This window comes from Pseudopipra pipra, chromosome 15 (assembly GCF_036250125.1).
Source record: "Pseudopipra pipra isolate bDixPip1 chromosome 15, bDixPip1.hap1, whole genome shotgun sequence".
NCBI lineage: Eukaryota > Metazoa > Chordata > Aves > Passeriformes > Pipridae > Pseudopipra > Pseudopipra pipra.
This window is the reverse complement of record NC_087563.1, coordinates 17394970-17971685: the sequence shown is the minus strand read 5'-3', so window position 1 is coordinate 17971685 and position 576716 is coordinate 17394970. Positions and strand designations below refer to the sequence as shown.

Here is a 576716-nt window from a genome sequence, read left to right as displayed (position 1 = left end):
GAGGGGGCAGGAAGTGGGGAGTGATGGCCATGGCCTGTGCTCCCACCACCTCAACCACAGCCTTATCTCACCCCTCCATCTCAGGGAGGGAGGGAGATTTCTCTCAGTCTATCACACCTCTTTCTGTTTTGTTTTCTAACTTCTTTTATAGCTTTTCTAAAGGTAAAATACTTTTAAAACCTCTCCCATCACAGGAGATGATCACAGGTGACTCGGTTCTGTGTGGCATCTTGAAAGAACAAAGAAGCAATCAGGTAAGCTCGTTCCCATGGTCTACTTTGGAAACTATCAGATATACCCAGTAGCCTTCTGGCCACCAGGAAAATGATTTGTACCTCTGACTCTACCTGTTGTATTTTTTCCACGATTTATTTGAAATATGCAAGGGGGGGGGGGGGGGCAATATTTAAGTTCAGGAGGAGTAACCATTATTGTGATATGTTTGAATTTGCCAGTGGGGCTGTGGCTTTTCAAGGATGGGGGTTCAGGATTTATGGAGAGTGGATTCAAGTGCTCTGTGTCCAGAGGCATGGATCTGTGCTGACTCAGCAGGGAGGTGGATGGGATGTGCCTCATCTGCAGGGCTGCTCCACTCAGAGAGAACAGGGATGATGCTGTCACAGATAGTGTTGGGAGGCAGGGACTGGGCTTTCCCGTTCCTTCTGTTGGTTTCTTTGCTCATGGGAGGTGGTTGAAAGTGCACTCAGGTCACTACAGACTTCTGTCCTGCACCCAAACCTCAGACCCTGTCGTGAGGACTGAGCAGGAAGGCTTAATTGCAACTAATAAAAATTAAAAGCCCTTGCATGTGAAGTGTATCACAGATAAAATATGCTTTGAGACACACGAGCCCAGTACTTATGGAAGTTATTAGAACACAGATTATGCTGCTGCCAAGAACATTAGATCCAGATTTCTTTTTTTTTCCACTGCCTTTGAGAGTACTCAGAGCACTGCACTTAAAAAGCTTCAAAGTCTGGGTGAAGATTCAAATAACTTAGGAAATTGGATATAGAGAATTAGGGTTGGTTCAGGATTGTTTCTGACCAGACTTAGATGGGGTTTCTGTAGGGTCTTACATCTTTGGGAAATAAATTCTTTATACTTTTGCATAAGGTTACTGTCAATGATAACCAGACTTACAGTCCATGGATTACTGATGTGCCGTGAGCTCAAACGAATTATTTCATACTTGCCATTTCTTCCACTGACTTTTTTTTTCTTTTTTTTTTTTTTTAAATTATTTTCCATTCTGTCCTGTAGTCAGGGCCATTGTTATTAGAGAAGGTTATGGTTTCTTTTAATAAGAGTATATTCTTTGCCTGCTATAGCTCACAGCATTTGTGACTCAAGGATGTGGCTTTTGTGTCTTAACACACAACAAAACTGAGTTTAAGATATTTCAGCTATGACTGCAGCCTCAGTGCCTGTTGTATTTCTCCACTCTGATAAAGTCATGGGAAGAACTTACACACTGAAGTTATCTGACTGTGTTTCCTTTGGGTTAAATCCTGCGGGTGAGACTTGTGTGTCTTCTCTCTGATATAACTGAGAGCAGGAGGGCTCTGAGAGCAGCTTCAGATTGCTGAATGGTATCAGGAATCACCCTAAATCATGTCTCTTCTTGTTTCTATAGCAGCACTGGCATTAAGTATAACCTGAATCAGAGTATTTTAAAAGCTTTAGTTGTTTTATCACAGTACATACTCTGACATCTTAAAAGACACCAGGGCACTGGGATGACATTAATTTTTTACTTGTTTGCTTTGTAAGGTTTGCTTGGTTGTTTCACCCTGTAGAATCATGAGGAGCAACTGTGCATGGGTTTGACCTTGAGGGCCTTGTGTGAAAGGGAAATGTGTGTGTGCAGGAAATGTGTGGGAAATGCTGTAAATACAGAATAAATGCATTTATAAAGCTGGTGAGGAAAATGCTGCTACCTACCCGATCTGAAAGGTCAAAACTGAATTTTGAACTGCTTTTCTTTTCTGCATTTCCTTGATGCAAGGGCTGCAAGCAGATGCATGGAAAAGTAGGTATCTGTATGGGGGAATGACATGGATTTAAGAGTGGGTGTAGGAGTGCAGCAGGTTTTTTTCCTCTCGTTATCAACTTAAAAATCCAAATATGAGTCGTGCTGGGGGTGCTACAGGACTTTCTGGTCAGGTCAATGGGATAGCAAGCCCAAATGTCAGCTCAGAATTTTCAAAGCCAAACTGAATTATATTAAAATTAAGCCTCGGAGGAGCTGCTGGAATAGGTGGGTGCCCAGCAGAAAAACCCAACTGTATCTCAGCCAACCTGACCACAGGTGGTAATAGAAAGATGTTCTTGGATAAGAACTCCCTAAAACAATGGACTGCTGCAGCATAAATGTCTTTCTGATGATAACACAACTCTTATGTTGACCATCCCAGGTCAAACACTGACTGGTGCTGAACCTCTGTGAGATCCTGCAGAGCCCTTGCAGTGTGTGTTTGGACAGGGCCAGCTCCAGACAATGTTGTGGTTTGATCTCTTCTTTCTCGTAGGGTTGGACAGGAGCACTTTGTTAATCTCTGGGATTTGTGAAACCAAACAAAGCACTCTCCAATTTCTTTCTGGTTTTTAAACTGAGTTGTCCTTTGAAGGGGCTGGGCTGGGTGGGAGAGGGAGCTCTGCATCCCCTCAAAGAAAACCCTGGGACCAAGGTGAGAACACAGACACCTAACATTGAACAGTGACCTCAAGAATGACAAATATTGGAAGATACTCAGTTTAAAAGTGGTTTGTTTTAAGCCGAGTGTGTTTCAAATCCTCTGGAAGGGGAGGTGGGGCTGAACATTTGAGCAAATTCGGGTCTCACTCAGCGGCTGCTCTGAGTGGAAGGACAGTACTGGTTGCATTCACTGGATGTGCTGTGAGTTGCTCCAGGACAGCAGTTCAGCTGCTTTGCTTCTTTGTGTAGGTCCCATCCCTTCATACACAACCATGGAAACTCATCCTCCCCCTGGCTGTGGGAACACTGCCCTGCAGAACCCTGCTGCAATTCCAGTCACGTTGGGACTCAGATGTTTTCATGGGCTTTGAGCTTTGCCAGTTTATCCTTTCATTTCAAAGGCCACTGCAATGTGGGGGTTTCTGAAGTACTTGTCTTGCCTGGGATGCAGAAAAGTGCAGACAGCTACACCAAGAATTTTACCACCATGTCTCCACTGCTGTTTTAACCTGGAGATACCTGGTGGTTCAGGGCCTGCTGAGCATGACAGAAAACTCCTTATGTTTGGACTGAGGCATGAAAATATGACAGATATTTTTCCTCCACATGACTTATAAATGTTGCATCTCTTTCTTCCTCTTACCACTGTTTTGTCAGCTGCAAAAATCAGTTCTGATGTTTCACTCTTGACTGGATTTTGGTTAGTGTTCAAGACATGATGGGAAATGGTGCAAACCTTCTGGTTTGAATTTTATCTGGTTTACATGTGTGATAAATCATACTTCCATGACAAGTAATTTCTGTGGTTGTTAGTGGCTTCAACACCAATCCTTGTCCAAAACTCACTGGCCTTGGGTAGGCTGTGAGTATGTGTGGTGACGTGTTCTGTAGCAGCAAAGGTCTAAGCACAAAGATAAGATTTGTCTTGCAAGCAGATACCTGTGATATTTTGGAGTCAGAAAACCAAACTGGCTCCGTTGTGTTTTATTGCAGTAGTTTCAAATTAATGTCTCAGCCTTTTGCTGAGCTGGGAAAAGCTATAGATTTTTAGCTGGTATCAGCTAGAATCTGATACATGCCAATTTTCCTTTGGCTCAATCTATCTGTATTTAGAGAAGGCTGGGTTCCCCCATCTTCTCTAAGCAGTGAAGACAAAACCTTGAGTTCTCTGGTGCCTGTGAATCCTGTGATACCACTGTGTTGCTGCTGCATGGAAACAGGTATCACCAACCCCTGGGAGACCTGTCATCCATGACATGTGGTATTTGTTATCCTGGTGGTGGTGTTGCAGACTGGGAATACTGGTAAACCTGTGACAGGAATTGCCCTTAATCACTCCTTTGTGATAGTCTGCCTTTTTAAAAACTTTCTCCCCTTTCAAGTGTCTGCCTAAGACTTTTGTAAAAATAAAAAAAAAAATGTATATCAGAAAAACAGCATCTGGCACCCAGTTTGTACTGATTTACACAGAGACATGCAAGGTCTCTTGCAAGGAATATTATGCTCTGTGTTGTTTTTGAAATGTGATTCAGCACTGGTTTGGATCTAGTCAAAACCTGCATACTGAAAAAATGTGAAAAAGGCAGAGCAAAAGCTACTCAGTGCCATGGGAGAAGACAGTGAGCAGCACATGGAACCTGGAGACTTATTTGGTCAGGTTCATGTTCAAGCCTTATTTGGTCAGGTTCATGTTCAAGCCCAGTGTAAAGCAGTAGAAACTAAAAGCAAGGGTGTTGTGCTGGGGGTTAAAGCAGAGGGTGGGAATGGGGGGTGTTGGGTCTCTTCCATCCCGGGGGGCTGTGCTGGATCTCCCTGTCTGTGGGTCAGGGATGGGTTTTCTGTCCCTTTGTGCAAACCCCCCAGACATCAAGCCTTACTACGTATCTCAGGTGACATAACGACACAAAATAAATGACAATACATGGCCATGCTGGTTATACAGAGCTTTAATCACTGGGTGCAGTTTTAACGTGCCTGCTTGCATTAGCCAACAAAGATTAGCATTAATTAGCATCAGAATAGTCACGTTAATTAGCAAAGACTCTGCTTTGTAACAGCCATCTCTCCCCCTCCCCTTCCTCCCCAGCCCCACACTGCCTGGGCAGCTCTTCCCTAGCCCGAGCCTTGCTAGGATTTCCAGGGATCCCGGCAGGTGCATTTGCCGTCCACGTACAAACTCCAGTTACTTCTGCCGTCACTGCTGCAGTCCAGCTTCTCGTTCACCCATCTCAAGAATTCTTTCAGACTCTCTTTGAATCGTGAGAAACTTGTTTTTGCCTTCTCTGAGCATCTTTCGTCTTTGGATGGAGATTTCTAAGAGGAAAGAGCAGATGCTGATGTGTGAGTTAACAGAGGAATCCCTCCCAAATGCTGCACGTTCCTCCTCAGCTCGCTGGGATGGAGGACGAGGCTGCCCTTCACAGCCCCCAGGACATTCCACACAGTTCTTAGAAATCATTACTCATCAGCCATTCTCTTTGACTTCCAGGATACTGCAGATTTTTCTGGGTTGTTTTTTGGGGGCAGGGAAGTCATCTGCCAAACTGGGAGAAGGGAAGTCAGGTCAAAACGTTTCTCTCACAATCCCCAAATCCTGGGGACAGGGAGGGAGTGTGGGATGCTGGCTGGCTCCCAGCATCCCCAGCTGCAGCAGTGTGGAGCTCAGCACACTGGTCAGATGGCAGCCTTAGACATGGTTTGTTCTGCAGCTGCAGCAGCTACAAACTGGTGCTTATCTGGGCTGCTTCCTAAAGCCTGTTTTGCTATTGAGGGAACTGTCTGGGCCCAGTCACTGTTGCAAGTTCAGCCACTGGTCCATGCAAACCCAATTTTTTATCCCCTTAATTTCTCTGTCTTTCTCCCTTTCAGATTCAAAAGGCAGATTCTTTCTCTGCAGTATTCCTGGTCTGTGTCTTTTCTGTCATTAGTTGCCCTGTCCTTCCTGAAGGATGAGCTGTACAGATCATTATTAATTGCACCTAATAAATAATCTTCATTACTGCAGGTCTAAATGAGCTATTTTGATACCAGCTTTATAAGACTGATTTTGTGCATGAGACACAAAGTTTGAAAGCCTTCACTGGAACTGCAGCTGGTCCAAAATTAAAAATGAGTGACAATTTCATTGCCAAAAAATGAACGTGGTGAATCCCTTGGTGTTAAAACCTCTGGATAAATGGGTAATTACAAGAAAATGTTTGAAAGTCAAATCAAACAAATAGTAGAAGCTTACCTTCAAAATGTAGCAGGTTTCTTCTAGCCTTTGCAAACCTATCTCCACTCTCCTCATGCACTTCCATGTGGGAATCTTTTTCAGTTCTTGAATAAATATTTTGGTGTTACTCTGTGCACAACTTAGTCTCTGAGAGGAAAAGGGAAAATAAATAGTGTTTTAGTTTGTAACTAGAAAGCTTTTCTGTCAATGGTGAATGTGACCACACTGGGAATTTGATTCAATTCCATCTAAATCAGAGAGTGATTCTTTTTTCTTTGCCTTGGAAGTAGGACACTTAGAGAGAACTACTTTAACCATTTTTTGTATATTGCCAGTCATTTGGAGACCAGGCTTTGCAATCACCAACAGAAATTTCTCTGGAAAAGCATTAGAAAGAACTGATACAAACTGAGGTGTGGTACTGTTTGTCTCTGGTAGCAATTTGAATGGTTAGTAGCTACATTCTTATAATCTCTTAAAAATATGGCATTGCATCAGTATTTTGGGACAGCATTTACATCTACAGCAATTACAGCTTATCTTTAAATGTCCTCAGGCTTGCTATGACAGAGGTTATGCTCCAGGTTCCCTTTGGAGACTCTGAATGATAACAACAGAATGGGAAACAACAGGTTCTTACCTGTATGTGGAGTGGTTTGAAGAACTTCGCCTGGAAACAACAGAAATCCATTAGTCAGAAATTAGAAATCATCTCAAAAAGTAAATGTGGTGTGAGGGAAGTGGAAAATCATTTACATTTATAGTCTCATTTTCAGCCTCGAGCAAACAGAGCATTTCATCGATCAGCGTGTCTTTAATCTTGTTCTGCAATTCCTTCAGAGAGAGAAAGTTACTGGACACCCCAGAGCTCAAGAGTAGCAAGAATAAGCAAGGATGCATTTTAAAAGTGTTCATTTTAGGGAGCTTGACCCTTGTAATCTGAAATGGGCTTTGAATTCAAGCTCATCTCTCTTGGCAGATATTGAACTGGCTTATATAGAATAGCTGAGTAAGTGCAGGATGTGATTACCATCTTATCTCAGTCATAAATCATGAAAATAAGAAAGCAACAACAACTTGGTGAGTTGAATTAGCAGCATATCTGATTTAAGAAACTTTTCTGATTAATGTTCTGGTAAATTCCCTAATGCTGCAACACTTTGATGCCAGAGCCACGTGCAAGGGCACAAACAATATGTGAGAGATCATAAAAGAAAAACCTATGAACCATAAAATCATAGACTCACAGAATGGTTTGGAATGGACCTTAAAGCCCATCCAGTGCCACCCCCTGCCATGGGCAGGGACACCTTCCACCAGCCCAGGTTGCTCCAAGCCCCGTCCAACCTGGCCTTGGACACTTCCAGGGATGGGGCAGCCACAGCTTCTCTGGGCAACCTGTGCCAGGACCTCCTCACCCTTACAGGGAATAATTTCTTCCTAACATCTAATCTAACCCTTCCCTCTACGAGTTGGAAGCCATTCCTATGCCTGTCCTATCCAGGAAAATACTGGAGGAAACTTGTAGTAACGCAGCCATGAAGTTGATCGTTTGCCCTCAGATAGGACCACATCTTATGTTGCTGTAAATATTTTCTTTAAAGATTTCAGCACATCTGAAGCAAATATCAGCTGAGGATGGAGCCCATAGGACCTAATCAACCATCCATGTGCAGCTGCAACATGACTTGGGTGGGCTTTTGTGAGCAGGGGGGGCACAGATATGTACAGCAGCCTTGCAAAGCTGACTGCTTTTATTTGCAAATATCTTTTCTTTGACCTGAAAAGAAAACAAGAGGCTGTTTGTTCATCATAATTAGGAAGTGTGAGAGCTGGATCTTACCCTGGCACAGTTAATTTGTATGACAGTGCTGTGCAAATCTGCAATCCCAGCTGGCAACTGCAGCTTCTCCTTTTTGGGGTGGGGGCAATGTTTGCTTCTTCCTTAAAGCTACTTGGGCCCTTATGTAGCACTTCACAAAGGTGGTGAGGTAATTTTACATGAGGATATGTGGGTAAGTGAGAAGGAGGGCTGCAAGGACAGTGGCATGTTGTGTGGTGGAGAGCCAGGGGTGCTTTGGGGTAGGACCCCAGTGTCCCCCAGGAGAGGAGCCAGGGCTCTTCCAGCACAATCAGCTCAGAGCAAACACACGGGACAGTTCCCTTCCTAAGAACTCTCTGTTCAAAAGTGCAATTGCAGAGCCAGAACTTTGCTAATGTGAAGGTAATGCATCTGTAAGGGAAAAAAAAAAGGCTGATTTGTTCCATGCTATGTGGCAATTAATATTTCAGCTAATAAAAGAAGTGTCACCGTGGGAGCTCTCAGTGAGCAGTTATTTCTGGCCACCAAGAAAAGGGAAATTGCTCGTCATCAGCCTTAGTGCCAACCATGCCTGGCAGTGCAGTGGGAGGTTTTGTAACCTGTCCTGGGGCACCTGGGCTGCCTCACCTCACCCTGTGCTCAGGAACAGCCCTGGCTCCAGCAGAGAGCTGGGAGGAAGCCCTTGTACAGTGCCAGAAGAAACATGTTTGGCAAGCCCTGTTTGGAAAGGGTGAGGAAGGAGCCAAACTCTCAGCTGGAGCACGTCAGCACCGAGCTTGGCCAGTACCCCCATCAGCCAGGGCCAGCTGATTCAGGGTCTCCCCTAAGTATTTCCAGAATGGCCCGTTTTCTATTCTAAACCTCTCTTTGATTTTGAGATATGGTATTTCTTAAGAAATGTCTGACGTAGCACAGAAGTGGTGGGTGAGCTTTTCCAGGTTGAGCAGGGAAATTTTGTGTTGAGTCAGGGATACATTTCCCTTTGAGTAGTCTTATAGTATGAGTATTTGACACTGGATGATGTTCTAAGTTCTTTGGGTATGTTTCTGGTTGTCCCTACTTTAGCAATCAAATTGACATGTAAACCATGGCCATGTTATTCACTATTCATTTACCTGCTTTGCACACTGGAGAAGTTATTTATATTTTCCAGTACTATGTGAAAGGTTCTTATGGCATAAACCACGTGGGGAATCATTGTCATGACAGCACTTTCCAGCCCTGCTTTGGTTCTGCTCTCTGACGAGAGGCCTGAATCATCCTCTCAAAGGGCAAAATTTTAGTATCAAGTTGCTCTTGGTCCCCTGGTGTCCAGGCCCCCTCATTTCCCACCCAGGCTGTTAGGACACCAAATAGCTTTAGGCATCTGCAAGCTCTTTTCAGCTGACAACCAGCAGATTGAAATGAGTCACCAAGATGAAAGTTTAAATGTACTAAACTGGCACAATGAAAGATGAGAAACAGAAGTAAAAAACCAACAAATATATCTCTGTACCTTCTCCTATGTGAATTCCAATGTCTCTTGGTAACACAAGGAAGCCCATTCTGCTCCTCACCTCTGGAGGTGGGAGAGGTGAGGGAAGGACAGTGTCCTTTACCTTCCCCAGTTCTGTCTGGATCATTTGCCCCACGGGAAGCTGCTGACAAGAGGTTCAACCACCATCTTACTGTGTAAGGGGATTTAATAACCAGACCCAGCAGATGCAAAGCACTATGTAGGCTGTATGTTCACCTAAGCCATTAGGCAAACACACCTTCTAAATCCATTTATGGAATCACTTTCGTACCAAACACCGTTTGGAACAGCGCCACTCCTTTTAATCCTCACCCACCTGGAAAACATACCCTGACTCAATGTCAAATAGCTTTAAAGCTGCTGGAGAGAAGTAGCAAGATGTTATCAACAGGCTGATGCTGAGAGAGAGCAGCTCCCTGTGCACAGGATGCACCTCTGGGTGATGCTGCAGGGGCCGGATGTCGGCGCTGAGCCCTCACTGACTCCTGCTCACAGCCAGGGCTGGCTCAGGGGCTGTGGGACCTGACATTGGTTTGCTTTTAACTCCTTCTGTAATGAAAGGTGATAATCTGCTGTACTTGATTAAACCCTTTTGATCTATAGGTATTGGTAACAAAAAGGTGTTTTATACCAGAGGTGCTCTAAACGGGAGCGCTTACGTTTGTAACCAGCTGAAGAGTTTCCAAGTGTGTTGGCAGAGGGAGTTTTGAGAATGTGGGATGAGCAAGCAGCACACCAAATCCCCCAAAGTGGTGAAAAATAGTGGACAGTAAAGCCTGGCAGTTGTTCACAAGGGGGATGCCTTACCAGTGGGGTTAACGGAGCCGAGGGGGAACCTGAGGCACACGAGCCCTTTTTCAGGCTCGTTCAGAAAACAGCTCATCTGAAATCTTCCTTCACCTTTCTGTGACACTACTGAGCTCTTTGGAGTAATACTGAGAAAAGATGATTAAAAGCCCGAGTGAGTAACCCGCAGGCAGCCCTTTTCTCCCCGGTCTCCTCCGGTTGATGCCCGCGGCGAGTTCAGGGTGTGCCGCGGGCCGGGGCTGCCACCTAGAGAGCGGCCACCGCCAGTGACAGACACAGCTCTGCCTTGTCCTGGGAAACACTCGCTAAACCTCAGCACATCCCGAGTGCGGGCAGCAACCGGAGCGAGGTGGGGCTGCCTGCTCTGGGGCTGATCCGAGAGCTAGGGAGTTGTCCGAGGAAGGTGACCTGGATGACAGTGGTAGTAATTTAATTTGAATTTGAACAAGTGGTTGAGAAGGCAGTGTCTCTGTGTGTGTGTGTGTGTGTGTGTGTGTGTGTGTGTGTGTGTGTGTGTGTGTGTGTGTGTGCTGTCCCCAGTGATGGTGGTGGGCTCAGCCTGCTCCAAGAGGACCATTATCACAGGATCACAGACCCACAGACTAGTTAGGCTGGAAGGACCTTAAAGCTCATCTCCTTCCATGGGCAGGGACATCTTCCACTAGGCCAGGTTGCTCCAAGCCCTGTCCAGCCTGGCCTTGGACACTTCCAGGGATAGGGCAACCAGAACCTCTCAGAGCATCCTGCCCCAGTGTCTCTCCATTTTCCAGCCTTCCGTCCCCACCATGAGTGATGATCTCCTGCTAGTCCTGGCCCACTGCTCTGTCTCCCTCTCAGAACACTTGTGCTAACGAATATAAAACTTTACTTGGAAGGAAACTGAGCCTTTTGCTATGCTTTCCCCTCACATCCCACAGGGTTGTGGCCCCTTCCCTCCTCAGAGGTTTGTGACTGTTCCTCCCTTTTGCACCCAATTCCAGAGGAGAGACTGGCTTTGGATGCAGTGTGTTGGATTGTGCTCCTGCTCTCCAAAGGACTTTCAGCCTTTGAGCTGGAGGCCAATAACTACCCTTTCAGAGCAGCTTTTCAGCAGGCTGTGTGCCAGTCTTGGGGTGATGGGACTAGGACGTTCCCTTGGGTCCCTCACAAGGCTTGTCCTAGTGGGCATTGCAAGCTCCATCCCAGGGCATGGACATGCCCAGTGTCACCCTCCTCCTGCCCTGTCACCCGCTTGCAGGATGAGCTGCTTTGACCTAAACCCACTAAAAGTGTTGAACCTCTTTTTTTGGCACTCTGTATTTTTGTAGGTATTGGTTAATATTTTATTCCTGACTATTTGGGAGTGGCAGAGGGGTGATGACTGAACCTGGTGTTGGCTTGGGGTTTTCTCCCCTGTTCATACAATGACTGCTGTCTGTCTTCCCCCACGCTCAAGAAACTCCTCTTCAGGTGTTGTTAAAGATATTGGCTAATTTTTCAAGTGTGTGAGTTGCCTCAAGGAATCCCTGCAGATTCCAGCCTGGATTTCCCTGCCTCTTCAACCTGCCCTTTCCTGCAGACAATGTGGTGTTTGGGGGATCCCACAACCACTGCTCTCTGCTACAACCTCCATGAATCATGGGGTTTAGGGAAATTCTTTGCAGGTGCTCAGTGATGCCTGCAAAAGTAGGTAAATATGATGATCTAGGTTTGGATTGCTTCCTGGAGCTGAAATTCCAGTGGGAGAATCCCCTGGGAGGGGAAGGTGTGTGTCCAGGAGTCCTGATGGTCCCTGATAGTGCTGCTCCCCCATCCCAGCCCCAAACAGGATTTTTTTATTATGTTTGCTACATTTTTACTTTCTTCTGCATGAGTGAATCTTCCTGAAATCAGAATATCTATCTGGGTGGAAAAGGGGAGATGCTGGAGGGAGACATCCATGATGAAGTGAGAGCAAAGAAAGGAACAAAATCCTGATGCACTATTTAAGTGCTACTTTTACACAAATTTGAAATTTTGGTGATCCTCTGCACAGGATCTTCTATAGACTATAGACTATAGTCTATAGTCAATCTTCTATAGACTATATAATCACCTTAGGGATTTCTGAATATAATACCCTGCTGACACTGTCCCAAACTCACTGGTAGAAGACATTAGTTGAATCAAACTAGATTTTTTTTTTTTCAGATAGAACATTCCTTTGATTACCATATATATATATATTTATATTATAAAATGTAGCCTATGTATAATATATTAAAGAAAATATTATACAGTTTATATTTTTATATCTAAAACGTATCTATTATATCATATATTATATTTATTTATTATATATAATGCAATATACCTTCATATAAAAAAATCTATATCTTTGTGGTATATATGCCACAAAATAAAAACTGCTGAGAGTTACATCTTTGTGCAAGAAATTTATTTTGCATAGATTCTGTTAAAGTCTGGGCACATTTCATAGAGTTCTGCATACAAGTTTCCCACATACTTGACAGTAAAGGATGCACAAGTCCTGTGGCAGCAGCACAGAGCTGCAAGGAGAACAGTCCTGTTAACACAATCTGCACTTCACATTTTTAAGGTTTTGAGATGATTGTCACTGCATTTGTGGCACAGTAATGGTCTTCAGTTAGAATAAGTGCTTAGGCATAAATCAAAGAATTGCATCCTTTCACAAGATTGTCCCCTGGAACAGCCCCATTCTCCCAAAGGGGGAGGTGACAGGGGTGGGTGACACCAGTAGGTGACACTGGTGGCTCTGTCCCACGGGCTGGCCTTGCCCTGGCTCAGAGAGCCCCCGGGGGATGCAACCCTGGGGCTCTGGGCTGGGACAGCGTGTGAGAGAAATAGTGTGTCAGCAGAGCCCAAAGTGGGCAACTCTTCACACACCATTGCACAGCAGTCTCCTAAGGCAAATAATTATGGCATTTCTTCATTGTCAAAATAAATAATTTGTGGTTTCTATAAATAAATAGAATAAATAAATAATAATAGAGATGTGAATAAATAACAGCTCCCAACAGCCTTGCTTGAAGGAGGATATGCTAAGCTCAGGTCTCCTGGCAGGCTGGACAGGTGACTTGAACTTCTTTGAAGCTTACGTGGTTTCCTCTGGAAGGGCATTGTGACTCAGGAACCTTAAGAAATATTCCAAATTTTCAAAAAAATCATACTCTTTCACTGCATTCCACTGATGTTCCTTGAGGGCAGCCTGAAAGGAAAGGAGTTAAAAGGGTCAGGACGTGTAAGTTACATTCTGTTTCCTGACTAAGTTTTTTTCCTTAATAGTTAATTTTAAGGCCACGGAGGCTCTGAGGAAGATATTGGGGTAGGAATTCTTGAGCAATGTGTTGCAAGTTGCACCCTGTGCAGTTGTTTCTCAGCAAGAGCAGCCTCAGGCTGGGGCACAGCTGGAGACTCTGGTCCCCGCCTGCATCAGGGCACCTCTGCCAGGTGACGGAGTTTCTCTTGGCAAGGAGACTTTGGGAAGAGCTGGGAAGAGCTGGGCAGAGGAGGCATCAGGGCCATGGCCAAGTGCCAGCTGCTGGCTGGAAGCTGCTCCTGTTGCCACAGGACCAGGAGGGAGCCTGTGCTTTGGTCAGACACTTGTCCTCAGTGCAGCCAGGACAGGGTACAGGACCCTTCGTGGCCATCAAACACCAGAAAGAGCGAGCAGGGAATCAGCCCAAACGTACCGTCCACCCTGTGCACGACTGTCCATAACTCTGGATTTTCTGCAGGTTCACAATTAGGCGTTTCTGCTCCACACTCTCTTTGCTCTTTTCTAGAGCTTCAATAAATCCTTGCAGATGGGTGGTTGCATTCCCTCCTGCCTCCATCGCGTTGTTCTGGAACAACAAACTTCAGTCATTTTGTCTTTCCTGTACTGTATTGCTGGCAGAGAACCCATCACACTAATGCCTGCTACAAGAAATAATGTTGCACAATAATTTGAAGCCCAAATTACATCATAACTTTGGCACTTTAGAGTAGGTAGCTAAAATCTGCAAGCCAGTGCTTTTCTCCCACTGAAGCCTGACATTACCTTCAGAAGCTACAGAGTGAGCCTGTGGAGGTGGAACTGGGCAGGATTGGGCACCACTTGCTTTTTTATTGCCTCCTTAGTGCACTCAGGCATGAGAAAGCAGTGATTCTGAGGAACATCTCCATCCTCCAACCATTCTACCCGTGCTTTGCTTCTCCTGAGCTTCCCCAGGAGACGCGCTGCTGATGCCATTGCCGGCACTGGTCTCTTAACAACAAAAATTTTGTTCCCAAAGAGGCAGGGAAGCAACCTGTCCTCTGCTTTCCAATGGCAGTAAGGCACCTGCCTCCACCTGACTGTGGAAGATGTCAGTTCTGATTATCCACCTGTGAAAAGAGCAATAAGCAGTGCTGCTGGGAGCCAGCAGTTCTGCACCGCTGCTCTGAAGGCAGAGCCTCAGGCACTGGTGTTTCAGGGAGACCTTGGCTTGATAACCAGGGAGAAGAAGGAGGCCTCGTGCTGGGGAGCAGAGCCCTGCACATCACCTCTCAGCACACACAAACCCAGCATGCTGCTCCCAAAAAGCCCATGGGGGACTTGGCTGCCATCTCAAACCTGGCTTAAGAGCACAAGAGCTGGCAGCATCCTGAATGGGCTGTAACAGCAGCTGCTTTCCCCTTCCCTCTCAAAAAGCAACCAGCCACCCCACAAGCACGGGGACTGCAATGTGAGCCACAGAGGGGTCTTACCAGAGGCACGACTTCACTGCTGCCCTGAAAGAGATTGATAAAAATCACATTAGCAGGTTCCCCACTAACCCAAAAAGTCAGACACGGGACACAGAGAAAATGGACCAACCTTAGAGCTTAGATTGTGCAGGACCTGTATGGTCTCCATGAAGAAGGGTATGGCAGGGCAGGCTGTCTGGGTGGGCAGTGCCACAGAGGCTGCCAGGCACAGCCCTGCACAGGACAGCACTGTGAGCAGGCACAGCATCGTGGCCAAGGGGCTGCACTCCCCTGCTTGAGCTGCCTCTGTCTGGCTCCAGGCTGCCTCTTATAGTGCTCTGGTGCAAGGAAATGATTAATCCCTTACCACAAGTATGCCTAAACTGAAGGCGAGTAGTCACCTGTAGGATGGAAGCTGTTAGTTTCTTATCTGATGGAGGAAACTACTTATTTCTAAAATAAGGGCTCCCCCACAAGTTCAGTGAGAGCTACGTAATTTGGATCTTTGAGCCCATTAAATGCTGAAGCCTTTTAATGAACTGATATTGTCTAAAGATTAATGCAAGTTAACCAAATCTCTCAGATCTTTATATCCACATTTGCCCTAGTTAATATTGCAATTACACGAAATAATACTCTCACTTTAATTAACTATTTCTCTGGCCTTTTTCTGTGTGCTTGTCATTAGAACCCCATGACTTATTTAATGGTACCCTGCTCAGACATAAATGACAGACTTGAGAGCCCTCCCGAGACTGTGCAATGCCTGTGCTGGGAAGAGGGACCAGCCAAGGGCTGCTGGGGCAGCTCAGCATAAAAGGGGGCATAAAAGCTGTTCCTTTGCTGCTTTTTAAGGAGCATTTATCCAGTTTCTGTGCTCTCCTGAGGAAGTTTAAACCATTTGGCTGGTATCTCATAACACTTGGTCTGCAGGAAGGTTGGGTGATGGGGTGCACCCCGTCGGTGGCAGAACTGCTCCTGGAGCTGTGGGGGGGCTCTGGGGTGGCCATGGTGGGGCCAGGGTGTGCAGAGCCCTCTCCTGTCCCCCGGCCCCACAGAGCCTGCTGAGGAGGAGAGTGAGGCTGCCCTTGGCCCTGCTGCACAGCTCCTCTGCACTGGCCCGAGGGGAACGAACACCATGCCAGGATTACACTCACAGGACGTTGGGTCTTCGCTGTCCAAAACCTCGGAATGTTTTGGGTACATGTTTTTGCTGCAGTTTAATTTGTGCTATTTCAATAATGCAGGAGTTTTATTACGTAATTGACATTCTTTAATGTGCATTAGGTTTTCTTGCCCCTAACAACACCCCAGTGGTACACAGTGACTGCTTTGTGCTCCTCCCGAGGCGAGGGCAGGCAGCCCACACACAGGTGCCATCCAAGCCCAGATACTGCTTTTCCCACACTCGTGGCATTTTCCTACTGGTCCCTGAGCTGATGTTTTACAGAAACACGTTATAACTCCTCTGGTTGCCTTGCATAATAGTAATTAAATCAGAAGGCCCTGTCATGTTAGCTACAAACCAGGTCTTGGAGCTGCTGCTGGGCACCTCTCTCCCCTGAGGAGCAGCCTTGTTCAGTCCTTTGTTTTCAGTCATTTTGCTAATTGTTTGGTGGCTGAGGCATCTCCCCTGCCATTCCCCACAGCTCAGCCCTCAGGAACCTTTGCTGGATGATCTGCCCTGGAGCAGCAGCCGGGTGTGGAGCAGACCTTGCTCCCTCGCCCGCGTGCCCCAGATCTGCTGGCGTGGGAACTGGAGTAGTTTTCCTGCCTTGCTGGAGTCACACTGATATTCCCAATATTTCCCTGTAACCAGTAGACTGGTTTTACTCCAGAGTTGAGATTAACCCACTGTGTGTTACCTTGGTAGGGCAGCATCCACTGGAATGCTGTTCTGTGCCATCGAGGGATTTGCATCAATTCTGGCAGTGGGTAATACCAGTCTCTGTGGTACACACATGGTTTCTTTTAGGAAAACTTTGAGATTCTCTTCATTTTGATGAGTTCAGGAATAGTGTGGACCCTTCCAGGGACACTGTGCATTGAACACCCCAGGAAGCAGAATTTCCATCTTTGCTGGCTTTGCAGGGAATGGGTGGTTCAGGATTTTGTGTGTCCCTGACACCACCGTGGTTGTGGAGATAAAACAGATTACAGTATGGTTTGAAAGGAAAGAATGGATTGTATGTATTGAATCATAGAACCATAGAATGGGTTGGGTTGGAAGGACCTTTAAAGGTCATTTTGTTCCAACTCTCTGCACTAGACTGGGTTGCTCAGAGCTCCATCTAACCTTACCCTGCATGGCTGATTGTGCCTGCTGGTACCAAATTCAAATTGCAGGAAAGAATTTCTTCCCCTGGAAGAGGCAGTAGGAGTTAGGGCTGTAGCTAAACGTACCAATGAGCACTGGGGATTTTGCTTTTATCTCCAAAATATCTAAAGAGATGAGTCCCTGCAGAGAGGGCGGGAGGGAAAGGTGTGGGCAGGATGGACTTTTACTGCTGGGAAAAAACAGAATTGTGAAGCTGGGACTCCACCTTTTTATCTTTATTCTTTTTATAACCACTAATGACATGCAAATACATTCTTAGATTGCAGCCAGGGTGGAAAAAAAAAAAAAAAGAGGTGACAAAACCAGAAAGGAAGATGGAACTTGCGGTCTGCTTGTGTGCGCACATCCATCGGTCGGTCTCACACACTGACTCACTTGCAAATATTCACTGGGAGATGAAACCGCTGTGACCACCCTGCTCCCCTCGTGGGGGACCAGCAGTGACCTTTCTTTCCTGCTCTGTACTGAGGGGTCAGCAGCTGTGGGAATCTGACAGGGCAGCAGGGAGTTTCCAGCCAGCAGCACCTCCGTCCAACTCCACCTCCACCGAGAAATCCGAGGAGGATTAGCGCTGATGAGGTGGAAATCAGTGATATGATTTCACCTCTAGGCAGGGCCATCTGAAATACCCACATCCTGGTCAGACACGGAATTAGAAAAAATGAACAGAATTAAATTAACGAGCAGAAAATGGCTGGGCCCATTAGGAATTAACTAAAAGCTTAGAAAGAAATTAACTGAAAAACTGAAAAGATAACAGAAAAGTAACTGAAAACTAACAGAAAAGTTCACTTTTCTAAGCCTGGAGAGATGGTGAGCTCCAGTTTTATGAGCTGAGCTCTGCGTCACTAGAGTAGAAATCCTGGTGAGAAGTCTCAGGATAGTGATGGGACAGAGACTGTTTTTGTTGTGAGGAGGATTTAGAGAACTTCTGGTTCATCACCACCATAACTGATCATCACACCCATACAACTCACTGGAGTGGAAGTTCAGCCAGCTGAAGGGAGACATGAGCATCTCTTGTGAGGCTTCCTATCCTATCAATGGGAAAGCAAACAGTTTTGGCAGTAGTTTTACCAGTTTTGATACTCCATCTCAAAGCTATCTTCTTGCTGTCATTCCACTGTGAAAGGATTGATCAGTGCCTCTTGTCTCTCCTCTGAGTGCCCTCATCACACACATGCCAAGTTCATCTCTCTGTGATTTCTCACAGCCTTGAAGTGTTGTGATTTCTCCCCAGGCATTGCCTCTGCCACATTTCTAGCTGGCAGTTGCACTTGCACACCTCTGAGCAGACCAAACCATCAGGCTCCTCAGCCTCCATGGGCTCCCTATTCTCCTTTTTGAGTCTCTTCCACTTTGATTTAATCTTGAAATGATTTACAGTGTCCTTTGCAGCACAGCATCGACACCATGTCCTTCGGTTCTGGAAGGAGTTAAGCAGTGTTGTACCTCTGTGGTCTGCCTCTGCAGAGAGGAGGAAACCAGGCCTCTCCCTGCACTGCAGAGTGGCTTTGAATGCTGTTCAGAACCAGCAGAAGCTGAGATGGTTGTCACTGGTGACTGTACTTGGTCAGGCAGATGCAGCAGATGTGCAGCTCTGCTCCCCAGCCCAAGGACATTCCTTTTGCATTTCGTGCTCTGGCTGAGGTGGATGGTCTGACCAGCTGTCTGGCCAGTGGGCTGTCATCCTTGGAAAGTGGCCCTTGGAGCATGGGGCCAAGTCAGGCTAATTGAAGAGCAGAGGCTGCGCGTTTTGAAATAGGCTCTGGAGACAGAGAGATTTTTTATTTAATCAAAAGGTATTCCCCATGGTTTGTATGACTACCTCTGCAGCTCCTCAAGAAACAAAGAACCTGTGAATCACAGAGGCATGCCCTTCCCAGTGGAGGAGTTGAACAGACTCATGAAATCAGAAATTAATCCAAAGGCGACTCATTCTGCACATCTCAGCCTCCTGGCCCCCTGCCCTCTGCTGCAATCCCTTCATCTGTCGAGGCTCTGCCAAGGTCTCCCTGTCTGATGGGGGTCAGCAGGGCCTATCCTGTCTCCTTTACCCTGTGAAAGGATGCCTTAGGACTCATAGATAGAACTTTTTGTAGCTACCTAACTTTGGGAAAGCAAAAAAAAATCTCCCTGCTTGCTCAGAGAGATGTCCTGGAGATCCACAACAAATCCCCTACCTCTCAGGCAAAATTAGAGATGTGATAAGTTGTGGATTTCCATGTTAAATTCTAAGAACTGAGATGCCTCTTTGATTAGGAAAGAGTTCATGGGCAGCCTCAGTGCCTCTTCAGCCCCAGTGATGGCAGGTTGGTGCTCATGGGACAACACACATTGTCACATGCACACTTCACCCTCTGGAGAAAATCAAATATTCTTCCCTTGGTTTTTGAAAGAAATTATGTCTACAGTTTTTATATCTTCCCATCCATTGAGAGAAATTGCAAAACATCTCTAGACTTCAGTTTATGGTGTAAAACCCATTCAAGTTCCTTCAGGACTTCATGGGAGCAGCCACCACTTTGCACCTCTGACATCTTTAAGCTGGAGCCTGTCACCCATGTGCCTTGGCCTTGGAGGTTGTTGATAAGCATCCAAAGGTCAACTGTATTTAATGATGAGTCATTGCATTCTCAGTCACTTGTCTGAAACCAAGTGACTCTGAGAGAAACACAGATGATCAATCCAAACAGTCTGTAATGGGTGTTTTCAAGTCTCACTCATTGACCTGATGAAATGTGGCTCTGGAGATGTGGTGGCCAGAAAGGGACACTTACTTTTTCAGTTGCAAAGACACTATGTACTAATGAAGTAAAAAAAAAAAAAAAGAGTATTCCAAAGCCTATAAAATTGGGATCATGTTCTGCAGAAAATAGAAACAGTTTGTAAATCCTGACAAGTGACTAATGAGAACTGGAGATGAAGAAGGAAGTAAAGTATCAACAGAAGATGAGTAATAGAATGTTTCAAAAAAAGAAAACAGGGGAATTACCCTTGTAGAGTATTAGCCCCGATTTAGCTGCTGATTGCTCCTGGATGGAGCTGAGGCTGCGTTTTCATCTGGCCACGATGGCATCACCCTCCTCTGTACACAGCTGAGCAGGGCAGCAATGCCACGGCTGGTCTCCATTTCCCACCCTCAGTGCCAGGAAATGCTGGCAAGTAAAGCAGTGCTGGGGCAGGAGGGGAAGGATGGAGCAAGGGGACAGCATTTCCATGTCCAAGCTGTCTTCTGTCAGCTCTGTCCCTGTATACATGAAGGGGGTCTCACCTGCAGCTGCCTCCCTTGTGGCTGCTCTGCCACATCCCCGGTGCAGGAGGAGCTCTTCCACACCCATCCACAGCCTGGAAAGTGGGACTGCAGGACAGACACCCCTGGACCAAGCTGCAAAATGGTCTTTAAATGCTGGTGTCTATGCAAGGGTGGGGTGTGTTGTGTGTCCCACATATTCTAGAGCCCTACATGTCTTGGGAAACCTTCCTCCAGCCCTGCTCGTGGTGGTGGCACAGGACAACTGCCTCTATGAAGGATTTGAGAGCATCCAGAAGACTGTGGCTGGTCCTACACAGGATGGACAGGCTTTTCCCATGGAAGATGGAGAGCTCATCATGGAGCCCATGGGCACAGGCAGGTCTAGACATGGGGTGTGCAGCCCAAAGGAGTTGGGCAGACTTGAGGAGGTCTGCTGTCCTGCCACTGTGTTGGGGAGATGGGTTTTACCAAGAGTAACTTCTTGCTTATCAAATGGGGAATGCTAAATATAACTCACACCTACAGCTTCTAAAAGTAGAGCAAGCCTCTGTGAGCAGACCTTCCCCCGCTGTGCCAGCAGCTCGTCCTGTCCCCACCTGGGGCTCACGGAGCTGCTTTTCCTGCCGCGGTGCAAGAAATGCAGCAATCATTTTTTAAAAAAAAATTGACTTCCTCTTCCAATCAGTCTGTGGCAGCCCTCAAGAGTCACAGGCATGGCTTCACCGAGACATCAAGGGATGTGTGTGTTTTACCGTGTTATGATGATGCAAGATGCTTATCAGGGCTGTCAAGCTGTCAGGAAGCAGTCGGGGTTGTCGTGCAGTGCTCGGCACTGCTCGGAGCCAGGCATTCCCTGCACTCCTGTCTGATGGCAGTTCCTGGTCAGCTTAATGCTGCCAGGTTGTTTCAGAGCCTGTGTGGGATCAGAGATGGCAGCAGGGCTCTTGGAAGGCCCAGCCAAACGGACCTTGCTCCTTGCCAGGGGGAGGACAAAGTTCTCCTCTCAGTGACGAGAAAGGGCTGTGCTGGCAACAGGGCTGGGAGGCTCCATCTGGAGCTGGGACCCTGCTGCCTGCATCCCTCTGCCTGCATCCCTCTGCCTGCATCCCACTGCCTGCATCCCTCTGCCTGCATCCCTCTGCCTGCACCCTGCCAGGCAGCAGAGCCGTCCCAGCACTCCGGTGCTTTCCCCAGCAGTCTGCTGCCCCGGCAACAGCTCTGGCTGCCTCTGCCTACAGCCAGCCCCGTGTTGACTTTGAGTTATTTAATGCTTCACTTTTCCCTCCTGTCTGTTTGTCAGAGTTTCCTGGACTGCCACGCCAAGAATGCCGAGCCCGATTAATGTTTTCTACTTAGAAGCCTGACCTTCTTCTCCTTTCCGTATACCTGTGATTCTCAGACTTCCCATTTATCTGAAGGGTGAATTTAAAATTTAATGTAAAACATTTAGATGTAATTTCAAATAATGTATCTGAAATATTAAACACCTCGTTGCTAATGAAAACTTTGAAATTCAGTGGCAGGAAGAGTTTCTTCGGAGTGGTTCTTTTTATTCCTTAAACTATTACAACACTGAATGAGACAGAGCTCAGGAGCAGAGGTCTTCCTGACTGTTTAACTTGAGGGATCCCAGCTGGACACTCACTCATTTCTCTGATCTTAGTTAACAGATTCAGGGTTTGGTTTGATTTACAGGTTTCCTGGTTCCTACAAGAGTTCAGTACAAAGCAATGCCTGTGGAGCCTGGGCAGTCTGTGGTACCCAGGGATGGTTGGGGTACTTGCCCCTGTACAGGGCTGGTGGTCCTGTCCCCAGTGTGGGGTTTTTGGGGCTGCTGCCCCTGTGGCAGGGGATGAAGTCTGTCTGTCCAGCCTGGCTGGGCTCTGTTACACACCCTGTTTGCACGGGGGAGATGCTGTGCCAATGCAAAGCTGCTGCTTTCATTTTGACCACTGGAAGTGGATATCTGAAAAATTGGATGTGCTCTGCAGCATGGGAGGATGCAGGAGCTGCAGTGAGCTCTGTCTGGGACCATCATGCTGTCAGCAGGGAAAAACCACGTTTTTGGAGGTTTCTGCAGGGCATTCTGTGTTTGGCTCCATGGGTGCTGCACATCTCTGGCTCTTTAGGCACTCATTCCTGCCCCAGCTGGGCTGTCCCTCCATCCCCATCCTCTTGGTGAGCACGGCTGCTCCTCAGTTTTTCGGTGCTTGGAGCTTCTCGCAGCGGTGCAGGCGAGGGGACACTTCTCAACTGTGACAAGTGAAAGCTCTTCTGCTTTCGTTGCACTGCACATTTGGCAGGGACGTGAGTCATCCCAGCTGGTGAGAGGGCACCTCGTCTTAAAAGCTCAGGCACAGCGTGGCTCAGTAAAGCAGCCGAGCTCCGGGCCAGGCTGGAGCTCAGGGCTCTGCTCCTTGGGAAGGTCCTGGGACACGTGAGGGCAGACCTGGGTGCTCGCCCTCGTGCCCCCCTTCGCTGGCAGCATCCGTGTGTCCGTCCCACTTGGAAATCACACTTGGCTCCCCTGAATAGCACCGAAACCCCTCGCCCTTCACAAACAAAGCAGTCTGAATCCTGGAGGGAAATGTGTTTATTTTTGTGCAGGTCCGTTTACATTAGCGGAGAGTTGCAAACATTCGGTGACAGACGTAAGCACGGGCAGCACATGGAAGGTGTCCCTGCAATCAGCCCATGCAGGGACGTTCCCTTTTAATAGTCTTTTATTAAACATTAACTTTTGGAATCTCAACTGATAGCTTTACATAGGCATGCACTTTGTGAGTACCTGCCATAACTATGGCTACTTAAACAGTTGGAAAAACAATATTGTCTGATTAAGTTCAGTAGAATTCAGCTCACATGAGATATAGGAAACATCATATCAGCTGAGTAAACTTGGAAGAAAAACAAACAAGACCTCTTTGCTGTTGTATTACCCGGAGTTTGGCTGGATTTGGTTGTCATGGCTCTGCTTCCTCAAAAATAAAACACGTAGTGGTCGAAGTTATCCTGGATCTGAATGCTCAGGGAGGGAATGGAGGTCGGAGTCCACAACTGACATGAATCTTCTCCAGCCCAGAGATGGTCCAGGAGCCAAAGGGAAGTGAAGGTGCTGGGTGGCTCCAATGGCTCTGTCACTGTCCCATGGAGTGGCTTTGCCCCAGCTCTGAAAGCCCTGGGGCTGTGGCTTGGGACACTGAGAGGGAAATAGTGTGACAGCAAACCTTAAAGTGGAGCCCCAGAGCTCCTCCTCACACACCATCACACAGCAGTTTCCCAAAGCAAATACTTAAATACAGCAGCATCACAATAAATATCTCACAATCTCCATAAAATAAATAAATAAATAAATAATTACTCTTTCTTTATGAAAAAGAGACATATTAAAATATTAAAACAATATAAAATATTTAAATATTTAAATACTTGTCTTTTAAAAAAGCAGCATGTTTCAATCTTTATAGAGAACATTGTTATGATAACATCACTTTTTACAAATATATATTTAAATAACATATATATATATATATATACACATATGTATGTACACAAAGTATTTCTCTCTCTATAAATATGCTGTGGCCATATTCCTGAGGATAAGTTAATTAAATCACATTTTGGTTGCAGTAGAGTTCAGGTTCTCCTTTTCTTCTCAAGTTTGCTGTAGCTGTTTTATTTAAGTGTCTTGAATCTTTTCAGAGAGCAATCTCAAGAACCTCTCTAGCGTGTTCAGGAAGTCCTCCCATGTCACTTGTGCAGTCTTACATTCCTTATCGAGATCCTTTAAAAAAAAAAAAGAGAAGGTAACATAATTCAGCCATGTAACTTGAATGTCAGATTTAAGTTGATGGTATTTGATACATCCCTTTTGTAAAGAATACTGACAAGTAAGTGGGCTATTATATCCCACAGCATGTTTTGGAGAGCTGGGTGAGCTGATCCCTGGGAGCTCCGGGGCAGGGTGATGAAGTGCTGATGTGCTGATGTTTGGGTGATAGCTGATCACCTGGCAGCACACAGAGGATGCCCTGAGCCCCACTGCTGTCTCAGCTTACACTCACATTTGGGGTTTTTTTTTCATATTATTATCTTTCTTGCAATTGAGATTAGCACAGGAAAAAGTGTCAGAGAGTGCCCCAAGAGAGACAGCAGATGTATTTACACCCTTCTTAACCATATCAATCTTCAGAAGAGATTTGTAGTTGCAGGCAGCTCAGTGCCACCCCAGCTGCCATGTCCCGTTATTGAACAGCCTTTGGTGAATATTTTGCTATTAAACAGCACAAAGTCAGACTTACTTCGGGGAGGATGTTTTTGTAGATGCTAACTCTGTTCAGTTTTCTGGCAATGACTTTGCTGGGAATGTCGAGGGCTGCCAAGGTGCTAGCAAAGGTTTTCAGGTGGCTGTGCATGCATCTCTCCACCTGTAAAGAGAGCAAGGAGTTATTGCAGCAGTAATCACTGGTAGCACATAAATAAAACACCATATCCCAGGAATTTACAGACCCATGAAAAATAATAAACCTATAGGAATTAAGAGCTGTGTTTCCAAACACAAGCCCTGAATCTCTATTCAGTAATGTGCTGGACACCAAACTTAGGAAATCATGTATAATCTATAATTTTCTCTTAAAAACACGCTGGGGTCCAAAAACTCCCAACTGCCTTAGGTGGACGTTGTAGGTGCCACTAGAAACTGGGTATATAAAATTTGGAGGTGTCCAATATTGGAGATATTTGTTCCTCAAGGGAAAGGAAGTCCAACCCTGCATTAGGGCTTCATGCCTTGTTATCATGTCTCTCTTGAAACTAGATCAGAATTTTCTTAATTAAATACAAGTAATTATTGCTGCTGGTGTGAGTTTTCAACTTTTCTCCCTGAAATTAAGAGGGTCTGAAGCCATTTGTTTTCTGTTCACTTTTAATAGTAGATTGGCTCTTGTTTCCCACTGGTAGTGCTCATGTCCTCCATAAAAAGCTCATTTTTTTCACTGGATTGCAGGAAAATACAGCTCAGTGAAATGAATGGGTCTGTATGGGACACAGACCAAATAGCCTGTCCTAAAACTAAGGGATCAAAGTGAATTTGTGAGGCTTCCAAAAAGATGCTGGTGCACATATAAGACCTTTCCCTACTGAGAGAACCACTGAAGAATTTTCACATTGGCAGCAGCTTTCTGTAGGTTCTTGCAATAACTTTGCCTTTCCCTGGGTTTGTAGTGAACTCTTGGTGCTGTCAGAGTTCTGAAGTGGGAAAGAAATCTGGGGACTTGAGACAACAATTTGAAATAGAAGAATGTGGTTTCTTACCGTAGCATTCACAGTCACAACACTGGGAACCTGTTCAAGAGAAAACAGGGTTAGAAATTGCAGAACACAACCTGCAACAGAAGGACAGCCAGGGGAAAGCTGTTCAAAACAGAGCAACTTACTGCATTTAAATAGAGTTTCTTCATGTCTTGGAGAAGCTCTCGAATGATGAGCCCCACCAAGGTCCTGGAGCGCTCGTCCTGCGCGGCCCTCCCGGGGCTGCTGGGGGCTGAGCTGCCCAGCACCCCCAGACCCAGCAGAGCCACCACCTGCAGCAGCATTGCCAGCCCTGCTCCTCAGCTCTCAACTGTCTGTGGCTCTGCCTCGGGCTCCTTTATATACACAGTGCTGCAGGAAATGATTAATATCTCACCACAAACATGCTCTTGCTAAAGGGGAGGCGGGGAAGATTTACCTGAAGAATGGAATCTGCTGGTTATTCAAATGAGGAAGAGCCTGTGTGCTTTCTGCATCAAGAGCAATTCTGTAGGCTCTCTACCTGAACCCCTTTGCAGTTTGTATTTCCAGGATGGGCTGTAGAACCCTCTAGTGTGGGTAAAGTGCAGACAGACACCTGTATCCATCTGTGAAGTTGTGTTGTATCCACAGTGTGTATGTATCCATAGACTGTACATAGACATACAGACAAATGTGCACACAATTGTGGGAGCTGGGGAACTAAATCTTGGTTTGTGTGAATTCATCAGCACTTCCAAAAATTTGAAAGTCATTTAAAGAAAATATACAGGCTGCCCCAGAAAACTGGGGTTATAGTGCTCAGCACTAGAATATTTACATTTTTTTTTTCTCAGATTTATAATGAAACTACCAAAACTATCCTGTAGAGTTTCTACAGGGAATTCTGTGCCTAATTTAGGAAACATATTGCAACTTGACTGAGTCAGGCCAGAGATTCCAAGGTGTTGGTGTTCTTAGGAAAGGCACCGTAGCCCCAGGGTTAGATTTCTCAGCTCTCTGTGGAGAAAACAACTTGAATAACAACTGAGAAAGTTTGTATTCAAACTTCACCTAATATGTGTAAAGCTGCACAGGACACACTAATTATGAATATCAAGTGGAGAAATTTGGTAAAGAATGATTCAGAAGTCTGGTGACCCGTGAATATAAAAAAATCAGATTTCACAAGAGCAGCTGTCCTCTGGGTTGCATTAGAGGGAGATTACCATGGATGCTGGAGCCCTGGAAAAGAGAGGTTAGATCAGCTTTACCCTGCACAGAAGGGCTGTGTCATCTCTCACTGATTTGGTCTTGGGCTACAAGTGGAGGTGGGAATCAAGCAGTAGTTTTCCACATTTCATTTAATGTATAAAATACAATTTCCAAATCAGAGTATTATCAGGATATTTATTAACTTCTGGATTATTGAGGATGCACTTGTGGGTGCTGGCTGAGGTTAGAACCATTTCCTGGGTAGGCAAAGGAACCCTCTGCTCAATAATTTCCCTGTGCCTGGCACACTTTGAGAACCTGTAGCAGGAGTAAACTCTCTGTTATCCAGAAATTTTATTAGGGTGTACTTTGCTCTTTAATCCAATACTGTGAATGAAAATCCTGACTAATGCTGGACCCAGACCAGATCCTCACAGCCAGGGCTAGGTATGACCTTGCAAGCTGATGATGAGCTGTTCTGTACCTGCTTATTTGAGCAGTGATACACTTAATACAGCAATTGCTGTTCTTTTCCCCTAGTTTGTTTATGAAAACATGCTGTAGTCTTGGCAAAAATGTGAATAAATGTTTTTCTACTCACCGAAGCAGAATTCCAAAGAGCAAACTGTTTTTCCCAAACGTTATGTTTGACATGATCTGCTTTGCTCTCTGTGTGTTTGTTATTGCTCTCTGGAAATGAAAGAGGTTTCAAAATCGGGTTGTCCCTTGAGGAGGCCATGTCATTATTCTGGATGGAGCATGTCGAGTGATCTTCAGGGAGGGCAACACTCCCTTGCCTGTGTGCAGGCACTTTATCACCTACGGTTCAGGGAACTGGATGCTCCCTCTCATTTTAGCTCCTGTATGATCAGATATGTTCAAGTCACACGTAGTTTTACGTTTTTCCATCTCCCAGATGCATTTTGTTAAATTCACTGAATGCATTCCTCTCCTGAAAAGTCAACCCCATGATAACAATCTGCTTTTCTCCTGTTGAATTACTTGCATTGTGACAAGTGCTTTGTAGATGACACTGTGAATTTGTATAGTCTTTAAGCAATGTGAAATAAGAGGGCAAAGGAGAAAGCATATCTCATAAGTCAGTGTTTTATCAGATCACATCATCAGTAAGCTTTCTTCCAGCCACCTCTCCTCCTCCATATCTGTATGGTTCATCTTAGGGGTAGTTTCCAGCAATGAGCTATAATTTCCTCATCATTTTACTAATATTTCAGCTGTGATTAACAATTCCTTCCACATTCCTTCAATAATCTATGACACTTCTCTGGTAATTCCCAACATTTTTAGCGTAGCTGTCAGGGTCGTGCATATTTCAGGATGAATTTTTTAGCATCCTGGACATACTTTCATGACAAAGCAGGGGACAGGTGTACAGGGGAGAGCTGCAGACTGGCTGAAAGCCAGCTAACAAGTGTAAAATGTATTAGTAAGAATACTTCAGAAACAGCAAGTGATTTACAACAGGCCAGCATAAAGCAGTTACTCACACAGTCAGTGACATCCTGCAATCAGGGCACTTGCCAGAAACAACAGAAGCCAGTGTTAAACTCTGACATGATAATCTGAGATAAATGCCAGGACTATGACTTTTACAATTACTTTACTGGACTCAGTCTAGAGCAGTGGAGTGAGCAAATAGCTGTGCAGAGGAGGAGATGGAAAAACAGTGTGTCTGTCTGGTGTCAGCAGCACCGCTCGGAGGGAGCCTCGCCAACCCCGGGCAGCACAGCAGCAGGAGGCTTAGCTGTGTTTCCAGGGATGTGCAGGGCATAATAAGTGTCTGTCATGTCTTATATCTCCACAGCCTGCTGGTGTGTGCCACAGGGAGTGTGCACGTTTATGAAATGGGCAGCAGGAAGAAAAAGAAATGGGAAAAAAAAAAAAAAGAAATCTGCACCAGGCAAACCTAGCTGGTGTTTGTGATCCCCCAGTGATGCTTGGCCACTCTGTGTGTGTGTTTTGGCCATTTGCCTCCCTAAGTGTCACACTTTATGCCTTGCCTTACCAAGAAAACACCACACTCAATTCTGATAAGGATTGTCCCTGGTTTAGAATTCAAACAGTTCATTGTTACTTTTTTTTTTTTTCTAATCATATCTGGGTCAGGAAACTGCCTCTGAAAACCACAGTGTGTTCCTTCTGTTTGATAGGAAATTGTCCACAGTGATGAGACATTTCATCCTGTGCAGAAAATGCCTTCAGCCATTTCAACATTTCAGTCTCCAGCCCTGCCAGAGCCCAGCAATCTCTTCACCCTCACCCACATCAAAGAACAGTGTAAGTGTGAGGAACAGATTGTGTCACCCCAAATCCATAGTGACTATTTTTAAATGCCCCAGCCCTGGAAACACTCAAGGCCAGGTTGGATGGGGGTCTGAGATACCTGGTCTAGCTGGAGATGTCCCTGCTCATCGTAGGGGATTTGGACTGGATCACCTTTAAAGGTGCCCTCCAAGGCAAACTGTTCTGTGCTGCATGAAAACTCCTCTATCACCTTATTTTTAGTGGGAGACTTGACAGAGAGCTTGTTCCCAGATCCTCCCACAGCTCAAGCTGAAGTGGTTGCTCTATAAGCACCTCAGCTTTCTACTGGTCCCAGGCTGTGTTTACCTTTCTCCACTCCCAGAAATTCCCAGAGTCCTCTGGGTTTTCCAGGGTTGGTAGCAGTCATCCACTGGTCCTGCTGCAGAGAGCTCAAAACTCAATTGCATCATGTCCTGCAGACTCAGCTATGGTTATCTTATTCAAATAGTTTCTATGGGGGAATTTTTTTAGGAGGAGAACTCATGTTTTCTGTTGACCAGATCACCTACATACATCCTGGTTTACAGAATCTTTGCTCCAAATTTCTGCAGTCGATGAGTAATAACAGCTGTGTGTTGGTGGCAAAGGAAGAACCTCAAAAAGACAACCCAGTTACAGAGGGCTACATGGTCAGCACACGGGTTGTCCTCTACAAACACATCTCAGAGTTTGGCCCAGTCAGTGTTTAGTATCTGTGCTTAAAGAAAATTTCCCCAAAGCCCTAAACTTCAAACTGCAGCAGCACCATGAGCATCCAACCTCTGTGCCGGGTTTGACAATGTGTGAAAATACAGACTCCTCCCAAATAATGTACAAGTCTGTTCTGAGAAACCTGCAAAAGCCCTTTCTAGGAAACAGGGCACCTGTGGCAAGTGAGCTGTGCTGACCTACACTGGAGAGCAGAGGCAGATTTATGCACAGTCACTGGTGGCACCCACATCAGGCCAGGGGCTATTTCTGTGAGCCCAGATGGGCCCCAAGACGTGCAGAGTCCGAGAGGTTCCTTTGGTCACGGAGAGCAGGGCTGGAGGACGTGGGGGGAGGAAGGATGCCCTCTGTTCTGGCCCCAGAGAGAATCCCCTGTGAATGAGATGGATTTAATTTCCATATATTTCAGTCCATAACCCAAGTTGCAAGTGAGCCCACGTGCACAGCCATCAGTGCTGTCCACTACACCCAGTCATGTGGGGAAGTGTTTGATTTCTTCAGTAGTGATGAGGTTACTGGAAACCAGGTGGTGAAACATGGGTGAATCAATGATCAACTCTTGCACTGCATGACACTGAATTACTCTCACACTCAGCTTCCCACCCAGCTGAGCTGAAGATTTAATTATTTTTGGGATGCCCACTCTGGAGTGAGCTTCTGCAAAGTGGTACATTTCTTTCACGCTCAGTAATCTTGATTTATTTACTCTCCTTTCAATTACTTATTTTGAAATGCATATATATTTGCAAACATATAATGCTTTCTCCTGAGACTATCAAGACTTACTATTGGGTGATCTTGATTAAACAATCCTGTTAATTACATTTAATTCACCAAATTGCCAAGGGAATAAAAGAGTGGAATCACAGAAACATGGACTCAGAGAATGGTTTGGGTTGGAAGGGATCTTAAAGATCATGTCACTACAACTCCCCTGCCTCGGGCAGGGAACCATGGGCAGAGTTACAGAAATATTTGCGTCAGGGAGTAAATTTAGCTCACATAGGTTTTATTTCCAGCCTCCTGTGGAAGCTTTACAGATGCTTTGTCATAAAAACCACAAGTGCAGACACCAACTGCTATTCTGTGCTCTTAGCAAACCCTTTGCAAGGTCAAATCAAGACACCAAAGGTGCAGTGGTGTGATGGCAGCTTTGACTGCCAACCCTGATGTGCAAGCAAATTCTTGGTGCTGTGGAATGGACCTCTGAAAAAGTTGCTCTGAGTCACATGAAGGTTTCCAGATTTTAGGAGGGGATGTCCTGGGGCTTCTTAGCCTGATGTGAAAATGTTCCAGCTGACAATGGCTTTGGTGCATTGGGCAGGGGCTGTGCACAGAGTGGGAAATACTGTGGGGGCTGTACAAACACTTCCATGGCATCAGCTTGAGATGGCTGCATTGGCACTGTGTGAAGAGAGACACCAATAGCACCAGGGCAGGAAAATGAGCCCATAATCATGTCCAGAAACACAAGTCAGGAAGGTCCATCAAGTCGACCCGGCAGACAAGGATGATTTCAGTACAGCAAGTAGTTTGGGATATTTAATGTAATAAATGCAAAATAGAATTGAAATTGTTGGTGACAACCTGATGATCACCAGGTCCCTGTCAACAATGAGTGTAAAAATCAGTCCATTTTCCCCCAAAGCCCTTGTGTGTGGCAGGCAGCCTTGGGCACACTGGGACACAGGTGGTGGAGGGAAGGGACTGGAAACTCCTCGTTCCCAGTGGTGGGAGCTGATGATGCTCAGAAAACATGTGCTGGTTTCCATTTCAGAGGAGAAATGCCACCCATGCACAGTGACTGCAGAGAGAATGGAAAGGTCGTTTTTACAAGTACTTGTGGATTTATACATGAATATCTTCAATTAAATGAACCTTCAAACCCCAAGAGAAGAGTTATCAGCCCAAAGCCACAGCTGCTGACAGGGTCCTTGTAGCCAAGGGTTTTACCTGGGCATTTTTTACAGGTTTGTCTGGGATACAAGTAACATGATAACAGATTTCAAAAATTCATCTTTGTCTTCTTGTCTGTGTAATGAATCCTTTTACCACTTTTTATACCTTATCTCTAATAACACTGAAGTTGAACACTCAGGAGCTTATCTTAAGGGTCTTTTCCAAACTAAATGATTCTATAATTCCTGAGCAAGAAAATCCTAAAATTATGTTTGTTCATGTCACCATATATTAGTCTCCTTACATCGTGCTTTCAAACTTTCTTATTTATATTTTGTACATTTTTTCCCATGAAAAGTTTGTTCAGCCCCTACTTTGCTCAGGGTGGACCTTTCTTGGGTGGCAGTTGTCTTGTTGTAGCATTTTCTAACACTTAAGTGGTTGCTTTGCCACCTTAATAATCCTTTCAGGTAATTCTTTCCTATGTAATTTTGTTTGTTTGTTTGTTTGAATCAAGTAAACCAAAACCCCAGGCAACGTAACTTGTGGAGTCACAGTGACACCACCATGGTTAGGAACTCAGTGAACTGCACTATATAAGGCTGTAGAGATCTCAAATAAAAAGTCATTTCATGTTTTCAGTCTTACTAAGCAACTTTTTGAACTTGGTCCTATTTTTAGAACCTACTGAACTGACAACTTCAAGATGAACTCCCAGCCAGCACTGAAAATTTTGCCCTGGTGATTAAACATTGATAAGTCTGTTGGGAAAAGGAAACAACAGGCAACACATGAGTCTTCCCAGGAAAAAGGAAAAGATGCATCTTTTGGAAGTGCATTAGGAGAGAGCATCACCTTCAACTTGGTAAAACCAGTGGGATTCAGCACGATGGAAAAAATACCTGTGGCTGTGTGGGAGCTGGTGATGCACCCCCTTAACAACAAAAATGTCAGAGGTTAAAGAACCCCCCATGGAGTTTGTGGAGTGAAGTGTCTGCAAGAGGCAGCAGCTGCAGGAGACCCTGCTTGGAAGATTAATCACATCCTTTGGAAGTTTCTGACGTCTCCAAGTCAGCTGAGAGGAAGATCAATGTTTAGAATTGCTGTGCTATTTTTAAACAAACAAAAAGAGAGGCCATTTATTTCCGAGCCATTTCAAACAAGCAGGATATTTTTTCCTCTCTATCTCCCAGGCTGCTTTCCCCACAGAGCCACGGGGATGGCAGCACACAGCCCGTGCCATGGTGAGCACTGAATGGGCCGGGGGGCACGGCAGCATCCCTGTGGCTGCAGGAAAACTGAGGAGACAACACAGAGCTGGGGAATCAAACATGTCTCAGAGTCAGGTTATTCAGCAGAGGAAAAAAGGGGGAGATTTCAGGTTGCTCGAGGATTTCAGTCTGGTTTTCCACACCTGAGAACTGAGAAATACCTTTCTAGACCTCTTTTGATTGCCTGATAAACCCCTGCCTTTCAACACCTCTCACCCTTCGGAAAAGAGCAGTAGGCTGTGGGAGTCAGCCAGCACCCAGCAGGCAGTGCCTGCACCATCGTTAGCCAGAAGTGTCACAGGCAGCACAAGATGCTTTTTGCTTCAGTGCTGCTGGCTGGCAGCTCCAGCTGCTGCTGCTCTCCTCCTCTGCAAGGCAGAAGGAAACGTTGCTCTCCAGGGAACGGCCTGACGTGGCTTAGGAGAAGATCTTGAGGCCTCTTGTGTGCTTAAAGGCCAGCTGCTTTAACATTCAAGAGGTGCTTTTAAAATACTGCCATAAATGGAAAACAGAAGCCCTCTGGAAAGCAGAGCACCTCGCCATGGAAAGCAACCCACGCTTGCACTCGGCAGTGACCTGAGCTCAGTTACCATTTCACCTCTTGGGTACGAAGAGTTCAGCTCAACAGAAACACTCCTCGTGTCATTAATGGAGTTAATTCAGTCTCTGTTGTACCTAGGGATGGGGTGTTTCCTGGGTGCATGTCTGTGCTTACCAACACTGAGATTTCTGTGCCATCTTCTCGCCCAGTCGCTCATGTTTGTGAGATCCTGCTACAACACCTCGTGCTCGGCCTCAGAGAGCACTTGGCTTCACTCCACGCTTTCCTACATTACACCCACCTCCTTTTCCAGAGGATATTAAGCAATGCAGGTTTCTGCTACTGTTAATTCTGGCTTTAAATGCTGAAACACGCTCTTATGAGTAATAATTGTTTCATGCAAGGGCTTTTCCCTTTGACAGAAACAATCCAAACCTCTTATGACTTTATCTTATTTATGGCCTTTTTTTCCACATTCATTCCAGCTACGATTTCTTTCCATCACATTAAATTTATTAGACCATACAGTTTATTTCACTCCCTGGTGAGAAATATTCTTTGATTCAAAATATTAATGAAATATTTACTCTTTCCCAACAACTTTTGCTGTGACCTTGGTAAACAGTGAATTTTCCATGTGGAATAAATATGGTGCTGATGCTTCTACAGTACTTCTATGGTACCTGCCACATTCAGGTTCAGCTCTGGTATTCATACCTCTTGTACCTTTTTTTTGAGCAGTTTTCTGTATTCTTAACTCTGGTATTATAGAAATACCATGACTTATCAGTTCTATCTTTTACTTAAACCAATGGGCAGCTGGCAGCTGGTCGTGGCAAGAAGGCAAATGTCACCAAAAGTCCTGATAGACCAGCTTAAAGAGCTTCTTGTCTGCAATGCAATTGCTTGTTTAAAAGATGCTCCCTTTGAGTACAAACTAAGTATAGAAAATCATGAATGAATGTGTGAGATGAGAGATAGTAGTCAAGTAAGAAGTCATATAAAAGGCATTTCAGCCTGCACTCTCAATGGGGCAATTTCTGCAGATCTTTGATTTCTGATGCTTTTCGTGGAGTTGACTCTGTCCCAGTTGTCTGAATGAGCTTCTGACAGCAGATGGCATCTTCCTCAAAACCAGAGGTCCAAAAGGGGCTGCTGCAGGGGAGAGCAAGGCAGAAAGCTCTGCCCTGCTCTGCCAGCCTGCTGCCACGGACAAGGTCACATCGTGGATCAGTGGCAGGATTTGCCTGTGAGGACGTGTCTCCTCACACAGGCTGGGGAAGCAGAGTGTTTTATTGGAGCTTTCACAGCTCAGAAGAGCCTGAATGCATTTTAAATAATAGGATTGACACTTCACTGGCTCAGTGAAGAGTCTGCAGCTTCACAGCCCCTGCACAACCTCACTGCCCACACAACACTGCTGTGAACAGGTCAGCACCAGCTCCCCATTCCACTGCTCCTGGCATCCATCCACAGGCTGGGGACAAAGGGAAAGGGAAGCACAGGCAGTTTAACAGCTGGTATAAAACCTTTATACTCTGGCGAATCCTCCAGCCAAAATCTGTGTCAAAATTACTTAATATACATAAGCTATCATTTAAATCTCTGCTTAAAGCTGAGGAACTCTGAGCTTTCATGTGTATTCAGGTATTGGCTTTGTCCTTTACTTACCTTAGAGGTGTGGTTCATGAGCCCCAAGCTGAATCTCAACCTGTATTTGCCCATTATCCAAATCCAAAGAGAAGAGCTTCCGCCTAAGGAAAGCTCAAAGGTCATTACAGTATACATTTATGTTTATGTTTATTTTTATATAAAGGGGTTTAAGCTTTACTTCCAGTCTGATGGAGGTCTAACATAATTTCCTTCAATAGCATTAAGCTCTTCTGACCACAGCAGAAGTGCTCTTTGTTGACAGGATCCTTTTGGAATTGAGCTGTGAGTGTGTTCTCTAAGCCAGGAGAGGTTGAGCTGAATATCACTTATTTGCTTTATGTGATGTCAGCATAGCTGGCATGAAGGGTTATGGGATTAAACAGCTTCTGGCCAACTCTGATATCTTAATTTGTTCCATAACAACTATAATAGAACTACTTGTTTTCTCCTTTCTTGCTGCAACAAAGGAAGAGTGGGTCTGGGATTTGTTTTTTTCTCAAGAAATCTCTCTTTCTTTGTTTTTGCAGCTGGAAACTCACTGGGACAGCATCAGAGCAGCACTGGCACCAGCGCTCTCCTGGCATAACCCATCCAGAAGCAGTTCAGAGAGTTCATGGTGATGAATGGCTGTAAACAGAAACCAAAAGAACAAACTAGGTCATTATACCATTACTACTTTAATGCTTGTTGGTATTTTTGTATCCCCAAACTGAAATATTGTGGTTTTCCTAGTTTTTTCAAAGTCAATCAAATGGTTTTTCCTGTCAACAGTTAAGTGGAGGTTTTGTCTCCAGCCTTTTCCTTATAACCAGGAAGAGTTTTGGCACTAAAGCCATTGATCTCAACTGACAGTCATGCTTAGGTTAAATTTCATTAAATTAATGGGACATATTAAAATTTGCACTTGGTAAATTGCTTCAGAGTCAAAAAGTTATAATTTCAGTGTAATTTCTGTGTGTGTGTATATATGCATTTACCAAATGAAATGTATTTACTGTGAAAGTTTAACAGATAAAAGACAGTTCATTAGTGCTATTACACAGTCATGTGGGAGATAAACTTTGAGACAGCCCCTGCAGCAGGAAGGTTTCAGCTGTCAGAGTCCTGAGGGCTCTAACAGGCTTTGATGGTCCTGACCAGCCTCACCTGGGCTCCTGCCACACCCTTCCCATGGGCACAGGAGACTATTTAAGCCCTATAATGCAGGAATGTTGCTCTCCAGCTCAGTCACAGCCATGCCTGGGCAGAGCCCCAAGGCTGCCTGACCTCAGGGAACATTGGGATGATCCTCTAGGACACAGGATGTGACTCTTGGGATGGTCCTGTACAGTGCTGGGGGTTGGACTCTGTGATCCTTGGGGGTCCCTTCCAGCTCAGCAGGTTCTGTGGTTCTGTGACTTGGGCCCCGACCTGTGGATTGACTTCCTGACCTTGGAGCAGCCTCACCCCCACAGGTAACCACTGCTCTGGGGTCCTGCCTGACCCCACTGTCCACCCTGAGGCATGTCCTGCTTGGCTGTGCTTGGACCCCACGGGACTGTGCCCTGGCTGGGAGGTGTGTTATTGTGCTTCCCTCCTGGCTCCCCTGCCTTAGGGAGCTGTCAGCCCTCCCTGCACCCTGACTGTAGCTGTGCACTTGTAAGGTAAGATCAGACAGATGGAAACACAGTTGAAATGAGAGCTGCTGGCAAATCAAAGGGCTCTGCCAGCTGATGTGAGTACTACAAGAGCTGGGAAGTTGCTTTAGGCAACTTTGTAGTGGTCAGAAGAAGTAGTTGTTTCTATTGGCTTGAGGGAATGTTTTTCTTGAACTTCATTTAGCCAAAATATGTTTCTCTAAATCTTCAAAGTCAGGCAGGTATGAAGAGTTGGCACCATGCAGTGTGTTTGTGTAGCTTTCAGCAGCAATTTGAACTATTCCCTTGGCTATGAAATGCAAAATAGATTTGTTGTAATGGCAGTTCTACCTCTTCATCCTGGTTTGGGCTGCCAGGGAGCACTGACCTGTGTGCTGCCCCCTGGTAAGTAAATCCTCTGCTCATCCTGAACATGCATGCTGCCTCCAGGCCTCATCTCATCTCTGAGATGACCATTGGAATGTCTGAGGAGCAGCTGGGGGGGGGCTCAGCCTGGACAAAAGGTGGTTCAGAGGGGACCTTCCCACTCTACAACTCCCTGAAGGGAGATTAGAGCCAGGAGGAGTTGGTCTCTTCTCCCACAGAATAAGCATCAGGACAAGAGGAAATGTCTTCAAGTTGCACCACGGGAGGCTTAGACTGGATATTAGGGAAAATTTCCTCACCGAAATGTGGTCAGGCACTGACACAGGCTGCCAGGGCAGTGGTGGAGTCACCATCCCTGCAGGGATTTCAAAGATGTGTTGATGTGGCACTTGTGGACATGGTTTAGTGGTGGGCTTGATCTTAGAGGTGTTTACCAACTTAAAGGATTCTGTGGTTCCAAGTGCAAGATGGATTTAATTATCTTCTCTTCCACAGGCAGAAAAAAATAAAATGGCCAAAGAAGAGGTCGGTGCTGAAGCAGAAGGTGGGAAAGGAACAACTGCAACTTCTGGGGTAAGACATTAATCATGTTGCTATCTCTGATATTGGTGCTAATACAGAACACAGCAGGGAGCCCATCACAGCCGTCAGTGATTTAATGGGCCACGGAAGGGGTTCGTTAATTAAGGGCGGTAATTACCGTGGTGCCGCTGTCCGTGGTGCTGGAGGCGTCCCTGCCCCGCGGGGACCGGCCGCGATCTCCTCAGCTGCCCTCTGGAAACACCCGAGCGGGTCCTCACCCGGGGAAGGGCCTCGAGCTTCCCGTGGGATGTCAGGACTGGGAGGGCTCGGAATAGCTGAAAGAAAAGTGAAAGAAACCTGGAGAGCTCGGCAGAAAAATATTCTTCCTCAGGCGTGTTTTTGCATTCTGGGTATAAAAAAAACTACCTTAATGTTCATGAAGTGCACTGGAAAAGTACCTTGACCCTTCCCACAGATACTTGCTATATATTGTTCGTTGTAAATCTGTCAGCCAAAATTTTAGAAAGTTAAAGTTAAGAAATTAGCTCAGCTGAGATCCCCAGCCAGCCAATTTAGACTCACTTTCTTCCAGAATGTCACAATACACATTAAACAATTACCTCAACTGCAGGAAAAGCCATGATGAGAGAGTTCACACCCTTCTAGCTCTGGGGAAATCCAAGCATGAGATAGGAAACCACAGGCTTTGAAGGTTCCACTCTTGTCAGAAAGAATTATTTCTAAGCTGATAACTTGCCAAAACCTTTTCATGCTCTTATACTCGACAAACTGGATGACTGCAGTGTACAAGGAACTGGCTGGGTGGTCACACTCGAAGAGTTGTGGTCAACAGCTTGATGTCAGTGCTGAGTGGTGTCCCTCAGGCTTCAAACTGAAGGAGGGCAGAATTAGACTGAATATTAGGATGAAATTGTTCCCTGTGAGGGTGAGGAGGCCCTGGCACAGGTTGCCTAGAGAAGCTGTGGCTGCCCCATCCCTGGAAGTGTCCAAGGCCAGGTTGGAAGGGTTTTGGAGCAACCTGGGCTAGTGGGAGGTGTCCCTGCCCATGGCATGGGGTGGGACTGGATGATCTGTATGGTCCCTTCCAACCCAAACTATTCTATGATTCCTGTTCTCCATAACTTGCTTTAAGGCACAGATATAAAGGTCTGTGGCTTCTCTCTGCTGCCAGTAACAATGAGAAGTGGTTGACCAGTCACCTCTGGGTTCAACTGAAATGCAAAGAAAGGATAAAGAAGAAAGCTTGAAGTATAAATTAAAAATAAAAAAAAAAAGTGTGCCTGTCCTGGTACAGAAAGCAGGGAGCTTTGAGCAACAACAAAGGGAAGAGGGGGTTCTACTCACAGTCAGACTGGGGTATTTTGGAGCTGAGCATGCTGTGGTTTGATATGAGATAAGCTCACCTGGCAGTGGGTAATGTAAAGCTCCAAAGAAACACTGAGAGATGGTGGAAACAGTTCAAACATCTTTGTGATCAACATAAAAGGAAAGCTGAAATAGCATCCTGAATAGGTACGATCTTTATTTAGCAGATCCTTGCATTGATTCCATCCATAAATGCTGAATTTCACAAGGGAAGAATTATCTTTTAAACATCATAATTCTGCAATGAAACAATAAAGAGAAGACAAGGTTATCATAAGAAACCAGAAGGGCAGACAGAGCTGCTACTGAAACGTGGGGGAGTGCTGAGTCACTCTGCATTAGGTGCTGCCATAGTAACTATTTACTAGCTGGTTGGGAATGAGGAGAGACTGAAAAATCTGCAATAAAAATCAGGCAAGTCACAGCTTGAAATATATTGCATATGCTTTTAAAAATATTTAACAGAATGGAAAATTTCTGAAGGTTTTTTTTTTTATATTAATGTTACTTGGGACAAACAGACTATATTGGATTGCTGAATAGACACATAAGTGCATTCAAGCAAGAAGTAAACTGATTTCTTCCCTGCTAGGCCAATGTTATTGTATCTAATTGTGAGAGCAAGTAGGAGCCACTCTGTGTATTCCCAGGGAGGTGCTCCAGCACATGTTCTGTATAACCCAGCCCAGACTGTGATGCAACACAGAAGAGGAGGGTTCTGGCAGTAACAGGTCTTGGGGTGAATTGGAAAATTTAACAGAGTTTAGAGAGGCAAAAGCTCAGATTCCTTAGCCATTTTTTCCTGAGGTTGTCCTCTGCTCTATTAGGAAGATCACTGCTGGTCTGTGGCTTAAATTTCTTGGTGGCTGAATTCTTGGTGTCCTCTGCAGGAGGGAGAGCTCTGTGGTGTCATAGTGGCTGGGGGCACTTCTGGGAATCATAAAATTCTGAGTGGTTTCTTATCACGGAAAATGTCATGATGACAGGTGTGTGTCACTGTGACACTTCCAAAGGCAGGATCTCCATCACTATTATGGCAGGAGGTGAAAGCACCTAAACTGGCTGCTGTTGAGGAGTGGAGAACTTCAGAAAACAGTGGCTGGGCTTTTTGATGGTCAGTTGGGCCAAGCTTGCCTCGGGCTCCAGTGTACAAAGCAGAAAGCTAGCAGAGGTTTTAAAGTCAAGAGTTAGAGAAAGCTTTATGAGAACTTTGCAGAGAGGCAGGAAGTTTGTGGTGAAACACAGGAAGTCACTTGTCTTTTAATCTGCATAGAGCTTGGAGGAGCTGCTGCAGGAGCTGCTGAGGTCACCAAGCTCTGCTTTGCAGAGCATAGGCAGACACCTTGTGGCTCCCCAGAGCAAGGGCATGGAGGTCTGGGGGGGGTTCTTGTGTCAATGATATTCACTCCTATGTTAGATGGGGAAAAGGTGTTTTCAGGACTCACTGTACAACTGTATGTGAAAATCTGTTTGTTGTAAACCCGTTCAGTGGAGTTCTGGGAGCTGGTACTCTTCAGCCAGTTTCTACTGGTCCTTCACCTTCCCTAAGGAAGTGTTATTTGAAAAGGTCCATCTCCTGAAAGATCAAGAGATCCCAAATCACAGAACGGTTTAGTTGGAAGAGACCTTTAAATGTCATATAGTACAACCCCTCTGCTGTGAGCAGGGACACCTTCAACTGCCCAGAGCCCTGTCCAACCTGGTCTTGAATATCTCTAGGACAACTTGTTTTGTTCTATCTGTAAGCTGAAGTATTGTCATTTCTAGCTAATAGAGGCTTCCAGGAGTCCCAGGAGCAGGGCTCAGGAAAGAGAACTGGTGGTTCATGGAGAAGTCTGGGCTTGCTCTGACACAGGAACAGTAGGATCTGGGTAGCCTGAAGAAGATGAGACATGCTAACAACCCTGCAAAACAAAATTTGCTGCAGGGAGGCAAATAAAACCCGGTGTGGAGACCTTTTTTCCTTCCCAAGAAAAAGAAAGCCTTAGGAATAGGCTACAAATGCTCTTAAGTAAAATAGATTGTGCAGTATTTAATCTATAATCTATTTTACTCTTAAGATAGATTGCTGTAGCTATGATTTTGCCAAGTCCTATTTTATAGCTGTTATATTTTATTTGACCCTTGAAGGTGTGGCTGAAGTCCCAATTGCTTTAGAGGCATTTACTGTGAGGACTGCAGCCTGAGGAATCACATACAGTTCTCTTTGGTTCCCAGCTCGCTTGTTAGTGTGGTTGATGATGGTTTTCTGCCTCAAGACCATGGATCTTGGAAGCCAAATAGCCCTTGAGTAAAATGGATGTGGCAATTTTATAACAGCTTTCAGGAGTGTGCAGTGGTGACACTAACAGAAATTGCATCAGGTTTCATCAGCTGCTGGGCTTCTATACACAGGGAAGTTCAAGTGCTCGTGTTGAATCAGAAGGAAACTACATGGTGAAAAATGTTTGTCATGGAATGGAAATTCTTTATTTCCATCCGCTTCATTCTCGCCTTTAAGAAAACCAAAAGCTTTTTATCTCCAAAGGAAATTTGTGCCCTGCACCACTGTAATCATACCCCAGCTAGTGCTAATTCCTGGTACAAGCAGGGAATTTTATTGGTATATCTGGCCCACGTTTACCAAGAGTTAAACAGCTGCATATCAGAGCCTGGAGCAGGCAGAAGTGCCTGCTGTGCAGACCTGCCATGTTAGTCACTCAAAAGGCTGAATAAAAAGACAGCGTCTCTTCCCCCCCTTGGCACTCCTATACTGTTTACCCCACTGGCACTGAGATTCCCAGAGGGATGCAAGACGTGCTCTCACCACTGGTGCAGCTCTTTAAAAGTGTTTTTTTGCAAAGCCCCTCATGTACCATGGAGTTGGAGATTAGTTTTCCTACAACCAGCTTCAGGGATAGACAGAGTCGTCAGGAACACAAATTGACTCTTCTCCCCACCTATTTAGTATCACAGGCACAGTTTGCCGGCCCTTTTTTTTTTTTTTTTTTTAAGTAGCCACTGGGTGTACGATGGTGAGACATGTCGAACCAATGCCGAGCTGCCTCTGCTGATGAAGCTGTGATTGTTTCAGCATCTCTGATGGTCTTTAGTACCGCTGCTGTGCAGGTCAGCGCTCAGCGGCGATTTCGTCGGCCCAAGGCGAAAATAACAGCCAAAAGGGAGTAAGTTTACCCTGCTCGCCTCCCTCCCTCCCTGTCCGCTCCCGCCGCCGTTCGTGGGTCCGGGGGGACAGGGATGCTCTGACGAGCACCGCGCACCACCGCGATCCCTTTTAAGAGGGATCTGGAGGGCTCGGCAGGCATGGGGAGAGGAGGAGGGCTGCTAAAAACACCGCCCTCCGCCGGGGGAGCGGCGGGGAGCGTGCGGGGCCCGGCGGGCCGGGGTGCGCAGTGCGCGCCGCAGTGCGCGGAGCGGGGCGGAGGGGCCGCGCCGCAGGGATGCTCGCCCCGCTCCTGGGCTCCGCGGGCTCCGGCTGCTTGCTGCTGGGTGAGTGCTTCCCCGAACCGCCTCGCCACCGGGGCTGTGTCCCCTCCCCGCTCCGCGTTTCCCGGCTCCTTTCCCCGCAGCGGGCGGGGACCCGCTCCCCGCCCCGGCGCGGTGATACCGGCCCGAACCCTTCGGAACGGCCTCTGGGCCCGCCATCCGCCTCCCCATCGCCCTCCTGGCTCCGGGATAAAGGGTATTCCAAGCGCTTTGAAGGGAAGAGGCAGGCGGGAGCGGCGCTGTGCCGTGGGGAGGGGATGGGATGGGATGATGCTCTGCGGGATGCGAGCGGTGGAGAGCCGGCACCACGAGCCGCTATGGCAGCGCTGCGGGCTGCTCGGCGGCCGCATTACATAATTTCTCTCAAACCCTCTTGCCGGTTTATTCTGTCGGTGCACCTCCGGTAAATTTGTCGGAGCACTTTGTCTGTAGCGGGTGTGTGAAATAGGGCAGCGCGCTCGGAGGGGGGTGTGTGCGGTAGAGCTGCTGGGTAGAGTGTGATGCTGGATCCCATTGTTTTGTGGGCAGGCGGTGACGATTCCAAGTGTGTCCGCATTAGGAAATTCTTGCAAGTCCGAAATAATAGGAGGATCTCTGTAAGGTATTTAAAGGTTCAAGTTGAATTGATCTGCTGTGCCAATCTGAAATCGGGTCCTTTGAATCTGTGCTAAGTGTCTTTCCTAAGGAAAGGTAACGTTCAACGTCTGTGCTATTTCCCTCTTTATCTTTAAAAGAGCTTCCCTCTAGACAGGCAGACTTTCAAAAGGGGAAATGATTTTAAAAGACAGCATCTTAGCATAATTAGGTAAATAATCTGAGGGAGAGTGTTGATAATGGAAAATATCTTAATTATTTATGTTCATGTCTATTTGCTATTTTTTGGTTATGAAAAAGGATGTTTCACACTGGGGGAGAAAGGAGGGGGAAAAAAAAGGAACCTAATATTGCTGGCCTGAATTTTGCCTCTGAAAATATCCTTGTGGCTCCCATCAAAGGCAGTGGCCTTACAGCTGCTTATATCAGCAGCTTGAATCAGCTGCTTCAAAACTGTAACAAAACTCATGCAGTGAAATATGGCCCAGAGGGAATTACATGGGTGAAGCAGAAAGGACCATGTGGCTGGGAGGCTGTGGGCAAGTGTTTGTTACAATATTTTGGGCCCCAAGGCCGCAGGGACTGCTCTGAAGCACACTGCTTGCTACACCAGGTTTGTTTATGACAGCAGGAGGAGAACAGGACCCACTGGGAACAGGTCTCCTGTGTGAGCTCCTGCCCTCAGGCCTCCACATCCACCGTGGGGTATTGATTCCTGTGCTTCACATCTCAGTGGGTCTCTGCTGTGTCCAAGCTCCTCTCCATTGTGCATCTTGCTCTCCTGAAGTGTGTGCCTGTCCAGGTATGGCTCTGACTAAGGGCCAAGGTTTTTTATGCCATGTTTAGGGCTTTTTAATGCCATGCTCTCTTTATTTTAGTGTGGACATGACTTTAGCCTAATGTTTTTGTCTAGAAGATAGGTACCCTTAGAAGACAGATGTGCTGTTATTGCCTTTTGCAGTGGCACCCTCAGCAGCAGCCAAAATGTTTGTCAACACAGGTCATCTCTGGGAGATGGATCCCAGTGGGTCTGCCTGACCTGGCAGCATGGCACTTGCTCAGCCCTGGAGCAGTGGTTGTTGCTCCCATGCCTGGTTTTGGTTTTCTGGTGGCCCTGTCCCATCAGACAATGCTCTGTGCTGCAAAGGAGTCACTGTGGCTGTGCTGATTTCCTGAATAAGGAGCTCTTTGGCCACCACAGCCCAGTGCAGCATTCTTCTTTAATTTGATACAATTTCTGGCACCATTAGAAAGGTTTTAACAAGTTGAGAACAGGTCTATAATATTCCCCTCGATGAAGTAATGGTAGAAGTCACTGAAAGACAAAGCTAATTGTTTCCTAATGTGGAGTCTTGGATGGTCAGTTGGATGCAGAGGGTGATGTAGTAAACAAAATACAAATTTAACAGCAAATTACCCCAGGGATTTGCACATTGCTGGTTTAGTTGAAGCAGTACAAGGTTCCACTTTACTTTTTGTATCTCTGGGCTTTCCTACTTTTACTCCTCTGCTCTTCTCTTCCATGTGCCTGCAGCCCTGAGCTGCCCACCCTGTCGGTCCTGCCTTGCAGTGAGGAAGAGGAGGCTTTGCTCTCTTGCCTCCTGGCAGCAGCTGGAGCCCAGTGGGCACCTGCACCCATGTGTGGGGGCACAAGAAAGGAATTCTACCATCGGTGTCTCTTCCCACCAGCACCAGTGCACCTCCAGATATTTCTCAGTGCGCGTTTGCAAAGGAACCGGGAGGGTCATCTGGGGTCACAACAGGCTTGTGCAGTCCCACTCCCAATCCTGGCTCTCACACCGTGGCACAGGAGTCCTTGGTGATGCCAGTTCAGGTCTCTGGATAAGACATTTCCTGCTGTGCTCTGTGTATGAAGCAGAGCAGATGCCCAAGGCTGCTCAGCCCAGCCCGTGGAGCACCGGCTGCTGCACGAGAGGCAAAGCCCATGGTATTTGAGGAGGTATATTTAGTTGCTTTTATTCTCCATCCCTCTATTACTGCTCCACTTGAACAGTTGCTAGATACCATCAAAAGGAAAGAGTAGATGTATTTGGATTTCCCTGCTCCCTCCCAGGGACAGCACATAGCAATTTTTCTCTGCTGCTCTGGACTAATCTAGACATTTATGTGATTCTTGTTTCCATGCTACTATGGATATTACAAATATATTTAAGTAATAAAAAGAGGAGAGAAGCTTTGAAGACAGATGGTAAACTGAATTAACTGCATACCCACGGAAATAGGAAAGCAGACTTGGGAGTGAGCCAGGAACAAAGAAATGCAACATTACATCACTAATGGTATAAGTGGTGGTGTTTTGATGTCACTGAACACTGCAGAGCACCAGTGGGCTTAAACCTTTCATCATGAGAACATTTCTGAGAGCTCTTTGAGAGAAATACCAGCATCTTCCTTCATCACTGCACAGCAACCAGCACATGGATGTGTCGTAGGTAACTGGAGACAAGTCTGGGTGAGATGAAGGGATGGTGGGTAATGTGACACAGTCGGTTGCCTCCTGATAGGGGCACAGGCATCCAGGGCAGCTCCTTTCTCATGGCCTTTTCCTTGACTTTGCCAGATTATTTCTTCATACAGACCCAAACAAAACAACTCAATCCCCCTCTTTCTGATCAGAAATGAACAGGAAAGAAAAACATCTACTAATACATTTTTTATTATTATTTTATTTTTAAGTGCTCTGCACACGTTCTTTGGGGATGGGTCAATACAAGTAATGAGGTTTTTTTCCATCATTGCTATTTCTGTCTCTTGTGCTTCCATGTGAAGCCAAAGCCCTGCAGGTCCTTGGCACTGGGGACCCATCTGTCCCCGCTGCCGTTCCCGCAGGGCTGCAGGTGCCAGGAGCAGGGACAGCTCGGGGAAGGGCCACCACAGTGGCTCCTGCAGCTTGGCCTTGTCCCCTCTGGAGAAGGTACCTGTGTACAAACTGCTTCATTCTCTCTCCTCTTCTCCCTTCTGAACAGGAGGGCTTAAGGATCTCATGAACCCAGACACCCTCTGACCCTGTGACACCAGTCAAGTGCAGTGCAGAAAGGTGCAACAGGGAGCACCTTTATATAGATAAATACGCTCAAAGTGTATCTGTAAAATGCATGAATTCCCAGTGGGAGCCCTCATGCTCCATTCCACACTCTCTTGCAGTTTGCTGTGAGCCATGCCTGGCTCTCCAGGGGCTTTTCTTCCCAGATGTGCTGATGCAGATTCTTTGCAAACCCTTCTTGGCAATTCCAAGGAAGGGAGTGTTGATGCCATACAGTGAGACACAGGTGAATGTTTTGCTGGATTGATTGCTATTGTGTGCCACCAGCACTTATTGACTACAAGCCATTCACTGTGTCAAATCCTCCTTGCACTGTAAACATTGTCACAGAGCCTCCAAGGTGACCTGAGGCTGGTGGGGAGGGAGGGGACCGGAGGCTTTGCCTTGTTCTGCTTCTCCTTCATGCTCTGTACATAGGTAAAATTGTAAATATTTTACTATTCTGCTGGAGGCTGTGCTATGGAAAGCGTAGTGGCTGGTGGTGAGAAAGAGGAAGACACTGAGATGAGTAGGGATTTTCAGTCAGGAAGGAGTTTCAAAGCATCAGGGGCAGTTCAGCCCCTGGTGAGCTGGTCCCCAGGTCCCTGCTGCAGCTGTGCTTCACCACCCTGCACTCACTGCCTGGGTTTTTACAAGCAGTCATGTAGCTATAGTGTGTAGCATGTAAAAATGCAGCCCTGCTCAATGTGGGCTGAGTCCATGGCAAGGCTTTGGAAAGACCCCGTCGTGATTCCCCCACAAACCCCAGCTCAGCACTCACTGTCCCTCAAACTCCCCTGTCAGCCACACAAGGGGCTTTTTTGTCTTTTGTGCTGTGTGGGATATTCTGCTCTCAGAAACATGGGAAGATAAATCCAACCACCTTGTCCAAGTCATTTTTTCTGTACCACAGGAAGAAATTGTCACTTGTAGAAAAAAAAAAGTGTATCATCCAGTGGAAATCACCATTTCACTAGGAAAACCCCAGCTCAGGGAGGAAAAGCCTTTATATTTAGCCCTGTGTGCCATGGTGTTGCAGAGTGCAGCTCACATTTCCATTTGCTCACAGAGTGGCTGTGGTGGTGTAGATACAATCTCAGAAACACCACCTGTGAACTGCAGTGAGGAGTCCCCACGTCAGCACTGCACAGGAACTGCAAAATCAGTGCAGGAGGAGTTGGCCTCCTTGAGGCTCCAGAGGTACCTGGGGTTTTTCAGGTGGCTTTTCTTGCTGAGGTCAGGTGTGTCACTTGGCCCAGGAGCAGCAATTCCAGGTACAGGGTTATTTGGAAAAACACCAAGCCCAGCAAAGGGTCTTTTGTCCGCTGTTGTCTGTGGCAGAGGACCTGTGAAAGCCCATCTTCTAGTGGCCAAATTCCAAGAGAACCCTCACTGCTCTCGCTGCTGAGGGTTTTGGTGATGGCAGGAAGGTGGAGGGCACCAGCCCCACACCTGGGATGTTCCACCTGGACACCTGAGGTTGTGCTTGGGCCACAGATGAAGGGCAGAATCTTCAAAGCTATCAGCCTGATCACACCACTGCAATGTGACTTTGTTGTGCCAGAGGAGGTTTAGGGTGGATACTGGGAAAAATTTCTTCATGGAAGGGGCGATCAGGCATTGGAACAGGTTGTGCAGGGAAGTACTGGAGTTGCCATCCCTGGAAGTATTCAAAAAACAGGTGGATGTGGCACTTGGGGACATGGTTTAATGGTGGTCTTGGCAGTGCTGGATTAACAGTTGGAACTGATGATCTTCAAGGGCTTTTCCAACCATAATGATTCTATGATTCTGTGATTTCTGAGGTGCATCTTTGGGTCCAGGAGTACAAGTGCTGCAGTGACAGGGCCCTGGTGTGTGGTGTCACCTCAGCTGGCCCTTCCCCAGAAGTGTAACTCTCCCTGCTGTAAATATACTTCCACTTGGGAAAGTTGTTCTAGAAACTTTATCTTCAAAGTCTTCCAAGTTACCGCTCAGATTTGCTTATGACTAATCCAGATCCTGCTTATTTGTGTGCCAGCACCACATCTCAGCCAACCTATTTGTTTTTCCCCCGTGATTTCACCCCAGATCTTGGGCACAGCCTCCTCTCTGGGACAGTTTCCCACGTGGCAGAGCTCTGCCCCCATCCTGTCTGCTCCTGGGGTTGTGCCCTCTCTTCAGGTTGACAGCTTTGGCCTTTGGGAAGGGTGGGTTTTCCCGCTGTGGAGAGCACAGGCAGTGCCTGGGTGGGTGCAGAAGGCACCCTGGCTTGCTTTGGGCTGCTCCTTGACCTGCCATGGAATGAGAAGCTGCACAGCCTCCCCTTCCTGGGCAACCACTGTGCTTGTTCAAGGCCAAGAACCAAAGGGGCTGAGAAGACCTTTCCTTCACCCATCAGACACTAAGCAATCAAGGCTGAGTTGCTCCCATGCCCAAGGCAGAGCAGCCCCCGGGCTGTGCCCACCCGTGTGGGCTGTGATGGTGCCCAGGGGGGATGGGGACCCTGGAACAGCCTCCTCAGGGAAGGGCCCACACAGGGCTCCTCATGGCAAGGTCAGAGCCACCCTCCCCTCTGCCTGCAGAGCAACAGGCAGCTGCTTTCTCAGGGCTGCCAAATCCCCAAACCCAGCTTGGTGAGCCATACAGACACTGCTGTGACCACCGGGTGTCCCAGTCACTGTGAGATGGCCCCGGCCAAGGGCCACAGCAGGGAAAGCACAGAGGGGGTTGCTGAGCTGGGACAAGTATGAGCTGGTCGGTACAGGAACGAGCACTGAGGTTACTAAACTGATTTAATTTACTTTTTTTTTTTATCCTCTTTGTGAAAGTATCTAGAAAAAGAACCAATCGTTGTGCTGTTGACTGAAGTGAGTTGGAAGTGATCTAAGCCAAGCTTGCACTGAAATTACAGAAGATGTGAATTATGTAGATTTAAATGTCTTTTCTGCAGAGAACGGTATTCAGATATAAAAAGTGGAGAGAACTTTATTTAGAGTTTGCTTCAAGATCCTTTGCAATGATGGGGGAAAAAAAGACAAATATATTAGAATCCTTTTGAAATGTTAAATATACCTTATTTAGTATTTCTAATACAGCTCAGTTTTAGGTAAAACAATTCTCTGTAACTCCAGGCGATCTCATTCAGAATTATCTTTTCTTCTGCAAAATGTCCAAATAACTTCTTGGAGCCAAGAGCAGCTTGTGAGCAGCCTGTGAGCACCAGCTTGTGAAAGGTCACCCAAGGTGTGCCAGAGCCCTGATGTCCCTGGAACCCTCCTTCACTTTTTCTCCCTTGCACACTCTGCTTGTGCTTCCACAGGGAAGGGACACCTTCCACCAGCCCAGGTTGCTCCAAGTCCCATCCACCCTGGCCTTGGACACTTCCAGGGATCCAGGGGCAGCCACAGCTTCTCTGGGCAACCTGTGCCAGGGTCTCCCCACCCTCACGGGGAACCGGCCGGGCTTTTGAGGTGCCAGGGGAGCCCCCCAGTGACCTCCTCCCTCTGCCCCCTCAGAATACCCGAGTCCTGGTTTTATTCTGCCTGAAAAGGGTTTTTTGTGCCTCCTCCTCTGGCCCTGCATCCCCCGCAGCTGAGAGGCTGCTGAGGGTGGTGTGATGCTCTGACCTGCCAACAACAATTCAGGGCTGTGTTTCCTTTTGGAAAAGGCATTTGCATATCCTCTATTCACTTATTTGGTTAAATACATTTGAAAAGGCAAAAGCTCTGGGTCATTGAGACTGAAGAATGGGCTGTCTGGGGGCCTCCCCCACCTTAACCCTTTGGAACCTTGCTCCAGCTTCTTGGAGAGACAGGGCTTAAAACATCCAGAGAAGGGGATTTAAAGGGTTTTTTTGCAGCAGGGATGGGGAAAGAGGCTGGAGATGGGGGAAGCCCTGACAGAAGGCAGCAAAAAGGTGCCATATACCTCTGAACTGAAAATTTGCTTATGTGCAGCCATAGAATCGGAGAGAGTTTGCAGAATTTAGCAGGGACAGAAATGTCTTCATGGGGACTTGAAAACACATGTGGAAACAGGAGAGCAGAAGCAAGTTACAGCACTGTCAGGCACAGAAAGGTACAGGGTGCCCCAGGGTGTGGAATCAGAAAGGGCAACTGCCTAGAAACAAAAATACAAATAACCTAATTGCTGCTTTAGTTAGCAAAATAAATAAAAAACCCCGAAGCAACAACAAAGATCCTGAAACATAAACCGAGTGTTTAAAAACATTCAAACAATGTATCCGCCTTTCTTCTCTGTCAGGAGAAGAAAGGTTTCAGCGAAGTATTTAACTTGGAATATTTAAGGACATCTCAAATCACAGCCCAACCACAGATTTCTCAAAAGCCCTCCGTGGGATGATGTCAAACCCCCCTTTTCCCTCATTTCCCAGCACAGTGCCAGGCCCTGGCTGCCAGGGGAACTGGAGCTGGGTGTGGGATGAAGTTGGGGTCTCTGGCTGGTGGGTGCAACCCTGGCTGATGTGTCAGGGTGCAGAAGGGGCCCCTTTGGTCCCCATGTGCCAGGACATGTCCCCTGCACCTCTCTGCACCCACCACGCTCAGCTGCAACATGGAGACTGTGCTTCTGGGTGCCTGTAAAGTGTTTTGAGGATGACAGCTGGGAAGAGATGAATAAGCAGTAAATTCATCGTCGTGGGTTTATTTTTGTTCCTTTGCCATCCATTGGCATCCCTGCAGTGTAAGGAAATTGAGGGCTAGAGGGAGACAAGGCAGAAACACTCGCCTGGTAGCCTCTTATTAATGTTCCTAATTATTGAATTAATCCTCTATTTGTGCCCTATGCTTCCTTCCTGCTGCTCTTTGGAAGTGGTCAAAATATAGGCTGTGCAATCATAAAAGCATAGTATCTGACCAAAAGACTTAGAAAGGAAAAAGAGGCCACTGAAAAGAAACACAAGGCAGTAAAATTCCCCCATCTTACACAATTTACGTTATTTGAATTAGTGGCTGTTTTTATTTCTACTTGAAGCAGGATTTTCCAGATTTTCCATGATGGGTCTTAAGGAATGTAGAGGTACTGTTGGCTTTCTGTTCTGCAACTGAAGCTATTGCCCTGGTTTATGGGAATCTCCTGAAAGACAAAGAAAGCAGCAGTTTTTATTGAGTTATCCTCAGAATTCTGAAGGCCATGTGTAACTCTTCCACAGAGTCTTCTTTCATTTTGTATTTGGCTGGGAGCATTAAAAGCACTGTGATTCACTGACACACCTTTTTTTTTTTTTCCCCTGGACAAGTGAGATCTCAGCCAAATCCCATAAAAGTCCTTTGAAATCTTTCCATTGATTTTACCGGTAGTTGAGTCTCACTGGGCTTTAGACTGAGCACAAAAGGTGAAGTCTCATTTCTTGTACTTGTATAAGCATCCCTGCTACTTAATGTTCTAAGAGGAGCAGAAGCTTGGGGCAGATTTCTACAGAAGCAGAAGTCACCTACGTCCTGGTTTGAAGCTTAAAGGGCTTTGTGGCCCCTCTTGCCTTGGTCAGGTCCTGGGTGCTCTTGTTCCACAGGGCACAGCTCCTACACCTGCAGGAGGATCTGAAAACAGGCTTGAACTGCCCTCTGCACTCCCATGCCAAAGGATCTCAGAGCAAATCCCTGTCTGTGGAGAACTGCATCCTTCCCTCAGCTGTGAATCCAAAAAAGAGGTTGTCTTCCCACCAAGCACTGTCCTGACCCCTCTGCTCTGCAATCCCCTGGCAGAAAATGCTGGGGCAGAAAAAGCTGAAGCTTTTATTCCGTGTATTACTTAGAGTCTGCTTACATCTTTTTTCCCTCAAGGTAGGCTGCCTGCATCCAGCTTCCTTGCTTTGTTCTCTCTCATTACTCTCTCAGGGTTGTTCCAGAGGGTGAGTCCATATGCTGTGTGTATGTGCAAGGAAAGCAGAACAAGAGAAGGGGAATTACTGCTCAGGGTGTTTATGGAGGACGTAAAAGGGTCAGAGGCTGTCCTGAAACACATGTTTTACTGAATCCCTCCACCTATACTGAGGGTATTATTGCCCACTGTGAGATTAATGGAGGTAGGCAAGACCATCCCTTCACAGCAGGAACTTGAAAGAAGAGCTCAGTGACTTGCTTTTAATCCAGTATTTATTTAAAATCAGTATTCCCACATCCCCTTTGGGGCACTCCCTCAAGATGTGTTGTGTCTGTGGGTACAGGCACTGAAGGGCCCAGCCAGCCCAGGGCTGCTCACACACCTGAAACATTTCCTGACTACAAAGTTTCTCTCAAGCTGTGGCTCATAAGGAAGAAAGGGGCAGGAATCTGAGCTGGTGAATATTGCTGAGGCCCCGTTTAGCAGCACTATGCTGCTGATTTGCACCTGCAGACCATTCAGTACTCCCTGCCCTACCCTGGCAACTTGATGAATTAAGCCTGATTGCAGAACACTCCCCGTGTGAGCCAAAGAAGTGATATTTGACAAGCTTGCCTGAAATCTCATTAAATATTCTCTTCATTCACAAGTGTTAACTGTTCTTTGAGAATTCTCCATTATGCCCTCCAGTATCACAAGCACAAGTTAGGACAGGTCAGACAGAAACTTTATTAACTGTGGTAACAGTGAGTGTTCAGAGAGCCTCTCCCCCTCTGCTCCCCACTTTTCTGCTCAGCAATTGTGGAGATGCAGCCTATATACAGTCTCAGGAAAAAAAGAAATAGTTGAGGAATACAAGAATTTCAGCGTTAATAAAAGCAGATATCCAACTCCTGGAGGGAGGGATGGACTCCTCAAGTGCCTTCCTAAGGCCAGAGTGCTAAGAAGGGATCAACAGTAAATAATGAACAGTAAATAACACAGTGATATGGATTGAGGACTCCTGGGGGGCCCAGGGTGGCACACCCTGTGTTATCTCTGCTCAGAAAGGGGCAGTTGGAAGCTACCAGACACTGTTGGCTTTCAGTTGAAATGAATGTTCTTTTAGTTAGGAGAAACAGCTCAGCCACACCTCTCAAATGTAAATATTAATAATTTACCAACAAATGAATTGCTAAGTTTTGGTTTTGCTATTATCACTGTGAATTAACAAAACCTGGTTTGGGTTTAAATGTTTTGGGGTTTGTTTTTTTTTTTTTCTTTTAATATAGGTAACAACGTAACGATGATTTGGCAATAGTTATTAACTTGCTATTTTATTGATTCAGATGACTTATATTTATTCCACTCAATTATCAGAGAATGTTTTCTGTTGGAAGGGACTTTAAAGACCATCTTGTTCCACCCCCCTGCCATGGACAGGGACACCTTTCACTAGCCCAGGTTGCTCCAAGCCCCGTCCAACCTGGCCTTGGACACTTCCAGGGATGGGGCAGCCACAGCTTCTCTGGGCAACCTGTGCCAGGGCCTCCCCACCCTCACAGGGAAGGATTTCTTCCTGTCATCTAATCTAAAGCCTGCCCTCTGGCAAGGAGAAGCCATTCCCCCTTGTCCTGTCACTGTCTGCCCATACTCAACCTATAAAGCTTTTAATCCAGCAGACCAGGACTGGCAATGCAAACTTTCTCGGTGTCAGAAACTTTCTTCTATGACGACTTTTCCCCAGAGGGGAAAAAAAAAAAAAAAGGCTGTTTTTAATTTTAAATCGAGCATTTTGCAGGAAGGCTTTGCAGTTTTACACCCCAAAGCCTTGCTTGGAGCCTGTAAAGCATCCAGTGTGACAGAGACGTGTGAAAATACTGCAGTATTCAGGAGCTGAGGGGGTGGGTTTTCCCTCTCTGGAAGGCGGGATGTGGAGCCTCCAGTGCCTCAAGGGTTACAGCGGGCACCGCCGCCGCTGCTGCGCTAATTCAGCCTAAGCCGATATTAGCCAAGCTTAACTTCTTTCAGCCGTTTGCAGATGGGAGGGGGCGGGCCGGGCTGCAGTCAGCAGTTCTGCGCGGGGAGCGGCAGGGCAGAGCCCCGGCCATGAGCTGACCGGCCCCGGGACGGCGGAGGTGAGTCCCGCAGGGGGGGATCGCTCTGGGGAAAGACGGGAGAGGAGCCCGCCGGGATCCGGGCGGGACGCGGGGGCTGTGCCAGCCCGGGGGGCCGCGGCATCCCCCGCAGCCCGGCCCCGGGATGCCGAGCGAGGCGAGATCGCGAAAAGCGGGGCTGCGGGAGAGCCGCGGTGCAGAGGGACCCCCGGGGCTGCGGGAGAGCCGCGGTGCAGAGGGACCCCCGGGGCTGCGGGAGAGCCGCGGTGCAGAGGGACCCCCGCGGCCGCTGCTCGGGGGGGGGGGCTGGCCGCGCTCCGCGGGGGGATGCGGGAGAGCTGCGGGACGGGGGGCACTGGCTGGTGGCTTTGGCGGTTCGCTGCTGTTTGAGGTGTTACCGCGACAGCCCCGGAGGGGGAAAAGCTCCCGCCCGGCTCTGCCTGGAGCTCCCCGCGCTGGGGCAGCGGCCCCGCAGGTCCCGCGTGGGCTGCGGGGCTCCGGGTGTGGGGTCGCAGCCCACGCCTTTAAAAGCGCGGTGATGCTCTCGTGCGCAGAAGAGGTTGTTTTGCGAGGCTCTGGCTGTTTGCAGGCAGTGTGTTTCGGTGATGACCGGAGGCTGCTGGCGCAGGGCCCAGGCAGGCAGAGGGCACGGCGGGAGCCGGCAGGTCTGTGCAGCGGGCAGGGCTGCTGCATCACGCTCATCCTGCCCCACCTGCCATCCCACTGCTGTCCCCCCACCTGCAGGGAGAGGGGGGAGTTGCTTTCCTTCGGGTTTTTTGGCACACGACCTGCCTCTTAATTTCCTTGTCCCTTATTGCACTACCAGGTTGCCAAATAACCCTTGAACAACTTTCAAAGGCGCCTTCAGCTGCTGGTTTGTTTTGGGATAAAACCCAGACCAGATTCAGGCAGTCAGGCAGTCATGTTCCATGTGCACAGGGTCTGGATAAAACTCTGCTCTGTCCAGGTGTACTTAACCTTTGGGGTCTCCTCAATCCTTCCCCTCTGCACAGACAGGGTCCTTTAGAAAAGCACTATAACTACAGGGCCAGGTTGGATGGAGCCCTGAGCAATCTGATCTAATGGGGGGCATCCCTGCCTGTGGCATGGGGAAGGTGGAACTGAATGATCTTTAAGGTCCCTTCCAACCCAAACCACTCTTGTGATTCAATGAACTTGCAGGGCACTTGATTGGTAATTAACCTGGTCTAATTATGGCCAGTTTACTGTAAGTGAGGGGTACAATTGTATTTATTATAGTTAATGACACTACTGTTCTTTCTTTGTAAGCTCCCATTTCCAGTGTCATTTTCTAGTCTCAGTTTCCAGTGTGACAGTTGTAACACTGTTGTTCATATGGTTCTGCTTTTACTGCAGTGGCAGGTCAGTCAGTATTGGAGCTCTTCGAGCTGTAAGATTGGCTTAAAGAGAATTGCTCCTTATAATAATAAAGGCAGTGCTTAGCTATGATATGGCACAAGCTGGGAGGCCTCTGTCTACCTCTTCTGCAGCGGCAGATGAGAATCTGTGGTGTGATAGTGCATGGGCAGCATCCTGCAGACAGCAACAGGCCTGATTCCCAGGATCTTCCTGGCTGGAGGCAATGCCAGCTGCAGTCTGGCCCGCTCAGCCCTGCTGGGAACACTTGCCACATAACTGTTGATATTGCAGAAGGCAGCATGGAATTGAAGTTTGACCACGTAAGAGTTTTGATCCAGTCTGAGCTGTCAGAGAAACAATGAGGGCTAACACGTGGCTGGGAAGTGGTGTACAAAACATTCCTGTGCTTCCCTGTCCTCTGCAGCACCAGCTCTGAGCACGCCACTGTGTCTGAAGTGTTATGGAAGGTTTTCTGTTACGAGCTTGTCTAGGTCTCTGTGTCACGTTGGATGAAGCATTCCCAGGGCTGCCATGCTTTCCTGAGTGCACTGGCCGGGCAGGATGCTCAGACTATTATTCAGAAACCACTTTATTCTGGTGCTGCTGCCAAAAGAAATGTCAGCAACGAACCCAAAAAGGTTTGCAGCTGGACCAGTACCCCTGGGCTGGTGCACAGATGTTTGTGCTGGTGCCTGGGAAAGGCAGGGTGGGTGTGGGACTGATGGAGGAGGCAGGTGGTCAAGAGGGCTCCTTGCAGTGGCAGGACTTGCTGTGCCATCCAGACATGGCCTGGGATGCAGGGGGGCCATCACAGCCTGTGAGTGCTCCAGGCAGGGGGGGAGGTGGGTGAGTGGTGGGTCAGGGAGTCATGCAGGGAGGGTGTGGCACCAAGATGCCATCTGGTCATGCCAGGTGGGGATTTGCTTGGAAAGTAAATTTTTTCCTGGTACTTTGTTAGGACAGTTAGTTTTGTGCCAACACCACATGCCCCAGGGTGAGCATAAGGCAGGGGGGGATCTCCACGGACCTGCCCAGCAGTGGTGTGGGTTGGGGTCACCCCATCCCACTGTGCAAGCAGCCAGCAGGAATCAGACCTGTGCAGTATGTGCACCCAGTGGGAGAGCAGCCAGGGCCGAGGTTGTCCCTTCAACCCTCCCACTGTCACTGGGACCAATGTGGCCCACAGTGACCTGCAGATGCAGCCAAGGGCAGGGTGTGAATGGTCAGGGAGAGCTGGGAGCTGGCAGTGCAGGGACCTGCCTGTGTGTCTGCCCTTGTCTGGCCTACCTGCCATGGGGCCAGCAGAGCCAGCCCTCAGCAGTCAGGGCAATGTGTGCTCGTGTACCTGCTTCATTCCTGCAAGCGTGGAACATTTCACCCCAAATCTCCTTTCCTCCACCCAGCCCTGGGCTAGGGGCTTTGCTCACTGAAATGGTCTGGCTGTGGCATGTTCAGGTGAAGAGACTGAAAATGAGCCCTGCAATGAGCTGGAGAGGAGAGTGCATCCCACCTGGGCACATGGAAGGGATGTGCCCTGGTGGTCCCTGCACCTCTGCACTGCCCAGCACTGATGCTGCTGCTGCAGAACCTTCAGGTGACTGGGGTTCTTAGCTGGACCAGGGCCTCTACAGGCAGTGCTAAGGCTTCTTTAAATCCAACCAGTATTTAAAGGAAAGCATAAAAACTTTTCCTGACAACAAGCCATCAAGCTCTTTGTGGAGCACCTTTGCATCTCTGCTCTGCCAAGCTGGCTGTCAGGGGTGCAGCTCCCTTCTCCCTCTCCATTCACTGCTTCTCTTTGTACTCTGCCCCAGATAACTATTTTTATGCTATTTTTTAAGCTATTTGTTTGCTGCATGACATGGAGTATTCAAGAAGCATATGGTATATGGGGCAATCAACCATCAATGTCACTATAAAAATATAAAAATAAAAAAAACCCAAACCCAACCCAACAAACCTCCTTCTTTGCAAGAGCTGAGGTTTACAACTGATCACTGGGAAGGGGGGAGCTTTGCTGGTGCTCTGTGAGCAGTGTCCAGAAGTGAGTCCCAGGCCTGGCAAAGGCAGTGCAGGGTCAGGATCCAGCCCTTGTGACAATGCCAGCAGCACAGGGTGCTCCAGCCTGAGCCCCAGGAACATGTGCAGGGTTCATTGCCACCTATGAACTCGCCTTAAGGCTGAGGGGCAAATTCTCTCCTGCTGCAGTCACCTCCTTGGGATGTTCCTGTGGGCTGTGCTGCCTGAGGGCCAAGGAAGCAGGCAGGGAGGGATCAGGTTGTGGTTTCCCCAGATGGAACCTTGCAGCCCCTGTGCTGGTCTTGGCACAGTTGTGTGAGCTGGCTCCATAGAGCTGCAGGCAAGAGAACAAAGAGCCAGAAAACCCCACAGCTTTGGAGTTTTGCTTTTCCTTCTGGCTGGGTTATCTTTTAGCTTGGAGGAATGGCCTGAACCCACTTGGGGTGAGCACAAAGCATTTCCCTTTTGGTAGGACACTTAAAATATTTGCACGGGCTTCCTAATGCTTTGTTATCCAGAGTGGCAGATTTGGACCAGGATCCCAGTCTTGGCTTTCCCATACCCATAAGACATGGTGACTTCTGAGCACTGCACTGCTCTTCTCAGGGATGTGAAGGATGTTTTTGGGTCAGTCCACATCTGTCAGCTGTGCTGAGTGGGTGAGGAGGTGTGGGGTGGAGAGTGAAGTTTTCCAGGAGGATTTGGTATCAGTGGATGAATAGGGACCCGATGCAGAGGGATAAGGATGAGCTGGTGGTGTGGTGCCTGTGTGGCTCTGAGCATGGGGGGCTAGGTTTTGCTCTCTGAAACATCACAAGTGTCTAAAGTAAGATTTCTGCACAGCACTGAATTATTTATTGAATAATTTCTCTTTGCAAGGGACTGGTATGCTGTAGATATTTTAGATACTTTAAATACCTCTGTTTACGTGTGATTACTGGGCTCTCTCAGGACATTGAGCTCCTTGTTAGCGTTTTTCCCTTTTTAGCGGATGCTTGCAAAGATCTTGTGTTTTGCAAATGCATTTCTCGGCAGAGCAGGGGGGAGCAGAGGCCAGAGCTGCTCCTCCGGGTTGCTTGGAGATTTCCATCCTTTGTCTGAGCCCTGCCTTTGGCGTTGGGATGGTCGGGAGGCTGGAGGGCCAGCAAAGCCCTGAGCCCAGTGCTGTGATCTGCCACCAGTTTTGTCCCCGGGAGCCACAGTGGAATGTGGTGCCATGGCCACACTGAGCCCAGGCTGTTCTTGCAGCAGTTACTTGATGAGAAAGAGTTTTTTGAGGAGTGAGATGCCTCTGCAATAAATGCACATGCACACAGAAGCATTTACAGCCATGCATGCATATATGTAATTGTACATGTGTATATATCATACATATATCACATATAACAGAACCAAATACTTTAGCAGCCTTTAAGACAGTTTTTCTCTACTGAGTGAAACTGCCTGCCTCTCCTAAAAAAATAATCCAGTTTACATCGGTGGGCCAAGTTAATACCCCAGCCCCAGCCACATGCTGGTGCTGAACTGGTCCCTTTCATCCATCCTGTCCTCTCCTCACTCCTGCAGTCACCAGAGGTCACAGGAAAGCAGGGCTGGCCTCCCTGCCATGAAGTTTATTTGCCTTATTCCTCTGCAGCAGATCCGAGGCTTGACCCGGATGCAAAGCCTTTTTCCATTGCAGATAACTCTGCCCTGCTGAGCAGCGAGGGACAGCCCTGGGAAGGGGTGGGTGGGGAGGCAGGGGCACAGGGATGGTCCCTGTTGGCATCACTGCAGCCCCCCTTCTGCTCCCAGTGCCCCAGACACCCAGTTCGGGGGGCACTGACCCCCGGCACGAAAGCAATTTGAGCTAAAGAGGCTTATGTACCATTGAAACCCTGTTCTTTAATAGTCTTGTTGGCAGGAGGCCAGTTTCACAGATTGGAAGGGTCTGATTCTCAAAGGAAAGGGAGAGGAACGTTCTTCATTTGTAAAAATGAAATATAAAATTATAAGCTCCTTTTATTGCCTTTCTTGCTCACTGGCTGCTTTTCTAGTGTCCACTCCCTGGAGAAGTGCCACAGCCTCACAGGCTCTGTGTGCCTTTCCTCCTTTGTTTCACCTCTCACACCCTCTTATGTTGCCTGAGCACTGGCATAATTATCCAAAAAAAAGCAATTTTATCCCTAAACTGGTTCTTTCTTGGGTTTTTTCTCTTCTTTTCCCCTGTCCCTTCCCAATTATAACTCATTGAGTTATAGTGGAACCACAGTCAGTGAGGTCTGGGTACTGTGTTTGTGGCTGAAGCACAACCCCCTCTGTAGTTGGAGATCTCATTAGATCACTTGTTCCCATAAAATCTATGGAAGTGTGAGCCCAGCTTGCTGTGATGTGGCTGTTGTTCCCCCCCTCACCTGGACCCAACCCCAGCCCAGACTGGCCTCAGGATGGGAACTGAAGGCTCATCCAGCTTCTCATCCTCTGTGCCCACACAGGCCAGACTTGTGGAGCTGCAGAGCAGAGGCTGACTTGGCATCACCTCTCTGGGTTTAATTACAGCAGTGATTAGGAATTCACAGCCTGTGGTGTCCCAAGAGCTCCCTGGCCAGATTGGAGAAGGTCAGAGGTACCTGAGCTGCATTTAATGGCAGTGGTTGATGTCCCCCTGTGTGCCTGCATGGAGCTTGGGAAAAAGGAAAAATAATGATTGTACTCTGCAAGCAATACACAACATCCCCAAAATGCCTCTGCCTGCACAGTTGTGGCAGCCTCTGTGCATATGTTTTCATAAAGATGTTAATTATTGCAGCAGCTTTCATTTAAATTAACAAATGGTTTCCAGTGATGCAGTCTGACTAGCAGGTTCATGTGTCCCTGGGAATGCTGATGCTCCCTTTCCCCTCTGTAAATGCAGACTCTCTTATAGAGACATAGTCATGATTTGAATCTAACTCAAAATCCCCTAAACCCTCTCTACAGGGCACTGAGCACAGTTTTCTTCTTCAGGGGGTGGTGAGGGAGAATGATCCACGTTTTGCTGGGTGCTTCCTTCTGCAAATCTTCTGTCACCAACCCCATTTCGGGAAAACAACTATAAATCTCAGGGTCTGGGGGCTGCAGAGCTGAGTGTGAGAAAAGAGTTCGAAAAGCTCGTACTGTTTCACTGGAGTGAAATCCCTCTAAATCTGCCTCTCTGGATTGAGATGTTTCAGCTCCTGTAAATTCTGTTTCCTCAGTGGAATGAGTGAGCAGCCAGTGCTGTAGCCAAGGACACAGATCCAGGGCACTGCCGGGATATTCCAGCTTGCTCTGAGAGAAGGGTCTGCGGGCTCTGAGCCAGCGCGTGTCACTGGCTGCCCTTTGCAGTTCCCCACTGCAAACGGTTGATTCTCTCAGACATGCTGAAAAGCTGCTTATTTGGGTTCGGTTTTAGTGCTATAAAGTCTAATGTAAATAACCTTTTTGGGGGCTTGAATACAGGGATGGTAATGGGACACTTTGCCCACTTTCCAAGACAAAATTAATCACCCTCCTCTTCCCCACCCTGCTGTGAGTGAAGGGGGGGCAGGAGGATATGGGTATCCCAAAAGCAGTTGTTCTTCCCAAGCAGGCACTGATGGAATGGTAGGAAGGATGTGATTGCATGGCTGCACAGGACCAGTAAAATTTTAATTGCATTATGCATACACCAGCAGTCTGAGGCTGTTCCCACACTGGCTTATGTCACTAAAACTCCATTGACTGGAGTTACAGAATCACTTCCAGCAGGAAAAGATGAAAACCGAATTGCACAATAGAGCCATTTGTTACCAAAATAAATAAATAAGCCCTGCTCCGGGGGTGATTGCTGTGAACACAGGCTGGTGGGTGATTCAGAGCCCAGTGCCACTGCAGGAGCTCTGCTCACCACAGACCCAGGCTGGGAAGTTCCAGATCCCCAGCTCTCACCCATGGCTGTTCCCTCCTGGCAGCTCCCCAGCACTGCTTCCTTCCTCCAAACCACTTTCTTCTGTCCCTCCTTGCATATTTGTTTCTCTTTTCTTTGCCATGGGAATACTTTAGAAATCCGGTGGTAATGTGAAGTCCCATTTGGGATAAACAGAAATGTCCGTGTTTTCATGTGCCATGTGCATGGATGCTCTGCTCCACTCCCTTGCACCCAGGGCCACTTGCTTGTGGGGAACACGCACCACAGCAGGGTGGTGGATCCACTGCAGGGAACAGAAATGGGCCAAAGGTGGCAGAAATGAGGAGAAGGGGTGTGGAGACCATCCTGCTGCTGATCCTGAGCCCGAGGTGAGGGCAGCAGCGCTCTGGGGTACAACACTGCCTTGCTGATGGGTTTAAATTACAATTACTTCTTTTCCTGATCAGATGAGAGATGTGTTCCCAGAGCATGTGACCGTGAGGGGCTCACCTGCTTGTCTTGACTCGGAGGAGGAGGCTGTGGCAGGCAGCCCTGAGCCCTCCTCCTGCAGATCCAACACACCTGGGCCCCTTTGCTGGCCACCATCCCACGGCAGGTTGGCTGCTCTGAGCAGATCAAGTACGGGCTCATCGTGAATCTCTTTGGAATGCAAAAATCAGGATTAACTGTTGCAAAAGGCAAGGTGGGTGAGCTCTGTAGTGCAAAAATCCAGTGTGAGCAGGGGCTGCAGCCCTGACTCTCACGATCCTTTTGATGATGCTACAAGCTCCAAGATGTTTGTGGACACCCTGTACCTGGACAGATGTAAAGGCCTGGCCCTGCTTCCCCCCAGGCAGTCCCTGCAGCCCAGCAGGGCAGCAGCACGTGGCTGTGGCCAAGCATCCCCTCATGGCAGTGCTGTTCCCACAGGCACCTTACCAGCTCTCTGCTTTCAGCTTGGCTGCATGGATGGATACAAAACAGCACTCACAGGCTGATGTTGAGGGAGTAATTCCCAGGATTTCAGTGTAACTAGCAACCGTGGCAAACTGGGTGGCTGCCTTTGGTGGGACAGGCTGTTTCTGGGAGCAGGCAGTCTTAAGTGGGACTTGCTGAAATGCTTTTGCACAAATAGCCAATTCATCTGTGAATGAATAGTTCCCTTGCTGAGCTCTCCCACTCTTTGTAGTAAAAGTGTGTTTGGCAGGCTACTTTCATAGTCTAGTGTGGAGAACTACTGAGGGGAGCAATCAGTACTCCTTCTCAGTTCATAGTATCCCAGGATGGTTTGGGTTAGAAGGAACTTTGAAGTTCATCTAGTTCCAACTGCCCTGCCGTGGGCAGGGACACCTTCCACTAGCCCAGGTTGCTCCAAGCCCTTGGACACTCCCAGGGATCTAGAGGCAGCCACAGCTTCTCTGGGCAACTTGTGCCAGGGCCTCCCCACCCTTACAGTTCACCCTGACATCGTTACAGCCACACAGTCAGGGTTTTATTAGATGTGAAGATTTCTGAAAAGGTGGTCAAAGCTCAGGAGAAAATAACCTTGTGGGTGGGTATTGCCCAGTAACGTCATCTGGATGTGATCTCTGCAGGGGTTCTACCATTCTTGAAGGGCTGGTTGTGGTTCCAGAGGGTTGTAGGGTGGAGAGCTCTCAGGGGAGCAGAGGTGGCTGTGGGATGCTGGGCTGGCACTGGGGTGCAGCATCGGGCCTGAGGGATGGAGATGGCCTGGAGTATGGGCTCTGTGTCACTGTCCCCTCTCTGCTGCCCCCACCACTTCATAGCCCAACAATGAGTGAGGTTAATTGTTTGTGAGGTTGTTTGGTTTTTTTTTTTTTTCTTGTGCAAACTTATAAACTCCTCCAGAGCCTCGTGTGAGGGGTGCCCCCCATTTACTGCCTGGCCTTTCTGCCAGCCCCAGCACTCGCTTGGCACAAACACAGGAGAAGGCTGAGAGAGAGTAGCCCTGACCTTCAGGACAGCACAGCCCAGAAGCTGTTCCCAGGAGGAAAAAAGCTGGTTTGTGTTAATGTTAGTGGTGCCATTGTGTGGGAAGTCCTGGCCCCCCCATGGGAGTGAAGCCATGTAACTCCACAAGCTGGAGCAAGGCCAGAGGGCAAGAGGAAAGGGGCTGCCTGGGCTCCTGTGGCTGAAAAACTTTTTTTTTAAGACCTTGACTCTCGTAAAGTCATAAATAGAGCTGTGTGAAACCTTAACTGTTTGGATTCCCCCTGGACAGCACCTGCTTGGCTCATCCCTCACAGGGCTGGCTGATACTGGAGACTCTCCAGTGGGGAGTTGATACTGGACCAACACTGTAAACAGGAGTTATTTAAAATGCTCCTTGTGTAGTCAACACCCAAACAGGAGTCCCCTGAGGACAGCCCTGACCTCGCACTCTGGAGCAGTGACCCCCTGCCTGGCTCCCCCTCTCCCCTCTCTCTGTACGTGCAAGAGGCAAAAGCAAAGCAACCTGTTGTGGTGGTGTCTGGATCAGTGCCTGACCTGCAGCTTGCCCTTGGCTTTTCCAGGAGCAGGTCTTGCTCCACGAGCCCAGCACATGGGCTCCCTGCCTTCCCTGCACTCCTAGAAAAGCAATGCTGGCAGCTAAAGGGAATGAGCTGCAGACAGCAGAGCGTCATCATGCCCTATCGTAACCCTTGTCTCATCCCCTGTGTCCTCCTGCACAGCCCTCCTCACACAGAAGGAGAACAGGTTTCCTCTTTGGTTTTTTTCCCCCACTGTCCAGGCAGTGCAGGGGCCAGGGGTGCCCAGCACCCCCCCAGTCTGCGGGGAGCTGAACCTCCAGCCCTTCTCTTCTCCTTGGGAAATACCCTGGCGTTTGTCCTTCCTGGGAGCCACCCATCTTCCCCATGGCAGGGTACAGAGTGGGACCCTGTGCTGGTGTGCTCACAGCCTGGTACCCTGGCACCCCTTTATCCTCACTTAACAGTCACCACTTGTTTCTTCCAGAAAACATTCAAGCAATGAAATGAAACTTTCATGGCTTGAATCACCTATAATTTACCCTGATGTAAATCATAAGGAGCTCAAAGTTGGGAATGTGAAACTGGCAAAGAGAAAGGCAGTGGTGTTTTGGGGGTGTCTGTGCAGCGTTCTTCACACAGAGGTAACCTGGCTTTGCCCCACTCCGCGGGAGCTGAGGGCTCATGACTGGTGCTGGTGCTGTGTCGTGACCCTGCCAGGGCTGTGGCCACCACACAGCCCCTGTCCTGCTCAGGGAAGGCTGAGCGAGCTCCTGGCAGTCCTGAGGGGACAGTTGTAGCTGGATCCTGGAGGTTGGCAAAGCGTGTTCTCCCCTTCCCAAACTGCACAGAGCCCCGTGCTGCCCGTGTCCACCCCCGGCCTCCCCTGACCTGACCCCGCTGTGGCTCTTGCAGAGTTTGCCGTTTCTCTGGCGGAGAAGATGCAGGCTCAGGAGATCCTGCGGAGCCTGCGGCTCCCCGAGTTCGATGACCTCAGCCAGTTCTTCCGCAACCTGCCGGCCACGGCGCTGGTTGGCATCGGCGCCTTCGCCGCCGTCGTGGCCTACTGGTTCGCCAGCCGGCCCCGCGCCGTGAAACCGCCCTGCGACCTGCGCATGCAGTCCGAGGAGGTGGAGGTGAGCCCGGGGGCACCCTGGCTGCCTGTCCCCGAGGTTGGCACGCCTGGAAGTCATACAATGGTTTGGGACCTTAAAGAGAACCTCCTTCCAACCCCACTGCCATGGCAGGGACACCTTCCACCAGCCCAGGTTGCTCCAAGCCCCATCCAACCTGGCCTTGGGCACTTCCAGGGATGGGGCAGCCACAGCTTCTCTGGACAACCTGTGCCAGGGCCTCCCCACCCTCACAGGGAAGAACTTCTTCCAAATATCTAATCTAATACTTTCTCTCAGTTTGAAGCCATTGCCTCTTGTTCTGTCACTACGTGCCCTTGCAAAAAGTCCCTCTCCAGCTCTCTTTTATAGGCCCCCTTCAATAAGGTCTCCCCAGAGCCTTCTCTTCTCTAGGGTGAACAACCCCAGCTCTCTCAGCCTTTCCTCTTAAAGGAGGTGTCCCATCCCTCTAATCACCTTTGTGACCTGCTCTGGACTCACCCCAACAGGTCTGTGTCCACAGGGGATGCCAGGAAGGCATTTTTTTTGTTTCTGTAGTTCCCCAACCCCATCCTGAAATCAGCCATGTAATGCACTGTGCCAGGGATCCCCTCACCCCTTCGTTCACCAATTCACCTCTTTCTGAAAACTGGAAAACTAGAATGGAGCTCATTAATTTATTCTCTTACATTCTCAGTGACATTTTGGTCTTAGCTTTACTTAACTGTCCATGGCCAAAAATTAGAGGCACTGCTATTGAATGGGAGAAACCACTGAGAGGTAACAGCTGGTAAGACCAGATCAACTGGCACTCCTCATGTGTGCCCATTGCTGAGTTTGCTGCTGCAAACTTGGTAATAGTAAGAAAAAAGTAGACCTGAATCCATGCTCAGAGGCTGAAGAGTTATTAATTTTCATGCTTGCAAAGGTTTTAAAGTTTAATGAAGCTGCTCTGTTTTAAAGAGCAGAAATATTTCTGAAACTTATCTCCACTTAATTTAATATCTGAAAGTGGGATGAGAATTTTTAAAGCCTTTTGTGATGTTCCCTCTAAAAAGTTATTGTCTTTAATTCCAACAGCTTCTTAAAAGGGTGGGAGGAATTTACATTTTTCAAGGCAGTTTTTCCCTTGTGGTTAGGGCTTTAGTTAGACTTTCTTCTGGCTCCCAGTGCAGTCCCAGTTTGGTCACCCCCACGCTGGCTATCTCCCCTGCCCACTCCTAAAACACCCCTGCTGAGCCTCTGCCTTAGTCTGTCCTTCGTGTTGGTCTGGATGTCCTTGAGAAGGTGCCGTGGTGCCAGTCCTGGGGATCTGTGGAGCCCAGAGCAGTCACTCCCCCCAGCACAGCCCAATCCATTACCTGCAGATCCATAATTCCTGCTTAAATCCCCTTGGGAAGTATCAGCCCTCTCCCATGACAATGAGCTCCTCTCTGGGCAGGTGTCACCGGGGTGCTGAGGGGGATGTCCCACCTCCCCATCCCTTTTTGGGGCAGGGGTGTGGTGGTGGTGCAGAGGTCTCACCGCTCTTTGGGGAGCGTGGTGCTGTATGGGGGGTTCCCTGTCCCACCCGTGTCACCTTTGTCCCCTGGTGTCCCGCAGGGCCTGGCCGGGGCGCGCCGGTCGGTGATTGGGGACAGCCCTCAGCTGCTGACACACTACTACGATGACGCCAGGACCATGTACGAGGTCTTCAGGAGGGGATTCAGCATCTCTGGTGAGAGCACGGTGATGAGGAGGCCTGGGAGCAGAGGGGGCAGAGGGGGGGACCAGGTGATGCAGATGTCCTTACCCATCAGTTGATGGCACCATCAGAAAGCTCTCAAACACTCCTGAGACATCGAGTCCCACTCCAAAAAGCCACGATGATTCTTCCCTGCTCTATCATAACCATTTTTGTGTCTGCTGTTTATGATGTCATGCCTCATTGGACACAACAATATCACGGTCAGATTATTATTTTTGATACCACCAAAAACCTCAGTGGAATTGCACCTGTTCCACCCCACAGGACAGGGGTGAATAAATGACTCAGTAGGTGTATGGAGGAAAGGGTCTTGTGCGGTTAGGTACAGTCAGCAAATTGTTTAAACTTTTCAAATCTTCATCCTGTCACACAGTGCTGCGTGTTGTTTTTACTCCTCCAGAGTAGGCTGGGCTAAAAATAGCAGTTTTCACTTTGAACTGTTTTAATCAAAAGGCAGTGCAAGCAGTGGGAGCTGGGGTTTGGGATGAGAGCCCTCATCAGACACTAATGCTCACATGACCTTCCCAGAAGTGTCTTCTGATGAAGCTGTTTGGGGCAAACTGCTGCTGTCCCTCCTGTAGCTCAGGGGGGGGGATTAAAGCTCTTTGGGATCCCAGCAGCTCGATTTCCATCAGGTGCTCTTGTGTGTGTAATTTGCTGGAGTGAGAGGCAGCCCCCCAGTAGCTGGATTTACTGTGGGAGGGCTCTGCCACATCCCCACAGTGTGGCACTGGGCATTAACCCCCATGACTTGTCATCTCTGCTTGTGTCTTCCAGAGAACGGCCCCTGCCTGGGGTTCAGGAAACCCAAGCAGCCCTACCAGTGGCTGTCCTACAAGGAGGTGAGCTGGAGATGACACCCTTGTCCATCCTCTCCCCCTGCCCGACAGAGGAAGGGGTGTTGGGTGCCCGTTGGTGACACAGGGGCCACACCAGGGTGTAGCTCCTGAGCTGTGTGAGGGTTCCCGTGTCCCCACCCTGGCACATCCAGGTGTTATATCGGTGTGTCAGCTTCCAGGGGCTGGCTCCATGCCATGAGCCCACTCCTGACTGCAGCACTGACACACTCTGGAGCCGTGGGGCATCGCCAGCCAGACATCAGCTGCAAGTCAACTAATGATGGCTCCTGATAAGATAAAAATTGCACTTTTCCATAGCAAATATGATAATTTGAGAGTCTCCCTGTATAACTCTTCACTTAGTTTGGTATTGCTTATATTCCTCTTTTTTTATGTATTTTTCCTCTCCAAATTCCAGGTGGCTGAAAGAGCAGAAGCTCTGGGTTCAGGCCTTCTGCAGCAGGGCTGCAAGCCATCCACAAAGCAGTTCATTGGGGTCTTTGCTCAAAACCGTCCAGAGGTGAGATTTTAAGTTCACCTTGATGTTGTATTAATAATGTTCCTGACTTGTCAGCTTGTTGTCAGTGTGTTAAATCTGCTCCCTCGGCCCCTTCTCACCTCTGTGCTTCCCTGCCCTCCTGCAGTGGATCATCTCTGAGCTGGCTTGCTACACCTACTCCATGGTGGTGGTTCCCCTCTATGACACTTTGGGTCCTGGAGCCATTCGGTACATTGTCAACACAGGTAACACCAAAATTGATGTCATCTTCTCAGAAATCAGTTTTGCTGCTCAGAATGGGTCATTTTCTGCTTCTAAAAGACAGGGGAATGTGGAATCCTAGAACGGTTTGGGTTGGAAGGGACCTTAAAGCTCACCTAGTTCCAACCCCCCTGCCATGGGCAGGGACACCTTCCACTGTCCCAGGTTGCTCCAAGCCCTGTCCAACCTGGCCTTGAACACTTTGAACACTCCCAGGGATGGGGCATTGTGACTCCCTGAGTGCCCTGAAGTCACTCAGAGAGGTTCCTGGGGAGCCATGTGTCCCCGTGCTGGGTCAGGGCTGCCTCCGCCGTGTTTCCCACATTCCCAGTTGTGCACAGCCATGGATAGGGCTGCTCTGGGTGTGGGAATTACTCCACAGCCACCCACTCCTGTGCTGCTTCATATTTTGCCTCCTGGATTTTATAACCCGTGTGGGGAGCAATTTTATTATTTTGAGCTGAATCCCAGAATAATCGTGGATGTCAGCTGCAGCTCTGGCATTGATTTAGGTTAGCTAAGATTGCAGTAATTTTTCAAGAGAGTGCTGGGATATCTGATGTAGCCTGGAGTGACTATCAGAACTGATACAGCGTTAGCTGTGAGCCAGAGTCTTGCATTAAAAAGGATTTACTGCAAACAGCTTGTTTGGCTGCTCTTCTTCCAGCTGACATTTCCACGGTCATTTGTGACAAGCCTGAAAAAGCCAGGATCCTCCTGGACCACGTGGAGAGGAAGGAAACACCAGGCCTGAGCTCCATCATCCTGATGGACCCCTTTGAGAAGGAGCTGGTGGAGAGAGGGAGGCGCTGCGGGGTTCGCATCCAGACCATGCAGGAGGTGGAGGTGAGTTTGCTCTCCCTCTCCTTTAACAACTTTTTGTAATTTCTATAAAAAGACAGTAAAATATACGGGGACTTGTGAACCACGTGGCAGGTTCAGTGTCTGAAGAGCACAAAAGAGCAGCTTATGGCTGATAATACTGAGCTTGTGGCTGATAATACTGAGCTTGGTGCAGTTGCCTCTTGGTGTTGTTCCTTGTTGATGGCAGAGCCAACATTCCAGTCCTTTCTCCTCAAATACACTATCAGCTGCTATTTAGGCCTGGGAAGCAGGTTGTTATTTGAGATGCTGTCCTCCTACATATAAGCCTACAGCCTCACACTTGTATGAAACACCCTGGATCCAGCTCAACCAACCCAAGCACTGCTTGAAATCCAAGGATGGCACTGCAGTTAAGGCAAGAAAGTCTGGAGAGAAGAGATGACCTAAGTGCCAGCCACGAATTTTTCTGCTCTAGCTCACACTCTCCCTTAATGGTTTGCAGATGATTAGCAAGTGGGTTACACTGCAGGAATTAAAGTGAAAGTCACTTCTGTTACTTTAATCTCTTCCAGGACCGTGGCCGTGAGAGTCGACATGTGCCTGTGGTGAGTCTTGGCATGTTGCTTTTCCCACTTCCAGCTGCAGCTGACAGTGTGACATTTATTGCACTGACAAAAGGGGGGAAGGTTTTCTCTGGCAGAGGAAGCCTCTCCACAAGGGAAGCAGTGGAGGAGCCCAGGGACTGCTGATACCATCCAATGGAGATCACAGAATCACAGAATGGTTTGGTTGGAAGGCACCTTAAAGCTCATCTCATTCCACCCCCTGCCAAGGGCAGGGACACCTTCCACTATCCCAGGTTACTCCAAGCCCCATCCAACCTGGCCTTGGACACTTCCAGGGATGGGGCAGCCACAGCTTCTCTGGGCAACCTGTGCCAGGGCCTCCCCACCCTTCCAGGGAAGGATGGACAGTATTTGCTTCATCCCTGCTGAACATTTAATGGGACAGCAGTGAAATGCTGTGGTTAAGTCACTCGAATTCCAGTAGTTACCCAGGGTGGCACAGGGGGAATGTCTCTGCACCCTTCGCTTTCTGCTGGGGTTTCTGTAGCTCAGAAACACTCCTTGGCAGTATTTAGCTGGGATATTTTTGGAAAATTGCTGTGATATTTTTCACTGGCTGCTCATACTCGTGCAAAACTCTCAAAAGCAGCTTCTGATGTTCAAGCTTTTTATTTAGTCATTCATGACCCAAAATAGCACACACATGAGGTGGTGCTGAGAATACAGAGATGCTGCTGGAAATGGGAGCAATCAGCAGCTTTGGAATCTTGTTCCCTGTTGTGGAGTTGTTTCCAGAATTATCTGGAAATCAGTAAGTTATCCCAAGTTTTCCCACACACCTACAGGTATAGATGATGTCTTTGAAAATACTAATGGCAAGGCAAGTATTCCCTCAGTCTTCTTACCCTAAAGCATGTCCTTAGTGCAGCTGGAGCAAAGCACAAGGAATAGAGTTTGCATCAACTGAAGAAACCTGATAAAAAGAGTTTTATGATGGTCTGAGGGGAAGGAAAGGTTTTTATGGCAAATCTAAAACATAATTGGTTTAATCTTAAGGTTTACACAATGGCAACAGTCTCTCCCGTTAACCCTTCTGCATTTGATTAATGTGATTTTCTTATTCTCCTTGTGTATTTCCAGCCTCCTCGACCAGAAGATCTATCAATTGTCTGTTTTACTAGTGGCACTACAGGTAAAAGAGGCATTTAAATCTTGAAATGTTAGAATATATTATGAAATTATTCACTAATCCCATTTCAATATATGCAAACTTGCTGTTATACTGACATGGCAATGATATTTCTATGCACTTTAAATATTTTAGAATATATATATGTATATACATTTCTGTAGATTGCAAATTAAAAATAACATTTTTCTTTTTCACTTGAATTCTCTGACATACACTTTGCCAGTGCAATTTTCCAGTTATCTGGGAACCTACCCATGTTTCTGCTTCCCCTTCTACAGTGTAGTTGTGAAGCACTTGGTTGATTTGTATTTATCTTCTGCAGATGTTTAAAAAAAAAAAACAACCTAAAACACTGAAATGTGGTTCCACAGCTTCCCATTTTCTGTATCCTAAGCACACTGATGTCCTCAGCCTCACCAAGGTCCTTGTCACCTCTGTCTCCTCTGCTGGTGTGTTGCCCATGTCCCTGGGCTGGCCCTGGGGCACCACGTGCTGGGGAGGTCGGGGCTGAGCCTGGGCAGCCCTGGGTGCTGGTACCCATGTGCCACTGGCCTCCTTTGCTTGGGGGATGAGCAGCATCATTTTCCTGCCTGTTTGCAGCAGAGGCAGGGCTTTCTCCTCTCTCCAGACCCTGGTTTTCATCAGCTTGCAGGAATTTCCTACTCTTGAGAACTCAACTGCTGTAACGTCTCCCTAAAAGCTGCACAGGGTGATGCACGAGTCATCACTGCTTGGGAAGCTGCCTTTGCACTTCCCATGCTCCAGGGACTGCTGGAGCAGCTCTTCCACGTTCACCTGTGCTCTCAGGGTTGTCTAATGCTTGGTCCTACCCCAAAGCATCCTCGGTTTGGCCTCAGCCCCTTTAGGCCAGAGAAGATGCTGGAGCTGCTGGTGCTGCCCAGCCTGTGGGTCAGGCTGGGCACGAGGGGACTCCTTCATCTTCCACCCCCAGAGAAGACCTGTGCTGCAGACCAGGTAGGCAACTGCTTTATCAACCCCAAGTACAAACTCAAGGTGTATTAAAAGGGTTTGGGTATTTTACTTTTGTCCATCACTGTTAGTTTTGGGATCTGCACTTCAGAGTGCCCAGGGCAGAGCACAGAGGGAAAGGAGCCTGTGACTCTGCTGTGTCCCAGCACTGGGAATTCCTAAATGGGAAAGACTGGAGTCAGTGCAGGACACGGATATCACAGCCATGTACAGGGTCAGTGCAGAGGGGCTGGGCACAGCTGGGACCTGCAGGAAGCTGAAGGAGCCGTGCCATGGATACAGCAGGGCACAGAGTGTTTGTGGGCATTCTCAAGTGCAGAGTGACTAATTTGTCAAGCCACATTTTTGTTGATATTTTTATTTCTAAATAAGCAATTCTGCATAGAAAATTTTTTTTTTTTTTTTTAACTTTCTTTTCCTATTTGCAAATGCAGTCATGGGCCAGCTTCTGATTTTATGCTTTTCTTAGAAAAATGCCTGAGGTTACAGAATTAGGACAACCAGGGAGCTCATTTCCTTTCTCCCATCCAAACCAGAGATTTCAAATTCTGCAAACCTCCAAATTGAACTCTCCCAGAGCAATGCTTTGTGACCCACCCTGCTAGTGCAGGACTTTGCACACCACTCTCTGGCTTTTCCAGAGTTTGCATCAACACTCTGGTCTGTTTTCCACGTTGTATTTGTTTTGATGTAAAAGGCTTGGAGTTCTGTATAGCCCATCATTTTTAATGACCAGATTTAGAATTTTCTTTCAAAGAATATGTTCTCTGGGGCTTTTTCAATTCTGAAGGGCTCTAAGTATATTTAGTATAGTGTGAAAAAAAAAAATCTCTTCTGTAGAATTTGTAACCTGGAAATGGTAAAATTGGAAACAATTCCCCAAAGTAGACTTTAATGTTTGCTTTTCTTTGATAGGACCACATGTCCCAATGCCTCCCCAGGGAGAAGGGAGAGTCTGAGGTTGTTGAGCTCCGATGACAAGACCAGCTTTCATGGTTGTGCCAAGAAACCATCAGCACTTGGAAATGGGCCAAAGGCACACAGATGTCCCCAAACCATCAGGATAAAATTTTTCATGCTGACTACTCCAGAGGAGTCAACTGTCATTCCCTCAAAGATCCACCCGTAACCAGTTGGATAAAAATGACTTCCCAGCGGTTTCTCCCAGCCTGGCAGTGCCTGTTCCTGTCTGCCAGAGCTCCCGGGGGGAGGAAAGTGCTTGCATCCCAAAACACTCATGGATCACACCACTGAGTTAGTGCTGGAGTTGCTACTTGAAAGACCCATTTACAATGTGGGAAAGGTTCTTCTATTGCTGATGAGAACTGTCAAACCCTGGCACCAAGATAAGGAGGACCTGACGTTCCTGGGCTATCGACGGTTGGGATCACAGGGCATCTGTTCTGTAACAGGAGACTCACTGGGTCTGTCTTTCTGAGGAAATTCAAACAAGAGCAGCATCACAGACTTGGCATTGATTTTTTTAAAATAGAACAGCAGCATGACTGCCAACCTTCTTCTCTCAAAGTGGCAGTTCTGGGAAAGGGCTCATGGAAAGGGGCACCTGATTTGCTGGGTTAACTCTTAGAACAGAACTACTGAGGAAGGTCAGAATTTACAGGAGTCCCCCAGCCCAAAAAAGCTGCAGCTGCCCTGTGGCAGTGTGGTTTGTTCTGGATTTCTCCCGATGAAGACTCTCCTGGCTCCAACACTGCTGCTCTGCTCCAACACCGTTATCCCACAGCCTGAGCAGGAGGGACCCAGGGAAGGAGCCAGGATGTTCACTCTGCTTCCAGGTGTGGCAGGGTGACTTAAACAGAGGTACTGAACTGCATTCAAGTCAGAGGGGGAGTAAGTAAATGAGTCTGAGATCTGAGAAATCTTCCCATAGAATCACAGACTGGTTTGGTTTGGAAGAGACCTTAAAGCACATCTTGTTCCAACCATGGGCAGGGACAGCTTCCACTGGATCACAGTGCTCCAAGCCCTGTCCAACCTGGCCTTGAATACTTGAAATCTTCAAAAAAAACCAAACAACTGAAGAGCTTTGTCAAGGTGCAGGGACCAGATCTGCTGTTGGTATAGCTGGAGGGCACAGTTTTGAGTTTCCAAAGCAGTACTCAGCACATCCTCTCTGAGCTGTGGGAGCTGCAAGGGCTGTGCACGCTGTCTGGCTGGACTCAGCTGGAATAACACAAACAATTTCTGGGCTGTGATGTGTATTTACAACTGACACTGGTTTGTGGAGTTTTCTTGAAGTCTGGATCCACGTGTGCACCCAGCTGTGACAGTAACCTGCCAGGTTGAGCTGGCACCCACCAGCCCGTTGGTCCAGCACGTCAGGGCAGGAGCAGTTGTGGCTGGCAGAGCTGTCAGCCCCAGCTTCACTCCTGAGCCTCGGATGAGGATGAATGTCAGCGACACCAAACCAGCCTCCTGTGCACCGTGTTCATCTGCAAGTGTTTGGGACTGAATTACTCGAGGCACTCGGAACAGCAGATATGGATTTTCAGTGAAATATATTGTGTTAAAAATATATCCCTCTCTGGTGCAATAAATGTGTGCAACAATTGCTCCTGCTGTTTGGGCCTGCCTTTAATTAGTTGTGAGGTTGAGTAGGAGCGATGTTGGTGACACTGGCAGGGCGCAGGGCTCAGTGCTGTGTGTGCCCCTGCCCACCCCGGAGGGCTCCCAGCCTGCAAAATGCTCTGAAGTGAGAGGATTAAACATCTTTTCCTGTGCTGAAACATATTCACAAAGCACCTCTGCCCCTTCTAATCCGAGGAAGGCAGGCTGAAATTCTGGCTGATTTGCCATTTAGCTCCGTTACCTGTAGGAGCTTTGCCAGGCTGCCCGTGCCCCCCGTGCTGGGCCCCGCAGGGCACAGCTCCTCCCATGTGCTGCTACGTGGCACTGGTGTGATTGAATTAAAGCAATCTGCTTAAAAACCTGCTGGAGAGAGAGAGAGGCTGGCCCTGTAATCTTTATTCGAGCTGAGCTACACCTTCTTTTCAGAAATAAACCCTTGGAGGGTGATGAAAAGGGACAGTGCTGTGACAGGAGGACGTGCAGAGCTCTCCGTGCCACTGGTCTGTGTGCCTGGAGGTTCCAGCCTGTGTGTTTGCTGCTTAACAAACCCTGTATTTTGGCGTCTGAACAGATCTGAGATGCAAGGGGTGCCAGCTGAGAAAAGAGGGTGAGAAAGCAAATATTGGTGGTGCAGAGTTGCCCACCAGTGGTGGGTGAAACACTGCAGGGGCAATGCCCAGCTCTGGGGCTTTGCTGGCTCCCTAATGGATTTAGGGCTGTCTCCAAAACATTTCTCCTGCTGCTGACACTATTAATGACTTCCTTTAATTGCAGCCTCATAGAGTCTTTTTGTTTTCTGCATTGTTCAGGTTATCTAGAGTACTGGCTAAGTAAGAGTGTGAGAGCCTTTTAAATGCTGTTTCTTGGTGTTCAATATCATTCTTAGTCAAAATCTGGATGAAATAAATCCTCCCTGGAGAGGCTGGAGCAGCCAGCCTGGTCTGATGCCTGTGCTTATCAGGCGGCTCCATCTGAGCACTCTCAGAAATGGCAGTTGGGTTATTTCTGCTGGAAACTGTTGTCCAGAGTCTCCAACAGAAATATTTGTGTTTACAGTATCATTTCATTAAAGTTTGAGTATTGCAGTAAGTGCTTTAGGTGCACGTTACTGCAGAGAAATGATGGTGAAGATTACGTAAGTTTTAAAATTCAAGAAGAGAACTTAATATTTTAATTATTTCTTGTTTCTTTTTTTTTAATTTTTTTTTTTTTTTTTGGTGTTAAGTTTTCAGAAGTTCCCTTCTGGCTCATGGTTTAAACTCCCTCTCTGTTTCCTTGCAGGGAACCCCAAAGGTGCTATGCTGACCCATGGGAATGTGGTGGCGGATTTTTCGGGCTTTTTGAAAGTGACGGAGGTGAATACCCTGAGCTAGAGAACATTGCCATGTGCACGGTGTGGGGGTTAAGCTGGGGCCCTGCACGGGCTGCAAATCCACTCTTGCAGATTAGAGGTGAAATTTCTCCTGCTCAGAGGGCCAAATCCATGGGAATGGGAGCGAGGCTGAGCCTACAGCACCAGAGGGCATTAAATCCCCTTTCCAGCCCTGGCTCCCAGGCTCTGCAGGGCACAAATTGCTGAGAAGCAATACTGACTTCTGTAAATCAATTAATTAACTCATTTTGAAGAATTAGGAGAGCAGACAAGTCCTGTACAGTTGCAACTGGTGCTTGAGGAGGAGTTCAGGGTGCAGTTGTGCTCTTTGTGTCCCATTGTGCCCCACAACGTCCTCATTGATTTGAAAGCTCTCTGCATACCAAGTGGGTGTGTGTATATATTAATATATAGAAGAACATACATACTTTTTAACAAGAATGGTTAATTTCATTGATATTCCAGTGTATCTCAGTTTCTGTCATACATATTTCTAAAAAAGCATAGTACTGGCCAAGTGCCTTTATAATATGTTTCACACAGTGTGTAAACTTGTGTTTAGAAACACTGTAGGGAGCAGAATCACTTTATCACAACATAGTAAGGATGAACAGCTTAAATAGAACAAATATAAATAATCTAATTTTTGGTAGCAAACAAGCAATTCTATAAAGTTGTGATATGCACATTGGATGGACAGTTGGTTACCTCGTACCCCTCGCTGGTCTTATTGTTGAGGTTGAAATTACTGCAGTCTTATTACCTTAATCCTTGAACTTTCTGAGGTTTCCTGGTGTAAAGAAACTCGGACATGTGAGGTGAGAAATCCCACTGAGCTCCCGTGTCCCAGTCCTTGCAGGGCTGTGGCTCCAGCCATGGGCAGTGGGAAGGGCCAGGGCAGTGTTTTGCTGCAGGAGCCCTCGGGCTCTCGGTGGCCTCAGGGGCACAAATGAAAGCTGAGGTGTGGGGAGGTCTGAGCTCCAAAGGGCAGCAGCGTTTATTTTGGAAGAGACCTCATTTAGAGCTGAGGGAACTTGGCATCTTTCAGGACTGGCCCATAAAAATGGATTTAGTGTTTGCTGACTGCAGTGGGACTCCTTAATTCGTCTCAAAGGTATCAGATGGAGAGCAGAGTCTGGTGTAAGTGGTTGTGAATTTGAGAGCTCCAGTCACCAGAGTACTGCAGGCAGGGGGAAAGGTCTGTAGCTGATCCCCAAGATTTGGCCAATGTCTGACCACAGTAATGAAATTCAGCAAAGTGCAAAACACTTGAAAAGAGTATAAATTAGTGAAATAAAATGAGAAGTCCTGTAGATTTGCTGTTTACATACTCTCATGCCAGTTTTACTTAGATCAGTGATTTTTAGAAATTGAGCGTATTTTGAAGTGAGCCCAGAGCTTCATTATAAGGTTGGTCTCAAATGCCAAGAGGCTGTTTTAATTTTTACAGTTAACTGGACAACTGTGCCAACTTTGAAATACCATTCAGTGTCATCATTTTGGTCTGATTTAAAACCAAATTATTTTGTCTGGGCCTTTAAAGCAGTACATAAAAACCCTGGTGATGTTAAAGGTTTTGCATTACTGTGCTTGCAAAAAATGAGGCCAAACTGTAATAACATATAAATAGGTCTGCAGGCCCTAATGGCTTCATTCAGACTGACAGACAAAATAATATGTAATGGGATGCTGAAAACACCCACGTGGTCAGTGTTGTTTGACTTCAGGAGGTGATGGTTGGGAGGCCATACCCAAATCTGACCAGCCCAGATTTAACTTCAATAAAATATCCCCTGAGGGAGGAACTCCTGTGCCTGCATCCACCATATCCCAGCTCATGGGTTATCGGTTCCACCCGAGCAGTGGAGATGCAGAGTGGGTATAAACTGTTACTACTGTGACCTGATAGATTTTTATACCCATTTTCCACTAACCACTGGCCTTGGTGCAAATTACTGGGTAGTCAACCTTTCAGGTTTTGTAATCCATAATAGCAGGCCTTACCCTAGGAAATGCAGGTAGAAAAGCTATTTTCTTTTGGGGCATGGGTTAGGTAAGGCTCTTGGGGCCTTTGTTTATTCCAGCTTGCAGGAGAGAGTTAAAAACTTGGCAAACTGAAGACTGGTCAGTTATTTTCTTAATAATTTGCCCAACTTTCTCTTTCCCCACTGTGCTTGTCTGTGGGACAGTGACAATGCCCTTAAAATCACATTACAATCACTTAAAATGATGAGAAATGCTAACAGAAGTCAATAATTTTTGCAGCTAAAAATGAAATCATTAGTTTCCCCAACATACTCTGATTCAAATCAATGATTAACCAAAGGAAAAGCAAAAAAAAAAAACCAATCTATAACTTTGACTCCAGTACCACTGTGACTCTCAGGTGGGCTCTGTGCAATGTGGGAAAGCCCTGACGGTGTCCGGGAGGCTCCTGCAGGTTGGCACAGGGATCCTGGAGGCTCCTGCAGGTTGGCACAGGGATCCTGGGGGCTCCTGCAGGTTGGCACAGGGATCCTGGGGGCTCCTGCAAGTTGGCACAGGGATCCTGGAGGCTCCTGCAGGTTGGCACAGGGATCCTGGAGGCTCCTGCAGGTTTGCTCCAGGATCCTGCTGTTGTGCACCCAGCTGAGAGCACAGATGGGGGGCTCAGCACCTCCTGAGAGAGAGCAGTGAACACAGCCTGGGTTCTCTGCCAGGGTGAGCCTCCATTCCCAGATTCCCATCTGCCTTTGCTGTGGAGGCCTCTCCATGCCCTGTGTGTGCATCTCTCTGCTCCTCCTGCTAACCCAGCTCCATGACGCTGTGGCTTTAACGCTTCCCTGTGTCCGCCGCTCCCTCCTCTCTTGACAATCTTTACCCTTTTGCTCCTCTGGTGCCATTTTTCTCTTTATTGTTTTATGACTTTCTTGTTGTCTTCCTGTCAGTGTTTCTTTCCTTTCTGTCTCCCATGCCCTCCACCTGCAGAAAGTGATCTTTCCGAGACAGGACGATGTGCTCATCTCCTTCCTGCCTCTGGCTCACATGTTTGAAAGAGTTATACAGGTAAGAAACCTGCCTGAACTGACGAGGCCTCGTGGGGCTCCTTGTGTTTTCTTCCAGAGTCAGTGGTCTCCTACTTGTGAGGATGTACACATTTCCTATTTGCCTTTAGCACACATGTTTGAGAGAATGGTACAGGTAAGGTCCTGGTGTCAGTGGAAATCGTCTTTTTTCCACACCAAAAAAGAAAAAAATTAAATGAATAAAATACTAAATAACCAGTCATATCTTGTAGAACTAAAAAAGCTTGTACTCCAGAAGTGCCACATGCATAACACCAGGGCCCAGCTGCAGTCTCAGTGCCATGGCTGTGAGTCCAGAGCTATTCCAGGAGAGTTTCCCAAGTTTTCCAGCTTACACTTGGCTCAGAGATTGGAAAACAGCCCCTCAGCAACGAGCTACCTGCTTGTTCAGCTCATGGCTACTGCTGCCTGTGCAGTTTGGGGGGCAGCTTTTCTAAGCACTCCAGGATGACCTTTCATGGGGGTCAAGATAATTTTATGCCATTTTCTACATCAGCTAAAATCGTTTTATTGCATAAATAACCAGATCTGCAAAAAAACCCACCCCAGTTTGGCTACACTGCAGAAGAGGAAACTGAGGTCATGGTGTGAGACACGTGATGCTCCTGGCAGGGCAGGGTGCTGTGGGCACCACTGGAGCCAGTGTCCCCTGGGAAGGGTGGCAGATCCAAGCACAGGCTCTTGCCAGCCAGCAGAACTGACTCCAGTCTCTTTCTGAAAAAAAAAAAAAGGTGATAATTTGTGCTGCAATTGGTGTGTTGGGCAAGTCAGGTTAGGCAACCACATCAGGTCTGCTGGCCTGAGAAGCTGCAAGCTCAGAACTGATCCAGTATGTGAAGAGTGGATCTGGATCCAGTTGCAGCTCTGTACTTTCTCAGGGAGGACTGTTTCAGGCTGAAAGCATATTTTGTGAGTCAGACAAGTGTCTGAATATAAACCTCCCACTTCTTGGTAACATCTGTGCCAGAAATAATATATTTCTGCCCTGTTAAAAACCTCACAAATTGGAAGTGAAAGCCCATGAAAGATTTGGAGAATTACAGCACAGCCTTTCTCCACTTGCAAGGCAAGTTGGTCAGTGTGCCAGCACTGCTTGGGCAAATGGCTTTGCCAGCAAACAAGAATGTAATTATTCAGAAGTCATCTGATGGGGGGTGGGAAGAAATTAAAAACATTTGAAATGCCCTCGTTTCACAGGATGTTGCTGTACTGAAAGGGACAGCCTCCAAAGGATGTTGAGGTTTATCCTCCCTGCTGAAAATGCTCATTAATGCAAAGATTTTTTTCAAAAGGGCTGAAAAGTAATTTTCAAAAACATTCTGAACAGCAAGCACTGTGTCAGCATCCCTAGTTTTAGCCACCATTATTAGTTCCTGGAATTTGCAGTTAAAATTATACAGATACATTCTTTAAAGATAAAAACTTCTAGTTGTTATTTTTAATTCCCACTGAGCACACTGACATTTTTTTTTTAAATCCATGTGCAGTGTAAAGCACAGATTCAGCAGTGTGATGTTTATTAAACCCACATCACATGTATAAAATTCCTTTGGTTTCAGCTGATGGAGACAGTCTAACTGCCTGACAGAGCAGTGAGAGTGCTCAGGTTAATATCACAGGGTTTTAGGAGCAGCACAAAAATACTTGGGTGTCTCTTAAGGAATTTTCAACTGGTTTAGTTGTTTGGGGGAGAGAAGCCCACCAAAGGGAGCTGAAGTTCTCAGTCTGCTCAGGAAGGCTGAGCTCAGCTCTGGCATCGTGGGTGCTTGCTAAGGATGCCTTCTCCTCCTTGCACTCTAAAAGCAGGGTAGTGGTGCCAGTCTCCAAATGTTCTTTGGTGATAAAATGCCAGTTTTAACGAGTCCATGACTGATCCTCTGCAGGATTACTGGTTACCAGTTACCCCCCTGCCCCATCCCACACATCCAGCTCCATTCTGGTCCAATTAAAGCACCCTGCTTTCTTTCCAAGTACAAAACTTCTGGATTTGTAGCTGCTGTACAAGTCAAGCACCTTTTGTGAAGTGGGCTTCTCTTTCTGGGTACAGGATCAGGCACTGTATTGCTAACGTAGTCTGTACTGTTGTATTTAAACAAAACTAAAGTATTAACCTCTAAAAATCGGCTGCTGCTCAGTGTTTGACGATGTTTCTTAGTGTACATTTCTGTATTGACAATTGCTCCTAGTGCTGTGAGCTGCTGTGGGAGGGCTGGGGGACTTCTGATCTAGAATCTGACCACAACTGGGACTTCTCCATCCCTGTATGCACGGGATGAAGGGAAAGCTTTGATTCCTTGCTCTTCCAGAACAAGTGGCAAATTTGGTGGATGCTGAATTGCCAGCACTGAAAAGTGCCCAGAACCGTCCAAATATTTCTGTTCAGTGCAAAAGTCATTGTTACTTCTCCGTGCATTTCTAAAGCCCCGTTTTTGCTGTACTGGAGAGCAGAATTTCAAGAAGGGAGGGATGTGCTTGGGAGGGATGCTGTGCTGTGGGAAGTGAAAGCAGGGAGGCTCCATGTGTCCCTTTTCCTCCCCCTCAGTCTGTAGTGTACTGCCATGGAGGGCGGATCGGGTTCTTCCAGGGGGACATCCGTCTCCTGTCCGACGACATGAAGGCCCTGCGTCCCACCATCTTCCCCGTCGTGCCGCGCCTGCTCAACAGGATGTACGACAAGGTGAGTCTGTTGGGTGGGCTCTGTCCCTTCAGTACAGTACTTACGTGGAAGAATTCCCTTAGTCATGGAGTTTTCCCAAGCAGATTTCACTATTTCTGCCTTCCTGCAAACACATTCTCACGCTGTGTAAATGACACAGCTCCTCCACTCTCTGAGTCTGAATTGTGATGATTTACACAGGCTCCAGACACAGCTGTGTGAATATGAAATCCCTCTCTTTTAGCCTCTTACCCTGTTCTCACTGAGCTTACCAGTGACATTTCTAGACACAGGGGATTTGTTCATCACAGAAACATCAGTCAAACCTGACTGCACAAGGACTTCTTGTGCCCTTCAACCAGTTTTGCAACTTGAATTTCTCTTTCTGGTGGCAACTTCAAAAAACCTATGAGGATTTAGGCAGTGTAAATATGAGGGTGGCTTTTGGATTTAGAAATCCTTAAAACTGAGGTAAAGGTATTGCAAGGTATTTAAGACAGACACGTCTGGTCATCACGCTAAATCTGTTTGACGAGCTGGGAATATTTATTCCTCAGAAGACTTATCCTCTAAAGATGAGCTTAAGCACAAGCTACTGATTTAATTTTTCCCCAAGGTCAGGACTGTTGGGTCAGGGGGTCTGGTGCCTCATTAGAGGGATGGGCACTGAGGATTTCTTGTTTGTTGAGGTGTAGTTTGTGCTGGTGCCTGATTAAGTGCAGCCCCATCACAGCACCAGGCAGCACTGAGACCTGCTCCAGTGTTCACATTGCTCATTCCCTGTTGTTTAAATTGCATGACTTCACTGAATCCTATCATGGAAGTCATATAGAAATAGCAGCCCTATCAGTCTAGTCAAAACCTGCACCACCATCCTGCCTTTTTTCCCCAAAGGAAGAGCACAAAGAACAGGGAATGTAGTGGATCACACCGCTCCTTCTCCCCCCACTAACAAACCCCCGGGGTAGCCTTGTTCAGCTGTGCTGCAAATGCAGCTGTACCCCTGGCTGGGTGGCTGCAATGGGCAGAACAGGTGCTGATGTGCTCTCTCACCCCATGCTCCTGCAGATCTTCAGCCAGGCTGACACGTCCCTCAAGCGCTGGATCCTGGAATTTGCTGCCAGACGGAAAAAGGCGGAAGTTCGAAACGGCATCATCAGGAATGACAGTTTGTGGGATAAACTTTTCTTTAATAAAATACAGGTAAGTGATTTAAGAAGTGAGTCTGAAGTCAAAGAACTGTTGTTTCTTCTAGCAGTGACTGGTTTTCCACCAAGGGACGTTTAGATATTAGGAAAAATTTCCTCACAGGAAGGGTTTTCAAGCATTGAACACTGCCCAGGGCAGTGGTGGAGTCACCATCCCTGAAAGTGTTCAAAAATGTGTGGACGTGGCACTTGAGGACATGGTTTAGTAGTGGTGGTGCTGGGTTGACAGTTGGACTTAATGATCTCAGAGGTCTTTTCCAACCTTAGCAATTCTGTGACTCTGTGATTCCCTGAAGTCAGTGTGGTCCATGTGCCTGGTGATGAACTTTGGGCAATTGCTACTCACCAGCAAAGAGCAGACGGGAAAATTGAACAGAAGAAGGAAACAGAACACAGTTTGTTGTTCCATGAAGTTTCCCCACGTGTTTTTATTTATGTTTTCGTTTTTAAACACCATGCACCATGTCAATATTTCAGTTCTCTTAGGGATAGCTTTCCAGAGGGGAATGGAGAAACATAAGGCAGACCAAGATGGCTTTTGCCACATCCCTCTTCAGCAGCACCAGGAAATCACTTATTTATGGAATAGTGCCAAAATCTTTTGCAGCTCTCAGATCCAAGCTGTGCCCTTGCTCAGGCTCCATGGAGGGATGTGATGCTGTGTGGAGGCACTTCCCTCTGCCAGGTGAAGTTGCCCAGAAGAAGGATCACAGCTTCTGACACCAGGGCAGCTGTCACCCCCTTTGTTGCTCAGGTGCTCTGCCTTGGGGGCACAGGTCACCCACCCCAGGCTCTGCCCATGCCATACCCACCCATACCCAGTGACAGGCAGGGAGAGGATTATGTCAAATCTATTCCAGGAATGAAATTCAGGAAGGTCATGAAGATCAAAGAGATGTTGCTCCAAAGTTTCCTGTAAATTCTCTACAGATAGGATTAGATTTAGGGTTGGGTTTCAGTTGGGCATATTCACATCTGGTTTTTTTTCCTAGGAAAACAAGAATAAGGGTGTAAAGCAAAATACACACAAAAGTCATAGTTCAGCAAGAGAGAAAAGAAATCAGAATGCCCTGCTGTGTGCCACACGTCTCAGTTAAAAAAAATATTAAATTGCCTTTAAACCAGGTCTTTTGGGCTCTGTACTACTCCAGGAGGCTCTGATTACTTCATTTTTTAATTGGATAACTTATATGGAGACACTCCACTTTATTTTTAACTAAAGAAACTGCCTGTACTTGTGGTCTGTGGATTAGTTGTCCTCAGTGTGCAAAGATAGCAGAGTTCACCCAGCCAGGAGCAAGCCAGGCTGCATATTGATGCAGGGGCTGGCGAGACGGGCAGGCTCAGTCAGCACTTGTTTGCTTTTGTGCTGGGTTTTCTTTTTCACTTTTAGAATAAGGAAAAGGAAATGAAGGGGGAGGAGAAAGAAGTAAAATGGGACACAGGAATTGATGTAATACCCTCCAGAAATATTTGAAGGTCATCTGCCTTAAAAAAGGGACAGCATTATTTGAGAGGCAATTCATTAAAACCAGTGAGGTGTAAATAAGCAAAGAAAACTGGATGGGGGAAGAGTCTGCTTTTTCCCAGCAGTTCCCAGAGCCAGGTCTGCAGCCTGCCCAGGCACAGCAGCCACAGGAGCTGAGATTGTGCAGCTTGTCCTGCCAGGGATGTGGGGACTCCTTCCTGTGCACACTGAATGGGGTTTATCCCTGAGGAAAGCTTCAGAGCCAGTCTGTATTTCCACATCACAGAATCACAGAATCACAGAATGGTTTGGTTGGAAGAGACCTTGAAAATCATCTCATTCCAACCCCTGCCATGGGCAGGGAACCTTCCATGTCTGTCCTAAAGAGGGCACTTTGTGCAAGCTCTGTGTAAGCAGTGCTCACCTTGCTGCTGGTTTTGCCATCTGTAGGAGCTTCTGATGCTTTTCTTTTGCTCCCAAACAGGCCAGTCTGGGGGGCTGTGTCCGCATGATAGTGACAGGAGCTGCCCCTGCCTCTCCCACTGTCCTGGGCTTCCTCCGCGCCGCCCTCGGATGCCAGGTGGGCTCGTGGGGCTCCTCGGGGCTGTTCACCCACTGCTAGTGAGAAAACATGGGATTTGAGAGAGGAGAGGGGTTAGACCCCCAGAACTGCATTTAGGGCAGCGGTGCCAGGATGGATCCAACAGCTGCAGCAGGGCTGGGGCAGCCACAGAGCCCTCGGGGGGGCTGAGGTGGGAGCAGCAGGGAAGAGCTGCCTTCAGTGTGGGCATCTCCCAGAGAAACCCCAGAGGCTCATCCCACCTTTCTCTGAGTGCTGAACTGAGTGTGGGCAATTAAATGTGTCTGTGCTGGGAACATCATTACATGAGTTTTATTCTCTATATAAATGGAGATAGATAATCTTCAGACATCAGCCTAACCCACTTAAGGTGTCCACTGCATTATTTCTCTGTGATTAGGAAGCCCAGGGCAACTAAAAGGTCTCATTCAAGAGCCTAAAGTTAGGCAGGAAAAAAAATATTTTCAAAATGTCCCACAAAAATACCTTTTTTCCCCGCTAATAAATTCCTCTCATAGAGCAGCACATTTCTTGACTCAAAGGCTGAGTGTTTACCTTGTCTTGTCAGTATTTTCAGCTCTACAGAGCCATGGTCATTTCCAGTCCTGGAAATGAAATGTTGTACCCAGCAGGAGCCAGGGACAGTGTCCCTGTGGGAGATGTGCACCCATTGCAGCTGCAGGATCAGCTCCCAGGGCTGTGCCACAAGGCAGTGCTTGGGAGTTCAGCCCGTAATTGAGAAATTCTCTGTGCTCTTTTAAAGATACCCATCTCTTTGTCAGGTTTATGAAGGTTATGGCCAAACAGAGTGCACAGCTGGATGCACCTTTACAACTCCAGGTGACTGGACATCAGGTAATGATTTTCTTCCACCATTTACAGAAATAAAAGAAATGCACATTTCTTTAGAAAATTCTGGACACCAAGGCCAGGTTGGACAGGGCTTGGAGAGATCTGGGCTAGGGGAAGGTGTTCCTGCCCATTACAGGGGGGCTGGAACAAGATGAGTTTTAAGATCCTTTCCAACCCAAACCATTCTGTGCTTTTTGAAAATAGGTTCTACATCCGAAGAGGAGGTTTGGGTATTTAGTCTTAATAGTGCAAAACCTTAATTGAGGAAATTATTTCTGCACACAGACACAGCTCCTGCAAGAACACCCAGTATATCTACAACTATCCGACTGACTAATAATAAAATGCTAATTATTGTTTATAGGAGAGATGACAAATGACTTGATAACTTTGATTTCCAGGTCATGTAGGAGCCCCTTTGCCCTGTAACTTAATCAGATTGAAGGATGTGGAAGAACTGAATTATTTTGCTTCCAAAGGAGAAGGAGAGGTAGCAAATCACATTTTTATATCAAATTCTCATTAGTTAACACTGTATGAAGTAGTTATGTAGTTATAGAAGCATTTGACCTTTGTAAGGTGCATGGTTGCTGATGTGTTACATATTGCAATCAGGAAAGGAAAAAGGCAATTTAGCAACAGAGCAGCAAAGCATTATTTAAAAAGGAGCTGTGGCAGTACTTCGAGCCTGATTCCTTGAACAGTTAAGACTGAATTAATTAGTTCAGCTAAATAGAGCTGAATTGCTATGGTTTCTACATTGCTGTTATTTCTATACTGCACAAAAATTCAACTTATTGAAATAACCTTGTTATTTTTAACTGCAAATTGAATGCAAATCAACTTCAAGCAAATCAGTTTTGTAAACTCTAGTTCATATTTCCATTAGCTTGGAAAAAAATCCATAGGTATTTTTATAACCCAACCTATTTTAATTTCATGGAGCACAGCGATTAAAATATTTCAATTCTTGAGAGTTACTGCTTAATTTGTATTTATAGCAGAGTAAGAAATTAATTTATCATCACCCCTGGCTCTTTTTCAGATCTGTGTGAAAGGACCCAATGTGTTCAAAGGTTACTTGAAAGATGAAGAGAAGACAACGGAGGCGCTGGACCAGGAGGGCTGGCTGCACACGGGAGACATTGGGAAATGGTTACCTGTGCGTACTGCTCACACACTGAGTTCTCATGGCCACTGTATTATCTCATGTAAATTTTCAAGGACTGAACTTAAATTTCCAAGCAGATTTATCTTTGCAGAGGATTAAGTTTATATTTGGCCGGGTAAGCTTGGTGTGTCAGTGGAGCGTTTGAAAGCGCAACAGGCAGTGGAAAGCTCTGTTAAAGCCAGGCTGCTTGTGGGTCTCGATGGTTGAATAACTTCTCTGGGAATTCTCATTTCTTTCTCCTGACAGAACGGGACTCTTAAAATTATTGACCGGAAAAAGCATATATTTAAACTTGCTCAGGGAGAATATATTGCACCGGAGAAGATAGAGAATATCTACATCCGCAGCGACCCCGTTGCCCAGATCTATGTCCATGGAGACAGCCTGCAGGTAAGAAACAAGTTTTCAGAAGATCTTACTTTTCTCTTTGTAGGCAGAAGACAGGGAGCTGGGCATGAACGAGGGGAAAGTGTGAGTGGATCACACCACAGTGTCTCCATCCTGCTCTGGAGCTGGCTGCCAGCCAGGCAGGAGCTGTGCTGCTGGTGTGACCCTGAGCAGCTTGGAGCAGGCTGTGGCCAAAGATCAAGCCTTTAAATTGGCTTTGGTGCCATCCTTTGGGTCTCTAATGCTGTCCTTTGCCACTGTGCCTGCAGCAAGCCGGGCCAAGGCAAAGCCACTGCTGCCTTCCCACCACTGCCTGCTCATTCTGACCAACCCTGTCCCGTTTATTTGCACATTTATACACACATGGACAGCTTCTGGAACCAAGCAATTCATCCTCTGCATTCACTGCCCACAAACATGAGCTTTCCCTTGGCATCAGAGTTTGCCTGGGACTTGCAGGGCTGTGAACTGCAGGTATATAAATGACAGGGGCTATGTTCTGCTCTGGTATTAATGTCCAAGCATAACACAAACCCAACTGAGGGTGTTAAAATTGTTGCCAAATGCAGGAACAGTGAAAGAGAACACTTTTTTCTGAGAAAAAGACACAGATATCAAAATATGCTCCACTGTGGCACGTTAGCAAATTATTGACATAATTAAGCACGAAGTGATAAACACACAGAAATTCACTGGACTCGTGTATTCACTTGAATGTGGTTCAGCTTTTGCCTGCAACTCTCCTTCCCCTGCAGGCCTTCCTGGTGGGAATTGTGGTGCCTGATTCTGAAGTTATGCCAGGCTGGGCAAAGAAAAGAGGGTTTGATGGAACATATGCAGAACTCTGTAAAAATAAGGTTTGTATCTGCAGGGCAGACACAATTTTTTTGCTGCAGCATTATGTGTGCACAATACTGTGTCTGAATAAGACCTGTCATGAGTCTTCTCTGTGACCAGTGACAGGACCTGAGGGAGCAGCATGAAGCTGTGTCAGGGGAGGTTTAGGTTGGATGTTGGGTAAAGGGTCTTCAGCCAGGGGGTGGTTGGGCACTGAACAGGCTCCCCAGGACGTGGTCACAGCACCAAGGCTGACAGAGCTCAAGAAGTGCTGCTTGGACAGTGCTCTCAGGCACATGGTGGGGTTCTTGGGGCTGTCCTGTGCAGGGCTGGGAGTTGGACTCGATGGTCCCTGTGAGTCCCTTCCACCCCAGGACATTGTGTGATTCCATGATAAGGATCCCAGCCTTATTTACACGTGTTCTGTAATGCTGAGTAACTGCATTGGATCACATCAGTGAACCCTGATACCACTGAACCATCCCACTGGTGTCTGTGGGCAGTGATTCTGCAGCACAGTTTGGCAGATGGCTGAAGCATTGTAAATTAAACAGCTATGTCACATAGCTGGTTTGACAATAGAACTTTACCTTTCATACCAAGGAGACAGATAATATCACCACACAAGTTATTTAATGTTTGTACTCTTCATTAATAGAATATTTGTTAGTTATGTATTAACTCTCAATAAAGCACTTGAACTTTACTCAGAAACATGTTTTTTGATGAATCATAGAATCAACAATGAATAAACAGTGAACAATAGGATGAACAATGATCAGTAATTGCATGCAAGGTTGACTCTGATAATTCATGAGGAATTTCTGTGTTTTAACCCAGGAACTGAAGCAAGCAATAATGGAAGACATGGTACGGTTGGGGAAAGAGAGTGGGCTCCACTCCTTTGAGCAGGTAAAATGAAACAATTAACACATCATTCAGTGGGGTCAGACAGGCAATTTTGTTTGTATGGAAGAGGAATTTGTCAGCATTTATTATGTTCCTACAAATCCTTGTTGCAGCTGCACACGATGTTTTTGGAAAGAGCTTTATTGCTGGCAAGTTACATTTGTTCCTTTGAAAAAATGTATATGCTGTGATTCTGCCTCCCAGTCGTGCTTGAAGTTTGAATTAAAGTTTTGAATGAAAGTTTTGGGTGCAGAGGTCAAAATCTAAATCAGGCACATGGATAATCTCCAGACTGACAACCAGAGGTCAAGATAAACATCTGCAGGAGTCTGACTCTTCTGCCACTGAAAGCTCCGTTAGAAACTGGGTCACTAATTACCAGTCTTATACCCGACCTCAGAATGCTTCTGGTTTCTTTATTTTCAGTGTGGGCACTAATTCTTTCCGGGTGCTTCTGTAAATACTTCTGCAACAAAGCTACAAACACCTCAGGAGAGATCTGAAATCAACCGTGGATTACACAGCATTAAAACCACAGCAAAATTATCCACCCCGTTTTAAAACGTCAGAGGCTTATTTCTGTTAAAATAATGAACGTCTTAATTGTTACATATAATTAGCAAGGGCCCTTTTTCTTTTGTTTGCACTGTTTCTGGGTGATAATTCTAATGAGTAATTCACCACATTGGAGTGGAGCAGAAGCATCGTTAAACATAACCCTGTTATTCTTCATTTCTCAGTTACCTATGCAAATGAAATGATAGCCAAAGAAATTAATTTTTAAAAATTCGATATAAAGCACAGTTTATAATGCTCATAATTGTCTGTGCTAGTATGTCCTGTTTGCCTTTGCCATGGTTTTCACAGTATGAAATATTCTCAAGTAATCAATTCTACCAGCAGTTTGTGATTAATAAAGTATGAAGTAGTAGGAAAGCCTTGCCATCTTTCTAAAAACTAGAAAAAAAAATAATAGATTAGAATAAAAAAATACGTGTTTTAATTGTCAAAACTAAACAGCTTCAAAACTTCATTTCTCTTGCAATATGTAATCTTAAAATCAAACTTTAAGCCAGATATTGTAGCTGATGTTCCCGTGGGATGGGATCCCCTGCTTGTGTGGGATACTCTTTATCATCCCTGTCCTCATCTGCACTTGGATCTCTGTCTTGGAAATTTCAACTCTGGCTTTTAAAACCATCAGCTTCCAGGCTCTGAAAGCTGGTGCAGCAAGTGGGGGAAGCATTAATAGCATGAATTCTGATTTCATGAAGGATGTCACGGGGGGAGGAACGGGAACAGAAAATGGATTTGCAGCCTATATTCCTGCAACTCCCAGCCGAGCAAACTGCAAAGCAGTCTGACTTGGGGAATCACAAAAGCAGCAGATGGCTGGGGAATTTTGTCTTAAATCAGTGGACTCTGACCAGTCAGGCAGCAGTTGTCTGCTTTCTCCCACACCAGCAGGGGAAGGAGAAGCTCGCTCCCATCTGTGCTGCCAGGCTCCCGCTGTGCTGGGAGCCACCGCCTCCAACAAGGGCAGCCTTGTGAAACGCCGTTTGCACAGGCTGGGGGATTTTATATCGCTGTAATTAGCTAAAATCCTCTTCAAACATCATCATCATCATGCACACACTTTGTGCCTGCAAAGCTTCATGATAATTTTGTGAGACTGAATCAGTGCTGCTTACTTGTGCAGCAGGTTAAGGTGGTGTCCCCTGGCACAGCTCTCTGTCCTTGCCCGCTCCCCCATCGCCCCTGGGCTGTGTGAACCTGCAGGGACGACACCCCATATGGTGCCACTGTCCCTCCTGTGCTGCCTCGCTGTGCTCTGGCCTTGGTTTCACACAGAAAAGAGGTTTATGTGCTCATTTTCTTGGAGAGCTCCCTTCTGTGGGCAGGGGAGGGAAACCCTGGGGAAGAGTGCCCTGGACTCCAGGCACCGCCGGAGGGAAGCACAGCATAAAAAGTTACACTTATCCAGTGTGGTGCCTGTAACCTTCACTATAAATGTGTCCCTTTTTTATTTTAGGTCAAAGCCATTTACATTCACTCTGATATGTTCTCGGTACAGAACGGTTTGTTGACACCAACGTTAAAGGCCAAGAGACCAGAACTAAGAGATTACTTCAAAAAGCAAATAGAAGAGCTATATTCAAGCATCTCCATCTGAAATCACAGGAAGAAGAATCTCCTGAGTAATGGACTTCATAGCAATATTAGAATAATACTCAAAAAGTACAGAGCCAGAATGACACTGCTGAAATGGATAAGCACCTGAATCTTATATTTGAGCCTTTCATTGTTCTAGGATTTCGCCACTAACCACATTTTTCCTTCTTTTTTCCATCAGGTGTGATACGATTTCTTTTTTACTCTATGCACAGGGTACTACTAAGAATTATGCTAAATTGCCACAAAATATACAGACATTTCAATCTATGACTAAATTATGGAAACTTATTAATAACTACAAACATTTCTAATTAAAATAGGGAAAATTTCAGGTATGTCTGTTAATATTTGATTGTATATAACCTAATACATTAAAAACTAAAATTATGGATAATTCAATAATGTGGTCTACCTCAAACAATCAGTGATTGATGGTGAAAGTCTATTTTCTCTGATTTGGAACTTCAAGATGGATATTGGTTTATATATGAAGTGATAGTTTTTATATTTTCCGGGACATAAATGACATTGATTTGATTTAATCATTAATGACCTAGCTAATGACCAGAATAGAAATAGGAAGGAATCTCCTGCTATTTGTACTTAATAGACCTATTAGTATATTACATCTAACGGATAAATGTTACCTTGAACTTGCAAGAACAGGGTAGGCAGCGATAGGATAGAGTTCCCTCTATTTCCTTTTCATCCCAAGGCAGTTTATCCATGGCATGCTGATTCTGCACTCGGGCTCCTCCAGCCCAGTGCACTCATGGACATCTGAGCTGCTCAAACTGAGAAGGTTGCAAAAGCATTGCTGGCTCTGAGGCGGCTTTCGGTGGGAGTTCACGATAATCCACACGCTCCCAGTCCCCAATTTGTTACTTTACATGCTGCTAATCCTGCGTAGTCCAGCTGGACTAACTCCCTCTCGGAAACAGCGCTGAAGAAACGGAGCCCAGGGAATAAGCTGTGATTCTGGACGGGGCTTAGCACAATGAGTGGGTTTGGGAAGAGGCCAGCCTGAGGCGCAGCAGTGGAGGGCATCCTTTGTCTGGCCACGGAAGGGGAAGGAATACTGCTCCCAAAGGGCCATGGGGATGGTGAAAGGCTGTGTTAGCCATCCCTGTGCCAGGTGTCACGGGATGGCAGAACACTGGATGTGGTGGCAGAAAGGCCTGCTGAGAAAACATCTCCATGTCTGGACGTCTGGAAGCATCAAGTCCCCCTGGCATCACTTCCAGTGGCCTCTCTGGGATAAGCAGCAAGTTGTCTGGATGAAACCTTAGATTTCTGTGGTCATCAGAAAGCAGAAAAGTCTCACAAGGAACAGGAACAGACTCTAGAGCTCTTTCCTGATACAAAGCACGGTACAAAACAATGAGAAAACTGTCATGTCAAGTCGCTTGAATACGTGGACTGTCGATGGCTTCTTTCTGCTAAACAGGATCCTAAATATCTGTGTGTATTGTACTAGCTGCTGTTTGCTGCACCAGTGCATACTAGCATGGAGCTGTGCCTGCTAGATCTTTGCTAGGACAGTGAAAGCACACTTATTTTTTTCTCTTAAACTGGAATCCGCTGTAGACTTTTGAAGCTAAAGGTTAAAATTTTTAGTCTAAACGGTCTCTTATTTTCCCTCTGAAATTCCGTTGCATGCTTCCAAATGAAATAAATCGAATTAATGGGTTAGTGTTACACCAAGACTGATTTATTGAAGTGATTTCAGAATAAAATGATACAAAGGAAACCGCAGCAGTAACATAATGACTCATAAAGAACGTGGCGAGTTGATTTATCAGATGTGCAAGTGTTTGTCTGAATCCCTTTTTGCGCCCGATTCCTCATTTGATTCCAGCGCAATGACTCATATCAGTCCAAAGCAACTACGAAATATCTGGGATCTGCTGGGATCACACATTCATTTTTCACCAACATACGCAGCAACAGCATCCCTGGGGAATTGGTGTGCACCACGTCAGCAGAGCACAGGAATTACTGTGTCAAATTTGGCTCTTTAGGTCAAGTCAGAAAGGATTCTTATCTCGGCGGAGTCTAGTTCATCTCCTTTTTGTATCAGCCAAAAGACAGTCATTACAAAGCTCCAAAGCAATGGAGAATTAGATTCAGTACAATTTCCTGTCTGTTTTAATGTGACAGCGTTTTGAAATAAAAAACCCCAAAGCCTAGTCATCCCTAGAAGTAGAGAAAAGCTACTTTTTCACTGACCTTTTTCTACCGTTCAATTTACTTTTTTCCTAAGGTGACTGCAGGCTTTTCAGGACAACTAAACTCTGTGTAAGTATAAAAGATCCCACTGTAAGTTTATTTACAGCTTAGGTGGCTGTTATTTTTACATATATAATGCTGAATAATATATCTGTCTTCTTCTTTTGGTATTTGATGCAAAATGTCAGATGCACAAGAGCCAAAGAGATGAACACCGAAAGAATAAGAAATAAAAATACAGACTTGGCCACATTAGAATGATGCAAAATCTGGGAGAAATTGTGTTGTCACACCAAAAGTGTGAATACTTTCAGAACTTGTGAAAAGTTATATAAATAAACTAAAAGCTCTCTTTTATACTTTCTTGTGTAATCAGATTTTCCTCGGCAGGTCGCTCTCTCTCGCCATAATCATAACAGTGCTGTAAGAGATTAACACTTGAAAAGTGTAAGGCATGAGCTCAGCACAATCTTGCTTCTTCTCAAATTCCAGGAATATTTATTTTGCATCGAGCTTTCTTAAACTGAAACACTTCTTGTGACCACCAAGGAAAAATAATCCCCAGGGCTGTCCAATAACCAGTTGTTTGGTTTTTTGGTTTTTTTCCCCTCAAGATAACTAATTACAAAATTAGTTTCTATTGTTCATCTTATTTAAAGAGCAGAGACTCTTTTTTGCAGAGTACTGCATTCTCGGACATGTTAAACATGGGAGGTTCTTCCTGAGCCTGGTGCTATGCCTCTGGAATCACTGGAAGACCCTCATATTTAAAAACCAGAAAAAAATACATTTTCCAGGAAGAGAATCTTGCTTAGTTATGTATTTTGTATGTTCTTTGCTCAATGTATTGTACAGAGAAAATACCATTCTGCCAAGATGCACCAAGTGTGAGCAGAAACCAGACCAGAGTCTTAACCCCACGTGGGCAGGAAACACATGGAATAATCTGTCCTGAAAGGCACATTTGCAGTTTAAAATGCTTGACGCACATCAGGTGAGAGAGAGACGGTGAGTTTTTGTTGATAAAGTACTATTTTGCAATCTGTCCTCACTGTTAGTCAGCATCTGTCAGCATCAGTAAAGTCCAGTCTCGTTTTTGCCATGAATATGAAATTTCTCATGTATAACAAAATAATCTGACTCGATCTTCTGGAATTAAAAAATTAACTTAGATTTTTTTTTTAATTTTATGTGTGTTAAAAGCACAAACTGCTGATCTATATGTAAATAAATGCTACAAGATGAATGTAAACTGGGAAAGAATATACTATTTTTGCATGGTAGTAGGTTACTTAAAGACCTCTTGATGCCTTACAGAGAATTTGGAAAAGCATTTTATTTAGAGGCAATTCTGTTGGCATACTTTTTGTATTTTAGCTCACTTTGGTTTTCCTTGGGGGAAAAAAAAAATCAAAATTGGATCTTTGTTTCTTCTTGGAATTAACATTCTTCAGTTTTTTGCACATGTGGTGGTTTCTACATCACCTTTTCTCCTGTGAAATGGGGAAGCTTTTCAGAGAAGAGATCTAGATGCTTGTAGTCTGGGAGGGAAAAAGGTTTAGATCCCTGGAATTGCTCCAAAATGAAATGTTTTCTGAGGCATCTGGAGCCCCTTTAAGCCCTTCATTTCAGCTTTTTGTTATGTATTTTAGCAAAGTAAAAGCAGTGAACAAATGAGGTATTTTGGTGAGTGTTGCTTATTCTATTTTCAACTGAAAGTGAAGGGGGTTAAAATATAACGTATACATTTGTGTAAAAAAAAATCTTAACTGTAATTAAAGATTTTTCAGTTTTGGTATATTAGCATGTATATCAAAGAATCATCTATGGAAACTTTTGTAAAGAACTAACTTTTCACCTTTCTCAAAAGTGCTCATGAGATTTTCTTGTGGACTGACATACAATAAAAGCTCTTTTTTAAAAGCTGTTGCTCCTCCAGTGACACTCTGTCCTCACCATGGTTATGAAGTTGTTCAGAACGCGTGCCTGGACTAAACGTGTTGTAAAAATGAGAAATTATGTAAAATAAAATAACGACCAAAGGACTATTGGAACATGAGATTGATTGTAGCAATCTCCTATGAAAAAAAGAATTGTTGCAAAGCTCTCTGAAGATGCAGAAGTCTTTCTGTAATGGCTTCTTCTTTTTTTTTTTTTAATTTTAAATCAGTAATAACATAGCCAAATGTATATGCTTGTTTAATATGAATTGACAATTGGGAATGCATAGTATTTTTTCAGACTATGTGTCTAAACCAATAAAGTTTCAAAACATTTGGGCTCTATTCTGGTTTTTACGTGCACTTGCATCTCCTTTCTCTTGGAAATCCAGGGATGCCTGGAAGTGTCCAAGGCCGGGTTGGACGGGGCTTGGAGGCACCTGGGACAGTGGAAGGTTTGGAAGGGGGTGGAACTGGATGGGCTTTACGGTCCCTTCCAAGCCAAACCGTTCTGTGGTTCTGTGAGTTTGCTTCATTACATGAAACATTTGAGCCACGAGATCCCTCACAGCTGGAACACGGGGCTGGTCAGTGAAAGGGGTATCACACACATGATTTATTTACTCTGTTTTCATACAGGGTTTCCTTTACTCAGAGGGTGGCGAGGCCCTGGCACAGGTTGCCCAGAGCAGCTGTGGCTGCCCCATCCCTGGCAGTGTCCCGGGCCAGGCCGGACGGGCTCGGATCATCCTGGCAGGGTCAGAAGGGTCCCAGGCCAGGCTGGACGGGCTTTGACCAGCCCGGCACGGCCGGAGGGGTCCCTGCCAGGACCTGCCGGGTCCGGGCCCTCAGGGCGGGCCGGGGCGGCCGCCCCGCGCATGCGGGCGGGGGGCGCGGGGCGGTGTCGGCTGAGGGGCCGCGGGGCAGGGCGGGTTCGCTTGGGGCCAGCGCCGGTGTTCCCGGGGCCAGGCCGCTTCTCCCGGCCGGTCATGGAGCGGCAGCCCATCCCCCGCGCCCCCCGCGCCGGGAAGGCGCCGCAGAAGAGGCGCCGCGAGTCCCCGCTGCCGGGGGCGGCCGCGCTGCCGGGCCGGCGGGCCGGGCCGCCCCAGCCGTGCCGCCGGAGGCTGTTCGGCAGAGCGGGGCCGCGCGGGCCCGAGCCCGGCTGTGAGCGCTGCCCCGCGGGGCCGGGGCCGGGGCCGGGGCCGGGGCCGGGGCTGGGGCCGGGGCCGGGGGGCGGGCAGGGCCCTGCGCTGTGCCCGGTGCCGCGTTCCCGCGGGGCCGCTCGGGGCGGTGCGGGCCGGGGGTGTATCGGCGGCGGGTCCTCGCACGCGGGTGCTGCGTGAGGCTGGGAAGTGGTTTCTTCCCTCACGGCTTGGGGAAAGCAGGCAGCTGTTCTGGGAGCAGGAGGGGTGTTTCCTCTGGTTTGGCTGCTAGTTAGTCATAAAGCCACTTCTGTAAAGTGGCTTCCCGCCGTCTGATCGTAGAACGTCTCGAGCTGGAAGGGGCCCTGTAGAAAGGTCCAGACAAAAGCCTTGCTCCCCTTTGGGGTATACTTCAAAAACTGCTCAGAGTTGTTGCTCAGGAGCTGCCTCCTTGAATGCAGTGTAGCAGCTACCAAGTTAAGAACTGCAGACCTTTAAGAAACAAAATGCAGTCTGAGGGGAAGGGATGGGATTCAAGGCTAAAGTAAATGGAGAAGACCAGCATGGGATGTCTTGATCCCGTGCTGGGCTTGGTAATTTAAAGGTGAGGCTTTCCTGTTATAACATTTGTTTGTGATAATAGGGTCAAAAAGGTATTATGGGGATGGAAGGGGGAAATAGCTAAAGGTGCCCTATTAGAAATAATAATCTAAATTCTAATATTGAAATGATCATTACTGAACTAAATACTTATTTTTCTCTAGGCCCAAAGAAAAAGTTCAGTGGGAAAACCCTACCAAAAATTACAGAAAGTCTTGAACTCATTGAGGAGAGCCCTTCATGCAACCAAAGGTCTGTTAGAACTCATTCAAACACACCGTTATTAACATTAGCTAAGCATTTTTATTGTTTTGCCTTGTGAGGTGGCTCTTGGAGCTATGCAGTCTGAATTATCAGTGCACTGATGTTTGTCAGACTATTTATTGGTGTTCCATAAAGACATTTTGTAGTTGTTGCCTTTCTCTAAAATGGTATAGCTCTGTGGTTGAACTTAGTTCTGTTCTTCAACTGCAGCAATCAAGTGAATGTCAGAGAAACAAGAGACTTGGAAAAAGAAGAAGAGGAATCAGAAGAAAGCAGTGTATCACTGAAGGTGAGAATGGTGTCTTGCTTTTTATCTACTCGTAATTGTCTGGAGGATAAACCAAAGAAATGTGACATGCTAAATTGTTTTTATAAGCAGGTAAAATTTCCTGTGAGTTATGTGTGTGTGCACATGTGTTTTTCAGGCTGAACTTAGAATCTACTGCCTGCATGTCATAGTTTGTATTTAGAGAAATGGTTTAGGATTCTGAAAGTAAGAATTGGGCCTCTAAAAAAAAAATTCAAAAGACAGTGAAGTTGATGTCAGTATGCCTTCACTGGCATCTCATCCAGGAAAGATTGCAGCATCAAATGATGGGGTATTCCTCATGAATTTTAGAACTATAAGTCACATTGCAGATTTGTTAATGCTGTAAGAAAAAACGTGGCACAAATTACTGTGAATAGCAAGTTTAAGGGGTGAGGTACCAGACAATGAGTTTCTAAGCATCTGCTGGTATAGATGATATTTAATTGCATTTCTTTGTCTACATCCAGTTTTCTCAAGTTGTTTGTATTGGTATTTTAATTTTAGAAATCCTCGATGATCAGCTTTGAAAGTAAAGAAAGTTTGCAAAATGCAGAAATGACTTCTAGTGAGTATAATGGCAATACATTATATTATAATATACTTTTATATCTATATTTTATATCTATATAAAACTAAATGTAAAATTAATTATGTACTTCTAATTACCTTTCTATAAAAGCACTGGTCTTGTACTGTGCTGTTCTTGTGCTGGTTCTGACTGTGTGATAATTGGAAAGTGAAGGTTTTGAGACCACTGGACTCGTGGCCCTTATTGCAGCAGGAGGCTTTGGTTCACAGGAACTGCTTGGAGGCAGCACAAACAGACCTACAGCACCTAAGACAGTCTTGAGCCCAGCCTGCTGGAAGCCACATGATCTTGGTTTTATCCTTGACAGAACTAGTTGTGGACATGAGTTCTTCAGTTTACTCAAACCTGCATTTTTAAAAGCTTGCGACTAAATAGTTTGTCCTTCTGAAAACAAACCTGTTGAAGAATTACCCTGTCAGAGGCTAAATTCTTCAAGTGTGCCTTGTGAGCCTTGGGCAAGGAAGGTGTCTTCTCTTAGCTTATGGTAGTGTAGATTTGGCTTCAGGATACCCTTTCTTTGCTTCTTCAATTGCATTATGACTCAGTATAAAGCACTGACTTGACAGTATTTAGCTCATCACAGGAATGAAACTTAAATAAGGAAATCCTGATGGTTTCTGCAAGATGATACTTTTCTTTAGCCACCTATTTTGTCTCTTTCTTTAGGTACAGGAATGACTCTTCCCACAGGTGTTTCAACCTTTCTCATTCAGTGTTTAGATGCCGATTCAACTGTAGATTTTAACAATACTAGTGATAGCCTGCAGAGTTACTCATCCCCTGAAACATTCAGAGATGATGATTCAGGTGAGACTTTGGGGTTTTTTGAGCTTTATTTAATGTAGAAAATGTGGGGAGACTGTTGATAATAAAAAGACTGGTGGTCTCTCTGGGTGTGACTCACCAGATCACATCTTTGCTGCAATCCAACCTGTCCTCCAGTCTGGAGTGAATCAGGTCCTGATGTAATTTCCATCACACTTTAAATTTGAAGTATTCACAGTTGATACAAGCTGTTTATTGGGGATGACCCACTGAAGTGCTTTGAGTCAAACTCCTTCCAAACTTTTCTGCAGCTGTTTGAGCCAAGAGAATACTTTCATTTAGTTCCCATCCTCCAAATGTGATTGCTTTCAGTTTGTCACAAATTTAAGAAGCCTGCACTTATATCTTTTATGTGCAGAAAGAAGTCATTTTTACTCTGTGGACCTTGGCAAGTACAAGAACTCTACTCTACTGGACTCCAGCAAAGCAGTGACCATTGATAAGATAGCACAGATCTCAAATCTTTCAGCAATATTAGGTAATTCTTTTCTACAATTCTTCAGGATACATACATAAACAAATTTCATTTTGGTGCAAGAAACTGGTATAAAATATATAATGATCATTTTATGTAAGGCCTGTCTGCATAATGGGGAGCAGCACCCTGCTAGTGGTCTATGTTTGCTTCTAATATTGTGCTTTAGAAATTATTTTGCACCAGAACATTGTCTGGTCTAAGCTATCTTAGCTTTTTCATTTAAAGTTTAGCTTTTATGTTGTTTTTTTTTTTTTTCTAGAACCTGTACCAAAGGATTTTCAAGACCAGTGCATTAGAAGGTAATCTGCACAGCAGACTCTTTGATGCACCTAAGTGTTCAGGTTTTTCTCTTTTGAGTGATGCTTTAAAGAAAGGCCAACATGAATAAGCCTCTGCTCCTGCAAACCCTTCTGTGGAGTTTCAGCTACCTGTGTCCTCACTAACTTTGACATTGGTGCATTAAGTCAGGGAAGAGTTTGCCTTACAGACTTCTGGCTTGGCCTTGCAGCTCTAGGGAAGTTGATATAAGAGAACTCAGTGAAGGATTTTATGGAAGAGGAAGGTGACATTTATTTACAAAATCCCTAAATAAGTTGCTTTTATCCAATTGCACTAATTCTGCCAGATTTCCTTCAGTCACAGGCAGCAAAAGGGGTGTGCCCAGGTGTCTGGCCAGGCTTGCTGTGCAGTGCAGAGTATGAAGGGTACCTGTTGTTAAGTCCTTCTGAAGTCTCTGACATTCTGTGCTCACCCAGGAAAAAATCAGGTTTGGGGGCAGATCTTTTATGTTCTTAAGCAATTGCAAGTATCCTCAGGATAAGCTGTGACTTCATGATAAACTATCATAGAACTTTAAGGTGTGATGAAGCAACTCTGTAACAATATTTTTAAAAATATGCTTTATCCTTTTCACTCAGCCTATATTTTCCTAGGATTTCTGTATTCGTAGGTTTTTTAATGTTAACAGTCATTCAGAATAGTTGTTCACTTTTTTTTCCTCTCCTAGAAAGAGACCATCAAATTGCAATTACAGTTCTTCAGCATTAGGCATTTCAGCTACTCTGTCAGGTAAAATATGACCAGCAGCAGTTGTACTAGCTGTGAGAACAGGATATGCTACCCAAACTTAAGTGATGGCACAGTTTCTAAACCAGGTTTCTACTGGATCATTTGTCCTCCAGCACAGACTCTATCTAGAAGGAAAAGTGCATGTTGAAAAAGTCTTCCCTGTAAATAAGACTTGGTTCTAATTTATGTGTTAGGAGAAGAAAACAAAAACAAACAACCAACCAAAGTCTCAAACCCTGCATTTTTCCATTTAATCACCCATGCTGCTCAATGAAAGTTGGCATTTCTTATTTAACTTACCTGGGAACAGAACTGTTTGTGTCATGCTCTTTGAACTTATACCAGCTTCACAAATACTAGTGAGTCCCTGATGGAACTCAGTTCTGATCTGTGACTGATGCAGTTCTCTGGCCCAGGTACCACATAGTTTTCCCCTGCTTAATTTGGAGGGTAATAGCAGCAGAAGTTGCCACTGGCAAAGACTGCTGTGATTATGCAGGTCTCTGCTCCCACAGTGTGTAAGTCCAGCAGTAAATACCCAAGTGAACATAAGATTAATAGGCAACCTTGTTTCCTTAAGGAATGGGAGAAGAGTAAAGCAGTCCTGATGGTGGGGAGAGGGAGATGAGGGCTGTATTGAAGGGAGGAACTGTGTTTACATGGGTGGCTTTGGAATTATTCCTCTTTGAAAACCATCCTGTAAGACATGGGATGGAAGAGTAGCTGTGGTCTTTGTCTCAAAAGTTAATTAATTTGTTGGAAATTTGTCACAGGAAAAAAGCTCTGTAAAATTACAGCTGCAAGAGAGAGAACTCCAGACCTAAAAAGTGGTATGCGCTGTGCTTCATCCTTAGGACCGGACAGCAAGGTGAAAGATCCTTAATAAATCAGCAAGGTTGTGACACAAATGACTTGCTATGGGTGGAAAACTCCACCTAGAGGAGTAGTAGTTCCTGCTACACCTGTGGAAGGGGTGCCTGCAGCCAGGGCAGAGAGTGAGGATGCAGTTGCCTCTCCCTCTCCATAGAGGAACAGTCAGGGGTGCCCCCAAGCTCAGTGTTTTTCAGACTGGCTTTGCCAGTGGTACTGAGTCAGTGTGTAGAGCTTGACTGTGACAGAGGGACTCTTTTTTTAGTGCTTACCAGGCTGCAGAGAGTCACTTTGTAATAAGAAATGTAATTGTTTCCCTCTTCAGCCTGACAAGCAAACTGCTAAACCCAAAAGGGTGAAGCGTAAGGAAACAGGAAACAACTCTAATCCAGCAGAAGAAGGTTCATCATCATTCAGGCAGCTTGGTGCCCCAGGAAACACTTCAGCCAAACCAGGGGAGTTGACAGCAGAAGTTGTGCCAACCAAACCAACAGATGCTGTGGTGGTGAGTATTCCCACTGTGTCCTGCTGATTAGCAGTGGCATAAAATGAGAAGTGAGAGTTTTGAATTGTGGCAAAAGTTACAATTAAATAGGAGAAGTGGCAGGAAATGCCACATCTGAAATGTCTGTGCTGCTGTAAACTAGTTCTTTGTCTTAATTTTGGAAAGCACAAGACCAAAAAAAAAAAAAAGTGAATGACAGGAATTCAGTTCTTAAATCTGAAGAAGTATTAGTAATTCTAAACAGAGTTCTTATGGTATTGTGTACTAATGGGATATTGAAGGAGTAATAATAAACAGCAAAGAATTTGAATCTGAGTTCTTCTCTGTTTTTATTTAGCAAATGACTTCCACCATGCTGATGATTGAGGAAAATAAAGCTCTAAAAAATCCTGGTAATGCTCAGCTTGCACAGCTAAAGGTGAGTGTCTGTCCAGTGCTTTTTTGTTTTAATGATCCAGACCAAAGAAGTAATTCCTTGTGGCACAGTCCAGTTGTGGCTATATATGTTACTATGCAAATTGCACAACAAACTATGATAAATTCTATTAGCTGGACAGTTAGAAAACCCCCAAGCAACCCAACCTAGGAATCTGGTTTGTATCTTTACAACATCTTCTGATGTAAACCCAGCACTAGTAGCCTTACTTGCACAACCCCTTCAGTACAAATTTGATATTTAAATGGCAGTTTGAATTCTTTGGCAGTACAGGTAGTACAGTACTGCCACTTGTCTCTGCACAATTGAGTTAATGCATACTAGATTAACAAATAGAGAACATCAAGGTCTTGTTGCAGTCCTAAATAATTTTTTTGAAGCAATAGAACATCTTTTGTATGAGCCAACAAGCATTATCCAATCTGAATTGTTGTCTGTTATTTAACTGGGTGGTTATTCCTGTATATTTTGTATTTTGATGGAGCTGTAGCTCAGCTTGTCGCCAGTGTGCAAAGCCTCACCTGGGGAAAGCCTGTTCCTGAATACCACAGGTCCATGTGTAAATTCAGAAGAAATTGTTCCTGCATCTCTGAGCTCAGAAAAGGAAATTATTCCTCAAAGTCCAGAAGAAAAGAATATTTTTAAGGTTCTAATTTTATTGTACTTTTTAAATCCAGTTTTGGCATTCTAGTATGTAGTGTACTGTATATTTAAACCTTACAGTATTAAAACAGCTGAAGAGAATGTTCAAGCTCTGAAGCTTTCTCTCACCCTTTACAATAGCATATTAAATGTACACAAGTGGTCTTAAATATTTTCTAGTGGCATCCCTTGAAATCTGCATTTCACCTGTAATTTCCCTAGAAGAAAGCTAAAAAGACTATTTCTTCAAGGGGAATAGTTGTGTGAATGAAATGTCATTAATCTTTTCAGCCCCTGTGTGACAGACAAGAAATCTGCTCCATTGTTAGACTGTCACCACACCAGAGGCCTTCCAGGCTGCAGCAAGTTCCAGTTATCAGGAAAGGGTTCTCCCTTCCCAAAGGAGTGCCTGAAGGTGAGAGAATAAACACTTGGTTGCTGTGCAGGTGATAACTGGTTAGTTAAGTGTTTAAGGGTGGTTGTTTTTTTTTTTTTTAAAGTCCGAATATTTTTAAAAAATCACAAGGCTGACAAGAGTAAAAGATGCAGAAAACTTCAAATTTCTGACTTAACAGTGTTCTTGTGCAACAGTACTTCACTGAAACTGCACTAACACTTTCTCCTCCAAGGATCTTTAGCACAGGAATTGATACAGTCATAGGCTGTATCATAATTAAGGTCAGAAGGTGCTCTAGGTAACTCTGGGAATATCTGTGCCTCTTCAAGTTACTCCTGAAGTAACTTGTTGCCCAGAGAAGCTGTGGCTGCCCCATCCCTGGAAGTGTCCAAGGCCAGGGTGGACGAGGCTTGGAGCAACCTGGGCTGGTGGAAGGTGTCCCTGCCCATGGCAGGATGAGATGATCTTCAAGGTCCTTCCAACCCAAACCATTCTGTGGTTCTATGATTCTACAACTTTGAGGTTTCCCTGCTGGTGTGGAGATTCCCTAGAAAATTTACCTTCTTCTTTAATGAATTATTATCCTGTCTTTATTTCTAGAGTAAGTCTGACTTGAGCTTTCAGCCATTGGTGTGGTTTATGTCATGCTCAGTATTGCCCCCCATCCTCAAAGCAGTTCAAGTTATCAGTTATGTTTTTCTTTAAAAATCACCACTTTCCCTTAAGGTTTCTGTTCTTTTCTCCTGAAACCCTTAACACAGGGGAAGCTCCTTTCTTCACTTCCTAGATTTTTGTTAAACAGAAATGAGAACTGTGAACAAAACTGTCTCATCAGTGCCACAGAGGTAAAACCCCCTCCCTTTGCCGTCTCCGGTGAAGTTTCTCGGTGTGCCACTGGATGGCACATGTCTTCCGAAGTTTGAAGTAGTTCTTCACAATGTCTGCAGGTTTTCTGCAAGGTGTGTGTCATTTAATCCAATACAGAGATACTGCCTAGGTGTGACAGCTCTCAAAAATACTGAGCACACACAAATTTTCATTTGCAGTCTCTTAGCTCCAAATACTCTCCAGCTTTATTACCAGTTGAGTTTCATGCAGCATCTAGAATGCAGGGAAATGCTTTTAACTGTGTGTATGTATTAATTAATGACACTGATGCTTCTGTACAGATCAAAGAACTAGGGTGCTAGGTCAGGTGTCCTAGGAAAGTTGTAATACAGAACACAGGTTGTACTTGGTAATCACAAATAGGCAAGTGGTGGTGTCAGAACAAAAGTTTGGGGTTGTTCCTGCTTTTCTGGAGGATCCTGGGATCAGGAATCAGACTGCTTGTGGTGGGGGTTTTATGCTGAATGTTTTATTCTCTGCACAAGGAGTCTTTCAGATGATGCTGGTTTTCATTAGGAATGTACAGGTACTCAAACCTTTTGTTCTCTCCTCACTGGCAAATGACCTGCAAGACTCCTCCAAACAAATGACAGCCTGGATATCTAGTGAACATCTCAACAGCTGGTCAGATCAGTGAGCTTTCTCTTACACTTGAGAATGTGCCACTGTACTGATAGTTATTTATCACTTTTTTTTCCCCAGATACTATTACAAGTACCAAAAATTGGATCTGCTGTGAACAGAGATGAGATTTCTGGGTCTCAGCAGGAGTCAACAGAAGAAATGACCATCTTGTTGCTGTGTCAGGGTGATGGAACAGAACTAACAAATGGCTGGGTGTTTTTTTTCTTGTTTGCACATACATTGTTTGAAATTTGGTATTATGTGTTTAGTAAGCTTGTAAGTACTCAAGTACTTAACATTAAATTATTTTGTACAGCAACTAGATCCTATTCTGGGCATCATTCTGCAAGGACTCCATAAAGATGATTCTTCAATTTGCTTAGATTTTTAGAAAGCACGACTCAAGAACAGCAGACCAAATTAATTATGGAGTTATATTTGGCTTTTGCTCTGCCAGGATTTCTAGTTTTCTCTAGTAGCATTAGCATTTAAAGATGTGACCTCTGTTTAAGTGTTAATACAGGTTTTGGGGCTGGGTGTGAAAGCATTCATGTACTCTCAGGGACCCAGAAGTCAATAGTATGCTGCCATTAAACTCCCTGAATGCTTAGGTCTGCAGAACTTTGGAGGTGCAGGACTGTGTGCTCTGCTGTAAATTGATTTTTTAACCATGAATATAGGTCATCATCACCCTGCCATCAGTGTGAGCTGGCTCTTAGTGATCAGCATTGTCACCATTCTGGGCACATCCACTGCCCAGCCACTGGCACCTCTGAGTCCTTCCTGTTCCATCTCACCTGTTCTGTAGCATCACATCTCTCAGTCACTGTTTCTTCTACTGCCTTCAGACTTAGAAGCAGCAGATGCCTTCCATGAATACAAGGTGGGAAAAACCCTTTTATAGCTGAGTTGTGTGAAGAGCTGGATATTGGCATTCTGGATTTTCAGGTTACTGTTCACACTATGTCCACATAATTTCCACTTCAGCTTGTGGATTGTTAATTCTTGAATGTCATTCTTAGTGTGCCAAGTGCCTCAGAAAACACTCTCAAGAGCACAGTTTTTTCCAGCTGAATTCACTGCAGCTTAAAGTAATTTGGATCCCTACAGAGTTCTCACTACAACACCCTGACTCTTTTCTGGAAAAAAAGGGAAGTTTTTTGATGTTTCAAAATGCCAGTATGGCTTTCAAAAGTCTGTTTCTCAGTGTTATCACTCTGGAAAATAGTTTTGTATTTCCAAAAAGAGCATGCCAAGAAAACATACAAAATCCACAACTTTAGTTTGACTGTGTTTGAAAATAACCTGTGAAAGTTTGAACCCTGAGCCTTTCCCCATTGCTCTGGGGCAGAAGGAAGTGCAAATAAATGATGCTGGATTAGTCTATGAAGAAGTATTGTATAAACACACTATGTGGCTCAAGGTTAAAAATTATGCCATTAAGCTATTTTTCTTTTTTTAAGCATAAGTAGAATGAGTTCTACCATAACTCCTTGGAGTCCTCTCAGATATGCTTCTAATTATCAATATCCTTGTTCTTGCAAATATTCAGTCACTAGTATTTATGCAAGAATCTAGAGCCCCTAAGAGACAGAGGTGAACTTCTTGAGGTAGTTTTAAGTAAAACTGAAAGCTACTTATGTAGTAAGTTGTGATTATGATGATTGCTCAAGTAAAGGGTGGTCCTGAATAAAGATGTGTTCATTGTAGGGGTATTCTAGAAGTCCTAGTTAAAAACACTTATTTTGCCCCAGACCATTTGGTAGTTTTATACAAGAGACAGACTAATACTGGCAAATTAATTGGAAAGTACAAGAGAAAGAAATATGGTGTGTAACTGTAGCAACCTGAATATTGCTGCATTTTGCTTTTGTTTTTCTTGACGTGATGAGGCTGTATAGGAGGGCAGAAATAACAGGAACCACAATCTCTTGTCCTTCCCTTCAGTATGAAAGTGTTGCTTCTTATTTTCATCTTTTGTCTGACTCTCAGAGAAAGTGTAATTAATTACCAGGCTAGCTCTGTGCCCCAGGGAAGGAAATTCATTTGGAGGCTGAACAATCTCTACTCTTGTTCTGCTTTTCTCAAAGGAAAGGCATTTTCCCATAGTTTGGTTTTTAGCTGCAGAACTACTACATAAAATTTCATTCAGAGTGGAAACTGGCTCTTCCATGTTGGTGGATAAAGGTTATGGGTCATGGCCTGTTAATGGGTAGGACAGAGGAGGTTATTTGTGCAGTGACTCAGGAGAGGAATCTGTTCAGTGTCACCAGGGCTGCTCTGTCACGTCCCAGACATGATGAAGCCTTAATGGCTTGAATGGAATCGCTCCCAGCGAGTCAGTCCATGCAGGAACTCTGATAATCCTTTATCACCAGGAATTGTGCATGGCAGATGCATGTTGAGTAAATGTATTGTACATAAATCTGTAAGAGGTTTTTCATTAACACTGTTCAGTTATTTTTGTTATCTGAAGTGCACTTCTAGGAGACTTTGACTTAAAGTGTTCAGAGATGATGGAAGATGTTTTGCTTCTTGCACTGGAGTGCATGTACAGGCTGGTGGGGGGTAAAGACCTTGCATGCAAACGGTTCTGCTGTGGTTCATAATCTTCAGACACGGAAAGGAGAGGTTTGGGGCCCAAATCAGCATGTACTGAATGGGCACAGAAGTTCATGTTCTTTGTGTAGCTATGAAAATTTGCCTAGAGAGAGGTTTTTATGGGGAAGTGGATGATTAAATTTGTACCCATCCTTTTTCTCTCACTGTCCTTCCTCCCTTCCCTCAATTAAGGTCTGACAGTCAAGCCTATCAGAATCAACTGCTGTTAATTTAGGCATTATGGAACAGGTTAATATTTACTCTTAAAGGGACTCTATCAGCTGGAATTGTAATGCACTCAAGATGAGCTAAATCTTCATTGCTCTCAGTTGTGAAATTACTGAAAGCTGAGTTACATGTCCTGTCCAAAATTTTATCGGTTTGTAGTATTCTTCTGAGGACTTCTTGTATTTGAGACTGTATTTACATGCTCACCTTGAAGCCAGGAGGGTTTTACCTGGTGAAGGGATGTAAAGGTTGGTCATGTACAAATCTGTGGCAGGCAGGTGTGTCTTCCATACAGAACAAGGGGAAAGGGATGCATCTAAACATCAGTTCCTGTTTTCTATTAGAATTATCTTCAACTTCTGGTAGATGAAAAACAAAATTCCTACAGATGGGCGACTGTGAAGAATTGTTGTGTAGATATGTTACACATGCACTAAATTTTGCCTTAAAAAGAATCTGCTTAATTTAATCTTACATCATAGGTTGTTTTAGTTTAATTCCATTTTGTAGGGAAAGCAGATGAGTCAGTCAGTTTTGTCAGTCCTTAATTAAACTCCCCAGCAGCGTTGTATCTGAACAGTGATACACTGAAGGAGACTGTTAACTGTTACCAGGATTTCTATTTCACTTCAGCATTTACTAATAAAGAGTTTTGCAAAAATCCTCAGATCCTCTTGATTTTATAAAACCTATCACACTTCCCCCCTCCCCCCTTATAATTTGTTTTGGATTGATTTGCTGGGCTTTATGTGCTTAAACGCCGCTTTGTGGCTGGGTATTTTACCTGCGATGCGATGATGGCTTCCCCCGCCACCAAACACGCACGTTCCACCTTCCCTGCAGGTTGTGAATCGAGCGCATCTGAGCTGTGCCATGGTGGGAGAAGCGCCGTGTGCCTGGGAGGGGAGGGGGCGGGAGAGGGGTTTTCTGGGTCTGGGGGAAGGGACATCGCCCCTCTCGGCGCAGCCCTGCAGGGTGCGATGCCTCGCCCGTGACCTCCCCCGCCTTCCCGGGGCTCCCTCCCGAACTTCCGTCCGGAGAAGGAAAACACGGCAGGGCGCGTTATCGCCGCCGCGGGGATCCCCCGGCCCTGCCCGCGGGACCCGCCGAGGGCAGCGGGAAGAGGGACCCCCGAAGGGACCCCCGGGCCAACCCCGGTTCCCGCGGGGCTCCCTCCGCACGTGGGGCCGCCCCGCCGGGCCCGCCCGGCCCCGCCGCCTGCGCCCGCCCCTCGCTGCCCCCGCCCCTCCTGGCAGCGGCGGGTGACTAATTTCTGTCATATGACTGTGACACCGAATGGAGCGGGGCGGGCCGAACTAGAGCCGCGGCGAGGGGACGGCGCTGCGCGGAGCCCGGCGCTCGGCGGCGGGGGCAGCGGCGGCGCCCCAAGATGCCGCCCACCCTCTTCCAGAAGCTCTTCAACAAGAAGCACGGGCTCATCTCCCCGGCCAGGGACGCCCGCGACGACTGTGTGTTCAGGTGAGCGGGACGGGGCCGCGCTCCTGCCCTGCCCCGAACTTGTGCGCCGAGTTCCCCGCTCGCTGCTCCGCCGGGGGGGCGCGGGGCCGGACGCCGTGCCCGGCCCTGCCCTGCCCTGCCCTGCCCGGCCCTGCCCTGCCCTGCCCGGGGCCGGTCGGACGCGGTGCCCCCGCTCCCCCGGCCCCTCCGGACCCCCCGGGACCGCCACGTCGGGGCCGCCGCGGAGCCTCCCGGCCGCCTCCCCTCGCTCCCTGCCTCCCTCCCTGCCCTGCCGGGGCCGCTCCAGCGCCCGCCGGGCCCCCGGCCCGCGGTGCCCCCCTTCCCGGGGCCGTGTGCGGGGCCCCGACCCCGCCGTGCCCTCTGGGGAGGGGGGGACGGGCGGGCAGGTCCCGGGGGAGCAGCCGCAGGAACGGGGAGAAAACGCCAAGTTTTGGCCCAGAGAAGAGCGGGGGTTCTGCTGGGGTTTGTGTGGCTCTGGCAGCAGCGCCGGGCCGGGCGGTGCCGGCGGGGGAGCGGGGCCGGGACCCCCGCGGGCTCACCCGGCCCGGGCCGGGCTCGGGGCTCGGGGTCGGGGCGGAGGGAGGCCGAGCTCGGGCTCTGCGCGGGGCCTGAGCTCGCCCGGGGCCTCCCCGGGCTGGTTTGCTGGGAAACAGGTAGTTTTTGTGGCTCTGCCATAAGTGCCGTTCCACGGGTGGATAACGACCACGCTCGAAAACGATGCCGTGTCCGCGTCCCGGCCGGCGTGGAGAAGAGAGAGCAGGCACAGTCGTTTCAAAGCGCAGTTTGCCACCTGGATGCAAATGCCATCTGCTTCATTAGTAAGAGTTAGGCGCGTCTTGGAGCACTGCTGGCAGGGCGGTGCAGCTCCCCTCCCACCCGCCGCCTTGAAATTTGTACCTACAAATGATCGGCCCTTGGGTTGCCCTGTGAAGGGAGAGCTCTGACCGATGGCTTTCGTTTTCTGTGGTGAGACACCCCTTTTAGCTGCAGTGTTTAGGTAGTTTAGGTGGATAATAGTGTATCTGCAGTTATTGAAGCATCAGGATTTTCAAGGAATGTTGATGGACTTTGAGTCCCCCATGGAGTCAGGACATGCTCCTGGACACTACAACTTTTAAGGACACAGATCACAGGTGCTTGCACACCCCTCTGCTACTCACTGTGAAAGTGGATCCTTTTTTAAATGATCTTTTCTAAGAAACAAGGCATTTTAATGGTGTTGGTGTCATCTTATTTTCCAAATCAGCTTAATACTGGACCAGAACCCTTGGTAGGGAAGGGGCACTAGGATTGCTCTGTGTAATTGTCTTCCCTTTTCCCTCACCTTAGTGATGGGTTTGTCTAGAGACTGGTGGTTAAAGCAACAGCTGCAGTGCAGAGCTCGGGCAGAAATGTGGGCATCACACCTGTGTTGAAAGGAGTGTTTGGCAAAGTCTGTGCTCCCCTCGTTACCTGCATCTTTCTGTGGCAAAACTGAGCCTGAAATTTAAAAAGGATGTCCCTCCACCTGCTCTTCCTTCCTTTACACAGGGCTGTTTCACTTTGTGATGTCAACTGTCCCTGGTAACTGGTGAATTTGCAGTTGGGTTTTTCTGGTGGACCCACAGGTATAAACTGCAGGGAGAGGCTCTGGGGAGGGTGGGAGACCCAGCTCTGACTCAGGAGAGCCAAGTAGTAGTTTTTAAAGACTAATACAGATGCCCTCTAGGCAGGTTGCCTAACAGCTGCTTTTGTTTTCCAAATGGGGATAAGTCTGTAGTTAAGATCATACATAGTGAGGATTATCAGTTCCTGGTGAAACTTTTGGATAATGCACAAAATAAAGACTGTTATTTATGACAGCTTGGTCTTTAGACACTGGGAACAAGCACTCTGGAGTTCAGACTGTTCCTGGTTCCAGTGAACCTGAATGCAACAGCCTCACCAATTCCATTGGGACAAGGTGATATTTATGGATTGATACATTATTATCTGTTTATATTCTAAATAACCGAATGTTTTCCAAATATTCTGAGCACTCTTAGTTTTACTGTCTTCACTTGGAAAGCTTTGTCCTCCTCTTGAGGAAACTGTGTAGAGCAGCCATAAAAATGCATACATTCTGTTACTGTATTTTGTGAATAATATGTGCTTGGAGAGAGAAGCCCCACTACTGTGGCAGTGATACCAGTATAGCCGAACATTTCAGGAGGATTTAGATGCTCAGGTTTTTTTTACTATGAATATATTTTGCATTTCCATCAGGCTCACTGTGAAAATTTACTAATTCTACTTATCTCACCTTCCACTGTCACAAAAAGGAAACCATACTTTTCAGTGGAAACGTATTTTGTTTAGTTGTTGTTTTGTTTGTGGTGGAGGTTTTTTTCTTCTTCCTTTTTTTTTTTCTTGTTTCCTGCCCAGAATCTCTTTCTACTGTGGGTGTGTGAAATTTTGTGAGCCTGGGTCTACCCAGATGGTGTAAAACCCTTCAGAACTGGGTGCTGGAGAAGTTGACAGGTTTAGTAATGTGACCAGTAAGTTAGCAACTGTAAAATATTTGCTGAGGTGCCAGTTTGCCATTTATATATATACTTTTAATATCTCTCTATATATGCACTTTATTTTACAGAAGAAACCTTAGAAAATCACAATAGATCCACTACTTATTAGTCTTTTAGCTCTTCAGTTTAATCCAGGGCAATTGGCAGGCTTGGCCCTTAGGCTGGAATCTCTCAGCCCAGCTTGACATTCACATGGTGAGCAAGAATATTCAAAATTTTAGTGGTACAATCTGTTTACAAGAAACACAGAAACACCTGCAAGTATTCTAGGGAAGAGACAAGCCCTTAAATTCCAAGGTGTAGAGTACCTGCTGTCTACTGCAAATAATAATCACGTGAGTGGATTTTCCCCGAGGGTAACTTTTACTATAAATAGGAGCTCTTGGCCATATTGTAGCATCTGGCACTGGAGGCTGCTGGTGACAGGAGAGCTCAGCCCAGGCTTGGGCTCTTACAGTTATTAGGAATATAAAATTTCAGGTAAGCAGTTTTCTAGAATTTTAGACTGAGAGTATTGCTGTTGTAAGAATCCATAAAGCTGTTCAGAATGGGCTCGGTAGGTTGAGCCCAAAGCTCAGTAAATTCCTGGGAGGTCTCAGGCTTTGTTGTCGAGGTGTGTGGGCAGCATTTCCAAGGGTAAATACAGCTGCAGGGACTGCAGCAGAGGTTCTGCAGGACACTGTGTCTGTTGGGGTCCTGGCTGGGCTCAGAGCACTCTTAACCTGAGGGAGAGGGATGGTCTTGTAGTACTGAATTAAGGACTTGTACATTTTGTAGGAGGGAAACTCAGTGGGGTTTTTTTTCCATCTTCTGTATAAAGTTCAAATACTTGTTCCCTTCTCTCTCTAGACATCCTTCCTGCCTCGCTGGAGGATAGAGGGATTATTAATCAGGAGTTCTTTTTACACTGCAGCTCAATAAAAGCTTCAGTGTCTCTTTTTTATTTTAATCTAGGGAGCTCTAAAGAGCCCTCTCACCCCCAGGGGCATTCCACTGCTGTTTGCAAACGGCTTTGCTCTTGTTAAAGCACCTGTTGTAGAGGTACAGCTGTGTGGGGATTGTTCAAGCTTGACAGAACCCCTTCCAGTTTCGAGTCTTACCAACAGTGTGGGGTATCTTTGGGCACATTCTTCCTTTAGGGCTTTGCTTTGGTTATCTGGGTATTTTTGAGAACCAGTGCACTTTTTCAAGTGGGGAGATAGAGGAATAAATGACTCTAAATGTTCTTTACTTATGGAGAAAGCCATTTTTGGTCATCCTGGAAATGTGCTTTCTTGGGGTCTTAGTGTAATACGTGCTGCTCCTGTACAGGGAGAATAGTTTGGAGGTTCCTGAGATAGGAAAGGCCTCAGGCTGACTGCAAAGTAGTATTTTGCAAAATCTGTCTAGGCAAGCATCCCCCATCAGCCCAGACTCTTTCTATTCCCCGTGGCAGTGACTTTAAATGGTATCCTGAGATTTGTTTCCTTTCACATCATTTTTGGCAGCAGGATTCATCCAGGGAATTGCAATAAACCCAGAGTTGGAATGGGTAGCCTGATGCAAAGATGCTTCAGGAGCCAGTTCCTCTGCAGAGCTATTGTTCTTGCACAGTGAAAATAGTACATGCTCTCTTAGAAAGGCATAATTGCTTTGTGAACCAGAGGCTGATTTCTTGAAACAAAGTGCAAAGACGCTCAGAAACTTTTAATAACATGTGACCAGGGACTTTTTAATGTGGAGGCTGGAGTAAGGTGAAGGAGGAACATAAAAAGTTGTCTTGATGTTGATTTTTCCAGTCAGAGGTTTTCCCCACAAAATGTCTTTTCCCTCAGCAGCAGGTAGCTTTGTGTACAGCCCAGCTGAGCCCAGGGAAGCAGATCTCCTGCCAAGCTGTGTCAGTCCTTGGGAGCAATGCAGCCAGCAAATTCCTGATCCTAACAGCTCTGCACAAGGCTTTCCAAAGCTGTTCCTCAGCAGTGCTGTCAATGCATCCAGCCAGTCTGACCAAAACCTGCTGTTAAAGAAATAGTGTGTTTTGGTTTTTGTTCATTTCTGGCATTGTGCAAGTTTTTTGCCAATTTTTGTAAAACTCCTGGAATTTCACCACCTCAGAATCTATCTTCAAAAAGAGCTTTAGCTGGACTTCATTTTGTAATAGCTCCAGCTTTTCATCTTTTCCAGTTATCTGATGAATTTAAAAAGCTTTTGTCCCATAGTTTTTTAAGACTATTCAAAATATTAAACTTCTAAAATTCTATTGTGTTTTTATTAAGCTCATTTCTGCCCTTTAATGTCCTTTTAAGTTTTGGATTTTATAAAAAAAATCCAGCTCTTCTGTAATATCTCTGGAAGAGTTTGGTTTTGGCTTTTTGGTTGCATTCATTAGCTTGAGTGTAGCAAGTTTTAATAAATACTTCACTTTGATTTATGTGCAGTTTTCTCTATCGCTCTGATGACTTTGGCTTGTATTTTGAAATATATTGCTGTTTTCTAAAGCACTTCATTTTGCCAAATTCTGTTTTGCATTTCCTGTCATCTGAGCTTTTATGTACCTTCCAGTGCTTTAAGTCAACTTTCATCTTGGAAGCAGAGGCATACAAACCACAGTAAGCACCTCTGGAGCTTGGAGATAGTTGGCTGGAGGGGCCACTCTCCCAGCCCTCCTTGTCACCACTCTGTAGGTCTCCCAAGTGCTTCTCCAGGTAGGAATGTGCTGCTGCTAAAACATCCAGCATGTCCTTGAAAATTAGGTGCTAGCTCTAAGTAAGGCAGTGCTGCAAGCTGGGTCTGTACAGTGGCTAAGGGAGCTGTAAATCAGAGGGCTGGCAGTTCCCCCAGTGATTGTTTACTTGTATTATCATCAGATCCAAAGGAATTCACTTGGATTGGTATCCCCAGCATTGTAGGTGCACATGAATGCAGAGAATGACCAAATAATTTCTAAACTGTTGGGGTGCTTGTGCCTACCTGACTCTGTGCCCTGGAAAGTTTTCCCCTGCCCTGGTGGGAACTCACCCTGCCTACACCTCGCTTCTCCTCAGCTTCCTCCCATCACCCTTGGAACGGGCAACAGGGAGTGGAAAACCCTCTGCTAAATTTTATTTAGAGATGAATTTTATTTATCTCTAAATGACTTGCTAATGCACTGGCTGCTCCACCTTATACTGAGTAGTAGCAGAATTCATATATGGGAAATATTCATATGTGGGAAATATATTTGCACAAATTTTTCTGCTGCTTTTTTAGAAGGAGTTGAAGCTCCTTACAAAATGAGCTAACAAGTGAAGGGTGACCCTTACTGCCTTTCCTCCTGGCACGTCCTGGGCTGGCTGGGATCTGGAGAATTTGGCATCACAAGGTCACCCTGCCTGCCCTGGACATCACGAGGTTGGTGCTGCCAGCTCGGCTTCCTCCCTGCGGCACGGCCGGCGTGTCTGGGGAGAGCTGTGGTCTCCTGCCTCACCCAGCAGCCCCTGGAACAGGCACCTTCTTGGTTCCCCTTCCAGCGTTTCAGCTCCTTCCTCTAAATTAGAATACTTTCTGAGGAGAGGTTGGAGTAAGTGAATCATGTACGTGCAGATATGCTCGAGAGGAAATGCTTCCTCACACTTGGGCTACTCCGGCAACTGTTGTGAGAGGGTGTTTCTGTGAACCTGAGGGTTCTGGTTTTTCCCCTTCCTTCTCCAGGTGAGGTCATAGGGCACGAGGACATACCAAGGGCGTGGGGTGCAGTTTGTGCACTGTGGGGTCTCCTTTTCCCAAACAGTTCCACCGTTCAGGTGACTGAAGGTGTGTTTACATGTGTCATGTTACAAACCCTGCTGCCTTGGGATGATCAGCTCCTCTGCTGACTGATGGATTGTCCTTGTGTTTTCAAAGGGCTTTATCCCTTGCTGTGTGTATGCTTTGAGTTAGAGTGTGCTCATGGTGACAGCTTGGATGCATCCAGGCTTCTGTTCTGGAATGAACTGGTCCAGTGTGACTTGGAGCCTGAAACTTGTGCTGTAATTTTGGCTGAATGCTGGAGGTGACCACTTTAGAAGCGTGTTTTATGAGTGGAAAGTAACACAGGCGGTGGTTTCATGCTCAGAGGTTGTGTTCCCTCCCATTGCTACATCTGGAGCTGAATGTCTGCAGGATCACATGTCCGTGAGTAACGTTAGGAAAAATGCAGAGCTCAGTTGCAGCAGCGAATCCACAGCACGGATTCCAGAATTGGCCAAGAACAGAATTTGTCTCTGAGGACTTGAAAAATTTTCTGGTTTTGGTATTAGACAGAGAACCTTAATCTATAAAATATCTGCTGGAGGAAAAAAAAGTTATGCCCATTAAAAACAGGAAGTAATTTTATTTATCTCTAAATGACTTGCTAATGCACTGGCTGCTCCACCTTACACTGAGTAGTAGCAGAATTCATATATGGGAAATATTCATATGTGGGAAATATATTTGCACAAAATACACACGTGATTCTGTTGTGCCTGTGGAATGTGACCATAACCACTGCATTCAGAAGGGGCAATCCCTGCGGGACTGATCACTAATTTCTAACAATACCTGCCCAAATGTGTTCTGCTTCATAGAAGTGTGAATGGTTATTATGTAGTCTTTGTATGGAAAAGGATTTATTTATTTTTGCAACAATGTGTTGTGCTGTTGCTCAGTGCTCAACCGAAGCTTTTAATTGTGGTAATTCCACACATTTGCCTAAACGACCTTTTTCTTCCCTGAGACCGATAGCTTCTGGAGATACTATTATTCAGAACACAATGCACTGCAGAGAAACTTGTTCAAACACGTGAATTGCAGCACAAAATACTCAACAATCTACACACAGAGTATTAACAGTGCATGCATGTAACGTGCATCTGCAAGTAAAACATGCTTGTATAAAGTTTTCCGTCTTTTCTGAAAAGCTAATTTCATAGTCCTTATCAAGACAATTCAACCCTTGGACTTAAGCAGTTTGGCTGTATGTAAAAATTCTTTGTAACAGTCTTGTCTGATGATTTTGGGGTGATAATCTGGGTATCTGCCAGCTTTTATGTGTTGTCTGTCCTCGAAACTCTGGCCCTGAAAGAAACCCTGACTTGGTACAGGTGAAGGACTCTGCAATGATGCCAGTGTCACTGAGGGAATCATCTGTCACACAACACTGATGCTGCTCTGGTTCTCCAGGACCTTTCCACAACATCGTCAGTACTGATTTTGGCCTAAAATGAGCAAAATACGTCCTATTTCCTTTACTCTGAGTACTGATCGTGCCCTGTGCGTTCGTGGTGTTTGATGCTCCTCCAGATCTGCGTGTGCCTCACTCGCAGAGTCTTCAAATGTTTTTTCCCTTGCTCCAGCCAAAATGTCAACAAAACATAAAACTTGTAATAGTACCAAAAACCCTCTGCTCTTTCAGTTTGTGTGATATAGAGCTGGGAAGAAACAGGAGGCAAATTACAGTTCTCTGCCATCTGTTTTAGCTGATAAATGAAGAAACTTTGAGCGCAGTTCAGCCCTGACTTTAGGTCCTGGCATTGTGCCTGTTTGAGCCAGAGCAGTATCTTCACCCCAGCTCCTGTGTCTTTTTCCACTCAAAGAGAGAGAGGGTAGCTTGTGTGAGCATTGCCCAGAGGAGGAGTTGCTTTGCTGTATGCCTCCTTATTTTGTTTTATTTGAGCCTCAGTAGCCATGGAAATGGTGGCTCACACAGTGCAGGGCTTGGCCCCACGCTCCCCTCGGTGATTTCTGAACCTTTCGATCAACTCAGTCCTGTCTGGTGGAGACTGTGAGAAGTCTGAGCGAGCTGAGTTTCCTTAACTTCAGTGAAAATCCTGTGGGTGCTGTTGGGTGCCTCCTGCCCAGTAGTACCAGTGAAGCTCTGAGCTGGCTGCACCTCATCATATTCCTGTTTCCAGGGGCGTGTCAGAAGGGACCTGGGGACAGCCAGAGTCAGGGCATGTTGGAGGAAGGCAGTAGACATGTGGCTCCATAGTGTGCCCAGAGAACAGCTGCAGTGTGACCACAAGAAAGGCCAGTCCTGGCTTACTGTGAATACCAGAATATCAAAACCTTTTTCTGCTGAATTATTGTGCTTTCTAGCGAGTGTTGAGACACACACTGTCTGCCCCATACCCACGTGCCAAGGGAAGTCAGGCCTCCAAAGCCAGTGGGCTCAGCACTGAGGTTGCCATGTTTGGGGGTGGTTATGGAAGAGGACAGTCAGGCAGAAGGAAGCACATCATGTGTGAGCTGTTTGATGGGAATGAATGAGATTCTTGGCGGGTATTTTTGCACTCCGCCCCCCGTCCCCCCAGGCCCTGTGAAGCCCTACCTAGAAAATGTTCTTGCCATTTGGAGATTTGGCTGAATGGTTTGTTTACTCACTTTCATGGAACTTGACACCAGAAATTGGTAGAAAAAGCTCCGTTAGTTCAGGTGTTAATGAAAACTGAGTGCAGATGATAAGCTGTGGGGTTGGGTGTTCAGGGAACAGGCTGCACATCACGGGGGAGCGTGAGCCTCTTCTCAGAACCCTCTTCTGGTGAATGACATTATCTGAGCTTCTGAGAAGCTGTTAAAGAAGAAGTCTGCCAGAATTTTCTTGTTCCTCCAGGAAAAATAACAGTACTACCCCTTAAGACAGAGTTAAAGAAATGCCTCAAATGTCAGGACCGTGAATTGGCTTACAGTGCTAACTGTGTTTCTATTTAAAGGCAGCCCAAACTCTGACATAAAACTTAAATAGTCAGACAGAAAAAGGTGGTTGGTTTTTTCAATACTTAAACATATTTCAGCTGCTGTGAGTTACTGGAAATTACTTGCTTAGTAGAAAAGGAAATTGTTCTACTGACAGCATGGAGGGCTAAGAAGCTGTGAAAATGAGCATGGTGGTTTCTTAACTGAGTGTATTTTCTAGTCATCCAGGAGATGCTAATCATGAACTCCTGACCTTTTTTTTTTTTCTCCCCAAAACAGACATAATTATAAAGTATAGAATTAAAAAAAAATCAAAGCAACTTTAACATCTTTTGAGACTAAAACAGAATTATATCTTTACAAAGAAATGTTTATCAAACTTCTTTCAGAAAAACAAAAACATCACTTTGGTATAAGATTAATTTACTTGCTTTAAATTTTAGTAGGTTTTTTCATAGTATTTTATGTGCAGTTATCAATAAATGAATAATTTTGATTAGCCTGAAAATGCAGCTATTTTAAAACATGCTTTTAGATTTTCTTTTTGAATTGAAGAAGGCTCACAGCGCGGGTGGATAGTTTGTGTTCTGTGTCTTGTAAGACTTTTTCTCACATTGAGGTCAGAGGGTAAGACAGCGGGTGGTATGTTTCTTGTTTGTTTGTTTGGGGTTTTGTTATTTTTTCCCCACCTGGATTTAGTATATATTCATTTAAAGACTGATCTTTTTTGTCAGTAGCTAGCAGGACAAATCAGCTAAATTACACTCAGGGTGACACTGGTCTGTGCCCACACTGGAAGAAAAAAACCATGCAGGATAATGTAAAATTCACTTGTTCTTATTGTATGGATAGAGAAAACAGGAAAAGAAAACTTACAGGAAACACCTCTTGCATGGTGACAGTAAAGCAGAGGGGAGAGGGGTCCAGTGGGCTTTTATTTGGAAAGAATAACATGAATGTTGACAGCTACTAAGTACAAAAAATGAAAGTCAGGCTGGAAATGCTGGGTGTGAAGTGAGTGTAACGAGTATGAAGTGGTGGCATTTTGGAGTTGCCCTGTGTTCAGAAGGTTACAAAGGTCCATGTGCAAGTGTAGCTGGAAGCAGTTGGATGGTGCTGCTGTGATGAAATACATACATTTTACAGGCTGTAATGGTTTAGGGGGCATGGTGGTATTCGCTCGAAGCTTGGACTTGATGATCTTGGAGGACTTGTCCAACTTTAATGATTCTGTGATTCATTTTGCTTGGGATTCCTTGTTCCTCCTAATGTTCTCCCTCATTGTCACTGTCCCTGTTTGTGCTCTGCTTTGGGAACCAGTATTTACACACACGCACACAGAGACAGAGGAAGAAGAGAATTAAAGCCCAGCTTGCTTTCCCTTCCATTTTTCTGTTCTCTTCTTAGTTTTGTCCTGTCTGAGCCCTGCAGTGCTGCCTCTCCTTTCTGAAGGGTTCCCCTGGGTGCTGTACTGTCCCCTGCTCCTCCTGCCACAAGCAGTGGGGTGCATCCTGTTTGGGGTTACTGCTGTGTCACATCAAGTGACATGCACGAGCAGGAGAAGGGGAAAGGGAAATGAAGAGCCAAGGGAGTGATGACTTTGCCAACAGCTCCTTTCAGGGAAAAAAAAAAAAAAATCCAACAGAACAGCCCAGTCCAAAATGTCCTGGTGGCATTGACAGCTCTTGCTGTCCAGCACGTGAGCCTTTCTTTCCTGTTGATGCAGTGGAATAAACAGCTTCATGTGGTGCTGTGACTGGTTCACAGCAGGATACCTGCAGCACTAGGCTGCTTCGAGTTCCCACATCTTAGGGATGCTCCTGTGCACTGTCTAAAATCTGCTGGCAAGCTGTGGTGGCTGGGAGTGTCTGGAATTGCCTTCTCATCAAATCTGTTACCACTGGCAAAAAGGGGTTTATTGAACACATACTAAATATATATATATATATATATATATAATCTTGATTAAGTACAGCCTCTCCCAGTGGAACAATGTAGGTTTTATCAAGTGATTCTGTTGATTCTGTGAGGCAGAGCTAGTTTGGACTGTGTGTTCCAGCTCAATCCCGTGATAAGCAAGGTGTGTGTTTGGAGTGAGTTCCTGTGCTGATACCCAGGGAGGGCATGCCAAGCTGAACCTGCAGTTTCGTGATCACAGACAAAGATTTTAGCTGTAAGAAAAGCTCTGGGGACATGTAGGAGCTGTGCTCAGCTGGTGCTTAGAACTTCCATGTATCTGTGCTGTGGGATTCTCAGTAATACTTGACCAGTTCAGTTGTTCTGCAGTGGAAAATCCCTCTGGATGGATGGTTGTGTTGAAAAGCTTGGGCAATAGCCAGTCCTTCCCTGTATTTTCCATTCCTACCATTCTTGGAAACCCAAAACTGTGAGCATGTAGTGAGACTTAGAAAACTGAAGGGGATAGCAGAAAGCCTGGGGGTGCAGAGTGCCCTGTGGCAGTAAGCAAAGCACAGTAGAGCAAACCCAGTAGAGCACTTCAGTAAGCTTGGTTTAAAGGCTGAGCAAGTTTTAGCTGATAGCTAAAAACATGCTTATGTGCTCTTCTGCTTCTGGGAACCAAACTGTTCAGGTATCACAGTTTTAGTGCATTTTTTGTAGGTGCCAGGCTGCTCCATTATTCTGTCAGTCTGTGTTTTTTTGCCAATATTAAATGAAGCTGGATGGCCATGTGGCTTGTTCAAGCATCTGATTTTTATTTGTCCTCATGTCCTTATGAGTTACATAAAAGCGAAGTCAAGCAATGTCTTTAGTGTCTGCTCTATATAGATCTACCTGAAATAGTTTCAGGTCACCTTTGCATGCTTAATTTGGAAAACAGTTGAGCAGCATGACTCTTGCCTTGGAGAATTGAGCAGTCTGGGCTCCTCACAGTAGTCTTGGGGCTCTTCAATATCTGCATAAATCAAGATCTCATCCCTTCTGCAAATTAAGTAGAGGCCTGTTTGACTTGTAGAGCCAGTAAGGGAGGGATGTTCAGTCCATGGGCTGGAGCCAAGAAAACTCTTCCCTCCTGAAAAGCAGCTGTAGGATAGATCCAGTCCACCTAGATATTCATTAGTGTTATTTGGCAGAGCTATGAAATCATTCTTAATTGTTTCTGGTTCAGAGCCTGGCAGTAGTCTTGAAATGCAGGGAACTTGGTGGTTAGTAGTTGTGAGGGTTAGCTGAGGGGACGGGTTAAGGGCTCTGGGCTTATGGCTGTCACGGCTGCAGGTCCCACTCTGTGCTGAAAGGCTGCAGAACTGGGCCAAGCATTGCATTGAACATTTGGAGGTGTTGGAGATGCTTAGATGGCATGTGATGGTGCCAGACAGTTGTTGATTCACAGGGAGGATCTATCATTAGGACTCGTGGGATGTCGGTATAAATGAGCATCACGTACAGATAGCGCAGCCTGGGATTTCATTCCAGGGATATTAATTTGTTATACTTGTACAATCATCCTCTGTCTTTAGTTTGCAGTTGTTCCTGTGTAACTGAGAAGGGGTTTTGGTGCAGTCTGAGGGGGCAATAAGGCTGAGTCAGCACTCTGCTTAAGCATGTGCTTTAAGTCTGTAAGTGGTTTGATTGCTCCCAACGAAGCCGCTCATGAGCTTAGCATTAGGCATGTGTTTTAAATAAGTTGTAAAACCTACACAAATGAGGAGGGTGAGACTCTAAACACACAATGTTTAAAATCAAAGGTTTACTGTAGTATTCTTCAGGAAGAGAGCTTTTGGCATTTAATCCATTTTAGTGACACACTGAGTTTAAATGTCACCTTCATTGGAAAAATGATCGTCATCTGTTAATTTTATGTGACTGTCTCGATAAATGACCTGGTAACATAGCAAGCTAAAGTTCACTGTAGTCCTCTACAACCCCAGGCTTTGGACTGAGAGCAGCATTTTGGGATTATCCCTACGTCAGACCTCGGTTGAACTGAGTACATACGAATGATTGTCCGCCAGCTTTTCCTATTACAAACATACACAGTTTGTGAAATTGGTTTACCATGTGCTGAAAATTTCTTTGATATTTTTAAAGCCTGTTCCTATGGCAACCAGACCCCATAACAGAAAAGCTTTGTGGTACTAAGAAATTCAGTTAACAACAGGAATAAAGGCATAGCAAAATAGCTTGTATTCCTTTTCCAAAAGCAAACAAACAAACAAACCCCAGAAGAAAGCCCGGTGTCCCGAAGCAGCTTGGACCTGGATTGCCAGAGGGAAGGGCACACCCTGCTCAGCCTGGCCAGGCAGCTCACCCTTGGACATCACACTGGTCCCAGCTCTGACAGTGGAGAACAATCAGGGAGTTCACAAGCATCTTCCTCTGAAGTAATTCATGAGTCTTTTTTTTTCTTTTTTTTTTTTTTTTTGTATGGAAAGGCTGAAGTGATTTGATGATTTGGTTTATGAGCAAGGAAACACGAGTTTTGCTTCTCAGAACTGGATGTCCCTTTTGTGCTTTGCTAATACAGAAACTGGCAGAACAGGCATTACTTTTTCTTTGACGTTGGGGCTTGCAGCCCTGTTTCCTTGTGTCTCATGACTGAGTGAATCAACACCTAATTAAACAGTCACATGAGGGACAGAGTAAAATGCTGCTCAGGCACTGATCCCTGTGAATCTTTAGAGAATAACTACTTACATCTGTCTTCCTCCTCTTCCAAGGAACCCTGAACAGCTGCAGCTTTGCTTTTTCAATAATTTTTTTTTTCCAAGGAAAGAATATCACGTAAACCTCGACTAAAGCAATGCTGCCTGTGCAGATAAATGAGACCTGGAGTAGGGGGAAGGAAGACTTGGAAGTACTCAACAAAATTTTGAGAAATTGGACTGATTTGAGTTTGTGCTGGGGATGACTTAGCTGAAAGCCTGAAGATGTAATCCTTGTGCATTTGACACTTCTGGAAATTTAACTGAAAATGTGAATGTTGGGCAGGGAAGTTGGGAGTGATCGGGGGGGATTCCGGACATTTTTAATATCAGTTGTAGTATTTTTGCTTTCAGCTCGTTATGAAGGTCCATAACAGTTTCTTTCCATCTGTGAGTGGCAAATACTCGTGTGGAGATTTATTGGGCTCTCAATTATCACTCGGTCACAAGTGCAGCCACCTTAATCAATGACAGGGCCGTGGCCTGCAGCCAAGGAATGCTCCGAGCCCCACGCTGCCTGCACAGGATGACTTTCACCACCAAGGCAATATTTTTTCCCTTTATAAAAGTCACAAAACAAGTATTACAGGATGTTTTAATCAGCACAAGCAGATGGCTCCCTGCACCCCGACCCAGCAGAGGGCTGTGCAGCAGGTGCCAGGGTCTGCACCGGGCCGTGTCCTTGCCCCCGTGTGCTGGCACTGGGTGTACCAGCGGTTTGGGCACTCCGTGGAGTGGCACTTCCAGGCTGAAGGTCTCCACCAGGGGTTATCCCAGCTGCCTGCTGCCAGGCCAGGGGCTTTTGGAGTGGAGAAAGGGTTTGGTTAGGTGCCCTGGCAGAGATCTCCTGGGCACAGCATCGCCCACCCCAGCCCAGCTCACAGTTAAAAAGCATGACATAAAAAAATGCAGCTGTTTACATTCTTTTAGCCTTTGAAAAATTTTAGATATATCTGTCTGATTAAAAAAAAAAAAAAAAAGAGCCTTTTTAGATGTGTTTGCTTGGTGCAGAAATTGCCTGCCATGTCAGGCATAAATAAAGTACACCAGCAATTTGGTTATGCATCTTGCAGCTTTTTATTTTTTTTAGCATCTCCTGAAGTAATGTATTGAGAATCTCAGTTTTCAGTGGTGCAAAAAGAAGAAAACTGCCATAGTCATTACAGTTGCTGGGAATTGAATGAAAATAAAAGCCTTAAAGACACTCTAAGCTGAAGATAAATACAGACAACAGGGTTTTAATATAGGGTTTAAATATAGGGTTTTCATAGACAAACTCAATGTTTGTCTGTTAAAAACAGGAAAATGTTAGGAGTCCTCAACCAAAGTACTCTAGTTCCATCAAGAATCATTCAAGGATTTGTTATTATTATTAATATTGGTTGATAGCAGTAGTGGAGCTACAGTGATCCCTCTAAGATGTCTCCAATTTCATGGCAAGAGAGGTCTTGCAGTCAGCCTTGACTGTAATATATCTTCTTTTCTCTTCCTTGTCTCATCTATTAATATTCATGATTTCCAAAATCAAAAGCATCAATTCACCACTAAGTTCCTTAAGCAAACTTTGCAGTTGATAAATCCAAGCCTGTGAGCTTGGTTTTGTTCTGTTGAGTTGGTTTTGTGTGTGTATTTAAGGATTGTTGAACCTGTCACGACATCTCCAGAACTGCACAGCATAAAGGAGGGAACACAGACTTCCCCCCACAACCCTCCTCTGCTACACTACACAATTCTGGGTGGTTTTAGAAGGTTCTTTATTCCAACAACTATGTGTGCTCATCAAAAGCAGTTTGTATTGGAACTTCTTTCTCCCCAACTTTTCATTAGACACACACAATACTGAGCTATTTACACTTTATTTTTAATAGCTACAGCAGAAGATTCTGCTCTGCACACCCCAGTGCACACAATAAAATAACTGTTTGGCAGGGGGAAAATGCCCTCTTGTCTTGCAGTACCAGTTGGTATTATGGAGGTTTGTTCGGTGTCTTATTTATAGTAGATTGTGAATGGAAATGTGATACAAAACAAACACCAATGTTCCAGTGCCTTAACCGTGCATCAGATTTTTACTTTGATAGTTATTTTTATTTTCATCATCTTTTATCATGACTTGAGAAATTACAACAGCAAAGGGGACAGTCCATCTGCTGAGGTCTCACCATCCATGCTCTTAAAAGAGAGATAATGTTCCATGTCCTACCCCCCAGGAATGCTCCCGGGCAGATTTGTAGTTGTGCTGATGCTCCTTTACAGTGCTGGTAGAGATAGTTCATTCCAGTCATGAGACCTCAGGCTAGTAGTGAGAATCCTGTGAATGGAGAGTTTATAACCTTTGCTTTTCTGTTGATTTCTGTTTTTTTTTTTTCTTATTGCATATCAAAAGCACTTTTTTTAGTGTTTGTTTAAGAATCTGGTTTCCTTTAAAGAAAAGGGGGCCCAGGTTTTGAAACTCCTGAGGGCTGCTTGCAGTGATCTTTCTCATTGTTTTGGCTTTTGCTGACCTTTGGCTGGGCTTATGTTTGTGTGTGCAGGTATGTGTATGTGCTCCAGGTGTATACAGAACGTTCATGCTTTAATACCTCCACTCTTCCTCTCCAGCAGTGAGGAATTCAGTGGCATCTTTTTTTGCAGGGATACAAAAAGCACATTTTTTTAGAAGTCTAGCTCAGTGGCAATCCTACTAAGGCGAGCATTTTGTAGAGAAATGGTGTCCAAGTATTTCTAGTCAGATTTCAAATAAAATCCTAATTGGTTTTCTCTCTTTTGGTCTGCTGTGGCTTCCAGCTCCTACCTTCGTGCATTACTAAGCAATAAACATTTCTTGGCTCACTTACTGGCTCTTTGTTGTGTGTGCTTCCAACATGTGTGAGGGAAGCCTTCCTTCAGGAGAAAGACTGAAAAAAACTCGTTAAGGCAGAGAAGACCAAAAATGAATCATTTCATTACTTTTTAGCCTGCGGTTGGAGCAAACTCTGTTGTCTGCTTGGTTTAAAATCAGATGATTTATACCCAAAAGGTGTATATGAGCCTCTGCAGTGGTTTTAAACGTTTTCAGAAATGCCTTTGGATAAAATGAAGGGGGAAAATCTTTTTGGTGCTGTTTGGTTTTGAGGTTTTCTCTGGCTTACATATGTTTAAGAACGTGCCACAGCCCTGGTCAGGCATGGGGGTCTGCAGAGAGTCCAGGGCTTGGGGCTGTTGGATGTGGTTGAACATCATCACCCACATCTTTCCCATCTGCAGTCAGGTGGGTGTGCATGGATACTGAAATATCTCCCTGGAAGGTGATGGGCTGCAGCAGGAGATTTTGACAGTTCTATTTCTTTAATTTAAGTGTTTTTCTGAACTAGAATCGTATTACCAGCTTTGTTTTTCAAGCTCATATTTATACACACACACAAAAGAAAGCCTTCACCCTTTCAAAGAGATGCCTGGATATACACCTAGAGAAGAGGATGGTGCATATCTCATCTTACAAAGGCCTGAGTGTTTTCTTGGATATGGGTATGGTGTATGAACAAACACTGAGTATCTGAAGTCCTTCCTCAAGCAATAAGTATTCACTGATCTGGCTAAAGCACTGTTTACTCTCTGAACAATCTGAGTCTGTCTCTATTTGCAGAGAAATTCCTTCCAATATTTTTCCTGGTCAGTTGTTTGGATGGAGGCTGGGTCTGCTTTCAAAGCACTTGTCTTTTAAGCGCATCAGGTTACCCTGAGGTAAAATGGAAACCTTAGATGTTACTCCTGTAAATAAGTGTTTACATAATACATGGCACTGAACTTCTCAGCATTGCATGTCTAAGAAAAAAGGTCACTTTTGACATCAGTAACCTTTAGAGAGTGGTGCCTTTGCCACACAGGTAAAGAAAGTTACTGTGCACAGCACATTCCTCACTAGATCAAGAAGGTAGGAGAAGTCAGCTGTTACTGCTTACATCTCCCAAAGCTTGGCATTTTAAGCTTTGAAGGCAAGACTTGGGGTTTAAGGCATGGGTCTCCTGTAAACAGCACATGCCCAATTTTGCTCATGTGAGTAATTCCATTGAATTCCCTGGCACTAGTGGGGTATGAAAAGCCAAGTCTGTAATGTATGTGTTTGTGAGGTCAGGGCCCCAACTCTTCATTTCTAAATGAGAAACTTCCTGTAAAGCATTCATGGTAACGAAAGATAATGGTTTTATCTCTCTTTAGGTTTGCTGCTTTTGCGTCAGAACACTTGCCCAGCACCAAACATAAAAACATTACCTTTCTATAAAACAGCAGCAAAACTGCTGTGGTGTGAATAGGTGAAGGATTTCTGCCTGAACTTAATCCAGATGTGTAGCAGAAGAGGGAGCTTGGTGTTCCCCTGTGGAATCCATTCCACAGGGTAAACAACAACTGGACTCTTGGGATTGCTGGGTGTTGGGGGCAGAGCTCACCCACTCTGTGATACAGGGGTACCATCGGCAGTCCCGTGCTTTGGGTTGTGGGATGCAGCAGAAAGGAGATCTTGATGATAAATGCATTTTTGCTGCTTTTCTGTTTAAAATATTGGCAAAACCTGTAGGTTTTCAAACACTGCAAAAAAAAATCGAAGTAGGATTTATGATGTTGCAGCCTTCTGCCTTCATATATTAATTGAGTTTTATTCAAGGAATGCAGAATTAATAGCAAGAGTGATTAGCTTCACATATGCTCGTGACAAGACTTTTTATGGCTTTTGATGTGCATTGCGTTTTTGGATTGCCCAGTTCCTTTGTCACTTCCCTGTCCAGCTCTCTCATTCCTCCCCTACCATTTAAAGATAAAAGTTTGTTCAACATCAGTCGCTGTTGTGATGCCTGGGCAGCTTTCCTCGCACGGCAGGAGCAGTCAGGGAGCCTTGTTTACAGCTGTGGGGCCGGTCGGGTTTTCTTTGGGGGCATTATTTCACATATTTCATTCCCCCCCCCCCTCGTTGCCATCCAATTGTCTCGCATGGTCGCGGTGCCTCCCGTGTAATATTAATGAGCCCCCGCCGGGCGCACAGTGCTCCCTTTGTTCGGGCGCCGGGGAGGGGACGCGGGCGGGGATGGGGCGGGCGGAGCGGCCGGGGCAGGGGGCGAGCAGGGCGGCGGGGCCGAGGGCCCGTCCCTGAGGGCGCGGGGATGGCGGCGGGCATGGCGGGCGCAGGTGGCCCGCGCTGACGGGCGGTCACATGATGGCGGTGAGCGCCGGCCCGGCCGCCCGCGGCCCCGGCGCTGTGCGGGCTGTGAGGGCTGTGAGGGGAGCGGGGGTTCCGCCCCGCTGTGACCCCCGCGCGGGCCGAGCGCCCCGAGCGCCCCGGCCGCGGCTCTGAGGGGCTGCCAGGGGACCGTGTCATGAGACCGAGCGCGGGGACGCGGACGGAGGGGCGGACGGGGACGAGCCCGGGCAGCGCTCGGCGTCCCCGCGGGTCGCGCTGAGCTCCGCCGGGAAGGCACAGAGCGGCGGCGGGGCCGGGCCGGGCTCCGCTCCCGGGCGGGACCGCGGATGGAGGGGCAGCGCTGGGTTCTGACACCGCGGGGCAGCGCCAACGCTGCCTGGGGCAACCCCCGGAGCCGCTGCCCTGAAGGTGGTTTTTGTGATCCTGTTGCTAGGATTAAGCCTTTTGCATTGCAGCATGGAGAGTCTTTTGTTTGAGTTAAATTCAGACCTCTTGATATGTCACCTGACAGTCTTGTGGTTTTGGATGAATATGGCTCATTGCTATTATTAACCTGAGTTGGCAGCCAGGCACAACAGGAGTTTATAGGGATTTCGAAAAGTGGAACTGCTCGGGGGACAAAGATGCTTCCCAGGTACGGTCACTGCACACTTCTTGAGATTATTTTGATTTTTCGAAAGCTTATTATTTTCCCTGTGATGAAAATATTTCTTTTCCGGATACGTGAAGCTTTTACAGATTTAATTTTTTAAATGATTTTTATTATAATTTCATGCTAAACGGCACGAATAATTTTTTTTCCCTGGATTGATTCTATCTGTTGTAATTTTGCAAAGGGAAGTGCAGTCTGCTTGAATAATGTAAAACATTGTGTTCAGTGCTAGTGAATTTAACTGAAATGAGCTGTGTCTCGTTTGTGTGTGGTTTTAATTAAAACAGGTATTTCAAAAGAGCATGGAGCTTGTGTGTGTATGTGCAAATATTTGCATGCATATGTTTGCCTAAATCAGCTGAAAGCTGAGCAGGTGATCCTTAAAATGACGTGAGGTAGTCCGAAAAATATTTTATGAAATTACTAATACTGATTGTAAATTCTGAAGCTGTGCGAATTGCAAAGTTACTCAACATGCTACACATCTTAAACAAAACCTTCCCACCAATTTATTTTCAATATCACACTCCAGATTATGATTAATGTATTGACTAGACTGCACTTAACCTGTAAATATTATGTCTTTTTGCTTGTGGAAAGGCATCTGGCTCATCTATTAGACTTTGGAGTATAAATTAGGTATCTTAATGAGAGTCAAGTGACTTGGTGGAAGGGAGAAAAAAATGAAAACAAGCTAAAGTCAGCTTCGTATACAGTTAAAGAACTGGACATAGCCAAGGAACTTGGAAGCCAGTTGCAGTCCAGGTCCAGGTTTATTTACTGCCTGTGACATACCTGGCTGATGCACTCTGTGTCTGGTGTACAATATGTGCTTAGGATAAGCAGCACAAGTTTCCCGGAGCTCAAGAAGTGCAGCTATTCCAGGTGAGGATTGCTAAGCTGGTAAATGACTGAGCCAGACTTAGGGATGGAGCAGGAGCTGACCTCCACAGCGCTGCCGTGCCTGGGGACAGGTCACCCTCCTTCAGGAGAGGAAAAGGGGAGCGCTTGGATTTAATTTATGGCAAAGAAACCTTGTTCCAGTGTGATAAACCTAAACTGTGTCCCCGCTGGGAGCAGTCAAGGGTGGCTGTCCCTGGGGCCATCCAGAATGTGTCTGCTCTTCCAGGCTATCCAGAACACAGGTCCTGTGACTTCTGCGAAAGCCTGGCTGAGGTCACGGTGGCAGAGGGCAGTGTCACCCGAGTGCTGGGCCAGTTCCTTCGCAATCCACCCTCCAGGGCTCCTCCCTGGCCCTGGCCAGGCACAATCCCTGGTTTTCTGTGCAGAATCAGCAAGTGTTCACCACCAGTCACTCAGCCCTGACGTGACCTCAGCTCTCGTAAAGACAATTATCTTGCAAAATTTTTGCTAAGTGTGGGCCCCGTGGTTTCTCTGCTTTAGGGATCTTCTTCCTCCTCGCAGCCTTATGGTTGTGTTGTGTCACCAGCACTTCAATGGAATCTCTCTCTTAAAATGCCAACTTTGCAAATTGGCAGTGCTGCCTGGATCATCCTTGTCATGTGAATCCTGAGAAAGTTCTTTTGTGTTTCAGGTGTTATTACTAAAAAAAATAAATAACCTGCCCATACCTCTAAAAAGAGATGGTCTTCAAAGGTGGGAGCTGTATTAACATACAGTACAGTTCTGTTTTCGTTGCTTCCAAATTAGTTGTGCTCTTTCAGTACAGTTCTGTTTTTGTTGCTTCCAAATTAGTTGTGCTCTTTCAGAACGGTCTATGCAGCTGTTTTTGTACAATAATGGTCAAATAATAAGGGAATTATTTAAATGCAGTAAGGAGGTATTAAAATATGTACAATACCCTCTCCAGGTATCCTATATACTTGACTTTTTTTGTATCTTCTCAAAGCCAAAAGAGAGAAAATCCAGTAACAGAATAGAAATCTGCAGAGGAGTTTGGGCAGGAGAAGGGAATTCCTTGTTGGAAAAGGCATCTCAGTCAGGGGTGAGAGGAGTATGATATGGTGGCTGGACTAGGCAAGGACCATTTTCCTTCTGCATCTGATCACCCTTCCCTACAACAAAGCAACTGCAGGATCCTAAACACTGCTGGGCTGTGTAGGTCCAGGTGAGCATGCTTTGATGTGGAACATGGAGATAACCTGCATCTGAAATCCCAGTGCACCCAGTGGAACAGTCCTGTGTTTACATCAGCTCTTCAAGGCAGGCACGGGCTCTGTCAGGTGTTTATGTGGAAGCTGGCTGGGTCTGAGCACCTGCAGCAATGACAATCCATGGAGAGTTATCTGCAGGAGCTGCAGATAACTGGGATCCCTGTGCCTGTGTCCTGATGCTCCTCCAGCAGGAGCCTGCGAGGGGAGCGCGGGGCAAGGTGGACCCGCCGGCTGCTCTGCCTGCCTGTTCTGTCACCCTCTAAAAAGGTGCTAACATGAAAACCACGCAGAACAGATAAGCTGGCATAAACTATAAATATCATTTGCGTAGATGCACTTAAAAATAGTTCCAAGTGATTCATCACCAGGCAATTTTTATAACTATGGGTAACATGATGTAGGAAAACAATAGTTTGATAGTTTCAACTTACTTTTTCAATGTTTAGTCACGTTCTGGTTTTGAGCAACTTTACTTTTTAGAAAACTCTTTTACAATTCCTATCTTCTTAATACCTCGATCAGTTTGCCTCAATTGCTTTTCTTTATGACTTCTAAAATATCTGTGTTTATTAAAAATGATTGATACTATCTAAGCTGTGTTAATATGAAATAGTTTTAAAACTAAAGTCTCAGGCAGAAGAAAAAGTAATACTAAGCTAAACCTTTCATGTAATGAAGAAGTGCTGTTTGTATTGAAAGTGAGAATGAAGAGGAAGGGATGTACTTGCATTCAGTTATAGGGGAAAGTCCTGTATTTTAATTGGTGGAGGGGTAATGAAGGATTGCTGTGTCTGTCGTTTCATCTATTAAAACTTGCCGAGAGTGAAATAATACCAATTTACAGTCACTCAGTTCTTGCTGAGAAGTGTCGATGGCAGTAGTAAACTCCAGGAATTGGATACACAAGAAAATCCATCCTTGGAGAGCATTTGGAGCTCTGGATTGCCATGAATCTTACAGTACAGGTGTCAGGAAGCACGTCATGGATCTGTAAATGTAAACTACAGGTAATATTCCTAGTGATTGAAGATAAAAAAAGCAGGAAAACAAAAAGGGTGAAAGAGGTGAAGAGCTGAACAACAGTAGGGCCTAAGTGTGAACATGCATTAAAATATCATTTTTCAGGCCCTGATTTTGTTATTATTAGTTTCTAATAGTTTCATCATTAATCATGTGGAAGTTTTCCATTCTGTCCCAAATAATTCCTTCCTTTTGCACTTCGTACTTGCATTAGCATCAGTGCAGGGGGGTTGGCCTCCAGAAATCCCTTCCAACCTTGACCCGTCTGTCACAGTGTGAGATCTGGGTTTATGTGATTTGTTTCTGAGACATCTGATACAGCATTTATGCATCAAGAGATTCCTACCCCATACAGGTATTTTTGGACATGTCATTCTAGAAGAATCTCCACGTGTAGTGGAGATCTCTCAGGAGCAGTGTCCTGCTCAGAAGGAATTCGTTTTTAGTTTTTCCCCCCCTCCATGAACTCACAGCATTGTGTGGAAAATGTCTTTAATATTTGGGGTTTTCTTGGTGGTGGTTTTTGTTCTGGATTTGTTTTTGTGTTTTCCTTTAATTCTAATCGGATTCAAGGAAAGATCAAAGAATGGCAGACAGGTCAGGCAGGAAAAAGTCCTCATTAAGAAACTGTCGTTTCCAGAGCAGGGTGAGAGACGGAGACTCACCTTTCATTAACAGTGCCAGAACATCTGATTCTACGTCTCCTGGTTTTCCTGTAAGAATCTCAAGAAAACATCAGTTAAATGTCAAAGTTAATTTCCATTTATAAACAGAACTAATTATATTCAGAAGATCTAGGTCAGTTTTCATCTGCCTGAAGAGGAGGGCTGGAGTGCTGCCCTGGTATATTTGTTTTGAGAACGGGCCCTGCCTATTGCATGCAGGAATTTCTCTGTTTCTGGGGATAATCTATGCAGATATCAAGCTTAACGGTATTTTAAACCTGCTAACAACAAAAGCAAAGCTACTCTGTGTCCTGCTTCTCCCTGGCCGGCGGGGGTGAGTCGGAGGTGCCAGGCTGCCTCTGTTTACTGTCTGCCTAAATGAACTTTCCCCCAGCTCTCGGAAAGGCTCCTCTGCTTTGGGAAGTGGCCCGCTCTTGCCAGGGAATGTTTTTGCAAGGCTGAAATGTGCTTAAGGATGCTATTATGTAACAGAGATAACGCTTCTTTGGAATTATCACAAATTATGATGGATAATAGCTACTAAATGCTTGTCTAGAGAAAGTTAAAATGTCATGTGAAGAAGCTGAGAAGTAAACAAGCTCCTGTTACCTTGATCAGATATGTTTCTGAATACACCAGGAGTTTTATATTTAGCTTTCTCTCCTCTTAGTGTGTAATCTGCTCTTGGAGCTTTTTATAAGTAGACTTTCCTAAGATCTGGAACAGCTACTGCCCTTCTTTGCCAGTAATTTCAAAGTCAAAGATCAAAAGTACTAGGTAATGGAAGACATGCTTTTGTCTGAGTGTGAAGGAAATTCAAATGCGTTGCAAGGGTGGAGCAAGTGATAGCACCTTTTTGGCCAGCAAGTCCTTGTTATTGTCCCACACTGCTTCTTTATAGGAACCACAGTGGCCTATCTGGAAAAAAATATTAGTTTCTGGACTTCCCCTGATTTCATTTAAATATATGGAGGCTGTTCTTCCAGGAAGCCAGTTTATCCAGTGGTTCTCCTCACCTCTAGCCAAAGTCATGCTCTTACCAGCTACCATCCCCCAGCATTAGTGCCTTCAAGCCTCTTAGTTGGTAACACCCCAGACATGTATAAAACCAGAGATTTTGTTTTCTTTCATTTTATGAAATGCAAGATGGGGCTCATTTAGCAGAGACCCCAGTAAATGTAAGCTGAGCTCTTTTCACTGTGCTTGGGTTTTGGTACAGAATTTGCTCAGTTGGGTGTCTGCTCTTTGTTGTGGGCATGTCTCTCTGCTGAGGACACTTGGCTTTAGGTGCCCAAATGGGAAGGTGCATGGCTCTTTGACCCCAAATCTAGACATCAAGTTATTTCAGCTTCAAGTTGCTCAAGGTTTTTTCTTGTAACAAGTTGATTTTGACATTTGTTGCACACTGGCTTTTCAGCAGCTTCTGTTTTTCTCTTCTGTTGCTAAATGGTGGGGCTGGGCTGATTAGGAAATGGATTTCCTCTGTCAGGAGGCTGAATAACTGCATGTCTTGATGCTTAGTTTCACCTCACTGGACTATGGTGGTTGTAAAGCCTGTGTACCTACACTGGGCAGTCTTAAAAGCTTCTGATAGGCAATGATGACTTTGGTGATCAAATTGACTTCTACTGTCATAGGAGTTGTTGGGTCATACTTAATCATTGGTGTATTGGTCACATAAAACATGGGTGCAGAGGAGGAAACCCTTTGGGTGGTGAGTTAGAGGGGAAAATTCCCTGTTGTCTTGGAGTCTAGTATGCCGGGTTTGCCTTAATACATATTATGGGTGTCTTTTTGCTGAAATAAATGTACAGCTGCTTCTTGTAAATTGGGAGCCTGTGCGCTTCATTAATGGCTGGAAAGTTCCAGCACCTGGTTTCTGGCTTCTTGGGGTTTCATGCTAATGCTGCTTGCCTAAAAGCCAAGGATAAGGAAGCTAAAATTTCACTTGGTCTAGGAAGTGGCTCGTAAACTAGCTGAAAGATGATTCCTGGTGGCTTCATGGATAGAGCAGGTGTCTTGTTTCCTATCTTCCAAGAACAGAGAAGGTATCAGTGAAAATGGATTCCCAAGCCAATGGACAACAATGCTTGGTGGGCTTTAAAGTGATGGCTGGCTTTTTAAAATGGAAACTTGAGATGATGGCTACAAAGCACCCTTAAAGGCAAGGTGATGCAGTGATTCTCAAGGCTGAGCCCTCCAGGTTCTCCCTTTGCAGAGCTGCTCTGGAGTAGTGGCACTAGGGAAGGCAGAGGCTCAGGAAAGCTCCTTCCCTTGTCATTGAATGCAATACCAGTTTGGGAATAGGTGTGTCAGGACTGCTGTGTGTGGTTTGCTGACCATGGCCTGCAGTCACAGTGGCTTAAGTGGAGAGGACTAGGTGGTTAAGGTCCCTTCAAACCAAACCATCCTGTGATTATTATTCTTGGTGGGTTTTTTTTGTCTTCCAACACAAAAGCTGAGTTCTTCTATGACTTTGATTTTAAATAGCTGAAACTTGAGGAAAACATATCACAAGACAGAGCACAAGATCTATTAATGCTGCAGAGAACATTTTATGTGGTTGTAGTGGATTGGTGGAGTTTATGACAGTGTAATTTGGCACGTGTAGGGGAAAGAAAAAAAACCAAAAGGCATGGTTCTGGCTGCAGCATCAAAGGGTTTGATGAAATGGCATTGCATTTGCTTGACTTTGTGTTTTAATCAAGTTGTATATACAGATAATGTAGAAATAACAGTGTAATAAAGAGTTGTGGTAATTGATCCTTCTGCTCTTTTCTTCTTTAATTAAAGCTGGCCTTTGCCGGAGTTTGACCCGAGCCAGATCCGACTGATCGTGTATCAGGACTGCGAGAGGAGGGGACGGAATGTCTTGTTTGACTCCAGTGCTAAAAGGAAAATCGAGGATGTTTCAGTGTCGGTGAGTATTTTGCCCATTTTCGTGTTTATAGTTGGTGTTTTTTTCAGATGGCCAGATTGACAAAGCACACGTGTTTGTTTTATTCACACTGACATTTAAACGTCGGTTATATGCAGGGCTATATTTAAATGCCTGTTAAGTTGCAAATTATTCAGGCTTCAGTAATTTCACTCTTACCAGATTTAAATACTGTAGTGGTCCCTGTGTTCTGGGGCTCATCTACTTTCTGCTCTTTCAGTGAGAAGGATTCCCTCCTGGGGCTGCAGCAGGCAGTGCTGGGGGTTGAGGCAGGGCAGGAACTGGTATTTATGGACCTGCTTTTGTACTGTGCTGGGCTCTGCATTCATAATCAGAAGGTCCTCCCAGTCCTGTGTCCTCTTGTGTCCTGTTTGTTTAGCTTTTGCCAATTGTTGTTTGTATGCTTTGCTGACAGTTTTTTTCCCCACAAAGTTACTTGAAAACTTTTCCTCTGTTTTTCGTTTTGGCATGGTTTGCATGGTAATCTCTTAGTTGAAACTGTAATGGATGCGGTCAGATGAGGATACTTCCTTCTAAGGGCTCTGGCCAGAAGATTAATTTCTAGCCACAGTGCTATTGTAAGTGGTGGTGTGAGGTTGGACAACTTATTTCGCTGCTTTGAACTTCCTTTTTACCATCTCTAAAAGCACCCACAAACCATTTTAAGCTCTGCAAGCAGAAAGCATGGTGTGAACTGGAATTTATGATTCCAGTTGCTTTTACCTGTAGGATGTACTGAGGTCCTTCTGTAAGCAGGAGTACACAAAATAACACATTACCCCAAGCTCTGGTTTTCCTTTGGCTATTGGAGTACAGCCAGAAGATTGTTCATCCAGCTTTGCAGACTCTTCAGCCTCTTGCTGAGAGCTGCCAGCCTGATGCTCCTCACCCTGGTCCTGGGTGCTGCCTGTGCCCAATACCCAAACCTCTGAAGTCACTTGGTGTCTTATCAGGCATAAACTTGGAGGCTTCTCCATTGCTTACTCCAGTGCTTTTATAGCCATGAATCAAGATCCCAGTTTCCTAGTTCTTACAGAGAATTTTTGAAGCAAAGCAAGTTTCACAAATGTTGAAAAAAAAATGCATCTTTCTTTTTAATTTGAACTTGTTAGAATGGTTTTATGAGTTCTTGTTCTTTCGGGTGTTCTTGCCAGGAAAACAGGTTTTTAAAGACAAGAGATCTTTACAAATGGTTTATTGGTATGAATTGCTGTCTGTGCTTATCACTATTACCTCATTAGTTATAAAGTATTGCTTCATTAATAAAAAAGATGTACAGTGTAAATCCTCTTGCTGTATTTAAATTAATTTCTTGAAAGCCTCCTTCAGTTGTGTATTTGCACACTGAACTTGCAAACTTCACTGGTTTGGGTTATTTCAGAAAGTTCATTGGCAGCTCAACAAGAGGATAAATGGCTGATAATGGAGCTGATATGGTTCCATATTAATCTCTCCTTTCTTTTTCTTTGCTAAGGGGGAGGGAAACAGCTGTAGTCACCATCTCTGTGAAGTGAGTACATGATACTGGTGGAGAAAACTGTTCCCAGGGCACTTAAAATATCCAGAATTCATCTCTAGAAACTTGATATATTTCTTTTTTCTCATAGTATTAGAAGACTTTGAAAGAGGATATATTGAAACCTTTGCTGGCTACAATACTTGCCTTCTGCAGCACTCAGATAATGTCATGTCAGGCAAAACTTTTCTCGTAAAACAAAACTTTGCAGGTAAAAACATGCAGGAGAGTCCTCGGCTGGGCTCACTGTGAGCTCAGCACAGGCCTGTGCAGCCAGCAGGACGTACTGGCCATTTTCAAGGAATTGCATTGTTTATTTTTCTAGCTCTTTATCATGATTTTCCTACCAAAGACACACCCTGCCTATACAAAGCCAGATCTTGGCTCTAAGCACATTCCAAGGCACCCTTGCCCTTTTGCAGCAAGCTGTGTGTGGGCTGGGCACTCTCCCTTCTCAAAGGGTGTCTGTTCAGCACCCCACAAAAGCCAATGCTTTCTGCATCTCTTCCCCCTGACATTTCCCAACAGGATTTATACCTCTGGATTTACAAATAACACTGAGGGTGGGGGGGAGATCTGCTGAAGTGCCTGTCAGTGCCCAGACTCTTCTGGTTGAAGGCTAATCAGTCTTATGTGGAGAATCAAAGTTTGCTTTATGTTGCTGTGCTCTTCAGTTCCCGTTTTCTGTTGTCATGAGACATGAAAGCAATTATAATTTAAGAGTTGTATGCCTCTGCAGCAAGGTGAGATATGTTTTGGTCTGTTTTATGTATCTAATCTCTATATATGTCAAGAGATATGTACAGTGGACCAAGGTTGAACATGGCTCAGGCATTTGTGTTCTATAAGGGAAGGTATGGTTGTAAAATTTAAGGAGCGTCAGAGCAAACCTTCCCAGACTCAGATGTTTCAAGAAATAAACCAGTGAGCTCTGAATTTTTGATGAGTGAAAACTGCTGAGTTTGTGCTCACACCAAGCGGGGCTCTAATTAGTTAAGCATTACTAGGTTCATCTTATCCATGAGGGAAATGTGACTAAACACAAATAAAGACTTTGTGTTTTCATTGGGTATTAAATCAGCCTCTTCATGTCTTCAGTAAAGCTAAATATTAGGTAAGCAAGAATTTGGAGAGGGTGTTGCACAGCAGGACACTGAAGGCAGCTCAGAGTTTGCAGCATGGCCATTACAGTATTTGAATTGCTCGGGAGAAGTCGTGTTTTCCCCAGGTTTTGTTAGAGTTAAACTTGGCCAGGGAAGCTGAGCAGCAGTCTGGTGACTCGGAGGGCTGGCAGCTCTTCCCAACACCCGGAATGTTGGCCCAGGGCTGTGCCAGGCGTTTGCACCAGGCCAGGCAGAGATCCACCCCGGGCAGCTGTGGGCACTTGGCATGGGGGAGGCAGAGAGATCCCCTTTGTGAGTCCTATACCTTTTTTGGTGCTGAGCAGGAGAGGTCCTTCCCCGCCTTTCTAGGGGATGGGCTATTGATCAGCCGGGCTCTGGAAGCAGAGGGGAAAGGCTGCTGCCTCCCAAGCATCAGAAAATTGGGTACCTCCAATATCTGAGTTCTTCCAGGATGTCCTAGAAGAGAGTGGCTGCCCTTTCCAGCCCTGTGGCACCAGGTCATGAGCAAAGGGATCAGAACAGGCATTTGCACATGGAATGTACCAGGGCAGTGTGGGGTACAAGAAGCAGACATTACTGATGCCTTTGTACACAGCCTCAGTCCCCATCCAAGCATCCACATCCCTTGGATTTTGGGGTATCGAAGTACTTCTACAGGCAAGCTCATGGGTTTGAGACACTGTCTCCTCTAGAGAGTTATTTGTTTTGTTCCTGGTACCAATAAGTGTCTCATTTCTAGTGACACTATATTACTTGATTTGCAGGTGATAGTGTTACAACCTGTGACTGGTTTCTACTAGAAGAGTCATTTCTGTGCTTGTCTGCTCCTTTCCTCCCACACCTCCTCTCCTGCTCTCCTGTCCCCCATGCCAGCCCCTGGGCTGTACCGAGTTCCCAAGGCAGGAGCTGTGGGACTGGGCCTGCTTCATATTGAAGAGAGGTGCTGATGGACATGTGAGAGCTAAAAGATTTCCTAAGCTTAAAGATCAGCCTAGAGGAAGGTGTGAAGTCCAGGGGGGAAGAAGGGGTGTCCAGGGACCATGAGGAAGAGGAGGGAGGAAGGAAAGGAAGAGCCAAACTGCACAGTGCTGAGCAGGGCTCTTGACTTTGGGTGTGTGGCAGGAAAGAGGGAAAGACAAGGAATCAGAGAAGGGCAGTGACTTGTTGCCAGGACCCAGAGGCAGAAGGGGATTTTCAGGAGCAGCGTTAGTTTTGGTTTTTTGAAGAAATGAAAGAGAAAGAGCGACCTGGGATGTGGAATTTGAGATCTAGAGGTGCAGTAATGAACTTGGGTTTGGAGAGTGGAAAGTTCACTTTTTCCATGTAACCTAGTTGTCTTTATATTCAGGATAATTTCAGTGAAAGGTCACATGATATTTGATCTCCTACAGCGGCAATTTCTTTTACTCCAAATGTCATATTTATCCCAAAGTAGAGAAGTGGCATGCTGGTTGAAACAAGCCAGGATTAGCCACGTGTTCCAATATACTTCAGCACTGGATAAATGTTGAACAGCAAATTGCTTTGAAGGATTAGTAATTGGATAGTGAGCCTTTTGCTTTTAGGTGAGTTGTGTGAAATGGAGACTCTGGACTCTGTCTGGCTCTCGGGACAGGTTTCCACTGAGCCAGGCTGAGCAGATGGATAAAGCTGTAAGCACAGAGATCAAGTCCCACCTTCTTAGCTCTGCTTATTCTCTCTAAACAGAAATGGAAAAATACTAGTGGAGTGGGGGAGCACGGGGTTGTCTTGACTTTTTTCAGTGATCTCTGAGTAATAGAGGAACTTGACAACTCTGGAAATAAAGGGAGATTGCAGCACTGACAGCTGCATTTTAAGAAAGATACCTGGATTTTTACAGCAGCACTGAAGGGGACAGATGAATGCCTGTTCAGGTTACTCCCATGTCCTAGGAGGATGCATACATTTAATTGCACATTCAGACTAACAGATATTAATAAAGCAGAAGACTTAATTTATCTGTTTTGGAATAATTTTTCAGCTTTGCTGGAAAACCTGTTCTGGAAACGAGGTACAGAGCTCTTGAAGAGTAGCAACTTGGCTTGGAAACACAGATTTCTCTATCACTGCCACCACAGTGGTATTTGAGCACCTGCTGTTCAGAGAGGTAGAAAAGAATAAAGCATAGGATGACATTTCTCTTTCCTCCTGTCACTCACAGCCCTAACACACCTACACACAGTCTGATTTAGTTCAACACACCAGGCTCCTTTCAACTTTCTTATTATCCCCAAACCAGAACCTGCCCAGCAGAAATTCAGCACCGGGCATGTTTTTTCCACTTATTGAGGAGATTATTGACCTTGTAGCAAAGAGTCAAAGGTCTTTGCTGACAGATGTGGAGAAAAAAGACTCCAGAAGAACTGAGGAAGAAAACTCCTTTGTACCCCGTCATACTATAGAGACATTTTACTCTAAGTTATCTTCAGAACTACCTGATAGGTCTCCAAGACTTTCAGCAACCCATGACCTCTAATGTAAGAACTGGGACTGGCAGAGCTCTTTGGAGCTGGGTGGTATCTGCAGTGAGCTGGCAGAGAGAGAACAAAGAGTGTGGCCCCAGCAGGGAGAGCAGTGTGGCAGCCAGGATCCATGGCATCCTTCCAGCAGATGTTCTGCTCTCCAGCAAAACAGGGCGTTCCAGAGCACTCTGGCAGCACCTTGCCCGGGGAGCTGATTTGATGCAACCGTGTCTAATTGGAAAGAAAATTCACAACTTTGAAACTTTCCCTCGTACAGTTCTTAAATAATTAGGTTACCCTTTTATTCTTGGAAACCTGGCTTGAATATCTTTGGACTATTATATTGGAATGCAAGTAATCCCACTCCTTTGATGCATAATATTTTGAGATTTGTAGCATCTAAAATTTCATTGGCATTTGGAGTCAGAAATTGCAGAGGAGAGAGTCACTGCAGGTACTTGATCTCATTGTCCAACAAGTTCTTCTTGAGCATCTGCTAAGTTTGTAAGAGAGCAAACACCAAAATTCATCCATGATCTACATTTTAGGAGGGATTTACTGTTCTCAAGGTTCTGAAAAGTGGTGGCTGAAAGACCCTGACCTGCTTTAAAGACTCCTTGCAGTAGTTTTGGTTCATTAAACTCCACTGCAAAGACCAAACAGCCATTTTCCTGGTTTGCTATTTAAATTAGGCCACTGTTACTTCAAGTTACCAGACTCCCCAGTGGATCTGGGGAAAGCTGCTGTGCAGAAAAATGCAGTGACAATGAGAATAAATGACTTTAAAGTAATTAATTTGCAAAGTTAGCCTATTCTTTTTAATGCAGAGAAAAAAGCCAGTAAATGCATTTCTTCATTCTCAAGGAAGCTTAGTTCTAATTGTAACTTTTTAGAAGGAACTTTCAACATCTGATGGAAAATGCAAGCTGAAATGTGGTTTGCCTGCAAAGCTGCTGTAACCCTGTGGATTGTATGTGGTTTTATCACATGATGCTTGCCTAGCCTAGGACATTGTTGTTTGTGTCAGAGATAAAATGCAATTCTAGTTCACGAGTTCCTACTGAAGTCATATGATGATCATTCACATGTTCCAGCCATTGTGCACTGTGCTCAAGCCACAGATCCTCAGCAGCCATTAGCAAATCCACGTATTGCAGGAATTCAGCTGCTCCTGGGGATGTTGTAAGGAGAGGATATTACAATGTGTCAGGAGAGCACAGGGCTCGGTGGGCAGGGAACGCTCCCCTCCCTCTGCCACGGAGTTACTGATTTCTCTGCACATTTTTCCTTGAGGCTTTCTGTGGCAGCAGCTCTCTGAGGGAGCAGCAGTGCAGGCTGCCACGTGGGGCTCTGTAATCCTGGACACATTCTGCTGCTTTGCTAAATCTCACCCACAATTAGGGACAAATGACAGTCACCTCTCCCTAAAAAAGTAACCTGGACAACCTAGGACAGAGGCATGGGATTCCCATTATGTCCCTCCTCAAAATCCATCCACAGCAGTAAAACAAGTCATCTTTTTGTACAGTTCTTCCTGATTAGTGAGCAGAGTCATGGAATTACCACCCTGTGCCTTGGGTATTTCACACTTTTCTTTATGCATTTTCCTTTTTTACATAGCTATTAAGGATTAAGGCATATTAATGTTTTTGGCTGAAAGGAGAGGTGATGAAAGGTGAGTCCAGAGGTGAAGCTGTGACATACAACAGCAGCTCTGGGTTTCCATCTGTCCCTTGAACCTTGCTTCCAGCAGGATTTACTTGCAGCTTGCTCTTACTGGTTTGCTGATTGTGTAGGAAATGTTAATTGAGGAAGTCTCAGGGCAGAGTTGGTATGGAATTCTGAGCAGTGTAGGCTATTTCTGTCTCCTAGTGCTGCCCACCAGCAGATGTAAATAATGCCAACCTTACGTGGGTGTGCTGAAGTGTAACGAGTGTGTGAAAAATACATTGAGATCTTTAGGTGAAGAGGGTTGGCAATGCCAGTGCTGGTATAAACACCATTAACTTATGTGGATGCTGATTCTGCTTGGGCTGCTGAGATTCACAAGGGAAACACAAATGTTTTAAAACTGTGAATGAAACAGTAGTGGAGCACCTCCTGTGCCAGTGATTGATAATACTGTGTGTGGGGAGGGGATGCAGATCCTGCCCATCCTGTACATCAGCTCCATCTGGGCCCTCCAAACTCCCTTTTCTGCTGTGCTTTGTCTGAATCTCCATCAGAATTCACCCTGTGGATTGATTCCTCATAATTTTGTGAAACTTTTCTGACTTCTCTATTGATGCCTAAAATGGAAGAAAAAATTCTCCAAACAATATAAATACAGGGAAGGCAGAGAGCAGTTCTTTAATGAAGGCTGTCAGGTGCAGGGAGTACATGGGCACACACACACACAGAGAATTCTCACACTTCTATAACTTTAACTAATTTCCATATCTAGTGGGTACATCCAAGAACCGTTTTGCCCCTGGTACCACCCTCAGCCCCTCCAAGGGTTCTGGGCCCTCTATCTTGTTTTGACTACAATATATCTCATTATTCTGGTCCAGTTGCACATCCCAAACAGGATGTCCTTGCTAAAGTCTCTTGTAAAAATTGTTAAACAGAAATTCATTGGAAAGTAGCACAAACCAGGAGAAAACACTTTAGTAACTGTCTAAAGTGAAAGAAAACTATACAGCTATATCACAATCTACAAAAAACCCAAAAATCTTTAGGTATCACTGTAACACTAACTTTTTCAGCTTTGTTCATTTTCAACCTCACAATTCCCTCGTACTGAAAACATGAGGAATGAGTTCCTCATTGTGCCACTCTTTAAAAAGGCTAAGGGGCTTATACCCAGCTAGAGAGAGATCTGTAGAAACCAGGATCTTTTCTCTCCACTTATCCCTGTAATATGAATCTCCTGAATTCAGTGTTACTCTTACTTGATTATTTATGGTGAACTACTCCTTCTCTGTGTGCCCATCACTGCTGTGCCACCTCTGCCCTGACAGGCACAGGGAGCAGGGTGAAGACAGCTGGAAATGCTTTGCTGCCATCCTCTCTCCTAATCCTGGGTCTAAAAATGTAATTTGTAAAGCTTCAGAGATGGATGGCTACTCAGGAAAATGGAGTTGGAATGGCCTGTTTTCTCTGGGCTAATTGGAATTAAAGGAGCTCAGCTTTCCTTTGTACAGCCAGGCTGCAATAGGCACAGATATATATTCTCTTACCTGTTTTTCTGGGACATAAGCCTTTCAGCTGTCAAATATCTTACCTAAACAGGTAAGTACAATGCTGCTAGCAGTGATTTCAGGTTGTGGATCTTAGTGTGTCACATGTATTGTCTTTATTTCAGAAACTCTGCAGTGATGCTCAGGTGAGAGTGTTTGGGAAATGTTGCCAGCTGAAGCCTGGAGGAGACAGCTCTTCTTCCTTGGATAGCTCAATCAATTCATCCTCCTCGTTCTCTGATCCAAAAGAACAATGCCCAAAATACCAGGTGAGTCACTTTTGATTTCTTTTTTGTTTGCATAACCCATGTCAACTACCATGAGCACGTGAGGTTCCAACTTTTAAAATGCTCGAAGTGAGAGGCTGGAGCTCAGTTCTCAGTCAGAACCAGGCTTTGGTTCTGACTCAGGAATGGTCGATGCTGTAGCTTTGGGTTTGAACAAGTCTGAAACCAGCCAGCTGGTTCTCTCAGGATGTGTTTTGAGTGGCAGTGATTTCTCCAGAGCACTTGTTGTGTCTCATGACCCAAGTGATACCACTCGTTCAGTACGATCAGACTCAGCCCAAATATCTTGGTGTAGATGAAGTAGTTTATTTTACTTTATTGCTAAATGCCAGCGAAATAACAGAGACACACTTTCTATAGGGACTGTCTGTGTAACAGCTTTGTAACAAGGGATTCAGTGCAATTGAGTTCCATTTTACATAAGAGATTTTGGCCATGAGAGTAGCTAGAGTCATCTGACACAGATATATTTCTGTCATCTCTCCTTCCATGGATCACAAGTGTTTTATATTAAGCCACCCTAAAATAGAACTAAGCCCTTCCACTCTTTGTAATGAAGTAATTGTGTGTTTGAGGGAAGCTATCTCCACAACCTGCTCTGAAGTACAGTACTACTGATGTCTTAATCTCCCGTAGATAGAAATGAAGAACCTTCCAGTGCTGACTCTCCCACTGTCACGTTAACTCCTGCTATATTTGGAGAGCTGTGTATTCTGTTTTCTCTTTCTCATCACACTCTTTTCCACAGCTTTGGTAAGGTGGCTGAAGATCTGTTTTCTGTTCCTCCCTTCCTGGAAGGGCATTTAACTGCGGTTCTGAAGGGAAGAGACATTTCTGTCAGCAGCTCCCTTCCAGCACAGAGTAACCTCCTTTGTGCACTGTGTGCCCAAGGAAAATGATGGCCCCCCACTATCCAGAAACTGTCTCTCCACCTGGGCGGGCTCTGTCCAAACAGTGGTCAGTGTTATTAAGGGAAATTAATTTTAGTGGTTGGCATGACAGTGTAGTATAAAACTGAGGAAAGTTTCCCCTTTTAAGTGCCCACTTCCTCATGTGTATCACTCAGAGTCTTGCTGAGGTGAATTGATGTGTGGCTACGTGACTGTGCCACAGACTTCCAGCTGAAGTTGGTCTTCCACAACATATTTGTTGTAAACTATCTGCTGCATTCATCAGACTCCTTCCAGGCTTCCCCAGCCAGTGAGCACAGAGCTATAAACACAAGAATTCTTTAATGCCCAATAAAAGTTTGTATCAGGTCTGCAGAAGGGCCCGAGTAAGTTTGTCCAGACATCACTCAGCCTGGCATTTCCTATGTTCTCACTGCTGTGTCTGTAACCTCAGAGGTTACTTAATGTATTTGCAGTATTCATAAGTTGTTTTGTTCGGTTTTTTGTAAAGCTGTAAATGGGAGCTCAAATAATACAATGCTGTGGGACTTTTAAAATAGTTCTTTATGTTTTCTTATTTAAATACACTTTGACTATATATGAGCAACTTTAATTGCAATGTGAAATTCAGGGGTTTTGTTCCAGGCTTCCATATTTGTAATTCTGTCCCATCCAGATCCCTCAAAATATGATTAGAATCCATTAAGATGAAGCTGGACATGATTCCAAGCTTGCCCACAATTATTTGCACATCATGTCATTGATGTTGCCCCTTGTGCAGGCAGGACTGAAGGTCTTTCAGGTTTGTTGATCACAACATTTGACATTTATTTCTTCATTTTTAATTTTCAGATGCACTTGGTTATTGACAGGACAGTATGTACAGCAGAGGGAATATTAAATGCTGTAAATATATTCAGAAGTGTAATTTCCAAATCATGCACATGTTACTGCCTCTAATATGCTAATGTGCACTCACCAACACTTGTGGGTATTTTATGATCAGTTTTTATGGGAGCTGGTAACCATGGCCTGGGGAGTTGGTTTGTGGCCAGGCTGGCAGTGCTGCAGGTTGTGCCCTTTTTGCCAGATGCTCCTTAGCTGTTTTTTGTTTGAGTTTTTAATATTTAACCCCTTTCCTCAGTTGATTGCACTTTACTTTGGTCTTGACTGACCTTTATTTTGCAGCATTAGAGGCCTGAAGAGTTGGGCTGTAACAGTGTTTCCATATTAAACGCATTAAATATGTGTCTTCTGTTATGCAGGGTAAAATTATTGTTATTAAGTGTAGATGAAATGCCAGACTGAACAGGCCATGGGCACATCTTATCACGCTCTTTGCCTTCAGCAGTGCTTGTCTGTCTTTCAAAGGAAAGGGAAACCCCTACAATTAAATTTGAAAGCAGCTGATTTTCACTTTAATTTGGTTGCCTGACAAAGAAAATCAATACTTTAAGATAAAGTATTTTTCCTCAGCTTTAGAATTAGATTTTCACAACAGCAGAAAGTTGAAATCAAAACCGACCATCAAGGGCTTGACATTTAATCAGAATTGTGTCCTTCATTTGGAGATCTGCAACAGATTTAAAACCAACAATCATAGTGTGTGGCTGTAGTAATTTGCAGTGTTCTCAAGTCAAGATTTCATGATGCTGGCAAACCTGTTATTTCCTAGAGCCATTAACATCTATGCTGGGATTTCCTTGGAGCTGCTGGGTCATACTGACTGGTTTTAAATTCTGGTTTTTCCAGTAGTGCCTGCAGTGCACCTGGGCAGTGGGATATCCTGGGAGGGAAAGATGGAAATTTCACCGAGGCCCAGCTAATGATCAGGTTTTGCCCTGTCATTGAACACTAACAAACCTTGCAATTGTATCCTCATTTTTATAACTGTGGTTGCTGCTTTTAGTGATTCTTGCAGGGATAGCAGATTTCAGAGGTTAATAGTATGGCTGTTAAAGTATCATCATCTTAATTGAGAGTGCTTGAGAAGAGCTAAAAATTGAGATGTGTTGTGTGTTGCCTTTTGGCTGATGAGCACTTCCTTGTTCCTGCCCTTGTTCTGTGGGTGAGTGTGAGCAGAAACCTTGAGTGGGATATTCACAGCCCTCCTTGCTGCTGGTAGGAGCCCGTGGTGGGGACACTCTGTCCTTGGGTGTGCTCTGGGCTCGTTGTCTGACACTGGCACAGGCTTCCCAGGGAAGCTGTGGCTGCCCCATCCCTGGAAGTGTTCAAGGAAAGGTTGGATGGGGCTCTGAGTAACCTGATCTACTGGGAGATGTCCCTGCCCAAGGTAGGGGGTGGAACTGGGCAAGCTTTAAGGTCCCTTCCAACCTAAACCATTCTATCATTCTATATTCCAATCCTGTGTAGCAATCTGGGTGAGGATCCTGGTTGTTCAGAGCTTGGATGAGGAGTATGAAGACCTGGCACTTAGCATTTTCCAAGCACAGAGTTGTTTCTGTGACTGGTTTTAGGGATCTTTGGGAAGGATTACTCCAAGGAAGTGGAGGGCTATCACACATCTTGAAGGAAATGTGTTGCTCTCTTGCACAGTACCAAAGTACTCACCTGTGAACTGGCTGAGCTCTGTGAGTCAGTGATCACCATATTTTAAATTAGTCAGGGCAAGGCACAAGTGGGGACCCAGCACTAATACTCTGCCAGCCTAGAGATGAGACAGCCCTGGACTAAGGGACAGTAATCTCAGCCTTTGAAAGTACACAAATGAGATGACTGTCAGCAGAGCAGTCATCTCCAGTGGATTGCCCTGAGTGATTTTTTAATTTTAAGGTTTTGTTTGCAGAATTTGGCCTAGCCTGTGATGCAGCATAGTGACATCCCTCCTTGGTATTTAGCCTGGGTGCCTTACAGCAAGCTCTTGCCAACGGAGAAGCAGGAACTGCACAACTGTAGCCTGGCATCATGATGCTGCAGCTCTTTGCTGGTACCATCACGGGAGCACGAGGGAAAGAGTCATCCCATAAAAATACCATCCAAGGATAAGTTGTGAATCAGTGTTTGTCAAGAAAACACTGGTCCAACTTGGCTCCAGTGCACAGTCTGTTTAAGACCTCCAGTGAACTGGTGATTCTTCTTGTCAAGGAGAGGCAAGGTTTAAGCTTAATGGTTTTTATTCAGCAAGGTGTGTTATCTCATTCTTAAAACTTTAGTCCCCTGGCTCAATGCAGTTGGAATCTGCTTCCCCTCACCCAGATGGGTTAGGTTTCTTCAATGGTTTTAGTGGTTGAGCTCACAGCCAATATGAGATCACTTTCTGTGCTAGCATTATCTTCTTTAAACCGTTCAATTTAGCGTGTTCAACAGTGTTCTAGGAAGATATTTTGCATGTTTATCTTTTAGATAAAGAATATTTTCCTGTCTTTTACACCCCCTAATAGAAGTGTGCCTCTAAAATGCTTAAACCCAAATGTTTTTGGGTTTGTTTTTTGCAGGGTTCTCGGTGCTCTTCAGATGCCAACATGCTTGGAGAGATGATGTTTGGCTCTGTGGCCATGAGCTACAAGGGCTCCACGTTGAAAATTCACCAGATCCGGTAAGATTAATGTTTTGCTGCTGGTGTTTTCAGAAGACTCACTCCTTAGTGCTACTGCCTACTGAATTGAATGGCACAAGTGCAGAGTAAAAGGGATTTCTGTGTTTGCCTTAACGTTATTCTGATGTCACTTTGGAAACAAAAGGCCGTTGTGTCGTGTGAAGGTCTATAAAATCTGGGGGGTTGTGAAATGGAAAGCCAGGCCTGGCTTGGCACTGTGTTTCTGACTGCCTTCTCCCCTCCTGCCCTCCTCAGCTCACCTCCCCAGCTCATGCTCAGCAAGGTGTTCACAGCCCGCACCGGGAGCAGCATCTACGGCAGCCTCAACACGTGAGTCCCCCCAGCCTGTAGCCATTGCACACGAGCAGGTGAACAGGACAAACACACAAGACTTTTTTTGGACCCTCCAGATTCTTTCTCTAAAAAGTAACTTCTTGTTACATCCTGTCAGTGGCGTCCTCACCTTCCCCTCACAGTTGTTTTCACCTCAGTTTGCTCTCAGTGAATGAATGAACCATTCCTTCCATGCTGATATGGGGAAGCTTGATGTTGTAAGGTGCAGAAGTGCCTGCAACGGGGGAAATTCAGTCCAAGATGAAGAAAAAGGTGTTACAAAAATATCTGGCTTCAGAGTTTAGTTTTCTGTGTGTTAACTGACCCACCTGAGAACATGGCTTAGGCTCTGAAAGCTTTTCCTAGTGGAAGCCTGTGTTCTTACCTTGTCTGTTCCATTCAGGCTATAATGAACTAACATTTTGTTCTACTGAAATGCAAATCACTGGTTTTGTTGTATGTTTTATATTTATTATAGGTTGCAGGACAGTCTTGAGTTCATTAATCAAGACAGCAATACATTAAAGCCTGACCACAGTACAATTATGAATGGACTTCTTGGGAATATAGGTAATTACAAACAAATTTTATTTGCTGATATCTTTAATTGAGTAATCATAGATTCTAGAATATGCAAGTCTTTTAAAGAGAATCACATAAAAAAAAGCTAAAGATGCAATAGAAAATCAATATTGGTGAAGTTTGGAGGAGAATGAATCAGACTGTTCTGGGAATTAGCAGTAGTTCAGTATACACAGCTGTATATGTGTATATAAAATACATAATAGAAATATTTAGACATACTTCAGTGCAAATACAGAAAATGTTGGAAAATAACATTCTGTAGAACGTCCTGAGCAGCACGTCTCAGGTCAGGCAGGATTGATTGTGCCTGGCTCAGCTCCCCAGTTTTATTTTCGTTAATAATTCTCATTCTGCTCTGTACTCTGCCCACCTGAGCACGTGTGGCCACGTGTTTCCTCCGAGTCTCAGTTAACCTTGCACAGCTGTGCTGCAGCTTTGGATCAGATTAGACAGAGTATCTTTGTGTTCTCTCCTCTGTCTGGCCATGGGAGTTAAGCAGTGTTGAGAAGCCATCTGGCATCCTTGGTTCTCAGCCTCGTGGAAGGGCTGTGGGTGGAGGCCCCATGAACATTAGATAACAAAGAGGGGAAGGTCTTGGCTCTTCCCTTTGGGAACAGTTGAGATGATAGTAGAGATACTGGGCTTCAGTGCTTCGTTCCAGTCGTAGCCACCTGATTCATGGCTCTGTAGCACGTCCTCCCTGTCCCTTCATTTTGATTGTTGACTCTCCAAGCAAATGTCTGTTGTAGGTAGAATAAGGGGCTTCTTTTTAGAATTGCTTTCCAGAATACTGCTGTATGTAAAATATGCTTTTATAGGGTTGGAAGTAAGGAGTGGATTTGATGACTGTGTTACTCTTAACTGGGTTTCTGACTTTGATGTGGTCCTAATTCTTGGGAGTGTTTACTTCTCTCCTTCACACTGACTTTGATAAGACTGCTCCTAGGCATGGGCTTAAATGCTTTTCAGGCTCATGAGCTGTGTACCTCATTAAAGTCATTCCCAATAGTCCCTCTATAAGGGAAGCCAATTAAAGTTGCAAGAACCTTTTATCTATTAAATGCTTCCTGAATTCACTAGGTCAGGATAGTTTAAAAGGTGGCATTTTTCTTAATATTCACTATTCCTTTCAGACTTCAACTGTGATTTTTCCCAGTGCATGAGGTGCCCAATCTAAGAGAGAGGAGATCACCTACTTTTAGGGTTTGCTGTGGTTTGTGCTTGGCAAAAGTTTGCTGTATCACCAGAGAGATCTAAACTGCAAGTTCCAATTCAGATAAGGCAGCTCTTAGGAGAGGACTCAATGTGATTCAGGTGTAGGCAGTGCCACCCATGTCCAGCTCTGAGGTGAGGGTGACTCTTCCCCTCCAAGCAGCCCAGTGGCTGCCCTGAGAGCTGCCCAGGAGGTGTGGGCACCTCGGAGCAAGGGTGTGTGGCAAGAGGCACGAGGTTGCCTGCAAGGAGAGGATGCTGAAGTTTTCTTTGTGATTGAGCTGCACAAATTTTCAGCAGTGTTTGTTTACAGTTCCCATTTAAGCACAGAGGGAACCCTGGGCAAAGTGGAAAAAGGAGTTAATCTGTAACTGCAGCGTTTCTAACAACTGTGCTCAGCAGCTCCTGACTCACCTGTGGCAGGAGAAGGGGCTGTGTGTTTTGGTTGGGAACTATTTACAACGTGCTTTTTTTAGATACACTGGTTGAAAAAACAAACCAGCAGCTCTGGTCATGTGTTCCCTTTAATGAGTGAAGGCCTGAGAGAATGGAAGGGAGCTCTGAGGTGCAGCCTTCGTGTTTTGTATAATCCGAAAACTTTGAGTGGGCATTTGCTTCACATGTAGGAGAGGGACTGGCAATTAACTCATTAAAGTGCTTTTCCTGACTTTGTGTACAGTAAATACACTGTTTTCTTGGTATATCTACAACCCAGTATTACTTTTAAAATGAACTACTGAGACTGCTAACATTTATTTTCTGTGTGATCGTTTCACTCAACTGATGTACTGACTGTTCTCACAACAACTACTTCAGCCCATAATTTTCTGTTGGTTCTACTAAGATGAATTCCTGCCTGCTTTCTCCCCCTTCCTCTCTCCTCTTCAGCACCAGTGTTCCCAGCCACCCCACCACTGTGGATGTTAAAACAAACATTATACTCCATGATGAATCTCCTGTTTGTGATCAAGTTAGGCTTTGAGCCTGCATAAATTAATCATTTTTCAACCTTAAAAAAAAAGCCCTTTTGAGAAACCTCATCCTTGTATGGGAGACACTGGAAAGCTGGGTCTATTATGTTAATTCTATAAGTACTGTGCCGTCCAACTGCAGGACTTACCCTCACACCAGCATTCTTGTCAGGCCTCAGAGCTGTTCTCTGCCTATGTTACTCTGCATTTATGTTGGCTCATATCTTCTCCCTGCCCTGGCCCCCTCCCTAGGGACTGTTCTGCTTTACTAACCTCATTCTCTCATGTGTATTTTACGTTTTGCCGTGTAGGTCTTTCCCAGCTTTGCAGCCCCAGGCGGGCATTCTCAGAGCAAGGTCCGCTCCGCCTCATCCGGAGCGCCTCTTTCTTTGCAGGTTTGCAGTGTGCTGTGTGCTGTGGGCTAGTCTAGCTGGGTGACAAACTGGGGGGGCATTTGTAGTTCAGCCCTGGAAATAAGATTTCTTTTTCTTTTTTTTTTTTTTTTTTAAATACAAACGGACAGTGATGTTTGCTCTCTTACCTTTTTGGATACGTTCCTTAAATCCCCAGAGGACAACAGGCATTTAATAGTCCTCTTTGGGGTTGTTTGTGTTGCTTTGTTTTGGAAACTTATATGTTTTAATATGGATTTCGTATTTCTGGAAATAATATTTCACAATGGTGTCAAGCTATTTTAATCTGGACTGGTTTCAACTAAACTGTAAAAACTAAAGCTAACCTAGATTCACTCAAAATGGACATTTCTTGCTTTTAGTGGCTGGGTCTTATTTCCATGGCTGAGTAGTTTTATTTCACACACACATTTGTAAAATATATCACATTTAAAGACCATTGAGCCTGAGACACTTTTGATCTTGTGTGTACACAGACTCTGAATCTGGACAGCTTTTGGCTTAGTTGAACAACCAATGCTCTGCTCACAACTCAAAAGTATTATTTTCTTCAAGACAGCATTGAAAATCCTTATGAAATTACATTTATAATACCTGAGAAAGCTGGTATATGAATGAAGTTGTGTTCATTTTGGGTTTTGGTGGTTTTTTGTCCATACACTGAGTACTACCAGTGGGACCAACATCCTCTTGGTACATTAAAATTTCATTGAAAATTATCTGTGTAAAGAAATAAAGTGTACCAGTTTCAGTTTGCACTAAAATAGGTGTATGGACTGGAGAAAAACACATACAGGCTTCTCAGATAAGTGTTTTGGCTTGTTCAGCTAAGCAGCCTTTCTTGGTGATGGCCTTGTGCAGTGCTGTTGATCTGAATTAATGAGCATGTTTTTGTTTCATTAATTACATGGAGATCTGCAAACAAGAAAGGAACTGTATATTCCCCTGCTAATTGGTATTCCTTGTTTTACAGTTCATAGCAACCCTATGGATATGCCTGGGAGGGAGCAGAATGAGGACAGAGACAGCGGTATAGCAAGATCTGGTAATGGCAGCTCCGTGTGTTAACCCTCTACACTCCAGAAAGACTCAGTAATGTTGGTCACTGGGATCTCTGCACATGAGCAAATAGTGCTGAAATGGGATTGTTCTGGCTTGTTCTGTATAACATTAATGATGCCTCTCTGTACAGGAACAAATGGTGCTTCAGGCACCTCACAGGTAACCTGACAGCAGGGCCAATTATTAAAGCAAAGCAGATTAAATATTGAAATGAGCTTGCAGCATTTCTAAACAATACTTGCTGTCATCATCTTTCCAAATCAGGGAGGCCACGTTGGATGGGCCCTGAGCAGCCTGGTCTAGTGGAAGGGGTTGGAACAAGATGAGCTTTAAGGTCCCTTCCAACCCAAACCAGTTTGGGACTTTGTGATTCCCTGACAGTGACATTAAAACATGAATTCGCCTCCAAAACACCCCTCTCCTCCCTTAAAATTCGGGATGTTGGGCACTGGGGTTAGGATTGGAAGGATGTCATCAACATTACTCCTTTCCACAAAGAATTTATTTCCCAATACTCAGGTTGCTGAGCAAGGTACAGCCTGTGCGTTGCTTCTTATGTAAAGCTGCAGGACTGTGCCACCCTCGTAATGCTTGTATGGCTCGTTAATGTCATTATAAACTGGTTATTTTTAGATAAGAAACACAGATAAGCAAAAGAGAAAGCACCCGAGAAGCAACACCGGTATATCTTGAGGGGCTTCATTTAGCTGCTGGTGTTATTTTCCAAATGCTCTTTCTTCTGAGGAGAGATTTTTATTTATTCCTCTTGTTCCTGCAGCATCTCTTAGCAGTCTGCTGATCACTCCGTTCCCATCCCCGGGCTCCTCGTTTAACAAAAGCTGTGCTAGCAGCTACCAGCGGCGTTGGCGTCGCAGCCAGACTACCAGCTTGGAGAACGGGGTCTTCCCTCGATGGTGAGCTGGGAATTCAAATGCTGGTTGCTGCCCATACATTTTCCCCCGTTGTCAGCTTGATTCTGCTCTTGCATATGTACATCTGCGCTCGCTGCTGCTCTCCGTGGGGTATTGACAGAGGTGTAAGTCGGGCTGATCTTTTTTAGTCTCTGTTTTCCTCATGCAATTCATTGTTTTGCACTAACTGGAAAGCCTTCAGCAGCATGTAAATCTGTAGGCTGTATTTTTGAGGATAAGAGGCCCTAAAATCCTACTCACAACACAAATTCTTGGCAGAGATGGGGGAGAACTAGAATACCATATTCTGATCCCACAAACACTTTCAATCCGGTTCCAGCTTCTGTGATTGCAGGATCAGTTAATGGTTGCTTGTAAAAAATCACAAACTGGATGTTGTCAAAGGTGATGATTTGACAACACATGCAAACAAAAGGTGTTTGTTGAAGTTAAGTGTTCAAGAACTGAATTACACAGCAAACCAAGGTACAACTTTATCAGTGGATTACGTTAACTTTCTCTTTTTTTCATGCTCCAAGGTCCATGGATGAAAGTTTCAACTTGTCAGATGACAGCTCTGGTCCAAGCCCGGGAATTGTTAGGAAGAAAAAGATAGCAATTGGGGTTATTTTTTCACTCTCAAGAGATGAAGACGAAAACAACAAATTCAACGAGTTCTTCTTCTCACACTTCCCTCTTTTTGAGAGTCACATGAACAAACTGAAGAGTGCAATAGAACAGGTAAACACGCTCGCTTTGGATTCTTGCCCTTGTACTGCTCTGTGTTCCCCCAGCCCTGTCAGATTTAATTCCTAACTCCTGTTGCTTGTTACAAAAGGTGGGATCAACTTGCTCTTGGGTGTAGGAATTGCATCACTGCAGTCAAAACTTTGACTCCTGTGCCTTAAATGATGAAATGCACAGAAGAAGCAGAAGCTGCAAATGTGCCTCACCTGTCTTCCCTCAGATAGGAAAGCTGGCACTTGTACCATCATTTTATCACTTAACAAATGTATTTGCATGACCAGTTGCATGGAAGATAGAGGCAAACACATGACTTTGTTTTCCATTTTCTGTGCTTCTGAAGCTCTGTGTTACTCATCTGTTTAATGATTGCTTTCAAGGCTATGAAAATGAGCCGGAGATCAGCTGATGCCAGCCAGCGGAGTTTGGCCTATAACAGGATTGTGGATGCCCTTAATGAATTCAGGTGAGCAGTGTGACTTCTGCCTTTTGTGGCTGTTCCTTCAAAAGCAGAGTCTGTTTTATGAGGACCTTCTTAGTGCATGATAAGTAACTTACAATATGTAAAGTCTTCTGCAAGTATAACTACGGCAAAGGATTGGTGATACCAAGCCATTCTGACCTGTCTGTGTTTTCAGATTTTGCCAAGTGTGGGTATCCATCAGGGCCTGGTGTGAACAGGACACAGATGATCAATGTTTTCTGTGCTTTAGGTGGTAATGGAGCTCACAGTGACCTCTTAAATTATCTTTTATGGCCTGTTGAGAGGGGAAAAAGCATTGCAAAGCCATGTTTGGGAAATCTGCCTTAGTGTATTTTCCTGATGTGTGAACAAAGCCCACCCCACTCTAAATTGTGCTCTAAAAGTATTTCAGATAACCAGGTAGGAACAAGGAGAGCTGTCTTTTCCCACAGTAAAATGCAGTGCTGTAATCTCTGGCTATCAGTACCTGCAGAGCCTCTCTGTTCAACAGTTAATATACAAAGTAACACAGATAAGCACATCCCTGGCATTTAGCTGTATTTTCTTTCCATAGTTGAAGTCATGGGGGGGGAGGGAATTAAGATGAAATCCATCTGTTTTGAGTGATTCATCTCCTCTCAGATGGGAGTGGCAGGGTGCTTCCTTTTACAACCACTGTAGAGCTACTTTTTAGAGACATTATTGAAGACAGTGCTCTGATGTTATAAAAAGAAAATCCTGACATCAGGATGTGTTTTACTAACAGTGAAGGATCCTGAGGGTTCACTTGCTTTTCTACAATTCCACGTACTACCTGAATGCCATGGATTAGGTGGTGCTGCAGGATGAAGGCACAGTATATTTTTTTATTTTTTTTAGAAGCTCCAGGCAGTCACAAGGAAGGGCAGAGGATATGTTCTGTAGGGACAGGAGGCAGGGAAGAGGGAGCACGTGGGCCTGCGGTGAGAGGTGGATGGGATCAGCTGTGCCAAGAGAGGGAGCAGAGAGAGCTCGTGACTGGGAGCCGCTGATCCTGCCCAGGGGCCTGAGACGAGTTCAGCAACTGGGAGCAGCCACCGTGGTTCTCTGCTCCCCCAGCTCTGCTCTGCCTCTACCCCTGCTCTCCCCCCGAGCCATTTCTCTGCCTTCCCACCCTCTCTTACACCACCTCCCCAGCTGTTTGCCCAAATCCTCCCCCAAAACATTCCTCCTCAAGGTACCTTCAGCGGACTTTGCCCATTCTCCTTTGTCCTTCCAAGTTAAACAGTTCCAGAGTGCTGGGGAGGGGCACTTATCCCGAGTCAAAAGTAGGAATAATAACCCTGAAAACACAAGCCAAATCCCCCACGCTGGCTTTTCCTGCTGGAGGGGAGCTCAGCAGCGTGGAGCTGGGATGGGATGAGGAAGGGTGCTGTGGACAGGCTGAGGAGGAAGGTGCAGATCGGCACTCTCCTGCACACCAGGAGCTGGGATCATTCCCATGACACAGCCCTTGCATAACCAGCACTGGGAGCATGTGTCCAACCACCAGTTTTATGCAGAGGTTTCCATGGTGATATAAATATTACTCCTTAATAGTGTAACGAGGTAAATTAAATCCAGTTTAATTTCATGGAAATGAATTTCCTGGGGCAGCAGCCTTTGGCAATTCTGGGTTTTGTTGGCTTTTTTAAGGGATTGCATTCAGAGGTGGGCAGCAGCCAGTGCCCCCAGCCCAGGCAGGGTCCTTGTGCCCCTGTGACATCCCCATTTCTGTGGCAGGCAAGAGCCCCTTGCTTTTCAAAGCCATGCAGGATGTGTCTGGTAAGAAGCAAGAAGCATATTTAAATACTGCAGGCTGGATGCAAAGATGCTTTGGCACAGGTTCAGCAAACCCATTTAGGACACTATTATCTCTTTAGGCGTCTGCTTTCCCACTGAAGTCACGGGGAAGTCAGGAGCTGAGTCCTTTGGTGAACCTGAGACTTGTGTTGATTCCTGCCCTCTTAGCAAACTGTGCTGGAGGGAAGAAGGGTGCTGACTTCAGTGGGTTGGTGATTCTAAAATGTAATCCCATGCTGGTTTAACTCATTGCAGTCTGGTTGGTTTTGGGGTGGCTTTAAAGGAGAATCTTGTTTGTTTGTTTGTTTTTCTTTAAACCCCCCATATTTTCAGAGGTGCCCAAGAGTAGCTGATGTGCAGTCTGGTGATCAGAATAGCCTCAGATGAGTGGGGCACGGGGGATGTGCTGCTGTGCTGATCAGAGAAGGGAGGAGGGAGCGTGCAGGAAAGGGGCTGTGGTTGGAGGTCACCCCACTACCTGCAACAGAAATTGTAAGGAGCTGCCTGCAGGGTCAGCAGGCATTATCTGCTGCTACTGGAGGATAGAGGGGGAAAAGAAAAGACAGCAAAACAGACCCTTGCTTTGCTTTTGTTGTCTCACGTAGGGAAAAACAAAGCTGCCTTCTCTGGAAGGCCCAGGCTGCCTCTGCAAATGGATGCTGTTGATAAATTTGCCATCGATTTGGTGCCCAGCTCCAGGCCTACCCTCACATCATTAGTCACTTTACAGCAATTTTTAATTTTCTAAAGCACTGATGGGTTTAGCTATTAACACCTGACTTAGAGGCTTAGAACTCTCTGTGGATGTCAGCTGTGCAGACACATGACTTATGAAATAAGCTACTGTACTTGCATAAACATTTCGGCTCCCCCAGTCCCCGAGGCCGGCGCAGCACATTGATAACACAGATTATGCATCTGACTAATACCTGTGTGGCACAGACACAGGCTGGCAAGGAAACCCTGATCTCGGGGCCTGGGGAAACACCTCTCTCTGCTTTCTGGCAGACAGATTTGATCCTATTTTCTGCCAGTAATTTTTAAGCAGCTTATGCTGCTGTGAACTGACTGGTGCGTTCTGCTCGGTGGTGCCAGCACGGGCATGGAGTCGCGGGGGCTCCCCTGCTCCTGCACTCCCTGCAGTGGGGATTGCCTTTGTTTACTTGCTCCTTTTTAAGGAAAAGCCATCTTTGGAAGGCAGAAATGAGGATAAGGGAGCAAATGCACGTGAATTAAGCTTTATAAGCCGCTGGTGTTTTTTCTTTGCCGTTGTGTTGCGGCTCCTAAATAGCAGAGCAGCTCTGGGGGCACAGGGCTGGGGGTCCGTGTGTTTTCCTCGGGGAGGAAGGGGTTGCAGCAGGATGCTCTCATCCGTGAGGAGCTGTCTGCCTCGATTGGTTTGCACAGCACCAGGGAAAGATGTCTCAGACTGGTACTGAAACCCGGGCCCAAGGCCAGGGTGGTTTGGGGTGTGTGTGGGTGAGGGTGAGGCAGGAGCAGCCGTGCTGTGCCATCGTGTCTGCAGGAGCAGGGCTGCTCGCCTCGGTGCCATCTGTGCCCGCTGGGGCAGACCCCAGAGGGGCTGAGGAGGGGTTTGCTCAGGGCTCCCTTTCCGCTTGGCAGTTGGCTCTCCCGCCCCGTGGGGTGTGAAGGTGTTTCCTGAGGGGCTCCCCGGCCCCTGTGCCCGGTGCTGCAGTGCTGGGGCTGAGGTGCCTGTAAGCTCCGGGCTGGAGTTCAGCCTCCCGGAGGCGTTTCCAAATATAAACCAATTTAAATGCACTGGAACCCTCAAAAGAGCAGAGTCTCTCATTAACTGAACTTTCCCTCGCTGGTGTGTGGGGGCGGTGAGGGAGGGGAGGGGAGGGGGCTCCTGCTGCAGATGGCTGAGAGGAGAGGGGCCAACTGGGTTTGTAATGGTTGTTGTTTTTTAAATCCAGTTAACTTCCCTGTAGTGTTCGGGGAGGGTTTCTCGGGTTTTTATGTTTTGTTTTGTTTTCGATTTTGCCCTTTCCTTACTGGCAGGGGAGCGTTTCCCTGGGTGTCTGCAGAGCTGGGAAGCAGTTAATCCTTGCCCTTGGTCTCTGTGCCATTGCTGCCTGCGCTGGCATGGAGGGTTCCCTGCACTGCAGTCACATGCCTGCTGGCCAGGGGCCAGGGCAATCTGATCTGGCTCGGAGGAAACACTATCAGCTGCAGATGCAGCCAGGGTTACCAGAATAGTAAATAACGAATCACAAGACTCGGGCTATCTTTTCAACGAAAACAAATATTTTAATATGTTGGTTTTAGTATAGAAGTAGTTTCTTTTTTCAAAACAGCCGAGCTGCAAGAGGCTTGGCTCGGGTTAGTTTGCATAGGAAGGAGAAATAAGCTGTATTTTACGTTAAGTTGTGCTGTTTATCTCCAGCTTCTCAGGTCAGCTGTGTCTGGGGGGTGTAGGTCTTGAGACTTGTTTTGAGCTTTGAAGTCCCTGGACTTGGGGTTTCTCCTTTTCTTGGGGCCTCTTTAACATCCACTCCAGTTAATGAGCTGTGAACAGAAAGCTTTCCCTTAATAATCCCATCCCTAGTCCCAGTTTGCTCCTGCAGAGGAATGAAATCCCAGTGCCCCAAGCCCCTGTGCTGCCAGAGACCCCCTGTCCCCTGCATGTGGCAGTGCTGGTGCCCCACTCGTGTCCAGTCTGGCAGGACTTTGTGCCCAGTCTGTCACCAGGCTGGGCTTTCCTCCCAGGAGAGGACCAGGAGCAGAGGGTAACATGGAGCAGTGACCCAGCAGCCAGCAAAGCCTCTGAGGGCTGGGCAGTGCAAAGGTAACTCAGCTGTCCCTCTCTCCAGCCCACTGGCTGCTTTCTGGTGTTCTCATCATGCCTGTGGCAGTGGAGGGTCTGAAGTTGTAACCTTTGAGGAAGATAGGGTTGTTTTGGACTATTGTGAGCACACAGAATGGATTTTGTATTTGGTGAACACAGGTGGAAAAAATAAGGCAGAGAATGGCACTGCCCTCTCACCTCCCTCCCTCTGGAGCAGCCCCAGTGATTCCAGTCACCTTCAGTGCCCTCTGGGGAGCTGCTCTGAAGGTCTTGTCCCCACCCAGCTGCTTCTCTGCCAGATTGCTGGGGGGTAACTCCTTCCTCCCCTGGGAGCCCCCGTGCCAGGGCTGGGATGTGCTGTGCTGCTGCTGACGTGCTGCTCTCACTTCCTGGGAGTTGCACTTTAAACACTAAACCACAGAAGATTTGGCAGCTGCTGCTCGAGTGTGTTTGCCTGTCTGGCATGCACAGCCATGGCTTTACTTCTGGAAGTGTCCATAAATTTTGAGACCAAGATATGCAGAGAAGATCTTTATAAATCAGGAGGTGGTACTGGGGATAATGGGATAATGTAAATCTTTGTCTTGTAAAACAAAAATACCTCATCTAGAAAAAGTAGTGCATTAAGTGGGGAGAAACTTGAATTGATCAGTCATTTCCCTTGTCCTTTTGGTTTTTTTCGGGCTTACATTTTTACTATGATAAAAATACAGGTTCCCATAGTGTCATAATGGAGGCTTTGTACTTCAAAACTAAACTGTGATTTAGTTTAGATTTTCAAGAGTTTAACAGTAATCTGAGGGGTTTTAATCTGGTATTTTACTGCAGAGCCAAATTTTTAATCATAGATTTACTGTCCTCTGTAGAGTCAAAAAGGATGTGGGTGAGTGTGTAACCTGAACAGCCATGGGGTGACTTTGACTCTCATACTCTCTATTTAAAGCTAAAGAGGTGAGCTGTTCCCCTGCTCTACACATCACACTTGGGTGGGTTTGGCCTTGAGATACACCAAGTTTTTAAAGCAAGGAGGAAGTTCAGGTATAAGTCAGATATAGATAAACTTGTCCTAGTCATAAATAAAGCAGAAGTATGTTTTGAATGAAGTGGAGAAAGCAAGGAGATAACAGAAGAAATCATTCCTTCTGCACTCAGAGTAGGGCAGCTCTTGATTTGTGGCAGGGAGTGTTGCTGTGTTTGGGATCAGTTCAGGTGGATGCAGGAGGAACCTGTGAGGTTCAGCTCTCCCTGGTGAAGGGTGAATTCCTACAGTTGAACGAGCAACATGGTTTGGATGATGGTGGACGAGAGAAATTTTGTTTCTGATAGAAATGACAGCTGGAACTAAACATTGCAGCGAATTCTTTAAGCTGGGATCTCTGCCTTTCCTTTTTTTTTTTTTTGTTTGTTTAGCCTGCTGATGTTTTGGTTTTGTTTTCTAGAACGACAATTTGCAACCTGTACACGATGCCCCGCATCGGGGAGCCCGTCTGGCTCACCATGATGTCAGGGACACCCGAGAAGAACCAGCTCTGCCATCGCTTCATGAAGGAGTTCACTTTCCTGATGGAAAACGCTTCCAAGAACCAGTACGGTGGATTTTAGTTTTTCAATTCCATATGTGATTGTGCCTTTTTGTTTCAAACCAAATTTCAAATAATCGGTTGTTAAAATCCTGGCAATCAAAGAATCAAAAGGCCGTCCATAAATACCTTCTTTTTAAAACAAAAAAGAAATAAGAAATTATCTCAGTACATTTCTGCTTCCCCACAATCCTCTAAATCTCGGTAGAGGCTGAACATCTGAAACATATCCATAGGAAGCATGTGATGGGTGTGGATGTCTGGAAGTGGGTGAACATACCTTACGAAATGCACTAATCTACCTTTCAGAATCAGTTGTCATATGATGAGCAGGGTTAGACATTCAGGAAGAGCTGTTTCTGTAATACTGTCTGACCACAAATTGCTCTTAAACCTTAAATCATTATAAATGCCACTGGTGTGCTGATCAGTGCTCACCTCTCTGGCCTCAGGCCCCGGCCCTGAGCGGGTGTTGAAAACTGAGAAAGAAAGTTCCTGATAAACTGGGGTGAATCTGATAAATTTACTCTTATGTCAACACTTCATCCCCTTTCCCCAGGGCACAAGTAGGGGAAGTTTTTAAAGCACTTGGCTCCAGTGAGGTCCTAAAACGAGCACGGACGTGTGCTGGGTGGGAATGGCACTGGCAGAGCAGCTGCTTGCTCCCTTTGCAGGGGGGGAAGGGGTGGCTCAGGGAAGGGGCTGCTGCTCCCATCCTCCAGCTCTGCCACCACCTTTGTTATCTCTTCTCTCCCCAGTGGTCAGTGTGGTCCACCTGCTCCTGCCTCAGTGCAAGGGGAGAAACCACAGGGAACTGTGAGGGGTTCAAATGTGTTTTCTTAAAATCAGTTCCTGCTTCAGTGGAAGCTTTTTTCCTGGGCCATCCTGATCCTTGCCATTCTGAGACCTACATATCTTGGTTACATTTAAATGGTCCTTTATTTGGGTTTGTTTGCTTTATTTTAAATACAGTAAGATTTACAGTGATGGAAGCAAGAGGAAATTATGCTCTGTATCCTTTCCAATCCAGCTTTAAATCTCCTCTCCTCCTTTGGCTGTCTCCAGTGAGGAATTGGCTGCATGGAAGCTGTAGGGTTCCTGATGCTTGTAAACTATTCAAATAATGTTATTTTGAGGCATTGAACTGTTTTCCTCCCCACACCTGAGCTGCTGAGGCCACCAGCACCATCTATTGGTGTGTAGAGGCTCCTGGGCCCTGCTCCTGCCAGGAAAACTGACTGGGAAGGGAAGTTCCCTCCACGGAGCAGAAACCATGCTCTATCACTGCAATAAATCAGATAGTTAACATTTTTCAGAAAGGTTTTTAGCCTTAATTTCTTAGCTAGTGAAAACTGTTTTGCCAGCATAAGGGCACAGCTCCTCTGGCACAGAACTTTGAGGGGGTTTATTTTTGAAAGGAGCAGCCTTGTGTGCTGGAATTGCACAACAGTTATGTGAAAGAACACAGCACCCAGCTATTTTACAGGTTTGGTAGTGATAGCCTTCCTTCTCATCCACAGTCACAGATCTTGTGGGTTTGGGATCTCCTTGGAGTACAGAGGCCACACAGTGCCACTGCTTTCTTATAGTGAACAGAATAAGTTGGTTTTGAGATGTTTCACAGCATAAAACTTGCAAAATAGGAAGTCTCGTAGTTATTGCCAAACAGAGGAACTGAGATGCCACAGAGGTAAAAATTTCATTTTACTTTAAATGCGTGTTCTAAGAATGAGCTTTGCAGGGGTGGGAGGGAGGGTCCAGCCACCCCTTCTGTCCCTGAAAACCAGGACTGAAGGGATGATCTGTGCTGACTTTGTCAGGCTGTTTCTGCAATCCTTGATCCATCTAGACTGTGGAGCTGCTGTCAGTTTAACATCCTGAGTGTGTACCTGGAAAAAACCCCATTGCTGGACGTTTTGCTTTCAGGTTTTTACCAGCTTTGCTGACTGCAGTGCTGACTAACCACCTGGCCTGGGTCCCCACCGTCATGCCCAATGGCCAGCCGCCCATAAGGATCTTCCTGGAGAAGCATTCTTCCCAGAGCGTGGACATGCTGGCCAAAACCCATCCCTACAACCCTCTGTGGGCACAGCTTGGTACGTGGCAATCACCTCTAAACCACCCAGCAGCTTTACAGGAATTGGTTTATGATGCTTGTTACTTCCCTCCCAAGTTATTTATTTCTTAATTCAAAATGAGACAAAAGTGTGTATTTCCAGCTTAGAGGTGGTCACTGTATTTTTTTATGTGTGCTCTAGTTTCTTAAGGCATTATGTATTGTAAAATGTTAGCCCAAAAGTAAGGCCCTCTTTAGTCACCTCTGTGGGGTCCCTTAAGGTCACCTGTCCTGGTGCTGGTGGAGGATTCCAGCTCTCCTCTGGCCCTCTATCTAGAAGGAAAATAATTTTTTAATTTTTGGGATGCTGCTATCAATAAGCCTCATTCTAGAAAGAGAAAATCGAGGAAATCCATCTTTTGATCAGAAATGAACATACTCTTAACATAATGGATTGATGCAGAACAGGAAATCATGGCTCAGCAACCTCCTGGGAAGGTCTCAAAGCCCAGTCAGTGTAGCTGGTCATACTGTCTGCTAATTGCAAGTAGAGTAGGGGAGATAAGGTCAGAATGCCCTGCTCTGCACACACACTCTCCTGGAATTTGGTTAGGGAAGGGAAGGGAGAGTTCTGGGAGGTTGTCCCGTTCTGATACAGACAAGAATGGCCAGGGAGTTGGCAAGAAGACTTGATTTCAGAGCTCATGGGACTTGAGGGACTCACTGTGGTTAGAGTGGCATTTGAGGCCTCTTGGGCCCCTTCTCCCCTCATCCCTGCAGCTCCCTAATACCTCCAGAACACACAGGCACCTGCCCAGGTGACTCGAGTACAGTCAGAACACCCCATCCAACCCATAGCAGAGCTCAAGGAGGGGAACAGAAGGAGGTTGGCTCCAGCCATGCACCTGCCACCATCACTTTTTGCTCTCATTCCTGGCATAGGTTTGCTTCTTTTACAGCTTTCTCTTGTGGGTAAAAGTTCAGCCCAGTTTGCAGACTCTCCAGGGTAGGCGGATGCAGACGCCTCCTCTCTCCCATGGCTATATAAGGATCCCAGGAGACGAGCCTCCAAAGCTGGAGTGAGGTGGTCCCTGATGTGTGAGATCAGATGTCCCCCTGACCAGTGGCTCACCTTACAGACTGATACCAACAGCATCTTTGGGATTCTATCTGTTGAAAACAAACTAGAGGATAGCTGTCATCACTCTGCTGCTTTAGTATTTCTCTGTTGTAGACCTGGCCTTTGAAATCCAGCCCCAACAATTGCTGTTAGGAGAATAATTTATTGCAAAGATGCCAAATAATTGTGTATTTCCTGTCCTAGGTGACCTGTATGGGGCTATTGGATCACCTGTGAGATTGGCAAAAACAGTCGTGGTTGGCAAAAGGCATGACCTGGTCCAGAGATTGCTTTACTTCCTCACTTACTTCATCAGATGCTCTGAACTTCAAGAGACACATCTTCTAGAGAACGGGGAGGATGAGGCCATCGTCATGCCCGGCACTGTGATCACCACCACGCTGGAGAAAGGAGAAGTGGAAGAGTCTGAGTATGTGCTTGTCACAATGCACAAGAACAGGGGCAACCTGCTGCCCACGGAGTCTGAAGAGACGAGAACTGCCAACTGCAGCTGTAAATACTGCAAATGTCCCCCTTCCCTGGCACAGAACATAGAAGGAGTTCCACAGCACGAGCGAGAAGACACGCAGAGCACTCCCAAGGGAGAGCTGGAAACTTCTTCCGACGAGAGCAGAACCATCGTCCCCGACGACGGGCAGGAAGATGCTGTGGATGTGAAGCAGCCGAGGCCCTGCATGGACACCAAGCTGGAGACTGTGGTGTGCACGGGGGCGGCTGCAGGGCCAGACTCTGGAGTGGAGGCCCCAGGGAGTGCGTGGAGGGGCGAGGAGGGGCTGGAGCCGGGCAGCCCCGCGGGCGGGGGCACGCGGACACCCGGCATCGCCGTGGAGAAGAAGCCCCCTGACAAGCTCTTCTGCGACGCCTTCCCCTGCGCCGCCGAGGCCCAGACAAAGGTGACTTTCCTCATCGGAGATTCCATGTCACCTGACTCAGACATCGAGCTGAGGAGTCAGGCAGTAGTGGAACAAATTGCCAGGCATCACAGCCCGCCAGCAGCGGAGGCAGCAGTGTCTGCTGATCAGAACTGTGAAGCTAAACAAACTGTTGAGGACCAAAATAGAGACTGTGGGACAGCTGAACCCTTTCCTCAAGTTGCTAGTGAGCATCAGAGCTGGAACCCAAACCCGTGCAGTGCTGAGAGCATGAGCCTGTTTGACGAGTATTTCACTGATGACAGTTCAGTTGAAACCCGGACTATTGATGATATTCCAGGGCAAGCAGCTACAGACCTTCTTGCTCACAACAGTAGTTTAGAGTTTTCTAAAAAGCTGTGTACAAAGGCTTGCAAACCACCTAGTGAATTTTGTAAATTCATGGACTCTGTTCGACAAGAGACCTACAAAAACTGCTTTAATGAGCAGGACCAAAGAGAGAAAATCTCTATTCGTGTCCCCTGTGGGGACAGAGAAAACGTAGAGAAAAAAGTCGCCCCAGGGATTGATTGGGACATTCCAAGAAATGAGAGTTCAGACAGTGCCCTGGGTGACAGTGAAAGTGAGGATACAGGCCATGATCTAACTAGACTGGGCAGTAACTATTATGGAGGAGAGCAAGAAGATTGGGCAGAGGAATATGAGATTCCCTTCCCTGGGTAAGTACTGTTCAGCAGTAACACAGCCTAAAGAAGATGGAGCCTCTTCTCATGTCACATGTTTGGAGGACTGTAGCCTAACTTGGCATCAGGGTTGGAAAAGTGTCTCTTGAGCTTGCTGGTTGTTAAGGAATATGGCGAGATCAGTGGTCTGGAAAAAAGTATTAATTGTGCATTGTGATCTTGGCTTGTGTTCTCTGCTTCCATGACTGCAAAAGCTGACTTTAAACTCCTTAAAAAGTGCTTGAATGGAAGTTAGAAGAGCTATGATAAAAGTGGAAATGCAACCTCTCTGCAAGCTGAATTTGCTGTTTATTATTGATATGCCTTTCTTGCAGGTCAAAATTAGTTGAAGTGAACTCTGTCCAGCCCAGTATTGCCAATTTTGGAAGATCCTTACTAGGAGGCTACTGTTCATCTTATGTCCCTGACTTTGTTTTGCAAGGAATAGGAAGTGATGAAAAGCTGAGGCACTGTTTGGTGTCAGATTTGTCTCATGCTGTGCAGGTAATTAAGCTATATTTGGTAAATGTATTTCTCACAGTAGGGGAAGGTAAATGTTTTTGAACATACAAACCTGCTGGTAGTGGAAATATTTACTGTCGCAGCTCCTGTCACGTTTCCCCAGTCCCAGGTCACCAATTTTTTCTCTTCTCTCAGTTCATGTATCTGAAACACGTGGGTGTTTCACTGCAAATCTGGATCACAAAAGATTAGACTCCCACTGAAGCCAGTTGGGAGGCCCTTGCCTTGGGAAGAGGGATCTTGGTGCTAAGCCATAGAGGAATCATCATCTCCTGTAGGCATGGCAGGGGGTGGTTGTGTGCCCACAGGATGGGATGATGTTAAACCAGCCCAAAAGCTGAGGTTGTGCATCTCTTCCTGGGCAGGGTCTTGGTGCAGAGGGGCAGAAGCTCCCTTTGCTCCCTCCTCTGTCCCTGCACGTCTGACCAATGTGCTTGTGCAGTGGAATGTGTCCTCCACAGTGAAGCCACCAGGAATGTTTAATATTTTGGGGGCATTTCTCCTTCTTTAGGATTGTAGTCCATGTGTCCAGTGGTGATGGCTTCACTGGAAAAGAAGAAACCAATGTAAAGATAATTGTCCAAAAGGGACTTGTGCTGCTCACGTGTGCTGGTGATCGATCATCTCTTCTCCACAGAAGCTTTTCCCTGGATGAACTGGGGCATGACTGGGAAGCGTGGTATTCCCTACCTCTTTTAGTCCCCAGGAAAGGAGTGGAAAGTGGGCTGTCACTGAAAAGTGTGATTCTGCTTCCCTCTATTTATTCCCAAGGGAATGGGGAAAAACCCCAGATGTGCACAGGCTGGGGAGCAGCCGCTTTCCTGAGAGCCTCCAAAACATCCCCTTTTTCCATCTTCTCACATTAACAATGTGCATCAGACCTGTGGCTCTTCCCCACATTTCATCTCCTTCCCTTGTGCCCAGCTCCACAGGGAAGGAGTTTTGCTCCCTGGGTGGTTGTTCCAGGGGCTGGTTTAAGCCACATGTTTAAGCCATTTGGGAAGTGTAATTGAATTTCAGGCAAGAGAGGCAGCAGTGTGAGGTACCTGCTGCTGTGGGACAGATGTGGCTGAAACACAGCCTGACTGAGCCACATTTTTATGCTTCTCTTCAAGTACAACAGTAACTGCATCCCAGCACTGTGTGAGGTCCCTGTGGGACATTTTGGAAGGAGGTGCTTCCTAACAGTCCAGGCCAAAAAAGGTATTAGGGAAGGACGGTGGGTTTCTAAATACTCCCTTTTTCAACCCCTTTTTCAGGGCTTGGGAGAGGTGCAGCACCCGCTGGAAGGAATGGCAAGGCACAGGCTTGGTTCCTGACTCCCTCTGCTGGCCTCCCATGAAGGGAAACCAGTGACAACTGGGAGTAACCCGACCTTGTTAACACAGCCGTGCTGAACGGCGAATTGGAGTTTTGGTACTTTCAGTTTTAGGAGTTTAAAATATACTTTAGATATGTCAGAACTCTTTATGTCAAATATCAAAATATGTAGCTGTCAGCCAGTGACACACTTTCGAGCCTGGGAGAGAAGGTAGAATAGGCACCATCCTTCTGAGACTGTGCCTTGCTCACAAAACCCCTCTGTTTAATGGATGGAGTGCAGCGTGGGCACATGTAACTGGATTTTAGGGGAAGCAGTGTCTGGGATGCTATCCTGCTGTCCAGGGGTGCTATCCTGCTGCCCAGGATGGTGATGTTTTGTGAAAAGACCGTTGTCATTTGTCATTCTCAGGGTTCTGCTCTTCATTTTGTGTTCCCAGCACCCTGTTCTGGACGAGCCCATCGCAGAGGCCGTTTGCATTATTGCAGACACAGACAAGTGGACGGTGCAAGTGGCCAGTAGCCAGAGAAGAATGATTGACAATAAACTGGGAAAAGAAGTGTTAGTCTCCAGTCTCGTCTCCAACCTGCTTCATTCCACTCTTCAGCTTTACAAGCATAATTTATCTCCAAACTTTGTAAGTCTGAATGGCAATCGAGAGGGTGATGGTTTTAAAGGACCCTTTAAGGAAGTGTAAGATTCTGCCTAGTGTTTGCAGCCACAATTTCAGTAGCCAGTGCATCCTCTGGTGTAGCTGTTTGAGCTGCCTATTGAAATGCCAGTCTGTAATCAAAACAGCTGCCTCATTAATTCTGATTTAACATGTAATCAAAGGCTTCTGCTGCAAAGCAAGAGTCCTGCCAGTGAATATCTCTGCTAGACACAAGCACAGAACAGGCAACAGGCATGTGTGGTCTGTGCTGTTCTGCTCTGAGGCTGCTTTGGTTCAGAGAGAGCTCTGTCTTCCCTCACACATCTGTCTTTGCTTTCTAGTGTGTGATGCACCTGGAGGATCGGCTGCAGGAGCTCTACTTCAAAAGCAAGATGCTGTCTGAGTATCTCAAGGGCCAGATGAGAGTCCACGTGAAGGAGCTGGGCGTGGTGCTGGGGTATGGTCACAAACACCCTGGGTGTCCTGGTGCCACGTCCCCTGCCTGGGCTTGTTCTAAGCACAGCAAAATGGATTCCCAAATGGGACTGGAACTCAGAAGTTACCCATGGCCACAGGCTTCTGCTTAGCCATTGCTGGATCCCAAGGATCCCCCAGCCTGTGTCTTCCCCCCAGGCAGGAAGGTGGGCTCAGCACTCTGGAGCTTATCAGACTCCCTGCTTAGGTGGTCAGTCAGCCCTGAACAACACGGGTTCCTGATTCCTCCAGGCTGGCTTTCCCTAATGTGGCACAAAACACCCTCTGTGTCATGTAAGACACACAGTACCTCTCTGTGGGTGTGGGGCACAGGCAGAGGAGCTGTTGAAGGGGTGTTCACAGGAAGGCAGAGGAGTACAGGACGAGCAGGAAGGCACACAGAGCACGTGTGGTGCTGGAACTGGGGGAGCAGCTGCCACTGCTTCAGCCCAGTCCTCTGCTCCTGCACTGTGTCCCCCAGCTGTTACTCCCTTTGCTGTGAGGTTAGGAAGGAATTGGGTGTTCTTCCTCCCTCCATTTGCTTCCTCACCAGTTTGTTAGTGCTGTGAAACCCCCCCAGACAGGTAGGAGCTGAGGCAGCGCTGGCAGTGCGTGAGCAGGCACAGCTGGAGGGTGCTGGGAACAGTGTGGCAGCTGCAGAGAGTAACCCAGGGCCCAAGTGCAGGGGCTGAGCAGGCTCTGTGGGCACTGACACGTGTTCAGCCCCACCATGTTCCGGGCTGGATTAAATGTGACTCTTCTGCTTCCTTCCAGGATTGAATCCAGCGACCTCCCTTTGCTGGCAGCTGTAGCGAGCACTCACTCTCCCTACGTTGCCCAGATCCTACTTTAACACGCCAGAGCCCACAGACTTAAACTTTTTGCCTCTCTGGAAACAAAGTGGAAGACAACTTGTTCTGGCTCCTTTCTCTTTGCAGCAATTCAAACAAACTGCTCGCTGAGCTGCAGCACCTCCATATATGACTGCACAGTGTGCAAACAGTTGGAGACTTCTCCTCTCCCACTCGGCCATTTATCAAAAAGGATAAAGAAAGGAGTAAAGAAAACTGAGTAAGCCCGAGCTTTCAGCCATGGAAAAGTGAAGATTTTAGCAAAGCTGAAGATCTGCGTTTTTTAGCAGTTTCTGCCACAATGGCTGACTGTGACTTACACTGGGGAACGGAGGAAGAACTGCTCTGAGAAACACACGATGCCATCAGCCCTTAGGAACTGAACAGGAGAGAGCAGCTGCTGCCTCCAGCCCGGCCTCAGCTGAGCAGGATCTCCTTGGGATCTGTAATTCTCAAGCTGCGATGATTTGTAAACAACTTCTACTTTTTCATGTCATAGTCCAGTTCTGGATTCTTCCCAGAGGAAGAACGGGGCCTGCTTTGTTTTGTAAAAGGCTTACTAATGACAGTCAGCTCCAGAATTTATTTATGATCTTTCTCTTGGGAAGAGGGAAAAGCAGGGGACAGAGGGGGACAGGGAGGAGGAAGGAAGAGGCCAACAGACAAACTAGCGATGGAGATTCTTTCTTGGCTGGATGCTGTAACCAGTATTAAATGTTTATAATGTTTAAATGTTGCTTTATACTAAGTGATACTTTTCTTCCACAACGTAATCAAAATGTTAAAAACAAAAATAATCTAAAGAGAATGTTGGCTGAAATTTCCCCACGGGGTCCCCAGAATGACATGACAGTTACCTCTAACTTTTTTATGATCTTTAATGTTCTTGCAACACCATATTCTTTTTACAGCAGTCAGTCAGCCAGCTATTGAAATAATGAACTAGAAATAATTGTACCAAAGCATTGGGGACAAAATGAGTAGACTATTACCCTTAATTGCTCAGGTAACTAATTGATACATTTTTTAAAACCATTCTACAAAAGAAATGAACATTGATTACACCATAGTGTAGTAATATCCAAATTATTTTTTGACAAATATACCCTGCAGATGACTCTAATCCCTTTTCTACTCACTCGTGTAATTACCAGCAGGAAATGTTGTTTGTTTTATTCTCAGCATTTCTCTTTTACTCAGCCATCACTGGTTTGTCACTGTATATACAATAGTTGTACGAGTAGCTGATGGACCCAACCTGGTGTAAGTCATGTAAATAGACAGTGGGAGGTGGATTATGTTTTCAAAGGCTCTACTACCTCAGTTTAACTGGACACTTCATTCTAGGCTTTGCTTTACGTATTTGTCCTGGCAGCCAATTAATGTTGCTGATTTTTAGCTTCTGTTTTCATTGATTACGTTCAGTATATTGAGTTTCATGGATTATCCTCACAGGTGGGAGACACGTATTCACTTGGTGGCTAAACTCTGTAAGAAATTCTATAAATGCATCATTCTGTGATCATCCCTCCCACAGTACAACACGCCTGCTATTGGTGTTTGCAGGGTTACTTCAAATACAAATCTGTTTGAACCATTTGATAAACCTGAAAACAACAGGGGAGATCCCTGCCCCACCACTGTCAGCGACAGAACTCTCCTCCCTTCCTTCTCTGGGGCCAGGATTCACCCAGGGTGGTTTTTCAGCACTGTTTAAAATCTGTCCCTTAAAGCTGTTCCAGGGAAAATCCACAGGGCAAAGCTGCCCCCCACGCCAGGAGGTGACCCCAGGAGGTGACCCCAGCGTTCACCCAGCAGTGTCTCTGGAACCCTGTGCACAGACCCTCACGCTGACTGCTGCAGGGGAGGAACTCGACGTGTGATCCAAGGGTTTGTTTCTCCCCTGTTTTTCAAATGTCCTTTCCTCGCCACACAGTTGTGTTACATCTGGTTTTTGGAACGAGCATGACACAGGGCCTGATTGTGTAAACACATTTGTCATGAACTCCAGGGTTGAGCTCCACGTGTGGCTGTTGAACTCTTGGCTGGGGACGTGCTGTGGGCAGTAGTTGAGTCCTGAGTTGTGCCCAGGCTGGCAGGGGTGGCCTGGCCATGGCAGCACTGCCGGGGCTGGCGGTGAGGGGGGCTGAGGGTGCACTCCTTCCTTGGGTGGGTTTGTCTGTAGCAGTGCCCAGAGAGCTGGGCAGCTGCCCCCTAGCCCTGGCACCCCCCAGGACTGAGCCTGCAGTGACCCTGACGGGAGAACTGCGTCCTCCTCCGAGCCATTACTGGCAAATCGTTGGGGTTGCTTTGAGATGGGTTTGACTCTCCAGAGAGGCCCTTGCACGGCTTGAAATAATATTAATGTGAGAGGAGAAGGAGGTGGCTGTGGGGGGCACCTTCTGTGCTGTCCTGTGCCCACTGCTGCTCGTTAGTGGTGTTAATGATGTGTTCAGTCAGTCCCAGGCTGATGCAGCTTCCTCAGTGTCCTCCCCCGTGCCAGTCCCTCCCCTCGGCCCCTCTCAGCAGTGTTGTGGGCAAAACACAACCAAAACCCTCGTGGCATGGGAAGTTTTCCCGTGAGTTAATTTTTTTGGGGTACATGAACAATGTGGTACGTCTGTCTGTTTGTTAAATAACACAAAAAGGGATTTTTACAGGCTATAGCGTCGACTTTTTAAAATATATCGCGATTGTTTTATGTGAATAGAAAACTAATGTTTGATTTCTTTTTTCCACTATTCCCAATCTCCATTATTAACATGTCTTAATTTTCTGGCTGAAAACTAAGTGTACTAGAAACACAAATTAGCAAATTTGGTTTTGTTGCAATTGGCAAACACTGGGCTGCTAAGAACAAAAACTGTTTAAAAGAACAGATTTTACACCTTGCATATGTTTTCCCTATTAGTTCTTAGAGATGTTTTATGACAATTTTTTGCTTTCTCTAAATTATTTAGATGGTGGTACTTGTAAAATGCTGGGTAAAATGTACATACTTGTTATCTCTTCTGTTTTTGTATATATTTCCCAAGATGTGCACTTGTATTATAATAACCATTCCCAATTTTAGGGGAAATTTGTGCAATAAATACAGTATGTCAATTTACTTCTGGTACCTTTTGCGTCCCTTTTTTATGCATGTATGAGAGCGTGGGTGAGTGTGTGAATAGAACCATCTGCTGCCTGACACTGTCTCCTCTCCCCTGTCCATTTTGGGCCATGCTTCCTGTGCTTAGTGCTGCTGCAGCCATTTAATTTGGGGTTTCTTAAGGGATTAATAGTTTCAAATAGAATTTGTGTTTGAACTTGCTGTCCCTTCAGTTGGGAATGTCGTTGGCCCCCAAAAAGCAATAGTGAGACAGGAGGGAGGCCCTGACCCTCTGTACCAGTGCTTGAATTTGCTTGAGAAGAGACACAAGCAGAAGGGGCTGGTCTGTGCACTGGTTTGTGCATTCATTGCTGAAGTGACCTGCTAAGCAGTTTGTCACAGGAGTGTTTGCAATTCCTCTCCTACAAGGCATTGTATTGGTGCCCATCTGCCTGGGTACAATCCCTTTTCTGTCTCTCTGGGTCGCTGCACAGGAAGGGAGGTTGTTGAGGAGTCTCTCTAAGGTTTTATTAAATGTAAGTTCAAATTGTGATGACAGTGCTGCCAAGAAAAGTGAAGTGATAATCATACACAGGAAAAATAACTAATTTAGGAAGATGTAGCAGAGCACAGAAATGAGGCTTTAGAGCATCTCAGTTAAATCAGGTGCTCCTAAAAAGGGGAAAAAGAACAAGCAGGAGATGAAAACCTTTGCCTGAAGCAGCTGCATCTTGTATTTGTGATGAAACGTTCTCGTGGTTTCCTTCCCTGGTAGGTACCTCCCCCAGGTGCAGGTCGATGTCCCCGAGCCCTGTCCTGCAGTGCCCAGCCGTGGGCAGGGGACAGTGCAGGCTCCATGTGCGGCACAGCTGGATGGCACAGGAGCCTTCTGGGATTTCCACCTGCACCTGCCAAGCCCTGTCCTGCAGAAGGCTGTGACCCCAGTGTTTGGTTTCATCTCTCGCAGGAATGAAAGCCCCAGCAGCCCCCTCCCGAGTGCTGTCAGTGACACCCCGTGAGCTTCCCCCGGCGGCAGGAGTGGATTGCCCAGCCTGTTCTCAGCCCAAGCAGCACTACATCAAATGGCTCAGTGCTCAGTGTGGGTGAGTCAACAAAAAAGCAATTAACACAGAACCATTGCCTTTTAATCCTGATAACACAGGGGTTCATTGCTGGCCTGGTACTCCTGTGCCACGATGGACTCACAGGGCAGAGCCTGCGGTCCCACGGCAGTGCTGGAGGTGAGGTGAGGGCAGCTCCAGCAGAACCTGCAGCAGGAGATGCTCAGCATTAGCTGGGAGCAGGGGAGGCTCTGCCAGGGGATGCTGGGGATGTGCCCTGTGCACTGCCAGACCTGCTGCAGGGCTCCTCGGGCTGAGTGCACCTGACAGGGCAGAGAATTTGGTGTTACTGGAGTAGATGGTCATGAGGTGTCCTCCTGACTGGGATGGTGAGGGTAGCTGGAGTCATGTGTCTGTGTGGGTGTTTGGCAGAGATGATGGGAGCAGTACATTCAGCAGTATAATCACTGCAGCATCCAGAAAACGCTGATGTTAATGCCCAGAATTGATTTCCTTTTTAACTCTCCAGCTAGACTGGGACATGGCACTTGCTAGCCAGTATTTTTAATGTATTGTTACTTCTTTTCTGTAATTCCCTTAATTTTCCTGAAACAAAGGGGAAAGCTAATTTACTTTGTTGAGGCAAAGGCAGGAGGGAAGCCACAGGCACCTGAGTACCACTGTGTCCCTCATCCCTTGCGTGATTCCCAGGGGTCTGCAGGAAAGAGGATGATTCTTTTCTGTGTGGCTCAGTGCAGAGTAACCAGAGGATGATTTCTGGATCCAGGGGTGGGAAGCAGCTTGCTGTGTTGGCTGCACAAAAGCAAAGAGCTCCTAACAGCTCTCTGCTGAGCTGCTGTTGCTTTCTTCTCTCTTAAACATCTCTCGTTAAAAAAATATTGGCCTTGTAGCGGGAGGTAAAAATGAGCAGAGGGCCTGGAGATACACGTGTTTTCTGAGTGTCTGTGCTGCAAGGAACGTCTCTGTTTATGTGCTGCAGCGTTCACATTCTGTTCCAGCCATGCCCTCATTTATTTCATGGTACAGGAGCAGTTACAGGCTCCTCACACCGCCCCTGCAGCCTTCCTGCCTTCCCTCTGCACAAAAACATCATCCTTGCTGTTGCTACAGGCAAATCTAAATACACCAGTGCTTGGGGTTTTGGAAAGTGTTGCCGTGTTGGCTGGGGATGCTGCTTTACTGGAATCAGAGCTTTTCCGCTCTGACAGTCGAAGAACCACAAGTTCAAATCCTGAGGGATCTGTCCAGGCTTTTGGAGCAGGATCTGATTCCCCAGCAGTGGAGGCTTTGCTTTGGGAGCCTGCTGGCAGAGGAGCTGGAGGTAAATCAGTGTGCCCAGCATGCCCGGTGGCTCCCTCAGGGGGTGTTCATTCTCCCCTGGCTGGGGGTCAGTGGGAAGGAACAGACACTGCAGGACAGCTCCTCACTGAGGTACAGAGGTGAGAGATCCTTCCCCAGCCGGCACAGAAAGTGCCAACATGGAGCATCCCGTGGAGCTGTGGATCCCCCTGAGAACCTGGCTGAGGAGCTGGCATGAGGGGTTGTATGTTGGAGGGGTGCTGGGGCTCTCCTTCCCCCAAGGGACCACTGCTGGGCAGTTCCCTGCCTCAGCAATGCCTGCTGGCCATCCTGCAGGGCTGGACCTGTTGTGTGGCCTCTGGAAATGAACGGCCTCCTGTGAGCCATCACCCCCCTGTCACCCGCTTGCTCTTGCTCAGGCCCTCTGCTCTCTGGCAGCTCGTCTCCTCCTGGAAGCATAGTAGCAGGAGGCAGCATGTTACTCCCATGTCTCTGTTTATTTTCATTACCAAAAATATTTGTACAGCGGCAGAATTTGATTTCTAAACCTCTGTGTGTTCCAGCTGTTTGTTCCCAGCTGGAGCTGAAGACATCTGCTCCCAGGATGGGGATCAGTGCCTGAGCTCCTGCCCCCAGCTGTGCTCCCGAGAACCAGCTGCACCCGGGCATGGAGGGCTCCCAGTGCCAGTCGTGGTGCTTGTGGCACAGAAGAGAAAGATGCAGAAGGCAGACAGGTGACAGCAAGGAGCTGGTCCTGTGGTTTGGGATGTCACTGCTGAGGAAAGGCTACCTGGAGCACATGAGGAGTGGTTTTGTTGAGGCCCCTGGCAGCACCTCCTGCCGTGAGCTCGGAGGACAGGAGGGTGACACGGCCCCTTCCCGGCTGTGACGTTGGTGCCTGTCGGTGCCCGTTGGCTGAATGCCAGCGCTGGCACTTCCCCTGGCTGGTACCTGTTGCTCAAAGCTCTATGGGTTGAGCAATGCCCTGGGTGGCTCTGTGGGCAGGACCCAGATCCGGCCCATCGGCACACGGGATCACCACAGGCCGGGCTGGGGCTGAATAACCAGCCCGGTGGTTTGTGGGGCGAGCAGGGCCACAGGGCTGCTTCCCACCGGGGTCGGGTGCTCCTGTCCTGCTGCAAACAGCTGCTGTTGTCTCAAGGCCAGGTTTCCCCACAGCTCCTGGACCTTGCAGGCCAGCCCAGCAGCCGTGGTGCCCAGCCAGCACTGAGGGCGAGGGCTGTGACCGCGGGCAGGGCTGCGCTGCCGGGCGGCACCGACCGGGCTCCGGCCCAGCCAGCAGCTCCTTATTGCAACACCCCAGAGGAAGTATTTGGGCTGTAGGCTGGTCCTGGATTTCCAAAGCAGCACAGGAGATAAGCAGATGCCTTTTTCTTGTGACACAGCTGCCCTGCCTGTGCCCCAGCCCTGGCCAGGCCCCAGGTGGGGAGAGGAGTCCCCAGTGCGAGTGCTGCTGGTGGGTCCTGGGACAATCCCCCTCTCACTGCATGAACACCTTTGTGCTTCCTGTTTGCTGTTCTCTTCCTTAAAAACCTGCAACCCGGTTCCTTTGGTAACAGTTTTTCTGTAGACAGAGTGTCCCAGAGATGAAGTTATAGACCAAGAAAAATCTTTGACCTTTATTATCTGGGAGGGGAGGTGGCAGGAGGGAAACGTCCTGCTCTGGCTCATCCTCTTCCCATTACAAAATCCCAACCTTGTGTGAATGAGAGGAAGCCACTTCCTCCGACGTAGGTCACTGGGGAGCCCCGTGGGGCTGCAGTGCCAGCGCTCAGGGCCATCCCTGGGCCACTGGGTTTGAGCCCATAAAGACACTGTTTAATGCTGCTATTTTTTGGTTTGAAGATTTCATCTATCCCATGCTTTCTAAACCACTGAGAGAGAGGAACTCTCTGTGGCCACCATGCCTTTGGCTGCCCCTGTTGTTGAGTTTCTCCCCCTGTAACCGGAGTGTCTGTTTAATCTGGAACTTGCTTTGCCTTCCTCGTTAACTCCTCAGCATGAGTTCTGGTGGCATTGGTGGCACAGACACAGCTTTTTTCTTCAGGAAGAGCACTAAGGAGGAACAGGGAGCTGTGCAGGTCACGTGCAGCTCTGCTGTGCTGGAGCAATTGTGACCAGCCCTGCTCTCATCATCGTTTCCTCCACGAGCAGCTCTGGGACACACGAATGTGTCACATGGCTGGGGCTGGCTGGGAGAGCTGAAGGTGCAGTTTGTCCAGGCCTGTTAACAGAAAACAAACATTTTCCTCGAGTGGCATTGAAAATGAAGGTGGTGTTTCTTATGGAAGTGCTTGTAGCCGGGCTGAGGAAAGATGGGTGAGAGCATTTCCTTGAGAAACGAGCTCCTTACTTCCCAAGGGCTCATTATTTTAGTTTCCTCAGCTAACTGAAAAAATTTCTAGAACGTTTCCACTAAAGTCACCAGAAGAAAAGTGGTTTATGAACAGCCCAGAGCCAGCACAGAGCACAGTGGGGAGAGAACCTGGAGGCACAGCCCAAGTCTGGGCAGGGGGATCCCAGCAAGTGCCTTGGTTGACTCCTGGTGCTGACACCGGGCCGGGGGTGGGACCTCTCCTGAGCAAACACCCTCATCTGGGGGCTCTGGGGTGGAGATTGCAAAAGGTCCCTATGCTACAAAGGTGTCAATAAACAGTGACTTTAGGGCAGAGGGTACAAAGGGTTTGTGTGTTTGATTTTCCTGCCAGGGATGCTTTTCACTTCGGAGGACTTCGATGTGCTTGCAAAACTACATTCAGCAATTCTTCTCTAATTGCTTCAAAATTACAGCCATAAGCAATTATAGTTTTCAATAGCTTCGTGAGTGCACTGAATCCTAAGAAATTAACTACCACATTTTCAAGGAGTAAATTTATTAATAGCAGCTGTAACTAAAAATCTTGCCTAATTTTGATCACTACCAGAAGAGATGAAAAAACAAAGGCTCCTGTTTGCATGTATTAACAATATGACTGATAAAATTTGAGGGAGATGTTCTGGGCGAACAAGAAAATTACAGCTGTGTTGCTTGTGCTGCAATAATTAATGATCATGCACTTTATTCTCCAAAGCTGTTTTTCTTGTACAGTTTAACTAAAGGTCTTGATCTCTGTCATTTCACACGGCATTGTTCTGAGGCTGGTCAGGCTGTAAAAGCCATCAGCCTGGAGGAGAATTTAGTTTTCAAAATACAGCTTAAAATCTCCAAACTACTTCTTAAATTATAGGTTAGTGAAAAGCAGGCTCTTCCCATGGAAACAGATACAGTTTTTTAAGAACTGTAAGGCTTGAACTGATTTAGAATTAAAATCAAGGGCTCTGTCCTGGGCTGGTGAGACTCTCTGTGGCTCCTGGCAACCACAGCTCTTCACAGCTGTGAATTCAGACACCCATTTTTAGGGGGAAAATAATCCTTAACCTAAATACAGCTTTCCAGAGATGTTGTAGTTGACTGTCGCGTCCTCGTCTGCTTTTTCCCAGGCTGGCTGGCTGGGAAGCTGCTGACCCTGCTGGATCTCAGGCTCATCCTTCCAGTGAAGGAATCCCTGGCTCGGCTGGAGCCCACGCGGGGTTTGTCCAGTGCACGTCACCAGCCTCAGAAATACGGGGTGAATTCCTGCTTTTTCGAGATGGTTACAGCAGAGGTGGGTTTGGAGGAAATGTCTTCGTCAGCCGTGTCTGTCCTCTGCCCTCGTCACTTCCAGGCAAAGCGTGAGAGCTCATTAGGCGTTTCTAATTAATTTGGGATGTGGCTATTTCCTGCTCAGGCTGTCAGCCCAGGAGGCAGCTGAGCAGCACTGCTGGAGCACGTGGTGGTCTCAGTATCCCAGCAAAGGAAACACTTTCCCCAGCAGAACCCTCACGCCCTCCTTGCCCACAGTGTTTAAACTAAATGGTTTTAACTAAAAGAGGGTCAGTTCAGGTGAGATATAAGGAAGAAGTTTCCTACAATGAGGGTGGGGAGGCCCTGGCACAGGTTGCCCAGAGGAGCTGTGGCTGCCCAGCCCTGGAAGTGTCCAAGGCCAGGTTGGATGGGGCTTGGAGCAACCTGGGCTGGTGGAAGGTGTCCCTGCAGGGCTGGGGCTGGGTGATCTTTAAGATCCCTTCCAACCCAACCCATCCTGTGATTCTATTACAGCTTCATCTGCTGGACCACTGTTGCTGGTGGGCTGTGCAGCAGACACTGCACCTTCAGGTTTGGGGTGTCCCTGACACCTGTCTCCTCTCACAGTCTCACCAGACCCCAGGAGATGCCTTTATTGGTGATTCCCATCCTTTACTGGAGAATTCCATCCAGGCTTCTGCTGAGCTCTGCTCTCTTAGTTTCTCATGGCAATACTCTGCTTGCCGTTTCTGATTGCAGATTCTTTACCATGTGTGTGCACATCCTTCTTTAGACACAGCTGAAAAAACCCGGGTGGTTCCTGCTACCTCAAGGTCTCCTTAACTGCAAACCCACAACCTGTTTCCATTTCTCTTGGTACCTTCTTTAAAAGTGCATCACTTCTGTAACACCTCCTAGAGACAGGGTGTTTGTGGGAGTCACTGTGCTTCCTACAGGCCAGGCAGGTTGCTGCAGAAATTTCATGGTGTTCCCCCTTTTTAATGGAAATTGCAAATATGTTTCCAGACACAACTCTGCCAATACCCCTACAGCAGCCTCTGTCACCTCTTCAGTGTTTTGGACTGGGGAATGCTTGTGTCTCAGCTTTCACCTAGGTGGAATGAAATGCCTAAAAATCTAAAGAAACTGTGTCTGCCTCCATGTCATCACTGCTGTCCTACTTAATAAATATTTTCCTGATTGTTAAATTCACAGTATCACAGTAAGAAACCAAAAAAAACACCAGCCCCTTCTCTCTGAGCAAGAGAATTACATCCATGTGGGTAAGCAATCATAGGTAAGTGGTATTTGTGTACTTAGGTGGCATCTGGTTTATTGGGCGGAGCACTGAGCCACACACTCGATAACTTGCATCACCCTCTGATTCATACAATCATCTGACCTTCATCTAACTGCTGCTCTGCTTTTATTTCCTTTGCTCCCTACAAGTTACAGTAAAGGAAATTCTTCCTGTGCTCCATACACAATGCTTCCTTTCATGCAGGGAATGGTTGCGCTTTTAGCATTTAAAAAAACAACCAGCAGAAGCATCTACTGGAAAAGCACAGGATGGAGCATCTCTTCCCTCTCCCCCCACAGACCACAGGCACTCCAGGGGTTGCTGTTGGCTGGACACAGCCTCCCCTCCTGGGTGAAACCCCAGCCCCTCGGGGTGGGATGTCAGGGCTTGCAGGGAGGGTCTCTCCCTGTTTTGTGTGTGGAAAAGTAAGCAGGTCTTCCAGGGGGAGTCTAACTCTGCTGGCTCTGGCTGGGGCTGTACCTTCAGCTCCTGCTCTGCCCAGTGAGGCTGTTCCTCTGGACCCACCCTCGTGTGCCTCCCCTGCAGCTGAGGAGGGACAGCCATCTCCATCATGTCTCAGCTTTCTGACACATGACGGTAAAAGGGAGTCTGGTGATCTCTCAGCTGTCCACTGCAGGAGAGCTTTGGGTGGTGGGAAGAGGCCAGCACAGGCTTTGGAATGCCGCTGGGAATCAACATCCCCTGACACAGAATTACCGTGTGACGTTACCAAGGGCAGGGTCTCTCGAAGGAAGGGAGGAAAACCACATTGAGTGGAAGAAGAGTCATCTGCAGATCTTTTTAAAGTTAAAAATAGTCAGGATTTTGTCTGCAGAAGACAGTTTGTTCTGCTGTGCTGCTGGCATCATGTGAGCAGGCCGTGCGCTTCTGCATTTGAAGGCTCAAACTGACATGCTGAAAACAGGAACTTTCTGGATATTCCACATGCCTGAGATTTAATGGTTTCAGCGAGTTGCCTGATATCATCTCCTCCGTATGGTTGTGCTTGGGTGGGGGAACTAAACATCTCATTAGCTCTGTAGGGTCATTAAAAGCCAGAGGAGGGATCATAAGGAATAATAAGGATGTATGACATCCTGCGAAGACAGCTGATAAAAGCAGCCACCTCTGCCACCGAGCGCTTCAAGGAGAGGGGACCCAGTTCAGCAGCGTGGAGGAGCTGAGTGCTCACGAACTCATGTCAGCAGGAGCTCTTTATCCTCTCTTCATCAGGAAAATCAGACCGACAGCATTGAAATGTGACTAAAACCAGAGGATGATACAGGGAATTCTGGCCTACATAACTTTGCAATGAGTTCACCGAGCATTCCTGGCTCCCAGGCCTGGACTGAGGCTACTAAACTGTGCAACATTTCCCTGTAATCAAATTATAGTTTATACACACGCACACAAAACACAAACACACAGACCTGTACCTTCCTACAAATGAACAAAATGTCTGCAGACAGTGGAAAGCTGCTGTGATGCTGCTGAATTGTCGCTCTGGCCTCAGCTACGATAGCAAAGCTCGTGGTTGCAAAGAACCCTGACACCAGCAGCAAGAGAACGGCAAGAACTGTGAGTGTTCCCCAGCCTTGGTCTCCATTCAGATGCTGTAATAGTTCTCGTAGGGTTTCACAAATAAGTAGCATGTATTTGATTGCATAAAGCAGCGAAATCGTGTGTCAGGCTTTTAGTCCCAATTTCTTAATCTTAGATGATTGCCAGTTAAGAAAAAGTCTAGACCGTTGGCCTGTTCTTTGGCAGAGGAGAAGTTGTTTATTATTTTTCCACATGCTCGGAGAATTACTCCATTTACTTAAAAAGGGGAAGGACTAAAATCCTATTTACTCTAATCTTTATCATATTTAAACTGGCTGTTCTCTGTAGGCATGTCCCCTTCTTTTACTAGCTCAATGTTGTTGGCCAAAGTGTTGTCCCCTGACAAATGCCACAGATGCACAGAATGGTCACATTGAGTTATGCAAGTGTTTGGCTTTTTGCCTCTGAAAATAGCTGCTCAGTAGAAAAATACAAATCCCATTGCATGTTCTCTCTGGGTTATAACAGGTCACAGACACAAAATCCCCGCTGTTTGTGAAATCTTCTTGTGGCTTATAGTTGTACAACATTTAATGACCCCAAAAAATTAATGAGAGAGACATTAAATGTTTGGAATTAGATATGTTAAATTGGCAAGTGATGCCAGATTACTGGTGGGGAGTTTTCCATGGCAAGAGTGTTCTTTCTTTTTGTTATTTCTTTAAGTCTTCATCTTTATCTGTGCCCAGCCCATTCATTTCCCCACCCTCCCCTTTCTAATGGTTTTTGGCATGAGCTTTCCAGGGCAAATGAAGAAAATCTTTCAGCTGAAGCTGTAACCTGATTATAGGAAAAAAGAACACACAAATGAGGCAGTCACCAGACTCCAGATTGCCTCCTGTCAGGGCAGGTTTTCCCCCGCCACCCCCATCTTTAATTTTTTTCAGTCTCGAGCGTGGACATCTGTATACTGTTGCTGGATGACTCCAATATCTAGACAGGTCCATATGCTCTTTTGTTTTGCCAACAAAGTGCTGGGGCTGGAATCAAATATCTGTAGGTTGTGTGTAGCAAAAATAAAACAGCATCAGACAGACAAAAAAATTGATAAAAGAGCCTGTTTCAGGCAGAGCTGCTCCTTTGAAGAGTGTGTACCTGTTTGGGGCAAGAACTCATGGCTTGGAGCAAACCAGCTGTTTTTTAGATGTTATTTTATAACAATTTTGAATGTTTTTGTCAGTTCTTATTGTGTTTCACCAGGCACTGTTGATACTGTTGTACAGTACACCCTGCCTGGGGCAGGTTGGATGCTCCAGTGGCTTGGCAGCAGTGCTTTCTCTCCTCATCCCACTCACATCCGTCAGGGTTTGGTGACTGCAGCAGGGTGGTGGCAGGCCCTGGACAGACCCTTTCAAGTCACTCAGCAGTGGCAAGGGATAGGAATGTCTTCATACCTGTCTTCTCCCATCGGAACAAGGAAGAGAAATGAGGAAGATGGGAACACACGTCAGTGTCACGGGACAGGCAGTGCTCTTCCAACACAAGCAGCTTTCACTGTCCTCACTGGCAGCTCTCGGAGGGTCCGGATCAATGCCAGTCTTTGTGTCCATAGAAACCTTAGTAAATGAACAGCAAATAACCCAATTCACTGCTTCCTTCTGCAGATTGCTCCTCACTTGGGAACTGGGATTCCAGGAGCGACCCGGTGTGTGACTGGCCGAGGGTTACCCGACACGACGGGCAGGGTGGGATGTTCCCAACACACTGTGCATCCTCAAGCACAAAGTATTCATTACTGCACAATTTGCACCTGCCCTCCATGAAGCCTTTCCCGTGGACATCCCATAAACTGCCCTCAGTTGAGAGATGTGCCCTTCAGGTGGGAGCTAAGATGTAGGAAAGGGTTGCTCTTTCCAGCTGAGCTATGGCTCAGGCTGCTCCAGGGAGCAGCTGGGGCTTGTCATTCCCTCTCTTTGCATGTTAATATAATCTTAAAACCTTTCAATCTTAAGGCTGACTGTTTTCCTAGTCCATTCACACCAGCACTCAGCACACTAGAGACCATCAGCTGTGTGACAGGGAACAGGAAAAGCAGGGAAAGTCTCCCTTGGAGGTGAAACCTAAGTATCTCTACTTATGTAACAAAGTGCTGCATCCCCAATTTAAAAGGTGTCAGGCTCCCCGTTTGTTTCAGTCTTGTGGATAAAGGCTGGAAAGCAACTGTTTGACTGTCACAAGGAGCTTATGTGCACATGGCTTTTACCTTTCAGGAAAAACCTGTACGTGGAAGGAAAGCTGAGCTAGTCTTTAGTTGGAGAGAACAAAAATGTGGGTTTAGTTTTTAAAAATGTTATTATGATACAGCAGAGAGATAGAAATCTCACAGTTCTGATGCTTCTTTTCCACCTTTTACCTTTATCCTTTGCACTGAAGCTCTGGGAATATGCATAGTGGGGAATTTCGCCTCAGAAGGGGCAGAATTAGCAGTACAATACAAAATGACCATTTTTGGTTTTGATTTTGCAAAAATAATTTGGTATTTCACATTTAATTTCAGAAATGGAAATTTTAAGCTGCAAAATGCTGTTTTAGCCAGGAGATCAATGTTCTTATATGGCTGCCTGAGCAGTGTTGTGCCTTTTGTAAAAACGTAACTTTCCTGCAAAAGGTGAACTTCCACAAAATTCCCAGTGATGCCTTTGCCTCCCCCATTTCACAGACTTTTACTGAACCATCATAAATATGTTCTATTCAGGAAGTTCATCATCAGAATAAGCATATATGGTAAAACTGTCTGAAGAGGTTCTTCCCCTTGGGAATCCCAGAATATTTTGTTTTCCTCTAGTCAGGCAGAGAATTAATTTGTGTATCTTCCTTGCGGTGTGTTAACCACATACTTAGCTGGTAGTTGTTGCCAATGAAATGCATGAATCTCCAAAGGGAATTTTTTTTTCCAAAGCTAAGAGACCAATAGCCTAACAGCCAGATTGGAGAACAAGAGGAAGGAAATTGCCAGGCTGTAATAAAAACTCACAGGACAAGAAACACACAGAAACATAAAAATACAAGTTAAAAATATTTCAGTGCATGTTGATTATGAATCTTTCCCGGTGGGAGAGGTGAGGAAGTTGAGTTTTACCCTGAGGAATCTGGGATGGGCACACGGTGGTACAAGGCGTGAGATGAAAAGGCATCTTCGGGAGTGTCAGTGAACCAGAACAGTTGAGGGAACATGCTGGGAGGGGGAGAAGTACTCCATAACTCAGCTGCTCTTCCCAAATTCACGGATGTTTGAAGCAGAAACAATCTCCTGAGACTGAAACTCATCTGTATTAATAGCAAAGCACCTTTGATTCTTATATGTAAGCCTACAGACACTGCTGGTTTTCAATAAAAAACCTCTGTGATAAGTAACGGTGCTTTATTCGGGCACAGTGATACAATCCAGGCTAAAGGGAAGCAAATTTTCCCCTCTGCATGGACAATCACCATCCTGCCTGGCCACATCCTTCAATCCCAGCCCCAAAATTACTCACTTGTGAAAGCCTCTTAATTGTGTTTAACTACGTCGGCTTTACCACCGGGAGACCTTGGCTGTAACACCAGTCAGCACTTGGGATCATGACACTCGTTTCCATTGTTCTCCAGATATTTGGGAAAATAAACCCGACAGCTAAAATAACCCCTGGAATAATTGCAGCTATTAGAGCCATTACCCACCCAAATTCGGGTATTTTTGGAGAGAGGAAAGTCTTGTTTCACGGGTCAGTTTTGCCAAGCAATTAAATTGGACCAGCAGCTTTGGTTCCTATGGAATAGCTCTGGCTCCCCTACTGCTCCTTGCCTGTGGGCTGGTGTACAATAAATAGGAGAATTTGTGTGCAAAAGTAAAGGGACTTTTTAGGCTACCAACTTTATTCCCATATTGTGTGTCCACCTCAGTATTATGTTCATTGCAGGAATGCTAAGCAGCTGGAATAGGTGGTAGAATGAGTTCCCTTCTGAAAACCAAGAATAGGGCTTAAATTTTTACAGATCCATGAGAACTGTGACAGCACAGAGTTCAACAAAATCTGGGGTGTTTTCCTAGGCTTTAATATTTTTTTTTTTTCCAGCCACCTCCACCTGGGGAGTATTGACTAGTCTTTTATATTATCTTTAAATATAAACTGAGCTGATAAAGTAAAATTACTTGATTTGCTGTTACATCTCTGGTTAAAAATAAAAAAAGAAGGAAAAAAAAAGAAAAAAAAAGGATCGTAATAAAGAAGGATTCATGCTTCAGTTCTTTTATTCTTGCTTTTCCTCAGTTATCCAGGAGAACTTTTTATCTCCATCTTTTCCATTTGGTTTCCTGGCAGGGAATCTCTGAAGATTCCCACACTAGTGGAAATAATATTTTATGTACTAAAGTTGAAAAAGGATAACGTGTTCTGCCAAATAACTAGTACAAACTTCTGACCTTTGGAACGATAATAGACATGGTATTTGGAAATGCTACTTTTACTACGGAAGTTCAAAATGAAGGAAAAAAAAAAAAGAAAATGAGCTTTGCTAGACTTTATGGGACTGAAACCAACTCATTTTTGAGAGCATCTTATGTTCTCTCTGTCGTGGTTGCAGGGTAATGACAGTGTGATGTTAAGGGTAGTTGCTTTTAAGATCCAGGCTGTCCATCCCACTGTTGTATCTGCAATGGTACCAGGCACAGCCCCAGCACAGTCTACAGCAGAGGAAATGTCATATTTCCTCAGCTTTTTCTTTGAAGAAAACACTAGAAATATTATAAAACAACTTGGAATGGACAATAAAGTCCTTGAGCACAACAAAGACGATTGTGCCATAAAGGGCAAGTGGTAAAGAGAATGGGAAGGGGTGGCTGGAGAAAGGGGAGAAACAAAAACACCCTTGTTTGTTAGGAAGGAAAGAGGAAAAAAAAAAAAGGACAAACACAAGTTGTGTGCCTGCATAGCTTTGATCTCCTAAATTTACAGAATTGGACTTGGGGTAGGAAGGAAATCTTCCGAGGTGTGTTTGACACACGGCGGCTTCCTGGTGTCCCTGAGGGGCCGTCGGTCCTGGGAACGCGGGGCTTGGGAGAACTCTGTAAATCCCCACAGGGCTCCCGAGCTGTGCCAGCAGCTTTTTTATATTTAATATAAAAAGCTCCCAATTCGCAGGCTGGTCCTTCCACTCTCATGCCCGAGGCCTCGGTGGGCAGCGCGGGGATGGGGTCACTCCCCAAGCCAAAGGCTTGGAGCAGCTCAGGAATCACGGAGGCCAATGTCCTGCGAACAGCAGTGCGAGGAAAAGGTGGGAAGGCAGGCAAAGCACAGGGGCAGTGGTGCCATGACAGCCAAGCGAGCCCTGCCCATGGACACTGACTGGGGCAGCGCATCCCAACTGACGTGCACTACACGCAATTAATGCAGAAAATGCTTTATTGCGAGTGTAGGTGAATGCAGAAAATGCTTTATTTGGGGCGCAGAGGCGGCACAAAAGCAGTTTTCAGCAGAAACTCCAGGCCCCGCCAACCCTCACACAGCGCGGGGCGGGGCCGCCTCAGCGCGCACGCGCCGGGCCCCTCCCGAGCCTCGCGAGCCTTCGCTCCGCGCCGCCCGCCGGCCCCGCCCCCGCCCGCCCGGGGGGGCGGAGCTCGCGCCGGCCCCGCCCGCCCATCAGCCCCGCCCCTCGCCCCTCTCGCTGATTCTCGGGTTAAAGCGCCCGCGCTCGCGCTTTTCCGGGTCTGGGGGATGCGCGCCGGCTGAGCGGGGCGGGGGGTCCGGGCGGCACCGGCGGCTCCCCGGCGGCTCGAACGGAGGCGCGCGCTCGCCCCCCGCCCACGGGGGCTCCTCTCCGCGGGACCCTCCGCCGCCCCGCGCCGCGGAGCTCCCCGCCCGCCCGCGCGGCTTTGTGCGGGCGGGGGAGGGCGGAGCCGCGGGGGCCGCGCGCGGGGAGTCCCGCTCGGGCCGGTAAGTTGGCGCAGGGCGCGATGGGGAGCGGCGCCGGCCCCGGGACCGCGCCGGGAGCCGCCGCCGCCCGCCCCGAGCGCCGCCAGCGCCGCTGAGCCCCGGCCGAGCCCCGAGCGCCAGCCCGGCGGCGGGCACTGCGCCCGGCCCTGCCCGGCCTCGCCGAGCCGCCCGCTCCGCTCCCCGCGCGGGGCGAGTGTCGCGGCCGGAGCGCCCCGGCGGGAGCCCCGCGGCGCGGGAGGATGAGCGCCCCGGTGGAGCCCAGGATCAAACAGGCGCTAAGGAAGAAGCCCGCGGAGCGCACTCCCGAGGTGAGGCGGCCCCGCTCCCTCCCGGAGCGCAGCTCTCTGTTTATTTTGTCACTTTCCCCGTGTCGCAGCCGCTCTCCGCCGGCGCGGGGTCCGCGGTGCCCGGTGTGTTCGCACGCTCACCCCGGGCTGGCACCGGAGCGCGGTGTTTGTTCATCGCTCTGCCGAGCCCGAGCTCCGGGGACCGGCGCGGTTCGGAACGCCCCGGGAACGGGCGCGGGGCGCTCTCTGGGCTGTGCCAGGCCAGCTGCGGGGAGAAGAGGAAGAACGAGGAGCAGATCGCCGGAAAGTGAAATGATGCATATTTCAGTGATGCAAAACTTCTGGGAAAAAGTTTAGGGAGCTGAAAGGCTTTGCTTACCTGCACGGTGATGCAGATTTAAACAAAACCAAAGTAATTATGCTGCGCAGACTTCATAAAGATGTTTCTGCAGTGAGTGGGAGTGTAGAAATGTGCGAGGCTGGTAAGCTACAATAAAATGCACTTTCCAATTAACTGCCTTCCCTGTCCCTTCCCCACAAGCTAGTCTGTAATCAGCCATGTATTTTTGGGAATGGCAATGCCGTGGAGCATTAACTTAATAATGAAATACATTTGATAGCATTTGCATTTACTGAAGGGCTGATTGGAGTTTGTTTGCTTACTTACCCTTTGCCTTCCTTTAGTTGTTTCCCTTGCTGTGATTTTTTTTTTTAAGTGCTCAAGAATTAGTGGTATGAAGTGATACACTCTTGAGTTTGTCCCTTGGAGACTGGGAAACATCTGTTCTCCCTTGATATTTCATGGAGAGCAGAATGTCCTGCCTGGCCTTCCTTATAAGTTAAATATGAAAGGGCGACTCAGGGAGAGCTGCTCTGGAGTACGTCCTACAGGACAGAGTCCCCCATTCCCTCTCAAGTCAGCCTCGTGAGTGAAATACAGATGTTCAGTCCCAATGTTTACTCGCCTTGGGATATCCCACACATTCCTCCCTGTGTCTCTGAATTAATGATGAGGCAGACTCTCTGTTCGTTCGTTCCCCCTTATTTTTAGAACTCCCCTCTTGCTTCAGACCTTTCTTTCTCTCTCTTCAGCTGAAGTCTTCAGTTAGCAAAATTCCTTTGCCAGTGTGGTTTGCAGTGTTGGGCAACTGGGTTCATCACAGAAGTGTCATTCATGAGCTGGCATTCCCTGCTGGCTCGTCATGGCTTGGACTTTGGGGAACAGGTAATCTGGCCTGGCCCAAAACCTCTCCCCACTCACTGTACCAACATCTGTTGCTGTGTAGGGCTTGTTTGTTCTTTATTTTTAGGCATCCCCAATTTTCCACCCAGCAGCTGTCATGGAATTCTTTAGGGTTGTCCACTTATTTTGGTGAGAAATGGCTAAAACTGCTTTAAAATAATTATTTTGCTTAACCTTGTAATGTTAAACTGACAGGTATCACCATGTCCAGCTGCTTGGGGTTTCGTGTGGATCCGTGTAGGTTCCCATTGAGACTGACATCAGGGTTGTGTGCAGGTTTGAATTTGCCAAGGTATCTTAATTGTAGAAAAAAAAAAATCTAATCTTTGCTTGTCTAACTAATAGCGCTTCCAAAATGATTAAAAAAAAAAATCTTAATTCCCTTGTTAATCTGGCCCTTTTTTGGCAGGCTTTTAGAGACACCGCACAGCGAGACTACTCGTGATTAAAGTTAAACATGTACTTAAAACTTGGCAGGATTGGGTCCTCTGTTCTTGCTGCCTGTTGCTGAGTGGATAATTACAGTCAAATCACTTTTGTTTTCTCGGGGTACTTTTGTTTGTATATATTTAGAAGGAGAAGCTCTTCCCTGTTCCGATAGCAGGGTGTCCCTGGGGGTCCCCGGCCTGGGTCTGTGCTACCTGCTCAGGTACAAAGCACAACATCGAACCCCCTGTCGCAGTCACACTGGCACGTTCCTCAAACATCTGCAGTGTTATTCATTCATTTATTTATTTAAAATCATGCTCAGCATCCTGACTTGTCCTCTCTCTCCTGTGTAGGCTGCAGGACTCGGGGCAGGGGAGTTGAAACCTTAGCGCAGCCATCGGGTCAGACCCAAATTTCGGGCGTCCCTGCACAGGATGTACAATCTGGTGACTCCTGTCCTGAACTATCCACTTGTACACAGACACAAAGTGTGGCTTCATTTCTCCCCTCCTACTCTCGGGGGAAGGTATCATCAGCTCCTCCCACATGGAATCAGCTGCTCGTGCCCTTTGGCTGCGTTTTTGTGCAGGAACCCCCAAATTCCCCAAGCCGTGAGCGGCGTTTTGTGATAAGCCAAAGCTGCTTGTCCACATGACTTTCAATCACTTTCAGCCCCCTTCTGCCCCCGTCTCTGCTTCTGATCCTGTAGTTTATACGAGCAGTTTACCTGGGTATTTATCACAAATTACAGGGTTGGGGCTGTGCTGATTAGTAGCATGGTCTGGTGCTTCATTCCTGTCATCTGTACAGAGTCTGGAAAAATACAGATAAACACTCCACATGCCAAAATTTGCTTACAAGTAGTAGAATTATCCATATGATTTTGATTTAAGTCTCTTTCTTGGCAAAATGTTTTAATTTCTAAGAACTACGAAACTAAGCAGGGAAGCACTCAAATATTTTTGTAATTTACTTATTTTGAAAATTACCTCAATGGCTTGCTCAAGTAAAGGTTTTTTCTGTTGATGCCACGAATATTTTTGTTTGGAAAAAATCTCTGTTAGGGCAAGTTTTCAGTGTTGTGGTAACATTCCAATGTTTGCTAATTGTTAAAGTGTATAAGTTATGCATATTAGGCATGTACACACTTGATTTTTTTTTTTTTTTTGTTGTTGCTCAGATACGTGTTGTGTTATAATCTTTAATATATTGGGGGGGTTATTTTGATGAACTTGTAGAGATTGTAGCAAACCTTTAATGATGTGTACATTTTTATGTAATTGTTGTGTTACTCTGTTTAGAAACTTTCTTTAGAACTACCCGAGGTTTTGATGCCTTTCCTCTGCCTTTCCTCTCCTCTAGTGCATCATTGTAGGGGGCATATTGTAAATATGTGGTGCAAGTGACTTTTCTATTGGAAAGGCTTCCAGAATGTTTCCTGGGGGACTGATGTCCATGTATGTGGCAGATGCTGCTGTAGGATTTGAGTGACTTAGTCAAACGTCTGACTTGTTGGTTCCATGATGGACTGTGACCCTGGGCTGACTCTGGATATAAATCTGTCTTTCAGGTACAGCCTGAAAGTGCAGAATTTGTGAGGCTTCTCTCAGATGTTAGTTTGGATAACAGATTATCCTAACAAATCATCCTTTCTGTCTTGTCAGAGAGAGGAAATCTTGGCAGTAATTGGATACTTAATCACTTTAAAAAAAGTCATACCTATATTTAAACTGTAGGATTTCATACACTCATTGAATATTTTAATACCTGCATTTGTCTTCCAGGGTTATGCAGATGTGTGCGTGGTGGTAAATCTGTGAGTGTTCATACATGCAGATCCTCCAGTTCTTGCAGGCTGGGAATATGGGCTTTACTGTGCAGTGTTTTGGCTGTTTCTTGTGTCACAGGTGGGGATGTTAAATTAGTAACTTGGGAATAATAGAAGAAAATAGAAATAGAACAGAAAATATAATAGAAGAAAATCTTTTGTTCAAAGCAGTAGGAGGGAAGGATGAATGCTCATGCCACCATGTGTGCATTCTCATTAAAGGTTTAATTTTTTCGAGGCCCACAGTTCCTTATCAGATCCGTACAAAGGCTCTGATGTTGGTCTTTTGGGGAGTGGTTTAACGCCTGCCTCAGATAAGGGCTCAGTGGCTGATAGGGCCAAACAGCAAATGACTGTGCTCCTTTTTCTTTCCCTTCCCTTCTCCTCCCCTCCCCTCCCATGGGCATGCTCTCTTCCATTTTTAATGGATCCTTTCCCCAGTTTAGTCTCTTTTAGTTCTTCATGACTTTGTTCTAGACAGTGTTTACTTTCATGGTTCAGAAAGCTTTGCCTTTATTTGACTTCAAAGAGTTGGAGTTTATTTTTATGCTCTGAGCTCTTGTATTTTCCTAACTTTGTCTTGTTGGATTAATTCTTGATTAATGATAATTCGACTTTATTTGGCAATACTAACTACCCTCCTTCTCTTCCTGTTCCCCTTTTATTAATACAGTGGAAAGAGGAAAAACCTAATTTGCAGAATTGTGTCATAACGGAGTCTGCTGTTTGGAGTGTGTATGTGATGCTTCTTGATGGCTTAGATACAGAGAAATGGATCTGCATGGATGTAAATCATGCACAAATAGTACATTGATGGGCATTATAAAATGGCTGTAATAAATAAAATAAATTATTGCTGACAGCATAACAAAGGCAGTCTTGTACTGTAGCACAGCTGAGCCAAACAGAAGAGAACATCTGCTTCTTGTTTCCAGAAATAACTGGTATTTTGAAGTGGGTTTTTTCATCCTTTTAATAATTTTCTGAAAACTCAGTAGGTGAAATGGGATTAGCCGTTGCTAAAATCCATTGTTTCTACAGTTTGCTGTGAGCTTTTAGGAGTGTTGATGTAACAAGGGTGTTGGTTTTGGATAGTCACTGAACACACTGGAATTGTAGAATCACTACAGAAATGGAGATGCCTGCAGTTACCAGAAAGGCAAAAAGAAATTTGTGTTAAATGAAGTTGCAGATGCTGGTTTGTGTTTAATAAAAATACCTTACTCTTAAGATGTGGGCCTCCAAAACAGGGACAGAGTAGTGATGGAAACCTGACTCCTGCCATAGTTTTCTCCTACCTAACCCCTGTCTTACAATTCCATTCCCATTTTTTGGGCAGGGATCTGTTCTTTGCAGGTGAAACTTTGTAAGACTTTGTCCTGCCAGTAACAGTTCTGGAGCTCCAAGTGAAGATGAGCAGCAGCCACCTGGTGTAAAATCCTTGAGACTGTTCTGTGTCTCTGCTTTGGGGCCTTTGCCAGAGAACCTCCCCAAACCTCTGTCAAAGCTGCACTGACCAGTGCTACATAACTCTGATCCCTCACCTGGCAGGGCCTGGGGTTGGTCCTGGCACGTGACTGTGCTTGGAAGAGACCTTCAAAGTGGAAATACTGGTTAACACTGGTGATAACCAAAGTGATACAGACAGTACTGACATGCCTGCAATTTACTGCTGATAAATTCCTTCCTGGGTCCTTGTGTGCCCTTCTGTACTCGTAGGTCAACAGTTATTATTTGCAGTTAGGAAAACACAGAACCTTATAATATAACTATGAATAATTTATAAGCAGTTCTGTGAAGGCGGCAGTTTTATTTTTGTTCAGTAAGATTGAAAAATGAAATGCACAAAAATCAATTGTTTCATTGGCAAAAATGTTGAGTAACTGCAGCTTTAGAGTGCATGCACTCCTCCATTGACACCAGGTTCCATGAGCATCTTGCTAAGACTAGAAAAGACCTAGAATTGTGAGATTTTCTTAAATCTCAGTCTCTTTAAATAACATGTGTTGTAAAGCTTTTTTTATAGCCATCTAGTAAAATCAAAGTTCAAAACAGAGGTACCTGAGGAGTGGCACATTGAATATTGTATTGGTGGCTGACAGCTCTTAAGATTGAGTCTTATTCACGAGAAGAATATGGTTCCTTTGTTAATGAAGCAGGTCCTGAAATTCTTATTTACTTTTAATGAAACAGTAATGAACCTTCTCTCTTCCTCCTGTGCTTCCCTGCCACATAGCTTTCAGCTGAAGGTAAAACAAAGCCACATTTTTTTTTCCCAGCTGCTCATTAAATTAATGTATTTAAGCTCATGATAAATACAGTGTTGACAATCCTGGAGGATTGTCCGACAAGCCTTGGAGCTTTGGGAAAACTGCGTCTCTTAAGCTGCCAGCTTGATGAGTTAGGAAGTTTTCAGTGCTCTGGATTTTCCTCTATTTTGTCTTTTGCTTTGGGTGGGTAGTTGTGTCTTATTATTCTATTTCTTAATACAGTGTAGTATCATGAGTCTTCATCTCAATGTGATGTGTGGTTTTCCTGTAATAAAAAAAACCAAGCGTGCAAACTCTTGTATTACCTCAGCAAATGCTGCTTGATAATCCAAGTTCATAAACTTTGTGTTTGCACCTTGTTTTTGGAGGTGATGGAGGATGATGTTCTTGGGCAGACACGTCTCAGTCTTTCACTGCCAGAGCTCAAACAGGCAGTAGTTGGTTCATGTTGGCAGCAGTCAGTCAATCTTCCTAAACATCCCTGGGAACCCAGTGCAGGTAAAATGTGACTGTCCTCCTCCCTGAGGTTGGGCAGGGTCAAATCTCTCTTCTGCATAATTGAAATTAACCTCCATTTGCGTAATTAATCTGTGGCTGATCATAGGATTGGCTTTGAATTCACAAAATCTGACTTAAAATCGGGGCTGTTTGGTTATTCTGTGTTTTCACTGCCGTGTGGACACAGCCCCACGCTCGTGACGTGCAGTCGAATTCTTGGCCAGAAGTACTCAACAACCTGGCACATGTCTGTATACAAATAACTCAGATTATCACTCCTTAGAACCTTAAGAACAACACACTTTCTGAAGCTGAAATCAACCCTAAATTAGTTGGATGTAAAAAATTAAAATCCATCTGTTGTTTCAAATGAACCAAAATACAATATTGGAGCGTTTGTCAGTTTTTAACAAATGTTAATATATGTAAATATTCAGCTCTAAGGGCTTCAGTGTCTGTCTTAGGAAGGGGTTTTTGTTTGGTTTTGAACATCTTTTTACATTTGTTTTTGTTGTGCTTTCAGCAGCAAGCTTGAAGGTGTTGCTCATATTAGTCTTTGGATTATTTATATCTCAGAGATACAAATAACATTATGTCGAACCTTGGACAAGGTACCATGTTCACAGAGAAGGGCTCTGGTTTGACTGTTCTGCAACTGTTGTCTGGCTGGAATACCTGCAAGGAAACTTTGCTAGTGGTTCTCAGAAATGAGTATTTTTTCCAGCTTTCTTAACAGTTAGAGCCTGTTGACTTCAGTCAAATATAGATTCATGGTTCAAACGAAATAAATCAGGTTTCAGGGTACTGTTTTAGCTTCGAGTACATTTCGTGGCTTTTTTTTTGAAGTGACATTGACAAATAGATTTTTCTTAAATTTAGAGTCTAAGAAAGTTTCCTTGTTCAAAAAATGTAATATTAAAAAAAGTGGAGAAAGTAGCATGAATTTGTGGGGTGGGTGAGTTTTTTTTGGGTTTTAGAGTCTGTGTCCTTATTAACCATACTGTGGGTAAGAATGTTGAAGACTGTCCTGGAAGGGAGAATCTGGGCAAGAATGAAAGGAGTAGAACTAACTCTGATGGAAACAGAGAAACATTGTGATGTTTGTTGCTCTGAAGAAGGTGTATGAATTCTCCTGATTAATTATTTTTGCAAGAACATTATGAACCAAAGCTGTTTAAAAAGAAAAAAAAAAAAGAGTGTCTGGCACTAATGTCATTATGGTGTAAAGTCATGGGCATTACTCCTGGAAATGTCCAGGTGGTTGCCTTGGCGTGGTGGTGTTAAAACTGGTTGGGGTGTGAAATATCTCCTTTAAATATGGGTCTGTGAAGGGTCCTGGGGACTGCATTGCTGCTGCTTTCTGTGGTGTGGACAGACCTGGGTTTTTGTGACAGACCTTCTTGTTTTCAGTGGCCTCTTGGACCTGCTTCTCCAAACCACATGGATGTATTAAAGAGAAGATGAAATTACAGTGCACTAACAACCACGGGACAATGGCTCCTGTGTACTGGCATTGTTTGCACAAAGTTCAGGGTTTGTGTGCAGTGAGTCACTGAGTTACACATGAGAAGGTGAAAAGCTGTTCCACCATCCTGGTTTGTCTCCTGGATGTCATTTCCAATTCTGATTCATTAAAGTGGAGCAGTAAGTAGGAATGTTGTTCTGTTACGGGGTACCAGTGAGTGGATACCTTCAGACACTGGCTCAGCCTTCTGAAACGTGTGGCACACCTGTCTCCCAGTTCTAGTCCAGCTCACCTGAGGAGAAGAGTGCAGTTGGGTCTAACTGAGACAGAGCTACAAGTCTGAGCCTCGGGGAACTTGAGCAATCGTATTAGAGTCAGAAAATATCCTGAGTTGGAAGGGACCCACATTGAGACCAACTCCTGGCCCTGCATGGGACCACCCCAGGAATTAATGGAACTGATAAGCACAGCTGTGTGCTGCCTGGTCTGGTGGCTTCCAGCATTTCTTCTGTCTAAATCTTGGTGGAATTGTTGTATCTGAACGTCCTAATTAAGCGTAATGAATGTGCAGTATCTCTCTCGTGTGTAGTTACACAAAAAAAGTCAGGCTGTTGCCTCATCTAACTTGCCTCTGCTGGTTGGGGTCCACTGAAGGAAGTAGGGCCACAGCAAAAGTAACAGAACATTTTGGCTTTGTAATGATTTGTGTGTCAGTGTTGCTTGCTTTCTGTGACTGGTTTGTGCCTGTGCACGTGTGGGTGTCTACTGCACACCTTTTGTGTACGGCTTTTAGGTGTCTTTTCTCAAAGATATGCTAACAATAAGGATTTTAAAGGAAATTATATTCTAAGGCACTCTTACATGTTTGAATCTTATGTGGGAGGAAAGAAGAAGGTGGTGGTTCTGCTGCAGAGCTCACTAGATCAGAGGGTGCTTGCAGGAATTGTGCTCCTGTATCTGAGGGAGGAACTTTCCATGGTCAGGGATGGCAGGGAGCAGTGTCTTCCCTCTGGAAGCCTAAAAGGAATGCTCTTGAGTAATTTCATACCATCACAGGTTCATTAGGTAGGAAAAGACCTCTAAGATCATCAAGTTTAACTGTCAACCCAGCACCACCACCATGTTCCCCATTAAACCATGTCCTCAGGTGCCATACCCACTCAAGGAAGGAATGGTGACTCCTCCACTGCCCTGAGCAGTCTGTTCCAATGCTTGACAACCCCTTCCATGAACAAAATTTTCCTAATGTCCAACCTTAACTTCCCCTGGAGCAGCTTGAGGTCGTTTTCTGTCATCCTGTCACTTGTTACCTGTGAGAAGAATTTCGTGTTGTACTTTAATGTGTCCAGAGTCTGGTACGTGTAGGAACAGCTTTGTCTGAAACCCCTGTTACCAGGTGTGGTTTGATCTCCTTTTATTGCTTTTTTGTTTTCCCTTTTAAGCTCCTCCTGCTGTTACAATCTCAATCCAGAGGGATACTCAGACTGGGATTTCAGTAGCCTTGTGCCTCTTGCTCCAGTGCTAGTTGTTGGTTAAAGGAATGTGAGAATCTGGTGTGAGTGTGGGTAAGAATATTTAACCAAACATCTCCAGAATACATCGAGTGTTCTGAATCTTCCCGTGAAATTATTCTTGGAGCACAAAGTCTTCTCCAAGTCTCTCACTCTCCCCTCCCCTTCAGCTTGTTCAGGAGGTTCAGTGTGTGATGCTGATGTGTATCTGCCTTGAGATGCTCGGTGTGCAGCCCTGTCTCTGTACCTCAAGCTTTCAGAGGTCTCTCAGGATGTCCTAGGAGGGCTTGCACATCCTTCCTATTCTTTCTGTTTATATTTTGTTCCAAGAAGCTCTTCAGAAGATTCACTCAGTGGTTCTGGGGGTTTCTGGCTTGACCATACAGTTATCAACGAGGCTTTTGTGTCTGAGAGGTGATTGTAAAACAAACTCCCTGTTTCCACTGGGTGGTTCAAAGCATACTAGAAGCTTACACAGATAGTATTTACAGATATTTTTCAAGCTGTTGGCCACAGTAATTGTCACTAAAAACCAGAGATCACAGCAGCTCGTTTCATGATAATCTTCACACTAAATGCAGGATTTAGGGCTCAACAGATGTGACTGTGCAGACTAGGTCATACATTGGTATTGATCAGATGTTTTGAGGCTTAGTTCTCCCAGCTATGATGATAGGTATATTTAGCTTATAGGAGGTTGAAAAATGACTCCAGTTCCTGACCTTTGCTGTCACAGAACACTCGGTGCTCCACAATAGCTGCAGGTCCAGCGAGCAGGGGGTGCCTGCAGTGCCTCCTGTCACACCCCAGCCTGCTGGGGGGAGCTGGTGACCAGCTCATCTCCTACCTGTAACTTCCCAAGATCAAGCTTAGTTTGGTTCCTTTCAGAAGGTAATAAGACTTGTGCTGCATACAAACCTTGCAGGAGGAGCAAATGGACTTAGAGCATATCACTGTTCCCAGTGATCTTCCAAGGGGTGTGTGAAATGTTGTTGCTCCAAGATTACTTTTCCTCTCCTTGCTTCTACTGTTCCTGAAAAACTGTTTTTTTCATTTTAATGACAGCTGTGACAGCCCTGAGAGTAAAACCAGAAATTATGGTGAAATCCTGGCCTGGAATTCTTTATTGGAACTTACTTCCTTTAGTACATACTTTTCCCCATGCAGTGGGGTCATGCACTTGGTTTCATCTGTGGAGTGATAATTTAACTAAGAGTTTTTCACTGGTGAATTAAAATTTAAATATTTAATGTAATATTTTTCTACAAAGCTATTTCTTATTGTAGTATCTGAATTGAAGCATTTCATTTCATGGACTGGTTAAGTAGAAACCAGGTGCTTAATTTGAGCTAAAAGGTGAGCCCAGTGCCTTGTTACTGGTCTTGCAATAGGAACTCCTTGGGGATATTAGAAAAGTGAAGAAGGGCCAGAAAAGGGTGTGGAAGGAGGTGGGAGAGAACTGCAAGTACACTTGGCATTCAGGAAAGTTGCCAAATGGAAAAAAAATACATTTCTTTTCTGCTTTTGTTCTCTAAAACTGCAAAGGGTGGAGGGCAGGCAGTCAAGATGTGTAGGTGTTAAATTCCTCACAGAAACAGTATTAAAGCTGAAAAACACTATAGTGAATTAAAAAAAAAGTAATAAAAAAAATTAATAATTTACAAAAGAAAATCTCTTCAGGTGGTATACCCAAACTGTTTTTATATAAGCTTCAGAGAGGAATTCTTCTGTAATGTTTAGTGTGACAAAACCATTTCCTGTGTCACTTTGTGTAAGGACAGCTGGGCATCTGCCTACAGTGAAAATAAATAGGAAGAGAGTAATAGTCTTAACGAACTTGTGTGTGTCTGTGTAAGAGGAAACTGCGGTGGCAGTGCCCAGGTTTTGCCCACTTGTTGCCAGTGTCAGTTCTGAGGGGTGGAAGGAAGGCAGGCAAACATCTGTCAGCAGTGGTTTGCTGTCCCTGCACGCTGCTGTTGGAAGCTCTCATCCCACACTGTGCTGTTTGCTCCATGACAGAGCCCTGCCTGAGAACCCTCGGGCACAACCGGCTCCTGCTCCCACCACAGGAGTGGAAAGGGTGGAGACTGGCAGTCTGCAGGTGGAATTGAGGCCCTTGGCACTGGAAGGTGGCTTCTGGTGGCCTTGGCAGTTGCAAAGAGGCTGCAAACTTCTTAGGACCATTCTGGATAAACTTCCAGGTTGCAGCGTTTCTTCCCACTCTGCCAAGCACATGCAAAATTGAGTTTTCATTGAGGAGAGTATTGAGAACAGCTTGATAAAGGCTGTCCAGAGCTCTGATGCCCTTCCCTGTCAGAGGCCTGACCTTCCCATAAAAGAGTTCTGCTCATGCTGGTATTGCCAAGCCGTTTCTAAACTAGGAGGTCTTCTTGTTTCAATGGCCTCGGGCTCAAAATATAGAGGGTTTTCCTTTGTTTGATGAAACTGTGATACACCCTTCTTCCTCTTTTGATGATTTCAGTACAGTATTTTGGAAATACCCTGAGTTCAGGGAAGCATGCACAAATTAGCATTCTGCATCTGGTTTTTCGAGGTTCCTTAGCTCTGCTAATTATTGGTTAGCTTCTAGCATGTCAAGAGTGTAGCAAATTCTTGACAAATAGAACAAAAATAACTGCCTTAAGGGATTCTCTCTTTGTAATCTTTTTGTGCCTGATTAAAGCATTGACATTTAAGCAGTCTGTCCTTCAAAGAATGGTTAATAATGAGCCTCGAATGTTGGTGCTCTTGGTCTGGAGGGAGGGAGTTCTTGGAGTGGTGTGTTGTGTTGCAGGCATAGACAATTTGGCCTTTTGGCCAAATAATGAATTCCTAGAAAGAGAGAGTTCCAGAGCTGTTGTAAGGATTTTCACCTTGGCAATCTGCATGTGAAGGAGCTGGAGAGTGAGGTCTGCCTTTGTAAACTGTATTGTGGATTTGGCGTTGAAAGGTGATGGAGTTGCTTCTGTTACACGTCAATTTTGGGAGCTTTATTACACTCTGTCACAGAGGGTTGTGCTTGCCAGTGGCCACTAGATATTGTGGGTTATCCATGGATGGTATTCTACTTGAATCTGATTTACTTGATGCTACTTGATTTTCAGGGTTCTTTGTAGCATGTCCAGCCTACCGTTGGCTGTATTGGTTTGGCCAAGTAAAATTGTTCTTTCCGATTGTTGCAGAAGGAGTTTCTGTTCCTGTTTCCCATTTGAAGTAGGAAGGAAACTGGAAGTCCTATGTTAGGCTGCTGACCTCCTGTCAAATGCAGTTATTGCTTCCATTTGTGTTGGGTGGTGAGGCTTCCTTCAGCAAACTCCTCCAGGAGTGGAAGTCACCGTTACAGGTGACGTACAAGACGCTTGGCGGAGTCTTCTGGTTCTTCTGAACTGACCTGTATGGGGCAAAGGGGCATCATCCAGCTGCTGTGATCATTAGGAAAGACCTCTTCTCTTCGTGTCTGTGCCAGCCTGCCATGCCAGCCTGACTCCTGAACCTTTTTTGACTGGATTGCACAGCTCAGGAGAGGAAACTTTGTTCAGTTCTGTTTCCCCGCTGTACACATGAGCTAAAAGGAGGGATTGTGGGGAACAGCAGACCTGCAGTTAACAGGTCTGTAAGTAACAGTAACACAGCTGAGCACAACCACGGTTTTAAGAAAAGCCGAGAATCTCCCTTGCACTGAGTTTAGGTCTCCAATCCAGCAAATCTGGCTGGGTAGAATTTGGAGGTCGTGGACTTCAGTGTTTAGAGTGGCATTGCTTTGATTTTTCCCATGCTACAGTTGAACATGTTTGGTACAACCATTTTTTTTATGTGAGATATAATTATGTAACTCTTGCAGTTGTGAATGTTTATGTAATAAAGCAAGAATCTTTAGATAACAGGCTTTCCACTCCTCTGACACTGGGACAGAGTGCACCTGGCAAGTCCTGCAGTGGGCCAGCTGCCTGAGTGAGAGGCTGAGACACTCTAAATGCACAGCTTTTCCACAGAACACACAGCAGACATCTCCTAGTTTTCAGTGTTATTGTGCAGAACGTCTGAACTGTAATACTGGATCCTTCTGCTCCTCCTGGGGAGGGGGCTGGGATGTAGAGTGTGTGTTCTCTATGTCTGTACTCACAGGCGTGACTGTCCAGAGATCATGGTGGTGTAATATTTATTGCAGCATTCTCCTGCTGGGTCCAGACTTTGCCTTTCATCACCCTGTGTGGATCTTCTCCTTTAATGTGAACTGATGAGTCAAAAGTCTGCATTTTAATTTAAGGCATTGCATTGCTGCTTATAAAGCCAACTTTGATGCTCAGATTAGGTTTAGTATTAGCAGGTTGAGGTTTTTTTTTTCCCCATCTTCAGTGAATAATGGTGGTCTTGCTCTCTTAAAACAGAAGTCTTCCTTGATTTGCTTAAAAGTGGATATGTTATACCTCCATAGAGGCTGTGGTCGGCTAATGCTGGAAGAGTGAGAGGCTGGAGGGTTCTCTGGTGAGTTGTGTTACAAATTAGTGTTGATCATGGTTTCCTAGGAATGAGAAAGGTGAGATGGGCTTGTTTTGGGTTTGTATTCAAAGGTAATTGTAGCCTCTAAAGATTTTGGTCACTTGTTTGTTGTTCCTCCGAATGCTGAAGTTGTTAATTTTCTTAATTAGAATTATTCCCTTTGTAACATCACACATCAGTGATCAGTATAATGAATAGGGAAGTGCACAGGTATCTCTCTCTGCCATTTATTTGGTTTGATTTCAAACGTGAGACCTGTTAACCAAGCTAGATGAGTATGTATCTGTGCATATAACTCCTCAGTTTGGATCTGTAAGCTCCTTTGTGGTTTATGGCACAGGTGTTGTTGAGAAACACAAAAGATGATGTTCAGGCAGTGGCAGAGCATGAGTTGTCAGAGTTTTGCTGTGGTGATTTGTGTTCAGATGTTGTTGCAGTGAGGTCAGTCTGGCTGATTTCTTTGCTGCCAGCAAAGATGTGAAGAGCTACTGATGTCACTCTTGTGTTTGGTGAGGGATGGAAGTGTTTGCCATCCTATGGATACACGTGTACCCAGGCATGTTAGCCTTCCTCAGCACGTGAGGGGTGTTCTAACCCTTGTGGCACTGGTAGAGCTTAATTGTGGGAATCTGAGTTAACTTGGAGTCCTCTAGGGGATGTTGCCTCCCGTGGATACAGTAACTTGCCTGGATTGCTCTATTTCCTAGTGCTTTCCTAATACCAGGATGCAGGAGGAATTACTGGTGAACATATTGCTGCTGTCCTCTGCAGGAATTCCTTCATAGTTCATAATGACACTGTTATGGGAATAAAATAGCTGGAGCTTGATTTTTTTTCTTTTTTTTTTTTCCCCTGCAGTGGTTTTATTGAAAAAGATTGTAGAAGAGCTTTACATTTGTGTGATATTTTATTCTCCAATTATAATCTCATCATTCTCTTAATATTTTACTGATGCACTAAAACATTTTTAGGTACTTGGTAGAGCTGTATTCCTCTCCATTACCTAGATACTGAGTGGGTGACTTAAGTTACAATATTTATAAATATCTCATTTGTTTTGCTTTCAGTATTATTTATTTAGCAGGACTTTATTCCAGACAGACATGATCTTCGCTTGCTTGAATTCACAAAGAAATAAGAAATTATACACTGCAAAATCCTAAATGTGCCATTATAAAAATAACAGTATTCTTATCTATTTGTATAAAATTCTGACAATCAATATGATGGAAAAAGCTGCAGTCAAGTGTTATTGTTGTGTCTGTCAGTCCTTCTTTGCTTGGGATACCTGTTGTTGTGTGGGACCTTGACAGTAACATTCACTTGCTGCAGAGGTACATTGGGCAAAGCAGAATGAGAATGTGGAACTCTTGACAAGGGAGTGTTTGTGTGTTAAACATGAAACAGCAGTTCCTGGTCCAAGAGGCAGGAAAGAGCACAAGAACTAGAGCATTCCTACAGTAAGAGCAAAGTCATGTGTGGGTAACAACTGGGATGTTTAACATTTCTCAGTCCCACACAGACACACTCCCAAGTTGTCATTACAGATAAGCAGAAAACTGACCTTTGGATTTCGTCTCTCAGCTCCAGGTTTCTGAACCAAATTTCTAATTTAATAAGAATGTACCTTTTTTTCTGAACGTTACAGTGTTCTGACCTTTCCTATCACAATTCCTTCTTTTCTTGAAAGGAAATTTCAGGTGTTGGTACCTTCCTCTGAAAAGAGCAGGGAGTTTCTCTGTGAATCAGGCAAGATGATTTTTTTGGAGTTATGGCCAAAAAGTTCAAGGTGAAATATTGTTATTTGATGGGTGCTTGTCCTCTGGGTGGGAGGTTGGTCATTCTGACAAGTGTTCAGCAGCGTGACTAGCAAAGTGTTGACTGTCCTGGAAGCCTGAAATTGCCTGTTTTGCTTGCTGATTTTGGGCAATTTTTCAAGAGCCTGGGTAAGGAGGCTGCTTTTACAGTCTGTGTTACTGAGAAATGTTTGTTATAAGGTCCTGCTCTTTGATAGAGATTAATTTTGGATGTTGTGAGCTTCTCATCCTGTTGAACTCCGGGAACTCAGGGATTTTGAGTCAGCTTGATTTTGGTGTTTTCTATCATCAGCATATAAGTCTGAAAGATATTTTAAACTTCAGTAATGAGTGTCTGGGAACTTCAGGGTAATATTTTACTTGAAGAGTCCTTTTCATAGCTCTGCTTTTGTTCTGAACCATGATAAGGCCAGAATTGTGCTTCAGATATTCAAAACTCCTCAGAAGCTGCCTGCTTTGAAGCAGTGACATCTGATGTTCCTGTCTCTCCAGTTCAGGGCCCTTGGAATTTCACTCTGCAAAATCAACTTTTCCAAAGGAAGTTTTTTCTCTGGCGAAGTCAGGGTTCCAGAAATGCTGAGTCCGTGTGATGGAACAGCAGTAAAAATACAAAATTTCCCTTCCCTCATTCCTTTAAATGTTTTTCTTTCTGCCAAAGTCTTATATCAACATAGTCCAGGGTTCTGGGGTGGAAGGTGTTTATCTGTATTGGGTGTGGGGAGTGACTGGTGAGTAGAGAAACTTTTTGTTTTGTTTTCATGCAGAAAGACTTTGGGTTTTAATATTACTTTTAGAAGAATGCCACTGAATGGAGGTACTTTCAGTCCATCAATAAACTGTCATAGTAGTTCTAGAGTCTCTGTTTTTAAAGATTTAGCTTTTCCAAATTTTATTAAGCATATTTTGATTGTTATAAGTCTGTGTCTGTAGCCCTATGTGCATGTGCGGAGGAAATATTAGAAAATAAGATAAAAATCCAAGTGTGCAAATGTTACTTCTTACTGTCTGCAAAAACAAAAGCCAGATTTTAGTTTCCTGTTTGTGGCTGTACTGTTATTAACTGCTGCTGTCAATTGGAATTACTTCCTGGATGCACAAAAGAGTAAAATGAAGTCCCTTTTTCTCTCTTTTCTCCTGTATAAAGATACTGCAATAAGCAGACTGACATTTCCTCATTTGGAAAAACCAGTATCTGTGATCTGTATGGGTAAATGTAAAGTTTAGAGCTTAGGGAGGAGCCCTGTATCATGGTCATGGTATGATCCATAGTTGGCTAATGGACATAGGCACCAGGAGGATGTGGACATATGAAAGACTGTAAATCTAAGAATTCAAGTTCTTGGTCATTTGAAGCTGTTCAACCTCTTTATGGAATATGTGCTGTTTTTTCTGAATAATGGAATATGGCTCTGAAGTAGCTGAACTGGTTCATTTTATACAAATGTTACTGGGTGCAGTCTCAGGCAGTGATTTAAGATCGTGCAAGAGTTTGCTGGTGTGTTCTGTGAAAGGTTCTTTAATTAGGCTTTTTGAATTGGTGGAATTCCCTACATGGGATGGAGTGGCTCCATTCCTTCTGAGTGCTGCTTAAACTATGTTGTTCTCTGTAAGGTACTTTGTTAAAATCTTTTGAGAGCATTTTCATTCATCTGACTGACTAATCCATCCTTTCTCTTCCCTAATAGTGCCTCAGTGCTCATATTTATTTTTTAGTTTTATTTTTTAAATGGCCTCCAGCTAAATAGGAGGCTACTTTAAAGGGAACTGTTACTCTAAGTAGAGGAGCCCTGAGCTGATGTTCTTGTGCATCACTTGCATTTTTATTGAAGTCAAATGTTTATGCCACTGTACAGGGAGAGTAAATAAGAAAGAGGAGTTGCTGTCTAGTTCATCTCATGAACTTCCTTTTAGTTTAGGGACTGTATATCCTGCTACACATGTTTAGATGTATTTTGCTGCTCCTCCCACAAGTTTTGGGGTAGCTGAGGGGGTGTGTGTGTCACTTGGCTTTGGGTGTGTAGGGGGGGTTTCATGAACCAGCATCCCCGTGGTTGGTGAATTTGCTGTGTAGGTATCTGAATATCTGAATGTGTAAAACGTGGGTCAGAGAACTTCAGCATGTTTTTCTGTATTTTTATTTCTGGTATTACAGTATCAGGAAAGAATTTGGGAGTACTATTTTTACAATTGGCCTTAAACAGAGACTAAAGGAAACAAGGCGCAGATTCCAGCCTTCGATGAAGCAACAGGAAGGGAAGCAATGAAAACCATAAACTGTGCTGAGTAACATTTCCTCTCTTCTGCTACACTCCCCAAGGGTGACAAAGTCTTTATTGAGCCTGACAGAATTCCCAATAAAAGCTGCATTCAATCTGTATGAAGAACCTGCTGAATCACTGAGAAGCAAGTAATGGCAGCGGGCTGGAGGAGAGCCTCCCACAGCTTGCACAACCTGTGCCCCAAGAATCACCTCTGTTTGCTTTGCTGAAATATAGGCACCTTTAAAGAACAACTTTAATACAGACAAATTCAGACACTGTCCAGGAGCCTGTTAAAATGCAGGAGTTAAAACTCGTGATACCGAGTGAGTTCTTGTTTCTGGTGGAGTTTGTTTCCAGCCTTCTTTCTGCTCAGAGCACGGAAGAGGAAGAAGCAGCTCTCTAGCATACAAACAGGGAGGCTGTGGCACCTTTCAGTGTGGCTTCCTTCCCTGGAAGGTTTCCTACCTCATGGTATTTTGAACGGCAGTGGAATTTGGGAAGCTGTTACCATATGGCTTAACTGTTGTTTCAAAGGCAGAAATGTGTGTCTGCTTCTTTTAAAGTATATTGTCTGTGATATGGCTGAATCTGTAGCAGATCTTTAGAAGATACTAACCTTTTTTTGTTTGCTCTGAAGCCTATAAAATATGCATCCTGGCAACTGCCCTACCTCGGGAAAGGTACGGATGCAAAGTCCTTTGTGCTTCTGTAGGAGCAGTTCCTGTGTGTGACCCAGGGAATCCTGGGTGGCTTGGCAGCCCACGTGGGCTGGGCGTGGGGAGCCTCCAGTGAGCCAAGCATCTGCTCTTGCAACAGGAATTTAATGTGTTTGGGGTGGATTGAGAGACAGGTTTTGTGCAGCTCCCTGGGACAGGTTTGCATGTGAGAGCAATCGCTCTGGAACTTGCTGACACAGCTGGTTTGAACTGTGGCTTTGAAGTGGTGCTGTGGTGCAGGTTTCTGCTCTTTTCTCATTCCCTGAGCAAAACTCTGGACTGAATAATACCTGCCAGTCTGTGCTCTTTGAGCCCCCTGGTTTCAGGCTCAGGGTGGATCTGGGATGGCTCACTGGAACGTGGGATCTGGGAGCATCCCTGAGTCCTGGCCCTGCTGCAGGGAGCAGCTGTCCCGCAGTCCTGGCCAGGGCTGGATGCAGCTGTCTGGGGACTGGGCTGCCTCTCCCCACGGCACGAAGGACACAACATGACAGGCAGTGCTGAAGGGAGTCCGTGGGGATTTATGGCTTCCTCAGCGTCCCCGATACCTCAGTTCAATTGCTGAGGTTGCCTCTGTGAGATTTATCAGAATGTGCTACTATGAGGTCATTTCAGAACAATTTATTTTCCTTAGAAATAGACCAGATTTCCTGTTTAGTGTTTTAACATAATAATGTGTTGCTGGAACACCTGGCTGGGGTCATATCAAGTAAAGCATTAGTTTTTCAGTTTTTGTTTATCGAGGGCAAAGCTGTTTGTGATGCAGTCATTCTGTCTTTTTTCCAGAGCATCACACTGCTTTTGCCCACTTTTAACACTGCAGGGGAATTTGTCTTGGACCTTATTGTGGACTTACAGCTTTATGGATGCAGCTCCTGTGAATTACCGTTGTGCTGACAGGAGCTGTTGTTGGTTGGAGAACTTTGTGGTCAGAACTCCATGTTCACGACCACCATTGTTCCATCAGAGTCTTAATTCTGAGCTTTGTAAAGCTGCCTCTTGGATTAAAGGTGAGGGATTGGAAGAGAAGAGGGTGAAGCATAAGGAGATGATACAGACTCACAAATTTTGCTCATCACTTGTGTTTCTGCACTGTGGTGCTTGTTCAGGAGCATCTTGGTCCTGTCCAGATCTGTCCAGATCTTGGTCATACTTTAAAAAGCTGCTGATAAAGAAACTAAGGATGACCACCACTTCCCCAGCAGCTTTGAGGCTGGATTATATTCTCGTGATGACTTTTTTAGCTGACTGTACTTATTTCTTTATTTTAAAAAGTTACATCTTAACAACTAAGAAATTAATATTTCGCTATCCTTGTAAAAAATAGTAGCAAATTAAGTGTTTTGGGATAAATGGGTGATGGTGGTAGTTAGCTGGTTTGCTTTTGTGTGATGAATTGATGCTACTGGGGCTTCTTTTATTTTCCCATCTTATGGTACTGCTATGAGTTAGCATCTGGCAGGGAAAATGAGAAGTGGTCTGGGTGTTCAGGTGGCTCACTGTGAACTATATTGGGATGAGTATGTTATCATAAAAGAATATATATTTAGATAACATGATGTCGTTACTAAAATCTCTGTGTTTTTACACCACCTTTGGTTTAGCAGCTGGTTAAGCTTTTTGCCAGAAGGATGTGTGTGTTGGGGATGATAAAAGCTGGTGCTGAGGCTGCTGGTGGCCACGCTTCCCTCGTGCCGCGTTTGGAGATAACGGTGCCGTCCCAGAGCCATCCCTTGGCTTCTGCACTGCTGCTGAAACACAGGCTGGCTTATACAGTGTGTTCTGTCACAGGAGGAGTTTGAAGACTCAGATGTCCTCTGCTTTTTAAATGTGTCTGCTCATGAACTCTGTGCTGTGAGAACTGGAGACAAAGGCAATCAGCCGTCCCGGGCAGCTCGGCGCAGAATCGCTGTGGTCACAGTGTTCTTGTTTCCACTCTGTAGTTAGAAAATCTCCCTTCTAGCAAGATTAACAACTGCCCCGTTCCCTCTACTCTTTGCACAGTTCCCTACTTTCCCTTGAGTCTCTGTAGCTGCAGTTTTAGCTATTTGGATAGAAAATGCGAATTTCTCCGTAAATAACCGAGTCAAGGTAGTTTTCTGTCAAAGATTGAAGAATCTGTGTGGGCACAGCATTTGCAGGTAGATCTTGTGCTTTACTTTCAGGTATTGTTTCAGGTGATGAAAAGCTCTGAAAATCATACTGACCTTGGTCTTTAGTTTAGAGCATGTGGAGAAATTGCTTTTCATCAGTAAGCACGTTTCGGTTGGGTTTTGATGGAAGTAAAGAGATTATAAGGAAGGATATGGAAAGGGGCTATGAAATTCCAGCAAGTGCTTTGTGTTCTGCTGTTGTGACGCTGATTGTTGCCCTTTGGCATCGTCCTTTAATAGCATTTTTCATAGTGGGTATCCAAACATATCTGTGAAACTGATCTCTGCCCTTTGTACTGTGGTTATGTGCTTGTCTGCTGTTTATAACTGCTGCGGTGACAGAAATCCCTTTTTAAAACTGAGACTGAAAATAGGATTAGAAGCTGTTACAAACCTCGAGTTAGAGAAATGAATGCTTGCAGCTCTGGTGGAGGAGGGTTTCTGGGAGCGTGGTGCAGCCTCTGTCCACGAGGTGGCCACAGCCCCTGCCCATCACCAGCCACCCTCCTATTAATTGATGTTCCTCGCTGGCAAAAATGCAGAATGAGACTCTAAATGTAGCATGTCAAACATAATTTCAGTGCTACTATAAGCACTTGTTCTGAGGGAGTACTGGAGAAAACTTCACAAAGTATAACTGATAGGAAATTTTCATTTTATTGGGAAAAACTGGGATGTATATACACCATATGTACTGTACCCTCCCTTGTCGGACTTTGAAGTGGCTTGTGAGGGAGAGGAGGAATTCTGCCTGGCTGTATCTATTTAAACAAGCAAATTACTTCACCGAGACATGTAAAATATTTTGGATGGGTATGTTTGATGCTCTGGTGTAAAGAGGCATTTTGCAGCCCTTCCCAGGGGATCACTGAGTTAGCTCTTGTGCTCAGGGGCACCCAAAATCACCTGCTCTGCACAACTAGGAGAAGGGCTCGCCTGAAGAGTCAGTTATTTTTAGGGAAAGTGTTACAGATCCTGGTTTAAAAACACTTACAGAAACTGCTGCATGAGTAGCCAGTGTGTTTGGCTTGTTGACGTGTCCCCTGGCTGGGCAGTGACCAGGCTGGGTTTATTACATTTATCAAGGTTAGAGCAGTAACAGCCGATAGTGTGAGTTAAATGCCTTCTGCTGGCTGAGGGAATAGGAACCTTTGCCTCCCCTTTGCTGTGCTCTGGCTCAGCTGCTCTCTCTGCTGCTGCTCGTCTCGACAGCCAAAGTCAGAGCCGTGGGATGCTTTCCAGACATGAATCCCTTTAAGCAAATGTTTATCTCTTTCATTTACCAACTGTTTATTCATCAAGCTCCTCAGTGGGTCAGCACAGCCCTCCTGTGTCTGCAGGTGGAGTGCCCATGCCCAGTGCTGGCACTGTGTTTTAGGGAGTTCCAGAGAATAATTCTAAAGTCAGGATGTGGTCATTTTTCATATGTACAATTTAAAAACTTTGTGATTAGACATGAACATAAGCTTTTGTTCTGCTTACAGTTTTCTGTGACTCATGACTACAGAACTGCTTATCTAAAATATATTTTAAAGACCTTCTGTTACATCCTAATCTCTGTTATGTAAAAAAAATACTGGAAAACTTATAGAGGCATAATGAGTTATGAAGACTGAAAAATTCAGCTTTAATTTTAATACCAAATACTGATTCCTTCCTGACTGCCCAACTTCAACAGGAGTTGTGAGTATCCTTCTTCTGGCCTGGGAGAGGGGGACCTCCAGGTGGAGGAGGAAGAATGTGGGACACAGGGGTTTTATTTCAGTTCTTCCACAGAGTCTATAACTCCTAAGTTTTATTAACTACTAAGGCAGTGTATGGTCTGAGGATATTCCTGTGCCTGATGCTTTCAGGTGGGGAAGGTGAAGCAGTTCCCTGCTCAGAAACAGGGAAAGCTCAGTAATGGAGCTGGTGGGACACCTGAAATGACCCTTTGGCTGCCAAGTGCCCACCTCTGACAAGCTGTGGTGTGTTTGGAGTCTGATTCATAGCTGGTGTTCCCAGATTTCACTAATAAAATCAGGTTTGTGGCAACTCAGTCGGAGGATTAGAATGAGATTGGACTGTGTGAGAAATGAGTGCTTTATAAATGTGTTACACATTCAGGCCTTCTGTTTAATTTTCATGGGGTTTGGTAATGACATTTAAAAAAATAAATCAGAGTTTTATTGGTTTTACAGGGCCTGCAATTACGTCTGACCTTTCGTTTGGTATAACAGTCCATATCCGTTATATTGCTAAACAAGGACTATTAAGCCAAAGAACTTTTCTGAAGTAAATCCATTGTAAATTCTGAGGCCAGCGTTCATATTGATTTATCTTTTGTAAACACTGGATAAATGCAGCACTTGGAAATTCAGAACATACTTTCCAAGGCCAGGCTGGAGAGGCTGCTCTGTGGTGCATAATGACTGTGTTGTGCGTGTGTTGGACGCTCCCAGCCCACCTGTTCAGGACAGTAAATTCGGTGATGAATGGCCCCAGTGAGCTGTTCCCCAGCATGTGGGCTGCACCATCAGCACAGATATTTCTGTGACTGAGGACGATTCTGTCTAGTGAGAAGTTTAAACAGCTGTATCTCCTAATTGCAGCTTCTATGTAAAGCCCTGTTTTTAAAGTGAAATAATCTTCGTGTTTTAATATTTTTGTTTCTGTGGTTGGTGGTGGATGGCACTGATGTGATGCTCAGTCATGGTGGCAGGAGGTGGGAGACCTCTAAAACTTCATTGTCTTCCTCTTTGCCAAACAGTATTTTGGAGTAATTTATGATGTTGCCCTTTGGACAGGGATTGGGCTGAGTAAGAGGCAGTAGGATGGAGGAGGTTTGTAGTAGGGCTACCAGCTAGGTCTGAGGTGGACATGAAAGTGTTTCCTCTCTCAACATAACCCCTTTGCTATGAAAAGGTACCGTGGTTCTCTGCACTCTACGTGGTGGCTACACTGCATGGTTTAGGTTTTTGCTGAGGTTCTTTGCCACTAGGAAATTAATTTTGCAAAATTCCCTCTTTAAAGAGGTGTTAGAAGGTTTCAACAGTTTTTGTCCTTGGATGAACAGGACTGCCCCTTTTGGCTTATTCCACATGTTGTTTGCTGCTGTTTCCAGTCATGTAAATATTTTCAGAGATATTTTTAATAAGTCTTTTTTTTTTTCAGGTGAGTGTTTATGCATCAGTTGGATTTCACTCTTTTCACTTTCACAGCTTGAGTGTGGACAGGGTTCTTCACGTCTGTGTGTTCCCTGACCTGTCTCTAAAATTATATCTCATAGGTCTGTGTAACTTACTGCAGAACCTGAAAAGTAATGCTGAGTGATTAGATGCTGTGAATGAAGTTGGTCACATTTGTTCTTTTTTTCTCTCTCTTTAGGACTTAAACACTATCTATTCTTTCCTTCATGGACTGGACATACTCTCGCATTTCAGGGAGCATCAGCTGAGGTGAGTACTCCACAGCTAGAGTTGTTTAGCATTGTGTATCTCTGACTTTATTTTTGTGGAGATGAGCAGAGCTTTTGTCTGCCTGCACTGGGAGGTGGCAGAGCATTGGCCAAGCCCATTGCTGAGTGCAGTCACTGCAGTAACAGGGCATGGAATCCAAACTAATTAGCCTTTCTAAGAAGGAAGGCAGAGCTTACTGCCATTTGCCTACAAAGGACTGTGCAGACAGTGCCCTCTCTTAACTCCTGATTACAAAAGCTTTTTAATGCTTCAGACATTCGGATGATCTCAGAATCCATAAAATGGAAGGCCAACAAAGCATAAAAAGTGCGTTGGAAGTATTTTAGTTCCTTCAGCTCTGTTGCTATGGGTAATTCCAGTGTGTGGGAGTGATTTAAACACTTAGAGAACATGCTGTATATTATCTGTTTGGATAATGAAGAACACCGTAATAATCTGAATTTTCTGGTTAAGCACATCTTTTCTTTAGGACAAAAAAAATTGTTGAATTCGAGGTCTTAGAGCCTTAAAGTGGTTCTACTGAAATATGGTGATTAATGGCTCATGATCTTTGGGGAGTAAAATTGAAATTAAACTTCTCTTCCTCCTCCCTCAGAATAATGTCATCGAGTGCCCGCTATGAGAGGTACAAGGGCAACCAAGTCCTCTTTTGGTGAGTACACAGCACTTGTTGGAGTTCTTCAGCAGAAGTGTGAGCAAAAGCACTGTTTTGCATGTTTTAATACATGATTTGCTTTTTCAGCCATTGCTAATAAAAGCCTTTACAGCATTTCAGCTCGGTTAAAAGCTTTGGCAGGAGGTGTTTGTAGCAGCAGTGTTGGCATCTGAGGGGTGCCCATGAGGTGTGTGTGTGTGTGACTGTGGCACCAGGAAGGCACAGGCAGGGTCCCCCCCAAGGCTGGTGGAGCCGTGGTGACACTCAGTAGGTGGCACTGTGTCCCTGGAGCTGGCACTGCCTGCATCCTGCACGGGAGAGGGATGGAGCTCCAACACCACCTCTTTAAGTTGCAAGAATTAGGATTTGAGCTCAGAGTTCTCTTTGGGTTCCTGCTGGGAGGCAAATATACTTTTGTTTTCCTCGTATTTTAGCATTGCTTGTGGTATATTTACCCTCTCACAGCTAATCCTAGCTTTCTGTATAAGGCACAGCTTCCAGCACACCTGAGTCTAAATGAGACACCACCTGCTAGTAGGGCTGGTGGGTCTGTGTGACACACACCCACTCCAGTGCCAAGTCTGTATGTGTGTTTAGGAATTGTGGGCTGTCCTGTATTTCTAGCTTTATGTATACTTTCACTGGAATAAAATGTTTTCATTGAAAATTAATAACTCCATTTTAATAAAATAAAATTTTAAGCTGACTTAAATGTCAAATTGTAAAGTACAAGAAACATTCTGGATGTAGATGTTTTAAAAAAGCATCTTGGTAGCATCCAGTTCAAGTGCTCTGGTTCTTACATATCAAACTGCTACAGTGGTAAATCAGTATTTTACTACAGTGATATTTTGGATAATATATTTCTGAGGTGTTGTGAGAAGAAAGTAGATATCAATGATTTCTTTTCTTACAGCTCAGAAACTATTGCAAGATGCTGGTATATCCTACTTTCTGGATCCGTGCTCATGAAGGATTCCATGTTTTTACCACCTTGCAGGTATGTGAAGTTATTATTTAAGATAAGGCAAGGTGTGTTTGGTTTTTTTTTTTTTAATAAATGCATTCTATATGTTGGTGTTACTGTAAATTTTTAACAATATTTTTTTCATTATTTTGTTTTTCTAAAGTTTGATAGTGACTCTTAGAATAATTGCTGCTGTGTGACTGTTTTTAGAGTTTCCTGTGTCAGAAACGACTGCAGATCACATGGCTTCTGCCCTTTGGCTGGAGGCTGTGTTTAATGGCATATATGATTTTTCTGTGAAGCAAGAAGAACCCAGCAGCACTGGTTAGGGAGAGCATATGCCAGGAGTCTGAGTGCACCTCGGGGCTGAGGCACAGGGAACGTTGGGAAATGCTTTCACTGGAGCACATTATTTGACTTGAGCTGGACTTGCTCAAGTAATACCCTGAGTACCCAGAGTAATACTCTGCTTGACCTTGTGCATCACTCAGAAATTTTATTTCTCTGTATTTCACTTGACTCAGCACGAGCTGCCTGTGTTAAGAGCCTTAATGCCAACTCCAGCTCCAGTACATTTCCATAGGCTCCAATTCCGTGGTGAGTACTGATAAGAACGTTCAGGACTCCATTTTTCAGCTGAGTTCTCTGTTAGCTATAGGCTGAATGTTAAACTCTTAATGCTCCTTGAGTGACTGAAGTTCCTGGAGTGAAGTTGTCCAGAAGAATCTGTGGCTGCCCCATCCCTGGAAGTGTCCAAGGCCAGGTTGGACAGGGCTTGGAGCAACCTGGGATAGTGGGAGGTGTCCCTGCCCATGGCTGGTGATTGGAACTAGAGGAGCTTTAAGGTTTCTTCCAACCCAAACCATACTATGATGAGTCTGTGATAAGTTCAGGAGTACCAGAAGGGAGGACATTGCAAGCTGATATTTGCATAAAACCTCTCTAAAATCATTGCTTTGCCAAACTTAGAATAAGTCACTTATAACCATCATTAAGATTTCTTGTGCCTTAAAAAAAAGACAAAATAGATCTGTTATAGCTAATTCACAAGATTACAACTAGTTTTATTATGGATAATGAGGAAAAATAGCTGCTAGATGGTGAAAGGGTGACAGAGTTCTGTTAGATGGAGCTGCTGGCAGGTTGCAGCTTACATGGTTCCTGGGGTGTACTGTTCCTGTAGGTGGTAAGATCACGTGGAAAGGAAGGGAATGCACTCCTGCTGGATATCCAGGATGTTCAGATCACTTCCATTTCATTTGAATGATGTTTTTTTTCTTCAATACAGTGGGATAAACTTCAGCTGCTTTCCCTGGTCTGAATACCTCATCTATCACATCTGTAGTTGAGGGAGTCACCAGTCACTTACAGGCTAACTTCCTATGAAACAGTGGCTTAGATAAGTTAGTAGTATTCTTTCATAATTGTGATTAGCAGCATTTTAATTACATTTAAAGTAATGCTTAATGTCATGCTTTTTGTCCCCAACCAAGTTCCTGAGCATGTGAGCCATTCTGAAGGGAGGTTTGCATACATATCTATAAGAAAACACAGTATTGCCTTAATTCTCATTGCCTCAGGTATTCCAGAGCTATTCCTTGTCACAGGAAACAAAGATAACTTGCTGCCATGCTCTCTCTGCCTAATGAGCATATAATCTTGTAAGATACTAGTGAAATAAACTTTAGGGAAGAGTATTTGGGGGGGGGATTTATCTGCTTTATCTGTGCTTTTTAATTTTCACAGTAGGAAAGTGGCAGACAAGTGTAGGGAATGAAAAGAAAACCACACCTGAAGTGTTCTGAGACTGCTGAAGGGAATGGAGACATCCCTCCAGCCTCTTGGGTTTCTGGTAGGATTGGTGCTGCCCAGACACTGGCATCAGATAAAGCTCATCTGTTTGACTTGTTAAATATGGTATAAATGTGTCTGCTTGTGAGCAGAGGTTGGAGATGGGTGTGTTCTGCACAGGAGTGATGCAGGAGACTGTGATGGCTTTGAGATGGCCAGGGGGTAAATGAATGAGGACCAAAATAGAATCCTTAATGGGAGGAAGGTGATAACTACCAATGGTGAGAATTTAGGCTTTAATCTGGAGACCTCCTAGAGCTCTGAAAAGGTTAAGAGCCAGGTTTGAATAATTGCCATTCTGGAAGAACTGGATGGATGGAGGCAGATCCTAGGCAGCAAATGGATTCTGGTTTGAAACTCAGTTTGTGTACTTCATAACACCCTCACTCCCCAGTTTCCTCTTTGTCCTGTTGCTGATTTCAACTTCGTATTTGTCCTCTGGAACATTTGACAAACACTTTGTGTTTGAAGAACTCTGGGCTCTCTGTACTTGAGAAGGGCTTTTTCATTGCCTTGGATGAATTTGTATTCAAGTTGTAGTTCAGAAGTTGGTTTAAAAAGTGGAGGAGTAAATCTTGCACCCAGGTACAGTAAATCTATTCAATGTGCTGACACTGATGCTCATGATGAGAAAAGCCCTGTGAGGTTTTTAAGGTAAGAAGCAGATCAGTCAGTAATACCAGGTACAAAGATGGCATAACCATGATTGCCCTGTTGCCTGGAGAATGGATTTGTCAATAGATTGGGCATGGGAGGACAAGAATTTGCCTCTAAGGAGAAAGAGATGGCTGGAATAAAAGAACAGGATTGATGGATTCATGGAAGGAAAACCGTGTCAGCAAGTCAAAGAGGTTTTGTGTTAACCTTGCTTGTTAATGAAGATAATTCATGTGAACAGGATATTTGAAGGAGATTACTCACAGCAAGATTAGCCATAGGAGATACATCAAGGGCCTGGAGGAACTTCTGAAGCCAATTATGTGGCTGACAGCCTCCTACAGCTGGGAGAATTGAACCTCCAAGGGAAAAACACAAACTCTTGAAACATTCAAGATGTAGTCTTACTAAAAACAAATACTCTCTTTTCTAAGCCCTTCCAAAATCTCACAAGTGGAGAAAATTGGAATCATTGTCCTATTCATGTAGCGAGTAGGACACTCCCTAAACGCTTCCTTTATTCCAAGTGACCTCATGGCTGTGTTGTGGTATCTGTTCACAAGTGCTGGAGATGCATCAGTGACTCAATAAGCCAGTTCTCTTTCTTTTCTTTAATAAAAGGAGAAGACACAAATGCTTAGATCAAGAAAATTGTCATACTGAAAGAGGAACTCCCAGTTTATCATTGTGAACAGTGGCTTGGGTTGAAATTGGTTTAGTTTGTTTTGTGCTAATATTTGCAAATAACAATATTTTACTGTATTTTGAAACTTGCTGTGACTGTTAATAGTGTTTGAATCTGTTCTGTGTCAATCCCAGTCCCGATGGCTGTAGTGTGGATAGTGCTTTTCCTCCCTCAGCTCCCAAGGTCTAAACCCAGGTGTGCCAGTCCACTGCTGTCATACAGTAAACTTAATATCTGATAAACTGGCAGTTGCCCATAAGGTTCTGAATTGTGATTTACAGAAGAAATTTAAAAATTGCAGAGGTCTCAGGATGATATTCTCTGTTTGCTTCACACTGGAAAGCTCTTCTCAGCTAACTGTTGTGGATTATTTTTCTGCTCTCATGAAGACAGCTTGAGGCTTCCATCCCTGTGCTTATCAAGACTGATAGATTTTATATTCAGCACAGGATCAAAGCAGTGGTTATTCAGTGCATTTGTGGCTCTGGATGAGGTGATGTTTTCCCTGGGTGTTTCTGTTAAGTGGTGGCTGTGACTTGTAGCGTTGCCTGACAGCCAGTAAGTGAACCAACAACTTGGGAATGCTACCAATAAATGTATTTGTAAAACTAATTAATTCAGAGGGAGTTGTTAGTATTGAAATTCTTCTGGCAGTGCTAGTGCTGGGATGAAAATACTCTGAGGGAGAAGGGAATGTGGCTGAGAAGAGGCAGGGCACTGGTGAGAGGCTGAGTGTCCTGGTCTCCCAAAGTGCAGCTCCTTGTGCTGGAGGTGCTGACCTGGAGTAAGGGCTGGGAAGGTGTAGCAAACTAGGAGTACATCTTTCTTGACATGGAACAGTCTTCTAAGAAAGCCAAAAGAATGAAGAAAGACTGTGTTCAGACCTGTCACAACTATATGACCAAATAATCTTGTCCGTTATTTCCAACCCGACCAGTAACTTCCTTTTGCTCTGTTCATAGTTCCTTACAAAAGCTGCCCTTTAGGGGTTTTATGGACTGCAGGGGATGCTGATTGTGCCACAGAAAATTTTTTACTGGCTAAACTAAAAAAAAATCCAAGAGAAATGAAATTGGAAGCAAAGGGTCGTGTATGATTTGTTCATAACTAAAATACAGTTTTACTAAGGCTGTCTAATCCCATGACCTGGAATAGCTGGAAAGCTTCAGAGAAAGTGGTAGGTGAGCCACTGGCTTCCTCAAAGTGTCACTGTGTGCAGAGTATAAAGTAATTAGTACAGAGATCTTGAGCTTGGAGCCTGCAAATTGAGTAGTATGTTACACAGCCTCCAAAATAATTTCCAATTAAAACTTCAGCAGGCTTGAGAGATAAACCTGCTAAATGTTGTTATTAAGAGCTAATGCAGAAATGGGTTTTGATGACTGAGCATTAATTGAAAAGGGTATTTTGCATTCAGCCATGTATCTTGTGGTGTCAGGTTTCCTTTAAACCATTTTCTGATGGAGTTAAGTGTTATAATATTTTTTCTAATGAAGTTACTTTGAAAAGCTCAGGACTTCCAGAGCACATAATGAAAACCCTGCCTCCCATTCCTTATGCAACTCGTCTCTTCCAGGCCCAGGTTTTGCACTTGCCTGGAAAATGTTCTTGCATTGAAGAAATCCATCCAGATTACTGGATGAGCAAGGTCATGGGGTTTGCTTTGCAGTGGCAAAAAGTACAATTTGTCTTCATCTTTCTGTTTCTAAAAGCAGCCTGACAGGCAGTTTTGAGAGACCTGTGTATTCATAAGAACAAAATATCTGCAACCCCTTTGCTTATTCTATTGATAAACTGGTATTTCAGGATCCTGGCCCAGTGCTGGGTGTTCCTGCAGGTAATCACAGATAACTCTTTTATTGGCACCAACTTACACAGCCTGGATAATGCTATGATTTTGTAGTTCCTGGAAAGTACAGAACAGAATGTAAAATACCTGACATCCTGCCACTGAAGGCTTTGACGCCCAAAATATCTGAAAATATTGTTTCAGGATGTAGCAGAATATTGTAAATTTGAAGATGCCTGCTAATTAGTGTTGAGGCAAGTAATAAGACATTCAGTCTCAGTCTCCATCTGTTTGTAGGCTGAAAGCTCTTCAGGACAGGCTGTGTTTTTACCTTTAATGTATGTACTGTATTCTGAGGAATGCAGAATGAGAAACTATCAGTATTGGATAACTTGAACATATTGATATCAAGAAATGTTCAAGTAAAATGTGACAACTATTGCTTAAATTTGTCAGTCTTGAAATTCCAGGTGTATTTCAGGACCAGATACTCAGGTTGTCCAACAGCTGGATATGAAGAATTTTTAAACATTTGTGTTCAGAAAGCTTGTAAGTGCTTGTGCACATCCTGTTTAAAGAGCTGCTTTATTATGTTTAAAATAATGTTACATTGGAGGCTTCTCTAAATAGTTTGCTTTGTAAAAGTAAGGGTTGTTATAACAGCTCCAGTCTGATCCCATGGCCTGGACACCCATTAGTGGTTGCTATAGGATATCATGCCAGTTTAACTTACATTCCTTTCTCACATGATGCAACTGCTTAAGCATTTTTAATTATGAGTGGTGGTGAATCAGGAGGAAAACAAGGTTTCTTGCAAATGAGGCATTCATAAATCAAGGATAAACAAAGCTGCCTTTGGTATGTGGAAGACATTTTTTCCCCATGACAGTGTTGCAGGGCAGTGAGCGAATGGCTGAAAATTAATGATGCAGATGTAATAGATGAATATTAAGTTGCAGGAGTGTATAATAAAATTATAAATAAAAAAAATCGTGATGTAGTTTTATAGTACTGACTTTTTCTGGGCTTCCAGCAGTGGGAGGCTATAGAATAATGATGTTAAATTTAAGACTTATTTAAATCACACATATTTTAACAATACCGATTAAATTAATTGGATCATTTAAAATTTTAACAGTTATACCAGTGGTAGTATGCCCTTTGACATAGTTTTTATTGTAAGTAGAGCTTAATTTACATTAGTTTCATGTTTTCTCACACTTTCAGTATTAATTTAAATTTTTAATTGGATTATTTTTCCTGCTCTCTGCTTGAAAGCACTGAAGTGAGTGTAACATGCTGTACCTTAATGAGGATTTCCTCATTTTTTTTTTTTTGTGTGTCTTGCCATGTGACATCAAGAGGACTTGGTGTTCAGGGATGTGGTTGGGAAGGGTGCTGTGATGGTTTGTAAGCAGAGGTGCTGAAGCCCAGCTGGAATGGGCTGCTCAGATCCAACCTGCCCAGGGTGTAAAGCTGGCCCTGGGAAGTGGTCTTTTAGTACCAAAAAATAAGATTGCCCTACCTCTTCCAGAATTAGATGTACTTTCCAGAGCCCTCACCTTTGAAAACCAGCATATTTTAGGTTTGGGTGGGTCTTCAATGGCCGACTGAAAACCTCAAGTAATTTGTTGTCACAGAAGGTCCACGTTTACTATTCTTTCCCAAATGGGTTTTATCTCCTCCCCTTGCAAAGCTTTGTTCAACTGAATCCTTTCCATTTCCAATTAATTGGGAATGAACATTTTTCTGAGGCCTGGATTATAACTGGCAGATTAGTGAAGTCTATTGATGTCAGCAAACCTCTTAACTAATAGAGAAGCTAAACATTTGTATTCCAGAGAAAAATATGGAATAAGTCATTAAGAATGTTAAAATCTATGTTGCTAAAACACGTTGCATATGTTAATTAAGAATGTTAAAAATGGGTATTTTTGAGACATAGTGGTGGTTATAGCTGGGGAGAAACCATATGCTGCCTCCTCCTTTGGAAGGAGCTCTGCTGAGGAATAATCGATAAACCATCCATGATGTGCTCCAGGAAATAATTAAACTTGACCTATTGACTTGTTAATGTGAGTAGTTTAGGATTAGCAGGGTGGGTTTTGTCTTTGGAACTTAATCCTTTTCCGAGTGTTTGGTTGTTGTAAAGTGCCTGATGGAGCAGAAATGATGGTGCCAAGAGTGTGACCTTTGTTCCAAGCACTCTTCTCTTCCTCCTTAGTGTTTACTGCCATTACTTAATTAGCAAATGCTGCAACGAGAGCAGAGGGGAGCTGGACAGTTGCTGAATTTCAGGAATGTGTTTATGTAAAGCAAAACAAAAAGGAAAACAACCCTTCCTCAACCTCGAGGAGTTTGATAAATTGTTGTTACACGACAAAAACACTGTGCTTGAACAACCTGCAGCAGGAAATTGGAGCCTTTTCCCAACTGCAGGAGACATAGCAATAGTAGCAATAATCTGTTTTGTGATAAAACTGATGATGATTATTTCTGTTTTTAAAAAGCTGCAAAAATTGAAACTTCCAGTTGCACACAATTTCTTTAGAATTTTAGTTTTGGGGGGGGAAATCTCTTGTATTTAGCTTTCTGTTGTAAGGAATAGAATTGCAAATGTTTGTAACTTTTTTTCCTTTTTTTTTTTTTTTTTTTTTTGCAACTGAAAATGATTCCATAGCAAAGTTGGTCTCACTTTGCTTTTTGGTTTGTGAAGAAATCCTAACATGGAATTTCAGTTCACCTTGAAGTTGGAACTGACATTAAAAATGACATTTCTATATTTTCTGAACTGAATTAACTTTTTTTATAATAATGAGAGTAGTTTATCCATTCTTTTTATGTATTGCAAATACACAAGACTGTCATGCCTGGATCACATGCTGTGTGGAAAAAGCATGAAAGAAGGCATGAAAATTTTAGCTCTGAGTTTCTTAGTATAGATGTGTGAAAATGCCAGTTTTCTGTGTGAAACCTGTGCTTCTCTGGTCTGGGTGAGAAAATTTTCGTTGTCGTTTATCACTCCATGGCAATCATGTAATTTAAATATTTTTTTTTTTTCCTTCAGTAGACCATTAGCAAAATCAAACTCAACAGTGGAAGCTGCTGTTCCCTTGTTAATCATATTTCTTAATCCTAATGGGATTACACTGATGATTTGTTGGAATATTCTGATGTAACTTGCGTAACTTTACAGTTTCGTAGAATCACGGAATGGTTTGGCTTGGAAGGGACCTTAAAGACCATCCAGTTCCACCCCCTGCCATGGGCAGGGACACCTTCCACCATCCCAGGTTGCTCCAAGCCCTGTCCAACCCTGGCTTCCAGGGATGGGGCAGCCACAGCTTCTCTGGGCAACCTGTGCCAGGGCCTCACCACCCTCGTTGTAGAGAATATCTTCCTAATATCTAAACATTCCCTCCTTCAGCTTTAGTTTAGTCTAGTTTAGTTCTTTCCCTGTAAGAGCACGTATCCTGCAGAAGTTTGGGAGTGCTCCCCTGACACGCAGTTCATAAGCACGAGTCTTTTAAATGTTTTGTCCAAGGTGGTGTTTCACAGATCTTTGCCATCAAAGTGACCATGGCTCAAATCTTGTGTGACTGGAGTTTCAGATGTACTTTCCAAACATAACCTCACTGAAAGCAGATGGAGCCGACCCACTTTTTAAGGATTTGTCTCCACACTTGTCTGAACTCCCTTCTAATTCACACATTAATCCCTGCTTTGCGTTAACTGATTCTTCGGGTGTCTCACCTGCTGGTAGGTGTTAAAATGTGATTGATGTTGACAGCCCGAGTTTGTAACAGCAGCTACAACTGCTGAACTGCTAATGCAGGGCTCAGTCCAGCCACCCCTCTGCTCATCACGGGGCTTGTTCCACGGGACACGGGCCTGGCATCGCTCTCCTGTGGGCTCAGGGAGCGGGTGGGTCGAGCAAACCCACCTCAGGCCAGTGGGCCTGGAAGTGAGGACAAACTCACTCAATATGTGCAGCCAGGTATTCTCAATGGCAGGTGCCACTGCAGGCACAGATGGAGTGAGTTCAGAGGTCACTGGTCTGTGACACACCCCGTGTCCCCCAGCAGTGTCCAGCTCAGCTCTGCTGGCATGGTGCCTTCTCCAGAGGTGATTCCCTAAAGCCACCTCTGGTGGTGGGTGTCCTGAAGGAAGGTGTCTATTAAAGCTGATGAGCTGAAGCACATCAGGTTGCTTTTAGCTGCTCTCCTTAGGTGCTGTATTACACTGCCCATCACACTTGGTCACATTTGTGGTTTTTCACACTTCTTAAAAGAGAGCCCATCACGGTGATACCATCGCCTTGTGATGGCACAATAACCAACACAAAGGCAGAGGTCACAAGTTAAGGCCCAATGTTAGAGAAGAGATTCTCTGTCCTTCCCTTTCCTGGGAGGATGAAGAGGTGACATGGAGTTGAAGGAACTCTCCTTAAAAATGCTACGTGCAAAGTAGTATTTTGGAGTCCTTGGAATTTGCGTATATTTGTTTCTACAAAGCCTATTTAATGTTTAATTAAAATTTACTAGTGTTTTCTTGTCAGAACTGAAATGTGTTATAAGTGATTTTGAGTATCTGCAAGTAATAATGGATTTTACAAAAGAACATTCTTTATATTTAGGCATTACATAGCAGACCATGATGAGCAGTGCTGAATAAATTAAAAAATTATGTTGATGATACTATCTGGTTGGAATTTTTCACACAATAGTTTTCATCAATTTTTTTGTCCTTTTTTTTTTTTTTTAACAACGTGCACCATTGCCAATTATTTTGGTTACTGAAAAGGTAAAATAGGCTGTTCATCTCATTCTTTTTTGTTTGCTTTTTCCCCATCCCACTCTAGTTTTGGCAAGCAGTCTGGAGGAAAGCGAGGATGCGAGTGTATCATATTGGAGCCTTCAGAAATGATTGTGGTAAGACAGATTTTTTTTTTCTCATATGTATTTAAATCTATTGCTGGTTTCAGCAAATTCTTTCTCTTTTACAGCAGAAAGCTTATTGTAAAGTATTCTATAAAATTGCAGCAAAATTGCCTTGATTTCAATTATACCTATGGCTGCTCTCGTAACAGCAGTAGCTATGTAAATTTAATCTAGATGGGTAAATGATGATGATGATTAGGTCATTCTTTCTAAAATTATGCTTACTTGAGTTTCAAAAGCCTAACAGTCACGGCTGAGTTGAGCATTCCTGAGTCAGGCAATGACAGCCTTCTATCCTGAATATTTTATTTACACCCCCATCTCCCATTTCATTGCTTTTAGTGGCCATGTCTGGAAGGAAAAGCCTCCTTCCTCCGAGCCTTTGCAGTGCCACACAGTGTGAAGGCTCGTAGGCAGGAGAAGAAACATGAGTGTGCTTAGCCAGGCTTGAAGGATAAAGGTTTTCAACTTAGTTGTCACCAGCCTTAATGCCCAGGGTTCCTTCTGCTTCTTCACAAAACTTATGATACAGCCAGGTGCACATATAGATGATAACACAGAGTGTTGCTTATAGAGAGTAGCTCAGTCCTTTCCAGGTTGATGTGCACATGCTGTCAGCAGCTGGAATATTAGGATTGCTTTTCCATAGTGCAGCCTGACATTGTGCCCCAGTACTGTGCCTGGGGACACGGGGAGATCTCTTTTAACTTTCATCTTGGATGTTGTTAATGGAGCTGGAACAAAACTGTTTGTTGTGCTGAGAAGCCACGTGTCTGTTAATCAGTCTCAGATCTCCAGACTGCTATTGATTCGGCTGCCTTAGATCTAGATATGGTAACATTAAAACTAATATTTGACAGTGTCTCTTACTCACTGAGTGTGTGAGTATTCAGCTTCTGTAAAAAGTTTGTGTCTCACAGTTCAGTCTAGTGGGGATGTCAGTGGTGTCCTGTACCAAGTACACTTGCTGTCCTTTGTGCAGTGTCAGTCTGACTCTGCTCATGGGCTCTGATACCATCAGTAATATGCTCTTTGCTGCAGCACACACTTTAAGCTGCAGTCTGCCATGAAGTGCAGGTTAAGAGTGCAAGAAGCCTGTCTCCATCCTCTGGAGTGAAACAGTTCATTTATTTTATCCCCAATTACCCAGTCTCTTCTCAAAGCTGGAGTTCTGGGGGGATTTGTGCCTTGAGGGATGGCACAGGACTGTCTGGGTGACAATGTGTGCAGCCATGTCATGGGAATGCCCCAGGCACTCTAGTTTGCTGTGCATTGTTACTGTTTAAATTGCTGCTGTCCAGGGTTTGGGGTGCTGAGTGTTCCCTGGGATTTGGGGTGCTCAGTGCAGTGTCTGGGGTGAGCTGAGCTTTCACCTCAACGCTCCTGGCACCTTGTAGCACAGAATGACAAACACTCACCCAGTTATATTTATTATTAGATATTAGAAAGATATTCTTTACAGTGAGGGTGGGGAGGCCCTGGAATGATTTCCCAGAGAAGCTGTGGCTGCCCCATCTCTGGAAGTGTCCAAGGCCAGGTTGGACAGGGCTTGGAGCAGCCTGGGCTAGTAGAGGGTGGCTGGTGACTGACTCACTGCAAGTGCATTTGCAAGTTTACGTGAAATATTTCATAGGCAAAATATAATATGAAATTCTAAAGAACTACCTACATCCTTCTTTGGTCACATCACCATTGTTGTAAAATAAAAATAAATACAGGAAGATGCTTCTGTGCAAGTGTGTGCTACCAGAAACTGGGCTTATTAAAATATTTTATGGAGGAACTAGTGTTGTGTGTGTAACTTGAGTAGCTACAACTGTGCTGAGTGTTTTCAGAGGAACACAGTGTCACAGTAGCTGGAGAAGCCAGCATTGGCCATGTCAGCAAATTCAAAAGCTGCTGGGTGTTCCTGGAGACAAATGTGCAGCCCAGACAGTTGTTCACTGTATTTTAAATCTCTTGAATTATCTGTAATTGTAGTTAAATGTCAATGAGAGTATAGAGATGCTTAAAAGTATCTTACATTCTTCTCTGGAACTTCAGTATATTAACAGAGTTATTTCTTCATTATTTTTATGTTCATGTTTTATAGGTAAATGTAGCCGAAGGTGCTGTTAACTGTATTTTCTGGGTAGTACTTCAAACAGGGTGAGAAAAAAGCACCAGTGTGGTGATGTGCACCTTGCTAATGATCTGCACTGACACAAGGTGTACTTGAGTTTCATTTCCCTGATTAATTCTTATTAATTTATCTTAATTCTTTTATTTTCTCTCGTTTTTAATTTGCAACATAATAATGAGGTTTAATACGTAATGAATATTTATCTTCAAGCAAAATAATTAGTTGGCTCCTTTAATGGAGTTAAAGAACACCATCATTCCCTGCTGGTGACTGATTTTTTTAAAATTTTTTTTTCCTCTCTGCTGTTACTTTAGAATGTAAATCAGTTTTGTAGTGGGAATCCTCTGGGAACTGACCCATTTTAAAGGCCATAAAATGTGGTCAACTTAAGTTAATGAGGATAACAGATAGTGTGTGAATGGGCATTGTAACTCATATTTTTGGAGGCTGAGCAATCTATTGAATTAATAATAGGCCCATTTATCACTTAAGAAAATGGCCTGGAATTGCAGCATATCTTGGTGTACTGAAGTGTCCTTTCTGTTCCTTGGTGCTTTCACTTCCTTCAGATCTGAGCATTAGTTTCCAGAGGAGCAGTGTGGGGCTTAGAGGTGGAAAGTGTTTCACTGCTGGCTTGGGCTGCAGAGTGAAACTGGGGACAGTCCTCAATTTTTCCATGTGGCAGCCAGTGCCATGGGTGAACCTGGGGATATGGGAGCATCCTCCCAAAAAGGAGGCTCAGGGGGGACCTTCTGGCTCTGCAACTCCCTGGCAGGAGGGGGAGCTGGGGGGGGTCGGGCTCTGCTCCCAGGGAACAAGGGACAGGAGGAGAGGGAACGGCCTCCAGCTGTGCCAGGGGAGGGTCAGGTGGGACATTGGGAAAATTTTTTCATGGGAAAGGTTGTCAAGCCCTGGCACAGCTGCCCAGGTGGAGTCACCATTCCTGGAGGGATTTAACAGATGTGTAGACGTGGCACTTGGGGCCATGGTTTAGTGGTGGGCTTGGCAATGCTGGGTTAATGGTTGAACTTGATGATCTTAGAGGCCTTTTCCAACCTTAACAATTCCATGATTCTATATTGGAACTGAAATAATGAGAAGCAGTCTGCAGGGCAGTGTTTCCGTCGGACCCGGAAGTCTGTTTGCAGCTGGGTCCTCCTGGGCCAGTTCTCCCCAAATTCCTCTGTAGGAGTGTTCATCCAGCTGGGGGGTGAGTGAGGAGGATGACACCTCTCTGCTAACAGAAATTTTTAGTTTTAACCAGTTGAAATCAGGTCTGAGTGAGGGCACCCAACCTGATGGTCAGCTGGACTGAAAATACTGTTGGTGCTGGTGGTCCTCACCTGGGAGCTCTGTGGCATGGAGATCTTTCCTGGTGTCTGATTTTCATGTTGTTTTTGTCAACAGCAGTGCACTAACTGAAGGAAGCAGGTGGTCTCAGTTTCTCAATTTTCAGCACTTGTTTGTTTTGCCTTGGTGCTAACAAATAACTTATTTATGCTCACTTCTTAGTTTTCAGTTAGAACTGTGGAAGAAGAAGAATTTCCCCTTTCACTGAGTGTTTGTTTTACTTGAGTCTTAGAAATACCTGTTAGTTTGGGGCTTCCTAATAATGAGAGTCATCAGTTTTGGAAGAGTTTGTCCAGCCTCCTCAGCAGTTTCAGGTCCAGGTTAGTCTCTTCTGTTGGAGAAGCTCACTGCTCGTTTTAGTTTCTCTGATCTTGTAAGACTGAATGCAGAGAAAAAAAGGATAATGCATTAAAAAATAAACAAGCACAATTTTGGTTGTTTGATGAGTACTAAACCAAACTTCCTGACCTCAGGAAGCCTTCTGTATAATTTGAGAGTACCACTGCTGCTAACTAGAAATCCGTATTTCATGCTGGGTGAAGAAAGGCTTCTGTACAGAGCATCTCACTACATTTTTTGATGATACTAAATGGCCTGATCAAAAGGGTTTTTTATTTCTTTTTGTGTTTCTGCCTGCCTGCCTTGTATTTTTACTCCCTTGCACCATCTTGCTTACAGCAGTGCTGCAGCTGGACAGCTTTGGTCACTGGCCTGTGTTTCACCTTTTCTGGTGAAAAGTGTGGTTGTCTCTTGCGGGGGGAACTTGGCTTTTCTGATTTCTTTTTTCTACAGTACTGTGGTGTGAGCTTCACTCTTCTAACTGTTATATCTTTAACCTGTGTTGTTAATGTCTCTTTTTCTCTATGGAATCAAAAATAACCTACAAGACAAACCCAGCTGCTTACACCTTCCTCTGACCTCAGACAGACTTAGCTGTTTGGAAAAAATTATGTAGAAAGTAGATGTGATCTTGCTTTTGTGATGGTTTAGGTATTTTGGTTGCTTTCCTGTTCCTGTCTGTTAAGTCTGTCTGGGTTTCTTTCCTTTATACCTTTTGAATTTTAATTTTGAGATAATTTACCCGAGTATGTGAAGTGAGGGCTATGTAGGATCACACAGAGGTTCTTCTCCTGTTCCAGTAGTAAAGTCTTAATGTTTAGGATTTTCAAGTGAAAATTGGAGACAGAAAAAAATAAAAATAAGCTATTGAGGACAGTAAAAACCTCAATATAGTAAATACACTGTAGAGAGGCTTCTTGCCCACTGCAGCTATTTGGATGCATGTCTGCTCTGCTTCCTGCTGGGAGATATTTTTCCAAAACATCAAAAGGAAATGGGAAAGGATGAGACTGCTTTTTATAGAAAAAAAAATTGTAACTAGTGAGATAAAAGGTTTCATGTTGGCTTTTGCTAACAAGATACATTTACCTAATTTTTAATGTTTAGTCACAAATAATATTTAACATTAAGATATGGACCAAGTTCCAGTTATTTCTTCATAATCTGCTGGAAGCGATTAGAAAGCAGTATGACATAGGTGAAGCAGCTATTTATAAAAAGCTGGAATATTTAAAGTTGTTTAGCTGTGACTGTTACTAGAAATAAGTTATGCTTTTAAAAATTACACTAATAAAAATGGGATATAATTCAGTCTCTTTGCCAGTTGCAAATACACAAAGAAATGGTGAGTTCTGTGTTGAAGATACGCTTGAAATGAGCAGTGTGTGTAACTTGTGTGATACATGTGGGTGCAGACGGGTTTCTACTGATGAGTGACATTTTTTAGAGGATACGTGGGCCTTTTTTACTTTTTTTTTTTTTTTTAAAAGCACTGTTTCCTGGAAGGAAACTGTGGCCTCCGGCTCATTGTAATGAGCAGTTCTGAGACCCGCAGCCGAGGTTCTCCGAAACGCCCGCGGCCGTTTTCCCCAGAAGGGTTTAACTGCCCTGAACTTATGTTTGCTCCTTCCCCATGAGCTTCCTACGGCTCCACCGGCTCTCGGCGCTATGGAAGAACTGGATGTTTAACCAGGAACCCGAACGTGTCTTTCAGGTGGAGAACTCCAAAGACAATGAGGAAAACATCTTGCAAAGAGAGGTTCCTCTCCGGCAGTCCCGCCGGAGGTACAGGAAGATCAACCAACGGGGCGAGCGCCAGACCATCACAGACAACGTGGACACCAGCAGCTACGTGTCGGTGAGTCTGCTCTGCCCAGCTCCTTGGCATCCTGTGCCCTGCCTGGCTGCTGGCATCTTCTTTTGCTGGCACAACTGGTGAAGTGGAACAGTCCATGCTTGTCTTTTCTGAGACCGCTCTTTGCTGGGGAGCAGTGGAGTGGTTTGGATTTCAACACCGTAGGTAGAGGTGAATTCAGGCACTAGTTAGAAAATACATTGGGTTTTTTTGGTTTAGGGATCTTTGGTCGAGCACTATAAATAAAGTTTAACATGCTCACTGGGCAGAGAAATGGTCATTCTTGGTTTTTTTGGTTTTATGTGGAGTTCTTTTGGTAAGATGTAGGAATTGTTGGATGTAGGATGTAGGTTTCTTTTCTTTCCTTAGTAAATTTGAACTGTGATTTAGAACTGAGTTCATCACAGATGCAGTTCAATACAGCATTAACACTGTCGTACTTGGTCGTGTTTACTTGCTTGAAAGTAGAATAGTGGTAGTTCAAGCATCAAAAAGAGTAACAGCAGCTCATTTGCTGGTCTTAAATAACAGCTCAGACTATAAACTGCACTGTGTTGAAGGCTTGTACTGCTGTGGTTTCATGACCACAATGCTTATGTGAAGGTTTTTCTCTTTACCATTATTCTTCACATGCAAACTTCCTGCTTGGTGGCAGGATATACATCTGATCTAGACAAATTATTTAATTGAAAATAATTGTTCTGGATACATTGATTTGCTTTTAAAATCAAAGGTGAAAACCAGTGCTAATGTTGAAGTACCAACATTGAGTGGTCAATTTCAATTTCTCCCCTTTTTCCCCATCTTCCTTTTCTTCCCCCCAAAAGATACAAAGCCTCTCTCAGTTGATACACTTCGAAATATCTGATATGTGCTTCAGATATGAATTTATAACTTATATAAACTGCTGGTTTTCCTGTATGTTGGTAGTGGTTGGGCCACAGGTGGTGATTTTAGGTCTTGCACAGCAATAATATGTCTGTGACAGGAAGAGACTATGCTGCTTGAAGTTTAACACCCTCTGCCATCTCATTTCTAGAACTGTCACATGTGTTGGATTTTATCATTAGTAAGCCATTGAATTAGTTATTGAAGAAATGAGATGTTGGACCCTGACGCTCTGGGCAGGTCAGCATAAGGCTTTATTAGGAATTAAATTCCAGTCTGTGTATGACAGAATCTATCTCTGTCTCTTTGGTTTTGTGACAGTCAATAAGCACACAGATAATAACTCTCAGATTTCAGTGCTAAGAGGAGGAGAATCCCAGGAACAGCTGATGCCACCTGTGGTGCTTGCCCGGAGGGGTGCGTGACAAGGGACTCGGCATCTTTGGTCTGAGAAAGACCAAGTCACACAGCTTTGTGAATGATTTCAGAGGTTATCAGTTATTGCTGCAAGGACTTGGTGTGGTACATTCAGGGACTGTGATGAGTCAACAAATGATGTCCTCATTAGGATTTTTCTTCTTGTGGATTTACTTTTCTTCATGTTGAATTATTTCCTTGTTATCAGTGATGTGGAGCATCCGTGGGCCTGCACCTACACTTGCTTGTTGCAAACCTGGTGGCTTCTTCAGATCTATGAATGTGTGTATATATATATATATATATATATCTCATCATTTGATGGAAATCAAACAACACATTCCTAAATCTGTTTTAATGTCAGTTAATTAGGAATATATAAGAAGAGTCCTGTTAATGCTGCTAAGTGTTTTCCTGGATGAGTGAGTGCTAAGTGGCAAGGAGTAAACAACCACCTCACTGCTAGCAAATCTGCAAGCTGTTGGGTTTTTAGCAGCCTGAATTGAAATACCAGTCCTTGCTTTGTAGACTGTAAGCTCCTAATTGGAAAGTGTCATACTCACAGTACTCAGGGTAGCAAAAAGTAATTTGTAACTCAACAGACGACTCAGAATAAAAATGTGATAACCAAGCTGCCTGTGTGACAAGTAAATAAAAATTGGGTGCCTATAGTTTTCCATAACTGGTAAGATAATGAATTTTTCTGAGGTATGGTTAGTTCTGTGCCTGGGTTTAACTCCTACCTGGATAAGCCTGCTCGTACATGGCTGTTGGTTCCCAGAGGCCTTGACAAACAGGTTTTATAGTGTAATGCTTGATGTAGCCCATGAGAGAATGGCAGAATCTTAGCATGGTTTGAATTGGAAGGGACCTTAAAGATCATGTAGTTCCAACCCCCTCCCATAGGCAGGGAAGCAGGATAAGGAAGAGGGTTTTTGAGTGAAACTTCCATTTGACAGGAACTTGCAAAAACATTTCTGCCAGAGTGGGAAAACTGTTTACAAACTCTGCAGCAGATTTCCTCTCTGGCATAATGCTAATGAATGAGCGCAGAGTTGTATTTCCCTGTCCAGCCTGTTGCTGAGTGCTCTGTGACAGATGCTGAATGTGTCCTGATGGACCTTTTGTGAGCCCTGTGTGCTCAGGGAGGGCTCAGAGCTTTCCAGCCTCTGCAGGGACTCCAGCTGGGCTCCCATGGTTGATGTTGGAGTACTCAGCATGGCACCATTTAAGTTTTTACTTAAATGCCTAATCTCTCACACACAAGTAGTTTTCTGCTTTCTGAAGAAAACTCAGATCCTATAGGTACTGAAATTCAGTATTGCTTTGACTCAGCTCAGAATATTTCCTTAAATAGAAGATTTCTTGTGTTTGCTTTTAAGGAGAATTATCCATGCAATCTGCATTAACTCCTTAGAATGTAAATCTCTGCACATTAAATATACTGTGTTTATATTTATGATTAAGGTTAATCTATGTTTTATAAAACATCCCCTGTTGGGTTGTGACATGAACTTACACCTACTCCTCACATGGAGCTCCCTGCTTGTTAGTGCTGGAACTTGTTCTGTAGAAAGACCTGATTGGCCATGAACCCAAAACTTCTATGCAGATACTTTAAATAATATTTTAAATTATTGTTACCATCCTTGAAGCTCTTTCCTTTTATGCTTCTTAATTAAGGGAGTTCTAGGGCTTAGTTTAACTGTATATCTTCGTATCTTAAATTTCTTCCCTCCCCTCAGCTGATTGGACTAATGTTAAAAAGGTAAAAAGGGATAATCTGATTGGCTTCTTTGGTGAAGGAGTTGCCATTTAGATGCCTTTACTAAATTTTTGTGGTTCATAGCTGTGTTGTCTCACAAGAGCACTGGTTGTCTGCAGAGTAAGTTTTTGAAGTTTGTTGGGATTTTGTTGTTGGATTGGTTTTTTTTTTCTTCCAAGTAAAACACAGTGAACACATGCTGGCAGTGCTCTCTCTGCTCCCTCAAACCGAGCAGGTCTGTATTTCTGTTTCTGTCTCCCCAGTGATGTGACTCTGTCTGTGCAGTGCCAGTGTGGGCAGTGCCAGCCCTGCTCTCCTGGTGCCTGGGCTCTCCTGCCCCTCCAGGCTGCTCCGTGGCTGTGTTGAGGTTCTGCTAGTGCTGGGATTTTTTCCCTTCTGCAGCACAGCAAGCCAGGCAGATCTGAGGATAAATGTGTGTTTGGCAAATCCTTTTTCAGGATCCCAAGCAGCAGTGCTGCTGAGGAGGGGGCTGTGTCTGGGGGGGTGACAGCCCCGAGCTCTGTGTGCCTGGGGCAGGTCTGAGCATCCCCATAAATTCATCCCATCTCTTCATCCCTGGGCATTTCTGGCCTTCTTCATTTTTGTCACTTATAACTGTGCATCTCACACATCAGCCCTGCAGTGGTGTCCTGAGTGGGGGAGGGAAGGTGGGGCTGGACACATTTGGCAAAAGCTCTTGCTCCAAATGAACAGATTAGGAAGAAATGTGCCACTGGTGTTAATTCTGCCTGCTCTTGCTTCAGACTGATCTGTTAGCTTGATTGCATTTCTTTGTGGTGATAAGCATCCAGGAGCTGGGGTCCTCACAGCAGAGATAAATACTGAGTCATTTCTATTCTTAGTCTAGTTCTCAACCCAATCAATAATGCAACCGTGGTTTTTAATTACAAAAGAAGAAAGTAATTGTGATCATCTCTGTTAAACTATGTCCTAAACTTCTGTGCCCATGCAGCAGGTGCTTAAAAAACTGCAGCCAGACTAACAACAGATGACTTTTTTATGACAGAGCTTTAAAGAAAATAGTTTAATGGTAGTTCTCTGGTGCTTTATAAAAATTAAATTGCTGTTTTGATCTTGGATCAAGTAATAGAAAAGTAAATGGTTCAAGGATTTATCTTCACAAGTACAAAATAAAACCTGAGATAGTAAGTTTTGCATTTATAATTCATGCAGTGTTCAAAACTGAATGGGGTTTAAGAATTTGATACAAATTTCTGTGTGACTCTCAAACCTGTAAACTCAAATCTTTTTTTCTAATTAATGGCTGTGGTCAGTAATCTGAGGTTGTGGACTCCCCATCCCTGGGAGTGTCCAAGGCCAGGTTGGACAGGGCTCCCAGGAGCAACCTGGGATAGTGGAAGGTGTCCCTGCCCAGGGCAGTGGGGTTGGAGTGAGATGATCTTTAAGGTCTCTTCCAACCCAAACCATTCTGTTATTCTGCATATTTATTACCCACATATATTTTTGACAGTTCTCTCAGTGATATTTTTTAAAATGGAGATTATTTGTATCTCTAAAAATAGTGTACATATGATGTAATGCCTATTTCTGTGGAGTTGTGACAACATACTGAATTTTTTAACTTGTTAGTTCATTGTAGAGCAGAATAAAGAAACTGATACCAAACTTTACTAGTAATCCATTTTCTTAGAGATGCAGGGGTTTTTTTTTAAACTCCTGTAAGAGGATCATGAGGTTTAAAAGATTTATTATAATATTGCATTTTACGGGCGGTATCTTAATATTTGCATCATGTAAAAATTGTCCTGGAGCCTTGTAGAAGCATTTATCTTCAGAGAAGTCTGTCACTGCAGACTGCTTGAGTGGCAGGTTTCTTGTTCTTTGATCATTACTTAATGTAATCCTGTCAGAGGCTGGAGGTAGCATGGGGGATCTCACAATTGGAGGGAATTAAGTCACATTTCAATATGCTGGATCAAACCCATTAGGTGCTTTACCATTACTAATCCTTTCCTTTTTAAATGCTGTGAAACACTGTGGGTCTCTTATAATCTATTTTTAACTAGCAGGTAAATTTGCTGAAATGGTCCCTTTTATTGATCTAAACCACCTAAGACCGACTTAAAGCATGTCTCCAGCTGCCTCTTGCCAAACCTGGGCACAGCATCACTGGCTTCTGTTTTTTTGGAATATCAGTTAATTTTAATGAGGCTGTGGCTGATCTGTGAGTGGCTGAAATCAGTGCTGCTTGAGCTGGAAGATGGTTCTCTTTGCAACTCATTGGTTTTTACTGAGTTTATGTCCACACTTCCTCTTTTCGATGCTTTTAAAAAATGCTTGACAGAATTTTAACTTCATTGACTAATGACAGGCTGAGAGAGTTGGGATTGTTCAGCTTGGAGAGGAGAAGGCTCCATGGAGACCTTAGAGCACCTTCCAGTGCCTAAAGGGGCTCCAGGAGAGCTGGAGAGGGACTTTGGAGAAGGGATGGAGGGACAGGACAAGGGGGAATGGCTTCCCACTGCCAGAGGGCAGGGTTCATTGGGATACTGAGAAGGAATCCTTCCCTATGAGGGTGGGGAGGCCCTGGCACAGGTTGCCCAGAGAAGCTGTGGCTGCCCCTGGATCCCTGGGAGTGTCCAAGGCCAATTTGGACGGGACTTGGAGCAACCTGGGCTAGTGGAAGGTGTCCCTGGCCATGGCAGGGGCCTTGGGACTAAATGGTCTTTGAGGTCGTTTCCAAGCCAAGCCATTTTGGGATTCTATGAATCGAAGGTGAATTTAGGTTTTGCTGAAATCCATGGGTCTGGCAGTGCCCTCAGAGGGCACAGACATTGATGTCATCCATATCTGTCTGGAGGTGGTGTGTAATGCAACGAGATAGTGCAGGTTCCTTCTTCCTGAGCTTGTTTGTACAACAGCAGGTTTTTCATAGTCTCCATCTCTAGTTTTGTGTGGCCTGGTGTGATCCCAGCCCGCAGGGGCTCAGGAGCAGCTCTGTGCCTCCGTGAGCCAGGCACCCTGCAGGACAGGACCCCGTGTGTGCTGACACTGGCTGCAGCTCCACTGAACTCCTGCCCTTTTCAGTGTTTTCCTTGCCCCTGTGATGAGAAGGAGCTGTGTCTGCAGCGTGTTCACTTCCTGCGTGGGCCCTGTGGGTTTGCTGTGGGTGCGGGTGCAGCATCCGCCCCGTCTGCCGGGGAGAGGAGGGGCACGGGGATGGAACCCCCGCCTTTCTAGGGGGGGAAATCACTGTTAGGCTGGGCTTTGTGGGTGGGGGAAGAGCCAGGGAATTAGGTAGTGCTTAAGCATGAATGGTGTAGAGGTGTCTTTCCCAGGCCAGACAGCTGGGGAAGGGTCCGGAGCACAAGGCTGAGGAGCAGCTGAGGGAGCTGGGGGGGCTCAGCCTGGACAAAAGGAGGCTCAAGGGGGACCTTCTCACTCTCTACAGCTGTCTAATAGGAGCTCATAGCCAGGTGAGGATTGGTCTCTTCTTCCAGGTAACAAGTGATGGGGTGAGAGGAAACCAGGTTGCACCAGGCAAAATTTAGATTGGATGTTAGGGAAAATTTTTTCATGGAAAGAGTTATAAAGCACTGGAATAGACTGCCCAGGGCAGTGGTGGAGTCACCATCCCTGGAAGTGTTCAAAAAACGTGTGGATATGGCACTTGAGGACATGGCTTAATGGTGAATGTTGTGGTGGTGCTGCACTGGCACTTGAACTCGATGATCTCAGAGGTCTTCCCCAGCCTTAATAATTCTGTGATTCTGTGATTCTACTGCTTCACTGGTGGAGCTGGAAACAACCTCTGGCAGGGTCCTGCTGGCATCCATCATGGGAACCTGTGCTCGGCATCCTGAGCTCGCCCTGCTCTGCTGAGCTGCCCTCGGGCTCTTCCCTCTGCTTTTGGGAGCCAGGGGAGAATTGCCAAATGCATGTTCGCTCATATTTTATTTTACATATTGATTTTGTCTGCTCGTTTTGTCAGCACTGTTACTGTCAAGGGCTCCTTGAAAGTCTGCCGCTGGTTATGGTGGTCATTAGCAAAACACCAATCCTCAAAGTGTGCCGTGCATTAAAAATCTTCCAAGGAATTTCCATAGGCCACTGGTGTTTCCCAAACCAATTAATGAGCGTCTGCAGTTTCCAATGAGTAATGACTTCAATAGGCTGCATACAAAATACGAAAATACTTAATGAAAATACTGCCCTTTGGTGAAAATCTGGGTTTTTCACATGAAAATTTTATTTTTTTTAAACTAACAACATAATGCAGCATGTCAAATTCAGTTTATCCATAAACTTACAGTCGGTTTTCAAAACTTACTTTTGGGAGTTTCCCTGAAGACTTTACAAACTCGACAAGCAGGTTAAATATAAACTGTGAATTACAGGAATCACCTCAGTTTGGAGGTGACGTGCAGCTGTGTAACGGCATTTCAGAGTGATGCACAAATGAAACTACATCAGACTGAAACTAGGGGGGATTTATTTTAAGCAGGCACCTGTATTTACTGAAATCTGGCTGCTGGCTGTAGAGTACAGCCCTTCCCGTGGCCTGTGGGAGAGCCTGTGGTGCTGGGTGATGCCACCGTGTTGGGATGTGACATCATTCTGCTGCAGGACAGATGGACACACACTGTCCTGCCCTGCCAGGCTGAGGCTTCGGTCCTGGAACAAGGTCCTGAGTTGCTGTTAGGGAGAGCTGCACTGGGAGGTTGCTAATACAGCTGATTGCCCATCTTTCCTGCTCTTCAAGACCAGGCTGGACAGGGCTTGGAGGAACCTGGTCTAGTGGAAAGTGTCCCTGCCCATGGCAGAACGGTTGGAACAAGATGAGCTTTAAGGTCCCTCCCAGCCTGTTCCATGATTCCTGTCTCACAGACTGTATTTTTAAACCTTTCTCCATCTCGAGTAAGATGAGCACTAAGTTGTACAGCTGCTCTCACCTCATGTGCTGGGGTGATGATGGGCCCCCTGACCCCAGCATTGTCCTGCAGCAGATTTGAGTGTTTTCCGCCCCCTGCTCAGCAGAGCAGCAGAACTGCACTTGTTTGTGATAATTCAAGAAAAACTTGTGGATATTTTTACATTTATTTCCTACTTGCAGTCCAAACACATCAGTGTTTGTACAACTGAACACTTTTCACCAGGAAGCCTGGAACTGTTTGGAAGCAGATCCTGAGCACAGTCTGTCCTTCGCAGAGGAATCATCTGACACCATTAACTGGCATCAAACTGGAGAGCTGCTCAGCCCTTGACCTGAGCTGGTGCTGGCAGTGCTGTGGGAGGGATGTACTCTTGTGCCAGCTCGTGGCAGAAGAACCTTTTGAAACTTCTAAATATTTTGCAAATTACCACCCCAACAAGCAAGAATTCAAGTCCTTATTAGTGTGCTCTCCACACAACAGCCAGTTATCTGTTCCTTCCTCCTCCTTTTACCACATAGACAAATTTACACTGTGGTAGAAATTAACTCAGTTCCTTGGAAGATGTCTGAGAAAATCTTTTATATAGCATTATCAGGGAGTTAATCTCTGTTTTGATGGACCCTGAGGGGCTGGGTGGCAGTTCCAAAGCCATTAATTCTTTATGAGCAGCCTCTTAGGCAAACTAGGCTGAGACAGATGCGTGGGGGTTTTGCCCAGTGCTCGTAACTGCGTCGCTCGGGGGTTGGTGGGAGAACAGTGCTCTGTGCTGGGGAGAGGGGTTTCAGTCTTTTTGGAGACTTAAAAACCTCGTGTTTGAGTTGCAGTTCTTTGTCAGATCCTTGTTTTTAACATTGTTTCAGTCTCTTGAAATGACATATTGGGTGACTTCTTGCAGGAAGCCGACAGGGCAGCAGCCAGCAAGCTGGTTGCCTGCGTGCAGGGAGATGGTGGCGTGCTTGGAGCTGGTTTTTATTTCCTGTCTTCCATCTGGGCTGTTTCTGTCCAATATGCTCTACTCAAGAGGAGCAGCCTGGTTGTATTCTCATTTGTAGCCAACTCAACCTTTCACTTGGGTTTAGGTTTCTCCTGCCTTAGAGAGAAGTAGTCGTGTGAGGGGTTGTTTTTTTATGATAGCATTGTAAGGTTGTAAGTTGGAGTTGTTGGATTGAATGTCATATAATGCTGAAGGACTTCTTCAAAGGGCTGTGAGGGTGTTGTCTTCAACTTTGTTTTCAAGGTAAAATGGATTTCTGATTTAGAATATGGAAAATCACATCAACTTAGACATGTTCTTTGTAAACCTCATGGACCAACTTAGAGACTGGGAATATCCTGAGCAGTTTCCAATAAAAATCACCATCAGAAAATGTCAGCACATAATGCAAGCATTTGGGTGCCCTGTTTTCCTTGGAAAAACCTGGCATGGAAACAACTGCCTGTACAAGAGAATAGCTAGAAGAGTATCTTTGGTTTTGGCATAGAACTGATTGCTATCTAATGACATTTAACAGCATTTGTAGTTTTATATTTGATATGTGGCATCCTTCTTAATAGGGATATGTCTGACAGATAAAATACTTGACTGAATACCATCGCTCTGTCTTAATTCCTCATTGATCCTTACTTTGTTCTTGTAAGGCAGAGTTGCATTCTATCACTGAGTATTAAGTCTTGTTCTCATATGATGAAGTTTTTAGTTTGAGGTAATGTAGCCACGATGCTTGTGTTGGCTGTATGATTTTGGTTTTGTTTTCTTTCAAGTCTGGTTAGCAGTTGTGGTTTGTCATCGTGGTGTGCAGGTATGGCATCACACTCACCCCCTTGGTTTATCTGTTAAGATCAGTTCTCACTAGGTGAGAATAGCTGGGCTTTTCCTGCTGTTTTACCCTCAGTGGAGGAAGGGACCCCAAATGATGGTGGGGAAAAATTTCTCTGAGCATACTCAGCTTTCCATTTTTAAAGGTCATAAGGTTGGATTGTATGAGAAAATGAGAAAGTTTGGGCATCAGGGCACTGTGATGCTCCACCTGATGAGGGGAGCCCTGCAGAGCTGCTTTAGGGTCTGTGCTGTGCTTCCCCAGCATGGCTGATCTGGGCATCCACATCTTGGGATCTGGAGACCCCGGGTGCCTCACCCACCCTGTTATCCCTGTTCACTCTGATACTGAGCCGGGCTGGTCCCAGCCTGGGTCCAGGGACAGCAGAGCTGTCTGAGAATGAAGTTATGCCCGAGCCCAGGCAAGTCTGTCAGGGTAGGACTCCTCCCAGACACAGGGTAGGACTCCTCCCAGACACAGGGTAGGACTCCTCCCAGACACAGGACTATTGCTGGGACAGCAGTGTCCATGAGATGCTGTGCCTGTGTCACATATGCTCTTCAAGCTGGATGCACTGACCGCTAATGAGAGTGGACTGTTCAAAGTCACCCTTGCTTAGAGAGGAATTTTGAAATTTGGTAGGAGGAGTCAGATCCCTCCCCACTTCCTGCTTGCAGGTGTCCAGTTTAGTGTTAATCCTCAAGAATAAAGACAGAAGAAATATTGGAAGTGGCATTTTAATGATTTTTTTTTTTAACCTCTTCTGTGAACTTAATGCGTTATTCTCAAGGTCATTTAATCAGAGACTCTTTTTCTTGTGAGAGGTGTGTTGGTACTTTATGTCCTAAATAGTCTTAATCTGTTTGGTTTAACTTGAGATTTAACATTTTAATAAATGGGGGAACAAAAAGCGGTATTTTGTATTGGCTTTCATATCAACTTTTGGGGGATGAGAAGATATGTATCTTGGTAGGCTTTTTGTATTCCTGGCTTCCCAGGCTGGTGGCAGATGAGGAAATCACGGCCAGATCTGTGTTAGGTTTGGGCTGTGATGTCAGTTTTGAGACTAGATTGAGGGTGTGTTTAGTGAGCAAAACTCTGAATGTGTTTGGAAAATTTTGCCGTGGGATATTAAAGATTTCGTCCTTTCAGTGTCTCTGGGTGGATTCAATCCCACAAACTGACCCTATGTGGTTGGTATCCCTACCTTTTCATCACCAGGGATTTTTGGGTTGCATACCTTCCCAGACTTCCCCACCCTGTGCCGAAATGAGATGGCAGGCAGGAAGGGAGGAGCGTGGTGTGAATCAGCTCGGCTCAAACCCTAGCAAGGAACTTTGAGTCTGTAGCAGAGGGGGCTTCCCCCTTCCCCCCCACTGCTGTCCCTGTTTGCCATGCGGCTCATGCTCTGCCCAGCTCTGCAGAGCGTGTGTGCCGAGACAGAGCTGCAGGGGAGAGCTGCAATTTATAAACATGTTTAAGAAAGTATTATACACCATATAAATCTGAATTGCTGCAAGTAGGAGATGACCTTTCCCTGCTTAACGCGGCAGCTGAAAAAAGATGGTCGGGGTAGTGCGAAAGCGACGGAGAAATCCAATCCATGGTGCCTTTTTATTGTTCCTCCTGTGTTGCTGGTGCTATATTTAGAAGCTTACATCACTTCAGGGATGATGACAGTCTCTGCCCTCCCTCTCCCGCTCCCCCCCCTCCTCTCCCTCGCTCCTTCCCTTAGGATGGATCGTGTTTTCATACTACTTATGAGTCCTACAGATCTTTGGGTAGGATTTTTCTGCAGCCTGTTAGCGAGAGCTGCTGTGGAAAGTGATGTACGTGGGGATGTGATGGCACCACGGAATGTCACCCTGGAGGGGAAGGGGAGCCCCGGGTGCTGCTTTCCCTGACTCCTCTTCCTAAAAGGGTCAGGAACAGGGTGGAGGGTTGTATTCTCTTTTCTTTATCCCTGCCACGACAGTACTGTGAATCATTTATGGTGTGTAAGTTCAGTGGTGGGGAGAACTGGGAGCAGCATGGCAGGGGCTGCAGCTGGCTCTGCCTCCTGAACCCCTCACTCCCCATTGCCTGCCTGTCCAAAAAGCTTTAAAGTACTCAGATCTATGGAAATAACCTCTCGATGAAGGTGCCCTTAATGCTAAAATATTTCTGCATTATGCCACTGCGTTCGGCAATTCCCGCTCACAAAACTGTATTAAAATGAATTATTTTAGCCTGAAACATCTTTGCCCGAGTGTGTGCGGTGACAGATCACTTCTCGAGCAGCCAGTCTCCTTCCCCAGCCCCCACCATGGGCTTGGAGTCGGGATGTGACTGGAGGTGCTGGACTAAAATGGGGGTGGCAAGGGAAGGTGTCTGCTCGTGGCTGAGCACTGCAGGGACAGCGTGGCAGGGACAGTGCGTCAGCAGCCGCCTGGCTCTGAGGACAAAAGGACAGGAGTCCTCAAGCCCAGCCTGCAGACCCAGGCCCCTCGACTCGCTGGTTCCTGTCTCATCAGCCAGGGCCACGATGCCTTTGAGACCATCACAGTCCTCCCTGCTGGCACTGCACAAAGGGCTTTTCTCCCTCTCATTGATCAAGTCGTGCTGTTCCTGGGGTACCTTCTGCTGGGGGCTGTGGGTTCTCCCTGCCTGTGCAGGACTTGTATTTGTGGTGTCCTTAAATGAGAGAGGGCTCTAATCCTGCTGAACTGAACACGCGTTTAAATTAGCCTTTAAATTATGGAAGGCCTTACTATCGTTTTAAAAACATCCCATTTTTCAGTGACTTACTCTTCTTAGACAATTAGAATGGGCAGATTTGGTTAACAGTCAGGAGGATTCAGGTAGCATTATGGGAGGATAAAGGGAATGATGCAGAGAAATGTATGGAGTGGTATTTCAGCATGGAAATAAATCAGTGTTAAGGAACAAAGACCACCTTTAATTCAGAGATTGCAGACTGCTTTTTCCCTAAGATTCTCTGAAAACTTGGATTCTGCCTTCAAATGTGACTGGAGATTTTTTGACTGTGATTCTGCTCAGTGCTGCAGCCCTTCACAAGTATTTTGATTGTGATCACTACAAAGCCTTTGTATCAGATTTTTTTTTTTTTCATCTCAGAGTTGTTCCGGTTTTGAGATTTGTCATTAAACAGACGATTTATAAAAACACAGCCTTGTGCTGCAGGGAGCTGGGGCTGCAGAGAGGCATGTGTTAAAATAAATAAAGAAAGGGATGAAAGCAGGAAGGGGTGGGGGGGGATGCCCCAAAAGCCGGGGTGTGGAAGTAGGTCAGGTTTTCCCCCCGCCCGGGGCTGGGCGGGCAGGGCTGCGCTGCAGCCCCCCGGGACCCCCGGCGCGCTCATTGGCGGCACGGCCACAGGGATGATGTCATCTGCACTTAAAGGCAAAAACTAGAAGGAAATAGAATTTTGTTCCCATTATTGAGCTGGTGTTTACAGTACTTGTAAAATATGGCATCCGTGCCAAAATGTGCGGTGGGTTGGGTTTGCTGCACAATGCAGAGGGAGGGGGAGATGTGCCCCGACAGCTATCGGGGGCAGGCAGGCAGGGAGAGGGTTCCTTTGGCTGGGTGGGTTTTCTTTTCTCCTTGAGGTAAATGGTGATCATGCTAATTATAATATAGGTAGCACAGCATAAAAGTATTTGGGTGTTCATTGCTGCTGAAGATTTATCTCTGTAGCATTAAGGATGTTTAAGGTGCTTTTAAATACAATTTAACGAATTATTAGAAAAGGCACAATACAGTCATGTGTGAGATGAAGCTGACATATCCAGCCTATTGTTCAGTACTGAAAAAACAGTAAGAGAAACAGCTATTTGTATAGCTCTGTAGTGCACTGTAAAACTCTAATTAAAATGCTTTCAGCTTTTAAAAATCAGACTTTGTGTTTGCAGATTTTGCAAGCTCAGGAATTAAGTTCAGATTGTCCTTTATGTTTAAATACAAATTAAACCCAGTACTGTTTATGGACCCTTGCTGCATATTATTTTTGTTGTCTGGTAGAGGTTGAGTAAATTCAGACATTGATGCCAATTTTTTTCTTTTAAGACAGTTTTGGAAGGCTCCAGGGTAAGGTCTTTCTTAGTTAAGGTGCAGTTCTCATCGTAACTGTTGGACTTGATGATCCTCATGGGTCTCTTTCAACTCAGGATATTCTATGATTCTATGATTATTTGGGAAGAATTCAATTCTTGGATGACTGCTGAGGAGCTGTTGGTTTGAGATGGAGAGTGGTGTCCTGTTGGTACAACTTGGCTTCAAAAATGTGAGAATCTTCTTCCACATGTCCCTTGGCACAGTAGATGGAAAAGAGCTTTCTGTGGATTGCCTCAAACTGCCTGATTCAATATTCAAAAATAAGCAAGCAAGCAAACAAAAAAAGGGATTTTTGGCCCTCACTGCCACCAGGGACCCCTTGGCAGCATGGGAAGTGTGGCCATCCCGGGATAGTTTTATTTTGGGGAAGTACCCTAGAGTGTGATGCAAACTGGAAATAATGCGATGTACGGCGATGGAAATTCTTTCCAAAGAGGGGGAAACGGGAACAGCGAGTGCACCTTCTTGTGGATGAAGTAAATGATCCAGAGTACAAAATAATGGCTTTAACAGAGCCAGCACCCTCTGTCCCCCTCCCTGTCCCCTCCCTCCTTTCCTCCCCTGCGCAGTAGCAGAAGTCATTTGCCTTCTAGGAACAGAAAGCATCGTGGAGGACCCGGTCAAAGGTGTGGGATCTCGGACGTGCTTCCTTGGAGCAGCTCTCCAGCACGTTGGGCTGCCATCCAAGACACTAAGCTCCTTGCAAATATATCAGTTTTTAGTTGCAAAAAAGAGATTATAAAACTGAATTGACTACTGCAGAATTAAGGCAGTTGGGGTTAGAGACATAATCGGTCTTGATTGAGGGAGGAAAAAAACCCCACCTACCAAAAGTTTTAAACACGGTTTGAAAACCCTTAAAATTATGAGGATTATAAACATCACCTTTCAGTAAGAAATTGACTTCTTATTTTAGACAAAAATCTCCTAATGAGTGTATAGGATGAGATAAAAATATTGAGGCTCTTGTGTGACACACATACATAAAAGCAGAAATTATTGTGAGCTGATGATGGGTGTGTATCTGTGTGTGCATGTGAATAGCTCCAGATATTTATTTTAATTATTTCTAGATTTGGGTGCAAAGATAAGAAATAATCCACCTAAATGCTGCTGAAAGTGTTAGTAGATGCATGTGATTAATTTTGAAAAAAAAAATGATTTAGAAAAAGAGGAATAATCAGAGTTCCAGCACATCCATGAATAGATGCTAAAATGATATAAAAGCTGCTGTGGAGCGGGGTGTTTGCTGAGCAGTTGTTGTACTGATATGTGTGTTTATATTAGGTCAGTAAAGATGCTCTGTTGGCTGCATCTGCAGATCCAGTAGCCAATTGATCTAATGCAGTTTCTAAAGGCTTTCTATACAGGTGATGTCATCCTTTTAGCTCCGTTCCCCTCCCACTCTCTTTCCTCCTTATTAGATATTTCATCTTGCTGCGGAGCATCCAATCGATGGGAGCTTCTCCTGAGGGAGCTGCTGAGAAGCAAAGCAAAGATAGTAGGAATTAGGACTCGGGCAGTCAGCCTTGCTGTAGCCATGGACGTCCTGTTTTGTTGGGCATTACAGAAATGTTTTAATTGGCAAAGCTAGGCGTGGATTAGCCGTGCTATCTGACTGAGGCATTAGAATACTGAGCAACACTGCAGAGTTGTAAACTGCATTAAAAAAAAAGGAGGGGGGGGGCAAAAGAGGAAAGGGTTTGTATTGCAGAGGCTTTTAATGCATTCCACAGTGCAAACCTGTTAGAGCAGATATCCTGGAGCTACAGTCCGGACGCTAATTCAATTTTTGCAGTTATGATGGACAAGAGTATAAAGAAGAAACTTTAATATCCAGGATGTGGGATTCCTGAATTGCCTAAGATGCTGAAGAACCTTTGCAAAATTTCATCTACAATATGAATATGAAGTTTCTGAAAAGTGGACCTGAAGATAAGCTACTTGTAAATGCATTTTAGAAGAGAAAAAAAGAAATTTGAAGAATTCATATCTCGCCTTTCAATGTATTGTTGCTTTAACCTGCAGTTCTAATCCATTTCTGAATTAATTCAGTTTTAGCAGCACTTTTTGGGTGCATACCTCTTGCCTGGGGGAACGTATGGACATTTGTATTTGAAAAGCTAGGAAACATTTTGATTTGAATTTATGTGCTTGTTAAAACTGGAACATTTTTATAGGAATTGCTGCTGCTGCTGCTAACTCCCTGCAATACTGAAAACTCCTCAGATCTAGTGGAAGCTGTAATTGAATTCAGTGTGAAATCCAAGCCTGAGAAGTTGCATATATGTACATTTGCTGCTTTGGTTTATGATTTTTAAAGAGAAAGCAGAAGGGGTTTTTCTCTCTCTTTTTTTTTTTTTTTTTAACCCCTCTGTGGCTTTTATTTGAGAAAGGAAACTTTTTTTCCCCCAGCCTAAGAAATGGCTTTTCTTGTTCGATGTTACGCCAACTGTCTGCAGCCCTGGGCCTCCAAAGTAAGTAAGATTTTGTCTGTGCTGCATTTCTGTGACATGTATTGACAGCCCTGGTGCTGTCTGAGTGTTCCCTTCTCATCCCAGCAGCACGCTGGGTTGGAGATGCTGGAATCCTGGCTGTGCATGAACTATTCTTGTGGAATCATTTCTAAACAGGAAGGGAGGACCTTGAAATTGTGGAATTGTTTTATGCATGAATAGCTTGCAAATTTAACAGCAAGTATAAAAAATGCCATTTGCTCATGAGATGTGTAAAGCTTGCTCTTCAGCCTATAAATGTGAGGCGAGTATTATTGAAGTGTAACATTTTTATAACTGCTGGCATATTTTGCTAACTTGAAAATATTGGTATACAAACCCACTGATGTTCTAATTTCCAAGCTGTGTGAAGCTGTACTGCTTGTTTCCTTTGTGCAGCAGCGTGGAATTGGTTAATTATTTAGCTAAACTATGTAATTACAATTAGCTTTAAAGGACCCAAATTATTTTGTGTGTCTGAGAATGCAGTATTTCTGTGAAACTGGGGAGGGAAGGGTGTTTCTTTCAAAGGAGCTAATGAAAGCTAGAACGTTCGAGCAAACCCACCTTTTGAGATAAAAGCCTTTAAAGAAATTAAAAAATACACTGTTTATCAGACTCTCACTGTATGGTGTGCTCAGCTGAGTTCCTGGTGTTTTAGTAAGGCTGACCCCAAGAAGTAGTTACCTAAGACACGGGAATTGCCTTACAAACCTGAGGCCAGGCATATATTCCTTTTTTTAATTATTATTTATTATTAGTTTATATCTGAAGGCTAGAATAAAGACTGGGCAACTTTCTGGCATGTGGAAGCCGTGAGGGTTTGGAGGCAGTGGGCAAAACCCTTGTGCTGTGGGCAGTGCGAGATGCAGCACTGACTTTGGAGCAGGAGGTTTGCTCTTGACTTTGATCCCAAAAAGTTTGGAGTCTCAGTGGCATGCCAGTGTGGAAGGGCACAGGGAGAAGCCAGCTGGGCGTGTGGGAGCCCCGTCCAGGATGGTTTCCCCCTCTGGTTTTGGTGTCTGACAACGTGTGAACGGCAGCTCGCAGTGTGTGGGGTGACGGCGGTGCTGGGTTTGGGGTGTTCCTGTGTGGCTGCCAAAGCCAGCATGGCAATACCTGGGAGTTGGGGTGGCTGCATTTGCCTGTTCCATGTCCTGAGTCCAGCCTGTTGTCAGGTGAAGTGGAGCTGCAGGTACTCGTGGTCTTGCAGGGTGGGTGGGCTCTGTGTCCTCAGGCAGTAATTGTGGCTCCTCACCTCAGAGTTCTGCTGGCAAATCCTGGCCTCTGTAGCATCATCCATGGCTCTCTTTTTTTTCCCTTCCTACTCTGCAGACATTAATTATGAAAGGCTGAGTTTACTTAAGCTTGGCTTACCTGCACTGCCCTTATTAAGGAGGTTTCAATGTTGTAATACTGCTTAAGGAATGCTTAGTCACCTTGGTGCTTCAGCTGGGATTGCTCTTTCCATAGAGTTTGGGCTGAAGTGAGAAACCACAAAAAAGAAACCATGTGCTCGAATAAGAGCTTGACAGGGGTAAAATAATAATATAAAAAAGATTTTTTGACCCCTGTGTCAGCTCTGTGGACAATACCCAGCAGATTGCTGCCCCACCACCCAAGCCATTTAACCACTAATCATAAATGAAATGGTATAAAATGTTGGGGAGGGGGAGGTTTGGGTTTTCTTTTTTTTTTTTTTTTTTTTTTTGATGGCTGATGAGAACCCGTTAACGGGTTTTGCATTCCAATCCATAGCTAAAAGTTTTTTACCTTCAAACCCACAAAAGGTAAAGCATCTTTATTTCCTTCTGGAAAACCCCACAAAGCACCCCAAAATTCCTGCAACTCCCCTTCCAACTTTTAAAGAGATCTGTTCATGATGTTCTGTGACTGAAGTGTGCATAGGATTAAACACACTGATGAGCTGAATTAGATCTGAGTTTGTTCCATTTTGGTTTTAGCTAACTTTTGTACTAAAATCTGTTTCTATGACAGGTGTTTTATAATAATACGTAATACAGCAAAATAAGTGATGTCAGAATTTTAAATATGCAAGTTTATAACTTTTAACTTGAAAATGTCAAGTATTTTGAGATACTATTTTGAAACTAGAACTTAGGTTTATGTGGATCTGTCCCAGAATTGTTTTAATTAGTTGCTTTTAAACCAGTATAGGGCAATAGTCTGAAAATGGGCTCTTGACTCAGTTGTAATTACAGCTGTTCTGGATGTGACAGTGTGATGATCCATGTATTGAATCAGAGCAAGATGAAGTCATATTTCTTATGACTAATCATAAAGGTAAGCTTTCATGAAGGTACATGAAGGAGAACACTTCTGAAGGTTAACCTTAGCCTGGGGAGGTTAATTGGTGTGGCTGTGGAGGAGGAGAAGCTTCAGGAGCTCTGTGGGCACTGGGAAGATGTTCTCCAAGCACAAGGGGTGTCCACACCAGTTTGCACAGCACACACTGGTTGGTGCTGCACCCACCCCTCATCCCCCAGAGACTCCGTGGCCTTCTGAAGGTAAAAGGACAGAGTAGACTTGTGTAAAGTGATCAGTGCAATCTATTCTCCTGCATCAGGAGCTACCAAAAGGAGGCTGAACTGAGGAGAGAACTGTGAGCGTGGTGAATTTCTGCAGTGCCCTCGTGGAGGTCAGTGTGTTTCTCAAAACTGTGCTGATCCTTGGAAATGTGTCTGGGAGAGATCAGCATCTCCTTGGCAGGAAGATGGTGGTTGTTCTCTGTCAGTCGTGTCTGGAGGAACCAGCACAGGGGCAGAACTGCTCGTCGTAAGGGGTGGTCCCTGCCCTGGAGACTGTGTCCTTTCTGGAATGATAGACTGTGGGAGATGAGATAAATAGATGCAGGCATCCGTGAGGGAACGTGGGCAGGGTGATAAGCAGCCAGGAGTGTGGTGAACAGTGATCAAAGCAGTGCCAGCTGTCAAGCCACTGTGACTCTGGAAGAGGATGAGGGAAGGTAGAGGACTTTGCATCGGGTTTGTGGAGTTCTACTTCCATAGGCTGGTTGTGTTTGTGAGGACAAGAGACATTCAACTTACACTGAACTAAACTCCTGGGATACCAGTGCAGTGTTTTAAAGCAAAAAAATTAAATAATTCACAAGTATCTCAGCAAGATTCTGATCATCTTTGTAATTCTGATCATAACTTTCTCTGTTAAATTGTCTGTGATGCACTTTGTGGTATTGGACTCTTTACTGTAGCTGCACTATGAAGTCATTATAAAAGAGAGCTTTAAACTTAATGATTTAGATGTATATGATTCTTCTGTAATAGAAATTTTATGCACATCCTAACAATTTTCCAAGCCTAGAATGTATCCACAGTTACCCTGTTTGTGAAACAGGAAGGTCTGATGGGGAAAGTACTGAATGACTGGATAATGTTTCTTTAGAGGATATTTAAAAGGGATGCTTTTTGAGATAATGTGCTTTTTATAGAAAATAAGAGTTTTTGAATTAACATTTAAGCTTCTAAAATGTTTTTTCGTGAAGGGAAACAGTTTCATTCAAGATCCCAGGTGCATGTTAAACTTATCTTACAGCAGTAGACAGTAATTTATTTTCTCTAGGCTTCTGTGCTCTTCTCTTTCTGCTGTTTAGATAAAATCTAATAATGGGAGGCATAATAACAAGATACATTTGCTCTGTAGAAGTTTGTGTTTGGGTTAGTGCAGAAGACTTGGAGTCATTTTTCAGTCCCTTTTCTATTTCTGGTGTTGTCTCAGAGGGACGTGATGCAAGTTCTGGTTATCCATAACTAAAATCAGTGTAACGTCATCTTCTGGTTCCAAAGGGCATCAGTTTGATCTCCAGGATCTTAAGTTGAAACCTTCATGCAATTAAAGGTTTATTTTCAGCTCCTTAGAAGAAAAACAGAGCTTTGATAGTGTGTCCTTGATTGGATTCGATGTCAGCCTTGTCTTTGCTAACGCACTTCTGTGGAAAGTGGCCCTGGTAGGATGAATTCTAAATGTTTTCAGTGCAAATAGAGTAACTGATCCTTTGCTTTCTTTTTTTTCTGTCAGTTTTGACAACGCCTTTCTCTTCTCCTTGACCTTGCATCTCCCTCCAGTCTCTCTCTGTTCATGCCTGGAGCTTCCAGCCCAGCTTTGAGCCTTGTGGAGCACCCTGTCATCACTCTGGGGGATTGCCCCCCTGAGCTCCTCTCCTGGCTCCTGATGCTTCTGTCCCCTCCTGTGAACTTTGGGTTGCATGATTTAGCCCTCTTTTGAGTTTTTGGAGTTTCAGCCAGCTCCTCAGAGTATTTATGGTCTCTCCTATCCCGTGTTTTCTGATCTTTTCCCCCTCCATCCCCTGCTCAGAAGGATTGCCTTGATTCTCCATGATATTTGTAGGAGCACAGCCCCTTGGCTCCTCAGTACTCTGATCCCTGAGCACTTGGAGAGTGAAGGCTTGGACTGACAAATGACGATTTTTCTTACACTTAGATAAAAGTTTCAGTTCTCTTTTCTGTAACAGCTTCCATGAAACATTTTAACCACGCTTTTTGCTTGAGAGTTTGTTAAGGTAAAAATGGTTTAGTATGAGCTGTGTGGCCATTTACTCTGGAAAACGTGGAATTTCTTATAGTCTAGTGCATAATATGTTAAAGTTAAGGGCAAGTACACATTGTACTGCTTTTCAACAGAAAAAGCCTTTTCCTGAAGTATTGTTTTTATGGGAAATTGGCTCTTAATATGCAAATAAATACCTATCTGTTCATTTATTTCCTCCTAGACTTTGTTTGTTTTAAGCCTGCTTTGTTACAATTCTCCTTACAGCCACAGCCTGAGCTGGGACCACCCTGTTTTGCCCCTCTCACTTCCACGAATGCATTTCTTGATGAATGCAGAAAGAGAAACGTGCATTGGAGATTGGTGCTCCTTTGTTGTTTTTTTAGCATGTGCAGGATCTGAGGGCCTCCCTACCCAGCTCCTGGCTCCGAGGTGATGCTGGCAGCATCAGTGAGCTCGCTGTGCTCCCACGTCCTTGGAGCCCTGCTCGGTGTGTCCCTGGAGCTGGTTGTCACCTGCGTGTCACTGCATTGAGGACGGAGCAGCCTGGGGATGTGTAAAGAGGGCTCGTCATCGCCGCTGTGTTTTACCAACCGTGTCTCTGAGAGCTGATAAATTATTCAGTCGAGATGCAGCTCGGTGTAGATGTGGAATTCCATGTGCCCTGCAGGACTGGCTGGGGATGAGAGTTCCCAAACGTGGGGCTGCTGCCGGAGTTCCTGCGCTCCTCACGGAACTCAGAGCATCCCCAGCCCCTGTCACAGTTTGTTTCCTACTGTAATTATTCAGAAAAGGCTCTTTTTGCTCTTGTAATGTACTAATTTTCAGTGGTGAGAACACAGAGTAAAATTTGATCTCTGGCACTGAAAATGGCACTTTCTGAACATGTCCTGTTTCATAGTCAAAATAACAAAACACAAGTGTTGGTGTTTAAAAAAATGTTACTCTCTGAGTGAACCAGAGAAGAGTTGGTCTGTGTTAAGTTGCATTTTTTGCAACCATCAGCTATGTTTACATGCTGGATATTCCCAGTATAATGGAACTCCCACCAATACTGGTACAGTTTTTCACAGGTGGGTTTGCAGACCCACTTCTCTCCAAAGCTGTTTGCGTGTCAGACACTCAACATATCGTGAGTTAAGGCATAGTAGTAATCTATAATTTAGACATATGAAAACCAAATTAAAATTGCATTACATGTGTGGTTTAAGGCAACACCAGAATTTAGGTTGAAATTCTGTCCTCATGTCACCTTATTGTAACTAAGGAAACGTAATGCTTCAGAGGATTTTATTTTCTATGGGCTATAGGAGCCATGAAGACCAAAAAGCTCTTGGCTGCCAGAGGCACAGAACAGCCTCTGGGGATTATTAATTCTTTTAGATTTTTTTTTTTTTAATGTGTTGCGTGCGCTTCTTTTATTTTAATGTAAGCCTGGAGATATTTTAGGAAGGCTCCAGGGATAGTTTTCAAGGCACTGCAAAGCTATTGTGAATGGTGTCAGCTTGGTCCTTATTTCTTTGAGATTCATGTCTGTAGTACTGATAACAACTGGGGTAGGTACTGTACGTAATGAATTGAAACGTGATTTGAAATAAATAATGTCATGAAGTTTGTGTAGTTGGATAGGCACCGTTTTTCTTTGCATCATGGTGTTGAAGGTTTACAGGATTTTATGTGAACCTCTTGGGGAAAAACCTTGAACCATCGGTGGGCTTTAAAAACAACAAAAAACCCACTCCCAAACATCCTTGCTGCTCTTTAAAAATCTGAATAAGACTGCTTTTGTGCCACTGGTGGACCATCTGTGGTCTTTAAGGAGGAAATGTTTCTGTTTGCATTAAGTTAGCTGAGGACTGATGTCAGCATGGCTAATTCAGCTGGGCTCATCTTACCCTCTCTGTGGACACCTAAGTGGCCTCTCTCTGTATCTCAGAGGAGCAACTTTCTCCTCTCCCATTAACACAGCTCTAAGTGTATTTTAAACTGGAACAGAATTGTAGCTCATATGTAAAAAGTGAGCAAATTTATACAAATCCTTGTGAAAAAGGCTACTGAAAATTCTGCAGAATAACTTCAGAGAACTTGTGGGTTTTGGTGGTTCCTTGTTAATTTACTGGCATGATATATGAGATGATTAAAATAATTTACTGATGCCAAGAAAAAACTCCAGCTCCTTGGACAGAGCTTTCCCTGCTTTGGTAGGTTCTTGGGAAATCAGAGTTGTTGGAGGTGTACCTGAGATTGCAACAGAAAGAGGAAAGCTCCCAGAGCTGCCAAAAAATGGGAGGATGCAAAGGCTGGAAGCACAAATGGGAATTAAAAGGGAGAAATTCAGGCAGAACTAATTCAATATTAAGTCTGTGGAAGGTGTTGAATCAAGGGTGTCAAAGAGAAAATGGCGTAAGAGGAGACTGGGAGGATGTAGACACTGAAAGGGAGAGGTGGGAGCTTCTGGTTCAGAGGATCCTGCTCAAGTGGTCTCTTTAGTTTGGCAGTTTGGTTTAAGACTGAAGGCAAATATACCTTTTTTTTTTTTTTTAGCTGGCAGTTTGTAACAGTGCAGGCTTTCTGTGTCATCTGAGAAAGGCAAATTGCTGTCCCTAAACCACTTGGGTGTGCTGGAGGCGGAGCAGGAGCGTTTCCTAAAGCTGAGGTTACCCAGTGCCGTCACAGCTACTGCCCTGAGCACGTGTTAATGGTTCCAGCTTAAAGCAGTGCACACCTCTTCATGGAAAACCTCAAGCAGTAAACAAAATACTGGATATATGTGCCTTAACTTTGGGGCTGTTTGTCTTGGAGAGCTGGTGCCAGCAGTGGGATGGCGGGTTGGGGCTTTTCCACGGCAGCTCCGACACCACAGGGCTGTGCCGGGCCTCGGGTGTTCCATGGAAAATAAATCCCGGGTTGTTTCTGAATATTGTTCTCACTGGCAACGTTTCAGGCAACTTCAGAAAAGCAAATAAGGTATAAGGTTACTGACAATCTGTAAAACCAAGGACAGAAAATTTGCTTACCCAGCCTGGAAAAGGACAGACTGTTCCCTCAGAGGCTGATGCTTCTCCCGTGTCCAGACTGGATCGATTGGTTGTAAACATCCATGTGGGGATCCAGAAGAACTGATAAAAAACTTTGCTATCAAGGAGCACCAAAAAAAGAATGAGGCAAACCTTTTGGGTCCCTGTTATGCATTTTCTTTCCATTAATTTGAGTTTGGAATGGATGCTGTACACCAGGAGAATTATGCAGGTTGTGGTTCCTTTAGTAATCTGTTTTCTGATGATGAGTCCTTTGGCCACTGCCCTCATTGTGGGATGTTTCTGAATATGTTTAATAAACATACCACTTACTGCAGGGTGAAACACGATGATGAAGCGTCTTTCACATGTAGAAAAAGATAACTCATAGGTCTTGTGTCTCTGTCAAGACTATTTTGCAAATTCATGTTGTCTGTGCCTTTTCAGCCTGTGTTTTTTGGTTATCCCAAGTGTAACAGGAAACACTGACAGGTATTTTCAAAACTTGTGGCGTGAACACAAAGATGTGCCTTTTCCACAGGGTAAAGATACCAGCAAATCCAAAACTAAATCACTGTGGAAATGCAGGATGAAGGGCATGGTCTCTGTGCCAAAAGAGGTTCTAATGATTCCTTTCCATCAAAAAAAGTGGAGAATAAAAAAGAAAAAAGTCTGTTTAGCTGTCCTGTGATAGAACTTTGCTCATGACTTCTGTGGTTGCCTTTCTGTTTAACCTCTGCAATGACTTTCCAGAGCCTTTATTTTTAGCAAACCCTTCCTGAGGAGCACATAAAGGAAGGCTGTCCTCAGGCTGACCATCATTTTTAGTGTCCTTCTCAGAGGAGTTGACGGGTGGTCATCTCGTCAAAGGTCACATCATTTGCTCTGTTGTACAGGGCATGTGCAATCTTAAAAGTCTGTTATAGTGAAATTAGCCTTTAATTTAATTCCCAAGTATTCTGTGTGACTTCACTGCTGAGAGTAAATGGAGTTTACGTGGGAATTAAATGTCACTGCAGACGCACTCTCCTCTCTCTGCTGGCCTGGGAGCTGGGCTGTGTGTCAGAGCTCACACCCCAATTATTTTCAAAATTACAGACATGGTCTGGGTGCAGGTGCACAACCTTGTACTCATCTTTGTTAGACTCCATACAGTTCTTACTGGGGAACTGTGGGAACCCTCAACAGTCTTCTGGAGAAACCGTCATGTTGTTGCTCTGCTCTTGTTGCCAAACTACTTTTAGAAAGTTCACAGTTCTCTTGGCAGCAGGAGTGCTTTGGTGCTGGGTGGCTGCACCCATGAGATCAATGGCAAAAGCCAAGCTCCTGGTGGACCTCTGGAGTCTTCACCTTGGGGTGTTTTCAGGGTTGCTGTGAGGAAAGTTTAATATTTTGTTCACGTCAGTTTTTATTAATTGTTACTCAGAGCTGGCTTTTGCACTCCCATGTCTTCTCCCCCTCCCTTCCCTCTCTGCTGAGTGACCCGCCCTTGCTTGTGTCCTGGTGAGCAGGGTGAGGTGTCCCTCTCTACCCTATTCCCAAATTTCACACACCTTTAACAAAACCTAGTCCAGTCTGCCAGTGCTTCTGGGTTTGTGTGGCAAGACAGGCTGATGCTGCCATTAGGTTGAGTTTCCAGAGGGTTTAGTGTTTTTTCTCTCCTTTTTTTCCCACTGCAGTTTGCAATATCTCTTTAAAAATTCCCTTGTTGAGCCAAGATTTTTTGGTGTAATCACCAACTGTGTTTTCCTGACTCAGTGGGAGGGCAGAGCTGTAGGTGGCTGTACCGACCAGAACTTCTATTTTCTTAACTTTCTTTCTTGTGCAGCTCTAAACTGCAGTGTGGCATTTCTGTGGGGGGTTTGGTCCTAAATATCCCTTTGTTGGGAAAGGTCAGTCACAAGGATGTGCTGGCACAGATGCAGGGACAGACTGTGCCAGCATGTCAGATGTACTCATATTCCAATTCCAGATTATCCCTTCTTGGGGAAAAATGAAATTGTTGTGGTTTAAAGTGGCAAAGAAATAGTCTATTGGAGTGTTTATCAGAATTTCATGGATGTTTGGGGATTTCCTGTCTGTGGCTGCTGGGGCACACACCTACCAGAAGATATTGCAGATGCATACATCTGCATCCCAAAGCCTCTCTAAGGTGGACACAGGGGAACGTTGCTATTTTGTACTTGTGTCCCAATGCATGATTTTTCAAGGTATGGATGCAATTGTAACAAGAGTTTCTAAGTTTCACAAAAAAAAATTATAATCATTAATAGTTAAGACAATTTTATGTCACTTCCAGCAACTTCCCTACCACATCCAGCAAGTCCTTCCTGTGCCTGCTGTCATGTTGGTACAGGAACATCCTCTCTGTGTCTTGCTGCTTAGTGAGCTCTGAGAGAAAGAACAATCAGTTTGGGTAATAAAAATGACATACAAAAGGCAGAAGCTTTGATTTATTTTGGGAGATCGAGTAGAGTGGCAAGCAGTACTTTAAAGGTCACTTGTCTCAAATAAACCTTATCTCTCTCTCTCCAATTTAAAGAGATATTGTGGTGTTTCCTTGCATCTAACTTGCATTAAATGTCCTTTACAAGAATATATTGCAGAGTCCAGCAGAAGTGTTGTACATACCCTTTATAGGTGATGGAAATGAAGGGAAGGCTGGCAGGGGGAATGAAGATCAGTTGTATTTAGAAGTAGTAAGTTGATTAGAAATACTCCTTTGGGAAGGCTGGTGGTGCTTTGAGTTGGTCTTCAGTGAGTTTTTGTGAAAATGGCATACAAAGTATATCCACAACTTGTTTATTTTGAGAACCACGTTCTGTTCCAGCATTAATTAGAATTGCAGAATCAGAATGGTTTGTGTTGGGAGAGACCTTGAAGCTCATCTCTTTCCAATCCCCTGCTGTGGGCAAGAACACCTTCCACTAAACCAGACAGAGTTCCACTTCTCAATCTAGGTTTGGAAAACAATGTTTGTCACAAGAACCTTAAAAATCAAACTAAATTAGAGAAGATAAACTGTATGTGGTGGTTGGTATCTTAGAGTGTGTGGTGATGTCTTTGAGCCAGAACAGGCTTTAATAAAACCAGTTGTTGACAGAGAGCAGGCACCTACCCTTGTTCTCCTGGGAAATCCCATAGATTTGGTTCCTCTCCTGGTCCTGCTCACTGTGTTCTTGGAGTAGTTTTGAAAATTTGAGAATCTGGATAGCAGGCAGCTTAAATTAGATTTCCTTGTGTCTGTATTATCACAGTCAGTGTGGGATTTGCTGATGGATGGAAAGATGGCAGCTGAATCGGAGCTGGTTGTTGGGATAGGGAGGTTATAAAGATGGGGACAGGCTGAGGAGTTTGCAGCAGTACTGGGGTAATGAATCTCTATGGGCTGATTTGTTCCGTAATTTCCTGAAACTCCTGGATTTTTCAGTTCCACTGACTTGCAGTGTCTCTGCCAGCAGCCCTGCCTGGTAATTTGCCAGCAGTCCCACAGTGCTGCTGGATGTTCTCCCTGGAAGTGCTGTGCTGACCTGGCTCGGACGTGCTGGGAGCGTGGCTGGGAGCGCCGCGCTGCCGCAGAGGGGCTGGGGGTGAGCTCCAGGAGCAGGGCAGCAGTGGCACCCCGTGGCACCCACACCCAGCCCTGCCCTGCAACAGCACGTGGGGAAAGCCAGGGGAGCAACCTCCCCCAGCAATGTGGTGAGACATGGGTGCCTTACCCACTGTGGGCTGTCGGGAGGGTGATGATGTGACTCCCTCGTGCCTGGCAGAGGTGCTGCATGGGCAGTGCTGTGCTGTGTGTGGCACAGAAATGGGTTCTGCACTGTGTTCATTTGGACCAGGATTAAATCCCAGCTTCACTGCTGCTCACTTTGCTGTAACTGGGAGGTCACATCAGCTCTCCCCCGTGTGCTCACAGCGAGGGTACCTTTGGCCACTGGGTTGGATTTTGTCACCTGAATGCTTTGACCTTTTTGCTGTTCTCAAATCCTGAAAATAGATTTTTTTTTTTCAACCTGCAAAACCTTTTCTGGTGACTTCAAAGTGTTGTGTTCCCTTTTGGATCAAGTTCACTATTTAATACTTCCTGCTCTGATGGGGTTTTTTGTGGGAGTTTGTGAGAGTTTAGTAATCATTTCAAACTTTCTCCTTGTCACAGATGCACGTGACCACAGGTATGAATTTACAGGTTGGATATTTTATACTTTCTTTTTGTTAGCAAAAGATACACAAAGCTAGAATAAGGTAAGAATTAGGAGAGGGAGAAATAGCATTATAGTCTTTCATAGCCCATAGAGTGGTTTGGTTTGAGTAGTGACTGCCAATGGGAATGTCATGGGAATTACAAGGGACACAACATCCCCCATGTTCCTCATCACAATTTGATAATAAAATTGTTACATGTGTCAGAGGGTATCACATTTTATTTTCTGGGGGTGGGAAGACCCGTGGTGCCACTTTTTTTGGAAAATAGTGAACTGATATTTGGTAAAGTGCTTCTCATGTGTGCTCTTCAAATAATGGACATAAAAACATGATTCCAAATCAAAACCTGTTTACCATTTCTCTTTAGTCAGTATTTATAAAGTTGATACCAGAGCAGCAGCATGTGTACAATACTGTATTTTAATTTGTAGGACTGAATGTGGCTGACACAACAATGTGAAATCTTTACAGAAGAAATCTTTTCATTTGATAATAGCACTGTTTCTGTCAGATTAGTTTTGGGCTTTTTTCTGCATCAGAACATTTTTTAAAGGAATAGTGTATAACTTTTATAATTTACAATGGTAAAAGCACATAGAGAATCTATGATTCCTTGGTACAATGTTCTTTTCATATTGTTGAGTATAAATTTAAAAAATATTAGAAGTACATGTGGCAGAAAATAAACAAGCAGCTGAATTAAAGGGTTGGTTCCTTGATAGGATTTCATGCAGCTTTGAATCTTCAAAAGCCATTGCTGATATTTGCTTTTTTTCAGTAGAAAGAACCATGTTTGTGGACTTGAGTCATACACTAGAATTTACATGTCTGCATATGTGTGCTCATTTACAGATAGATTTATAAAATAGAGGTGCTGTTGTATATAGCTGTACCAAAAATGCATTGCATTCTTTCTGTGTACTCATTTTCTTAAAATTCAAAGCCCTTTGTAGACCAAACCTTTTGTTTAGATTACATTACTATTTGTTCTATATTGGTATTTTCTAAAGGTTATTCTCGAACTAAGGTGCATAAATTGAATTTATAAAGAGGAATCCTGCTTCATATTGGATTGTAACATCAGCTAATGTTAAATACTGCAGGCTGTTTGGCCAGCATCATATGTTTATCTTCTTGGGGGATATCAGCTATAAAGAGCCCAGACCTTTGTTCTGTAGAAAGGTGCATCATTTTCTATTAATTATATGAAATCTGGAGTGTGATTGGGCAAGCTTAGTCTAAATTAGCTTTTTCTCAAAATGTACATCGAGTTACAGATTCAAATTCAGTTTGAGTTTGATTCGATAATTCAACAATTCAAACACAAACACGCAACAAAAGTTATTTAAATAACCGTGTCTTCAAATCAGACTTATACATCTTGTTTTCCTTTCTTTTTCCTGCCTTTCCCCAAATCCTTCTCGTTCCCAGCTCCCAGCTGACCTTACCAAGATGCACCTCACGGACAATCCCCACCCTCAGGTGACACACGTGCCCTCCAGCCAGTCTGGGTGTAGCATTGCCAGTGACTCTGGGAGCAGCAGCCTGTCTGACATCTATCAGGTGAGATGGCTTTTGTTTCCTGCTTTGCCTTCCTTGATGTTAAATATTCCATAAAGAAGAAGAGCGGCCCTTTATCCAAGATTTTGGGTCAAGCCCTCTTGGTACTTGTGCCCACCCCCATGGACACATGGGAGTGCAACAAGCTGCTTGTAAAGCTCTTTTTGTTGCTTCTCACATCTGTCTGTACCACCAAGTACTCTGTGGCTTTTAGAAGTCATATTTGTTGATTTATGGGATCGTTTTCCTTTCTGAAATGGAACAAATCTCATGAAATCAGCCTCATGTTTCCAATACCTTCCTTGATTATTTGTATTTATTGCTAATAGCAGATGTTCAGTTCTGCAAACAAAAGCATGGTAATAAACCCACTCTCTGCACTAATTGACTGTGGAAATTCTAGTGTGGCTTGCTGAGAATAGAAGTTGGCTGAAATCCAGAGAGAGCTTCATTTGTTTACAGATAATACACTTAATAAGTTACCTGTCTGATGTCACATCCCAGAGCTCATTCCATGGGTGTTTATGTTCTGCTTGATGAGGGGGCTCAGCTTGGCTCTGTGTTGATCAGTAATTTCACAGCTTTTCCACTTCCAAGTTACAATCCAGCCCCAGCACTGGGTACACAGGATTGTGGAGCACAGTGTAGGTGTAACTTGATTTCAGACACCTGTTCCCTCTCCTTAGGTGCTGTCTGGGTATTATTTCTATACTAGAAACAGATCAGTGATATTTCTATTTACAGCAACGTATTATTTAGGGAGCTTTAAAAATAAGCCATTAAAGCAAAATTTCCCTTAGAACATTAGAAGTGTCTCAGAGTTTTTGTCCTGTTTCATCTATTCCCTTACTACTTCTTTAGATTTTCTTGCTGCCAGCTGGGTCAGGAGTAGCTGGCATCCCTGAGAGAGCCTCTCCAAGATGCTCTGTGACTCCTTTAACTTCTGAGAGGCCCTGCTGGAAGATGGTGTTCTTTATCTTGATTATTCTTATCATTTTTTGTTTTCTGCATCAACAGAATTGATGTGATCAGTCAGAGTCACCAGAACTAGTCTGTGTGTTGTACCTTAGCATGTCAGGCATTAGGATGGTGATGGATGGTTTCCCTGACCATGTCTGCCTGCCTGTCTACCTGAGTAGTTTGGAGAGGTTGCTCTAAGTGAAAAGCACTTAAAATATATTATTGATAATGAAGCTATCATTCTAGCCATGATATCAGGTAATGAGTGAATATTCTGTCGTGTGTGGTTAATTGCCTTTTGTCCACTCATCAGAAAACACCAGAAGAGCATAATTGCTAAACAAATAAAAATTGTATCAGTAAAAGAAATGATGGAGTAACATATTCATATGCACTGTAGCAAATAAACAGTGGTGCAAAGTATTTTGTACCCTAAGGAATGATTAATATATTAATGTGAAAATGTCTGCAGATTTTCTATTAATTTTGAGGAGTGGGGACTTTTCAGATAGGAATTTCCTGGTCAGTGACATGAGCCTGGCTGGTTTTGAATCCTGAAGGAATCGTGGACAGGTCTGCACTGTCAGAGTCGTGGGAGACCCTCAAAGATAATGTTACAGCCCTTTATGATCAGAGCTACAGTGTCCTGAATCCTGGCAGACAGCATTGGAGAATCCAGCATTTGATGAGCTGTTGGTGAAGATAAGATGTGCAACAGGCATGTCAGGAGTGGGGTTGGGGGAACCCAACAACCCACTGAGGTTCCCTCTCCCTTCTTATTTTTTTAGTGAATTTTTAGTATATTTTCTCATGTGCCTAATGTGCAAACACCAACCTGTTAAAAGATGCACTTTAGGTGCATTTATGTATTTTATGGGCTTTATTGCAGTAGCAGTAACAGTTAGTGTTGGAGAATTCCCTTACTGTTTGTCACACATCTCTAAGTGATAGCTTGATATTGCTTGGTAATAGATAGATATGGTGTAATAATGCCATGGCACAGTGTTTAACATTGCATTATATTGCAGTGACACGTCAGTACAGACAGATTTTGAAATCACAAAGAAAAAAGAAACTGTTTCCCCCAATATTCATCATATTATGAAGGCAGAGAATCTCTTTGATATGCAGTAAACCTACATTTTGAGTGTAATGTATTGGCTCAGTAATTGAAAGCATTTTTGGTACAACAAAATACAGCTTTTCATGGAGTATTTGGAAAATGCTGCTTTGCTGTTGCAGTCACTTTTGTATCTATTGCATGCCAAGCTCTCCAGTAATGTCATTAATGTCACTAATGTTCTGAATAATTTTGATTAATGTAGCCTTGAAATGACCTTTTTTATGAATGGTATCTTAACATTAATTTTTACAGTAAGTAGTGCAAACGTCATTCCAGAATAGGAAAATAGGATTAGAGTGGTAGAACCAAAGAATGATGCAGTATTTTATTAAGATTTGGAAAGACTTTCTGTTCATCTGTGTACACTGCATTCATTGATAGTGTTGAAATGAGGTCTCACTGGTTCCAGCTGCATCTCAGCCCAGGATAAAACCCATTTCCAGTTAAACAGGAAATGATGAACATAAAGCTGAAGGTGAGATCAGCACAAGAGGATTCCTGCCTGTAAGCACTACTATGGGCACATGGTGTTAAACCTTGAGTTAGTTGCAAAAAGTGGTGCAAATAAATTTATGAAGGTATTTTTCTCTCTTGTCCTGTACTGCTGATGCTCCCTGTTGGAATACTGCACAGCAGCTGTCTTTCTGTTGGACTGTAGACCTTTTTTAATAATAATAAAAAAAAAAAATAAGTTGTTCCCTACAATTTTTAAAACAACTTCTTGCTTGAAGAGGATTTTCAAGGTTTTATTCATTTTTTTCATTCAATCCCGTTCTGACAGTGTGTTTAATTTCAGAACTATGGTGTTCAGCCAGAAGCAGGGGAAGCTGTGTGGTTGTGCAGAGAGCAGTTGAAATGAGGGTTGGTACAGCTGCTTTGACCTGTGATAGGTACCCTTGTATTACACAGTGAAAACATCTTCCTTTGCCCTTTCGTGGGATGGGCTTTAAGGTGCCCACCCAGGCTCACACAGGGAATCCAGGTTGTGTCTCTAGGTGTGGCTGGGCAGGGTCTCCCCTCTCCTGTGATGGATGAGTTGCCAATGTCAGCCCCTGGCACTGCTCCTCTCTCAGTGACCAACCAATTTGCATCTCTTTTTTCTGACCTGTTCAGTTCTGTCAGTGAAAGTTTCTCTCTCCTTTTCACCTTTTTCCAAATCCTTCATTTATCACTTTGGCAGTGGGCAGCAACATTATTGCCCAGCAGTGATTCCAGCTGTGGTTAAGGTCTTGATACTGAAATGGATTGTGTATAAAATATGCATCAAGGATGTGTATCTCGGTAGATACTCCTGCACTGTGGACCTGATCCTGGAAATCCATGTTTGGGTGAGATGTGAGGACTGCAGCTTCTGGTTTCATTTCGTAAATCAGTCGTTCAGAATGTTTCTGTTAAGAATGATTTTGATATTTGATAATGGAAACAGCTGGAGCATCATGCTTGGGAAGAACAGCTACTTCCTCAGATGACTTTATGAGCAGAACCCTTCCTGTTCCTTCCAGCTCTGCCTGACCTGCCAACCTTCTGTCAACCCTCTGCACATAATCTTTGAAGCACAGTTGGAGGACCATCTCCTATTTCACAGCTAGATCAAGTCATAACTTACCAAGAAAGGAGATTTGTTTATTTTCCCATATAGGATACACAAAATTCTGTAGAACCTGTAACCTCAGTTTTTCTACCTTAGCTTGAGATTATCAAAGTGGGGAGTGGTGCTGTTGTCTGCCTTATTCAGCCTGGAGCAGTTGATGTAAATTGTGGCTATTTAGATGAAGAAATGCTAGAAAAGTCCTTGTATAAAACGCTGTACTTATCATGTGCTGCTGAGACTCTCCAAGCACAATTTGCGCTTGGGCTTAATTCCAAAACTGTTAATGTGAGCTACAGGAGCCAGTAAAGTGATGTAATGTAAAACAGATTTAACCCTCTGTATTGTTAGATTCCTCTGAAAGATATGTTTTTGCTAAATCATTTAAGCTTTAGTTAATAGGTTTGTTGGCTAACTGTTAAATCAGGGACACGCTCCGAAGTCCAAGCTTACATCTAAACCCCAGGATATTTTGGTTTAGTGCAGGAAGGCAGTGCTGCTCCTCTGTCCAGGTGCTGGGGCTCACACCTTATTGCACCCTGTCAGTATTTAGAGTGGGCTTATTCAAAAGGCTTTTTATTGTCCTGTAGTGACAGGACACGGGGCAGTGGTTTTAAACTGAAAAAAATTGGTTTATCTTGGATATAGGGAAGAATTTTTTCTCTGTGAGTGTGTTGAGACACGGGTACAGGTTGCCCAGAGAAGCTGTGCTGCCCCATCACAGTGTTTAAATTCATCCTCTGTTTTGGAGGTTTACTGAACATGCAGAGTGTTTGATGTCTTAGATAGTTCAGTGTTTTTGTAGAATCTCAAGGATTTCTTTTAAAGTGAAAGTAAGCGTTGTAAATGTGCTCATTTAAAAACAAGCTCCTGTTTTCTGCAAGTTTCTCTGTAATTGCCTTATACTTCGCAGTGACACATCTTATTGCTGAAATTTTTGAATTTAAACAGAAAAATGATTTGCATGCTGGCTTAAACTTCAAAAAGAGTGGCTGAGCAACTACTCTGTAGAAACTGAGAATTTGAAACTTCTTCCCCCCCCTTCCATCTGTTTGGAAATTTATTTTCATGCAATTACATCATTTAAACTTTACAGAAGGAATTAGTGCAAAGGAATCCTGTGTGGTTCTGCTTTTGGTTGCATGTATTGTGTTCTCTTTGACTGTGGCCTCGTGTGTCTGCTCACTGTGATGTCTGTGTTGCCCTCTATTGCTGACAGTAGAAATGTGTCTACAGGCATTGGGTAACCAATTAAACTTCATTATTATTTCGTGATTAATACAGACTCCACTTATGAAAAAACAATTTTACATGAATTCACAAGAAATAGTAAATACTATAAAATGAGAATCCAGTAACTATAGATTTCAGCATGATGTGTTTTCCTCAGTGTTCAGAAAGGAGCTGTTGCACTTTCTAGTTTGACTTGTGGGTCACAGAATTTATTTTTTATTTTGTTAGCTACCTCAGACCATACATGTTTAAACTGAAGACACTGAACTCTTTGTCTGACTGATGTTTTCTTTGTAGGCCACAGAAAGTGAGATGGGAGATGTTGATTTAACGGGTCTTCCAGAAGCACCTGTAGACTCTGAAGATGAAGAAGAGGAGGAGGATGAAGACATTGACAGAACTTCTGATCCACTTCTGGGGCGAGATGTTGTCCGAGAGTGCCTTGAGAAAGAGCCTGCAGATAAAACTGATGATGACATTGGTGAGGAGAAAAAATACATAAATTTACATAACACTGCATCATATAATATCTGTAAGAGAAGCATATCTGAAAGCTGTTCAATGACTTAATTTTCAGTGTGTGTGTTAATAATTGAGTGATGCCTTCCAGTGATCACTTTGCTTTAGTGATACTCTTAATTGAATGATTTCTCCTCTTACTGTCTGAGTCTATTTGTTCTGAAAAACTAAATATTTTAACCACCAGTCTTTGAGATGCTTAAGATGTGAAGTATACACAGTCATTGTGTGTGTTGATGTGATGGGACAGGCAGCAAGGTAATTTTGGCTGCCTGAAACTGTTGAATTAGTTACTAAATAGCAAAGAGAACATACTGAGTGTAGGTATACTTAGCTGTAAACTGCAGAACAGTTCAAATGAAGATAATTTGCTGCAGTGTTTAACTAGAAGTTGGCATTAACTTCAATAGCAAAACTTGCTTTCTGCTGTACTTCAGATTGCCTCTCTGAACACTGGAAAATCATTTCATGCTCCTGTCAAGCTTGTAATTACTGTACCTAGGGGTATTTTTAATTTTTCTCAATGTTTGAAGCTGAAGTGCTTCTCCTCTTAGCTAGACTGCTGCCCTGAGAGTCAATCAGAGCCCCAGCCAGGCTGCAGAGCTGTGGATGACAAAGTGCACACTGGGCTCATTTAGCCCCAGGCACTAATGGGGAGTGTGACCCCACTGAGCAGTTGTGAGTGTGGCTGAGGTTTGATAGACCTGTGGAGGGTGAGGGATCTGAGGAACCCCTGGGCCCTGCAGTCGTCATACCAGTGTTTCCTTTGTCCAACAGAGCAATTATTGGAATTTATGCATCAGCTCCCTGCCTTTGCAAACATGACCATGTCTGTGAGAAGAGAGCTTTGCTCAGTGATGATCTTCGAAGTGGTGGAGCAAGCAGGAGCCATCATCCTCGAGGATGGCCAAGAGGTGAGTCAGTGCTTGCAGCACAGTGTGGGTGCCACAGGCAGGTCACCAAGGGCATGGAGGCTGAAGGGCTGGAAAATGTTTCCCATCTCCACACTTGGAAGTGAGAGAATTCTTCTCTCACCCTGACCCTGTAGCCAAAATCCCCAAACCTCTGTCCATCCCTTCAGGAGATTCTACCTGTGTGTTAGTTCCCTGCCAGTGGAGGGAGTTGGAATGAGATCATCTTGAAGGTTCCTTCCAACCCAAACCATTCTGTGATGGTTACTGTCTTGTTCAAGACTTTACCAAGTAGAGTCAAAGTATAGACCAAGTATATACTTTATATACCAAGTATGGGCATTAAAGAGCATTCAGGATGTTATCCGGTAAATGCCAACTTATTTCAAAGATGATTTGTGGGATAAAAAAAAGCATAATTTCCACTGGGGAAAAAACCTCTCTTCTTATAATGTAGGGGTTTTTTTAATACTAATGTGGAGGGGTATCTTTGCCCAGTAATGTCTAAATTAGGAGCAGTTTCCATACATGTTCCCTGGGAGGAGACAGATGTTCAGGTTAGGTGCCCTGAATCACTATCTTGAGATCTTTCCCTCTGCTTGGATCAAGCCCTCAGGAATGGCATTCCCTGTTCATCCCTCCAAGAGGACGAGGTAGACTCATCTCTGGTAGTGACCAAATGGGTGCCCAGGGGAAGAGTGTTCACTCTCACTAAATGGTATAAATATATCATAGCAATTAGCCCACAGATTAAAAAAGCAATCTCTTCATCAGCATTCCTCTCTCTGGAATTAGTTGTGAAGTGAATGAAGCATTCTTGTTTCAGTCATTTCCATTGCTGCCTTCCACTGCACCGTTTCAGTGAATGAAATGTTGCAGAGCCATGGGGACAACAAACTGGAGAGTGCAGGAATGAGCCTGTCTGAGATAAGAGCTTAGAAAAGTTGTTGAATTAGCTTCACTTGTTTGGTTTTGGTTCTTTTTCTTCCTCTAGCTCGATTCTTGGTATGTTATTTTAAATGGCACAGTGGAAATCAGCTATCCTGATGGGAAGAGCGAGAGTCTCTGTATGGGAAATAGTTTTGGGATTACTCCCTCTCTGGACAAACAGTACATGAATGGAGTGGTCAGAACCAAAGTAGATGATTGTCAGGTGAGATTGCAATTCTGTACAACTACTTTGTATTTTTTAACATCTAATAAAAGAAAACAGACTACTTTTATCCTAAGATACGATGGGGTGGATGAAAAGCTGGATATAAGCCAAGAGCCCAACTGCGTCCTGGGCTGCATCAGAAGTGTGGGGACTCTCCCCCTCATGAGACCCTGCCTGGAGCACTGGCTCCAGCTCTGAGCTCCTCAGCACAAGGACATGGACCTCTTAGAGCAGGTCCAGAGGAGGCCACAAAGATACTCAGAGGGCTGGAGCATCTCTACTGTGGGGTCAGGCTGGGAGAGCTGGGGTTGTTCAGCCTGCAGAAGGGCATGTGTTCATGGTTTAGATGTTTATTCACAGTCTCTTGTTGTTTGGGGACAGTTTGTGTGTATAGCCCAGCAAGACTACTGGAGGATTCTGAACCATGTGGAAAAAAACACTCATAAAGTGGAGGAAGAGGGAGAAATTGTGATGGTGAAGGAGCACAGGGAGCTGGATCGCAGTGGAACCAGGAAAGGCCACATAGTTATCAAGGTGAATGTCTTTCTATGCTTTCCACTAATCTATTAAACTGTTATTCATTAGTAAATAAATCTGGGCTGAGAGAAGCAGGAAGATTTGATTTAAACATGTTGGTGTGTTTTCTCCTGAGCTTGCCATAGTTGAACTTTGTAAAGATATTATACTGTTCACCTGGGTTTATGTTGAAATACTCTCTAGGGAGAGGTAGAGATGAGAGGTACCAGTTATTTTTTGCATTTACTTTTTTAAGGCAACACCCGAGCGACTCATCATGCACTTAATAGAAGAACATTCTATTGTGGATCCCACCTACATTGAAGATTTCCTTTTAACATACAGAACATTTCTAGCAAGCCCCTTGGAAGTTGGAAATAAACTCTTGGAATGGTTCACAGTGGACAGCCTCAGGGATAAGGTTGGTTGAGTCTGAGAGATCAGTGTTTCTGGTGAAAATGTGTTCAGATGGATTCCTTTTTCTATTGTGATAAACTAGGATTATGCTTCAGTTATTTTATATGAAACATTTTAAAGCAGAGTATTTTTCACTTAAATCAAGAAAGGATTCTCCAGTGTTGTGTGTGATGGTGTGCTATCCAAAATCAGGTGTGATGCTGCTTCTCTTCTGCAGAATGATAAATAGTGTTTTCTGTTTAATATAAAGAGGTAAATGCCAGTCTCTGAAATCCTCTTTCACCAGAAATTTAAGGGAATTGCATTCAGGTTCTCTTGGACATTCCAGTTTTGTTTTTACAACAGCATTGTGCTTGTTTTCCATGATTTCTACTGCAGAGCTTTCCAGTGTTTTGAGCACATTTTGTTTGAGCAGCTTTTTACAAACTCTGGACTTCAAATAAACTCTGCTCAAGACAAGTGCAGTTGGTAAAAATGCTTCCAGAAATAGAACCAGGTTCAGCTCTTTGTAACCCTGTGCACACACATGAAAAATGGGGATAGTCTGGAACTTGTGTCGTGTCAATATGTTGAAAATTATGGCAGTAAAATTCTTAGCCAGTGGTTTTATGTGTTCTAGTTATGAGCTGAAGGAAACCTAACAGTAATCTGTCAGATGTTATTCTGCCATGTCCAGGTATTCTTCTTTGTTTATAGATTAAAGCTGATAGGAGAAGAATCATAGATACCCTTGTGTATATGTGGATTTACATATATTTACACACACAGAATTTATTCTGTTTTTACAGGTTACCAGAGTGGTCTTACTGTGGGTGAACAATCATTTTAATGACTTTGAAGGAGATCCTGCCATGACTCGATTCCTGGAAGAATTTGAAAAGAACTTGGAAGATACGGTAGGAGCCAAAAAGAAAGAGTGTCACATTTTCTAATACCATGTTTCAATTTTCCAGTGTTACCAGTGCCTCACACACTGCAGTCTATAAATGTAACAGCTACAGGTGGCTTTTAACATGGGCATATTTGTTGTTATATATATATATTTAGATATAAAGGCCATATAAAGGAGTACCTATGGCACTCATTTATGGGTTTTTGCATTTCTGCAAAAGAGGACAAGGTTTATTTAGTAAGATGTTAATACATGGCATCAAAAATCTATTTGCTGGCACTTGGGGTGTTTTTCATAACTGTTTTTCCATTTCTGATAAAAGCACTGCATTTTGTGTGTTGTGTTACAGAAGATGAAAGGCCATCTCAGGTTGTTGAATATTGCCTGTGCTGCCAAAGCAAAATGGAGACAAATCACGCTGCAAAAACCTTCCAGAGATTCCCCCCTGTTTTTCAGCCTCCTCGGGGGCAGTGACAAGGGCTTTGGTATTTTTGTAGAGACTGTGGAGATGGGCAGTAAAGCAGCAGAGGCTGGACTCAAGCGTGGTGATCAGGTAAAAGCAGTAATGTTAGTTTAAATATTCTGGTTCAGCCACCTCTGGTGTTCTCAACAAAAAGGTTGTACAGGGGTTTTCTTGGGAATGCCACAGCTCAGCTTCCATTTATATCTGTTACATTTCTGATTCTAAATTCCTGATTAATTGCAAGAATGTCATGTTACCATAAAAAATAAAGTTATTTCAAGCATTTGTCAGGTAGAAATGGCGGTCCTGTCTTATTCACAGCATATAACTTCACTGACATGACGAAAATAGTTATTTTACAAGGAATGGTTTGATTCTGAGACTGCTGTAAAGATCATATGAGAACTTCTGGAAAGTTCTTACTGTGCCTGTATTATCACCTTTGTATTTTTAAGTCTGTCAAACAGATGTTCTCCTAATAGCTTAATTCTTACTTTTTCTTAAAGATAATGGAAGTAAATGGACAGAACTTTGAGAACATTACCTTTGTGAAAGCTCTGGAAATCTTAAGGAACAACACACATCTCTCCATTACTGTAAAAACAAACATTTTTGGTGAGTAGACTTTATATATGATATGTTCCTTGTGTATGTGAAGGAACAGCTCCACTCCTTCTGGCTCTAGAAGTGCAATAGGATTCCACCTTCCTTTCCAGCTCGCTCTGGGAGTGAGAAGTTGTGCAGAAGTCCCCTTGTTGTGCCTCTGTTTGCTTGGATAAGTTCTCGTGTGCCAAGGGCTGCACGTTGAGGGGCACAGAGCCAGCACAGGCAGCTCTTCCCTCCCTGAGAAACCCTCAGTGACTGTTTAAGCTGCTTTACTGTCCCTCCATGCTGTGTGGCTGAAGCTGAGCCAAGGGAGCTGGACCAAAATATTTTTGCCAAGAAATGGCAAAGATGTAAAACTGGGGTTTTGTAGAAGTTTTTATAATGGCTGTGAGGACGAGAGGATAAATTGCCTTTATGTCTCAAATTGAAAAGGGGATATAAAAAGTGGTGTGGCATATAAATGCTGGCTCCTAATTGTCATCATGAATACAAACACATAAATACCTCTTTAAAATCTCAGTCAGATCATCTGTTCTTTTTCCATGATCCTGTTCAGAATAACCAGAGCTACAGAAGCTGTGCACAGAATAACTCCTTCCCCCATAGTTGCATCCAAGATCTTCTGATGATTTCCTTATTTTCTTCCCCCAGTTACCTGCCCTTGCTCACTATTGATTTTCTTTTCAATTATTATTCAATGTTTATCCCTGCATGGGTAAAGAGTTTCAGCAGTTGATTATTAGCATAATTCAAAAAGAGCATAAAACCACCATCAGTGGTCCAGACTAATGTGAAAGGACATGAAATGAAGCATCACTGTAACTGAGACAGTGAGAGGTTGTTCATTTGTATTATAAATATAAGCAACATACATCTACAAATGGGTTCTGATCTCTTCCTACTGGCTGACAGAATTTCAAGGTGATTTCTTGGATAAATTTTAATGGATTCATGTCTTGAAGCTTTTTTCAACAGTGATACTTATTATACAGTGACTTTTTAATTGAGTGCTAAGTGCCTGGTGCTGGCAATGAGCAAATCCTGTTGTTATATTCAAATGTAGACTGGGAAAACTTATAAGTTTTATTATATAATAGAATTATGCAATTTAACTGGACTTTCTGTACTTTCTGTGGTTTCCCTGTTCATAGGGACAGTCTGAGTAATTTACTGTGTACAGTTCTGCATTCTTCCAGTATCACCATGTTTTCAACAGAAAATACTGACTTTCTGACTTGAGTGATTTCAAAGGATTTTTAAAAGATCTTTAAAGAAATAATTGATATTGAAAAACCAATTTGAACTTTTTTTTTTCACCTTATGTATGTGGAAAGAAACAGGAAGAACATAAACATTTCTGTGGAATCATATCTTTGGGAACGTCAGTGTGGGTAATAGACTGGCTTAGCTTGATAAATGCAGCAGGAAATTTGATGCAGTTTCTGTTCAGTAGTGTTAGGAAAAGCAAACAAAGGCAGTTTGGGAAAATCTCAGTCTGTGCTGCAGTTATTCTTGAGGAAGCATCTGCACTCCATTACCAAAACCAGGCAAACAAAAAAGCCAATAAATACATGGTGCTGATTACCCTGAATCCTTATTATCAATCTGGGATGTGGAAAGCAAAAGGTTTGAGGGGGAAAGAAGAATTTCCTGTGAAGTTCTGAGCGTGCAAAGGTAACTCACAACGATTGTGTCTTCTCTCACAGTGTTCAAGGAGCTGCTCTGCAGGATAGGACAAGAGAAGAATGGAATTCCACATATTCCAAAAATTGCAGAAAAGAAAAACAACCGTTATTCCATCCCAGATATGCCTGGAGATGTGGAACAGATGTTTCCCCGGGAAAAAGGAAACAAGAAGATGAAAGCAAACACTGTATCTGGTGGCAGAAACAGAATCAGGAAAATCTTAGACAAGACCCGTTTCAGCATCTTGCCTCCAAAACTGTTCAGGTTTGTCAGACTCTTCTGCCAAAAAGTTGTTGTTCCTCATTAGGTTGTGATGCTTTAATCGTGGAAACATAGACTTTAAGGTCCCTTCCAACCCAATTCATTCTATCCCATTCCACCCCCTACCAAGTGTAGGGACACCTCTCACTAGCCCAGGTTGCTCCAAGCCCCATCCAACCTGGCCTTGGACACTTCCAGGGATGGGGCAGCCACAGCTTCTCTGGGCAACCTGTGCCAGGGCCTCCCCACCCTCACAGGGAATTTCTTCCTAAGATCAAATCTAAACCTCCCCTCCTTCAGCTAAGGCCATTAAGAGATACTAATTGCTTAGTATCTCTAGTCCTTATGTCCACTCTACTTATGTTTTTTAAAAAATCATGTCACCTGCCCCATAAATACAGAACGAGACCAAAACATCTTTTCTCTCCCCGCGAACGATTTCAAATCTCTTTCCTCTCTGTCCTCGTTTTGAAACCCCGTCTACAACATGTAATTAAACAGCTGAACAGCATTATTTCCCTTAGTTTCATTCACCCCAAGCTGAGTAGCAGGAGCTGAGTGCCCATGAGTGAGGCAGAGCTGTTTTGCAGTGACGGCAGCGTGAGCCAGTCGCAGGACGACAGCATCGTGGGCACCCGGCAGTGCCGCCACAGCCTGGCCATCATGCCCATCCCAGGGACCCTCTCCTCCAGCAGCCCTGACCTGCTCCAGCCCACAACCAGCATCCTGGACTTCTCTAACCCCTCAGGTAAAACAGCAGACGGAGCTTGGTTTGTACAGGATGATTAACAGGGCAGGGGCAGGGGGGAAAATGATGCGTTTCACCAGCATCACATGAGCTGAGTGCAGTTACTTGTCTGTCCTGTGGCTTCAACAGGGCCACACTGGAGCTCTGCTGAAAATCCACACTGCCTGAACCTCTCCTACATGCTCTTTTTGTAATGTGACACTTCTTTTTACAAAGACATTGATTCACTGGAGTAAATCTGCTCTGGTGGAAGCAGATTGTCCTTGTCCACACCTTTCTCTTTTACCTGTACTGGTGCTTTGGCTCGTCCATCTGCCAGTATATATTTCAAGCAGTGTTGTGGATAGAATAGGACTGCTGTGCTACCAACACAGTGATGTTAATGTTTTGTGTTTTACAAACATTATGTATGTTCAACTGTGTGTCTAAAAACCTTTAAAATGTTTTGAGATGTGTAGTGTGGGCTTTTGTTGCTGTAGGAATCTACTTTATGGGGTGGCTGCAGGAGTTATTTGTTGTGATATGCAGCTTCCTGTAAACATGTCAAGTCAGAATCTTTTTTCCTTATTTCAAGTGTAAGTTCTGTGCATAATTACACAGTCTGTAAGGTGCCTTGTGGCTGTGAGTTATGTTTATGTAAACTTGCAGATTTCCCCTTTAGAAGGGATGTACCCAGATATATCCTATCAGGTCATAAATATCCATAGCAGAAAAGTTCCCTTTTTGCTGCAGTTCCAGGTTTTTGCTGTCTGATAACTAGTTCATCTTGGAATCAATCACAGAATCACAGGCTGGTTTGGGATGGAAGGACCTTTAAAGGACATCCAGTCCAACCCCCCTGCCATGGGCAGGGACATGTCTACCTAGATTGCCTTTACTTCAGGTTTGCTATAACAAATATGCTGCCATGTTTAAAGAGCAGAGAAAACCAAACTAGTTCTGACAGTGTACACTTGATAAGTTTTGTAAACATCTGAATCTCGATTTGCTGTTGACACAGTTTTCTTCTTTTTCTCCTGCCTGCAGCTGTTGGGTTTTACTGTAAGTATCCTGATGTTCAGCATCCTGTAGACCTTAATATTGCATGGCTTGCCTGAAAACTTAAAACTACCAGACACTGCACTGACACAGTTATTACTGTAGGGCATCCCATAGCCCTGTGCCCTGTAAGCTTCCTCAAATAAAACAAATCCATAGGTTCTCACACAGGCACAGTGCTGTGCTGAGACCTGCATTTTATTCCCTTTTCTGCCACTGAAACACTGGATGACCTTTGGCAGTTTCTTCTCTTCTCTGTGGCCTTGCTTTGAAGGAATGAAGTTGCTTATATCTCTTATAGAGCTGAGGTTTTGGATGATAACGTAGTTTGAGATTTAATTTGCTCTTCTGTTGGACTCTGTAACTAAAATGCTGTGCATGCAGACTGGAAATGTGCTTTGTATTGTCAACACAAGCTGAACAATGCATAAAAAACCATTTAATTTAATAATGTTTACCTGCTTAAAAGCAAAGACCATGAAGACAGACATGTGCCTGTAATTTATGTTTCCTTCCCCTGTCACATGTTGCATTGTTTTGGTTGCATAGTGATTATTTTTTATTTTATTTTTTTCTTTTTTCCCCCCAAATTAAACTTCAGTTTTCAGTCTTACACCTTGAGTGTGTTCTGATTTTTAGGTATGTTGATACTGAAGTATAGATGTTTCCCTTTTCTGTTAATTTATTATGATTTTTATGAGTGCGGGCACTTCCCTGATTATCCAGGATGTCATTTCTACCACTTTCTCTCTGAAACAAGGACAGAATAGTTATTTATTCCCTTTATTGCCCCTGTTCATGTATATATTGAGCTTTTCAAATTCAGCTAGTCCCTAACTACTAATGAGAATGCCCTGGTAATGTGATAACCCTAATAGTGAAACTGTTAGAAGAATTAGCTTTCAATCAGATTCTTTTTCAAAACCCTATTTGCTCCCATCTTCAAATTTATTTACAACTAATATTGAACCTTTCTTTTTTCCAATGGGTAGAAACTTTTGATACTGGACCACAGACTACCTGCTTAACTTTTTGCCCTGAAATTCCTGCTACTTGTCCCCATGACACCATTAAGTCCTGACACAAGAAAAAGTTATCCCAAGGTCACAGTGGATTTTGTTAGAGGAAAATTAATGTGAAGTTTAGTCTTCAGACTTTAGGGAGGGGGAAAAGCTAGGTTTCCCTGTGCTTGGAATTAGTGTGTGTTTTTACTCTGAACATTTTTTTTCCAGTGAGTTTTATTTTGAAAATCAAGCTTTCTGTAATAACTAATGGAGCAAATTATTTGCAATCATCAAGCTGTGGATTAAATGCATGTTTCTGTAGATATTTATTTCCTGCTGTAGGCTGCCTCAGATAAAGCTGTTCTCTAATGCATTTATAATACATAAAATGTGCTATAAATAAGTATACCAGCCAAAGAATTAACTGCTGGCAGCAGCTTAGTTCCTTCAGGGGGAGAGGGCGAGTGTGAAAGCTCACAGCTAGTTATGGGAGCAACCAAATCTCCTTTCCTCTTCACATCCTCCCACCCCAAGCCCATCCATCCCTGGGAAACGTGCCCTGGCACGTGTGTGGACCTGGCTCTCACAAACACACAAGAGCCAGAGAAGGAATGATGCTGCCAAAGTTTTTGAGGCCCGCTGGGAAGCACGATGCACAGCTCAGGGACATACTGAGTGTCTTGTACTTTGATTGTGGTCATGGGATGATAAAGGAATTGAGTTGTGGAAAAGCCCTGATGAGAAGAGTCTTCTTTTTTCCTCTCAAAGTTGAAGGAAGAAGCAGAATATTTTAATATTTTTCAAGTCCAGCGTGGCTTTTGTTTCCCAGCAGCTGGTTTTTGTTTTGTTCTCTGACTATCAAATGAGACAGTCAGAGAGTCACAGAATGGTTTGGGTTGGGACCTTATAGCCCATCCAGTTCCAACCTCCTGCCATGGCCAGGGACACCTTCCACTAGCCCAGGTTGCTCCAAGTCCTGTCCAAACTGGCCTTGGACATTTCCAGGGATGGGGCAGCCACAGCTTCTCTGGGCAACCTGTGCCAGGGCCTCCCCACCCTCACAGGGAAGAATTTCTCCCTAATATCCAATCTAACTAAACCTACCCTTCTTCAGCTTAAGGCAATTCCCCCTTGTCCTGTCACCACATGCCCTTGTGAAAAGCCTCTCTCCAAACAATGTGTCTTTTCAAGGGGAAAAGTAACTTCACCCATCAAAGGTGTTCCTCTTCTTTTAGATATCCCGGATCAAGTGATAAGAGTTTTCAAAGCGGATCAGCAGAGCTGTTACATCATCATCAGCAAAGACACCACAGCCAAGGAGGTGGTGAGCCACGCTGTGCACGAGTTCAACCTGACAGGGGCCCCTGACACCTACTCCCTGTGCGAGGTGTCCGTCAGCCCCGAGGGCGTCATCAAACAGCGGCGCCTCCCGGATCAGTTCTCCAAGTTGGCCGACAGGATCCAGCTCAACGGACGGTAAATGTGCCCTGGGTTTGCTCTGCTTTTAGTTGCCTTTTAGGATTAATCGTGGAATCACAGAATCAGCTGGGTTGGAAGGGACCTCCGAGATCATCAAGTCCAGCCCTTGGCACTGATGCCACATCCAGTCCCATCTTAAAAACCTCCAGGGATGGAGAATCCACCACTTCCCTGGGCAGCCCATTCCAATGGCTGAGCACCCTCTCTGGAAAGAAATTCTTTCTAATATCCAACCTAAACCTCCCCTGGCACAACTTGAGACTGAGCCCTCTTGTCTTGCTGAGAGTTGCCTGGGCAAAGAGACCAACCCTCCCCCGGCTCCCCCCTCCTGTCAGGGAGTTGCAGAGAGTGAGGAGGTCTCCCCTGAGCCTCCTCTTCTCCAGGCTGAGCCCCCCCAGCTCCCTCAGCCTCTCCTCACAGCACTTGTGCTCTGCTTTTAGTTGCCTTTTAGGATTAAAACATCGTGGGAGCATTAAGGTTGGAAAGGACCCCCGAGATCACCACGGAGGATGTTTTAATTAAAGTAGACAGGTTAGAAGGACAAGCAGTCAAATACCAATAAATGACACTTTCCTCTCTCCTCTTGTGTCACCTTCGTCTTATGCACCCCAAACTCCTCCCCAGATCCACAGCCAGCTTGCTTGATGACAGCTAAATTTAGCAGATCAGCTATATAACATATATAGTGGTTTACACTTGGAGAAAAAATTTATATTTGTTCTGACACTTCCCACATGTACTGGAGGATTAAAGCATACAATTAATTCTTTCCTCAGTGCTGTGTTGCAATGAACTGATTCTAACCTGAGATAAATTCTGCCATTTTTATGTAAACTGTTCTGAATCCTTCTGAAACGTTAAGTGCTTTGGTTTTATCTGATGACCTGATCCAGACCAGAAGAAAGTTTATTAAAGTGAAAAACTCTGTAGTTGTCTTTGCTAGGCAACAAGAGGGAATTTATGAGTAATAAACTTTTGTGTATCTGAAAGTGATCTGCTTGGGACTGTGGAAATGAATTTTCCAGATACATTTTCATTTCCTGAATACTCTGTGCCTCATGTAAATATTACTATGCCACAGTAAATTTATGGAAGAAACCACACTGAATTTGTGTAAGAAATGGAGAAAGACATTAACAGGAGATTTCTCGGGACTAGTGTATATTTAAAATGTAATTTTCACTGCTGAATTTACAAATGGAAAAGTAACTGACCTTCTTCTGAAGGTGAACACTACAGCATATTACAGAGTACGGTATGAAATGATAACAAAGAGGTAGATTAAAACAGCTTTTGAAATGTTTGTTTGCTCAAGTAATGATGTTATTTTACGTTAGCTGAAGTACAAGGTTATCCTGTCCCTTCTTGTCTCTGTAATGCCCACGTTGATTGGTGCAGTTCAACGTCCTTGTGTTCACAAACCCTCTGAAGAGCACCTCTAACGGGTCGCTGTCACTCCATTATTCTCCAGGTATTATCTAAAAAACAACATGGAGACAGAGACCTTATGCTCAGACGAGGATGCTCAGGAGCTGCTCCGGGAGAGCCAAATTTCCCTGCTCCAGCTGAGCACCATCGAGGTGGCCACCCAGCTCTCCATGAGGGACTTCGAGCTGTTCCGCAACATCGAGCCCACGGAGTACATCGATGACCTCTACAAGCTGGACTCCAAAACAGGGAACGCTCACCTCAAACAGTTCGAGGATGTCATAAACCAAGAGACCTTCTGGGTTGCCATGGAAATTTTAGCAGAGCCCAACCAGCTCAAAAGAATGAAGATTATTAAGCATTTCATTAAAATCGCTCTCCACTGTCGAGAATGCAAGAACTTCAATTCCATGTTCGCGGTTATAAGGTAAAATAGTTCCCGTTTTTCAGCTCTGATTGGTGCTGTCAGAGGCAATTCTGGTAATCTAAGCTGAAAGGGAAGAAATAGGACCATCCTGGGCACGTTACAGATGGGTCTGGGTGGTTTTCCAGAGCCAGCCTGATCCAGGGTGGATTTGGATTGTCACCACAGCCGTTCAGTCCCATTGAGGTGCTGGATGTGACAGTCTCTCTTTTACCTGTTACCTCCCAGGGAAAGAGAAGATTGGGACAAAGCACTGTTTGATTGATGAACCTCAGGAACCTGCCTGAGCACTGTGTCATTTTCCGTGATTTTGGCACCCAATTTCCCTTCCCTTTGTCAGTCATTGTTACTTTTTTTGAGTCGTATCTGTGATGATGAGATTACTTCATTTCTTCCTTCCATTGTAAGGACTTCCTCAAATCAGTCTTGTTTTGGCTTAATTTTCCTTTTCATTCTTTCCTGTCATCTGCTTGCTTGTCTATTTTATTTTTTCCCCTCTTCAATTGCACATTTAGACTTTCTCTTCTGATTTATCCTGGATGCTGCTACTTTAACAGCATGAGTTCAGCATTTCCTTTATTTGTAATTATCTTACACCCAGCCTTTACTTTAGGGAAAAAAAAAAGGCACTGTGATTCATCAGATAAAGATCTGGATTTGTGCTGTATCCCAGCACCATTGTTGAAAATGCCATTATAAAATATTTTCTTCCATGTCTAACCAGTTCATCAAAGGGTATTGGCTTCTGGTTAGTCACACGTTAAAGAATTCATGAATTTCCTTCAAAGGGACTGGGCAGCAATTGGGGCTGGGGCTGCTCATTACATGGTGAATACACACGTGGATACTGAATCTCATTTTTATATTCTGCTCCCTAATTTCTCTTGGTTTATTGTAGTGGAGAAATGACTCTTCCTGCTTCTCAGTTAAGTCTAATCAGGCCATGACTGAAGTGGACTTTGGTAAAAAAAAAAAAAGGCAAATAAATTAGTTACTGTTTTACCCTTATTTCCAGAGTAATATGTTTTTGTTAGCATATGGCACAGGGGTTGTCTTTCTTGCCTTGTCCTGCACAGCAGTTTGATGCCATATGTCTCCTGAAATAGGAAGATAACCATCCTAAACTAGCATGGAAAAGAGGAGCTGTGGGCTGGCATATGTTGGATTTTTCATGTCAGAGAAGGCTTTGTTTGGCATAGCATGGAGAGAAATCCGTATGAAAAATGAACCAAATTCAAAACAAGATTTTGAAGCTTTCAAAATCTGGAAAAAAAACCAACAACTGAAAAAATTCATCCTCAGAGGGAAGAATTTCTTCCTAGTCTTCCCACTTCTGCTTGGGATGAGCTCTGCACTGTTCTCATTTGCTGTGCAACCATTACTTCACCTCATTCATTCTCTACCCCTTTCGCCCTTATTGTGATAGCCATTTATACAGGAGAGAAGTGGTTCTTAAACAGACATTAGTCCTGTTTTACAGAGTGATTATTTTGGCAGTAATTGGAAATCTGTACCTTGTGCATAGGAAGCAGTTGTGATTTTCACAGTCCCGTTTAAACAGCAGAGGTTTATTGTGATGAACTTGTACTCTGGCACCCAGCCAGCTTTACATTTAACCTTGGGAAAGCTATTTTTAATCCTTAAAACAACCCTTCACTTCCTTCTGAAATGCAGCAGTTCTGCTCACAGCTAACCATGAAACCTTCCTGCCTTGCAGTGGGTTAAATCTTGCGCCAGTAGCTCGGCTCAGAGGCACTTGGGAAAAGTTACCCAGCAAGTATGAAAAGCACCTCAGAGACCTTCAAGATCTTTTTGATCCATCTCGAAACATGGCAAAATACCGCAACATCCTGAGCAGCCAGAGCATGCAGCCTCCAATTATCCCACTTTTCCCCGTTGTCAAGAAGGATATCACGTTCCTGCATGAAGGTAATGTCAAACAGGGAGAAAACAAGCAGAGCACTGAATATGCTTTAGCCCTTTCTTCAGTGCTCCTCGTGTCAACACGTGTCTAAGGAAGCTGCCACCAGTGGGATGCTTTTGATGGGTCCTTTGTAGGAGGAAAGTAAAATAGGACTCGGAATGCTGAGTGGAAGAGGCTGATCCTAGACAAAAATTAAAAATTAAATGTGTATTTTTAATATTTGAAAAGCAATGCTTAGACTTCATCAGCTGTCCTCAGGTTTAGGCTGGAAGCACAGGTGAGTGTGCTGGCTGGTAGTTGCACTACTTCAAATATATTCTCTCACAAAAAAAAAAAACTTGTTGCTGTGATGTTTCCAGGTTTTCATTCCATGTTGTGGCTTTCAGGCAGCTCCAACACCTCCTACTCTTGCTTTCAGCATTTTCAGGAGGTTTTGTTTAGACATTTCCATTTTGTTCCGTTTACACAAAGTCCTGTTCACAAGTGGCTGAGGCGAAACATTTCCAAATATGCCCAGTTCTTGGTTGTGATGGCTCAGAACTGTTTGAACTTCTTTCCAAATGGCAATACTGTCCCCATCAGTTCTGTATTTATATTTTAACATCATGCCAGTGAACTTGGGCATAGTTCACTTATTACTTTTTCCTCCTACTAATACTTGTTACTTCAGAAATAGGTTAACAAGGGCCAATACAAGATACCAATACAACGTACTGCGAGTGGGCCTGATTCCATTTGTGTTTTGCCAGAGCTTCCTGTTTTCCTGCTGTTTTGATTAAAAGTTTTGCTGATGGAGGGCAGGGAGGGCAACACAGGGTCACTCTAAAGAATTTCTTACTCTTTTTTTTTTTCTTTTCTCTTATGTGTGTGTCTCCATTATGCAGGCAACGATTCCAAAGTGGATGGGCTGGTGAACTTTGAGAAGCTGCGAATGATTGCCAAGGAAATCCGCCAAGTTGTCCGAATGACCTCGGCAAACATGGATCCAGCTGTGATGTTCAGGCAAAGGTGTGCACTGGGAAGGGCACTGGAGGGGTCTCAGGGGGGGCTCTGGGGCTGTGTGTGCATCAGGACGTTGGTGTTCCATTGTGTGCCTCACCATTGACATTTACCACCAAACCACCATCTTTATCAAATTATGCCAGTACAGGTGATGCTTCCCAGACCCACTTTTAATGACTAATAAAACAAATTATTGTCTTTAAAACACACAGAAGAATAGGTTCTAATTTTAGTGATATGTGTTTTTGCTAAATAAAAGCGTTAGTGTCAGTAGAGTTTTGAGAGAGATATAATGTTAGGGAGGTATAATACCTATATATGAGAGAGATAAAAAGCACCTAAATCACCCTTATATAAATCTGAAGTGTTGCTTCAAAACAAAAGCCCACTGATAACATTAAAATCAAACAAAATATTTTTTTTATTTGTTCTGAGCACAGCTTGTTCCACCTACATAATGTTTGATGTTCTCAGGCTTTAGCAGGTGGAGGGTGTGTTCTTGGCTTATTTTTCTTATTATTTCTTTTTATCTTGATGCTGAATATCATCAGGCTCTGTGTTAACAAACTGCAGAATAAAAGCAATGTAATTTCTAATCTGGTGCTGATTAGCTCCGGATTATATTTAGTGGAACTAAATGACTTCCTGCATCCGTTTTCTTCCCACTGGCTGAACTAAAAGCATCAGGAACTCTGCTGTGTCCGTGCTGGTCCCGTAGATCCCTGCAGGAAGGGTGCTGGTCCCCTCTCCTTGCACTTTAGTTTGCCTGGAAGTGACGGGCCAGACAAAACCCCTGAGGATGCAGTTTGGGTGGGGAGTTGGGGACACTCAGGATGCAGTTTGGGGGGGAGTTGGGGACACTCAGGATGCAGTCTGGGGGGGAGTTGGGGACAAGGTCTCTGGTGCTGAGTGGCCCCATGGTTTCTACTTCAAAAAATGAGCTGCACCCCCAGCAGTGCAGAGCTCAGAGGAGACACCGTGGACAGATTTTGGGTGAAACGTGCTTTATCCACCCAAAATTCCAGTGCATGGGTCACCTGTGCACCAGCTGTAATTCTCTGTGATGTATGAGTTGAGTGACATCTGTGCAGTGGAAGGAAACAGCACATGCAAGGATACAGAGTGTGTGTAAGAGATTGGGTTCCAGTGGTCAGGATGCACAGAGGATCATCAGCCCTGTCCTGTTTTTGTTTGCAAGGCTGACTATCAGGAAACAGAAGTATTTTTTTTAAATACAGGCATTTAAAGCCAGCCCGGATGGGGCTCTGAGCAACCTGGGGTAGTGGAAGGTGTCCCTGCCCGTGGCAGGGGCTGGAACAAAATGAGCTTTAAGGTCCCTTCCAACCCAAACCAGTCTGTGGTTCTGGGAGACTAAAAATGGCCCAGTTGAGGTTTGAACCAACAATAACAGATCCTTCTTAAAGTTATTTAGAGATGGGTTTGTCTCACAGTGGAGATTCACCTTCATACTGTTGGATTGGACTTAGCAGAATTCCATTTTTAGCATAAAATTATAAAGCTGAGAAGTTGTGATTTGCTTTTCAGAAACTTTGGCATTCACAGCTGAAATCAGTCTATAAATAAATTTCCCTGATGGCCCATGCACTTTCTAAGACCTAATGAAGTCCAATCATTAAATAAATTTAGTAGTAAATAGTTACCTTTAGTATGTTTTTTTAGAATTACAGCACAGACTTTAATGACCATAATTTAAATTATGCACACTGCCATAAACTGCTTAGGCATCTAATATTAGAGATAGTGCCAAAGATTAAAAGAAAATAATTCCATGTTTTCACATCATTTATATTCATTTTCATTGCCTCTGGTGTTTGATCTATCAGTTTGTGTTATGAAGCACCAAATAAATGCTTTTGAAGATGAAAAATTAACAAGAAAGGATGTGTATTAGTGGTAACATGAGACTTGCTCACAAGTTCTTTACTGATTAATAGAGAGCATCCAGGCTTTCAAGGTGCATTTGGCAACTGGCTTGTTTTCCAGCAAACAATCAAGAGAAAACAACATCATAAACTTGAATACTGATGATTATTTCTCATACACTCCCAGCAGGCCTAATACAAAGAATAAATAAATTTAATCCCACTTTTTGCAATATGAGTGAGTTGAACAGTTTTTACTCACTCCATCAAAATTGAATTTGACTTACAGAAAATAAAAAAAAAAAATTATGCAAGTTTGGTTTTTCAATTCATAGGTTAAACCCACACAAAAAACTGATAGATGTGCTTCCATATTAAAGTATTTGCCAAGTCCTGCCCTTGCATTCCATGAAAACATTGTGTTATTGTTTGAGAAGAATTTTGCTGTATAGAGATTTTTTCTTTTCTGTTCTTTCCTGTCTACATCTTTCTTCCTGACTCTCAACTGTTTTATTTTTTTCCTGTGCTTTTCTGTTCAAATACATGCTTCAATGTATATGGCTCTTGCTTACAGGAAGAAGAGGTGGAGAAGTTTGGGGTAAGTGTAGAGCTGAATGCAACTAAGATAAAATAAAGATTATGCAACTCTTAACATACTGCATCCTCCTCGTTAGTGCATGCATCTGAAATACAGCATGCATTTTATTAACCCTGCAATACGTGGTTTTTTTGAAAGCAGGAATAAGGGGTTACAGCCAACGTTTTACTGCGGCTGCAAGAATTCTGAGTTGCTTTTGTGTAGTGGATAAATTGTTTTGAGTTTTGGCTTTATGCATAAAAAAAACCCCTGCTGTGCAGTTATATTGGAAGGCAAACTGTTTGGGGAAATAAATGAAATGAATAACTTGCTTTTTAACGCGTGGCAGAAAAGTTGAAGCCATTCTGCATTTTGAACTATGAGGACGCTTGGAATTGTGATAATGGTGTAGTGATTTCCCCCCTGAAGTTTGTGTTCAAGCAAGCTTCAAAGTAGTTATTTTTAGCATATATTTAAAATGTATCTCACATTTCCTACACCAAAACCCTCCTTGGTTTCCCTGGGAGTGTTGGCTGTGCAAGGACTGGATAACGAAATGACTCAAGATGAGAGTTGTGATGTTGGCTGGGGAAAGTCCTGACTGGCCCAGGGTGCTGATTTTAAGACAGCTGTCATTGTAGCTGTATTTTATGTGTTATTATGTGTATTTTTGCCCATAAACTGTTACCTGTGTGCCTTTGCACAATGAGAGGGACAGTGCCAGTCAAACTGGGGTGAGCAGGTTTGGATACTGGTCCCTGACACTGGTGTGGATGCCCTTGGCTGGCAGCCTTGGGTGCTCACAGGGCAGCTCATGGGGACAAACACCCAGGAGCCACAGAGCCAGTGTGATTTCCAACCCTTGGGATTGCTGTGAACACGAGGGAATTAGGGAAAAATCATTATTAAAGGAAATTGAATTAAATTGCCTTAAAAAGCCAAGTACAGACTTGAAAGAAAAACAGTGTGTACATAAGCAATGAAATATTTATATCATTAAAAATAAACATAATTTCCTGATCACTGTAGAAGAGGTGTCAACTTTGTCCTTATCCATAGGGGACAGGAGTGTCCCCTTGGTTTGAGTAGCTGTGAACACTCCATCATGCCTTTTGCTGCTCCTTGCCTACAATAACATTACTGTCTTATTAAATTAAGCTGTAAATTGCTGCCAGTTTTGAAGCTTATGTTTTCTTTCAGATTGATTTATTTAACATCTTTGAAAATATTGCAGTCAGCTATTTTCCACTACTTATTTTTTTAAGCTCAGTGTACTCGATTCCTTATATTTGCTCTAACAACATGTTTCATTCTGACTCCTTTGGCCATTATGGCAGTTCTGTGCCTGATGTTGTTTATTCTGCCACTTGTGATTCTGTAAACACACAAGATCTTGATAACTGTCTTCACAAATACTGTAGCTTTAAAATATTCATCTGAATGTTTAAAAATCCCCACAAAACCCCAACTTTAAACAACTTTATTGACACTTTCCATTCTACTTTACGTGTGGTGTATATACTGTGATCTCCACTTATTTAAAAATGCATCAGGACTGGTGTGGCTGTAACACTTTTGGCAGTTGAAACAGAGGTGATGTGTGTGTTTGAGCTGTGTCCAGGTCAGTTGTTTGGTCACTCATTCAGTGTGAATGGGAGTGACTGTCAGGGAGAGTAACTCATGTTCTTTAACGTTTTGGGGATGATTTATTTTTACCACAGTTGCTGATAGATGTGGGAGCTCAAAATTGGGAGTATTGATGAGCATTGTTTTTCATAATGCAAGTTTGGGCATACATATGTCATCACTGCCTTCCTCACCCTTCTTGGGAAATGTGTTTTTAGTGAGCTGCTCTTCTGTGGATGGTTTTAGTTACTTGAAGAAAGAAGTTAATGCATCAAATGCACTTTGTACTTGTAACATAATTTGCCCCTTGTTTAACCCTTGTGAGAAGCCCAGTTTTCTAAGAGGATCACAGTAGTCACCCCCTTCTGTACTCAGCTAATTGCAGGGGGTTTCTGTGTGAGCACACAGTGGGCACCAAATTTCTCAAACCAACAAAGTTAATAAGTTTTTCCACTCTTACAGTCTGCAGTTGAAATTATGGAATTGTTAAGGTTGGAAAAGACCTCTAAGATGGAGTCCAACCATCAGTCCAGCACCACCACCACATTCACCACTGAACCATGTTCTCAAGTGTTTTTGAACACTTCCAGGGATGGTGACTGCCACTGCCCTGGGCAGCCTGTTCCAGGGCTTGACAACCTTTTCCATGAAGAAATATTTCATAATATCAAATTTAATCCTCCTCTTGCACAACTTGAGGCCATTTCCTCTCGTCCTGTCAGCTCTGGGTCCTGCAGCACAAGCCTGTGGTTCGTTGGTGGAGCTGAACAGGTTCTGTGCAGAGCACTGCACCTCGTCCTTCCCAGTTCCACATTTCCATGTGCAATCCTGTTCTAGACTCAAATTGCCGCTCTCAGTTTACCAGAATATTTTAAGACAAGTGTTGTTTTACTGCTGTTCATCTTTTTAACTCATTTGCATCAGCATGCACTAGCCCTAACTGAAGATTATTGGTATTAATCTGCTTTGGCCTGTGCTACTGCAGCTCTTCACTGCTGTCGAGAACTGAACCTTTACTGCTTTGTTCTTCTGTTTTGCAGGTCTCTGAGCCAGGGCAGCACGAACTCCAACATGCTGGATGTGCAGGGGGGTGCCCACAAGAAGCGTGCCCGCCGCAGCTCGCTGCTCAACGCCAAGAAGCTCTACGAGGACGCGCAGATGGCCAGGAAGGTGAAGCAGTACCTGTCCAACCTCAACGTGGAGACAGACGAGGAGAAGATCCAGATATTGTCACTCCAGTGTGAGCCTGCCTACAGCACTTGTAAGTACAGTTCCTTCTCTAGAAATACTCATTTAAACTCTTTCTCCGAGGACAAAATACTTCAGTAAGTTCTGGTTTGTCAGTTCGTGTGCTAAGAGCTTCAGCAAGACAGCATTTGTGTTCAGGTCTTGGTTGAGCTCAAAAACCTCCATGATTGTTTTTCTTCTGCCCTTTAGTTCCTAAGCTGTGTGTCTTTCCATCAGTCTGGCAGGAAATTCAATAGTACATCAGCTCAGTTCTTGCCCCGCCGTCCTTGTACAGAATTAGGAAGGATAGAAGTAACATTTACCATATGAACAGCAAGAAAATGAAAAGAGACAAAATCAATATAGAACCTGCAATGGATTTCAGCTTAGAATAAATGAAGATTGTTGAGAAGCAGAAGTTAGATCAATATTGACTGATAGGTTTGATGTGGTTTGACAGGCAAAAATTGAGGGCTACAGCAGGACAGTTCCCATGATTTGAACTCCTGTCAAGCAAGCTGTTGTCTGACCTGCTGTCTTACACAGTTCAGTAAATTCTTACTTAGAAATGAGACATTATAATTGCATTTTATTTTGATACTTAAAATTTTTCACTTTCTTGAAAGGTAGATTTGCTTCGAACTAGAAGAGTGGCAACCATGCCAAGCAAAATAATGCTTCATGCTTGTCCTTTGTCCAAATGTAGCACTTTAAGACTTTTATGTCCTCAAATATCACTTTGTCTGTGATAAGTTAAAAGCATGACTAGGAAATGGCATCTCGAAGATAATATTTTAAGTCCTTGCAATTATCCAGTATTAAGAATGCAAATCCTTGTTATTCCCTAAGGTGCTTCCTTATGCAAAATTTTTTTAACATTTCCTTTGACATAGCACTGAAGTAGGAAACCTGGAAATGGCCATATTTAACTCCCTTTTTAAAAATGTTAAATTCTCTGTGTTTGAACTCTTGATAGATGATCTATGTGCATTTGTGACAGGTGGCCATACTGTACCCAAGAGACAAACATAAATATTATCAGGTTGTTTTTCAGTTGTTTTGAATCAATTAAAATCTTGTTTGCACAATGCTAGCCATAGATGTTTGGAAGTAAAAATAGGGAGTATGTACTGACTGCTCTACTCCATGTACTTAAGCCAATCAAGGCCTTTTTTTCCTTAAATGTTAGAAAGGAAAACGAAGGTTAAGTGGATATACAAATAAATATGTAATAGAGTGGTGTATTATTAGAAGTACCTTTTTGAAAACTGGGAAAGAATCCCCCAACCCCCAAACCCACAGGTAATTCTGTGAGAAGGGATGGAGGAGCACTGTGGAGCATGAGGGAGCTGCCAGCCCCTTGTGGCTCTAATTCTGGTGGAGAGAGCACTGATCTGCTCCCAGGGATGTTCCTCCACACGGGGTTGGATTATCCACGTTTAAATTTTGACCAAGGAACTTTGACTCAGGCAGCCTGGCACAGGGCTTTGCCATTTGTTTCTGGGCAAAGAGGGTTATTTGCACATGCCCAGGAAAGCAGGGGTTCAGTCCCAACTCTTCCCTCATTAATAAGCTCCCGGGCTTGCTTGCAGAAGGAATGAGCAGCAGTGATGCTGCAATCCAGAGTTTTCCAAGGGAATATAAGGAGAAATTGGATGGCCTTAACTTCAGAGCTTATGAATTGATTAAAGCAGAAGCTGGAGCAGTGCCCTGTGCTGTAAATCACTTGTGCCACCTAGTGAAACGTTAATGCCAACTGCAAAACAACCTGATTTTGAAGGAGATGCTGCTCCTTATGTACAAACATCTAAAATACAGGCTTGTGGGAATAAATAACATTTTATTGTCTTTTGATTAAGTACCTCAATGACACTTCAAAGAATTTAGGGGTATTTTTACAGCCGTTTCACACAACAGTATCTTCAGTGTGATGAGATGGGTGTGCTTGGAATAGAAATGGTTTCAGGTACATTTTACCCTCTTTATACAGTGGTTCCTTTGCCTGGATCGTTGTGCTGTAATAATCCTGCCGTTCAAAGTGCAAGATATTTATCTGCAGTTTTTCCCTGACAGTGACAAAGAATTTAAGTGAGAGAAGAGGAGGGAAATCCTCAGAAATGTCTCCAGTGCCCATGAGGTCAATTGGCCAAACCACGAAAGCCCATCAGCATCAACAGAACAGAATGAGTCAAGTTCTTCAGGTGCCAACTGTGAATTTGTACCCCAGCAGGAAAAAGGGGCTGACAAAGGAACATGTCACATTCAGTGAGTATCCAGTTTGAGATGAGAGTAAATAGGACAGAGGAGCTGTTTGTAGCTGGGTGCTTTATGTGAGATACCATTGTGCTTAATTTCATTAATTCACTTTAAAATAGCTGGTGCGTATTACTGTGTTTTAAGAGAGCATGCTGTCTGCTTAGTCATTTGCACAGTGTTAAAGAACTTTGCTTAAAACAGTTAACAATGAGGTGCTGTCTCCAAATACACTCTTGCTTAATGAAGTCTAATATATTTAGGTGAAATCACTGAAACAAATCACAGACATTTAATATTTTAACCTATGGGACACCGTTATAACAACAAATTATATTATGGTCAAACAGAGCAACATATATTATTAATTGCTCCTAGTAAATGTTATTTTTTTCCTGTCTCTAACTTTGCTAATTGCAAAGCAGTATATTATGTATTGAAAAGCTTTTAACCTATTTACACAACTGTTGTATTATTTAAAAGCCATAGTTCTGGGTTATTAAATAGTTAGCTGCAGTCAGTAAATGATATGAAATGATTTTATGGTACATTGGGTATCAATATCCTTTAAAATATCTCTGGAAAACAGTATATTGCAGCACATAAAATACTGTTTCCAGTTAGTATTTATTTCAGGTCTCCTTTGGAAAGCCTGTGCAGTTTGAAATGTTCCAGAAACTTTGCTCAGAGGTGTTTCTTCATTCCCATGTTTTGTTCCGTGTTGATCTAACAGATTATTGACAACTTGAATTAACTCCTCAGCACTGTGTTCTCTGCAAAGTGGTCTGAGAGTGAGCAAGAAATACCAAATCCTCAGTGGGACACTGTTTTTGCTAAACTGGCCAGGCTGTGGGTGGTGCCCATGAGTGTTGACCTGAGAATTCCTGCTCGGGAAGATCCTGAGCTGACCTGTTGGCCGTGACACACGTGGCTTTTAACACAGTCCCAACAGTGCACTGGGCAAGGATTCCCTCCAAGCTTTATCCTTCACACAGTTTTTTTGTTACACAGTCCTTTGCCAAAACCACAACCAGTGTCTCAGTTGCAATGGTTCCTGTTAGGACCTGGATGTTTCAACACACTGCAGATGAGCAGCCAGCAGTGGCCACAGCTGCTCTGATCTAAATTTAAATTTAAATGGAGACTGCCTCCACATGCAGAATCCTCTGAGCATCTGCTCCTCTCTTTGCTGAATACTCTGATCGTTCAACATGGTGTTATTTGTAGTTTAAAGAGACAGCAGTAGCTCAAAAGAAGAGCAGTATCAGTAACTGGTTCCATTGTTTTCATAGGCACAGGCTCCCCACAGAAGTCATTAAGCTTGTCTGAGGAAGTAAGTAGTAAGAAACAAACAGATGACACCATGTCCATGGCATCTTCTTTGCACTCCAGCCCTCCTGCTTCTCCTCAGGGCTCCCCACGCAAAGGTAGGTGAGCTGTGGGGATGGTCCTGCTGTGTGTGACCCCAGGAGCTCCAGCCTGGGCTGAACTGAAACCAGGGTGGGCAGTGGCAGCAGTATTTGTTGATAATGGCATGTAAGAGCAACAGTAGTTTAGAATATTCATGTCAAGAATAGAATCATGTCTTTCTATGAGTAGACATGATTTTCCAGTGTATTTATGTGTTTTGGCCATGAAAGTCACTTATTATTTAAAAAAGGGAACAATTGTTTCCTTAAAATATTGCCTAAGTGCTTCTGACAGAATTCCCAGAAGTGCTGACACCTGCCATCATGTCAGTTCAGATTTAGGTGGCCACTTAAAAAGATGGGATTCACAAACCTGGGGATTTCTTGAAGATGACAGTGTTGCACAGAAACTGCAGCTGTTGAGACAACTCCTGGTCTTACCCAAGGTAGCTGGAATATCAGGTGATGAGAAGGAGCTGGAGATAGAATGGTGTCACAGTTCTCCAGGGCCCGTGGTTTAGGTTGCTGCAGAAGTAGTGGATCCACCTAAATCCTCGAGTTGCTGTTCATGTCTTTTGTTCTTGTGCACAGGGCTTTGTTTACATCCCTGTCTCTCATGATGCCCTGAGAATCCCTTTATTTTTGATGTCTTCGTCTTAAAAGACCTGCATCACTTCATCATTAGTCAACCTTGGATGGGAATTCATTTGAAATCTCTTAAGAGCTCTCAGTAGTCAGCCCAGGTGGTCGGTGTTGGATGGTGTAAGGCCTCTCTCCCTCCCTTCTGTGCTGCTTTGGCTCACTGACAGCCCAAAGCCACCGCGTTGGCATGGCATGGCATGGGGACCTGCTGCATCTCCTCGCCCTTTTCAGGGGGAGATCAGGCTGGTCCATCCACTTCTGCCTTCACAAGACCCTGTTGCCTTTAGGAGAATGCCACTTATTTTACTTAAACACAGCATACCTATAAAAAGCTTAATTACTTGGGTTGCAAAGCCTTGCTCCACTGAGGCTTCTGAGCATCGCTTATAAACTTGTTATTTTTGTTAGCTTTTCATCTGGTTCTTTGAAAATAATGTTTTGTTTCTTTGGGATTATTTCTTTAATTCGACTTGATTTTGGCATATTTTTAGCACTGATGTAATTTGATTGAGGTGATCTGTACCTTGTTGTGTGTGTTGTGCTAACAGCTCATTGATCTAAAATTAGGTGCTTCACAGACAGCTGAAAGACATAATTTTAGGCATGAACACATTCCACTTAATCTTAGATTTCGTTTTCTTTTTGAGCTATTACCCAAGTGATATGCAAATAGGATTGAAGAAAAAAGGGTTTAAAATTAGGGTGTTATTTTTGTTGTTATTCTCTCATCACTTACCAGCAGCTACCTGTGTCTGCTTCCTTGTAGTTGGCAACATGCAGAGGTCGGATAACTGCAGTCAGATGAACCTCTCTGGCTCTTCCTCCTCACTGGCCAGCGAGACCAGCAACAAGACCAGTGGCCAGCGCAGCTACGGAATAGGTGGGGCTTATTTACAAAAGAAAATTCGGATGATTTGCCAAGGCAGAGACAGTTCTGAGAGAAGCACAAAGGCAGACAGAGAGGATGAGAGTGGAGAGGCAGCAGCTGAGTGTGAGCCCCCAAAAATAAAGGGATCCCGGTTCAGAAGACTTAGGGAAAGAAGCTTCTCCAGGGAAAGGAAACCTTTTGCTGCGAAAAGGGAAGCAGAGCACACTGAAGCCTCAGAAAGGAGTGAAAACCAAAAGGACAAGGACAGTGATGCTCTCAGTATCTATAGCAACAGCAGTGTGTACACGTCTCCCTGCCTGTGCACCAAGTCTAGAAGGAGGAGAAAGACCTTATGATTTGTTTTTAAAAGAAAGACTGATGTCCACGTTCTGTCAGATATCCTGAGTTTATCTAAGTTATTTCAGCATTATCCATTTACATGTTTAAGCTGTTTAATGTTCTTCCCTTCCAGATATTTGTGTCAGTTCTTTATAGTTAATCACCCTTACAGTGCAGTGAAGACAATAATGTGAAGTTAGAAAATCAAGGAACAGGTACAGTGGCAGTTCAGTTACTTAGTGTGTCACAGATGCCAATGAAACAGTAAGTTCTGCAACGATTTCCTAATTAGACAGTCCCTGATATGATGTAAATCAAATGCTCACTTCTAGCACTGGTGTGTATTTGCATTGATCACATCCTCTGCTGACCTTTTCAGCCCAGCAAACACTTGCCTTGAGTCTGTTTATACATATGTGCTGTTATTTAATGGCCCAACTTTCAGATAGTGTTCATCTCTTTAATGAAGAGGAGCCCTTTAGTTCTCCAGATCTTTGAAGTTCTTGAAAAACGGTGTCTTAAAATTAAGACACACTGAGAGCATTTCTTACTGCAGTACAGTTGTGTAAATTTAAAGAGTCTCTTGAAAATGTAGAGAATGTGAAATACTAGTTATTGTCAAAGGAAAGGAAATGGAAATTTAATCTTAAAAATGCTGCTCCTAATGACATTTTTCCATTCATAAGGTTCAGTCCTATAGTTTGATAACATTGATATTTAATGCTCATATTTGCTCTTAAAACCCTACAGTAATGATCAAAGTTAAGTTGTGAAGTCTCTCAAATTATGAGCTCTGTGCTCATGGGCAAGTATGCCAGTGGCTCCAGATGCCATATTATATTATCTCTGATTTTTTTATGGACTTAAGGGCATCAGTCTTCTGTGTTTGGTTGTGTGTATCACTGGCATGGCTTTTACACTGCCTGGTCATTTCACATTTTCACCTAATGGATGTAAATATGTGGCAGTCCAGCTCAAAGGCACATGTGCAGGAATTTAGGAAAAAAAAAAGCTTATCTGAGGTGTTGGATATATAGGGCTATATACATTATTTGTGTTTGAGATAAGTTATTTGTGGGTAAGGGTAAACCAAGCAGAAAAAAATACATTATAGATTCTGCTCTGAATCTTGTGGGGTCTTCAGCTGTTCCCATTCAGTGGGAACAGCACTGGAGTCTGGTCCAGCTCCTGCCAAAGTTGTATTTCCTGCCTTTGCCTCCTTCTCTGTTAGTTTTGGAGCAGATAATAAAACTGAAAAGGACCATATGGCTAATCCCTGGGTGCTAATTGCTGGCTTTTACCTTAGTCAGCGTCTCCTCCTCCACTGCCAAAATCTTTCCTGAGTCTTGCACGGCAGCAGGGCAGAGGGACAGTGGGAAGTGTGCTGTGTTTATACCAGAGGAGTCAGCAGGGTTGGAAAGATTGGCCCCCTCACTACTGATCCTGGTTAGGTGGGTTTAAGCTGCTGCTCTGGAGAGTGGTGGAGTTGCAGGTGGGTTGTTGGTGTCGCTGGACTTGCATCAGTAAATAAATCGGTGCTGACAGATAATTAAAGCTTCAGTACCTAAAATCCTCAGTGGACTGACTGTGTGCAAAGAGAGTCTGGTGGTTTCTCTTCTAAATACCCTTGCTGTAATGCACGTGTCAAAACTTTGTTGTCATACCTACAAACTTGAGCTGCTCTTTGACCAAGGTGTCCTCTCCCCTCCTTAGGCTACGCCCTCATCCCTTCCACTAAATCCGACAACTTCTCCGACTCCAGTCACAGCGAGATCTCGTCCCGCTCCAGCATCGTGAGCAACTGCTCCGTGGATTCCATGTCAGCAGCACTGCAGGACGAGAGGGGCTTGTCCCAGTCCCTCATCGTGGTGGATTCCAGCGGGGCAGAGAGGAAGGAGCATCCCCAGCCGCTGGTGGATTATGGCCAGCCCTGCCCAGGGTGAGGTGCCGCCGGTTTGGGTTGGCCTTGGGGTGATGAAGGTTTGGCCAGGATGCAGCTCTGCTCTCCACCAGGGTTGTTAAGCTCTTGCTGGAAGCTGGAGTACTGGCTGCTCTGTGTGAGCCTGTTTTCCTAAGAAGCTTACAGTATCACTTGAGGAGACAACAGCATGTTCCCATCGGTGGGGTTCAGCTGGACATCTCTTGCTGGAGACTGCAAATGTGTTAAAAGCCAGGATGATACTTAGCAAATTAGTGTCGTGGTGAGAGACAGCAAAAGAACAACAGGAAATTATCAATTCTCTCTGAGTCAGCAGTGCCAGTCACTTACCATGCTCTAATGTGATTTTTAAGGATTTTTCTAATTACCATTTGTTGCTTAGGCAAACTGGAAGCTTTTTGCCCCGACTTCCTGAGAGTTTCCACACAGGAGCTCTTGTTCCTTTGATGCAGTGAGAATCTGTGCTGAAATGATGCTTTGAACTGGAAGGTTTTGGTTTTGTCTTACTAGACATAAAGCCTTAATCCATAGGATTTAATATGTCTTAATATATCTTGGGATAGCATTTCCTGTCCTCGGATGTCATGGATTCAAATACATGAGAGATGCTCCTTAATATTTCTAATCTTTCCAGCTCACAGAATCACAGAAGGGTTGGGGCTGAAAGGGACCTTAAAGATCATCTTGATCCAAGTCCCTAAAATGGGCAGGGACATCTTCCACTAGCCCATATTGCTCCAAGCCCTATCCAGCCTGGCCTTGAACACTTCCAGGGATGGAAATAAATGAGTAATTCCATTTATTTCGAAAGGTTAAAATGGGAATTTAAAGATGTGCTTCATTAAAGAAAATACTTCACTTTTCTGAAAGGCATAACACACACTGAGTTCACATGTTGTGGTTGTTCCTTTGTTCCTTAGTTTCAGTGGGTTTTGGAGGGAAGAAAGTGGGTTTTATCCTAGAACTTATAAAATTGAAAAGCAAGGGAAAAAGAAACCTTGTTTGCACATATCTAAGAAACATTCCTTGATTTCACAATGTGTCAGTAAACTGCTGAGGGAGGGCGTTGAATTTTAATGTGCTGCCCATGCATTTGTTAACACACCCAGAAATAGTTAAGAGACTTGAATAATGTCTAGCAATCATATCTTCATGTATTCCAACTTCATGCAAACCTGGCTTTATTTTTACCCCCTTAATTATGCACTGAGAGCTATTAGAGCTTTCAGCAGACATTTCTCAAAAAAAGAAATTTTGGACTTTGCTTTTCAGAATCTGTCGCTCCAGATCGTTCCCACAAATGTTATTTATGTCCAATATTTCCTAATGTTCTTGAAATATAACTGCCTCCACTCTGTCTAAACAACTTGATGTTGCTGCCTGTGAAGGGGTTGGTTTTTATTCTAAATATTTATTTTTAGTTTATAAATTTAAAGAAAAAGGTGGCAGCAGCATGAAAGAAAGAGGCAGTTGCTGCTCTGCTTCCTGTCAGGCACTGTCTTGCTGTTGTTGGTAAAGCTTCTGTGGATTTTTGGATCTGGGGTCAAGCCTGGAAATGCATGTTGCAAACTTATTATTCCTTGCTGCCTGTGCAGTGATGAGTTGGGAGTAGCAGTGTCTCCTGTCAGTGCTCCCGTGTGCCTTGACCTTGCTGCTCACCTGGTACAAACCCACAGCTGTCTTTCAGACCAGGTGATGGTCTCTGAGTACGTCAATCTTTATTTTAAAAGCTCACGAGCGGTTTTTTCCCCGGTTTCTGTTGTTTTCAAATGCAGCTGGTCAATCACGAGGCCTGCCCTGATCAGAGGGATGGCTTTCACCTCCTCCATGAGCAGCGAGGAGATCTCCCACGAGCACATCACGGTGGAGGCAGCAGACAGCGGCCGGGGCAGCTGGACTTCATGCTCCAGTAGTTCTCATGACAACTTCCAGAACATCCCCAACCAGAAGAGCTGGGATCTCCTCAACTCTTACCGTCACACCCAGCTGGACGGACCTATAGCTGAAGTGGATCCCACAAACTGTTACTCTGAGGAGGGTTATTTGTATTCCGAAGCCTTTTCCAAAGCCAACAGGCAGTCGAAAGCCAGCGTGGAGCTCGATCAGTCCCGGCAGAGCTGGGCCTCCTCCAGCTCCCTGTCAGACACCTACGAGACAAACTATGGGACAATTAAGCGCAGGGGGCTGGAGAACTCCACGGCCGAGCAGACGGAGGTTTTGGACTCTAAACCAGGCGCTGATACAACTTACAAAACTGTTACTTCCAGTACAGAAAAAGGCCTGATAGGTAAGCCAAGCCAACAGCTTATGGAAGCTGCTACATCTGTTTTTCATTTTGATATTAAGTTGTTAAGAAATGACATCAGCAGGTCTGGGGCTGTCTAGCATGTTAAATTCAGCTTCTCCTGTGGTTGCAGTCAGAACACTACACACACACTGTGTTTTCAAACCACCATTACAAATTTAGAGACAATAAACGAGCACACTTCCCCATCACTCCGTGGGGCTGAGGGAGAGCTGTCTTCAGGAAAATGTCAGGCAGTTCCTCTCTGTAGTGTGGCTTTTTGGGTTTTTTTGGAAGTGTACTCATCACTGTAGATGTTCCCCTGACAAGGAGCAGTGATCCCATGCTCCTTATGATACAGGCTTCCCAGGAACCCAGAGGGAAGAGCATGGCTGCTGAGTGCTGTGGAGCTCACCTGCCCCTCTGGGGCAGCTTTCATCCACAGGGCTTTGGTCTCTGGAAGCTCAAGGGCAAAGCAGATTCCTTTCCTGCCTTTGCTATTTTAAGCTGGCATTTATTTGATTATACAGCTGCAGTTTGGCTAAGTATGAAAGGAGAAAACTTAAAAACTTTCAGATATGCATAGTTCTATCGAGCAAGATGTTCTACCCCTGGCCTAGTGAGCTCAGCAGCCAAAACTAAAGGAACTGTGTTAGCAACAAGATAAAACATGGAATGCAAAGCTTTCTAAGACTGTGAGTCAAGGGTGCAGCTGAAATGCAGTTTAATTACTGACTGGATTGCTGGAGGGGTTTGTGTTATCAAAGGTAATTGCCTCAACAAACATGGCAGGTAGGGCGGAGGTCTTGGATTGTGTTCCTCCTCCTTGGCTTTGGAGAAGAACTCGTGGTGGAGCCTTGCAGGAAACGTGCTCCCAGCTCAGTGCTGTGCTTGGGCTCTGCCCTCACAGCCTGCCAGAGCTGCTCCTGGCCCTTTTCAGGAGATGGCATGTCCAGTGTGCAGGACACACCGTCTTTGCTCACAGCTCTTTGCTGCCTTTTTCATTCCATGTCCACTCCCCCTGTGCTGGTGAGGAGCCCTTGGCACGTGTGTGTCTGCTTGAGGAAAGATCTGATACAGGCAGAGACAATTCCCTGTTTGCAGATGCAGATCTGTGAGCTGTTCACCATCACACAATATACCAAAGATATTTTCACTTTATTTCACCGTTTGTGAAATGTTATGAACTGGAACTTGACAGAGGGACACGTTATTCTTTCGTTACTGCAGTAGACTAAAGGTCAGCTCTAGAGAGCCTGAAGCTTTCTCCTTTGAAGGAGAACATACCCACCCTCATCAACCTCCTGCAAATCCAGCCAAGACTGAATGCTGAGGGTCTGCTCAGAGTGCCCAGCCCTTCCCCATCCCTTCCCTTCCCCTGCTTTCTCATAGAGACCCCCTTCAGTGCTAGTTCAATGAAAATAAATCCTGTAATTCAGCAGTATAAATCTCTTCCTGTACCCATGTGTATCTGCTAAACCCCAGACTGACTGAATTTGGTTTGGGTTATTTTACTATCAGCCCAAGTATGAACTGAGACCTTCAGCCATGAACCAGCTGATACCAAAACCTGGAATCTCACAAGTCTACAACACAATAGGAAATACTCCTTTATTTTTTGTCCCTTCCCATTCTTCTAAGATAAGAAACTATTACAGTTGCTGAAATAAATTAAAATAATGAATGTGCACTGTTTAAAATGGATCCACAGGAAGAATGCAAATTCACTCAACTAACAGACTTTAAAAATTATCCTGGCTTGGAAACTCTCCTGTTGCAACATGTCCATGGAAAGAGCCCAATTTAACATGCACATGAGCCCCAGACCTGGGCTGGGAGGGAGGGGAGGCAACTCGAGAATATTTAAATTTTGGTTTGAGAGCCTTTGGGACCTGAACAGGGCAGGAAGGGAGAAGATGAATTATGTGGCATGGACATTGCAAATAGGTATTATTGACTGGAGCCTTTTCATGACTGCACAAGGTGTAATGCAGCCTTTCCAAAGGCTGTTTCCATGACTGTTCCAGGTTGTTTCTTACTTGTAAACAGACAATATAGTTTTAAGATAAGGGTACAGAAGAAAACAAAGCAAAAAAAAAAGACATTAAAAGTGTGGATGGGATAAGCCATTATTAACTGTTGGAAAAGATAAAATAATGAATGCAGGCTCAATATACCTTTTGCCTCACAGGAGCAGTTTTATGTGCTACTGGCTTTTTTTATTCCCATAGCATAGCTGTATGGTTTCATGTCTTTATACACATCAGTTGATACAGTGATATTTTATTCTAATGAGTTTCTGTTAAGCCCCGACCTCTGTTTTGGGTGATGGAGTGGATGTTGGAAGTTAACCAGAGCAGTTCTTGCTGTGCATAGTGACCTGGGACCAGTTGCCTTAATTGCTTGTGTTTCAGTTCCCCAGCCTGTAGCAGTGGCAGCAGACGTGGCTGTGCTGGCTCTCCATCCCCAGAGAGCTCTGCAGCACCCCGGGGTGCAGTGGGGCTGCAGGAGTGGGAATTCACCCTGGGATGCAGTGGGGCTGCAGGAGTGGGGACTTATCCTGGAATGCAGTGGGGCTGCAGGAGTGGGGACTCTAATGACAGCTGTTAATTGCAGTCTGAATGCAGAGAAGCCTATAGTCCTGTTTCCACTCAATTGGCATCTCACCTGAGGAGTTCTTGGGTTCTTTTGCTTCTCTGACTTCTTAAAATAAGCAGAAAGCAGAAATGAAAGCACAAATACCTGCTGCTGTCGTTATAACCGGTGTTTCCGCATTTGCGTTTTGTTATCAGTTTCTGTTTTGCCATTGTAACATTTCATGATTTTTTAACGTTTTGTTTCCTTTGTTTTCTTCTTTAACATTTCCATTGCTTATTTCTTGTGCCAGTGTACTGTGTCACCTCACCTAAGAAGGACGATAGGTATAGGGAGCCACCGCCCACCCCTCCGGGATATATGGGGATTTCTTTAGCGGACATAAAGGAAGGATCGCCCCACCACCCACACCTCAAACCTCCAGACTATAGTGTGGCAGTGCAGAGGTCAAAGATGCTGCACAGTGACCTCTCTAGACTTCCAGCAGCTCCTCTGGGTGGTGACTGTCTCTCCTCGAGGACGCCCCAGTGGCACGGCCGGCAGCCGTCCAGCCCCAAACTAGCAGATATGCCTGACGCAGATAGTGAAGAGGATGGTATGTGCAACACCTCAACTGCTGGGGAATCTGGGCTCACAACCACCTTCTGGGCTTTCTCTTGGGTCATTCTTGGAGATTAAAACTCGATTAATCTCGGAATATACAGGAGTGTTTGCATGGCTGTGTGCACATGCACAGCTGTGTGTATCACGCACGGCTGGGTGCATGTATATACAGGTTTAAATGAAAAGGAATGCCTTCCCTTCAGAAAAGCATGTTGGCACTGAACAGATTCTAAATTATATATAAATAAATATATATATATATAAATATACATATAAGATCTTCCAAAGTACAGCTGAGACACTTCAGAGCATGGACATGTGGTTTTATTTTTTTTTTTTGTCTTTAAAATCTGTCCCCTCTCAAACAGTGCAGGGACACTGACGGGCTACAAATTACATGTGGAAAAACTCCAGCCTCTCTGGATTGATTAAGTGATGTCCCAGTGGTTTAGGCTGGCATCAGGATGATGTCCTGAGTGCTCTGGATTTGGTGAACTCCTTTCATTCATGTGTGCTGGCATTGAGCTGCCTTGTGCCTCAACAGATATTTTTGGAGATCAAGTTTAAAAATATTGAACAAAATAATAGTGAACTTCTGTTCTTTTGAAAAGTGCATTTGATGAAACCTGGTTTTTCTGCCCAACTTGACCTGACAGTGTCTCTTCCAGTTCAGTTTTTTTATGATCTTGTTTGAAGCAACAGCCAGTGCTGCCAAGCAGAGCATCTATGGGGTGACCAAAATGTGAGAGGGTTTTCTGATAAAGACTGCTCTTAAATTGTGTCAAAACTAACTTCAGGGCAGGGGAATTTCTGCTTAATTGTTTATATGCTGATTTGCTTTTAATACCTGTGCACCGATGTGATCTCCCTGTACCCTTTGATAGTGAACTCATTTTTTATTAGAATGTTTGATCATTTTCTTCCATTTCAGTCTGGTTTAAAATGAGCCTGGATTTAGATTAAAACAATTTCTGATGCAAAATGATCGTATCTTGGCCCTTTAAAATATCTGAACAGTATTTAACATATATATTAGTACCACAGTTCAAACTTACAGTAAACATAAAATTGCCCAGCATTAGTTCAGTTGTGTTTTTGATGTAAAAATAAGGAAGCAATTGCTTCAAACATTTTAATCCAAATTTTTCTAAGCTAAATTTAACCATACACTTTTAGAGACACCTACTTTACTATTTTTAAAGTGCTTGGTTAATTTTATTTGGGATAAAATGCTCACTGCATGGGAATTTGCTGGCTTTTCTCCCAAATCCGTAGCTTTTGGCCTGTTAGGAGCTGCATGCTGGTAATTCTTGGAGGATCTGGGATTTTGTGTTTTGCAGTATGTCTTTATCGTGTGGTGATCACACCTCAGACTGCAGAAGCTGTGGCTGCCCCATCCCTGTGAGTGTCCAAGGCCAGGTTGGACGGGGCTTGGAGCAACCTGGGCTAGTGGAAGGTGTCCCTGCCCATGGCAGGGGGTTGGAATAGGATTCTATAAGGTCCCTTCCAACCCAAGCCATTCTGTGATTGAGGATTTGATGAATGGTGCTGTGGAACATGCAGTGATCAGTGATAAAGACAGTGAGAACACGCTGCTGAAGGGGTGGAGTCGTCCCAGACCCACTGTGGTCACCTCACTGGGGGCTGCTCTGTGGGCACTGCTGCAATGACTGACCCTGTCTCTTCTCTTGTTTTGCAGAAGATGAACAAGTATCAGCAGTTTAAGCGCTGGGCTGTTTGTGTGAACCACTCTCAGCCCGAGGGATGTGGGACAAGGACCTCGTGGTTCTGTTAGCGACCGCTAACGACTTGCTGCTACTGACCTCAGACCTTTGCCCCTGTCCTGGACGAGATGGAACGGGTTGGATTCTCCTCTCTACACCCTCCTTCACTCTGCCACCCCCTAAGCAAGCTCTTTCTGCCTGGGAAATAGAAAGTCACATTCCAGGAGTGTGCTGACTGTACCAGCACTGGTACCCAGAGATGGACCGAGCTTGGGGCATGGGGAGGACAAGTTGTCACCACCACTTGAAACTCAAAAGCATTCTTCTGTATGATACCATGTAATCCTTTGGTAGTTTTCCATTGTCCTTATTTTCTACATGACCATTAGAAATCTGAGAGTGTTATTTTATGAACTTCAAAAAAAAAAAATTATATCAAAATGTCAGCAAAAGCAAAGGACATTGCTGAAGTATCTGAAAATAATTTATTAATTTAAAATTTTTTTTTAAATGGGAATTTCCTTTTATTTGTGTTGGGAGTGCTCTGGTTGGCTAATATAAATGTTTAGTCAATGTGACAGTAAATTAGCTACACATCCACTGTTGTGCTCTCAAAATAAACACAGAAAACTACAAGTGGGCCATTACCAGGTGCAGAAATCCATGGATTTCAGAGTGGGTTTAGATTTAATATAAATAGAGCCCAAAGCCCTGCAAAGCAGGGGGTGTCAGGCCCTGCTCCCCTCCCACGTGGACCCAGCAGAAACCTCCTGCCCTCCAAGGATTTCTGGAATTATTGTAGCTGCCAGCCAACTAAGGCAACAGTTGGTGCTCTCCTCCCCTGTGAAGGAACCTTTGCAACGAGGAAGCTCTTGGGGAGCACTTTGGGGGGGTCTGAAGCTTTCCCAAAAGAGCTTTAACCAGGTTTTGCCCTGGGGAGCTCAACATGCAAAACGTGTTCTAAAAACCAAAACTCAGCTGTGTGTTGTGGGTTCCTTAAGATCATCCCACACGTCCTGGCCTTTTCCCAGAGTTGCACAGGATTTAGGTACAAAGGTTATCTTTGGGGAAAAAAAAAAAGAATTATAAATCACCTACATTTCACAGTAAAATTTGTGAAACTGAATATTAAATGGGATAATGCTTATATAAGAGCATAATGCATTTTATGATGGGTTAAAAAACCCTGTGGTTTTTTAAATACAGATGATCTCAAACCATTTTATTTTAAATCCTAGTTTAAAATCCTGGTGGTGTAGATGTCAATGAGAGTTTGACTTACAGCCAGCCAGTATTAACCCATGATCCTCTAGTTTGACTATGGTCAAAAAAATTGCTTCTTTGATTTTGCTTTTAGCCAGCCAGAGCTCAGAGGGGTAGAACTGGAAATACCTGCAGGTTCTTTTCCTTCTTTTTCTTTTTTTTCTTTCTCTTTTTTTCCTTTCTTTTTTTCTTTCCTTTTTTTGGTTTATTTTTTGTTTATTTTTGTTTATTTTTTGTTTCTTGTTTGTTTCTTGTTTATTTCTTGTTTATTTCTTTTTGTTTCTTTTTTGTTTGTTTCTTTTTGTTTGTTTCTTTTTGTTTGTTTCTTTTTGTTTGTTTCTTTTTTGTTTGTTTCTTTTTTGTTTGTTTCTTTTTTGTTTGTTTCTTTTTTGTTTGTTTCTTTTTTGTTTGTTTCTTTTTTGTTTGTTTCTTTTTTGTTTGTTTCTTTTTTGTTTGTTTCTTTTTTGTTTGTTTCTTTTTTGTTTGTTTCTTTCTTCTTTCTTCTTTTCTCTTCCTTTTTCTTCCTTTCTCTCTCTTCCTTTCTGCACATGACACCCCATTCTAGTGTTAAAATCAGACATGAATGTGTGAATATGTATTTAAACATTTAATTGTAAATCTTTGTTGTGATGTTTACAGCCTAAGCTAGAAAGATGATGTTTGTCATTTTTACAGTGCCTCAAAACTGATTTCTATACCCATAGTCGTGAAGAGCTTTAAGGGTTTTTTTTTACCTGTATGTGTGCAGGAGTGCGAGGTGAATGCAACACTTTTGGAAAATGCCACAAGTACCAAAAACAACCCAAAGCCTTTGATGTGCTTTCCCCATAGCAGCTTGGGGCTGGTGCAGCCAGGTGGGGGTGTGTGACCCAGCCTGTGTCTGCACTGGGAGCAGTGCCAGGTCCAACATCACCTGGAATGTCCCTGTACGGACTGGAATTGGGGAGGTGTAAATGAACAGTGGTGCTGAGGAGGGCATGCCTAATTTAGAGCTGATTGGTTGGCTGGATGACTTTTTGGCACAAGTATCCGAGAAGCAAATGGTTGGAAAAAATATATTAAAGTCCACTTGAGGTATAGCATAATGAATGCATTTTGCTTTTTCGGGGCCTTAATGAATATAATGAACCTGCCCAGGCCTTAATGACTAAAGATTAATGCAAGTGTCAAAGCAACACAGGGCAGAGCAAGTGTTTCCAGCACATGGAATATTGATAATAGAGCTGTTAAGCTGCTGTTTCTGTGGGATGTAAATCCAGGCCTGAGCCATCCCACTGTCAGCACATGGAAACAACAGGCTGCGTGTTCCGTCAGGAAATGGTCTGCACTGTGCCAGGTAAATCAAACCACACGGTTCCATGGCCTCCAGGAGGGTGAGCTGAGCTGATTTCAGCCTGTTGAACAAAAGTGTAAGGGATGGGGGCTGCTAGAGTGGCTTCCTTTTCCCCCAGAACCCAATAGTACTGCCTTTGAGGACACAGGGAAGCCCCTTAGGGGAGTGGGGTCGGGGTCTCCTCTGGCAGTCAGCAAGAGCAGCTGAATAAATCACCCATCCAGACATGGTGTTTGCACATCAACAGCCTCAGTCTGTTCCACAGGGCTTGGCAGCACACTGAAAAGTTCTGAAATGAGTTGAAAGTCTTGCTAATCATATTTTCCTAATAGCCAATACAGCTGGTGTACATAAATCATGCATAAACGATGGACAGATGAGCTACTCCTGCTCCTCCTGCCTCGCACAGTGTGGCTTCTCTGCTGCTCCTTGCTGGGCTTTCTGTTTGTTTGTTTGTTTTTACCTCGACCGATCACATTGATCGGGGCCGAGAGCCAGATGTACCAAATGTAGTGTGTCTGCTGTGGGTTTGAAGAGACACTATCCCTTTTTTTGGTGATTCAGGCGGAATTAAAGTGGTGGTTAGTGCCTGCTGTGCACTGCCTTACCCCAGTGATGTCTTTGGGTCACAGACCCTGCCGTGGTCCCTCTGCCAGGTTCCTCTAACTCTGGGGGTGGTGAACAGTTCAGGTGCCTCACATCGTGTTCTTCCACTGCCATCCCTGGGTTTGCTCCCTCCCTGCTCGTTGTTTGCTCTTGACCTGTGGGTGAAAGATGTGTTTCAGATTCCTGTGATTTAAGCACACTCTGTTTCGTTATAAAAAACTTCCAGCTGACTCCTGAGAAAGCAGTGTGGTTCAGTAGAACTGATTTGGCCTCTCCAGTTGCAAAAAAACAGGTAAAATGAGATCACTGAGCCTCTGAGCACCAGGTTCATCTCCCAGATACACAAAAGAATGAAAAGGCAATGACTGTGGATGTTTGCAGTTCACATTTTTACAGTGTGGACAGATTTTGAGTGCTTGCCAACAGTGGCTCCTTCCTTTTGCCTTTGCTCAGCTGAGGAGTTTGTAGCAGCAGCCTCACCTTGAGTCCTGTGTGCAGTTTTGGGCACTACAATATAAAAAAGACATTAAGCTGTGAGAGAGCACCCAAAGGAGGCCATGAGGATGGTGAAGGGTCTGGAGGGGCTCTGTGAGGAGCAGCTGAGGGCACTTGATTTCTTCAGCTGGAGGAGACCGAGGGGAGACCTCTTTGGGGTCTTCAGCATCCTCCTGGGGGGCAGGTACAGATCTCTTGGCTCCCAAGAGCAGTGACAGGGCTCGAGGGAATGGCTGGAGCTGAGTCAGGGCAGGGGTAGGTTAGAGATCAGGAAAAGGTCTGTCACCTGCAGGGTGCTTGGGCACAGAACAGGCTCCCCAGGGCAGTGGGCACAGCACAAGCCTAGCAGAGCTCCAGGAGCGTTTGAACAACACTCTCAGGCACAGGGTGTGACTTTTGGGGTGTCCTGGGCAGGGCCAGGACTTGGGCTCGATCCTGATGGGTGCCTTCCAGCTCAGCAGGTTCTGTGGTCCAGGGTGAGTGATGGCTCAGTGGGAGCTGCTCAGAGCTGGGATGGGGGGTGCTGGGGCTGCTGGCACTGCCAGGGGCACAGGGTGTCCCCAGGGCTGGACCTGCCAGCGGTGCCACTTCCAGAGGAGCCTGTGGGGCATCAGGGGTGTTGCAAAACCTCTTTCATCACCTCCCAGGTAATTTTATCGCAGACAACAGTGGAAATATGACCCTGTCATTCAAGTTTTTATAAAACAGTCGAATTTTTAAAGGATGAACTTACCACTGCCTTTGCAAAAAGACAAGAAAAAAGGGATACTCTCTCTTTAGAAAAGCTTTACACATTATATTTTAGAATGCTTGTATAGAGGGTAATCTTACCTTGAATTCCCAACCCAGCTTTTGCTTTTGTTGTGCTTTTGTTTTACCTTTATTTTTGATATACCTGGAATGCAGTTTAGCTTGGTATTAATTAAATTCTAAATATGTGAGCATATTGGCAAAACTGCACAGATGTAATGATATTCCAATAGCAATTGTACTGCACAAGTCAGTGATTGTAAAGTATTCTGTAACAAGCAATGTTTGTCTCCTATTTTTTGATACCTCTTACACTTATGTCTTTTAGAAAGACAGTGCCTCTGTATGCTTTTTGTATTTTTACTGAGTGATTGTAAATATTTGTTATATTTTTGGTTAAGAGAATGTTTAAAAGTACTGTTTATTATCCAATCTATTAATATGTTGGAATCAATAAACAATCTACATATATTAATTGTTTTTAGCAGTTCTTTTCTGGCAATCAGTGGAGGATGGGGCAGAGATCATCCAAAAGGTAAGCTATGTGGGAATGTTATGGAGAAATACATTTTTTTTAGGGAGCAGGACACTTGTGTAAGGGTTATGTGCTGGCAAGCAGAGTCTGCAGCTTCTTGTCCTTTTCTCCCCCGGTGCAAATGGCATTTTCCTCCCTCCCTGGACCTGCCTGTACGTGGGGATGTGGCCACACACGTTCTGCCTGGTCAGGTGAGAGCTGAGCCTCATCTTCACCACCTTATTCCCCCCAGTGGGGCTTTTCAGTTTTAGAACCACAGAACCACAGGCTGGTTTGTGTGGGGAGGGACCTCAAAGCTGATGCAGTTCCAGGGACGCCTTCCATCACACCAGCCTGGCCTTGTTCTCAGAGCCTCCTTCAAAACCACCCTGGTTTTGTCCTCAGGAATCTTTGACTTCGGGCAGTTTCTGGGAGGTGGTTAGGATTTTAAATTCTTGTGAGAGAAGGAAGGCAGAGCTGCCACAAGAGGCCAGCATTGCCCGTGGTTTGTGAGCTGGGCAGGTCCATCCCTGCCGTGCTCAGCCAGCACCCATCACCCTGCCCAGTGGCACTGGGGACATTTTGGGTTCCACCTGTTGCTCTGGGGCCGTGGGCTGCCCTGGGCAGTGTCTGCAGGGACACTGTGGCTCCCAAAGCCATGCAGTGCAGGAGGACACAGGGGCTGGGCAGGTCTCTCCAGGGCTGGTTCAGATTTGCTCCTCACGTGCCTGGATGACCCTTTTTCATCCATAACATTTATCCCACCCTGGGGAGCTGTGTGCCTTCTCCACAGCTCTCCATCTGTCTCCAGGCCCTCAGCACCGTGCTGGGGGAGGTTGTGAAGTGCTGCTGCTGGTGGCAGAAGCATCAGCAGGTGGTGGGACAGTGTGTGAAGGCAGCAGGCAGCACTCGGGTTCCGTTGGGAAGTGCAGTGCCAGGATGGCCAGGCTGCAGCCAGCAACTCCTTGTGTAAAATCAAATTCCTTGTGTAAAATTAAATTCCTTGTGTAAAATCAAATTCCTTGTGTAAAATCAAATTGAGAAGAAGCAGTTCCATTAGCAAGCAATCTGCTTAATGAGTTACTTGGATTTTGGTCTCCTCTTTTACCTTCCTTCACTTACTATGTGGTGGGAACATAACACATAATGTTCAGCATCACTCTCCATCCTCACATTCCATGTCCAAGCCTTTGGATTAGACCTGCTGCTGTTGTTGGAGTGGTGTGAGCTTCACCCTTGCTGCTCAAGGGCTCCTGAAGCAGCACTCAGGGCATCAAACAGCTGCTGACCTAAACTTGAGTGTATTCCCTGGGGACTTTTTCTGATTTTCTGGAGAGTCACTATCAACCCCATTTTATTGGGAAGAATTAGCAACTGCCTGTTAGACTGCAGCAATGCTGTGTGTTACGTGCTCGTGGAGAAGTTAAGAATTGTCCCTCCAAATCAAATATGAAAAGAGAGATGAATTCCCTGTCCCCCCACAGAAGGCTGCTCACCCAGCAGGTGCTGCCTGCTGGAAATGTGCTCGCTCTTTGCCATAAGGGAGGAGATGCACTGGTGGCAGTGGGGTCACAGCCCCTGGTGTCCCTTGGGGAGGCTGTGGATTCCAGGAGGGCTCTGCAGGCAGGGTCAGTCAGTGCTTTCAGCTACTTGTCATTTGTTAAGAGGGTAAAATGTGCTGGAGAGACCATGTTTAAGCACCACGAGGGCTGAAACCTGTCCCTGCACCGCCCTTCCCTCTGGGTTGAGTTCCTGCACTTTTGGGGCTGGAGATAAAGCATTTCTCCTTGTCCAACATCGATTCAGGAGGAGCACTTAGAGCCTCTGATGTTTGCACCATTTGCTTTCAGGCTGTGGCATCAGCTGTTGTGGTTTGACCCAGAATTTGCTGTATTTTTAGCTTTCCTGAAGATGCAGATCCTGGAGGCTCATGATGACATGAACTGATGACATTGTGGTGGTGGGGGATGTAAAGCAGCTCTTGTTGCTGTGAAAACCTTGAAAACACAAACTATAAAAAGAATTCTTAAAAAAAAAAAAGAAGTGGGAAGGAAATGAAGATCCATATTGATTTAACCTGCCCCTGGCTCTCGTCAGCACTGGGCTGCTCTGGCTCCTGATGCTGAATTCCCACAGCCCATCAGCTGAAAAGCACGATGTCTTTCCCCAGGGTATTGCCCTGAATTATTTTTCTGTGTGAGCCAACACTCCTGGAAACGCAGGAAGAACCGAGTTGTTTGTACGAGATGAATGTTAAATGGGCTCCACAAAGATTTCTGTTCATTCCCCTGAGTTTGTCAGAGGAGGAGAGTAATTACCAGTGTGACAGTGCTGCAAGTCAGCCTTGGCTTGGGAGAGAGGAAGAAATATGGTAATAAGTGAAGTTCCAATGTAGATGTAGTTGCATTTAACACTTATGAGCAGCAATAAAGATGAAAGTTGTAATTGTATCTGCAGTTTCAAAGCTCAGAACATAATTTTATATCCTCAAACATCTGTTTTAGGATCAGAGCTGAGTGTCAGATAACTGGCTTATTTTTAGATCTATCAGTTAGGCACCATCAAGTTTATTATTAAATCAAACTCATTTGCCAGTAAACACGACTTGGATTGAGCAGCTCCACAGTGTGGTGGTCCTGGGGATGGTGGAGCAGCAGCAGTCCAAGTGGGTGTTCAGCAGGATGCCAGTGCATGGCCAAACTCACAGAGGGAGATGACCCTTGCACCAGGAAGGTGCCAATGTTTTACCTGTCCTCAGGGAAGGGTGAGGGACAGCCTGCTGCAAACCTGGGAAAAGCTCTTCTGGGATGTCAGTGGTTGATGGAGGCTTTCATGGTCTGCTTGCCCAGGACTGTGAGCACACCCTGCCTCCCCTCAGTGTATTTTGGGCACATACAGCACTAATGCTTGGCTGTGAAGTGATGACTCCTCTCATTTTATTTTCTGTGTTAGCAGTGAAGCTGATGGAGGGGAAGGTCTTGCGGTGGGCTTCTGCTTGGAGAACGAAAGGAGTGATGAAGGACCTGGTTTTAGGAAGGAACTCTTCCCTGTGAGGGTGGGGAGACCATGGCACAGGTTGCCCAGAGAAGCTGTGGCTGCCCCATCCCTGGAAGTGTCCAAGACCAGATTGGACGGGGCTTGGAACAACCTGGGCTGGTGGGAGGTGTCCCTGCCCATGGCAGGGGGTAGAACTGGATGAGCTTTATGAGCTTTTTATGGGAGGTGCTGTGCAGGTTTCCATCCCAACACAGGCTCCCCAGGCTGCTCCTGCAAGCACTGAGGGTTTCAGAGGTTTTGGGGAGCAGCAGCACCCAGTGATTGGATGCCCCTGGCACCCCACAGGTGCTTTTCAAGTGGATTTCTTGTTGATTTCCCAACCATCTCATGGTGGGATGCTGAGAACTTTTGTTGCCTCTGCAGCTTTGTCTTGGTGCCTCTGCCAGGTTGCAGTGCCTGGACAGGCTTTGTGCTCCCTGCACAGGTCATCACCTCACCTGGGGGCCTTTCCTCACCCCTCAGCACCCTCTACCCTGGCTCTGTGTCTCTCACCAAGCAGCCTGGGAGACACCTTGGCCATTTGCCTTCAGTGTCTGCAGAGGGAAGTAATTAAATTTAATGGAAGTCACCCTCGATTTTACAGCAGCAGTAATTAAATGTAATTGGAGGTGTGACTTCTAAACAAGGCTGTTTGGTTTTTTTTCCAGCAATACATTTGGCATCAAGAACAAACAACCAACCAAGGACATGCAGAAGCTGCTTGGGGGTGAAGCCATGACCTCACCTGGGCTCCCTTGGTGTCCATCACAGGGGCTGTGCCTTTGCCCCCACTGATTGAACAGTACTGCACTGTTACAGCACCTCCTGCACCATCAGCAAAGCAATGTTTTCAAAAGGAAAGCAGCAGCAGAAGGTAAGGAAGCTGTTGTATTCCTGCTGTCCTGTCTCTGGAGGAGGCTGTGCCATCGTGGGTGAGGGATGAGGAGGATGGTGCTCCATCACCTGACTTTGCTGTAAAACCTTTGGTACATTGGACAGAGTTTTGTGACTGAGCAGATATTAAAAACAACATAATTGTCAGGAAATTATACAGTTTAAAAACCTGGCCTTTGGTGGCACTGGGGTTTTCAAAGGTGCAGAAACCTGGTCAGTTGGAAATTAGCCAGTTAAAAAGACTCAGTCTGGCCCTGGCTCTCCTCCTCAATCCCAGGGAAAATATGTGCCAAGAGATTCAGTAGCTGATGCTTCTGTTACCCCTGCCCTTTCCTGCCGTGTGGAAATGTCAGCCGTGGCCAGAGGGAGCTCTGGGAACAGGGATGATGGTGCTGGCACCTGCTGTTGGGTGCCTTGGGTTGTTTGAATGCATGAATGTCACCCTGGAAGGAGTGAGCTGGACCCTTATGGGGCCTTAAATGTGCAGCACAGCCCTGGAGCTGTGGGGTGCGTTTTATTTGCAGCATTTGTTATTCCCTGGGAATAAAGGACCCCAACCTGCAGTCTGGCACCTCACCCATCCACGATGGGCAGAGCCCGCTGCAGCAAAGGTGGGAAGCACTAGAAACGTGCTGGGTTAATTTATTTAATCTGAATTATTATTCCACAGGTGGCTGAGCTGGCATTTCCAGCAGTTCAGCGCTGTGGGCTGTGGTTTGATACCAGGTGTTTACACGAGTAACACGAACATGAATGACTTGCAGGCGTCATTAAATGTTTCATCCAGTCCTGTCAAACAGGCAAAGTGGCTGCAGGGGCACACCCCACGGTGCCTGTTAACCCAGCTCTGCCTGTGGTGCTGCCCCTGGCTCTGGGTTGGGTTGGCACTGCTCTGTGAGCAGCCGAGGGCCGGGGGGTGCCCGCTCCGTCCCTGCGGGTGCCCCTGGCAGCCCGGGCTCCGTGCAGGGAGTGTCAATAGCCAGCCAGGTTTTCCACTGGGCAAATGATGTGTGGCCAGCTGGAATCCTTCAGATCAATAACTCGGTGACAGGCAGCTCGAGCGCTTGGAAACAGCGCCGAGCCCGACACGGTTGTTCCGCGCGTCGCAAAGGATCGAAGAACACTGGGGCTGGAATTGCTGAGCTCCATCACCGTGTCAGGGCTGCAAGGGTGAATATTAAGTGCTGTGGGAGAATGGGGCCACGTGTGGCCTCGTTGACAAGTGAAAAGGAAATGCTGGAGTCTTGGACTTGCCAGCTGCTGGGGAATGGATGCGGAGGCTGGGACCAATTTCCACCGGAGCACCCGGTCACCTTGCTGACCTGTGTTCTGTCCTGTACTCTAGGATAGAATCATAGAATGGCTTGGGTTGGAAGGGATCATAAAGATCATCTCCTTCAACCCCCTTGCCATGGGCAGAGATACCTTCCAGTCCCGTGGGAATTGAGATTCCTAAATTCCTAGAGAAATAAGCCCTGAGTAGAGGATGCAATCCTTCTACATTGCAGTATCTGTTGTGAGCAGCAGGGAATTTGCTTGCCTTATGGCCAGGATCCACAGGTAGCTCCTTTTCCACTTAGGCTGATGATAATTGCCATGCAACAGGACAATATTTAATCTCTATCTGGGCTTTTCTTCACTCCCCAGAAGAAACACCTCTTATGCTCATGTTCGTGGAATTCAAATGTGTGGTGAGTTGAGCACAAAGATCCTGTGGCACAAAACTGATGTAGATCTTACAGAGGGGTTCTTTATAATTTTATTCCAGATCATGCATTTAATCCAGTGTAGCTGGTTTTTAAATGCTGCCTCTTCTCAAAGGTATTTAAAGAAATTTCAATCTTGGACATGTTCTAGCCAAAGAACAAATGAAAGTGCAATACCTGAAATAGTTAAATTACTGATGCAGCCTGGGATTCCTCTCTTTCCTTTTGCATTTTATTTATTCTGATTGCTATTCTATTAAAAGCTACTGGTGGTTTTAAAGCTTCAAATTGTTGTCTTTGGGAAGCAAATGCCCAGGGAGCAATTTTAATATTGCTTTTGCTAATTGCTGGGAAGTGAAGGTTAAGCAAGATAATCAGGTGGGGTAGAGCTGGCAGATGACAGTCATTACAGACAGAAAAGTCTGGTGTCAGTTGTGAGAAGGTTTAGTGAAGCAGTAGTAAAACCAGCACAATGTCATTAGAGTCTTTATAGGAAAAACATTTTGGAAGCTGACTCTGAATCCCAGTGATGTCTGTGCAAACACTCCTGTTCACTTTTAAAGCCTGAATAAAATCCGAGATGATTGCTAAGCTACTCATAATGTCTCCAAGGTCAGAAGAAACTCCCTGTATGGGCTTATCTGTGTAAAAGGAAAAAGAAAACACTCCACCAAAAAGCTAAACTAACCCTGATGCCTAAAGAAACAGCATAATAAAAGCCTACATAAAAAGGGAAGTTTGGATAGTGAAATTGGGATGGAACATGTCTTTTTTCCCCAAGGAACGTGAGCGTCTCTCCCGAGCTCAGCAGCTGAAATGACTCTGTTGAACATGTGTTGACTTGTGTCCTTCAGCTGTTTTGTCTCCAAGCTCTATCTGTGTGTATATCTACATAATGCAATACATATTTATTTGTTTGAGTTCTTGCTGCCTTTCAATAGATGCCATCTGCCTGTGAACAAAGGTTTTCCTCCAGCAGCCCTCGCTGCCGGATCGCGGCGCAGCGTCGTCCCGCTCCCGCAGCCAGAGGGGTTTGTGCAGCTCTGCAGGCTTTTCTCATTCATTTTGGATGCTTTGCCAGCGTGTTGTGCACCTGTACAATGTCAAATACATATTGCCCACAGCAGCATTTAATAGGCTTCCTGATGTCGGTGGAAAGTCAATAACTCGAGATCTTAATTGCGGGACACGTCCGGGTGCTGCCTCACCGACGGTTCTTTCCGCGTCAAATAACTTCCAGATATTTGGAACAAAACCGGGATATTGTTTTCTGTATGACCCCAGGAAACAAACCTAACATTGTGAGATGCAGGGCTGTGGAGTAATGTTCATTTTTCTGGAGAAGGAGCTCCAAGGTGGGTCCTTTTCTCAGCGAGGTAAATAAACATCCACCAAATTGTTCCAATAAGTCCGTTTTGTAGAATAAAAAGAACAGCATTTGAGGATTCTCATTTGTGAGATCAGAAAGGAAAAGGTGATGCATAGACAAAAATACTGATTAAAAGCTACATTCCTCCTTATGAGATGAATGCAAAATATCCCAATGTGGTGTGTTCCCTTAATCAGTTGACAATTGAATGAAGAGCTGAGGCTCAAATTCTCTCCCCTGATTTTCAGAACCCTGCACTGGAATTAATCCAAATTCAAAACTTTGGACTGTATTTAATAGAAGTGGGGTTTGGTGAAAATGCCTGTAAAATGGCTGTTAGTCTTTCCATGCTGCTCAGGTGGTGATGGTACCTGCCCTTTTGGTTTACAGCTGGAATCTCAGGTAAGTGAGACCCCAGGGCAAAATTATATGTGTAAGGTGAAAGTCTGGATGCAGCTGGTCATGGCAGGGAGAGCCAAGAGCAGAGCCCTGACCTCCAGGCCAAACATTCTTTCCTTTGCACGTGTACTGAATCCAGAATTAATTGTGATTTTAGGAAAAAAATAAGACTTTCTGAGAGACCAATAGCCAGACTTAAATCCAGCTGTTGATGTGCCAGTGGTTTTGGGCTCTTGACCCCCAGCATGATGCTGGCAAAGCCATTCAGCCCAAAAGATGGCACTATTTTTCTATTTCACTGTACAGCAAATTCCCTCTCCCAACCAGATTCATTCACTATCGAACCTCTCTCAAAACCACAATTTTTCTGAGGCTTTACATACAGTAAAGTCCATTATTGTGAAGGCCAAATTGCTGCCAAAAAAAGCCTTCAGCTAAAAAATATATATCTATAAACTAATAACACATCATCCTGATGAAAAATAACACACAGGGAAGGCGTTTTTCTCCATTATTAATGGCCAGTGTTTGTTATATTGTTGTGTTTAGTCCAAGGAGCCTTGATAGAGAGAGGCAGCTTTTCAACATGAATGGCACTTCAACTGGCATTTTATAAATTTTACAAAAAAAAAAAAAAGAGCCCTGGAACATTTAAACTCCCTGTTAATATTAAAGAAGGGAAGCTGCAGGTTGTGAGAGAGGGATCAGATGTGGGTGCTGCCATCCCAGAAAAAGAGAGGAGAGAAAAGTGTGAGGTTAATTTGGGGTGGGAGCTTGCCCTGCATACCCCTGTGAGTCCTTAGCTTAGCTTAAAGCCATTCAAATATCAGCTAAGACAGGCTCTAGGTCTTGCTGCAGGTGAAGGCTCATGATCTCTTGCTACAAAAGGCTCTTTCCTCTCCACAAAAGGCACGTGAATTCCCTGGAGCTGAGCACTGGTCCCACAGCATCCCACCTCTGCTTCCCCAGCTGGGAGCCTGAGCAATTATCGAGGGTCAGCACAGGATTTAAACACTCCAGCACGGTGAGTTCCTGCTGCCTTTGATCCTACACTTTGGCTGCCCTTTTCCTGCCCAGGGAAAACACCAGGACATGGTGCCTGTGGGGTGGGGCTCCCGGGGGGACTGGGATAGTCTGGTCCTGGGGCTGCCCCAGAGGAGCTGCTGGGACAGTTTGGGTTTCCTCCAGCCTGGCTGGGATAACTGATGGCAATATTTCTGTCTAATATGAAGTCCCTATAACTGCCTGGGGCAGCCCAAGGAATGGGAATTTAAAGCTGAAGGGAGCAGGGACACCAGGTTGGGTGATCCAAGGACATTCCTGTTCCCTGGTGAGGTCACTCAGCCCGATTGCTTAATTGGAGCCAATAATGCAGCTTTTTGTTTGGATCTGGCAATGTCTGTATTGCAGTTTATCAAAGAGGCTGAAAAGCTCAAAAATAGCAAAACAGCAGATGAAAGACCCCGGCAAAGGCAATGGGATGAGAACAAAGTTCATTTCATTAAGAAAATGCAGGAATAAAGGAATAGAGCCTTTCAGACCAGCCTCATTAGAAGCCCAGACAAATTAGTGGCATTATGGTTTATTAAATATTATTAAGCCAAGGACAAAACCCCTTCCTGCAGAATGGTTACGACAATGGCAAAAAAAAAAATAAAAGCAATGAGAAACAATGTTCTCACTTAAATGCTGCCCTTTAATGTAGCTGAGATGTCTTGGTCTTAGCTTTTTAAAAAATGAGACCATTTGCTAAACATAAATCTGGAATTGAACTGTCCATGTTGAACTTTCATTTCAGCCAAAGATCTTGGAAGGTCTCATAAGTTCAGAGAGAGAGCAGCCAGTGAAAGTATTTTCCAAGAGTCCAGTTGCAGGGAAGAGAATCACATGCAGATTTTTTCTTTTAAATTTTTTTTTCTTGTTTCTGGAAAGCTAATCTGCAGTGACACATGTGCAAGTGCACACATGCTGATTTTATTAATGAAAATTAAGAGTGTACAAATCTGCCTCGATGGAGACTGGGAGGTGGGCAAGGGAAGGCTGATCACACTGAGCATTTCTGTGGTTTCCACGCTCAGGATTCCTCACACACAGCCCTGATTGGGATGCAGAGCTCCTCACTGCCTGGCTTCTGTCTCTACACTGTGGCACACATTGCAAGGGAGATAAAACAGAAATAAAGATCTCTGGGCCAGCTGATTGCAATGCAAACTCAGAGCCATTTGGCACAGACCCTGCACTTGGGCACAGACCCTGGACTCAGGCACAGACCTGTTGTCAAGGGCAATAAAAGGGAGAAAGGGTTTGGGTTGCAGGTGCAGATGTTTCCTAAGAGCAAACTAGATACCCTAGGGCTGATTTTGGGCACAGAGAGCAGGGAAAAAACCTGATGTGAAATAAGTTAGATTAATACATGTGAAATTTCATTCTTTTCAGCTGATTCTGGCTGACAATGCCCCACTAAATCTGGAGTGGGAAGGCAGCAGAGGGCTCACAGCTTGTTGCTACACAAACTGCAACCCAAGCCAATAATGGGAGCAGGAGTAAGTAGTGATTATTGTTATGGTTACCACACAAGGATATAATTCCCGCCAAAGACTTGGACAGCCTTTCCTCAGAGCTCACTCACACGTGAAGCTGCAGTGGGATATTCAGGTTTTGTGCCCCACCAGAGCCACCTTCTGCAGGATCCAGTGCACGAGAGGGAGCCTGTGCAGGCTGGCAGGAGTGTGAGTTAGCAGGTGATGGAAAGGAAAGCCAGTGATTTGTTAATTTGTTAAAATTAACCAGTGTTGTTGATTTGTTCAAAGCTGTCTGCATGTCTGTGGATGAGGTGAAAGGAGTCAGTCTTTGGTCAAGACATTCTCGTGCTATCAGAGCCCAGAACCCATCAATGAGCAACCTGGTCTTTTGAGCAACCTGGTCCAGTGGGAGGTGCCCTGCCTACAGCAGGAGGTTTGGAATGAAGTGGTCTTTACGGCCCCTTCCAACCAAACCATCCAGTGATTCTGTGAATGAAGTACCTGCTGAAGCTGGTGACCGTGTGTGCAATGTGTGTCTTCCAGGGTTCCCATGTGCAGTGGCAGTGGCCTCTCGGGGCATCTCCTGCAGAGATGACAGAACTGGATGACTGCTGGATATGTGCCACACTCACATTTTGCCACTTTGTCCCCAAGCCATGTGGTCAAAGGACCAGCTGGACACACAGACCCTGCTGGACACACAACACATGGCCATGGTGAGTGCTGGGCTGGGATGGACATCTCGCTTGTGCTCTTGGTTGTTACAAAGTCCAAATGAATTCTTACAGAGGTTGACAAAAATAGCCTATTTTGCATTCATTTCAAATCCCATAAGGTGCCTATTTTCATTTTTAGGCACCTAAATACTTCTGCAAATCTCCCTCTTAGTGCTTCATGAGCTGGGGACTGATCTGGCACATCAAACTCCAGCTAAAACGGGTGTTCCTCGATCAGAGCGGTTTCTAAAATGAGAAGCAGAACTTCTCAGACATCTGCTGAGGTCAAAATTGCTCATGCCAGGGAGAAAGTAATTTCTGGAGATATGCAGATTTTTACTTTTTATTTTTAATGTATTTTCAAGGGCTTTGGTCGCAGTTGTTTTTTCATTTGTGCCGAAGTGAGAGGCAGGAGAGATTTCTATCAGCAGTAACACATAAAGTGTATTGGGAATTGTTTGGGTCAAATAATTTCGCCCTTTTGTTAAATGATGCTTTAGGAATATTATCACATCCATTGCCTATATTAGCAATCTGTTTATCCAGGTAACTGAGAGGCAAATGTAGCCTGCTGGCTCCTCAGGAAGACAAAGACAGAGTGGAGAGTGTTTTATATGATCCTGCATATAAATGACTTATTTATTTTGATAAGATATTACTGAAATCCAAAAGAGAGATTGGACATAGAGCTGTAAAATACTTGTCCCCATGAAATAATGCCCATTTTCTGTGCCTGTTGGGGCTGTGTGTTTGGTAATGCCAGTCCAGATGGGTGGCTTGGAGAGATGGATCCCCTGTATCCGAGTGGCACCGTGGGCAAATCCTGACACCCCTCCACGCTGGGTCTGGGTGGGTGCAAGGGCAGCTGGGCAGGGCCTTCCAGCCTTCTTATTTCTGGATTTTAGGTGTTTTTTCTTGTACTGATCACCACTGCAGTTGCTTTGCTCTTGAGGTGGGATCTGGGCAGGTTGGGGTTTGCTGGGCTGCAGGGCTGGTTCTCCTTAATCCAGGTCATTCCCACCTTGGCATCTCCACTCTGGTGAATGCAACAGCAGTGCTGGGAGAGCTCTGCCCTTTAGTTGTTTCTGAGTATTTTGAATGTTGCTAGGAGCAATGCATAATGGGTTATTAAGTTTGTTCTTAAAAAAAAAAAAGAGAAAAAATGAAAAAAAAATCATCTCCCTGAGAATGAAAAATTGCTTAGAATCTGCTGTCAGAACAGCAATGCTACAATGCCACTTCTGCAATTACAGGGATCGTGCCTGCATGAGTGATGAGACTTTTACATACAGGAGAAATAAGAAAAAGGTCTTTCAAAACACAATTTAGTTTTACTTCATAATTATGTGGAACCAGAACGATGCATCATGGAGATACCCCTATGCTTAAGGATGAAATTGTTTGAACATTTATTTTTATCCAGAAGCAGTGCCATGGGCAATGCTTCAGAATATTCTGAATTGACTAGAATTATATTAGTCATATCTTTATTATAAAGACAGTAATTTATGCAGGTGATTTAGAAGGTTTTGATTTTCATCTCTGAAGAGCTGAAGGGTCAAAACATAAATTAGAGTAGCACATGGCAGTGCTGAAAATCCAAGCTGTGTCAGTACTAGTAGTGCTAATATGTTTTAGTAAATTGTTAAACTGTTGTGTGGAGAGTTTGCACACCTGGAAAAAGCCATCATGAAATAAGTGATAGGACGGAGGAATTAAGTCATAAAATATTAATTCTTTAAAAAATCATCCTGGGAGCCTGAGCCACAACTTGGCATCACAGCTCCTCATAGCAGCAGAGACACCATCACTTTTCACAGCCTTGTCTGAGGAAGTTGAACCAGCTTTTGCCTGACTGGAAGGAAAAACGTTCCACACAAGGAATTTTAAGAGTTACTGTTTGCAAAGAACTTAAAATACTTCTTATGAAAGGTACTGAAGAGCGTAAACAGGATCATTATTCTGCACACCACTGGGTAAAAGCTGCAAATTGCCTTTTGTCTGGAGTGAAACAGGCTGTGCTTCCCATTCCCACTGGCTGGCTGCTGAGACTGAACCCCGAGATCACTGTCCATAATGCAAATAATAATCCCAGAGAAGGGGTGTTACAGGTGAGCCTGCATTTCTTGCACTGTAGGCAATGGCATAAAGACTTGATAACCTTTAACTTTATTTTGCTGTTGTTACTCCAACGCACAGCTTTGAAAATCTGTTTCATAGAATCATGGAATCACAGAATTGGGTTGGAAGGGACCTTAAAGATCATCTCATTCCACCCCCTGCCATGGGCAGGGACACCTTCCACTGGCCCAGGTGGCCCCAAGCCCCACCTGCCCTTAGATTCATTTGGGGTGTCCTCTCCTGGGCACTGCTGACACAAACATCTCAAAAGCACAAATTGCTTACTGACACTATTGGATGGCTTGGTAACCATTTGCTTAGGGAAATTACTGCTCATTATTTAACAGAATTGCAAAAGCAGAAAAATAATCCATAAAGGCTACTAGAGACACATTACTGTGTGATAATGGGATTTCACAAGATAGGCAAAAAGTACTCAGCTCTAAACGTGTCTGTAGATGTACAAAAAGAGATACAGGTTTTTGTGACTTGTGATATTCCCTAAAAAAACCTAAATATTGGACTGCCTTGCATAGAACATAAGATTAGTTTTGGCTGATACTTATTTATGGAGGAAGCTCTTCTTGATAATTTAGAAAGTATGTAAAGTGCATCTAATTTTATTCCCCCAGATACACACACGAGGTTCTGTCTAAGCTAAAATTAGCTGAGTGGTTTTTTGTCTAGACCATCTGTAGATGTAATTTTATCTTGCAGAGTACATACACACCCAACTGTAGCACGTAATGACTTGAGCCTCTCGTCCCTTCCAAGGGACAGGAAGGAGAAATATTCCCATCTCAGAGCTGTGGGTTGGATTTTCCCTCCTTGTTCAGGGTTTCTGGTTTCTACCCCAGATACCTTCCTGCCAAATGACCCAAGTCAGGCTTATGGGGGATTGTGACTTTATTTTATTGCCCCTGCACTTTTCATCTGTAAAAGGAGTGTGATGGAACCCATTTAGATCACACAGGATTATTAAATTAAAAGTGGGTTTGGACTGTCAGTTGAAAGAAAGTCCAAGTATTGACTAGTATTAGTTCTGGGCTTTGCTCAGGTTCTGTAATTAATTAAGATGACAACTGTATTTGGGAAAGAGCTTGGTCATGTGAAGCTGCAGGCCCAGCAGTGGCTAAGCTGGCCTGAACATGGGGTTCACAGTCTGGGGCTCTGCCCTGGCCCCTCTCCCTGGGGTGGGGAGAGATGTGACCCCGCCCCACACCCACGGGGCAGAGCCCCTCAAGGCCCTGCTGGGCAAACCCCTCTAATAATGATGATAATCTTACATTTTCTCACCCCCAAGTCTTCCATTCGAATGGATCCCCATTGTGTTGACTCAACACATCAGTTCTTTAATCTCCAGAATTATTCACAGATAACAAGACCTTCTTTAATCGCATTTGAGTCACAGAATTGTCCTTTCAATCATCTTTGCATCTTGTTCCTGGGGCAGCTCGAGTTGCAGTGAAGGCACATGGCTTGGCTGGAGCAGGATGGTGACGTGGCATTTGCTGCTGCCACCACAGAGGAAAGCAGGGGACAAAGAAGCAATGCAATGAGCTGGCCTGAGCAAGCACCTCCTCTGTAACTATTACCTAAGTAAGATTCTTGGTTTGATTGAGTTTGATAGAGGGATTTAACCACGTAAATTTGATTTCTTTGTTTAAAAATCCTGTAATTAGAGATTTAATTCCATCAGTTGATGCTATCAGGTGTTTCCTAGGTAGCACTGTCAGGTGCTATTGCTAGTCAGCATGTTGTCAGAGCACTGCCACTTCCTTCAGAAGGTTATGCAAAACAGCTGCATTACCAAAAATAAGAAAACTGAAATGTTAAAACGCTGGGATTGGACTCAACTCCCTGAGAATGAGACACTGAAATGCTTTTTATAACCTCCTGCTTCACTCTCTTCATATTGACTCACATCATTATGCAAATGCCATAAATTGCAATAAAATCAATTAAAGTGCTATTGAGTCTCATAAAAACATGTACCCATTAGTTTGCTGCTGAGACAGGGTTTCTGCTCTTCTTGCTCTGGGCCAAGGCAGGGAGGAGTGCAGAGCACAGAGGCTGCTCAGCATCACCTTCCCATGGAGCACAACCTGAGGGACCAACATCCTGCTCACACCCCCCGAGCTGGGGATCCCCAGCCAGGCTGGGGGTGTGCAGGTGCCAGGGAGTGCCAGGACAGCAGGGCAGGGGTGATCTGGACAGGGAGTTTTAACAAGGGCATGGAGTGGCAGGACAAGGGGGAATGGCTGCAAACTGAGGGAGAGTAGGATTAGAATGGATATCAGGAAGAAATTGTTCCCAGTGAGGGTGGGGAGGCCCTGGCACAGGTTGCCCAGAGAAGCTGTGGCTGCCCCATCCCTGGAAGTGTCCAAGGCCAGGTTGGAGGGGGCTTGGAGCATCCTGGGCTGGTGGAAGGTGTCCCTGCCAATGGCAAGGGAGGCTGGGACTGGATGAGCTTTAAGGTCCTTTCCAACCCAAATCTTCCTGTGATTTCCATCCCTTCTCCAAAATCTGACCATGCAATTCAGCCTCTTCTAACCAGGAAACTGCAGCCCAAAGAGAGAATCTGAAGCACCTGCCTGCAGAGCTGCAAGACAAGGGTGCTCCTAGCCATAAATGGAGAGAAAATGTGGGTTAAGAATTAAGACTTCAGCCTTAGCCTAACAAATTAATCAGGGCTCTCTGTGACAAAGGGTACTACACAAAAGAGATCAGAACAAACCCTTAACCAGAGTCAGGATACAATTCTTCTGGAAATTCTTCTTCTTCCGTCCTGTTGAGGCAAATTCTACCCACAAAAAAAAGGAGGGCTCCACAGGATGCTGTGCAGTGTCTGGGTGTAACAGGGCTTCAGGGAGAACTCCCTTAGCCAAAAAACTTCCCTGCCAGGTTGGGAAGGCTGATGCCTCTTCCTGCAGACCACAAGGACTACATTGCAACAACATGAAACTGATGCAGCAAATCACTGCAGAGCTCTGCAGTGCAGAACTGGGGCCATTTTCCCCTGCAAACCAGGCTGGCATGGACCTCCTTGGTACCTGAGCTCAGCAAGATCCCCTGGTGAACTCTTCAGTATTACCCTGGAGAGAAAGGGTGCCTGGTCTTGTCCCAACATTTTGAAAATATAGAGATCATGATACATTAGGAGATTACATCTGAAAAAGGAAAAAAATTTAGCTGAAGGGCAGTTTATGTAAAATCTGTATGTGCCTCTAACCTGAGCACGGAGGAATGTCATTCTCAGTGCTACTTTAAAGGAATTTTACTTGAACATGATTTAATGTAAAACTGGGTATATGCATTGTTGGATACAACCTTATCTTATTTGAATTTAACAAGACCTTAATGTGAGTGTCCGAGGCCTGACCCATCTGAAGGGTAGTTTAGGAGAAAGTGCAATTGTACTATAAATAATTTACTTTGGTGCCTCGGCTACCATTCACTGTAGCCCTTTTAATACCCCATAAACTCAAATGTACCATGCTGTTTCTCTCCATTTCAAACTGCTCTCCCCGGGCCAGCAAATGGAATAGCACAGTCAGACCATATGCTGTGGAGAGCAGGGAGAGGATGGAATTGCAGAGGCACCGACACGTGCCCGAGTTTTCTGGCTGTAAAGTTTTCACGTGATGGAATAGAGCTCATTCCTCCGCCTCTGTGTGATGTGCATTGGGGGAGTTTAACACCACAGCACCTGCCTGGGGTGCAATGTCAGCTGGAGCGAGGAAGGCGAGCTTTCCCTGCGTGTTTTGGGGAGCAGAGAGCACGTTGGTGCTTGTCCTTCCTTGTCCGGCTGCTGACACGGGGAGGAAAGGAGCCAGTCCCACACGATGGGCAGCTCTCCTCGGTCAGGAACTCAGGCAGGATTATTGCTGAAGTGCTGGTCTCGCAGATCTGGCAGAAGGTTTTGGGAATGGGGAGTGATTCAGGCAAAAGATGCAGCTCTGTTTGTTCTGCCCATGATGGCAATTCAAGGTTTGTAATGTAATTGCAGCTTCCGTGGCCTGGGATGTGGAAAGGGTGACAGCAGCACTGGGGAATGAAACTGAGGGCATGAGCTGGGCTCTGAGAAGGGGAAGTGCATCTGTCTGCAGTCAGGTGAGCAAGAAAGGATGGTAATGAAAAAATTGGAGTCTTAGTAATCTGACAGTGGGAGGAGTATGGAAAAGTAAGTCTCCATGCTCTGCTCCGAGGCCACCATGGACATGTCATCTCTGAGAAGCTGGCTCCAGTGATGCCTACACCAGGTTAGTTGGCTCATCTTTGGAGACTGGGATGACTGGCATCCCTACAAGGGACATCTGAAACACTCTGTCCTGCTTCTGACAGCAGCATCACTTCTTATCTCTTTGCTTGCCTTGCAGTAGCTTTCCTGTAAGTTTTGGGGTCAGATGGGTCCCATGTGCCCCCTGACCCAGCGTGCTTTCCTCCACTCTGTGTCACAAGCCAGGAGTGTCACATCCTTCTGCCACAAAGCGATAAATCACCGCTGCCTTCTGACCCTGGGGACAGTGGAAGGCACCACTGACACGCTGTCATTGCTGGCTGGTACCAGGTTTTTGGCATGTTGAAGGAAGTGAGCTCTGTAATGTCTTAATGCCCCCTTGCTCATAAGCTTAGCATTAAACACATGCTTAATAAATTTATTTTCTCAAAGTGGGGCCCGCAGTGAGTGACTGAGCTGGACTTTTCCAGGCTCTCTGCCTTCACTGGCTCCTTCTGTAATGCTGTGGAAAGTCATTTAAGTGTCTCCAGTATGTAAGTTTACCCAGCTGTAAAATTGGATATAATAAGGCTTGCTTACTTTACAGCAGAGGTTTAATTCAGTGGTGTTTGTTGTGAGTGTCAGGCCTCGTCCAGGGGGTACAATAGGAAGGGTGTTGTAGATGGGCAGCTGGAGGGACAGCCCTTAGCAAAGCCATTGTTATGAGACAAATCTCTCTGGAACAGAATACAGAAATCAAACAGCAGCTGACAGAATCAGATAATGATCTTCCCTGTAAAACACAACCTTCCAGGTGATGGGATGAAGGTGTCAGGAAGGGAGTTGGTGTGACAGAATGACAAGTGTCACCGACTGCCTGGAACAACTTTGAGTGCCAAACCCAACAGCCCATCCCAGCCCTGTCTCTGTGGGGTACCTGCCCAGCCCTTTGCTCTCTGCACCAATTCAGGCTGATATGACAGGGAGCCTTTGCAGGGTGAAGCAGAAACCATGTGGTGGGTTGGGAAGCCCTCCTGCTGCCCACTCATCCCGAGCACAAAAGCACCAAGAGGAGCAATACACTGATTTTAGCTCAGCTGCCCCCTGGCAGCTCTGTTCTGCTGAACAGCCCTGCTGAGCAGAGCATGGAGTTGGTTTAAAGTGCACACATTTATCACCTTCATGGGTGATTTATAACATGAAGTGTGTTCAAAGAGCACAGGACGTGGTTTGTCCTGCCATGGAGCTTTTTGTCTGTGTTTGGGATCTGACTGCCTGTTTGCTGTGTGTCTCACTGGGGGGTTGGTGGGCAGTGGGGTTTCACCAAAGGCTGTTGGGTTTTATTGAACAGCTCTGTGTTATGTTAAAGGCTGGAGGGCAGCCCTGTCATGGTTGGTACATGAAAAAAATCATTGCCTCGAGGTGCCAAGGCTCCAAAATTGGTAGTAATGGGGTGATGAGGGATAAATTGCTCTGAATATAGGTGAGAACAGAGGAAGATAAGCTGTGGGCAGTGAGCACTGGGTGAAATCTGGTTGTGCCATGCCCAAACAGAACCTGGTTTCCAGCATGGACGGGCAAATGCTTTGGGAGTGGTTGGAGGAGGCATCCTTGCTTTTCTTGGTGACTCAGGTAGAAACACTCATCTAACTAATAATATAAAAACTCAGTTTTGACTGCACCAGGGATAGTGTGGAGCTCACGCTGTGCAAGCCCATGTGTCCCCCATGACCACTGCCCACAGAAGGAACAGCTCTCCCAAATGCTTTAACAAAAGAGGTCCCATCTCTAATTTGGCCAACAATTACTCTGTGACATGGAAACCCAGTGTCAGGTACCTCTTTCTTATCCCCCAACGTTCTGTGGCTTTTCTGCCCTAAGCATTTTATTTGTTTGCCTGGTTTCACAAAAAAAAATGCCTTGGTCCAGCTGAGTATTTTAGATTTATTTGTGAACCATGTGGTGTTTGAGTCAGTTTGTGTGAGTTGTAGTAATGTCCAGAAGCTGTAGCTGTTTAAATCATAAGTATCAGATCAATCAGGCAGTCTGGAAAAGGTGCTCCCAGAGAAAACCATCCTTCTGGTTCTGCTTTTCCAAGGAATTCAACGGCTGCTTGCACTTACTGTGTATTATAGTCCTTCTTTTGAGTTTTAAATTTCATGCTTCCACTGCACAGCTCTTGTTTTCAGTGTTAGGAAAAAGTGGCCCACTTCTCAGAAATGAAGGGCTTCCAAGGGCCTCAATTAAATCTGACTTTCTAAAGAGTCTCCTCTGCTGAGGGTCACGTCCTATGCTTTGCTTCCTCAGTGGAGAGTTTTGCTGGGAAAGAACTGTGGTAGTTGTCATGTTACCCTTTTAAATATCTCCTCCATAGATTAATCTTCCTGTTGCATGTTGATACAAGCCAGGGACTGACTTCATGGGATGGAGGGGTGAGTTCCCCCGTGCCTGGCTCTGCACAGGGCTGTGATGGGGACACTGCAGGGACTCTTGGAAGCTGCTGGCTGGGGACACACTGTGGGGCTGGGCTCAGATGTGCTTTGACAGCTCCTGTGTAAATGACCTGCAGCCAAACCTCCCCCTCACACACACAGCAGGGTGGGATAAAAGATGGTAAATGGATAAGAAAACCACAGGCTAAATAAGCAGACAAAACTAACAAGCTTGAATTCAGCCAGGGCTCAGATTTCCATCTGAGAGCACAATGCATTTCATTGCACAGAGGGCAGGGGAAAGAACAGCTCTGGTCTCTTTTCACGGGTGTAACACTCTGGACATGGAGATGAGGCAGCAGCCCCTTGGTGTGGGCCAGCAGGGCTGTGCCAGCAGGGATGCTCCCTTTGGGGACACAGAGCAGGACACAGAGCTGGGCTGTTGTGAGTGTCAGGTCCCTGTGTGGCCACAGGGACCAGCCCCAGCACACAGGAAACCTGCCCTGTGGGGATGCTGCTGCTGGCTCTGAACGAGGAGCTCCAGCTGTGCCCACAGGCAGGAAGCAAATGTTGGTGCCCAGCTCAGCCAATGTCACCCTGAGATACAGCTTAAAATTGAAGATAAATCAAAGGTTTTGGACCTCAGGAATGGACAGAATAATATTCCTGCTAAAGAGAACACTACAGAGCTCTGACCAAAGTTCCTCCCAACACATTGCTTTTACCATGGCAATCTGTTCAAAGGTGCTGCTGCTTCCCATGCTTTCTGCCTCTTTATTTATTTTGAACATTGCCTAATGTTCATTGCTGTCCCAATGACCTTCCACTTTTACTCTTCCACTTAATGCAGTCTCTGAATTCAGTTTGTCCCTTGTGAGAGGTGTAGGAAAGGCCACATGTGCATCCCCCTCTGTCTGTGCTGCTCCTCCCATGCCCTGGGAATGTGGCAGAGCCTTTGCCACCAGCCTGGCTGTTCCCTCTCCCCAGCCTGGCAGGGACCAGCAGTGCCCGTGAGCAGGTTGCCAGAGGTGAAACCCAAACTTTTCTGCACTCTCTGTAAGTGTTAATGAACCTTGTAAAGCAAGAGCTCACTGAAGGATGTCGAGCCCCAGCTGTTCTCCCTGGGGAAGTCACCTGGCAGAAACTGAGAGCTATTTGTTGATTCTTTCATTGCTGAAGTTGGTGTGGATATACAGGAGGTGGTTGCAAAGGGAGATATTTGTAAAGGGATTGCTACCCTTGGAGCACGAGGTTTCTCCCGACACGGTACTGTTTCCTTTTAAAAATGTCTTTTTTTCTCTCTTTCTCTCTCTCTTTTTTTTTTTTTCTTTTAAACCACCATGCCTGGTCTCTGCCCCTAATACCCCTCTCGTATTCTATTTGATTTTCAGGAGGGGAACACCCTTTTATCCACCCCACAGAGGAGTACTCACAGAAGCACAGAGTGGATCAGGCTGGAAGGGACCCCAGTGGGTCATGTGGTCCCATCTCCCTGCTCAAGCAGGGTCTTTCCAGAGCACATTGCCCAGGATTGCATCCAGATGGTTCTGGAATACCCCCAGTGAGGGACACTCCACAACCTCTCTTCCCACAGTCTGATTAATGAACCTGTTTGTGGGTCTTCACTGGGCAGAGTCAGGTTTCAAGTGATGCATCTCAGCTGCACTTCTGGAGAAATTCAGGATTTTGTTCTCTCCCCTGATTTCCCAAAGCTGACACGACACCACAGCTGACATTTGTGGGGTGATCACAGAGAGCACTTGGATAACACCCACTGCAGCAGGAGCTGCACTCACCTGCTGCCAGGTGCAGGTGGCAAAGCCCAGGAAAAGGCAAAGTGAAATGGGAGGAAACCAGAAGGGAAAATCTCTCTCTTTGGAAGTCCATCACTGAAATGCTGAGGCTAAGCAACTTCTCCGAGTTAGTTGTTAATAATCTACAAATGACAATTAATTGACAACTGCTGGCAGCTCTCTGGGTGAGGATCTGTTGCACAAGACAGATGTCTTTATTTGGAGTTGTGTTATGGGAAAGATGGGTTATGCTCCTACAAGCCACCCATTAGTTCAGCTGCTCAAACAAATAATTTTCTTGATTCACTGTAATACTTAAGACAACAGGAAGCCCTTTAGTTCTTAGAGGAAAAAATGTTACAGTTTTATATAAATTTTTTTTGGTATCATAAAAGATTGACTTTCATCAGTTACTTCTTCATAGTTATGAGCTGCTGTTGCTGTCATTTTAATGTTAGATATTGTTATAGAAAGAGAAGATACAATATTTCTTTCTGGTTTTGCTTTGTTTTAGTAAATTGTGAGTCGTGATTTAAGTTTCTGCATTAGGGTTTATTTCTGTCTCCCAGTGGGATAATACAATCCACAATATCTCCTATTGCTTTCATTTTTAAGAGAGGATGGATGAACCAGCTCACCTGTATGTCCTGTATGAAGTTAATTTAAATGCATATTTTGACTGTTATTTTTTTCTTTAATAGGAAAAGGATATTATTTAGGATGAGAACCAAAGATGAGAAATCCCAAAGGTGAGTTTCTTACTATACAAATTCCCAGGCAATAAATGAATGAATATCCTTTAAATGAGGTGAATTTTAATCCTTCTGTGGATGAAGTGCCCCTGGACTGGCTGTGAGGCTGAAAAGGGCACCTCTCCCCTTCCTCTCATGAAATCTCCTGTAATAACTGACTGGGGATCACTGGATGGGCTTTAACACATCTTGAATGCATTTGATAGCCCATATGTTTAGAATTTGCTCATGTAGCCATATGTTGAAAACTTCCCCCAAATGCTGCTACTTCTTATTTTTAGGGCTGTTTTGAAGTTCTAAGAAAATGACAGCCTAATGGTGTGACCCCTTCACTCCAGGCTGTGCCAAACATATTGTAGGCAGTCACTCCGTGGTGACCCTGGAGAAGTGAGAAGTGTAGGAGTGAACATTAATAGCAGAGAGAAGCTTGGCAAGTGACTGCAGGCAGGGAAATGAAGGCAAGTGTTTGGGAGATGTTGTGACTATTATGTTTTAAGTTAATCAAAGTTTCCTGCTTTGTTTCCTGTTATTATCATTGTTTCCTTGTGTTTTCTGAGCATCTCCCCACTCAGAGGGGCTGGGCTTTTTTTTAGAAAGCTTTTTTTTTTTTTCCCAGATGTAGTTATTTTTCTCCAGCAAAATCAGGTCCTTGTTACTTTAAAATCATAAATTTTGAGCTCAATGATTAAATGAAAAGCTGTGTTTAGATTTGAACCCTGAGACATGCACATATTTTGTAGTAGCCTGTTCTGAAGTCAGAATGACCCCTCGTAGGAGGATTCATAGTTCTCATTTTCATCATTGCCAAAGCACTCAGCACCTCTCTGAGCAGGCAGGGGCCTGACTCTGCCCCACCAAGAGCCTCCTTAGAGCAGACCTGGCCCAAGCTCTGTGGATTTTTGCTTTCCCACAGAGAAGTAAGTGCACATTTTTCATTCTTCTATCACTGACATGCTTGGAACAACCTAAAATCCTCACCTGCTGAGTTTACTTCCCTCAAGCATCAGAAAACCTCCCTTCCCCATTCCTTTGAAGAAGTGAAACCAGAATTTCTTTCTCCTTTACCACTAGTTTTTTTGTTTGTTTGTTTTCTCTTTTGTTTTTCCAAATTGCCTCATGCTATCAGAGAAATGTCTTTGTGCTGTCAGGGTAACACTGTGTTGGGTGTTAGATTCTTTGCAAATGTCCTGTAAGGGTTTGTTACCCAAAATAAAGTCTTTTAAGAAGTGAAAAGTGAAACAGGTTATAATACAGGACTTTATTAGGTGTATATAATAATAATAATAATAATAATAATAATAATAATAATAATAATAATAATAATAATAATAATAATAATAATAATGATAATACAATGTATTATTGTAGCCCATCTAGACAAAGAGGTTCCTTTCCCTTTTCTTGGTAATCATTGTGCAAGACTTTTCATTCAGAAAGGAAGGATATTTTAACTGAGAACCAAACTGTAATCTCTCTGTACAAAATGTTGCAGATCATTAACATACAACCCTCTTCTTATGCTCACCACTACAATTTCATATATTCATCTTTAAGACTTGCTCATGCCCTTGCATGTATTAAGTCTTTTTCTGTAGAAATGATTAGATTATGGACCTCTTTTAAGTTCATCACCTTCCTTTTGAACAAGGGAGATGTGAGTTGAAACTCGTAAATTATCAGTGATTGCTTCCAAAGTGGCATTCACTGGTGAGCCAGGCTGGACCAACTGCAAGACAAAGAGACAAATAGGTGGTAGGAGCTCCCTCCCACACCTGCATGTGCTTGCAGTGGGTATCAAGAGCAATAGCTGGAGCTGAATGAATAATGCAAAATGGAAAGAGTGTCTTTTCTTCTCCGTTTTCTGCTCAAGAGCACATTATGTGCTCACGTTGGCTGGGAAATGCCATTTTCCCCATCCCTTTGTGCAGGCACGAAGCAACTTAAACTGAGACTGAAAGGCAGCAATCCAAAAGCGTGCAAAGGAAATCACTGTCTGGACTCAAATACATTAGAATATGAAACATGGCAATATAAAATGTCTAATCCTTCTATCAGTGCTGAGTCTTTAGTCTAAATGCTAAGTGGGAATGCTGTGGCCCAGCGTTTAGACTGAGGAACTTGAACCTGATAGAGGGATTAGCCATCTGATATGACAAAGAGAAATAGCCAGAGTTATTGAAGTTAACAGTAAGAAAAACTTTCTAGAGGGAGATTAAAAGCTTGTGCTTCTGAATTTAAACCAGTATTTCTCCAGGTCTGGGGCGAGAAAACACAAAATTGCAGAATGATTTGAGTTGGAAGGGCCCTTAAAGCTCATCCAGTGCCACCCCCTGCCATGGGCAGGGACACCTTCCACCAGCCCAGGTTTTTTCAGCCTGGCCTTGGACACTCCCAGGGATCCAGGGGCAGCCACAGCTTCTGTGGGCAACCTGTGCCAGGGCCTCCCCACCCTCCCAGGGAAGGATTCCTTCCCAATATCCCATCTATCCCTGCCCTCTGGCAGTGGGAAGCCATTCCCCCTTGCCCTGTCACTCCAGGCCCTTGACAAAATTCAGCACAGACACAGCACCCAGCAGGCTCATGGCTTTGGTTCAAGTGGGGCATCAGCTGTGATGGAGATTAAACGAGGTTTAATGCAGCAACCAGTAAATAGTTGAGTGTTCTGTGCTCTCTGTGCCCTCTGCCCTGACCCCAGAGAGCCAGCTCTCTGTTTGCTTTTGCGTCTGTCTGACTCAGGCAGTCTGAAGGTAATTTTTCAGCAGTGAGTTAGAGCCACCACAGCACAGTTAACAAACTGCCCTGATGCATCAAGGCCTCCAACGTGTTAAATATTTTGCAGTTTTTCTGCCAGAAACAAAGTTAATGTGAAAACACGTTTTTCGATGCTCAGGCACGTTCCAGACGCTCGCCACCAGACTGATACATTTGAACAGAGAAAATTCATTTATAGAGCTGTTAGCAGAAATGTTTGGAAAACATGCTTGGTCTGTTATTTCCCATAGCAGAGGGAAGCTCTGCATGTTCTCCACTGTACTGCTTGGTCCTGGCTGTCCCCACAGTACCCCAGGGCTGGCTGGCCCAGAACCTGACCTCCCAGTTCTGGCAAAATAGGAAAGAATTTTGCTTTTAAACTCAAATCATAATTTATAGTTTCCTTAAGCAAATCTAGGAGGCTTTCAGGGCTTTCCTAGGGTTAGCAGCTTCAAAGCCCAGAATCAAGTTATCTTCCATTTAACTCCATTAATATCAGTCAAGCCATGTAAAGGAGAAGTTTTATTGTTGGTTTAGATTCTTATACTGTAAGGACACTGTTCAGAAGCCTCTAGCAAAGCAGGAATTGTTTCAGCCCCTGCTGCAGGTGGGTGTCTGTCGTTTGAGGGTCTGTCCCTTGAAGAATCTCTGCCCAGTGATGGAGCCAAGGGTCACAACAACCTCAGATCAGTGCTGTTCTCCCTCTGAGAGCTGGCTGTGGGTCTGAAGGTCTGCAGGTACCTTTGGAAATGAGGGCTCTGACCATAAGGGCAGAGCAAAACAAGAGGGAGCTGGAGGTGAGGCAGGAACCCTCCTTGCTCCTGTGAGGGATGGACAGCTGGGTGCAGCTGACTTGCCTGGGAATTGTTTAGAATTTGCTCTGCTGACCTGAAGGCAAGTTTTTTTTCTCAGTCTCAGATCTGAGGGAAAACCCAGTGAGAGAAGCTGTGCTGGGCATTCCATGGTGGAATAAATATTGTTAGGCAGCTCCTGAGCATCACTTTTAGCCCCACGGAGAGTCTGAGCTGAGAACAACCCCCCAGAGAGCAGCTTTGATTCTACACCTTGGAGAGGCTCTGCTGTGCAGCAGGAGCTCAGCTGGACCCAGAAGACGTTTTGCAGCAGCTGCTCACCCCGGGGGAGGCTCTGCAGGTCCCCCCTGCTCCTGTGCTGTGAGGTTTGTTTGGGCTCTGGAAGCTCCCCACATCATGTCCTTCCCTGTTCCATCCCTGGAAAGGCTGCAGGAAGGTCCTTTAATGTCTCTGGCTCAGTTTACTCAGCCACAGGACGTGTCTAATACCTCTTTGAGCAGTTTAACACCCAGCATCAGGAGTAACTTTCTGCAGTGCCCTGTGATGAGCAGTGCCATGCAAGTGCCAAGTGTTTCTATAATAAAGCACTTAATAACTAAGTGTGGCTCTCAGAGGGGAAAATCCATGAGTAACTCTGCAGTGGAGAGGGCACTCGGTTCTGTATTGCTGTCACTGCTCACTGAATACCCTGGAGAGATGTTTGAAATGAGTGTGATATCTTCCAGGGAGATCAGGGTACTTCCAGAGGGATTTTGCTCAGAAATCTGTGAAGCTTCTCTTCCTATGGCTTTTGATGGCTTATATCTTTCTCTATTTCTGTCATAATCCTTCATTAGGTTTTGTCAAACTGTTCCAATTGCTATAGCAACCCTAATGAAAACTTGCTCCCTAAATAACCACACCAATTTTATCAGGTCAAAACCTGCCCTTTACAGCTAATTCGCTGCCTTTCACTGCACTTTTTTCCCTCTGAGTAGGGAGTTTGCAGTGAGAGGAGCCCAAAATTATTAACCCAAATATTTTTTTTCTCTTTTCAGCTTAAACAAAATGGTTTCTTTTCAAGTCCTGTGCATTCAACTAATGTGTGTGGAAGGACACACCCTCTTGTTCCTGCCATGCTCTTGCTGGCTGACCTCTGTATTTAGAGCAAGGTAATGAAAGTTCATCATCATTACAAACCAGTGTGTGTAAGGTTTCTTTCAAATGCCCTATAAATCCAATGTGTAAGGTTTCTTTCAAATGCCCTATAAATCCAGGGAGAGGGTGTGGTGCGTGTTTTATGATAAAATTTCTACTATTTCATTGCAGTGAGATCTGATCTGGCTTGAATTCGAGTCTTCAACAAGGCAGCCCACATTGTATCTGCAGCACCCCAAAGCTCTCAGTCTCTTCTTTCACATGGAAATCCAAGACCAAATTTTGCAGTACCTTTGTTGGCATAAGAGTGGGTCTATAATTGAATAGTAAATGTCTCTTTTGCCCTTTCCCTTCTGGAGTAATGTCTCCTGTGCAAGTAGGAGATTTTCTTCCAGCTTCTGCCAGTGAATGAGCTCTTTACGTTGGTTATTTTAAAATAATTTGTTTAACTTTACGGGTTGGGAGGAATAAGATGAAAACAAAAGATGAGTGGCAGGGTCTGCCCCAAGTTTCAGCTGCAGCCAAAGAGCATCAATAGATATTCCCCAGCTGGACAGAGATGAAATTATTCTCTTTGGCTGGACAAAGAGTTTTTTTGCTAAACGAATGACTGAAGTCAAACCTATAAATGACAGCACCCTAATAATAAAAACACCATATTTCACAAGCTTCGAACAGAAAGCAGGGGAATGTAGAATGAATTCAGCAGCTGAAATAGTCTGCCTGGTGTGTATTAAGGTACTTTGAAAGGGTATTGTGAAACTTCCATTACATCTTCTTACATTTTACATGAGCAGAGGCCTTCCTATATTTCTCCACAAAAGGGAATGAAAAAACTTTTCCTCCTATTGGAGAAAAATGGTTAAACACCCCCTGAGACAGCACATATGTCCCCAGATCAGAAAAGTGCCCAATAAGCACAATGCTAAGGAATCTGGCCTAAAGGACTCTTTTCCTTTTGCTGGCAGACCCCCACCAATTCCAGCACAGGGATTTCACTGGGGATGGAATATTTGAAGATATTCAAGGAGTGGAATAGAGGCAGATTCCCAAATTTTGCTAATACTCAGTGCAAGTTTCATGCTTCATGGTCTTCTCTGCTGGTTCCTGTGCTGTTCTCCTGTGTGTCTTGCTCCTTTTGTATGTTGTGTTCATTGTGTGCCCTCTGACCCCTATGCTGGGAGAAGACTCCCAGTGGTTTGGGAATGGCCTCAGGTTTCACCAGGGCATGTTCGGGTTGGATACCAGAAAACTCTTCACTGAAAGAGTGATTGATCATTGGAACAGGCTGCCTGGGGAGTTGGTAGGGTCACCATCCCTGGAAGAGTTCAAAACATGAGTAGAAGTGGCACTTTGCACGGGGGTATTCAGTCAAAGGTCGGATTTGATGATCTTGGAGGTCTTTTTCAACCTTAAGGATTCTGTGATTCACTTACCCAGAGGATGGCCTGGCTCAAATGTCATTGCTGTCCTCTGTAGAGTCTCACCCCGTACTCTCAAACAGCCACGAGGAGTTTGGGAGGGAGGAGCAACACTCACTTTATAATGGTGAAGTGAATCAGAAGGCAGCAGGACTCAGTACCAGAAATACTGTGGGGCTGGAGAAACAAGGGGGTGTTTGTAACCTGAGGAGTGTCTTCCCCGGCTGCAAGAACCCCCCTAGCTGAGAGCCTTGATGAAGCTGCCCCTGGCAGTGCCCTCACTCCCCTGCAGCTCTTTCCAATTTCTTCCACTGTCCAACGAGATTTCCATCACCCACCCACACATCTTGTATTAAACCAGCACACGGGGCTTTCTGGAGAGCAAGATTTGTGTTGCCTGGGGGACACAACCCTGTAAATACCATCCAGACAAAGCCTGACTCTGCTGGAAGTGGTGTGTTGGTGGGAAGATGGTGTAGGTGAGTTATATGTATTTTGTAGAAGTCAGCAGCTCAAGAATTGCCAAAAGCATTGTTATTTTACACTGCAGACTGGTAGCAACCCATCAAATGAAAGGGGGAGGCCGGAGGCAGGTGTGCTGAGAATTCTCTGGGAGACAGCAGCTGCAGAGAGAAAGGTCTGCAAGGCAAAGTCAGGAGAATCATGTCTGAAATCAAAGCAGGGTCTGATTAAAGTGGGAATATTTTGATGCTGGGGGAATTTAGTGTAGGAAATTACAGAAAGCCAAAAAAGATCTCTAGAAACAACGTACAGATTCAAATGGTGCTGCTTTAGTGACTGGAAGACATGGTGTGCAGTGAAAGCAGAGAGGCTGATTCCCACCTCAGCAGCGTGGCAGTGCAGCAATGACTGGCATGGTGAAGCCAAACTTCGGAATTCCTCTCAGAAAAACACTGTCCTAAATTCTTTTTTCCTATACTCATGTGTTCAATTAGAAGTCTGTTCACTAAATACTTTATAATAATCTCATGTCACCTCAGAGTCTTACAGGAACATGCTGGTACTCAGGAACTTTGCTTCCCTGTGTTACAGGATTTTGATTCCTTTTGTAGGTTCCTTGAGCTTATTATACATTTAATAAGCTGCTGTGGCCCACTGCATCATCTGGAATCTCTGCAGTGAGCAAATGCTGCTCTGCTTTAGCTTCTGCTGATCATGACAACCAACCCACTCACATTATTTAGATCACTAATCCCACGAAATAACTCAGTGTCACTCTCTAAAGCAGATAAAAACCCCAAAACAAAACTCTCTTCTGAAACGTAACGTCAATCACAGAGAACAGTTATACACTAAATGTTGGCTGCAGGGAAGGAAAAAGCCCAAACCTCTCAATTTCACTCAGAAAAATCTCTTTAGTTGTGAGTTTTCACCAAATGCTGTCGAATTCAATACATTCAGGAAGGTAAATTACCATTTACCTGTAACTCTTCTGCTACACACAGCACTTAAAGCTTCCTCAGCCTGTGCCCACCTCAGCCAGGAAGAGAGGGGAACATTTCCAAGCCAGAAAACAGTAACTTCTTCCACCCAGTATTATTTTCTGAGAAAGAGGAATTGAGATATCTCCAATATTGAAGATTACTTGAAAATAAATGTTTTGCTGGCTGAAAGAATTCCTTTGAGATTTTCCCCTTGCCAAAGCCCATTTACATTTCCAGTCTTATTTAACTAGAATTTTTCCCACATCTGTTGCAGGAAATTAGGGGTTCATGTTCTGGAAATTGTGTTCCAGGAGATAACTCCTGGAACGAGGAACATCTTGCCAGGAAGGAGAGTTCTCCCCTGCACACCTTCTGTCTCTCCAGGAATCCTTTGGGATGTAAAAGCTGTCTGGGGGCAAATTTCTCATCAGCAGTGTTTTGGGGAACTTGTGTTTAGCTTCTTTTTTCTTCTTAAGTGGCAGCAGCTGAGCACAGATGTCTGGATTGGCAGCAATTCTGAACCCAATTAACCCAGTTAATGGCACCAGAGCCCTTCATGAAGTGAGGGATTATTGCAAGCAGACGTGGCACAGCCACTCACCCCTGTCGTGTGCCCTGGTGTCACCGAGAAAATGAGTGGAGGTAGGAGCAACCAAGTGATTAGCTGTTATAATATTGTTAATTAAGCACCAGTAGGAAGTTTGCCACTAAAATAGAACTAATCTCCATCTATTTCTCTCTCCCATGTTTGGCACTGTGTTATTAGATCACACAAAACAGTCTCAGTCCAGTCTCTGGGTAACAACTTTGTAAGAAGGTGTGAATGTGAAGCAAGGTGAGATTTGGGAGGTGTAACCCTGCCATGGGGCACTCACTGAAGTGAATGCGTGGCAGATTCAGACCAAACAGCTGCAGGATTTCACTGGGGTCACCCATTCCTGCCTCCCTGTGATGGTGGGCTGTGTGTGTTTTGTTCAGGACACTGAGCTGGAGCAGCCAGGAGCTGTAACCTGCCTGGACTGCACAACTCCAGGTGTGCTGGTTGGTAAGATTGCACATAAAAACAGTCATTGCAAAGTGCTGAATGGTTTCTCAGCTGCATAAACCAAGGAAATGCAAATAGCTGATTTTTTAGGTAGGTCTTCCTGCAATCCCTTCTCCCTCTTCTGTCTGTTTAACAGCAGCCTCAGCTTATTTGTGTTCCTGGTGGATCCATGCTGTTCTACACAAGTGGTTCGTATAATTTCCCCAGCTCAGGACTCCTGCCACCCTATTCACTGGTTCAGTTTCTCCCCTGAGTTAAACTCCTCTTTTCTGGGCTGTGCCATGAGGCCCATGTTGCTGAGGGTTAACCTGGGCAGCAGAGTGCTGTGGGAAATGGCACAGTCAGGGAGCAGAGCTGCTGCTGCAGAAACGCTAAAGCCGTGTTTCAGAGGAGATTTTAAGAAAACTACAGATAATATCCTGGCCTGTGTTATCCATTCAGATAAAATTGAGTGTAATCCTACTCCTATCACTACACCACTAAATGTATTTAAAGGAAGAGATTTATTTCCCCTCCTATTATCCTTCTTTTCTCCTTTCCTCTTGCACTCTGTGCTACTTAGGAGTCCGAAAATGAATAGTTGAGCAAGAAACTTCTGCACTCCCCCTCATCTCTGGGAAAATTCTGGGCTAATGTTCAGGTATTTCAGTGCTCTCTTCCTTCCCTCTGCTATTATGATTCAGGACTTCAGAGACCCGTTTTGTAGGCAGGCTTTAAAGGTTACTCCCTTTAGTACCTCAATACCTCTTACTCGAAGGTTATTCTGCCATTTTTTCCCTCAGAAGTCTTCAATTTTTGTTTTAAATGACAAATGTCTCTTCCTGCCTTTTTGAAGAGAGCTCCTCCTTTCACACTGCTTTTATTTTTGATCACAATGAGCTGCAGCAATTATTACCATTTCTTTAGGTGCTGTGCTGACTGGCAATGAGTGGTGGCCATGGACATGTAGGTCTTTCTGCATCTTCATCAAAATTCAAGACCAAGTCTAGGCTTAGCCCTCTTCTTGGTATTTTGAGTTAATTTTTGGGAATAACTGAGAAATTGAGCCTTGTCAGGACAATAATGCTCATTATGTAAATTCTAATCCAGAAGAGACAGCATCATTTGGATTTTGAGTTGACAATTGCCTCTGATTCTCTGCCTTCAGGACAGCATGACCCATCTCCTGCTGAGCTGAGGTCTCAATATCACTTATCCCCCTGAAAAGGGCAGAATGTAATAAATTTAATATTTGAATTCATGATTTTTTGCTTAGTTACATATGTCATGAAGGAAAAGCAATAACATTACACGATTTATGTAACTAACTGACAGTCCAGATTTTAAGGCTTGAACATTGAATATTCATGCCATGTTTATGTGAGCTATTATCTACTGGGGGGGGGGGGGGATGTCAAGAATAAATTCAACATCTTCTCTTGAACATTTAGGCAAATAAATTATTGGTTAGTCTGAATACTTATCTGGGTTTTACAATTAAATCTAGGTGTGGTTGTGCACAGGTAGTGGTTGTGCACAGGCACAAAATGTGCTTTAGGAGGGGAAAGAATTAACTATTTAGGCAAAATACCTTCACTTCCTCGGGGAACAGTGGAAATGCATTTCCCCTTGTACCCAGTACAAAATATCCCTGGGACAAAAGGAGAGCCTTTTCTCCAGAAGAGCAAATACTTGGGAACCTGAGGAAGAAATGCCTTCACCGTGGCAAATGTAGAGCAGCACTTAAAAAGGGCTGTCTGCTGAAATAAGGAGATTTGCAGAATAAAGAGCAAATGCATTTTCTCATTACCTGGGATGAAAAGGCACTAAGATTTTAATTTTCAATTGAATGTGATAAATTCCTCTTTCTAAGAAATAATCTATAAATTGAAAAGATTTATAAATTCCTCTAAAAGTCACATTTTCCCATAATATGCCAGGCAAGATGAGAGGCAGGTGAGCTGCTCTTTTGTGTCCACCTTTGTGCACGGAGTCTTGCAGTAGTGCAGGAGTGAGATGCAGCACCTAATGAAGTTAATAAGAACATTTCAACTTAGGGCAATCTCTGATTTATTTTTATTAATTTTAAGCTTATTCTGTCCCACATGTTAGGAAGGGATTTACACTAATCTGACAAGTACTGAATGATCTGGTTTAAATCACTGGCTGCTGCTGGAATGTTTGGAAGGCAGACAAACCATGTCAGCTTTGTTATGTAATGGAATTCAAAGACTGGAATTTAGGAAAAGTCCCAACACTTTTGTTGAGATTTTTTTTTAAGTTTACGAAGACAACTACCCCTCTGTCTGTCTGCATGTGAAAACAGTGCAAAGGCCTTTCTTCCTCAGCAATGCCACTCTGAGCCATGACATTGAAGACAACTGCTTTATTTAATTTTTTTATTTACTTATTATTTTTATTTCTTTCTTTTAAATGTTCAGAAAACAAGCAGACATGGCTCTTTGCCATATGGTTTAGTGGGGAGTGTTTGGTCAAAGGTTGGACTTGATCTGGGAGCAATTGAGGATAAACACCTTTTGAACACTATATATATGTGTGTGTGTATATATATGTTTGGCAAATAGAATCTGTCCCAAGATATCCATTTTTTCCTTGTCCATCTGAGGGATGTTACTTCAGGTTTGAATCAATAAAGTTTCATTTCAGCTCTCCAGCCTTGAGCTTAGAGTGAGGACATGGAGAAAATGCAAGTTTCCTGCCCAGTTCATGTGTTGTTTTTTCTTGGTCTGTGTGTTTTCACCTGGGTGTTTGCACTGCAGGAACACAGCAGAGTATTATGTTTTTTGGAGAAGTTATGGAGCTATTTGGCAGTATAACCTAAAGAAACCATCTGTGAGTGACTTGGACTTGTAGCTTCAGTGTCCTCAAAAGCTGTGAATAATTACCTTTCTTACTGCACTTGAAGGCTGGTACCCTTTGTCCCAGTCTCTACCTTCTGGTTAAGAAAAAAACCCAGATCCTTACATCTCACCAGCAAGGTTTTCCATTCCTGGTGCCATATTGCTTCGTTCTCTTTGAGCTTGTAATGAACGTCTGCTCCTTTGTCTCATTCTCTCCCTTTGCTCTTCCCCCTGTTCCAGTGTTTGATTACCAGGGACTGAATTTGTGAAGTGTATTTAAATGCTTAAACCTTTTTTAAGCACCTGACTGACTTTGTTGGTTTTTTTTTCCTACTGTGATTAGGATACAGGCCTGAGTGATTAATCTGTCTTCTTGAATAATGACAAAAACGTTGCATCAGCAGGAGAGGATCTAACCTTTGAAAAATTCCCCTGGGATCATCCCTTTCTGCTGGGGATTTCACTGCCAGTCAGAGCAGTTAATAAAAAAGGGAAAGCCAATAACACTGTCAGAAGTTTTTGCCACATGGAAGTCAGAGAATCAGTGAGATGCTGTCAAATATAATGTATGGCATTATTAATATGAAGAATTTCAGATCAAAACAGAGCTTACTGTCCCAGAGACTGGGTCATGTGGAAGTGGCTGAGGAAGTCTTCAAGTGGAAAATCCAGAGGGGAGCGCTTGGGCAGAGTTTGCAAAGTCATTAATCTTAGTATTTCAGGGGGATGAGAGAGTGGAAGGCAGGAGAGGAGATGCTCCAGCTGTAACGCTGAGTGTGGATCAGCCTTTGGCCTCTGAGCTCTGTGAGATGTGGGAAGCCTTTTCCTCCTGGTGGGCAACGTGGGTGCCTGGGCAATGCAGGGAGTGGGGAAGGAGCCCACCCAACTGCCCATCTTGGCTGCCTGCAGCACTGAGGCACCATCACCACAAAGGACCATCTCAGCCTTTCCCTGGTGCTTTTTGCCCTCTTTTGTGAAATGTCACCACTGTGAGAGCAGTGGTTCCAACCCTGCAGGGACTCACAGTGCCTGGGAAGAATTCATTGTGTTTTCATGCAGGCCCAGACTGTTTATTTGTTTAAATATTTGTCTTGTTTGTTTCGTGTAAATGATCCCAACCCTCGTTTTCCAAACACGCTGTGTAAATTCATCTGGTGCAGCTGCTGGGAGAGGAGGCAGCTCAGGGAAATATCCACCAGGCACCCTGAGCCCCCACATGGCTTGGTAACCTAAGGAAGCTCTTCAGCATCTTCTGTTGAGTGCACAAATCGTTTGACAAATCCCATCTGGAAAAACTCTTTGACACCACTACATGGATTCATCCCATGAACACTGTGCCTTTTCCCTTTCCCTTCCCTTCCCTTCCCTTCCCTTCCCTTCCCTCTGTCCTTCTCACCATTGTGTCTCTGACCACTCTCTATAACTGAGCTGTAAAACAGGGGAAGATTCCTCTTTCCAGGTAAAATGAGATGGAGTCTTCCTCTCTAGATTCCAGGGAATTGTTACTTTAATATTCCGTATTTCATACAGATAATCTCTCAGCAACAGAAGGGCACTGCTACAAGATCCACCTGTGTCCTTGGCCATTTTCCTGAACTCCCTCATTGCAAGGGGTCATTTCCAAGACACCAGGAAAAGCCCCTTTTCCTGTTGGAAGTTTTCCCAGCTCTCTAATTGGTGTTTCTTTTTTTCCTCATTACATGTCATGGGCTGTTCATCAAGTCCTGCCTGAACTGCAAAGTGATCTTGAAATGTCTCAGCAACTCTCAGGCAGCGTGCCCTGGTACCAGGGGAAATCAGGGACTATTTGCTTCCTCAGATACTTTCCCTCATAATGTAATTGTGCAGCTTTTCAACAAGGATTTAAAATACTTGTTGACATGGCAGGGAAGGTCTGTTCTGCTTCTCATCCTGGTGTCATTAGGGGTTGCTGTGCTCCTCACAAGTCTAAACTTTCAAGCAGTGAGATTGTAAAGCTCCTCATGCTAATAATATTTGTCTTATAACACTACATTATAAAAAAGTAAGAGTGAAATGTCATTGCAGCTGAGAAAGGTGGTACCTGGAAGATTGGTTCTGCTGTGCAGCCAAAATACCTACTGTTCTTTATGGTGTAAAAAAATCTGAAGTGGCACATTGCATTAGATTTCCTCGAGATAAAAATCATCCAGTGCTCTTCCTGTGATGTCTTTATTTCAGTAGCATCAGAGCATCAAAATATTACTGCCTACTGATCATCTGAGAGAAAACAGCCAGCATGCCTTGAGTGAGACAATATTGGGTGCATAAAAATGTTCCTATTTTCAGTAAACCCTGCCAGTGGTGGAGGCACTAATTTGGTTGCTTTAAACTTGCCTTGCACTGTTTGATTACAGAAAGGCTTTGGTAGCAGAAGTACAAGGACTTGTTCAGGGGACCTGCTCTGAGTGTTTTTAGTTAAAGCCAAAGGGGATGGAGACACTGTCCTTCAAAGTGTGGTGCACCATGTATTATGTGTGGCTCTGCTGTGGGAGGGAACTCACCTGCCTGGTTTGGTGTCAAAATCACCTGGATGATGGACAAACACATTGGGGCAGCTCAGGGCTGTGTCTGAGCTCTGGGAGGGCAGAAACAAGGCCACACCAGGATCTCAGCACCATGCATACAGCCATGGCCATACACTTCTTCACAAGGGCTTTTCCCAAGGCCATGTAGTGATAGGACAAGGGGGAATAGCTTTAAACTAAAAGAGGAGAGATTAGATTAGACATGGGGAAGAAATTCTTCCCTGTGAGGGTGGTGAGGCCCTGGTTGCCCAGAGAAGCTGTGGCTGTCCCATCAATGCAAATATTTAAGGCCAGGTTGGGTGGGGATTGGAGCAACCTGGGATAATGGAAGATTTCCCTGCCCATGGCAGAGGGAGGGGAACTAGATGGTCTTTAAGGACCCTTCTAACCCAAATCATCCTAGAATTCTATGATTCCCTGAGAAAAAGAGATTGCCTGAAGCCCATGGTCTGGGATCTGGTTAAAATAGGTCTGTTTTCTCAGCTCCCAGGCTGCCAAGTGCATCTAAAGAGCTGTGGAGATCCCTGCCTGAAAGCTGTGCCCCCCTCACTGCTCTGCAGAGTTATGATGACATTCTGCCCAGAGATGACTAACCAGCAACAGTCCATCCATCTGCCTCCTGAATCCCAAATGGAGAGCACTGACTTGTCCCATCACATTTTGCCACGGTGATGCACAGTGTGAGATGTCAGGCTGCGCATCCCCCTCGTGACTGGTGAGATCTGTGTTAAAAAGAGGCATTTAAAACAGGCATTGCTTGGTGCTTTGGTAAATATTGGAGCCATGGAAATATCTGCAGTGTATCTTTATGCACATGGAGGATAATGCTCAGAAAGGACAGGGATGCTTTTTTTTTTCCCTTGGATTTCTGGAAATTCTGACCAATAAGCTCAGTGTGGAACAATTAAGATTTTTGCAGTTGATTGTGCTCAGTTGCAAGAAATGGAGAGGAGGTGTTTTCACTCCAAAGGTAAAGTAATATCCCACTGGGGTATCCTGCCCTCTGAGCAGGTGCTGAGCTCTGGATCTGTGCTGTTACAGTCCCAGCACTTCCCAGAGCTGCAACAGGTGATGAACAGCATCTGTTTGTCAGAAGAAAAGACAAATTGCAGGATTTTTTCAGATCCCTCCAATATATCTGTGAGCATGAATGGCACTGCTGTTATCTCACTGGGTGTTAGAAGTGCTACCTTTTTTTGTACCTTTTGATTTTCAGCTGTATCTCTTCATTTAAGCAGAGAGCTGTTTCCCCCACAACACTGTGTAGAGATAAACCCTCTGTTTGGGCCTGTGTGGGTCTGGGAGGTGCAGCTGGTGCTGGGAGCCTTTTCTTCCTTTGCAGTGCATCATTTCTGTCTTTCTCTGGAGAGGTGCCTGTTTAAAATCTGCATTAAAATATGCCATGCAGGCCATGGGCAGAGGAGAGAACAGACTGGCAGCTCCTGCTTGGAGGCAATGCTTGGAATATTGGGAAGGGAGGAGAAATGACATCTGTCATGGTGGGACCCATGAGCCAGTGTTTTTTGGGGTGGGCTGCCACGAGTGAGCAGGACACAGGAGTGGGCAGTCACCCCCATGGGCAGCTCCATGCACAGACTGGGGTATGGGCTGGCCCCGTGATCACCCCCCAAATAAAAAAAAAAATGGCAGGATTAAAAAAGGGAGCAGAATTAACACCAGATCAAAATATCAGGTGGAGAATTAATCAGGGAAGGAAACTCTCTGAATTGATTACACTGGGCACAAATTCCACCTAGATGGCATTTCTGAAACCAGACGAGGAGATGAGCATGGTGGGAATGTTAAAGTCATTTTTTTGTGATTTATTTAGCAAGATCTGATCAGGCCAAAAGGGGAGGGGGAACGACACTGGCAAAGACGTTGTTCCTTGTTGGAGCCAGTGACAGCTTGGAAGCAAGTGACCTTTTGGCACTGGGGGTTAAAATATGAGCAGACAAAGAACAGCATTGGGTACTTGTTAGAGCTGCCACCGACCCCAAATCAAACCCTCAGAACAAGCACAAGTGTTCAGCTTCCCCACCTCTCATAGCACAGCCTCGTGCCATGCTGTAATCATACACAGCCCAGCAAAAATGACAGTCTGCTGGTTTTGCAAGTGTTGAATCCCAAGAAAATGCCATATTTCGATGTCATTTTAACACACCTGGAGAATGCGGCCTCCAAACTGAAATGTAGCACTGGCTGCATGAACATCCAAGTGGTTTTGCCATTTCCAAGCTGGTTTTGATTTATTGCAAGGGTACAAACCCAGCAGCATGTGTGTGTGTGCGTGGATTTGCAAAGAAGCCAGTAAGGGCTGAAAAAAAAATCAATGAGAAGGAATTTAAACTGTTGCAATTATCATTTATGTTCCTTTGATTTCAAATCCATTAGCAGACACCAGGGAAGTAACAATTAGGTGCCAAGAGACTGAAGGACAGGTCAATTTAAGAATAAAGAGGTCGATTTTCCAGCAAAAGATATCAACAGAATCTCATTTAATTCAATTCAGACATTTCATTTTATTAGAGGTAGATTTGCTATGCTACATATCTCTGGTTATCCCTGCAAAGGGACATTAAGGGCATTTTGCCATTAACTCTGTAAGGGAGGGTGAAATGGAAAATACAACACGAGAATAGCCTCTTGCAATTGTCTTTTAAACCTGAAACATTTGATTTACAGATTCCAGGACAATTATCTACCCACACAGCAGCAAGGAATGCCCACCCAGCTGATGGATACAAACACTTGGGAAAGGATTCAAGAACCTGCTTTGGGTTTAAGTTAAATATCAGATCAGGTGGGTAATGCAGGGTAGTCCCTGGGGCTGTGTGTCCTCCTCTGAGACACTGAGGTCTCTGGGTAAAGAGAAATCTTGGATTGGATTGATCTGTAGATACAGGTGGTTTATGTTGATATCTAGATAAAGTATATACATACACACAAAAATTCATATATATTTGGTGGTGGTGTTCCTGCTGTGGTTCTCTGGCCAGTCCCACTCCCCCACATCCCCCTGGTGCTGGGAAAGGCTGGGGGGTCACCACAGCCCTCACCTTCAGCTCAGCCCTCCCTGGTGCTCGCGTTCCTCCAGGGCTCAGCCCTGGGGAATGTTCTCACGCACTGAAAATGGCATTTTTACGTGACATTTATTTCAGCTGTTTGTTCTTGTTGTCCTTATTTTCATTAATGAGGACACGGATATGGCCCGTGTGCCATGACTTACTGTGCTGGATCCAAAGTGAAACGGGAACTTGGGAAGATAAAAGGCTTTCTAATGCTCCATCAGTCCTGGAGCTCGCTACTCCTGGTTCTATCTTAAGCTTTAAATATTTGCATTAAGATCCAGATTGCGAGTAACTGGCCTCAGAATAGCATGTGAAACAGGAATTTTAAATGGAAACGTGGAGTGGAAAATGTGACATTCTGGAGCTGGGCTTATCTGAGCGTGCAGCAAAGATGCAGTTGGGTGCTAAGGCAGGGACTCTGCTCAGAGGACGTTCAGCAGTGCAGGCTGGATGCTTTTTTTCCTGCCTGGGAATTGCAGGCTGCCTTCCTGCCATCTTCCTTTCATAATGCATTTTAATCAAGTCACAGGATGGCGAATTTGCAGTCAATCCAAGCCAGGAATCTATAATCTCATCCAGAATTACTTTATAAATAGAAACAATTTAATACTTCTGTGTAAATTTATGTCCACTATGCGGTTGGGATTTAATATGAAATGTGCTTTCTGTGCACCTGGATGGGAAGTGGATAAATGAAAGCTGCAGGAATGATTCAATTTGTTTGTCCTGGTCATGTGGGGTGTGTTCATTGTGTTGATTGCTGTTCAAGGCAGGCCCATTAAGGACACCTTCTCTCACATTCTCCGTGGCAAAATCACATTAGTTGAAGCAGCTCACACACAAGTGGTGCTGTACCCTATATAACGAGGAAATAATTAAACAACCAGACATTCCCATCAAAACATGGGAAAGAGGAGCCAAAGCTGTTGTGGTCTCTGCCCTTTGTTTCCATGTTTCCATGTGTGGGGTGTGCAGGCAGGGGCACAGGAGCTGGGGAGTGAGAGCTGCTGTCACACAGCACCCACTCTGCAGCCTCACAGAGCAACAGGAGCTTCTGAGGGCTGTGGGAAGAACAGAACGTAACCAGGGAGTTCAAGGTCAAAATTAGGGCTGGGGATAAAGGACAGAAAAATCACAGTAAATAAAAGAACTGCTGACAGCAATGGGAAATGAATCATTTCATACAGCAGCTATTGCTGAGAGCTCTTCCAAAGGACTGCTGGAATTACTCACTTTGTGCTAATGCAAAGTTACCTTCCCAAGCCCTGGCAACTGCTGATAAGAGTAAGATCAGCACAACTCCCTGCTACCTGAATGGGCTCAAAGGAGATGTGGAATAGCAAAGAGATGTAGAACCTCCCATAAAACCTCATTCCAACCCCCTTCCACTAGCCCAGGTTGCTCCAAGCCCTGTCCAACCTGGCCTTGGACACTCCCAGGGATGGGGCAGCCACAGCTTTTTGGGCAAAATATTTATATAATGCAATATAAGAATGAAAAAAATACCACAGTGTGTAGGCAGAGCTGTATTTTTTAAAAGAAACACATAGAAAAAAGCAATATTCAGACAGAAAGGCAAGTGAGAAGGAACTTTTTATTCAAAATACTGTAGAGGTCTGAGGAATTTTTTTTGAGGTTATGTTGCCCTCTCCACCTATAATCAAGGATTTATGAAATGAAGCAGGACTGGGGGCAGAGCTTTTGTTTCATACCTTCTTCTTGGCTCTCTTCATCTTTGTTCATGCCTCAGCAACCTTTTTTTTATTTAATTTTCCCAGAGCATTTAAAACAAAACACAGATTAGAGCCCTGAGAGCAGCTTTAAATGCAGCTGAAGCCTGCACTGGAGTAACTGCACTGAGAGTAAAAATGTCCTGATTGAGGAGATTACTCCAAGTTTAACTAGACACCTGTGAAAAATATAGCTCCAGAGATGATAAATCAACAGTATTACTGCTGGTTATTATTAATTTAGGTCGCTGGCCTTTAAAGGGGACTTTGCTACCTGAAGTTGGATGTTAGAAGGCTGGGCTGCTCTGAGAAAATGGGGTTTGGGATGGCATTGTATCCCACAGGAATTATTATACAGAAAAGTTTTAAAAGCATCCCTAAGGGACACTGATCTTTCCTCTTCTAACCAAAACTCTCATCCATGGCTAGACCCTTCCCTCACTAGACATTGAATTTACCTCCCTTTGCCATGACCCTGTCAAGGGTTCTGCAATGATAATGAGATTGTAGATACTTTCAAAGATAACATTGATCCAAAGATATCTAATTAATTATTGATAAATTAACCCAATATATCTCTCTGCACTGTGGGGCAGCCCAGGCTGAGTTCCTTTGGTTTTCCATTGGGAATAGAGTGTGGTGGTCTCTCCAGAGTCTCCCAAACTGCTCGTGCCCAGGGTTCATACCAAGTTTTCTTTTTTAGAAAATAAGTATTACAAGTTCCTAACCCTTGTATTTTTTTTAAGTCACTTCTGTTTATTGTGCTTATAACCACCAGATCAACTACATTTGCATTTTGGACTCAGAGTAAAATCTATAAATTTATTTTCATTAAGAGGATTATTTTGTTCTTGTCCAAAACAATGCAGCAAAGCATCACAATTACTCCGAGTGATCATTGTGAGTGTAGCCACTAATTAGTGACTGATTTGGGGAACAAAACAATCCACTTGGGAAACATGATAATTACCCACATATTTCTTTGGGTCAGGCAGCCACGTTACATCAAACACTAGATTTATTATTCCATTTAAATAATTTTGAAATAATTAAAATTGTGTTGTGCATCTGACTGAGCAGATTCGAGATACAAAATCGTACATCTAAATTATGAATCAAGTGGAGCATTGCCCAAAAATACGAGAAGTGAAGTACTTTTCTCACTTCTGAGGCAAAAAGGAGGGAATCTGTGTTTTCTACATGACCATATTTCAACATAATTACCATTTTGTTTCTGTTTGTTTTCCTGTGCCTGAAAATGTGCTAAAATATAGGTCCAAGGAGTACTAGGACAATGTCACTACCTCTGCATTGGTGGCTGTTTAACCTCAGCAGATGCTCACAGGAAGGTCCAGGTGCTGCTGGGATGTCACATCCTGTGGGTGCAAAGAGCTCCATGTGCTGGATAAATAACTCCAACCTCTGCCCAGAGACAGCTGCTCCCCCTGGCAAGGGAATGTTTATTCCCTAAATACCAAAACCTGGTAGGGTTACACCAGATATTTGAAAGAATGATGTTCTGAATCACAGAGTCCAACCTCTGACTGAACACCCCCATGCCCACTAAAACATCTCATGAGGTGCCACATCCTCTCATTGTTTAACAGTTCCAGGGATGGTGCCTCCACTTCCCTGAGCATCCTGTTCCAATGCTCAACCACTCTTTCAGTGAAGAAATTTTTCCTAATATCCAACCTGAGTGACAGGATTGGTTAACCAGGCTAAAAAAATTTTTTAAAAGTTTGTATAACAGGTATCTATTAGTGGGTTTTAGAACATGAGGGGGACACACAGCATCCTCCACAGGACCCAGCCTGCCTCTGTGGCAACAAATCCCACCTGTCTGCAGAAGGCAAGCAGGGCAGAGGGATGGTGTGATGAGAGGCAAACCCCAGCAGAGCATCACTGATCCCACAGCTGGGTGGTGTGTACCCCCAGCAGTGACCCCTGTGCTCCCAGGGGGGATCCACAGGGAAGGCACAGTAACATCTTTCTCTCATTTCAGTATTTGGATGGTTTTTCCCCTCCCAGTTTCTAGAAATTCCACTTTGCTGCTGCTCTGCCTCTCTGGGGTTTTTGCTGACAGGACAGAATGCTGGTAGCAAACACATTATTCATTCTGATTGAATGCCTGGTAATTACGTTATATATTTTTCATTTCTCAAATTAAACCCCTTTACTATTAGGAACAGATGTTGAATTCGGGACTCTTGTTGACTGTTAGTGTGACACACACATGAAATGTTTTGAATGAGAAGGCTGATTGAATTTCAAATATGCTGATCAACACCAGTGGAGTTGAAAATAATTGAAAGTGGGAATAGCTGAAATGCTTCCAGAGAGAGAAGACAGAGGTGGGGTTTGCTTTTCAAATTTCTGAGACCATAAATCATGTTAAATTCTGCAGACTAAATACAATCATTTACTGTATGTTACAAGACCAAACATGAGACTTGCAGGGTTGTTACTTCAAAATGGCAGGAGAAAGGAATTTAAAAAATAAGGCAAAAGTCTATTTTCAAATCAAGACTTCGGATATCACCCATGTGCTTCTAGGAGCTTGTTTGGGTGTTTGTTTTGGTGGGTTTTTTTGTCAGCTTATTCAGTAAAATTACATATTTCAGGAAATCTGCCCTTATTGCTCACCAAGGTGTCTAGGTGAAGGTTGAGCTGACTCTTGCTGTCCTTTCACCTGTAGAAGGCCCCAAATCCCTTTCCCAACCTGGAGAAGGTGATGGCTTCACTCTGCAAGGGCTGGTGGTGAAAAGAAGTGAGGAAATTATTCCAAAGCACCCAGGTGAGGATCAAAATCTCCAGGCTGGAGGTAAGGGCAACCTATACCTGTTAAAATAAGGAGGTTTTGTTTGACTTTTGTTTTTAGCTTCTGTGGACAGATTTGTCTGTACATGTATTTTGCACAGGAAAATAAACCCCTCCTCCATGTATTTATGAGGCAAATGTCCATTTTAATCACAATGGAAGATTTTGCAGCATGACATTTTCCAGTGACTCTGTTGCTGTGACCCCACTCTCCTGGACTGGTAACAACTCTGGAATGCTCCTTGGGACTGACAGATGGATTCTGCTCCCTGATGCCACTGGAGGTCTGGCATGAAGTCTGGAATAGCAGTTCCACCAGCCTATGATGTCGTTGTTTTCCAGCTGTGCAAAGGTGGTGAGTGTCTGTAGATCACTTTCTTACATAAGAATTAGCAAAATTCCTGTGTTATATGTAGAGCTTTGTAACCTGACTTTGCAGGGTTTGCTGCATACAAGGAATGAAAAATCTGAGTTTGGAAAGTAATACAGTAACAATTGCAATTAACCTCCACAACCCTCCAGGTAACCCCGGGGTGTTGAGCTTTAATCACATTGCTTTTAATTAAGTTTAGTGGCCAAATACTGTTTTTCCTAAAACATTCTACTGCATTTCTTCTGCAACAAAATGCTTTAAAGCCTGAATGTTGGTGCCAGCTTGACCCCGTGTCAGCTACTGCCAAGAGGTACCGACACAGGGAAAGGAAATCCAGGTTGAAAAAGCAGTTTCTGAGCAGGTACAACTTTCATTTGTTACAAACCACTTTGGTATATGTGTACTTTCCTCTTACATCTGATGTAATTTACAGATTTATAACACTCGCTGAACTTCTCGAAACAAGAAAACTCCCACTGAGACAGTAAATTGTTGTTGCATTGAGTGATCCTCGACAATCTACTGTCCCTGTATGTGCCACATTAAAGGAGTCTGGCCAGAGAAAGTCTTTTGACACCCGGTGTCTTCTGGGGCTGTCACACTTTATTGTGCTCGGGATCCATGGAGGAAAGGTTGCTAATAGCAGACATTGACCCGCCGGTGGTAATTGCTGGGAAAACATTATTCAAGCTGATTATGTTAATGACAGGAGGCCGAGGCGCTTCCTAAAACGGCATCACCAGAGAGGCTTTATTTATTTAACTGATTGATCACTTAAAGGTTTGTAAACTGCCTTCTCTGTATAATAACACTGCATAATCTTGTACATACAAATTAAACAATCCACAGAGCTAAGGCAGAATGGCTGCTGCAGGTCTGATTTTCACGTGAAATCTCAAGACTTTTATGGGCTTATTTACATAACAAGTCATGGTCTAGTCTCCTTTACCAGCCTCAGCTCCACGCAGAGTTGGCTTCAGCTGTAAATTTTTATGGTTTGGAGCTAGTGGGATATAAGAGAATGGTTCACATATTTTAGTAATTTGAAATACATTTTTTTATTGAAGAAAACAATGTCATTTCTTCCAGCAGAGTGATCTCTTCCCTAAAAATGTGGTGCTTGCACACTTTCCCGGGGCAAGGTTATGACTTTTCTCCTTCCCATTAATGCCTGCAGTCTGCTCCTCCAATGTGTTCTCCTCTCTCCCACCAACAAATCCACTACAAACCTCTGGCTTTGAGCATCCCTGAGCCCCTGGAGCGGGGGTAAGTGTAGCTCACTCTGCTCTCAGACTGGTTAAATCCAAGCAGATAAAAAGATCTTTACACAGACAAGGTGTAGGGTTGACATGTCCTCCTGCTGGAAAAGTGCAGCAGAAATAGTCAGGTTATTTCTCAGTGTAAATGATTCAGTCAAGAGATCTTAATGGTTGGACTTGATGATCTTAAAGGTCTTTTCCAACCTAAATGATTCCATAATTGTATGATCCTGAGGGTCTCTACCTAATTTGATTTTAGCCACACCAAAATGATGGCCCAGGCTTTGCTTCAGGATCAGCCCTCAGTGTTCCCTTTAGACTCAGCCTTCAGGATCTCAGCTCCCCTCCTTTCACAGTGACTGGACTTGCAACTTGGCCACAACCAGAGAACTCTGGAGATGGATCAATATATTTTCATGTTCAGGAGAGGCCATTCCCCAGGTAACCTCCATACCTGCTGCTGCAGAATTTTACATGTTTCGAATCTATTAATGTGTTGGACAATTCTGAAAAAATTCTTCAGAGATCTAAAGAATTTCCCTTCTCCTTCCTCCCTCCCTGCCCCATTTTGTTCAAAATCGAGCCTGTTCTTTCTGCTTTGCAACCCAAGGCAATCTGTGCATTTGCAACCCCTCCCAAGCTGCACAGAGGATACATCACAGTGCTACACCACTTGACAAGTGTTCGAATAGTGTGGCCAAAACTTGCATTTATGTCAGCCTGTATTAAATCAGTCCTGCACCTTTTTTAGCTGTTATGACTTTGAACTTCTACAAGAAACAGAAAAACCAATGAAGTACATAAATAAGCCTTTGCCCAAACATCCTTTAGAAAAATCAGTGTGTTATTGCAAAAAGTCCCTAGTTGCACTCCTCTCTCAGAAAAAAAAAAAAAAAAAGACAAAACCAGATGTTTGTTGTGTATTCAAAGGTTGGAAGAGAGAAAGCAGGTTTACTACCTTCTTTTCCATCTTATTTTTTACTAGCTAATTCAAAGCAGAATGGTGGGGGAAAAAAACCTCCAAAGCAGAAGTTAATGTTTTGACATAGCTCAGTTCTTGCCACCTTCCCAGCATCTGTGCCACTTAATGAAAAAGCAATCAGGTGGACGGATGAGTTTTCACGGCTCTCTGTGTTCTACAGACTGCAGGGGGCAACATCTGTTCCTCCCCATCCTTCCTCCCCCCCGAACAGGAAATTAAATACAAATTGCTCAATTAAGGTAACCCGAGGAACTGACTTAATTAAAAATAAGGAAGTTCAGGCTCGAGTCTCTTCTCCCCTGCCCTTCCCGGGTGCTGTGGCTGGAGCTGAGCGGGCGGGACCGCGGGTCCTGCGTGGCCGATGCTCCGACAGAGCCCGTGGGTGCACATCTGCATCACCAGAGCTATTCCAGAGCTGTCAGCCACTATTGATTAGCCTGTATTTGATATTGCTATTGGTGACTGAATGGTGCAAATCAACTTCAGTCCTGGCTTTGAAAAGGCACTGATCCGACCGCAGCTTCCCCCGCCGGCCTGTTCCATGAATACTGATAAAGTCCCCTCACTTTAGGAAGAGTCATTAAAAACCCAGCTGAAATGTTGGTAATTCAAGTATTTCTAGGGAGAGTTTGCTGCTCTGAACATCCCTGAGTGAGCACCATGTTCTAATATTCCGAGCACAAATCATCTCTCCCAATAAAAATTCAATAGCTCTCCCCAGAACTACCTGTTAAAACTCAGACGGTAGATTAAATATTTACTTGTTCCTTCTCAGGTGCTTCTGGTTCACCAGGAGAATTTAAAGTGGCACTAAACGCTGAGGAGCAGCTGGGCAGCAGCAGGAGGGGCTGTGGGCATGGTGGGGGTGGTGGTCCTCAGCTGAGCCCCTCGGGATCCAGGGACCTGCACCCCCTCATCCCCTCTTTGCTCTTAGACGTTGTAGATCCTGCACAAACCCTTCCCTGGGATCTGACACTACAGACTGGGCAAGGCCAGGAGAGCTGCTAAGAGCTGACTCAGCAAAGTGCTGAAGCCTGTATCTGAATTCACCTGAAAAATCACTGCACTGTGAACAAGTGCTCAGTGTTTTGGAGCTCGTGTGGTTCGAGTGTGAGTGGATTTAGGTTTGAGTGTGGAGTTACAGCCTGGGCTGTGTTTTGAGTCAGAGCCTGAATAAGGTTTCCTACAGTTAATTTTTATGGATTTGAGATACAAGCAGTGTGCTGGCAACTGAACTGGTAATTTTGCTGTTCAGAAATCAAATCAACTGGGATTCCAGTCTTTCGTGCTTCCCCTGCCTTATTCTCAAGTAATATCTTTGCAACCATTGAATATTTGGTTTGACTTCAATTCGTTCGAAACCGATGTGGCCAAAATAATTCTGTTTTCACTGTGCCCAGCTACTGTTTCCTTGTACTTCATTATTCATTCCACTCACTTGGCCTGAACTGCGTGCTTGATTGTCATGTAAACTACTTTTCAAATGCACTTCTGAAGTGCAAAAATATTGGAGCAGCACAATATATTGCAGTAATGTATTAGTGCACGAGACAAGATACAGGGGCTGTTAATAAGGTCAGGCTTTCAATGGTAACCCAACTGAGTGGTGCTTTTTTGTGTGCCTTGTAAAAGTAGATTATAAACACATCCAGCAACAGTTAAAGAAGCAATTTAGACACAATGATCTGATTTCACTGAGCCATATGGACTTTATATCTCTCACATCCTTTATTCCACGTACAGTTTCTTTCTCTCTCCAAGGGCTGTTGCTGTACCAGCTGTGCAGTGCCCAGGAAAGCCTGAGATGTGAACTAGGCAGCTCACTGAGCTCGTGTTTGCAAATAGATATGAATTTATTGCAGGAACAGGGGATAACTCTTATGAGTTTTGCAGGCTTCTCTCTGCTTTGGAACTGGCTGAAGGTCAGTGGATGTGTCAGGAGGTAATACGAGAGAACTTTGGCAGACTTGCTCTGTAACTCATACTTTTTATGTATCCTATTTCATAAAAGACAGAAAAAGGAACTTCAGTGCAATTTGCTTTGGAAGTTAATTGGAGCAGACATCCAAGTCTTAAGTAAATCAGCTCTGTGTCATTTGACACACAACATTACTTCGATTAGCATGACTTTCACCATTATCCAGACAGAGGAAACGATGTACCATGCTAATCAGAATATTAAAGTGACACCAGCACTTATATATTATGAATATTTACTCAACAAATGAATGCATGATAAATGAGATTGGTTTAGAAATCTTTCTCAGTAGGGAAGATGTGGATTCTTCCCCCTCAGGAAATGCTTTCTTGTGCCTAATCCAGTTATCAGATTTTCAGTGCATCTTGAGCTGCTCCCTCCTTCCCCCACAGAGCAGCTCCAACAGGGTTTTCTGCACATACAGGAATCATATACATTGTTCTGAATGGCTCATGAGGATGAAAGCTGGAATGACGTGATCTTTGAGATCCCTTCCAACCCAAACCATTCCATGATTCTAAGATTTTTGGGACCAGAAGAACAATGAGATTAAAAATAGCCTCTTTCCTATATAAAGCATGTTGACAAACACTGACCTTGAGTCCCCGCTGAGACGTGAGTTGAATTTTACTTTGAAAACTCATGGTCAGAGCCAAAGTGAATTGTCAAAGTGAATTGCGTACAGTTCCTCCACCTGCTTCTCTGGGTACCTGCCTCGAGAAGGACACAGGACACCACAGGCTCTTCCCATCCACTGGGCAAAGAGAAGGAATATGCAGGGATTGGCTCCTTGATGCTGAAAGCCCCAGGAATTTTGGCTAACTTCTAGTCTAGCTTGGAATCATTAGAAAGCAGAAAAAGAGGCTTTTTATAGTTCATTGCTGAGTATAGCACTGAATATAACCAAGGGCTCTGGTCCATAATCAGGGCTACAGCTTCCAAGATTTCAGTGGAATATTTTCTGCTCCCCTGGCCCCTGTGCTCCACAGTCAGCTCCAGTGCTGGTGTAGAGCAATTCAGAGTGACCTTGTACCAGCACTGTCATGATCATTCATCATGTCACCGTCTCTGTCCTTACACAGAGCAAGTGACACCTTCCAGCAGCCAGAGAACTTGGATTGCATCTTATCTGGAGCTTGGCACAGAGGGCTGCTCTCTAGTAGTTCTGTCTTGAAGGGTAAATCAACTACCTGCTGGATTCTTCCACCACATACATCATAGCAGGGGACTTTGTTGTGTAGGTGACTGTGGTGAGGCCCCTGTGTTGATTTATTTAGCTTTGCTTCATGATGTTCAAGTTCATTCTTCCCAAAGCCTTTAATCTTTTTGCAGGGAAGGTGTTGGCACAAAGCTGAAGGTGTTGACACAAACCATCCATACACTCAGTGACTCTCACTGGGACTTGCCTCAGACTCTAAAAAGAAGAAAAGGGGGATTTTAAGAGCCCATGATGGCAAGTGAAAGCACAGATACAATAGTCTTATTTCCCAACTAACCTGCCATGGACATTCCAGTGGTTTCACCCACAGCAAGCACATGGATGATGCAGCCCTGTGCTCCTGCAGAGGCTGTCCCTCTTTCCCACTAAGACAGATAAATTCTGCTTATTACCAGACCCTTGCCCATTAATCCTACCTTGTTGAGTTCCCCTCAAACAGGGCAAGTCAGCAGCTGCAAAATGGAGAAGCAAGCAAGGCTCATTTTCTTGGTGTGTGTGATGACCATGGACGGGGCTTGCATGTGTGACTGGCATGGTAGATTAATTTATAATAAAAATGCAACTTTCACATAAATGACATTAGGAGATATCTTCAGTGCTGTGCTCATCTGCCTGAAGGGACAATGTGGTTTCCTATTACTGCTAAGATGCACAATAGCATTGCTCGGCTGGTTTGGTTTTATTTTTATATTGTGCTGTCAGTTCAGTTAGAAATCCAGGCAAGCTGTGTCAATGGCAATAAGACACCCATCCTCCAAAAAACAGGCTTCTTCCCCATTCAAACAGTGAGGGCATCTAAGAAATCACTGGTCACTGTTGAAAATGGGGTGTAGTTGCAGCTTTGAAAAAGGTTAAGTGTTTGGATTGACATGTGCCCTGTAAATACAGTGCTTAGCCCAGCTGAAAATATAGTTGTTGATCTTTCATAGCACCCCTTGGATCTGGAATAAACGTGTCACAGCCATGGCACAGTAGATTGTTTACAAATAACAACCCTTCCTGTCACTTCTATTTGCTCAGTTTGTTGAGTTTGCAAACCTTTGGAAAAAGTGCAGTTTGCACACACTCAGCTGAGATATTTAAGAACTTTTAGAAGTCATATTAACTCATGGTTTTGCCTGCAGGCCTGGGATGCTCCCTGCAATTGTGTGTGTATGGGAGGAAGGCTGTTTGATGAAGTGGTTTGATTTTTTAAGGCTTGATTTTGTGACCTTAAAGGTACTCTTTCAGCACAGCTTCTGTTTTGCTGTGCCTTTGGGTGTGTGTGGGGCTGGGGTTGTATTTCCCATATGTAGAAGTGACCTGACTTCTATGCTCTGTCTTACCCTTTTTATTAACGTTATCTTGCCATGGGACAGGGGCTGAATGCAAGAAGAGTCGAGCACAAGTTGATTCTCCTGCTATCTCATTGTCTGCAGTACATAAATCTTGAAAAGTGTGCTTTGAATAGGAAAGGATACCAACTTAATGATACATTTACTCTAACTATGGCTGAGTGTGCCCAGAATCCTAATGTGTGCTGCAGACTCCTCATGGTAACAGATGCTGCTCTCTGCTTATAAAGTAAGTTTATTGCATTAGCTGCCTGTAAGCAGTTTACTCTCTAGAAGATTCATAGAGTAAATTAAAATTATCTAATTATTTGTTATCTAATTTAATAGAGAGATGGTCTTGATCTTCAGATATTACACATGTATGATTATATTACAAGGCAGTATGGCAGAGGTTTCTTTCTGAGCTCTGAGCTGCTACTGAACATGAAGAGAAACTTCTACTCACACCCAGACCTGTCTAGAGATGGGCTGCAATAGCCTTACCAGGGAGAACTCACTGAGCTGGGGCTTTCAATTACAGATATTTTCCTGTGCGTGCCTGTCCCTCTGCCTGCCCACCTGGCACAGTCCAGCTGGCCCTGTGACATCTCTGCTGTGCCCCTTCCTACAGGGTTCATCTTCTGCCAGAGGTGTTGCAGCACAGAACAAACAGGGGTGCTCCAAGCAGAGTCCAGCCTTTGTAGGCTTAGCTGATGGCTATAACAGTGTTTATTTATTGGTATTTAACTAATTCTCCTCTTAACAGGCTATTCTGCTTCCAAGACCAAAAAAGTGCCACCTCTCCTGCTCTCAGCAATTTGGATGCTGAGTCTTGTTGACCTGAGCCTTGCAGGCTCTTGGGTTGGGGTGAAGGAGGCTGAGTCCATCATTTGGGGTTGCTCCTCAAAGAATGCTCAGCATGGGGTGAGAGGGTTTGGGACAGAAAGTCCCACTTGCTTGATGTGGAGAACAAGAGAGCCCTCCTGCTGTAACGATGATATGCACGTCTTACCCTGTAATGTTCTGAGTCACTGTGACAAATGGCTCCTGCTGATGTCACTCATGTCCCCAGGGATGTCTTGGCTCTCCAGCCAGCATGCAGCAAGCTGCAAAGAATATTTCAAAATGAAAAATCACAGGTGTTTTCTGGATGTCACCCAAAGGAAGGAGCGTGGATTTCAGGCAGAAATCAAATCAGGCCACATGGAAAGATCCCCCTGAACACCCCAGACAGTCGACAGAAGGTGGTTGTGACATTACCAGTCAACCTGCTCACCTGGGAAAGCAGGAGCAGCACAAGTGTACATTTAAATTAAGTCTTCTGTAAAAAGCTTTTAACAAGGAAGGGCTGAAACAGCAGAAATTCCACACCACAGACTTTGGTGCTGTGGGCAAAATAGAGGAAAGAACATCCTTTGTTGCATGCCACGTCCTGCCTGCTAAATGTAATGAAAATTCATCTCATCTTCAGAGAACCACTTGATTATCTTTCTATCTGTCTGTCTGTCTGTCTGTTTGTCTTTCTCTCTCCATCCACCCATCCACACCATTTCCCAGTGCAGGATCCACATGTGTGTGTGCTCTATTGGTAAACTATAGTAATTGCTGGCACCTACCAGAGGAGCATCCTGGAGAGGATCTTTTGAGGTGATGTTAGCTGTAGTTAAGATTTGTATTGCCTTCACCAGTTTATTCCATTTTGTCCTTGATTTGCTCCAGATCTTGTGGAAGTCCTGTATCTTTTCCTTATCCTCTGCCCACCTGACAACCCCATTAATACATGTTGTTTAAAAACAAAATACCAAACCCTTGGCAGGATGCCTTCTTTGTTTAAGCCTGCTGGACAAATATAATTTATGTAGCCTTCATTGACACTATCTATTTCTGATGATGGAGAAATGAATAATGCAGTTATGAGAGAAGCTTACTCGTGGGTTACCTGTAACTCTGAGTGAGTGCATAAATGCTAATCTGTGTTGGACTTGTCAGAGGAGACTCAGGTCTGATGTAAAAAAAGCCTCCTTTCCAAAATTGAAGATATGAATGTTTGGGTAGATGCTTGTTGATTATGCAGCCTCTTTTCACCATCAAAACGTAGCTATTCATAAAAATAAAATTCCAAAAATACAGGTACAAAATGGCAGAAACATGGGAGGTTTTTATTAGGAAAAAGAGAGTAAATATTATTTGACTAAGAATTAGTTTATATTGAGGTGAGGGATTTCCCCTCTGCTGCTGCTTTTACTTTGCAGTGACTGCTATTCAAATCCTGAGATCCATGTGTTATTCATGAAAACACTGTCACAAGGTGTCTCGGCTTTAATACAGCAAGAAACACAAATGCTACATCTGTAGGAGAATAGTTTGTGTTTGGCTTGGCAAAAATAGCTGTAGGGAAGCTGTGGTGCTGGGTTTTAATGGACCCTGCTGTTAATCACAACTACTTAATATTTCCCTCATACATTCCTTTGGGTTCATTCAAACAGCAGCTCTCCCAAGTGCTGCAGAAAGACGTAATATGATAAATTAAGCTGGGTCAAAGAGGAGAAATTATTTTAAATGAATACAAACATCTAATTTGTCTGGACTTTTAATGAATTGAAATGCCAATATTGCTGGAGTTGACAGCATGGTAAATTCTACTAAATTCTGTAAATTCTCTACTAAACTTTCCTTATTTTTTATCGAGCAGTATGTGCTGCACAACCAGCCTCCATCAGCTGCCTCTCTCCTCCACAAATACATTATTTGCCCCTAGTGAGCCTCTCCTTCCCAGCTTGCATTAACACCGTTGCCACCACAGCCCCTAATTTATTGGTCATCTTTGCTTTTAAATGATATTTACGGCCTGGCTTAATAGCAAGTCTGTTTTCTGTTTGTTGCAGATGGTAACTCAGGGATTTGTTTGGCTGACTTTAAGAAATGCTTTCAAACCACAGCCAGTGGGTTTGCTTTTATTGCTGGAAGGATTTAAATAAACACAAGATGATTCTGTATCATTACCTGATGTTGTGTGACGACTCTGTCAGCCTCCCTCCTGCTTTGGTGATGCTTTGAAGGGATGTTTGACACACCACCCTCACAGGGAAGACTTTCTTTCTAATATCCAGCCTAACCCTGTCCTCTGTTAATTGGAAGCCATTCCCCCTGGTCCTCTGCTGGGGGTCAGCCTGTAGCAGAAACTGCAGGAATTAAACCCAGCACCTTCTCTGCTGCCCTTCTTATTCCTCCCACACTTGCCCTCTGGTACGTCCCAGAGACTCGGGGATGAGCTGCCAGTGGATGAAGTGTTGTGTCCCTTGCATGATGGCTGTTACTACTAAACCTTTTTTCCCTGCTACTTCCAGGTGCTGTCACACCCCAGTGCAGGAGCTGTAGCTTTAGGGGGTTTGTTGGAGCATCCCTGACACCCCCCAGCCCCCGGGGCCTCCAACAGGAGAAAACAAGGGAACCGCAGCTGTTGACCGTAACACAAATCGACTGCTACTTGTGCTGATGTTTTCAGCATAATTCATTGCAGCTTGAACATGTTGACTATCTGCATAATTTCTCCTTGAATAATTTTCCTGCCATATGGGACAGTGCAGACCTTGAGCTGCTGGCTCTGCCCACACCCCCTCCACGACTAACGAGCCTGGCTTGGGGCGCGGGGAACAGCAACCTGCACATCCCTGGGAGGAAGCCAGGGTTTCTGCTGATGTGCTTTAGGGAGGGATGGGTTTCTAACCCTCAGCCTGGCATGAGAAGCACTCATGAGTGGTGATGGTCCTGCTGACACAGCCCCTGTGCTCCCACACGCACCACTGTGGGGGCTCAGGGCCCTGCAGACCTTGGGGCAGGGCACAGAGGACAGCCTGTGCTGCTGAAAGGAGTTTTTAGGGGACAGAGAGGATTTCAGCCTCCAAAGCTGTCACGTTGGGGGTTTTCATCAGCACTGATTTGAGCTTCTAAAGTAAAATATTGTTCAAGACAATTAACCAGCTCAGCTTTGTTATACAGGGAAACTTGAGGAATTCTTTACAAAGCTCCTGTCCTTTACCATTTAGCCTTAATGCAAAGCATAACCTCTAGCAGTGTCTGTTGCAGTTAATATTGTTGACAAGCTGGGCTGTCTTTCGCTCCAGACTTCATGTCTTAATTAAATGGAATTTGTTTCAGCAAATAATGCTTGTCAAAAGTATTTTGGTTTTTTTTTTCTTTTGCCTTAGGACTTCTACAAAGATGCTCTTAGACATTTTGATAATTAGCCATCTGTGTCTCAGCGTTACAATAGCTCCACGTAAAGACAGACTAATTTTTCCCAAGCCAAAATTATAAATTAAATACACAGACATGTCAGGCTAATCTTAAATATAAAGCCAGAGAGCAGTAGCACACTGTGCATGAGAACACTGGGAGCTCACCTAGGACAAACCTGTTGCTTTTAGGAGAAATTCTGATGCTGGAATGAGCTGTGCTGGGACCAGTACCAGGCATGATGTTGGCTGGCTGCACCAGGGGAGATTTAGATTGGATGTTAGGGACTATTTCTCCATGGAAAGGGTTGTCAACCCTGGAACAGGCTGTGGAGTCACCATCCCTGGAGGGATTTAACAGAGATGGCACTTGGGGACATGGTTTAGTGGTGGCTTTGGCAGTGCTGGGGGAACAATGTCCTATCTGCCCTATTGGTTTTGGAAGTTGCCTGGACCCACTGGGATTTCTGCCAATGTTTTACATCTGTGAGGGGAGAAAGGGCAATGCCACATCAGAATGTTGTCTACAAATGTGAATGCATCCCCTTCCTCCACCAAAAATAAGGAAGATGAGAAAAAAATGACATGAAAAATAAATTTAAAAAAAAACGCATGAAGAGTTTTCAGGCTTGAGAAAATGCCTTGCCTGAAGAAAATGAAATCTACTCAAGAAATCAGACAGAAGCCGATGTGTCCAGTGGATTGAAATAATTTTACAGACAGAAAACACTGAGTAATTTTGGCTGTGGGACAAGGCTGGCATCCTGTGTGCCAGCGGTGGGATGCCACAGCCAGCCAGCTTCAAAGCTGAGGTTGTGTTCTACACAGAGCTGACTTTGTGCTGAGCCAGCCTGGGACCTGGAAAAGTGCCGAGGGAGCGGGGCTGGCTGGCACTTGCTGCCTGTGTCAGTGTGGGGCATCTCCTGGAGGAGCTCGGCTGAGCTCGACACAGCACGCGATGCTCGGCACGGGACTGATCAGGGAACAGGCTGGAGCTGCCTGGCAGGATATGGACTGTTCACACCAGGCACGAGAAAGAAAGGGGGGGGGGGAGAGGGTTACCCAGAGAAGCTGTGGCTGCCCCACCCCTGGAAGTGTCCAAGGCCAGGTTGGACAGGGCTTGGAGCAACCTGGGATAGTGGAAGGTGTCCCTGCTGTGGCAGGGAGACAGAACGAGATGAGCTTTAAAGACCCTTCCCACCCAAATCATAAGCCAGTTTTCAGCCTCTATTTGTGGTCCATCAGTATTTTTGATACTATATTTTAAAGTAATTATACTGGATTCCATGTAAAAATAAGACTGGAGCCCAGTGCAACATTCCAAATACAGAAAAAATATAATACAGCTGCTCGTGTGGGACTGTCTGAAAAACAGGGGTGATGTCCAGCTTAGGGAAATTCTAGATCCTTATGCTCAGAACAGCCTCAGCACAGGAGGGACTGCTCTGCAGGAGCAGCTGTGCTGAAAAGGAGGAGAGTTAAAAATAGGAAATAATACAGTTGTTTAAGAAAAAATCCCATCACCCCAAATTACTAACCAGTGCCTTATTATTCTTTTCTAGCCTTTTTGGACCTGTTTAAAGAAAAGGAAGATTCCAGCGTGGTTCCCCTGCCTGACCCAGATGAGATCAGGCTTTGCCAGCCCTCAAAGCAAATCCTCAAAGCAGAAACGATGAACTTTCCTCCACAGAACTTTCCCTCCACTTTCCAGAAAGTCCATTAACATCAAGTTTACTGTAGCCTTAAATAAAACATTAAAAACTCTCCCTCAGCAATACTCCCTGCGGGAAAGAAGAAAACTCCTCTCCAGGTAACTCTCCACCCCCTGCTCTGCCGGGACTGCAGGAGGGGAAGTGCCAGCTGGGCTCACACCCTCTCCTCATCCAAGAGGAACCAGCTCCTGGCTGGGCACTGGATGGCACAGGGAACGTGTCACTGAGCCAGGAATTGGAGTTACACTTCTGGAAATGCCAGTGCTCTGACCTTTGCAAATTGGGATGGGCTGCTCCTTTGATTTAGTGCTTGTCTTGCTTCCGAGGCTCAGCTGGTTCTCTGCTCTCGCTGTGCTCACTGCCTTCATCTGATGGCTCTGGACAAGTGTCAAAGACACCACACACTGCCAAGGGTTAGTGCTGAAGTGCTTAATTAAACAAGCCTCTGGGCTGTGGCAATTTGCATGGTAGAAGCATCACAGCAGGGTTCTTTTCCTTTTTTTTTTTTTTATTTCTTCTAAAGTTAGGATTGGGAACTGGTTAAAAAAATAATGTGAGATTTTGTTGGGGGTTTTGTGGGTTTTTTTGGTTTGTTTGGGTTTGGTTTCTTTTTGTTTGTTTGCTGTGGTTTTTAATTTTTTTTTTTGTTTTGTTCTTGTTGTTGTTTGTTTTTTTGGTTTGGTTTGGTTTTAATTTTTTTTTTTTGTTCTCAGCTACAAGCATTTGGAAAATACAACTCGCAACCCCCCCTCTGACTGGGGGGGATCAGCTCTGGTGTGCAAGCAGCACCACTGGAAGAGGTGAATACAACACTGATCTCTGCTTTGTTTGCCATAACCCAACTGCACTGTGGGGGTTTGGTTTTATTTTTTTTTTTGGTGAGCCCATAAGAAGATGAGCAGAGCAGTGAGTCCAGCAAGCAGAGCAGGTTTCAGGTGGGTCCTGGGGGTTCACAGAGGGACTGTCCCTGTTTCCTGAGGGATGTTCACTTAAAACCCTGAACAGGGAGGAACAAAGGGGGTCTTAGGGAAAAAAATACCCAGGCATGAGGGCATGCCCATATCTATTAGGAATAACCAGGTTATTGCACAAGTCTCTCCCAGCCTCCGTTCCTGTGTTCCTGTTCATTTTGTTGACCTGCTGTAGGGTCAGACAGGGAATTAGCCATTATCTCCTCACAGAATTGAGATCTTGACCTTTCCATCCGTTTTACACAGCACCCAGCACGCTAGCAGGCACTCTGGTAATTAAGGCCTAATCATGGTATAAATCAAGTAAATAAGTACCTGTCAACAGGTCATCAGCACTGGTGTTCCTCCTGGGCAGAGCTGTGTTCGTGGAGGTCACTGCAGCCAAACAGCCCCAATCCTTCCAGGCAGGAGTGTTTTTCAACAGCCCTTTCATGAAGCCCCTTTTGCAGGGGGGGATCAAACCACCCTACCATTCCCATCTCCCACCCATCCTGCAGGCAAGCCCACCAAAATATTTGAGGACTTCTGTTGATTTTTTTGCAGTGGTAAAAAAAAAAATAAATCCAAGTATTTAACGATAAGAATATGTTAATTGTCACAGATTCCAACTTAAGTAATTTGTGAGGGGTTCTTTCCAAATTAAAAGTGGATGGTTTCTAAACAGGCACTGCAGTGCACAGGTAAAATGTTCTGTAAAAATTCTCACTCGTTCACAAAGTGAAAATACTGAGGGAAATACTAAGACAAAACAGTATTTCTATCATACAGTGATGAATGTTCAATGCATCTGATCCTGGCATTGGAGTCCTACTGGCAACCAAGGACTATTTTCCCATGATCCTGGTGTCAGAACACCCTACTGACACGAGTGTATAGGATAATGAAAAGTTCATTAATTCAATTTAGATTAATTTCAATAAATCACCATGATTAATTAATAATTTATTAACTAGGAATTAAGTGTGAATTGGTAGAGAACACAAAGGGAGTAGGAAAGAAACTGCCCACAAGGAAATGCAGTCTCTTTTTGACAGAGTTGAAAGGCAAAAATGAGTTGAAACATTTTTTTGAGTATATATAAAATTTCTGTGTCATTAAAAAAAAATAAAATCAGAGTAACAAATGTGCAGCACTTTAATGTCAGATTTGACTGTCATTGGAACTGTTCACAAGGAGTGTGGACAATCTAAGTTGTAGTTCATTTTCTAAGGATGATATATAACCATTAGGATAATTTAGAAAAACACATCACCAGAACTTGGGCTGAAGAGGGAAGAAAGGGAACATCTTTGGAAGGTCCAAGTGGGATTTTTCAAGTGAACGCTATTCCAGTATTTTGAGACAAACAGGGAGAAGTGAGGTCTGTTACACATCTTTCACAGCCTATATATAAACCAGCCTCAAGAATATTTACCTGAACAGATATATACAGATTTTTTTTTGTTTTAAATATTCTTAAAAAAGTAATATTTGCTTGATCTATGACACAATGAACGTCTCTACAGGGAAAACGTACCGTAGGCATAACAAAATACTCAAGAAGTCATAAAAGGTAACACGAGAGCAGTGTTTGGCCTTGGTAAAAGACATTTAGGATGGCTGCAATGGATGGATACAGCTTTGTTCAAGAAAGGAGTTGTGCATATTTAAAGGTACTTACAAAGCTGGTCTTCTCCTTTCCTTGACATGGGTACGTTTCCTAATGGGATGAGTAGAAAATCATGGACACCATGCATTGCTAAAGGAGGGCTATGCCCATCTGTCTCACATGTCTGTGTTGCAATGACAGAAGAGTCTCTTCTAACCCCTATGGCTCATAAGTGAGAGAGATGTAGCATTCAGCCTGTGGGAGTTGAAGGGCAATTTCAAGGACTCCATGTTTAATGAATTCATAGGATTCAGCTCCCCTTCTTCGTCTGTCAGAACAGATTTTTATATTCTCTATAGAACTGAAATGGTTTAAAACACTTCAGGTCTACAGTCATGCTAAAATGCTGCTCTTCTGGTAAAGTTTAACATTTAAAGCAAAGATTACCAGTGTTAAGCATCCTTCTTGCTTAAAATCCCTCTGTGTGTGGAGTGAAATGGGTGACTTTAAGCATCTGTGGAGGAAAATAATTACCACACCACTACCTATCACTGGATGTGTTCAGCAGCAGCTTTTGTACAAACTCTGGGCAACAAGGTCACTGGCAAAATGAGCTGGATCTTTCCAAAGGCCAACAGGTGGCTCCAAAGCTTCCAAAATTTACCTTCAGAGAGTTTTGACCCACCTCAAGACCACATTTTCCAAGTGGCACAGGGGATACAACCTCTCCGATGGCACTGCTGCTCACCCGGCTCCGCGAGCCACAGCTGCTCTTGCCCTCATTCCCTCATGGTGATGGATGTAGAAAGTTACAAAAATGCAACTAGAAAAGTTTTTATATCTTCCCAGTGTGCAAATGGCTGTGTGTTTTTATGAGGACTCGACTGAAATTTCTCAATGCCAGCTGTTGCATTCTTGGATGATTCAGCCGCTTTGACATGAATGTCTTTGCTCATAACTAAAAGATAATTGACTATAAACAAGTGTACTATAAACATGAAGGGAAAAAAAATCACAAAGAAGAATTGTTTCCTGGTTTTTCTGAAAAGAAATAGGCAATTAAGGCTATGACTAGAAAATGAGTGAAGTTTCTATTAGAATAATGCCTGTCACTTTAACTGCTATTTTATGAAGAACCAAGTGGCTTCAGTGCTACTAAATATTTAATGAGAGAAACCAATGATGTCTAGAAGTGTTGCTGTCTCCTATGGGAATAACTGTAACTAATTCTCTGCCCTCCAAAGAGCAGATTTTGCATATTGTGCCCAAACTGACAGCACTGTGAGCTGCTGAAAGACCAACATCACCTTCTCAACAAAATTGTCTACAAACTCTGACTCCTCCCCACCTCAGTGTTTCCTGGCTTTTACCCAGGCTTGGATGGGTAATGGCCTGGATATTTCATGGCAAATTTCTCAAACACAATCACACAAACACGCACTGGAAGAGGGGGGACTCATCCCATTGCCTTCAGTAGGACCAAGAGCAAAATTAAGCGCAGAAGCGAGCGAGCTGACAGTTACTATTTCTGTGATGCCTCCTTCTGAAACCACATCTGTGCATCCTCCCAAAGCCATCCTGCAGAGGAAACGCATCAGCTTTCATTAAATCGCCCTCCCAGGTTTCTCTGGGTTGAAAACTGCTCTGATGCTTAGTTCCCCCCATCATCCAAAGGGGAATATTCACTGCAGTCCTCGCTGCTGCAGCCTCCCCGTGCTGGGGTGGGGCAGCCAGTGCAGCCAACGGGCAAGGGATGCAGGGAAGAAAACTGATGGCTTGGACATAACACAAAAGCTCCTCAGTATGGAAAGTCAAAACCTGTTTTGTTCTACAGAATCACTGGGTTTCGTGGCTTATACGATATCTCAGTGGAGATATTACTTGTTTCCCAGCATTTTTCTCGTAACCACAAATCATACCCACAAATAAAAAATATCCCTTCAAAACCACTTCCTATTAGCAGAGCATACCTTATATTATAAAACTTGCAAGTAGACCAGTGTTGTACCATGAAGCCTATACAGGGGTTTTTTTGTTTTTTTCTTTTTGTTTTCCCAGTGTAAAAATATACAATGCTACTGCTCATCTGTTGCAGTGTAAAGGTCCAACTGGTCCTTGCCTGCTGAAGGCTCCACCTCTACTTCCCTTTCATACCTCCCCAACCCAGACCACTGTGTTACCCCTCCTTACACCCGACACCTCACAGCGTAACGTATTTTGCCTCCCGTTTATAACAAACAATGAATCTTTAGCTGGTGTAATGAGATACTGTCCAAATAATCCACTGTCTTTCATAATTCTGTTGTAGCTGCTCCAGGGCCAGTCTTTGGGTGTGATAGGGTCCTTTAAGTTCTTCAGTACGTTCATTTTCCCCGTCGACAGCTCCACAAAAAGCACATCTGTCTGCCGATGTGAGGCGGCGTATACATAGTACTGATTGCCTTCGGTGAAGGAGGGCTGGAACGTCAGATCGGACACGCGGCTGTTCGTCTGTAAGTCAGAAACCAGCCGGATCTCCCCCCGCACGGTCAGGGCCTGCACCGTGATCCTGCCGCTGTCCCCGTCGGCGCTGACCAGGTACCGCCCGTCGGGGGACACGTGCGGGGAGCCCGACACGGCGCCGTTGGGGCCGACGACGGCGTCGGTGACGCTGTCCAGGATGAGCTGGGGGGACGCGGCGCCCGCGCGGCCCCGCCGGCACTGGATGAAGTAGTGGCCGCCCAGGTGGGTGTAGGCCATGGCCTGTGGAGCACAGCCCCGCGCCCGCAGGCTGATGGTCTTGACGTGGGTCACGGTCTCCAGGTCGATCTTGTGAACCGCTGGCTTCGATCTGTTAAAAACGAAGCCGAACCTGCAACGGGAAACGAGACACTGAGGTCACCTCTGGAGACACGGGGACACGCTGGAGCAAAGAGGGAAGTCAGCAGAACTAGGAAACTCCATCCTGCTGCTTTGGGAAGTGTGTGGAATAATGCTGTGTCTTTTCTGTATTTTAGTGCTTCTAAAACATCCTGAAAGGAGGGATATATTGTATTTCAGTTCAAATCTGCAACCTGATCCTGGAAGTTTGAATCTGTGCTCAGGCATTTGAATCTCCAAGAGCTGAAATCAATCTGCTCTGCACCTGAGCCTTGCCAGCTCCTGCACTTTCCCCAGGCACCACTGGTACCAAACACACATCACAGATCCCCTCTGCTGCTATCATTTAAGAGATGAGGTTAGACATGCTCTTCATTTGGTGGTTATACATTATATTGTATATTTATTAAATTATATTATATTTATATATTATATTTATATATTATATTATACTATATTATATATAGTTGCTCTCTGGCCCCAACCTGGCAGCAATATGCTTTATTTTGAATGTTCTTCTACTGGGATAGGAACGATGCCAAGGCTTGGGTGTTCTGTAGGCTACTAATGACCAGGTTTGTATTTAATCTGTCTGACGTCTACAGTGATGTAATTCAATATATATTCACGCATTAAATCCCAAAGTAGAAAAACATTCAAAATAAAGCATATTGCTGCCAGGCTGGGGCCAGAGAGCAACTACATATAATATAGTATAATATAATATATAAATATAATATCATATCATAAATATACAATATAATGTATAACCACCAAATGAAGAGCATGTCTAACCCCATCTCTTCAATGACAGCAGCGGAGGGGAGCCGTGATGTGTGTTTGGTACCAGTGGTGCCTGGGGACAGTGCAGAAGCTGGCAAGGCTCAGGTGCAGAGCAGACTGTGTTAAACACCACCCTGGCAGCCCAGGGAAGGTGTAAAACATTCCTTGAGGAACATAACCAGGGTGCCCTGAAGATAAGGGGTCTTGATTTTCTGTCTCAAGACAGGGCAGGAAACAGAGAGCAGAGAATAAATGTTCTGTAAAAGATATATGCTGCAGCAGATCTGACCTTTGCTGAAGACAAGAAAAGGTCAGGAATAGCCAGGAAAGGTTTCTGCTTAATTTGAGAGAGAGAGCCCATAGAAACAGCCTGTTTGTGTTCCTGGGATTCACAGGTCACTGGCACTGGCTTACAAAAACTAATTTTACATCGAGCATCTTTTCATCCGTTCAATGCAGACAGAAGGAAATGAAGTGAGTGCTTAGTGTTGTATCTCTTCCCCAAAAGATGTAAAATTGCCTTGTGAAATGTGGAGGATGATGTGCTTGCGTGCAGACAATATATATTTTGCTTGAAACACTGGGTTTGTTTCTTTTTTCTTAATCCATCTGTCAGTGAGACACAGCAATGATTTCACTTCTGAGGAACGAGCCAATGCAGTGAATGATCCCATGAAAATCACTGGGCTAAGCCTTTCATTTGCCCATTATACTCCCATCCATTAGAGACTTCACAAAATATCTGCAGTGGAGAGCTGTAGCGCACTGTGTGTGGGGAAATTGGATATGACACTTGTATTTCTCCTGGATGAGTGCATTTTAAGTACACTTTAAAAAGTGCTTTCCCTTACAGCATTTTTTTTCCCTAAGACTTCCTTAATACTTGGCCGAATGCCTGAAGAAGTTAAGAAATGGTTCTTATCATAAACTTTCATTTAAAGAAGTGGGTCAGGATGTATTTTATGTGCCCACAGCTGCAGAAGAGGCACAGCCCTTGCATGAAATCTGTGATCTGAAATCTCAAAGCAAAATTTGCACTTGGAGAGTTTTCAACAGACAACAAGCTACCCTGGGAACCAATAAAAACGGATACATTTCTAGATATCCATCTGAAATAAGAGGCAGCTGAAATACATATGCAGGAATATTTGCATACAAATATTTTTTGGCTTGTGGAAGAGACTGCTTAAATATTCACCTTCCTGGGAAATGCTGGTATTGCCATTCATTGTTTCTGAGTGGAGAGTTTAGAACATGATCTCAATGAGTCTCATTAGACTGCAAGCAATTATTTTTCTGGGCTGAGGGTGAGTGAGAACGGACAAAGATCTGGCTCTGAACAAATGCAACAGGAAATCAGGCACAGCATTTGCAGCTTTGCACACGGGAAATTATAGACAAGAACCTACATTTAATATTTCTTATGGAATCTGTATACAGCCAACTAATCACATTCAAGCAAAAAGACAACTAAACAAACAAACAAATAAAGCATAACTGTTCCACTTTCCTGTCTTTGAACCCCATCTTCACCTTCTCAGCTCAGGCTTTAACATTCAGCAGTCATTTACCTCCTGGCACTACTATTAGTCACAATGAAATTTTGAGGGAAAACTGGAAAAATGAAGTAGAGAGAAATTACAAGTGACAGCCATGAGCTATGTATCATTATTTTGTGTTTCTGGAAGAAAAGTTATTTATTTTGGAACAGATTCAATATATAATCATTTAAGTGTGACCCCCCCCCCTCCCAGTGCTCCCTGCAGGAAACCTAAGATTAATGTAAGGAGTTACATTATGGTTTTTTGAGGGTTTTGCTTACTTAAACTATATAGGAGACAGAAGATGGTTTAAGAGTTGTTATGTTGTAACATGGAAAGAACAGTATGAATTGCTGTGCAGTTATCATCAATTCTGATAATGTTAATGGGAGGCTTCCTGTGCCTGCTGGGAAGCAGCCAGTATTACTCCAAGTTATTAGTATGTTAGTTACACAACCTCATTAACCACTACATCACATTAACATTCAAAACTGATGGTTCATGGAGGTTTATTTTGTTAATGTGCAGTGCACACCATTTCTCTGCTCAAACCACACACCCCACGCAGAGATCCAAGTTGGAAACACGTGGAAGAACCTTCTGCTTCAGGCAGAGTACACTTTTACCACTTCAAGCAATAAATCCTTGACATAGGTTTCTCCCCAGATCCATAAAATCATTTGGAGTAAAGAAAAGGTGATTTTTGGGCCATCAAACTCCTGGCACAAGCAAGCCAGGACAGAGTGTCATAAGCTGCAAGGAGGGATGGCTGACCAAGGCGAGTGCCTTGAATGCCTCTGCCAAGGTCTAAGGGAAACCCAGGCTTGTCTCTTGCTGTTTTATTGATTAGCTGAATAACCACTGGCAATTTGCTCAACCATTTCTCCATTTCACATGTGAAAATGGGAATAAAAGCAGCCAGCTTCCTCCCAGATTCATTCATTCACTCATTCATACTTGCAAAGTGCTCTGAGGTTATGAGAAGGGAGGAGCCTGGTCACCATTACTGTTCATTAAGATAACTTCTTACCTGACATGATTAATAATAAGATTTGTAGGTGGTATAAAAAAATCCTCCACTCCTTGGAAGGGCGTGCGGATCACCCGCGGATCCTCCCCCGCGCTCGCCTCCGGGATCACCTACAACAAACACAGCAGGCTGAGCACAGGAGGAGCAGGGAGCAAAGCAGAAAGGTAAACACACAGGCACAGGGCCCAGTGGCTCTTCCCAGGCTTTAATTGATTAATGACTTCAAAACACTGTTTGGTGTCGATGTCTTGAAAAGTTGTGCTAATAAATAGTATTTGAGGCTTGACATTTGTAAGGTAAGTACACAACTTGACTTTCCTAAGTGGTTTACATCTTGAGAAAGAGCAGTCATGCAGGAGCTGAAGCAGTATGACAACACTAGGACCATAATAATTCATCCCTCACTGTCTAAAGTAAACACCTATTTCATGGTCACATTTATTAATCTCACTTAAATGCACAGCGATAATTTACCAGCTTGAAGGATCAAACAGTACCTCACAGCAGCTAATTATCACTTTGAAGGAGAAAAACTGGTCATCCACCTATAGCACCATGTAAAGTTCAGGGAGGAGCAGAGAAGGGCCCTTTAGCTGTCCCCTGGTCCTGTCCTCCAGCACAGGACACATCTCCACGGCCAGGGGAACTCAGCTCCTCCACTGCTCTGGAAAGGAGAACCTCTCAATAATTAAAATGCTAAATACTCAATTTTATTGCTGGGTTCAAGATGATTTTAGTCCATTCGTTAGGAACTTCTGTTGCTCTAATGTGCAACAGTCGTTGCTTTGAATTTATAGCTACATAATTCATTAAGGAGATGCTAAATCCCTAAAAGGTTTAGTTCAGACAGCTGTTCTTGTCATGCCATTTAGATTTCTTCCAATTAGATTGCTCAAGAAGGATGTCCACCCTTGCATAGTGCTTTCAAGAGGCCAGACATTTGCTTACCACAAGCCAGTAATGGCTAAACAACAGCATCCCATTAGTTGGTTGCACGGGCAGCTTGATGAATCCCTGACTTTCAGAGCACGAGTGGAAATTTAAATCAACCTCTGCAGCAGCATCTTTGTTAACAAAAGATGTTTTATTGCATGTCTGCAAGTAACCATTGCAGGTTTTAAGGAGGAACTTTGCTAAATTAGTCACCGCCTGCCTTTTGGGAAAGAAGGTCAGAAAAAAAGAAAGGATCTGCTGATGCTGATGCTAATCTCACCTCTTTGTGTGTAACTGCACTTCTTAAAGATAACAGAAAGGACTATCTGAGAGCTGGAGCCTTCTAACAAGTTTCCAACTGTGCAGGTGGTGTGTTCTTCCTAATAATGACATGCTTGTGCCATCTCTACTTTAATTACACAAACCTCTCACAGCTGGATGGAAGAAATTAAGTCAGAAAGGGTAAAGAGAGCCCATTTTGTCCCCTTATACCCTGTATATATACAGGAAACTGCTCATCCCCCGGTGAGACGACCTGGTGGCATTGCCTTGCAAACCCTCATTTATTCGCCCCCTTTCTGCTTTTGGTGTCTTCCTGAAATCACCCACGATGGAGTAGCTGTTCCAGTTTTTATTATTGACAGTCTGCAGTCGTTATCTTGGATGGAGCATGTGGCTGGTGGGAATGGCTCATCCCATCTTCAAAGAGCAGCATCTCCAGCAAAGCCTTGGGCAACCCCAGGACTAACATAGACTCCAGGTTTGTAGGTTTTTAGGTCAGAAAGCACAGACACTTTTCTTCTCTGCCTCCTGGGGAGTGCTTTAATGTAGACTTACCAGCACACATTTCTGGCAGGAGTATTCACATGACACCTGTATTTCCAGAAAGGTTGGGCAGCAAGGGTCAGAAAACAACTACTAGAGAAGGGTTGTCTGGATGGATCAAATCAGCTCTGGTGTCAACTCTGTCATATAACACACAGCAGCAGCAAAACACCCAATTAGATGACTACTCTCCATGTGTCTGCACTGTTAATGGAAGAGTGAATCTGTCAAGGTAATCCAGAAGCAGAAGCTAATTTAGTTGCCCACACTCATGTGCAGTGCTGTGTCCCAACATCACTGTGGGTCTGATGGTGCTGAGCGTGGAGGAGCTCCAGGGACCTGGCTGGCACCCCTCCAGTGGAGTCACTGACACCCAGTGACAGAATTTGTTCCTGAGGTTTTGCTTTTGCTGTTTATGTTTTTTTTTTTCATGCCCTAGAGAGCTCCTTTTTCTTTGACTTTTACTGTGAGAGATCCATAGAACCACAGAATCACAGAGGTTGGGAAAATTCTCTAATACCATCGAGTCCAACTATTCCCCCAGCACTGCCAAGGCCACCACTAAACCATGTCCCCAGGTGCCACATCCACACGTCTTTTCAATTCCTCCAGGGACAGTGACTGCACTGCTGTCCTGGGCAGCTGTGCCAGGGCTGGACAACCCTTTCAGTGAAGAAATTTCTGCTAATATCCAACCTCAACCACCCCTGGCACAAACTGAGGCTGTTTCCTCTCCTCCTGTCCCTTGTTCCCTGGGAGCAGAGCCTTACACCCCCCCCCCCCCCCCGGCTCCCCCCTCCTGTCAGGGAGTTGCAGAGCCAGAAGGTCCCCCCTGAGCCCCTTTTCTCCAGGCTGAGCCCCCCCAGCTCCCTCAGCTGCTCCTGCTGCTCCAGCCCCTTCCCCAGCTCTGTTCCTTTCCCTGCACACACTCCAGCCCCTCAATGTCTGCCTTGGAGCGAGGGGCCCAAAACTGACCTCAGGATTTGAGGTGTCTCAGCAGTGCTGTGGAGCACAGCAGGCTTGTCCTGCTCTTATCCAGCTGCCAGCCCTTGCTGTATGACTTTATGGCACTTGGCTCTGCCACCAGCCTGAAAACAAACCAGAGCCCTGCTGCCAGCCTGCGGCACAGTCATTGCTCAGAAACAAATTAAACAGCAGGAAAAATATGTGAGGATGGACAGAGGAGGGCTCAATAAAACACACTGGATATGCAAACGAAACAGCAGCTTTATATCCAGACCATTAAATGCTGTTAATTACCTGCAACCCACCAGTCACCAACGTGCTATCAGTGATGCTGAGCCCAGAAAGAGCAAAGGCTCTGGCAGGTCAGGACTCACCTGCAGTGTGGTTGAGGATTTCCTCATGTCCCCCCAGCTGAGCACCCACACTTGGTCGTGGGACTTGTCATAATGTAATTTGGTTGGTAATGGGTCCACATCCAAGGACTTAAAAAAACCCAGAGACAGTTATTTACACAGTGGCCCAAAGGCCCAGGACAAATATGACATGAGTTCACTGCAGGCATCTCATGCACCCTGGGACACTCCCTGTGCAGCTCTGCCCTCAGAGCAGCTGGGGGATCAGCAGCAGCACAAACATTTGGCTCTGCTGCCATTTCCTGGGTAGACATCACTCCATCTTAAGCTGTTACTTACAGCCAGTAGATCAGGGGCCAATTTGTGCTTAAACTGTACCCACACCAGCTCATTCTTCCCAACCTGCTGGTGACCCAGCACAGGCGGCTAAGTCAGAAATTCATCCCAGCATTATTTTACCAGACTCACAGCAAGCCTGGCTGCAGATGCAGCCCTGAGACTATGAACTCCAAGCCCCAGAGGAGTCTTTTCCTGTCAGGTTACAGAACAAGGAATGACAGTGTGACCCCACAGGTGAGAGCAACACAGGTCCAGCTTTTTAGTAATGTCAGGAGATCCACTGGGCAAAGAGCTAATTTTTTTGTCCTGTATTGAGTCTTTTGCCAACAGTGAATAACACATTCACTTGTAAGTACCTGTATGGCTTTCTGAGTCTGGATATCAATTATCAGGACTCTGTTCTGCTTAGGCTGTGTCACATAAATGTACTTGTCTCTGACATTGACTGCTGAAGCCCAGAGGCAGGACTGAGTGTCTTCACCTTCCACTCCAGGACAGATTTCCTCCTGAGGGAAAAGAAAAAAAAAGAAAAGATTTAATTCCTACAAGTTCAGGGCCTGGAGCAGCAAGAAGCTTAGACTTGAAAACCATTGGAAAAAAATCCCTGGGGATTCTGAGAGGATGATATTTTTCCCCTTTCTTTCCTGGAAAACATGAAATAATTAATTTATTGTGTACCACACTGCAGCCTGGCTCTGTACAGTGACATTAAACAGCTGGACCTCCTGCAAACATATATTGAATTTAAATAACCACACAGCCCATGGATCAATCTTTTGAAGTGCACTGAGGTTCATCAAGGCTTGCAGTGCTGTCAGCATTTATTAGCAACAGAAATATCACTCTGTGCTTTGAAAAAACAGGGATTCACATTAACTGAACCACTGCTTCATATTTTTCATAAAGTCTTCATTTTCTGTGCAGGAGAGCATGCTCTAAAACACTTGTGCTCAGGGAAACAGCAGCAAAACAGGCAGGATCCTACAGCACCAGAAACTTCCCCATTCAAAAGGAACCAAATCCTGCTGCTTTGGACCAAATCCTGTTCACAGCAGCCTGATGCTATATTTTGTCTCTGATCCTCCACTCACTGAGTCCTGTGGAGAAGAGAAGAGAAGAGAAGAGAAGAGAAAGAGAGAAGAGAGAGAAAAGAGAAAAAAGAGAGAAGAGAGAAAAGAGAGAAAAGAGAAAAAGAAGATCCTGAGTTGGAAGGGACCCACAAGGATCATTGAGTCCAACTCCTGGCCCTTCACAGGACCAGATTCACACCATGTGCAACAATTATGGATAAAAAGATATCACCTCTAAGCAGCACAGCTCTGTTGGTAGGTGCCTTGGTGGAGACCATGAGTAAGGGTTGAATATACAAGACTCAATAGCTTGGCTGCATTTTCCTTTCTGTCCCTCCAGCCAGGCTGGGAATGGACACTAAGGCAAGCTAAAAATGCTACACCAGCTCAGATTTGGGCTTCCAGCAGCTGTTCACACAGCCAAGCACCTGACAGCCTCCAACCTGCTCTCCTCATCCTCAGGTCTCACAACAGAATATCCATCCAAGCCAACAGGAGCAGAGAAAGGTCACAGGCCTTTCTGCTGCAGTGCAGCTCAGCTGCTCTACCTGCTTTTGTGCCCTCTAATAGCAAATGAAACCTTTCTTGTGGAATCCCTCCTGAAGTTGCAGGCTGCTGTCACTGCCTATGTAGAAAACACTCAAGATAGTAAAAGGCAAAAGGGAGGAAAAAAAGGTCAACCATCCCCAGATCAAGGGAAAGGGCTCTATGATATCTGTAGGAAACCCTCAGAGGTGCCTCTGAAAGGCAGCCAAGTGATGATGCTGAAAATCCCTTTTATGCCCACCACTGTGCTGACATTATTTCCTTAAGTGCCCTCTCTCCTTTATTCTTTTCAAGCTGTTTCTCCAGGACCACCTCTTCGATATTTACAGCTCTTTGGAAAAGAAACACAAGATTTCTGTCTTTGAGAAGCAACAGCTCAAGTGTGGCTTAATAATATTATCCCCTAAGGACCAGCCCTGGGGTGAGCATCAGTCTGGATTTCTTCCAAGATATATTAAAACTAGTGGAAAAAAAATCAATATCAACCACAAATATATTGAGATTTAGAAAATACGAAATACAGACTCACAAGAAGATCTTGACCCATAGCAGCAGAGCCTGACCCAGCCTGCAGGGCTCACAATTGTCCCCTTCTATTCCTCCCAAAACTGAAAGCAAGGCTGAGTCTCTTTTTCGGAAGGGAGCCACAATCCAAGCTTCCCTTTTTAAAAAATAAAAACTAAATAAAGGAGTAACTAAAAAACCATTTCTGGATGTATTTCAGCACTGGGTTTTACGAGAATTGACATTTTCACGAGGATATCCACGATGTGTGTTACTGCACAGGAATACATGGCACAGGTCACCGAGAGCTCTGGCCTCCCAGAGCCTCCAGGCATGTGTGACCCACTGGCCATGCTGAGCTCCACAGTGCTTGACATCCACTGACAACTGAACAAATGTTCCTTGGGATTTCCTAAAGCAAGGGTTAAGTAAACTCAGTGCTGACAGAAAAGTGCCAGCAGCAAACACAGCGTGCAGGGCTCTGTTTCAGTGGCAGAAGATGCACAGGACCTGCATGGCATAACCATCTTCTGGCATTCCTATTTACCTCCCTGCTGGGGTTTAACATGGGAAACCATTTCTACAGAGCGGGAAGCAGCCCAAAGGACCCACTGCTCTGCCTGTGGAGCCATCAGTAAAAGGAGCACAGTGAGTGATGTGTGCATCTCTCTGCTCCTGGCTTCTGTACCTTCTCCAAAGCCCAGCTACAACTTTGGGGCACAGATAACTAAACAGATCAAAGAGGACAAATGCAAGTCTTTGCTTACATGAAAACTAGTCACATTCTCTGCAGCATGTCACTAATCCTCCACGGCAGCCTTAGAACTTCCGTGGTTCCCTTGATTTTCCAGAGAAGATGTTACACCTCAGGGATGCTGCACGAAACCCACCCAGCTCCAAACACCCCCGTGGCAAACAGGTCCTTCAGCAATAACAACCTTTTGAAGAGATTAACAGGAAGTTTCCCAGCTGTAGCTGCTGGGCTTAGGACTTACATAAGTGGTGAAAATCCTCTCTTCAGGCCTGATGTGTCTCCGGATTTCACATTCATTTGGCTGCAGGACCGTGATCCCATCGTCGGAAAAGACATAGAACATATTCCCCACACTCAGGCCTTGAAGGGGCATAAAGCAAAAGGAGGGGGATTTTTTTTGGTATGTACCCATAGCTGTTAGGACTTAAAGGACTCACCCTCCTCCCCCAGCAAACAAAATCTGCCTCACATAAAAGTTGGTCATTTGGATGCAGTCGGTGCATTCACAAAATCAAAGTTCATGTCACAACGAGGGCTTCAAGGAGTGAAGAGGTACAGACACATTCAAAAATGCATTGCCTTGGTGGTGGTGGTTGTACTCAAATAACTGTGGTCAGCCCTTGGAAATAGGTACCAAAGCAGGATTTGATCACAGGAAGCCCTTCTATTGCACTGCTAACTCCCTCAGATCAGTTTTTTTTCCCTATGATTTCATCAAAACCAGACTGATAATAATTTGAGAACTGAAAGAAAAGCTTTAGTTAAAATTAATCTGAAGGTCATCCTGTTACAGGCAACTTGACCTCTTGTAACTGCCATGCAAAATGGAAGTGCTCAGCATCTGTTCCATGGATGAAAATATACAGATTTGTCTATTTTCTTAACCTATCTGGATGAACTAACTACAGCCACCAAAATAAATACATTTTTGAAATCTTGCAAAGTGTAATTCACAAATGTGGAGTAGTTCAGCAACACAACAGCACTCATTTATCCAACTGGGGCATTCCAGGAGATTTGGAAAACTGGCTGGATCGTCACTGCTTTGCTGTTAGGAGATTGTATTTTATCATTTCTGTCCTGCAGAAACACCTTAAAACACTGATAATTTGGTTGTTCTTCAGCTACATGCAGTTGCAGCAACGAGCATGTTTGAGAAATGCTGAGGATCTTTTCGCTCTAGTTCCAAAGATCCAAGCATCATTCCATCTTTTTCACACCACCACCAGAAAGTGTTTGCAATGACCACTGTCACCTCAGCAGTGTTGAGAGTGTACTTCTCTGCCAACAAAATGGTGATGTTATCATTTGTAATTTCTAATTAATTTCATGGAGAAATAAGGTCCTGGTTCTATGGAAGTGTTGAGTGTTAAAAATTCCCTTGGCTGGCCCTGTGGTGGCAGCTTTAAGCACCACTCACAGCGACAGAATTTCTCACATTTCTGAAGTGTTTGCAGGATTGAGATCTAAGTCATCCCAGGAAACTTCACAGTCAAAACACGGATAATTTGGATAAATGCATTTTTGGAAAATGTTGTACAATATATAGCATCTAGTTATGCTAGAAGGGGTTTTTTTGGTGCTAAAAACCCCTCCTTTGGTGCCAAATCAGTGGCTTCAGAGCACAAATGTCTCAGTATGTGATGTTTGCTGCACTCACAACGTGCAGGTTGAGTCCCCCTAAACCATAGCACAGAAATCCCCCAGTTGGGGCATCAGGTGGGTACAGGAGATCCTTAAATGTGATGCCACAGTGAGGGATCATGCATGTAGGAAAAAAAAGCTACAAAAATTCCACTGAGGACTAAGTTCTTTTATGGACTAAGGGTTAATTTTGTTTCAAGTATATTGATAAAACATTTCGTTTGGGCACTTGGGACCAAAACCTGCCCTCCCAGAACACACACAACTCCCACCTGCCTCAGTGGGATTTGAGTGAACACATCAGAGGGCAGAGTTTGACCCTGGCCTGGAATGAGTGCACATATTCCATGGGGAAAGGATTTTAATCCTAAGAAGTGGAAACAGGCAGGCAATCAATTATGACCACTGTGAAGATGCTCATTATTATTATTTTCATGCACAACAGTAGCGTGATTTTGTCTGATGATCCCATTACAATGAGGGTGTGTTTAAGAAGTAAGACCTTAATTTCCCACAAAAATACAATTTTACCCCAGCAGGTTTAGAGTCTTGACTTGGTAAGTCACACCACTTATTTTACAGTAAAATGAGCCCAAGCTTTTCTGCTGACTGATTAAAATATGCTACAAATTACTGAGAGCATTCAGGTACTCTCTTTTTTAAAAAGTTTATCAATTTAAATTATTTTTTTTTTAGAGATTGATCTTCACACTGATTTTTAGACCAAGCAGGTTTTTTACTAGACAAAGTAGGTACTTTACTGTGACTTGTGAAGCATTTTCTAAATCTTGATTGGGGTACATCCTAAACAATCTCATGGACACCAGTAAAACAGATTCCACTCCTGATTCTACTGCTGCAACTCCTTGGGCCAGGGGATTATTTCAGTACATAGGTGGGCAGTGGGGTATTTTGTATTATTTATACCAGTAAGGCAGGTACTAGACTGGGAACTGGGGCACTAATGAGGAGGAGTTTTCTTTTTTTCAGGTTGGATGGCACAACCAGTTCAAAAACTAAAGGCATAAGGAAAGGCAACATACCTCACCTGTATAGTAAATTCATTTTTAATGGAATTGAAAGAATATATGAAAATGTAAAAACAAAAATACCATTCCTGTCTTCCAGCCCTCTCTGTGCCAAGACTCCACATGCTTAAAGTTTGTTTGATGGATTCTTTGTCTGGAACAAATGCTCCCATCAAATACTACAGAACAACACAGGCAGGGGAATAAACCTGCTCTACAGATACTGAATTGTTTAGGAACATCAATAGTAAATCTGCTTTTCCTGCCCATGTTTTGCCTCTACATTGCTCATACTTTTATTTAAAATGTGCAAGGCTGATAAGCAGTAAGTCCATATTGTTTAGCAAAACCGTAATAAGACTTTCTGCAACCAACTTCTTAGCTGTTCTTTAAATATTATTGTACTTCTGCATCTGGTGGGGTTATCCAACTGCTTTCTTTAAAAAGGAGCAGAAGGGATGCTGTACATAAACAGCATTGTGCAGAAGATGCTGGACTGATTAGAAGCCCCAGAGATTTCATTTGCAAGCAGAAGGGAGACAGCAATTCTTAGTGCCTGTAATGCCATTTACAGGAACATCAGCAGTGAAGAGCCTCCTCAGGGCCCTGCACCAGGCACTTGGGGGTATTTGGGAAGAAGTGCTGGGTTAGGTGGCTGTGCCACCTCTCCTGACCTCCAGCCAGCTGCATTTGGCTTGGGCTGGACTGGCTCAGAGCTCATGCAGTGTATTTGCTCCGTGTGCCTGTTTGCGGCCAACAGAGGCACACCCAGGGTGCAGCACACATCATTAAGCACTGGCACCTTCCTTCTGCCCCTAAAATCCTCTGTGCTGAGCCCCAGCCACGCAGAAAGCTCCATGCTGAGGGCATGAAGCCCAAGTGCTGTTTTGGGTCCTGGAGGTACTACTTGTGAAGGGGCAAAGGGAGCGGGGCAGCCCTTCCCAGAGGAGGCAGGGGATGGAGGGAGGGGGTCTGCAGTGGGCAGGGGGACGTGGCCCACAGCAGTTTGTCACTGCACAGAGACCTTTCCCACCCAGCTGGAAGGACACCAAGGTCCCATCTGCCTCACATGCAGCTGGCAGATCTAAGAACTGCCTTACACCTGAACTTCAGCCCCAGACCCTTCCTGCAGTGAGTGGACACCTTGCCCACAGCCCCCCAGGAGCCTGAGGGTCCCCATCCACACTCCGTGGCTCCACAACCCCAGGGACAGATGGACAACCTCTGGAAGAGCCCTTTGGGCCATTGCATGAAGCACCTTACAGGATGTTTTGGGAATTATGACAGCACTAGCATGGACAAAATCAGACAATTTTTCACTTCAAGGGCCTCCATAATATCTTTGGGTCAATTAGCTGCTTAGGATGGTTTATTTTTCCTAATTTGGCTTCCAAGACACACAGATGTTGACCTTGTGCAGGGCACACTATAAATTTGATCAAACCAGAGATCTTAACTGCCAATTAAAACAAGGAGAAATGGGGCAACCTTTACCCTGCATCGATTTAACAGAGAGAAGGAAGAAAATCTGTTGTGGTTTAGGTTTTTTTTGCCTAACGGTCAAGAACACAATTTCTGCTGCTCACCTAGAACACATCAATACATGCTACTGAAAAGGAAGAGCTTGAATTGCTTGCTTAAAAATGCAGTGTATTGAATTTATGCCTTACTTGTTCAATTATGGTAATTTGGGAGCACTTCTGACACTTGTGTGATTGTTAATGCAGCTTCAGAATCTCAGGCTACTCACATTTGTGGCAGTATATATAAAATTCATATTTTTATATATTTTATGGTCATCCCTTATTTCAGAGTGGGAAAATGGAAGAAGTTATAGGTAGGAGAGTGACATCTCTTATTTGAATAACTTAGCTTTTAAATGTCTGGTCTGTACTTAATCTGGTAACTGTGAAAGCTGACAGGGTTAGTGGTAAGTCAGTGGAGAATGGCCCATCATGGAATTATTAAAGCAGACAAGCACATTATCACTACAACAAAAGAACTTTACTGCAGTACCTTCCTCTCGCCACAGTATGTTTGCAACTGCAGCATCAGAATATTGGGAAAGCCAGAAAATAACCAGGAAAAGAAAAAAAAACAACAAAACAATGTCAAAACTTTCATTGTAGCAAGTAACTGAATAAATACTCACGTTTACATGAACTGTTTAATTGGTGAAAACTTTGTAACATTCATTCAAGTAAAATATCAGGAAAGACAGAGAGTTCTAAATACATTTGCCCCTCTAGAGACAATTCAGAAACTTTGTCATGGAAAAAGTCCTGCCTGAAATGAAGGGGGACTGTAGCCTGTGCAAAGATCAGTGACCTCCCAGAGAGAAGCTGTTCCCTTCAAATGCAGCTGGAGGCACAGCACAGGCTGGGATTGTCTGTGCAGGTTCAACAAGGAAACATGACATGGAATTATTGGCTCATTAAGGTTGGAAAAGACCTCTAAGATCATCGAGTCCAACCATTAACCCAGCACTGCCAGGTCCACCAACATCTTTCAGAAGAAGCCTGAGACTGGCAGCTACAGCAGCCACACACTTGGCTGCATTTTTCTTGGATCTTCTTGCAACCACCTTCTCTTTTAGAATTCAGATACACTTTGAAAGTACACCTGCATTTGAACTTCTGTTTAAGATAGATCCAATTATTTCTCAACATCCTGTAATTTCCTTTGCTCCAGTATTCAAGGGAAAACGACTAATGTTAAAAAGAGTACATAAATCTGGTTAATGAAGAATAGAATATATTTTCCAAAGATTCTCCACAGGGGCCTATATTTATGGGTAACTTTGTTTCCAATTCTTGCTCTATATTAACAGCCAGAAAAGCAGCAAAAATCCCATTTGCACCTAAACTTTTAGTACCACCATAAACCCAGGCAATCTCCCAAGTAGTTAAGATGGCAGAATTAGGAAGGATCAGGCCTCTGGGAGCTTTTCCATTGGGGCAACTAATCAGCTCCTTCAGTAATTGGGTTTTGGGGACAGTGTGGTCATGATAACACTGCCACACTCCTCCAGGAGACAGGAGGGAAGAATATTTGGCTTTGAAGTGGAAGATAATTTCACACTGAGGGAAATTTATTCTGCTAGTTAGTGATGTAAAAACAGGTAAAAGAAATAATTTAATCACTACATTTTTCAAACATCTAAATATTTGAGAACGACTGGTAACTAGCTTCAAAAGAAGAAATCTCATAAAGAAATCAATGAGATTTATAGAATTTGACAAAATACTACATTTTGGATTCTCTGATATCTAAAGTTCTGGCAAATTTTCTACTCTAATAAAGCTGTTACCCATCCCACACTCAGTGTACTTCTGGCACATGAAAGGCACCACTGGCCTGAGCAAGATTTTACCTTCTCTGAGTGATTCCTACCCAAAAAAGCATCCAACCCTCTGATGAAGGTGCAGTCAGAACTGTCATCACCTTATGGAACAGTCCAACAAACTGCATGCAAATGGCCTGAGCTATTAAATTACATGTATGCCATCACATTTGTACATTCTTTAAAGAAATCAATCCATGGAAAATGAAGCTTACGGGTCTTTCTTGCTGAATCTTCGATGAAAAGTGAAGATATGTCCTCGTCCACTCCCACCTCGTTTTTGGCAATGCAGGTGTAGGCACCAGTGTCCTCGTACCGAACGCTGCTGATGTGGAGTTCACTCCCATTTGCTGGAAGAAAGACACTCATAAACAGAGTTTCTCACCACTGCTAATTGCTGTTCCTGTCCTTAATTGCCTTCCATCATCACAGGCACTCAGTGATGGCTCAACAGGGTGGCTTCACCCTGTTTCTCCATATGGAACTACAGGTTTCTGGGGATTCTCATGACATTTTGCTTCTTTCCTTTAGCACATACACACTCCACACCAGAAAAGAACAAAGAACAATACTGAGAACCAATAATAAATTACATTTCATTTATTTCTTCTTCCTGTTAAAAAACTGCTTTGGCTTTAGCGAAGAAAAAATAACTTCAAATTTGCAAATTGTTTTTTGTCAGATCACCAAAAACTTTGGTTTGGGAGGGATCTCTCTACAGTTCTTCCTACCATTTTGCTTTCCAGAGTGGGACCACTGCCTAAAACCTTTGAAAGATGTTGAGTTACCACACCCAACATGCAGGGATATCAGTGCTGCCCACACTGGCTGAGGGCTGCAATCCACCACAGCCACACTGGGACATGTATTGGGGGGGTGTTAATATTTTCACACATAAAATTGCAAATAAGTATTTTTGCCTTTTGCTGTGTCTGGTGCACCCTCATTTGAACAGGGACACACAGGAGCTGAGCCCAATTCCTTCAGAGAGCCCAGCGTGTGCCTGATTCTCCGCCGACCCGCATCCAGTGCAGGCTTAGATCTGAACAAATAATTTAATGGATTTCTCTTCAAATAATTTAATGCATTTCTCTTGTGATGTGCTGTGCCCAAGAAGCCAGGCGGTGGAGGAGCAGGCAGGCTGCCTTTGAACAGAATGCCTTCCCCACTTACATCAATCGATACCGCGTTTCCCGAGGAATTCACAGGAGAAAGATAAAAAGAAAGAACAGGGGGGTTGTAACACGATTTCCAACAACTGCGGCTTAGCAAAGCACAAGAACTTCTGGTTTAAAGTGCAAAATAATCCTCCTTAATCCCCGTCTACAATACTTTAATTAATCAAAATTCTGTTCTTACCGAGGAGCGAGAGCTGTTTGGACAGTTTGGGCGTGATATCGATGCCGTTCTTGAGCCAGGTAATTCGGGGATTAGGGATGCCCTCGGCGTGACACCTGAGGCTGGCGGACACGCCCGGCTCCTGCGCCTGCGTCTCGGGGTACACCCGGATCACCGGAGGCACTGCGGGAAACAAGGGATTGGGCACTCGGAACCCCCTCGCCGGTGCCACCCCCCAGAGCTGCAGAGAGCTCTGAGCCTGGAGCTGGGCAGAGAAACAGCGCTCTGGCCTCCAGGGCAAGCTCCAGGAATGGTTTCCTACAGCTCAGCCTGGGGGGCAGGACACAGAAAATAATTTCCCGAGCCCTGGCACAGGTTGCCCAGAGAAGCTGTGGCTGCCCCACCCCTGGAAGTGTCCAAGGCCAGGTTGGACAGGGCTTGGAGCAACCTGGGCTGGTGGAAGGTGTCCCTGCCCATGGCAGGGGGGTGGGATGAGATGGGCTTTAAGGTGCCTTCCAACCCAAACCATTCTGTGATCCTCTGATTCTGTAACAGAAAACAGTAAGCTAACACACCAAGGCCAGGGAGCAACTCTGAGATCCAATCTTGTATTTAGACCACTCTTGCTTGTTCTTGCTTTCATTAAGTGACTGATCAAACTTAATAGTTGGATTAAAACCTAAGGTGGGTTTTAATTTACAAGTTACTACTTACAAGTTACAGGATGAACTTCAAATCTTCACTGAGTCTGGTAAGGAAGGAATTGGAGTTTTTGCCTATTAGAAGTAGCCTAATATTCAGCATTAACTGAGTATCCATCAGGAAGTAGCCTGTGTATTTACTACCTCTTATTCTGAATAAATAAAGTGTTTATCAATTACTTCTTTTCACTGAGAGGTTTTCAAAAAGTGACTTACCTCATTTCAGGAAGGCCCCTCTGAACCACTTAATACACTCAATTGGCAGAACTACTAATTATATTACAATTTCAGAGATGCTCATTGATTTTCAATCATGTTGCCTTCACTGCTCAAACCAACAAGGCTTAATACCACCCATTAACTCTTTCTTACCAATTTACTCACAAACTACAAAAAGAATTTGCAATATTGCAACATCAGTGAAAGACACCAGTGAGACTCTTTCACCTCAAGGGACAGATAAAAGGAAATGTGAGGATGTGCCATAACAGGGCTGATGGTGTTTGTGTTTCATAATGAAGGGTTCAACTTTTCCACCAAATTAGGAGATTTTGGGGCCCATGATGTAGCTGAGGAAAATGAACAACAACTGCTGGCACTGGTGGAGGACAGAGGAAGATTTGTGGGTTGTGTTTTGTTTGTTTGTTTGTTTTAAGAAAGCCTGAATGAGTTAATAACAAACTTCTTCTGGAAATCACTGGCTTAAGGTATCAAACTCAGTGCTCTATTTTTATATAGTAACTCATTAGGCTCCAGGATTATCAAAACTAAATTGTCTTAACAGTTGCTTTAGAATAAAATGAAATCCTGGTTTGCAGCTTGTTATGTGTCTATACATCCATATGGGGACAGTTTAAATAAATACATTCTCCAGCACACACTTTCCATCTTCCTATTTCTATTTTTTATGGGTCTTACCAGAGAAGTAATTTTACTTCTGTCTTCTCCACCAACTGCCAAGCATTAACCAGAGCTGAGTCGTCAGCTTGGAAGGAAATCAGCCCCCACAGAAAGCCCTCAAGTCTACTTGGGTTTTATGGCTTTAAAAGTGAGAGACTGTTGAAGTGTAATGTGAGAGGAAATGCCTACAGCCAACTTCAGAGGAAAAAAAAAACCAGGGACTTCTAGCAAAGGAATGGCTTTGAACTCCACCTCTGCACTGGACCTGTGAGTTTAGTTCCCTGTCTTCTATTTCCACTACTTGAAAAGAAAATAAAATATGTTGTAAGGTGAGGGAAGCACCATCCAATAGCTTTTTAATCAGGGGGTTACCAAAAAGACCAGGTTTGTTTTATTAAACTGAGTGTTCAATTTCTAAATAAAAGCATTTACTACCACTTTATCTCCTCTTCCCCACATTACTGTCAGGTTTGCAGCCCCTCCTGACTTCAGGAGGTGACAAATCCAAGGGGGAGGAGAGCAGGGGAAGGGACCTGCTGCTGGAGGTGCTGGTGGCTGTTGGAGCCACCCCTGTGTTTATTTAAGGCACAGTTCCCAAGCAATTCTGGGGAATAAGACTGGGAATCATTTCATCAGTATCTTAGAAAATGAACTTAAATTTCTTTCAGTCAGTGTGTCCAGGCACAACAGGATAAAGACAGTAATTTTTGTCCACTTTGACAGAATTTTATGAAGGTCCTGCACTCAATGCTTGTCTCACCTATTATTTGCTTGCTACTAGTAACATTTTGTGAATGAAATGATTTACTATCTGAGGTGCACTGAAAGCCCCTGTGATTTATTCAGACTCACAGCTGGAAGGTGCTGTGTCTCCTACAAACCCAGAGGAAAAAAAAATTACAACATCCAAGGAGGTCAAGTGCCCAAATCCGGGTGAAATCAACTGATTTGGCTGAGATGCCTCGTGGCCAAAGGCATCAGAGCAACATCACTCCAAGTCTGGTGTCTTCTTCTCACCTGCCAGCTCTCAGAGACAGAGCCCATCCCAGTCATCACCAATTTAATGCTCTCAAAACCAGTGGGGGCTGATATTTTCTTGTCATTGTTTGCTTTAGGCTTTCCTGTTCATCTGGGCACTCGTGCCAGCTCTCCCCATGATGGTCACGACCACTGTGATCCCCAGAATTAGGGCACTCCTTCAGAATCAGCCTCACACCTTGAGAGTCTGCACGTGACTAATCCACCTATTTTACCTGCAGGGCTGAAAACACAATAGATTTATACTGCAAAAGGTAGCTCAGAGGTCCCAGACACTGAATCAATGCTCTGCACGAAAATTTCCTCAACTTAAATTTATAGCAAGGTATCTTTCCAAGAGTGATTAGTAAGGGAACTGGGTTTTTTTCACCTACAAAAAAAGATGTGTTGCACCTCCATTCCTGCTCTCTTATAATTTTCCTGCTCCTTCTACTTTTAAACTTTTTATTTTTTCTCCCTTGTCTTACATATTTCACTGCACAGGTAAATTATTGCATGCAAATGCCTTGTGATAACAGCAAACTGCAGAATGCATTTTTATTGTCCTTGCTACAAATTAATACATTCCAAGTAAGCACATTTTTACTTTAAACTTGCAAAGGTTTCAGCTCCAGACTTTAGGATATATGGATTACCCTTTGCTTTTTCCCTGGGTGAATATATATCATCGCTAACCATTACCGTGTCTGCAGCCAAGGGCAATATAAAAATGCCATTATCTTAAGCAAAGTAGGAAAAAAGAGGCATTGAAACAAGCAGGAGATTGGGTAGATTGCCTACTGCTGCATACTGAGCAGCACCTCAGTTGTGAGCAGCCCAATCCATTCCAGCAAAGCAGCTCAGGTGATAAAGCACACGATGAGCACAGATGGTGGCACCCAGGCCCACAGACATCCATTGCTGCTGCAGGAGCTCTGTACTCCAGGGGCTGGTAATAATTAACAGATTAGTCATTTACTTGAGATGTTTCACTCTCTCCATTTATGATTTGAAAGGAGTTTGCAGCACTGTATGTTTGCTCTTGAAAAGCCACATTACCAAAACACCCGTGCTCGGAACCTCTCCCTGCCACTGCAAAATCTGTCCTATTGGACCCTTATAATTGGGCTGAGGATCAAATGGCTTTTTAAAACTGCTTTCAAGGAATACAATATTCTGATTTATGCTGATGTTTTCCTGAGTGCAAGGACCAAGGAAAATGATGCCCTACACTCAGCAGTCTCTTGATTTGCAAACTATCAATTTTCATAGTTGATTACAATTTTATGAGATTCTTTATCCTCAGCAACTCTTTTTTCCTCTTGAAAGTGATAAATTGCTTTTCCTCCCTACAGTTAGTGTATGCTGTACACATTTCCCAAGCAATATCCATACGTAGGAGAGAACATAATTTTCCTACTGTTCTTGGCTTCTCCTGATCAAAGATACCAGCACACAAAATGAATTTTTCATTCTTAAACTGTTTAAACACTGCCTTTCAGCACTTTCTTTTCTTCCAAAAATGTTAAGGGCCAGATGTATAAATACACTGACTTAAATTTTACCACTGACTGTGAATTCTAAGATTGCTCAGCTCAACACAAACCTCCCACCCCAACCAGGCTGCATTTCACAGGTGCTTCTTGCCCAGATGTGAGCCAGTGGTTTGGGGCACTCATCTGGTGCTCTTCACATTTTCTGCCTAACAGGATTCTCATCTCTGCTTGTCAAAATGAGCATCTGGACCTACCCACATTATTTGGGATATCCTGAACCAGCTGATACAAAGGGAAGTGCTGCAAAGCAATGAGCAGTTGAGCAGCAGTAGAGCTCCAAATCCCAGAAACTTCCGATGTTGTCAAAATTGGGCTGCAAAATTTCTATTTAAGCTCATATTTCCTAACTTTCTATATCCCTTAAGCAATGCAAAGCCAGTGTTACGTTCTAAAAAGAGGCAAGGCAGAAAGCAAGATAAAGAGAATATAGTATGTTCAATAAAAGCCCATGAAGTGAGCACATAGAACTAGGATCAGATTCTTTTGTAAGCTGGACTGGTGGGTCTCAGTGGGAACAGTAAGACAGGGCCCAGGTGGTACAAAAAGGATCCAAGGACACTGGAAGAGTTACTGCAGCTTTGAAAACACTGAATTAACTGAAAAACAGTCTAAAAGTTTGAAACTGTCTGTACAGACACAGTGAGCTTGGGAAGGGTTGGGGATAAACCCTTTTACTGCCAGTTGGCTCTTCTTTCTCTATTCTCTCCCAACAGACAAACTTGGGAGCTGTCAAAAAAAAATTCTGATAACTTTTTTTCTGATAATTTTTTTTTGTGGAATAAAAACCCCCACACGTTTTTGATGTTAAAAGTAGATCAGTGCCTCCCCAGAGGAGACAGGAGAGCAGATACACCCGAGTTCTGGCTGACTTAGTTCTGTCACATTCTCTTACCGTTTTAGTCCAGTACAGGGAAGCAACAAAAACCCTCCTGTGTAGAAGATGGAGTTTTTAGTTTGATACAGACAGACAGAGACAAGCCCCAGCGCTGAGCAGAGCCCATCAACCACACTTAGAGTCTCAGCATCTTCCCTCTATTCACTTTGGCTCAGTTTCTTCCCTCTACTCCTGTCAAGAAAAATTCCTCCATTTGTCCTTTAAGCTATTGAAACCCGAGGTTTCCCTGCAGAGGGCTCTGCCTTGGGAACCCCCTGATGCATCTGAAATCCAGCAAGGCTGTCCTGCCATCAGGGCTGTCACCCCAACATCAGTTGCTGGACAGAGGCAGAAAAGAAGAGAATTTAGTGATGTGGGCAGCCATCCAGCCACATCAACAACTGCAAAAACCTGGCTTTGAAAAGCCTAATGGCACACACAGGAATATCAGATCTGTAAGACAAAGATTCCTGCACTGTTTTCGAGCAAGCCTGGGTTGATACCAGAATGTCTGGCATTTTATTCAGTATTTAGTGACTATACAGCAACATTAAAAAGCCAACAAGAAAAGTGGGGTTTTTTTGTATAATGGCATTTTTCTATCAGCAAGAAAACCCCTGTGCAGCTGTTGTGTGAAACTTCCACTTAAAAGAAAATGTGATCTTTCAACAGCAAGTTAAATCTAAGTGGCAGGCACGAGTATGAACAGATCACCCCCTCCCCACACTCCATCCAGCATTCCTCTCATTCTGGTTTTAGTTTCAAAGCCTTTGGGCCTTCTATTCTCAGTGATGATAAAGTCTACATTGTTGTCTGCCAACTAAACTCCATTCAGGCCTCATAATACATCACATAATAGACACGGGATTAAGTTGTTAGCTGGCTTTTCTTTCAACTGCCATTCATCAACCAAATAGCACTTTGAGGAAGGAAACCTATTTTCCCAGCTGCAGCTTGCACAATTTAGTTATCCACATTGCCAAGATTTACAGTTTACTCTCTCAAAAGATGACAAATTATTATGGAGAGACATTAAGTCAGTTTTCATTCAAATCAAGCGGGTGCCTCGTGCTCCCCTCCAGGTACTCGCTGTGCTGGGGGAGCACTTCCATCCAGCACACCTGGTTTTTAACTTAAACCTAAACCTCATGTCCACCATGGCTCTTCTTAACATCCATAAATACCCCTTTTTACTGTTCCTCCTCTCACTATTAACCTGTGTAACCTGCTCTTACCAGTTGAAAGCTCTCCTTTGTGCATGCCTGCACACATGTAGAGAAAGGACTTGATATTAATTTTCCTTAGATTTCTTCTAATAAAGTTATTGAGTTTTCCTTAAATATAAACACTTCCATACCAGAGTATGTCAAAATCTGCCCATAGTTAGCAATGGGTGACCCTGTCTCCTGTTCTGGAAATACTGCTGGACATATTAGCACATGGAAATAAGGGTTTAAAGCTGGAAAAGGATGTTGCTGCTGGGGAGGTGGATACTCCACGGGCTGCTCCCTTGATGAAATGCTGGTTTAATCTCATGTAATTTTAAACTAAATCCGACTGACTGAGTTTGAGGTCAGGAGAAAGATAGCGAGTGCCTCAATATAAATTCCACCAGGCACAAATGTGGTCCAGGGGACGGAGGTGAACGAGAATGCTGGAATATGGCCCGTGTGATTCTCTCACCCGTAAAATGGTTTGCCCTCATTTTGCAACCCAGTGGGCCAGTGTAAATAGCCCTCAGTGAACCAAGCTGAGTACAGCAGGGCAGGAATCTGATACATAGCTGGGAGTTGGATGGCTAGTTTTGGAAACATTGCTGTATTTATTTAAATATTCTGGGCTATTTCATGCAACAGAAATGATTTTCTGGAAGAAGAAATTATCGAGGCAACACTTGTGTTGACAAAAGTAGTAATTAGTTTAAGAGATGCTTTGAAATAGTGGTCTGAAGTCTATGGAGGTGTCAGTGACAGCTTTTCTGACAGTGAGGATCCCTGCTGAAGGCCAGGTAATCACACACAGCCCCCTTGGCACTTTTCTTTCTGACTGTGAGTGAGCCCTGAGCCGCGCTCGCTCTCGGGCACAGAGAGTTTGGGCCGTGGCTTCACACACCTCTGTGTGAACGAGGCTAACACACAACTTTTCTCAGGGAAGGTTTTCACGGAATGTCATATATGCCATTTACTAACCATTCACCTGAAGGATGTGGGTCTGATACAGCTCCTCGTAGCCGTAGGCATGGCAGGTGTAATTGCCCATGTGCACGGTCGTTACCTTGGTGATGTAGAGGGAATCATCCTCTCCGAAATCCTGCATGGAATAGAAGACAGGAAAGGTGCCTTGTTATTTAGTAACAATATTTTAAACACTCCGTGAATGGAGACTACCTGTTCAGTGGGTTTGATGGTATCACAGCCTGGGGACGCAGCTTGAATTCTGAACAGGAGGTTTTAAAGTTCATGAATCAACAGGCAGGGAGGAAATGAGAGGTGATTTAAGAGTAAGGAAAGCATCTCATCTGAGAATACAAACTTTTGTGCTGGTTGCTAACAAGGTGCTCTTTGCACATAAAAAGATGGCAAGCTCCTGCTGTTTAATTTATGGGGGGAATTTAATATCTCCCTGTTAACCTCAGACACATAAAACGCAAACCTTTGGGTGGGTTCAGGGTTCCTTTATCTGTGCTGGTTCTTAGAAAAGGCACTGCAGCCTTGAGACTTGAGGAGAAAGAACTGAAGCTGTTTGTCACTTATCTCAGACAATATCCTAGGCAGGAGACAAGCAAGTAGACAAAAAGCCTTTTCTCAGACAAACCTGTTTAGATCTGTAAATGTTTAACAAGTATCTTTCTTCATCCCCTTCATCTTCCTAGATCTGCTCTTGCATTACTTCAATTTTTGACTATAGATGGGGAGGATATGAGTTAGTAGAGATGTTTTGGCACTTGAATATGCTGTACAAGTGCTCTGCTTAGGAATTTATTTCAACTCATTATTTATTTATTTACTTCAATATTTATTTACCAAATTACAGCTAACAGAACCAAGCACTGATGGGTATGTTAAGCAGCTTCTCTTGTTACTCCACTAACGTTCACACTTCTGCAGCTCCACAGTGTTTGCATTTCTATGCAAACCCTGGAGGATACATTTAAAAACAGTTCATGAGCTTAAAGAACGATTTTCCTGTAATCATCCCCACGTGGGAAGCATGCTAAACTGACCTCTTTGCATAATTTCACTGCAGTATTATGGGAAAATCTCAAACTTCGAATCAGGAGGCACAAATCCAGTACAAGGGGGTGAGTGTTGGAGAGTGGCTTTGCTCCTGGAAACCCAAGGGCTTGTTTCCAAAGCTCCAGTGTGCAGCTGGAAGGCAGCCCAGGGGGCAAGGGGAAGCCCCTCCACGAGGTCCTGCCTGTGCCACCCTGGTGACACGGTCATGCAGCAGCGGGTGAGGAGGGGACAGCTCTGTGTCTGCCAGGGGGGCTTGACTGAGCAGGCCAGGGTGCACAGACTACACAGGAAGGTCACTTTGCTCTGCTGGTTGGGAGCCAGGAACCTAGTCCTAATTTCTTTGTGCTGGAGAGAAGGAATCTATGTGCCCTTCTCTGCTGCACCCATGGCAGCGCCAACACAAGAGTCACAGAATCATAGAATATGGTGAGCTGGAAGGGACCCATCAAGATCATCAAGTCCAATTCCTGGCCCTGCCCAGGACACTCAAGAGTCACACCATGTGTCTGAGAGCATTGTCCAAGCACTCTCTGAGCTCTATCAGGCTTGGTGCTGTGCCCACTGCCCTGGGGAGCCTCTTCAGTGCCCAACCACCCTCTGGGGGAAGAACCTTTTCCTGAGATCCAACCCAACCCTGCCCTGACACAGTTCCAGCCATTTCCTTGAGTACTGTCCCTGCTCTTCAGAGTGAAGAGATCTGTACCTGTCCCTCCACTTCCCCTCCTGAGGATGGAGAAGGAACCACCCCCCTGCACTGCTGCTGCTGCCAACGCCTGCCAGGTGCTCAGCAATAACAAGCAGGAGTTGTTTGATCACCGGATGGGCTGATTTCTAAACCAACACCATTTGGGGCTCCTTCCACCTCACATTTCCTGCCTCTTCACGGTGCACCTGCTGTGCAGTTTGAAGCTTTCCTTTCCAGCCACCACCTTTTGAACATTTTTTGAAGGAAGCTGCGGTTCTGCAGCAGCCGTGAGATGCCAGCTGGCACCTTCAAGAGAAGTACAAAGGAGCCCATCTCTTGCAGTATGGATTGATCTGGCACTACTTCTGCCAGCTCTTGAATCTTCTCCAAAACCTTCTGTCTGGCACTAGAGAAGTGTCTTCGTTCCTCTCCTCTCAGTAGCAGGTCAGCACTGGCAGGGGGGAGGGAATTTTGAGAACTTGCCTAGTTTTTAGACATGCTTTAAGGCAGATTTAGAGAAATATGGAGCTTACCAGCAGGACAATAACCCTTCCCAAAGCACAGACCTTCACCTGAGAAGGCACAGACATAACCATAACCTGGTTCTGTGGCAGTGCTGCCCCGATGGGCAAACATATCAACAATTACAAAGAATCAGAGTAAATCCACAGATGATCTGAAATCCATTATCTATCATCAAAAGCATCTCAGATATTATTGTCACCTCAATGTCAGGCAGACTCAGCATCTACACTGTGGGAGTAGCTGGTTAAGCTATCCAAGACATTATTACAAATATCTACTCAAAAATCCCCATTTCAAGCATTTGCCTGTTTTCTGGTCAGTTAGATCTTCCCTGATGGAAAGCAAAGATGCATGAGTAACTGCAAATAGAAAAGATATCAACCCTGTTCAAACGATATTTGCATGAGATAGAGAAAATGCCTTGTACTGGAAGGGACTTAGTAACAGCTTTTAAAAGTTAAAAGAAACTCAAATTGAGTTTAGATCAATAAAAGCAGGATGGCTACTTTTATGGAATGATTTATAAGGAGTTGTGGAAAAACAGGACAATAAAATCTTCTCTATTTAAGTAGGTTTCTTCCTTTAAGACATCTCAGAAACATATTCTGAGTGCTTGGTTTGTGCTCTGTAATTTTATGGACAATCTGTTTTTTCCAATGCATACAAATGTATTAATATAAGTAAAGACCCTTGCAAAAACAAACAGATGCAAGACTATAGTATTATTCTCTCCCTCTCTAAATGTGTTTTTCTTGAAAAGAGGGGCTTATGTTGGTAAAAACATGGTTTATGACTTTAAAAAAATATTTTCTGATTTCTAGTGCTTAAGAAAGTTATCAAGGAAGATTTAGGTTAACACTATCATTTATGCTGGGATGAAGGAAATTATCAGCTCTGTACTAGAATCTGCACACACAGTAAATTCATGTAAGACTACAGCATTATTAAAAATGAAAAGTGTTAGATGTGGAAAAGAAAAGGTGATTAAGAGATTAAAGGCTTGATACTGAACCTCTTGTTGCTACAAAAAGTAGTCTGAATTCTCTAAGAAATTAATGGCTCTTTCTGTGTGTTTATGGCAGCTCACAGTTTCTCCCTGTGTTTCCCTGTGGATATAATTAGTACATTAGGATTTCACAGCTACATTTTATATCTCTGGCTGCATTCTTATGCACAAGCACTTTCTGTGTGTGTATATTTGGGTATATTTGGAAGTACTGTAAAAACCAAGCCCCAGAGCACTAAGAAATGATGAGTCTTTGATTCCTTAATAGCCCCTAACTTTACATCTCACACTGGTCCCAGTCAGGAGTGCTGGGGCACAGTGGGAAGCTGTTTGCTGGGATGGGGTGGGCAGAGGGAAGGGGGAGAATTCAGGGTGGGAAAAGGCAGAGGAAACATTTTAAAGCTTCAGGTTTATTTCAGATGGCTTTTGCTTGTAAAGCCAGTTTTCCAAGTCACCACAAGTCTAAAAACAGAGTGAACCACAAACATCTATAAAACTGATGGAAGGTGATTCTATCACCCAGAACTATCCCAACTTCTAAAGCTGGAGTATTTCAGGGCTGTCCAGGAGGCTCAGCAAGTGCTGCACCACCCAGGGAGCTGGGACTGCCCTACCCCAACCCCAGGAATGCCCCACGGTGAGCTGGAAAGGCATTTAAATGTATTGTCCCATGAAACAGAACAGACAACCAGGAGAAAGGCAAAAAAAGTAACTTCTGAGACATGGTTTTCCTCATTTACCACTGAAGGTGAATTTTCACAAAGTCATATGGAATGGGTTGGGTTGGAAGGGACCTTAAAGCTCATCCATTCCCACCCCCTGTCATGGGCAGGGACACCTTCCACTAGCCCAGGTTACTCCAAGCCCTGTCCAACCTGGCCTTGGACACTTCCAGGGATGGGGTGTCCCACAATTTTCTTGTGAAGAGGAAGAAACAGAAGTGATGAAACCAGAGGCAGAACCCATGTAACCCCACAAAGTGATGAACTCTGCACCACAACAGCCAGATAGGCACAGGGTGTTCATCACCTCTATTTTATGAATTTCATTATAAAATAATTCTACACATTCTGATAAAAACCCCTCAGAAATCTATGCTTATAATTTCTCATAATTGATAAGGTCGACTAGTGGCAGCTGATAAATTGGCTTCTCCAGCAGTTTGCCTCATGTTTTCTCTCCCTTTTTCCAATAAAATGTTCTCTGCCCTTCATGAGCTTCTTTCATGTCTGGCAGTTACCCCTCAACTAAAGGGCTGATTAAATGACCTTAGAATATATTTTAACTTTTCAAGATTAAATAAATGCACCACCCTGCCTTTTACATTGATAACAGCTTGGTAATCTACAAAATATTAAAAAAAAAAAAAGCTGCTATTCACACAGTCAAATTCAGAAAACAACAAAGCAGATACCAGAAAATGGATGTGTTCTTTTTTTTTTTGTATTGTATTTCCTTTCCATCAGTACTGATTACCCAAGGCATCGCTCTCTCCAAACACAGGACGTTCCATATTTATTTATCCCCTTCCCATTCCAAGGCATTCCCTGGGCACGGGCTCTGCCGGGGCTCGGCGACACCGCGCTCGGAGACATGGAAAACGTGGACACTGCCTGGAAATCCTGCTCACGTTCTGTCCCAGGTGAATCCAACCTGTGACTGTAACACCACAAAGCTCCTGCTCTGACACCCCGGAGGGAGCTGGGGGAGAGGAGCCCCGTTAACCCTGGATATGGATCCAGCCCCAATGCCAGGGGGTGCCAGGCACCCGCCACCCACCTTGTCCTGCCTGCTGCAGATGCTTCTTCATGAAGCTTCCCAACATACCTTGGGGCTGTTCCAACATTTTTGGCCAACTCTCCTGTTTTCCAGGAATTTCGAAGAGGAGTTAGTATAAAGCAGATTCAGGCTCATTATTTTTTAGGTTAACTTCCAACTTGCTCAAGAAAAAAACTCCAATAAGGAACAGAAAAGCCAATCCCAGAGACACAAAAGCAGAGACTCCCCCACCTCCCCAGCTCTGGGGGAGGCACACTGGCACATGTCACCCTGCAGTGTGGCACTACTGCCATGGGCAGGGACACCTTCCACTAGACCAGGTTGCTCCAAGACCATCCAACCTGGCCTTGGACACTTCCAAATTCAAGAAAAACACCACCCTGATTTCACAGTCACTAAAATGTTTTAACTAGTTCCCATGAAAAAAGCTTGCCTGATCCTCACAGTCCCAGAAATCTCTCTCTCTGATAATGTTTACAGGGTTTTAAAACGAAATGTACCCAAGCATTTAATAAGACTATTATTATTCAAAATCTACAACAATGGCTATCACTTTGGAAACGATTTCTCCTCACTAATCAAATGTCTCTGATCTTTTTTTACAATAGATTCATGAGTGATTCATATAAAAATAATAAAAACTAAATTAGTCATGGGCTCTTAAATCACTTTCTTTGGTGTTTTTAATAATTCATTTCCAGAGACAAGCTGAGAACTTATGCTTCATTAATATTATTTGTTCTTGGTTTTACACATGCTATCACTTTAGTCATTTACATGGAGAAAAAAATCAGCCTTAAGCAAATGCCAGAAAACTATTGCAAACACAGCCTGATGGGACATTAATTTATCTTTTCTTGTTTTTCTGCTCAAAGAATTTAACACAACATAAGACTTTGCTGGTGAGCCAAAAAAAAAAAGTTTTTGCTTGAACATATGGAAATGAACTTTTTAGATAGTTGTGTAATTATAATATAGATAAAAAACGGGTGAGTTTTATATCCTGAGAAACTCAGAGACAACATTACAAGAAAAATCAATGGTAGGTACATGCCTCTAAAAATGCAAGTGGATACAATTTCTGTAATCTTCATTATGGCAAAATGTGAGGCTCTATATTCTGAAAGTACTGCCAGAAGTAATTTTCCACTTAACCTCTGCTTTAGAGCCTGCAAAGACCTTAAGGAAATACAAGGATTTTGTAAACTTTGATTCCAAAGTGAACAAATTTGGCTCTAAAGGTGCAACTTTGTGTCATTCGCTCCCATCGCTGCAGCATCTGGGTTTGATCATTTTAACAGCCCAAATTCCCTTAGCAGGGAATTAATGGGGTTTATTTTTTTTATTATTTAACAGTGAATCTACATTAAAAACATGAGGGTATCACCTTCATACAGACTGTTTTAATGGGAAAACTAATGCCAGGGAGTTGCACTTTAAAGGTTGGCTGTTTGCTTTGGGTTTCAAACATTAAAGATGGCAAACAACTTGTTAGAAAAGCTGAGTTTTGAACTAATGATCTAAGGCCAGTTTGAGTTAAAATGTACAGATAAAAATGAAATCAGTAATGAAAGACACTAAAGAGTTTCTGCTCTAGGTACTTGCATTACACTTGGGAATTCACCACGTTCTTATCTACCTGTACACCACAGTATTTGTTTTCTTATGGTAATCCTCTCTTCTCTGTTGTTTGTGTCTGCTTCTGAAGGAATAACTTATGTTTATAAATTTTATCAATTTATGTATTTTTCTCTGGAGATAATGTCAAATCATGTGAAACAATGCCCTGTAAATATTATGTAAGTACCTTTGACTCCATGAGGAGTTTATTATATTTTCAAATTGAGGAATGCTTGCATAAGCATATATTTGGGAAAATGTACTGCCTGTTCCTAGGAGGCAAAAGTATATTATTTTGAAAGATGACACATCTGAACCACTTCACTATTTGTAATCAGAAATCAATTTATAGCTATGACAATCTTATCAATTTCAGCTACATTATAGTTATTTTCTGCATGAGAAAAGTTGATGTGACTTTTTAAAGCAGAACTGCAAAGGGACTTCTAACGGATAAATAATATGCATGGGTAATTTATGGAGAAATAATATTTTTATGCTAAAAGCAATCTTAAATGTTTGCAAGAGAGATCGTTTAATTACATGTACCATTAGGATGGCTCTTCTTCAATAGCTGTGTGACAACTCATTAACAGAGCTCCTCACAGACAGGACAAGACAAATTATTACAAGTTGCTTATGAAAGCTTCTGATTAAGAGAGCAATGAAAAATTATTAATATTTTGTTGCCAATCAAGATATCACATAAAAATGATTTAACTAATGCACTCAAACAACCAGGCTTTATAGTTATCTCCAATCTTTCAGTCCTGTGCAAATTTAGGATTATCTAGGTTTTTGTTGGCTGTCTTTGTCACTTGCAATATTAATGTGGAACACGGTCATCCTTCTCAGACCACATTTGACATGAATCCAGAGAGAACAAAGCCAGGAAGGACCCTCAGCAGTGCCTCTCCTGTGCTGCTCTCACACCTGGTTGGAAGGATTCTGGTTTTTCTAGACTTGAGCTTCTATTTTCATCTGATTTCTTGAATTAGCATTTAGAAGAGAAAGAGTTTAATTGAAACATAATACCAGGATTTTTCCAAGTGTGTGACTATCCTGTAGGTCCGTATGTGATTACCATTGTGCCAAGAGCAGAGAGGATTTTCTTGAAGTTAAAAAGGTACAATTAATCTCCTGTTGCACTTCCAATTAGCCAAATTGCCAACCTTATTGTGAAAAGCAGAAATGCAATCGAGTTTCTGCTTGAGGCGCCCTAAAAGAAAACCGAAGTAATTTAATTAACTGCCTTCAAGTACATCAGAAGCACGCTGCCTTTACTTCCCTGCTGTCAATGCCTTTAAATAGATTATTGTTTAATGGGAGTTTCTGCACCCACAAAAGGCTGAACCTTTGAAGTGCCTGCTGCCACCTCCCAGCCTGTTGGACACACATGGCTGCACACACATTGCTGCATTTTCACATGTCACCTTCTCACAGCCAGGGCAGGTGACACCTCCGTGGGACAAGCAGCAACCCCAAACACGAGGTGTTCACGCTGCAGATGATGGCTCAGGTTTCACAACTACAGGACTTCAAAAACTTGGACTAAAGCTGGACAAGCTCGAGCAGTGGCCCCTGGGAATCTCATGATGTTTAGTGAGACCAAGTCCTGGTGCTGCCCCTGGGTCGGGGCAACCCCTGGTGTGAATCCAGGCTGAGGATGAAGAGATGGAGAGCAGCCCTGGGGGTGCTGGTGGATCAGAGGCTGGATTCACAGGTCAGCAAGGAAACTACACAGCTGTGTGCTTAAAAGATCAGAGTTTAACAGGCCTCCACCAACAGCTCACCAAAGACTTTCTTTCTAAATGCTCAGCTCTATGGGCCACACACCAACCAGGTACAGGCAAATGAATTTTTTTCCCCTTGCAAACAAGAAAGACTCAGTTAAAAAAGCTGCAGTCCCTTCCAACCCAAACCATTGTGTGATGCTATGATAAATAAAAAGACTGGATTTACCAGCTGAAGGACCCCCTTTCAGCCCTGCTACCAACCAGTGCTTCAGACCTGCAGGTGCCCATCCTTGGCAGCTACAGAGGGGATGAGTCTGAGCTCGAGCATCCCACAGAATGGCCATGGTGGCAGAGGGAAAAGGAAAAATGGCAATCCCCAAATTGTGCCACCTCAAGCAACCAGAACAGAATACAGATGGCAGCAAGAGATACAGAACATAAAAAATTTTATACAGCTTAATTAAAGATGAAAAAAGGTGTGGAGGTGTTCATTAGACTAAAAAATGTTGATGTGCAGTGGTAGCAGGTGTTATATGACAAGGTGATAGAGGTCATAAACTGACATGTGAAACATTAAAATTGAAGCATAAATCCTGGTTTTTTTCCCTGTGAGAATCTCAGTGCTCTTTTGATAGAGTTTCTCAGTGATATACTAGTTCAAACAGATCAAAAAGGGATTTTTTTTTTTTGCTGTATTACACTCCATGGGAGTGTTGAATCATTCAGGAACCAGTGAGCTTATGTGCAAAGACATAACTCTGCCTCTTAACATAGAATAATCAATGGGAAAGAGAATTACTTATAAGCAAATCAGAAATCCACTTGGGCTGGCACTAAATGATGGGAGGAACTGGCATTTCAGTCTGAAAATGTACTCAGCATTCTCTTTAAAATAGTAGGAGTTGCAAATGAACCCTCACAGCCAAGTGCTATCTGTCCTGCAAGGATGTGCTTCTACTCCAATTATTGCACTGTCATTTTATGTCCAGTTCACATATAAATTTTAATCCTTTAAGATTAATCTTACCATAGACAAAATTTCATAAATGTGAGATAAGCACCAAGAATTTTCATTATTTTTGGCCTATAAATTCTAAGACCACTCTTAAGCCTCCATTGCATTTCAGTGTCCTGCTCAAAGCAGTGACAAGAAATACATTTTAAAGGATAATACTTGCTTTGATGAAAAGAAAAAGATGTTTTGATGGTTTTAATTACTGAGTTTGTGTACACAGTAATCACCTATACATGGTGCACATGATTTTCTTGCTAAGGTAGAGCCAACAAATAAAATACTGAGATGCCGTGTGCATTTCTGTCCCATGTGCTGTAATTTTCCTGTTTTAATGCAGAAGAATAAACCAAAGATTTTTCCCATTTCAGCAATCCTGGATACACAACAATTTAGGGAGCTACAGTATTGACTGTAACAGCTCTGAACTGAGTGGTTATCAAATTAACAAGAGCTGAACGAAAATATAAATCAACTCTTGCTGTAGTGTAATTAAAATAAAACCTGATTTACCGTGTACTTCAATGCAAAGAGAAATGAAATACAGACCATATTTTCTGTACACTACTTTTCACTCTCTCCATAATTAAATGTTATTAAATAAATGACTAAGTTTATGCCATTATTCAGGTATTGTCTCTACTATCAACTATGACTCACAGATCAGACCAGCACCGCGAATTAAAAGAGATTCATCTTCCTTCCTGTGAGGGCATTGCCACACCCTGCTGAATAATCCCATTTTTAAACTGCTCCTCAGAAACAGCAGCCAAGGAATGAGAGAGGAGTATTGGCTGAAAGGCAAGTGAAACAGGAGGGAGAGAGATAGAAAAGTATTATTTGATTCAGGGAGAGGAGAGATTCATTGCCAACCCCAAATGTATTGTTTCACGCTCTCGATGAACCTGTTTCTTCGTACTGGGAAAGACATCCCTGAGGAGCTAATGGTCTGTAGAGCTGCTTGCCTCTGACTCTCCAGGTGTGTGGACCACAGGTTGCACCAATGGAATGAACAACCAGGGATGAAGTCCCTGTGCTGGGTCACTGCAGCACTGAGCTTTAATTTCACATAACATGTTCCAAGTCCTCCTGCTCTCCACCGCTTTGCTTTTACCCCTGGGACATACTCACGTACACCAAACATCACGCCAGCTCCCAGTTTTCCACAACAACAAGATAAGACTCGTGCCCTTTTAACTATCACCTGCTGAGTGAATGAGGTCACACTGGAGGCCCTGCCCAGACAATGGCAGTGGGAACACGTACGTTGATGTCCTCCAGGTCGAGGAAGTTGAGGACGACGCCGTTGCGCTTCCAGACGATGGGGGGCCGCAGGGCCCCGCGGATGCCGCAGGTCAGGACGGTGCTGAGGCCCACGGTGATGGTGGTGACAGTGACCCTCTGCTCCTCCGGCAGGCTCAGCCGAACCACCTCTGTGAAAGGCACAGTGACAGGAACAACGTCAAACACCGCACAGGGAAGCTGGGCCTCTCCTCCCCCGAGGCCATTTGGAGTTAGCTTCCCACCAAGTCCCCCAGACCACAGCAAAAACCTCCCCCTTCCCTTCAGGTAAAGGAAAAAAAATAGAGAAACTGAAAGACCCGAAACCAACCAAGCTATAGCAAAATATATATATTTACATCATCATCATGGCTAGGCTTTGCAAACAAAGACTTGGGAAGGGCTCTACCCACGTTTGTTACAAGTGCGCTGGTGGTTAAAAAGGCCAATACGAGATAGGCACATCCAGTTGCAAAAGGCACAGCAGAAAGACTCCTTAAGTGGTGTATTCTGCAAGACACGATTCTTTCTGCATTGTCTTTTCTCCTCAAGAGTGATCCTGTGTGCTTTCTCAAGAGCATCAGCAGCGTTATAGGTGGTGTGTCTCCAGACCTCCTGATTGGAGGCCAGAGTAGACATAGAAAATAGTATATTTACATATATCACAGTTATATACAGTCACAATACTACGTACATATAAAAAGAGAAGCCCAAACAACCCCCCCCCAAAGGGGAAGGGAAAAGGTACAAAAAACACAAAAGAAACTCGAAGCAGGTGTGCACAATCAATAAAGAACTAGCAAAAGAAAATCTTACTACTCTCCTTGAGACAGCAGAATTGCACCAAGCACCGCCGGCACCCTCCACCTCCCGGGATCAGCAGAAACAACAGGGCCCGAAGGCCTCAACTCCCAGATGAGCAAGAGGCTTCTCTCTCCTTCTTATTTATGCCCTGGCTTACGTAAAAATCGTTTGGAATACCGAGAACGTGGCCACTTCCTTGGTTACAAACTGGTCACCAAGGAAGGTCTAGACTAAAACTATCACATCCCCCCTCTGCCTTCTTTCTTTCTCATTCCGGGAATAACTCTGAAGGATTTTGGCAAGGAGGTGGAATATCTATGCTATAAAAAACCCAAAGACATAAACAATAAAGTCAAGTAAAGAGACAAGTGGAATCTGCCACAATCAAAGTCACTGTGTCCCTTTGCTGAGGCATCTCAGTGGCAGCTGTGGCACGAGGGCACTGAGGTGGCCCACGGGCCAGCCTGGCTGACACAGAGCAGTATCAGGAGGACAGGGAGGACAAGCTCTCTGGCTTGAGATCATCTGGCTTTGTTTCTCTACAGCCCTCCTGCCAAGGTCCTTTGAAAAAGCACAAAAATGAGTCATGTTCATTCCTTGAAGAAGAAGAAGAATTAAGGTCAGACTGCTGTCGCTGAGTCATAGATAAACCCAGTTTTAAATTGTCCAAATACTGGAAGCCACCAAACAGGAAATCTTCTTTAGCAAAGACAGCCATATATGGCATCTGAGATACAGATGTCCTAAAAACCAAAGCTTTCTTGTATTTTATTTAAATTAAAAAAAAAAACAAAAAAACAAAAAAACACAACAGTTATTTTGACTTACATGTGCCACACAAAAGAAACTCCTGAGGCAGACCTTACTGAATCCTCATCACCACCTCTTTGAAACCACATCTCCATCATTACACCCCACACAAGATCTTCGTGTCACTTCCTGGGAAGATCTCAATGCCATGTGCACTTTCCTCCAGCCCTCTGAAGTGCTGACTTTCAGTGAATCTGAACACCCATTTTATCATGTCAGTTCACAGATTAAGATGTGATTTGGCCTTAAACTTTAACGGCTTTGGTGGGAAAATCTTGCATTCATTGATGGGGCTTGCACAATGGAAATGCATGGAATAAAAATAAAAAAAAAAAGGTATCTACGTTGGCAAGCACCACTTCCCACCTCTTCACGTGTAGTCAAATTGAAAAATTGCTTTAACATCTCTTGAGTAGCAAATCTCTTAAATCTGTTCACTAAAATCCTCAGGCTATGTCAGCAGCCTTGGGCAGCCTGGACAAACTCAGTGCTCTGCTCTAGCAACTGACTGTGAAGAATTGGTGCCAAACCTGCTTGTGCAGATGTGCTCCAACAGCTCTGCACCCCTCCTCTCCTGCTTCTTCCACCTAAGAGAGGAGTTAACGTGCCACAAAATGTATTCGCCACTGTGGATCTGAGGCTGACTTTGGGCTGCAGGGATCCATACAGATACATCCCATATCTGCCAGCAGTGAGCATTTCTCCTCCTTAGAATTTCCAGTGCTGTTTTAGGAAGAGTACAGGCTTTTTTAAATAACAGGTAGCTATAGTTATGATAGATGGGTGGTCAAAATTAGGAATTTTTTACCAACTGGGTGCTAGTGTTTGTTGGCTTCCAGAGGCATTACATGAGAAGAGAGACTAACAGAATCCAATCATCAATATTCTGTGCTTCACACCTTAAAAATCAGAAGGGGAGATGAATTAAGACTGGGAAGGAGAACGTTACCCACACAAGGTCACTGAGCCAGGAAGAGATAACACCCCATTAAATCACACTGCCCTCAGGCACCTGCTGTAAGAGATCAGGGATGTGGCAACTCAGGGGCACAGGCATAGGAGTGGAGATGCCCTAGAGAACCACCGAATGGTTTGGGTTGGAAGGGACCTTAGAGCCCATCTCATTCCACTCCCCTGCCATGGGCAGGGACACCTTCCACTAGCCCAGGTTGCTCCAAGCCCCATCCAACCTGGCCTTGGACATTTCCAGGGATGGTATGTCCATCCCAACACCCCCATCCAGCTTCCTGAAGCATGTAAACAGCACACAGGGGCTAAAAATGTAGTTATTTTCTGCATAATAAAGAACTCTTTTTAATGAATAAAATATTTGGAGCACACTTGACAGGATAAAGAACTGATAATTACAATAATTTGTAGCGTGGAGTAGGGCTAATGAGGACATCTTTTCTTGAGGAGAAATGAAATAGAGGGCCATTCATTTACAAGAGAATTGTTTTTTCATCTTACTGCTGTTTTCCTTAATTCCCTCTGCTGTTTTTCATCCTGCCCTGAGCTCCCTGGCTCATGCTGGGCTCCCATAAGCTCCCTCTTCAGCAACGTTTTTTGAGTGCTTTGTTGCAGCAGAATTTAAGGCTCCCTGCCCATCTTCCAAATGACTGCTAAAAAGGCTTTAGCTTTTCCTTTTTAGAAGCACAGTAATGAAAAATACATTAACTTTTAATTAAGAAGACACCTTGCACAGCTGCCATTCCTGGATGAACCATATGAGGCCAGGAGATGACTTTTTTATGTTAAAGCATGTAATTAGCACAGAACACTTTAACAACACAAACACACTCCTTTTTAGAGTGTTTCTATGGAGCACATTTGAGAGCATCTTATTACCAATACATTTGAGGGACTCTTATTAACATCTAAAAGCCTTTCTACTACTACAGAATTATTTTGTGTGGTTTCAGTTATTGCTTTGTTGTTATCCACAGAAAAGATTTCCTTATGCAATCAGGTGTATTGGGGAGGAAACAGGATTCCCTAAGAGGATGGGAGGCTGAGCTTTTGAAAAATCTCTTAAAAAACTCAAGAGTCTCGTACCTAATTTATAGAGCTTAGACACACTGATGTTTTTGATTTATGTGTACAAATTATTCAAGTCACCATAATGATTTTGTGTAGAGCTCCTAGATTAAGTATTGAGCACTTTTCCTTTTATTTTTAAAAACCTTTAGGAGATAAAAGGATTTTTACCATGTGTGTAAAACTGAACATAACAAATGGTGCTCACTTGCAGAACACAAGCTGGCATGGAATTTGGTCCTAAAATCAAGCAGTTTTATGTTCATTTGGAAATTCTGCAGGATGATGCATGGAAACCAGCTTTCTACATCCCATAGGTCCAACGAGTATCAGTCCTTGCTGACCACAGTCATCAAGTCATGTCAAACCTGGTACTTCTCTGGGATTTCAGCTGAAGTAACTCTTCAGCTTATTCCAGCTGGAAATAAAAAAAAGTTCTTGCCTCCTGTTATCAGAGAGAGATGCCATCAGCAGAGAATGGGATGCTGTCATTTTTCACTCAACTTTTACTGGTTTCAGACAGGGTTTTGTAATGATCACCTTTAAGAAAGAACTGAATTAAGGCTGACTCTGTATCAGAGGACCTGAAGTAACCCTTAATCAGGCAGATGAAAGACACTAAATATGGTACAAAATCAAGATCAGTGAAGGGTGGCCAGGACACCACAACCTGCCCTTTGGTGATGGCAGAGCTCAGTGCCTGAGCACTGTGTGGCTCAGGAATCAGGGCAGTGCCATCTCCAAACCCCTCTGCCCTGTTCTGGAGGGTGAGAGATCAATCCCTCCCTGTGTGCCAGGGGTTCTCCCACCTTTCCTGCCTGGCCTGACACTGAGCCTGAAGCACTGAGCACCTCTGGTGACCCAGCAGTTGCCATCCTGATGTTCTCACATTAAATTACATTAAACTCCTTGCAGTGCCAGTCCCACGGCGAGAACGTGAAGCCTTACTAATTCCTCTTCTTGTAAGAAAAATGTCAAGATCCTGTTGAACATTTTCCTCTGTCCCTCCTCCTCTCCAATGTTACCTAAGGTGCTAAGCTGGAGTTACACTGCACCCTGACCAGCTCTGCATACTAATGCAGCAGGTACTGCTTGTTGTGCTGGTTTATCATGGAAATCTTTCTCTCTGCTGTCATTTGCAGCCTGCCAAAGGCAATCATAATTTCCCCATGAAGACATGTATAATTGAGGTCATTACAGGGAGCAACCTGGAATGAACATCTATGGAGAAAACCTCCTTGATGTAGTGCCTCATGGAGATAATCTACACAGTGATGTGGGGCACCTGCCTTTGCTCATGCTGCACTATCTACAGACACAGATCTCACACTAAAAAGGGCTTAATACCATTAATTAGATCTCTTCCCTTAAATCTAAAGAAAATATCCTTTTTAATGCATTGTTGCCACCTTTAATCATTGTTATAGTTGTACATGGATATCTTGCCTTGCTAAAACAGAATATCTTAGAATCATAGAACTGTTTGGGTTAGAAGAGAACTTTAGGATCATCTCATTCCAATCCCCTGCCATGGGCAGGGACACCTTCCACTAGCCCAGGTTGCTCCAAGCCCTGTCCAACCTGGCCTTGGACACTTCCAGGGATGGGACAGCCACAGCTTCTCTGGGCAACCTGTGCCAGGGCCTCCCCACCCTCACAGGGAGGAATTCCCTCCTAATATCTAATCTACTCTGGCTCTATTGCTGAGATCGTGCCTATGAGATGAGGCAATGCCTTTTTAATCCTGTAACTCGTTCTCAGAGGGGAGAGAAAGAACCAAAACATCCCTTGTTTGATGTAACAGGAGAATGACTTTCAAAGAAAGTCTCCAGCACTGACTCTTGCCCCAAATTAATGCTCCTGAGCAGAGAGACCTGCTGTTTGTGAACTGAAGCATGGGTAACACAGCCCTAAATACATCGTGTTTCTCCAGCAATGGTTCAAGTCAGGGTTGATTTAATGGGATGGAAACTTTAGTGTCTACTTAATTCCCCAAGTCCTGCAGCTGTGTTTATGCACTGCATTGCATTAGTAAAATCTGTTTATTGCCTCGGGGCCATGAAGGTCAGTGGTGACTTTGGCATTTGTTTCAACAGATAAAAGAGTTCTCTAGCTGAACACACTCTAAGGTGAGGAGCTCACTGAATCAAGAAAGTAAAAACAATTAATGGATCATAGTTAAAAACAGGATATACCCTTTTTAATTTTTTTTCCCCCCAATAAATTTGATGAGATGTATTTGGCTTTGCATGGAGTTTGGAGAAATTTTAGTCCCTCTTAAAGCTGAGCCAACTGCAGCTAATTGATTTTAAAATGACCATGTTATACGTGAGGTGTGTGCCTAAACATGCCACTGAAGATGAAGTTTGGCCAGACAACGAGAGACTCTGGAGCTACTGCTGGGGAGACATTGGGATGAGATGTCATCTGGACAGTCACAGCTGGGAGAGGTTAAAAGCAATGAAAAGCAGTTCACAGTGGGTCAGAATCTGTAAAGCACTGTATAATATGCTTATAAATTACTGATATTAGCATTTGATTTAGTTTCTATTCTACTCTATAGGCCAAATAAATGAATTAGTAACAACCTCAGTACACAAATCACCCTAGTTTGCCTTTGCAAACCTGTCCCACTGGCTGTTTTTAGGACTATCTCCAGAAGAAAAACTGTCATGCCATCACATTTTGCTGATTATTAAGGTTCAACAAGCTGCTCTCACCCAGACACATCTCCTGTCCTCTCACCTGCCCTGAGACAGGGGAAAGGGCCATCCAGCACTCAGCCACAGAAGCAAACTCCATCTTCTGAACGCCAGCTTGGAATGACAGCAAAGCCAGTCATGCTACTAAAATTGTTTATGTTATTAATTAACAACATTAGAGCTGTTAATGAACATGATTAAAGTTGTTCACAATTAATGAACCCAGAGAATTCCTACAGCTCCCACATCAGTTCAGAGCAGGTGACTGGGATAAGGTTTCTGGCTTTCTAACCTGTGAAAAACACCACCAAGAGCTGGCTCTGCCTCTGGCCACCCTTGGTGTGACATGTCAGGAGCTTGGTGTCCCTCAAAAAGAGGCAGCTCTAAGGATTGTAAGCTTAATTAATGTGAACAACAAAGCTAAGTAGAAATGTTCATACCTCAGCTTTATTTTGTAACTGCACTAATTCAGGTTCTTAATGTAATTTATAAATCCTCAGGACCTCGTGTGTGCTACTTCAGAAAGCATTTTATTGTAAATTCTCTACTAAATTAGCAATGCTGTTTTCTAAGTCATAAAAAGGCATCATTATATTTCCAGTAGAATTTAGTACCTGAGGCCCTCTTCTGTCATTACTCTTGATGGTGTCAGGTAGGTCCCAACCTTACACTTGAAGCTAAAACCTGTGTTGTTGTGGAATTCAAAATAAATGTGTGCAAGTCACCCACGAGACTCAGCTCTGGGGTGGGGCTGTAAGACAAGACCCCGTCTCTCATCCCTGTTAAGCTGAACAACTCTTTTAGTCCATGTGACCATGACTTAAGGTAAGAGAAAAGCAGATATTGAAATAATGAAATATTATGACACCTTTTCTTCAGCAACTGCGTCCATAAAATGCTATCAATGACACACCATAGAATGGTTTGGGCTGGAGTAGACGTTCCAAGATCATCTTGTCCAACCCCCTGCCAGGGGCAGGGACACCTTTCACTAGATCAGGCTGATATTTCCATAATGAGAATGTGCAGAACAAAACAAAGCACAACCTGAAGGGGGTGGAATCTCACATCAGACTTTGGTCCAGCTTCTCACTAAGAGGGATTAGGATTCACATGCAGACCACAATGCCCTTGGTCCTATGAAATACCTGCATGTTCCCCTCTGGAAGAGTGAACAAGTTCCCTAGGGGAGGAGGAGCAGCATTTCCAGCAGCTGGATTTGAGAGCAGCCAAGGATTTCTTCAGATCTCCTGGACTTCAGAGATCTGGAGGCTGGTACCACCTTGAGACAGTGTCTCAATCCCCTCCTGGGCCCTGGGTCACCCTGCCTGCCTTGGGGATCTGCTCCCACACTGACCACAGAGGAACTCCAGGTGAGTAATTCCAACAGAGCCACCTGCACTGGAAATGTTACATCTGGAGAGACAAACTGTTCAAACAGCTGCTTAGTTATCTAAATTATACACAAAGTCCTCCCAACAATCATACACATTTAAGCCCAGCTCTCCCACATGAATTTCTATCAAGCACATTCACGTAGTTAATAAATTTGCTAAAAATCGTTTCTATTGACTTTTAACCAAACACAGCTTCTTTAAGTACTTTATCCTAAAGATCAATTTGTTTTCCTCTTTTTTTTCTAAAGAAAACAAGCAACACACTTTCCATCACAAAATCCCATCACCGTCCTCCTGTTACTAATCAGAAGGAGAACATCGAGTTTGTGCAGGAAGGAATAATTCATTCATTCTTGAAAGTACATGAATAAATATAAGTTGTTCAGTGCTTAATTATCTAATCTCCTGAGGGTGGTGATGGATTCATTATGTAAATAGGCATAAGTAGTCTATTTTAGAGAATAGTTTACATAAATGCATTTGTTTTTATTTTAAATTCCTATTTCCCACAGATTGAGAGCAACGTTGATACGATTAATTCCTGATAAAATATTCCCATGTTGTACCAACAGTGTCCTGCCGAGATTGGAACAGCCACACATTTCCCCAGCCAATTTATTAACTTCACAAGTAAAATTGCTAATGGTCTAACAGGCTCTCAGAATTCCTTCTGGGAGTTGCAGAATCACAGAATGGTTTGAGTGGGAAGGGACCTTAAAGCTCATCCAGTCCCACCCCCTGCCATGGGCAGGGACACCTTCCACCAGCCCAGGTTGCTCCAAGCCCCTTCCAACCTGGCCTTGGACACTTCCAGGGATCCAGGGGCAGCCACAACTTCTCTGGGCAATCCATCCATGCCAGTTTAACATGATACTCAAAAGACTTTTTTTTTCCTTATGATCCTCAAAAGCCTCTTTTTCTTAAGAATGTCAAAATCACACTGTAGGTCCTCCTCTGCCTCTCTCCAAATAACTGTGGGAGAGCAGTTTTTCACTGACCACACTGAAAAATAAAGAACATTACGGGTTTTTCAGGACAGATGTGAGGTGTTGCAGATGCCCTCTGAGTTTCACACTCTCTGTCCTACTGGAACTTAAGACACAAATGCATCAGTTGTTTCACTGCCACAAAGGTTGTCCCTTCTATAAGGTTTATTTCAGCATTTGTAGCAGTTAAAAAGTTTTTCCCAGTCCAGAAATTCCTTAGCTTTGAGACTGACAACATTTGGCATGGGCAGTGTTCTTCCAAATCAAACAAGACTTTTAACAACAGCCACTATCTATATTTAAACTACGGTATTTCAGAGTTTCAGAACCAAAAAGCATATGAAACCACTAAACTTGTTTTTGTAACTTTTCTCAGTTCCAACAGCTGAACTGATTTATACCTGATTTAAGACAGAAAAAGATAGCTTCTGCTGGAGGATGTGGTAAGCCAAGTTTCTCCCTGGAGTGAATTTTTATGGAGGCTCTATAAACCTCTGGGGTTTATCACGGAAATACTGTCAGAACATTAAGTTCAGCATGACTTGTGGGAACCACTAAAATGTGGACATAAATTACTTCAAAAATAGAGACAAGTCAGGCCATGGGATATTTGGAGTTCAAGAAGCATTCACACATAGTTTGAAACCTGAATCATCAAAAATGGCTGCACTGAACTGCTCCAATCTTTCACTCTGTCCATTTTCCTGAGTTCCTGGCCAGCACCATCAGGGAATGTGACACACTGAAAAACAGATGCAACAGGAAACAAGGAGCCTAGAAAAAAAACACCCCTGTGTTCCTTCTCAACCTCAATTAAGGGTCTGTAAAAAAGCATTTATAGGTGTACGTATTTCTTTCATTTACTGTGCTCATAAACAACCAAATCAATGAGAGCACACCTCTGGAGCTGTAAATAAGCATTAGTGATGGCTTTCATGGAGTTTTCATTGCTTTCTATGGATCACTGCAAATTCAGCTGTGGTGACTGGATGGATTTTGCATCTTTCCTGACTGTGGCTATGCTCAGGATGCTTAATAAACACAAGGACTCTGCTTTCCTGTGCTCATGCCACCCCAAGACAGAACCTGAGATACTTCACCTTGGATGGGGCTTGGAGCAACCTGGTGTAGTGGAAGGTGTCCCTGCACATGGAATGGGGGATCTCTGAGGTCCCTTCCAACACAAACCATTGTGTGACTGATGCATTTCTTCTCAGCCCAAGGTGCTGCCAGTCCTGTCTTGGAAGGTGAGGCTTTGGGCCAGTTTAATGGGAGCTGCAGTGATGTACAGATCTGAGATGGCACGAACTGGTGGGGACCCTGCAAGGTGACAGCAAGGCTGTGCTGCAGTAGCATTTCTCCAGATAACATCTTGCATTTTCAAAATACATTAGTTGATAAAAACTCAGGCATCAGCACTCTCACTGTGTCCTTCCCATGTTCAGATCTGCCTCCCTAAAGTTTAGGAGAAAAGAATGTGCAGATGAGCAGCAGCAAGTTGAGAAGAATCATGTACTTCCATACTATTTCCTTCTGGTGCAGGGAAAGCACAGAGCAAAGAACAGAACCTAAAGAAAATCCCCTGCTATCAACACATGGCTTGTTGTGGGCAGCTTTTGTCCTGGTTAAACCTCTCCCCTGCAGATAAGAGCCTTTAACTGGTTAATTCATCAGTGTTCCAGCACAATGCTGGGCAGGCAGCTAGGATTTTGGAACAAATTTGGAATCAGGATGGACAACAAAAGGTTTGGAAGGGTCCAGCACTGAAGGGATTAAGTACAGCCACCAAGGTGGCTTTTCCAGTGGAGTTGAACTCTCTGCAGAGAGCTCCAGGGATAGTGTCAAGCCATGGTGATGGTAGAAGAAGCAGATTTAAGTCCTAGCCCAGACAGTGACCCCTGCTCTGCCTCAGTTTCCCCCAGGGGAAGGAATTCCTAGGAATTCTATATTCTGGGAATAACATATTTGAAAAGATTTCTTGGACCGATGGAAATAGGGGTCACACAAATACCCCCAAGCATGTCATGTTGGTGGATTTCTCATTAAAGCCCCTCTGAGGTTCATGGATAAAATCCACATATAAAACTGAAATTTAATTACATAAAAATACTTTGAAGCCGAGATTTGCAGCTTCTGCTGTGAGAAACTTAAATTCCAGTAATACAAGAATGATAAATGCTGCATCCTTGAGAGTAACAGGAAAAACAAATCACCCAGACTACCATATTAAAAAGCATATTGAAAAGCAAGATATGCTGGCAAAACCCAACGTGGCCAGTTGTACTTTGTGTACAGACCGACAGCAGCATCTCGAAACTTTTACATCTGCAGAGCAAAATGATTTATAGAAGCTGTTCTTTATCATCCAGGCTTATAAGTCTTATGTCATATAAAACCCCCTGGCACCAGAAGAACATTCTGATTGCAGGAGAGAGCAGTGACAGCCTCCATCACCTGGGTCTCACAGTGCCCTTCTAATCCTGCCAGGACTTATTTAGAGAGCAGCCATTCAACAATTTTGTTTTCCTTATCTTATATCCTCAACCTTACTTTCAGCTATTCAAATGCAGCTCTGAAGGCAGAAATGATTCATTGCTCCCTGGATTTTTCTGTAACACTCTTCACCATTAAATCCGCTTCAGAAACGCTCGTGAGCACCTTTGACATGTTTGCTTTCACTGAGTTATGTGGCCTCAGAGAGGAATTGTTTCACACAGGGGACTTTTCAGCCCTTCTGCCTCGTCTCTGCTCAGCCTGCTCCCAGCTCTGACCTGTCCAAGACCTCCTGTCCCTGCCTTCAGCCACCCCACCCCACTGGCTGTGACTGACAGCCCTCACCAGTCACCCCAGCCAGGACTGGTCCCCATTTCCCTTCCCTGCAGCCACAGCTCTTCCATCACCTCTGGATTTGCCACCTTCCCTCTTCACCCTCCCAGGTCCAGCAGAGACTGACAGGGCAATGCATGGCCTGGCCCTGCTCCTTCCTCTGCTGCTTCTCCCCGAAGGAATTTCTCTGCCAAAACCTGAGGAGCTTTCCCGAATCTCTGCAATCTGCACCTGAGTTTGCATCTCAAAACTCAGTCCTGCTTGGGCTGCTCCAGCTCCTCCAGCCCTCAGCCCACCTCTGCTCTCAGCCTGCTTCAACATGTGTCTCATCATCTCTTCCAGCCAACAGTATTTAAAAATCACAGAGTGATAAAAAAAAACATTGAATGGTTGAGATTGGAATCACAGAACGGTCTGGGTTGGAAGGGAACTTAAAGATTATCCAGTTCCACCCCTCCTGCCATGGGCAGGGACACCTTCCACTAGCCCAGGTTGCTCCAAGCCCTGTCCAACCTGGCCTTGGACACTTCCAGGGATGGGGCAGCCACAGCCTCTCTCTAATGGGCACATTTCCATCCCTTCTTGCTATAAAAACAGTCTTCTAATTTTTTACTATTTTTTAATTGTTCCCTTTTTAATTGCCACCAACTATATCTCATTATTTCTTTGTACGTGACATTAAATATCTCTGTGCAACCCACCACCTCCTCCCTATAGAGGCAATTACAGACCACAGCACTGAGATTTCTCTTGTACTAACAGAACACAATCTTAGATCTCCCCATTTTGGTGATGGCTCTTAATATTGACTTTTTAGGCTGACTGCAGTAGGTACATGCCTTGTTTACGTTTAATGATCACAAATTAAAATCAGCTCAATGAACTGAACACCTGAGGAATGCACAGTGCACTGTATATAATGAATTACTGCTGATTGAGTCTATAACTTAAATAGAAACACAATCTTTGAACATATATTTAATTTACAACAGCCCAGAAACCTAGTGGGCCAAGCAAAAGCTTGTTTAATGCTAAGTTATTCACCAGCATAGCCGAATACAACAAATAACAATATTCATCACATCAAGAGTCTGGGGACAGTTTCTTTTTAAGATCTTTAGCACAGCACTCATCACAAATATTGTCAACCAGATGCTCTGTTTTTCCAAGGAAGAACTCACTCTTAATGTGAAGAAAAGCCCAGAAATTCTCTCAGAATCCACACCCACGTGCACATCGCAACCTCCACATCACAGAAAGGGTTAAATGGTGACCCTCCTCCTGCTGGTTCCTCCCTGAACACGAACTCTCCTCCAGCCAGACCTTCCTCCACCTCTAGTTTATGCAGAGACACAGAAACAACATCCACAACACATTAATTTACTCAACAAAGGTCAGATAAAAATTAGTAAATCATAAAGAGCCACTATCTTGCAGAGTACATCAGCACTGATGGCTCAATTGCTTTTGCTAATATCTTCCCTAAATAATACCTTGGTCCTAAGAAACCACTGAAATCAGCATTAAAGTTGATTATTAAATATCTACATTAAACTGTAGCTATTGCTCATGAGGGGAACCCCGAAGTTCAAACTTTCCAAGGCAAAATCTGCAGCCAATACAATTATTGCAGATGCCAGTATTTATTGCCCATAGTGTAAATCATGGCTTTGCTAATGAAATGATCCTCACAAACGTAACATGACATCCATTCCCTAAGATATAACACATACCTGCAGGGCATGCCGTGAAAAGCCTTCTGCTGTGCTGTAATTGCTGGAGAGCCCTTTGTGGCTCACAGCCCTTCAAAGTAATCTTAAATCCTACATTTTTAATTGGCTCAGCTGTGTTATTATTAATTTGGATAAACAATTAATGGTAATTTATGGAGTTATACTTTTGTTAGTCCCAGTGCTGTTGCAGTGCCCCACACGATGCCTGACAAGGTTTGGTTTGGATTTTATGTGTGAGACACACACCCACCAAAAGGGCCCAGCCATGATCAGGGCTTCACAGGGCAAAGCTGTGTTCAAACATATATTAAAAATGTGTTAGAAACACGGTTTGTGCCCTAGAGAGCTGCAATGGAAATATGCAACAGAGCCAGAAGATGGCAGGGAAACCAAGGCACAGTTGTGTTGAGCAGAGCAAACCTCACCTCCCCACCTGTGAGCTGCACTGCCAACCCCCCCCAAAAATGTCATAAATCACTGGCAAGAATTGTTCATATCTTCTCCCTGAAGATATGGGACCTTTGGGTCATTTCACCATGGTGACCCACTCAGCTACAAACATTTGGGATTTCTCTGTGTCTGGCAAGACCCCAGGTACATGAGTGGATGTTTCTGGCAGTGGTTAATCCCAGGTGGAGGGGATTTAAGAAGCATTAGCTAATTATGCTGTTTAAATAGGTGACATGAATATTCTTTCATTTGTCTTACACTAATACTTCACCTTTTCCCAAAACTCTCATTTCTCTACCTTTTCTACTATTTTCTCCCTTTCCCTTACTAAGGGTGCATTGAGCAAGGCAGCAAAATGCCAACGTGAGGATTGCCTTTGATCCTATAAAAAGAGCATCCCACAAGTGAAAATGCCTCCAAGTACTGCCAAAAGCTGAGAGACACCACTCTTTAGTCCGGGTCAGATCAAGGAGGATGTAATTTCCCACCCCCGTTTCATTCCAGGCAGGGGATGACAATGCTCAGTGCTGCCATGGGCCAGGCAAACCTCACCTCCAACCAGGGGAGGATGAACTTTGCAGGAAAAATCCCTCAGCCCTTGTGCAGAGCAGGGCCTGGATTCCACAGGCTCCCAGCACAGCAGGGGTGTGTCAGTGCTGGATAAGCCCCTCCAGACAGGCTGGGGCAGAAGTGCAGGAGCAGGTTGTGCACAAGGACTCCTGAGAACAAGCAGCATTAGTGGTACCTCAGGGTGTGCACCAAGGGCTGACTTCCACAGGCATCCCTGTTCTTTGCCCCACGTTAAAGCTGTGCCTGTGATTTTAAATCCCCCCACCAAAGACATGACTGTCTCACTGCACTTCATTGCACTGCAAATCATCAACTCAGTATAAATCAAGAGCAAGGCAGATACAGGAAACATCAAGGATGAAGTGCCAAAGTCAGGGACACGTTGTGAAAAAAGCTCTTAATGATTCAGAGTAATATATTTCAGATGTTTGAGCAAACAAAGCATTCACAAACTGCAGCAGAACTGCTCCTTTCAGGCTGAATGGAGCCTTTATTTTCAAGTTACAGATAATAGAGATTGAAGGAAGGAGAAAAGCCAAGGACACTAAACTAGGTACAGCAGTGCTCCCCCATATTTTGAAGCAGGCAGGCACAGAAACATTTTGTGGTGATCTTTTGTGATGCTGCCTGCTGTGGTGTGGACACCTGACCCATCTATTTTTTCCTACCTTCTTCTCTTGGCAATACCTGAGGGGATGAACTGCTCATCAAAATTTATGCTCCGTGTTAAAGGGGAAAGCATCCTTATCTCCTGCAGGGTTACAGAGGTGGGAAGGGAAAAAGCAAGGAGATCCCTTCTTCCTAATCTCCTATTAATATAAGGCATGAGGGGCCAGCGCATCAACCATGAACATCCTTGGAGACCATCCCAAGGAGAAGTCTTGAGACATCTGCTAGAGCACTGACAGTGCACGAGAGGAAAAGCCTGCATGGGATGGTCTCTTGTGGACATAGCCTTGGGAAGACTTCAGGTCTGAAGAGGCCTCACTCCAGGACTCTGTGGATCATATAAATGAAGTTTATGGTTTGCTGCAACTTGCAGTGGGAGACACAAACCTGCACTTGCTCGAGGCATGAACTGCATCAAATGTCCAGGAACTCAAAAGAGTATTTCATGACAGAAGAGGATGTGAGTAGTTTCTGTTTGATGAATAACAGAGTGGAAGAAGCTGGCATTGCTCCAGGATGTCAAGGTTAACAACAATCCCTCTATTACAAAAAATGTTACGGGTGAATCTTAAATGACTACAGATGGTCAGGTGTTGATTTTGCATGTCCTTTGAAAGACAGTACTGTCAGCAAAACAGTGCCTTCTAACCAAATTTTGAAGTTCAATACTCTGTCAGCAGGAAGAGTGTTGGCTCTCTAACTGACTCATCATTTTAGTTTCCTCTAGTGACTTTCCATTTGAGTGCTGCTCTGGGGCTGTCTCACCACGACAAGAATATCTGCACAATTCATAGTTGGGGTTTTTTTTTTCTCTCCCCAGTAATATTCCTTTATGGAAAGAACATAAAAATCCTTGCTTTACAGATGGTGAGGTGAAGCAGAGACAGACGTTATTTAGCTGCAGTTTCACAGTGTGTCTGAACCAGAACCAGCCACATGCCTTTACTTCCCAAGGTTACTTTTCCAGCCTCTCCAAGATCACTTTATAATCCCATTATGGGTGGCATAGCTGTGTACACACAGCTGCCCCCTTGGAGTGTTCATCTTCAAATGTGAGCAAGGTGTGAGTTCTCAGTGGTTGCCATGCCCTGTTTTGATCTTGGCTTCTGTGAGGGTTTGTAGAAGGGCACAGTGGGGACAGTCACCAGCGAACCCGAAAAATCAGAGTGAGAGGAGACTGGGGGCTGGGTTAAAATATGCAATCACTGAACTAACAGCCTAACACCACAGGAAATGTCATCTTTAGACTTTCTGCACCTTCATGCTGTTACATTAGACTGTAAGTCATCTGAGTGGTATTCCTGGAGTCTTTTGATCCTTGCTCAGCTGCTACATGTGCTGTGGAGACCTGCACGACCTCCCCCTCCCCAGAGAAAACAGGGTGTGCCACCCCATGGCAACACTGCCTGTAAGTCACCTCCTTGGCTGTGCTGGCACCTTTCTTGCCTATTTTCTACTTCAGCCAGCTTTTCTTCATTCCCATTTCCCACTGAGTGTCCTAGGGAGGGTGTCCCTCCCACAGGTCAGGGCAGCACTGCTGTGGGATGCCCTGCTCCTCCTGGGCTCCCTCCCAGCCTCATCATCCCCACATCACTGTCATATTTATCACTGGGTGATGCACACAAACAGAAAATACAATAGACTAACTCATTTATTTCCACTTGTTATTGATGACCTTTCATGACTTTCATAACTCCGCCTCGCTCCACCACTCCTGAGTTATGGGGTCACCCATAACTCAGGGAAATAAATGAAGTTTCCCATCAGCCTATTGTATATCCCCATTTATTACCTTTTTATTACCAACCTTTAAAGTTTTATCCCCTAGTATCTTGCTTTACAGTGGCATAACATTCAGATGCAGGGATGGACATGAATCAGGCCCAAACATTTTGGTTCACTTGGGTTTCACTGGAGAAGAGCTGTGCTGACCCACAGGTACGAGGGCTGTTTTTTCCATGCCATCAGGCCATGTCTGAGCCTCTACAACGAAATTATGCCAATGCTCAGGCTCCTGTTTTTGTACTAAACGAGGCACAATGGTGTTTTATGACTATTTTACGTTAAGATCATTTGTGGAACAAGCTTTTCCACAAAAATGACAAGGTGCATCATACAAATCATTGCTTCAAAGGTCTGGAGAAGATGTTTGAGGGTGAGCTGCTGGAGGGTACGATGTGTGTACAGTGTTGCCTACAACAGGTCGAATAACAATCCTTTAAAACCTCCAGCTGCAGCATTTCTGAGCAAGTGCAGTGCTGCTGTACAGAACCCCTTTTGTCTTTGACCTGTCAGTAAAACGCCAGAAGACTCAAATCAGCCAGTACAGGAAGTCTCAAGGTAATACTTAAATTCTTTGTGTGTGTTTATCACAGGAGCTCCTGTGCTCCAGGTGCTGTGATGCAGTTTTGCAGGACACTGCCCACCCTCATGGCTGTGCCCATTCCCAGGGTGCTGCCTCAGCTCCCGGGGGCTCCTTGGCTCCATAAATCATGATCTGAGCCATGGCCAGGGCTGGCCTGGGGCAGCCATCCAGGGGTGAGGGGAGAAATATGAGCTGGAGTTGGGGCAAGTGATGTCCCTTTTCCATGCAACAGAAAACCACTGAGGGCACAGAATCACAGAATTGCTGAGGCTGGAAAAGACCTTTAAAGATTATCAAGTCCAACAGTCAACCCTGCACCACCACCACGTTCACCACTAAACCATATCCTCAAGTGTCATATTCACATGTTTTCTGAACCCTTTCCACTTTCCTGAGCAGCCTGTGCCAGGGCTTGACAAACTTTTCTGTGAAGAAATTTCTCATAATAACTAATGTAAACCTCCCCTGGCACGACCTGAGGCCCCACTGAGGACAAGGGGTTTCCTGGAGTCTAGAAGTAGACTGAAGCATGAAGAAGGCTGGGGCTGTCTCCCAGAAGTTTTGCATGAGAGAATAACCTGCAGGTGCAGAAATCAGCCCAGGCAAAGGTGAAAGAACTGGCTCACAAGCACAGACCCCACGGAGGGAGCAGCTGCTGACTGTGACACTCATGGACAACTCCTGGCAGGATGTGTTAATTTATTAATCTACTTTGAACAGAAACCTGTGAGACCACCCTTTAGTGCACAGTGAGAAAACCAAAGCAAAGTTATTATGCCATAAGAAAATAAACACAATTTTGTGACTTCTCTTTTTGATCACTGTCTCCACGTGGTCACGGGAAGGAGCAGTGACACTGCTCTGGGAGACAGATTCTGCAGACCCAGAACCAGCCCAAGACCAGAAGAGCCAAGGGCAGGACATAAATAAAGCAAATTTCCTCTTCCCTTAAGAGGAAAATACTGGAATTGCCCACTGAAGCTTTCAAAAAGTGAAAGAACTGGAGACCTGATAATACTGATATATTGCCACACTTCCAAGGAGTAAGAGAGTGCTATAATAAGGAAATATGGGCAGACTTCAGAACCCAGAGCAGCTTCATAAAAAAAAACAAACACATCTTCAAAAATATTTTTTCAGGCAATTAACTGAAGTCAAGAATATGGAAGGAGCACTGCCTTGTTTCCAAGGGGAAAGCTAGAAAATAAATTAAAAAGGACAGGAAAATTGTCTCTGAATCAGGACCAAATTCCACAGCTCAGGGGACCATTTCTATAGGCTTTGTGGAAAGTAATTTGCTCTACAAATTCAAATGTAAATGTCCTTCCCTGGGCTCAGATGAAGGTTCCTCCTGACCTGCATGGCAGGGAGCTCCCCCAGCCCCAGTTCATGCTGCAGGGGCTTGTTTCCCACAGCTCAGAAGGCAGGGGGAAGGGGGACAGGGGACATGTGCCAACCTTGAACAAGGGCTGGGAGCTGATCCTAGAAAAGAACGGCAGAGCCACGGTCCCCTTCCCGAAAGGATGCCCAAACCCACGGAAAAAGAAGGAATACCATGTGCCTAAATACCTGCAGCTCTTGGGAACAAACATCAGGAATAGGACCCTCTGCTCTTCACATCACAGGTTCCCACTGCACATCACACTTGCTCGATTTGTAATGGGGGAAATATTTCCTTAAGTATCCTTCCTTTCCATAACTCCTCCCTGTTTGCAGAGCAGCACCTTCTCAAGTCACATTCCCCTGCAAGTTCTGGTAGGAGGGGCCTGGAGGAGCTGAGCAGTGGGGAACACAGCCTGCTGAAGGCTTTATTGGCAGGAGGGTAGAAGTCTTTTACAATCCTTTACAGGTGAATGGGGAAAACTCAATAATGTTCCCTATCATTATTGAGTATAGTTATTAGCTTTGAACGTTTCCTAAAGTAAGCCTGTCATTAAGACAAATGTCTCATTAATGGCAGGAATTTCCCAACTGAAGCATTAAAAATCCTGCAGTGCTGCATCATTAGCTGACTCAGGAGGCTCCTCTGCTCTGCCCAGCCCCATGTCCCAACCATCAGTGACACCTTCTGCTCCACTCATCTGCTCCACGTCCACTCCAACCCTTTTCCATCATGATTCCTACTCCCTGCAAAGCCTCTCCAGGCTCTGTCTGTGTGAGCCCTCTCCGTCTGCAAAGAGGACCTTTGCACTAACCTGGAATGAAGGAGAATGGTAGAAGAATTATATGACCCCCACAAGTGAAGGTCCATGTAAGGAAAAGACAACTAGGAAAAAAAAAATGGGTAAAACTACACTTTCCTGAAAATACAGCCCAGTTATCTGCCTGATTTTGTCCAAGGCTGTGCCCCTCCTCTGGGACAGCTGTCCCTTGGGATCTCCTCCTGCCCCACTCCTCAGCTCTTGCCTCTTCCTCAGCCTGCTCCAGCAGCTCCCCAGAGCAACACCCTCAAAACTCCCTATTCCCACATCACAGCTCTGCCTTCCTCTGGCATCGCTGATAATGCACCAAAATGACACTGTCCAAACCAGAAGAGCAGGTGGCTCCTGACAGATGTGGATCCTGACAGATCTTGAAACTGGAGCTGCCCTCCATAATTACCACAGGAAAATCAGAGGTACCTGTGTCTCACTGGTGGAGGCAGTGAAAGCCCAGAGTAATCAAGGCATTAATTTAAGCCCCTCAGTCAGAGGGATTAGGTGGGATGAAGAACAGGTGCCTCGGGACATACTTGCATCACCTTTCTGTAAATAAAAGCCATGTTTTCCATTACAAAATGCAATAAAAGCAAATAAATATTTTATAGCCCTGAGGGAATCTGACATTCTTTTTTTCCCTGCTAGGGTGAAGCCAGCTCTGCTCCCTGTTTCAGCACAGCAGAAGGGAATATTTGCAGTATTTGTATATGCTATCCATGGAATCCAGGTCCACACCAAATGTTTGCCAGCACATACTGTGGGAAGGGTCAGTATTAGGGACAGATTACAATGACTTATTTAATAAGATTTAACGCTTTATGCCTGTGGATCATGATTCCTGTCTTCCATAGCCTGATTTTTAACTTCAACCTGATAATCAAAATTTTAATTGTGACAGAGGTATCACCGAGACTCTGCTCTGATAAGAGCACCTGGAGACTGCAAAAATCACCCTGCCCTTGAAAGGACCTTGGCAAAGCGACTTCTATTGAAACAACCGAGCTCGCCACGTTCTTCTCAAAGTAATAGAAATACATCTTCTGTAATGTAATTTAAGAACTAGCTACCAGGCTGAGGCTAGTTTTGATTTTATTGATATTAGTTTAGTGAACACTGTATATTGTAAAACTGATAGAGTGGGAAAATGACTTCACTAGATATCAAATTTGATGGAGCTGGGAGCTGACTGCAAACCTAAGTATGGGAACTATCACCTAAGGAGGCACTCAGTATTTCATTGTGGATTTTTTAATGTTTCATATTCAGAATAGCCTAAAACAGTGGCCCTGAAAACAATAAAATATGCTTGTGCAATACTGCCATTTATGTGCAGTTACACTTCATTATCCCTGTAATCTAACATGGTGGCTCAAAAGGAGAACATGAACATTTTCTGAGTGATTTAGCAGGATGCTTTAATGATGTATTGAAAATGAACATTGACCCTATGTAATAGGTGCTAAACTGACACTCTTAAAGCACTCCATCCGTTTCACTCAGCCTGCCTATCCTCCTTAAATCATCACTGTGTCATTTTTATGATGCAGATCCATCTATTGAGACTATGGGACTGTGAAATGTCATAAAAAAAGGCAATAAGAAAAAAATAAAATTAAGTTGCAGGTGGCAAGTATTAGCATTTCGAAAATGTTCTGTTGCATTACACTATTATTCCATCTCTGTCAAGGGGCAACAAGATCCAATTCTCACCTTGAAGAGCCCATGTTGTTGAATACATTAGCTCAGGGCACGAAGAGCTCCTATGCCAGCTGAAGGGCATTTTAAAAGAAAGGTAAAACATATTTAGGGCTAAATTTGATAGGACACAGGGGTCAGGCTCCCCCTCAGAGGACAAAGTCATGATTCCTTCTTTTCTTTTCTTCCCCGTTGTGTTTCCTAGCTCCGAGGCTTTTTACAAATTAAAGCCTTGAAACTTTTTGCTCATCAGAAAAGCTGAACTGGAAGGCAGAGGGGTGAGGAGTTAATTGTAACCCCCCAGGTCAGGCTCTCCAGCTGGCAGGGCTCTCTGCTGTTTATGCAGTGCACAGTGAGAACACCAGCACAGCACAAAAGTGAGTCCCTTCAGCTCATTTCCAACTCTGCAGCTTTAAGCTGAAGTGAGACTGCAAATGGAGTTAAATCCCCTGGAATCACCACCAGGCAGAGAAACATCTCGAGGAGGATGTCAAGGACTTCTAGTGCTGTTTGAGGGCATCTGTGAGGCTCTGAGTGGAGCCATAATTAAAAAGTGTAATTATGATTTCCTAGGGAAGAGCAGGCTGGCACTGCCATGGTGGGATGCCCCCAGCCATCCACATTTGTGGCAATGCAGGATTCATTCTGGCTCCCACTGAAACCTGCCAACCAGTGGGGTTTTATTCTTGGAGACCAAGGCCACTGACTCAAAGACAGTGCCAGTAGTTCTGACTATTCACATCCTGCAGAACCTAGAAACTTCCTTGTACTGTAGTATGTGAGCACCTCAAGAACTGTAGCATTTATTTATTATGCCCTGGGAAGAAGGAGAAAGGGGATCTTGCCAGCATTTGCAGAGCTGCTTGCATTTGCAGAGGCACAGGAATTCCCACACAGTAACCCAAGGCATGTTCAACCCCAGTATCCTTGTCTTAATAAGTGCCATGACCCAAACACACATCCCCAGAAGTATTCTAGGTGGGAATGTACAATCTAAATAATTCTGGGTGAAAAATAAAATAAATTGAAAAATTGTGAGGGGAAGAAGGAAACACCACTGTTTAGAAAATGTCACAAAATTTGGTGAGGCAAAGCTTCCCAGAAGTCTGTATGATTGTAGGAATTAGGGGATAACAGTTGGTCAGGATACATCCCCACTAGGTTCTCTCTGCTGACCACCTTGCCCTGAATACACAGAGTCTCAAGAAAAAGACTCATAATTTTCTCAAATCTGGGTTATTTTTTTATATATATATATGGCAAATTTAGAAAAAAAAATCCTGACTCCAAGTACAGCTCAACTGCCAGGTTTAAATCCAATAGTGCAAAACATCCAGTATCAAACTGCCACACTGAAGTAGTAATAATAAGATTTTTTTTCTGTAGCAGGGACTAAACACTGGGCATTTCTCTAATCCTGTTACCAAAAGCTGCTGAGCAATTCTTAGGCAGTTTCCAGAAAGCAAATAAAAAAGACAAATTCATTTTCAGCAGGTTCCTGGCATGGAGCATTTCGGCTCCAACAGATTCAGTTTGGCAAAGGTGGAAGAACTGGCAATAAAATCTCTATGGGAGGCACTGAGGGGAGTTTTCTCCCAGCCAGGCAGCCTCGTGCCACCACCCTGCACCGGTGGCACACATGGACCCAGAGCCCCATGGCAGGTGGGCAGGAGTGGAAAGCTCCATCTTTTTCCCAAACTCTCCTCTTTTCTTGCCCTCTTTGTCCTTTCATGGCTCCTTCTGAAATCATGTTATCATTTGAACACCTTGTCCCTATAACCCACCCCCTGTGACATCCTCTCCTCCCATCTCCAGCCCTGCATCTCCTCCCCATGACCAACCCTCTCTCCATTCCACTAAACCCAGCACAGGCTGAGAGAGCTGGGGATGTTCAGCCTGGAGAAGGGAAGGCTCTGGAGACACCTCAGAGCCCCTTCCAGTGCCTAAAGGGGCTCCAAGAGAGCTGGAGAGAGACTGGGGACAAGGGATGGAGGGACAGGACAAGGGGGAATGGCTCTAAGCTGAAGGAGGGTAGATTAAGATTTTAGGAAGAAATTCTCCCCAGGAGGCCCTGGCACAGGTTGCCCAGAGCAGCAGTGGATGCTCCAGCACATGATGATTTTCAAGTTCTCTAACTGGCAGCCTCTGGAGCAGCCTTCCAGATGTTCCCAGTATGTGAGTGGGTGCATTCCTGTATATACAGATGCACAGTGGTTACATACCCCTAAAGCACATATCACTATGGGCACTTCTCCCAAAACCCTTTTAATTCCCAAATGGAAATGCACAATAAACACTTTTTCTTCACTCACTGCACAGTGAGTGAACTGGGAGTGATTCACTCCTACAATGAGGAGTTTGCAAAACACATTCTAACTGTTTACTGTATCAAACAGCTTAAATTCTGCCTGCATTTTATCTTCCCATCACAGAAGGCATCCATTCCTTCCCAGGCATCCATCTAACGGGATCCTGTCTGTGCTGCTTCCCCTGTGACTGGGAGCAGGAGTTTTCAGTCAGCAATTCCACTCCTGGCATAGGTTTTATTTCAGTGGGTCCTGCAGTCCGTGTTACCCAGTAATAAATAAGCACCAACCAAGCCAGGGCGATTAAAGATCAATTAAGGCACCATAAATTTTATAACAGATTGTAGCAGCAGAAGGTTGTTGTGCTTCTCGGCTCAAGGGCTGAACCTCATAGCACTGGAAGAGCCAAATGATGAACTGTTTTCCTGGATTACTCCATGGAAGATGGTCTGTTTGGATACAGTGAGGAGGGAAAAAGGAAAGAAGGAAGGTGGAGGGTGGGAAGAGGTCAGTATTCCCCACGCTGGGCCACCAGCAGGGCATTGGATGTGGGCCTTGAGTTTCCTGAGGGATGCAGTTAAAGTTGTGCCCTTTATGCCTCTCAAAGTCAGGCAGAAAAATCCATTTCAGGACTTTATTATATATCTTATATATAAAACTACATATTTGAGATGTACCTGATTTCACAGCTGCGTTTCTGCCAACAAGCAGCGAGCTGACAAGGTAACCAACACAAAGCATGTTCCATGGGCCAGGGGGATATTTTTCCTACCTGCAGCTTTCCCAGCAAATGCTTTACCTGCCAGTAATTAGCATGATGGGTGATGGAATTGTCTGAACTCTACAAAAGCGTAGGACAGGGCTGTTTAAGTGAGTCATCAAATCTCCAGGGCAAACAAAAATAATCTCTATCACACTGGAGTCAGCCTGCTCCCTAACTACATCCCCTGCTCAGGCAAGTCACACAGGGACAGTCAACCCTAAATGCACATAAACAAGTTTAACTAATTCACCCACACCAACAAAACCCTCTCCCTCACTCCAGAGGATTTTGGCTCTGGTGCCCAGTACCCAGTCCTCAGCCAGGGAAGGAACCAAGGTTTTCCCATGTGATCATTACCTATGGATTCTGGCAGATATATGCAAAATATATTATAGCTCCTGGCTGCACTTAAGGCAGCCCCCAGTGCTGCTGTTGTTGGGAAGAAACATTTAAAACTGACAACAAACACTTCAAGCACACATCAGAGAGGAGCTTTATGACACTGCAGAGCCAAGCACCACCAAATTACCAGCCCATTTTTGAGACATATATCCATCACAGGCATTTTACCCAGCACCAGATCTCAGCATTTCAGTTGACACAGATTTTAAATACATTTCAATTGTCCTGATATTCTTATTATTGCAATATATTAGCGAGATGTTAAGATTGCAATTCAATTAAAAATTTTCATCTGGAGGTAATTTGTTCCATTCTCATTACTAATGGAACATTGTAGCCTTGCTGACATTTTCATACAGCAAAGCAACTCGCTGTACTGCTCCAGAAATATCTTGTGCTTTGTGTTTTCTCCCCCCCGTGCTGAGGGAACATTTAAACTGGGAGTTTGCCTGTTCATGTGTCAGCATGACTGTGGTGGGTGATGCACCCAGGACCAGCATCAGGGTGGAAGCAGTGGTTGGGCACTGGGCCCTCCTCAACTTACATTCATAACGACCCCGGGGAACAGCAGGGTGTGTGGGTGAAAATAAGAATATTAGGATGATAAAAAGGTATTTAAATATTAAATGCTTAAAAGCAGTGATGGATAAAAGGCCTTCAGCAAGTTATTCCAAGATTTTCAAAAGTCTTCTGGTTACACAGGGGGCTGAGGGACAAAGTCTAAATTGAAGATAGCTGCCTGCTAGGAAAAGGCTGCTGATAGTGGTCCAGCAGTGATAAGCTCCAGCAGCAAATCTGCCTTGTCTGCATGCCATTTATAGGGGCAGAAAATGAGCTTTGCTGCCACAGCTTAAACCAGCCCTCAATGAAATACCTATCCTGGCAAAACACAGATGTGCTGAGTCCAGCTCCTCCGTGCTGGGGTTGTTTCAGGTATAAAAATATTACAGGAAACCTTCCACCCAGGAAGGGTGGAACCTGCCCTGCTCAGTGTTCTCACTCACTGCAGTGAAAAATACCCAGAAACTGTTCCTGTGCCCGAATAATTGTGGATAAATTACAGGCAGAAAGAAGCAATGTGCTGTTTCTAATTGGACTTAGCAAGTCAGTGGCATCACACAGTGTCACTCAGAGCTGGCTGGACCTCTGGGGAGGTTGGACAGAGGGGTGAGTGATATCTTTGGTCCCGGGCAGATTTCAAAAAGCAAAAGGTTGCAATCCCCCAAAATTTCCACTTATGCATCAGCAGTGCACGTTGCCTCCTCCTCAGCACCACCAGGGAGGGGATTGTCCTGCTCTGCTCTGCCCTGGGGCGTCCTCACCTTAAATATTGGGGCAGTTTGGGGGGACACAATGGAAGGAAGAGATTGAGCCACTGGAGAGTGTCCAAAGGAGGGCAAAGAGATGGGGAAGGGCCTTGATTTGAAGCCATGTGAGGACACTGAGGGCACTTGGTGTGTTCAGCTGGAGCAGAGGGGATTGAGGGGAGACCTCACTGCAGTTCCAGCTGCCTGGGCAGGGGTAGAGGAGGGGCAGGGACTGAGCTCTGCTCTGGGGGGACCAGGGACAGCAGCCAGGGAAGGGCTGGAGCTGTGTCAGGGCAGGCTCAGGTTGGATCTCAGCAAAAGGTTCTTCCCCCAGAGGCTGGTTGGGCACTGACCAGGCTCCCCAGGGCAGTGGGCACAGCCCCAAGGCTGCCAGAGCTCCAGGAGGGTTTGGATGATCCTCTGGGGCACAGGGGGTGACTCTTGAGGATGGTTCTGTGCAGGGCTGAGGGTTGGACTCCGTGATCCTTGTGAGTCCCTTCCAACTCAGCACATTCTGAGATTCTGTGATCACTGTGACAGCCTCATGTGATAACTACCTCATGTGACAACAGCCTCGTGTAGCTCTCCAGGGCAGGGGGAGCAGAGCCTGACAGTCTCACAGCACCAGGGAAGCCCAGCTGCATCCCACACGGGTTTTGGAGAGTGAGGATGTTGCACAGCTCGAGCAACAGGATGCACACGCTTACCAGTCTTAACTGATGAGGCACACTTCATGGTAATTTACATCAGAAATTAAAAAAAATGCATTTTAATGAGTTTCTGCAAGCTGGAATCTTGCAGGTGTCAGGAGAGAGCCACATGGCTTGAGCAGAGCAGTGTTATTTCTGCTGGTGGGGTTCAGACACAAGGTTAACCAGCCCCCCGACTGCTGTGGTGACCAGGGCTGAGAGATTTCCCTGCCTTTTCCTAATTAGAGGCAGATAATCACTGTGACTGTGCTAAATGTTACTGAACACAGTAAGTTTAATATTACAAATATTACGGTGAGGTTTTTACTGCTGTGTCAAAGCCCTCTGAAACAAATTCAACACTTGGATTAGGAAGGAAGGTTTTAAAGATTTCCCTTGTAAAAACTGACACAAACCCCAGACAAGGTTACTCCAAGGCACAGAGATCTAATTAGCAGACTGCTGCTTAAGCAGAGAATGCCTCCAACTTTCTGGTTATGGCTCTTGCATCGTGTTTAAATTCCAGCAATACACGTAAAGCAGCAATTCAGCATTAATGCCCTGCTGGATATTACAGCTTTATTTTCATTTAGTTTGCACGAATACAGAGAAACTCTAAATCCAAGAAGGAATATTGCACATTACCTGGTAGGTAAATTACAGATTTTGGAGGGTTTTTTTTCTAATTGCAGAGCCATGAATAAAATGGTTTATAAAAAAAAAAAAAGGGATCCAACATCCCACAGCATTTGAGTAACACTGATGCTGCTGGTACCATGCACTGGTGCTTTGCATCCCACAGGAAGGATATGGATGTTTCCTACAGAAATACTCAACCCACATCAGAAAAAGATAAGCCCTCTCCAGTTCCCTGCACACAAAAAAGCCAGACCTGGGCTTGCACAGCCCAAGAAAGACTGGGAGAAGTGCACACTGAGGAAAAATGGAATAAACCTCCAAATGAACAGCAGGAAAATAGCACCCAGGGGCAGCACAGGGTGGGAAATGTGCAGTGGTTCAGTAAGGAAAACATCTCAAAATCCTCTCCCATATGGAAAGCAGGACAAAGCACGGTGTTACTTGTACAGTGGTTTATCCAGACCCAAACTGACACAGCAGGGACTGGTAATATTTAATTACCTGTGCAGCATTAGAACTCCAAAATTATTAAAGGTGATGTTTGCCTTTAAACATGGCCAAGGTCACTCTTGCAGGAATATAACACCTCTCACCACTGGATGTGCCCAGGTCAGGATCTTAATAGTCCTAAATATCCACTTTTCTGCCAAAATCATTGAATCTCAACTGAGCACTGATTAAGGGACCAGTTCACCTCTTTCTCTACAATATAGTGCCATTGGGAACAGAGAGAAAAGGTTGCTCAGAATCTCCTTAGGCTCTGTGGGTGCTACATATAATTTTGATTTTCAGGCCCTGAGCAGCTTATTTCCTCTGAGCAGGACTGGGTCAGCAGCACCCCCCTGAAAATGCCTAATGAAGGATCAATAGAAAAACCACATCAAATCTGAACAACAATTTCCTTTCTCCCTATTAGTGTCTCACTCCTCAGAAGGGCCTGTACGTGCTACTTCAATGCACAATAAGGCAATGAAGTTAAATTGGCAGCTCTGTGTGTGGTTCTTAGAGATCAAAATAGTCTAATTTTAGGTTATAATAATTTAACCTACATATCAACCAAGCTTCACATTTTATACTTCACATAGCCAAGCTTCACATTTTATATTTTCTTCATTTTAAGTTACTGCAAGTTAACACATATAGATGTTATCTACATGCTACATAAAACATGATATTTGAATAAAAACCCACTGCAACAACCATGTGCACTAAAGGTTGGTGTAACTAAGAAAATAAATCAGCACATTGATTCTGCACAAGGCCAAGTCCATATCAGGTGTATCTTTCTCTACAGTTTTGCCTTTTTAATTGTTGTACATCATCACCTCCCAGCACTGAACTTCCCCTTTTACAGCAGCAGGGGTGGTGACCTGCCTGTTGAATTCATTTAAAATCCCATTTGCTTATTTTCTTAGGAAAATAAAAAGTTTCCTGGTCAGCACAGCCCTCCCTGTGAAATCTGCAGCACAGCATGATCAGAGTAACGCCACCAGCAACAGCAACCAGCCAAAAACCACACAGGGTTATTCAAATTATGGTTTGCATTTCAAGTTTTAACAAATTTCTCAGCTAAGTTATGCACATATAAAACGTACCAAAAAGCACTGTTACACTCTGGGATGGGAAAGAGCAGTGCAAACACATCTACACATCTTTACTCAGGAATACATTTGCAGACTAATTATGTGGCAGAAAAGCTAAAGTAATTAAAAATAGTGCGATATAAATGGTTGTGGAAATTGAATATTTTATGCATGCCTTATTTCTTACTCCACTGGAAGTGGTTTTTTTTTTGATTCAGATCCAGGTGGCACAGGGTTTGCAAATAAACTCAAACACCCAGCACTGGTATTTCATTAAACAGCATGAGACAGAAATGCTACTTCGGGACTATTAATAGTGTTGAAACAAAAATATTAATGTTGGTATTCCATTACATTTTTCTGGAATGCATTAACAATTTCCAGGGTCTCTGTGGCTTTATCTTGCTCTTTTTTTGGTTTGGTTAACTCCAGCTCCATCCAAGGTGGGTGATACATGGGTGACTCTCCACTGAAGGCACAGAAAGATGCTGCAGAGTTCATGTAGGATTGAATTCTCTCTGCACAGCCAAAGAAGCAGGAGGGCACAGGAGCACCCTCAGACTGCCCTGCACTATCCAGTTCAGAGTGTCATTTTTTATCCCATCAGCCATACTGGCAAGAGCTCTCTCAAGTTTATAGCATCTGTACTGGTATAAAAGTCACTGATGCTGGAGGAGAGCACTTGCCTTCACTCCCCACTGTGCCTTTTGGCCCCAGGCAGCTTTTCCCACTCTTAGCAAGAACAGTCTGGCTGCAGTGGCTCTTCCACTCCTCAGTGCAGCAAAGAAATGTTGGAAAGGTCACCCTGGCTGTAATAACTCTGCTCTGTCCTTCAGATGTGTGTGTCCCTCCCAGCCTTTGAAGAGTTTTGAATTTTCAATTACTACAAGGCAGATTTTACCCAATGAAGGGGATTAAAAGACATTCTGTGAGATTTCCAGAGGGACCTCAACCCGCTGGAGAATTGGACCACCAGGAACTTCATCAAGTCCAGCAGAGAGAACTGCCAAAAATGGAAAAAAGGCTGTTCATTCTCACAGCAGGGAAAGGTCTGACTTCCTCAAAGCACAGCCTGTGCTCTCTCTTTGGACAGGTTCAGGAAGGCACAGCTCAGGTATGGACTGATGGCAGCTGCTGACCAGCTCTGACACCCTGTGTTCCCCTTTCCACAGGCAGCTCTGCCCACATCCAACCCAAAAAAATGCCTTTGTCCAAACTTCAGGCAAAGTGCCCCGGTTAAAAAGAGAGGAGGTGCATCCCAACGTCTCTGCATGCATTTCAGATGTGCATTAAATCTCCCATCAGCAGCTCCATCCATCTCTCCCTTGCCAGAGAGCAGTGTGGATTGTTTACAGACAAATGAGAATGAAATGTAAACTCCTTCCAGATGAGTAAGATATACAGGCTGTGTCACTGGGGCTCTGCAACAAGCATTTATATGAAACAACAGCCCATGGATGGATGGAAGAGCAGCTACTTCTATTTTGTGAAGACACTCATTCCTGCCTGATACAGAAGTACCATCACAACAGGGCCCAGCTGGAAGTGTTCATCAAGTGCAGGATTTTATTTCAAGTGCAACAGCCTAATTTTGGAGATGTTCCCAGGAGTATATGAATTTCTGCAGAGACACAATGTTAGTCCAGTGATAGTGTATTTTATTAAAAGAGAGGCTCTAAAATAGCCATTTCACTATCTCTATTTCTGCAAGAATGGTAACAAACTTTGGCCACATGGCTTGAATCAGTTGGTTATCTGGAGTTTTTTTATCAACTGAAGAATTCAGTCATCTTCTTTCACTGATCAAAGTGAAAATGTGCATCCTCACCTCACCTGAGGATTGTGCCTTACATGCTCAGCACCACATGCAGGGACTGAGATCTGGGCAGCTATGGACACTCTGGATTTGGGGAGGGAGTGCTGGAAATCCCTATGGGAGGGTAGCTGGGGAGGTCCCACCAGAAAACAGGATGCTGGGAGGGCATCCAGAGAGGAGGAGATGCCTATTTCATGGTTGGGCCAGATGGGATAACCTCAATTCATAAAAAAATCCATTAGGGATGAAGACTTTCCCCCAGTATTTGGTAAATTGTATGGCACACTAAGTTTCCTGGGTGGTGATTGCCACGGAAGCAACCACTGGCAGAGGGACTGTTCTTCCCTGCTCGGGAAAGTCGGGGATGGCAACAAAGTTTTCTTCCTGCATTTCACTGATAAAATTATTCAGCTCAGCAGAACAGGTGTGAGTGGCACAAAGAAGTGGAGCTTTCCTGGTCCATTGTTCCTGAGCACAGAGGTTGCCCAGAGAAGTTGTGGATGCTCCACCTCTGGAAGTGTCCAAGGCCAGGTTGGACAGGGCTTGGAGCACCCTGGGCTAGTGGGAGGTGTCCCTGCCCATGGCAGGGGGTGGGACTGGAGCTTTAAGGTCCCTTCCAACCCAAACCCCTCTGTGATTCTATGAATTTCTCTGATCAAGGAGAAAAAATAATAAGATCTAATGATGAGGTGCTGCTTTACAAGACCACCCAATTCCTCTGAGCTCTCTCCTCTTCCCTCAAAAGCTTTTGCCACCTACTCTCCACTGAGGGAATGGGATTTTCAGGCTCTCCAGCAAAGGTCAATGCTCCTGAGAGCAACTTAAATAATCAGCAACTGAAGTTCTTCTCAGAACTTCAGAAGAAAGACAAGCAGGGTGCTAAATAACCAAACTGCCATCTTCCCACTCCCACTGTTGCAAATTGAGAGCTTCCCATGACAGCCCCATTATTAATGCTATAAATCTGTTAGAGGTTTTATTCAAACATGCAGACAGGGATCCATGACCCTTGTGACAGGTAATTTACTTTAAGGGACTTAAAGGAGAAACCCTGTAAATCAGTTTGCCATTGTTTAAAAGGTAAAACTCTCAGCTTGAGCTGAAATAACTTAAAATATCTGCCTTTCTATGTATCTTGGATTGGGGGAGAACCAGGAGTTCAAGAATTGTGTTGAGATTTTATTAGTGCCTGAGACACTGGGATAGTTTGCTGCACTTGAGTGCTTCCTATGCTTTGAGAAAAGATATCCAAAATAATTTATCATCTGTAATGTTTGCACCAAGCATTTGTTCTCATCGATCCTTTTCATGCACAAATGAAAAATAAAGATGTGAATGCATTTTTCTGACATGTGCATTTTTTTTCCTTCTGATCACTGAACAAAGAACTCTGATTTCTCTTTCCAGCCTGCAGAATAAACCCCTGAACCCCAGGGTTTCTCATGTGAAGATGGCACAGCTCTTTATCCTCGGCTGGGATAAAGATCCTGGGCATTCCCCCTGCCAGTTTCTGGGTTTGTACCCCCAGAACCTACACCTGATTTGCAAATTTAATCAGTGAACAGCACTCACACACCTACAACTTCAAGTCTCTCTCCACAGCAGAAAATCCATATATTAAGGCCCCAAACAGGATTTGACAAACTTACCACAAGCCATCAGCAGCTAAAAAAGAGGCTTCACTCGATGCAGAATTGTAAATCAGGATGGTCTAATATTTCTGGTTTTCCCCTAGGCTTGGCTATGTATTCTCATTTGGTTATTTATGAACGTTTATTCTTCATTCTTAAACATAACTGTATTTTTAAGTGTTTGGAAAAACACCTTTTATGAACTTCAGGGATGCCCAAGCAGATCTCCACGTCCCACTGAGAAGCCACAGGAAATCTGCTCTCATGCTTCTGAACCTCCACCTCCACCTATCCGTGTCCTTTTAGGGATGTCTAAATGCATGTTACAATGTGACCTGAATCACCTGAATCTCCTCTAACCCTCCCTGGAGCAGACTGAGGACCAGCCAGATGTTCTGTTTTTCCAAACTATGCACACAGTTAATTCAATAGTTATGGTAAGAAAGAGCTTGGCAGGCAGAGCCAGGCATGGGGCAAGAAAAAACGGCCAGAAACACCAGATATTGAGAAGGACACCCAGGCTGTTCATTGCAGAGTATTCCCATCTCCAAAACAACTCCCAAACATGTCACCAGCCACCACCCAAGGTCTGCACAGCACAACTTAGATTGGGCCATTAGGGACCATCTTTTTTTACCTTCTACACCAAACAGGAAGGGTAGGGACACACTATGACCTCAGTCTCGCAGTAAACAAGAACAACTTTCATTTCATTAATTAAATTTGTGGGTTTAAGTGGAAAATGGAGAAGGAAAACCTTCTCCAGCTCGGCTCGTGCCCATGCCCAGCTCTGCTCTCTGCAGTGTCATTTCACATTCATGAAAGAAATGGAAGATGTAATTGGAAAACTTGAAATGAATTTTAAACCCATTAGCAACAGCATAATATTTACCCCAAATGACAATGTTTCTCCTGAGATAAGAAGAATACACAGGGTCCTACAGCAGCAGTTGTGTCCTGGAAGGAATGAGCAGGGAGGGAGCAGGGGGTGACACTGCAGGCTCTCCCCACTGGGGCTGGGAGGAGGAGAAAACAGCTTGAAATCCACACCTGGCAGAGAATTCCTCACCAAAGAGAAAACCCCAATTTTTCCTATGAATTCTGCAGCATTTCATTTATGAAATGACAACACCACCAGACTGCCAGAGCCCTCTGGGGCAGCTGGTTTGTCTGCAGGGCTCTTGCTTCTGCATCACCCAATGTCTTTGACAGAACACATGTGACATGGACACTTGCAAATCAACATATCCATGTTTGTGCAGAAGGTCTAAACAGAATGTCTTGGAATAAAATGGAGGGTTGCTGTATTAACATAAGGAATTCTTAAAGTACTATAAAAATGTACCTGCACAAATACAAATATATATATATAATTATTGTGCTGCAGCTGGCTATAGAGCACCTTAAGTGTTAATTCAGGCATCCAGGAACCCAGAACTTACCACTTCCATTGCTGATCCTCACACAACACAATCAGTCTGCTTGCTGATTCAATAGACAAGAGGTTTAAACCACTTTTTTTTCCTATCACAGTAATTATTTTTGGTGTCCAAAGGAGGCCAGGAGGAAAAACAAAGTTGGGAGATCGAAAAAGAAATCTCAGAAGAGCTGAGATCATATCACAGCAGGAGTCTTTGGTCTCCAGCCCTGTGCCAGTGGGGAATACAGAGCAGTCCAATTCAGCACACACGAATAAACCAAACAACACTATCCAAAATATCCCCAAGGGGAGTGTTGGTCTCAGAACATCCTTTCCAATGTCTGCCATTATCATTTAACCTCATCTCTTTAGGATTATGTTTTCTCTCTCCCCTGTTCAGCCCTGTATTAGATATTAGATATTCAAGCCTAAACAAACAAAAACCCAGCACTGAGAGTTGGCAAAGGCACGTGACAGAGCCTGACTCCATTCCTGCCTGACTGTTCACCAGGTACAGGCTCTGACAGCCCCAGGTACAAATCACAGCTGCTTCTCTCCCAAACTGAGATCCCTGCCCACTACCTGCTCTAAGACATCAGAAAACATCCTTCCTAAACCATCAATCCCCTGTTCCATCTCCTCCTGAAAGCCAAGGGCTGAAGTTCTCTGAGAGAAATGTATAAATATCCTCATTTTCCAAGAAAGAAGTCTCTGCCCATGTCCTGTGAGGCCCCAGCTGGTCCCTTTGCAGCTCCAGCAGCACCTGCTGAGCCCCTTAATTGATGCCCAGAACATCCAGCTCTGCTCCTTCCCCTCATCCTGGTAAATCCCACTGCACCTTGGGAAGAATATGTTCCTGCTGGGACTTCCACTAACCACCTTCTCTTATTCTTACAAGATTTCTCACACTATGCAGGCTACTGCCACAACACTTATCTCCCACAACCATTAAAGAGTAAAAAAGGATGGTGTCATGTTGAATGAGAAAGGATTTGAATCTTTGTCTGGTTTTCAGGTCTGATATATGAATCCTTCTAAGTTTCCTTTCCTGCAGCTTCACGGTTGTGGTCTTTCACGTAAAATATTTGCAAAAGAACCCCACGGGCTGTTTACTAAATATTATCTTGCACTGAATCCAGGCACTACAATGAGCCCAGTGCTGTGTGCAGTACAGGGATGTGACCACCCACTTCTGAAACAGTTCACATTGAGGCCACACATGGAAGGAACCGAAAATCCCACTACAAACCTGGTAATTAATGTGCTGTGGTGTTTTCTGCAGGCCAGACCCCCTGGGGAGAGAGTGAGCACCTGTGCAGCTCCTGGGAACACTGGCATCATCCAACTGGGGCATCCAACCTGCACCATCTGTCAAGTGATCTGCCCATGAGCACATCCCTGCACACCCCAGCTCACAGCATGGAGGGGACAGTCTCCAGAAAGGCTGTGACAGGAGGAGGCAGAGCCAGCAATGAATTCTGCTGCTCATCAGAAAGAAAGCCCAGCACTGATAACAGCCCCCAGACGTGGAGCTCAAGGAACCCCCGGGCAAGTCTAACAGGAGTCAGAGGTGGACAAGCCTGTACGTGGGTATTAAGTCATGTAAACATTAAATCTGTCTCTTCTGAAAAGATCTTTGACCTTTTAGATTGAGAGGAAGTTTGGATGTTTGGGTTGCACATAGAAATGAGAAGACATGGACTGTACATTTGCATAAAGAAGTATGGATGTCAGGAGAGAAAAAGGCAATGGTTAATGCAAGCTGGACTTGTAAAAAACCACTCTTTTTAAAATTAAAAATATATTTTCATCTTTTAAATTAGATCTGGTTTATAAGTGATGGGCAGTCAATACCATACACCCATACTAATAAATACTCTACGATAATGTTAAAGGGAAAGGAGGAAGACACATGTTCTAGGACTGCACCTGAATTTCTAAAATTTAAGACTAAATCAGTTCTATGTTTACAGCAATCAGGCCATTCCTGGAGGGACAGAAGTGTTCTAGTAAACTACAGCTGACACACACAACCAACAATTCAATTTCTTCCAGATTCAATAAATGATAATCTGAAGGGTGAAGTTCCCGTTGCTGACAGCTGCCAGGTGAGAAAGGGATTTGCTTTTTATTAAAGACACAGAAAGAACCAACAGGTTTTTCTTCACTGGGATCTAAGCAAATATATGCTGACAAGTTCAACATTTTGGAGGGTTTTTGTTGTTCATCTTTCAGTATCGTCTTGGTTAATTTTTTTTTTTCTGTGAGGTTCTAAAATGACAAGGGCGGGTTGGACGGGGCTTGGAGCAAGCTGGGCTGGTGGAAAGAGTCCCTGCCCTCGGCAGGGGGTGGAAGGAGATGAGCTTTAAAGGTCACTTCACTTCCACCCCAACCAGGTCTATGATTCTGTGACAGTAACGAGCTGCTGAGCACAACAGACCTCATGGCTTTGACCTGCCCTATTTAATACTGTCCTAAAATGAGACTACAGGCATTTCCACACGTTTCCACTCCACACCTACACAAGGGGCTGCTTTTACACAACCAGGAAACTTCAGAGTTCTCCAGAATTCTCCCCCTCTCGTTGCCACAGTCCTTCTCCCTCCTCCGAGCACCTCAAACTGCACAGCAAAGCCCTGCAGAGCCAGGGAAAAAATCAAATACCAGCAGGATGGGCAACTTGGAACTGCATTAGGCTGGTATTAATGCTAAGTCCGTGACAAATCTATTAAGTCCTGTAAAGCTCCATAAATGGCTTGTGCCAGCCTGTGAGAGCAGACCATGGCACAACCACCTCGTGCAGTAATTTATACTCCTCTAGAACAGATTTGGTTTGTGTAAGTGTTAAACCTGTGGCTAGAATGACTTAAAGCTAAGTCAGAAAATACACTGTGTTCTTCCCGTTTCATAACTCCTAAAACTCCTCTTTGTAAGCTTATTAATCTCGAAGGAAGAAGGCAGACATTTTGAGAGTTCTCCAGCAAAGGCTGTGTTTGTACCAATTAAAAAAAAAATCACAATCAAGCAACCAACACCAACCCCCCACTTTGAAACTCATAATATATAATGCTCAGAAACTGGCACTTCACCCTTTTACTCGAAATATTGCTGGCCATCTGGAAGTTATTAGGTACAGTAATAATTTCTACTTTGCCTCCAGTCTACATTTTTCCTCTGGGTCGCTCATGAAACATTTTTAATCCTATAAAATAGAAATCTAATTCAAAAAGTATTGATTCCAGGTATCTTTTGCTCTTTCTGACTCCAAGCACTCTCTGTGCTGGGCTGGTTCCCTGCACAGCTCACGTTGGAGCACACTGTGATCCCACAGAACCACAGAATCCTTGGATTGGAAGGGACCTTAATCCAGTTCCAACCCTCTACCATGGGCAGGGACACCTTCCACTAGCCCAGGTTGCTCCAAGCCCTGTCCAACCTGGCCTTGGACACTTCCAGGGATGGGGCAGCCACAGCTTCTCTGGGCAACCTGTGCCAGGGCCATTATCTCTTTATTTTTACCACCCCAAAAAACTAACTTGGCCAAAATGTCACCTCCTTAAGCAATTGTGTAGGTGACATTTCACAGCCACAGAAATATTTGAAAGAAGGTAAAGTCTGAAGGTAGGAGTCACAAAGAAATCCTAAATCAGTCCTACAGTATTAACAGTGAATGAAAGGCAAAATTTTGTCTTCTAAATGAATGAGAAACTTGGGTAGTTCTCAATCAACCATAAATATTAAAAATTCTCATATATCTTTTCTCAGTCCAGGTATAAATTATGGACACTTGGCCAAATTCCAGCTTAGTTAATTACAATCTCACATAAAATAATATCCTGTCTAATTTAATTGGAGTATGACATAATAGGGGATTTATATTAATCAGAAAATTCTGGAATAATAATTCATTTAAGGAGCAATTTCATTACAGAATTCTATCTATTAGTGGCAGTTTGCACTGAAAATGTAAGCTGTAACCACCACCTGATTATATTCCTACAATGATCTGTCTTTGGGTTTTATACAATTCACATCCCTGTAGCACATGAGTATCTTCTATGTGAAATCAATAGCAATATCAACCCCCATAACTGGATAATGAAGTTTCTAAAATGACAACAGAGCTGAGATCCCTTCTCTTACACCCTTGTTTTCTTCTGCTGTCATTTTAATTTCAGGGCTCTGCTTGTGAGAGTTTTTTCATGTTGTTTTTGTTGGGTTTTTTTTGAACCGTGCAAACACTTGGAACAGAACTCTGGTGGAACCTGATGTGAGATCTGACACCTGCAAGGAGTCAGGATTTTCTGTCATGGAGCTTCTTACAAGTGGATCAAGTCTTAAACCAAATCACTGCTGAAGCCAAGAGAGCAGGGTGATGGAGAGAGACTTTAATGGAAGGAGAACAAATATTGGCAACACAATCCTAGAAGTTAGTTCATGACAGCAAAAAGAAGTGTGGAAGAGGCTACCTGGCATCACTGCCCATGACAGCTGCTGGCAGCCATGGGTGCTTCCCATGCCTTCATCCCAGTGAGCACAGCAGCCCTCTGTTCATTCCACACAGACACTGCCTGGACATCAGGAAAACCACACACTCCACCAGCAGGACCAGTGCACTGATGTCCATGTCCCTTTGCATTTAAACACCTCAAACAGCTTCAGGGCATCAACTGATGCTCCTGGGGCTTGAGGCTACAGGGTGGGTGGGTGAATGGATGGATGGATAAATGGATGGATCAATGCCAGGGCCCTTGCCCAAAGCATCCAAGCCCTTGATGTCCACTCTGCTGCTGGGCTGCCCATAACACACCTGACACACAAAACGGGGGCTCTGAGCTATGCTGAATTCCAAAAACTGGATATGAGAAAAAGAAAAACTGCTAAGGTTAAACAAAGCCTTGGGCTGACAGAGACTGGGGAAAAACCTCACTCTAAAGTCCAGACAAGGATCCATTGATATAACAAGTTTGGAATGTCCTGCCCAAGCCTGGAGAAAGGATGCCCTGATCTCATCAAACCTGTGCAGAAAACCCTTTATGTTTTATCTTTCCCTTTGTGTTACCTGTTCCCCCCTGTAAAATCCCCCAAAGTAAGGTTTTTCCCATGAGGTAATTTCTAAGACCCCAAGATTTGTCAAACCTGGTTTTTCCCTCACCTCATCTCTGGAAAGTCCCCAGTTGTAACAGAATGAATATGCAAGCCATCTGTTGAATATGGAAACCATGAACCCTTAAATATGAAGCTGTGAACCCAATAAGGTATTCCAGTTCGTCTCCAAACTGGGATCACAATAGTTTATTGACAAAGCTGTGATTCTGATGCACACAAGGTTTTTATCATTTAACATCCCTGCTCAGTGCTTTGGGCAGTTGGTTCCCTGCCTGGTGCTGTGCAGGGCATCCAGCCTGAGCTGTGCATCACCCACAAGCTGAGCAATAAACCCCCAGGATTTGTGTGGCTCTTGTAAATAAATGCAAGCCAGAAGAAGTTGCTGCTCTGGGAAGTTTGCAGCTGGAAGGAAAGCCTGGTGACAGCAGGTAGCAGCACAGAGCGTGCTGGGAGTGGCAGGGCTCCCACCCCAGACACACATCCTCCCCTTTTATTTAATGCTGGCAAAATAAATTTTACTGTAGCAAGAAGCTTAGATAATTTCTTCACTGAGGTTAGATGCTTTTTGACTACACTGACTGCTACCTCCAGCAATAATGCCTTAAATCTCCCTGGGCAGGGTTTGATGGCACAGTAATAAAAATGTCTGTGGCCTGTTTATACCTCAGGTGCTTCCCCTGCAACAGTGGTGATGAAAACATGTTTGATTTTTCCTGGTATGGAAACACCCTTGCCTGTCATCCCTATTTGCTCCCTGTTTCTTTCCTTTACTTTTATTGCTGGAGTTCTCTGGCTGTGGCTGGCATCTCCCAGAGGGTTTGCACATCAGCCACCAGCACTGGGGGTCACTGGGGTGCCTCTCTCTGCGAGGCTTTTTGCATTTTTGCCAGCCCAGGGGCATTCAGACCACTCCCTCCAGCAGAGAACCCTAACATCATTCCCCCATCTTGACTGCACAGCTCAAATGCCCATCTCATTTACATCCAGCAAGGGGATTCTGGCCCCCAGGGAGCCCAAAGCCCTAATTTAATTTCATTTAGCCTGCAGTCACAGGACTTTTTTTTCTGTTGAATTATTACTGGGTAGCATTAAGATGTATGGCCTGCCAAATATGTTTAAATGACTTTTTGGTCCCCATCATCACCAGGAGAAAGCTAACAGGATCTGTTCTATCTGTCTAAATAGAGCTGGGAGGGAGCTGGGAGGAGACCACAGCATTTAATGAAGCAGTAAAGAAGTGAGGCTTGCAAAAGGGATGATAGACCCTAAAGAAGTAAATAGAAAATGGCAACAGTGGCTTGAATGCCTAATTACATTGTCACCACAGCCCTAATCAAAACACTTGTATGTGTTTATTCTCTCTGGTTTCTAGGCAGACACAAACAGCCCTTAAGTGACACAGTCCTCTAATTGAAGCAACTGAAAAAATTTAATAGACATATAAAAATCCTCAAAAAAGCTGCACAGGCCCCATAGGTCACTTGTTACCTGCCATCAGAGCAGAATGGTTCATCCAGAACATGTGAGGAAGGATGTGGCAGAAGAAATCCCACCTCAGCCTCAGGACACATCACACCCTGCAGGTTCTCACCATCCCCTTTGTTTGGATGTCCAAGCACATCCAGGTCTTCTTTTTTTTTTTTTTTTTTTTGTAGAATATATGCCTTTTGTAATGAGTAAGGGCCACAAAACCTAGATGGGAAAGCTGCTTTGTTTTTTAAAGGGATAATGGGCAAAGGGAAACAAAAGAGGGAGGAAACAGTAATTCCTTACAGTCTCCTGTTGTTAGAATTACTACAAGTATTGTAATTAAGAGAGAATAGGAAAAACATTCTTGTATTTCTTAGTTAGACAGTGCTTCAAACAGCTTACAGACCCACTGTGTGCATTCTTTACCCAAACATGGGCACAGACTCAACCTTCAGAAGACGGAAACAGGCATAAAATGGATACTGGGAAAACCACAGAGGTGTTCCAGCTGAAATCACTCAAAATTACTGGTTTTAGGGAGAAAAATACCTTAACTTCAAGCTGCCAGAATATTACACACTTGTATTCAAGTGTCATATTAACCAAACAAAGTATGGAAATAACAACTGTTTTGTAATCATTTCAACCAGTTCAGCCAGACTAAACCTACCCAAAAGGTTCAGGGAACCAGATTTCCAGCTTTCAGTCTTTTCTTTCTTTCCTGCACAAGAAGATGCAGGAAGTGTGAACGTGTTACTGCACAGCACCAGCACTGAACAAATTCACATGACTCAAAACCTTCTATCAACTTCCAAGAACACAGGACAGCATCTAATTGCAGTTTATAGTTTATCTTAACACAATACCCAAAGTCAACTGGTTTTCCCAACTCCCAGTATTCTGTGCACCACCTGAACAACCAGGACACAGTTCTTGCCCTCAGGATCCTGTGGTGTGACAGACCTTGCCATGTTACAACAGCCACCAATTCAACATAACTGTGCTTGCTTTATTTTTCTCCTGCTATCTTTGAGGAGAGAAAAATATGGGAAACGGTGCTGGAAAAAGAAAATAGTTTGGATTGTACTTTTATGCAAATAAAGATAAACTCTGTGTCCTCTCTTAACATATTTCTGCTTGCCCACGGATGCAATAAAAAGCTGACTACTGAAAGCTTTTCATCCCTCCAAGGAAAGAATAGACTAAAAGAGAAATGAGTTCTCTAAATAATTCTAAGCAGTCAATTTGTTAAGCAGTGATGCAAGTTCTCTCCACTTGGAGCAACAGAGCAATACCAACGAGGCTGCAAACTGCCACGTAAGCTGTAGCAGGATTAATTATTTTATATTACAGGGTCTGGAAGTAAGGAGAGCAAAGGAATTAAATGGGATTTCATGTTTTCAGCCAGCAAGGATGCTGCTCAGGCTATTGGCTTCTGTAAGTGAAGAGGCAGCTTTAAGGAAGATGGATCTTCCTCCCTGGCCTGACACTGATTTAACCTCTTTGAATCCCAGCCCTCAAGGATGAGCAAAGCAGAGCTGAGTGGTTTGGAGCACAGCTGTGGGGAGACATGTTAAACTGGGCTGGGGGAGCTGCTGGAACCTTTATTCTTGGAAATCTTTTAAGAAATCAGGACAGGTGAGCAGCAGATATCCTGTGATTGACCAGGGAAAGTAAAACAGGTCATAGCAAAGTCATTCTGCTCTTACTGTCCTTACAAATGAGTACAGTGAGAAGGGAACTTAACAACAGACATCTGAGCATCTGCTTCTGCTCATGCAGGAGCATCTCTCAGCACTGCAACTGAAGCAGGTTTTTTTATCCAGCAGCAGTGCAAGGTGGGTTGACTTTGGCATCTAAGACATGTGAGCTCCCAAGGATGTTCTCTGCCCACAGGAGGTTTGGCAGCACCTCCTCATCAGTGTGTTCCCCCACCTGTCTCCAGCCAGGGACCTTGTTCTCCAATGTTTCCCTCAGTTGGGACAAAGAGGTAATTTTTGTTTCCTTTTCAGTTGCTTTTAATGACATTTGGCACATTTTAAAATTTTTGCCTCTCTTCAAACGTGACTGAAACTAATACAGAGACCCAATAATTTTAGGGGAGGGGGAAGGGGCTGAAGCAAACAGCTACCTGCCAAAGGCATGAAAATTATTCATACTGAAATATTGCCACCAGATCTGAAGCTTTCCAGATAGCCCAGCTGAGATGAGGGCTCCTCCCCACCCTCCTGCAGGAGAGCTTGCTCAGAAAAAAAAATAACCTTTGCACATGTCCTTATTTGCTGTTTCCAGCCAGGTAACATGATGGAAAAAGACCCATTGTTTGCACTGCCTTGCCAAGGCAGGTGATGTAAAGGAATATTGCTGCTTTTCAAAAAAATCCCCTACAAGGGAAGTGACAGGTGGTTCATTGCTATAAATTCAGGTTCATTGATTTAAGGACACAGCCTTGGAGCACAGACACGACTGCATTCCCTCTCTTACTGTGTTCTACAAGAGATGTTATTTTTCTGGGAGATAGTCAGGCTGGACAGTCCCATATTCTGCAGGGCAGAGTTACTCAGTTCCACAGATCCTTCCTTCATCTTCTCCTGCCACTGTTGGAGCAGATTTAGCTGCAGAAAGGGCTAATACAGCTCTTCCCAGACACCACAAATATTACCCTGCAACAGTCAGGGGAACCAGGCAACTCCTCAGATGGCAGCAGGATGCAGTGCAGGGGTGCCACCAGCTGAGCAGTGAGCCACAGCTCTGCTCCAGCAGCCTGGGTTAGGTATGAAAACAGGACCTGCCTCTTTGGTCACATCTCTCTCCACGTGGCCACCCCTCCTCTCTCCACTCCAACCCTGTCCCTGGCTCCTGTCCTCTCCTGCTGGTGCTGTGTCCTCCTCAGTGCTCCCAATCAGAGAGATGTGCCCTAACTCCTGGTGTCCACTATCCAGGACCAAACACTCCTAATTTTCCTGCACACTCAGGAAGATTGTAACAAACTTCATCTGCACCCTCCCCCAGCATCAGAGCTGCTGCATTTCCAACAACGTGGGGAATGGCTTATTCTTCTCTGTGAAAATGAACAATATCTTCTCTTGGAAAAAATACCCTTCATGGTCCAGTGTCCTTAACTTTAATGATCACAAGTAGGTTATGATCACAATTAGGTTGTGTTTATGTATCTCAAGGAAATTATGGCATTTAAATTCATGGCACCTCTGTCCTATGGTTTCTTTCTGTATCTGGGGAAAGGGAGGCTTTGAGAGAAACCACCTACAGCAAACACATTGCTTTTAAAAATCCAGAGCATGATCCTTTACCCACTTTGTAAATCACTCCTCAGCATTACAGTCACTTTTTAAGTCCTTTTAAAGTCCCAAAGCCTTGGGCTCCGTGGAAATGCAAACCTTGGGTGAGGAGCTGTGACAGAGAGGTGGTCAGTCCCTTTGCTGCACTGAATAAAACAAATCTTGAAAAAGTATTCACAAAGAGATGAAGATCAAGAGATTTCTTGGGTAGTGTAATAAGAGATTCCCAGTCATAGTCTGCAAGTTTAGCAATTAAATCTTAACAACAGAAATTGTAAGGAAGTTACCCATGTAGGTCTTGTTACTTCCAGAAGTTCTTAAAATTCATTTTGATGTGTTTGCTCTACAAACTCAGACTCCAACCAATTTCTTCAGCTGATGGGTAAAGTCCAAGGAAATTTCCCATCATTTTGATTTAACTAAACCCCTGTGATCTGACGAGATTGTGATGTTGACACTGTACCAGTGTTCAAGCATACAAAATCCTGAACATTTTCTCTAGTATATGAATTATTCTCTCCTTCACCTTGTAGAGGACACATATTCCTGCCAGAAAACACCATTCCCACAGCTCCAGCTCACACAAATCAATGCTCTGACCAGAAAGACCCTGGATCTTGGCAGAGGCATTTCCATGTGGTTGCCACCACCTTGATGAGCAGCTGTAAGCAAATTACATCCTGTGAAATCTGGGCATAGTTCTTGATGCACTGCCCCCCAAATTCAGAGGAAAGGAACTCCTGAGGGGTTAGCACAGCAGGGAGATGCTGCCCATCCCCTGGAGCCTGGAGGTCTCCCATCAGAATCCCTTCTTAGAAACCAGCACAGTTTGCAACACTGAATTCACTTGGACAGAATCCCACATTATTTCCACACCTAAGGCTCACGTGGACATGTCTAAGAAGTTTGGAGCACAGGAGTGAATAAATGTGTAACCTTTTCATGTGTAGTACCAATACATTTCTTTCTGTGCTGGAGAGCACAGGGACACTGGGGACTGCTCACGACCAGAGGGGGAAGGGCACATGGCAAGTCCTGCAACAGATGTGTGTAGAAGGATTTAAATGTAAAAAAAAATGGTTTCTTTCTTACTCTGGTAATAAAGAGATCGGTGAGATAAGACACAAAAGTTACCCTTGACTTTTCCAGCTTTTCTGTGTCCGTGAGTTGAAGAGAGATGCTACAGCCCCTGACAGCTGAGACCCACCTGCTATTGACCCAGAATAATTTCTGAGCATCAAAAAAAGTCTTCAAAACATCTCCTGGACACCCACAGTCAATCTTTTCACGAGTTATGTGAGGAAGGAGGCTTAGAAATCCCCTAATTTGCCAGAATGGGAATTGCTGATGTTCCTCTCGTGCCTTAATTTGAAAACCTTTCCCTTTATTTCCATCTGAGTAGAAGAGGCAGGTGTGGAAAAAAATAAGGTAATTGAGAAGAAGCAGCCAGGCATGTGCAGTGTGGGGGTGGAGGTACTGGGGGCCATGGGCAGTGGTGAGGGGGGCACAGGAAACCATCCAGGTGGGGCATGGGATGGAATGTCAGGTGGGTTCTCTGCTACTGCCCTTCATCAGCCTGCTGAAGGGAGGGAGGGAGGGAAAAAAAATATAAATTGGCAGCCCCTGTTCCTCCTCGTGCTGTTTTCCCTGCAGGGCCGTTACTGGTTGGTTTATTTATTTATTTCCTGGTGAGAGATGCCTTGTTGATTTTATGGAGTGGGCAGAGAAATGGGTGGAAAGGAGGTTTCTTAGCATTTGAGACTGCAAATATTTATGGACAGGTGAGTTGTGACACAGGAGTAATTCTGCTTACAAGTAAATGAGCTTTTTAAAAATGATTAAAGTGGCAGGCAATATGTGAGGGGAATTACATTGCCAGAGGTCACAGAATCACAGGACTACAGAATGGATTCAAAGGGACCTTAAAGATCTCCCAATTCCAACCCCCTGCCATGGCAGGGACACCTTCCACTAGCCCATGTTGCTCCAACCTGGCCTGGAACACTTCCAGGGATGGGGCAGCCACAGCTTCCCTGGGCAACCTGTTACACCAGCTTAAAACTGGAATAGGCAAAGACTCTCAGCATGCAGAATTTGTATTTCAAACACAAACCTCATACAAGAGGCAAGAGATTTACGAGAAATAACACACTTCAAAGTCATGCACTGCTGGGTTTGCTGGAGACTGGGCACAGGGCAGGTCAGCTGGAGCAGCAGCACAGCCCTGTGCAACCCAGGGCTCACCCGGGCTCTGACAGCGAAACCACTCAGGAGACTAATTAAATAAAACTTCAGCAAAATCATCTTGGTTACTCTGACTGATTATGAGGTAATTCTTCACAAGACAATTGCAAGATAAGCACTGAGGCTCAGACAGCACTCCTACTCTCTCCATACAGATGTTACAGCACCCACAGTATCTGCTGGGCCACTTCTAGAGCCCAGCCTCCCATCACCTCCACCACACTGAAACACATCTGTTATTTCAAACAGCTTCAAATGGCCCTTATCTCACAGCTTCTGATGCTGGAATTTGAAATGAGCTGGGCCTCTCAACCCAATTCCTATGGGGCATCGTCCACAAAAACTAATAACTACAGCAATAATAACCACAGGAAGTCAAACATCCCCACAAGTGGTAAAACTGCTTCAGAAGGTATTTCAGCCTCTTCTGTGAGCACCCTGTATCTAATCCTGAGAGTAAATTATCCAGGGGGCTGACATGAGACCCGTAATGAAACTGCTTTGCCACTGGCCCTGTTGATTCCTTTGAAGTTCCTTTCATTATAGGAAATTAGTGGATCAACTGACATTTATTGCAGCAGTTTTTGTTTCGTGGGGCGCTCGCGAAGCCCGGTGGAAGATCTGCACCTCTGAGTGACTGCACAGGGAGATGGCTCAGTACCTTGTGGTACCAAGTCCCCCAGCTTTCTTTTTCCCTTCCCTCTTGCTTTGCCCTTAAAGGAAATTACACCTGCCAGGTCTTCCCTTGCCTAATGTTTAACAAAAAGGGAGCTGATCAATGATGGCTTGGAGCTGCTGAGCCACTCCCAAGAGCCAGAAGGATGCAGTAACCTGCCACTCTTTTTTTTTTTTTCACTTGCAAAGCTCTTGGACACATGATGTCTGGTGCAGGGGAAATCTTTTATTCCCCAATGTCTGCTGTTAAAGAGCTCTCACAGAGCAGGAATCCAACAGTTCATTACTTCTATCTGCTCAACAGACTTTTGACATAATTGTATTAGTGCCTCACTGCGGGGCTTGAAAAGTGAAATCTGAAAAGCAGCTCTTTGCTGTCGGCTTACGTGTTTGCTGAAGCCCTGTTTATGTGCTGGAATACAAAGCACATCATTTGCAGTTCATATAATTTGTTTAATGCATTCTGCTCAGAGGCCACCTGTGCTAATGCATCGCAGCAGTCACTGGGTTACTCTCACCGTGTTTGAGAAAGTTAAAACCCCTCTTTTCTGAGCCAAATCCCCCTGTCAGTGCACTTGCTTTCGCTGAGTTCAAGTCAGTGAGGGTGCAGGATATGGGAAAAGTGGAAGGGGAGGCAGGGAGGAGACCCCAGCTGTGCTCACCTGGATGGCAGCAGCCAAGTTTGCTCTTTTATGTCCTGAGCATCCCTCTCCTCCGTGGATGCTGCCGGAGGGATGTGCCGCTCTCCAGAGGAGTTCCACCATCAGCAGCCCCTCCAGTGCCCACACTCTGTATTTCTGCCATGTCAGGATGTTTTCCTATTGCCAAAAAACCCCTGGCTGGCAAAGAAAATGCATTTCCATTCTTTGTGAGAGCTCTTTGCCTCGGCGGGTGTTCCCGGAGATGAACGCACGCTCTGCCCACTCCAAACTGCTCCCATCTCCCATTCAGCCACAGTCACGGGATGGCAATGCATTAATTACAACCCACGGTGCCTGTTCATCCCATTACACTGAGGTATTCAATAAATACCCATTAACATATTGGAGTCTTTCCATGAATGCATCTTGGAGCGAATGCGTTCATAAAAATACATCTTAAAACAAAATAAGGAGGATAATAGCAGTTCTGTAACAAATTTAGCCTCACATACATCTCATATTTTAGGAGATGATTGGTTAGCAAATTGCATTAAAAGCCACACAACTCTATTAGACCTGCCAGAAGATGCATTACAGCTCTGAGCAGACTCCAAGGCAGTCTACCTCAGGACACACATGCACTGAATATATACCAGTGGTGAAAAAATCCAATAAATAATTAGTATTAAAATAAGTGGAGATGTGCTAAAACAGCCAGAACACATGCATTTCATACCTTCCTAAGCCTGTAAATTACCATATGGGCTGGTCTAAAGGCTGGAGATGAGTTTGGTGGCTACCAGAGTGCTACAGGAATTTAGGATGGGCAGACTTTTATGCTGTTTACTGCAGGAGAATCTGGCACAGAGCTCTTTTTGTTGCTACAATAAACAGCAGTCCCCTGAAGAGAAGAGATTGAAGGCAACAGCCTCTGCTATCAGTAATGACCAAATGCAACCAGATGCTATCACTCCTTCTGAAAGAACTTTGCCTGCAGGTCCTACAGGAACATAAACCCCATCTAGTGATGCTTGCATATCAGCTACAGATGCTACAGATGCCAGCTACTGACAAGCTCGTGTTTGGGTTTTTAGGGCAGAAAAAGGAGTTTTGGTTCCAGCTGGTTTAGTCTGTTGATGAATCTGGGTTGCCCTGCAGCAGGAAGATGTGCAGGATGGGAGGTCTGTGCCTTCCACCCCAGCCAAGGTGTCCTCAACAGGCAACCAAACTTCTCACTGCAGAACCAGCAGGTTAAAGAGAAGCACATCAGCATTCTAAGAATAATAAAGAAATGAGATTCCCATCCTGCCAGCCTGGTTCATTTTTAAGTTCATTGCTGTAAACTGCAGGAAACTGTAACTTCACATGTGGACTCACCCCCACAACAGTCATGGTCCAGAGGAACCCTGCCCTGGGCACGCAAACCAGCAGGATTTTGGGAAGATGCTGAGAGACAGGTGACCCAGCAGGTCATTGTTTCACCACACAAACACAGCAAATGCCTTTCCTCCAACTCCCAGTTTTGTTATGAGCATTCAAGAGGGCAGGTTAGATACCAACAACAATATTTAGCCTGGACCAGCAGCAGCAGAGCACATTTCCTCCCACCAGGTTGCCAAGGGTTCTGTACATAGCTCCTGAATTCTCCTGGCAGAAATAATGTTATTTTCCCCCCCACCAGCAGTGGGTTCCTGAGATCAACAGCCTTTTGAGGGTGAGAAAAATGCAAAAGGGAGACGTTTGTGCAGAAAATCTACCTGTAAGAGCTATCAAATAATAGCTGTGAGACCTGACATTAAAATATGCATATATACATATTAAATATTTGCAGGTATTGCTATAAAGGTTACACTTGATGATCTTGGAGGTCTTTTCCAACTTTAATGATTCTATGAAAAACAAACAGTGCAGCTACACTGCCTGAACTTGGCCATACAGGGCCAGGACTGGCCGTGGCTCTTGGGTCTTCACAGACCAGGGTGGAGCTAATTTGGGGTTTTGTTTGCTCCTATGTGTGGGCAGCAGGACAGCAACCCAGGCTGCACGTGCAGCTTCAGCAAAGGCAGTGGGATGGATGACTCCACTTGTGGTAGCTCCAAACACTGGGGAAAGCTGAATTTTCCCCACGATTAAAACGAAGCACAAATGACATGGAAAACCAGGTCACCGAGCCAGACAGGAGAACGAAACCACAGGAAGAGTCTGTCTGGGCAGCAGCTTTCAGAAGAAACTTCAGAATCAGTCTGTTCCTGAAAGCAATTCCAGCAGCCACTCCATCAGACCAGAGCCCTGCCCTGACACCAGAAGAAATCAGGATGTGGGACAACCCTGTGAAACACAGTTCATGTCAAAATACAGTCTTGAAAGGGGGTTTGAAATGTTACCCTGGTCTTCCAGGCTCCCAATTCTCTCATTTAATTTCATATTTAAAAGGTGTATATAGACCCTAGGAAATCCCAGGGTGAGGATCTTTTCATTCTCTCTTCTCACCCCGCTCACTTTTTGGTGCTTTGCTATGAAATCTCAGCCATTCCCACTCCCTGTTCCATCCCCTCTGCACTCCATCACACCCCAGCAGTTTTTGGGGCTGTGCTGCAAAGCAAGGCTGGGTTTCAGCAGGACACTGTTCAAGTGCTTCAGTGTCCAGGAGGACCCACAATCTTTACTAACTAATTATTCAGGACTGTCTGATGAACAGAAGGACAAATTAAGAAGACACATATACGTCTCACATTTCTTTTTTTTGTTATATCATAGTCACAAATTACTTCTCTAAACATGTTTCTAGTAATATGCTGGAATATCAATGTGGGGAAAGCTACAGGACCTAAGTGTGGCACAAAGTCCCAGTTCAGTGGTGTCTGTACCTCCTGGTTTGCAGGAAGAGAAACCAAAATTCTGCACTGAATTTTATCCAGCACAGACAGAAAAGCTGGTGGAGCTCAGGAGGCACAGCAGGGCTGAGCTCCCCGTTATTTATGTCTGTCGAAGGCTCTTGATATTCCTTCTGAAGTTTTGATCATCAAGAAACTCGAGAGCGAGCTTTTTATGGTGGTGCTAAAGACAGACATTGGCAACAGCTGAATTTCATCTCATATCCTGATGCCACTGAAGCACCTCCAAAGCTTTTTACTTTTCTCTATAGGCTGGCACCTTTTTTTTTTTATTCTTTTTTGGAAGTATTAAAGCAGAACCAACCTTTGAGTTCAGCTTATTCAATCTCCCACTGCTATTTTTTTTTTATTTTAAGTTTCTATCTGGGCATCCTGGATTTGTCAAGGAGATTTTCTCCTGTGAAGAACATGAAATAAAAACATCTCAGCTGTGGCTCTCCATAAATTGTATCACTGCACTGGGGATATGTACAGTACTTGGTAATTTTCTGATGGCTGCTCTGGCATTCTGATTGCAAAATTAGCACTGCAGCTCTGTAGGGCTGTACAGTGTCAATAAAGTACATCCTAAATCAACTAAGCACTGGCTGATCCACTCCAATGGAGCTGTTTCTAGAGTCATCCAAAGCCCAAATCTGTTCAACACCTCCACTAAGAGCTGGAATAAACACAGAAATCCCAGCTGACACTTGGAATACCATGGAAGGACTGATGTGCTGAGCTTTTGGGGTTGGCCAGTCACCTGCACCTGTGCAGAATAAACTATTTTAACGTGACCACATACACGATTATACATAAAACAGTGACCACACAGCCAGGAACAAGGAATGCAGGGCAGAAGTATGACATGGAAAGCAGATGAGGTCACTAATCCTGGGAAAAGGGTCAGTGAGTGACAAAACACATGACAGCAGCAAAACCAGCATGATCCCTGCCTGGATGGTGAGGAATGGGAATATCAGAGGGGAAGGGTAACATGGGAGGTTTCACCCTTTGCACCAGCTCTGGTGGGACTGAGCCTGCATTAGAAAATTGTTTTTTTAATACATTAAGGAATGCTTTTGGCCTTAAAGACGATGAATCTGCTCAACCAGTTGAAGAGAAGATGAAGAACAAATCAATGGAGAAGCAATTCAAAGCAACCATGAGATGCCTGAAAGGGCAGGGAGACCCCTCCCAAAGCAGCTCTCCCCACATGAAGGCAGGTTCAAAAGGAAAGTATCACACTAGAAATTCCACACTTTGAAAACAGGGAAAGAAAACCAGAAACAAGAGGAAAACAGCAGCTAAAATGTTCTGGGCTGTATCTAACAACACAAGCTCTAGGAAAGCTTGCCCAGGATGAGACCATATCACACCTTTGACTTCATGTGAACTCTTAGGCATTTTAGCTATGATTTTCCCCATTTTTAGTGATAAGACATTTTTGCTTCACGCCAATGCTGCACTTGCTTCAAAAATTCTTCAGAGACTGAATATGACTAAATAATAAAGAGAAACACAACATAGAAAGTGCTGGTCCAATTTCCCTTCAGAAATGGTCTCTGGTTTTGCAAGAGCATAAGGAAGCCAGAGGAACACCTACAATTCTTCATTCCCAGCTCATAGAAAATGGAAATTTTTTAGACCCTTAACTCCATGATCTGAAGGTGCACACAGACACACAGGTGACAAAACCCCCTGAAATCATTAAATCCACCCATTCCCCCAGCACTGCCAAGGCCACCCCTGGACCGTGTCCCCAAGTGCCACACCCACAGGATTGTTAAACCCCTCCAGGGATGGGCACTCAGCAGGGATGTCCAGGACTGTCAGCCACTCTGTGATTTCACCAATATCTGTATTTGCTCTTCACTGACATAATTTTGTGTCTGCAAGTAACCCAAAACACTCTGATTTGTGCATGTGGAATCACCTCAGCGAACGCCGCCGGCACGGATCAAATAATTTTTTAAGAAATGGTATTTGCTTGGTTTTATGCACCAGTGAGTCACTCATAGGTACTTTATAAATATTTAAATATTCTACTCCTGCCAGACCGTGTGTAGACATTTGATGTGGTTTGTACTACACGCCTCTGAAGCACTGCTCCACATGGCAACGTCTTGCATTTAAAACCGAGATTAACAAATCAATGCACCCTGAAAAGCAGTTTAAGATCACCAGTACATTGTCTTCCAGTGAGTTTTCTTTGCAATTTGTAGACAATAGATTTCCAATAACGACTTGTAATTAAAATCACTTTCTCTTATTCAACGTTCCACATTAAGCCTGTTGACATTTTGCAGATGGTATCTTTGGAAATGAGAGATATGAACAAGGGGGAAATGGCTTTAAACTGAGAGATCTTTGGTTTAGATAATATATTAGGAAGAAGTCCTTCCCTGGGTGGGCCAGGGTGGTGAGGCCCTGGCACAGGTTGCCCAGAGAAGCTGTGGCTGCCCCATCCCTGGAAGTGTCCAAGGCCAGGTTGGACGAGGCTTGGAGAAACCTGGGCTAGTGGAAGGTGTCCCATATTTTAGTTTTTGAAGCATTTTTGCTCACATTAAATTTGCCTTTCTTGCTACAAATTAATTCTGGGTTTGTTTTGTTTTTTCCCCTCTCTGAGAAACTACCTTTCACTTTGTTCAAAATGCAGCAAAACAGTTGAGAACACACAACAAACCTGACTCTGACACTGTTCTGTGGAACTGCAAACAATGCAGGGCACTTTGCTGGAGCCCTGAGATACATTTTAGACTTGAAGCTCAGAAGTTTTTCACAATGAGAAGAGCTTTAAAAAAGAGAGAAAAAGAAATCAACTTTTTTCTTTGCAGAATGTTTCTTTGATACCAAGGAAGGTATCAAGGAAGGGAAAAAAAAAACCACACAAAAAAAGAAAATCCAAGCAAGAAAATTTTCCACATTCAAAAAATACCTGCCCACTAAGATGAAATCACTGAGATGCCCCCAGCTGAGACATCCTACCAGCCAAGAATTACAGCTCCAGGTGCAGCAGGATCATTCCTAGTGCTCAAGCCATCTTGCTGCTGGGGCTGCCTCCAACACAGCACGGCCAGCTCCGTCCTAAAATACCTAAAAACCCAGCATGGGGTCACGGCTCAGCTGTGGGAATACTGGGAACAAAATGCTGCTGGAGCAACTCGGATCTTGTTGGGATTTCCCATCATCCCTGTTCAGCTGGCACTTGCTGCAGAAATCAAGCTGAATAGTTTTCAATTTCTCCTTTTTCCCCCCAATTTTTTTTATCTTTTAGGGGTTTTTTTCCTGCTGTAGGATTGCACTGTTAAATCAGCATTAATAAATATACTACTACTAATGATGATGGTAATAAAACCAATAATAAATAAATTAAAAATGCCTCATAAATTGCTTCATCCTCAGTAGCACAGCATTCCTCAAGGCAGTCAGAAGGGGCTGCTCTGGCCAGCTGAAGGAAGGCTCATTTCTTGCCCAGCAGCTCAGCTCTCCTCTCTCACTGCCTCCAACCAAAAGCAGGGGCCGGTGCTCCCCCGCTCGCTCGGCCGCGTTTGAAGTTGGGATATCACATTGCTCACAGGAGAGGCAATCAATGCTGGTAAGCTAATGAATTATTTCCAAGTTTGTACCAATATCTGCAGCAACATGAAAGAAAAATCGCCTGGCAGGGAGATTACAGCAGGAGAGGCAGAGCACGGGGCAGGGGCTGTCAATATTTCGGGGCTATGAGTCGATCCTGCAGATAACTGCTGCTGCTACATTGCTTAGGAAAACGCTGCCAGCAAAACATTTCATCTCACAATATACTTGTCCAACTTAATTATCTGGGCTTGACCAATCCAGCTGGGAGACAGCGGCAACAAACACCCGACCCCACGTGCTGTGCCACGGAGAAGGTGTGAGTTAACCCTTCATCTGAGAGGAAGGACCACCCCCTCCCTAAGATCCTGCTTTATGGGGAACTTGCCACCGGCTGCCAAATGAGAGGAGCCCCAAAGAGAAGATACAACGACTGCCTGAAACAACATCTCAGCCTTGGCCATATTGATCACCATAACTGGTCTGCTCTGGCCTCCAATCAGGAAGTCTGGAGACACACCATCTATAACGCTGCTGTCTCCTTTGAGAAAGCACGCAGGATCACCCTTGAGGAGAAAAGACAATGCAGAAAGAATTGTGCCTTGCAGAATATACCACCTAAGGAGTCTTTCTGCTGTGCCTTTTGCAATCAGACATGTCTATCTCATAATGGCCTTTCCAGCCACCAACACACTTGTAACAAACACGGGCAGAGCCCTCCCTAAATGTTCGCTGGCGAAGCCCAGCCATGATGATGATTTGATCCTGCAGACAACTGCTGCTGCTACATTGCTTAGGAAAACACTGCCAGAAAAACATTTCATCTCATAATATAATTGTCCAACTTAATTATCTGGGCTTGACCAATCCAGCTGGGAGACAGCGGCAACAAACACCCGACCCCACGTGCTGTGCCACGGAGAAGGTGTGAGTTAACTCTTCATCTGAGTGTGGGTTTGACAGAGGCAATTGCTGCTGGAAAAGCTGGCTCACAACACATACATTGAGTGCACACATACATGTGTACACACAGAGACAGAACATATGAGGATTCATTTTCCTCAAAGAGTATTTTTTTATCATTACCACCTTGTTTAGGATGAGATTGTACAATATCGTGAGTTGGATATCCTGAGATGTCTGTTAAGAACAAGCTGAAAGCTTCCTCACACATCTCCCTCTCCCCCCTGACCCAACAAGTCCCTTTTCAGGTTTCATTCCCTTTTTCTCAACGTAGACTTTTGTTTTTCCCCAGCCAGCACCAATCCCCCACCACTTTGGGACGATGACAAAGCTCTGCTCTAAAGTAGTTTCCAGTGAATCAGAAATATGCCCAACTCAAACCCAGATCTGTTTTATACTCCACAATTCTAACGAGCCCCTGGAGGATGGCTGGAGGGGTGGGGGTGGATGGCTCCCTGCTCCACACCCTGTGGCTGTGGGGAATACAGCTCCCAGAGATTTTAGGGTCACTGCAGTAAATCTGGAGCCAGTCCAGTGCTGCTTCTCTGCACTGGCAGTGATTAACCTGACACTCATACCCAGCCCAGGCTCCCAATTCATTTTTTCACCCAGTTCATTCAAATTCTTCTCTCTGGTCTCCCAGTCCCCAGTGGCCATGCTGGGAAAGCCCCAGGGCACTGGGCTGGCACCATCTGCCCTCCCTGGCTGTTATCCAGCATTGCCCTGACCTCTTGCTGCAAGTATTTATGTCTCATTTTCACATTTCCTCCTTGTGCTTTTTTGGTAAATATTAAGGACAAGTTAAAAAAAAGAGGAAGTTCTGACCTAAAACAAAAGCAGGGAGGAAAGAAAACTCATTTTAAAGCGTGAAGAGGAAGTTTAAAAGAAGAGCCCATTCATCCTGCAGCCTCTTCTGCATTCAGTCCTGCAAGAAATATGTCCCAGCTAAACAATATTTGTGTTCTCTAGATAACAATATATCCATACATGACATGACTCTCATCTTAGAGAAACAGAAATTTTCTGTCTGCATGGAACTTTTATGCAGAAGACAGTGGACTGAAAAATAACAATTCAGTATTTTTCTTTCAAATTTCCTTTGTAGGTTGTTTTGGTCCAGATATGAATCAGGAGAGCACTCTAATGGGTCATAAGCTAGAATTTAAGGGTGTTTTATTGTTGGCTTAATAACTCCTTATTAGCTAAACAGTGCTGACAAGATAAAGGCATTTTGATGGAACGCATGTTTCCCCTCTCTCTGACATATTTGTCTCACAAATTGACCTGTCCACACTGATGATGATACAGATCCAGAAGATTACACTGATTTTTTTCCCTTCAGCTGGGCTTTTCACGTCTGCCAACCTGCCACTTGCCCATTAGGGAAGACAACAGGAATGCCAGCAGTGACATGGCTAATTCCAGTGACCTCCAGCCAGACACAGCTCCAGAAGTTCCATCCAAAAACCACTCATCTGACACTCCTAAAGCACGACTCAGCCTGGTGCTGTGCCTGCCAACTCACCAGACTCTCTCTGTGCTGATTAATTAGATGCATGTTCTGCTTTAGCTCTTGTGACAACCAAGTCTTTAGTTTCTTACTCATTCACTGAATCTTCGTGACAGAGAAAACACAACAGACAAATATATTTGCTGCTGGCACGTGAAAATCTCCAGATCATCTTATTAAAAATTATTTTTTAATTAGAGTCCTTAGCTAATAAAAACCTATTAGTGAGAAATTAGAAGACACCTACAAGTGGTTCTCACCAGAGCTGCCAGGAGAGTGTTTCATGTGTCTCATACATTACTCATGTATGATTAAGGCAATTTGAAGAGTGACACTTTAATCCTGTGTTAATAGATATTTCTAGTCATCCTCATAGAGGCAAGAAAACTCCCAACAGTTCTATTCTTGGGATTAAGGAACAAAAGAACTCTCAGAAAATCAGAAGAAAGATGATAGCTTTAGTAGGAAGGCCACTATTTCTGTCCATAATCCAAAACTGTGCTTTAAAATGTGCATGAAAATGATCAGCATGATTAGAAATGATGATTAAAATAGCACCTATTAGATGTAGTGCTTGCAAGGGTGAAACCAGATTTCAGAAAAGGTAAAACACTGGATTTTCTCTCATCGTGCACTTTTCATTCATTTACAGGCAATCAACACGATGGGGACAAAAAATGCCCTCTGGGTCTCAGAGAAAGGATGGGTCAAGGGAAGGCAAGAGACACCCGTGGAGTGAGAGAAAGAGCCTGTTTTGTGGCTCTGTGAGGTACAGCAAGGCCACGAGACCCTCTGGAATGAAATGCAGCTTCCAAAGCAGCACGAGAATGACAAATTGGGCAGCTCTTCACATCACCAAGGTCATCCTCGAACCCTTCCAACACTGCGACGCTCCACCGGCGCGCGGGGCACCGAGACAGATGTGACGGAGGTTTTGAGAGGATAAATTAGATTGAGACTTTCTGAAGCCACTGAATTCTGGTAATTATGTTACTCAGCTTGCTGAGCAGCCACCCCCACAGCCTGCTGCCAGCCTGCCACGACGCCTGGCTTGGGTGAACTTCAAGCGACAAAAGGATCGCTCTAAAGGGCAAAAAAACCAGGAGAAATGTGCAGTATGCTGCACCTTTCAACTGCTGCAAGCCAGAGCCTGGCTCAGAACAAAGCAGGGATTTAATAAACAAAATTTTCGTAAATCAAAGTGTGTGTTTAAAGTGTTTGAAGTACTTTGGAGAATTTTTTTTTTCCTGCATCGTTTAATAACATAAAGGGAAAAAAACACACTTCGACCAGGGAGTAAGTTTGCTTCCAGAGTCACCACAATTTGGAAAGCTGCAAGCAATGAAATTTGGGTTTAAATTAAAAGCTGATGAGGCATTATCTGCTCTTGATAAAAGCCAAGACTCTGGGAAAACTGAAAATGGAGAAGGCAGTCTGCTTTTCAGCTTCAGATGGTGAACAATTCCCTTCAGATACAAAATCCCTTTGACAGACAGTCATTGTTACACCTTGGGTTTTGTTACAATAGTTTTGCAGTTTATCAATACTATCTCTATTCAGTGGCTCATATTTTGTACTTGTCTTATTTTCACTGCCTACTTAAAATTCACTGAACCAAAACCTCATAGAAATAACTCCTGGAATTTAGGGTTGAGTTGCTGTGACTTTGAGAACCCATTGATCCAAATATGCTCCCAAATAACTGCATGTCAAGCCTTTATAGCTTGGGTTAATTCACTTTATGGCCTTCTTAATATATGAGATTTTATGTTTACTGTGTGCCTGCTGGTTTGAGTGTGCTGTGTGGAACTAAAAGCACATGTGATTCAAACAGATCCAAGGTGACATTACTCCCCTTAGAAAGGAATCCAGATTAAGACATAACCAGCTTGTTATTGGCCCTTTCCCTGCACTAAACAGGTTCAATGCTCGAATGCTGCTTTCATTTTAACCACAATGTGTTAACCATTGTAGCTCCCTATCCTGATTATTGAATAAAGCTGCACATTTTCTGCCTTTTTTTTTTAGTATCCCAAAGGAACTGGCACCAATAAAACTTTCTATCACCCAAGTGCAGGAGACAATGTGAGGCCTTTTCCAGGGGAGGACTTCAACAAATGCTTAACTTAAAGCACAAACATAAAGTTATGAAGAGAAATGGGCTAACACAGGTACTTATTTTATCACATTTTTAAGTAGCTCTGTGACCCACGGATCCTTGCAAAGAGTGCTGAGATATGTACCAAGATTGCCCAGTGTAACACACTTACTAACACAGAAACAACATGCAGAAAACATCATTCCCAGGCGGAATATTCCCTAAAACACCTTCCCCACAGCAAACTGACTCGTAGCACCACAGCAACCTGGTTTCCTCGGGGTTACTCAAACCACACACAGCTCTACAGAGCTGGCCAGTCCACCAAAACCTCTCCACTGCCTTCAGCAAGAACCACAACAACACACAGGAGAGAACAACGAACCCGCCACACTCGTGCTGACCTCCTGCTCCGCGCTCGTCGTTCGGAGCACAGGCAAGGAAAACAAGCCTCCCAGAGTATTCTCATGGCATTTAAGACAAAAAGCCACCAGGCAGCAGTGCCCTCCCAGATATTCCCACACTTCCAAGCCCCGGGAGAGGCGGAGGCACTCACGGAAGGCCGTGTAGAGCTCCTGCAGGGTCAGGCGCCCGTCGCTGTTGTAGTCGTCAAAGCGCAGAAGGTCCTCCAGGGTACAGCCCAACAAATCACCTGCCAGGTCCTCCTTCTTCATCAGCTGTGGCAAAGACAACAGGGAATCCTACATGTCATGGACTGCTGGCCTGGCTCAGCCAGCAGATTTTCCATTAAATAACCGCTGGGGAAATATATCTCTATCTCTATCTATAGATATATCGCATCTATCATTATATATTTGCTTTGTATCAAGATACAACTGATGTTCATATTCCTGCAGCACTTCATGGAGCGTGCACTGGTGAGGGTGAGACTCTTCCTTTAGCAGCAGCAGCAACACAGAAATGCATTTTCACTTCACAAATGTACTGAAAAATAAATATTCAGCAGGGAAGAAGGAAGGTCTGCTTTTCCTTTCTCCTCTGTGAGGAAGGATAAAATTGTATTCCCTGCTTTTGGGACTAGGATGGGGAAGAGTGGATGGTGCACTCAACATTAATGTGCTTTTCCAGCCCCCAACAGTTTGTTTCTTTTGTATCCTCAGTGTTTCATTTGGGTCCCCTGACTTTATTGTAGAACATGAAGGAAACTGCTGAAATGTTGCAGTTTCCAGCCAGGAAGGCTTTTTGCTGTAGCCCAGGGACTCTTTTATTTACTATTCTAGTCTTGGCCCATTATATTGAAGCAATTTAAAGTAATAATGCTAAAAAAATGACCCTTCACCTAGCAAGTAAAAATATTCAATACAAGTGAGATCAACCATAACTTCCAAGATCAATGTTGTAAGGATGGAAATTTTCCTTTGTCTGTGTTTGTATTGAAAATTGATTAACTTTTCATAGGATTGACAAGTTTTTACTTGTCCTTTTGATTTCATGTCAGGAAAGAAAAAAAACCAAGTGCAAAACACTTCAGCTGCAACACATTTAGTAGACTTATGAATCTAACTTTAAAATACATTAAAGATTTAAATAAAAATAACAACCCACTTACCCCCATTGTTAATAGGCCTGTATATCCATGGTTGCAAAACTACAGGGGAATTTCACTGCTAGGTCCAGAGGGACAATATTGGATAGGGTCTGCCAGCAGCCAGGCAAAACAGCTCTAAATAGAGGGGGATGGACCATCTGCTGCCACTTTTTTTGCTCAAAGCAATTCTGTTGTGGAGAACAAACCAGTGGGTGCTGCAGTGCTGCAGGACCATCACCCCTGGAGAGACTCTGCTTCCAGTTCCTCCTCTGGGGTGAATCCCTCTGCAAGGAGCCTCCTAAAGATCCACCTTCAGGTCTTAAAAATTCCTTTTTTCTGCAGCAGTGCACATTACCTGGCTCGATTTTTTTTCCTTGCAGACAAGGTTACAGTGCTCAAGAGACTATTTTTCTTTTACATAAAACACAGCAAATGCTCAGCACCAGCTCATCCAGCAGGCAGAGAGAACAAGATCCCACTGCACCACGTTCAGATCCCACTGCACCACGTTCAGCTCAGCTTGCTCTGCCCATGGCCAATGAAATTCTCATCTCTGGGGGAATTGTAAAGTTGCAAAAAGCTTCAAATTAAGGAGCTAATGCAAATCAATCACAAATCTACCTAACGAGGCAAGAAAAGCCCTGCTTAGACTGTAACCTGCATAACTGAAAATTGCTCATTACCTAAAAAAAAAGTCCCTTGAAACCTGGGTGGATAAACTGGTCCTGTATGAGCACATGAAAATCACCTTGTTAAAGAGGAAAATGAAGAACTGACATGCTACACATAAACTGTGAATAGTGGGGAGAGCCCAGAGCTGCCCCACAGGCTGTCCCCAGCCTGGCCAGGACTCAGCCACACTCCCACCAAGGGGCCCAAGGCTGGTGCCACTCAGCTCAGGATTAAAAGCATTCCTGGCTTATCTAAATTCTGCTTTAATAGGAATTATTTCATCTCTTGAGGGGTGATCCCTCTGCCAGCCCAGCCGTGCTGGTGGCCAGCCCGTGTGGAGGATGTGAGGTGAGAGGGCTCCTGGCTGGGGCTGAACTTCATTCTGCTCCATCCAACTGAAGTGGGCTCCAGATGTTCGGGCACATTGATGGATTTTGATAACAACGAGAAAAGAAGAACTGAAATCACAGCAGCCAAGGTCTGTGCTTGCTCTTGAGAGAGACATGGGCTCCAAGCACATCTGCAAACAAAGCACTTCGAGGCAGACCTTCCAACACTGAATCCTTTGCAGTGCAGGTCATTGATTCTTCCCAATGCAATGCCTTGCAGGCTCCAAACCTTTGTTTCCATGCAAGTTGAGTTTTAATATCCCGACAAAATAAGTTTCGTGTAAAAAGGGGCAAAAAAATTGGAGAGCAGAACAGAGGCCACTATTCAAAAGCTGGCTTTGAATTCAGATGAAAGTGTTTTATTATACCTACCATGTCTTTATGAAAAAAATCATGGCCTTCAGATGAAGTATTGTATACATTCACAGCCCTGAGATCTAAGGGAATTTACAGTGACACTCTGAATTGTGTGGAAGGGATTGAGCATCGTGTCAACAGCCTGAGGATTAAAATGTAAACTGTCCCAGAGAGGAGGGAGCTCAGGGAGGAGCAGGCTCATGCCTGCATTGTGCTTGGTGTGCCCTGGGAAGGGAGAGCAGGGATGAGACACTCCTGAAGAGCAAGGGCTGAACTCACTCTGAGCACCCTGGGCTGGTGGGAGGTGTCCCTGCCCAGAGCAGGGTTGGAACAACATGAGCTTTAAGGTCCCTTCCAGCCCAAACCATCCTGACTCTATGAAGGGCCAGCTTTGGAAACTGGAACGGGTCCCAGGCAGGGACTGGCTTCCAAAAGGCTCTTAAAAGGCATTTGCTTCTAATTCCTCTAATGGATGACATAATAAATGGAAAAGACATTTTACAGGACTGTTTTCCCAGGTCTGCACGTGCAAAGGGCAAGCTGAGGACACAGAGCACCTGGATGGAGTGCCTGGGCTGCCTGTTTGGTTCACTTGACCAATGAGATGAATTCCAGCAGCACAGCCTGCCCGTAATTAGAAATAACAGTTTTTTCAAGCTTTCACCTTTTCTATCGAGTTCTGCTAATCAACATTTCAGCATCTGCCCAGGGATTCTGGGACAATAACCATGTTGAAAACCATTCCAACTTTGCTGTCACATTACTACCTGCTAATGCACAGTCCAGAAGGCAGGGAGGAAGAACTAAGAGATTTCTGCCTTACTTACATGCACCTAAAAAAATCTAAATTAATTCTCCTCCAGCCGGCTACTGGAAATACTTCAGAAGATGACAGGTAGCAGCGAGGATTAGTGTCTGTTTTCAGGAGCATGGATGGGGCTGGAAGACTGCCACGTTTTGTGTTTGAAGAGGAGCTTCAAATGTTTGAGACAACACTGACTCCCAGGAGATGCAGAGAGAGACTCACTGGCTGGGTTGGATTTTCCTGCTCTACCTGCTGGACAGGGACAAACGACCCTGACAAATGCTGCATCGCATTCCACTCACACTCCATAATTCCACTTCCACTGAACAACAAACCCACCTGAGCCAGCTCAGAGCTGCTGAGATGCCCATCACTGTTTAGATCCAAGTGCTTGAACAGGTCTTCGATCAAGAAGCGCTTCTGGGCCACTCTGTCCTTGGCCAGGCTGCTGGGGGGGCTCTGCCGACGGGCCTGCAGGTCCAGCAGGATGCTCTTGAGCCTGCTGTAGTCTGCCATGGTACAGGGGTCCCCTGCAAGACAACACAGCACCACTGACCACGTGCATTGACCTTGAGCTTTGCAAAGGACTGAGCTCCTGAAGGGCAAAATCAGGCACTTATGTCTGCATGCACAGCCCCGCTCAGCCCTGCACTTGAGGAGCTCCTGGAGTCGTTAACACTGAGTAATAACTGGCAGTTTCTCTAAATCCTGCTGTCAGGGTTGCTCTCCAGTATGTTACCTTCCAGATTACAGGGCTTCAGTTACAGACTTCCACGCTCAGCTCTGTAATCCCCACACACATTAAATTGGCTCCTCGTTTTCCTGAGTGAATAAATTCATCTGTCCTGTGACTGGGAGGTAAAAAATTACTGTAGGGAAGCTGATGTTCAGAAAGTTCCACAAACATAAACTGTACCTCTGAGTGTCACCCTGTGCCAAACATGGGGCTGATCTTAAGGAATGCTCACAGGCAGCCCAGGGGAGGACAGTGAGCAGTGCAGGGCTGTGGCATCACTGGTGCCTGTGCTCATCACCCTGCTGCAGGCTGATAGAAATGCTTCCCTCAGCCCCTGACCAGGGAAACAGGTTATTATCAGGGAAAAGCCCCCAGGCCACTGTCCCTGAAGTGACACCAGCTCGGCTGGAGCAACCAGCCTGAGCCCTGGTGACCCTGACAGCTCACACTGTGCCATCCAGCCCTTCTCCAGGGAATGTGCTCTGATTTAACACACCCTCCCTGAGGAAACACATCCACGTGCCCCAAGTGGTACAGGGGTTCATGACCCCTTTCTGCTCATCTCCTGTGTGGCAGAGCTTGGCAGGAGGAGGAATGGCAGCTTTCTCTCTGTGCAAACCTGTTTGCTTTAGTGCAGAGCACAGGGGCTGGTGCCTTGGAGCAGACCCTGGAGCACCCTCAGGCTCCAGCTGTCCCACACTCTGTGGGCATCAACCACCTCCCACCAACAGCACCAACACATCCAGCCTTTCCCCTCGGATGCCCTCACCTCCACAGTGTAATTTCTCTATAATGTAAATAGCCTTATTCTGTGTAATGTCAGTTTTAAAACAAACTTTTATTTTAAATCCATCACCGATCCTGTTGCATTAAATCTAAGAGAACCTGGTCTCACCTCAGGGACAATACCCTTGTAGATCAGCTCCCCAAAGACTTCCAAACATTATTCCTCTGAAAAAATAACAGAAGACTCTGGCACACTGACAACTAATGATCCTGTCCTTTTCTTGCTGAGCTGCAACATTTTGGACCTCTTGGTCCCACTCCAACCAAAACCCAATTAAAATTCCAGGTGGGAGGCATTTCTCTGATAGCAAACCCATCTCCTGTCAAGGTTTTTTTTTTTCACCCTTCATATTTTGTGCTCACGACTTCAAAAGCACCATGACTTGAGAAGGTGAGAGAGGACACAGAGGCTGGACATGTGCTCCCACTCAGGTCAGTGCCCTCCTGCTCCTCCAGCAAGAACTGCAAGACAAGACTTACTTCCCACCCTGAACTCAGACCCTTCTACTTTGGAGTTTCTCACTGCTCAGAGATATTTAGCAGCAGATAAATTATTCCCTCCCTCTAAACAACCTCCACAGAGCACTTGGTCCCACATGGGATCAGTCTCATTTTACAGTAAAAATAAGGCTATTCAGCTACTATTAGTTGTGTTTATTATTCTTGCCTTCTTTTCCCCCCAATCATGTCATTTGATGGTTTGTGAAGGCAGCATGGGAAAATTTCTTTCATTCAATCACCAGCTTATTTAAGAGACAAACTGATTGCTGTATCCAGTGTGATCAAGCACTCCTGCAATTCTGTTGTAAATACTGTTTTAGCTACTGCAATGATATTTTTCTCTGAGCTGGAGTTTTATTTTCAGTCAAATCTTAACCCCAGAGATGTATCTAAGGCTAATGAAGATAGGAAAATCTATTTAGTTTGCTTCCACTTCTGTTTCTGCTTTGTGGTTTCCATTAGTGAGCACCAGCCTGTCCCTGGGAGGGACACCCCTACAGCTGATTTAGAGCCCTCAGGGGAAAATGCTGGTGGCCTTCAAACAACCCTCACATAAGGTACAGCTCTTAGTGCTCTTTGGATCAAACTTTACTACACTTTCCATGCTCAACACATAGGGATTTCTGACAATTTTTACTTAAATTTTAGAAATTAAATAGATCCTCTAATAGCAGCCTCCAGTGGCTCTCCATCCTCAAGCCCCCAAACCTGCAGCTTGTCTGATGTAGGAAGGAGCCAAAAGTGAGGAATCACACTGCAAGAACCCTGGCCAAAGGAATCCAGGACTTCCCTCTCCATGCTGGGGAAGATCTCCACAGAAACAAGGCCCTTTTTTGAAAGTTTGCAGCACCAACTTGCAAAACCAACGAAGCCTGGCACTGTCCAAATTAAAAACAAACAAACAAAACCAACCAGACAGGCAAAGAAAAACAATCAGACAGAAGGAAAGTAAAAGAAAAATGCAGCATATGAAGGTCTGATTGCTAAAGTGTGGCCAATAAGTGTCACATTTCCATGCTCTGCTCACTCCCACCAATGCTGCTTCTTGCTCTGTTTTGCAGCAGAGATGTTATTCATCCTGTTTAGCACTTCTGCATGCTTTGGCAGATAAAATATTGATCAGCCTGCCAAGAAACACAGAATGCCATTCTGTTTTCATGTCAGAACTCAGTAATGAACTACATTTATCAAGAGCATCCTCCCTGTGAAAGGTCAGTGGTGAATGTGGCTAAATTGTGGTGACAGATCATTAATCCAGCTCCCTCAATAATTGCCCTCTTTAAAAATTTTACTCCTGGTTTCTGGGAATTGCTGCAGGTTTTTACAGTGGGATCCCTGAGCAATCCTCAAGCAGAAGCAGATAAGAGAGGAACAGCAAGGCTGGGGATGAAAGTGTCCTTCAAAGGAATGCAGGTTACAAAATAAAAATAAACTGAGCAAGTGCAGAGCTTGCTTTGATGGGGAAACTCATCTCCCAGTGAAATATTCCTGTACAAGGTGCCTTACAATGCAATGATTACTAGAAATGTCAGTACTTCTTTAAATATCAAAACTGATCTGATAACACCTACAGAGCACCAATCTCAGAGACCTTGGTTTGCACTGTCCTGACAGGAGCTGGGAGCCTGAACACACACACAGGTCTGTAGAGGATCTGAGCCCCACTGGTTCCTGAGCTGTTCTACCCCACAACTCTGTGGGCTGCACGAGGGGCACCTGCAGCTCTCCCCAAAATCCATGAGGGAAGCTGTGCAGCCACGAGCACCCAGGCTGGGGACAGGAGTGTGTGACTGTCCATCCACACAAGGGGATTCAAACTGCTTGGGACCCTTCAAAAGCTCTGGGGGAGGTTCCCCTGGGTGCCACAGGTACCCACTGCAGCCCACGTGCCCTCCAGCCCTTCCAACTCAGCACACTCTGTGATCCTGAGAGAATCTGCAGCCCTGCTGCTGATCCCAACCCCGAGCCAGGCTCAGCTATCACTGCAGGTGACATGGGACACAACAACCAGGCATCCCATGCAGGGCTGCCACCCCATTTGGCTCCCTGGATCCCTCCATCACCTGCCCCAAAGCCACCCCCCACGGCAGGACATGTCACTGTCACCACAGGGGACGATAATAACAACCCAGCACAAATAACTCACCACCAAAGGGGAGCTCCAGTGGCACTAATTTTCAAGGCAACCCCTGAGCACCACCAAATGTGGTAATAAAGAGCAGTTTGGAGCAGGTTGGAGAGTGTCATTTCTCAGGCAGGAGGCATTGGGGGTGTCATTTTATCTGACAGTTCCTCTCAGCCAGTGCTGGCTATTTTCAGCTGTTCCTAGGGCAGTTTTCAAGCTCCAGGAAGAAATTTAGAGCAGGAGATGAGAGAACACTAAACTTTGTTTTCTATCTGTTTCCATAGGGCAATAAAGATGCGGTTAAGAAAATAACATTTCTAGACAAAATTAAAGAGATTGGAGAAAAGTTCTGTTTTCAAACAGCCCAGCCTTTTCTGTGCTTCTCCCAGGGTTTATCTGGCATTGTGAGAAGCATCAGAAAATGACTAAACTAAAATACTACTGGATACAAATTTATTTCTGAGTGTGGCTCCTTAATTCTTGTGCCATTTACAGCAAAACTGCTCATCAGCACCAGCCCATTTTCCTGCCTCCAAAATGAAAGTGCTGGCACGCCTGAACAGAGGAAGAGTGGTCCCAAGGCATCAGCCTGCTGAACCCGAGTGAGACATTATGTGAACTCCTTACCCCACTGCTCTGCTGCCTCGTGGCCTCTTTGACTCCACAGAGCAGGTTTACATGGGGACAGGAAAATTAAAGATGACTTCAGTTCTTCAGGGGTCTCCTTGCAAATCCCCATTCCCCCATGCACGTTTTTTATCTGTCTCTATCTATCTATCTCCCTCTTCCTTTAATCGCTTATTTCTGCAGAGGTTGGATGGACTTCCTTCCTAGTTTTCCTATGTGGTTGGAAAGAAGAGGAAAATACTTGCTTTTCTCACCGATCTGCATGAACAGCCTCCTCTGAGCAATTACAGCTGCAGAAAGGGAGAGGAGAACATGGAGAAACCTTTGTGGGATTCACACATTTCTTGCAATTTAAAGACATCTGCGAGCTTTGAACCTTCCCAGCCCTGAGTTATACAGGCTGGAAGTGCCACAGGTTGGATATCAGGAAAAATTCTTCACTGGAAGAGCAGCTGAGCATTGGAACAGGCTGACAGGGAAGGGGTGGAGTCACCACCCCTGGAAGTGTCCAAAAAACGAGTGGATGTGACACTTCACCAGATGGTGTTGTAGGCATGGGGGTGTTCAGTCAAAGGCTGGACTTGATGATCTTGGAGGTCTTTTCCAACCTTAATGACTCTGTGATGCTACACTAGGCCGGAGCAAACTCATTTAGGATGAGCAAAAACTACCCCAGATCTTAATCTGTAAAACTTCATTTTATCAACCATTTAACTTCTGCCAATCCAGAGAAAGCCTCCAATAAACCTCCAGGCTCAGCAATGTCACTGCAGGTACCCCCTCAATGCTCCTGTAACACCTGATAACAACACTGGAGCTTCTGCTGCCTCCAAACATCTCCCAGGACCATCCCTGTGCACAGAGGAAGCTGATGAAACATTAAGCAATGCTGCTAATTGCATCCTGTTCCCCTCACAGCTCTGCCTGCCCTCCTGCTTTACTCACAGCCAAACCCCTCCAAGCCTGAGTGCCTGTTTTACTCCTGATCTGAATTTGCAGGTGAAGTGAAACTCTGGTGAAGTCCCTGCTAAGAGGAGCAGATGTTTAACATCCTGCAAATTCATGAACATCCTTCAGCTGCCTCTGCTGAAAAAAATTCAATTAACAATAAAAACCCCAACTAACTTGCTTATCCCAGGGATGTGTTTCAACTAATAAGATGTTCATTTATCAGCTATCCATATACAATTTAGCAACAACTGGGAGCTCACCAAATTTATCACAGAAATGGAATGGAATACAAGCCATGAAGTGGATACTATTAAACAATAGACATTTACAACCTGGAAGAGTTAAAGCTTTCCTCAGTGTATATTTATTTCAATATTTCATTTTATTACAAGAAAAAAGCACCCATCTATTACTCTGTGAGTTTTAAAAATATATTAAAAACTTACAGCATGAGAATATTAATTCCCAGTTCTATAAACAAGAACTCCATTTCTACCTCAAACAATTACCTTCCAAACTGCATAAACCTAAATGAATCACATGCCTCAGCCCCAAATGCACAGGAAGAGATGGATGGATTTGCAGCCTTTCTGGGGAAGCCCAAGAATTACAACTTGGTTTGCCAAGTCCAAAGGCAAGTCCTAGATTTGTGTCCTGCTTGGGAGCGAGCAGGAGCAGCCCTGGGGAGGGAGGCAGGAGGAAGCTTTCAGGGGGGAAAACACACAATAAATGTAATTTATCAAGTGCCTATCACCACCTAGGCAGCGTGCCACAGATTTATAGATTTTTAAAGCCAGGAGGGGTTATGTGCACACTCTGACCTCCTGCACCAAACCCAACGAGATTTTCCCTGCAGCAGCTCCATAATTTGTTTGCTCTGTAGCACACCTCCTAGCAAGGCTCCCAGCCCTGATTTAAGCACCTAAGAGCAATTTTTCAAATGATTACTTAGTCTCGGTGGGCAAACATATTTTATTTTTAATTTGTTTACCTCCAATTGCCATCTCCTGAATTCTGTTACACATTTCTCCGGTACCTCAAACGTTAAGTCTCGTATCCCACACGTCGCCTCCCCAGGTGTTGGGATCATCTCGTGTCCTACCTGTCCTCTCTGATGAGCTGTAGGATACCAAGGCTCTCACTAAGGCAGCTCACCCTCTAAACGACTGGGGGGTTTTATTTTTTCCTGGGAATTTTATCATCCCGTGGTGGGCAACAAAACAACCACGGCCACATGTGCAAGAACCTTTGGCTTCCAGTCAGCAGCGGGTGCCCTTCCCACAATTCAGAGCTGGTCAGACCCTCCCTGGTACTACAAAGTGATGCTGCACAATCTGCAGAGAGCCCAAACCATTCCCAAGCCACGGATTTCAAGAAGATTTCGGTGGCTGATTGCTCTCATCCCACCAGGACATCCCAGAGATGCACTCACACGACATTCCCAAATGCTGTTCAGCACAAGGAAGATGTGACACAGCAATGCCTGGGCTGGGGGAGCTTGCTGGGTGATACCAGAGGCAAACAAGGCTGTTCTGATTGCAGGTTTTATATTTGCTGCCTGCTGAGTATTAACTGGTTTTTTTGGTGTTAAAAAATTAAAAATGTTTGTAAAACCAGAGGGAAGAAACAATGTCAGGAACATGAGTGCAGATGAAGAGGGAACACGATGCAGTCATGGACTGCAAACAACTCTGAGTAACTCCTACACTGCTCAACTGCTTGGTGAGTGTAAACACAACAGAAATCCCCAGTGAATTATGCATGAGTCCTGTACCCAAAACTGGTTCTTTCTAATCATTAATTTATTCACAACACAGCCTGCTCTCCTATAAATCTACTACTCCACACAGAGACTGATCTTACACACACACTCAACTCCCCGTGCCTGTTGTGTACTCTCATTAAATTATATTTTGTCTTCAGTTTGTATTGTTTTGCTTTGTAAAAACTGTTAAGTTGAATTAGTGAAGCTGCAGACAAGGGAGGAAGGGAGAAGGAGAGGAAAATGTCCCACATGCAGCTGTTTTAACAGTAACAACAAAATGAGCTTAAGAATGTCTAATTATTTGAGATCCCAACCCAAAACAAACTCACAGTGTAAGGAATTGATTCAATGACTGAGAAACACTGCATTGAAATAGCCTGGGAAGACAACGAGGCTTTGGTAAAGGTTATTTTCTGAGCTATGTGCAGGACAGGAAAATAATAGTTAAACAAAATCTTTCTGGCCATTTTGAAGCACCTGAAGCCATACATGACACATCCACTTGTCATCACGAACTGGAAGAGTTAATTATCATAAAGTGATGATTACCTTCACTCACTCTTCACTTCAAGAGCTACACAGGAAGAGTCTTGGTCCATCAGTCCAAGTGTGCAGGAAGCCAGGCCTGCTCTGCACTGCAGCCAATTCTGATTCCCCATTTCTGTATGGAAAATGTCTTTACTACTTGAATGCACATATCCTATAATTTAAATTAACCAAACCAACCAGGCTTTTGTTACACAAACAGGACATTTGCTCACTGTCTCTGCTTCAGTTGGTGACAACACACAATCTACTGTTTGACATCTTACAATCCTCTACCTCGTTCCTATTAGAGAAAGCAAAATTGTCTGGATTCCTCTGGGAAGTAAGCAGTGCTCACTTTTTTATGGCTGACTGGTACATCTATCAAATCCTTGTAGATAGCAAATGTGTTATTTGGAAGCTTTAATAAAAGTTGAAGTCCTCTGGCACTAATGCAAATTTTGCTGCTCCTGCTGTGCTCTGAAACACTTCCCTTTCCAAACAGCTCCCTGGATCTGCTGTCAGAGGGAATGCTCCCCCATCACTCAGGGCTTGGAATTCCAGGAATCTGAATCCCTGCTAAAGGTATTTTTCTTTTTTACTGTCTGGTTTCTCATTTGTAAGGAGTATGCATGGGAAAAGTGGCCAGCAAGGTGTATTATAAAGGCCAGCTCTGGTGAGGGATGCAGTCAAGAACCTTAATTCTTTTGGTGGGTATTTATGTACACAGGTTTTCCCTGCTGCCTTCTTGGAGACACTCTAGCTTCTATCATGAGGATCTGCCATAGTTCAGCTTCATCCTCTCTCACAGAACTTTTTCAGCAGTTCTGAGCCCACTGTTACTGTTCTGAGCCCACTGTTACCTGTTCTCCCAGGAACATCCCTGCTCGGAAGGTGTGTGATGTTTACAACAGGGAGAGCAGAGGGGACCTGCACACGCAGGCAAATAGTTCTTGTGACATTTCCAATCCAAGAGGATTGGAAGAGGAAAAACACCATCATTCTCCCCAGACTGTGTGCCCTTCCACACCCTCACAGCCAAAGGCATTCAGAGAAACCCTCTGCCAAACACGGCTGATTTCAGGATTTACGGAGCTTCCCCACTTTGCACTTGAACCGTGGAGTCCCCTCTCCTGAGCACCGAAGGACAATATGTGTAATTACAGTAAGCAGGAGTATTTATTATTGTTAAGGATGTGTGGAACGGTCTGATAACGATGTGCTGTGCCTGTTGTTCAGATGTCATTAGGAGACCTCTCAGGCAGCTCATTACCAGCTCTCAACATACACCCTAAAGGGCATTACTGCAATTATGAAATGTTAACTTCTAAAGAGGAAAACATGCACAAGGGGGAAAAAGTACTTGTAATGGGGAAAAAAAAGAGGAAACTTCACACAGAACACTCTTCAATTAGTCCAGAAAGAACAGAATAAAGGGAAGCATTTATAACATGCACGAGTATGCAGAAGAGTCTACCTTCTCCTCCAGAATTTGATGAGGTCAGAACTACTCCACTGTAGTAGATACAAAGGTTTGCCAAAGAATAGTTGGATGTTTGTTATTATAATCACACAATTATATATATAATGTGTCATACACAATACATGCCACTCCAGAAACCAACAGAGCCAACTCTCCTTGGTGGAGAGTCAAATTTTGCCACCTAATGATAGAACGTCCCAGCTACATAAGTGATAAAATCAATCTTTTCCATGTGACAAAGTGTGCAAAGGAGGACTCCAATTCCTCCTGCCCAATCCACCAAAACATCCAACCCAGGCACACCTCTGAGCAGCCCTGACCTGTCTGCACCAGGCAGCTGCAGCATTTACGGCTCTCAGGGCTCCAACAGAGAGGAAAACACAAACACATCTACTCTGACTTCCCATTTACACCACAAACCCACACTCCTTCCTCCTGCCCTTCCTTTCTGAGCCCAAGCAACAGAAACAACGAGATTTGTATTTCTACTCTAAAGCCACGCTATGAGTAGCCAATGCAGCAGATCAAGAAACAGAATAAATAAATAAATAAAAGCTCACCGATGCTACAGGCTGAATTTTGGGCATGAATTCCTCTCCTCTTTCTTTGTGGGATTTTTTTGATATTTTCTCTTAAGCCCTATAATGATGGATGATGAATGGGACAGTTATCTGAGCACTGGAAGTGCTTTGCCACTGACAAGGCAAATAACCTTTCTGCAGTTCAGGGTACCAGTTCTGCAGTAGATCTGCTGGAGGCCTGTCAAGATAACAATATCCCCACACCGACTGTCTGCAGAGGGATTTTTCATTATATATGTCACTGAAGTACAGAGGGAAGCTTCTTACCACAGAACTAAGGGGATGAAAACATGTTTTTTCCTGAAGATTTTCTGCCCCGGGAGTGACATATTCCAGGGTGAAGCATGAATGATAAATCACTGTGTTTTGATCCACGAGAGCACTGCATGAAAGGGAATTAGCACAGTGTAAGAGCTGGGATAGAGGGAGAAATATCCCCCAGGGAGCTGCCTGCCTGGGCACAGCACGGCTGGGGCTGCCACTTCTGTCCCTGTCCCGAGGGGCTGCAGCTCATGCTCGGCCTCACCAGGCTCCCCACAGACCTCCCTGAAGAAAGGGGCTCCCCAAATTTCCATCTCTCACCTGGACAAGGACTGCCTCTCCCATGGCAAACCCACTCCCCTGGCAACAGAGAGGCTTTTGGGGTTAGAAAGGAAGGAAGGCAGAAGTTGAAAGCACATCTCTAGACTCTCCCAGAAGAAGGAGCTTAAGCTCCTTCAGGACACCCTTCAAAACATATTTACCATCTTAACCCCTTCCTGCCCAAACATCACTTTAAGAGACCCCCAACTACAAATTTGCTTCACATGCCAGAAAATCTTTTCATTTCGTTCTGTGCTTCACACCCAATATTTATTTCAAGTGTATTAACTGTAACACAAGTGGCAGATCCAAACAAGGCACCTCTGGGCTCTGCTGAACTGACACAGCTCTGTGCCCTTACAGTGATCCTGAAGTCTCACAAGGGTTTGGGCTTGTTCCCAATTTCCAGCCAACCTTCATTCCCATGCTGATCATCCCAATCCTACCCAGCTGTGTCCAGACAGCACAGGACACAAATGAAACTCAAGCCCCTGAAGAGGATGAAACTCTTGAGGTTTATTACAGTGGAGATTAAAATTCAATATTGCAGCAGAGCAGGATGTTAAAATGCTGCACAGATTTAGCTGCTCTCTGCTCAAAGAGGCAGTTTGATAACAGTAAGTCGGGTTTAACATAGTTTTATTGACATAAATTCTATTTGTTGAGGGCTCTGAAAGAAGAAGTGATGCTCATGCCTTGCACTCTCAGAAACAGGGTGCCCAAAGTGATTTTCTTTCTTTTTTTCAGGAGACTAATGCAGCTTAACCTGCAGCTCAAGGCAGGAATAACTCACTGCACCTCTGAGCGTTGGCATTACAGTCAGTGCAAAGGTCTGATCCTGAGTGCTCTGAGGAAGTGATGTAATTAGGTTTTATGTAAGTGAGCCCTTCCCACAGGTCAGGCTCTGGAAGATAACAAGGCTTGTTGATAACACACCGATTCCCCAGTGAAACCCTCTCTAATCATGTGGGGCTGTTGCTGAAGCACCTGCAAAGCCTCCACAATAATGAGAGTCAAATCAGCTCGCAGGGGCTCTTGCCCAAATGCTTTTCTCCTTGTCTTTAGCACCACATGGAAAATTAGGGAAAGTTCCTGCTCTGGGAGGTGAGCCAAGGAATTTAATGCCCTTTATTAGAAGCAGGGTCATGCCAGGGCTTTCTCATACACCAGGAGGTTTTGTGATCTACAGACTAAGGGGGGTATCACTCCGGGTTCCTGCTAAACCACTTCAAACGTGACAAAAAATAAAACTAAGACTCAGTGTTCAAGCTTTAATTCAAAATTTAGCCAAACCACATGGAGGCAACAAAAGCACCTTGTGCACCCACAGTCTCCTGTCCTCCTACAGCCCAGTCTAACTTCCATATATCCCAAAACCACAGCCAGGCAATCCAAACAGCACCAAAGTCTCCCATGGCTTTATCATTCTGCCTTTAAAGGAAATTCAAGTTCCCATATTCATGCTGCAGTTACAGGGGGGGGTCACATTCTTCTCCCCTGCTCTGCCCTTTCTGCAGAGGTTTGCTCCCACTGCCCTCACCCCAGTTTTGCCATGGGGGGGGTATCACTGACTTTGCAGCACAGAAAAGACAACTGGAGTCAAGGTCTGTGCTTATTTATTTCAGTATCTCTCCCCTGCAGCCAATAAGTAAATAAATAAACAGATAAATAGATAAATAAATAAATAACTGCATTTCCTGTGTTTAATTTCCAACCCCTGTAAGGTACATGTTGGGGAATTTCATCTCCCTGGGCTGGAATGACCCCTCTTAGAAAAACAACACACGATTCAGAGGATCCTTTGATAGCTTTGTCTGCATCCACATCCACAGAATGAAAATAAATTAACCATTCCCTCTGTTGGCTGATGCCCTCTGATAAGCAGTGGCCAGTCACATTAATGGGACGAAGCTCCCAGCTCAAGCTTATCCAAGCAAGTTAAGTAACCTCTGGAGTTCTGTTCTTTTTAATACAATTGCAGCCAAACATCCCCAAAACTTTTAAAACTAATATTCTAAAATTTTATGCTTCGCATGCCACGATTTGTAATACCACAAAATGTTTTGAGCTGCAGTCACTCAAGCAGAAAATATATCTATGGCTGTGAGATAAATTTATTTTCAGCTGTGGAAAAAAAAAAAATATCCTCTCTCCAGGCTGGAGGAACCTGTTACAAGAAACCTTGGGCATTTGAAAACTCCACAAGAAGCCAACTCCAAAGGTTTCCAAACTAAGCCCTGACCCAGGAAAGCCATGCATGGTCTCTCCTCCTGCTAATAAACAGCCTTTCCCTGCAAGCTTTATGAGGATCTTTTGCCTTGGGAGCTTTGAGGCACATTATGGAATAACTGCTTTGATATTCAAATGTCAAAACTTCTATTCATTACATCTTACAAAAGAATTAAATTTTCCTGCCAGGTAGAAGATCTCCACAGTCTTTTGGGTTCCCTACCCACGGCAGGGGGGTTGGAACAAGACTTTAAGCTCCCTTCCAACCCAAACCATTCTGTGATTTTAGGTTAAAAGATGATTTAAAAAGCTAAGCCTGAACTTAAAAAAAAAAAAAACAAAACCAAACACATTATTAGAAGCCAGAGAGACACTGAAATCAATTTGTTTTCCTGGTTTTGATTTATTAACCCCTCAGAACACATTTAGAAAAGCTTTATCTGAGAAAAAGATAAACCTCACGAGCACCTTTTTCCACGGGCACATATTTGGAAGCGAGGGAGATGTAGAAAGCAAAATGTTAATACACATTTGGCTGATGCCACATTCCCTGGTACTTCCCTCCCTCCCCGCCTGCTCCCTGAGCTGTTCCTCTCCGAGGGAGGGATGCAATGAATACCAGAGAAGAACCTGAGATAAAAACCGTTCAGGAGGGTGATAATGGCCCGTTTAAAACAGCACCTGGCAGAGGGACCTGCAGATGGGACTGAGCCATAAAAGCACAGACTGCAGCTACAGGGTTTCCTTCGAGGAGGGAAATGCTGACAAAGTACAATCGCAGGAGCCTTGGCAATGAGCAGGTTGACAGATCAGGACCATTTCTGAGGAAGGATGTCCTCAGCAACATCCTCCATCACTCCTCCACGACGGCCCTGCTGTGAGACAGCGTCGAGCCTTGTGCAGGTTGCATAAAATGGGAATAAAAATGGGAGCAGGCTCAGCATCGAGCATGAAACCAATCCCTTGGCTTCAAAGCCATCAGCTATTGCTGATCTGCACCTCGGCTCTTCTAATATGCTGCTTATGAGCTTGAAAATATCCCAAATTTGTATCAAGAGGTAGAGGGGAGGAGGAGTTGAGCCCACCTTTTAACAGCACTTTGACATGGGCTTTATGAGACTGCCTTGAGAGTGTAGCTGAAGGTTTTGACTACAAAACCTATGAAAAGGAAATTATCAGCTGCATCTGTTAGATGGAAGCTGGAAAATACACTGATCCAGGAGTGGGATTCTTTGTACTCCTTAGAGGGTTAAATATGAAGCTTAACTAAATGCCACTCAAAAACATACCACGATTCAGACCCTGAAGACATCAAATTCCATTATTCCTTCAGCCTGCTAAGGCCAGAACTGGGGCTGGGAGCATCCTGACCTCCAAACTCAGGAACTCTTTAATCTAAACTATCCTTGGTGGCAGCACATGGCCCCACACTCATATCATGGTAATCCTTTATATCCATTTCTGCACAGGATGCACACCCAAGGACACACTGTGGGCCAGGACACAGGGGAGCTGCCTGCTGGCTAATTCAGCACTGGCAGCCTTGTCCCCAAAAACTGTGCCCTGAACTGTATCAGCTGGCTGCTGGGTTCCACAATAGCTGGGAAGCTTGGGACATAGACCTGCTTTTGCAAGTGAGCATCTGCTTGTTGGGAAAGTTTAAGCTCTCAGAAAAAGACATTCTACGTGAAAAAATAAAAATCCCAGGAATGGAACTGTACTGCAAGTTTATGAATTTCTCTTCCCTTAATGCTGCATTTCAGGCTACAAAGGAAATATTGGTATTTTCTGCAGCAAAAAGAGGCATCTAAGGAATCAGAGCCAACAGCTTTCAAAACATCCCCAGCACCTGGTTTGGACTTAGTTGCTTAATTCTTTTCCTTCCCTATGTATGGTTTTCTGCAGCAGGGATTCATCTCTTTCCAGCTCATTCAAGGAGGCAGCTGTACTCCTGCCATGGAGAGATGGTCACACTGTCACCCCTCCAGCCCTAAACCCTCCTAAACCAGGCAAAACCCAGCACTGGATGTGCCTTGGCAGAAGAACTGTTTATGTTTGACACTTGTTTTGAATGCAGAGCCCAGAGAAGTGTCCTTTCATTAAAATATGTAATTAGGGGTTCTTTTTAAACACTGGGGGAAAAAAATCCTCTCTTGTTTTAGATGAAGAGTTTTTGCTTCTTTGACTTGAAACAAAAAGGATCTGTTTTGGCAATCTCCCACCACACTCATACATCAGCTGTTAAAAACATCTTGAAAGGCACCAAATGAAATGAATCACATCTGGAGCCAATTTGGACATGTATTTGTTTTCTAAACAGTATTAAATTCAAATCAGTATCTTGAAATGATAATATAAGCACATCAAAGTGGATAGAAATAATGAGAAATGGCCTTATTCATACCATGCCTACTATCTCTATATTCTTACCAAAACACCAGTGATCATAACTCATAAAAAACTTCATGGAGCTAACAGATAACAAAATCAGACTTAAATTAAAACTAAATATAGAGGCAAGTACTTCAGTGACCAGCTATCCAACCAACTTGTAAGAGGTGCAATACTTCAATGTCCACCCAAGTCATGGCTACTTGCACCAGGCAGCAAATTCAGTATATTTCTGTAAAATCTATAGGTTATTGATTCCTCCTTAGTGCAATTACTCAGACACAGCAAACATGGTAGTCTGTAAATGCAGCCTGGAGAGCTGTGCTTGCTATCACAACTGTGTTCTCTGCACAAAAGACCCCGAAAGTAAAACAGTTTTTTATTTGACACCAAGGGCAATAACATCAATCCAAACCATTTGGACTCCCATCTAAACCATTCTAGGATTCTGTGATTACAAGTACCAAAAAAGAAAATTACATAGGAGCAGAACAAAAAAAAGGTGTTAAAATGAACAATAAAAATGCAGAAGGGAAACCTGAAAGACATTCTCGAAAATCTTAATTAATAGGAAAATCTTAAAGACTGACACACCATAAATCCAGGCTTTACAGATGTCCGATTAGGGTTTGCTGCATTGTCCTGCACAAGAATAGAAATGGGTATAGTCTGAAAATACACTGGCAAGATGATAACATGGTTTTGCTTTCAAAGATAAAGCAGGAAATAATTCAATTTAACAATCAAATGGGAGCTGGGGACCTACACTGGGGGTGCCACCAGGGACGGAGGCGCCTGGTCCAGGCACCGATCTCTTGGAAAAGAGATAAAGTCAAATAATAAGAAAGGACCCAGTCCTTTAAAAAAGACAGCATCCATATTTCCTCAGCTACTGCTGCTGACATGACAGATGTCCCCTACAAGATGTGCCCATCAGATTCAGACTAAAATTATACTGAGCTGAGAGGGAACAAGCAGCAAAACATGCACAGGTCAGGAACAGGATGGCCGGGACTTGGCCTCCCTCCATCCTTCAAACTTCTCCTGCCTCAACATCCATCACTCCTTGCTGCTCTCAGGGCTGGAAAAGCAAACCTAACCCAACCCAGCAGCTGTGCAGCAGCAGCTACAGCACAACTGCAGCTGAGGCCAGCACACCCTAAATGCTGCCCTTCCCCGGGGATTCCCAAGAGGAGCAGAGCATCTCCATCCCTCTCCTTCCATGTCCCAGCACCAAAGTGGGCTGGCTCCTCCTGTGCAATGGCAGAAGTTGTTCCCAGAGCATTGGGATGTACTGAGCTCATTGTCCCAATTTTCACACATGATGGCTCCCTCTCTTATGTTGATTCTCCAGTGTCTCTCACCAAATTCAGCTCCAGCCTTGACATCCCATGGAAAACCACAACAGGGTTTCAAATTCCATGAAACCCATCACCTGGCTCTGCACCTCTGTTGTGCAGTTTGGCTGCAGTTAGTCAGAAAGTTCAAAACACCTTAGAAAGCACAGGCAACCAGCAGAGAACACCCTGCATCAGTGTCCAGCCACTGCAACCCAGCTCTGAACAGTCCACGAGATTAGGAGACAACTGCATTGTAGTGAGGCCCTGGCACAGGTTGCCCAGAGAAGCTGTGGCTGCCCCTGGATCCCTGGAAGTCTCCAAGGCCAGGTTGGATGGGGGTTGGAGCAACCTGGGCTAGTGGAAGGTGTCCCTGCCCGTGGCAGGGGGTGGGATGATACTCTTTGAGGTCCCTTCCAAGCCAAACCATTCTGGGATTCTCTGATGACACTGATGATGCCCCTGTACCTGCCCAGTGAGAACCACTCCCCAAGGCCACACCACTCTGAGTCCCCCCTCCACGCACAGAGCAGAGAATGAGTTACCAAGAGCCTACTGCTTCCAGACTGTTCCTTGCACTGGTATCTCCCCTGGCAAACCTGGCATATAAAAAGCTGCCAAGGAGATGCTTATTGGTTTCCATATCAGTGTGTGCATTACCCAGGCCTGCACAGCCAGCTACTGCTTTATCTGCCACTTAATCCAGAGATATCATCGATAGCTTCACCTATTTGCAGCACCACAGAACAACAGAGGGTCAGCCAGGGCCAGCACTGAGCCCCTTCCATGGATTATCTATTCATGGGATCGGGAAGGGGGGCGTGCAGACCAGGAGCAAAAGCACTGCTCGGGATGGGATTAGAAAAACCGAAAGGCAAGAGAAGATTGTAGCGGAGCAAAGTAGTAACAAAGGAGCAAAGAAGTAGCAAAGAAATGCTACTGTGGCCATTCCTTCTGTGTTTCAGAGCCACTTCATTCACCAGAACCCAGAGGGATTTATGCAGGCTGGCTCTAGGCTTGCTCAAGTCAGATAATCTGGGGAGATCTTTGTTAGAAACAAATCCAACCAACGATTTCTGCAGATGTTCCCATGCAGTGGGTTGGCAGCACATGAAGCACATGAAAAGCTGCTGTCTGTCTGTCTGCTCCCCAAACACAGAGTGGCAGAAGTTCACAGTGCTGTGGGCAAAGCTGAGTTAAAACCATGTTCCTTGAAAGCTGCCTCATATGCATGAAATATATCTATTTTTACCCACTTTTAGCACTTGCATTCAATGAACTGATGTGCCAAATTCTCTTCAATAAAACTAGCTTTGCACCCAGTGGGTACAATTTACTCGAGGGGTATTTTCCCCTTTCCTGAATGCTAATTTTTGTTTGTTTAAAAACATAAGACAGCTCCAAGGCAGAGCACAGTGAGAGACAAGGAGTCATTCAGAGCAGACTCTGAATTTTCAATGAATTATTTTAATTAACCCGTGCATAGTAATTCTCTTCAAAGTTTTTTAAAATGAAATGATAGCTTTTTATGAGCAAAGTCACTATTTCAAAAATAAAAATATCAGACTTTTGACATACGCATGAATTTCACCAAATAAAAATATCTTCAAATTGAAAAAAAAAAGGCAGTCAAATTCTCAACTAACCACAAAACATTTTACAAGGTCAAAGCAAGTTCAAGCGTGCTAAAATGAAAACCATTTTGAAACTTTACTTTGTTTTGCAAACAAAGGCAGCACAGTGTGAATAGAGACAGTTTCACTATCAGTAAAACCAGGCAAAATTCTACAATCAGGCCAACATACTTCTTTCCTCTTAAAAGATTTTAAAAGGCTACCTTACTGTTCAGACACACAAAAAAACCCATTGCAACCCAACTTTTCCCACATCAGAGAGTATGAGGAAGGTATTAACAGTTGGGATGTTGATTAAGGAAAACAACGTCATGCAGATCATCCTGTTAATAAAATCATAGCATGGGTTGGGTTGGAAGGGACCTTAAAGCCCATCCAGTTCCACCCCCTGCCATGGGCAGGGACAGCTTCCACTAGCCCAGGTTGCTCCAAGCTCCATCCAGCCTGGCCTTGGACACAGGGAAGAATTCCTTCCCACTATCCCACCTCTCCCTGCCCTCTGGCAGTGGGAAGCCATTCCCCCTTGTCCTGTCCCTCCATCCCTTGTCCCAAGTCCCTCTCCAGCTCTCCTGTGCCCCGTTTAGGCACTGGAAGGTGCTCACTGGTCTCCCTGGAGCCTTCTCTTCTCCAGGCTGAACAACCCCAGTTTTCTCAGCATCTCTTCAGAGCAGAGGAAAAAAGCCCCTCTGGCTGCTGCCAGCACTTTCAGGTACACTCTGAGTACTGCAATTCCAGCCGGGAATCCCAGCAAGGTGTGGATGGTTGGAGCAGGTACAGCACATCCCCACCTCATTGATCCCTCACCAACACCCCTCTGCACTCCAAACCACCTTCCCATTCTTCCACTTTTGCCTTATTAGACTTCAAAGCCAAATGACAAAACTCTGAACCAAAACAGGCTCCATGCCCTGCCCACAAATATAAATATAAAACATAAATATAAAGTCAGAGTCGAACAGACCCTGCAAACATCCCCCCCTCTGACATTCCTGAGAGCTCCCCGTGCCCATCTCCTGGGGAGCAGAGCACCACCGCTGCCCTTTTCACTTGGAGAGGCCTTTATTCAGCCAGACCCGAGAGCCAGGGAACAACCTGCTTCATCCTGCAACAAGCTCCCAGCAGAGTCTCTGCCCTGACACAGGTTCTGAACCTCCCGAGCCGACCTCGGGCAGGGATTAGGTGCTAATTGCAGTCGCTCTCCCAGACACGCTGGGAGACAAATCTTTGCCTCTAAAAGGTTTATTTCTGTCAGCAGTCTTGAGAGGGCTCATTAGAAGTGATCACCAGATGTCACCAATTCTTCATAAAACACAAAAGAAAGAACATTTTTTTTCCCAGCAAAAAAACCAACCCACAACTGTCAAAAGTGCAACAAGAGCCATAAATACACCACTCTGCAGTATTTTTAGCCATGGTATAGATTCCCCTTTTCTGTTACATATCACTAAAAACACCTACTGAAAGAGAAATGAGGCATTCTAATAATGTCAGCGCTAATGACAAGCTCTCATTAACACATAGTGACTTCACCCCAGCCTCCAACAAGATGACTCACAGACCTACAGCAGCAAACACAGCTCAAGCCCCAGCACAGACATCGAGCCCTCATCCATGGAAATGGAGAGGACAAAAGGAAATGGCCTCTAGGTTGGATATGGGGGAGAATTTCTTCGCTGAAAGGGTTGTTCAGCCCTGGCACAGCTGCCCAGGGCAGTGGTGGAGTCCCCATCCTTGGAGGTATTTAAGAGATGTGTGGATGTGGCACTTGGATCATGGGCCTGGCAGTGCCAAGGGAGTGGTTGGACCAGATGATCTTGGAGGGCTTTTCCAACCTAAACAATTTTATGAAATAACCCAACACTGCAACCCTGGGAACAGGTGATGCACCTTCATCTCTCTTCAGAGAAAACATGCAAGAAAGAGTAGGGTCAAAAACAATGATAGCAAACAAGACTGTCACAGGGAGCTGTGGGCTTTGCCAGGGGAATTCCCCAAGAGCAATTTATGTCACACTGGTGCAAACTAAAGGCAGAGTGCCCTGGTCACATCCTGGCACCTTCCACGCCAGGGGGGTTCAGCAGGAGACCGGGAGGTGTTTTCTCTTGCTGACTTCCCCCTGGCAATCCAAGCGAGGAGGCTTCCCGAGGTAAATGACACACTTCAGCTGCCAGATCGCTTTTCCCATTTTTCAGCTCTCAAATCAGATTTGGGCCCTGTTTTCATTATCGGCCCAGAGAAGCGTCTGAGCGAGACCCATCCACCGGGACGTGTGTCACTCCCGTGGCACACACTGGGGGGATGCAGGTCACTGCTCCCAGCATTTCATCTATCACTGCCTCTGGGTTGCTTCAGATGAGAAATTCTCTGTGCCCAGGAGTGCAGAGCTGCGTGCAGAGCTGGCACTTGGATTTATTTCACGAGCAGTTTAAGACATGACGTGAACTGAGCTGCTGCTAAGATTTTACTACAAGCTATCAAAGACATAAGCAGACACCATCTATAACTGCTTGCTTTCATCCTCACGCTCCCAGTGAGCACAGCCAGGCTTCCAAATCCCCCTCCCTGACTGCAGGGCCATTACTGGGGCACTGAGAGAAACCCAAACTCATCCGGAGAAATCCAACCTTGGGATGTTCAACAGGCAAACCCAGAGGGAGCCTTCACTGCACAGGAGACACCCAGACCCAAACCCTTGGACATTGGAAGGGTAACAGATAAACCAGCTGAGGAAGCACTGAAGTCTCCACAAGAATTCGGGAACAGCTACCAGGACTCATCAGTGCATTGAAAAGCAAACAGCTCCCCAGGCCACCCACCTCCTTCCACTGAGCTCCCTCCAGGATGGCTTATTCCTGCCAAATAATTCCATTTTAGCAGAGGCTGATTTGGGGTAAGCCTGCAGATCAAGTGGCAAAGCTCTGTTGTTACACTGAGGCTTATGGAGATATTGGGAATTACCAGCACTCTGTGTGAGCTCACTGGGCACATGGCACTGATTTCCAGGGCAAAAAATGACACATCAGCTGCTTTTGTTCAGGTTGCAGGGACTTGGGTGCAGAACCCAGGGGCTCCCCTGTGAGCATCCACCCACAGTCCCAGCCTGCAGCTTGGTTTGCTGGAGCTGAACTCCCACTCCTCCTCCAAATGGAGGGAAAACACTCAGCAAACGTGATTTAGCTACAACCCCCACCCATATCTACGGTGGCAACAAGTTCTCAGAAGAGCAAGCACAAAGTGCCTTCAGCTGTGGCTTTCAGCTGGGGGGGACCAGCAATTAAAGCTGAATCATTAAAACCATGAGGCTTTAGAGAGAGTGCACGACCCTGCAGAGTTACTTTGTATTCAAAAAATATTTGGCTGTTTCTACATGTGAATCCAGCCTGGAGATAAAGATTTATCGATTTAATATTAAGGGATTCCTGCAGATGGTGTTTCAAAGCAGCTCCTTGAAACTGTAAATTTGCCTACAAGATATGAGCACGTGTTTTACTCAAATACACATATTTGCATTTCATTCACTAAGTTCTATTTAGATTCACTTTTCAGGTATTTACTGCAGTGCAATTGTTGAAAGGCTCAGCAATCAAGGTTTCATCCAGTCACAAAAAAACTCAAAAGCAAAAAGTTAAATCCCAACTTTTGCTAAAGTTGTATAAGGCTCCAAAAGTCCAAGTCCAACAAAAAACCTACATCACTACAGCACGTAAAAACATATTTATTCATCTTGCCTCCTTGCTCTCTTACTCTGTGGTGTCTTTAAAACACATGCTCCAACAGTACCTGAGATTCCTGTGGGACAAACTCGGCTCTGCTGAGCCTGGCAAGGAGCTTTGCTTCCAGCTGGGAAGTCTTCAACTCCTGCTCACATCACAGACTGGATTTCCTGCTGCTCCAGGGTCAGCACAGCTCTGCTGTGGAGCTTCCACAGGAAAAATGCAGCATCTTGAGTTACAGAGAGAAAAATAAAAAAGAGGGGGAAGTAAGAAGAAAAAAAGGAGAGAAGATGCCATCAGCATCTTCCTTTGCAACTGGGACATCAAGAAATTACACAAAAGGTACACAGAGGTGATCACTGAAGCGTGGAACCCACAGAGGGAAAAGTGCCTGCTCTTAAAAACAATAAACAGGACATTTCTGAGTTGCCAAATAGACAAGGTTGGCTTGCAAAAGCTTTATCTTTTGGTTTAAAAGCTTTATCTTTGGCACAGAAGGAGCCTGAGCCTCCTTCTCCTCCCTCATCCAAAACCTGAGGAAATTTCCATTTCTCCCTCCAGAAGAGCTGGGCTGGGGCTGCTCCCCCAGCAAAGCTGAGGATGCTGAAAAAAGCAGCAAAAGAAGGAAAAAAAAAGAGGAGATGGGGAAAAGAGGCCAATGAGAAGAAGACAAACATGGGGTTCTCCGTGGAGAGCAGCAGGCCCAGCATCCCACCTGCCCACCAAGCTGCTGAGCCCTCGCCACCTGTCTGCTTGCATAACGCTTCCCCCTCTGCTATCCAACAGCTTGGAAACTGGGAGGTAACATCAAACTCTAAATCAGTGCTTCCTGCTGACACACCATATGTCAGCCTGCACTTAGGTACTCACCAAAAGTGTTAACAGCGATTATTTAAAAATTATTACAGTTGATTCATGCCGAGAATCCCTTCCTGCCACGACTCAAATCTTCCAAGACAAGAGGTTGTTTTTTGTAAACTGCATTTCCACCCCCCCCGATTTTCAATCTGGTTTTATGCTCTTTAACTGTTATAATTTTTATTTTGTTTTAAAACAACGGACTCTATTACTGAGGTATTAATTTACGGCACTGTTTTGAGGGGAAATTACTTAATGAAACTAAAAATTAAAAGGTTTTCCACTCAAGCATGGCACCTGCTCAGTGTTCCCTCGGTTCTATAGAAGCTTGTGCTGCTGTTTAGAACATCTGACCACCACACCTGGGAACAGCATCCACAGAAAACCAGGACAAAAGTCCCTGGGTACCCTCAGGCAAGTAAACCAGAGAGCAAAGTGGGTAAAAACCAGCACAGAAGGACCTTTTTTTTTAGTGTGCAAAGTCTCCATCACTCAGCTTGATTAAAAGTCAACTTATAAAGAAAAAAATAATTATAGTGCATAAACCCATGCAAAGAATTGAAAATATAAATCATGGAGCAGAAGGGAGAGCCCCTTCCCCAGTGTTTTCTCCAGAGCTGGGAGGCTGCAATCAGCACTGACACAGGCTCTCCCTTGGATGAAGACAGCATAAATAAAAAGTAATTAGATTAATCAAGTAGGGAACTATTTAACAGCTAATTAAAATGCACAATTAATCATAATTTCCTCAAAACAGGCTGCTAAAAATGGGTCAGTGACGCCCAAGCAGGAAAGAAACAGCCTGTTTTGTCTTTATTTGGTGCCTTCCACTGCCCCTCTAATGCCACCTGCCTGCCAGGGTGCCCATCCCACAGCTGGGTCCACGTCAGACCCCAGGGCTGGATCCTGGATCCCTCAGATCGAAATTCTGGATCCAAACTGCTGATCCCTTATTGCATGAACAATGCACAGAAAAGGGGAAATCGGCCCAGAAAAGGGAACTTGTCCATTCTCCTCCCTGTTTCACACTAACAAAATCTATTTTCCCATTTGTCTGCACCTTTTGCTGTCTCCATCAGCAGCGCAGGGATGGGGCAAAGTGAGTTTTTATGGAAGCCAGTGGGAGCAGGGAATGATGACAAAAACCTGCTCAGGTCATCCCTCATCCTTACAGCTCCTCACTGCTGTTAAAATTTGGGGAGAATTCACAGTACTGAATTTTTCTCTGAAGGAGAAAAAAACCCTCCCAGTTTCTACCTGTTGTGGCAAACTCCTACAAACAGCCCTTACTGACAAAAAGCTCTTTCATCACTGAGCTCCTGCTTTCCTCATCAAAGAAAACTGTGAACTGAGAGTGGAAATATCGTGGCAATAAACTGAGAGCTGATATTTTAACTTACTCTGGGCTTTTTGCTATGAAACATTCAGGGGGTTGTGTTTTCCTACCCTAAAAAGCACCAAGCCAAATGCAACAATGAAAGGAAAATTAAGACCAACATCTTCCAAAGTGCTCAGGAGTCTCCTCACATGGAATCACAAAGGTTGGAAAAGCCCTCTGAGATCACTCCACAGTATTCACCATTCATTCAGAGTACAAGATACATGTGAACACTAAGCTTTCTTTTGTTTTAAACCTTTAAGAAATTATTAATTCAGGTGCTAACATGTACTTTAGAAACACTTCACGCAGCACAGAAAGGCAGGACTTATCACAGAAACTAATTCATAAATAAATCTCCTGTTTACTCAGTATTTGAAGTGTCTCCACAGGGATAAACCTCACCTGGCTTGGCTTTAGACAGCACCTACTCACTCAAAAGCTCATTCACACCAAGACTGTAAATTACAACATTATTTTTACAACAGTTTTAAGTATTTGTTTCAACACACTAAGCTAGATTATTTTTTACCTTCCTTAGAATGAGTTTTTAGAAGGTTTTCCAACTCCATCATTCAAAAGCCACAGCAGTCCTGCCAAAGGACACAACGAGCTACAGCCACCTACAGAGCTGGAACAGAATTCCCAATGCCCCTAAAAATGCTCTTCCGGCATTTTAACTAAAGATTGGTATTCCCTTTTTATAAAATAACAAACATTCACAGCCCCGTTCCCATTTCCTTTGAACTTATTGATGGCAGACTCCTCTTGCCATCAGGCACAGCTCTGAACTTGGGTGAAGTTGGGAGGAGAAAAATAGAATAATCAATAAATGGGAAAAACCACAGAAGCTTAAAAAAAACCCTCAAGAACTTTGATATCTCAGAGGATCGTAAGATACACAGGATATATCTTATTTTATACAAAGATTTCACGTGCCCAGATCAAACCACCTGATGAAGCATTTTGCACATGTGGCTCCAGGCTGGTTCCTGACCCAATGAACACCAGGAGATGATGGGAAGGAAATGTCAGTAAACAGGCTAAAGATATCTCGAGATGCAGTAATTCTACCTGATTACTTTGAAATGTCAGAGTTCTCCAGCTCCTTGTTGGGAATGATGGGCTTTTTCTGGAGCCTTTCTGAGGAGGAAGGAGACAAGATTTGGGGATTCAAGGCTGCTCCTTTCCTAAGTCATGTTCCCACTGGCAAGTGTTCTTTGGGGGTAACTTAAGAGTTTTATGTATCTTAATGTCAATAAAAATAAAGTTAAGCTCATAAAACACTAATAGTTATCCCAAAATATGACTTGTGAATGGGAACCTAACTTTCCCAGAGCTCAGGCTACCAAAGACTTTCACTTGTGTGGACAAGGCAGCACAGATGAGATATCAGTTCAAACCAGATCCACTCTCATGGGGCATTACAGTATCAAACAGGATAATGAAGCATTTCTTTAACACTTCTCCAATTCTTGATCTCTTTTGAAGCCTCCAAAACAAAGGTGACTGCAAGGAAGTGTTAAGTAGATAAATACACTAAGATTGAAAAGAAGATAAAAGAGCCAAATGTCTGTTCACATAATAATATGAAAAACACCTCAGCCCAATGCAGGAAATAAAATAAATATTTTTTTAAAAAATACAACAATGTTTCTGAAAACATAAAAAGGGGCCATTTGGAACCATTTCTATCCATTAGGAAATCACCATCAATTTAAGAAAGTGGCAAAATCTGACTTAAAAAAAAATCTGCCAGAGATCCCATGAGGCCAGAAAGGAGACGGATTTGGGAGGCAGCTGCCCAGGAGAGCAGGGCTCCCATGGTTTTCCTGGGCTGGCTGTGGCTGGAGCAGCCCCAGGTAAAGGAAAACAAAGCATTTCCATTTGAAAAGAGCCAAAGGGATTCGATGGAATGGATGAGCCCAGGACAGCAGCCTGCAACCTGCTCACTGTTCTAAAGTGAGCCCAAAGTAACTGCACTGCAATTTTCCCCAGCTCATTATGTAAAATAAAACCCAGCTGAAAGCCAGTGTGGGGCCACAAAACGCCTTCATTAGCTTTCAGTTCTGTTCCAGTAAAAACGCAGCCAAAATCTCCTGGGTTCAGAGGGGCTGAGGTTTTTGCCTTAACAGCCTTTTACTTCCTCACCACTGTACAGCTTCAGCAAGATATTCTGCCAGTTAGTCTGGACCTAACAAGCGATTTCACCATTAACACAAAACACAATGTGTCCAGGAGTATTAAACGTTTTCCACAAGGCCCTGTTTTACAGTCACTCCAAGAATGACAATGCCAAATTATGAGTCTAAGACAGATGTTTTCCAGATGTGCTGAGCATCTCACTTAAATGCTGGATGGGGAGCTCTTCTGAAATGCTGGAAGAGTTGTACCAGCTGCATTTAGATGGGCTGACCCCTGAGTTCCTGCTTATGGGAAAGTATCCTTATGAATAAATTTCTCCCAAAAATGGCTGCATCTCTCACACCTACAGCAGGGTGAGGGATGAAGTCTGATGATAACCCCTGAAGGGAACAAATGGGAAAGGAATGGGAAGCTGAGGATGGAGAGGTGCAGCACTGAGAGCATGACTTCATAGAATCCTCGTGGAATGGTTTGGGCTGGAAGGGAACTTAAAGCTCATCTTACCCAGTTCCAACCCTCTGCCATGGGCAGGGACACCTTCCACTAGCCCAGGTTGCTCCAAGCCCTGTCCAGCCTGGTCTTGGACACTTCCAGGGATCCAGGGGCAGCCACAGCTTCTCTGGGCAACCTGTGCCAGGGCCTCCCCATCCTCTCAGGGAAGGATTCCTTCCCAATATCCCACCTCTGCCCACACTGATGGCATCGAGCCCATGGAAATGAGCAGCTCCCTTGCCACACACCACAGTGATGTGTCTGTGCAGCTGAAACCATGGAGTCTTTGAGCCAGAGATGATGTTCCACACATTGAGTGGACCAAAATCCCTCCCCTCATGCAGGAGCACCCTCAGGAGGATCCGAGCGTGTCACAGCCCTCCGTGGTCCCACCCTGGCACAGCCTCTGCACAGCTCACAGCCCCTTCCCAGCACTGGGAGCCCTTCAGCTGAGTGGGTATTCAGGGCACTTGAGGGGTTTTTCTCTGTTATTCTGCAACTCAAGTACAGATCCTTGAATGTTGGCCACATGGAAACAGCACCACAGCAGTTTTCTGTTGGACTGTTTGACAGCTCGAGCCAGAGGAACGGGGCAGAACCCAGAGCACAGTCAGAAAATCTCATCACAGGGGACACCCCAACCAAAAATATGTACTTCTATATCTTTCCCCCAGCACAGGAGTAAATAAAAAAGACCAAATATCAGAGATTCCTGGAAGCCCTGAAGAGATGCTGCTCTTGCTACCAGTTCACCTGCAATGTGCTGTGCCAAGGGTGAGCTGCACACAGCTGGGCCAGCTGTCTGCCAGTCTTTATTAAGAGACAGAACTCTTTATATCCGAGTTTATTTAGGGGTGGATTCTGAGAATCACATTTCCCAAGGAGATTGGGTTTAATTGGCTCTGCTGGTCCTCCCAGAGGAGCGTTAAGATGGGGCTCAAATAACGCTCCCACAGCAAGTGGGAACTGCAAACACAAAGCTAAATCTGCTTTCCTACAAATATTCAGGATCATTTGCTTCCTGGCAACATTCCTGTGAGTAAACCAATTTGCTAAAATATTCACGAATAGCAAACTCCAGGGCCATGGATACAGCCAAATGCTTACATACCACAACACAACTAAATACTCTCCCCAAATGTTTTCACACTATTTGGCTTGCTCTGGATTAAATTTAAAAAAAACCCACCAAACTCTAATAGTGGCTGGAATTCAGCATCATGGCTTCTTCCATTGGAAAACCTCTGGTGAGGAGACTGGCTGCTGTGGGACAAGGGCCCCCAAGACTGACCTGTGCCTGCAGGGTCAGGGAGCCCAAAATTGGGATGATTTAATATGAGCTCTGGTATTTTTTTTTCTATGACCTTGAGAAAGTCACTGGTTCTCCTCTAGACTGCAATTCCTCCTCTGTAATGGGTGGATTACTATTTTTGTGGCATGCAAAGGTGTTGTGAGGTCTAATTCATTAATCTTCGTAAAGCATTCCAGGACACTTTGATGGAAAATACAAAATATTATCAGTAAAAGCCTTCCATTTAAATCTCACCTGGAAACCTTCCTCTTACTCCTTAATTTGTGATTGATCCCCACTCAATTAGAGGTAATGGGATTTACATGTAGGCTCCAGCAGTGGAGCAGACCCCACAGGAAGGTGCCAGCAATATCAGCAGTCCTGCTTCCCAGGAAGGAGCCAGGACATCAGCCCCTGCCCTGGGAAAGCCATGGCTGGATCCTGTATCCCTGACCTGCACCAGGACCACCTGAACCTGCACTGGGCAAAGGGAGGGGGCACTGAGACCCTTCCCCACAGCACCATCCCAAACCCCCACCCATGACAGGACAAGGGGCTTTAAACTGCCAGAGGGCAGGGATAGATGGGATATTGGGAAGGAATTCTTGGCTGGAAGGGTGGGGAGGCCCTGGCACAGGTTGCCCAGAGAAGCTGTGGCTGCCCCTGGATCCCTGGAAGAGTCCAAGGCCAGGCTGAATGAGGCTTAGAGCAGCCTGGGATGGTGGAAGGTGTCCCTGCCCATGGCAGGGGTGGGATGGGATGGTCTTTAAAGTCCCTTCCAACCCAAACCATTCCATGATGCTCCTACAGAACCCCCCATCCTTCCAGTTGCACTGATAATTAACTCCTCACTTTATGACTGAAATTCATCCCCATTAATCGTGTTTTCACCAAAAAACCAGTTTCTACCCAAAGAGCCTTCGACTCATGAGCAGACAGATCAAATCTGCAGATCACTCATCACCTCCCTGTGCCAACTTTTATCACTTGTGGGAGTAGTTTCACTGCAGGCAGGTGAGGGAAGGCAGATAACCCCACCCTGAGAAGAGAACAGCTCCAGCACTACATGCACAACAACAACAGGGACATTACAAAGGGCTTTATCAGCACCCCGTGCTGTGAAATGCTCATTTTGACTGGTATTCCCCTGGCTTCTGTCCTTGCAGCCACTTCATGGAACCCACAGCATCCAGCCTGTCGGTATTCCCAGGCACTTGGAATTTCAATGGGCTCCATGGATTTTTGTTCTGAGCAGCCAGAAAAATTAGCATTTGTGCTGAATAGCTTTTAATCAACTATTCTGGAGCATCAGTCGTTATCTTTAAAGCACTTCCCAATCTCCCTGAGTCTCCCCAGCCCTAAAATTTATTCCATCCATTTGTTTTCCTCCCTTCAGTTTGCAGAGCCCTTTACCCTGATCTAATCATCTTAATCTTCAATGCTCATCTCTACCTTTTAACCTTTTCAGTTTTCTTTTTAAAGCAATCTCTCCATCTCTCTGAGGTTTGGAGCTTTTTCTTTATTATTCAATTATTAAATTAAGGTTCTCCCTGGCCTCTGGCTCAGCACAGAGCTGGAGAGTCCCATGCAGAGTCCCCCTGGCACCAAAGTGCAAGTCACCTCTCAAAAGGTGACTTAATTAAATCAGTAATTTTTCTATTGATACAGTTTATGTAGTTTTAGAGAAATTAAGGCAAGTTCCCAAGTGTTGCAATATTTGTTTTACTTCACTTGAAATGACCTGGGAAATGGCATGTGCCATCATTCCCTTCCACTAGGAAACCATGGATGGGGACACTAAGAAGGATGTTTAAGGTTGGAAAAGACCTTTGACATAATTGAGTTTGGAAAAAAAAAAAAAAAACAGATAAATTTTGAGCATCCAAGTTCTTTTCAGGACTGCAAGAGGCTCAGCAATGCAGAGGCTCAGTAGATGTGTCACTTTTTAGTCATGACTGTAATATCATGCCCCACTTTGCTGGCATTTCTCCAGGGTTACACCACCCAGAGCGGTTTGGAAAATTGCTGATGGAATGATGGGAGCTAATATTAAATTCAACACCCTAAAAAAGCAAAAATTGCCTTTAATGTTTCCTACATGAGGCTTTTCAATATTTAAGTGTGGTTTGAGCTCCCAAATTAATGTACGAATAAACATTAACCTGGTTTGCAAAGAAAAGTGAGTTGGATGCAGTGAGTCCAGACTGCCACCAAACCATGAGGAGCACGTGTGAGATGCAGACAGAACACAAAAACAGCTAAAAAAGACAGACAAACACCCCCTGACACAGTGAGTGTTGAGGCAGCAGCACCAAAGTTTGCACAGGAACTCCCACTGGCCAACACAAGGCTCGACACCCTTTCCTTTGATCCTCCACCCTCCTCCTCTGCTCCATCCCCATCCCAACTTCTACCAAAAAAACCTGCATTATCACCTCTCAGCTCTCCCAAAAGCACTGCACTGAAGGTTCACCAGAGCCAGGCTTGGAGCAGATGCCACCCTAAAGAATAACTAAAGAAAAGCTGCATCTCATTTCTCTGCCCTCAACAGCATCAAGCTGAAACTTGGGGTGCTTCAAACTGAGATGGCCTCATGCTAGACCTCTTTTTGTTGGACTTCTTTAGGCTCTCTGCTGCTTTGGATTCTTTCTCTTATGCCTAAGCTTCCCATGCTTTTGTTATTGGCATTTAATTTCCAGTGAAAGTCAAAGGGAAATACCAGGGGGAGTTTCACAACTGACTTCTAGAGGGACAAGATTTCCCTTCCATGGATTCTGGCAGTGTAAGCATTCCATTTTCTTTTAACATGGAAAATACTCTTCAAGACCTTAAACATATTCCTACACGTTCCTATAACCAAAGCTCACAGCAGATTGTCCCATGTTCCCATCCTCACATAAATCAATGGAATTTCCATAATTTACCCCAAGGATTGATGCAGTCTGTTTATAAGGTCTAAGCTATCAATCACACTTAAGAGGATTCAGCCTGAAAAGCCAGGTAAAATTGATCCCTCCCCAAAAGACTAAGTGGAGAGAGCTGAAAAAACAGTGTGGGAATAGAAAGGAATCCCTCTGGAATTCAGTTCTAATAACAGCAAACACACCCCTCCATTATACACAGCACTTACCTCTCTTTAGAACTCTTTAAACTCTTAATATGTTTACAGTGGACACTGAAATGATCACTCCAGGCTCAGGATCCCTGCAGGAGCCCCCAGGCTGCTCCCAGAGGGATTAATTGCCTCCCTCCCAGCAGCCCCCAATCCAGCTCCCTGCCACCAAAGCAGCCTGTCAGCAGTGCTGCAAACTTAAATCAGCAAATATTAATTGCCAGCTGGGAAAAGTGCCATTAGTTCACACTCAGACTCTTTCCAGCTGGAGAGAGGGAGTGTTAAATGGAGCAGATTTCCTTGCAGCCTCCACACCAGGCACGGAGCAGCTCTGCCTGTCCTGCAAGCACTAAATGAGCAAAGCATCAACACCTTCCCAGAGATGCTCTGAGATGCTCTTCTGCAGAACAAATTACTTCTGGAAAGTAACAAAACACAGAAATAACAACAAATAAAGTACAGAGGAAATAAACCACCACCACCTGAGGCTGAATTCATATCTATTTGAGATTCCTGCAGTGATATCAGTTATCAGCCTGCTTGGTTTGTTGAGGTTTTTTTTTCCCAAGTTTGTAATTTGTTTACGTTCAAGCATAGAAAATTTTCTGTCAGCGTGCAGAAGATTATCATGTTCCTTAATTAGAAAGAAACTTCTTGAAAACTGGAGGAAAGATAGAGAAGTTGAAAATGAAAGACTGTGTGTAACAGAAAGGAGAAAGGCAGAGAGATTTCTTCTGAAATTCTGTACAAAATCTGTACAAAATTATGATTTATTATGGGGACAGGATTGACCTTGTATGGGATGGAATGTTACTGTCAGGTATTTGCTAAAAAAAACCCCAAACCAACACATATATTTTAAGCAGTGGGACCAAATTATTAAAAAAATTCGTGCTGACATTTCAGGAGAGAAGGGAGGAAGGAGAAGAATGGCCCTGGAATACCAGACATGAACATCCTTTTACAGAGCCCCATCTCTCTGCACAAAATTCTGTCAGATCTCGTAAAATCAGAGCTGTAGTACAAGTTGGACTGAATGGACAAAACCTCCTGAATTAAGTAACAGGCACAGGGCATTTACATAATGGAAAGTTCAAGTGTTTGGTCAACTGAACCAGAATTCAGTTGGGCTGAATTCATGTCAGAGCACAAACCCAATCTGAGCAGCTGCAGCACAAAGCTGCTCCACAGCCCAGCAAGAAAAGCTGAGCTCTTTATAAAAAAAAAAAAACAACAATCCACCTGGATAAAGGATGTCAGAACCACAGGAAATAGGGAATGAGCTGGGGGGAGTCGGGGCTGATGCAGAAGAGTTTTGGGATTGCTGATCAGGCAGAAAAAAAAGCAGGAAGGGAAAGTAAGAAGGGTGAAAATGACTCCTAAGTGCTGCAAATGGGAAGGCACAGCTCTGAACAGGATTTCTCTGCTGTGTGTAAACTGCCAGGGAAGGGCAGTGCTCGGATGGCTCTGGGAAGCAAAACTACTGAGCGGTGTCTGTGCAGCTTCCACTGGCCAAAAGCAGTGAGAGAAAATGAGGGAAGAGACAGAGAGGGTGTGAAAAGTCAAAAGGGAAGAAAAATAAACAGAACTGGAAAAAAAAAAGAGGACTGCTGCTGTGGGAAAGCAAAGCCCAGTCCAAATCACTGTGCTAAAATGATATAACTGCATTATCCAAAGGCATTTATTCAAACAGGAACATTTCCAGGCCAACTGCTCATTCTGGACATCTGTGGGACCATTGTCATTATGAGCACAGCTATCTTTCCAGTATTCATGGGATTTAGGAGTGCTTCTGGGGAAGGAAAACTTCTTTCCTCTCCACTTTGGCTCACAGCAAAAGCACTTTATCCGCATGTATTTTGCTACCCAGCAAAAATCACCAACACTCCACTCAAATGACTATGGAAACTCATAAAGCAGTGAAAATACACAAAATGAAAAAAACCCCCACACAGCAGAGCAGTCATAAATAGACCAACCTCCTTATGGGAAAACCAAACTGTATTTCTTACCAGGAAAGACAATCAGATCAAGGAGAACGTGAACAGCTGAGAGTAGGATTGACATTTCTCCTGAGACCTCTGGATGTAGGACTTCTGCTTTAGGGTATTTCTCTTGGGGCTTCAAATTCCCAAGTGAAGTTTTCCACCCATTTATCATTTGCTTTGTCAGCTGAGGAAGAGGGGAGGCATTGATAATTTTGTGTCTGGGGAACTGTGCTGCAAGAGAGGCTGCAGGATGAAGCCTGGGAGGTCACTCCTGCTGAGATCTCCCATTGCTTCACCCACATTTCCATGAGTTTTTTTAATGTTTTGGACTTTCAAGATTTCAAGGAGCCATTTCATCCCAGGCTGGGCCAAGGAGAAATCAGTCATTTGCCTGGAGAAAAATTATCTTCTGCTCTTCCTAATACTGTTGCTGGTCCAGAAGGCAATGTGTTGAGGTAGCACAAATCCAGCAATGCTTCTGATCACACATGAGTACCTGCTATCCACCAGTATTTACAGAGCACTTCCCATCTGACAGATATGCTAAAGGACCAAAGAATCCTTTCCCAAAATACACAAAAGAAAACAAATCTTTGCAGTATGGTTTCTTATCAGTTCACTGGGGACAGACCTAGCTCAGACTCAGGGTATTAGATCTCTGCCACACCTTAAGGCCATCCAGTTTGTCACTGATGGCAGAGCACACACACACACACATATGCAATCTGTGGTGTCCCTCAGCTCCACACAGGAATTTAAATCTTAATTGAACAAGTCAGTTGGGACAAAAAACCATGAAGCAGCCCCCTCATCAGCCTGACTGTACTCAAATAATTAAATTATCTACTTGACAGAAAGCAAACAGAAAAACACACACTGTGCCTCCTGACAGATGGAACCTGAGCAACCTGGTCTGGCTAAAGGAGTCCCAGCCCATGGCAGGGGGATTGGAATGAGGGGCTCTTCCAACACAATCCATTCTGGGACTGCATATTTTGCACCTTTAAGATTTTTCTCCAGTCAAAGTTCTTACACTTCATGTCACACTTCTAACAGTGCTTAAAAACCTGTAGCTTAATTGCTTACTGAAAATTTCAGTTTAGAAGAAACCACCATCATTCTTGATTTAAAAAGAAGAGATTAAAATACCAAGAAACAGAGGGATGCACAGAAGGTTACTCAGGAACTGCATGGCAGAAAAAAACCCTAATATTTCTATGGAGTCCCACTCTGTGGGATTATTCCTCCCCTTATGGTAAACTTTTTTCTATATGTTATCTCTGCAGACAGAGGTGTGAAGTACATTTTTATTTATTCACGTGGGAAGAGAAGTGAGGTTGTTTCTTTCTTCCCTTCCATAAAGCTGTTATTCTGCTGAAAAGCAGATTTAAGCAGCGCTCCATGGCAAAGAGTTTGAGGGTTACTTTAAACTGGGACACAAAACTCCTCCTTTCCTGCCATCATTTCATGGTGTGTTCAGGGGAGTACTGAAGCGTGACATTGCATCATTAGGTGTAATACAGCCCCTGCAGGGGCTGATTACTGCAATGAGAGCTCATTTTCTTTAACACTGCCTGAGATAAGGAAGGAATAAAATCCCAGGCCAGAAGCATCCTGGTAAAAAGGTGGGCGATGTCAGGAATGGAAAAACTGAAGGCACTTTTTGGTAGCCAGGGGAGGAAAATCCCCTGAATGGAGTGCTGAGCATCCCTGCAACCAAGACTTCCCTCTTCTTTGGAAAGTTTCTCCTGTTGCAGAGGCCCTCCTGCATCTTACCCAGGGGTGGAGGCAGTTTCCAGCTTGATCCATACCCTGATCTCACCTGATACCCAGAGGCAGGAGCACCAGGACCAGGAGCAAGGCACAGGTGTCCTTTTTAGATGCTCCTTTTTAACATCACAAGCAAAAATTCCTCCTTGCCTTGATCTGCTCACGTGCTGTCCCTGGAAATATGCCTTTAGGTGACCCCTTTCCATGAGTAACTTCATACAAGGTCTATTGATCCCAGACCTAATTACCTGCTTTGGAGTCAAGGCTCTGACCAGCTCTGCTGTCCCCCCTCCCCAGCCAGACCTCCAAAACAAATGAGACTTTGCCCTGCAATGCAAAGCAGTGCCTACAAACCTCTGGAAAAGTTTTGAGCTGGATCTTAGTCTCCAGGTCTCTTGTGAGACACAAGAATGGTAATGCTTTTCTATCTCCAAAGGGTATCACAAGGATATATTAATAAGACTCTTCAAATGGATTCTTGTTTCTTAAATAGGCTCTTCTAGCATCGTGTTAGTAAACAAGAACCCATGATGGATAGCTCTGTGTACAGCCAATCTCCTGGGGGCTCAAGTGAGCTGAAGATAAAGGAATTATTTTCATATTTGATCACGTAAATGTCACTGGATATATTTGCAACAACCCTCTCAAATCTTCCTGTAGGTATATAGAGTCATCTTTGACAATGAGCTTGCAAGATATACTCTAGTGAGGCCTTTATGAGGCCTCTCATTAGAAGTAAAATAATTTACAACTCCTTCCATTCCCTGCCATTTCATCACATGCTCCTGGTCCTGCAGTCTCCCTGGATGACAGGATGGTACAGGGAATACAAAATATTAATGGGAAAGACATGGGACTGGTGATTTGGTGCAACGATGATAATGAAATTCGTTCCTGAACCAGTAAAAGAGCTGCAGCTGAATGCATCCCACTGCTAACCAGAACTGCCCTTAAAATCACTTAAAACTCTGTCCTCGCTCCTCTTTTTTCATCCAAACAGCTCCTTTCCTTTGCCTGTGTCACTTTCCCAACTGGGTTTTTGTTTCTCATCATTGCAACGAACTTTTTGTTAACACCATCTACTTTTTCTTAACGTCTTTTGTCTCGTTCGAAGCCTTTTCAAATGAATTGGATTGTAAAAAGTTATTATGCTGGCAGCTGAAAGTACTGAGCAGCACAGCTACAGTGCACACAACACGTACGGCGACGTTAATTATTTACCAGTTCCCACTTTGATTACATTTCGCGTGGTGATGACACTCAGGGGCTTAATAGCTGCATAAAACATTGTGTATGTTCTCTGCTGTCCCGGAATAAATCATCCCTGAGAAATTCAGCTCTTGGAAATAAAACACTCCGTTCAGCCGGGATTGCGATGAGCGGCGGAAGCTCCGCGCCGGCATTTATTTCAACAACGCCCTACCTTTGAAGAAACACTCCTTGCTGTGGACGATGTAGATCTTCTTCCTCTGCAGGCAGGAGGCTCGGTGCAGCTGGCAGTGGTTCTCGTAGAACCTGCCGTCGGAGCCGCAGACGGGCATGTAGGTGGCCTTGCACTCCTCCAGGCAGCGGCACTCGGGCTGGCGCGTGGCGGGGTCGAGGACGCAGCGGCTGCCGCGCCCGCACGGCTTCTCACAGGGGGCCTGCAGCCCGTCCAGCTCTGGGGAGAGCAGAGACACCGGTGAGAGCCACGTCTGCCCCGACACACCGCGCTCCCGATGGCAGCAGTGTGAGAAATAAATCATCTGGTTTTATTATAAGTAAAATGAATTTAGTGGGAAAACAGAGGGCGGTGGGGTTTTTCTTTTCTTTCATTTAATTGAAGAGTTTTATGCGCCTCGTGGAGGCTGTAAGGTGAAAGGCCCATCTGGGCCCAACGCCAGGGAAACGTCACGGGATAGGGAAAAAAAAATATAAAAATGGAAGATATACCCTGGCCACGTGGCTGGCCTTTGTGTGTGGACACAATCAATTAGGAGGGAGGGTGACATCCTCTCCAAAATTCAAAAAATTACCTTTTAAGGTAAAATACCTGTCACCTGTTGAATATTTAACACCTTAACTGACCAAGAGGGTACAAAAAGGGCGCATTTTTCAAACCGCATGTGCTTTCCCAGGCCATGTGACTTGGGATTGCACCCCCAGCACTGCAATAAAGGATTTCTCGCTGCAATTTTCCTTGTCCTGCAAGTATTTTGTTGCCGTTTCATAAATTAAAAGCGAGGATTTTTCGGGCAAGCAGCAAAGGCTTTGGAGCAGCCGAGCACTGCCCTTTGAGCAGCAGTGGGTGGAAGTGCCCTCAGACCTCCAGCGCTCACAACACTCAAAGTGCTGCACGGGGAAGTGATGGATGTGTGGCCCTTTGTTGTTTTAGCCCCTCACAAACCCAGAGCCCAGAATAAACCCCAGGGAGTTCCAATCAGAAGGCAGCTCTGCAAACCTGCACTGCTGCAGCCACAAAGTGCCCCGAGTGCCAGCACACTCCAGCTCTGCCCACGCTCGGCTCCCACCCTGCGAGCCAGAGGAGTCCACCCAGAACCACAATGTTCCCAAGGCTAAAACACACACAGGTTTCAAGGAGAGCCCAGCAGACAATTGCTGAGAGCTTTGTAAAAAATAAGCCCCCAAGAAAGACCATCACTGGAGTCAAGGAATGTTACTGGAAAACGCTTCTCACTGTAAAAGCGACCACGAGTATCTCTCTGAATAATGGTACACAGGGAAAAATAACTTTCTACTGCTTTTAAGAATTCACTGGATATGATGTTCTGAATATTACTGTACTATCTGCTGTTTCATACTATTAAAAGGGTAAGGAAGCTGCCCTTGTGCTGTAACATTTTCTGCTTATGAAGTTTCCTCCCTTAAAGGCTTACACAGAACATCACTATAATTCACACAGGACAGGGCACTTCCAAACAAGCCACTGCTCAGAGCAATAATTAGCATTATACTCAATGAAGAGAGTTTCAGGAAATTAGATTATTCTATGCTAATTGGAGTACACAGGGTTGAGCATTACAAAGGGATGCTGCAAAAGGCATAATTACAGCAGGAATAAGCACTTCCTAGTGCACAACCTGCTGCCAGGCTTGCACAGCCTTCCAACAGCCACAGACTCCAGCTGCATCTGCACCAGGGACTCAGTCTGGACCAGCAAGGTGGTTTGGAAGCAAATCCTTGTTCTCTAAAAGTACCACACATAGGTTTGGCTCTTGGTGAGGTTTTGGTGGGCACCAGCTTTCAGAGGATGCTCAGGTGGAAGCACTGCCCCAGATGTGCTCCAGCATCCAATGGGACACATCCTGCAGCACCTGGAGCACCACAACATCCTCTCAAGTGCACCCAGGGCTCTTGCCTTCAAAGATTTTTCAAGCAGCCAAACAATTCAGTGGCAGAGCACAGACCAGAGCTCATCCAAAGCCCTCCAGTCACATGTAACAGAGATGTGAGGAGATCAGCACCAGCTACTTCACCCTACCAATCCCTTTTTATCATGCTAAATTCCCTGGTAACACCAAAACAGCCCCTGCCTTGCCCAGCATTTCGTGCCAAAATGCCCCGGTGTTGAAGGTCCATTTCCTCTCCTCGTGATCAAGGGGTTAAAGCACCTGCACAAAGTTTCTAACAAAACCTCATTTTAATGGTCCCCATTAAGCCTTTGTTTTTATCACTGTAAATCTGAAAGGGAAAAAAGTCTGTTATTGGAGGATTAACTATTTGACTCAATAACTCATTAAAATTCCTCCAACTTGGCAAGCTGAGAAATATTGACTTTTCCTGACTTGTAATAAACTAGAAGGTCAAAGCATCTCTGAGCAGTGCAAAAAGTACGGCCCCTGGAAGGAGTGACTGACTCTTCTTTCCTTACTTCACTAATTGTTCCAGAATTTTAGCAAATTATCCTCAGAAATGCAAATTTTGGGACCTTGGGAAGACCTCACTGTCAAGGCCATATTATTTATAATGCCTGCTGTAAATCAGAGCAGCACAAAGGATGAGGGCTCGAGGAAGCTCTGGCCAAGCATCCTCCTCCTTCTAGTGGCAGGACCCACACCTGTACAGCACTTGCCTTGTCCATCACAATGGGCCTCAAAAGACATGTTTTGGAGACTGCTGTTGATATGAAGGGTATTTAAAAATCAAGATTCAAGAGCTATTATTGTCTATATAAATGTAATTCAGCTACAACTACAGCAAAGCCCTTCCTGGGCTGTCTTGATCACTCAAAATTGATCTCTCAGAGCTCACACCATTCAAGGACTGCACCGTGCATCCCACTGAAGGTTATTTCTGCCTCCTCCTTCGAGGTGGGTTGCTCTGATTTACTGCACCAGGTCACATCTGGGCAGGTCACAGCTGCACCCTGCCCCGGCAGCAGCAAAAACCCTCTCAAGAACCTCAAGTATTTTTGGTATTTTGATTTTTAATATAAAATTCGTGTTATTGAAGACAAACGCTGTGCTTATTAGAATGGAATTTTGAAGTTTTTTAATGATACATCCAAGATTTGGTTAAGCACCAGCTTATAAAAAAAAGATAAAATACTTAATCTTTCCTCCTTCCATGGAGAAACCCCAGAAAGCCTGGCTACGTTTATGCCTCATTCACTCTGTTCACAGTTTAATTTATTCTGTGTTCCCAGATGGACAACTCCTGGTTAAACACAGCTTAGTGTGGTAAGGGCGAGGCAAACAGCCAGAAAGGAAGGATTCAAGTATTTGGGAATCCTGATCCAAGTCCTCTGAAATCTGTGTCTGCGAGCAGAGTGTGAACAGGGGATGCCTTTGCCAGAATCTCATCCTGCTGACAGCAGCTCTTTAATTCAATTATTATTTGCATAATCCCTTGAAGAACTAAAGCTCCCCACAAGCACCCTGAGTTGTGGTGAGGGAGCTCAGGACAGTGAAGGGTGTGAGACAGGACTGAGCAGTGTGAACAGAGAGGAGAGAAGGGATTGGAGTGTAAAAGCTTTGCTGTCTTTATCCAGGTTTTATCTGGAGCAGCCCCACACACCATGGAAAGGGACTCTGAAGGTGGAGCCCTGGGCAGGACACTGCTGTGCATGAAACAATGCCTTCCACTGCTTTTTTTGGCCACATTATTAAAAGTGACTGAATTCCTCGCTCTTACAAGGATTATTAAAAACAGAAATGGGAAGGGTAATCAAGTGAAACTACAACTAACTGCTCCCAGTATTTATGAGCCTCACTGCACTGCATGGAAAAGGCATAATTTATTCAATTTATTGGTTGCAAAGAAAGTAATTTACTTAGGTTAAAAATTTATCACCTTGCAATACAAGCCACTTTTCAACACTAATGAAGTTTACTCAACATGGCCAGAGTCTGAGGTGTTATATTGTACTGGAACCAGAAAGACGGGGAGAGGAAGCCCAGTTTCATTTTCATACACCCATGAACACACTTGACTTCTCAAATTGGTTCCTGGTTGCCCCTGAGAAATTTGGAATTCCAGTGAAAAACCAAGAGCTTGGTGCAGGCAGAAAATACCCGAGGTCAGGAATTCCACAGGGCTGGTTAACAGGCTGCCTGCATCTCAAAGCAGGACTTAATCACAAAATTAAGATGTTGCTGCCACAGTGGAGAACATTAATTCATAAAGACAGAGACCTCATCTACCTTTCACACACCACTAAATATGTTACACATCAGACTGAGGCTCACTGGCCTTTTTTGTTTCCCCACTCCCAAATGGAATCCTATTCCTTACTTCAGCAAAACTCCCAAGGAGTTCAAAGGAAGGTTGGGTTCAGCATGAAGAGAACTGCTTAATCTGTGTCTGCAGTTTAATACCAAACAAAAACATCGTAATTACTCAGCAGAAGGTCCCTAATAGTGAGCAGTTATTCTGCAAACAGCACCAAGGAAGCACTCAATATTACAGGGATGTTTTCTGTATCAGTTTTTACATCTGAAAATGGGGATTATTGTTTCTTTCTGTATCTGCCAGAACTCTGAAACCCATTAGGGGTCATACCATGAAAAGGCATTTGAAAATCACAAGTAACTATGCTATTCTTAGTGCAATTAGCCTAATTTTGTCCCATTTCAAATCCATTTAACCACTGTGAGATCAAAAGCTTCATCAGATATTATTTTTGGATGGTATTGTGGTCTGTGAGGGTACTAAGAGGAAAAACAGAGACAAAAGACACACACAGATCAAAAGATCCAGACTATGTAAAGCATATACAGAGATTACTGCAGCAGAAACACCAACCCAGACATGAGCCCATATATATTTAGAGCCTTGCCATGAAACTCTTACCATGCACAATTTACTTGATTTTTCTCCTCTTGAAAGAGCAACTAAAGAGGCAATTCATAAAATGGCTCTTTATTAAATGTTTATCTAAAGTTATCTATGAGAGGTACTGCACTTTGAAGGCAATTTGATTGCATTACTCCTGTGCAGCCAGAACAGACACAAACCCAAATCTGTGCAGCTCCCCCTTGGCATCACACCTCAGCCTGTGTCTGTGAACTGTCTAGCAGGTCCCACAACCAGCCAGCCAAGAGACAGCACCATGTCAGCAGAAGATAAATGTATTTCCTGCATGGACCAAAAGGATTAAGTGTTCAGGGCCAGTTTGGACAGGGCTTGGAACAACCTGGTCTAGTGGAAGGTGTCCCTGGTCATGGCAGGGCTTGGAATGAGATGAGCTTTAAGGTTCCTCCCCACCTGAAGCATTCCGTGATTCTGTGATTTAATTCAGTGTTTCCCACATTTCCAGTGCTGGAGCATCCCAGCAGCAACATGCAGGTGCACAGCCACGTGTGCACATCTTGGTCGTGGTTTTAATATTCTCAGTATTCCACAGCCCCCAAAATGCTGAAACTTTACAGTCTCAGATCTGGAGGGAATAGATCACATTAATACTTTGGTAAAACTCTGTATCAGAAGGATTGGCTCTTCTGAAGGAAGGCAGTGAAATTCCCATAAGGTCACTGCTCAAAATCACTCTGGTTGCCTTTAATCTTGCTCATAAATCCTCTGCCTGCCCCATTTCTTCACTCCTACTCTCAGCACCAGCCTTGCTCTCCCCCTTCCCTTGTTTTCTGTGGGCTTTTATCCTTTGTGTCACGTCTCTTTCTGCTGTTCCTTCAATGAAATTCTTGTGGCAGAGACTACGGGGAGATTGGAATCCAATAATAAAATAACTATGGATGACTTGCCTGGTTTTGTGTTGATCCTCCTTTACCAGTGGAGCTGCTGGAGGGAAGCTGAGCAGCCTGGATCCTCCCAGCTGTCTGCATTCTTAACCTTTAACTCTGTCCATGCACTCTGCCTTTTGCTTGCTCTCCTTTTCCCCCCAAGATGCTCAACCTCCCCTGGCTCCTCCACCCTCGCCAGGAACCGAGACCTTCCCACAGCCCTGTCCCCAAAGCTCCTCAGCACAAGTCTCTCACTTCCTCCACCTATTTTTCAACATCTGATCTCAAAATTTGCACAGTTTTACCTTCCCTTTGATCATTTCTACCTGGAGGAAGGCAAAATGCATAAACCAGGTGTACTGGGACGTGCTGCAGTGGCAGGGGACATGCACGGCCACCACCTCTCACACGGGTGTCAAAGCATCTCGCAGTATTAACAGTGGTTCAAAAACAAAAGACACCCAGTTCCCACCTGAGGAGCATTCTACAGCCTCACAGAAATCTCTTCTTTTTCTATTTTTCGACTCATTACTTTGTAATAAGACCATTTATCAGAAAATACATCCATTTGTTTATTGTACGCCTGTTTTCCCCTTACACACAAACACAATGTTATTTCAGACTGGAGAGAGATGTTTTCAGTTTCCTATTTATTTTCTCATTCAGACATCGGTTTCTAAGGCTCATTGAGGAGAAAGAAACAGAAACAAAAAGCCAGCTCATCACTGTGTTTGTCTCCAAAAAAAAAAAAAAAAGAACGTTATTCTGATTATTTATTTTTGGTTGGATGAGGAACAGATAACAAGCTTTTATAATTAATATTCACTCAGTTTCCTTATTACATTATTCTTGCATTCAGCTCTAAGTAAAAAAAAAAAAAAACCAAACCCAGTCATCTGACTTGCACTAAATTGTGCAAGTGCCACTGCACGAGGCTTCCCAGTGATGGATTGGAACCCTCAGGGAGTGTCAGCACAGCAATGCCAGGGTCAGCACTTCCTTTCCTTTGAGAGGGGCACGTCACACATTTCAACCTCACAACTGAAGCCACATCTTTAAAACTGTGTTAAAACACATCTCAAAAATGTGCAAGAGGCAGAAGCACCAGACTAGAAAAAGATGGAGGTTGGCAGAGGGTACAACCTAAACATGCAGCAATGAAATCACAGGGTCACAGAATGCTCCAGGTTGGAAGGGACCTTAAAGCTCATTTGATTCCACCCTCTGCCATGGGCAGGGACACCTTCCACTAGCCCAGGTTGCTCCAAGCCCTGCCCAGCCTGGCCTTGGACACTTCCAGGGCTGGGGCAGCCACAGCTTCTCTGGGCAACCTGTGCCAGGGCCTCATCACCCTCACAGCCAGGAATTTCTTCCCAGTATCTAATCTAAATCCACCTTCTTTGCTTGATGCCCTCATTGGAGATAAGGAAGATCATGACACGAAAGGGGCAAAAAAAAAAATCTTTGGGACGATGATTTCAAAAGACAACTCAGCTTGGTCTGTTGAGACAGCAAATCTATGGAGTCTTTTACTGTCCCCTCCTTCCAACTAGATTAATTTACAAGGATAAAAGCTTCCAGAGGGAATCCATCAATAGTTGCATCTGTGTACAATCTGCAACACTTCTGTCATTTCCTACTACACCTAAAGGAAGGCAGAGAGCTGTGTGAAAATTAGGGACTGGATTCATTTAGTGAGTCTATTCCTGAGAACTGTTTTGCTGTAGTAGTTGCCATTTTCTGGAAATAAAAGGGGAAAAAATATTAAACCTATTTAGTTGTAATGGGGTTTGTGTTAGTGCAGGTGTTTTGTGTTTGGGTGGTTTTTCACTCCTGGCTGAAGCATAATGTGTGTTTGACTCATGGCCACTTTCCTTTATGGAGGAGGATTAGTGCCCCTCCTGCATCACACCTTAAATCAGCACAAACCTCCAGCTTGAAACTGTTGAGGCTGCACAGTGTCTTTTCACAATTTTTTTTCCCCCTAGGCCATTTCATTTCTGTTTTCCCAACCAGATGCCTCAGAGCCTCACAGATTCTGAGCACAGGAGCATTACCACATAACACGAGTGCGAGGCAGGAGCCAACAGGTCCATTACAGGGAGAAATACAATCACACAACTACTGGATGAGGATGTGTTACATCTGTGTGGGGACACAGAAGAAAGGATGATGTTATAAATCAGTTTTCACAGAATCACAGAATGATTTGGGTCGAAAGGGACCTTAAAGATCACCTCGTTCCACCCCCTGCCATGGGCAGGGACACCTTCCACTGGACACCTTCCTCCAAGCCCTGTCCACCCTGGCCTGAAACACTTCCAGGGATGGGAAGAACACCCCTGGCAGCATGGCCAGGACTGCATCCCACCTTGAGGGGGGACAGCAAGAAGAGGGGGGGTACAGGCAAAGCATCAGTGCTTCACAGGGCCAGCAGTCACCACAACTTCAAATACTTCATTATTTGAAAACCCACCCAGCTTTTGGAGCCCAAAGGGAAGCTTTCTAAATGAGCCAATTGCCAGAAAGAAAAATTGAAAACAAACAAACAAACAAATAAAAACCCCAATAAGATTACCTTTAAAAATTTTTAAGAGCAGGATACGTCTTTAAAATAATCTTTATACGCATTAAGCAGTGCTTGTCAGATAAGGTTCCTAAAAATTCGGGAACAAGGCAGATTTAGTTTACAATGGTAGCAAACCCAGCACTTCTGAGGGTGTTCTCAGGTCGCTGCTCAAACCCACCCGTGGAGCACGAGCTGGTTCAGATGTGCATGGCCAGGCACAGCAAGTCCTTTTCAACTGCAGTGTTACCAACACACATAAAAAACCCCACAACATCCCCCCCAATCCCTGACTCCAGGCGTGCCCCAGCAGCTCCGCCGCCCGGCACAGGAGGCTGCGGTGCCTGGAGCTGGAACTCAGAGCTGGTCAGTGTGAGGGAGCAGCAAATGCTCCAGGAGCTCAAAACCAGACTGAAACATCTCCACAGCCCAACACAGATCAATATCCATTTGCAATCCCCTTTCCCATTCTCTGTTATCTTTAATGAATTCCCATTCCAAGACCGAGAAATAAGGAGAAACACTATTTTTAAAGCAATGCCATGCAAGCCTTCTGCAGTCCGTGCTAAGTTTGTAATTCCCCACTGGTCTGGTTGGCTATTTGTTGGCTAATCCAGGGCACCAGGATACTCCAGCACACTCATATTTTGTGGGCACTTAACTCCATCTGGAGTCAATGTTAACACACAGAAACCTCCATCTCCCACAGGACAAACTCCCTGAGCCTGGCAGCAAATGCACCCCGGAGCCAACAGCCACAGTGAATACCCAGCTTTTGGAGGCTCTGTCCCTATTTCTCACTCCCTTCCCGAGGATTTCACTTCTGCATCAATAAAGGAAATGACTCTGACTGTGATTGAAGATTTATCTCCCCTGAATATCAGATTTCAAGATCTCTCCCTACTCCTGAGGTAAATACCACCAGTACACCTCCACCTCTTTTCCCAGTCCTGCCACATCAGCCCAACCTGCACCAAGCAGTGTTAAGTATATGCATCGACATCTCAAACTCAACAAAAAGACATCTTTTTTATCCCCACTTACCCTCCAGCAGTTACTTCTCCCTGTGCTCTCCTACAAAGGAGGGCAGCAGAATTAATGCCATTTCTCCTGCATTACAAACCTTTTACTCCCTCTGTATTTGCTCCGTGCTGAAGGAAGCATTTTAAAGTGCATTTACCTGATGGAAGAGTTATAGGCTACTGAAAGGATAACGCAGGAGGATGAAAAAACCTACTAAAAAGCTATTTTGAAAGTGAAAAGCCTTTAAACTTCACATAATGTTAAAACTGGCTCGGAGGGTATTGGTGCAGAAATGGAGCATTAGCACCAAAATGCTAACATTAGCTGCCTTTTTTTTTATTATTATTCTGAGGAGTAGAATATATCACCAGTTTCTCAGGTTGAGACAACCTAAAAAGAAAAATTGAGAAGAGGTGAAAAACAGATGAAAATCTGTAGCTAATTAAGGGTTCCTGCAGTGGCTGTATTTTTGTTTTGAATAGTTTTAATTTAATCTGAACTTTCTTAATCTGTACAGCTGGGCATCTGGTTCAGGAAACTGCCTTTTTTTGGAGGGGGAAATGAGCTTTTTCCCCTCTGTGGCATCAGTGCTGGTCCACAGCCATGCAGAGAGTCCATCCAGGACTGATCCAGCAGCCTCCACTCTGGGTGTGGGAGCACTCCTCACTCATCCACACAGGAGAGCTGGCTCTGAAAGGGTGGATGGAAAATAACAGGACATGTATTCACTCCCTTCCCTTTGAAAGTCCTCTGTACACGGAATAAAACCAAGCAACCACTGATCAAATCAACAGAGCACTGTTTCCCTTTGAATACAAAGGCACCAAATGAAAACAAGAGGGTCACATTTAATAGCAGAAGAGGAAAAGCTTGGGATAAAAAAGCAGGAATAAGCAGCAATCATCAGTCATCAACATCAGAGTATACTGGGCAAAGGCAGCATTATGGGTTTTTTTATTCTTCTGAGAAAGGGAGTGGAACAAAATGCATTTGGGTGCAGGGATGTGGCACGTGTTGGGCTGATCCACACGGACACAGCACAACTGCAAGAGAGGAGCACAAGGTGGGCACAGTTACCTGCCAGGGCAGTAGCTGCATCTGAACACAGGTCAGATGAACGCCAGGAAAGCCCCAGAAAACCAGTTTAAAGCAAAGAGATGAGATGCCTGGCACGAACCAAGAACAGGCAGGCACCATGTTTGGGATTGGAGGCTGGAACTGGGCTTTTCTACCAGCTCATTCCCTGGTGCCTTAGAAAAATGAAGTAAACCTATTTGTTGTAAAATGGGGGGACCATTCACGGAACTCTCTGGTCTGTGACCCCAGCATGTCCCACTCATCCCTTTGGATCAGGACATGGAGCCCTTGGGCAGCTCCAGGGGAGTGAGGTGATGGGGAACCAGATCAAAAGAAAGGCAAGAGGGGCAGCACTTTCTCCAGTCCCTTTGGACAACTGCCCAGAAAGGAGAAAACCAGTGAGAGTCACTACAGTCACTCTAGAGGAGTAAAGGCAATAAATAAATATAAATAGTAAGAGTAAATAGGAACATCCTGTGCTCAGGACACAGCCCTTTTCCCAAAGCACATCGAGCTCAAGTGAGGAATTAATCAGCAGAGAAGCAGCTGGTGCTGCCCCTTGACAGGGCACACAGGTCCCCCCACTCCTCAAACTCCACACAGGACCCTCCAGTGCCTCCCCACGAGCCTGGTGAGCTCTCTACAACTCCCTGACAGGAGGGGGGAGCCGGGGGGGGTTGGTCTCTTTTCCCAGGCAATGATCAGCGAGACAAGAGGGCTGGGTCTAAAGCTGTGCCAGGGGAGGTTTAGGTTGGATATTAGAAAGAATCTCTTTCCAGAGAGAGTACTCAAACATTGGAATGGGCTGCCCAGGGAAGTGGTGGATTCTCCATCCCTGGAGGTGTTTAAGATGGGACTGGATGTGGCATCAGTGCCATGGGCTGGGAACCACAGTGGGGTTGGATCAAGGGTTGGACTGGATGATCTCGGAGGTCCCTTCCAACCCAGCTGATTCTGGGATTCTATGATTCTATGAATATTCTGCAGCTCAGTACATTGAGGCAGGAGCCCAAAGCTTGCAGAGGAAATCCATGAGCAGCGTGAGAGGGATGACTGGAAACGCCTGGAGAGAAATCAGGCCCCATCACCTGCGAGCGGCTCCATCGGATCGACTGCGGCACGAACCTCCTGCAGCCCACCCAGAACCCGGGAACACACCCACAGCCAAATTCCAGCTGCTGGTTTGTGCTCACAGTAAATAGGATTACTGGCAGCAGTGAAAAGTGAAGTCCTCTGCTGAACAACACACTGGGGATGGCAGCTGCTTTCCAGCCTTGCACTGCAAATACCACCTTGCCAGAGCTTTCTGTGCTAATGGGGCCTATTTTCTCTACAGGAAAGGAAAAGGCAGGAGAAAATTCAATTTTTATGCTTCCGAGCCTGCTATTGATGTGCATGTGTTCAACTGCTCCTGTTCCCATTAACACCCAGCATGGGAGATTCAAACAACTTCAGGGCTGCTACAAGCTGGGGTTGTCCAGCAGACAGAGCAAATGTTTAAAAAAAACCCCAACCAACAACAAAAAACCCAACAAAAAAAGTGTTATTTTATTTTAACATTTTCTGCACTAAATAATGTAGCACGGCGTTGACTTTAAAACCTGCACTTCTTAATGGAAATATTTGTCTCCCCCTAAAGCACAAACCAGAGCTGGCAGCTATTCATGTTCATAACCCTCACCAACGGGAGCTGCATGTGCAGAGCAGGTCCTACAGGGATCCCAGAGGGTGTTTTACTGACTCCAACACAACCTGCAGGCACTAAATGGCTGCCTTCAGGTTACTCAGGTGGAAGAACATGCACAGTGCCCATTTTGGGGGGGAAAAAAGGTCTGAAACTCAATAAAACAAAAAAAAACCCACCCAAAACCCAAACCCTTGGGTGTCACTGTGAAATGGAGTGAATGAGCAGCCAGCAAGGAGGGGAGAAGGGGAAAAAGGTAAAATAAGAAAAAAGCAAATTCCTCTCTGTGTGATGGCAGGAGCCATCCTGAACTGCAGTCAAGTCTCCCAAAAGTTCCCATTTAAAGTCCTAATTGCCTCAACATTGCCCATTTAAGTGGGTAAAACACAGTAAAAAATTCAAGATTATGGTATCTCCTCCCAAGTAAATGCCTCTCCATTAGAAACAGGGCTCAGATTCTAAGGACTGAAGTTTAGAGGAGAGGGGAAAGACCATTTTTCTGGTATTTTTTATGTGAAAACGTTGATCAGCAAGGAAAAGGTGACCCCTGAGGACAGGGGCTTGGTGGCCCCGAGCTGGCACAGGCAGCTTTGTGGGTTCCAAAAACTACTTTGGAGTTTCTGGGCTCCAAAAGCCATCCAAGGCTTCCTCCCACTGGATTTGCTACATTTGTACTGGCAATTCAAATTGATTTTATACTGAAATACTGCTGTGGGATTAGAAACCACCGTGTGAGGTGCAGATGTACTTAACACAACCAGTAGCAAACACACAGTTATTAAACAGAGGGGTGGGAGTATGAAAGAATCATAATTCAACACTCTTAGAGCAAATACTGCATTTTGAAAGGAAAACCAAGGATCTCCTTTCTTCCCTTACTGTGCATCAGCACAACTATTCCAAGTGCTCAAACTTTAAAAATGCCTGAAAGTCTTGGAAGACATAAATTGGGATACAGAAAAAAAAAAAAAAAAGCTGCCAACACTGAGCTTTGTACCAGAGGGTCCAAAGGGAGTCCACAGCAGGGACACAGCAGAATGCATTAAATCTCAATTAGATCATAGCACACAACAAAGCACGGAACATTCTCATCAGATTTGCTCACCCAAGGATTAAGGGATTTCCTTGGGAGAGATCTGTGCTCACAAAGCATCTTAGGGACCAAGCTGCTCCTGGCAGGGAAGAGCAGGCACCTCTCTGCACTCTCTTAATGAACTGCACCCACTAAATGGTCTCAAAACATGCTATTTTACAGGTTTGTGTGGCATTGACAGTGCAGCTGTGAAGAGACACAGCTCAATATTTCCAAAGTGCTTCCAAAGTATTTTTATCAAAAATATTTTACTGGTAGCTGTCTGAATATGCCTAAATGTCAAAAAATAACAGCATGGAAAGAAAAAGGAGAAAACAGAAAAATATAGGAAACACAGAAGAAAATAAAGCTTTGATGGCAGACTTCAAATTTTAAACATTACTGTAGCAAGGTAATGTTCCAGCCATTCCTACAGCAATGATTTAGGCAACGTTATGAAGTCATTATTTGTAAATGTGTTCGTTGTAAAATGCTTAGGATTAATAAGGCTTCATAATTATGCCTGTAAACACCTGACCATACTAATTTCTTCCACAGGTCCAAGGTCTGCTGCCTGCACTCCATGCACAGCTCCTGCCTGTCATCTTCCAGTGCTGTCAGCCAGGACAGGCTGCACCCAGTGCAAACAGTTTGCACTTTACTCCTAAAGATCAGTTAATGAAGTGCAAAACTTCAGAGCTGTTTGATTAAAGTGCCAATGCTCGTGAAATCAATATGCCAGGAGAGCAAAGCTTTCCTCCTATTTAAGCAAGAAGAAAAAGTCTGAAATTTTATGTAGAATCCAAACGCAGCAATGGGAGTGCAGACACTCTGGTTTGTAGCTATTTCATATGATTTACAAACACCTGCTGTTGGTACACCTTAAAACACACATTATTCAATAAATGCTGTGGAAATTATCTTAAAAGCAGCAGTGGTCTGACTCACTTCTACAAAAGCACTACAATACCCCCCCACAGCACTGAGGCCTTTGAAAAGGGTTCCCTTGCTGAGGAGCAGCACCAGCAGCCAAAAGCCCAGCCAGGCCAGCAGCTTGGCAGGTCCCCACACCTCTGGAGGGAGCTGCTTTCATGTGCTCCAGTCAGACCCATTCCCTACCCACACCAGAGTATTCCATCAACCAAGTGAATGGCTTGATGAATGCACTCCACCCCACTCACTGGGGCTGGAGAACTTCAAAGCGTGGCAATCAGAGTATTTTCATGACAGACACGAGCTGTTAGTCCTCCCCACAGTGGGAGACAGGCTCTGAGCCCCCCACTGAAAGGCTCTCTTGAAAGGGGACATCACACTGGCTTCAAAAACCCACCTGGGAGTTCACAGTTCTGAAACCTTCCAGCCTCAGCAGGTCAAACCTGGCAACCCAGCACCCACCCTGCCCCAAAATAGCTCCGAGTTTCAGCTGTTGTAACTCCCTTAATGGTTGAGCTACAAAGCTATGTGGTCATAGCCCAAATGATGTTACACATCCCCTGACTGTACACACTGAGATTATGACTGCTCAGTGCACTCAGCACACACACAGCCACCAGGGAACACTAAAAGCAAATTCTGGCCCTGTCTATCATCCATAATTCAGGGGAAATCAGGGTTAAAAAAAGTGCATGAGCAATCGACATAATTTACAGGCTGCAAGTGGGAGAGCTGGCAGTCTCCCGCGTCATAAAGTTTAAATAACGGCAGTTTAACATCAGATGTGCCCACAGCTGGATTGCCATTAGCTCCATTACTGCAGGGAGCAACCCTTTCCTGAGCTGGGAACCCCCACCTTGCCCCACCACCAGCAGGATTTCACCAGGAACGATCAGGCAAGCACAAACTGCTCGGTACTAACAGCAGGGGAAAAAAGAAAAAGGGAAAAAAAACCCAACAAAAACCCCACAAACCCACCTTGAAAAGTTTCATGATGCAGGTGGTTGTGAGAGGTGCTGCCTTTGAAATGGAAGGAGGAAAGGAAGGAAAAGAGTATCAAGTTTTAGAGATGCCAATCTTGATCGATAGCATGACATTTACCACTATAGGATAATTTATTCTTGTTGTAAACTAACAAAAAAATATTCTTCTTTACACAAGGGATTATCAAATTAATTCAGTGTGTGTGTGCACACTGAGGGGTATTAATTGATCATTCAATCTAAGCCAGCTTTCAGTCAATATTCCTTAAGGAAATGAAAGCTGGAACAGTGACTGTTTTCTCCCACCATCCTCAGGTTCATCCACAGTGTATTATTTTCAGTGGAAAATCTAAACTTCACAGAATTGAAGGATCCCACAAGTAGGGCTGGGCATTGGGAATGGGGTTGCCAAACATGCCACCCTGTAAATTAGCTTTTTCAGCTGATTCATTCTCTGTGTCACCACCAGCCCCTCTGCAATTAGTCATGGGATGACTCTGAAGAGGCACAATAGAACTGATACCACCCACAAGTGCAGAATTAAACTTGAAGAAAGCCCGAGCCAAGCTTTCAGCCTGGCCACTGCTCCTGCTCTCCAGAGAACCTCTTTTCAACAGAGGAATTCTGCAGAAATCAAACGAGAACTTGAAGACAGGAATCCTGCAAGTAAAAGGAGTTAATGAAAAATCACCTGGTTTCACAGCACCCTGCACATATCAGGACACCATCACCATTCTAAGTACTACTTTTCTGCAGTTAATGCTGCAATACCAGATTTTCAGGGGCTTTTTTATTTATTTATTTTTTTTGCTTCCTTCCTGTTGTGTTCAGCTGGCAAGTCCAGCTAAGCTGTGCTAGGAAAAAAAAAAAAGAAGTATCAGCACAGAGCCTGAATCTTCAGTCAAAAAGTCCTTTTTTACATCCCCCGTGTGCAGATTCAGCACGTCCATGGCACAAAGATGAAGAGACACATCCTGATTTAATCTTGAAACACAACTTGGTAAGCAGAAAGCAACAAGAGAAGGTGTTTTTCCCCCCTGTGATTCAGCTGACAGTGTCAGCAGCAAAGTGGGGCAGGTATGGTGGGAACAGGTAACACTGACAGAGCTGTTCCCTTCTCTCTTGCAGAGCAGAACAAAGAAGTCAGGATGAAGCCTCAGGAACCAGCCACCCAAGAAAACCCCAGAGACCTCCATCTCTCTTTTTTCCCCCTCAGCACCACCAGCATTTTTAATTCCACCACTTCCCAGGAGATGGGTGTCCATCCCAGGTGTGCTGAGCGTGCTCCATATTATCCTCTGGAACAAGGACCCCTGAGTTATGGGGCTTTTTTAGCTTTTTTTCCCCCCTCTTTTCTAGGTCATGATCTAATACTCTTTCCTGGGCTTGCAGAGTGCATCACCCAGCCAATCTGCACCTAGGAGCAGCCTGGTATGTGGCAAATAAAAGGTGCCCAAGGGGTGAAATATGGCACCAAGCATCCCTTGAATGCAACCACAGGACCTTCCCAGGGAATTTATGATACAGGCTTTTCCACCACATGAGGTGGGGAGAGAGATCTGCAAAGAAGGCAGATCATAGCTTAAGTTTATTTATGATTTATCTTCTTTACTCCAGTACCTGGAGGAGAATTTAAATGAGGCATTTCCAGCACTTCTCTGAACACCTGAACCACCACACAGCTCAGTGGAAGCCCTGGACTATGTTACCCCCAAAATGCAGTTTGTGGCATCCCTGCTGCCACCTTACACTGACAGAGTGGTAAAAGGAGTGGCACATCTGGAACCAGCAAAAATTTCAAGGAAATCAGTAAGATGAGCAACTTGATAAAATCTTCCTCTGTCCAAAGAGAAACTCAAAATCCTTTTTTTTTTCTGGAAGAATTATCAGGGTCCCATCCAGAATACCCTGAAAGCAGGGGGAGCTTCATCATTAATACTGGTGGGAACAAGAACTCCTGGTTGCATTTATTCCCTCCAGCCTGCCAAGCTATATTTAAATCCCTTTCCTCAACAGGGAAGGAACTTAACCAACCTGGAAAACAACAAATCAATGCTCCTTGCATTGTTTTTCATGTCTGACTCCACATTAATGCTGTGTCAGACACCATCAGCATCAGAAGAGGCAGCACCAGCCTTTGCCAGAACTGTTGCATTTTCTCAATGAAAAAGGGAAATAGAAAAGAGGGATGAGAAAAATTAATTGCCCAGAACCTTTTTTGTGCTGTACTTCCCCTATGATTTGGGCAGAGCTGCTGCTCCTGGAAACAAAAACTGGGAGAGAGAAGCTGTGGCTGCCCCTGCCCTGGGAGTGTCCGAGGCCAGGCTGGACACTTGGAGCAACCTGGGCTGGTGGAAGGTGTCCCTGCCCAGGGCAGGGGGTGGGACTGGATGAGCTTTAAGGTCCCTTCCAAGCCCAACCATTCCATGTTTCTACATTTCCATGCTGAGAATAGAGATTTCCTTACAGCACAACTTGTGGATGGAGAATTAGTTTCCTCATCAGTGAGGATGATCCCAGTTGGGACACTCTGCTTTCTGCACCAGAACAGGAAGTTTCCAAGCAATAATATCGAGCCAGAACTCAACATTGTGCTGTCAAAGAAAATTCTCACAAGTGCAGAAGCCACCTCCCCACGGTCTTCAAAAACCTGATGGCCTGTGGCATCTATTTGCCACTCTTTAATCACCCCTGGTTAATGGCTGAGACTTTTTGGCAGCATTTTCATGGTCAGGTTACCTCATTTCAGAAGAGTACAACTGCACTTACAGGCAAACATCAAAAAGGGACAGCAAAAACATACAGGGTTTCTGCACATCTTTTCCTTATGTGTTTAGTTGCATTTGAAACTGCTTTTAATTGCAGATCTATACAGTTACATGTGCTGGTCGCTGCTGGGCTCCCTGGGAATCCTGTCACACAGAGGGACAAGGCAAAGTGTCACAGTCAAGGATTTATAGACAGCAAAGCCATGTGAGTGGAAAGATTTAATCCCTTGCTGCTGAAAACTAACTGGATATAGGAGAAGAGAGGATGCATACAGCTGTATGCAAAGAGAGATGAGGATGGAAAGGCTCCAAACTCAGGGCTTTTGGTAAGCAAATGTTATCCCCCTGAAACTCAGAAAAGTCTGCAAAACTATTTTATGTCTTCTCCAATTAAAAAAAAAATCAGTAGAATATAAGGAATGAAATTACTCCCTTTGACCAAAAGGTGATTTAAATTCATTCTACTCCTAAAAGTTTGTGCAGCTCAGAACTTGTAGCACAGTTTGAAAAGACTGTTCCCAAAGAGCAATGAATTACATACACAATAGAAAGACAGTGGAGATTTACAGACCAAGGCCCTCTGTCATATCTAAATTAAAATATAAACCCATGGCAATGGATTCTCCCTTTAGCTCTCTTAAAACTCTAACCAGGGTACAGTAGCCAGTGGAGAGAAAAGGTTGTATCTTCAAATCCAACAGCAACAGCTTTGCTGAAGGACAGGAGTGCTCGTGGCTGTTTCCTGTGCATTGTGGACCTTAAAGATGCTGGTATTTAACAAACTTGAAGGACCAATAAAGAACATAAAATAATCCTTAAGAAAACTCCACCTACAGAGCCTTCATAAAAGCAATAATTAATAAAAATGCTTGAGATTTTCACAGATTTCCAGCACATCAACTTGGCTGTGCTCTGAGGGGAATCCCTTTGGCCTCATCCCAAGGGGATCAGCATCCAAGGAATGCTCACAGGTCCTGCTCCTGCTGAATCCACCCACCCCACAGACCCTGCAGGAGCCGAGAGCTGCAGCAGCAGCTTCACTTGTGCCACAGCAGGGACGTGCAGATTATCTGGCTTGGAACAGGCTGAGGTCCCTGCAGAGCACTGCCACCTTGGCACTGCCACCACCAGGAGCCTGCCAAAGCCCAGCTAATTCCAACTGGGAATGCCTTCCAGATTATCCACTCCTTCAAGCTCTGCAACCCAGTCACGTTACAACAGCTTACACACTGTCACAGCTCTGCATCTGAGTTGGATTATTAGAGGGCTGAGAGCAGCCACTTTAACAATTAATTTTTGGGTGGCATTCTTCACTCCTGCATATTTGAGCAATGCTGTTTTTCCATCAGATCTGCTTTTGTGGCCAGAAAAATGGTTTGAGTGCCTTACAGCACCTTTGTTCTCAGGCAGTACTGAACTTCTTTGAAATATTCAAAGTTTAACCAATTGATTTTGCTCCTGGCAAGTCTCACTGCGTGGAGCTTTGCTGAGAGTGTCGACCTGCACTCTGAAAAAACTTCCTATCACCTACATGATCTACTTCTGGAAGAATGAGCAAACATCCATTAATACAGAGCTAAAAGTCCAGAAGTCAGAGAGTGGTCAGTATAAAGTAAAAGAAATCAGAGTAAAGAGTGAGAAACTTTCTTTGATGGAGAATCCCAACTTCCACCTGCTTTGCAGCACAGCAGGAGTAAGAGGGTTAGATGGCAGAGGGGACAGGGATGCAAAATGCTGATACCCATTTGCTTTGTCTTGCTTGTGGCTTCCTGTTTATTCACGGATTTCATATTAAATTTACCTCTGGAAAATCCTATAGGAATTTATCACCATATCCCTTCAAAATGCCACATAAATATTAACTCCCCTCAGTCGCTGTCCAGGAAGTGTTACTGGATGTCACATTTATCCTCGAGGCAGAGGAGTTTCCACAAGCAGCCAAAGTGAACAAGTCCTTCTAGATCCTTTACACTTTCCAGTCACATCATCCAAACTGTTCTATGGGGCTGTGCCAGACAAAGGTGGAGGAGCAAGACCCAGACAAGGGCCAGGAGGGCTGATTTTTGAGACAATGGATTTAACCTCCCAGCCTTGTGCATAAACACCTCATCAAAATGCAGTGCTTAATAGCAGATGGGTTCTTGGCACAGTGATGAGGTCAGAAAACAAGATCTAAATCATTACACATGGACTGCTTCTCCTCATCCCAAACCATTCCAGTGCCCAGACTTTGGGGTTTTTTTCCCCAATGTTGAAGCAAGAGAAAATTTCATTAATGACCGTAAGCAAATGGAAACATTGTCCTTGCCAGCTGAAAGAACAGGTCTCCTCTCCACACCTCATTTTCTGCTAATTCTGTCTCTAAAGGTGTGTTTTCCTGCTTTCTCTGCCCGGTGACAGAGGACGGCAGATGTCACATCGCTGACACCGCTGGGTCCCGACACTGCAAAGCGAGGGGGACAAATGAAAGCTCCTGCAGAAGGTGTGCAAGGCCTCCCTGCTGCTCTGCTGGGAGAGACCGAGGAGGCAGAGCCCTCCCTGCTCCCGGGGCTCAGTGCACAGCCAGACCTCCTGGAGCACAGGAGCCCGTGGTCAGATCAGTGTCAGCAACCTTGGTGCAAAGTAAGGACAGAAAGTGAGACCACGTCACCGAGCCTGGAAACTTCCAGAACGCAGAAAACGCCACAAAATAAATGAACATACCAATCATTCTTTTTAGTAAGGTCTTTAGAAGAGAAATGATGGCTCTACTTTTTTTTTTCTTAATAAAAAATAGAGTTGCAGGAAGAGACAGCAGTATTCATATTTATGATGCCTTAAACAGACCCTAAAGGTTTCCTGTCTTCAATTTAACTCAGCCTCTAATAACCCATTAGCATGACAATGACAGTCAAGTCGACGTGAGCTTAGATGCCTTTTTGAGATACAATTCCCTTTCACGTTGCAGAGGTACTCTTCACATCAAGACAAGCTTAGGAAAAAAAAAAAAACAAGCCACCCCTTGATGTGCTCCAGAACCTATCAAAATATTTGAATGCTTTTCAAAATCCATCTTGGCACTTTTCTCTGAGCGTAATTAATACTTTTCTCCTTCAATTATACACGTCAGTGCAGATATTAAAAAAAATACCAAACCTTGGATGGGTTGTCCTTTTCAGAACTGTACTCTCCTTGCTCTGTTCCTCTGCCCTGTCTTGGCACCTCAACCTTGTGTTTCTTGCTGTTGGTGGGACAGTTCTCTCCAGCCTCAGTGACTGCAGGATTTATTTCAGCACGGGCACCTCTCCCATCCCAGGCTGGTCCTGGAGTCTCCTTGGGTCCCACTTCCATCCCAGATCATCTGATGCTGCTGCTCTTCCCGAGGCAGGAGTGCCACGAGCTGCCTGCAAAGCTTTGTGCTGTGCTGGCAGGTCCATTTATCAATTCTCATGATTCTGATGCAGTTGTCAGAGCTCAAAAAGAAGATACTCACAGCTCCGCTGCAATTCACAGCAGCAATAATTTGTATATCTCCTGAAAGGTGTTTATAAATGAGCACAGTCCTCAAATGCTGATGGGGATGAATGGTTCTCATTTCTAGCAGAATTTGGTTCTAATCCAGTAGTTGAATTGTAAATTTACAGAACAAAATAGGTAACAAGTGAGAGGACAAGAGGAAATGGCCTCAAGTCGCACCAGGGGAAGTTTAGACTTGGTATTAGGAAAAAATTTCTTCACAGAAAGGGTTGCCAAGCACTGGAACAGACTTCCCAGGGAAGCAGAGGAGTCACCACCTCTGCAAGTGTTCAAAAAGACACGTGGATGCGGATGAGGACTTGAGGTTTAATGATGAACGTGGTGGTGGTGGGTTGACAAACAGACTTGATGATCATAAAGGCCTTTTCCAATCTTAAGAATTCTATGAAGTGATGCAAACTTTTCCCACAGCAATGAATCAGCCCTGTTGTGATCTACCATCCTTTTTCCCCCTGAACAGATGCAGCAGGTACATTCCTGAAGGAGTCACTTGAGCCCCACGAGGCAGAGCCAGGCTTTGCCATCAGGGGCTTTGGCAAACTGCAGTCCCTGACCAAGAGGCACCTCCTGAAGCTGCTCACAGGCTGCCCGAGCCACAGCTCTGTGCCAGCACAGCTCTGCCAGACTCCCGCACCAAAAATCCACCTTTCCCTTCCACAGGCATTGATTTTTACAGCAAACCAACACATAGTTTAGCCCCCAACCCATCCCCTACCTCAGGTACCCCTGGGACAGCCCACAAGCTTTCCTTCTCCCCAGATGAATCCACACCCTGGGCACATCTTTCCTCATCAGCACCACTGTGATTCCTGCAGGGCACACCCAGACACCCTCCTGCACATGCTGCACTTTGCTTTAGCAACATCTCCAATCTCTGCTTGACTTCATCAATTCACAAGAAAGCACCTGTGTGCCAGCTTCTCTACTCACTTGCAGAGCTTGTCTCTGATGGAGGGGGGCAGAGGCTGCAGGCACCAGCAAAGAGAACAAATGACACACTTTCAAGCCTGACATCACCCCCTTCCAGCTCTTTGAATGCATTGCAAATTTAATTGCAATTTTTCCTGTGACTTTCTATTCTGAGGTTGCAGTTGGACCCTCTGGGCCCACGAGGAGTGATGCTGTGTATTTACCTACCGGGAACGTTGGAATTCGTGTCCTGAAGTTGCTTCATTAGTTTACTTTACGCTTTCCAAATGATCAAAGCGCGTCTAAATTTTTCATTAAGAGGAAAATCGCACCTTTTTGCATGGCAGAACAACTGGGTTAATTGCCAACATTAATATTATATTTGGTTCTCCAGAAGCCACCGAGAATTTCTATCGTAACTTAATAAATATGAGTCAAGGCACAGTCACTTCAGGGAGCAGGGAAAGCTGAGCCCTTCCTTCCAGCATGTACACACATCACAGCTACAGTCTGGGCCTGGTATTTCAGCTTTACATTTGGGGATGATCAACCACCTCCCTCCAACAGCTCATTTTTGCACAGAATGGGAAGTCTCAGAGCACTGCAAACAGGAAAGTTTTATTGGTAAGAGGCTTTCAGCCAATTTTTTCACATTCAGCTTGATTGTTTTCTGTTTTATGGGAAAGCAACTATGTCTTCCTTTGTAGCTTAAAACATATATTTTGAAGCCTTCCTAGGAGTTTCCTTAGTTTAGTAGCCTGTGGGTCATCACACATTGATGCCCAGGAACCATCAGGTAAAATTTCACAGACTGGATTCAAGCAAAGAACATGACTAAACAAACCTCCCACTGCAAACACATAGTGAATTTGAAATCTGGCCTTGGAGAGGTGATGCCCATGGCTGCTCTCCAGCAAGTCAAATGGAAGATGGAGACAGGGAAGAGAAGGATGCTTTGGTTCCATGAAACCCACTGTTTCAAGCTCAGCTTGTTTGTACCAGTCAAAATTGCTGATGGATCTTAAGCCGTGGAGTTTTAATCTGGACCTGAACCAACTCCAGCAGTGGGAGGGGAGCATCAGACAACGTGTGAATCCACAACATCAAGAAATAATGCAGCCACCCCACTCCCCCAGATACCCTCTTCTCACTTGGGCAGAGGTGACATGTTACATCTAAGAAGGGAACTTTAATGAACAGAAGTGAACTTTTAATGAAGGCGCTATTGATCAAATGTCAAGTGCAAGGGCTCTGTTCCCAACTCATTTAAATACACATGGAGAGACAAACAAGTAGTTGTGCTCCCCAGCTTCCCCAGGGGTGTGGCTGGCACATCTCCCTTGGTCCAGGTCAGGGAAATGGCAAGAAGGGAGCACAGAAAGGGAAGTTAATTGCTGGGCACAAGATCTGTCTGTGCCACGGGCTGTGAAAGGCTGCACGGGATGGTTCCGTGTGCCCGGACCTGGACAGTGCAACAATGCCACCCTCCTGGCAGGGATGTCCCCTGGAGCATCCCACGTGCTCTGTGACCAAAAAAAATATAGGAAGAATAGAAAGGATGAGTCTGGTTCCCACAGAAGTGGAAATAATGGGAAAAGGATGATAAAACCATGGGGCTGCAGCAATGCTGCACAGTGTCATTCAAAGCTCTGTTAACACCGTCACAGACCTGCAGCGAGGGATTTTCATGTACTTCTCTCACAAAGTGCACTTCAAGAGAGAGGCTCTTAATGGCCTCTGGTTTCATCTGTCTGTGCAGTGTACTTGGTTCTCCAACCTCAACTCCTCTCCAGCTCATTTTATGGGGAAAGTCCTCCAAAAGCACAAAGTCAGTACTTCCCAGCCTGGTGTGCTCTCAGCTCTGACACCTCTCCTGTGAATCCTCACTCCTACCAAACATGTTGTGTGCAATAAGAAACCTTGGTATTTTTGAGGAACACAGTTCTGCAGATTGCACATGAGCTCCCCATTAACTGGGCACTGGTCTGGTTGGAAAAGCAGCAAAGCAAGTTTTGGTTCCCACTGTGAAAGGCATTTGAGAGTCAGACTCTTCAGTGCACCCCGAGCAGCTCCTCCCTGGTGACACTGCAAGGGACAACAACAGCTTGAACAACAAGCTCTGAACAGCTTTGCACCAGAGGGAAACTGGAATCTGAGCATGACTGACCAGAACACCTTGGAGAAATAAAAAAAGGAACACAGAAAGGGAGGGGGGATCTACCCAGAGGCAGAGGAGTTCTGCAGGGTGCATACAGGAACTAAACTCTACTGCAGCAAAGCAGACTTAGGGCTGAGTTTCATCAGCTCTTCCAAATAATATCTATAACAGGAGCTGCATCCTAGGCAAGACTTCCTCTGTGTGGCACAGGAGGAATCCTCCCTCAATTCTGGATCCAGCAATTTCAAAATAAAACAGGAGAATGGACAGAACCATATCAGCAAATACTGGGTCAATTAAAATGCATTTTGATACTTTTACTGAAAATATCAAAAAGAGAAAAGAAGCAATCCTCAGAAAAAGATTTACTACCACCAAGACCATGACAGTTTGACATCTGTGACAGTACACTCATCAGTCCTTCCAGTGCAAACTTCATTTTCATTTTCTGGAGCTGTGAGTATTAGCCAGTTTGCTCCTTGTTGAAAACATTCTTTGCTTGCAATGTTCTCACTGACAATAAGCACAAGAGCCCTGAGAGAGGCTGGGCAAGGTACTGTGGCACTTGGATGTCCTTGAATCAACTTGAAGGCATTCAGAGGTACTGAAACATTCATCAGAAGGACATAGTTATAGATGCATTCCAGAGTCTGAACTGTGTGGTCTGCCAGTACATTAATTTTCTGGTTTCGTTGCAATGTTGGGAGGTTTACAACACTCCTTCCTTCAGTTTAATTAAATGTCTCCCATCATATTTACTCCAATCACACCTTATTTAGAGATCAGTAAATAAACAGTGGGATTTTGTTATTTATGATGATGTTTGGTTTTACTGTAACCTCGTCACAGGTTGTATTTTACAGCCTTCTGTCTTACAAATGATTGAACATAACTACCACAATATTACAGACCAAGTAAAATTAATATCCCCTTTTACTTCTGATCTTTTTTATTAACCATTACGTTTGGAAAATTATAATCAAGCCACTGTACAAGCACAAAACTTCACCTGACTTTAATCACCTGTTTTGTGCTTACAGGAAAAAAAAACCCCAACCTAAAAATCACCTTTATCAAGAGCAGTAGAACTCGATGTGCAATGTCACCAAGGGCACTGTCTTGCCAGGTGTATTTTAAAGCCTCCTGCACACAGGGACTGCAGTGACTGGCAGATGCACTCATTTCATGTTGCTATTGGTTTCCAGAGTCATTATTTAAATTTTCAGCAGCATCCTCACTCCTTCCTTGAGACGTGCAGATGCACTGAGGAGTTTAAAGTCATTGATTTCAAATGCTCTTGATGGAATTGCTTAAAAGGGAAGCGAGAGGCATAACAGGAGTTGCTCTGTTTTAAATAGTGTTCAATCACTGCATCGCTTCACATATTGTATCTGCTCCGAAATTTCTCACTTTGACATGACTTGAAAGGGTTTTTCTAGAGGAATGAATGAGCTCCATGTGGAGCCACAGAGACAGGCTCTGTGCAATCAGGTTTAGTAACCTTGTCCCCCACTAAGAAATTAGAAATTAAACACTTCTTTCTCTGGAACTTGGGTCTCCCCAGGTAAAAGTGCAGATTGGGCATTTAGAATTGATGTTACAGTTACATCACAGCATCATTTATCTTGGAAAAAACCTCCAGGACCATCAAATCCAAACTCTGAGTTCTTACAAAAGAAACCCCCTGGCTGAACTAAGTGAGGGATGCTTTAGCAGACTGCAAATTAGTATTAATTACTAGAGGTTAAACATTTGAGGAGAGAGAATGTGTTAGCCAGTTCAACTGCAGGTGTCAACTGATTCTATTAATTAAATTTACCTTTGTAAAATAATCAAGTTTTAAAAGTCTGTGAAAAGACTCAGTTTTGCTCATATCTGCTTTGTGAAAAGATCATTAAGACTCAAGACACCAAGATCTGAGGCTGGTTGAGACCTTGCAGAAGAGCAGCAAAGCCTTATGGTGTCTTTGAATTGTGGGCAAAAACACTATGAGAGGTCATGTGCTCATATTGCTCAAATTATTTACAGGTTTCTCCTTCTCTGTCACTATTTTTGCCCCTGGCAGGCACTGTGATGCATCTTCCCTCTATAGCAGGAGCAACAAGAAACTTCCCATTGAACTTTCATCTTTTCAGACTCTCTGGAGTATCCTTATTCCCAGGAAACCCCGCTCTGCCTACTCCTCCATCAGCATCTCCTGTGTTACCTCTGGAAACAGGAAAGCAATTTCACAAGAAAAACTTGTAATACCCTTAAAACATCCTATAAAAGAATGTGATTTAAGAGCCTTATGCACTGATCTAATTTAAACATGCTTGGCTGGTCAGAAGTGGATTATTTTTTGGAAAAAAAAAAAAAAAAAGGTAAACCTCTCATGGTCCTTTCTCAGTAGGAACTTGAGCATTTTTCATTACATGGTATTTTCACCACTTTTACACCTGCCTGACCCAGCACTCCCAAAAAGCTGCTCCCTGGTCAGCTTGATATCCCAGCCCAGTGGAGAATTTGCACCAGTCACCCAGTACCTCCCTTTCCATCCTCACACTATTTACCTCTTCCTCTCCTCCTCTGCTTCTCCTTTCTAGTTAAGTTCCTGAAAATAAGGAGTGACAACCAGGCAGATAAACAGAGAATAAGATATCCCTGCAGAAGTTAGTATGAAATAGAGAGGGAATTAAGGTTATTGATGAAATGAAGTCTTTACTCATTTCAAATTCTAATAGAAAAGATCAGTTGTCACAATAGAAAACAGTCATACTTTGAAAACCCAAACTGGGATGAGCTGTTCTGACCAGCTAAAAACACATTCTCATAGTGACTTTTGGCTGTCTGTACCACTTCTCTTAAAACCCATCTGAGGAAGCACTTCCTTCAGGAAGCAAAATTTTCAATCACCAGAACCAGAGACCTCTGCAAATGTGTGGGCAGAGCTGCTGCCTGGACAGCAGGACCTGCTGCCAGGGGCTAAGGGAATAAATACAACCCTTCAGTGGAAGTATCAGTGTAGAGTTACAATTGCATTTCATACCAAAAGTACCATCCACGAAAATCACTTTATCCGGTGTTTCTGAGGCAGTGTGGTTATTCCCAAATTGACTGCACAAGAAGCACTTTGCCACATCAGTAAAACCCTGCCCACATTGCCAGACCATTTTTCAAACTGTTCATGGGAGAAGCCTCTCCTTATTTTCCCTTCCCAGCACATCACTGGGCAAGGCCAAGCAAAACCCCCAAAAGGATGCAGAGGGAATTAGAGATGTGCATAATTACCCAAACATTTGCAGGAATACACAACAGCAAACAGCAGCAGCTAATCCCACAAAATCCTCCGAAAAAATAGGGAGATTTTTCACTCTCTGAAACGTGATAATGAAAAAACCAATTCCCAGATGCTCCACCAGATGAAATCATCTTGTTTCAAAGTTTATAATCATATATGTTAAATGCACCGGTCCACTTTCAAGATTAGTGATAATGATCTTACATTTTTAATAGAGCCCTTCATCCAGGGGGATTTGATGTGAGCACTCCAGCATTGCTGCACTACCTCTGGCTTGAGCTGTGGCAGCTGTTTAATATCACTGCATGTGCTGTAAACAACACACTGTTGGACGGAATAAATAAGGGATGCTCATCAGAGGAAGGAGAAGGTTACACAAAAGCCTCCCTCAATCCTTCACTTTTCCATAAAAGACCTCAAGAAGAGACAAAAGGATGACCAGCACCTCTGGAAGGCAGGAGAACCATGAGGACCCACAGCATTTTATATCTGTTGGGAAGCAGATGCTGCATTTGAGGCTGACGTGAACTTGCAGCTGTCCAGACCCAACACAAGGACCATGGATGGGGCAGAGCCCCAATCCTACAGTGCACTCACCACCACAGCTCGGCCCCAGGAGAGCTCTGAGCTTGGCACACGTTCAACCTGGCTGCAAACAAACCCACTACTGTGGCCATGCTGACCACCCAACAAGACCTTTGGACCATGTTGGCCTTCTGCACTTCCAAAGGGAAGGGCTGTGGTCAGGGAAGGTGCTCCAGACCAAAAGAATTGGCATTAAAGTCTTCAAAATCATAGTCACAGAGTGGTTTGGGTTGGAAGGGAACTTAAAGCTCATCCAGTTCCACCCTCTGCCATGGGCAGGGACACCTTCCACCAGCCCAGGTTGCTTTTTTCCCACATCCACTGCTCAGGTGGGAGCTGCACCACAGCAGATCCCCCTGCCTGGGATGGGCTGTGTCTCTAAACTTGGGGTCCTTTCCTCACCTCTGACACAGCCTCACAGGGCCATGGCAGGACAGGTCACCAACTACAGAGCTGAGCTGCTCTCACACACATGAAATGCAAGCTGTGCCACTGAGGAATGGAAAAGTGGGACCATCCCACTCCAGAACACTCTTCAAACTGACCTTGAACTATAATTTACAAACAAGACCTTCCTTTTCCACTCTCAAGTGCAGCCCTGGAGCTTTTATCCCAGGTAACTGGAGATGGTAGGAGAGAAGCTGTTTAACCTCCTGGTCTCTCATTCATGAACAGTCAGCAGAAAGCAACGACACAGAGAAAAGTCAGTGAGTCATTACTGGAGCTACAGCATGAAATAAAGTACAAGTGAAAGAGGAAACCTTCCAATTGATTTTTAATAGGTTTTGAATTAAGCTCTTCAAACTGGAGAGCAGAACTGAAGAGATGCACAGACTAGCAGACCCAATGTCACCACTGGAGATGATATTACCAATCCCCAACAAAAAACTCTGCAGTAAAGGGCAGGTGTGAACACTGTGATCGAGGTACAAAAGTGGGAGGAGATGTTGCAGTTTTTCAGTTCTGCATTCTTTCCTTTATTCTTTTCTGTAAAGATAAGCTCAAGCCACAGAAATTGTTGAGGAGCTTTGACCTTCCTTACACACCTGTAAGTCTTCATACACTTTCCAAAGAAATATTCCCAGAAAAAGAACTGTAGCTTGCTCTTACCACTCTGGTCTGAAGGCTTAGCATGGCACACAGCCACTCTTCCCTCAGCACACAATTGGGGGCCAAACTAATCAATAACAGGTTCTTAATGCCAATGAATTCAAACCAGCAGTTTGTTTTTAAAATGAAAAGTTACTGAAACAGAACCGAATATTGCCTAAATCAAATTAGCTGCAGCAGTAGTAAATAATTAAAAGTAATAAACTAGTTCATAAATAGAGAACGTAATTTAATTAATTTTATCACCAAGTATAGAAATATCAATACTGCAGAGAGATGGAGCTCATGGGAAAGCAGGGAGCTCAGGCAGTTTTGCATCCACACACATGCAGCACAACAGCAAAATAATTGTGTGTATATATATATATATATATACACACACATATATAAATCAAATCCAGGCAGTAATAGAGAACTTTGGAAATACAAGTAGCTGTTGAGAGGCAGATAACTGGCTCGAGCAGGGACACACTGTGGATGTGATACACATTTTGCAAGGCTGAGGGAGAGATAAGAAGGACAGAGCAGGATGAGTTATTTGAGGTAAAATCTTCCCCAGCTCCAGATAAGGAGCTGTGCTCAGGATCTATTCCTGCCCATGCCCTTTCCCACGTTGCCCATGACCATGGACAGATCTGTAAAGGTTTCCTCCCACAGGTGAGGAACCAGGAGGGAAACCAGGACAGTAAGGGCTGACACTGTGGTGAGCAGGTGGGTCCCTGCCATGTCTCCCTGGCTCCAGCATTGCTGCATTCCCACTGGATGCAGCCACAACCTCCCAATCCCTGCTTCCTGCACCCCCAGGATTTGGGGTCTCTTGGTTTAACTGAATGGAAGAGCACAGACAGTCACGAAATTAGACTTGTTCTCTGTCTGAACTTCCTATTTGTAAGAAAAAAGCAAGTGTGCACACTCATATTCTTCTTTCAGGACTCTGGATCACACGTACACACATCTGCTTTTCCTTCAAACCAAAGCAAAACCTTCAGGGATAAGTAAGTTCTGTTGAAATAACGAAATACAAAACTGAAGAGATTTTGCAAATGTCAGCTGCAGAGTATTGCTCCAGTACTATGGTATTAACAAAGCCTCCCTCTATTCAAAAAAAAGTTGTTACAAAGTACCAGGATAACACCCAGTTACCTGAGGCTGTCAAAATGGTTTTTATTTGTTTTTAAGGAAGGTAAGTGCAGCCCTTGCAATCTCATCTCTTGCTCAGTGGAAAGTACTGCCTTCCCCAGAGGGAGCTGTGAGAAGCTGTTCTGCAGAGCTGTGTATCACGAGCTACAAAGCCACTGGAGGCTGGGCTGCACCACAGAAACATCCACCCAAAATAATCCAGCACAGCTAAGCAGGAAAGTCATACCCAGTCTGACAGGGAGTTCTCTCTAACTCCACTCCAGCACCCTTGGTGCTGTTTGTTCCAGTCCCTGAGATCAGCCCAGCTGGTCGGAGCCTGGTGCTGATATTGCCAAGGCTGAGGGTTTGATCCCTGTATGGGCTGCTCAGATCAGAGTTGGACTCGATGGTCCTTGTGGGTCCTTCCAACTCAGAATATTCTGTGATTCTGGGGGTGGAAATACAGAGAGGGTTGTTGGAAGGGGCACAGTAACATCTAACCCAGGCAGGTGCTGAGATGTTGAATTCTGTCCCTTTTTCTTTCCCTTTAAGGAGCCCTTGCCCCAGGGAGGCTCTGGACACAGCCCCCACCCCAAGGCTGTCTCTCAAAGCTGGCTCAGGCATTTCATCACTATTCACTGCACACAGCTGCCTCCCTCTGTATGTTCTGCATGATCTCTCCAGCCATCAACAAATCAGGGCAGCAAAGCAGCTAAAGGCCAAATTTGCAAGCACAGCCCAGACACAACTCCCAGAGCTGTGCTGGAGATGGAGCCATGGCAGCCCCCCAGCACACCCAGCCCACAGCAACGCTGGGGGGGGAAAGGCCATGGCTTCCAGGGAAATCTGGGCCAGGAGGACAGTTTTCCATGCAGAAGTGAGGCCAGTAATACCCTACAGACAGCAATCTTTCAGCACTAAAGGGATGCCAACACCTGCCATGGTGTGCCATGCTAAAATCCCTGGGTTTTCCTTTCAGAGTGCACCTTGGGATGTCAAGTTTTCTCTTTCCTCAACAGGAAAGCCACTGACTCCAAATATGCACACAGGAAAAACAATGGAAAGTACCAGCATGCCCCAGCAGCTGCCCAGTAAACAGCCTCTGCAGAGAGCAAATCCATCTCCCAGGCTCCTGGCTTGACTGCCTCACCTCCAGGAGCAACTCAGTGAATCAGGATTTAGATCTGTAAACCAGACTAGACCTGCTTTGGCCTTTCCAAGCACTTGGTTCTCTTTTGTTCCACTCACTCCTCCCTCTCACCTTTTCTATTCGTTATAGGATAGAAATTGGGATCTCTCTCACCCTCCTGCACCTCCTGCCCAGTTCCCCTCCCTGCAGCAGGCAGGGTCCTTGGCAGCCTTTCCATTCTGCTGCTGCTTTCCCATGGGATCCCAGGAACTTTTCTTCAGCCACTAAGTTTCCTTCCAGAGAAGAGCTTTGAAGCTCTTTCTGAAGAGACTTGAAGAATCCCTTTCCCTGCCCACCCACACCTGATGCAGGATTGCAGAGCAAGCACAGTGACAACCAGAGACATTTTAATTAGGTTCCCAAAGACCTAAGTCTCCATGTAATTTTAGATTTGACATCTGACAGCATCAGCCTGGAACTGTGCTGGGGAAGGGAGCTCTGCTGGGTGAAGGACCAGAGGAGCACAGCAGATGATGGCCTTCACCTGAGGTCCCACAGGGCACTGAACCTCTCGGGGCTTCTGGTGGGCAAACTGTGGTCCTGCCACATGGGACAAGAGTCTGAGTGTCAGCCTGCCCAGCCCTCCTGTCTCAATAACTTCAATAGGAAAGATGTGTCCTGCAGACCTTGCATGTGCTGCTGAGGAGTGTTCAACCCCCCCACACCAGTGTCAGCCAAGTTCTGACCCAACTATCAAACCAGTGATTTTAGCAGCTTCCTGTGCCTGCCTCTGCCACCCACCCACAAAGTGTCATCCACTGAACCTGAGCAGAAAACAAAGCACATCCCTGGCACACACAGAGCTTGATTTTAGAGACCAAAATACTCCAACCACCCCACGCAGTGTTTCTAACTTTACTCAGTGTTATCCCCGTTTCACACATGAGAAAAGTTACTTGCTGTGATTAAGATAACACAGTGGCTTTGAGGGTAAAAACCCTATAGTCAATAAAATTCAATATAAAACGCTGAAATCCATCCAAGAATATGCAATAATCAACAAAAATATACCAAAAATTCCTGTGATTTTCAAAATGGTGTGAATTATTTCTAAATAATTAGTATTAGGAAATAATAATAATAATAATTAGGTATTAGACTCACGGTAGTCAAGATACATCTCAGGGCCTCCAAACCCATTAAGACCAAACAACAGGTTTATTGGTAACACCCTGACTTGCCAAAGTAAAGCAATTTGTTGATGAAATAACACACGGGAACGCAGTAAATCCAAACATTCAGCACAAGCAGTGCTGACACAGGACAAAGGTTGGAGCAGCAGCATCCCAGAGGAGCCAGCACCTCCCTGCTGCTGTTTCCAAAGCTGTGCCTGTGTTCCCACTTACAACTCCTATCAGATCAATTGGTGTTTCCCTCCCTTTACAAATTCCCCCACTGAAACCACGACAAAGGCACAAAAGAGCAACCCAATGAGTTTTGTGCCCAGAGAAATCACTCAGATTAGCAGAGCTCCAGGAATCAATAGGGCTATTTTTAACCACTCTCAGAAATTTCTTCTTTGCTTCTGCTGCTGGAAATACCAGAATAGATGGAGCCTCTTGGGCACCAGCAGAGTCTAGTTCATGATATTTTCGTTTGCTTCCTCAAAAGCTTTAGTAAGACACGGCATGTCAGGGACAGGGGTCATGGCTCAAGCCCTTCAGTACATCAGCCCCTTTGCTGTGCTCCTAAATCTTAACAACAAAATACAAACAACAGCCAGAAACAGCAGCAGAAGTTCCTTCCCGTGCGTTTTCCTCCTCCAGGAGATACACTGAAAACATGCTATATATTAGTCCCACCTAGAGAGAAGAGCTTTCTTCTCATCGTGTGAAAAAACATCACTTTTCCAGACAAATAATTATGCAATTACACAAATAATTGTGGGGCTGCTCCTCTCACTAACACCAGCCCATCCCATTCGGGGGCTCACATCTCTCTTGCAAACTATGTGACCCCAGTCACAGGGAAAATGCTCAAAGCTACACTCCAGTGTTGCAGGATATTCTGCTGCTTAAGTTTCTTGCCTTTTTTCCTAATGTATGCACACAAATTTAATTATTTAGAGCTCAGAGTCAATAGGGCTGGATCAGCACCAATGACTGACTCCCACTGGCAGTAGCAAGACCTAAAGGAATCATTACCCCTCTCATGAAAAAGGCACATCCTGACTACCAGATTACAAGATATTGACATTTGTGACAGTATTATAAAGTTAAATATTATAATAATTAGTTTCCAGCTGATTTGATCTCAGAAATCATACCAGCTTTGGTGATGCTTGCACTCCAGTGAACCCTGTTTTCACGTGTTTCCTACCAGAGGATGCAGAAGGAGAAAATCTTAGGGGGGAAATGCATCACTGAAGAAGTGATAACTTTTTAACTTCTCCTATCAGCATTAATTATTATTAAATCCTGAATGAGGTCTTGGGGCAAGAAACAAGGAGGGAATTGCAGCCAAACCCCTCACCCCTCAGTGCCAGCTGCACCCACAGCATCCACGGGCAGAGAGCTGGGATCTGGGAATGCAGCATCACACCCTGCCAGACATCACTGGGCTGAGCATCTGCTCCATGAATTTTAATTTCTGACAACCCAACTCCCAAATAAGATCTAACTCTGGGCAAAACAGTTCCCCAGACAGCTACTGCAGAATTGTGCCTCACACTGGGCACTCAGCTGTGCCCACACGTGAAGCAGAGAAACACTTGGGCTGGAAAACATCTCCAAAATCATCCCCAGCAGTGCCAAGACCACCAGTAACTCAGGTCCCCAAGTGCCACATCTACACATTTGTTAAATCCCTCCAGGGATGGGGACTCCACCACTGCCCTGGGCAGCTGTGCCAGGGCTGGACGACCCTTTCAGTGATGAAATTTTCCCTAATATCCAATCAAAGCCATCTCATGTGACAGCAGGGAGGTGGCAGCACTCCTTATGGCACGGCACCCCTGCACAGATGTGACTCCTGGCCCCACTCTCAAGACAGAATGAACTGACAGCTTGACCCCAGGGCACACTCACAGCAGGATGACCCCATCTGTGCCAACAGCAAAAAGAAAATTCCAAACTAGCAAGTCCGAATTCTAAGCTACAAATTAAATAAAGCAAAAAGTAAATATGCTCATCTCAGACTCCACTGTCCCCCCATTACAGTGTACCCCCAATCACACTCTTATCTAAGTCCTACAGTCAGCACCACACGAAACTCTCCACCAAAGTTATCTTTCATTTTTTCATCCAAAAAGGAAAGACTGAAAAAAAAAAAAAAAAAGACAAAGGAGATAAGGCTGAGAGACCTGAAAGCCATTTTTATCCTAATAGCTGGCAAACACACGTCATTAGATTCTGATAGCAAGTAAAAAAGACTGTGTTTACAGTAACTTTAAAACCAGCAAACTCTGTTCAAGAATAAAGGGAGTGAATCCACTATCTGACAGTTGCCATTAATTTCTAGACCTGATGAACAGCTCCTGTGCTCAGTAGCTTCCCAAATTTCCTTCTCTCACAGTTGGCCTAGTAAAAGATATTTCTTTTCCCTACAAACCTTGACCTTCATATTCTAGTGCCTGATAAATAACCAGCACAGAAAACAGATTTTTATCTGAATTTAAAGAAGAAAGTTTGCGTGTTCTCTCAAGGACTAACTGAACCTTGTTAAACAAAACCCAACCCTTTGGCTTTAGAAAACTTTCCCTGTAGCTCATGGAAACATCAGGTCTTCTTCTGGTCACATGGCACTGCCTGTAGGAAAACAGTGGTAGGACCAGCAATGTTTCCAGTAATAAAAAAGAAATACTAGTATAGGCGGTATGTGGAAAATAAGACTTATTTTTACAGCAGCACGTGTAGCATCCAATGGTGAGGAATTTATTTCACTGTAGATCTAGACAGTGCTCAGCTTCATCTGTGTTCATGAAGAAGCAAAATCTGAACTCATTCCTTCTCACCAGAAGTAAACCAAAATAGTACAAGAACTTTGTTGTATTTAAGTCAGCACAAATCCCAGTTTTAATAATTAGTAGCTCATCTTATTCTTGCTTCTACGGACTTTAGCTATAAGTAAAGCCACGGGGTGCCTCTTCACATGTTGGAGATGGGATTTTGCAAGTGAGCTAAAGCCATCTAGTTTGGGGATGGGTTTTTGCCTGTTTCTTTCAACTGAAAACTCGACAGAGCAGTTCTGACCAACTGCCTTGAACCACTCCATGCCCTAAAGCCCTGGGAGCAGCACGGACACGCCGAGCCCTCACCCCAGCAGTGCCCAGCCAGCACAGGTCACACAGGCCTCTGGGAGAGCAATCAGGGACACGAGGTGCTGGATAAGGGCTGCACTCGAGGATCTTAGAGGCCTTTTCCAGCCTGGACAATTCCACATTTCCTGGATCCCTTCCCTCTCCGAGCCAGACCTGCAGACAAAAGCTCCATCCCCGAAGTTGCCGAGGAGAATTTTAAGGCAGCAGAGGAGTGTTTGTTTGTGCTAAGAAAAAGATTTAATGTCTAAATTAAGTGCACTGTGCTTAGGTCCCACTGCCAGAGCAGTGGGGTATGGATGGCTCTCCTGCTGGAGCTGGATCTCTCCAGAGGGTCCAACACCCGCTGCGTGCTCGTTGGCACATCAGCACTAGGGGCACGCTCCTCCCTGCAAGGAATCCCACTGCTGCTCTGCCAGGAACCCTCCTGTCCTGTGGGAATACACTGAAAGACTGAACAGCATGCTGGGTTTATGGAAAAGCTGAAAATCATTGCTGCAAAATCAGAGAAGTGCAACAGAAACTCCCCTGTTAAAGGACCGAGCCAGTATCAGCTCCTCCACGCAAAGGAAAATAACTTGGACACTTTTAATGGTTTCCATCATGTTCCTGTTGCTAAATGAATACAACATAACGTGTTTTGCTTGTATCATTCCTGCTATTAATTGCTGTGACATTTGGAACTGGAAATAATCCCACAGGTTTCCCAAAGAGAAAAATGCCTGTTTGTCAGAGCGCTCGGCGAGGGCAGCGCTGCTGTTCCCTCAACCAGCCTCTCACTCTCCACTGAACAAACATCATCCTGCAAAATAATCACATTAGAGCTGCTGCCTGCTGGAAAGGCAGAGGGGTGAAAGCAAAGACAGAGAGCTGTAAGTATTATTTCTGTTTTAGAATACTAGAGGGTGCTCAGATAAAGACGCCTGAACGATGATGGGGTCATCTAATCAGAGGGAACACAGCTCAGCTATAATAAATAAGGCCTGATGAACACGCTGCCTTTGAAGAGGGAATTGCAATGCCTGATACACAGATCAGGCAGGATTTGTTCTCCTGATGTTCTTTATATTGAGAGAACATTAAAAAGAGGGTAAAGAGTCATTCTCAGCATTGTCTCACGCTCAAACAGGAATCTTTCTCAAGTTCACTCAGAGCCCAATTACTCCACCAGCATCTCCACACTTCCCAGGACACATTCGGGTGACCCAGTGATAATACAGACTGTGTAACTTCCCAAAAATGCTCACTTAGCACTGCCTCTAACCCAGCTGACCTGCTTGGAATATATTTAGAGGTGTTGTCCAAATGCAAAGCTCCCCACGCAGGAAGCATTTATTATATTTCCAAATGGAAAAGAGAGGCTCTCTACTGTTCCTTTGTTGCTACCTCTGTGTGAGACTTCTCTCTAATTAAGATGCCTTGTAGTATTGAGGAGCAGTCAGGGCTTCCAGGATAATTTAATGTACTTGTAAGGGCTTTGGCTTATTCCCCATGCTGTGCCTTACAGTAAGGACTTGCTCCTTACTGGTTTTGAGACCAGCTGCTCAGTGGGAGGTGTGACAGTCCTACATCCAGCACAAAACTCTGCAGCCCAGGTTGGCCAGTTCACCCCCACGATGGCAAAACCCAAACTGGTTTTACAAGAATGACATGAGCCTTCTCTCCAGCTTTTCTATGGCTCCAGCTGCTCATTCCAAAACCAGCATCCAGAGCCAGCACACTGGTCCAGCCTCCCCAAGCAGTGAGGCTAAAAGCTAAATATGACTTATTACATACTTTAAGGAAAAATAACAATTTTGGAAAAGTAAATATGGCTAACAAAGAAAGAATTGTATAGAAAACAAACCAGAAAGCCTAGAAAGGATAATTAAAAAAATAATCTAACTTCAATAGCATAGAGCAAAGTTATTGTTTAAAACATTCAGATATGAAAAGTAAGGAAAACCAACCTATTACAGGCAATTCACATCACAGAATTTAAACCAGAAGCAGGGGCACTGCATGCCACTGGCACCTGCTTTGCAGTTGCAATGAGAAACTAAATTGAAATCCTGTAAGCGACATTTTGAAAAACTTCCAGTTCCGCTGATGGAAAACACGACTTTTTTTTTTTCCTTCTATATTTTATTTTCCAAGCTAGAGCATAACTTTATGCTATTATCTGCTGGCTGCACAAGGTGGGTTTGAGCTGTGGCCTTTGCAACAACTACTGAGCACACAAAGCCCGGGAACAGACACGCTGATAACTTTGACAAAGCACATTCACCGACGGGCTGAACAAAATCAAAACCCAGCATCCAACTGATGCCTTTGGAAGGAACCAGCTGTGAAGCCTGGAGGTCCAGAATCACTGATTTTATTCTGGTTACTGGGGGAGTTTCATGATAGAAGTGAAATAGTTCTATGCTCAATCAGAACAAGCAGCTGGGCTGAGATTCAGCCCTAATGGCTGTCACAGCACTGGGGACACTTCATCTTAACCTCCCCAAAACTGAAACAGCAGAAGGAATGACAAAAATACCACCTGCATGGGAGAGGCAAGGACAAGGAGGAGAAGGGGACAAAACATGAGGATCATCCTCGTGCTGCTCCATAAACACACACAGTGCCCAAGCCTTGCCTGTTCTGTGCAAAACAACAAACTTCTCTACTGTTCTTCAAAAGATCTCATCAAACACAACAAGCAAGCAGCATGGCAGGGATAAATAACTCCTGCCTCGTGACAAACAAGGAAATATTTATGGAAGGCTATTAAACTTGGATTACTGAGACTCTGGAGCAGTTGCAGAGTAGCCAATCAGCTCTGCTGACTAAATACATATTTATAAATGCTTTAGCTGGGTTATTTACCCAATGGGCCAAAATGGCTTATTCATTCTGTTCTGGTTTTATTTGGGTCTATCAAGTACAGTAAATGTGCAGTTAGATGCATAATAAAAACTCCTTTAGAAAAGTAATTACATTACCTTACCCACAGTAGATTTTTCTTTCCCGAGTATCAAGAACAACTGGACCATTTCACAGGCTCCTAAGTTCTTATTAAAAACATACTGACACACACTAATTACTGATCTGAAATCTTGCTTAGGAATGTAAAGTCCAAAGGAAACATTCCCAAACCAAGCAGGGACCCCTGAAAACCACTAATCTAAACAGAGTACTTGCTATGGCAGCAGCCAGGGACATGGGCACAGCACCAACCACCTGAACAGTTCCTTCTCCACATCCTGTTAGGAAGGAATTCTTGGCTGGGAGGGTGGGGAGGCCCGGGCACAGGTTGCCCAGAGAAGCTGTGGCTGCCCCATCCCTGGAAGTGTCCAAGGCCAGGTTGGATGGGGCTTGGAGCAACCTGGGCTAGTGGAAGGTGTCCCTGCCCATGGCAGGGGGTGGAATGAGATGGGATTTAATGCCACTTCCAACCCAAAGCAGTCTGGGATTCTCTGATCCCGCAGGTTTTGATGAAAGTTGGATGTGGTGGAAAAATAAATCTGACAGATCCACAGGTAAGTCCTGCAAGGAGCACTGGTGTGGCCTCAGTGCCCTGCTCCCCTCCAGGAGAGACCCCAGAGCCCTTCAGAGCCTCTCCTGCCACAGCCCCCCCCCCCTCCAGCTGGGCTCAGCCAGGCTGACAAGCTCAGCTCCCTGTGAGTGCCTGAACTAAGAGAGCACCGAGAGGGTAATTTCTCTTATTTTTATCTCATATTGGAGCAGTGAGTTGAAGCTCTGAAAATATTAACCTAATTGCTCTGCCTTCTGCTTAAAGCTCAGTTCAGGAAGAAATGGCATGTTGAAACCTAATAAGTCTGAAATTGAAAATACACCACTCTCTTACACATTAAGCAGACCAGCAGCATGTTCAAAAACTGTGACTCGAAAACCTGACAGGACCCAGAAGTGATCCTGGACTTTGGGTTTTCTGGCTCAAAGTCTGAGTTTACTTATTCTGCTAATTTCTGAGACATGCTGGATAAACTGATTTGTTGGAGAGTATATATTTGCATATTACATTATACTGCCATTATCAGAAACATCTGCTGCCAGCTTTTTATTCAACCCTTACAAATCAGTTTATTTTACAGCTGGTGTGAAAACTCAGGGTTTCCAGTGTATCTGCACCTCTCCATGTCATGTGCAAGCCCCTCCATGAGAGGGGCTTCTACCTCATGCAATGTTCTGTGTAACAACAGCATTTCAGCAGAGTTATGTGGCTGGACAAAAAAAGCACTATTTCATAGGAAGAGCAATGCACCACCCAAAAAACACCCCATAAGACTTCAAATCTCACTGTGGATTTCAACCTGGCTGCTGCTAAAGATGCTTAAGTCAAGAAAAGCCCATTTGTCTGAAAATATCTCCTCTTGTCCTTTAAGACAGGTTGTCTTAGAAGACCAGTGCAAAGCAGCCCTGCTTTACTGCTCTGGGTCAGCTGGAGAAAAGTGCTTTGGAGGAGGTGAAGAAGCCAAAACAAGGTATGTAGGGCAAAGTGGCACCTTCCAAAAGACTGCCCAGTTCAGCTGGAAAAAGTAGAGAAGCTTGTGTGGAGCCCAGGGATGTCAGAAGCCAAGAGCAGGAGCAGCTTATTCAGCTGCCAAATCAGCACAGTTTGTTCTGCTTTCAGGTGGAAAAAGAGAGATGCCTTCAGGCACATCCAGCCTCACACTCTGCACTGGGGATCCTTATTTATCAACTATGCTGGGATGGAATACATATATATGTTATTTTATGGATTTACATCCCTGGAAATCCTTACAAGGTCTCAGTTTTCTGGCTCCTCTCCACCTTCTCCCTCTTCCCACCCCAGGAACTGAAGTCTGGCCACTCCCTAAGCTTGCCCACAAGCTCCTTTGTCCCACCTGCTGCTGGGAACAGCTTTCCTGGTTTCCTGCTGCTCCAGAAGTTTTCACTTCAACTCCTTCAGGTCCATCACTGTGCTGCTCTAGCAAAGCCACACACTATTTTATTTACTTACTGAACAGTCCTGCCCATTCTGCCATGAACAGAACTCATTCCTCCTCATGCCCCAAAGTACTTCACTACAAAAACTTATGGAGCCATTTAAAAGAACCTTAACTCTGCTTCCACCAGCCAGAGAGCTGGGCATGGGCTTCCTACACCTTTGGCAAAGCTGGGCTAAACCATGGCTGCATCCACATTTTCAGAGGGAATCCTCCTAAAGCAGCAAACAGTCATTTCTGAGTCAAACATGACCAGCAGGACCAGCATTGTTTGTTCCAGCAGCACCAACAGTAACAGTAAAACTGCCCAGGAGCATTTGCATTCCTGTTTAATTTACTGCTGTGCCTAATGCTGCCTAATGTGTTGATTATTTGGGGTTCCTCCCACTCCACAAGGTTTTACTCCCTCTGTTAACTCACATCACTTACAACCACAAAATATGCCCAGTTATAATTAAACACCATTGCTGAGAGATGGAACTGCAGTTTCTCCAGCTTAGAAATACAGGAACTAAACATCACATTAATATTTTGGCCCAAACATCCTTCCCTGGGTAACAGATTGGCAGTCACTGATAGCAAGGCCCTGAAAAGTCAGAGATAAAAAAGATTTCTATGAAAATAAAGCAGCTCTGAGATGGACAGAGACAAAACTTTGTTTGACTGAGTAATTGTTAAATATGCCAATTTATGACCCTATGAAATAGGTATTTTTAATGTAAAACCTGTCCTTTGAACTTCTGAGGCATGTCCTGAAGACACAGCCAGTGTGTTTCTGAACACCCAACACTTACAGAACATATACACACAAATATTTATTTACACATCATGCCATCTGGATGCAGCTGGGACAGACAGACATCCAGGATCCTGGGGGTACAGCTGCTTCTGAAGAGCAACACAGGCACAGCCACTGATTCTGGAGGGGTTTGACCAAGCCTTAAGGAACAAAACCAAATTTCTTGGACTCCAGCAATAGGAAAAAAAACTACAGAACGGGAACTTAGGAGGGGATTTAGTACAGAGGTAATTACAGACAGCCACTTCATTGTGTTCCTGAAGAGTCTGAGGAGAGCAACTTCTGAAGCTGTTGGCTGGATCTTCTACCATTGCTGACTGCTTTCCAATAAAACTACAGCAACCTGGGAAATCTCAGGGGGAAAAGGAAAAAAAAGCCATATTCTATTTCTCCTCACTGTGATTAGGAAATACAGTGTAACAACAAGGATTGTGTATCTATAATAAAGATTACAAACAGGATAGCCACACCACAGAGCTTGTGAAAATTCAGAGGGGTGCCAGCCTTTTAATTCAAACCAGGCAGTTAAAGTTCACATCATTGCAGCAGTGTGATGTCACCTGTCTGAATAAATCTAGGGCTGCATCTCATTTAATAAGATTATATGGTCAGAGCAGAAGCAATTTGCTTGAACATTTCTTGGCTGAACGGTTTCCAAAGCATCTTTTGACACTAATTTGTTGAATGGATGATTGCAGTCAACACAAAAACAAATTAAAAAGTTTTAAGTGCTCGGGCTAGTAAAAAGCAAAGGTGTCCACTAATCCAGCAGAGCTTTGCTTATTTGTATCTGCTGAAGACCTGGCTCTCTGTGCTTCGTGAGCCTCTACAGATGCTTGGGCAGAGAGTTGTACTCAGGAAAAGGGAAAAGACTCAACAGCTGAAAAAAGGTCTTCCTGCTCCATCTTCCCCCCCAGTTTTAATTCAACAGAAAAACATAAATGGAGAACATTCAAATCCTGTGCCTGTTTATCACATGCTGGGTTTTGAGTTTTTGTTCTCAGGTTTTATGGCTGGTTGAGGGTTTGTTTGTTTTTAGAGCACAACACAAAACCTGGCATCCTGTCCCATATTCTAGTTTCCACTGCATGAGCATAATCCAGGTGGATACTGTCTGACCCCCTTAGAGCCAAATATCAACTGAATTAAGAAAAATATTCCTGCACCTTCTAGTCAACTCCCAGAATGAGGGGTGGGGGTTTTTGATTAAAAAATTATTTTTAGTCCAAAAGGTTAATATTTGCACACCAGTTGGACAATCCAGGCACAAAATGGCCCTGCACCCATTTCCATTTCAATTCACAAGGAAATCAGTCTCCATCCATCCCTGGAAGGTGGCTGCCAGCTGCAGTCAGGGAGGCATCTCCCCTCCACACCACAGCAATTAAAAGATCCTGTAATTACTGCTGATCTCGAGCCCATGGAAGTCAAAGGAAAGCCATTCATAGACTGTAATGGGCTTTGGAGCAGGTTCTGAATTTCTCCAGCATATTTAATCCTGACACTTTGGAAAGCCAAAGCCTCCCGGTTTAACTACACTCATCCACAGCTAAAAAAAGGAAGAATGTTTTCACACTTGACAACAATCGAGGCTTTGTTCCCTTTGAAAGAAAAGCGTCTGCTTTAAATCTAAAGGACTCAAACCTTTTGTCCCGAAATAAAGAAAAATGCTGAAGAATGTAAACCAGGATTGCCCCTCCTTTCACCAAAAGCTCTTTTTGTAATCATCCTGGATCATCCCTGAGCATGGGATGATAAAAGCAGGCATAGAGTAAGTCTGCTGAGCTCTCACCTTTGGGGGGGTTTCTATTAGATATTTTTAAGTTTTAAAGATTTTCAGCTTGTCGAGAGGAAGCCAAACCTTCCACCAAGGTCTGAGTGGACAAGGACAAACCCCCACACCCTCAAATCTTTTTCAATCATCTCATTTCCTCGGGTAAAAACCATTATCTACAAAAATTACCATTTTAGGGAGGAAAAAAGGCCTGAATATTAAAATCGCTTCATAACCTATCACAAAATCTACAATAAATCCTTTTGTGTGCATAATAAACATTTCAAACCCCCTGTTATTTTTTTTTTTCCTGGCACCAAGTGGTATCTGCTCTGTGCACATTTTAATACTGAGGACGTTTGTGAAAGAGCCTTTAGTTGAATTATTTTATAGGCACTACTGAGGAATAACTCCAGAGAAGAAGATACTTAATCATTGCTGAAAATCCCCAGGTAGCTCTGCAAATCCACAGGCTTTTGTGGCCAAGATGTATTTATCACGTTTGTTAGCATTTTTTTGACTTCTGAGGAGTTTGCAGTTCTTCAGGCAGCCTGGATTATTCACAGACTGCCTTGCTGGGCATCCAAATTTATCTGTACATCCTAATTCCCCCAGTTTTCATCCCCTTCTCTCCATACCAGCTGTGGGTCTAACGAGCCTCTGACAGAGAAGTTCATTATCTTGAATTCACTTCTGAAAAAACTTATGGTTTCACCCTTTCAGATGAAAGTCAAGTCTCAGCCATCCTGTGAAGGCAACAAGAAACCAGCCTCACTCAGCCTGGGAATGTGGTGTCCTGAGACACTGATCTCCAAACCCATCACTGCTCTGGAGGAATGTTCTCCAAGCACCCCCAGGATCTACAAACTCAGCCCTGATTTCCAAAACTGCCCTATTTAAGTTCTCAGAGGTGTTGGTGACTTGCACTGGGAAGGAAACTCTGGAGAGAAATTCTTCTCTGAACCAGGACTAGAGGTACATCCAGTCGGTTGGATTCCATCTGTGTGTCTGTAATGGACTACATCACAACCCAGAGCCAGAGCAGGACTGCAATGTCGCCACATCCAGGATGCCAAAAAGCTCTTCTGCATCTCAAAGCAACCTTGACCCAGCCAAGAGCCCTCCCTGGGTCTGAGATCGAGGGGAGTCCAATAAAACTGCATTTCTTCACGAAGAGTGGCAGAAGTCTGACCAAACACACACATATGCTGGACATCTGGGCTACACAGATTTCACCTTTAGCAACACCTATATTTATATATATTTATATTATATATTCATATATTTAAATTTTTATCTTTTTATATTATATATTTACATTTATATATTTGTATTTTTATCTTTTTATATATTTATACTTTTATATGTTTATATTATATATTCATACTTTTATATGTTTATATTATATATTTATACTTGTATATGTTTATATTATATATTTATATTTTATATTTATACTTTTATATATTTATATTATATATTCATATATTTAAATTTTTATCTTTTTATATTATATATTTACATTTATATATTTGCATTTTTATCTTTTTATTATATATTTATATTTTTATATTTATATTATATATTATATATTATATATTTATATATTTATATATTTATATTTTATATTTATATTTTTATATTTATATATTTATATTTATACTTTTATATATTTATATTATATATTTATATTTTATATATTTATTATAATATTTTTAATTTATTCAGTTTCTCTCTGCTGCCTCAGCCTCGCAGAAGGAAAAACCAAAACGAACACACACAAAAACACAACCACAGAAAAAGAAAGGAGATTATGTGCCCAGAAGACAAGTTACCCTCGGACCTGACCTTTTTAATTTCTGCAGTAAAACACTGGTAGTTACAACCTCTTCCCAACACAGGGGATGCCTGAAGCAATTAAAGAAGCTGCTGGAGGGGGATGGGGATTGCATTAATCCCTTGAAAGGAAAGTGCCACCCACTTCACATTCTACTGGGAAGGATGAGGGAAGCTACTGCCGGATCCAGAGAACATCTGCTGAGCAAAATCCGAATGAATGACAACCAGAAGGAGCTCTTTGATGGCCCATCCTCACCCAGGAGCCTCCAAAGAGCCCCTGGGGGCAGCAGCCAGTTGGTTTCCAAGGCAGCAGTTCCCAGGAGCAGGGAATGAGGCACCTTTGGGTGCACCTGCAGAGTGATCCATGGAGAGCTTTGTCTGCACCTTTTCCTCCCTGAAATGCTCCAGGGTCAGAGTTTATCACAGAATCACAGAATGTTTGGGTTGGAAGGGACCTCATCCAGTGCCACCCCCTGCCATGGGCAGGGACACCTTCCACCAGCCCAGGTTGCTCCAAGCCCTGTCCAACCTGGCCTTGGACACTTCCAGGGATTCAGGAGCAACCACAGCTTCTCTGGACAACCTGTGCCAGGGCCTCCCCACCCTCCCAGGGAAGGATTTCTTCCCAATATCCAACCTAAACCTGCCCTCCTTTAGTTCAAAGCCATTTTGGTGCCCTGCCAGCACCCAAACCTTGACTTGCACCCCAAACACCATCATGCAATTCTGTGCTAAAAGAGCAGCTTTTCACTGAAAAAAAAAAAAAAAAGTACAATTTGTGACACCAAGAGCTGTCAGACAAGCACCAGGCACAGACTGTTGGAAATCCCCCAGCAGCACGACCTTTCAAGTGGGTAAACTTAGGCTTGTTTTAAAATGTTACTGCAAGAATACTCGACACCAACACACACACACACACACTGAAAGAAAACTGGGTTTCCTACCTTTTCTTCTTGTAACTTCAAACCTTCTGGAGTCCTATAAGGAAAAAGAGAATTTTTTGGTGGTGGTTTTTATGAAATACGAGAATTGTTCAAAGGCAGGAGGAACAAAACCCCCTAAAAACATGAGTCACTGACCCAGGGAAGCAGCTGTGAAGCTCAGGGCAATAATTGAGGAGTAATTACAAGCACACACTTCAGTTTGTTCACAGATATTTGATGGATAAATATAGCACAAAGTGATTCATTACTGTGGAACACAACATTTTTCTTTAAAATGGATTTTTTTCCCCCCTCTACTGATATTAAGAGGGAGCAATCTAGGAGGGTTATTATCACTACACCAAAGATTTGGGGTTGAGGAAGGAGGAGCCATTACAGGTACTTTTAGCAGACACTTGTTCAAATACTTGAATAATTTCAAAGCAACTGGACCACTCAGAGCTGAGGCTCATTTCAGCCATGCACACCTACATGATTTGCATCACAACCATCTCTAATACAGAAACTTCTGTTAAAAAGGCACTGCATAAAGTCTCAAAGGGTACTGCATTCCCAGACAACACTATCTGCTTGTGCTAATGGTGAGACTTCAGAGGAATAAATATTTAATTTCAAGCAGTAACATTATTTATGGGTTAATTACAAACACGGTTAATTTCCATTGTTGGAGTTACTTCTTGCAACGAGTATTAAAAACAGAGAATCATGAAGGACTGTTAACAGACCTTGGCACCCTCCAAGTCAACTGAGAGGGATAAACAAAAAGAGGGGTATTTGCTTATAAAAACCACTGTCATTATTCCCTGTAGGATGCTACCTCAGTGATCCTGAGCAATGTGTACACTGGCATTCAGGATTAGCAGAGACTTCAAAGCATTTATCCTCTTCAGGCAGCAAAGCTCCCGAGCTGCACAGGCAGTTTTACTCCAGGGACCTCTCAGAGCTTTTCAAAATATTAGTTTGAGAGGTGGGGCACAGGATAAAAAAGCCTCAGCCCCAGCTGCTGTCCTTAATCCTGTGTACATGGAGGACATGCAAAAGGGAAGAGTACTTTTAAAGTTCCCCAGAGTCCCTCCCTTGAACGAGCTGTTTGAATTCTCTGCAGTTCAAAAGCTGAGAAACACTAAAACTAATTAGAACTATTAATATTGATCAAAAGAAAATAGACAATCAGACTCTATTAAAAAAAAAAAACCAAGTGTCAGCTCACTTGTATTAAACACCCTTCTGGTACTTCCATGTCTGCACAGACATCGTGAAAAACAAAGGATGGTCTTCAAAGTTTCCCTTCTTTTACTCTATTCCCCTTATAATAATTATGAGCTCTGATGAATATAAACTACCCCAAAACCAGATGCAGGATTCAGAAGAAAAGCTTGTCAGAACTGCAGTGGGAGAACATGAGGTCAGTTCAAGCCCTCACTTCTCATTTGTGTCCCCCAAAATATTCCTTCCATGAAGAAAAACACCAATGACACTGAGAATTCTCATGATTTCAGGAGAGTACACAGAAAAATGGGAAAATACCTGGCAGGGCTTAAAGAGCAGCACAAAACGGTATCAGGCCCAGGTAGAGACCTTTCTTGTGCTAGAAGATACTGCCCTCAAGTTAAAAAAAGATCACACAGAGGTTTTAATAGTGTTACCAGTAGAGATCCAAACTATTTTGATAAAAATGACACTAAAGTTCTCGAATGCATTGCCTGAGGAACACTTTTCTGCAGAAGCCATAAAGCAGATGGTTATAAATGAGACTTATTTCATGGGCACCATTTAATGACTGCAAATTCCTTTAACTAAAAATCTAATTTTATCAGAGCATAAATCACATGCTTTGAAGGGAAAAATTTGTTTCGGATTTTCCATTCCTTCCAGAAAGCTTCTTCATGTACCCCTTTAAACAGCACTTCATTAATGCAACACAACACTTTTATTTGCCAAGGTTCACTTTTAGCACCTATTTTCCTACTTTTTAATGTTTAGTCAATTGAGTACAGAGTAAAAGGTCTTTCTGTTCTGTAGCTGAAGTGCCTGATCACTGTCATGTGGAAATCAATGTTATGTGTTTGCTTCAGGATTGCCTTTCCCCAGCCACGCAGCTACTGAAAAACTGCATCTCCTAAAGACCAGTGTCATCGAGTGTGATAACTAATTCTACCAGGATGAGGAAACACAAAAATCAGAACCAAAATCCAAGGCAGTTCAGTGCCTGCTGTCACAGAGCTTCACTCCCCTGGAGCTGCCGTGTGTGTGAACCTGAGGCAATTTAACAACTGCTTTGCACAAAGCCCCTTTCTGCTCTTACAAAGGGAATGCCAGTCTCTCAGAGGGCAGCATCTACCTGTCCTGCCAAGGCATAATAGCTGGTTGGTGTTTTATCTCCTGATTAATGCTCAGTCATGGGCCCACGGATGAGCAGAGCACTGGGGATAAATCAGATTTCATTCAGAGCAAACACAAGGCACTGGGAACTTCATTGTGCAGCGTTAAAACACAACACCACGGAGGGAACACACAATATACAGCAGTGCTCGGTATCCAGGGTGTTGCAAATGGGTTTACTGACAGTCATTGGTGAGGGATTCAAGCAGCAAAACCACTGTCAGGGTGTTTAGTACAGAATCCCAGAATGCGTTGGGTTGGAAGGGACCTTAAAACTCATTCCATGGGCAGGGACACCTTGCACTGGACCAGGTTGCTCCAAGTCCTGTCCAACCCAGCCTTGGGGACTTCCAGGGATGAATTCAGTATTTAGAGCTCTGTCCAGAGCTTTGCATTTCCCATCCCTTTCTGTTCCTAACCTCTGACCCACAAACATGGAACATGGACCACCAAGGCTGGCACCAAACAGGTACCAACTGCCCTCAAGCACAGCAACCCCCAGGATAACCTGGCAATGGTTTCAGTCTCCTGCCCTTTAATGCTGATTTAGATTTAGTCAAAAGACACCCCTTTCTATCAGCAGAAGTTACCACGGTGGACTTTGTGAAGAAAACCCCACCAATTAACACATCAGGTGGAAGAGATGCAGAAGAACAGGTAACACAACCCAGACCCACAAATTTCCTGCACTGCTGGCCTGGAGCAACCCCCTTAGCAGACCCTTTGTGGGAGACACAGCAGTGCAGGCAGATAAATCAAAGCCAGTCCCTGCAGCTGGGCTCACACTGGGGCTCACAATAAATCAGCTGCCACCTCTGCACACCCCAGGGCTCCAGGGAGCTGCTCTCAGGCTCAGCCCAACTGCTGCACTACTTCTAAATATACTGTCCTGACTCACTTAGCAAATTAATAAAGAACTGTCTCTTCCTATTAATAGATTATCATGCCAGGGATTTTTTTTTTCCTCCCTTCAGAGTATTCTCTTCCTTATCTCCAGTGAGGGGTCAAGCAAAGAGGGCAGGGTTAGATGGGATATTGGGAAGAAACTCTTCCCTGGGAGGGGGGGAGGCCCTGGCACAGGTTGCCCAGAGAAGTTGTGGCTGCCCCTGGATCCCTGCAAGTGTCCAAGGCCAGGCTGGATGGGGCTTGGAGCAACCTGGGCTAGTGGAAGGTGTCCCTGCCCATGGCAGTGGAGTGGAATAAATGAATTTTAAGGTCCCTTCCAACCCAAACCATTCAATGAAATGACACCCAGCACAGGGCTGGTGAGACACTCTGCACACGGGCTGTAGCATCAGCAGAGGTTATGACTAACACACAGCTTAGCCTGACAATCAGGATTTTCTGTTTACAACCAAGAACACAGAACATTTTCAAAAACCTCACTAATCAGGCAGAGAATATCCACTTTTTTTTTTTTTTTTTTGATCAGGCACATGGGGAAAAAAAACCAGATCACGTGCTCCTGTTTTGAAAAATTTTGCTACCAGCACAGACACTGGCAATTTAGATTTGTCCTGTCTGGTATAAACACGGAGAGAAGCTCTGATGTCTCACATCACACAGGATCATCTGCTCGCCCATACGGCAGCTAATTGAGGTAATTGCTGCCTCTCTGATTTTGCTCACTGCTATTTCTGGACTTCAGATGAGAAACCCAGGTACAGCTCCATAAATTTCCACATTGTCATGGGGAAGCTCCTGGGATGGCTGTTTTTAGAAAGCCCAAATTTGCAGATGTAGCCTGGCTAATCTGAGGAACTGATAATTCCCCTGCTTGATGGTACAAAGTGCTTTAAGTAGAACTGTCTTCCTTTAAAAACTACTGCTGCAGCCTTTTATTTAAAGGGAGAATATGCTAAAAATTAGTCAATATTTAGTCTTTTAAGGTTAAATGGCCTCTGAACAGAATATCACAGTGTGACCCTCTGCCACATCACAGCCAAGTTAAGACTGCCTTTGATTTCTTTTTTTATTTGCAACATGTTTTACTCTGCTTTTATTCTCTTCTTCAGAAACACACCAGCATTTCCCCATCTAGGTTTGATTTTTCACAGTTGCACCTTGACAATCCCTGATCCTGGGCCATAAACCAAAATTCTTCAAATTTTCTGCTATTATTCAAGTATGCAGTGCCTGCTTTGCCCCAAGTAGTACAGCATTCACAATTTTTAGTACTCCAAGCATAAGAGCATCCCATAAGATACAGCATTTATTAAATCCTCTGAGGACGCAGAAGAAGGTAGGTGGGGTTTGGGGATGCAGAGAAAGGACCCCAACAAATATATATATAACAAACAGTCAGTAGACAGATACTATCAAAACATTCCACAGCACCTTGAACTGCAGATGCTCTGATAACCAGCACTCAGAGCAAAAACTTCTCATCTCTGCAGGGATAACATACTAGTTAAGATTTCGACTGCTCCACAAAAAAGCAATTACAGCTTGTTAGAGATAGCACTTCAATGCAGGTAACAGGGAGTGAATTATCACTACATACCACAGTGATACAAAAATAAACCTCACTCTTGTCTCCATGTACCTTCATTAATGCTTAAACAGGAGCAGGCTGGAGCCCAGTACAGATTTAAGTTCAAATTTGATTCTTTCCTTTTTTTTTTTCTCCAAACTGAATGAAAAGCAGAAAGAACACTGACATGGCAAAGAACACACGACTACTAATAATAATTAAAATAAATACCAGGATATTAGATTTTCAATTGCATATAAAATTGATACACTGTGCCTGTCTCACTCCAAGCTCGTGCTCTGCAATTGTGTCTCTATTTGAATTAGAAGCAAAATCTTCTGATAAAAGTCTTTGCAATTTTGTACCTTGCTTTCCAAAACATTCCTTTCCTGGTCTGTTGGGTTAGGAAATATGACTTTGCTGGGGGAAGGAGCAAAAAATCATCCCTATGACTCCCTTGCTACTCCGAATAGCCTGCTGTGGTCTTCAGATGCAGCAGTAAGTGATGCAACATTGAAGAATCTGAATATAATGAGGAATTCCAGCAGTAATTGATCCTCCAGCCAAGCACAGTGGAGGCTGTGAGTGGACTCCAGAGAGGTGCTTTATCCTGGCTAGGATGGCACTGAAGGGCTGCTCTGACCCAGCTGTTTGCAGGCAGAGGGAGGTGTGAGGTACATTTATCCTTGGAGGTTTTAAGCAGTTCAGGTGCCACAGAAACAGAACCACAGAATGGTTTGGGTTGGAAGGGACCTTAAAGATCATCCAGTGCCACCCCTGCCACACCTTCCACTAGACCAGAACTGCTCCTAAACCCTTCCAACCCAGCCTGGAATGCTTCCAGGGATGGGGGGTCTACAGCTTTGGTCAAGTAATAACTACTGAACAAAATCCACGGGCAGCAACCCAGTCAATAGCTGCCAGCATGGAGAAAGTTATGGTGCCTTGAAAAATGAGCAGGTTTGCTGGGTTTCTGAGCATGAAAATAAGCATTGGTCTAACCACCCAGGATGCTCTGAGGTTGGTGATGTCATTTGAAGGCATAAAGCAAGACAAGGTATCAAACAGCAATGGGGAGGAATGATCAAGGTCCCTGCAGTCTCCTCAGGCTTCTTAAGGAGGAGGATGGGTGGCAAAAATAAATAAATAAACAAAAAAAAAGGCACAGCATGAAAGCCAAATTAAAGCAATTAAGTATTTCTAGCAAACCACAGAGCTGTTATGGTTCTGTAGCCCTGAGCAGACCACAGGATGTCTGCCAACCTTTGCTGGAGCTGCTTGGGAGCTTGGTGACATCCAAATATTTAACAATTCAGCACAAAACAACTACTCGTGTACCACAACACAGGATTATTCTCCACTTTCACGCTCTCAAGCTGGGATAATATTGCTCCAGTTCCCCACCAGCAGTGCCCCAGAAAACCTAACACACAATTTAGTTTCTGAGATGACTCCTGTTAGAGGAGCTCCCTGCAGCACATGGGAGATCTGGGCTGAGGAAGTCCTGCAGCACTGCTCTGCTCCCCGTGGGCTGGGAAAGGGAGATGGAAAACCTGTCCCAAGAACTGTGGCAAAACTAGCTTGGCTTCAGCACACACAGGGAAGCAGCCCCTCCCAGAGGAAGCAGGGAATGGCAGAAGGAAAGCTGGCTGTCAAATTTCAATCTTGAATTAGATGATTTTGCAAAATACCCCAGGAGGCTGAAAAAAAAAAAAAAATCAATCTGAGTGTGGAGTTCCTTGAGAGACTGAGTGGACTAACACCCCTGGCTTTCCATCAGAGCCTCCTGGCCAAGTTCTCCTCCAAATCCAAACTCCAGGGTTATTTCAGATCCAGGTTGTTTGTCTTTTTTCTGCTCATGCTGGAAAGTCCCTTCGCTGCCACTGGCAACGACTCACAGAGCTGCATTTTTTAAAAACTCCTTTCTAGAAGGAAGAGGTGACCCCAGTCACACACCTGGTGTTCTGTGGGCAGCTCAAAGCCCTTCTAAGCCAGCACAGAGCTGCCCATGAATCGTGCTCACCCCTAACACATCCAGCTTGACCATGGAATCAGACTTGCTGAAGGCAGAGGCAAAAACTCGTCCAAAAATACCCCTCTGCAGTGGTGACCTCTATATATTTAAGTATTTTGGCATCTATTCCACTCAGTAGGATTGAGTCCTGTGATGGTTCAACCCTGAGAAGCTGCACCCAAGTCCATGTGCAATGCCCAGAAGCTTCAAGAGCTTTCCAGCCCCCCCTGGAACCAGCCCATGGGAAGTTTCACAGTGTAAATGTGACAGAGTATCCTCCAAAATTAACACAAACCAGGCAAGTTGCAAGTTTCCACTTCAAATACTAATGCTGTCCTTTTTTAAATTAGGTTTTCTATTTTAGCTCATTCTACACCATTGGAATTTCATCCTGTATTCATGTATTTATTAACTACCTAATCAGGACTACAAATATTCCAGAAAACAACCCTCTTCTCAGGAACACCCCAAAAATTTGAGGGGTGAAAGGCTGAGCACCAAGAAAAACACAGACCACTGCTGTGTTAGAGTTCATTTCTCATCAGAAGAACTGTAGAGTGTAGTCTTATTTTTCCTTTATAAATGCAAAGCACAACTGCAATAATTCTATCACAAACCATGAAGAAATCAATTTAGCAATCTGAACATAAATTAAGCAACGTTTTTGATTCAGTCAACCTGTTCCTATGTAGATCAGAACAAGTATTAGTGAGGGTCAGTGACCCATACCCAAGTATTTGCTTTGATGAAGTTCACAGGAATTTTCCATCAGAGCACACTTCAAATTACTTGACCTGTAAATTAACCCTTTACTCGTTTCTAAAGCAATTTTAGTGAATTGCCAGGAGCATTTCTATTTGTGATTCAATGTTTTCAAATGCATATTAATGGCTCTGCATATTAATCCAGCCATAAAATTTGGTGCCTAACGAACTTCTCATGGATGAGGAGCTCCAAACTGAACCAAGCCCAGCATCACTACAGAAGGATTTCAGGTGATTTTTATTATTGAAAAGGTATTTTGGCTAAACTGTTTTCTGCAAGAGAAAATATCTGCTGTCTTCTCTCAGAAGGTGTTTATCTCAGTTTCCCTGACCTACCAAAAGCTATGCTCAGGGCTTTCAGATTCATCTTGGTGTTTGGTGCCATACTTTTATAAAGACTATTTCTTGTGGAAACAAAGCTCTCTACACAGTTATTTTTTTCAAAAATCTGAATTATAACTCTCATCTCTTGAAGCTCTTTTAATTGCATTCTTTGTACATTCAGAATTTTAATAGTCACACTCGTTGAATTCTGAGCAAACCTGAGCAAATACATTTCTCACTGAGATTCTTCCACCTCAAGCAGGATCAAGTAATTGGTAAAATAACGTCATGGGTTTTAGGGAAAGATCAAATGAATTAGTGTCTTTCAAGTAATGTAATAGTTCTGTGATTTATGTTAAAGTAAATTATTTGAGTAATGAATTTAATTCTTCAGAGTAACTTTTTTCAAAAATCAAAACTAATATGCATTAGTGAAGAATGAGATTTTTTTCAACTGCAAAAGCATGAAAAATACTTAATTATTTTTTTAAAAAAGGCAAAAGTGACCTGAGACTCTACAGGAACATGGTTAACAGAGTACCAGTGTATCACCTGAGCCTCCACAGCAGCAAAATAACAGTGGGGGTGTGGAGGGGAACTGTTTTTCTTCACTTTTACAGACCAGAGGATGGATAACTCCAGAAAAAAGGACACCTGAGACAGAACTCAGAACCTCCAACAGCACTGAAATGACTTTTAGTCCTGCTAAGCAGCAAAGAGCAACTTTTTAATTGGCTTAAACTATAATGCAGACACTTGTGGGTGTTTGTAGATGGGATGTGACTGGGAGAAATGGGATTCTCCAGCTAGAACCAGATCCTGAGGCTTAAATAGATCCAATTGCAACATGAATCCATCAAGGTCTTATCATTAGCCTGGCATTGACTGATGTGTCTGCCAGGACAGAAGTGTTGGAGGCACTGCCAATTAAAAAATAGCCAAGGCTCCCTTTCCTGGCCTCCCCCACCACCTCCCACTTCCAGAGCCACCACTTAGCAAACACATGATCATCAGGAACTAATTAAATAACTAAAATTGTTTCAGCATTCAGCACTGACTGCTCAAGAAAGCCACAGTTGTAGATTTTTACGGTTTTATTCACAAGTCTCAGCCTCGGACATGTGAAAATATGAGCCTAAATATTTCAGCAGGCAGCACCGAGCCCTGGGGCAGAGCCACCAGCCCTGCTGGGACAGCCTGCACCCAACCCCTGCCACACCAGGGACCTGCTCCATCCCAGCACGGCAGCCAGAGCCAACACTGGCACCTCCAGCACTGAAAACACCTTCAGCTGCTTCTCCATGAGCCTGGGACTGAACACTGGGAAGGGCATCACTGCCCTGCCCTCCTGCACAGGAGTCCCCCCAGCCCAAGGAGACAGGCACTGGGGTGGAGGAGCATCACCCCTCCACTGTCCCTGGGGCCTTTTCTATGGCTTTGTGCTTCCCAGGAGTTTCACATCACTAAGTCAGGAGGGAAATGCTCCCGGGAAGTCACTTTGCTGATTCTCTCAGAGCTATCTATGGCTCAGTTTTCCTTTTTTTTTTAAGCAGCAAAAGAGCTTTTTTTCAGGTTTCACCTAAAGGTCCAGTGACCCAAGTAAAGAACCAGGACAAAGCTTGCTTACTAAATTTAGTTTCATTAGCCCAGCAGCCCCAGGACAAAGCACCTCCACAACAGCCAGATGCCCAATTTCCCTCCCAGATGATGTCAGTATATCCAGTAAGTCTAAAACCTTCTGCTTCACTGTTTCTCACTGACCTCCTCAGCAGGTGTTTAATACAAATATACATGAATAAGCCCACACTTGTTTTTTGTTTTCGGCATGGAGAGCCTCAACTCAGCCCCAAAACAGAAAGGCAAGAGCTGGAGCTGCAGCAGCAGCTGGTGTACGGTACCTCTTGGTGCCACCTCCCCGCGTCCGAGAACAGCCTCCTGCTCCTGTCCACGTCCATCCATCCCCTCGGGACCAGAGGGAAAACCCCGAGCAACACGAGAGAGCACCAAAAGCTTCTTGATGGCATCGTTTCAAGTCTGTTGAAAACAAGAGAACATTCATGGGACAACCATCTCACAGCCAAACCCAGCTCAGGCTCAGTAACGCGGCAGAAGCTGCAGCTGACGGTGTCCATTCGCACTTGGGCAGTGCCCATGGAGCTCTACAGTCCCACCCCACAGCAGTTTTACCCCAAAACTGTCCTCAGGACATGCTGTTCCCACACAGCTCCTGCAGAACCAGAGTCCTGGGATTTCTGTAACTACTGTGGCCAAAAGCAAACCACACCAAAGCACAATATTATGGTACCGTGGAGGCCAAAGGGTGACTTTTCTTCCTTCTCCAGAGCCCCCAGCAGCACAGGGTCATTCACAGTCAGAGACTCACACCTGTACCCTCAGCAGATCTTCAGGAAACCCCCAGACATCCATTTTGCTTCTCTGACCACTGGAGGCTCCCAGCAATGTGACAGAAATGTCACTATATCACTATTCCCCTCTGATTCAGAGGGTGACGCTGCCTCGAGCAGATACAGCCACTGCCACCCCCCTTGGCTACAGTCAGGTGTGACAGCTGACACGCAGCACACAGGGACACTCATTCTTCCTCCAGAGGGTCACCAAACCCACCCAAACTTGAAAGACACAAATCAAATGACAAATAAATCCTGCCTGAAAAGAGCTGACATGTTTCTCCAGTCATGATGGAGGTGAGTCCCAGCTGGGGCTGTGACTTCTCTGCTCATTTGCTTCTGTCCCAGGCAGAGCCATTTCCAAGCCCTGCCACTCATCCCACTCAGGAGCAGCACCTTCTCCCTGGCAGTGCCCCACCACACCCCACATCAACTGCAGGGAACTGGGAAGAGTCAAGCCAGGGTTTCCACCACGTCTGCATCCACTCTGAGTAGTGGTCCTTGCCTTGGGCAGGTTTTTTAATGAATTTGGAAGCAAAACCAATGCAATTACTCCAAGTGGTGTCAGATGGAACTATGGTGTTCCACGCATCCCAGCCCTGCAAGCTAAGCCAGGAGCTGTGCTCCCTCTCAACTTTTCGGGGACAAGAACACGAGGTTGTGTCTTTTACTTTCTACCATCAAAATACCAAAGGAGTCCTGGAGCCCTTTCCATGGTGGCTGAGGGAAGTTGTGACCTTTCCCAACAGCTGTGGAGGATGCAAACACAGACCCCTTAACGAAGCATAATGACACTTGATGAAGCAGGCAATGGCATTTCTACAGGATGCAGGGCCAGGCTGCTGTCTGGGCTGAGCACACACCCCAACATTACCTGCTAATGGCAAAATTAAGCCGAGCTGAATTAACTCACCATGACATACCTTGTCTTGACAGGACTCATTTTACAGTGTTTTCCTGCCGTGTGTTTGCTGCAGGGTATATCCAAGCCTCCTAATTTTGGAGCCATGACCACTTAGAGCGGCAGCGACTCAGTCTCAGCTATTCTGTTTGCCCAAAGACACCCCATCACTAGAGGGAGCACAGCCCACAGCACCTGCAGAGCTCAGGCAGTGCCTTTCCTCAGCACTCATGTAAATACCCTGAATGGGGAGCATTCAGGAAGAAATCAAAATTTATTAGGCTTTCTAAATTCCAATTAGAAAGCTCCGATGTAACGCCACTGGGGCTACAAAAAAATGTTTAATAAACCAAAGTCACTCTATCAATAAGCGACAAGCACATTGTTACATTATGAATTGCTCTAGCACAGCAATACTGTTTCTCACATGTTTTTTGGGGTGGTTGTTTTTTTTTTCTTTTATAGAGGTATTTTGTATGCTCAGTTGATACCATCAGAGCAAATACAACTTCACAGTTCTAGAGACCTCTGACTCATATCCTGCTTGAAATTACAATCCTGGAGCAAAACAGGGCACTCTCGAGTTTAATGTATATTTAGTAAATAACTAACAGCCAGAAAACATGAAGGTGCTTGGATTAGGATCTGTGACACTGATGAAATGAAAGGGCAGCCCCCACCTGCTAGAAACTCTGGTGGTTTTATAAATAGAATTTGTAGAACATCTTTCTCTAGTCAGCTTAAAAATCACTTATTTTTATTGCATGCTGACTGACAGGACACTAATTGCTCTCACCCACAGTGAGAGAAGGACATGCTAATATAATATACATTATATATCTTAATAGCCTCAACCAAGCAACAAATAGGCACCATAAATATCAAGTGAGGATTAACTCTGCAGTCACACAGCATTTTCATGTCACTTCACTCAGCACCCCCTCACCCTGAGCTGAGGGGAAGGCTCTGTGCAGAGCCCTGCATGGCTGCAGCTCACAATCCAGCTCCTGGATGGCAGGCTTAAGTTCCCTGAAGTCAACAGAAAATCTCCAAGTGATTGAATAGATACAGACCACCACTGTAAATTTTGCTACCAGTTTCTTTCCCTTGCCTGGGGGAGGCACAGATTTGCAAGATGTGAGCCTGCATGGACACCACTGCCCAGATAAATCAAAGCCTGTTACAAGGGAGTTGCAGCTAAACCTGAGAAGATTCTCAAGAGCTGGGGGTGGAGGAAGGAGTCTCTCACACATCTGCTTTTACCAGTGCTTGTGAGCAGAGAGACAGATTTTAATCTGCTCCATAATGCAGGAATTCCTAATTTTGATGCTGTTACTAGAACTAAACCAGACTATATTGAAGTTGAGCATCACATTCACTTGTGACACATTTCCTTTGCTTCCAAAGCAATTTTGGCTCTTGTGATAAAGAATATACTCTGCAAAGCCAAAAAGTTTACCTGAAGGTTGTTGTTTCTTCCTCTGAGCTAGAAGAGCCTCACAGCTCTCCTTGCAGCTGGCACTGCTCTAGCAAGAAACACTCCACAAGCACAGCAGCACCAGGCTATGAACTGTGATCTGAAGAAGCTCAAACACGAAGGCAACAAGGGCACCAGTGACAGCAGAACACCCATCCAAGGCCAGGTGGGTTTGGACTGGCACCAACACACAGGGAGAGCCTCAAATCACGAGCAAATGGGTGCAGTGTCTCCACTCAAAGGATAACAGCAAGCAGATACAAGCCAAACACAAGCCCAGGTTTTAGGGGACAGGTTTTGGAGCTACTCAAGCATCAAAGGTCACCTTGAAAAAGGACAGGGTCTGGGCACACTGAGTGAAGAACAGCACAAACTGATCACAGCACTTCTGTGACATCCAACGTGAGCTGTCTGACAGCCAGATCGCTGCAGAGACCCCACAACTTTCTCCTCCACGACACAAAAGCTTTAAGAATTCAATTATGGTGGCTATAATAAGATTAAGGAATTTGCCAAAAGCAGTTATTGGTTTTATTTTCAGGGCTACTTAAATTGTGGCCTATTTGAGAAATTAGTGGTTTGCAACAGCTTTCAATAATTTCCAACAAGCTTCACATTAGAAAGAAAGAGGTTAAACTTAATTATCTGAAGTTCTGAATTATCTGTTGCTATAGCAAAAAGAAAGTGTTTGGACATAACTGTTACCTCTATACAAATTGGCTCCATTAACACCAGATAAGAATCTGGTCCTTAGTTCCTGTCATCAACCTTCCCAATTGCTCCAGCCTTATCTAAACTGCATTTCTATAGCTGACAAAATAATTTTGACATCTATAATGTCTTGTTAGGTGCTACAAAATTTTATAACAAATGTGGACAGAGCCTTCCTAAATCTTCGTTCGCAAAGCCTAGCCATGATAATGATGGCTACAAAATTAAGGAGCAAATCCAATCTAAGGTAACCTTTCAGCAAGACACAGTGAAGCCAAATAATGATTTTGGTCAGCTGTCTGTAGTTAAATACTTAAAGTCTGGATGGGTTAAGAACTCACTGGAATCAGCTGTGATGTTTCAGTGCAAGCCCGACTTTTCATTTGAGCCAAAGCTACTTGAAAATATTTCATTTGATCCTGAAATTCCCCAGGACACTTCAGTGCTCCCAGCAGAAACCTAGGGAGCATCAATCCAGCAGGGATGCAGGACTAACAAAAAGCTCCTGAACCTCGCAGGGATTTAACCACGGGTCTCCAGGCTCGACATCCGAATACGTTTCAAACGCAGGTTTGCTCCGAGGTTACACCCGGAGAAGTCCCGTTCCACCCCTCCCGTGACCCTCCGGCGGGCACGCAGCGGCGCGTCTGCAGCATTTCGGGGGGTTTGGGGAAGCAGCCCCGGATGTCACAGCCGAGCAATCCCGCGGCTCCCAGCGCTCCATCCCCGCTCCATCCCCGTTCCCGGCGGGTCTCGTCCCCCCCGGCCCCGCTCCAGCCCCGTCGGGCCGGGCCCGCACCGCCCCCCGGCGGACACGGGGGGAAGCGCGGGCCCCACGCGCGACCGCGGCGGGACGAGACGGGACCCCCGCCCGCGCCCCGCGGCCCCGCACACCGGCACGGGGGCACCGCGGGACACCCGTCCCGCCCCACGGGCGGCACGGCCGCGGCAGGATGGATGCGGGACCCCCCGAGCGCGTCCCGGGGCCGAGGGAGCCCGCCCGTCCCCGCGCCCCGGCCGGCACCGAGCGCTCGGGGGTCCGCGGCGGCACCGCGGGGCTGCACAGCACCCCCAGCACCCGCGGGGACGGGGATGCGGGGATGTGTGGGGCTGTGCGGGGATGCGGGAGGATGCGCGGGGCTGTGCGGGGATGCGGGGGGCACAGCGAAGCCCCCGCGGGGCGCTCCCGGCGGCACTCACCTGGGCAGGGCGCGGAGCTGCAGAGGCGGTGCGGGGCCGTGCGGGGCCGGTGCGGGGCGGTGCGGACAGTGCGCGGCGCGGGCCGGGCCGGCCCTATTTGTGCTCTCCGGGCCGGAGCCGCCCTGACGTCAGCGCAGCATTTGCATGTTCCGCCCAATCCCGGCACCTGTGCGGGGCCCGGCACCGCCCCCGGGGGGGGCCGGGCCGGCGAGGACCCCCCCTCGGGGACAGCGGGGCCAAAGGGACCCCCCCCTCGGGGACAGCGGGACGAGGGGGACCCGCGGTGGAGCATCCCGCGATGGAGCATCCCGCGATGGAGCATCCGGCGGGTACCACAAACGCGGGGCCGTCGGTGGGTCAGGACCAGCCCGTGCGGGTGATGCTGCCGAGCCCCCCCGCTCCGCTGAGCTCGGGAGCGATGCCGCGGGCAGTGCGGGTGCCAGGCTGTCCTGAGCTGGGCGACAGGGCACAACTGACCCCTCGCCATGTGCCCGTCAAACGGGGGGACACGCGGGACGCCGTGACCCGGCACAGCCAGCACGGAGCTGGAGCTGCTCCTTCCATCCCCACGTATCCGGGTTCGTACGGAAAGGCAAACGCTGAAATTCCTTCGTTCGCCTCGTCACCATCACATCTGGTTTCCAAAACAAACAAAACAAACAAAAAAAAAGAAAGATCAATACAATAATTTCTCATTTATTTTTTAAAAAGGGCTGGATGTTTGCAGGAGCAGAAGGCAAGGCAGGGCTGCAGAACCAGAGGGGTTGGGGTGTTCGTTCCAAAGGCTGCAAGGATGTTTAGGCAAAGGCAAAGGAATGCCCAGAGTTAACAACGGGACAGGAGCAGTCTAAAAGACCTGATAAAACGTGTCAATTTTTGTGTTTCTTCCTATAAAGAATCTTACAGCTGGATCCTGTGGAATTAAATTGGATTTGCCATTGGTTTCAGTGTGAAAAGGACAGGACCCCCCTGGTTCTGATGGTTAAAGAGACATGGGCTACTCTGGGAAACTGGGTCTGAGTCCAGGAGAAAATCTGCTTAATAAAAAATCATCCCACATAATTAGGCAAGAGGTTGCAGAAGAGGCTCTTTCATGTGTAACTTTGCGGGTTTTTACTCTTTATTTTCTATTTCTTTGCAGGAAATACCAAGTGATCAGACTGGCTGGTTTTCCAGAAGTTTTCACAACTTTAATTCTGGCCTGTTAAAACCAACATCACTGAAATATCTTCAGTGTTTACAAATAAATGGAGTTTATTCTACAAAACCATGCATGAAGGCTTGTAGGGACTCATGGGATTTTGTAGTTTCCTTCTTTAGGAAGACCTGAAATTGCTGATTTAAGGTTTGGATTTAAAAAGAAATCATAAATGTAATAAAGAAAGGGAGTATCCACCAGGAATTGTACCTGGGCAACATAACGAAGGTCTTTGCAGTGTCCTGAAAGAAATGAGTGTGTATTTCATAGGTGCCCCATAGGTTTAAGAGATCTGAGGTTTTAAAAAAATAACACTGAAATCTAATCAGCAACAAATATTTTATCTTCAGTGAGATCTTTTTCTCTCTCCTGAGGGAAAAAAATTGGAAATAATATCGATGGAAACAACTCTTCCCCATTTCCTGAAGGGAAGGAAGAAAAGTCTCACCACTTACCAACATCATTTATTCTACGAAAATATGTCTGTGCTGTCAATTTGAAGTATTTACTAATCTCTCTGTATCTCTTCAAGTCAGACATAAATACAAGATGCATTAGTAGACATCTGAAGTATCTGCACAGCCTGTGTTTATTTATATCCACACATACTGGAGAACACAGAGTTTCTTCCCCACCAACAGCTTGCCTGGTGACACTTTTGTAGCAGGAGGCACATTTTGCTCATTTTCCATCGTCTGATGCAGTTTCCATGAACAGGCAGGAGCTGCTGTGCTGGGGTGAGGGGGAGGGTGTGGGGTGGCAGTGCCACAAGTGTGACACCACCTCCCCCTGCCACCACAGAGTCACAGGATGGGCTGGGTTGGAAGGGACCCACAAGGATCACGGAGTCCAACCCTCAGCCCTGCACAGGAACATCCCCAAGAGTCACCCCCTGTGCCCCAGAGGATCATCCAAACCCTCCTGGAGCTCTGGCAGCCTTGGTGCTGTGCCCACTGCCCTGGGGAGCCTGGGCAGTGCCCAACCACCCTCTGGGGGAAGAACCTTTCCCTGAGATCCAACCTGAGCCTGCCCTGACACAGCTCCAGCCATTCCCTGGGTGCTGTCCCTGGTCCCCCAGAGCAGAGCTCAGTCCCTGCCCCTCCTCTGCCCCTGCCTAGGAATTGGAACTGCAGTGAGGTCTCCTCTCAGTCTCCTCTGCTCCAGCTGAACACACCAAGTGCTCTCAGTGTCCTCACATGGCCCTTCCCCATCCTCGTTGCCTCCTCTGGACACTCTCTAAGAGCTGGGTGCCCCCTCCTCAACCTGTGGGGTCCCCGTGTGGAGTTCCTGGGGCTCACCCACCTCCTGTGCTGGCCATGCCAGTCCTGCTGCTCTCACCCCTGCTCCTGAACACCTAAATAAGCACCTGAGCATCTCCACAGCTGCATAAGGAGCACATTTGCCCTGCCCAGGGGATCCATTGGGCAGCTCAGCTCAGGTGAAGTGCCCGCCTGCTCCTCCATCAGTTCTCACACGCCAAAGGTGTCCTTGTTCCCAGGGACCTCAGGATGCCCAAATTTCCCTTTCCCACCAGTGGCACAAGTAGGAACCAAGAGGCATTTTTAGTGCCTTCTCTTGCACACTTGGGTCCTGTGCATTTCTCTGATATTTTGGTTCAAAATCTTTTGATGTTTTCCAACCTTCTGAAAATCTTGTTTATGAAAAGGGCCCGTGGTCACCTCTCCTCACACCCTCAACTCCAGCCAGCTCCGGCCCCCTCTTCTTCAAACACATTCCATCTGTCCTGAGACCTTTAAAAGCCCATGGAAGCTTGTCTGTATCCCAAGAGGTGTTTTTGAAAGGATGCTGTGGGAGTTTTTGGGGGCAGAGCCTGCTCTCTTCCCCACACAGGTTCAGCCACCTGCAGAGCTGAGCAAAGCAAACAGCTCCCTGATAGAACTGGAGAAATAAACTGAAAATAGACAGGGTGGCCATGAAAAACTGATAAATGCCTCATCTTCAGGCCTAGGTGAGTCTGAAACAAAATAATTGTTGCTTTCTTTTGAACTGGGAATTGAAGAGGCCTCAAAAAACCAGCAAGTGGAGTTAGAAAGAAGAGAAAAATGGATGATTTTAAAGACAGACTTGAGCATATAAAGACTTGAGCCCAGAAAACCAATGATTGGAGTTAGAAAGAAGAGAAAAATTGATGATTTCAAAGACAGATTTGAGCACATAAAGATTCTTATGCAGAGGAAGGTGGGAAAAAATAAATTTTCTTTTCTTTTTTTTTTTTTTCATGGAATCACAGGATAACCTGTTCACTGTAATGAGAATTAAGCATCTTCCCATTCCTTCTGTTTAAAAAATATAGAAAACTGGAAGTTTTGAGGAGTTGAAGCTGCAAGTGACAATAGATTAATATGAGGTGGGCAAATCTGAGCACTGTGAAGAAGGAGAGATTTGGAGCAGTCCCAGCCTCGTGTACTTCGGTGAGAGGAGCTGGAAAAGTGGAACCTCTTGTCAGCTTTGACTGATGCGACTTCAGGAATTTGATGAGAAATTTGGAACAGATTGGTGGGGCAGAGCTCTGTGTCACTGAAGATACAATCCCATCCAAGGGTGACCACGGCAGTTGGTTTAAGGAAAAGAGTTTTAAAGAATGAATGATCTTCTCTTTTAGGGCTTCTCTTTTTTAATATGTATAAAAACCAGCCCAACAGAACAATGCACATGGCCAAGACTCCCTGAGCACTACCAGCAAAAAAATTTTCTGGGAACCATCCGAGCCACCTGAAGTACTTCCAAAATCTAATAAGTGATTAACAGAAGAGGAAGAGAAGGTTTCCTCTTCGAAAATTCAAACCTTGAATGGCAGCAAATCACCCACCTGCCCCCCTTGTCCAGCCTTGCTGGCTAAATGCAGAAATTAAACATGAGGTTGTGAAAGAACATTGTATTCACTGGAAAGAAGAAGCTGAGGAGGTAATAGGACAACAAGATTCATGCTCATCACTTGGAGTTATTTAGAACCAAGAGCCTAAAGCAGACCTGATTAAGATAGGAACTCGAAACCAGATTCAACCAAAACTAGAGATATTAAACAAATACAAGTGTGACAAGAGTCATGATTCAATTATTAGAAGTCCATCTTTTAACTGCTCATTAGGATGACTGTGTGTATCTTTGCCTACATACATTTAGCAAAGCCTTTTCACTTTGACAGTGCATAAAATTATCCTTGCCAACTGTATATCTCTTACTTTTTATGTCAACTTTAAAGTTGCCAGTTTTTCATTATCCTCTTGCTCACAAATTAATAAGGAGAACAAATTTAATAGCAGCCTCAAACCTTTAGAGATTATGTCAGCCTTGTGTATCTGTACCAGTTAAATTACCATTTATTTCTGCTTAAATTTAATGTGGTCATCTTCATACAAACACACACATCCCCAGAGCCTGCTCACCAAGGGGCTGCTCCCAAAAGCTGACCTGGAGCTTGGACTTGAACCTTTCTAATCACATCACCCCAATTAAGCTGCAGCAAATGGAGAGGACCAAGGTCAAGAGCTGCAAACACGCAGGAGGTTTCTCTGGGTGCTGCTGGAATGCCTATGGATGAGCCTCTGGAGCAGTGACACGTCCTTTGGGTGGTCAAAATGGGTCAAGGCACAGATCCAGGTAAGGTGCTGCCCTTGGAGACCCATCCTTCTCTGTCTTCATCGTGTTTTAGTAAATAACTGCTCTGTTTGGTGGGTGCTGGATTGCAGGGCTTCCCCCCCTGCCTCCACAGCTCTAAGTCCAAAATAATAAAAAAATACATTGCAAAAGATGTTTTCTACCAAAGGGAACCCGAAAGGCAGGACCAGTGGTTTGATTCATTTCACAGCTGTAGTCTCTTTTGATTTGTTCCTAATTTTCTACGCTACTGCTTCCAATTTGATAGTGCCTGGGCCTGGGATGACAATGGGAATGGGATAACAGATGATGAGCTCAAAATACTGAACACAATCATACTCGCCCTCCGTGTCCCCACAATCAATGTGTCACTTTGAGGAAGGAACCATCAGCCACTGGGCAAAGTTTGGAATATAAAATGTCACAGGAGCTCAAGGCACATTTCTTATTTCCTGGGAGTTGTCAGAGCAGCTGGCTCGTTGCTGTGGAGGGGACATGTGGAGTGTTCAAATAAATAGCCCCAGAGACCTGAATTCAAATTGATGTGGCAATTTTGAGGGGCTCCCTCCACCTCCACTGCCCCGGGAACCACAGGCACATGATTGATGGTAGGACCAGTGGGAACAGCTCCCATGGCCACTGACCCAACTTGTGGCTTTGGGAATGGCACCAATTTTCCTCATTTTACCCATCTTTGAGTATTTTCTTGGTCTCCTCTCCCAGACATCATCAAAGGCAGAGGGGCAGCATTTACCTGAAGACAAGAAAGCACCTTGATCCACGGGCATGGAAAACAACAAGGGGTTTAAATTTTTCCCAGGCTCCTTGGCTATTTGTACACACAGCCAAGTCACAGGCAAGTCTTGGTGCATATTCTAGAGCATCTGGTGATCTTTCTTTCAAGCTCATTTTCAAGAGCTTTTTCTTTAAAGAGTGGAGCTCCATCAGAGCCAGAGAGAGACACGGGGCTCCTAATCCACGTCATCAAAACTCCCCGTGTCAGAGAGAAAGAGGCAGATGGATGAAACAGGTGAAGATGAAAGGATAGGCACCAAAGCAGAAGAAAAAAACATCATGAAATGTGAGCCTGCTTTATCTGAAACACTGAAAAAAGTTTCCTAAACCATCTTTGCATTTTATCTCCTCGTTTAATAGGTTTTACTTTGTGCCTGTGCATATCTGTGCTGTATATCAGGCTCTAGAAATACATATGAGCAAGAGGGAATTGTCTGCGGATTCCTAATATTGCCTTTGCAGACAGATGGCCAGCAAGCAGCTGGGAGGGACAGTACAAGCAAGGAGGGTGTCCTTCTTCAAGAAAAATTAAGAAATTAAGTGGCACCATCAGTGCAAAGAAAGACAAACCCCTGCAAAGCACGAGCCAGGCTCAGTTCGAACAGCAATTAAATGATTTAAAACAAGGCTGTGATCATTTACAATTTTTAAAGGTGAAAGGTGTGATTTTGGTAATACCTTAAAATTAAAAGGCCAGCCACTCTGTCTTTGAAACGATGGTTTCTCTCCTGGAAGACTTATCTCATTGTCAGCCCATTAGCAGCCAGCCAGAACCCATCCTTACAAAAATAATTGGCTATTGATATATGGTAATGCTGAAAAGTTATTCTTATTTTTGTTCATTGCTACGGAAAGATGTCCTCTCTGGCCTACACTTTCAATCATTATAAATGCTACTGGGAAAAAACTGAAAACACTGTTCTGAGATAGATTAGGATCAACCTCACAAATAAATATATTTTACCACTATGAGAAGGAGCAAATGTCACTGGTACTGAGTGTTTTATAGACAGTAGAGACCACTTAGGCTGGAATTTTCCCCTCATGGTAAATTAGTGTCACTGGCCATGCAGAGTCTCCTCTCCTGTGCAGGGTTTGTACCTGCTGTGCACACGTAAAGAATTGGCTCTGAACCACAAGAGCAGCCCCTCCTCTTCCCTTGAAAGGAGGGTGAAAAGGATGGTTTACCTGGAAAAGGCTGGTTTCCCTGGAAAAGGATGGTTTTCCTGGAAAAGGATGGTTTATCTGAAAAAGGCTGGTTTCCCTGGAAAAGGCTGGTTTCCCTGGAAAAGGATGGTTTCCCTGGAAAAGGATGGTTTACTTGGAAAAGGCTGGTTTCCCTGGGAAAGGATGGTTTCCCTGGAAAAGGATGATTTACCTGGAAAAGGATGGTTTCCCTGGAAAAGGATGGTTTCCCTGGGAAAAGATGGTTTCCTTGGAAAAGGATGATTTACCTGGAAAAGGATGGTTTATCTGAAAAAGGCTGGTTTCCCTGGAAAAGGATGGTTTCCCTGGAAAAGGATGGTTTACTTGGAAAAGGATGGTTTCCCTGGAAAAGGATGATTTACCTGAAAAAGGATGGTTTCCCTGGGAAAGGATGGATTCCCTAGAAAAGGATGGATTCCCTGGAAAATGCTGGTTTCCCTGGAAAAGGCTGGTTTCCCAGGGAGGGGCAGGGACTGCTGCTCTCTGCAGTGACCAAGGTCCCATCTCCCCCTCGGCCCAGGAAAAGCACATCCCGTGCAGGGCTACGGGGCCTGGATCCTGGAGGAACTGGAAGCCTGGGAACAGCAAAACCCGCCTGTTATGCCCTGTAAAATGTTATTTGTGCCCTGTAAAATGTTATTTGTGCCCTGGCTGGGAAGTTTGCACTGAGGCTGTTAAAGCTGCGAGGAGCTTGTGGCAGATGCTGCACTTGCCAGCCAAGCACCCCTCACGAACAGCTCGTAAAACCAGAGGACACCAGGCTTCACAGTGCTGTATTTTAAAGATAAAACAGTCTCTGGTTGGAACTGTACTAAGATTTTCCCTTTCTTGTGGACAGCTATTTGGCTGTGCTGCAGCACAATCTCGAGCTGAACTGAAACAACAGGTTATAAATCTCTGGCTGGGACAAAAGGCAAGGGAGGAGAGAGAAAGAGGGGAAATAATCGAGCTTGACAGAGAATTTTTGGGACCGTAGTTTGAGCCAGTAGCTGAAATTCCTCATGCTTAAGGCTCAAGCACACACCAATGAGAAAATAAGGTGTTAAATGGGTTCAACAGATCTGTCTTGGAACCTTGTGTAGACAATTGATTTTTTGGTTGTTTTGCCTTATTTATGGCGACTCATTTGCAGCACTTGTTGACAAAATGTTTTAAGGGGTAAAAAAATTATTTTTAGATTTGTTTCAGCTGCTCACAGAATTATTGTTTTGCTAATATATGTTTCATGTTTGGCCAAAGTTCTAGTGTAACTCTTCCAACACAAACATATCACTCTCAGTAGTTACTACACTGAGTCTCTGTTATCCCTTTAGCAACAGCCTCTCCTGTAATAAAAGGAAATGCATTTTTTCTCTTGTCTCTTATTGTCCAGAATTACTCTTGGATATTACAGTTGTCAATGTTTAGTATTAAATCACTTCCCTGCCAATTCGTTGTAATCAAATCTTCCACAAAGTCAATAGCAATAACATTTTTATAAGGCACTGTCTCCCTCAACCTATTAGGTGCTTTCAGATCTTTGAATTTCCCATTCTGAAAATAATAAATAGTGACCTGGCAGAAAGCAGAAAATCTGTGAAAGTCACACATTGTGACTTCTCATTGCTCAGTGACCAAACCTTTGGGTCAGAGCTGGGACTATTTCAGACAGTAATTGTAGGAGTAACTTTTATTTTCTCTAGAAGAAAAAAATGCAAAATAAATAAATGAGCTACCAGGCCTACTGGAGCCAATAACAATATTTCTGCTGCGTTTAATGGGGCCAGATGTTGGCTTTGCAGAGTTATATGTGGTGTTACACCGGGCACATCTGTGCTGCAATGGAAATGTGCCACTACAACTCACAGGGAGGGACTTAGGCTGGTTTAAAGCAGCACTGCAGGACAGAGAGAAGGGCTGAAAACCCCTCCCCAGCCACCAGGAGTTGCAGTTTTTGTCACTGCTCTATAAGAAAGATCTGAAGCCATCAGAGAGTGTCCAAAGGAGGCAATGAAGATGGGGAAGGGCCACCTTAATTCTGAGTGTGCAGCTTGCACAGACCCAACAGAAATTTTGTATAAAAGGAAACGGCTTCCTATCGTGGCTGTTTATAAGCAGATGGAGAAAATATTACAATGAATTAAAATTAAACTAAACTTCTTTATAGTTATGCTGTGCTAATGACATTTGCTACGCCCTAACCCATAAATGAAAGAATAAAGGCTTATCTAAATCAGGAGGTTGGGCTCAATGGCCTCCAGAGTTCCTGTCCACCTGATTTTGTCTGCAATTCTGTGATTTTCTAAATAATCTTTGACATAGACCTCTAGAAAAAGGAGCATCACTTCATGAGTACAAGCAGCTAAATCCATGATCCCTTTCAGGCAATCAGTCTGGTAAATGTATATTTTGATGCTATTGAGAGTAACAAGTCCCCACGTGACTTCTAAAATAGCAAAACGGGGGCTCAGATTCTAAATCAATAGTGAAAAGTGATCTAGAAAGTCTTATTTTCTGTCTAGAAGCAGAAATTCTGTTGAAAATCACATGTAGGATAATAACGCTGCTGTGGCATTAAATAAGATTAACACATGAAAAATCTCCTATTTCATTCTGACCCGTGTGGGGCTCCTGATGAGTCTGAACTGAGATCATTCCTCTGCACTGTGCCTGCTCTGTCTCAGTTGGGGATGTTCAGGGTGATGCTGCTCCGTGTGGCTTCAGCAGAGATTTCCAACTACAAACCCAACACCTTCAAGAATTTTCTCTCAGAGTTGCCTTTGGCCTGAGGTTTCTTGACTTGGCTTTAAATAACACTGCTGAATTCTTGAATCACTTCCCCAACTTAACAGCACACCCTGGGTACATCCATCCCTCTTCTCTGGATTTCCACGACACCACAGGGTCTCTCAAACCACGAGGCAGTTCCCTGACGGGTGACTTAGTTCTTCTTTCCCTCACCACACAAATCCTGCAGCCTGTAAACTCTCTGCATCTGGCAGCTTATAAATAATGAACTAATCTGACTCAAAATCAAGGTGTAGCAGCACAAAACAGGCTGTGAAGGAGCTGTGCTTTCTCAGCCTAATCTGAGCTCTGAGGGAGTGCAGTGACCTCGGTGTCACCCACCCTCAATTAACTGATTGTTGTGTTTCCACAGCAAGGAGCAAAGGCAGGGCTGGCTTTGGAAAGGCTTTAATTTGTGTAACCCAACAGCACCACAAAGAGCAACAGTCCAGGAGGGAGCAGAGGCTGAGCAGTGGGCTTCTCCCAAGGGTGAATTGAGTCCTTACACACTCCAAAGGGGAAGCATGGAAGTTCTCTGCAAGCCCTTGACACTCGTGGGGGGGGTGACAAACCATGGGCAGGGGCTTCATTGGCCCTGATGGGGAATTCATTTCTGACTCTGCAAGGCAAACCCATGGAGACCAGCACTCAACACCAGCAGAAGTGGATTGGCACAATAACACACATCTTTGGGGTCAGTGGGCAGAAAAAATAGTTATTATTCCTATTAGCTCAGATTCAGGTGGAAAAGAAAAAGTCAGTGTCAGGTGCAGGCCAAATATGTCTTGTTTCTCCCTCTCCTCTGACAGGTTACAAAATCTGCTGCTATTCTGGCTTTTTTTTTTTTTTTTTTTTTTTTTAATATTGATGCATTTTAAACAGGAAGAAATAGAGAATGGGAACAGATCTAGTCCCTGTTCTCATCTCACCTTCTTCATGTATTGTGTAACTCCCCAATGGCTGGGAACCTGTTCAAAACTCCTCATTGTCAGTGTGTTCTGACCTCGGGGGAGAAGACCCACAGCTAATATTCAAGACAATGTATTCCTGCCTATGAATAACATGAAGAAATTAATCCTTTTTTCTTCTTTTGCCTCTCACATGGCCTTAATGAAGATTTTGCAACCCTGTCTCCCCTGGGGCAATGGGTACCATTCAATATCTGCATTTAAATATTCTCTCCCTGCCTCAAGCCCCGAACTGAAATTTGAAAACCAGGAGAATTGTTCACTCCAGGCTCACCAAGTAATACACAGAAAAGTTTCTGCAAATAAGTAGAGCTTGAAACTTAAAAAAAGCCAGAGCATAAAAAGAAAATATGGCCAGTCTTAGAGGTCTTTACCTTTCCAGGGATGCTGGAGTCAAGGCATGAACCTCATGAAACTTGATATAAAAGACTGCAATGACCAAGACAAAGCCCATTTTTACAGCATCGTTCTCAGGTGAAGTGAATAAAACTTCCCATTTTCCTCCTGCCCCACTCTCTATGCCCCCAGCTGTCTTTTCACCTCACACAAGAGATAATTTGCTCCCCTGGATGGATGTGAGTTTGAGGAGGGCTGTCAGCTCCACGTGGAGAGCTGTTCTCCTGGGAAGGAAAGAAGAGCTTCCCATCAGCTCCCCCATTTTGCTCTCCTTCACTTACAGATGTGACAAGATTGCCAAAAGTACAGCTGGCCCTGAAATATTTTGAAAATCCAGCAAATTCTGTGCTCTAAGGCCTCCCTTGGATCTAGTTTTGAAAATCCTGCTGGAGAGCACGAGCAGCCCCTGCCCTGGCAGCACTGGGCTGCTCCATTTCACGTGACCACACTCTCTCCAGTTTGTCTCTAGACATCCATAATGCTCCTGCACTGCCAGGAAAACACAGAAACAGCCTGACCAGGACACCTACATGGGCAAAACTTTATCTGGGGCAGTTGGTTTTATTGGTGTCACTCCTGCTGAGCACAGGGATGCAAACATTGCTCCTCACATGAGCAGAAACCTCCAAGTCGTTGTGGTTTTTCTGGCGAAAATAATAACAATAACATCCTTCAGGGATGTATTGATGGCTCAGTTCAAGGTTCAACTGGGATTTTTGCTTTGTTACTTAGTAGGTTTGAGTCCTGAGTCCTTCTTATTCATATCATAGAACCATAGAATCAGCTGGGTTGGAAAAGATCTCTGAGATCATCAACTCCCACCCTTGGACTTGATAAAACTCCCAATTTTTGTGGAATTGAAAATTAATAACTAGACCAAGATTTAGCCCCCATTTCAACTGGTCCAATTGGAGTTTTTCTGTGATTCAATTTTAGGAAGCAAGTGAAGCCAGCTGTAACAGAGCTGGAAGGAAGTGGGCAAGAATTAGAAAAATATGCATTAATAAATGAACCTTTGTCTCCTGTTCTTTGGGAGGTTACAAATATTTGGTGTCACAAATGTCACATCACTAAAAAGCTCAAACTGGCCAGGTGCTAAAGGCTCCTCTCCCACTGGAAAAGTAACAGGCATCCAGGTAGAAATGATGCTGTGTGACCTCAGAGACCAGTCACTGATCCTGGTAGACAACCAGGACAAAATCAAAATGGGAAGAGCTGAAAAAAAATAACGTGCTGGTTGTAAGTTATTTATCCAAGCAACTTGGTAAATACTTATAAATAAGAAATACAATAGCACTGACTGGAGTTGGCTCAAAAATTATCCACAATTAATAAATTGACCCATCCTATGTACTGTGTTATTTTCCCTGACATTTTCACAAGCTACAAATCTGATAATACAATTAAATGACACGTTCGATCACTTCTTTATTTCATGTATATGTATAATATAATATTTTATAGCTGTATTACAGAAAAGACTGTTTACTCACATTGTATCTTCCCTGGCATAATTCAGAGCTTTGCTTGCCTAAGAAATTACTTGTCTGCATTTTGATTAAAAAAGCAAAACCTCATTGTTCCCTTGGCAAATGAATTCAGTCTTTAAATGAAACTCATTGTCACATCCTTTTCTATGAAGCAAAGGCTTTCAGCCCCTGGAATGGTTTTAACCTCCAACACAGCACTTTTGTGTCTGTATCTGATCCCCCCATAATTCATCCCTCGTCCAAAGCTCTGTCAGTGTTTGTGCTCTGTACTTAGTCCTCAATGAACTGCCTATCAGGCAGTAGTTACAGCTCCCTGCAAAATCACACACACTAACTCTGTCAAGTTTTTTATTAGCTTGGATAGGTCTTTTATTTTAGCCAGGTCTTTTATTACCTCAGATGGCTTCGAACTGGTGCTGAAGTGGATGAGTGAAGACCTGGAGATCCAATTTTATATTGAGAGCCATTAATTTTTTTAACCACAAGCCCTTGATTATTGATAGGCTTTTGTTCTGTACACTCATTGCCCAACACATTGTTTGAAGTGGATCAGAGCACACAAATTTCCACAGTTACTCACCAGACTTTGGATGGGTCGTGGCAACCACCTGGCAGAAATCCTCTGACTTTCAGGGTGCAAGAGGCATCTGCTCCAGACCAGAAGCTGATCTGCTCCCTTCTGTTCCCTGAAAAAAGTTGAAACAGCTTGTGTTAATGACAGAGAGTTGTAATATTTTACATCTAACCACTGGATGAATTCCATTTCATCAACAGTTCTGCGGAAACAGCAGCTAAAAACTGATGTTTGTTTTTAGGGAATTAATTGTGCTAATAAACTGAATTTAATTCCTACATTACTGTGAGAACTTTGAAGTCCAACTCACAGCTTTTCTGTACCTTGGTAACAGTGATATCAGCAAACAGATGCTCTGAAACTGGTTTAAGGTTGCTAAATTAATTATTTTTTGTGGGTGTGCTTGTCTTAATCCAAAGAGGAATGAAAGCAAGGCTGAGAGAATCAAAAGTGAGACGCAAAGTTGTGGAAAGACTTGTGCAGACACAACATGGGTATCAGAACCCATCAGTCCACACCAGCTGAGCAGGGAGTTCCAGGAGGACTGAAGGAAAGGGCAGAGTGATGGAGCAGGTTTTTCTGTACCAGAATTCCAGCTGCTAATTTCATTTTCTCTGTGACCTTAATGAGCAAAGTCGGTCTGAACAGTGTGGGGAAGTCAGAGGGAGGAATCAGACACCTGCACACACACATCAACGAACATGAGAATAAAAACCCCAAACAAGTCTCATTGCCCAGAGAAGCTGTGGCTGCTCCACCCCTGGGAGTGTCCAAGGCCAGGTTGGACGGGGCTTGGAGCAGCCTGGGCTAGTGGAAGGTGTCCCTGCCCATGGCAGGGAGTGGGAATGAGATGGTCTTCAAAATCCCTTCCAAACCAAACCATTCCAGGATTCTATGAAAACCAAAACCAGCTGCTTATTTTGTTTTCATTTTTGCCAAAAACCTTTCACACGAGGCCAGAGCAGTTTTGCTTCTCAAACAGTGAGGGGGTGGTTCATGAGGGCTCAGCTCCTCAACCCTACCAGCAGTGAGCAGCAGCAGCATCTTCCACAATCCCACAAACCTCAGCCTGGGGAGAGGCTGCTGTGTGAGGACTCGAGCCTGGGGACAATTCCTTAGTCTGCATCATGGGATCACATCCAAACCCACAATTCATCGCCAAGCACCTCTTGGGAACTCCCCTCTTCCTACCAACATTTCCTTCCTTTTTGTTCAAGACTCCCAACAGCACGAAAACAAAACACCAACAGGAGACAGGAATCTGAAAAATTC

The 576716-nt window shown here is 44.6% G+C and overlaps 5 protein-coding genes and 3 long non-coding RNA genes across 23 annotated transcripts; 7 read left to right on the top strand and 1 right to left on the bottom strand.

Moving 5' to 3' along the window:
• The first annotated feature begins 42524 nt into the window (after positions 1-42524).
• ACSL6 (acyl-CoA synthetase long chain family member 6) lies at positions 42525-95782 on the top strand. 3 transcript variants are annotated; one of them, XM_064672256.1, is made up of 21 exons: positions 42525-42641; positions 64884-65104; positions 66683-66797; positions 67605-67669; positions 68085-68186; positions 68311-68410; positions 69094-69272; positions 69824-69856; positions 70958-71009; positions 75870-75943; positions 79063-79140; positions 81568-81702; positions 82750-82884; positions 84842-84937; positions 85720-85792; positions 86191-86279; positions 86835-86951; positions 87207-87350; positions 88103-88204; positions 89025-89096; positions 91126-95782. In XM_064672256.1, exons 1-21 carry the CDS (start codon positions 42593-42595, stop codon positions 91264-91266), a joined length of 2172 nt encoding a protein of 723 aa, XP_064528326.1. In that variant the 5' UTR covers positions 42525-42592; the 3' UTR covers positions 91267-95782. The 3 variants fall into 3 exon arrangements, with proteins under 3 accessions (XP_064528326.1, XP_064528325.1, XP_064528327.1); XM_064672255.1 differs by having other exon boundaries at positions 42544-42641; positions 78928-79140; XM_064672257.1 differs by lacking the exon at positions 79063-79140 and adding an exon at positions 78928-79005 and having other exon boundaries at positions 42545-42641.
• Positions 71016-74579, top strand: LOC135422769 (uncharacterized). Its single transcript, XR_010434582.1, has 2 exons — positions 71016-71984; positions 72915-74579. It is a non-coding gene; the product is annotated as an uncharacterized LOC135422769 (long non-coding RNA).
• A 518-nt stretch (positions 95783-96300) lies between the features above and the next one.
• MEIKIN (meiotic kinetochore factor) lies at positions 96301-108565 on the top strand. 3 transcript variants are annotated; one of them, XM_064672258.1, is made up of 14 exons: positions 96301-96601; positions 97344-97431; positions 97654-97732; positions 98258-98318; positions 99009-99149; positions 99526-99645; positions 99905-99944; positions 100652-100713; positions 101487-101581; positions 101909-102088; positions 102426-102506; positions 103015-103170; positions 103458-103581; positions 105154-108565. In XM_064672258.1, exons 1-14 carry the CDS (start codon positions 96316-96318, stop codon positions 105198-105200), a joined length of 1560 nt encoding a protein of 519 aa, XP_064528328.1. In that variant the 5' UTR covers positions 96301-96315; the 3' UTR covers positions 105201-108565. The 3 variants fall into 3 exon arrangements, with proteins under 3 accessions (XP_064528328.1, XP_064528329.1, XP_064528330.1); XM_064672259.1 differs by lacking the exon at positions 103015-103170; XM_064672260.1 differs by lacking the exons at positions 103458-103581; positions 105154-108565 and having other exon boundaries at positions 103009-103118.
• Positions 108566-109202: 637 nt separating this feature from the next.
• Positions 109203-173543, top strand: FNIP1 (folliculin interacting protein 1). 3 transcript variants are annotated; one of them, XM_064672254.1, is made up of 18 exons: positions 109204-109383; positions 135698-135824; positions 144312-144455; positions 148819-148919; positions 149175-149249; positions 149731-149822; positions 152332-152415; positions 153407-153478; positions 154274-154409; positions 154946-155147; positions 155531-155616; positions 161683-161829; positions 163750-163919; positions 165204-166611; positions 166950-167118; positions 168897-169094; positions 169451-169566; positions 170358-173543. In XM_064672254.1, exons 1-18 carry the CDS (start codon positions 109295-109297, stop codon positions 170434-170436), a joined length of 3495 nt encoding a protein of 1164 aa, XP_064528324.1. In that variant the 5' UTR covers positions 109204-109294; the 3' UTR covers positions 170437-173543. The 3 variants fall into 3 exon arrangements, with proteins under 3 accessions (XP_064528322.1, XP_064528324.1, XP_064528321.1); XM_064672251.1 differs by lacking the exon at positions 109204-109383 and adding an exon at positions 128878-129066; XM_064672252.1 differs by lacking the exon at positions 152332-152415 and having other exon boundaries at positions 109203-109383.
• A 2136-nt stretch (positions 173544-175679) lies between these two features.
• On the top strand, positions 175680-184384 carry LOC135422768 (uncharacterized). The gene is made up of 3 exons (XR_010434581.1): positions 175680-177383; positions 179408-179571; positions 180747-184384. It is a non-coding gene; the product is annotated as an uncharacterized LOC135422768 (long non-coding RNA).
• A 3701-nt stretch (positions 184385-188085) lies between these two features.
• On the top strand, positions 188086-302537 carry RAPGEF6 (Rap guanine nucleotide exchange factor 6). 7 transcript variants are annotated; one of them, XM_064672244.1, is made up of 31 exons: positions 188086-188653; positions 212690-212760; positions 213377-213433; positions 214353-214436; positions 224247-224316; positions 229851-229994; positions 259605-259736; positions 264935-265118; positions 265934-266070; positions 267062-267220; positions 267605-267757; positions 267996-268160; positions 268945-269052; positions 269398-269601; positions 270018-270126; positions 271824-272067; positions 272655-272812; positions 273839-273853; positions 276090-276330; positions 277805-278188; positions 279903-280114; positions 280994-281117; positions 283569-283592; positions 286238-286458; positions 288498-288689; positions 289970-290104; positions 291495-291608; positions 293649-293874; positions 295650-296161; positions 299046-299348; positions 301056-302537. In XM_064672244.1, exons 1-31 carry the CDS (start codon positions 188585-188587, stop codon positions 301079-301081), a joined length of 4977 nt encoding a protein of 1658 aa, XP_064528314.1. In that variant the 5' UTR covers positions 188086-188584; the 3' UTR covers positions 301082-302537. The 7 variants fall into 7 exon arrangements, with proteins under 7 accessions (XP_064528314.1, XP_064528315.1, XP_064528318.1 ...); XM_064672245.1 differs by lacking the exon at positions 273839-273853; XM_064672248.1 differs by lacking the exon at positions 299046-299348.
• A 9929-nt stretch (positions 302538-312466) lies between these two features.
• LOC135422763 (uncharacterized) lies at positions 312467-363304 on the top strand. 2 transcript variants are annotated; one of them, XR_010434580.1, is made up of 8 exons: positions 312467-313032; positions 316511-316683; positions 326847-327433; positions 327950-327997; positions 332601-332714; positions 349497-349622; positions 349720-350352; positions 362540-363304. It is a non-coding gene; the product is annotated as an uncharacterized LOC135422763 (long non-coding RNA). The 2 variants fall into 2 exon arrangements; XR_010434579.1 differs by having other exon boundaries at positions 349497-350352.
• Positions 363305-364589: 1285 nt separating this feature from the next.
• On the bottom strand, positions 364590-562538 carry FSTL4 (follistatin like 4). 3 transcript variants are annotated; one of them, XM_064672242.1, is made up of 16 exons: positions 562434-562537; positions 557635-557770; positions 547780-547813; positions 501487-501723; positions 465403-465593; positions 461848-461968; positions 403018-403184; positions 392342-392462; positions 385126-385287; positions 383982-384116; positions 382440-382466; positions 377993-378111; positions 375234-375383; positions 374560-374667; positions 371462-371571; positions 364590-368099 (listed from the first exon to the last, which is right to left on the bottom strand). In XM_064672242.1, the coding sequence occupies exons 2-16, from the start codon at positions 557758-557760 to the stop codon at positions 367397-367399; spliced, it is 2511 nt and encodes an 836-aa protein (XP_064528312.1). In that variant the 5' UTR covers positions 557761-557770; positions 562434-562537; the 3' UTR covers positions 364590-367396. The 3 variants fall into 3 exon arrangements, with proteins under 3 accessions (XP_064528312.1, XP_064528310.1, XP_064528311.1); XM_064672240.1 differs by lacking the exon at positions 382440-382466 and having other exon boundaries at positions 562434-562538; XM_064672241.1 differs by lacking the exon at positions 501487-501723 and having other exon boundaries at positions 562434-562538.
• Positions 562539-576716: the final 14178 nt, after the last annotated feature.

Bases quoted from the DNA above. Each gene is read 5' to 3' on its own strand.
- FSTL4 (XM_064672242.1), bottom strand. From the start codon at position 557,760: ATGCCATCAAGAAGCTTTTGGTGCTCTCTCGTGTTGCTCGGGGTTTTC. The intron at 547,814-557,634 runs GTACCGTACACC...TTTTCCTTATAG, and splicing joins CGGGGAGGTGGCACCAAGAG to GACTCCAGAAGGTTTGAAGT. The intron at 371,572-374,559 runs GTGAGTCCTGAC...TGTTTGTTGTAG, and splicing joins AATCCTCAACCACACTGCAG to GTGATCCCGGAGGCGAGCGC.
- MEIKIN (XM_064672258.1), top strand. From the start codon at position 96,316: ATGCGGGCGGGGGGCGCGGGGCGGTGTCGGCTGAGGGGCCGCGGGGCA. The intron at 98,319-99,008 runs GTGAGTATAATG...CTCTTTCTTTAG, and splicing joins AAATGCAGAAATGACTTCTA to GTACAGGAATGACTCTTCCC. The intron at 102,089-102,425 runs GTGAGTATTCCC...GTTTTTATTTAG, and splicing joins AACCAACAGATGCTGTGGTG to CAAATGACTTCCACCATGCT.
- ACSL6 (XM_064672255.1), top strand. From the start codon at position 42,593: ATGCTCGCCCCGCTCCTGGGCTCCGCGGGCTCCGGCTGCTTGCTGCTG. The intron at 69,273-69,823 runs GTGAGTTTGCTC...AATCTCTTCCAG, and splicing joins AGACCATGCAGGAGGTGGAG to GACCGTGGCCGTGAGAGTCG. The intron at 69,857-70,957 runs GTGAGTCTTGGC...GTGTATTTCCAG, and splicing joins AGAGTCGACATGTGCCTGTG to CCTCCTCGACCAGAAGATCT.
- FNIP1 (XM_064672254.1), top strand. From the start codon at position 109,295: ATGCCGCCCACCCTCTTCCAGAAGCTCTTCAACAAGAAGCACGGGCTC. The intron at 152,416-153,406 runs GTTTGCAGTGTG...CTTGTTTTACAG, and splicing joins GAGCGCCTCTTTCTTTGCAG to TTCATAGCAACCCTATGGAT. The intron at 161,830-163,749 runs GTACGGTGGATT...TTTTGCTTTCAG, and splicing joins GAAAACGCTTCCAAGAACCA to GTTTTTACCAGCTTTGCTGA.
- RAPGEF6 (XM_064672244.1), top strand. From the start codon at position 188,585: ATGAGCGCCCCGGTGGAGCCCAGGATCAAACAGGCGCTAAGGAAGAAG. The intron at 188,654-212,689 runs GTGAGGCGGCCC...CTCTCTCTTTAG, and splicing joins CCGCGGAGCGCACTCCCGAG to GACTTAAACACTATCTATTC. The intron at 259,737-264,934 runs GTGAGATGGCTT...TTTTCTTTGTAG, and splicing joins GCCTGTCTGACATCTATCAG to GCCACAGAAAGTGAGATGGG.